Raw genomic sequence first — 559689 nt, 5'->3', positions numbered from 1 at the left:
GGAACAGTATTGATCCATTGATTCAAATTTATATTTCAAACATCTGAACAAAGTATTAGCTGCACTAACAGTAGTAAAAGAAAAATAATAATGATGATAAGTGAGGGAAATCTAGAATTATAAATCTGGGACTTTTTCTTTTTTATCGATGAACTGAACCTGAACCAACCATGACCCCAAAACAGAGGTACGAACCAAACAGTGACCTCTGTGAACCATTACACCCCTGATTATCAGTGTTTGATCGTCTATTTTTTTATTCTACTTTTTCAAAACTTTGTTTTCATGTTCTGATTAATAAAGGAATATCAAAGAATGGAAACTGGCGATGGACTATCCCTTTTTTTCACAACACCTGCACCAGGTCACACATATAGAAAAAAGACTGCTACATTTACAGTGTTCTGTTCTTTGATCTTCCTCTTTTCAATTCGTACATATTTTTTTCAAATGAACATGAAAAACAACAAAAAAGAAACTGAAAACAAAATAGGAGATTTTCAACTGATTAAAATGATTCTCAGTTTAATATCAAATGGCTGAAAGAGCCAAGAGCATTTTTCCCTGTTTTCCATTTTGAAACAGTAATTAGCAAATAGCTTGATTTGTAAATTTTGGATTGATCATTTTGCATCAAAAATGTGTTTGCCATGAAATAGACTGTCCATTTCCCATTCAGGCACAAACTTTTTTTATCCAAGGCACACCAAAAAGCAAGCTGACATCTCAAGGCACACCATATCAATGTCCTTGCAAAATAGTCTCTTTAGCATGTGTAGCAAGTAGCATCATGTTCCAGTCCCAACTGCATGCAATGTGAGCAAGTGCCAGCTACATCAGTTTGGTTACAGAGTTTCCTTTTGTAGCATCCTGACACTCTGCAAGTGATGCACTGCAGCTCCCCAGGTTTATCCCCAGTCACCCTGTTCCTATTTTTTCTCTGTCGCTCCTATTAAGATGGACAAGTAACAAGGGAAGCGGTAGCTTAAAGGATGAAAAGACACCAGGAGTATCCCACCAGAGGATATTCTTAATTTTTTTCCACTTTTCTCACACCTGAAACTTGTTAGCTTGTTTTACAAAGAGGAGTGTGTTGCATGGATATTCTCCATACCCATTTATAAATTTTTATTATCTGACTTGTGCTAACATGGAGACAAAACTATGTGGCTCACAGCTGTAAGAGACACCATACCTCCGATTTTCTAAGTAAAAGCATGAGATGTCATATTTTTACATGTATATTTACATTTGCATATTTAACAGACAACAGATGGACATTGAGCATGCAATGCTATATGCAATGCAACACGTAACGCTTACATGCAGTAAGGACATTGGTTATAGTCTCTTTGGTTGTTGCATAATTGTAATACTTATATAAAATTAGACAAATTTTCAAGGCACACCTAGACTTGTCTCAAGGCACACCTGTGTGCCACAGCACACCATTTGAGAACCACTGCTCTAGTCTATCCCAGGTAGTTATCTGGGTGGGTCTGCGTGGCTTTTCAATCATATATTTTGTCCATGTGGCCACAGAATAGGGTTAACAGAGTTTAGTAGCTCTGCTTTATAAAGTGTCATAGCAGAGGTGCTAGCACTGCTGATGGTTACCATAGCAGTTTGACTTCCTGTTCATCAACCACAGAGACAAACAGGAGAGGAAGAACCAGCATACAGTGAGCAAAGGTGTTATTTCATCCTTAACAGTCTCATTTGTTCCTGTCAGCTATGGTCCAATATTCCTTTGGGTTCTGGAACGTTCCTAACCGAAATAAAAAAAAAATACAATAGTATAGAGACCTCCCCTCTCCTGGTGTAAAGAACATGAAGGTTTTTCTTTTTAGTGAATTTAGTTTGAAGTCCTTTATTTTGTTTTTGACTTTGTCTTTTTAAAATTGCAGTGGGTCTTTGTGCAGCTGTTTCATGCTTTAAGGCTCATTATTTTCAGTATATTTTTTCCTCCTTTTTTTTTTTTTCTTTTTTTACTTTTTCTTAAACTGTTTATTTTTTAAATTTCAGTCAGCCCCTATACATATTAGCATAAAAACAACATAAAAAAACCAAACAATAAAATCAACAACATCAATAAAATTGATAACAACAATACTAAAACAACAACAGTAATAATAAAAGTAATTAAAATAATTCTCAAATAAGCTGATCCCTGCTGTCAAGGAATAAAAACTAAAATCATAAATCATTAATACAGATTGGAAAAATAGTAAAATGATAAAAAAAAGAATAAACTAACAAAATAGTAGATTAATATATTATGTAATATAAAAAAAAATCAGACATCAATAAACAAAATTAATGATCCAACCAAGTTATATTAGTTTTGAATTTTTCATCAGTTTTTATTTCAATCTTTTCTTCACATTTTGGTTTTGATTTCAGTTTAGTTTTCATTTTTGTTTCCTGTTGGTTTATTAGTTTATTTATTTATTCTAAATTTATATATTGCAAAAATGCTTTGTTTTAGTTTACTTTTATTAGTTTTTGTGTTAGTGTAATTCTTTCCATGTGAGGTACTTAAGACCCAAATAGGCCAGAAAAAGTAAGCATTTTGAAGAGCTGCTTAAATAAGCTACTCTTTCATTTTATCCATGCAAAATTGAATGCAATTGAAGACCTCATATTACTATAGTGTGAAACCTATGCCTATAACCTATAACCTATAACCAATCAGATCAGACTGTTTTACTCTTCCCAGACTTGGGTGGCCAGGGAAAAGGTTGGATGGCCCATTGTATTTACTTCAATACTATAGAGGTTACAGAAGATAGGATTGTTGAAGATTATGTAAATAACTGCTATTCATACAAACTGAATGCATCTCCTGCTTAAGTCCTTAAGTGTCCTGGGAGTCCCTAACTTCTGAAAAGTTAAATAATATTGTTTAAGGGGTTATTTCTAACTTCTACAATCAAGAAGATCATCCCAAATATAAATCACCATGCTAGAGACTAATCATAAAGGACATGCCATTCAGTATGCTGCTGTCAGAGACTAAAACTAAGGACATTTTGTCTCTAATTTCATTTATTTTAGTTGGCTTTGCAAGCACAGAATCTAGTTTTAGTTAGTTTTTCTAGCATAGCTTTGTTTTTATTTTAGTTACAGTTCAAATGATTTTTTAGTTTTAGTTTCTGTTATTTAGTTGGTTTTGATAAAATGTCATAACTTTACAGTAATACAATCATGTTTGTATATCCCCCACCTTTCCTTCAGTAAAATAAATGTGCCATTGCCTCCCCCTGGTGGTGACTTATTAAGCATACAGCTCTGAAAAAAGTACAACTAAGTAAAACATAAAAGTTATTAATTTCCTGACTTTTTTCCTGATGTTTTTAAACCCCAGTTTACTGGAGTACCCATTTAACATGGAATAAAGAACCCTCACCCTTCCTCCTTCATTAATTTTACCATAAACTTGTATTAAAGTTTTACTTTAATGCATTTTAAAACATGTTTGGTTCTATAGGCGGTTTTACCATTAGGCAAAGAAAGGGGCTGTGCACCGGGGGGTTTCAACATATGGTCATTATAGGTGAGCATCAAATATGAGGAAGACATCTACTTTCAATGACTGAGACATGTATTTTGAATGTAAATAAGAGGCCAAGAGTGAGTAAACAGCATCAAACAATTATCTAAAAAAAAGTTCCTGTGGCCCAAACATCAGGATCCCAGCCCCTTAAAATGCCTTCATAGAAAGCTAATGACAGTTAGGTTTAGGTAGATACCTAAAGAAACACTGTAACACTAAACTGGTGGATTAATGTGTGGTAAAATGGCATCAATAAATCCAAATGTCTGATTAGTGTCAAAAGTCACCAATAGTGAGCATCTATTTCTATTTTTCTAAGTACTAGTATAAGAATAAGCTTTGAGGACATCATCTTTAAAAGCAAGGATGGAATGTTTTATAAATCATTTTTCTTTCCATTTTTGCCAAATAGTAGGCCACAGTTTTGAAGTTTTGGAAAAGAAGGTGGAATTGGTGAGGAGGGAAGGTAACACTCCCTCATCGCCTGTTCCACCCACTTTTTTAAAAAAGTTGCCAACAAAAGGATAGTCAGCCAAGGGAAAGATTTTTGATGTTGATGCACATGATTTATGCAGATTTTTGTTTTTGTCTGGGTCCTCCTCATTACCAAAACTGGCCCCTGGATGTCATAGGTCCTCTGATTGAGGGAAAACTGAAAATCAGAGTAAGGAATCAAATATTACAGTGTGGAGACTTTCAGTTATGTTGTTAGTAAAATGTGAGTAAGTTCTGCATGCTAATAATCAGGTTAGTCTGTTGTAGTTTTGTAACTTGTAACTTTGTAAGAAAAGAGAAGCTTAAAAATATTTCTCTTCCCTAGTTATGACTGCTCTAAGCAAAATGGGAAAGGACCTTAGAATGCTATTTGTCCATATTACTAAAGCGCCCTATCAACCCGGCATTTCTAAGGAAATACATTAAATATTTATGATTAGTACACTTAGGGTTAATGTAGTTATTATTTGTTATATCTTTAGTCTTATAACAATGGTAGTAGTATTGACTGTAGTAGTTTTGTATTGGTATTATGGTCAGCAGCAGTGGTACTGATGGTACTGCTTTGTCATCAGATAGTAAAGCAGCCTTCATTCATTTACCGTAAAACCAGTTTAAAATGCTCCTAGCACAATTTCAGTTACATAAATGTAACAGTTCACGCTGACTTAAAATGTAATTATTGTCTAATATGTGGTAATCCCTTAACCTTTAAGAATAGTTGTTTTAAACATGTGGTTAACACCGCATCATGAGCTCTTTAGTATTGTAGTAGATCTGCGATTGCGTCATTTCTGGTTATTACGGTATGTGTTGCCTGGGAGTGACTCCTGCTCACAGACACAATGAAGCTAACAGTGACAGAATAAATAGTGACCTAGTGTCTTTGCTTAGCCTTAATATTTAACTTATTGATCATTATTGGTCCCTATCAATGTTATGGTGACGTCATACTGTCTGTGGGCTGCTAGCAGCATGCTAAGTTTTATTTTAGCGCCCAACAGCTCACTTCGGTACCTGTCTTTCTAACCATCGGAGGTATTAGCTAGCTCAGTTAGCCTAGCTTTGCACCTGCCGCTGTGTCTGCTTTGCAAGCTTCTTGTTGCAGAGTTCAGCTCACCTGTGGACAGGTGTGATGGAGTTTCCCTTTGATATTAACCAGCTGTTCTCTGAAAGAGTCTCCGTGTTGGATCAGAGCCTGGTGGCAGGTCGGAAATCTGCGGGACGGTGAGTTTGGTACCGGAATTGAGTTCCGATCAGAGGATCACCGTACCCGGTTTTGAAAACTGTTAACTAAACGTTTTTCAGTTACGTCATGAATGTTTATGTATTAACATTAGTAATGTTTTTTTGTTAACATTCAAGAGTACCTACCAGAGCACTGTACTTTTAAACAACTAATAATTTAATCATTGACAGTTAACATCTAAACGTATTGGGATGCAAGATATTGTCAACAAGATACCGAAGATAATACTTAAAAATGATATATTTTTTAAGATCAGTTGTAATGATAGACCTATATCGGCCTTTATCAGTTGTAAATATCGCCAATGTCAACTGCAAACTATCAGCTTACATCAGCTGTGACTATCTACCTTTATCAGCTGTAAACACTGGCCTATATCAGCTGTACATATATTCCTTTATCAGCTGTAAATGGTGGTCTATAACAGCTGTAAATATCTGCCTGTACCAGCTGTAGGTATTGGCCTTTTTCAGCTGTAAGTATCAACCTGTATTGTCTGATAAAATTGGCCTGTAATCTGCCTTTATAATATGGAAATATTGCCTCTTTAAACTGTAAATACTGACTTAAATCAGTTTTTAATATCTGCCTAAATCCACTGTAAATAATACTAACCTATATTGCCTGTAAATATTGGCTTATAACAGCTGTAAATATCTGCCTTTATCAGCTGTAGGTATTGACCTTTTTAATCTGTAAATATCGGCCTGTATTGGTTTTAAATATCCTATATTAGCTGTTAATATCAGCCTGTATCAGCTGTAAGTATTGATCTGTATTTTCTGATAAAATTGGCCTGTACTGGCTCTAAATATCCACTTATATCAGCTGGTAATCTGTAAATCAGTTGCAAAACTTTAGAGTGTGTTTTAAGGAGTTAAGTCTTAGGCCTGAAACATATTTTTAAGGGTAATATATATTTTATTTAAAGTATCTAAAATGAACCTTTGAATATTGGCATATTGGAAATAATGAGACTAAGCCTGAATTTTTAGTGTTCATTTATAATGAGAAGAGGATGCTGCACTTAACCCTAATATCTGAAAAGTTTAATTTAGCCTGTTTTTATTACGTCTCATTGATAAACAATTTAGATTTTAAGGTGTACTGAGTGCAGGACACTGTGCCAAAACCCATTAAAAACTTTACATCTATTATGTGATAATGATTAATATATGTTTTCAAAGCCTTAAAATGTGTGTACAAATTTATGTATTGTGTGTTTAGAACTTCTATTTCTGGTTTTGTATTATATGCTCATTAGTTGATTAATAACAAACTTTAAAGTGTTGTAATAAGGGAACTGGTTTGGATGAGTGGGTAGAGCAGACGCTCACATACAAAGACTATAGTCCTCAACGCACTGTTCGTGGGATGGATTCCTGGTCTCGGCGCATGTTTGGTGCATGTTCCTCCCTGATTCTCTCCCCATGTTTCATGTCTCTCTTCAGCTGTCCTATCAAATAAGGGCAAAATTCCCCCCAAAATAATCTAAAAAAAAAAGTTGTATTAAAAGAAGCCAACATGTGTTTGTGTTTGCAGTCCAGATCTTCAAGCTCACATCGCCACCGTTATTGATGAACTGGGGAGAGCTTCAGCTAAGGTGAGAACCAGTTAATCAGTGTTTACCTGAATGACTTTGGATGTTTTTATAATCTTTGCATGAGGCTGTTGTGATAAACCCACTTAATTAGTGTTTCGTGATTTGACAATAATGTGTGATTGTGATTATACTGGACAATATTGTGATTACAATATAATCAATGTAATTGATTTAATTAATCAATATAATCATGGTATCATCAGTCTGCATTACTGGTTATCTGTGAAAATGCAGAGAATAAAAAACGTACAAATATTAAATAAAAGAAACAAATACAAACCCTGGAGTTTTTACATTACTGCTTTTAAAATAACTTATGTACCTCTTTAGAGTATAATAGTGGCACTATTGTAAACTTAAAGGCCTTTCTGCAGGCCTTTTTTTGCAAACCTTTACAATACTACTGTGTACAAAAATAATTGTAGCCTTTAAAGGGGACATATTTTACCCTTTTAAGACAAGTTTATATTGTTTTCAGAGGTCCCCAAAATATGACTGTCAAGTTTGTTGCTGGAAAAACACTCCAGTATTGGATTTTTTCAGTGTCTAAAACCCCTTCTTTTTCAGCCCTTCTCAGAATGAGCCGTTTCTGTGTCTGTGGCTTTAAATATCAATGAATTGTCTGACTCTGCCCCTGACCACACCCCTCTCAGGAATTGGATGTGGCACTCCTGATGTTACAATATTACAGACACTTTTATCCAAAGTTAAGGACCCGACTAGAATTTGAACAACCAATATCCTAGACAGAAGTCAGCAGGGTAACCCACTGAGCTATCCAGCAGCTCAGCTGGCAGCCGAGAGGAAAATCAAGAAACAAGGGTGGAACTTTCTTTCAGGCAGGGAGGGCCAACCAAACCTGGGGGCAGGTGCTTACTCCCCACATGACATCATGAGGGGAAAATCTGAGAATGGCTTGTTTTAGCACACATTTTCTGAAAGGTGGAGAAAGCGAGGGTGGAAGGGAATGGATTTTTCTGGTATTTGAGGGGATTGTGGAAAGGCCAATGGCACATATTTTTGTTAGAAAAGCCTGAAATATTGATTTTTGCATAATATGTCCCCTTTTATGTGATAATGGAATAGCGCAAGGACTCTGAGGACTACAGGAGACTGCCTGTAGTGACCAGCAGAGGAACTGCAAGTTAATGACAGTGTTGTGTTTTCATGTTTTCAGGCTCAGCAGCTCACCGCTCCAATCACGAGTGCTTCAAAACTGCAGAGTCAGAGACATCAGCTGTACCTACTGAAGGACGGGGAGAGCAATGGGTACAGACAGACACACACTAACTGACACAGACACAGACATGGACACATAAACACAAATGCAGAAAGTTTCCAGTGAGTCAGTGTTGTGTTGTCAACATGCTGTGCATTTAAAGCTGACAGCAGCAGATCAGCTTACATCATTCAGTTCAAACTATAGAAACTCTGTTTCTTACTTTTAACCCCCCAGTGGTCGAGGAGTGGTAGTCGGTTTCCTTAAAGTGGGCTATAAGAAGTTGTTCCTGCTGGTGAGTCTCTTTCTATTCTAAGATGTTTTATATTTATTTCTTATCTATAACTTTGTCTTAAAGCTCGACCTGTCCAAACTCTTCTCTGGCTGTATTTCCTCTCAGGACAGACAGGGGGTGCACATAGAGGCCGAACCGCTCTGTGTGTTAGATTTCTACATCTCAGAGAACCTGCAGAGACACGGCTATGGCTTGGAGCTCTTTGACTTCATGCTGCAGGTAAACATTTAAAGAGTAGCTAAAGCCCGGAGTTTTATCTGAGGTTCAACTACCCTGGAATTAAGAAAAATGCCTTCCATAATCTTCCAAATTCAATCTAATACTGCCATTCAAAGTGAATTTTTATGTTTTAACCAAAAGAAGGTTCTAACTGGGGTTTGAACGTAGTTGGTTTGAATAATGCAATGTTCATAGACTTTGATGTTCTATTAAAGACTTTAATGGATCGCATCATCTTCAAAGGCAGAGGATCAAATGTTGGTGAAGCTGGGGATGTTGGGGCCTTTTCCCTCCATTTTTGCCAAATAGCAGGCCAGATCTGACAACTTTTGGAAAAGTAGACAAAGAACAGTCAACATAAGGGAAACATTGTTGGTATATATTTGTTCTAATAATGATACAGAGATGAAGTATTGCAGTTGGTTTGTAAAGAAAAGAAGAGGAGACAACCATGGTCATCAGTAGGATTAACATTCAGAGTCCATCCTGCTTCTATGGATGTTTTTATTATTTTAGAGACAACAATAACCCTCTAGCATGCATTTCAGAGGATGAAATGGACCCGTGCTGAAGGGATTCAACTGTTTTTGAAGAGACAGGAGACATATGGAGTTAACTTTACAGCTGTACTCTGACTACAGTGATCTATATCTATACATTCTGATGATATCCAAAAGTGCATCGAGTACACAGTACCCGAGTACTGCAAGTTTGTGTTCACACTGACCAAACAGAACCAGATTTTGGGCTTAAGTGGATCCAGAAACGAGCCCTAGCTCCTGATGTTGTGGTATTAAACAGGTATCAGTAATGTTTGATTTTCTATGGAATAGTGTCAAAAATGACATATTTGGTGTTGCGACAGCCCGAGTGGCTTAGTATCATCCTCCCTACAGTGGTAATTATATTTTTGTCTTTATTATAGCTTATATCCTTCCTGCTGGATAAGTTAGATTTTATCTCCTGTGGTGTAGTAAGGCCTTCCTGATGATGTGTTTATTACATTTTTGTATCCTCTGTAGATCATTAACATCCTACTGTCTCTTTTAGTAATATTTTTGTCTCACCTCCCTGATGACCTGTGTGTTATATCTCTGACTCTTCTGTAGCTCACTAACGTCCTCCCTGATGATGTGTTTCTGTCTCATTTGCAGCACAAAAATCTGGAGCCGGTCCTGATGGCGTATGATCGACCTTCCCCTAAACTCCTGTCGTTCCTGGCGAAAAATTACTGTCTGACTCAGAGCGTTCCTCAGGTAAAATGTGTAATCTTCATCCCACTATCTTTAATAATCACTGAACTATTCATAATAGTGATATTAATCCTCAGATGGAGCAGAGACAGCTGCTTTAGCATGACAGAGTCACCGTTTGATCTGATCATTGCTCTTCTGATGGTTATTTCTAGACTCTGTTGGCTGTTTATAACTCGTTATTTTGGGTTCAGCCTGTTTCTGCAGAGGATAAGATGATTTTAAAAAACAAACTTGGCAATCAGTGCTCCTACTCTTTAGGTTCATATTAGACAAGGATAAAGCATTTAAGAATGAAATACATTACAGATTAAAATGATGAACTGCTGTAAAATCTGGTGTATAAGACACACTTTTATTTCCTTTTTTATGGCTCCACACTGCCAATAGCCACAGACATAGGTTCAGACCCATCCACACTTGTCCCTCCCACTTACCCCTTCTAGTAGTAGGGTGTGCTGTTTCTAGTTGAATTGAGGGTTGGGCTGAAGGTCTAGGGCTGCACGGTTCTTCAAACAGAGATTTGACAGAGGAACACTCCAAACTGAAGGTTGTAGGAAATTTCCCAGAATGCATTGGGAATCATCAGCAAGATTTAAAAATTACAATAACAATCTAACATCATAACTTAAGGTTGTTTCAATATGTGTGATATTGATGTAGTGTGATATTTATGTAGCATCTTCCTGTGTTTGTGCAGGTGAATAACTTCGTGGTGTTTGAAGGCTTCTTCCTGAACAGATCAGGTAACGCTCCCTTTCTTATCTCTGGCTGTTTTCTCGATGCCTTGTTCCAGTGTTTCTTCATTGTGGTGGTATGAACGTGGGCTGTGTCTGGTATTCTCGGTATTTCTGCATCAACCCTGAATCTTTTGTTTTGGGGACTGGAGCGTTATAATCCTACACTCACTACATTCCTCTCTTTATCCATCAGCGTCAGAGCCAAACCAGAACAAACAATCATCTTGTTTTTGTTCATGACCCGCCCTCTGCTGATGTTAGATAGATGGACAGATGGTGTCAAAATGTTCAAACCTTTGGTACTTTACACACGGCATATTTCAGAATGGTACGAAGTTCTAAAGTGCACCCCCGCCGACTTTGGAATTTCCCCTTGTGGGACTAATAAAGGACTATCTTATCTTATCTCTCTAATCATTCCAAATGTGACGTTAGGTTGAGTATGTAGTATGTTTTGAATTCATGGTAAAATATTATAATTTAGTGACAGTTCCTCAAATGTTCACTAGATTGGTCAGAATATCTAAGTATGAAACAGGAGCACACTGGTTGAACTAAATCACCCCACAGTGCATGACTGTCCAACTGTCAAGCTCACTACTATGCCAACAAGAGGCGTGATAAAGGATCTTGGGATGCATGATATTATTGTCACAAGATCAATATCAGGAGACATTTCAGTGGTAAATATCAGCTTATATTGGCTGTAAACAATAGCCTACCTCAGCTATATATATCAGCCTTTATTGGCTGTTAATAGATTTCTATATAGGCTGTTAATATCAACCTACGTCAGCTGTAAATATTGGCCATTAATCTGGCCTATTTTGGCTCTAAGTATAAACCTATATCAATTGTAATATCGGCCTATATTGACTGTAAATGTCAACTATTTTCAGCTGTAAATATGCACTAGCACAGCTTTAAATGTCGGCTTATATCTGCTGTTAATTTTTGCCTATATCGACTATAAATATCAGCTTTTGTCAGTTATTTATTTTGGTTGTACATAACAATACATTTGTACAGTCTGGTCGGGACCAGCAGACCTTTATCAGCTTAAGTCTCTTTCTTTGTTCATTCTCATCCCTTTAATTTTAAAGTGTATTTGAATGAATTAAATTACAGGTCTAAATTACATATAAATTATCGGCTAAAATGCACCTCTAAATATCAGCAAATATCGAATGTTGTGCGTCCTTAAAAGTAACGACTACAATTTGTTCAATTCTATCCGGATGCATGAAGTTCCCAGTTCCCATCTAACACAGTCCAGAATAATTATGAGTGGCATAACAATGTTCGGTCCATATCTGTAAGCTTTCAGGAAACGTGCAGAAATACAGACTGATGTGTTTTTATTCCACCTTCATGCTCACACCCTCTCAGGCTCCGTCTGTGCTCCACTGACGGATCAGGGCATGTACGGATATTTGTAAGAACCGATTTTATTTTATAACCCCCCCCCCCAACCCTCCCATTATATACAGCATAAAGACAATAAACTCCCCTGATCCCTATGGAGTCATTGTTACAAAACGCAAGATCCCATTTTCACGGTTTGAGAGTATGACTTGTTGATTTTGGGCTTAGGTTTTTCTTCAAACTTTCTATTACAACCTGCTTTTGTGCTCTAAACAGCAGAGAAAACATGATTGGTCCTGCCTGCTTCCAATTGGTTGGTTTATAAAAATTCAAGAGCAGAAATACATTCAGAGTGCAGAGAAAGTTTCAAACTCACAGACAAGCAGAAACAACCTGCTTAAGAGGAAAATGGTTTGAGAATGAGCACAGGAAATTTAAACAAGCAGACATTTAGAGCAAAAACGGAGAGAATCTAAACACAAGGAGGCCGTTTAGAGCAAAAAAGCAGGCTGTAATGGAATGTTTGAACAAAAATCTGAGCCCAAAATAAAAGGCATGCTCTCAAAACATTAAAATGTGCTCTTGAGTAACGCAACAATAATGATTCCGTAAATCTTCCCTCTTTATTTCCGTATAGATAAGGTCATTTCCCCCACAGTTAGCTCCATGTAAGACTGTATGATACTATAATGTCTTTATCTTCATTTCTCCACCCTTATTACCTTCATTCATCTACCTGCACAGGTACGATACATGTCATGAATTATATCCTATATTGAGCTCTCTGACCTGGGATCACATCATCTGTGACTCTGTTACTCCTCATATTAACTTCAATCCTAAGTGATCTGAAATAAGCAGGCCGCACATAAGTTATAAGAACAAAAGGGACCAAGACAGGGTAAAGCATTGAAATGTTAAAGGAGAAATGACTTGATTTGCTGAAACACTACAATGGTAGCTCTGGCATCTTATATACCCATGTGGGATGGACACTTTACATGCAGCTTGTCCAGCCTCATTGCTGCCTCACCAGCACACCACACTGGTTAAACTGGACTAGACTGGACTCTGGGGGTCAAACGTGCTCTGGTGTGAGGGCACCCTTATCATGACCTATTCTCAGTCAGCGCTAAGGCTGTCTGCTGTTATCAGATCATCCAGGAGGGTGTTGATAGGAGGGGAGCACAGACTCAGATCCTTATACGCCCACAGCAGCCCCCCCACCTGACAGCAGAACACCTGCCTGCCTGTGACCCTACCCCCTTAGACTCTCTGAATGTGTATATATATATGTATTAAAATGACCATTGGTGTGTCACTTGCATGTTTGTGAATTCCAGGGGTGAAAAGCTATCATTTATTCAGCTTTCTTTGAACACCATCCAACAGGTCAGTTCATTTTACTGATGCCACATGGTGTTCAGAGAGAAAGGCTTAATCCCAGTTCAACACTAGCCCCTCACACTTAGCCTGAGCTCCTTCCTGTCTAGTGGTAGGGTGTCCTGATTCTTGTTGATTGGAGGGGTAGGGTGAGTGCTAAGATCAAAGATCTTAGTGGGGGCGCGAGGCTTTGTCTGCCTTGAGGCTGCCAAAATTAGACTTGCAAATATTGACTAGAACCACAATAAAGCAGTTATTAACTTTTTGATATGAATTTTTTTTTATATGAAAGGCATGCATAGGCCTTTATCTTTTGGTTTTATCAATGAAACAATTAAAATCTGTGGTGATTTTTGACGGCAATGTCTCACTTTTTCTTCTCTCTTGGGTCCTGAGGGGGCTCAACTTTTCTTAGGTACATGAAGGGGGGCTCCAAGGAAAAATGGTTGGGAAACACTGAAATATCTGTCAGCTCACAAGAACCTTTACACTGTTTAACTGTTTAAACTGTACGATTGATGATAATCTGTCACTGTTACAGATGTTATCCTTCTATTTCATGTTTATTCAGCATCCTTTCTCTCCTTAAAGACTATTTAGAGTTTCTGCACTGAAATATTCATTTCAATTAAAAAATTGGTCATTCCTGTGTTGTATAGTTTTATTTAGAGAGAGGGAGAGGGATATATATAAATATTTAATTCCTGTACATGGAGTGCAGAGCTAACTGAAGTCACATTCCTTGTTCCTGTGAGCGTTCTTGACCAGTAGAGTGATTCTGGTTCTAAATAATGTTTCAGTTTTAAAGAACAGCATGCTGCTGATTTTGTAGTCATGTTAAGCTTCCTATCTGCTCTGTAAATGTGTCCTCCTCCACAGCGGCCCAACTGAGAAAAGTTCCCCTCAGAAAGCCGGAAGGAGAGATCAAACCGTACTCTCTGATGGAGAGAGAAGGTAACATGCTCAGGCACAGTTCAGATAAAGTCACTAAACAGTCAAATGTGTTCTTCTCTGTGGTAGACCTGACTGTACAGAAATGTCTTTATATAGAACATTATTCCTCTCTGCAGTTAATCTGTTTTTGAAATTAAAGTCACTAAATAGAATTAGGTTATTCTCCTGCATTCTGTTTAATATTACACATATTGCCTTTAGTATATTATTCTCTCTTGTTCAGTATTAATGATATTATTGAATAAATAATGCTATTATTGAACTCAAAGTCAGGTATTGTTCTCCTGTTTAGTATAGATAATGATTTATATATATTTTTTAAATATTTCATATATTTTCCTCCCTTGTGCAGTGGTACGTCAGGAGCAGAGGGTTCCTCCATGGCCTTTTGCTTCACCCCACTCCCCCCAGCGATCGGTATCCTCCCGGTACTCCCCGCCCCTCAGCGTGGGCTCTTCCCCCAGCAGGGCTCCTCCTCGAGCCGCCCCGCTGTCTGCCCATCAGTCCCCGCTCCTCGAACGTTGCAGGGCAAGACGCACCAGGTGAGGCTGCCATGACTCTGCCCCCTCTCCACATGTGTAGATGTGGTGATCTGTATATGCTGTTAATGTGCCATAAACCCAGAATAACCACAGAGTTCATTCTCAGCAGTAATTCAAAAACCCATGGAGACAAATCCTGAAACTTTCTGTTGGTTGACTTTATGGTTGGAACTCTGCTGACTTCTGCTTTGGTCTCCAAAAATACACAATCACAGCAGCTCTCTGGTCTGATCTTCCCTCCTATTGGGCATGCTAAGGTGTCATCACTGTGTTGAGCCTGCGTCTGATTTATTTAAACCTCTGTGCAGCTTCCCCAGGGACCTTACATTTACTCTTGCATTGTGCATCACACTGATGATGAATTTATTGAGAGTGGCATGCAGTACCACATCCTGTCTGAGAGTCCCTTCAGAATAATTTGTAGTGAAAAGCTGTCCTCCCCTAACTGGTCAAACTTAAATTAAACAGACGTGTATATAAAAATAACCATTATATTTAACTGTCTCTCTCTCCTCATTTGTTTCTGTGTCCTCCATCCCTCCTCTTTAACATTTTCATCTCTCATCCCCTATGTGCTTGGTTACCTCCCCCCGTTCTGTCTTACTGTTTGGTTATAAATCAAAGTTCCCTTAACAGATCAGAGTTGGGTTTCCATTGACCAGCGTCAATCTCGTCTTGTTAAACCCCGCTCTTCTCCCCGTTAGATGATCTGCTGCTTGATTATCAGACTCTGTTTTAATCTGCTTCACAGAAACCTGACGGCTGTCTGATGATTTTGTAGAAACCATTAAACATGTTCCACTAGAATAACACTGGGAGTTTGTGTTTATTTGAAGTTATTTAAATATACAAGGGTTGTCAGCATTAATGTGTTAAAGAGATTATGGTCTAGAATTAATGAATTACATTTTTCAAATTGCATGGATTCATGTCCATTTAAAAAAAACGTAATTTAGCTAAAGTTTTATCTAACTAGGAAGTAAAATACCCTTTCCTTAAGAGAGTTCAAATTTCAAAGTAGAAAATCTCTCCTTAAGAGTCAACCTCATCATGGACTTGGAGAAAGCAGCCAAAGATGGCCTCCTCAACAGTGTAAATTCTGTCACATTATTCTGGATCATTGGATGTCACTCAGTCGTTTTGTACATGCACTCCTCAATATTTATTCATGTATAACCATATTAAAGAATTATCTCTGTAAAGCTTTCTGCTATCAAAGGCCCAGTTGTATTTAACATGTTAAATGTTTTTTTAAGATGTTTTTTAGCATCATTTGAAAAAGTTGTTGAAAAAGGCAAGTGTAGACTTTCTCTCTATTGACTCCATGAAGCTCTTTTCTACATTTTTTAGAGAATATTTAAAGGTTTGACAGCCCTAATCTGAACCAAACAGAGAGTTTTATCCATGTTGTGTTCCATCTATCAGTTCATTATCTTTTATTTATTTTTTATTTTATTTATTCATTTTCACTATTTGATATACTTTGTTGGCCATGTTGGTGTTTTTATCCTTAGTTATTCTTTTCAGTTTGTTTTTTTTAACGATTTTTATAATTTTTATGTTTTTCCTTTTGTTCTCTTTCTTTTATTATTCCTCTGTTTCCATCCTCCCCCATTTTTCGTCCATCCTCCCCTCTTCCTCATCCTCCTCCTCTATCCTCCTCCATCTTCTGCATCCTCTCCATTCTCCCCCATCCTCCTTATCCACTTCCATCCTCCTCATCCTCTTCCTTTCTCCATCATCCCCCATTTCTTCCATCCTCCTCCCTCCTTCTCTATTCTCCTCCAACCGCTTCCATCTCCCTCCGTCCTCTCCATCCTCTTCATCCTCTTCATCCTCTTCCTTCCCCCATCGTCCCCCAATTTCCTCCATACTCCTCCATCCTCCCCGATCCTCTCTTGCAGTGATCAGGGTCTAGTGGCGAAACGCAGTCTGTACAGTCGACACCTGGGCATCAGCACTTCAGGTAAGCAGAATTTATTGTCCATCATTATTGATCAGTAGAAAAAGGTCACCATTGTTGTATCCTGCTGGTCACGATGTTGTTTTTTTCACTTAAAGGTTGTAAAATGCCCTGTTTATTGATTTATTTGATTATTTACTCAACACATGATTCAAATGAAACATTTTAACAGAGAATCAGCAGAGCCAGCTGACGTCCTCTCTGGGCTCTGATTGGCTGTTGAAACATGTGACATGCTGTATGTCCTAAACCTAGTTAATGGTGATTTGACAAACTGAATCCCAGGAAACACCATCAGATGGTCTGATCCAGGCTGTAAGAGCTCTTAAAGGGTGTGGTTGTGTGAATCTTTGGTTTTAATTTTACTGTATAGTAGGGTATTCTCTCTCTCCTCCTGAATGAGCTCTTTGCTTGCCCTCAGGTGTGATAGCTGTGGAGGATCAGCCTCATATACCTGGACCCACAGACACACCTGGAGCCAGGTAGGACTACCCTGGCTAATTCTATTTTAGTACTGAGCTAAGAGGCAAGTTGAGCCCCTTCAACATATAGAAAATTCCTCATCTATCACAAACATGCTTTTAATTGAAATGGTGATATACTATCAACCAAATAGAGCACGTGGGGTAAGCAGCTGAGTTATGTGCCACTCTTGAACGAGCCTGTTCTATGACACAGCTTTTTAATATGAGCCACTGTAGCTAGCTTCAGTTTGACTGCCAATTTCCTTTCCTCCATCATTTGTTTCCATTTTATCCACATTTAAAAAGGCAAGCTGTTAAAAAAGGAAGAGCCATTTTGGAGCCAAACAACCAGCTCTAATGAGCTTAGCCAAATGATCTGGATCTCTTTTTAAAGAGATGGATTTGAAAACAGACCATACACAAGCATTGTTTGACACCGCTCTGCCAGGCTTCAGACAGAGGATTTTTTGTTACTTGCCTTTTTTAATTCTTGTTTTTAAACTTGTTTTGCCTGAATATTTTCCTCAGGACTCAAACGCAGCATAAAAAAAAATTATTTTCACACTTTAAATGGTTGGCATAGTGGTTAACGGCTGTTTGGTAGCATTTTCTTATACATCAAATCTTGCCCATCATCAGTAGTTCTTCACTCTTGTGTGATGTAAGAAAAGAACCTATTTAGAAAAATGTCTCTATGATGTTAGAAGTCTATATGATGTCCTAAAGGCTGGGTGTATGTGTGGGATAAGATGCACCCATTCCCTCCTCCTACTGTCCCTTATCAGCCACAACATCGTTGAGTCTATGCTGCTTTTTGATTTGAGTAGTGGCCATGATGTTATAACCGTTCAAGAAAGGCCTAACCTTGCAAAGCAGATGAATTCGCCCATTTCCATGTTTCTCACTGGCAAATCCATCTTGCAAAGCTCGGTGCAATTATGGCGGAAGACATTAGCGTGAATGCTGCTGAAGCACCAGTTTTATCAGAACTTGATGACATTTCTTTGTTAAAAGAAGAACAAAGAACAGCACTGAGTTGTTTGCAAAAATGACAAATGTCCTGTACTGACATGTCTGCAGTCGCCATGGTTCGCGTTATGTAGTCCTATATGGAGTTTATTCCTCGGTAGCTGCGCATACGCACCTCAGTAACGGCTATGACGTCACGTGTTTTGTTGCTCTGATTGGCCTGTAAAGATGTGACAGACAGAACGTTCATCCAGTCACCCTCCAAGTTTTTTTTTCAAAGGCTCTGCCCTTTCCCAAACCCTGTATATCTGAGGTTTTCCAGATGGATGTGTGAAATACATCAATCTGGCATGTCAGGGTAAGGTAGGCCATAAACTACCTGAGAAACCATGATATATGGTTATAGTGAAGACACTCTTTCTCATAGAATAACCTTGTTTAAAGAAAAAAAAAAGTTCATGGGCAACAGTTCTACATTACCTACAATCTTAGAGTTTCACAGTGACATCTCTGATTGGCTGATCCCACTTTAACGCACCAAACATCTACATTCTGTCTGTACTAACACCACTAGTGAATTTAATGGTTGCATTTCAACAAAAGATGGCTTAAATGGTGAAATGAAGATGCATGATTATAAAGAAGACACAAGTCTTTAATCAACCTCATTTTACGAAACCCTTACTGTCCCCCCTAATCAGATCTACTTTAAAATATGACAGAATAGGATATCATTTAAATTTGATAAAGTAGGGAATGCAAAGATGCATCAGTTTATTAGTTTTGGCTTATATCAGCCCTTTTGACAGACATCAGCCATTGGCTGATTGGCAGATAATGTGACCATGGATCTATGTCAGTAGGAGATATTCATTGGCCATTTTGTATCAGTTGAATGCTTGCATGTAGCACACCTAACTGCTGATTTAGAGAAGAGATTTGTCATTAGGCTGAAGATGTGGCCTGTTACACAAAGTCTGGTCTGTTTTCACAGTCCTACATAAGAGAAACTGTCTGTATGGTGGGCGTGTTGCACCAAAAACAGTGATGAAAAACCCCTCTGCATTGCTATTGGCCAACATTGTGTCGGCATCAGTCCTGATTTTTGAAATTGTAGCGTCTCTGTTATAAGGTAGATGTACTTTAAGAATAAAACAACGTAAATATAACTGACTGTGTTTTGTTTGATGTGTTCTATAATCTTTCTTTGCCATTTTTCATCACAGTGACTCTTTTTTTTTCCTTCATCAGGCCACGTCTCCCCTCTCCTCCTCTTCACCATTCTGCGCCCAACACGGAGGACGGTGAGGAGATTCCACCGGCTCCATCTAATCAAGAGGACGACACGGAAGCACCACTGGTTCTGTCTGCCCAGGACAAGGGAGGCATGAAGGACAGACATTGGCGTACAGCAGGACAAGGAAAAGGATCAGAAGGCTTACCGTTGTCCAATCAGAGACATCCATCAGCAGACAGCAGAGACAGCGGTTCGTGGACTGTAGGAGAAAACATTTTCAGTGCTCAGTGGGTCAAACAGAAACAACAGCTGAGGAGTACTCGACCATGGTGACCACAAAGAGAGAGAGACTCCGTTTACACCTCACATTAACATCTGATTTGGTCATTCAGATACCAACAGTTTGATACCTGAAAGCTCAGTGTGATACAGAAGTGGTCTGGGATGTCTTCATCTGGACTGGTTGTGTAGATCAGCATATACTGGTACACATTAAAGAGTCGGCTGATGTGATGTGCTGTGTTCTGCTAGTTAAGAAAAAGCATGGCTTTATTTATGTCTGTCCAGCCTTGCTCAGAGTAATGGGAATTGTGGCTCTTAGAGATTTTATTATTTATAATCAAATTTATATGGTATACAGTAAAGAGAGCTGGTCTTTCAGCTCCTAAACAGCTCTTCATTTGGTACTAGTTTGGATTATTTCTTGTCTTTAAAACAACAAAAATTGAAAAAAGGAAACTCGCTCACACAAAAGAGTCAGCTCTTAGAACCAGCTTGTGTCAGCATGTCCTGTAAATCAGTGGTTCCCAACCTTTTTTCCTATGAGCCCCCCTTGTATCGTAGAGGAGCGGAGGACCCCCAGGACCCCACAAACAAAAGGTGATTCATGGATATCAAAAATCAACATCAAATTTGAAATTTTTCATTATTCAAATCTATATAAAATAGCCTCACACAAAGATTTTCTTATCATTATCTTAACTTGCATGAGCTCTTCATAGATGTGTTATCACAATTTTTGTTAGTAAGAGTGAATCTAATTTTGGCAGCCTCAATGCAGACAGAGACTGGTGTCTCCCCTGAAATCTCTCACGCAACCCCAAGGGGGTCCCGGATCCCAGGTTGGGAACCAATGCTTTAAAGCATGTTTATGACAACGTGAGGGAGAAAAGCTGTTAAAGAGGCATCACTAGCCTCTTAGCTTGTGGCTAATTGATCCCCAATCATTCTTATCAGCAGCAGCCTTACTGCACACAGAATGTAGAAGAACCACAGAAATATATGAATAACAGAATATAGAAGTATAATACACAGAAATATGATATGAAATATAGTCTTATATGATATATAGAAACATAATATCATATGTTTGGGCTGTTGACTGAATAAGACATATTGTTAACGCAGAGTATAGAAGTACTAATGTCCATTTGTCTCTGAATGACCAAAACAGATGTTGATGTAAACAGGATGTGAGAGAGGCGATGATTGAAGTTAAACTTTATTTAATCCATGATTCAAACTTATGAGCTAAACCTCACTGTGACATGTTAAACTGTGTCTTACCACAAAGATATGTTCTTGCTCTTACATCACGGTACTCTACTTAAATTGAGCCTTTCCTTGGACACCTGATCATCGACCAATCAGCTGCAAAGATTCAGCCATGGACAGCCTTTTACTGCTGGGTCTGATGATTTTCAGCATGCTGCTCTGCACGTCTCACTTTAACCTCCACAGCCACAAATGGAGTGACACATGGAGTATTGTAGATCAACAACACTACACATAAACTCTGGAAATCAAACTGTGCAATATAATTTATAGTTGTCATGATAGCAGGATGATAAACTTTGCTATGATCCTAATATAAATCAAATTTTTTTATGAATGCATCACAGACACACCACATTATATTTTATTGTCTTTAGTTGCCAAACTGCAGGCTAAGGAACCATGCACTGTCTACATTGGCCAAAAATGTTGTGTAGCTACTAGATCCACCCACTTTTCCCAAACTTGCCAATGTTTTTGCACAATTCAAATATTGTTCTCTCTCTGGTAGTTAAAACAACTGAAAAGCTGCAGTTTTATATTTGCACTCTTGTTTTTGATACTATTGATTATTAAACTATCTGAGGTGGAATTATTTTTAATCTGTTGCCAAACCTGATAGTGTCTGATTTTTAACTAAGACAAGCTGTGAAACTAATGAGTGAATAAAAGATTAATCCTGCTGTGATTGTGGGTGTTTTTCTGTGGAAACAGAATACTGCTGACTATTATCAGATGGTTTAAAAGGACAGATGAATGTTTGACATTAACATTTCACTCGGTAATATGTGATGTCTGCTCGAGTTCCTCTTTTTCTGAAATCAGAAGCATGTGACACCTAAGTATTACCAGTGATCAGAGAGCATGCTTAAGAAGGGTCAGTGTACTTTAAACAGGTAAGTATTTTGAAAAAAGAAACTCCAAATCAAGTAATAATCTGTTCCTTAATCATGCTTGGTAGAAACTGTCTTTGGCTCTTTCAAGCAGCTGGATATAAAACTGAGAATTAAAAAAAAGGAACTATTTATGTGTTCTGTTTCTTTTTCCTCAAAAATAAACAGATAAATGAATGGTTTGCTTTTCAACTTAGCATCATAGAAAGGAACACTGGTGATGAACCTTTCTTTTTTTGTTCACACCACCTGCAGCAAGCCGCACGTAGAGGAAACCATAAAGGAAACAAAATATTGCAACATCACCAGTGTTGTTTTTTCATCTTCCTTTTTTTGACTCAAAACACAAAAGCAATAAGATAAAAAAAGAAAGTTTTTCATTTATTCATTTCTTTTTGTAAGAAAAAGGAGAAACAAAACAAAATAAGGTCCAGTTTTTCCATTTTCTTTTTTTTTTTTTTCTTTTTTTGTTTTCTGTTTAATCTGAACTGCCTTGAATGGACGAGGTTCTTTCCATATAATTCTACCTTGAATCCTCAATATCAGACATGCTTGTTTTAATGTTTTGTGGTCAGGGAGGCTCCCAATTGATAGTGAGCAGTAAAGTAATAGTATTCACACCACACATTTAAGGATTATTTGGACAAATGCAACAAGCCTCAAATTGTGGAGATGAGATCTGTCCTAAAGCCAGGCTAAAAATAATCTTTGTGGGTGTCCAACCTTTAAAAAAAAAAATAACTGAGCATGTTCAGGAATAATTGATTTTTCTTGTAATAACTCCAAACAGATTAAACTCTTTATTTCCATCATCAGTTTGAAAATAAGGGGGTTGGGATATAATGCAGCTAAATTGTCTCTTAGCTCTGCCCATATCAGGCTTTTCCTCCTTGGCAGACTCATGGACTTTGAGCCCTGTTCCTGGTAAGTGTGTTAGTGTTTAGTGCTGTCCCACTGTGAAACCATTAAGACTGAAGTATCTGGTTTGGACTTCTCAACAGACTTTCTGTTTGTCTTCATAACTGACCATCAGAAGTGAAGGGCATCCTTCCCTCTCACCCCCTCTCTGACTGAATAGATTTTATATATAGGTTTTATTGAAGCACTGTTCAACAATATCAAAAAGGAAAGTAAATGACAGTATAAACCTGATGGGAAGACATGAAGTTAAAGTGAAAGTGGACAATTCATTAGCTCAGAATTGGCTCAGAGCATCAAAAGGCTTCAGGAGGGAGACCCAGAAACAGACAGGAAGTTCCCTGAGCTCGGGTTTCCTGATCCTCCTCACGGTGAGCTTAGACCATATCGGATATAGAGTCATTGTTGAAAAACTCCAGAGCATATTTTAATGTTTTGAGCCCATGACTTGTTGATTGTCCAACTGCCTCGTGCTTAGATTTTCTGTTCTAAAAAGGATTCTCCTCTCTTTCAGGTTGCTTCTGCTTATGTTAAACTGACATTCTGATTTCTGTGTGTGCTCAAAACCTTCTCTGCTTTTTGAGTTTTTTGATGATCCAACCAATAGGGAGCCAAATAAATACTAAAATCAGCTAAATAGAGGATGGACTGATCATGTTTGCTCTGCCTGTTGTTGCTATGCTGTTCTCCAGGAGACATTTCCTTTGATCGCACTAACAGAGTCCCAACATTCTATCACGTACACACACTGTAAAAGTCTGAGAGCCAACAGTTATCATTAAACTTTAACAGTAATAATTAGAAATCTGTAAAAGCTAGCAAAAAAATGAATCAACCATATATATCTGAATAATTTGTCTACTTTAAGAGAAAAAATGGAGTCTGTAGGAGGAACTGAGTTGGAGGTATAGGGCTTGGAAGTTGACTGAGATAATGTTTGTATGTGATAGAACATTGGGACTCCCTTAATGAGATCTAAACAAATGCATCCTGAAAAACAGCATAGCAACAACAGGCAGAACAAACGTGATTGGTCCATCCTCTACTTGTTTCCTATTGGTTGGTAAAAATCAAAGAGCAGAAGGGTTTTTTTTGGGCACACAGAGAAAAATCTGAGTTAATTTGACAAAAAAAGCAGCATCAACCTGAATGAGAGGAGAATGGTTCAAGCACAAGCCCAGGAGGTTGGAGCAAGCAGCAAAAGATTTGAGAACAACGGAGATTTAGAGCACAAACAGAGAAAATCAAAGCACAGAGGGGCAGTTTAGAACACAATGACGAGTTTTAATGGAAAGTTTGAAGAAAAATCGGAGCTCAAAATCAGTAAGTCATGCTCTCAAAACTTTAAAACATGCTCTGGAGTTTTACAACAATAATGACTCCATGGGAGGAAGTCATTTTCTCTGATTCAGCAGAGACTTCAACGTGTTATAACTGAGAGGTTATATCTCCAGTTAATGAAGCGGTGAAGCTCAGAGGGAACACAGGCGCGAGTTTAATGGTTAACAGGAGAGCAGCAGAGTTTCACACGGGAAATGATCAGTGTTTAAGAAGTTTTCATGGTCAGATTTCTTCAGAGTTAAAGAAGACACACAAATAATTAAAGATGGAGGAAACAGTGAAGTTTAAATTGATTTAATGTGATTAAATATTCAGTGATCAGTCTTCTGTTCAATTAGAAACTGTTCAATTCATGATCAGCATCTTTTCAAGTCCATCCCACCATCACGACAAAGTTAGCTTAGCTTAGCTAAGCATAAAGACGTGGGAGATGAGGGTTTGATCTGATATCTAGGTACCTCACTCCAGAACCTGTCTGTCTTTTAGTCCTTTCATCCTGTGAGATCCAGCAGTCTCTCCAACCTGTCCCTGAACTGTCCTCAATCCTCAGGGTTCAGCAGGGACAGGTAGATCTTGGACTGGAGGAATCGTGGGTAACAGTCGGTGTCTAACAGGGAGTAGATCCTTTTCTGAGCGTGGGACAGAGACTTGTGAGATGGAGCCTGAAGCAGCTGGAGGGTCAGCTCGCGCGTCTTACTGTCCAGGTTCACCTACAACGGAGAAATTTTCATTATTGTCATTATTATCACTATTATTATCATCATTAATATTAATATTGTTAGACAGGAAAATAAACATTAGGGTAGGAGATGCCAGCTGCATGTAGGTGTAGTATAGGTGTGTTTATAGGTATTATTATAGGTGTAAAGGGGAGTTGCACCTCTTGTCACTGCATCAATGTGACATACAAAGCATTATGAAGCTCTGGTTGCTCTGATAGCAGCCTTCAGCTTGTCTGTATTGTTGAGTTTTGTGTCCCTCATTTTCCTCTTGACATTTTTCCAGAGATTCTCTACAGGATTCAGGTCACAATCAAGCACAGTAATAGCGTGGTCAGCAAAAAAGTTTCTGGTAGTTTTGTCTTCACTGTACACGGGTGAAAAGGAAATCAGTAACTCCATAAAGTTTCTCAGCAGATGGAGGCATGAAGGGCTCCAAATCTCCTGGCAGATGGCTGACAGCGTTGACTCTGGACTTGATAAAGCACAGTGGACCAACAGCAGCAGATGACATGGCATCCCAAACCATCACTGACTGTTCTTTTTCTCCTTAGCCCAGGTGAGACGCTTTGAACATCTGTGGTTCAGGAGTCCATTTCCTGGACAAGTCTCTGTATCTTGGTTCTTGAAAAGTGGACTCCAGCCTCAGTCATCTCCTTGTAAACCTCCCCTAAGTTCATGAATGTGCTGTATGACAATCTTCTGACGGTTGAGCTCATCCTTGTTGCTTGTGCTTCTTTTCTTACCACACTTTTCTCTACTGGTCAATTTTCCATGAATATGTTTTGACACAGCCTCTGAGAACAGCCTGTCATTTCACCCCTTCCCCAATGTGGAGGGTGTCAATGATTGTCTTCTGGACATCTGTCAATTAAGCAGTCTTCCCCATGGTTGTGGTTGTGTGTACTTAATAAGGGTGAGAGAATGAAGGCTCAGGAAACCTCTGCAGGTGTTTGGAGTTAATTAGCTGATTAGAGCTCTTTAAGGACTGAAATAACTGACAACAAACTGCACTTTAACTCAATATTGTCATATTTAGAAATAGTGGATTTTTCTATTTTTAGTGAGCCGTAAGCTGTAATCACAAAGATTAAAAAGAAAACTTTGAAATAGTTAACTTGTGTGTGATGAATCTAGAATACAATAAATTTTGGGGAAAATGAACTTTTTCATGATATTCTAATATTTTGAGAAGCAACCATATTTGTGTTTATTAGGTTTGTTTATTAGGTGTTCAGGTGTACTGTACCTCTCGCGGTGATCCTGGCTGGATGTAGGTGGTGGTAATGTCCCGTGCTCTCCTCTGCAGACTGAAGTTGTTCGATGATTGTTTGTACTGTTCACAGGCGAGATAAAACTGAAGATTCTCCTCACTAAACTCTGAGCGCAGGAATGCACCAAACACCTGAATTCCACCTGAGGATGAGGAGAAAGAAGATAGAAGATCACTTCATAGATTTAATTTAAAAGAACGCAGAGGGTATGATTGTGTCGAGGCCTGCTGGATCAGGTTTAAGGTCACAGCATCTGTGAGAGTAGAGGATCCTTTGCTACTGTTGTCTAAAATTCATTCTCTGTTCTTCACAGAAGAACAGCTGCACTGAGGGTCAATCATTATCATGACAGCTATGATTACTTTAAAGAATCTCCCCTTACCTGGCTGGTTTACCAGATCCTCTAGCATTTAAGTCTAGTTCGAGGCACACACCATAATGTAATTCGTCCCTTTTAGGTAAGAATGAATAAATAATACAGCCATAGTATATTGGTATACTCATCTAAATGTAGCCTGACTTCCAAGGTTTATCCCCATGACAGAACAGACAGAGACAGAGCAGCTAAGAGAAAGGAGATGGCGTCAACGTCACAGGCTTCATCTCCTACCTCAGACGGCGTAAGCGTCATCAGATGATGGTGAGTTTATTAGACCGTCTGTGTTTTTAATGTGACCAGTAAGAGCTAATGGTCTGGTGACACACAACAACAACACAACCACCAGACACAGAGGGATGGTCCTGCTGACAGAGGGGAAGATGATGGTGATGATGACGCTAACCGACACTGATCATAAATACACCATCACTGATACAGACAGACAGCACCATCAGAGACTGACCCACAGTCAAACAAAGACAGAAGTAATTTGGCTGCAATGACCTGCAGGTGAATTATGATGGCTTTAACTGAGATAAAGACCCCACAGCCTGATTTATAACTGTGTGAGCTCTTTATGGCTGAGCACACAGAGGCAGTGATGCAGCTCATTATCTCTGCAGGTAAAGGTGAGCTCAGATTAAAACACATCAGGTAAAGGTAGACCAATTACTCTAAACTAAACTGGTAAGGACTAGAGCTGTGATGATTCCGGAGTTTTGAATTTTGATTTGATACAAGCTAAAGTCAAACAATATTACTACAATACAAATTATCTCCATGATTTTTGTTATTTTCAAAATTTCCAAAACTGCACATAAGAAAGTTTTGCAAAACAGGAAACAAAAGCTGAGATGGTTACAGTAAATAAATCAAATTATTCTAAAATATATCTGTCCTACTTTAAATAAAATATATCCTCTGAATGATCATTAATAAACCAGCACAAGTGTTGGCCTTTATAAAGCAGCTCCTGTGCTGTGTTGATATTGTACTATAGATAAATACCTCATAGATCCAGACAGCAAAATTACACCACCATCACTCAAAGATGAGATGAGACTTTCAACAGATGTTCCCCTAAAAGCATGGCTGATGGTGAATGAAAAAAAACAGTTAGACTCACTTTGACTGGCCAGCAGGGCATCCAGAGACTTTGCCCACTCCTCTAGCTCCTCCCTGCTGATGTTCCTCTTCTTACCGTGTCCGACCTGAGACCACTGACGCATAAAGTGCAGCCGAGAGCGTCGCTCCACCACGCTGAGGACAAAAACAAGAAACATAGCAGCAATTTGAAACATTTGTTAATATGATGTTTATTCATTACAGATTGGGTTATTACATGTCTCTAAACAGCTATATTAGAGATCATGTATCATGCTGAGGCTCATTTATGCTCTTCTCTCTAACACATGGACCCTAATGTCTGTACGCTGCTGTTGTTTTGTCTGAATTTTTCTCAAAGTATGCTGATATGAACCAAACACTGCAATACCAGCAGTAACCAAGGGTGCAGCATTGAGCAGCTTAGCCAACAGTTCAAACCAAAGCAGCAAAAAAAACAAAGAAGAAAAATACAAACAGTGGTGACATTTTAGAGAAAAGGTTGTGCACACTGGTTAGGATCTACAATCATATCTATGATGTTAGCTCGCCTTGATTCAGAGACAGACGACTACAACTGAACACATGGGCAGATTCAGAGGAGGACTAAAGGTCAGCTGAACACCAAAGAAGAAAGGGAGCTCTGTGAGAGAAAGCGCCCGCTAGTGGATAGACTTAAGAACATTCACATTAATATAGAGGTCGTGTGGGGGTATTTAGGTAGTTATGGCTGTACTGTTTGGACGTAGCAATGGACAGATCTTAACCTTGCAAAGCAGATGGATTCGCCCGTTTCCATGTTTCTCACTGGCGAATCCATCTCGCCTCCCTCAACCTTGTTCATTATCAGAACTTATCAGAACTTGACGACATTTCTTCGTTAAAAGAAGAACAAAGAACAGCACTGAGTTGTTTTCCTTTCAAAAACACCAAAGTCGTGTACTGACATGTCTACAGTCGCCCTGGTTCATGTTATGCAGTTCCCTATGGAGTTTACTCCTTCGGTTGGGGCGCAGCTTGACAGCGCCTTCGTCACGTGTTTTGTTGCTCTGATTTGCCCGTAAAGCTGTGACAGTCAGAACATTCATCCAATCACCCTCTGAGTTTTTTTCAAAGGCTCTGCCCTTCCCCAATTGCTGTCTATGAGTGGTTTATCTGGCATGCCAGGTTAGACAGATCTATTTTCAGACAAAAATGAGCCTCTACCTGAGATTAACTTATCAGTGATGATCAGCTGGAGAAAAGGTTAGTCTCACCTGTCCTTCTGATCTGGGTTGAACAGGTTAGAGTTTGACGAGTGAGGACTCTGAAACACAGAACACAGATTTAACTAAACAGACATGATTTAAGGGAATAAATCAAGAAAAAACAGGAGTAACTATGTTTGTGATCATAACAATCCATCACCGTTTGGAGTATGCAGATGATGACTACGTCCAAATGGAAGAAAAAGGCCCTCCACACAGTATCCATACCTCAATCCAGGTTGCACTAATGCTCCTAATTGTTAATTAACCAGCAAACAGCAAATGAAGAAGAAGCAGACACAACAAAACACATGAAGAACAATAGTTACATGCAGTAGGAACTATCAAGAAGACAGGGAAGAGCTACCAGACCCACCGGCTTCGCTTTCCCTTTCCTCTCTGTTTTTAAAATCCTGATAGATGTGCAGTTTGGGTGTTTCAAACAATACAAGATGGAACAAACTGGAGTTGTCAGGACTGACAGTTTGCTAAAGTCAAGAAAAAAAAACTAGAAATGTGCAGACATGAAATTATTTACTTGGAGATTAACCTGTTTTCATCTTTCCTCCTGTCCAGGTGTGCAAGAGTTTTTTCCTTTTAAATATTTCTTTTGGGTTGATTTTTATGGTGGCGTATTGCATTCACTTGAAAATTTTAAAAAGTCCTCCTGTTTTTACAACGTAACTATCTCATAAAAACAGGATTTGCTATTTATTTTTGATTTTCCTGTTTTTATGAGATAGTAACTCATAACAACAGAATTGGATCAGACCTAGGGACAGAGAACTGTTACATGGAGCAGATACAGATATTCCTAAGACATGATTATGTTGATGAGTTTTTACACAGATGCTATTTGTATGGCTCAAGCAATCATAACCAATGCATAGAGAACTGGTGGGGATTTTTGAGGAAAAAATATGCACCGGATCAACATCTTTCAGGATTTGAAAGATTCTGACTACTTCTTAACCCCGCACCTCTAATTACTGGCTGATAAATGCAGCAACCAATCATGCAGGAGAGCGTCAGGGGAAATCAAAAATAAATGATTTCGTGTTATTACAAGAGTATTATGTCGTAAAAACAGGAAATTCAAAAATAGATAAATTCCTGTTTTTATGAGATAGTATGTCGTAAAAACAGGAGGATTTTTTTTTTTTATTTTCAAGTGAATGCAATACCCCACCGCAGATTTTTATAGCATTTTAACTAATTCTTCCCCTCCATTTTCTTCAATTTAACCAACTTTTTTCTCCCTGGAGCAATCAGTGGTACTATTTCCATTGTTACAGGAGGCTCCACCAATCAAAGATGTTACTGTGACACTCTGGGATTTGGGATAGGTTTGTTCTTTACCAAGCAGTCATGAATAAACCAGGTTTATCTTTAAACTAGGTCAAGATCCTAAAAACTTTGTCTTCTACAGGAGCATACATCAGCATTTCTAAATCAGGTAGGTCAAGATAAATCTACTTTGGATTTTTATGACATCTGGTGAATATAATCAGATCCACTCTGGAGCAAATTAACAGGATAATTACTGTAGGAACTCAGGAACTGAGACCATTGCTGAATGGATATAAAGCTTCAAAAAGGTAAGGTTTGTAGAGCTACACTGTGATGCTTTTGCAGATTATAATGTGAAGGTTAACATCTGTGGGGTCGTCTATGTGGAGGTCTATATGTGTTTGTGGGTGTGTCTCCATGTTTGTGGGTGTGTCTCCATCTCTGTGGATGTGTCTGATGGTGTGTCTGTGGGCATATCTCTATGGGTTTGTGTTCTTGTCTGTGGGCGTGTCTCTTCACGTGTCTCACCTGTCCAAAGAGACTCTTCAGGTGAAGTTTGGCAGCTGACAGTTTGGCTCGGTGATGGCCGTGTGTCCGTTTAAACGGGTTGGAGGAGGAGGAAAAGGATGGCGAAGGAGGAGGTGGCTGGTCCTGCCCCACGCTCTCCGTGCTGCCCTGGTTGTCGGGGGCGATCTGTCCATCGCTGTAGGCCCGGCAGCCCTCGCTCATCACCCGTAGTTGGTTGTGTTTACGCAGCTCGCTCAGTTCCTCCACGCTCAAGCTTTGCTCCCTCCTCAGCTCACCCCTCCCTGCCTCATCCTCACTCGGCTCCAGGATGGTGGGTGTCTCCCAGCCCTGCCTCTCTTCAGGCTCATTGTCCTCCAGGTGAGGCCTGTAGGTGCCCGAGTCCCGGCACCTTTCATTATCCTGGTGCTTCAGACCCACCCTCCGCCACGGGAAGAAGTCCAGGTCCAGGAGGGAACCTTCTGAGCTGAACCTCCTCATGGCCGCTGAGGGGGAGGAGCAAAAAGTGGCGTTAATGTCGCTGGCAGACAGGCAGAGAGCACAGGGGGAGGGGACACAGAGTAACACTGGACAAATATGTTGGCAATGTTTGTAAAGGTGGGTACTACAAGCAAAGAGGGAGAGAAACAGTAACAAACCCACACTGAAGCCTTTATCAGTATTATTTTAATGAATCACATCAGATAACGATTATTGAAGATGATTAATCACAGATTTTCTGTCTGAATCTCATTAAGTTTAGACAATCTGAAAACTTTGAAATACGAGATATACATGAATTAAATTAGGTTGATAAAGATGAGTCTTTTCTTTTCCACTAAATGTTCTGAAGCCCACAGGTACAAACTTTCAAACTAAAGCTTAGTCTTTAACCTGATTCATTCAAGAGCACATACACATAAAAATAAAGGTTAACTTATTAACAGAAGAGTCACATTCAGCTGTTCTGCCTCAGAAAGTTCCAGAACAATCTCAGCTCATTCTCATAGGTTCTTTAAGGAGGATGATGAAGGACAAACCCTTCCTATACTGATAGTATTGGATTTTTGCTGATGCTGATATTTCCACATTTATTTTAGCAATACTGATATTAATACAGTGTATAAATGTAGTTCTGACATATTCATTCAATCCTTAAAACACCTTTAAAGTTTAAAGAATGAAAAAAGGAATGAATAAAAAACTGGAATTCAGATGGTGTAGGTCTGTTGGTCCTGACTAAAATTCCCTTAATTTATTCATAAGTAAGGCCAATTTTTACAACTGATAAATGTTGATATTTTCAGCCAATATAAGCTAATATTTACAGGTGATACAGCATGATTTTTACAACTGATTAAGGCCAGTATTTACATCCTATATTATTGAAATTTTCAGTAGTTATAGGCAATATTTTATAGCTGATATAGGCTGATATTTACAACTGATAAAGACCAATATTTTTAGGTAATAAAAGCTGAAATTTTTACACAATAGGCTGACATTAACAACGGATGTAGGCCAATATTTATCCCTGCTTCATGAATATGGAAATTTTATGTTTACACTCTGTTTTTGACCATTCCTCAAACCTGTATGCTGAAATAGACATGCATGCACAAACAGGATATGTGGACATGCACTGATGGAGAAAAGTCAAGGTGAGACTGCTGCACATGAGGGAGGGTCTGAGCAAATGGGGATTGGGTGCTTTGCTAAAGGGTATCTCAACAGTACTCAGCCTTCAAAAATAAGTTTCATTGTGAACAAACTTTTCTCCTGGTTAAAAAAAGATTAAATTTAGAAAAATAAAAAACTCTAAAGTTGGATAAAAATCAATGGGTAGGGGGAACCAGTTCAGCTCGGTAGATAGAGCAGGCATCCATCTACAAAGGCTACGGTCCTAGACATGCTGGCCCCAGGTTTGAATCCTGATCCTCATGCTGTCTGGTCTTCCATCACTTTCTCTCCCCACATGGCCTATCTTTCTCTGCAGCTGTCCTATCACAATAGAGGTAAAATCTCCCCAAAAATTAGGGTTTTTTGTTGATATCTAATGTGCTGATTTTTCCAAACTCATCTTAGCTTGTACTGATATATTCACTCTTTTTTACTGTAGAGAACACAAAGTTTCTCCTGTTCAAAGAGAGGCTGAGCCAGTCAGAGATGAGATGATAACAACAGCAAACATTCAAGGATTATTTTGTTAGAATAGATTACACAAAATGTTTCTTTATTTATGTATATGTTTTTCTTTATCAAAATGAGTGGCATAATTCAACAGTTCTCATCAAATTTACCATATGAGTCAAAATAATTACAATTATATATGTTCTCCAAATTGTACAGCCCTAGTGTTCATAATTTAACTCAGTACCAGTGAGTACCTAAATATAAGTACATGTACTTGGTCTGAATAAAGTAGTATTAGTGCATCACTAATGTCTGATGATACAAAGGGTCGATTTATCAGCCAAATATATTGGCATGTCTACCAACATAGTGGATTCTTGATCCTTTTTAGGGCTGCTGAAACCATCTGACAAATCTCAGCACCCCTAATAAATTACAGGGGTGCTACCCAACCAGACCTTTAAAGTCTGACAGGTATGTTGTAGCAATTGTTTTATTCCCAAGCTATCACTGGAGGAAAAAAAAAAATTAAAAATATAAGTTATTAGCTTTAAGAAAAAAAACACAGATTAAAAATTATAAAACTCATAATGTGCATGCGTGTAGGCCAACAGTAGCATTCACAAAAAGCACCAGTGTTATGAGTGACACGAGTCCTGCTTTCAAAAATTAATAATAAAATAGTACAATAATATTAACAGTAAAATGTCCAAAAATAAGTTAATGTTTCTGTTATGCTGAATTACAAAATGATATCCTAATATTATTACAATATTATAAAATTATGAGGCTACACTGGAGAATATTAGATATTGGATACAGATAGTTGGATTCTAAAGTTATTATTCTAAAATTGCCCCTGTCTGCTGATATCAATGCTCTGCTGATAATATTCTGCATCCCTATTAAACTTTTTAGGAGCACTCTGTTAATGTTATTGTACTTTATTTACGTATATGTCTGTTTTTGTTCTATCAACATGTTTGTAAAATATCATCAATAATTTAATATTTCATCAAAGATCCACATCTTTGTTCTTGTGATCACAGAAATAATCTTACTGATTTTTCTCATTTTTAATCCTCTAGCTGGATTTTTTGTCTTGTATAAAGTCTGACTGACCAGTGGGTTGACAAGGAACCACCAACAAAAGCAGAATGGATTACAACTGTAAAGGAATTGTATATGGAGAAACTGAACTTTTCCTTCAGCCTTTGTCATGATAAATTCAGTTGCTACTGGTCACTATGGATAACATTTTTGAACATAATATAAATCATCATAAGTCTTATTACTTATGTATAATTTCTGTTTATCTCCCTAACTTTTCTGTGACTAACTCTGTTAGATAGCTTTAGTTAGTGTGTAAAATGCTAAGCAAAGGTCCTACACTGGATGAACACTTCATCAATAAATGAGATGGACTAGTGATGATAGTGACTGGACACTTGAGATAGGAACCACTACTTTAAACAGTACAATAAAATGAACTGTATTCTAGCACCTCTGATGACTGGTCTGTTCTGTTGGAGTTGTTAAAGCAAAGTAAAAAAAAAGCAAAACATAGAAATAAAGTATGAAAAATAATAGCCTGACAGACCATGAGCTCTGTGTTTTTTTCTCATTTAACTCTTACTAACACTACACTGTAAAAAACAACATGTATTTACCAGCTAATTTTTCTCTTATGATTTCACCCTCACTAACACCACACTGTGAAAAACTACATGTATTTGACAGTTCGCTGTTCTCTGAAGTTTCTTTCCATGTGAGCTTACCTGGTGCTGTTGCAGGTGTTAATGTCGCTCCATGTCAACTCGATCACTTCCTGCTGCTCAGGTGCCACACGTGCACGCGCTGAACTCTCAGGAATGCAACAGAGCAGATTTTATATCCACGAAGTGGAAAAGACAAAGAAAGCCGAACAGAAACGACCCTGCTGCGGTCAAACACCGAGAGAGAGTCCCGGAGAGAGCTTCTACTGAGATCAGGATAAAGAGACACCACCACAATGACTACCCAACAACTACACAACAGTCACACAACTACACAAGAACAACTTCACAGCTACACAAAAGACTACTACAACACAATTACACAGCTGTGAGTGCACTAACTCAGACCTACAAGTTTGTCCGATCACTGTAGTTATACTCTGAGTCACATGACCCTCAGACTGACTGAGTGCGGCTCTCTGCCACACCTTCACCTGTCTGAACATGTCTGTGTCACTCTCTCAAATGAGTCTGGTAAAGTCAGGACAGCCCGCAGCCTCAGACCACAGAGTTCACTATGTGACAGAACAGGGGATTTCAAAGATAAATATAAATGTGTTTAAATAACCAATATTGTATTAAAAAGTCTTCTGATAATAAAATAACAATAGTCAAACACTTTTCTGTTAGTTTGGTTTCCGGTTGTCTTCTAGTAAAACAGATATGGTAGTAATTGTTCAATTTTTGTCTTAACACTTGTTTCTTCATTAAAACAATTCTTTCAAATAAACTGACAGTTTTCAACAAACACAAAAGCGCTCAGGCATCAAACAGACGCCTCTAGTGACGTCATTGGGGTCCTTTGACGTCGCCGTGTTTGTTAAATGAAGCTATTTAGTCTGCCAAGTGATACACTCGATCATTTATCGATAGATTCTCTGTAGTTTAATCCAGCCGGGGCAAATGACATTTAAGTGGACTATAGAGGACCTCGAACTGGATCTACACTGGATACTGACACCGGTCTAACCCGGGATAGATCTGTTAATTAGCACGGTTAGCCTCCCGGTACCTGGGATTAGCTAACGGGCTAACAGGCTAATAACAGCAACAGAGCTGTCAGTAAGCAGGTCAGTTAGCTTCCAAATTTATCAGCTAAATGGAGGATAGTGATTAAAGTGCGATGACCTCACTGAGTCTCTCTTCTTTTCTCTATTTAGATATTATATCACTCTGAATATGGCGTATTTATTGTTAACACTGGTGTAACGGTGTAACTAGTAAGTGTGTTAACTGGTGACTCTCAGCCTGTGTCGGTGGCAGGATAAAGGTCCAGAGTAGCCCCTTAATCAATGTCTGTTGTTATAATGTCTAAATAACTCTGGTTATTTCCTAATGAACCAATCAATGAGACAAGCTGCCGTAACTATGACAACCACAGACGCAAGTCATTCATTAACACGGTGGCAGAAATGATAATGATGCGATGCTAAAAATATTCAGACAATATGTTACTTATTTAAAACATTGTGTCTCGTTGATCATTTTCAACATCAATGAAAATCAATTTGATCAGACTATTTTGTGCAAGTGCCACTCAAAAAATAGTAATTAAAGAAATGAAGAACTGTTTGTTGAAAGAAAGAAAACTCAAAATTTTGGAGTTTTAAAGTAATAAAATTACAGATCATGAAGTCGAAAAGAACTAATTGTGTGGACAAAATTCAGAGTAGATGAAGCCATTTTCTTTGAACAGGTACTGCAGTTTAGAGTCTCATTAAGTGATCCTTCCTTCTGGGAGCAATCAATAAGGAAATCCTTGATAATTTAGCCTAGAATCATCACATTATGATTAACATTTAGACTTTAAATAGACAGAGCCAAAAACGGCCTTTCCAACCACTGTTTTCAGTTTGGTTTCTCATGCATTTTTTGACCTTGTGAACTTATTTGATCATTTTTTTGTTTTATTTTTTAAGTCAAACTTTACCCTTTTAAACTTGCCAATTTTGAGTCGGTTCCCTTAGATTTGGTGTAATGATGTCCTCTCTGCCATTTCTGTAGTTTAATAAGCTAATGACATTCACATGCCAATATGGCTGTGTTTACCATCTGTTGTCACGCTGGAAGGAGAGAAACAGAAACAGTTCTAATTTATTTTTCCCCTTTTGTGACCACATGAAAAAAGTAAACAGGACAGAGATTTTTTTCAGGAATGAATTGTGTTTATGAAAAAGTTGACAAAAATTTTTGTTATTAATGTAACTGTAATGTAATGTTATTAAAATTTTAGGATAAACATGTCGGAGTCCAGCGGGCTGATTGAGGTCACTGTGAAGACTTTAGACTCTCAGAGCCGGACCTACAGGGTGTCTGGAGAGGTAACAGGCTCAATACTGCTTCATATAGACCCACCTGCCAGCTTGATGTGCATTCACATGCCATTTTTGTGTTTCCCTCCAGCTGACAGTGACACAGTTTAAAGAGCACATTGCAGCATCGGTGGAGATCAGTGTGGACAAACAGAGACTCATCTACCAAGGCAGAGTGCTGCAGGATGAACGCACGCTTACACAGTACAGTGAGTAACACAACAATACCCAAACATTGACAAAGGAGTGACCTTCATGGACGCAGCAGTCTCCTTCTCTGTCTAAATTATTACCTCTGCCAAGGAGGTTATGTGATCGGCAGCGTTTGTTTGTTTGTTAGCAACATAACTCAAAAAGTTATGGATGGATTTTCATGAAATTTTCAGGAAATGTCAGAAATGGTATATGGAAGAACTGATGAGATTTTGGGAGTGATCCGGATCACCATCTGGATCCAGGAATTTTTTAAAGGATTCTTTACTATTGGGAGATAGGCCTAATGGCGGAGGTCTGCGCTCTTCGAGTGCTTTTCTAGTTAATGCTGTGATAAATTTAAGTTTGTTTTTTGCTGCAAAAGATCATATTTCTATGATGATAAAAGGGTGATTTATTGTGCAGCTCTGGTGCACAGTCATTGAACATGAAGGGTGGAGCAGATAGACTCAAAGGTCCAGAGGATTAAAAACTCAGAGTAGCTTTAACTTGTCCCTGAAGTGAGAAACTACTGAACACTAATCTGTCAGAAATGCTGTCAGAGTAAACATCATGAAATCACTTTGAGATGTTGATAAAATCACTGTTTAAATAACTCTGGTCTGTCTTCTCTGTGTTCACTCTTAAACTACTACTTAAAGACAACCTCAGCCAGGTTTATTTAATATGCTAACAGTGAGGTTAGGAGACTGCTGATTAATTCTGCTGCAAAGTGATTATGATATTTACACAGTATTCAGCTGTGCTGCCATGTGATTATCATGTTTACATTGTGATTTTATTAATCTCTACAAGGGATGTACATAGTAAGCCAGCTAGATTGTTAAATTCGAATATCAAATTAGCTGGCGTGAGATTTATGAGACAGTAAGACTTATTATCTATAAATTGTTAGAAACACAGGCATGAAATCCCAGTCAAAAGCTCTTTTGAAACTGTAATGAAGCCTTCCACCACTAGTAGCTGCTGTAGCTTCAGTTTAGGACTGCAGCCTACCAGTCAGAGCTTTCCCAGGCACTCTGCCAGACGTAAACATGAGAAGCTTTTTTAAAAACTTTATAGGAAAAACATATGTGCAAACAGTGAACTGTGACATAAACATAAATTATGACAAACATGCTCTACCCTTCACTCCAGCAGTTAAGTGCTCATTCTATAATGAAATTCTCATGTTTACACTGTTATGATTTTATGACATGTTGACTGATCAGAGCTGTGAAGAGAAACCTGATCACTACATGATTGTCAGCCTTTCATCCATCCATCCATCCATCAGTATATCCATAAACATCCATACATACATACATACATACATCCTTTCATGAACATCCATCTGTCCATCCATTATATATTTAAAATAACATTGTGACAATAGGATAAATCCTGGTTAATCAAAAAACATACCTCTGTTAATAGTAAAAATATTCAAATGAAATCCCTGTTTTCATCCTTATTTGTGTCTCCTTCAGATGTAGATGGGAAGGTGATCCACCTGGTGGAGCGGGCGCCTCCTCAGGCTCCCATGAATGGCTCAGGGGGGGCGGGGGTTTCTACTGGGGGAGAGGAAGGTGCAGTCAGCAGCGGCAGACATGGCTCCACCTCCTCTCAGCATGCACCACACGACCGTAATGGCAACAGCTACGTGATGCTGGGGACGTTCAACCTGCCCGTCAATATCATGGACCCCCAGCAGATACAGGTGGGAGGGGCCTGGTAACAGCTGATTTAGACTTTAATTATAGTTTAGAAAAGTTAAGTGAAGATTTATTCAGCTAGGAGAACAAAGATAGAGAAATAATACTGGAAATGATTACCTGGTAACAGCTGATTTAGTTTTTACGGTGATTTTAAAAAGTTATGTTTAAATATATTCATTCAATGAAATAAAAACAGCTTCCTCTGACACTAAACCTCCTCCTTGATTCTAGCTGCAGGAGCTACCTCAAACCTGAAATGCTTTTTAACCCTTAACAGACAAGTCCTACAAAGATTTTTGTTTTTCAAAATAATTAAATAAAAAACGCTTTGTTTTTCATCTAAAGCCTAAAACACACCAGCGCTGTCTGACACGAGTCCAAACTGTCACCCCATTATTTTCTATGTACAAACCCACACCAGTTAACCTTGCATAGCAGATGGATACACCCATTTCCATGTTTCTCACTGGCTAATCCATCTTGCAACGCTCCCGTCTGAACCATTTGGGCCCTGTTAGAAAGTGACAGGACCAATCAACATGAGGGGCAGTACTGTCTGGTGTAGTGGAGTTGTGACGTAAGCAAGCAGCAATAAGAGGCCGGTGCAATAATGGCGGAAGACATTAACGTGGATGCTGCTAAAGCACCAGTTTTATCAGAGCTTGACAACATTTCTTCATTAAAAGAAGAACAAAGAACAGCAGTGAGTTGTTTTATTTTCAAAAACGACAGAAGTCACGTACTGACATGTCTGCAGTTGCCATGGTTCGCGTTATGCAGTTCCCTATGGAGTTTAGTCCTCTGTGGGGATGCAGCTTGATAGCGACAACGTCACGCGTTTGTTGCTCTGATTGGCCCGTAAAGATGTGACAGACAGAACGTTCATCCAATCACCCTCTGAGTTTTCTTTTCAAAGGCTCTGCTCTTCCCCAAACGCTGTGTATGAGTGGTTTTCCAGATGGACATGTGAAACAAATCCATCTGGCGTGCCAGTTTACACACCAGTGGTTGCCAGGCATGCCAGGACTGGCCATGCTGCAGCAGTTTACCCCACTTCTCCATCTCAGCATGGTGATCTGTGGCTGGTGAAGTGTTTTCCTGAGAGAACAGCTGTTTTGTCCATCTGGGCTGCCTTAGTAGTAGTAGCTCTGTTTGAGAGCAGAGAAGAAGAAATTTAGCAACATCTTTTGTTTTAGGTGTAGACTAGATGGGGGGCCTTGACTGCTGGTGAAATACCACTCTTCTTATTGCTTTTGGTACCTGGTGTGGTGAGGAGGCGAGCCCAGAGCGGGCTCTCACTCTGGTAGCAAGCGCCTGGCCCTGCAGTGGCTGATGGGAGTTTGACTGGTGACATGCTGCTGTCGGTGTGTGCTAGAGGAAAGACTTGAGACACATTGAATAAAAAGCCATGCCGCTGTGGCGCTGGTGTTTTGGGCTTTAGTTTTTTTTGGGTTATGATCAAAAGAATCAGAGAATGTAACTCTGATGATGTAAAATTCTTTTTTGTTTATGTCTGACCTGCTGCAGGTGGAAAAAGAGTGTTATACCAGTTTTCCATTCTTTGATCTTCCTTTTTATATCAGAATGCAAAAAGGATTTTTTTTTTTGAAAATGAAAAATGAGAAATCAGAAACATTTTATTTTATGTGTTTTGATTCTTAGTCTAATACGAACTCAATCAAATAGCCAAGGGCAGGGTTTTTTTTCAGTGTTTTGTTTTCCTTTTTTGAAACCATTATCAGGAAACAGCTTGTTTTTTAATTTTGGATTTCTCTTTTAAAATTAGAAATATATCGTCCATAAATACACTGATGGTTGTGGGTTCAGTTCCTGTCTCTTACAGTCACATGAAGATGTGTTTTGCTTCACACTTAACTCCAGTCTGCTGCCACTACTGCATCAGTGGTGTATACATATGTATTAATGGGATTAGTTAATACTGATGGGCACTCTCCACAACAGCCATCTGTGTATGAATGTGGAGTGAATGGATGTGAATGGGTAGGTGTGAGCTGTGGGGTAAAAGCTCTTTGAGTAGTCAGATGACTTGAAATTAAAAATACAAGCTCATGTCTATTTATAATGTATTGTAATGTTTTGTACCCTTGTTGTCCAATTTTTCTATGGTTGTACTTGCTGAAGAACACGTTTCCCCTAGGGGACTATGAAGTTAGGATGAAGCTGACAGCTTCACTGTGTTTTTATCTGTATATATGCATATTTATGTGTATTATTGTGTTTTTTATGTATTTATGTGTGTTGTGTTTAGATGTCAGTGCAGCAGATGATGTCTGGAGTTGGTGACTCCGGTAGAAACAGCAGAGTGAGCAGCAGCTCTGGGGTATAACACGTCACTAATGTCTCTACTTTAAAAACATCCAAACTGCTGCTAACCTGGTTTGTGTCTTTAGGGTAACAGCTCAGTGGACGTGCAGATCAATGTGGACACTGCGGTGCAGAGCGACTCCAGGATGAGGCTGCAGCTGGCTGAAAACCTGCTGAGAGACGCCTGCTGTCTGATCCACAGACTGGAGGTATGCAGACATGGACACAAGAGCCATGTGTGTTTATCAAACACAGAGCACAAATGAGCCTTTTGTAGCACTACATTTCCCATCATGCTTTGGCTGGTATTACTGGGCCTGTGTGCAGTTAGGGCCTGTGTCCACAGCCAATGTTTTTAGCCCTAGCCGCACTCATTTTCGATATAAAGTCAGTGTAGTCCATCGTTCTCAACACACCTGAGGAAAAAACACAGATGAGTGCTCTCAGTTGAAAACTGTTTTGAAACAGATTTGCATCCGTCATTGTCACTTCTCCTTCACTGGCCAATCAAAGTGGAGAAGAAGCAGGACTTCTGATAATCGCAGAAAGGAGACTAATCCGACTGGTCTTTTACAGAGTACGTTTTCAGGTCTACAGCTGCTAATGTCAGGAAAGCATTCATTTTTATTGTTTTTATGTTTTGAGTATAGAAATATGAAGCACACAGCTATTTTAAAACATTAGGGATTCTGCAGAGGAACGCAGGAGTCAGCTTTTGTAATCTAGCTAAAATTAACACTGGTGAGAAGAGCTCTGAAAAAATGTCGGCTGCAGACACAGACCCTGGTGCTGCAGTGGATGGCGTAAAGGGTTGAATATGATAATACTAACGATAAATTATAGATTCTGTTATAATGTCCGTTTTCTCTGTGGTGTTTTCATGTCTTGTAGGGAGTTTCCAGTGATTTACAGCCAGAGGCCCCTTCCTCTGATGGAGGAGCTGCAGCATCACACCTCATGGACTCCAGCCCTGCTCCATCCACGTCCACATCCACATCCACATCCACCCAGACAGAGGGAGCAGCAGGAAGCAGCAGCAGTGGGGGACTCAGGTCAGTCACTGGGTCTTTCCTAAAATCATGTTGTAATTTTAAAATTTTAGAACTGTGACAACCCTAGAATAGGGTGACTGTGAATCCTGACTTACCCGGGACCAACCCCTTTTCAGTCTCTGTGTCCCATGTCCCTACAAAAGTCTGTAAAATGCTAATATGACCCACTTTTCAACAACCGCCGTCCTGATTTTAGCCAATATAAACACCAAAACAATGCACTATGCCTACTACACTTTCTCTGAACTTGTCTGTCAATCAATGTTTTTGCTAGAGCAGTTAATATTTAGTCTTATGTACTGCACATCAATGCTCATTCTTGATTTGTCGGTACATGTGCCAATCAATCACGGTATGCTGACCAGGCCTGCTGCATAATGTCAGGTAGGCTAGCTGTAAAAGAAGTCGGTGTTCTTCTCTGAGCTCTAGGGGAGGAAACACTTTCCTTAAAAAGTAAGGGATAATAAATATGCTGCGTTTAAACACTTCAAGTGTCTATTAATTTCAGTATATTCATACAGACAATGTCATTTTAAAACAAGCAAGAAACAATGGGTGTAAGCTGGAAGTAGCCCTGTTAGACCTACCTTAGCGTGGGAAAAGCTTGTGATATCTAACTTAAAAAGACAGATCAGAAGGGGAAATTTTGTTGAGAATCACAAATTATACAGTAAGGACAGATTACAAGGTAGAAGGTTTAAAATTGTTGTTTTTTTCCTCTGTATTTTTTACCTGTTGCAGGTGTTGTGAAAAAAAGAATGTTACACCACCAGTGTAATGTTTTTTGACTTCTTTTTTTGAGTGAACACAAAACCAAGATGAAAAAAAATCTGTTTTTCATTAAATTGTTTCTCTTGGGAAACAAGAAACAGAAAACAAATAACTCTTCATATTTTGATTCCCAGTGTAATCTGACTTGCCTGAAAGGGCCAAGGGCAGGTTTTTCCATGTTTTGCTTTCCTGCTTTTCTACAGTAATTTTGAAACAGCTTGTTTCTTGATTTTGGATTTCTAATTTGGAATTAAAAATCCATTTGATGTACAATACACCAACCTTCCCTGATCATGTTTTCTATGCTTCACGAGGATTCTAAATGTTTAATATTTGTATGTCTTTATACTAAAATGATACAGTACAGCATGTTTTTAATGATTTGTTGTATCATTAAGAACCAAAGCAGAAACCTTTTAGTACCACAGTGTTGCCAACGTATTTGTCCAATTAAAAAATAACTACTATGTTTGTTGTCAGCCACCCAAGTCCTGCAGAGTTCGTGGAGGTGTTGTCTGAGGTGAGGAGGGTGGAGGAGAGGTTACGACCATTCATCGAGAGAACGCACACCATCCTTGGAGCAGCAACATCTGCCGACTACAACAACAATGTAAAAAAACACACAAACTCTGCGGTGCTTAACTACAATGGCAATAATGATAACAATTATGATGCTGTAAATCGGGGCCCTTGATTCAGTAAATATCACAACGCAGCAGGTCTTGTTCACACTCTCTCTCTGTTCATATGATCATATGAGTATCATGAGTTCATACTCTCTCTTCATGCGTTCATGTCTTCATATGTTTACATGTTCTCTCCGTGTTCCCGCTCAGACCCAGGAGAGGGAGGAGGATCAGCGTATTCTGAACCTGGTTGCAGATGCTCTTCGTTTACTTGGTAACACCTTAGTTGTCCTTGGCGACCTACGCTGTAACCTGGCAAGCTCTCCTCCTCGTCACCTCTATGTGGTCCGACCCATCACCCACTACCCTCCCCAGGTGCTACTCCAGACGGGACTGCCCCACGTCCCCCTCCCTGTATGTTTACAGCTGGATTTTGTTCAGATATTGGATTATATTTTATAAAGTTTTAAAGATGATTATGATCAGATATTAGATCATATTCAAAAACATTTTAATGATTTGACATTAAATTTATTGACCCAAACAGATGAAACAGTAAATAATCAACCTCATGATCCGTCTGTCTGTAGCAGATTAATTTAGGTACAACCGTCACCATGTCATCCAATGGGAGACAGGCAGCTGAAGCACTGCCCTCTCAGGCCTCAAGCCATCCAGATCAGCAGACTGCGGGCCTGGCCCCACCTCCACCCTCCAGTGGGACCAATCCTCAACCAGGAGCAGGAGGACCGCGAGTGATTCGGATCACCCACCAGACCATGGAGCCTGTGGTGATGATGCAGATGAACATTGACGGTACATCTTAGAATGCTTAACTTAGAATTAATCGATAAATGAGGCACCAACAGTACCTTTTTGAACACTTTATTCAGAATTAATCACTAAAGGAAGTAAAGGAGAGAAGGGACAGGAAGGAGGATCAGTGGAATGAGGCTCTGTTTATTTATTGTCTAAGGAGACAGAATCATCTGTGAGGAATTTATTTGTACAATGTGTCATGAGTTAAAGAACTTTGTATGAAGCATCACTGAATTTGGTATTTCTGTCTGTGTTTTTTGTCTACTAGGTGAGTCAGCTGCTTCATCTCAGGTTGCAGGTAACTCTCAGACAGGTGAGTCCTTTCCTACACACAGTAGCCTGTATCACAGCTCTGAAATGAAATTCAACTGTCTTTAACCTTCACACAATAGTACTGATTCTGCCACAGTGTGATATCTGCTTCCATGTCCATTAATGACTGTTGATTTAGGGAGCTGGAAGTATTCAGTCAAGCACATCATCAAGCAGCTCCCTCTGGTGTTGAAAAATGATGTCAGTACTGAGTTTAAAAAGCTGCAGTTCCTCTTGTGTCCACTTGAGGCTTTGTTTGAATAAGCAGAAGTCCCATACACCCCACTGTTCAAATGCTGATTTTTACAGGAGAGATAAACATGTTTACAGCCTGGTGATAACTTTTCTGTTTTAACTGGCTTGTAGTCATATCAGCCCTCCCTCCATTGGCTCTGCCCTTTTACAAGGTTCATAGAGGTGCTTGAAATCCTTCAAAAATGCTTTAACTTTTATTTTGTGTTTCAAAGATTTTGAAATGTACTTAGATTTTGGATATAGTGCTTGAAGTGTAATTGTGTCTCAAGTAAAGATAGTTAGACATCTGACTGAACAATTCTGAATATCAAACAATAACCCTAAGGTATTAGTTGTGTTTTCATAAATCATCATGTTCACAAATTCATTAAGAAGTTATTAAAATTTATTAGTTTTAGGTTAAATGTTTTCTGTCAACTCAGCTATGATTTTTTTGATTAGTTCATCCATCTCCATCCATCCATCTCTAGACTGCTCAAACCACACTTAAAGTTGCTTTTTTAACCTAAAATCTGTTAAATGTTTAATGTGTTTCAACCATAAATGACATACATAAGTGTGTTTGTATCAATGAATAATTAACCACAGCTGTCAGGTGCTGGAGACATGCCTTGAAAAGTCTTGTAAAGTGCTTGAATTTGAGCCTGAAAATGGTGTATGAACCCTGCCCAACCCATCCCCAAGGTCTACCCCCGGAGTTCATGCAGGCCATCGTTCACCAGATTTCCCAGCAGGCCGCTGTGATGGCTGCTGCAGCCTCGGGTGGGCCTGCCCCACAGGTCACATCTGGATCAGAACCTGGTTCTGAAGGGCCTGCCCCCCAACAGCCCCCACACCCCACTCAGGCAAGGGTGGTCATCACCAGACCCTCCTTCTCACCCCGTGTCCCCCCGCCCCCTGGATCAAGAGGAACCACCATCAACGTCAGAGCCACAGTGCCTCCTACTGGACAGGTAAATGTTATTATGAATGATCTGACAGTTTTATCATTGATCATTATTTAGTATAACATCTACGTCAGAGCCACACCGCCCCTACTGTCAGGTAACCAGAGACTGCCCTCCTGCCGTTAGAGACTAACATTCAAGATGCTGCCTGTTTATATCCTTATCACTGTTACCATGTTTGCCTGTAATTAAAGTAGTTTTGTTTTTTTATTGTTCATGATCAGGCTCCTCATCTTCCTCCAGCCTCGCTAACTCAGATGATCAGTGGTCTGGTTGGACAGCTGCTGACTCCAAGTCACACAGGTGAATGTTCACTCATGGATACAGTGAAGGCTCACTGATGCTCCCCTCATGAATAAAAATAGCTCCCTATGTCCATCAACAATTAATTATTTCTGCATACTGTCTAAATTGCACAAAACATCGGCAACGTTTGTGTATTAAAAAACTTAAATACAGTAGATAGATTCTCATATTTTCAACTAAAAGCTGTCCAAGTACAGAGAATTTATCAGTGAGTAGAGCTGTAAAGTTGACTCTAAACATCTGTCACTTAAAAAACTCATCATACCCATGAAGCTATAATATTTCATCTCTCTATCATTATTAAAACACATACAGTACATACCAACAATCTTTCCCTTATGTTTACTGTTGTTTGTTGGCCTTGCTCCTCACAAGTTCCACCCACTTTTCCAAAAGTTGCCAACTGCAGCCTAAGGTTTGGCAAAATTTAAGGGATAAAGCCAACTCAACATAAACCCAACTTCCCCAGTTTCATGAACATTCCACCATCTGCCTTTGATGATAGCCTTTGAAATAAGCTTTGTAAAGATGATATCAAAACTAATAAATATTCCATCCTTTAAAGATGATATCACCCTTTAAGGTCTTTAATGGGCTTTAGAAAGACAATGTCATCAAAGCATATGAATATTACATCTTCAAACCAACTACATTCACACCTCCACCTACTATATCAGACTGTATACATACAGAAGTGAGCTCCAATAGAACATTGTCACTGATGTGAAACCCCCCATACAGTTCCCTGTCCTTTTTCTCTGCTTCCTGCAGGAGATCACCTCTCCTCCTCTTCATCCTCTGACTCCTCCTCTTCATCCCCTCCCCCCACTACTAACGCCTCCTCCCTGCAGCCAGCAGAGGATGCTGCAGAGGGGAACCTGGCTCAGCTCCTGGGCTCTCTGCTGGGGGGACAAGGAGGGGGAGGGGGTGTCCCATCATCAGGACCGGCCCCCTCCATCACTATGACTCTGCCAGGAGGGATGGGCTACAGCCAGGTGAGTCCAGAGAGAAGGGGGCAGACTTGTGAAGGGTCAGCGTCAGGGTTAAGATGTTTAAATGTTGGGGACTTCTGATTCCATTGGTCTACAAATAAAGTTATCTGCTATTTTAATGATCAATAGTAATCAATAGTATCTATAAATACTTAATAGAGATAATAAAACACATAATGGTATATCCTGTAACAGCAGCAATCCCACCTAACAATTTTCCACATTTACATAAAAACCTGGAGTGTAGGAGAGCAACCCATCAAAAATAAAAAGGCCAAAAACTAAATTGCAAAAAGCTAGGACTGTCAAGATGAATCACCTTGACTGTGATTGATTGAGGTGCATAGTTACTAATGTTTAAAAAAAAAAGGGTGGTAGATTAGAGATCAGCGGTGGCAACACAATTAAACTCTATTGCGATGCATTTTGTTCTTCCAAAAAAAACAAACAAAAACATGTTGTTGCTTTCTTTTTATATTCTCAAGGACAACAAGGCATAAAAGAAGAGCTATGTATTTTTGAGCTAAAAAATAGAAAAGATTATAGTGGTAAAATGTTTAATATGTTTCTACTGACTTTAGTCCTACTAACTTTTATTGGATTGCGTTGTGACAGCAGGCGTTGTAGTCTGCCTGTTAACAGATGTCTCACTCATTTGCTAATGTTTTAACATGAAGGTTTAACAGATTTAAGAGACAATAGATTTTATATTTCTATAATCCTTCTTTCCTCCATTATTTCCTGTTAGCCGCCTGTCTCCACCCCTGTGGCCCCACCCTCTCAGCCTGTAGGTCCTGCCCCCCCTCAGCCAGTTAGTGGTGGAGAGTCTCTTAGCCCAGAGCTGTTCACAGGCATCGTTCAGGGTGTCCTGTCCACCATGATGAGCTCTCTGGGTGCTCAGCAGGGGGGAGGAGAAAGCATCGCCCAGTTTATCCAGAGACTGTCCCAGACCAGCAATCTGTTCAGCCCAGGCTCTGGGGACGCTGTGGGTGAGTCACGAAAATGGCATCTCGTAAATACACCTGGTACAGAAACACGGTACCTACCAACACATCTGAGTTTACTTCATAGCTACCACCTAAAACAGAATGCCTTCAACAAAGCTGTGGAAACTGTGTTTACTTTAGCCGGATGGCAGACTCACCCCCCCCTCACAACATACAATGTGCAACAATTACAAAAGGATGCTGTTACAACAGAGGATACACACCACTAAGCAGCTCATATGCCAAGATAAACAAAATGAAACCATGCAGATTATTTATGGTGCTGATTTTAAGTTAGTCCTGAGCTCTCTGGTATCCTCCATTGACATACAACACGTAGGGTTGTACATCAACAACGGTGCTAGCAACACTGCCAGCTGTACAGGTTAAACAAATATATTTGATGTACTGATGTTCTGCATGTCTATGTCTTGATCAGGGTTCTTCGGTGATCTGCTGTCCCTAGTGTGTCAGAGGTTCTCCATGGTGGACATGGTTCTGCTGCTGCATGGGAACGCTCAGCCACTGACCCGCATCCAACCGGACCTCCGAGAGTTCTTCACTGAGCACTACCTGCAGGGCAGAGCACCCACTGACACTAACATTGCTGTATGTATACAAAATAAACACAATAGAGACAGACTTTACTGTACGTATACACAATTGAGACCAACAACAGACCAACAAATGTTCTTGATCTCAGAAATGAACAATATCTAATACATCAGAGGTGTGAAGGAGAGGCATGAATCCTTCAAATTAATTAAAACTTCTGAACAGAAATGTTTCTGATGTTTTTGCTGACCTTTTATAAAAATGTTCAGGCAGCGGCTGAAGAGCTAATCAACGGACTGGAAGAGTACATCAGCGACAGCTTTGTAAGGGCACACAACATTACATCACCACATCAACAACATGTTCACAACAATACATCACCACATCAATAACATATTCACAACAGTACATCAACACATAAACAACATAACAATTACACAACAGGCTGATATTAACAGCGGATATCAGGCAATATTTACAGAACCTATAGACTGGTGTCTACTGTCCTTACACACCAATGTTTACAACTGGTATAGGGAAATATATGTAATATATATGCACCTATGCAGTTTTAGTTGTGTTTGTTTGGCACAGGCATCTGCTTTTAAAAGTGCAGTGTTTCTGGGAATGCATAGCATTTCTTTTAAAAAAGTATGTGATTTCATCTGTTGAGCATTTGTCCCTCTCAGCTACCATTTAATATGCAAAATAAAACACATGCTGTAAAAAAGTAAACATCAGTAAAAACAATGATGTAACACTGTCTGCTTTTCTCAACGTAATGCAGCCCTAATACGCTCACACTGTGTGTGTCTGTGTGTAGTCGTCGGTGACGGTCAGAGACGGCGTGGACATCGTTCAGACAAACTTGTCCTTCCTTCGGCTGAAGTTCACTCAGATGGCGGCTCACATCCTGCACTGCTCAGGTGAGATCATAAACGCAGGATCACCTGCTGATTTCAGCCTCTGTTTCGGACTTAATCAAAGTGTTCAATAAGGGTTTAAATATCTACTTTCAAAAAAGTTCTAAGGCATGCACAGCCCATAGAGTTGAGTACTGGGTGCTGAACCAAAAAAAATGAATCTTGCCTTAAATATCTACTTTACCTTCAGTCAACGCTGGTCAAAGGCTCAAGGATCATTTTGATCAAAATCAATGAGATTATGAGCATTTTTGCCCCTAACCTGTCAGGTTCAGTTTAAATGAACTGAAGTTTGTTTTATAAAGTTTGTCTGCACTGATGCTCACTGCTGTCAATCAACCCCTGAAGTGACAGCTGTCAATCAACTCCTTGTGTGACACTTGTCAGTCAACCCCTGGATTGACAGCTGTCAATCAGACCCTGGTGTGACAGCTGTCAATTAGTCCTGTTGTGACAATTGTCATTCAACTCCTGGTGTGACAGCTGTCAATCAGTCCTGTTGTGACAACTGTTAATCAACCCCTGGATTGACAGCTGTCAATCAGACCCTAGTGCTGTATTATAATTATTATACATAATAACAGAAGCTGTGATTGTTTTTTTCTTTGTGCAGATGAGACATTCGGGCCCCGCCTCCTGTTGCTGTGTACTCAGGGTCTGTTTGAGTGTTTGGCTCTGAACCTGTTCTGTCTGAGAGGAGAGCAGAGAGCTCTGACAGCCGTCATCAACCATCGAATTGTCAGTATACAACCATAGACCTCGTATTATATATAGTAAAACACAACAGTTCTTTCTTTTGGTAGGTTGGGTTAGCAGCTTGTCAACACAGTTCTCAGCCAATCACATGGCAGCTCTGACCTTTAGCACACTCTCTTCACCATGTCTACATGCATTGGCTTCTCTCATTTGATTGGCTGATGTTTGTGTTAATGAGCAGTTGATCAGGTGTACCTAATGAAGTGATCAGTTAGTGTATATGAATTATATATTCTCTTATATATGTATACTGCACATACAGACACATAAACAATCACATCTTCAGCATACAGCCAACATACAAACATAGAAATCTCAGTGATGAAATTAAAGCTAACCTAGCTTATTGTATTTACTACTTCAAAGTGTCTCTTTTAATGTGTTCTTAATGTGTGCATTAAAAGAGGAGGATGTCTGCTGAGGTGAACCCCAGTCTGGTGAACTGGCTCACCAGTATGATGTCCATGAGACTCCATGTGATTTTGGATCATAACCCGGTCACCGAAGAACACATCCAGCGCTACGTTATCTACACACAGGTGATTAACATCACCCTATTCAAGCACACCAACCAGGCTAAGCATTTAACGATAACACCAGGAAATTGGACCAAATAAGGAAATAACAGACCTTCTCTTTGTGTTTCAGGTGAACCAGAGGACAGAAGCCGAGGTTGACGCCGCCTCACACAGTCCCAATATGGAGGTGGGTCTATGGTCTTTCTAGGACTTTCTCTAAAGGATTATTCACATACATGATATTGGCACAACTGTGATATTTCATTTTCACTATGAACATAATTGACATGTAAAGAGGGGGCAAAGTGATCCCCTCACATCTGCTTCAGAGGTAGTAACAGAGGTGAGACAGAATCACGGTTAAGGCACTGTGCATGTCTGACTCAAACCTCTTTTTCACCAGCCTGTGTTTCAGAGCTGTTTCAGGGCCAGGGCTTATCATCTAGAAGTTCTTTGTTTTCTATCGCCACCCAAAAAAGGACAGAAAAGACGTGTCTAGCATGGTATCAACTTTTAACTGGTCCAGGAGAAAGACCCATGGGGCTTTTCCATTGCATGGCACAGCTTGGCTCTACTTGGTTTGACTCGGCGTGGCACCGCAACTGAGCTACCCATTTGAGGGTGCATCTAGAACTGATGATGCAGTGTTTTGAGCCCTCCTCAATCTCATCCACAGTCTGATCTACACACTGTCTGATCTGATTAACCTTACATTGTTTTAAAGCAACATCATACTGTAGACCACCAGCGCTGCACACCATTCATTTCCCATCCTCTGTCTCTCTCTCTCTCTCTCTCCTTCTGCAAACAATAAACAAACAATAATTCACCCTTATCACCAAAAAGAGAGAATTTTCCTGCATGTTAGTTAAAGAACAGTCTTCTGGTCATTGATTTATGGGTCACTAGATTGCAGAAAATGAACACATTTTACTTAGGAGCCTGTGTCCTTACTGAGGATGTGTTTATTATTTACCCTGTGACCACTTTAATAGACAGACAAAATGATGTTAAATATTTTACCCCCTACAGATGGAAGAGAGTGTGCCTGTAGCTGCCCCACCCACAGAGAATGGAGGAGACAGAGGAGTAGCTCCAGCAGATTGTCAGCATTCTGCAACAACCCAGGATGGGGAGGAAGATGGGGAGGGGAACACTGAGGTGGAGACATGGGCTGCTGCTGTCCCACCGGTTAGATGCTTCCACGTATATAAATACACTAATACACAATCATATACACACTTACACGCAATCATATTTTTAGTAACTTGTGTTTTTAATGTGTAATAACACTGTTATAAGTCATGTTTTATTGTGTAATACCATTCATTATTTATAGTAGTCCTGTGTTATAACTTGTGTTTTTATCTTTTTCAGGAGTGGGTTCCCATCATCAGACATGATATGCTATCTCAGAGGAAGATTAAAGCCCAGCCCCCGCTCTCTGACGCCTACCTGCATGGCATGCCGGCCAAGAGGAGGAAGGTGAGACCCATGAACACAATCACACTGTGACACCAAGTCCTGACTGCTGATTTGAACATTTAGTTGTTTTTAGTGGCCGCTTTCACATGAGGGCCAGGGGCCAATCTGTGTCAGTTGGCCCCAAAGTTTGATTAATTGCATCAGCATGATTTCAAATTTACTTTACTCTGGCATCGTGCCTGATTACCACATTCTCATCAGGAGGAATGATGTTCTTATCAGTGAGTATAGTTTGAAGTCAGCTCTAATCATCTCCTGATCTCCTGTCCTACTGGTGTATCTCTGTGGAATGGCCCGTTTCATTGGTTGTCTCTGTTTTTCTCCTCAGACGAGTCAAAGTGACGGTCCTCGGCTGTCTCTGTCTGACGCTGTAAGTCGAGCGGCTAGAGCTGCTGGGGTCCTTCCTGTCACCCCACCACATAGCCTGCAGGGGGAGCTGGAGACCCCTGAGCTGCAAGATGAGTATACCAGACAGGTACAGTACTCCAACAGCTGTCCTTCCCAGCCATCTATATATATATATATATATATATATATATAGGAGAGAGAGAGAGAGAGAGAGAGATAGAGGTCAGTGTACATAATGTCACATGAAGCAAGGGTCATTGACATGAAGCAAGGGTCATTGGATATCACTGGGTCATTTTGTACATGCACTCCTGCATAGTTTTTCCTCATGTCTAACAGTGTAAACCAGTCTGTCTGACAGAATCAGCTGTTTGAAGCTGTCTCCTAGCTTTACATTTACATCAGTGTTTCCGAGCACACTGAAAAAGTAGAGCAGCTCTTATTTAAACTATCAGTCTAAGCCAACATCATCAAATCTATATCTGAGACTTGATCTGATTCACTGATCAACACACGGGGAACTGTTCATCAGACATCATCCTAGTAATGGAACAGAAAGAGTCATGATGACAACATTTAATAATAAATCTTTCTCCTGTAGGTGAAAAGCGATATCAGCGAGAGAGTCAAAGATGATCCAGACTACAACTCCCAGAGGTTTCCAAACACACACCGCCTGTTCTCCGCGGACGACTCGTAGTCCTCCACAGAGCTAAAACATCCCATAATAACCCTGTGAGAGCAGCAGATGGCAGCGCTGACCATGATGGACTCAGAGGAGCGATCTGAAACGATCAAACATCTGCAGATTTAATCTGACCATCATGAATCCTCTGAGGATCTGCTCCACAAAGACCACCAAAATGCCACAAGGGGGCATTTACTCCTCACATTAACATCCAAGTCACTTTAGTCTGTGTCCACTCTAGCTAATAAATCTTGTGGGGTTGGGGTTAGACTGAAAAAAACTGGAGGCCTAGAATGGCCTGGATGCAAAAGGATGAGATCATGTCATCCTTTGAGGATTACATCCTTTAAAAGAAAAAGACTTTAATGGATGACATCTCCTTCAAAGGCAGAGGACAGAATGTTGGTTAAGCTGGGGAAGTTGGTGGTTTTCCCCCTCCATTTTTGCCACATAGTAGGCCAAACTTTATGGAAAAATTGCCAACAAAGGAGAGTCAACATAAGGGGCTAGCAGTGGCTCTTCAACAGCTTTTCTCCCTCATTAGCATTAAGCATTAAGGTCGGTATCTCATTACTTAACTCTAATATATGTTAATGGGAGGTGCTAACGACCCAAAGGGGTCAAAAGAGAGAATGAAGGATCCTCATAGAACAAAAAAAAACATAGTCCTTAAGTTGTATTAAATCAAATCAAATGTGGTGAAGAAAATTGGGAAACACAGTGGGAATAAAAGTGAATAGAAAGTGTTTTTGACACAATCAGCTTCTATTACATGCTGAAGTTGAATTGTAAAATATTTATTATATTTTATATTGTTAACGGTCAACAGTGATTGCTCCTTTTTTCTGCCACCTTGGTTCCTGAATCAAATTTCCCTGTCCAAGTCCTCCATTGACATTTCAGAAAATCATGAAATCAACATGTTTGATCCTAGAATCAAGCCAATCAGCTCTCTGATTACCCCTGACAATAAAACACTAGATTCAGAATAATAACAGAATTGGCAAAGGAAGAAAAAAAAACAAAGGGACAAAACTGTAGACATTGATTTTAGTGGAAGTGAAGGACCTACACATCCAACAACCCATTGTGATTCCCTTTATTCATAGCTAAACATAGCTTTACAAACTTAAAAAGTCAACCAGACCTTCTCTCTAGATTTACTGTAATGTTTTTATTGTTTATGATGTTGGCATATGTTGTCGTCTGTGTATATATTGTGTATGTATATTTTGTATATAATGTATATAGTCATAAACAGCGATAACTGAAGTACGTAAGTGTTTTAAACATTACCATGGTAACAGCAGGCTCCACCAATCGTAGACAACGCTGTGAAACTCTAAAGTAGTGTAATTCTTTTCCCTGAGGATGTGAATAGGTCGTGTTTTAACTTCTAAGTTAACTTAACTTTTAAGAATAGATGGATTGTCCAGATTCATGTCTGTCATCAGGTGGATCAATCTCCCAAAGCTTCAAGCTGACACGCTTGTTCCCAATCAGAGAATGACCGGACCAATCAGCATCATTTGAGGGGTAAAGGCGGTAACTATGGGCATGGTTTAGTTGAAGTGACTCCAAGCCTGTTAACAATGTCAACTGGTGAAGAAATTAGTATAAATGCAGCTATAGCAGCAGTTTGACCACATTTCTTTCATTACGGTGTACAGGTGACATGTACAGGTTCTTCATGCTCAACACCTATGCCGCACCCGCCAGTGCCCGCCAGGTCAACTGCAGGGCCACCATTCACTGATGATTCACCCCCTACTCAGTAAAGGGCTGTCCACACGGAGACAAGTTTTGGAGTATCAGTGTAAGTATTTTATCATATCCGTGTTTCATCCCCAAATCCACCTGATTTGGGGTCCAAAAACGCTTCTTTTTAAAACCGGATCCCAGAGTTAACAAATCTGTATATGCAGCCTGTTATATCTCTGTGTGCACAACCAGTGGACTATAATGCATCTTTTAGGAAAAATGCATTATAGCCCACTTAACCTGCATGCGTCAGCCCAGCCAAAAACAATAGTAATGGCAAATTACATGATGGTGTTTGTGCTGCAGAAGCTACTGAGCTCATTATGGCTCTGACAGCAAAATCCTCTGCTCCTCTAATACCACTGTGATCAACAAATGGTCATGGAGAACAACATACGCCGCATGTTCTTAGCTTCACCACAGAGTACAACCAGAAGTGCAGCCAGGAGAAAGTTTTAGGTAAGAGAAAAGTTTGTGCGCTTGCTCCATAATCTTCCTTTGTTTCAGGTGCATTGCTGTGGTAGCATTACAGGGCCAGACATATATACTATAGCGTTTTCAGTCATTTATAATTGTTTTGTGATTTTTAATAGTTTCCGTCTCCGTGTTGACAGGGCCTCAGTCTCTCTGTAGGGGGGCAGTGGCCCGATGGGGAAGTCTGTCACCCTCTCCACGCCATCTTTCTTTCCATCATGGCCATAACCAAAAGCTTGATTTCTCTGCCTCTTCTGCCAGCTCTTTGGTGACCCTCTGTAGCTTCCCCTCAGACATTCTCACCGTGAGCAGAAGTTGAATGGTCGATTTCTCAAGCAAACCCCTGTATCCAGCTTCCACTGGATGGACTCATGCTGACCAGTTGGGCCTCCTCAGTGGTGGTGCATGCCTGCTTCATCATGTTTTGAATGTGACAGAACATTCCTCCAATAACCCTCTGTGTTTTATTTTGAAAGGTACTGTCTTTCCGAAAACCACTTATAGGGTGTTTGTCAGATGTATGTGAAATTTATCCCATGATGCCATGTAGATGTGACCAAACTGGGTGGATAGCAGACAAACTCGTGTCGTCTACAGGAGCATGTACCTTGGGTTCACTCTCAGGTAGCACATGGTTAGTCTACCTTGGGTGGTTATGACATCATGGCAAATAATCAGATCCACTCTGGAGAATATGAACAGGAGTTTTACTATGGGACATCACTGCTGGGCTTGTTGATGTTATTGTTTTATGCAGATAAATGTTCAAATATTACAGTGAAAATAAAAGTGAAGGACAATAACATTGTAGCAATCTAAATCTTAGCAGAGTCTCAGTATTTTATATGAATGATAAATGACAATGTGATCTAATTTTTAGAAATAGTTTAAAGGTCCATAATATGGTCAGATATGTGAAAATGTTTATCTTACTTAATCATACTATCATACCAAGTTGACATGTTCAGAAAAAAGTCAGGTTAATCTGTAAAATGGAAATAAATAAATCATGAACATCAAACTTTGATCTTTTTCTAATTTTATCTTTGTTCTCATGTTTTTATGGTGGTTACATGAACAGCTGGTTTAGTTTAAAAAGGAAAAAAATGAAAAAGATAAATGTAAGATTATCACAGAAAAACAATAGTAACCTGTTCATTTTCTACAATTGGATTGTTTTTTTCAGTTTTCTAAAAGAAGTAATTTTATTCTTATAATAAAATGCCTTGTCACACACAAACTAGGAACTACTTTAAATTCTATGACAAACTTCTGCCATGATTCTTATGTATAGTTCACATTATCAACTCAAAAATAGTGATAAAATATGATTTATATTAATGTCTCATAAAATAGTATAGGTATGTTGTACCTTTTTGGTTAATATCTTCATTGAAATTGTACAGTCATAAATGCCCATGGCCTAATGCTATGCTACATTGATGCTGTTATTCATGCAGAAGGAGGCCTGACAAAGTACTGAGTTAATAAATTAACAGACTTTTCAGCTGGACATTTGTGTTTTATAAATCCTTGTTTTTTAAATTGGTCTCTTGGCTTTATATTTATTTTATCATACTTAATCAGATTTTTATCAGCTGTGAGCTGTTATCATAAGGGTTAAAAGAAAGAAAAGGCTGGATATATTTCACTGTATGTAAAATTAATCTATAATATATGTAAGTTAATTTTTCAATCATCCATCCATCTTCTGTTGATTTTGCCGGGTCAGGGTATCAGCAGTCTCAGGAAGTTATCCAAGCAGCTCAACTGTGTGTTTTCTGATCTCCATCTTCTACAGTCTTGATCAGTTTATGTCCATGGTTGTGCTCTAAATGGTCAGCTACCCACTCAATAATTATGTTACATCAATCCAGCAGTGGCTCAGATTTTTTAAGGCCAGTCTTTATTAAAGTATTTACCTCCTTTTATTTCATGATCAGATAATTTTAGTATGAATGCTAAGTTTTCATAAGACATTGTTACTAAGAAAGTGTATGAAAATAAAATCAATGAGCCATCATCTTAGATTTTTTTTCACTACTTTTTCTAATATTCATCTCTTTAAATGTTTAAACTTTGGGGCTCCACAAAATCTTTCCTATTTACATAAATATTATCAAAGGTACTGGTAAACTCGTGTAAGAAGCGTGGTAGAATGTTTACCAATGCCACCAAATAATCCAACACCAGTTAAAATGTGACACCGGTTCTGATAAAATTGTGATATCTTAGTCCATTTCTGCGTGCATTTTGTCACTTCTGGAAGTTTAAATCTTAAAAATTTGACTTTTGGTTGTTTATTGTAGTTGACCTTTTATGGTCCACCTGAAGGGACCCACCAGCAGGCCACAGCCCACACTTTGGGAAGCACCGTTTTTTTAAAGGTAGATTTGGTCAAAAGTGGCTCAATTATCCGTTAATAATCAATAATTCAGAGACAGGATGTTGTTAATCATAGCTTTATTGATTTATTCACACAGTGAGTAATTGCAGCTACACAAAGACACTGATTAGACAGGTATGATCACACACAGGTGTGTGCTGTGATGGTACAGCATGCTGCTTATTGCTGTTTAAAGGAGATCAACACATAAGGAAGCCTCAGTATGTACAGCTCATGTACAGGAAGTGCCACTGGCTGGAGTCTATGGATGTTTTAATTGGACTAAAGAGATGGAGGCACTCCTCTTCCACTTCACCCTCTTGTCCAAATGTCACCAACTTATTTGTGCACTTAAGACAGCGTGCAGTAAATTACCTGCATTTATTAGAACCCATCAATGACCCAGTATCAGTGTCTACGACTTCTGTTTTTAGTGGCACCACCTGCTTGGGAATTATTTGGACAAATAATCAGTTGTGCCTGTTTGAGTCTCAAATTAAGCTGCACCCCCCAAACACTGGAGGGGTAGTCACTAGATGATTTTTACAGGTGACTCTAGTGTGTATCCTGAAAGTAATAAATTTATCTTCAACTGTCACACATGAGAGCAGTAGTGAGCTAACAGAAGACTGTAAGGAGCGTTGTGGTTGGTTCATGATGTCTGACAGAAAGGAGAGCTGCTAACAGTGTTAGCATGTTCAAAACACAAAACCCACATCCTCCACCTGTGCTGCGTTCCAGGTGCAGAGCGATTTGCTCTGTTTGACAGTGCACTGGAAGTGTTTTAAAGGAGTGATGTGCTGCAGAGCCCTGAGCAGCTGAGCAGGCTGAACAGTCACTACATGCTGTATGCAGTAAACAATAAATGATGGTACTTAGAAGCCTATCAAAGGCTTAAAATGATAACATCATCTTCAAAGGGTGACATCAACTTCAAATGATGATATCATCTTCAAAGGATGACATTAACTTCGAATAATATCATCTTCAAAGGATGACATTAACTTCAAACAATATCATCTTCAAAGGATGACTTCAACTTCAAAAGATGATATCATCTTCAAAGGATGACATAAACGTCAGAGGAAGAGGACAGATTGTTAGTGAAGCTGGGGATGTTGGGGCCTTTTTACCCTTATTTTTGCCAAATAGAAGCCAACTTTTGTAAAAATTGGGTTGAACTGGTGAGGAAAACCCTTACTCCTCACCAGTTCCACCTACTTTGCCAAAAGTTCCTAACAAAGGACAATTATGGGGCTAAAGCATTTCAATGCATGTTGTGTCTACTAAACTGATCCAGTCCAGATGAAGACATCCAAGACCACCTCTGTATGCAGTCAGCACTATCAAACCGTTTTCAAAGTATTACTTGGTATCTCAATGGATGTTGATTCAGGTGTAAATGGTGTCTGATGGCTAGATCTAACCATCTGTCATGTCATTAATGATAATCTGCCTGTTTCTCCTATGACATGCATGCATTTTCTTCCTCATCAGTCCAGTCATCTCTGTGTTCTTTACATCACGTTTATGACCACAGACAGCAGCTCTGACAGGGGGCGGGGCTTTGCGGTTCATTATAGAGGGGACGTGATGACATGTTAGCACACATAGCTTCATGTTAACATCTTCTATGTGACCTCTGACCCCAGTGAATCAGTTCCTGCTGTGTCTGAGAGTGGACAGCAGGGGGGGCAGCAGGTTCAGAGCAGGGCGGTGCTCCTGTACACCCAGCGCCACCAACGCCCCCGCCAGCAGAGACCGCACCCTTGGGAGGATGGGGGGCCGAGCAGGCATCACCTGGAGAGACAGAGAGAGAGACTCAAACTACAGACTTGGTTTAGACTCAGAGAGCACAACTTTGCCATTGAGAGGACACCACAGACAAACTGGATCCAAAAGGGGAAAGACTGCGCACCCACTGCAGCCAACAGGAGGTGGAAACAGAGCTGTACTTTCTAACATCTGTCCTTTATACAAGGAGAGAGACAAGTTCTTTTCACCAGCATGCACAATGAACAGAAACTTTCATATTATGTGAGCTGTTATGAGCAAAGAAGAACATCAAACACCATACACCACCATGAACAGGACTGTCAGCACAGAGCCAGAGACAGAGAGAATGAATATAACATGAGCATCATCAGGATGAACAAAAATCTTCACATTTTTTATTTAAACAATGGATTCACTGATCTCTATATGTTGGATGAAAAACCGAAACAGCCCTCATGCCCATCTCTCTGGCTACACACTACATGAATTAGCCCTACCCACCAGCCACTCAGGGTCTCATTTTTTGTCTAATTTATACTCAGGAGTCGGGTGTTATTATGATTATTTTATTACTCCTCATCAAGTCTGAACCTCCCTGGATCTGGAATAATCAGTATCAAACATGCTACCTCATACCCACAACAGCCAATGAGCACAAGCAGACCAGGTGGTGTCAGCCTTAGATGTTGTATACAGCTCAGAATATTAAAAAGAAACCAAGGCTATAATACAAGTGCTGAACCAGGCAACAACATAAGCTATCCTCCATCTTTGTTATTCCTTTGAAATTTCTGTGAGATCTGGTTTCTGTGGAATCTCCCCTGTGAAATTGTTACTAGAAACAGCAAATGTTTGGTCTTACCATCTGAATCATCTAGTGCAGTGGTTCTCAACTAGGGGGCCATCACCACCTTCTTACTGAGAATTCATGGCGCAAACTTCAAAAACATAAACCGTGCAAATTTCTTCAAAGAAAAACATTTCAGTTTGGACCGTTAAAGGAACAAAACAGGATTAAACTAAGAGACAGGAGGAAAAACAACATGTTAAAAGGCACAAAGTTACAGAGGGGGTCAAATACATTTTATTGTGTTTCATTTTCCATTTTAAATATCCACCTGGGCATTAATATCGAGCCCAGGTAGATATCAACGCATGTTATTGGGAGATTTAGTCTTTTTTTCTTCAGGCCAATAGTTAAGGGAACCTCATTTTGGTTTAATTTGATGCGCAATGCTGATATGCTTTAGCTCATGTTCCCCTTGCAAGAACTGATGTACAGTGCTTAACAAATTTATTAGACCACCTGTCATATTTGTCTCAAAGACCATCCGGCATCATAAGGTGCTTTAATGTGGACTCTTTCATTTTCAGTGAGCTCCCCACGTTTTACTATTTTGAACAGGAATGAGGAATTTCAAACTGAGTTCACCCAAATTTGGGCCGGCTCACTGGGCCTCTCTGAGCAGTCAGAAATTAATCAAGCATAACATTCAACCGCTAAAACTCATTTTTCTCCTCAGGAATGCAAATAAATAATTTGATATATTAATCAAGAAATATTAATGTGCTTTACTATTTTTTCAGTTTTTTGTAAATCAGTAAATCTGAAAACTCGTGGATAACAATAATAATTATATTTTAGCATTAAAAATATCATTTGGGTTAAAGAGCTTCTACATATTGGTATATTAACCATTGCAGAAACATAAAAAATGATTTTGGTAATTACCAATGCTGTTAATTTAGGGCAGCTGTGGCATAAACCTTACTTTGGTTGGGGTTAGGGTGGTCTAATAAATTTGTTAAGCACTGTATGTATTTACACCAGTGATATCATAAAATTACATGCCTTCACAGAACCTGTCAGACTCAATAGCAGTATCAATAACATAGAAAGTTATTGATTTTTGGGTATTTGAAAAATAAAGAACCAGGTCTTTACAGGCCCCGGTTTTGATCCCTATCCCTCTTCACAACCCACTGGAAACAGCTCTGTGACCCACTTTTGAGTCCCATCCCACTGGTTGAGAACCACTTGGCTGACTTTGTCCTCATGTAAGTGATCTACCATGGTTTTAAATTAGTTAAGGTTTAAAAACCATCTTATGTGCAGCTTGCCCTAAAGAACTACAGCCTGCAGTTCCTTTATGGTCCACTAGAGGTTGGGCCCCAAAGTGATTCAATCCCAATCTCAAAAGTTGTATTAATAATTAGCCTACCGTAACATTAGCTTTGTATTGGCTGACATCTGGCTGCTTTCTTGCTCCAACCTCCTTCAGTTCACCTTCATTAAAACAAGTGGGAGGTGGCGCAGATGGCCTAGAGGTTAAGTCGTGCCCCATACGCACAGGAGGCTGTGGCCCTTTGTCTGTGTTTCATTTCTCACTCTCTCATCCCTGCTTCTACCTCTATTCACTGTCCTATCTCTACAATAAAGGCAAAAAAACTCGGCTGGGAGTAATGACAGCAAGAACTTTAAATAAATCTATCAAGAACAAAAATGGAAAAGACTCAGAACACCACTGTAGAAGAAATGGGGTCAACAGGTAAGGCCAGGTAATGTGTTCTCACCTTTTCTACTTGGTGACAGTGGATGAGCCCATCCTGTCCAATGTAAAACGTCGAGAACGCGTCGTATGACCTGGAACACATCACGCATGGTTAGGATATACTATTAATATTAATGGTTACCTGTACAAGTGGGTCCTCTAAGGCAGTGGTTCCCAACCTTTTTTTCTTTGAGCCCTCCCCATCTAAGAAAATTTGAACCCCCCTGGGACATATACACAAAGCAAAGTTATACTTTGTGGTCAAAAATTAACAATCATTTTTATTTTTATTGTTGAAATATAAACAAAATAGCCCTAAACACAAATGCTCTTACCCCAAGAACTTTTCATGAACTATTCATTAGCTAGTAAGTTTATCTTATGCTACTGCCTCACTAAATGTTACCTGTACAGGCGAGTCTTTCAAGAGACAGTACACTGCTGTTGATGTTACCTGAACAGGCGAGTCTTTAAAGGGATGATGTATGGTTGTCGGTGTTACCTGAACAGCTGAGACTTGTCTTTGCGATAGAAGCGCAACAGCAGAACGTGAAAGGGGAGGCCTCTGATTCTCCAGCGGGCCTTAATAGTGCCATCCTCCATGTGCTTTGTTAGCTTCAACACCTCCAGTTCAGCGTTGGCATAGTAGCACATACAAAGGGCACGCCATAGGGAGAGGGTCAGCTGGTACACTACCCGCCCCCTACAATACATTCAGAGATCATGATGTCATACAGGAAGTGACTCAGGGGTTAAAGGTTTGGGTAAACATGCTGAGGTGCAGACAGGGCTCACCTGGTCTTGGTGTTGAGCAGTCCGTTGATGAATTCCAGGTCTCTGGAGTAAAGGCTGTAGTCGTGGTTCTTTATGAAGAAACTCGGCAGCTGAAAACAGAGAAGACAGAAAGATGATAACAACAATCTGTTTTTGTCAGCCGTTCTCTGGTTAGAATAAAATACTGGTGAACCTCCCTCATTAGATGCTCCTTTATACCTTACAATAACCATCTAGTTTTGTCATTCAGATACCAAAGTGATGTCCAGTGACATGCTGATGTATAAGACAACAAATCTTGTGGGGTACTGGTTAGACTGGAATAATAATAGGAGGCCTAGACTGGCCTTCATGTAAAAGGCAAGGATGGAAATGTCATCCTTTGAAGATGATGTCATCCTTAAAGGTATATAGATCTTTTGAATGTGATTTCACACAGTTTGTTACACCTAGTCCTGCCTCCACCTGGATAGCAAAACAGACATTCTATGTATTGAAAGCTAGTGCTAAAAAAACACTTCTGTTCACAAATTCCCTACAAAAGACATGAACAACCAAATTTGTCTGTCTGGAAAACATGCCAACCATCTAATAAACAAATAGTGAATAATTACCTATAGGCTATATTGTGTTGACTTTAGATACATTTCTAGCAGTGCTTGATATCAACTCCAAGTCATGCTACATCCTCCTTTTTTATGTGGCTAGTGGTCTACTCCCTGTTCAGAGCTGAGGGTTGTTTATCTGTGTAACACAGTACATGGCTAATTTGAGAAATATGAATATTCATGCCATCAAGGTGTTGGATGTCAAGCAAACTTTGTAAGGGAAGTTTGAAACTACTCAAAACAACAGAAAACTTGATGGTGTGGAAGGATTTTGATACTCGCGAAGTAGGACAGCGGACGGCTAAGCAACAAACACTGATGCAGCAGCTGGGATGAGGAGGCTGGTTCTAACCACAATGGTTAGATTTTACAGCTGTAAGTGAACAGCAGCTACAAATTGAGTTTCTTAGCTTATGAGGAATACAGGGTAAGACAGTTTTAATTTGATGTCAAGAACAGACTATTGACTGGCTATCTGTTGGCGGTGTTTCTGTGTAGGATGTTACTTGGCTGTTGCAAGCTGTTGTATTATGGTAGTAGCGAATAAACTAACGGGCCAACAGAGTTAATGTGAAGCTAAGTGTCATTCATGTGTTAAACTCGGCGTATATGGCATTACTGACTGTATGTGTGTTAGAAACTGCTCATTTAACTTTCATCATCTTTGTTATAACATCTTACACAAAGATAAATGAAATAATGACTTTTCTCAGTCATCTTCAAGGTCTGGTCATGTGTATTCTATATAATCACAGGCTGCAATAATAGGGTACGGACAACTCAGGTTTACTGTCTAGCCAAGTTTTTACTGTTTTTAGAGGGAAATACGTGGTCTCAGTCCCGTCTTAGGGCAGACATGATGCTAGATCATACATTTTTGTGTGTTTCAGTTATATTAATGGAGGTTATTGTTCGTAAATATGTGATGTAGCTACCAAAATCAAAGTCAGTTAGTTTTTCTCCATTTAGATGTTACTAGTTTGGCAGTTACTAGTCATCTAGGTTTTTGTGTGCTTAGATCAATGCCTGTGTGCAGAGAAATGCCTTTTTCAGTCCACTCTTCAGAAGTTCCTGTGTTTGTAAGCACCCTCAAAGTAAATCAGTTAATCAGAGGCACTGACAATTGTGTTAAGTAGACTGATTTGTCTCTTTCTGTTGCTCCAAAACACACTTTCAACAATAATAATAATAATAATAATAATATCTTGAATTTATATAGCGCCTTTCAAGAAACCCAAGGACGCTTTACAGGAACACAACGTAATTATTGACCCAAAAAGCATTGTAGCCTAATGTTTCCACTGGAGTAACATTGCTACTTCTGCTGTCTACTAGAGTGAGTGATGTCATAGTGACACCATGCATGCAAAAGGTCTACAAAACCAACAGGGTCATAGTCCTTTTGAGACACTGCTGTGGTTAATAAAAAGTACAATGAACAGAGCGTGGTCTCACCTCTATCCTCAGACGTTCATACATCAGTGCCAGTTTCTCCTCCCTTTCACTGTCTCCAGACCCGTGCACCTCGCCCACCACTCCCTCTGCAGGGCTGCACAGGAAGGTAGGGGGCAGCAGAGGCAGCTCCACAGGTTTATAAAGTCCATTCTCCGGTTCAGAACCTGGCTCCGTACCCAGTTTAGTACTTGGCTCTGTACCCAGCTCCGTTCCCGGCTCCGTCCCCGGGCAGTGAAAACAATAAAAGTGTGATCCATACATGAATGGAGCGGGACACTTCTCTGCTTCAAACAGACTTCTGAAACATCCGTGTTCTGTCTTCAGAAAGTCAGCAGGGTTCCTCCTGAAGCTGTCCACACTGATGTCATCCTCTCGGCAGCCGTCCACCGTGGTCAGCGGGAAGCAGAACTCAGATGACCTGGGGTTCAGGAGATTTCCAGGGCTCCTATGACCAGGCAGATGGATCTCCAGGAGTGTGTGCAGGCCATCTGACTCGCCCTGACCAACCAGCACGCACACACTGAGAGGCTCCTCCCATCGCTCCTCCCAGTAACCCCCCCTCTGCGGCTGGCTGGCATGGTGGAACGGGTGGGACAGCAGCGGCTGCTTATTGTGCTGGTACCTCAGGCTGTTTGGGGGCAACAGGGCCCATGATGCACCGCTGAGGGGGCGGGCCGGATGGATACACGTAGAGCCTGTAAGCTGTGGGAAATACAAGAAGAACCCAGTCTAAAAATCAGTGTAGATTAATAATAAAGACTTCTCAAAATGACAGCAGTCTGACATTTAAGGGCTGTTACTCATGATCATGAATTCAGAAGACTGTCATTAGCTTAAAAGAGAAAATTTACAGATTTTCAAACAGCTGTGGATATAACTGCAGGGAAAACTTGTCCCTATCTTACAGAGATTTCTCCAGATTCTCTAAATCTTTTGATATTATGTACTTGTATGGTGGGATATTCCAATTTTTTTTGTTTTTTTAGACACAGTGTTTTTTTTTTTTTATAGATTTGGGAACTTCTACCCATCTTTACTTCTGAGAGACTCTGCCTCTCTAAAATGCTCCTTCTATACTCAGTCATTTCACTGACCTTTTGCCAATTAACCCTTATCAGTTGCAAAACGCTCCTCCAACTGTTTTCATTAGTACCACTTACTTTTTCCTTGTCTTTTGTTTCCCTGTCCCTACTTTTTTAGATGTGTTACTGCCATAACATTCAAAATGAGGTAATATTTTTCATGAAATGTTAAAATGTCTCAATTTTAACATCTGATATGTTGTTAATGCTGTATTGTGAATAAATTATGAGTTTATTAGAATTAAAAAATCATTGCATTCTGTTTTTAAATACATTTTCCACAGTCCAAAGCGCTGTACATCTGAGAGCACAACACAATCAGCAATCTGAATAGGAAGAAACACCAGTACATTACCTGGATGAGACTCCAGCCTCGCCTGCTGATAGGCTGCCTTCTGCCATGGCTGCGGACACACCCCACCCAGAAGGCAATGCCCCCTCTGCTCACAGCCATTCACCACAGGGGCGAAGCTAACCCCAGTCACCAGATGACCATCACCCAGGGCAACCACAGGAGGACACAGATGAACCACACAGGCTGTCTTTTCTGAGCGTATTACGCTGACTGATCCTTAGCTATGGGGGAAAGACCTAAACAAAGCTGGAACCACAGAGAAGGGGCGGAGCTTCAGTCAAAACAGAGAACACTGATTGGACCAGGACACTGAAGGTTTTCAGTCAGTAAATAAGCTTCCTGTAGGTATCCCCATCAGAAAACACTCACTAAATGTTCACATAATGCAGATGATACTCTGTTATACTAACACTGAGGATGGATGAAACCATGCTATGATTTTCAAACATAAACCTGCCTTAAAGAAGCCTCTTCACTATGAGTTTTACAGTCAAAAATATGTCATCTGAGTCAGAATTACTGCCCCCCCCCCCCATTCTGTACTGATGAAGACCAGCTTTTTAGAGAGTGGTTTGTAAACAGTCCCCTTTCTAGAAGCTCCCTGAGCTTCTTTGAGCTCTTTGTTGCTTTACATTCTACTTTATAAAATGAATTACTCTGATGTAAATTCAGATATAACAAACCATGTACACGAGGACAAATGTTTTAATGTTTATGTGTTTATATAAGCTGGAGTCATGAAGCAGTGAAGATGGTTTTGTGGCTCTTTCACTTCTTGAATAAAGAAAAGAAAAACTCTGGGTTCACCCATCCTGACAGAGCCTTATAGATATTTCAGTCATATATATGAGCTTGGGATCACAGTGCTGTACTTAAAACCCGTGAGAGATAGAAGGCCTCTTTATATTTCATTCTTTTTTATTTATGTGGCTGTGAATTCAGCAGTGTTCTTAATCTCCATTCTGTTGTTTATATCCACAGAATGGGAACAATGAGGTGTTTAAAGTGACATTTCAGAGTGATTGAGAGGGAGCAGCAGCCACTCGGAAAGTCAAACAACCCTCGAAACCATAAAGATAAGAAAAAAACATACAAATTAAACCTGTCCTTAACAAATAATGGCATACCTAACCCTAACTCTAACCCTAAGAGCCCATGTTCCTTGCAGCACTCTAACCTTAACCCTAAGGACTGGATCAATGTGCAACATGACTGACGCAATCATTTTTCTTTTAACTGTGCTGAAATTCTTCAATTTCCCTCTTGATTAATAACATTTTTATCCATATATTCAGACAGAAAAAGAGGGGCCTTAGATGCAACTGTAGCCCTTTAATCCCCAGTCAGCCGTCTCCATGATGGCTCTGATTATAAATGTGTGATTGGCTGCAGATCCTCCCTTATTATTAACATGTGGTCGTCTGAAGGTCATGTGCTGCTGGAGGAAAATCTCAGAGACAAATCACCAATGTTCAGCTTCATGCACACCAACCTTAAAATTCTCTTTATAGAAACAAAATATAATACTACAGTACCAACAGAGTGTTAATTAGTTTAGACTACAAAAACAGATAAATCCAAATGAAGGCTTTCTGGTTAGAAGTAGTGCAGTGCAGGAAGCAAACTGTACCATCTGAGATATCTGAAATGAGATGTACTAACTACTATATAAAAGTATGAAAGATCTGACTGAACTGACTTTGCTTTTGATATTCCTTCATAAAAACAAAATAATCCAGGTACATACTGTAAAGAGCTGCACAGAGGGGCAGTGGTTAACTCTGTTTTCTAACAGTCAGAAGATTCATGGTTTGAATTCCCAGTTAGACAGAGTCTTTCTATGGGGAGTTTACATGTTCTCCCTGCATTTGGGGGTTCTCCAGGTTCTCCAGCTTCCTCCCACAGTCCACAGACATGCTTGTTAGGTTAATTGGAGATTCTAAAATGCCTGTAAGTGTGAATGTGGCTTGCTGTTTGTCTCTACAGTATATGTCAGCCCTGTGACTGACAGGTGACCAGTCCAGTTATAACCCCGGCTCTCACTCAGTGACAGCTGCAATACCCCACCCACCACCCCCACCCATGAAAAGGACAAGTCCATGGATTGATCACGCAATAAAATTCAGCTAAAAAATATATACTTGTAATAAAAATACAAGTACACAAAAGAGCTCCTTGATTACAGTAATGTGAGTAATTATGATGGGTTACTTTCCACCCCTGATGATTTATTTTGATATGTTTTTTCCTTTACTTCACATTGACATCTAAAAAAAATAAATAAATAAGTCATCATGAAGACGGTTATAGGTGTGTAGTTCTTTAACTTTAAGTTTTACACTGATTGTGCCACCTGACATGCAGGGGTGGAAAGTTACTACATTTACTCACATTATTGTAATGGAGTAGCTTTTTGTGTATTACTTGTACTTTTAAAAGAAGTGTTTTAATTAGTAATTGTACTTTTACTTATGTATATTTTGGGGGAAGTATCATACTTCACTACATCTGAAAAAGCATCAATCACTGAGTAAAAAAATAAACACTAAAAGCCAAAATGAGGAGGTTCAAGCTAACTGTCAACAACATGAAACAGAGCAGTTGTTTGGCTTTGACTACATCTGACATTCAGTAGTAGAGAGAGAATGATTGCACATTGCATTCATAAACAGCTGTTTGATTTTACTTTAGTTCAGTCGCACCTTATAATAACCAGCCTGGTTTTAGACTTTTATCCTCTTGCTGTTATTTCACATTAAGTAAAGATCATATTTCACTGTACAGCCCACTCAGGTTAGGATATGACTTCCTCCAAGGCTGCTGTCATGGAAAGTGTTTGTACCTACCTCTGACTGAACATTAAGTGACCTTTATCATTACTTAAGAGATCTACAAACCATTTCATTGACTGTGAGGACCAGTTGGAGTTACATTAATGATAAATTATGGTGTAATCTATTTCTACCTCTTCAATTCTAAATAAAACTTCCATGAATATGGTTGTACACTGACACTTAAAAACTAAAACATTACAGGACAAAAGTTTTGTGATCATCTTAGCTTTAAAATAATGAATTTAATGTGTTTATTTAAAAGATGTCAACCATAAAATCAGCCCAAAGTATTCATGATTTTCTATTTCACAATTAAAATGTTTTGTATGTTGTCTGTAGTCTATTTATTATAGGGTCTGAGATGACAAAACATAAAATGACTCATATTAAAAAGGCATATTAATAAAATATACTGGAAATGTATTTATAAATACTATATATTGTAGAGCCAATAGATTAAATTCATGAAATGTTTTTTCCAACTGTAAATGATGAATTCTGACAATAAATGTGCATTTATTTAACCCTAATATAGAATAATTCTACCATAACAACTTGTTATGATTATGAACTGATAATTTTAATATTTATTCATTAACAAACATTAATTAACGTCCTCATTCAGACCATAACATTATTTATTACTCTTAAAATCAATACTTTTAGCTTTTTTCATTCAGTCTATTATTTATATAGTTATGTGATTGATAAAAATGAATATTTAATTAATAAAAAAACGTCAGTTAGAATCAAATGTATCGGTATATTCTTGATACGTTGGCATTAGTTGTAATGTGATCAATAATTATGAGTATTAATAATAATGACAGTTAGTTTAAAACACTTCTCAGTCTCCTATAAACGTTAATGGTAATAATTATTAGTTACCATTAGATCAATTATAATGAGTATTAGATTAATTATTATAACATCGTCATTTTAATCACAAATATCAGACCTATGGGGCTTCAGAGATCTCCTTAAAACGTTGACATTAGCCTATATGCTCTAACCTAGCTCTGGCTGTCATATGTTTTCAATGATAGCCGTTAGCATGCTTTGCTAACTAGCCGGCTTGTTAAATAACCGTTAACCGTTAAAGTTACCTGAAACAGGAGAAAGCGCTGAGTCGCCGGGGCTCTCCGTGTCTTCAGCTCATGATCTGTTCACCGATAACCAGTTGGTTAACCCCACCAACGAGCCGCTAACCATTCATCAGCTCAGTTAGACTAATGTCATTCCAGCCTGAGTGTCCTTGCCGGGCTAACTGAGCTAACTGCTAACACGCCTCAGTGCTAATGATGCCTTTGAGGAAGTGGGAAATCTTGAGACTGCCCCTGTAACACAAGAAGATAGATTAAAGTGAAGAAATACCAGGAAATATCCTTGGGTAATGTAAAATGAGTTCAGTTTATTTTACGACAACGTCCAGAGATTAATATTAGTCTATGTCATCGTTCAAATATCCATGGTAAAACTATCCATGATAGATTATTCTAGAAACCTACCTCTGATTTGATGAGGCTTTATCATATGATGGCTGTACAGAAGCCCTGAGAGGACATACAGGAGCGGTTTGTTAATTTTAAGGCCCCAGCAGAAACCATTATACGGAAGAGAGACAAAAGTGTATATATATTTTCAAAGGTGGGCAATATTCTGTAAATATAAGGCGTGCAATTGAGTTGTTTTATGTTACGTGTCTGTAGGTCACTGTGATCATTTTGTCTTTGTATTGTATTTTTGTGTATTGCAGCACATTTTATTTATTTATTTTCTTAAAGAATTATAAACACACACACACACACACACACATATATATATATATATATATATATATATATATATGTATGTATGTATGTATGTATGTATGTATAGATCAAGGTCAGACTTGTTAAAAATAATAAGAATTAAAAAAAAAGGTCAAAGTATGCGTAAAAAGTCAGAGATCTGAAGCTTAGGACAGAATTCTGAGATTGAAAGCAGAAGTCTGAAATCAAAGTCAAAATTCTGATATTGGAGACAGAATTCTGATATCAAAGTCAATATTTCAATATTAAAGTTATGATTTTGAGATTAAAGTCAGAATTCTGAGATTAAAATCAGTTCTGAGATTAAAATCAGAATACTGAAGTTAAAATTCTGAGATTAAAGAGGACATATGTTACACTCTTAAGACAAAGTTATATTGGTCTCAGAGGTCCCCAAACATAGTGGAAAATCACTCCATTATTGGAGTTTGCACGCCTAAAAACCCCTCTGTTTCAGCCCAGCTCAGAACGAGCTGTTTCTGTGTCTGTGGCTCTCAGCAAGAGGATCAGGAGAGGAGCAGGGAGGGCCAGCCAAACTCAGGGCAGTGCTAACTCCCAAAATGACATCATGAGGGGAAAATCTAAGAACAGCTTGTGTTAAAACACATTTTCTGACAGATGGTGAAAAGGTGTTTGTATGTGTGTATGTGTGTGTGTGTGTGTGTGTGTGTGTGTGGGTGGGGGGGGGGAGTTCTGGTACTTGTGGACAGGCCAGGGGCCCACATTTCTGTAGAAAAACCTGAAAAGTAATTTTTGTATAATAAGTCCCTTTTAAAGTCAGAAGTCTGAGATATTCTGAGATCTAAGTCATAAGTCTGAGTTGTTGTTTTTTTCGTGTTGCTGATTTTAGAGTGGCCCTTATAGGCCACCGTATCTCTATCAACAGGACTGGATTAATAAGTTCGTAGACATAATGTACAAATAAATTAACAAACTCTAACATGTAGGACTGAGTTAACTCCAGCAGGTGGCAACAGTACCACTGAGAACATTGAAGCTGCCGTCAATGTTTACGGAAGAAGAAGGACTGAAAGCTGATTGGCCATGAGCAGAATGTCATCATCATCTCTATCCGGTCTGTGGGCCTGTGTACATGTGAGGCAGTGACAAATCAGCCTGAATCACAGATTTAATCTTATTAATCTTCGTTAATTCCTGCTAAAGTTCAGCCATGCCGAAGAAGAGTAAAGAAGAAGCGGAGTGGATCGGAGACGAAGCGGCTCCCGTTACCGGTAAAAACCGTTAAAGTTTCAGGAAGAGCTAGCCGGCTCATTAGCATCTGAGCTCACCAGAATGTAGCACTGTGATGAACACCGTTTAAAAGAGACTGCATTTACCATAAACAGAACCTTGTACAACTAAATTAATAAGATTATAGACTAATGAATAGTTTTTATGTATGTTAAAAGCTATGATCTTAAATCGGTGCAGAGACAAGCAATAAAATACGGTCAGATTTTAGTTAAAATAACCTTTAATAACGTAAGTCATCATAACTCCTAACACGGGGCCTTTAGCGCTACTATCAGGTGTTGAAAGAGTAACAAAGAGTCAACACCAAAATAGATTAATAAATATAATGATCCGAAAACACAGTTATAAAGATTTTAAACAGGTTATAGTAAAATAACACTGGTGCTTATAATGTTTTGACCATTTTGTTAAACTACTGCGACAGATTCAATGTTCCCAGTTTAACATCATTGAATGTAATACGATTGATTATGAAAGTCAGAAACACACCAATACTACATCGGGTCATGTTGTAATTAAGCATATCTACTTATATGATACTAAAATGAGTTTTTAGAGCTCATCTGAACTACTGTTACCTATGACATGTTGGTCCATTCATAAAAAACTACGTCATAGCTTTATATGGGCTAAAACATTTGAGGTCACGAATAGACCATCAGACTGGCAGACATTCTAACTAGGTTAACCAAAGTAAACCTTTGTTCCACCTTTAACCCAACTAGATTAAAAACAGAGGTGAAAGGAACTAACATTTACTCAAATTATTGTATTTGAGTAGCTTTTCTTGTGTACTTGTACTTTTCAAAGTAGTGTTTAAAATCATGATTTTACTTTTACTCCAGTATACTTTGGGGTAAGTATTGTACTTTACTACATTTGAAAAGCATCATGCACTGAGTTAAAAAAAAACAAACACTAAAAGCCAAAATGAAAAGGTTCTACCTAACTGTCAACAACATTAAAACTACCAGTAGTTTGACTGACTACACATAACAGTCAGCAGTACAAGGAGAGAATGATTCAACATTACATCCATTACAGCTGTTGGATTTTACCTCAGCAGCCTGGTTTGAGATTGCTACAACAAGAAAAACAGCATATTTTAGTGTACAACTCATCAGTAGCTACTCATTAATTTAAAAAGCCTTTTAATGATATACTATTTAATTTCACTTGTGTAGATCTGATGAGCAGTACTTTTACTTTTTAAAGTGAATTTTAACCAAAGTAACGGTATTTTTACTTGAACACAATAGTCTTGTACTTTTTATCTGGTTAATGGGTAAATAAACCCCAGAGTTTTGTCAGCAACATTTTACTATTGAAATGTTCCCAATGTCTGTGCAATTGTGACAGTGTCTGTGCCACTATGTATGGCTCAATAATGATTGATCAAATCAATAATGTTGATTTTATCTTCCAGCAGAAAAAGCAGTGAAGAAGGGGAAAGGAGCAAAGAAAGGCAAAAAGAGCGTGAGTATCAGTCATGGGATCTATCTGTTTATAGCTCCTGAATCAAAGAACATATATTTTACTATCAGAAGAAGTGAGCGGTTAGATAAACTCTGATCAGTTTTCATAGTAATGTGAGAAAATGTAGACATACTTGTAAAGTAAAGATGTAAAGATGGTGTTGCTGTTTAAATGATAATGTTGATGTTGTGGATAATTTCGATGATATTGTTGATAATGCTGATGATATTGTTGCTTATATTGTTGTAATTCTTTTAGGTGTTGGCCACAGAAAGAAGAGATGCTGTTGGTGCTATAATGCTAATGTTAATGATGTTGCTGATATTGTTGTTATAGTTCTTTGAGGAGTTGGCCACAGAGAGTAAAGAGGAGAAGTTGGAGGAGGCTCCTGTGAAGGAAACTCACAGTAAACAGGTAACATTCACTTTTTTCCCATGTTCAACATGTTTTAAGTGTTTGTAAGTCAATGAAAGAAGAACATGGTGGACTTTGAGTACACCACTCACCAACTGTTTGAAAAAAAAAAAGAAAGAAAGAAAAAGGAAGAAAGATCCTGTGCATCTAGACAAATCTGATCAGTAACCTAGAGTCAGTGCCTCCTGCTTGATTGTATTCATGAACTAATACATAAACTTAACAAACTTTAGCAAAATAATTATTCATTTTAACTTCCCTATTTGAACTGAAGTGACACAAACCTATACAGTGTGCATTGGCCTGTGATCATCTGATTTCAGAGATCATGGATCAGTAACTACTGAGAATGATCAAAAATCTAATTTCAGATCTTTTCACTATAAAATCTATGAATCGTACTTCCATCAGCTGGTCAGTTTATTAAAATCCTCCTCCTGGATCAGATCTTTGGTGACATGTCTGATTTTTTTCAGCCCCAGAAGAAGAAGAAAGACCGTCGGAAAGGTAAAGGAGCAGGTGACGATGATGACGATGAAGAGGACATCATGTCAAAGCTGAAGAAGCTCTCAGTTCAGGCCAGTGATGAGGATGAGGATGAGCCAGGTAAGAGGCTCTCAGCTGTGTGGTTCCTACTGTAAAAAAAAAACAAAACAAAACAAAACAAAAAAAAACCCAATATTTTCCATACTGTATCTGGTTATTCACTGTGATGTCATAATTCATTGTGGAAGTGAACCAAGGACCTTCTTGCTGTGAGGCAACAGCGCTAACCCCTGCGCTGCCGTGCAGCCCTTCAAAATTTCTCTGTACATAGAAAATCAAAAATGCTTTTCTAGTCATGTTAAAATGTATGCATGTGCTAATAATTTATTTTCTGTGGTCAAAATTTGCTCCTGCAGCTTGACTTTCTCATGTATTATCTCATATAGAAGAACTTGTCTGTGCATTACTTGCACAGCTGGAAAAAGGAGAGTCTTTTCAAAACAATGTCTCTATTCCCCCACTTTCATCTGTCTCTTAGAAATGATTTCATTTATCTTTTTTAAGTTTTCACACAGAAACTTCAGCCCATTAACACTCCCATCTCCTCCAACAGCTGTACATTTAAGCATGTTGTGTAGCTGATAGATGAAACAGGAGCTTGACAGGCTCAACTTTCTTAGTGAAAACTTTGAGAAAAAAGATGAAAGTAATCATTCCCAAAATCATAGCATTACTTCAACTAATGAAATTAGAGTTTTAGACTTCCAAAACAAGATTAAAATTTCCCTTTTTCACATTAATTTGCTTGCAGCATCCTTAACCAGCTGTCTATGACTTGACAAGCTGAATCACAGTCAACTACATCAGATGATGATTCAAGCAGAACGGCTCAGTTCAGACAGAAGCGGCTGTTGCCAGGGATGTTCTACAACTGTCTCGTCGCATCCTGAATATTTTGTCTGAACTGGGCTTAACAGAACAATGTTAGTGATGTGAAAGCAGAACAGAGGGGGATAGGGGAGGGGGGGTTATCATGCACAGGCATGGTTTGAAACAATCATGCCTGTTGTCAATATGCTCCTTTTCACTGGGAAAATAAAGCATAGGACATTAAGAATCAGTGTTTATTAATGCTGATGTTATTTTCTGTCCACAGTGACGGTGCCAAGCAAAGGGAACAAGCAGAACAAGGTCTGATGACACAATTTACCACCACATATATGCCACAATAAACACACTGCTTTAAACTTAGGAAATCTCAGACTCCAGGCATGGTATAAGCATGTAAACATATAAAAAGATGTGTAATAAGCATGTAATAATTGTGTAATAAATCTGTTCCAGGGTGGCAACATCTTTGCTGCTCTGAGTCAGGGTCAGAGTGATGAAGAGGATGACGATGAAGAGGAGGAGAAACCCGTTAAAAAGGTCAGAGCAGTTCTTTCTTTAGATCTCTGCAGAGGATACACATTAATGAACATAAGTTTAAAAGATAATTAAACATGCCAGAATTAGCAAAACTGCATTGGCAGGTAACACCTGAAGAGACGAGACAACAACACAACAAAATTGTCAGCTTTGTTGAATAAAGTGCATGGTTTAAAGTGCCTGATATAGAGTGCTATTTCAAGGGCAAGGAGTAATTTTCCACACATGCCTAGTACCACAAGTTATTTAAAAGAAGGAAAATGCTACGTAAAAAGATGATAACTAAACACGTGTCTTACCCACACATGCATACAACAATAAAATTATACATGCAGACAAAACAAAGTCACAAATACACGTAACAGTTCTAATATACAGAGCAGACTGGTGCAATATGAGCATACAAAAGTATATCTAAGCATGAATTGAACAGAGACAGAATTATCTAATTAAAACATGCAGTGCAAGGCAGATTGGTACAGCACAAACATGTAAACGTATATGTACTTATGGTTGCAGCAGATCTGTCTAGCTGTGAGTGCAGTTTTGATTTTTTACTGAGCAAGTTTTTTCAGACGGGTTTTGAAGGCGACATATGTAGGACATTCCTGTAATACAGGGAGTGTGTTGTTCCAGATGTTACTGACTAACTGACAGCACAGACTGTCCAAAGGTGGTCTGTCTCTTCAGGTAGTGGTCTGGTGGTTGTGCCACTGTTAGCTTTAAGCTTAATGTTTTTGCTTAATGGGGGTGGAGAACACGATGTTCTTCAAAAGTTGAGACAAGTCAGCGGTGATCAAGACATCACAAAATTCAGTCCCAGTGTGGAGCTCTGCACTGTTTAGGAACACCTGATGGAGGGTTATATCTTTGAGTGGGCATCATCATTCTCACCATCTTTAAGGGCTCACCAGGAGGCAGACATCTCAGAGATAATGATACCTGCTTGTTGGGAGCATTTAGTCTGTGTAACAGTGTCAGCATCATAGGACAACACCAGGGTATGAACAATTTGACAGGAAATGGCTAGACCATTAATAACCAGAGAAAACAACAATGGTGTAAGGACAGACCCCTGTGAAACAGCAAGATAAGAAGGAGATAATGTTAGCAAATCACATTATTAGATCTGTTTCATGGACTTCTGCTTCATACCTGAGACCTGTGCTATAGATGTGTTCCTCATAGATGTTGATCTATGCTATGTAAATCTGTGCTATATACGTGTTCCTCATAGATCTATGCACCATAGATGTGTTCCTCATAGATGTAGATCTGTGTGCCATAGATGTGTTCCTCATAGATGTATCCCTGTGTCTCTGGTGTCCAGGAAGTAGAGAAAGGAAAGAAAAAGAATAAACCGAAGCTGAAGAAGGTGACAGTGAGTGTTTTCCTGCATGATACCCTCTCTCCAATTTCTCCCATCTATTACTAACTTTTATTATTATTTCATTCATTTATAAAAATGTTAATGATTGATCTGTCTGGGGCTGTTTCCTCCTTTCAGTCTCTCTGTCCTCACAGACAGATAATTGTTTCGTTACTGTCTCTTTAAATCTTCCTTTGGTTCGTGAGCTGTTGTGATTGGATCTCTGTAGACAGCATTACTCCATCTAACAGGCTGTGATAATGTTTCTTTGTTAGTCTGATGATGAGGAGGAGGAGAAGGAGGATGAGGGACAGGAGAAGAGTCTAAAGAAGAAGCCAGAGCAGAGATCTAAGGTTGGTATACACACTGATCACCCACAGAACATCCACAGCACAGTCTGTGGTTATAGATCCATCAGGATGTTTAACTGGTCCTATTACTCAACCACAGCAGAAGAAGCATTACTGACAGCAGTGTGTTCATCTCTGCTACACTAGGTGGTGCTATGTCACCTTTAAATTAGTTACACTGCTCTGAGTCTCCATCATGTGACACCCTTTAGCAGTTAACTTCCATCTCTCTTATGTTTTGGGATCTGTTATAATTCAGTGACAGGTTATTTTCTTTTTGGTTGCGACCAGGTGTGTCTGTGATAATCATATCTTACATTTGCTCATTATTGTTCAGGGAAAGTCTCCAAGGATGGCCATTCAGAGTATCACTGACAGACACTGTATTCCTGTTTGACTGGGATTGATTTACCATCTTTATTACCAGGGTGAAGAGCCATTTTTAGATAATTTTTGTTTATGATGTGACCTTGGAGATGTGTATGAAAACAGACTGATTGATGTACTTGATGTAAGTGATTCAATATTTAATATTTGAATATCTTAATCTATGTCAGCCTGCAGAAAAGGATGGTGAAGAGGAGAAGAAGAAAAACGTGAAGAAGGATCAGGTGAAGGTGAGATCCTTCTATCTGATTCGTATTAACGTGTTTAAAATGTTTCAAGTTCACAGCTAACAACTGTGCTAATGTGTTTGTAGAAAGGTAAACCTGCTGAGAAGGCTCAGAGCGAGGATGAAGAAGAGGAGGAGGACAGTGATGGAGGGGACATGATGATGGTACGTTTCTCTTCTTCTTGTCTGGTAGATGTGCTAATGCCTCTGTCTACTCACAGTATAAACTACACATGAGCTATAAGTACATACAGCATGATGTTATCTGTGATGGTACTGTGTCACAGTAATAGTTTAATAACTGTTCTCTTGTTTCCATGACTGTAGGAAGCCAGAATTGTGACAGAAATTGAAAATCAATTACTTGCCCAGCACTACTGTGTACTGCTTGTTGATAGTAGAGTGCTGTCAGCCTGTGGTTTCCAACCTTTTTCTTTGGAGCCCCCAACTACTCATGTCTTTAACAGCAGTGGCCCCTAATGACCCACATGAAATAAACAGCCCAGTAGACAACCTGGGAGCAACAAAGACTCAAACCTGCCCTAAAATCCTTGTTGATTTTGGTCTTCCCTCTCTCCATGTGGTGGTCAGAGCGCTGAGGACGCCATCGCTGAACAGTCAAAACAGCAGGACGACGACCCTTTCGCCAACCTCAGCAAGAAGGAGAAGAAGAAGAAGAAGAAACAGGTACACTAGGTGTTTGGAGTCTCAGTGAACACTATGTGATGCTGTCCTTTGTCTTACTGGTTCATATTTAAAGTATTTATACTCACAGAGCTGTGCCTATGAACAGATGAAGTATTCATTCTTTACTGCATGCATGTAATATAAGGTATATTGTGCAGGTGCAACTCAAAAAATTGTAGTATCATAAAAACAGCTTCATATTTCCCCCTGTCATTTATTTCAAAAAGTCAAACTTCACACACAAACGTGAAATATTTCAAAGGGTTTTTTGTTGTAATCCTGATGATTACAGCTTACAGGTTATAAAAGTAAAAAATCCACTAATATAATACTCTGTGTGTGTGAAGTACCTGTATGGACAGGGTAACAGGGGCAGTGAACTGTGGGGTGTCATTTGGTGATTGGTTTGCTGATGATGCTGCAATCCTTGTGGAGACTGTAGACGTCCTTGTGGGGCTCTTACCACGCCGAGTGAGGAAGGTGAAGTCTTGGGAATGAGCATCTCCAAAACAAAGAACCAGGCATTTGGGGTATGCTTTGGATGCTACATTGAATATGTATCTGCGAATGGTGAGAGTGTGGAAGTAGAGAATTTCACCTGCCTTGGCCATGTAATCCATTGATCTATGAGGCTGAGGTCAACCTTAGACTTGGTCTTGCACATGGAGCGATGGGGTGATGGGTTTGCTGGTGAAGGTTGATTGGCACTCCCAATATCTGAGCATCGAGGCCAAAGTCAGAGTCTTTCAGTCCTTGGCCCGCCTGGTCTTACTTGATTCTTGTAAGGCCTGGACGCTGAATGATGGCTGAATGAGAGGTCCCAGTGGGGCCACTTTGTGTCAACTTCTCTCAGGTGAATTTTTGGGTATCGTTGTTAGATTGTGTGTCTAATGCTGATGTGCTCAGGATGATGGGGATGGGAAGGGGCAGCTGAAGGGCCCTGGCATGCTTTCCCAGGCCTGATCCAGCTTACCGTATACATGGTGCCCAGGACCTGTTGGGTTGGACCAAACCTCGGAAAAGCGCATCATGCATTGTGAAGGGGTCAGCTGGCAGGCATGGACAATGGCTATCAGATGGCCAGAGCAGTATAAGACCAAGGTTGACACAGTGAAGTGCTGAACTGACACAATGCTCCCATACCTGACCTGACCTGTGTGAAATCTCTTTTTGGTGTTAATGTTAACAGATGGAGTATGAGCGACAGGTGGCGAGTGTTCGTGCTCAGAATGCTCTTGAAGGAGATTTCTCCGTGTCTCAGGCTGAGATGTCATCCAGACAGGCCATGCTGGAGAATGCCTCTGATATTAAGGTTCAGTTATTTATCTTTTATTATTATTATTACTATCATCGTCATTACTATTTATTAAAGTTCAGTCATCTATTATTTTACATATTAACATTTACATGTTTCACAATCTTTATTATCAGACATATAAAGGATAATATTGTCTATATTGTATATTTTTATTGATTGATTATGTATTTCTTTCTATAGTTGGAGAGGTTCAGTATCTCAGCTCATGGTAAAGAGCTGTTTGTGAACGCCGACCTTCTGATAGTGGCGGGAAGAAGATACGGTCTGGTTGGACCAAATGGGTAAAACATCTCATTTATATTCATAGTCATATTTATATTTTTATTTGTATTACATTACATCAAAAACTCCTCCTGCTGGTTGTTCTCAGATCATAATCAACTGATTGGTTACCATGGTGTTATTATTATATCAGTGATGAGCAGTGTGTAACCATGGTAATGTGTTTGTCGTTTCAGTAAAGGTAAAACAACGTTGTTGAAGCACATTGCCAACAGGGCTCTGAGCATTCCTCCAAACATCGACGTGCTGCTCTGTGAGCAAGGTGACACATCTATGATCTATATACTCTATATCTGTACTGCCATGTCTGTGCTCTGTACTATCTTTTTGTATTATATCAGTCTCTGGATCTACAGCTTGTTGTTCATGAATTCCAGTTGACTGTAAGCTGGAAGCACCTGCACATTTCTGCTAATTAACATAGAGAAACCTCCCTTTGTGGCCATAGAAGGGCATGAGGGTTCAGGGCAGTGTGCAAACACAGAAGGCACACAGTAGTGAGAGGAGAAGAAGCAAGATATCAGTGACATCCAAATTAAAGAAAGATAAAAAAAATCCCAACACTTTGAGATAATACAATATATATACTCCAAACACATTAACTGGTCATTTTTTCAGAGTGACTCTGATTTGATATAAATGTACATTTATTCTGACACCTGACTCTCCAGGATGATGAAACATCGTTTAAACACATATGTACCTGCTGATGATGAAGATGATGTATTGGATACGTGTCTAACGACAAAACACATTCACGTATATTCATAATTTAACATTTTATTGCTTACATCAAACACTACATGTTTAAATTAATACTGGACCATATTTTATATCAAGGTGTCAAATTGATTGAAATAGGATTAGAAAATCTGATTGATTCATTCTTAATCTGGCAATTTTGAGTGCTGCTGAATGCTAAATTAAACATTTGATCCTGTTGTATCAGCACCCAAATGTCGGCCAGAGTTCTCTAGAGTTTTCTTAGATTTTGTTCTTAGCTAAGAACCAATCACAGAGAATAAAACTTTGATGAATGTCTGAATCTTCTTAAAAACTAGATAAAGCAAATTTTGTCTGTTGAACAGTTAGTGATTGAGGTCCAGTCTCTTTATTTTAGTGTTCTCTGATTCTGTCTTTGAATGTGTCTTCATACTCTCCCGTCTCTCTGTCTTCCCACTGTTGTTTGCCCTGTGCAGAGGTGGTGGCTGATGACACTCCAGCGGTTCAGGCGGTGCTGAAGGCGGACACCCGTCGTCTGAAGCTACTGGAGGAGGAGAAACGTCTGCAGGCTCTGCTGGAGAAAGGCGAGGACAGTGTGTCAGAGAGGCTGGAGAAGGTTAGTGTCTATGACCAGCAGGGGGGCACTGGTTCCAACTTCATGTTCAGTCAAACAGAATACAGGATGCTTCTGGTTCCTGATAACATCATCAGAAGTCATCGACATTATGTATAGAAGTAGACAAGACGATAATATGTGACATTTTTACTAGAAGGTGTTTTAAAAATGTTTGAAATCAGTTAAGTCAGCTGACATAATTCACATCAGTTCACCAGTGTTAGTCAGTGGTCTCTGTTATCCATCTTTGGTTAGATAATGTGATCATGTGACCTGCCTCTCTTTGGCTCTGCCCCCTCAGGTGTATGAAGAGCTGAGGGTCATTGGGGCAGCGGCAGCTGAGGCTAAAGCTCGTAGGATCCTGGCTGGTCTGTCATTCACCCCAGAGATGCAGAACCGACCGACAAAGAGATTCTCAGGAGGCTGGAGGATGAGGGTGTCTCTGGCCAGGTGAGAACAACACGGACAGGTAAACAGGTGAGTCAGGATGAACCTGGTCTGATGTCATCCTCTGTCTGACCTTTAGAGCTCTGTTCATGGAACCGACCCTGCTGATGCTCGATGAACCCACCAACCACCTGGACCTGAACGCCGTCATCTGGCTCAACAAGTATGACACAGAATCATCATTATACCGTAATCACATTCACATATTTATATATTATACATTTTGAATTATGTTTAATAATCAGAGCAGATTTATTATTGCACTAGTAATCTCCATGGTTCTAACAACCATTACACCATGTCTAAAAGGTATCTTTATTAGGACTTAAAAGGTCAATTTTATGTGCACAGGAGTTTTGGCATTCCCAAGATGAAACAACAGATTTACAACAGCACTGATTCCCAACTCAGGACACATTAAAACTAAGTCATTATAAAGTGTTTTTTGAAAGCATCCATTACCAAAAACATTCCATTGAAGGAAATATTAAGCTCCAAGAAAAAAGAATCATTGCACCAGATGACAAACTCACCCACAATCAGTCTATGGCTGGACTTGCCATTGTGCAGTAAAATCACAGTGACTGAATCATCAACAACTTTTACAATAAACCTGTCACTTCATCAATTATTACCTGGTGACTGTGTTTGACATCCTTACTGCTGGCTTGGTGTAATGGTATAAAAGTGATCGCGTTGTCTGGTCCCAGTATTGGATGTCAATACTGCTGGCTTCGTGTTACGGTTTAAAACGTGACTGTCTTAACTAGTGACTTTGTTTGATGTGCCCTCTGATGGCTTGATGTTGTGGTTTAAAATGCTACTGTGTTTGATCCCTATACCGCTGGCAAACATTCTGCACCAGTCGGGCTCACAATAATTTGACATTTAATATTTAATATAATAAATCAAATGTGTTTGATTGTTTCAGCTATCTGCAGGGCTGGAAGAAAACTCTTCTCATCGTCTCTCACGATCAGAGTTTCCTTGATGACGTGTGCACAGACATTGTTCATTTAGACAACCAGAAACTCTACTACTACAGAGGAAACTATTGTGAGTCTGTTCTATTAATCACAGCATAAATGGTGCTTGTTGTCTCTTCTTTCTGTAAGGCTTTGTATGCTATTTCTTTCTTTAATCTTCAATCATGTCGTTGTGTGATTTTTATTTGACTTACTTTATTTTTTATCTTTTTGTGGCCCTTTGCTTGACTGTTTTAATAACTTTGTAAATGATTTTCTCCAATGTTTCTTTTCCTTTTAGTTGTGATGTGCCAGGTGTTGCTGAAATCTGCTGTAAAGTTGCATTGCTTTCTGTTTCAGTGACGTTTAAGAAGATGTACGTCCAAAAACAGAAGGAGCTGCAGAAACAGTATGACAAGCAAGAGAAAAAACTCAAAGAGCTGAAGGCTGGAGGAAAGTCCACCAAGCAGGCCGTGAGTCAATTGTCATACTATTAGGTACACCTCTGGGTGTTTTTAAAATTTAGACTATCTTTATTGGGATTTTAAAATGAAAATTATTACTGGGTGTCTTGAACTCTTACTTCAGTTGCAAAGGCATCAAACGGTTATCATGACCCCAGTAACATCTGATTATTAAGCTATGAAGGACCAAGCAGACTTCCATGAGGAACCCCTAAAGTAATATTATTAATTTAACCTCTTATTTCAGATGTTCATGTGTTACTTGAGTTAATCATTGATAAATTTTCCCTACTATTGCTGTCATCTTTTTTTGGGTGTTTAGGACATAGCGACACGACAGACTCTGATCTAGATTAGAAATGACGATCAAACCAAATTTTGTTTGGTGTAACACAGAGAAGAGTAACGGTCTATAATTCTGGGTCTCTAATGATTATTGGAATTAAATTAAATGGAATTTTATCAAATTAGATTACATTAAATTAAAATAAAGTGACTTAATGTTTATGAAATTAGAATAAATAGAATTTTAAATTAAAGCTAAATTTGTTAAATTAAATTTCATCTGATTAATCTAAATTTTATCAGATTAAGTCACATTTTATCTAATTAAATCAAATTAAATGTAATTAAATTAATCAGATAAAATTCAATTAAATTCAATGAACTTTTGTTAAACCCCCTCCTTTAGGAGAAGCAGACAAAGGAGGCTCTGACAAGGAAGCAGCAGAAGGGGAAGAAGAAAGGAGGTCAGGAGGAGGAAAGTCATGAGGCCCCCGAGCTGCTGAAGAGACCCAAAGAGTACACCGTCAAATTCACCTTCCCCGACCCGCCACCGCTTTCCCCGCCCATCCTGGGCCTGCACAGTAAGAACACCTGCACACAGCAGGGATCAAGCTGAATGGTTGAAGTCAGATCAGCAAGGTTATCAATTAATCAAGCAATTGATCTTTACTGGTCTGTTGAAGAAAAACATCATGTTTTGATGCCTTCAGACCCTCAACCTCGGTCCGACTGCCTTTGCACACTGATTAAATTTTGTCGTTCAAAACTTTCACGCCTTATAAAAAGAAAAACGATCTCATAATAATCTTGTTTACACACTGATGACAAAACTTTCGTCCATCATTGTTTTTTCAGAACAGGCTTAATTTATTATTATTATTGTTTTCCTTTTTTTGCATCAGTCCAAGTCATTTAAACGGGTGCTCGCTCACCCCCTCTCTCCTCTCTCTCACACTGAAAACTCACTTTAAACACTGTGAATTGCTCATGTATTATGTGGAAATCAACCATGAAATATAATTGATAGTGTGCCAAAGTTCTTCCTTACAGCCACATAGCCGTGACTCAATTAAAAAGTTTCTCTCCATCTCTCTAACTTGGCTTAGTGCTATGACGCACTAGCTCGTGCGATATGACCCTGTCCATCAGGATAGATGCACCCAGTGTGATTGTAGAGGACGAATCATCATCACTCTTTTTTTTTCTTCACAGCACAAAACAATTCGCTACATTCTATGAATATTTTGTGAATGCAAATAAAATGCATCAGACTCCTTGATGGTTTGAGTTTGGGGTGTTTCGTTCGCTTGTTTTAATTGCAGGCCAAAAAAGCGCTTACAAAATAAAAGACTCAGGGTGCAAAGACCTGAATGCTCTGTTTAAATTTAATGCAGCAGTGGCTGTTGTAGCTCCAGTTAATGACCCCTGCGATGCTGCTGTATTGCTCTTTAACCTGATATAAACCACAGTGAACAGAGCAGTGGTATCAGCGCACAGCAGGAGCACATTTGGTCTGTGTTCTGATCGGTAAAATGGAGATAAAAATGTACATCTGCAGCGTCACATTAAACACCTGTATAACCACTCCACTGGAGCGATCAGTCACCACGTTCAGCTCAGACATGCTGACTTTAACCTGCAAGGGTTTTCTTCATGATACACCAGTCAGCTAAACCCAATAGCCATTGAACCAAATTAGAAAAGGAATATCTCTAGAACACACTCTGAACACCTTTAAACCAGCTAATCAAGGAAAAAAATCCCATCAATAATGATGATCTAACATGGTGTCTTTGTAAATACAGTCTAACGTGGCATCTCTACCTGTGCTTAGGTGTGGACTTTTACTACGACCCTCAGAAGCCGCTCTTCAAAAATGTGGACTTTGGTATTGACATGGACTCCAGGAGTGAGTATCAGTGCTGAGTTTAGTGTTCATGTGTTAATCCCTGAGTTAGAGTGATTTAATTGAAAGGGTTTTTTACTGCAGGAACATCACTGATGAGCTCAATATCATTTTCAGCTCTTCTTTATAAACTGTACAGGATGTTTGAATAATACAACATATAGCCTTCTGTTGGTGTCAGTAGTAAGATAATAATAACAACATGCTCATCCTTGCTTCAGTCTGTATTGTGGGTCCTAATGGCGTAGGGAAGAGTACCCTGCTGCTGCTGCTCACGGGGAAACTAAACCCTGTGAGTGTGAACATTTTAATTCATTCATTCATCATAAACACGAATCATTATTCACTTAAATTCATTATTCAATCATTAAACACAGAGCATTATTCACTCTGACCTATGTTTGTGTTTCAGACTAAAGGAGAGATGAGGAAGAACCATCGTCTGGTGAGTCTCTGTTTTAAACTCCTTATTTATTTAGACACTAGACATGCTTATTGATTATTTCTGTTTTAAAGACAGTTTCCTTTTTTTCGATTCCCCTTGTTGTTTCAAAGACATAAAAAGCCAACCTGATGCCAAACAAACAGCTGTTTTTTTTTTTATATTTGTCACACTTTAACGTTCAGATCATCAAACAAATTTTAACATTAGACAAAGATAACCTGGGTAAAAACAAAATGCAGTTTTTAAATCAGTGGTTTTCAAACTTTTCGCCCACCTGAGATTGGGCCAAAATCTCAAGGCATACCATATTTGTGTCCATACAAAATAGCCTCTTTGACAAGTGCTATAGTAACTAAAGTTGTTGTGGAGTTGTAGTAGTAACATACAGTTGTAAAAATTCCCAAGGCACACCAATACTTGCCTCAAGGCACACCAGTGTGCCTTACCACACCTTTGTCACACCGTTTTAAATGACAATGCAATGCCATATATGCAAAAAACAGAAAAAGAAACCATGAAGGGATGATCATGATAATCGTACCCCATTATTTTAATGTGTGTTTGTGCAGAAAGTGGGCTTCTTTAACCAGCAGTATGCCGACCAGCTGAACATGGAGGAGGCGGCCACAGAGTACCTGATGAGGAACTTTAACCTGCCCTATCAGGACAGCAGGAAGTGCCTGGGTCGCTTTGGACTGGAGAGCCACGCCCACACCATCCAGATCTCCAAACTCTCAGGTAACAACATGACTGGAGGTAGAATATAGAACTTAAGCAGGCAAACATGTATTGGGAGCTTCACCCACCGCTGGTGTTCTCCAACAGGATCTTGTTTGCTGCCACCACTCCAAGTAGCCACTCCCATGGGGGATTTGATCTTTGACCAGTGGTGCCCTAGTACCAGTCACACTGAGTACGATGACGTTCTATAACTCCTAACACCGTGTTCTGTGTTCTCTGTGTTCCAGGAGGTCAGAAGGCTCGGGTTGTGTTTGCTGAACTTTCCTGTCGACAGCCTGACGTTCTCATTCTGGTGAGACTTTACAACCTCTTGATCAGTAATTAGATTTATTCTCGTATGATAAATGATGAAGCCATGATAAATGCTCAGTCAACGATAGATGATGATACTGATGATTATCAGTTACTAATCAGTGTTTTTTTCTGACAGGATGAACCCACCAATAATTTGGACATTGAGTCGATTGACGCACTGTCAGAGGCGATCAATGAATATAAAGGAGGTGAGAATGTTTATTCGCTTAAGTGATTTTTGCTTGCAAGGAGACACCAATGTAATTGGTTCATGCCATAAATAATTTATTGGTTATTGCATTCATTAATCAGCAGTGGGTAGTTAAAAACATTAAATAAACTTGAGGTCATGTTTGAGGTCAGTGATTGATGAAGATAAAACTTAAGTAACCTGATCACAGCACTCAGCCATCCTTTACACATTAAACATGTTTCTATTGATGATTTATTAAGATAATCTGTGTTATTATGTCAGAACATTTTAATGGATTTGACAATTCTGGTTTGATCTGTTTTTTAAGTATCCTGTTTTATGTTTGCAGATATAAACAGATTCTGGTTTCAGAAACTGATGTCAGCCCTTAAACTAATTTCGATCAACCGAATTTTTGTACCTGGAGAAATCTGAAAACAGGATACTATGATGCGTTAAAAGCCTTACCACAGTGTGTGACAGCTGCTGACTAATCTACTTGGGTTTCTTTTTTTCCGACAATTTATTGTAGATGTTTTTACCTTGACATGTTTCGACTGTCATCTGCAGTCTTCCTCAGAAGCCGCTGTGACGTGTCCTTATATGCTGAACAGCATATAAGGACACGTCACAGCGGCAGCTGACGCTTCTGAGGAAGACTGCAGATGACAGTCGAAACATGTCAAGGTAAAAACATCTCCTACAATAAATTGTCGGAAAAAAAGAAACCCAAGTAGATTATTCAGAATAAGAAGACAAAATGAACTTGCTGAAGCTGCTGACTACCTGTGCAGTTATGGCTTAATACAAGAGGTGAATCAGAAAAAAGCATGTTTGCAACAAGAGGCTCTAACCTCTGGAGGGACAGAGAAACTTAAGTTCTGTCTCAGGATGCTTAGGTCTATGTAAACACTGTCTTTATGTCATAATATTAAATTATGAGCTTATTTATGGACCAATATTCTGACTTTAACATAGACATTAAATAAGAAAACATCATTCTGCATGTGTGGAGGAGAGATCAGCAGGGATTCTTCCTCTAATTTTTGATTTAACCAGCTCAGAGGAGCTTTACCTCCCCCAAGTGGAGCTCAGGGAAAGAAGAAGATTTTGATCATGTCCATTTTTTCTTGTTAACTTAAAATTAACTTTACATTTTTAATTTTTAGCCTTAAATATTATGGACTTTTATCCTGTTTCATATTACCAGTTACCTTTCATTATTAATACCCTTTATCCTGTTTCTTTTTAACCAGTTAACTTTAGATATTTACCATCTTTCATTCATTTTCTTTTTACTAATAAACTTTAGACATATGAAATTATTAACCTTAAATATTAACTTCTTTGTGTTTCCTTTTTTCCCATTGCCTGTAGATATTGGCCTTTATCCTGTCTCATTTTTACTGAAACATTTTTGAAATTTTACTTTTTAACCTTCAATATTAATGACCTTTATTGTGCTTCATTTTTACCTATGAACTTTTGGTATTTATTTTGAACTTTAGATATTTTTACTAATCAACCTTTATCATGTTTCAATTGTATCGTTTTACTGTAGTTATTAACAATCTTAAACTTGCATCATTTTTTACCAATGAACTTATTTTTACTTAACTGTAAATATTAAAGACCTTTATCCCTTTTCATTTTTACTCATTAATGTTAGTTATGAAAGACCTTTTTTGTGCTTTATTTTTACCCATTAACTTTAGATATTTTTACTCATCACTGTTAAATATTAACAAACTTTATCATGTTGCATGTTTACCGGTTAACTTAAAATAAATCTACAGATAAACCTTAAATATTAATGGCCTTTATTGTCTGTCATTTTTACCGTTTTGCTTTAAAAGTGAAGGATCTTCTACATTTTTGTTCGTATTCTAGCGGTGATCATCGTCAGCCACGATGCTCGGCTCATCACAGAGACTCAGTGTCAGCTGTGGGTAGTGGAGGACCGCTCCATCAACCAGATCGATGGAGACTTTGACGATTACAAGAGGGAGGTGCTGGAGGCGCTGGGAGAGACCATGATCAACAAGGTCAACCCATGATGGTAGCCTGGTATCTGACCACGCCTGCTCTGTGCTGGGCGTGGTTATGTTCCTCCTGAGAACTGTCAGCATGTTTCTCTCTGATCAATAATCAAACATGGATCCATCAATGGACTCTCTGATGTGATGGACTCAATTTAACCTGAGGACATCTGTTAAGGATCAACTAATAAATCATCTATGACCATGTTACAGAGCTGATCGATTCATTTAATCATTTATTTATTTATATACAGACATGAACATCAGAGCGCACAGACACACAATGACGTCACAGTATCACGTCTCCTCACATTCAGATAATGTTGGAGCTTTGACCTTAAGATCTCCAGTCATAAGTTAAATCAAATGAAGAGAGAGCAGTGTCTCAATCAGTGGTTCTCATTGTGTCTTATTCTCAGGAGTCTCCACCACCTCCTCAATGAGAACTCGACACCCAAATATACGTAAAAGTTTAACCACACATGTATTGACAAGAATGTTCCCGTTTGGACGGAACGAGGACAAAAGAAATGTGTTCATAAACATCTTCATTATAGCAACCCTTGGAGGACATGCACACAGACATTTTATTTTACTGAATTTACTGTGATAAGGTGGAAACTTTGTTTTCTAGAGAGCACAAGGCATTGTGGTGGGAAAACCAGCTTTGTTATATAAAGGTAACAGAAAAATAAGTCGAGAGCTCAAAAAAAAAAAAAAAAACAACAAAATTTACTCATCCAAAAAACAAAAAACATATGCCTCCTAAAGCTTCCACACATTGAAGAATTTTTGCCCCCGTTTTTCCTCAGGCACAGATTTTTGACCGACTGAAAACAGCTCTGAGACCTTTAGCTCCCAACCCTCCAGTTGCGAACCACTGTAACCATAAACATGCCTGCTTTAAACATCTGGCTTTCATGATGGATGGGATCAAAAAGAAAACAGATCTTCAGTTAGATTTTAACCAAAAAATCCTGAATATTTGGGTTGCATTGTGCAAAAACATTGGCAGTGTTTCAGTTTTCAGTGTTTAACTTACAGATCACTGGACAAACATGCTGGCAATGTTTGAAAAAGAGGGTAAAGCTGCTTCAAGCTTTTGCCCAAATGTTGCTGTCTTGTGAAATTTGGAAAATGTCAAAGTAGGCCTGCAGGAGGAGGCAAAAAGAGGTGACACCTAATCATTTAAATAAATAGTTTGTAGCTTAAATGTCACATTCCTGACTAAAAAGACTTCTGTCCAATTTGTGCAAATACATTGGCAATGTTGAGATAGTAGTAAACCAAACACTGCTAACGTATCTTTACAATTTCAACACATTCAGGAGTTTTTCTGCAGTTTTAGTCAATAAAGAAATGTAGATGATTGCAAGGGACTGATTAAAACGCTACAATAAAGTAATGGCTGTGACATGACCTTTTTAACATTTGTGAACCAAAAAAAGAGTCTAAATTCACTCTGGTTAACGTCTCCCTGTATGAAGTAATGGAGGGGTCCCACAGGGAAGTGTCCTTGTTCCTCTGCTCTCTCATCCACCGATATTAAAATGTTTAATACTTCAGGTCTGTAGGTCTTTGTCTCTTCAGGTACACTCCGTCAGTCTTTATCTCTTCAGGTGTGCTCTGTAGGTCATGGTTGCTTCAGGTAGGCCTTGTAGGTCTTCTTCACTTTGTTCACCTCCATTTCATTGGGCTTGACCTCACCATACCAGCTGTACCAGCTGCCACTTGAGGTCAGGAATGGTGGAGAAGGAGTGGAGCCCACTGCATCATGGGAGTTGGAGTAATCTTCTCCTGCAAAGTCCACATATGCGATCTGAAAGGGAAGCAAACCTGTGGGGGAGGGATGAACACCTGGTTATTGTAAATACATCATATACTTCATATTTATATTTCATATATTGTTTTTATACATATTCAGATATTTTATTTATATTGATTCATCGATTGATTGAAGCAGCAGTAAGTTGAGTGTAATGTACCGTGGTCTCTGGCCGTGTTGATCGCCTCATTCAGCTTCTTCTGCTGCCTCACACACACACCTGAGCACACAAACATGAGCCATCAGTTTGATCACATGACCTGAATATCAACAGTGATGTGGGGCTTTTCTCAAACCCACTACCACACAGGGAATAAACTCCATGTGACACCACACAACTGTCTCAAGGGTTCATGTGGAGGGTTTAAATACAGCAGCGAGCTCTGGTATGAACTCCCCACACCTCCACGTGGGGGGAAACTCTGACGTCTTGACTGAAGTATGCTTGTCTGACGAGATGAGGTTTAGGAGTTCAGCTTCAGTTTAAGTAGATGATAAAGATCTTATTGATTAATCTGATATTTATAAGATGATTAAGTCTTTAAAACTCTTAAATATCAAACACTTTCTCAGATTCTGATTTTAATCTAAACATTCTCATTTTTTCATCTGGATGATCCTGATGCTTTTTAACGTGTGCTGATGTGTTAAAGTTTGTGACAACTGAACGCTAATGTACGCAGCGTCTCCATGATGACCACAGAAATCTTTATCACCTGTTTACTGACTCAGTGACTGTTTGATAAGCCACTCTCACGCTGCCCTGAGACTGGACATTAAATATACATTTAGATTAAATCTACATGTCCTCCTGTAGTTTTCAAATCACACAAAGTGTCATATTTATTCAACCTGAAATGCGTCCAAATATTAGTTTGATACAACCTTTTTAGCAGAGATGCTGTTCTCTACAAAACTATAAAAACAGTATGTTACCTTTCTAGAATAGTTAACATAAAACCCTACTTTTCCTATTTTTCTGATTAAAAGGAGAATTACATAAAAATGATAATTCCCTTCAACACTAATTGATCATTACTGATATTCTTATTTAATTGACAATATGAGTGAAAATAATCACAATTAGTTTAGATATTTTCTAAAATCATTCAGCTGTATGTCACACTGGGGTATTCAACTGTTTTGGCTGACCCTCCATCTAAGCATGTGCATACTGAGAGGAAGTGAGCAGGTACAGGCTAGAGAAAGGGGGTAGGAACTCACCTGTCCTGGTGGGATCAAACACCTGTCCAGTGTGAGGGCTGATGAACTGCTGCAGCAGCTTCACATTCTAAAACACATGTAGACACGTATGTTTAGCAGGAGTTAGCTCAGTAGGATGGTCTGAAAATGTAAAAGTTTCCTTCAGAATAAAAGTAATGTGTAACTCTGATAGTTTTGGTTCATGAATCGGGACTCTAAAACTCAGACATTCTCAAGCCTTCTTGTCTAAATATTAACGAATATCAACAATCTCGACGGTGTGACTGTCTGAGCTGTAGGCTCACCTGGATTTGTACCTAACTCTTAATCTAGAGTGATTATTGATACCTGATTTACCTGTCTAAGCTGTAAACTCACCTGGGGATGGATGATTACATTCGGATCCCGACATATTGGACAGGGGTTTCCACAAATCTTATCACCTCTCTGCAGAAAAAAAACATTTAAAAGTCACTTTAAATCATTGAGCTGACCACAAAGATTCAAAAACATGACATGTAATTATGATATTCTAACTTAAATATATATATAAAATGAAATGTATTAAAGTCAAGTCTTTACAATGCAGGTTTTGCGAGTCTTCTGGGGAGGGATTGCTCCTTTGTGATTCCTCCTGTATTCCGCCCACACCGTACCGGTTCCATACCTGTCTGCATACTCTGTGGGGGAGAGGGGGAGTCATGAGATTTAGTATGCTAACATATAAACAGGATTACACCACGGTAGTTGTGTTTCCTCACCTTCACTGTCCAGATATTCCCACGGTCTGTCTTTGTATCTGGACAGAGCCTCTGTAGCCTGAGCAGTTTCTCCATCCTGCAGAGATGCAGAGTTGCTGTAAAAGCGACCTGGAGGAACACCTGGACACGCTGGGACAGCTAACCTTACAGGTAACCTCTGTAGACAGAACTGAAGGGTAGTAAAGATCAGCTAAGTGACATGTCATCAGCATCCCCATCATCATCATCATCAACAACATTAATATCATCAGCTGGACAACATTGCGACTGTGATTATGACAATCTATAAATGGTATCTGTTTACTTTTAGTTTTGAAGTAAAGACTCAGTTCAGTGAAAGCGGCCCCTTATAAGGTGTGAAACTAGATGTTCATAAATTTCTCACAATGAGGGAGAATACCAGAATGCACGTGTACAGGAAGCGATACACATTCTGGGACGACCTACAGCGTGAACGCTTAAGTGCGCTCTTAACAGCTTTTCTCCCTCATGAGAAATGTTAAATACTACACACTAGTTTTCGGTTCAGTAAATATGTCCTATCAGTCTCCCTTTGTATTGAACAGAGTCATCAATTCAGTTATAAGAATGTACCCTCAAAATGACGAATTCAACAGTAAAATTGCAAAAACAAGCCCTACGCATTATCAATATGGTTGATTTTTATGATTACACAGATCTACTTTTTCTGAATTCCCAGGTTATGAAGTTTAATGAACTGTTTTTTTTTTTTTTTTTTCAAATTTAAAGCAAACAATCAGGGATGCATGATATTATCAGCATAATAGTGTATCAGCACATATTAGCTTAGAAAGCGAATTGTATCAGCAAATATGAACATTGCTGCTGGTATTTACAACCAATATTTTGGCACTAAAAATCTGCCTATATCAGCTGGTTGTATGAACAAATAACTGTGAAGTCAGGACCAAATGACCTACGTCAGAGGAAGTCTTTCTCTTTATTCATCATCATTCCTTCAACTTCTTCAAGTTTGTATCAAGAAGTTTTAGGTCTGAACTAAATTTAAATATCAGTATCAATTTAGGCTGAAATTAATCTGTAAATAATAAATATCAGCAAAAATCCAATATTGTGTACCTCACCAAATAATGTTCAGAGCAGAATCAAAGACACTCGCTGACCCTGACTGGAGCTCATTTTAATTCAGGAGGGTTGATATGATCTTAGAGGTGTTTGTAAATTGAAACTGAAACAGGTATGAACAGTAAATGTGTTTCTACTATTGGAGTTAAACTCTGCCGCATAAATTTAACATACAATACGCTTTTGGTTTTTTTAGGAACGTGGTTTTTAAATCAATTTCGAGACTTATGAGTGTGAATGTTTTGTGTTTGTTGTTTCTTTGCCCTTCTAGAGGCTGGTAGTTTAATTTGATGAGAAAGTACTGTAGTCTTATAACACAGTTTGTTTCTGCCTGTTCAGTCACTACTCAAAGGCATGACTTTAAACTTTGATTGAACTTTATACTTAGTAAAATCTTTGGACTTTTTGTGATGACTGAATAGAACTATGAGACATAACTATACTGTATAGTTACACTTATTTAATATAAATGCTGTCATTCCTTCTGTCAGACCACAGTTGAAATTATAGTATTCACTGTAAACATGACATAATATTAACCATAGGAAAAGCCATAATATAAACACAATAACCATATCTGTATAGACATTATATAAACATAGTTACCACGGAAATATAGACATTATATATGAAGTCTCTATTGTAGATGCTCCCATGCTAATATAAGCTCAGTTTTTTTAATTGATCGTTTATATGGTAATTGTTAATAACAGACATAAGGAGATGTAAAATGTACTGTACTGTTCCCTGACAACATTATTAGGATTTCAGGTGAAATCACTCTACCTGGTATTTAGCGCTAACGTTTTTGAGGGCCAAAGCGATCGCGATCTCGTTTTATTATCATAATAAACCGTATAAAAAGGGTTGCCCACAGAGACAAACGTCCAATAGGTAGATCGATGGTTCCGCCAAAATATATTACCTGATATCGTCGAACTGGAAGAGTAATTGATGGAGATAAACGACACAGCAGCTTTACAGCGGCGTGCATGGAGGCCGCCATGTTTACTGTCATTGAGAGAGAGGTCAGAGTTCAACATGTACTTAACCTCAAACACGATATTTTATTTCTTTATCATTAATTAAAAACCAGACTACAACTTTGTAAATCGTTATTATAATCAGAGCATCACTTAACATTACCCTTTATTCACTTTTTATGTCGCGTTTTTTTCATATTGATATAATTTAAGGTTGGAAAGCTGATCTTCGATCACGTGATCATTACGGCCTCACAGACAAACTGCCAGTCGCCATTTTGACCACTTATTTTATACTTACAATTTACATCAAACAACCACTAAAACCGAGTGAAGTCAACAAATTACGTTTGTGACTTTTACTTTTGCCCTATTTATGATGAAAAATGGCGGTTTCATGCGAATTTCATTGAGTTGTTTACAGTTAACGTTATCAAACTGTCAGCTGCGCCATTACGACTTTGACAGGAAAGTGAAGGTCGGCTTTCCTCCATCTTCCTTCGTCTGATAACGCTGCGTTTGACGTAAAAATCGTCACTCAGTATAAAAGCTAAGTCCCGCCCTTTCAAGCTCATTCCTGGATTTGGTCAGAGGTAAGTGAAGTCACAAAGACAGCGGGGATTTCTTTTTAGCATTTTGTTTGTTTTAACTGCGAAAATCAAACTGAAAAATCCTCAAAATTCGAGAAAGGACTGTGTTTTGGACGGAGGATGAAACAGAGGCTCAGTCGGGACTAAATCTGTTGTTTTTGTGTGTTTTTCAGGTTTGAATCTGCTTCGCCGAAGACTGAACCGTCGAGGACTTTGAACATCTCTGCTCTAATTCATATTTTTTCTTCAAGTAATGGACATTTTATGCCTATTTTTGCCTCCAGTTTGTTCCTGAAGGAAAGAAAGACTAGCCTTTAGCTCTCACAGCCCCACCCATAAGAAGTCTTTAAGTTGAAATTAAAACCATGAAGTTTATGATATAAAGTAGTTAAGTGAGAGAAATAAGTGCCCGAAAAGCACAGATCATTAAAGCCGAGACGCTGAGGACCTTTAGAAATCATAGTAAGTTGATTTTGAAGTTAATTCAATCGAGATGAATCAAATGAAAACAGCCGTAGGTAGACAATACGCTAGCGGTTAGCTGGCTAGCTTAGCTTTGCTCTTAGAATGAGCTCACACAGGAAAGTGGACGGAGAAATCTCACTCCGTTTCTTTGTGTGTGAGACTGAGTGGACGGACGTTGATAATAAACGAAATTATTAATCGGATAAATAACTATAAGCAATCTGCTGATAAAGATTGCCGCAGGCTTAGATGGAGTCGGATTATCTGCCTTCAGATGTGCTTTTAGGGGCTGCTCCACGGACCTAAACCCTCCGCAATCTGCACATAAAGATTGCGTTAGTTTGAGGACTGTGGACATATTTGATGAAGCACTGTGTGGTTTGATATGTCGATAATTATAGCACAGGGACTCCATGTTCGCGGCAATCTGCGGATAAAGATTGCAGGATGATACAACAGTCGGGACTGATAATCATGGCGGATCTGTGGTGGTGGTTTCCCACGCTGGGACGGCTCCGGTTCTCCTAGAAGTTTTATTTTGGACATTTTACTAGCCTTTACGAGTAGACTGCGATGAAATCGTGGCATTCTGTGAGAAGTGTCCGTGTTGTTTCAGGCTCGGTGCTGCGGGAGCCATTGTTGGCTGTTCAGGAAGAGAAACGGTTAACGGGGGGTGGGGCCTGCTTAGCTTCCAAGAGCCTTTTATAGCAGCTCCACCGCCCTTATATAACCGAGGGCGGATTTAAAGGCTGATTCAGACTTCCTCTTTGACCCAGAGCCAGAACAAATAACCTTTATTATGATAAAGATGACAGTACTTCCTGTCTAATGTACCGCTGTGGTTTACCTGTGTACCCTTCATCATGTATCTGTTCTCTATTCTGAACTATGTAATAACACACAGTATGTTTCCCCCACTGAAGCAGGACCAGCTCATGTCTAACACTGTTTATATTTAACCAATGTGACGTTTACAGGAGTGTTGTTATTTGCAGTGTTGAGGAGACTTTATAAAACTTCGTTACCCGGGTAAGATCTAACTGATTCTCACATCATCACATTAAGGTGTACGTCTGTACACGAGCAGACAGATTCATTATAAACACATAAACATGGACGTGCATGCTTCTCCCACTTATATGTGAATATTATGTAAATATGAGCCATGTGCAGGGTGCTTAAAGACCAATTATATACATGATAATACAGATACAGGGCAGGTTAATCAGTATACACCCGTAGTGTAATTTATTATTTATTATTAATTGACTTAATTTAAACATGTTGCTCAATAATATTGATGTGTAATTTATTCATTGTGTAACAGCACAATGTATGAGTATATAGTGGCCTGTAGGGGGCAGTAAACCACTGACATGTAGTTCAGTAAACACCATCACATACTGTATTTGTATGAGAGTAACAACGTACAAGCATTCATCCATCACAGCCTCCTCTGCATACATTGATGACTTTGTTTTTCTATTTTAATACTCTTCTAGGGCTGGGCAATTTATGGAGTGTTTTTGAGATGTAATGACAGATTGTTATGAGATAGAGGAAGATGGCATTGATTATGTTGATATATTAAAAGATAGTTAACAGTAGGAATCAGTAAGAATTGATCGCAATATAAAACTGATTAAATGTTTATGAATCTTCATTTCATTTAGGGTCATTTTATTATCAGTAAAAAAAATCAAATGATATTTACAATTGTTTTTATACAACAATATAAGTCCTGGAAAAAAAACAATTTAAGGAAACTTATTGTTAGAAGTATCTGCTAATGCTGAATGTTTGAATTTGATCAGATAAGTTTATATTTCTGTTTTTGATATTTCCATATTGCCCAGTCCTGTTTGTACCATCCATCTCTCCATCAGACTCCATTTTAATGTGACAACAGACTCAATGATGTCTCTGTTCTCCTGTTTGAATTTCACATATTAAATACTGATCAATCATTACAGAAATATTTCTGGTTAAATTTCTTTTTTTAGTTCTCAGCCTTTAACTAAACCAGGGTACACAGCTTCTTTCTGCCATGAATATGAGTGTAATCCATGTTTTACCTTATCAGTGACTTAATTAGATCACAGTGATTTAGTTCAGCAGATCGTAGTGATATTATTGGTATCATAGTTATCAATCATATATTATTCATTTAAGTAATTAGATCATTGTTATTTTTAGGACTGAATAATTATACATCTTAAAAGATGGAAAATGTATACATTTGTTATAATCATTTCCCTGAGCTCTTGTAAGCTTAAGTATTAGTGACTAATATCTGAATTTTAATGCACTTATGTTAAATCATACCTGTTTTATCTCAAGCCTCTATATATTACCACATGATATCATGAGACCAAGACTTATTAGGAGGACATAACCCATACTAGCGTTTGCTCTTGCTTTTCCCCCCCCCAAAATAAAACATCAAATTTTTTCACTTAACTGGCTTTGAGAGTAGCTGAAACCAACCTAAGTCAGATCTAACTTCATTAAGTATAAGTGAGTAGTTGTACTTCTTCATATGAGTGAGAAAGCTTTGCATTTTACCATTAAGTATATATATATATATTTAAATTTACTACTATAAATTCATTAAACTGTAATGTGTTAATTGCCAATGCTCATGTTCTGATAATGATAAAATTTATTGTGCAGCCTTAGTTATTAAATCACACTGACCATTATTTAACTAATGATGTCATAATTATTAGACTAACAGTAAAGTTTATGTCATCAGTGGATTCTAATGGAGACGCTGTCGGTGAGTCATCAACACTCAAAGAGTTCTGGTTCAGTCTTAGACCCTGGTCCTGAGTCAGACTGTTGTTGGATCTGCAGGAGGGTTAGGGTAGGACATAAAAAAGAAAGGAGACTTTTTAATTTTGAACTTTGAGAATAAAAAGTTTAAATGTGAGGAACAATGTTGGACTGAAATGTTATAAAATATTGTTAGAATTGACCTATAGATACTACATCAGTAAATATGTTTTCCTCTACCAGAGGCCTGGTATGGATGAACTAGCGAACCTACTTAAAAATCAGCTTTATTAACAAAACATTATCTTTTAGGTCATAAACAGCATTCAGTTATCAGTATCTGGACTTTAGAGAAGGGCTGAATACAGCGTTTATTCACTTCTAATTTTTGTTTTCATAAAAATTCAATCTTCTAACTTCTTAGCTTGAAATTCAATTTAATTTTTCTTTCCCATTTTTCCTCTACACGATAAGTTTTTGATCATTTTTTTCAGCTTTTTACCTCAACATTTTGACTAATATTGTCTAGAGTCTACTTTCTTTTGGAGGGTAAATTGGAGTTAATCATATTTCTCATCATTTAAACTTTGTTGTTTGAATAGTATTTCATCATTATTTTCTACATTTAACCTTTTTTTCTCAAAGTGTAAGATAAAGAATGCTGCTCCTTCCTGTTCATTATTTCTTCCTTGTGTCCTGATCCTCCTCCATACTGTCTGTCTGAATGTTGCTTGTACTTTCTAATTAGCCCCATGAGATATTACATGTACTGTTTAATTAGCCTCGTTGTAGCATCTGTACATCTTTTCTCACGGTTGTGTTTACTGTGAGTTTATTGTGTACTGGGTGTTGTCCCGCAATGACCCCATGGTCTGTTTGAGACCCATGGCAATGTTAGTGGTGTCTCTGATTGCGACGGGATTACCTGGCCTGCTGGTGTGTATCTAGGTGTGTCAGTCACATCCTTGTTCAGGTGTGAGGATGTCTTTGGTTCAGATGGGAACATGTTGCAGTTTGGGTGTGTCCTCAGTCCTCATTGGTTAATATCTGAGGGTGGAGCAGCTCTGACAGGTAGATGCTCTGTTGATTGAACAGGTTCCCTAAAGGGACAGTACGTACAATATTCTCTCTGAGATGTTGGCATTCATTAAAAATGATTAAATTTTATTGATATGTGATTTTTTTGTTGAGTTCCTAAATAAACCTCTGATGTGATGGCACTTTTCAAAGCCTGAGAAATCCTTCATCTTAGAGATGTAACATCACTTGTCCTGATGACAGACATGACCTGGTTATAGTTGCAGTCACATCCCCGTTTGTTTCAACTGCTGTCCACTGGAAGTGGTTGGGTCAAAAGAAATTCTACCCTGGATGCCATCAGTTGTTTTATATAAAGCCCCCCTGGTGAAAAATTCATACTGTGCATTAATTATTCATTATTGATTATTCTGTGTAGGCAGTGTTAACTATTTCAAGTGTGGGACAGATGAATTAAGTATCATGGGTTTTTGTTTCATGTGTAAATATGATTTTTATGTGTGTGTTTCTAATGTATTAATTATTCTAGTTGTCTGACATACATCGTAGATGTTTGTTTCAGATGCAGTTATTATTTCAGGTGTATTAAATAGCATAAGTGGATTTTTCAGGTGTATTGTTTCAGGTGTACTAATTATTGTAGGTGTGTCTTTCAGGTATGGCGGGGGGGCCTGTGGACCCCAGAGAGATCCTGACAGGGGTGGAGGCTCTGCTAGGGAAGGATGGCGAGCTGCGGAGCCTGGAGGGAGTCCCAAAGGTGTTCAGGTGAGTACCTTAGATCACATTATGATGTGTTGATGTTGAAGCTCTCTTCTGGATTCAACTGTACCTGACATGTGACACCTGTGTTCCTACAGTTTGATGAAAGCTTCCACTAAGATGGTAAGCAGGTGTATGTATCTAAACATCCTGCTGCAGACCAAGTCACATGACATCCTAAACAGGTAGGAACACCTGTCAGTGAGACATATGTGATAATGTATGGGTTTGTTTCAACGAGAAAAATGCCAATAATATCAACATGTTATAAACGGATTAATCTCAACTGACACTGAGCATGATGGTCATTTTACCATTTTATCTATTGTAAATCAACCATGATGGTCATTTCATGATTTTATCGACTGTTACTTGAGCATGGCAGTAATTTAATTGCGTTCTAACATGGTTACCTGTTTCAGGTTCATCAGGGTGGGTGGGTACCGACTGTTAAACGCGTGGCTCACCTACTCAAAGACGACCAACAACACGCCATTGCTGCAGCTCATCCTGCTCACACTGCAGAAACTTCCTCTCACTGTAGACCACCTCAAACTGGTGAGGCTGATGATACTCAACTCCCTCATCTTCATCCTGTTCTGACTCAGAAACATCCATGTTTATGTGTTCCCTCTGACAACTGTCTTACTAATTTTATTTTTAGAATAACACGGCAAAACTGGTGAAGCAGCTGAGTAAAAGTGCAGACACTGAAGGTTAGTTTACCATCTTCTCTCTATAAACTTTATTTGTAATGATTAGAAATAATCATTCTGAATATTCTATTCATTTTACTATTGATTATTATTAATATTCTGTTTATTTGACTGCTCTCTGTCATGTTGGGCTGAATGTTGTGTATTAAATCTTTTCAGATCTGAGAAAGTTGGCGTTGGTGCTGGTCGATGGCTGGATGGCGACCATTCGCTCACAGAGCGTGTCAAGCAGCGGCAGCTCTCCTGCTGGTAAGAGCAGAGAACTGTAGCCCACTCACTGCTGTTTTACAATATGGTGGCGCGTAACCCCTTAAATTTAACTGTGGTTGTGTTTATGCAGATAAGAAAAAGAAGAAGGAGGAGAGCCGGGCACCAGTGAGGGAGGTGAAAGAGAGGAGCTCAGAGGAGGAGAAGAAGAAGGAGAAACCCAAAGCTCACGCTCCCAGCCACGCCAAGATCCGCTCCATCGGTAACCATAACAACCACTCCTCAACAAACAGTAGACTGATGAAGTTCTGCGGTCAAACAGTCATGGTGATGTTTTTATGTTTATAGGATTGGAGATGGACACCCCTAACCCCGCCCCTCCCAAGAAGACACCCACTCCCCCTCAGCTGGGAGACAAGTACAACATCAAACCACCTGTGCTCAAGAGACCAAGGTAACTACACCTGAAGTCTAACACAGTAATAAACACTAATACACAAAAGATACACACTGATACACATTGTGTTTTGTACAATCTTACACCGAGCTCTTTCTGTCCATTACCATGATCACTGTGTCAGATCAGATGATCACAGCACCATATAAAACCATAATTATAATCATGGTTATAATCGTGCCCAGTGCTGCCCCCTTGTGGCTGCTGATGATATTGACATGCTCTGTCCCTCAGTTCGGGCCCCTCTGACGCCCCCCCTCTGGAGAAGAAGTACAAACCTCTGAACACGCCATCGAACTCAGCCAAAGAGATCAAAGTGAAGATCATCCCGGCTCAGCGTGAGTTTAACAACAGTTCAATCCTCCAAACTTAATTTAAACCCGTCAGCTTAGGTCCTAACTCCTCTCTATCACCACTTCCTCCACAGCCATGGAGTGCACTGGCTTCCTGGATGCTCTAAACTCTGCCCCTGTACCTGGGATAAAGATAAAGAAGAAGAAACCTGGACAAGGTCCTGCAACGGGGAGCAAGGTGGTCTCCCCAACCTCCAACAAGGTGAATATACACCTGCTTATACTTGATTGTATTTAGCATAAACTAATCATTAATACCCATTGACTTTTACTCTGAAATTATATACAGTTAAAATTTACCAAATTCCTGGGGGGGGGGGTTCTGAAATGATGTACCATTAAAATAATGTCTCAGCCTTTGTTATTATAAAAACATATTAAACTTAATTTATACTCTGAACTTTTATTCAGAAATTATTGATAATTTAAATTAATTAATATTCCATACTTTTATTCTGAAATTATTTAAATTTTAACATCATTTACATTTACATTTTCAGTCTTTTCTTTTTAACTTATTTATCATCAAACTACATTTGTTTCCAAGGCTTTAATCTGAAACTATAAAACTGTTAACCTGATTAATATCTCTGTCTGTTGTTCTGAAGGTATTCATCATTTTACTTAATTAATACAATGGGATTTTATTCTGAAGTTATTTACTGTTAAACTAATTTAGTATCACAGGCTTTTATTCTAAAATTGTGCACTGTTAAACTTCATTAATATCCCAGGCTTATCTCTGAGCTGGATGTTAATATTACTTCCTGTCTCACCACAGGGGAGTCCTTTTGACAGTAAACCGTCCTCGTATTCTTCTTCTACCAAACCGTCCTCACCTGAAGCCGCATCTTCCTCAGCTCCACCTGATGATAACCATGACATGGATCCGCCCGGGACCCCGGTCCCCTCTGAAGATCCTGAACCCTCAGACAGTGGTGAGTTTAACACCTACCTGTTTGTCTGTTTACCTTTATCTGTACCTGCCTGTGTTATGACTCACCTGTCTCATCTTCATCCAGGTGAGAAGCCCAATGCTCTGTCAGAGCCTAGAGGAGAAGAAGAACAGCTGACAAAGAAAGGGAAGAAGAAGAAAACGGTGCACTGGGCTGAGGAGGAGCAGCTCAAACATTACTTTTACTTTGACTTGGATGAGACTGAGAGAGGTGAGACATCTTCAGCCCGTCAAACTCCACAACATCATAACAGTGCTAATGATAAAAATAACATAATGCAACGTAACAATAATTATTAGTAATAATGATGATGATAATAAGTCTCATACTAATTCATGTTAATCCACAGTGAACGTGAACAAGATAAAAGACTTTGGCGAGGCCGCCAAGAGGGAGCTGATGATGGACAGACATACGTTTGAGATGGCCCGCCGTCTATCACATGACACCATGGAGGAGAGGGTTCCCTGGAGCCCCCCTCGGCCCCTCACGTTAACGGGTAGCCTTGTGACACCCGGCGCCAACAGCACAGAGAAACTAACCCAGAGAGACCGCGAGATGGGAATACTGCAGGAGATCTTCCTCAATAAGGAGAGGTGGGATATGATCATTCATAGGAACCCTGATACGATTATTAATAATAATTAATAATTAATGTAGGGATGTGATTGGTCAGTCCTGCTGGGAACCTGCTTTGTTTAATTAAAGTTGGACCACCAATTACAGAGATGAACCATAGTTTGTTGAAGAGGGAGAATAATTCTGATTGGCTAATGTATCATCTTTTAATGTTTATCCCTTTACATTCTGGTGCAGACTGAAATGAACATTTTAATTAAACCTTAATCATCCTCTTATTTATCAGTCAAATCAAACCTATGACTTTTACATTATTCTTCTAAAAACAATCCAGCCCTCTAACAGTTCCTCTCTGTTTAAACAGACTTTTTTTTGTGAAATGTCAGACCCCTGACTGTGTGCTAATGATGTCACTTCCTGTCTCTCAGTGTTCCTGACAGTCCTCATGAACCAGACCCAGAGCCATATGAACCCATGCCCCCCCGCTTGATCCCACTGGACGAGGTGAGGCTGCTTACAGTCCTCTCCACGTTACCCACATGTTTATATGTTGCAAACTTTGGTTTAGTTTAGACAATGGTCTCTCTTAACTAAAAGTTCTATCTGAAGATGTTTAGTATTTTGAAGCATGTGGTGTTAGTAAGTCTAAAAAAGCTGAAAACCTGAACTGCTTTGAGAGAACGCCTGTAATCTGAAGGTTAGAGTAGTGAACAGACAAGCAGCTGGGTCTAAATAGAGCAGTTTATAACATATAAAATACAGTTATATATCAGAAATAAACATCAGAATGGTGTGGTACTGGAGCAGATTTCTGAAGAAAAATGTTCATATCTGATAATTGATACAACTACTGAAATTATAAATATATTCCCACCCCTAGGACCTGTCGATGATGGATGATGGCTACGTGGAGCCGATGGACTCGTCCTCACATGGTGGCTCTAACCTGATGCAGACTGAGAGCTCCAAGCTGCCCCCTGTCCTCGCCAATCTCATGAACCTGAACAGCAACAGAAGTCCTCAGACCAACCCCTCCAGTACGACCAACAACACCTCAACGACGCCATCTGTCAATGTGCAGGAGCTGCTCTCATCCATTATGGTAATATTATTATTATTATTACTGTCATTTTATTTTTTCATTAATATGTAAAGTGCAGGAACTTCTCTTATCTATTATGGTGTAATATTAAAATATCGTTTTTACGGTAGATGTATATAACTGTGCAGCAGCGTCTCTCTATGTGATGTTTTAAGTCATTAAAAACAGTAATAAGCCATAAGAAATTATTAGATATTTATGCCATTTGATATTTGACCCACAGGGGGCGTCAGGCGCTCAGTCCACAGAGGATCTAATCAAACAGCCGGATTTCTCTGATAAAATAAAACAGCTGCTGGGCTCACTGCAGCAAAGCCAGAACCAGAACCAGGCTGGACCCCCACCAGGTAAGCACCTACCCCCTCATCCTAACGCAGGTAGGCACCACCCATTTAACCCAAGTAGACTCCTCTAACCTTAACCAAGGTAAACACAGCCCCTCTAACCCTTATCCTGCACTTTTACCACCTCTCCAATCCCCAGAAATAGGCCAGCCCCCATCACCACTACTCCATCATCATAAAGTTAATGTTCAGCGTCAGTGGAATAAACCACCACTGTATAATGTCACAATGATACCATAATGACGCCTTCTGTCTGTCTCCACAGTGAACTCTGGTCTTCTAGGTCATGGTCCCAACATGAACAACATGAACATGAACATGCATATGCAGATGCCCATGAACGGAGGCTACCCCCCCAACAACCCCCCTGGAGGACCCCGCTTCAATCATCCCCCACCCCCCCATGGACACGGGCCCCCCTTTAACGCTGGAGGGCCCCGTATGATGGGGCCACCACCAGGCCAGGGCCGCGGAGACAACGGAAACTATTGGGGTGATGAGTCCATGAGAGGAGGGCCACACAGAGGAGGGCACTTTCACAGAGGAGGGCGGGGCCGTGGAGGAGAGCCAGGCTTTAGGGGGCGGGGTAGGGGAGGGCCCCGAGGAGGACACAACAACATGAACGGTATGTTGGACACAACAAGGTGTAAAGTTTTTTTGATTGTTTTTATTTTAATATCTATAATATAAACTGCTTTTCAGTTGGGGTCTTTTTATTTTGAAAGAATCCCGATTGTAATCATTGATTTAGTGAAATAGGAATTAAAATTAGTCAAAAAAATGCGTTTGGAGAAAAGAGAAGCTTATTCATCAGAAAGCCCAAAACAAACCTTATTCAGAAAACTATGACTGCTGCTGTGGTTATTTATTAATTGTGTTAATTACAGTTTGGTATAGTGTGTATGTTAAAGTGTGTGTTTAAAGTGTGTATATTAAAGTAAAAATTTTGAAGCTTGTTTTCAAAGTATGTATTGTATGGTTTGTCTACAGACATGTCCAAGAGGCCGGTGTGTCGCCACTTCATGATGAAGGGAAGCTGCCGCTACGAGAGTAACTGTGCTTTTTATCACCCTGGAGTAAACGGACCCCCACTACCCCCCAACCATCCCGCACACAACCAGCATCCCCAGCATGGACACTAGAGGGTGCTGGAGGCTGATGATAGTAGGGGTTGCTGCAGCATGAGGACAGCAGCCAGCACTGTAGGCTTTGAGGATCCTCTGTGGCAGGGTTTCAGACTAACTTATGTACCATCATCCGAGTGCTTCAGAACAACAAAAAGCTTTGCTTAGATGAACGGATGTTTGTATTGATGTCTGGGTTTGATAATGGCACCACCACCAGCTGAATGAGGGTCAGGTGAATCTGTATAAGCTACCTGCAACAGCAGTAATATAGGAGCATTTAGTGTCAGAAAACAAAGAAAATTTAATCTCGGTCAAGTATTTGTTCTTTTCTGATTTTATAAACAGAGCCAAACAGCCATGCTCACTGACCAAAGAGCCCTACCTACTCTTTGTGTCAGAGCGATGTTAGTATTTACAGTGATAGGCGACATGCTGGAATAGATTGACTGGATGTCACTTTAGCCCAGATTAGCGTCTGTGTATCGAGGACTCTACCTGCTGACGGTGCGTTTAAACTGATATCTCACATGTCTTTAATCTGGATAATTAAAAGACATAGCGTGCTGTGGCTGTGCCTCGTGGTCAAAGTAGCCCCTGTGAGTACTAAAACTCCCCATGGTGTGACTGAAAGGGACGTTGATTGTAACCTCACTAAACCTTGAAGCGGCCATATCAGTTAACGAGGCATTACTGACCAACAAACTCAGACATCTCAAAAACAAACGGGGGGTGAAAAAGATGGTCTGGAGCCCTACTTTTAGGACTTTGATGTCACAGTGGTGTTACCCATCAGAGGAGCTGAATTTTTTTAAGCATTTGATGGTGATGAGCTTGAACAGGAAGTGGTCAGTGATGTCATGTGGTCATGATTCTTCACTTGCATCATAAGCACTTTATCCTGAGATCACGGAGAGCTCACCTGTCCAGGTGTTACAGCATTACACTGACTAATGAAGAGGAACTTCCTGTCTGTTAGGGACAGCAGCTAGAACCATTGAGCGTATGTGTGTGATTGATATGTCAGAACACTGGTTGTATGTAAGAAGTGGGCGTGGCCTCAGTGACATCCTTGTTTTCTTTTTTGTATAAGAGTCTCTCTTCTACTCTAAATGGAATATGATTTACTAGAACATCCTGGTGTTGCTGAAGAGGACTCAGAGGAGAATCTGAGACCTTAAACTCATTAGGAACGTTTACTGGGGAATAAATCAGCTGACATGTAGACTCCTGTGGAATCAGGCTGTGTTTACTGCCCCCTGCTGGACGCTAGAGAGGGAAGGTTTAAGGCTAAATCATGGAGGCTGTGCCCACATCTTTACAGTCTCTGATGACTGCCCTGAGTGTCCTGACAATTATGATCAGGTGTCTGACTGTATGTTTATTTGATGTAAAGGTGACTTTGTTTTCTGTGAAAACGTTGAGCTGCGTCTCTTTGGGACTTTAGTTACTGTCCTGTTTGACCTACATGTTTTTTTTTATTTGATTGTGGAGCATTCTGGGAGCGCCAGCCCTTTAAGATGCTCCTTAACCTGTCAATATGAACTGTTAAACACAGAAACATGTTTGTACATATTTCGTTTTTTTGTACACAGTGTCATGAATAAATGTCAAATCTAAGAAAAGAGCTCTTCTGCGTTTTTCATTCTTAATATAATACTTCTCAATCCATTTAGCTGTCCATCCATCCTCTTCCTCTTATCTTGGACCAGGCCATGGTGGCAGTGGGCGGTGTCAGCTCAGGTGTCCCTCTCCTCTGTGACGTTTTCCAGCTCCTCTTTGGAGATACTGAATCATTCCCAGATCTGATGGAATACAACCCCAAATCCAAAAAATTAGGGCATTGTGTGAAATGTACGCAAAAGCAGGATGCAATGATTTTCAAACCTCATAAAATCATATTTCCTTTACAATAGAACGTTCATTCATTATGTGTTTGATGGCAGCAACACATCTCAAAAAAGTAGAAACGGGGCAACAAAAGACTGGAAAAGTAAGTGGTATGAGTGAAAAACATCTGGAGGAGCATATTGCATCCAAGGTAAACTGACAACAGGTCAGTAACATGTCTGGGTATAAAAGCATTTTAGAGAGGCAGTCAAGATGAACAGAAGTTCACCAATCTGTGAGAAACCGTCTAGAACTGGAACAATTTAAGGTTCTTCAACGTGAAATTGTGACAATTTTGAATATCCCACCATCTAGAGTAAATTAAATCATTAAAAGATTTAGAGAATCTTGAAAAATGACTGTGAGCTTTGGGCCCTCAGATGGCGCTGCATTAAAACAGGAATGATTCTGCACTGGAAATCACTGCATTGCCTCATGAACACTTCCAGAAATCATTGTCTGGCAACACAGTTGACCATGCCATCCACAATTTCAAGTTAAAGCTGTCATGTGAGGAAGAATTCATATGTGAAAATAATCCAGAAAGAGAGAAATAGAGGAGATTCTGCACAATGGTAAACTAAATCAGCTAATATTTCTCTTAAAATGGTAAAATGCATCAGTTTCAACTTCTGATATGTTGTTTATGTTCTATTGTGAAAAATTGGGTTTATGAGATTTAAAAATAATTGCATTCTGTTTTTTATTAAACTCTACATAGTGACCCTTTTTTTTAAATTAGGGTGGTGTCCAATCCTTCCAGTGAGTTCTGGGTTTGCCCTGGGGTCTCTAAAGAGAGCACTGGAGCTATTTCTTTTTGTGAACCCCAACCGTTCTGATCGCGGCTTTGGTATTTCAGTTAGGAACCTACCAGAACAAAAAGGACTATTCAAATGATCCCAGAGCCTCATTCTGAAACAGGAAGTAGCATCCTCTTTGGGCCAATGTGTGTATCCGTGTAATCAGGGCGGTGCTCAGTGCAGCTGCTGAATGGGTAGGAATGTTTTTTAACCCGCCCTCCTCAGTAAATATTGATTCAGAACATGCAGAGCTGGTTCGTGATGAGTCTTTAAATACACAGAAGAGTAAAAGGGGGGTAAGGCCAGCTCAGCATTTAACAGACCCACATCCTTGTTACGTAGTCTTAAGAGTACTGAGTCATCCATCAGAACAAGCTAACACAGCTAACAAGTAGATTAAATGAACATTTACCTGTCTGGTACGTTATACTGATCAGTCCAATATCAGACATGGCTGTCAAATGTGTTAACTCCGTTGAAAGTGTCAAAGGTGTTACTAATTTCTTTGATGTAAACTTCTGAACTTTATCATGACAAGAAGAATTAAAACCTGTAATAATGGAGCCTTCAATACGGTCTTATCTCTAATTCAATTTCCTGAGTCTTGAAAGATTTGTGTAAAACATGAAAACTCCGTGGGTTCTCATGTGGGTTTCTTTTCTGGTTTTATTGTTTTGTTGTTGTTGTGCTTGTTCAGGGTTAGACCCAAAAGGGCCAGAAAAAGTAAACATCATACCATTTAAAAATATTTTCAAACAGACTACTCTTAACTCCTCATAAGTTCTTGTTATTTAGTAAGCTATAGTAATTCATTAATTATACTTATATAGTATTTATGGTTTTAATTTTAATCAGGAATGACTGTCTATATGTCAGTCACTCTGCAGCTGAGGCTGCTGTTAAGTACTTGAGTTCATTGGCACATTTGTAAAAGTACAGTCAGACAGCGAAAAGTGAGTAATTTTTTTCTAACACTCCATGAGTAAAAGATAAATCCTGATTTGTTTGTTCATGTGTCCATCTCTGAGTATGGCTGTTTCTTAACTAGGCTATCCACAGGACCTTCTGCTAATGCCAGCTAGGTTCTGGTCCAGGCTTTTGTTCATGATTCTGGCTCTGTTCCAGGTTTCTGTTCATGATTCTGGTTCTGAACCAGGTTTCGGTTCATGATTCTGGTTTTGTCTTCTTTTTTTTTTCTTTTTTTTTTTATCTTGTCACTAGGTTCACGGTTGGTTTTTAGCTCCTTGTGTGGATTTAAACATCCGTCTGCTCCATCTCTGTGTCAACATGTTGACTCTACAGGTAAATTTCACCTTTATGTCCTCAGCCAATCACAGAGAGACCAATCATCATCAACCCGCCCTCATCTTCTTCTTTCAGGTAAATGCTGACCTGTCCTTGGACCTGATCCAAACACCCTATCACCTGGACCTTATGATTAAAAAGATTATTTGTCATTATTTATTTATCACCAGGTCAATGCTGACCTGTCCTTGGACCTGATCCAAACACCCTGTCACCTGGACCTTATGATTAAAAAGATTATTTATCATGAAATCAGATTATTAATCAATTGTGGCAGCATCCACACTGTTAAAATAATCAATATAAAAGGAACAAATCATCAATATTTTTACTATATCTTATGCATGATAAATTATCAATATAACAAAAAAGATCAATATTTAATACTGAACAAATAGTACTTAATGTAATCAAAAAAGGGAAAAAGTCACTAATAACAAAAGGTATAACTTATGATTTTTATAAAAGAATAAATATATAATAATAAAGAATTCATACACATAAGAGGAATAAATCAGTCATAATAAAGGTACGATTCATGAATATAAATTGAATAAATCTCTCATTATAAATATTTCATGAATATGAGAAATAGGGCAATAAATCATAAAGGAATGATTTACTTATAATTCAGGAATAAATCACTAAAAATAAAGGAAAAACACTAATAATAAAGGAATATATCCTTAATAGAAGAGGAATAAATCACTAAAGCAAAGGACTATATAACTCCTTTAAGAGGAATAAGTCACTTGTTATAAAGGAAAAAATCCCTCCAATAAGAGTAATGAATCACTAATTATTAAAGAATTAATCCTAAATAACAAATGAATAAATCACCCAATAATAAATTGTAAATTATAAAAATAAATAAGTAGTTGGAGGAAAAAGCCCAGATTTTGATACACTGATGACTGGATGTCTCCAGAATATGAACACAGCCCTCGTTATTGGACTCATTTTAAAATTCTGATGATTTAACAGATTTCCTGTTATTGATGATTGATTAAATATGTTAGACTCTTTTCAAAGTTTGATCACACTGATCATACACATATCAGCCTTGAAATTAATCAATAAAATGTTATGAATCATTGGGTGCATATCTATAAATGAAGGAGATTATTGTTCCTGAACACAAGTTGAGATATATTTTCTCTTAAAGCTACTGGCCTTTAGAAATGAGTCTTTCTCTGATTGGTTAAATCATCAGTTTCCTTTCTGAGGTAGGTCGAGTCCCTGAGGCGTTCCTGCTCAGGGCGAAGGAGGGAGGGAGGTGGGCAGGGCTAAAGAGAGCAGGTATTTAAATAGGAACAGGTGAGAGTGCAGGTACAGCAGATTTCTGAGCTGCGGTCCACCTCTACTCTCATCTGAGCCAACAACAGGTAAGAACCAGGATCCAGGATGTGTCCTTAATAGGCCACCATGCTGCTTGCTTTTCAACTGAAACATTCCTTAAAATCGTTTCTTTTTAACAAGTAATCATTTGGAATGTTTGAATAACTGTATCTGTTTTAAAATGTGTTGTTTCTAAAACTGTATCGTAAAACGTATGTTACCTTCTCCTGTCTTCATCAGGGTCATCTCTGACAGGAATCCTTCATTGTTTCTCATATTATTTTTTTTACAGGAGCTTTGCTGTTTGCATGTTTAGATTGACTCTTGTTTGACTCACTGGTCACCCATTTTACCTGAATCTCTCACCTGCCACAGTTAGTCCACCATGATGATCAGAGCCGTGCTGTCCTTCCTCGTCCTCCTCGGGGCCGTCTCCTCCGTCTTTGCTGCTGGAAAGAAAGGAGAGAAGGAAAGGGAGGATAGAAAGTACATCCCTAAGACAGGAAAGAGGGTTCCCCAGATGATGCACAGAGGTGAGACACGCACACAGGTCTTTGAATAATATAATATAATATAATATAATATAACATAATATAATATAATATTGTGTGTTCGTGTGCAGGTTGGGGTGATCAGCTGATCTGGGCTCAGACGTATGAGGAGGCTCTGTACTGGGCTCGCAAAGCGTCAGTGTCACCTGATTTTGTCACCTGATGATTTCAAAGAATATCACATGTTCATGTACCTGAGGTTGTCTGATTGTTTCTGTTTTTTTTAGGGGCAAGCCTCTGATGGTCATCTTTCACCTAGACGAGTGTAAACACAGCCAAGGTGAGCCCTGACATGTTCGTTCAATCGCTCAATCAAAAAAAAAAAATCAATCAATTAATCAATTATCATTTGAATGGCTCCAATTCTTAAGAAAAGTTATCTCTGGACTCTTGCCAAAGAGGGCAGGTCTAGACTGTTCTCTCTGTTCTATTTCTGATAAAAACCCAACATTAATTTCCGTGAGGCAGAAACCTGGAGCAGAATCAGACTCACATTGATCCCCTCTCCTCTCTGTGTCATCCTACAGCCTTGAAGAAAGTCTTTGCCGACAACCAGAAAATTCAAAAGACCCTGGATGAAGACTTCATTGTCCTCAACCTAGTGGTGAGTTCATTATTATTATCATTATTGTTACTAGAAATAACACCAACAAAGGGTTGTACATATCTAAATCTTAATTGTGATAGTTTGCAAGTCTGTGTATTTTTGTATTTAATGTGTAATTCCTGTACATTGAGAGACAAGCAAACAAGAGTAAAATTCCTTGTTGTGTAAGCATAGTTGGCCACTGAAGCTGATTGTGATTTCAAGCCTGCTCTGGCCCCAGGACTACACCTCGCTATGCCTGCTGACTTCTGTAGTGTCAGTAACATAAATCAATGGAGAAATTCTTCATCTCATATGCATATCTACACCAATAACCTATTACCATACAAATGAGAAAGTTAATGTATGTACTGTAGTCAGTTAGTTTTGCACTAATCAACAGTGTGAAATGATCTTATCTCATGTAAAGCTGCCCACACCCTTTCATATTATATACTTCTGATCATGTCTAGTCAGCATTCTTGCACTCTTTATACATCTTGCAACCATACTGTCAAAACACACAGACCTGTATATGCTGAAAAACAGTAACAAAGTTGTTACACATTTGGTCCATATTCAAATCATATATTCTCTTTTAAACAGTGCTATGGAGCTGTAAGGTTTAGAATGGGTTTTGTTCTTGTACAGTTCAAAACAAATGTTTGCTTTATATTGTATATAGGCTCAATTGTGTTCATCTGCAAAGATTTGTAATTTTTTTGGTCTTTAATTGTATATTCAACTTTTGGTTATTTAATTTAGAATTAATTTTAGATAGTAATTTTAGATCTAAGTAAAATTTTCACTATGTTTAATCTTTTCGCTTCTGTGTAGAAGTTTGTGTAAATTATGTTTTGGTTGGGGGGGCTAAAATGTAAGAGACGTCTCATGTTGTGTTTGTGAGCTGCAGCTGGATACCTTGCGTTTCCCGATCTATCTAGCTATCTATCACTCTAATGGGGCTTTACCACTATGACTATGACACCCTAACCCCATCTGTCACCCATCCACTCACCCTGCAGAGAAGCAGAGCAGTCAAAGCTAAGCTAGGCTAAGTTGCGGTAAAAGCAGAAGGCTAAGAGAAAAGCAGCTAAACTGCAAGGCTGCTTGTTGCTAGCCCTATCTGTCACCCATCCACTCACCCCGCAGCCCTCCACTCCCCACACCCCTCAGGACCTGGGGGGGCTACGCTGGCACCGTCTATAGGGGGCTAGCTAGCAGGAGCCAGAGCTAAGAATAAAGGTTTGGATGTAGTGGCGTGGAAGGTATGCAAGACATACATACATTCATACATACATACAGGAAGACAGCTCTCTAGTTATAGTAGTAAGACTATGATGATGATGACGATGATGATGATTATTATTATTACCTCTGCCAAGGGGGTTATATGATCGGGTGGGTTTGTTTGTTGGTTAGTGTGTTTGTTAGTTTGTTAGCAACATAACTCAAAAAGTTGTGGACGGATTTTGATCAATCTTTTTGGGAAATGTCAGAAATGGCATAAGGAAGAACTGATTAGATTTTGGAAGTGATCCGGATCACCGTCTGGATCCAGGATTTTTTAAAGGATTCTGTACTATTGGGGCATAGGGCTAATGGTGAGGGTCTGCACTGCTACCACTTTACACCAGGAGACTTCAATCCCACCAGCAGTTTTTTGGGTGTGTTTCTATTCAAAGTTTTGGAGTTTATAGAGTTTGAAAGACGCACGTCCGGTCGAGGAGATGAGTCGGAGCATAACAGAGAGAAAGACAACGAATTGTAGTGAGAATACTCACAATGCTGGGAGGAATAGAGGAATATTCACCCTCTGCCATGACTTCCAGTCATCCGGTGGGACCATGGGTGCATCTGTTGGCACCTGTAGCGAAGCCAATGCTTTGCCTCACCATGTTCCCACCCCACCAGGGAGGGAGTAATTGGCGAATGCCGTGGTGGGGGCACATGGGGACGGATCCAGGAATTTTTAAAAGGATTCTTCACTATTAAGAGATAGAGCTAATGGCGGAGGTCTGCGCTCTCCGGGTGCATTTCTAGTTATTATATAAATGTATATATTTCTAACAGAGGATTGTTTGTGAGAGATCGTGGTCACTTCCTGTTAGCAGAGTAATGCAGGGTTCAGTTCCTCTTCTGGTGAATGATCCATTATGTATTTTTTTGTTTTATTTTTTTTATTATTATATTCTCATGTTTTGACAGTGCCACAGACATTTACTAGACTACAAATATGTGTCACCTTTGAATAAGTGGGAGAATAACTGATTAAATAAATGTCTGCTTTATGTTGAATTGGTTTTTCTCTGTTTTTAGTATGAAACTACAGACAAACATCTGAGTCCTGATGGCCAGTACGTTCCCAGAATCATCTTTGTGGGTAAGTCAACCATCTCTGCAGTATTAAAACTACTGCCTTTGTCCCCTCCTACTGTCCAATGTTGTATACAGTATGTCCTAAGAAAATATATCAATATTAATGATCTATGTCTCTGTGTGAAGACCCCTCCATGACAGTGAGGGCTGACATTGCTGGTCGGTATAGTAACCGCCTGTATGCCTACGAACCCCAGGATGAGAATCTCTGTGAGTACAGCTGTGTTGGTATGGTGATGTTGATGTCATGATAATGGAACTATGATGTCAAAATGATGATGTAATGGCTTCTTCCCCTCAGTGTTGGAGAACATGGACAAGGCTAAAAAGCTGCTGAAGGACGAGTTGTGATTAGATGGTTCGTTGGAGGAAAACATGCTGTCGGTTGGTTCCTGCAGCACAAAGCACTGGAACAATCTCCCCTTCATCATCTTGATCATTTCTTCTTTGTTTTTTTCTGTTTGCCCTCCATGTCTTTACAATAAAAGCAGGTCATATTACACCAACTCTAATGGTTTTTATTTTTTTGACATAGGGGTAATGCAGTCATGGGGTACAGACTATACAGAGTATATCCACTTATTCTTTAGTCTTTAATATGTATGACACACTTCAGTAATATTCAGCTACTGTTTTTAAATGTTTATGGCAGCAAGATAGCATCATCAGAGTATGGCATCTCAGATTTCCCTACAGATTGATTTTACCTGCAGAATTATAAAGAGGCATGATTATGTGGTATTAATGCCCCATCAGAGCCTACAGGTTAGGGTTTGGCACTGATCTGTTAGGGTTATGCTGATGAATTAGGGTTTGGCACTGATGGGTTAGGGTTTGGCACTGGTCTGTTGGGTCAGGCACTGATGAGTCAGGGTTTGTCACTGATTTGTTAGAGTTATGCTGATGAGTTAGGGTTTGGCATTGATCTGTTAGGGTTATGCTGATGAGTTAGGGTTACACTGATGGGTAAGGGTTTGTCACTGATCTGTTAGGGTTATGCTGATGAATTAGGGCTTGGCACTGATGGGTTAGGGTTTGGCACTGATGGGTTAGAGTTACACTGATGGGTTAGGGTTTGGCACTGATTTGTTAGGGTTATGCTTATGAGTTAGGGTTTGGCACTGATGGGTGGGTTTTGGCTCCTGGGGTTAGGGTATAGTATTTGGGCGAGGTACACATGGATTAGGGTCTGGGACTGATGAGTAAGGTTTAGGCACTGATGGGTTAGGGTGAGGTACTGATGGGTTGGTGTTTGGCACTGTTGGAATAGGGCAAGTTACTGATAAGTCAGGGTTGGGCACTGGTGTGTTAGGTACTGGTGGGTTACGGTTTAGCACTGATGGTTAAGGTTTAAGTCCTGACAGGTTCAGGTTTGGTGCTGGTGGATGAGGTTTAAGTACTGATGGGTAAGGGTTAGGTACTTATGGATTAGGATTATGAACTGATGGGTTAGGGTTTGGCTCTGATGGGTTAGTGTTATGTAAAGATGATTTATGTTTAAGCAGTAATGGGTATAGTGACGTGTGGGCGAAAGTGGCAGTGATTAAAGCTTTTTTCATCAGCCAAAGAGGTGCCTGGCAGAAAAAGAGTGGGAGCAGACAATCTTAGCACCAATTGTGCTAACATTAAGTCTGCTATTCAGTAATGTTATAGGTCCTTACTATGATGAGAGCATCATATAATTATCCACATAATCAACCACATAATTGGGTCTGCTCTGGGCCTGCCCCAAGGATGCCCAGGGTTTGCTCCAGGCTTGCTCCTGGTCTACTCCAGGCTTTCTCCAGGTCTGCTGCAAACCTGCCTTAGTTTGAGCTGAAAAAGTTGAGAACTGGTCATTGACACCTCAGCACCACCAGCATTCAGCTCACATTTGCTGTTCAGGAATTTCCCCCTAGTGTAGTGGTTAGAGTCCTGAGGGTTTGCCCTGTTTCCTTCATATTCCATGTCATCATTTAATATCTTCAGCAAACAGAGTAATCTTCTTTGTGCTTCTTTCAACCATAACTGTCTACCTGTGATGCAGTTTAAGGGTGTGGGGATGCAAACGCCCCATCTTGAGGCTCTGGAGCTCCAGCGATGCAGACCCCTTTGCAGCTTTTTAAAATAACTGTTCTAACTACATCCTACTTCACATATTATCGGTATTAAATGCTTTCTCTTCTCTGGTAACACAAACCCTTCAGCAAATGTCAGTGTTCTCTGTGATTGTTGATGTCTGAACTATCAGTGTGATTGAAGAAGCTGTTTTTAATGATTAACCTTCAGTCAAGGAAACAGGATGTAAACCTCTCCTGGATTTTGATGTGGATATCTAGAGTCCTGACACCCCAAACAAACCTTGAACTATGTTGAATAACTAAATCAAGATCACAGGCTCACCACCACACAGTGGAAAGACCTGGCCCTAGCCCTTAAAACCCTAAAAATAAACAGGAGCTGGCCTAGCAGTGGTTAAGAGGGAACTTTGTGATTTGTGGGTCAATTAGGATGATGTTTTGGTGACACCATGATGGCGTACAGTCATGTCATATTAGACCATTCTGAGAGACTTTGGAGCAGAGGAGCCAGTTGGGGCCACAAACACGGGGCCCAAAGTTTTCTCCCAGTCCACACTGGGCAGTAGTAACAATCAGATCATTGTTGGTGTGTTACTTGATCTGCTGCAGGGTGAACTCAGAGATAACACCAACAAAGCATCTGTTAGGGAGAGTGGGGGTCAGGGTATGTTTCTGTGGTAACCAGAGGCTCAGCTGCTTGGATTGACATCATCTCACAAAGAAATCCTGAGTCACATCACATCACAGAGGTTTTAATACTACTACTACTTATAATGATGTTACAAATATTAATGTAATAATTTTAATAGTCAGATACAATCTGATTCTGCAGTTCTGTGGGGAACAGCTTTAATCACAATAACTTTGATGCTGCAGAACACCACTTTTGAACAGTTTAATTAGAATTATTTCAATGCTGCTCAACATCACTTCCAAGTCCCCAGAACCAGTCTCTGATGCTGAGGGTCAGAGCACCATGGGTCCTTAACTTAATATTGCCTGGTGAACCCCAGTGGTTCACTGCTTGTGGATTGCTCCCTCCAGGTGGGGAGGGTGTCTTTGGCCCAAGTAAATGAGTTCAAGTACTGTATCTCAAAGTCTTGTTCACAAGTAAGGGTTAAATCGGCCACGAGATCAACAGGTGGAATGGTGGAGCATCGACAGTACTGCGGGTGTTATGCTGGACCGTTGCGGTGAAGAGGAAGCAGAGCCGAAAGGCAAAGCTTGCGATTTAACGGTCTATCTTCCTTCCAACCCTTACCTATGGTCTTGAACTCTGGATAACAACTAAAAGATTTCAGACACAAGCAGCCAAATCTCTGGAGGGTGGATGCACTCAGCCGTAGAGACAGGGTGAAGGGTTCAGAGATCCGGAAGGAACTAAGAGCAGAGTTGCTGCTCCTTCGCATTAAAAGGAGCCAGTTGAGGTGGTTCAGGCATCTGATCAGGATGTCTCCTGGGCACCTTCCTTTGGAGGTCTTCCAGGCATGTCCAGCTGGGAGGAGACCTCTGGGAAGACCCAAAAAGCACTCGAGGGACTATAAATCCTGTCTGGCCTGGGTACGCCTCGGGATCCCCCAGAAGGAGTTGGAAAGTGTTGCTGAGGAGAGGGATGTCTGGGTTGACTGTCTGAGTGTGATGCCACCATGGACAAGCCAGGATAAGCGGAAGATGGATGAAATTAAGCTCCCACAGCCTTGAATTTCTCATGTATTAGCTTATATAGTGCTACATGTCCTGCCTACAGCTGATGGAGGAGACAGGAGTGTTAAAGAAAGATAGGTGTAATCATATTCAAAATTTACAGCATGAAAATGAATCTTCTTTGATGAACAAATATTTGTTGGTGTTTATAGCCTTTCAAAATTAAGATTTCCATTTCCTTTTTCTCATTTACCTGCTTGCAGTGTCCTTACACCAGCTGTCAGACTGTCCGATGCTAGCTGTGACGGCTCAGTTCAGACAGCTGTGACCATCACTAGTGATTTTCTAAAACGGTTTCATCATGTTGTGAATATTTGGTCTGAACTGGGCTTAAGAGGACTAGTATCTAGTCACTTACGATGCTGCTCCTGTCTGTGTCAGTAGTAGGAGCAGGATAACCAATCAGCTTAGTCCAACTCCTGTAGGACAGCACATCTCTATGCATGGCAACTGGCTGACTGAAGAGCACTCACCCACCCCCATGTGGCAAAGTGGTTTGCTCCAAGCTGCTCACTGTCAGCTGTTCACCCTCTGAAGTCTGTCAGTGTGATTGGACCTTTAACTGGACCACCTCAGACTGCTCTAGACCTCTTTGAGCCTAGTTGGCCCTCATTGACTTTTTGACCCCATTAGACTCATTGGACCTATCGATCTTGTGGGACCAGTCACTGTTGGACGATGGCAGCCACTCAGAAAGGAAACTTGTCTGACTCAGAGCGAAGGATCCTGCAGCTCATCAGGGAAGGTGAGTGAGAACCAACCAGATTTCAGCTTTCTTCAAACAAATCAAAATAAGATATGTACATTTTTACATTTTTAATATGATATAAACTGGTTAAACTGGTCAAACTGGTCCAGCTAAACAGAATATCTTACTGTTTGAGTTCACTGACCTTGGAGGATAAGTATACATCTATTTTATCTTATTTTAAAACAAATCTCTCTCCTCGCTACAATGTTCAAATCTTCATCACTTTTTAAATTTTATGTTTTAGGAGACGTTGAGGAGGCAGCCAAGCTGCTTGCCAAAACCGACATAAGGATCAACTGTTTGGATGAGGTAAAACAAAATAAAGTTTGTTCATAGCGAATTAATATAATCAGTCTTTTTTTGGTCAGGGCAAAAAGAGAAATGTCAAATACATTTATAAAATAAGAATAATAAATTAATATTATAAAATTAGACTTCTGTCACTGCTGTTTAAGAAACTAAACTGTGGACTCTCCTGAGTTTCATAATGATTTATTCTCCAAAAAATAACATGACCATTTAAACCATGACACCAACTCCCTTCCATATAATGTACGTCTGCTGTCACAGTGATGGCTGGTCTCTTTGTGATGGAAGCATGTGGAGATGACACCAAGAGCTGGACGATAAAAGACACAAACACTTCATGTTTCTCACAGACGCTGACTGTCCCTGACAGCTGACAGACACCTGAAAACACCATGGCAATGTATCAGTTGACAGATGCCCAGACGTACCGCATAGTTATATTAGCTGATAGACACCTGAACGCACCAGATAGTTATATCAGCTGATAGGCACATGAATGAACCACAGAAACATATCAGCAAAACGACACCCGACTGCATCCAATCAGCATAAATGCACCTAAATACATCATACCAGCATTAAGGAACCCAAACACATCACATTAGCATAAAGACACCTGAACACACCCCAGGAACATGTCAGTAAAATGACACCTGAACACATCAGATCAGCATAAAGGCACCTTTATGCATCACATCAGAATAAAGGCACCTGAATGCATCACATCAGTTAAGCAGGGGGTAGCTCTTTGGCCCCTCCTAAGTGTCTCTCTGCAGCTTTGCCAGAAAAATTTAATAAAAGAAATGTTTATTAACATTAAAAATATTTTTTGCTGTACTGAGCTAGTTTTGCATTATAGCAGTAATACATGCAGCTTTTTTCCATTCAATTATAAATCTATTTATACAAATATTTCATCAACTTAAATGTGCATCACGGTTCAGCACATATGGGCGCATTCCTGTCTTGGAAACAAAGGTCAGGATGCAGTTCCCTAAAACAGAAGTTTCGTGCACATCATGCAATTAAGTTTTTAATATCTGCAATGTGGTTTAGCACAGCAAGAGGGATGAAGGAAATGTGAAAAAGACAATGATACATTTCATACTAAACAGGCGTGTCTGTCAGACCCTAAGAGGACTAGAGTAGTGCCAGCTGGGATTAGTGGTAATAATGTTAATAACAGCATGAAAAACTAAAACAAGTACACACTTAACAGCGTCAGTCCAGAGAAGAAAGCGAAAAGAAGGCCAAGGGATCAGTAGTGGGCTGTATTAGCCAAATAAACAGGTAAGCTCATGTTTTATTGTTATTCTCCACTCTGCTGCTGTGAAGGAGGGAGAAAGGCTATAAACAGCTCTTTCTACTCTCTTGTGGATATTTGGAGTGATTATAGTGATTGCACCAGTAAGTCTTTCGGATTGTATTTTTGATACAGTCTGTGACCCAGTGATCATAGTTGCTGTTGTTTACTGAACTGGCCAAAACACGTTCTTTCCTACCGCATTCCTGTATGTGACATAGACAGACAGACTGCAGTGTATGATAGAGAAAGATGAGATAAAGCAGAGAAAGTTTCATCTGGAGGTGAATAGTAGGCTACTACAATTTCCTTCATTAACTCCGACAGTAAGTCTAAAAAGTGTGAGAATAAATAAAGAAATAATGATTATATCAGTATCATTAAGGATAAAAATAAATAACAATCACTGGCTGATAATAACAGATAAAAATAATTAAACATGTGCACAGTTGTTTATGTAGTTCTAAATCTAAAATGAAAATGATGATTAAAATGCCAGGCAAAAGTAAAAAAACATGACTAGAGTCATAGAGAGTTATCAGTGTGATCAAACATAACATGGATGGCCATATACTTTTGCGCAGTCAGTTATGTTGATAGGCAAAGACTTGATTGATGGCTTCACCTTCATTATAAGGTTCTAATGTGTTTTTTTGGCTATTCAAAGATTTTCTGGAAGGGAGTATGGGCAATATGGTTCCTGAATGCATTATACCAGCATAAAGACACCTGAATGCATCACACCAGCCCATATATGTCTTTGTGTTGTTTGTGTGCCCGTGCTTGTTTGTGTTTGCCCAGAATGGGATGACTCCTCTGATGCACGCTGCGTACAAAGGGACAGCCGCCATGTGTCGTCTGCTTCTGCAGTATGGAGCAGATGTCAACTGTAACCAGCATGAGTACGGCTACACAGCGCTGATGTTTGCTGGCCTGTCAGGTACAATGAGAGTGATTTTTGATGAATTTGAAGGTAAATCTGATGCCTCTTTGGATTAAGCTTTTCCTCATCCAATGTGACGCAGGGAAAACGGACATTACTTCTATGATGCTGGACGCTGGAGCAGAGACCGACCTTGTCAACTCTGTGGGACGAACCGCCGCTCAGATGGCTGCTTTCGTAGGTCAGATATGGTTTCGTAGGTCAGACACACCTGGTTGGTATGCACACCTGCGAAGGGCTGCAGCAGTTTGAACATGACTGATAACAGGGTTTACACTCGAACATTTAAGGTCTTCCACCAACTGACCTCATATTATCTAAAATATCACTGCTCCATGTTACTGCTACTCTCTCACACTGACTAGAGATGAAGGCTGGAGGATTTAGTTATCTCTCAAACATAAAGCTCAGTCACCAGACTTTACAGACATTTCATTGTCTGCAGTCAGTTCACAGACATTATTTCAGCTGTTAGCCTCATTATAGACAAGAAACAAAAGGTAGTACAGTAAAAACGCTGAACTAAAAATTCAATGATTGGTGTAATGAAATAATAATTTCTAGCTCTGTGTTTGGGTTATATTTTGGCACTTGATGAGATGAAACTTGCGTCTTCATGGTTACTAGGCAATGAAACCACCTAAGTTAGGGTCAGTGGCGAGCTGAGGTTAACTGATTCTGAACATAACCCTGGTATTGCCCCTCTTCCTGCAGGTCAGCATGACTGTGTCACAGTGATCAACAACTTCTTCTCCCCAGCGAGGCTCGAGTACTACACTCGCCCACAGGGGCTGGAGAGAGAGCCCAAACTGCCCCCCCGCCTGGCCGGACCCCTGCACAAGATAATCATGACCACCAACCTCAACCCGGTGAAGGTAAGGCCGCCCAAACAGCTGTCAACCAGCCGCATGCTCACCTTTTCTTTATTCCATAGTTAAAACACAGAGGTTTTCAGCCTCTGTATCACTTTCACTCACTAATTCTCTAGCCGTGGTTGTTGGCTGGCCCTCTAGCAGATATGTTGTTTTTTCTGACCCTACCGATCGAATGTGGCGGCAGAAATCCAGACTCATCAGACCAGGTGACATGTTTCCAGTCCTCTATTGTCAAGTTTAAGTTAACCCCATGTGAACTTTAGCCTCTGTTGTTGGCTCTTAGCTGACAGGAGCAACACCACTGTGGTCCCTGCTGCTGTAGCCGTCTGATTTTAGTTAAGACGATCTTCTTCAACCCTTCGTTGTATTGAGTGGTTATCTGAGTTATCTTTTTCTCTGCCAGTTTCAAACAGTCTGCTTAACCCTAAAGATGATGGTGATGGCGAGAAAATCCCTGTAGATCAACAGAAATACTCAGACCAACAACCACTTTCAATTATCACCTTTCTTCCCGTTCTGATGCTTGCTTTGACCTTCAGCGCATGGTATTCTCCATGTCTACATGCCTACATGAATCAGCTGCTGCATGTGATTGGCTGCTTATATATATATAAATATATCAATATATATATATTTTATGAGAGCTGCACAGTGGCACAGTGGTTAGTGCTGTTGCCCCACAGCAAGAAGGTCCCTGGTTCGCTTCCCAGTCAGGGCCTCTCTGTGCATAAGAGTTTGCATGTTCTCCCCGTGCATGTGTGGGTTCTGTCCGGGTACTCCGGCTTTCTCCCACCACCAAAGAAAGGCTTGTTAGGCTAATTGGTGACTCTAATATTGACCGTAAATGTAAGTGTGCCTGGTTGTCTGCCTATATGTCAGCCCTGCGATTGACTGGTGACCAGTCCAAGGTGTACCCTGCCTCTCGCCCAATGACAGCTAGGATATGCTCCAGGGCCCCCCTGACCACAAACGGGATAAGCGGTATAGAAAACGGATGGATAAAGTCTATGAAATATGTTCTGTGCATAAAGATATTATTTATGAACAACATATTTTGTTCATAGATATAACTGACAAAAGTAAAACGCTTATGTCATGCTACACTGAACTACAACACAGCTGACGTATTCACTTCATCATCAGCTTGTCTCGTGTGAGTGCAGGCACAGGTGCTGCACTCAACATGATGCTGCCCATTAGCAATCGCCTTCATTAAGATGCTAAAAGATATTAATTAAAAAGTGGGGAACTTTACAAATATGTTTCATTTCTTAGAAAAAACATTTAAATCACTTGAGCTTGTGTTCACCACATACCCTTTTATCAGACATTTAACTGAAAACAAAGGTCCTAAAACACATTAAAAACACGTTTTTAGTTTACCAGTTACTCGTGTACTGATTTTTGCAAACAGCACTGATCAGGAGCTATAAATTAACCGCAGACATTGAACAGCTGATTAAGCATACTGAGAAAACAGAATCACTCATGGTGATCAATCATATCTAAAATTATCTCAAAACTGAGCAATCAGTCCTAAAACTTTCACACCACCAGATTCTTCTTCACTCAGAACAATGATGAAATGTTTAGATATTTATCAATAATGACTAAATCATTCAGTATGTAGAAACTCTTGACTAAACACCAAGTTAAACCAATGTCAATGAAGACGGTGTCATAGTAAGGCTTCTCTCACTTATTGAAAACTTGGTCCAGATTAACATAATGGTGAAAACTGCAAGTAAAGATATAAAACTGTCAGTGTTTGCTATGTTACAAAGAACTGCATCTTGTATATACATGAAACAAAACTATAATTACACAAGCATATTCTAACAATACCTTCTAAAATAAATTGTCAAAAATTTTGGTATAAAATACTCACAGCATTGCCTGTCTGATGCCTCTCAGTGGATGCCAATGGATTGTCCTCAGCTGTCCATCTGAACTAGCTGCAACTGTTCTCAAACAAATAAAGCCCACCCACGAAAGTTAGGAAAACAAACCCCTGAAAGTGGCGAACGCCACTAACACAATGAATATCTTTATTTTTTCAGTGGTGTCCCTGACCCTGACCCTTGACCTATGACTTCTAACAAGGCTTAGGATTTCCATATCACATCTGTTGTTTATCTACTGGAGTGAAATAAAAAAGAAAGTCAAGGCTCTCTTTTAGAGTACATTTTAGTAACATGGCTGTTCTGGTGTTAAATCAGATAGCAAAGATGTGGGTTTGGTCTGTGGTAGCGTTTGTCCCTCTACTCTGTCAGATAGTCCTGCTGGTGAAGGAGAACCCCGTCCTGGTAGACTCAGAGGCTCTGCAGAAGTGCTACCAGGTGATGGACTTGCTGTGCGAACAGTGTGTGAAGCAGCACGACATGAACGAGGTGCTCGCCATGAAGATGCACTACATCAGCTGTGTGCTGCAGAAATGTGTTTCCTTCCTGCAGAGACGGGACGACAAGCTTGACGCCCTGGTCAAGAGGTGAGTGAGGGGAAACCAGCAGCCGGGTCAGAGTGGTCCCACTGGAGCTTGGTCTGAAGATGTATGATTGCATTAGCATAGATAAACTAGTTAGCACACCACTATACATAAATGCCATCACATTTTTAGTTTTCTCTGCCCAGCTTGCTGCGGGGGAGGGACAGCGATGGATTCCCTCAGTACCAGGAAAAGTTTATCAGAGAGTGCATCCGGAAGTTTCCGTACTGTGAGGCCACGCTGCTGCAGCAGCTGGGGCGAAGCATTTCCCCGCTAGACATCGTAAGCGAAGAGGAGTAGCAGCCTACTGAGTGTTGCTAGCTGCTGGTAGTAGATGATACTGAATGACATAACTTCCTGTTTCCAGGGAAACTACCCCACAGCGTTCTCCGTGCTGAGTCAGGCTCTGACAGGGCAGATGGCGATGGTGGATGCTGATTACTGCGCCACGTGTGGGGAGAGGGGCGCCGAAAAGAGGTGCTCCCTCTGCAAGGCTGTGAGTAAAATTAGTAATCATGTAGAACATGTTGCCTGATAATATTTATCTTATTTAATTGATAGGGCTGTCAAGATTAATCAAATTGAGCGTGATTAATCAAGGTTCACAATTAGTGCACCCATTTTTTAAATCGCAATTAATTGCATCCTTTATTGTCCCTTTCAATACACTTTGGCTAAGGCACGCCAGTGTCTCTCTCTGTAGTCACAGTGATGCAAAATGAGTCCTCCATTGCTCCTTAGTGATTCTTATACTCAAAATTGTGAGTCAAAAATGATACATAAAATTGGTTTAAAGTTCATGTAATCTGATGATAATTATAATTTATTATATTATGGTTCTTATGTTAAAGACTGTGAGTTAACAAATACATACAAACAGTAAATAGTACGTGTAGCAACAGTAAATACTGTATGTAGTTTGACAGTGTCATTAATGGGTCTTATATTTAATATTTTCAGGTTCTGTACTGCAGTGCAACATGTCAGAAACTTCACTGGTTCACACATAAGAAGATGTGTGGCTCTCTGCAGGAGCAGGATGCTGACCCAGTTGAGGACACCCCCACCTTCAGCCAGCTTAAAGGTGAACATCACATCCCTCTAAAACTATGATTCAAGACATTAAACATTTGATAACCATATAATAACTTTTGATTAAAAAAATCTAAAAATATTTTATCAAAATATTTTAAAAAATGATGAAAATATAGAAACATTTAATAAAAATAGACTATAAAAAAGAAATACATTTCATCTACAAACATTTGAGTAAAATATTAAATAAAACAATTGATTAAAAAAATAAAATGTGATTAAAATCTCATAACATTTGATTAAGAAATAAAACATTTCATTAAAACCTAAAAATATTCAGTTGAAACAATAAACATTTGATTAAACTATCAAAACCTGATTAAAATATAAAGACATTTCATTATCTTGTTAAAAACAAGATTAAAATCTAAAAGCGTTTATCTTGGTCATAAGATGTTTGATACAAGTCTAAATATGATGATGTGAGTGCCCTGGAGATGCATTGCAACTTCCTGATTATTTTATATTTTTAAATATATTCATAGATGATGAGAGCGACCTGGTGATGGAGACAGCCAACTTCCTGCAGGAGCTGTGTCTGAGGGCAGAGTCAACGGTGGCTGCAGCAGGTGGATGTCCTGCAGAGTTCCTCACCCATCCATCCACCTCAGCACCGAGTCCCACCTGTGGAGAATGAGGGGTTGGAGGGGTAACTTGAGTTCCAGGGGAACAGAAGTCAGTCTGACCAGGTCACTGCGTCACAGCGGAGACATCCATCACTGTCAGAACATGTACATGGTTAGCATTAGCCTTAGCTTTACCTATGTGTAAGCTAACGTTCAAAATATAATCAAAATTCAAAATTTGAAAACCCTGTAAAAAGAGCAGCAAAGCAGAATGAAGAAGAATAACTAGTTGAGTTTGTGAACTTTTAAAGTAAAGATTGTGTGAATGTGGTTAGGAACTAAACATATTAATGATGTTAGCTCACTTTGATATAAATCTGTAAATATACATGGTATTCAGAAAGTATTTAGACCCCCTTCATTTTTTTTCAGTTTTGTTGAAATGAGCCTGATGCTACAGTTGAGATGATTTTTTTCTCTGATTAATGAACTCTCAGTATGCTGTACTGACAAAATGAAAACAGAATATTATACGATATTGAAATTTAACTGAAAATAAAAACAAAATAAATTTCACATTGACTAAGTAGTCCTTTTACTCAGTACTCAGTTGATGCCTTTTTTTCGCAGCAATTACAGCTTCAAGTCTTTTTAAATATGATTCAACAAGCATTGCAAACCTGTATTTGGGGATTTTCTGCCATTCATCCTTGCAAATCCTCTTAAGCTCACTCATGTTGGATGGGGATGGTTCGTGGACAGCCATTTTCAGGTCTCTCTAGAGATTTTTGATAGCATTCAAGTCAGGGCTCTGGCCAGGCCCTTCTAGGACATTCCCAGGATTGTTCCTGAGCCACTTCTGTGTTGTCCTGGCTGTGTGGGTAGTGTCATTTTCATATTGGAAGGTGAACCTTCAACCTAGTATAAGGTCCTGAGCACTGCTGAACAGGTTTTCATTGAGGATATCATTGTACTTTGCTCCATTCAGCTTTCCCTCAACCCAGACCATTCTTCCAGTCCCTGCTGCTGAAGAACACCCCCACAGCATGATGCTGCCACCACCGTGCTTTACTGTTGGGATGGTTTTGGGCAGGTGCTGAGCAGTACCTTTAGGTACTTTTTGCAAACTCCACAGGTCAGTGTTTTGCACTGAGGAAAAGCTCAATTCTGCCATAAGCCCAGATCGGTGCAGGGCTGTAATGATGTTTGTCCTTCTTTGCCCTATCTCAACACGGAATCTTGAAGCTTAGTCAGAGTGAGCACCAGGTTCTTGGTCACCTCTCTAAATAAAGCCCTTTTACCCTGATTGCTCAGTTTGGCTGAACTAGTGTCACAGTGATCAAAAAAATCAATTTGTCATGATGGGGTACTGATAGTAGATTAAGTTTCAGGTGGTAACATAACAGTTTAAAAAAGTTAGGGGAGTCTTGATATTTTCTGAATGCACTGTAAATGTATATAAATATATATATTTGTGTGTGTGTGTGTGTATATATATATTTATATACATTATATGTGTATGTATATTTATACATTTTATATATATATATATATATGTATATATATATATGTATGTTTAGATAAGTGGGGTATAGATATCAATGTATAGATGTATTGATTAAATGTATAGATATAAATGTAGGGACATAAATAAATGTAAAGATTAGTGTAAAGAGTTGTTTGTCTGTCTGATAAAATGTTTAATTCTAAAATAATCATTCGGACTGATAACACCTGGCTGTATCTCCTTGATGAAGTTTTTTCCTCACATAAGCACACATTTACATTATTTATTGATATAAGAAAAATACGTACAGCATTTTTGAATCTTGCATAATCACAAAGGTTGTATAACTACAGTTTGAACACTAGATGGTAGTGTTTTCTTTAATTTATCTGCAGACTGATCTGATCCCTGTATGGAGGGCTGCATGGTGGACTATGGTTGGTGCTGTCTCTTAACAGTGAGGTTTGAATCCCAATTAGATTGAGAATGAGTGCTGGTTTGTCTTTGTATGTCAGCTTTGTAATCGGCTGTCAATCACCTCACCACTCCTCCTACAACTGGGATTGATGACAGCACCCCATGACCCCAAACTGGAAAGTGTTGCGGATGATGGATGTATGTTAGTTAACTCCTGACATCAGCAGCTCTAAAGTGTTCATTTTTATTCCTGCATGTTTTCATATTTCTACACTTTTCATAGTTATTCTTGTTCTTTATATCCATAACAACCTTCATATTTAAGCATGTCACTGTCTGGCAGAACACAGTTCTTTTTTGACAGAACATAAAACTAAACATACAATATGGTAATATTTCTTCAACTCTTCTTTAAACCATTGAAGTCAATAACCATTAATCTTCCTGTGAGTGTCTTCATCTCATAGTTTTCTCTGGTTCATTGGCATGGACATAAACACACGTTTGTCCATCCCCAGGGCTCAATCTCATGTTTCTAGACTGTGAGATGTTAAAATCAGTGAAAGTTCTTTAGGATCAAATACCGTCTTCAGAGCCCCCAGGCTGCTTTTACCCCAGACCCCCCTCCTCCACATGATGTGACTAATGGGATAATTTAGACGGAAGGTAACAAAGATGGTCGAGGTGGAAGTTTCAGTTGTATCAAAGCAGAGTAGAGTGATGTCACCATCTGTAAGGAGACCCTGAGATGAAGGAAAGGATAAGGATGCCAGCTGATTGGATAGCAGATGTGCGCATCCACATACACTTACGTACATAATGACATGGGTGAGGAGGAGAAGAGTCTGTTTGTAATGGACATGCACATAAAGGAGAATGGAAGTGCACATTAACGTGCACATACAGGAAGCTGAGCTCATCACACAGCTCAGACGTGTCTCTGTTCTTTCCTTTAAGCACAGAAACACTGAAGAGAGCAACTTTTAAAATGTACAAGAAAATGTCAACTTATCAAACAAGATTACAATTATTAGACTGTCCCTGGTCAACAGTTTTTATTGACAACCAAACGCCTCACCAGGTTTCCCTTGAGTTGTCCAGTGAATCATTACAACCTGTTTCCTCAGTGCTCTGCCAGATTATGGTTGCCACTTCATGGCTGTCCATTAGTAACCAGATCAACAGTCAACAACTAGACCAACAGTCAACAAGCAGACCAACAGTCAACAACCAGACCATCAGTAAACAACCAGACCAACGTCTGCCAACAGACCAACAGTGAACAACCAGACCAACATCTGCAAACAGACCAACAGTGAGCAACCAGACCAACATCTGCAACCAAACCAACAGTCAACAACCAGACCATCAGTGAGAAACCAAACCAAAGTCTGCAAACAGACCAACAGTCAGCAACCAGACCAACAGTCAACAACTAGACCATCAGTGAGCAACCAGACCAGCGTCAGCAACCAGACCAACAGTCAACAACCAGACCATCAGTGAGCAACCAGACTAGCGTCAGCAACCAGACCAATAATCAGCTACCAGACCAATGTCTGCAAACAGTCCAACAGTCAGCAACCAGACCAACAGTGAGAAACCAGACCAGCGTCAGCAACAAGACCAATAATCAGCAACCAGACTAACCATCAGCAACCAGACCAGGTGTCAGCAACCAAACTTTCAGTCAACAACAGAACCAATACCCAAAATAAAACCAACAGACAGCAACCAGACCAACAGTCAGTAACCAGACCAGCAGTCAGAAACTAGACCAACAGTCATTAACCAGGATGACCATCCACAACCAGACCCACCATCAGCAACAAGGCCAACAGTCAGCAACCAGACCAACAGTCAAAAACCAGACCAACAATCAGCAGCCAGACCAACAGTCAGTGACTAGACCAAATATCACAAACCAGACCAGTGGTCAGCAACCAGACCAACAATCCCAACCATACCAAGTGTCAGCAACCAGACCAACAGCTAAAAAAGTCAAACAACAGCAACCAGAGTGACAGGTAAAAGAGTCAGCAACCAGACAGCAACAGGGCCAACAGTCACCAACAAGACCATCAGACAGATATCAGACCAACAGTCAGAAACCTAACCAAATATCAGCTACCAGACCAACCATCAGCAACCAGACCATCAGTCAGGAACCAAACCATTAATCCTCAGACAGACCCGGAATCATCAATTGGATCAACTGTCAGCAGCCAAATCAAGTATCAACAACCAGACCAGTAGTCAGCAACCATGAAAACCATTTTCAACCAGACCAACAGACAGCAACCTGACCAACACACAGAAACATGACCAACCATTAGCAACCAGACCAACATTCAACAATCCCATCTGCGGCGATCTTTGAGCTCTGCTCGTTCTGAATAAAAAGTCTTTGAATAGCAGTTTTTCCTAATGCTGATAAACTGCAAGAACTGTGCATTCTTACTCACCATATGGACTTGTGTAATTGCACTTTATTGTAAAGTTGTCATTCTGTGGTTGTATGGGCGCTCTGTGTCTCTGTCTATCTGTTGTTTTTCAAGAGCTGTCTGTGATCTCTTAGAGTTGTGTATCTGCTCTTGGGTGTAATTTCAGAGCGTGTTGCTGCTGACAGAGATTTCCAGAAGGTGAGATCATGCAAAGAAACAAAGCGATTGAGTGTAGCCGAAGCTTTCTGTCACTGAACACCATGTGAGGAACAAATAGAACAGCTTCTCTTCCTCCTGTCTGCAGGGCTGACCAGGACAAAAAGAAAATAACAATACAAGGCCTCGTGGACCGAGAAACCCGCTACCCTTCATGTTTTCACTAGACATGTTCTCTAATGGACCATCAGAGACCCTAACGGTAAACCTGGTAAAATAAGAAGATACAAATACAAACCCAGTATTTTTTCATATTTTCACCAAACATGCTCTCTAATGAACCACTAGAGAGTTTAGCCATAGCCCTACATCAGTTAGGGGTCTCTCATGGTCCATTTGAGAACATGTTTAGTGCACAAGAACTTGTATTGTTCCAGCATTAGGATCTCTGATGGTCCGCTAGAGAGGACATATTGGGAACATGATTGGGTTTCATTCAGTTGCTAATCATTAAACCAGAGGCTCACTCTGATAGAAATCATATCTTCTCATGTGTCTTAATGATAACACTTACTATAATTTACTTAATCATTACACCAGAGGTTCACATTGATTAAAATGATGTTTTTTACTCTTCTTTCTTTAGACGGGGGGATTGAAGGTGTGGGATCTTTGCCCGTCTTTGTCTACCTAGGTATTTTCCTCATCTAACATCCTGCCTAAAGAGAAGCCCAGGTGTGTCTGCAGCACAGAGATTAACCTCTCTTTGACTTCCTTTTCACTGCTCAGCTCACAAAAATAACTTTTCAATGCTAGGCTCACATAAATAACTTTTCACTACTCACATGAAGACAGACACGGAGCAGCACAAACCTTTGACAGCCTCAGGCCTCGGGACACTCCAATAAATAGACCTTTGTGTTTTCCTACTTTGCTCTTTAGGAGCGTGTTTGCTAAAGAGGAATTTGTGCAGCGTTTCATGTGGCTTCCAGGTTCTCTTTGAAGTGAACAATAAAAAATAATCTCTGCCTCTCATGATTCATAGAAGAGGAAAAGGAAGATTAACACATCAGGCTTTAAGCAGCAGTAACTAACAGAGACACAATAAGATGTCAGCGAGATTTACTGCTGATTGTTCTGCTCGCCATTGTTACACCTTCACTTCCTGAGCTGTCATGTTTCATCTTTAAACTTTCACTTCCTGATCATAAAGTATTTTAGCTTTTAAGGTCAACTTTGTGATGGTCATATTTTATAGTAGAATGTAAAGTTGAGAGCTGTCACTGAATGAATGAAATCCTTTTTACATTCGTGTGAACTTTCCTCCATGATCAGGATGTTTTTTTTTTTCTTTGAACATTAATTTCCTGATTAGGATGGTTCGTTTTTAAAACTTGAGGAGATGACACATACACATTGAATTGTTAGTCCTTTATGATTGTGATGTTTTATCTTTAAACCTTTAGAGACAGAGACGTTGGCCTGTTCACACATTTGTCTCTTTAAATGTGAGTCCAGTCAGACTTTGATTAACAAAGATTTATTGAAGCTTCAGAGATATTTAGAGATCCTGAAAACAGGCATTTCAAACTCAGACTAGGGGTTCCTGGGGCCACAGTCAGCCCCTTCAACTTCCAAGAATACTAAAAGAAAACACCCTTTTATATATAATTCCTGTTTCCATCTTAATTTTATCATTTTCACATTCACTCTTTGTAAATGTTTTGCTTTGAACTGCTGACACGCATATTTGTTCTTGCTTTATCTTTAAAAAACAAACAAACAAATAAACAAACAAACAAAAAAAAAAAAAACAAGAGATAAGGTTCACAAAATAAAAAAGGAATCTAGGAAAACTCAAGAGAATAAAAGCAGGGAAAAATACAAGAACAAAGGAAATGAAATCATAGATAAACATCCAAATCTGTAACCTTGCAAAGCAGATTGATATGCCCGTTTCCGTGTTTCTAACTGGCTAATCCATCTTGCAAAGCTCCCATCTGATCAGTTTGGGCCTGGTTAGAAAGTTACAGGATCAATCAGTGTTGAGGGACAGTACTTTCAGGCGCGACAGATTCGTGACGTGAGCAAGCAACAACAAGAGGCTGGTGCAATGATGGCGGAAGACATTAGCGTGGATGCTGCTAAAGCGTCAGTTTTATCAGAACTTGATGACATTTCTTCATTAAAAGAAGAACAAAGAACAGCAGTAAGTTGTTTTCTTTTCAAAAAAGACAAAAGTTGTGTACTGACATGTCTATAATTGCCATGGTTCACATTATGCAGTTCTGTCTCTATGGAGTTTACTTGGTAGGGGTGCAGCTCGGCAGCGGCTACGTCACGTGTTTTGTCACTCTGGTTGGCCTGTAAATATGTGACAGGTCATCCAATCACCTTTTTTCAAAGGCTCTGCCCTTTTCCAAATGCTGTCTATGGAAGGTTTACCAGATGGATGTGTGAAACAAATCCAGGTTACTAAATTTGCTCATCAGACATGGATTTAATGAAACTTCCCAAGGCAAGACATTCTCCAGAACTCTTCCTGTCATAGTCCGTGCTGTTGCTAAAGAAACATTACCATGGAGTATGCTATTTTCATAAATCATCTGTGCATTGTTATTAATTTGTTAAATTCATTTATCTATTTATAAAGCACTGCCATCCAGTCAGTAATGTCCTTTAGCTGTTAGTGAGGGCTGGGCCAGTCAGGACAGACAGTGAGACGTCATGCACAGAATGTCTGCAATTAAAGTGTATTTTTTAATGTATTTAAAGTTTTACAGGTTTTAATGTCATATTTCTGAGTTTTATTTGTGTTTTTGTCTTCCTATTATTAAACCTTTCCGAACATCAACTCACTATCCATTCTTACCTGTGCAGGTAACTTCCTGTAGTAGAGCAGGTGAACCTACTCACACCTGCTAGACTGACTCACTTGAGAGGAAACACGAGACAAAGGAGAGTGTTAATGTGTTACTGCACCTGGAAGACTGCCAGTCAACAGCAGGAAACAATCCCCTTCAAAATGAGATTTAAAAAAGGTTAAGGTTCCCCTTCACTGTAAGATTAAAAATAGTGAGTGCAAGTTCCCCTTCATAATAGGATCAATAAAAGAAAGTTAAGGTTCTCCTTTAAAATGGGATAATTAATAGAAAGTCAAGGTTTCCCTTCACAATAAGATAAATGATAGTGAGTCATGGTTTCCCTTTACAGTAAAATAGATGCATAGATATCTTAGAGTCATGGCTCCTTCACAATAAGATAAATAATAGTGAGTTACGGTTTTCTTTCACAATAAGATAATAGAGTAATAACAGAGTTTATGCTACCCTTTACTGTGAGATAAATAATACGGAGTTAAGGGTATTCTTCACAACAGGATAAATAATGCAGAGTTCAAAGTTTTTACAGCTTCTCTGTGTGTATTGTGTAATTCTGAGATTTAAGTAAGTATTTAGGAAAACAGATACTTATAGTGTTGAACTGCTTAAAATGTAGAAGTCAATACCTTTATATTAACTTTAATATTTCAGACTTCGAATTGTGATTTATTTATCTTCTTAGATTGTGGTTAAAGCCAAAAACCATTTTGCAATTTGATGTTCTGCAGATTTATGAAACAAAGCAAACTCATATATTATTGTCATTCAAACGTTTATTTATAAAAATGACAAATATTAACAAAACGTTTATTAATTAGGTAAATATACATATTTATATGCATATAATACATCTAAGAAGAAAACTGAACATCTCTATTCACACTACAGATGACCTTAAGAACACTCTGATATCAAAAGTTCACATTTATGAATCATTATTACTTTATATTTAATATTTTTTCATCCAAAGTCTATGAGGAAACACAAAGTTACAACACAAAGGTTAATGATTTAATTTTACATACAGATAGATAATAGTAAAACTTAACACACAGAGCAGCCTGTACAAAATTTGTTTTTCAATAAAAATGACCTGATAATTTAATTAGCAACTTTTCCATTAACTGTTTTGTAATGAACGTTTTCATTTGGTTATTTGAAAACTGGGGAAAAAATAGACAAATATCACAGAAATGTCTGAAACTTTTCAACCCTTTATTGAGGTGGAAAGCTTGTTATATGGATAAAATTAAAGTGTTTTATTTTTGCAGTGGAAGTACATTTAGTGAATAAGTGATGGTGTCTGTGGATGAACACTATAAAATAAGAACCAAAAGCAGCCAAGAACTCCTCCTTTAGCATTCAGTGGGTCAGAGAAAGATTCAGAGTCTGCATTTACTCTTATAAACCCACCTTCCTTCTCTTTAGGGCTTCATGCTTTAACTCATACAAATGTGATACATTTGGATGGATTAACACACCTTACGTTTGTACAGACATAAGCAGAATCAAGCTTGTTCTTTAAATAAAGGAGACTAAATAAACCAATCAAATCATAGATGCTGTCATAAACACTCCTCCGCTGCAGAAAATCTCTTTCAGTGGCAATTTCATTAAGTAATAGAAGAAGCTAACCAGCTAAATGGACTTCTTTTAAACATTTAAAGACAGAAAATTAAAATGTTGTATAACTTTAACATTTAACTGTCACAGAGAGAGAAGTGATAGTTGTCAAATATATACATTCAAATCAAAATTCATTCATGTATCGATGACATAACACTGATTATGTCAACACCACAACCTGATCCAAATACAGAATGGATGGATGGATGGACAGATGGATGGATGGATGGATGGATGGATGGATGGACAGATGGATGGATGGATGGATGGACGGATGGATGGATGGATGGATGGATGGACAGATGGATGGATGGATGGATGGATGGATGGACGGATGAACAGATGGATGGATGGATGGATGACCAGATGGATGGATGGATGGATGGATGGATGGATGAACAGATGGATGGATGGATGGATGGATGGATGAACAGATGGATGGATGGATGGATGGATGGATGGATGAACAGATGGATGGATGGATGGATGGATGGATGAACAGATGGATGGATGGATGGATGGATGGATGAACAGATGGATGGATGGATGGATGGACGGATGGATGAACAGATGGATGGATGGATGGATGGATGGATGAACAGATGGATGGATGGATGGATGGATGGATGAACAGATGGATGGATGGATGGATGGACGGATGGATGAACAGATGGATGGATGGATGGATGGATGGATGGACAGATGGATGGATGGATGGATGAACAGATGGATGGATGGATGGATGGACGGATGGATGGACGGATGGATGGGTGGATGGATGGATGTACTGGTTGGTCTGAGATATTGGACTGGTTTGGTGAAGATGTTGGACTGGTTTGGTCTTAAATGTTGAACAGGGTTGGACTGGTTTAATCTCATATTGGACTGGTGTGGTCTTAGATTTTGGATTGATTTTAATCTTAGACATGTGACTGGTTTGGTCTCAGATGCTGGACTTTTTTTGGGGGGGGGGGGTCGGTTTGGGCTTGTTTTTGTCTGGGAAAGCTTTTCATGCAAGACAGTTATAGGTTTGGGGCTCCAGGAGTGGTGATCTTCCTCTGGCTCTGCCTATTTTTGTGTCCTGACATGTCCTTGTGTCCTGAGTTGTTCTGGTCTCTGGAGTACCTCTTGCACTTGCAGGATGTTACCACAGTGATTTTGTAGGTTCGCGTGTAGCCATCCTGGCACTGCAGTCTGATCCGCTGGGTTCTGGTCCGGTCTATGACGCAGCGCCACTCCTGTGCATCGCGACGGCTCCAGTACCTGCCGTTATAAGTCGCGCTCCCAATCCAGTTAGGCAGCAGATGAGCTGGCAAACACTCCCCGGCACAGACAAGCTCTTTGATTGGACTGCTGCTGGTGCACTGACCATCAGAGATGTATTTGGTGGACCGAAGCTCCCTGCAGCCCACCTGGCTCTGGTCTGGACCTGAAGCACAGAGAGAGTATTCTGAACATACTGGAGTATTTATTTTAAGAAATGTCATTAATATTTATAGATTATCTATTTCTATTAAGTTTGGTCTATGTATATATTATTTTTCTGTTTTTAATATTTACTTTAATGTGATCTATGTTTCAAAACAATAAAGTTTCATCATTATATTATTGAACTATTTAACTAATTATAGTATTTGCTTTAAAAACAAAGTTTTCTTTGCTTTAACAAATATATAAATGGGATTTTTATGCTCCTTTATAAGGTTTTGTCTTTTTTATTTTGTAGAAAGTTTAACTTTGCTTTAATAAATATAAAGTTAAATCTTTGGACACATACAGTTTTTTTTAAAGATCTTTTAACAAGCATAGAATTTTCTTTTTTAATTTTGGTGATGATAGGGTACATCAGAGGAAAAACCAGAGGAATATTATTCTAATCTTTATTCACAGACCCATAATAGCAACAGCCTCTCAAGACCCTTCATGTGGTTCAAAATGCTGCAGCTTATGTACTGACTAGAACCAGGAAAAGAAATCATTATTCCTGTCTTAAGTCTGCCACACCAACAAAAAGTTTCATAATGGTGTGTGGTGAATAAACACAGTCAGAGGCCACAGTCTCTTGTGTGGTCATGTGACTTTAGAGTGAAGAGGCTGAGGCTTACATAGCTAACTGTTTGCTACATAGTAAGTCCATAGCAGTTGCAGTCCAGCTTCCTCCCTTGTCAGTCCAGCTGTAATGTTTTACAGTACATGTTGTAAAACTCTCGTTTTGTTGCCACAAATCAACAAGTTGCTCCTCCATTTCTGATGTCCGTCTAACTTTATGATTCATGTTTACAATCAATGCCATGGCTGTGTTTTTGTTTTACCTCCTCCTTCAGTCAGCCTGCTTCCTGGTTGGCTATTGCTTGGTTCGTAGTCATGCCTGCTTGGGTGTTCTCAGTGCTCACAACAGGGTTTCGGTCATAAATATTGAACATGTTTAGCATTTATGATCTTGAGTTGGAGCGCCTCTAATTAGGTTGGAGAGGGAAAAATTCACTCATAACACATCACACACCACAGGATAAACTGGCAAATTAATCTTAAAAACCATCTGACAACCAGGCCTTTGCTGACTTTGGTCACATGGGAGGATTCAGCCCAGCAATTAGCACAATTATTGTGTAGTATGTGGCCTGTTTTAGCTTCTCTACATTGGCTCCCTATAAAATTTAAAATAGAATTCAGAATTCTTCTCCCATTTACAAAGCTCTTGATAGTCAGGCACCAACCTATCTTAAAGAGCTCATAGTGTCATATTGTCCCTCTAGATCATCCAAAATACTGGACTGCTTGTGGTACCTTCACTCTCTAAAAGTAGTATCAGAGGTAGATTCTTCAGCTACCAGGGTCCTACTTTGGAATCATCTACCTGTTGGGGTTCCAGAGGCAGGCGGTCTCTACGTTTGAGAGTAGGCTCAAAACTTTCCCCTGTGATAAAGCTTATGTGGCCTGGCTCAGGCCTGGACAGGCTGTTAGTTATGCTGCTGTAGACTCTAAACTTTCCTCTTTGATAAGGTTTATAGTTAGGGCTGGCTCAGGCCTGGACCAGCTGTGAATTAATAGGCTATAGGCTTGAAACTTTCCTCTTTGATAAAGCTTGTAGTTAGGGCTTGCTAAGCCCTGCACTGTCGATAAGTGATGTTGCTCTCGGCTTTAAACATTCCTCTTTAATAAAACTTAAGTTAGGGCTTGCTCGGGCCTGGACCAGTCATTAGTTATGCTGCTATATGCTTAAAACTTTCCTCTTTTATAAAGCTTTTAGTAATCAAACTAACTTCTGTTTTTATTTGTTGTTTTAGCTGCTTCTCCTTTGTTTATTGAGTTGAGATTATTTTGGTATGAAATGTGCTTTACAAATAAAATTGAATTGAAATGAACATAACTGATTAATTACAGTTACAGATAATCATTATTTATAATTTAACTTATTTAACAAGTATTTTTAAACAGATTTATTGATTATAATTTAAGTGAATAAATAACTAAAGCCTGGACTCACCTGTACGTTCAGAGTCTTGTGATCGTCTCCCACCGTTCCTTGCCTGGTTTGAGTCTTCCTGAACTGGATCACCATGAATCTCCAGAATGGGATCAGAACCCACAGACTCGGTGGCATCATTATGAACAGCTGAGCTGCACATGCTCACAAGCTGTGAGAGCATGACCAGCAGGAGAACACCTGCAGTACGGAACATGATCCACACCTGTCTCACCAGAGTATCCCAGCTGAGATTTACCTGAGTGATGTCAGTAAGTGAGCACACCTGGTAAGTGAGTCACCTGCAGGTACTCCAGCTCTAAATAATCTTCACTGTAAAGAGCTGAATGAATGAAAGAGGGTGGGGACTCTGGAAAGACCAAGGGACAAGGGGCCAGGTACAAGGGAGATCGAGGGTGGGGAACCAGAGACAGAGGGCGGAGGTACCGATATATATATTTTCTCATTGATCTACACTCAGTGACTCATAATCATAAAGTGAAAACAGAATTTTAGAAAGTTTGCTGCTTGGCTTTCATGTGGAGTATTTTGCAAACTAAATGGGCTTTCATGTGTTTTGTACTGAGTAGATGCTTCCTTCTAGCCACTCTGCCATAACCCCAGATCAGTGAGGGCTGCAGTGGTGGTTTTTCTTCTGGAACTTTGTTCCATCTCCACACAGACTCTCTGGAGCTCAGTCAGAGTGACCAACTGGCCACCTCTCTTACTAAGCCCCCCACCCCCACCCCATTTCAGTTTAGCCAGGCAACCAGCGGATGGAGGAGTCCTGGTTGTGCCAGACTTCTTCCATTTGAGAATTATGGTGGCCACTTTGCTCTTGGGAACCTTTGGTGCAGCAGAAATGTTGTGTAGCCTTCCCCAGATCAGTGTCTTGCAAAAATCTTGTCTCTGAGCTCTCCTGGCATTTCCTTTGACTTCATGGCTTGGTTTTTGCTCTGGTATGCATGGTCAGCTGTGAAGCCTCCTAGAGTCATAACTGTGCCTTTCCAAATCAGGTGAAGGCACCTGAGTTAAATTTCAAGTGTTGTTTCAAAGGTCTGAATACTTCTGTCAATGTGATAGGTACGTTTTTTTTTTGTTTGTTTTTCGTTCAGAACTTTAGAATTCCGTTTTCATTTTTTCTTTGTGGGGTACTAATAGCAGATTCATGAAACAACAGTTCAAAGGGTGGACTGCAACATAACAGCATTAAAAAAGGTCAGGGGGATTAAATAGATTTTAAATGCACTAGATGCAATAGACAGATGTGTGTCCGTTAGCACAGGTTGGTGTTTGTCTCCACCTCGTGGATAAATTCGTTAAACGCACAATTTGTTCACAGAAAATGTGTTCACAGATTTTTCTGTTTTCTGTGTCCTTTAAATGTTGATTTTAAATCCCGATAATAAATTGGACAGTTGGAATTTTTAAAATCATATTTTACCATGTGCAGCGGAGGAACAACTTTTCAAATTTTCGAAAAACAAACAAACAAACGAACGAACGAAAACATAAAATAAATTGGAGCCGTTCCACTCCGGGACACCAGAGGGTGCTGTGACACCTGCATACTTCCGTAAGTACACGTCATGCAACAGCAGCTTTTTACCTTCTGAACATGCGCAGAACAACTCCTTCAAAGTAGCAGTGTGAAGAGAAGCAGCAGACGGTGAGTCTCTATCGGTTTTCAATGTTTTAACGGTAAAATCTGATTAAATACGACTTTTTTATATGTTAGAATTATTAAGAAAAACGTCTGAATATATGTGAATAATATTTAATTCATCTATTTGTCTCATTTTCGCTGTTTTAGAGTCTTTGTTAAAGATTAACCTCAAGTATCAGACAGACTTCAGTCCACGTAAGCGGCAGACAGAACGGGTCTGATCAATGAAATACGATTTAAAACAATATTACTGATTATCCTGATCATTTAGATAGCATTAAACTTTATTTATCATTTTCCTTTTTTATAGCTGTAAACTTATCAGTTTATTTACAGTCAAATGTAAATGAGATCTCTCATAGCTTGATTTACTGTCAGCCATATAAATGAAATGTTTTGTGTCGTTATCTGGTACACTTGAATACTAATATAGTTATATTTATGTGATATTATTTACATTGTATCACTGACAATAATTAGAACACGACCTCTCCTCAGTCAGAGTCAGATTTGGTGAAATGGAGGCCCCTGAGACCAGTATGAGGCCCTTCATTTATCTGAAATCAATCACAGTGATTGATCCAAATATCTAGATATTATCTTTCCAGAGCACTTCAGGACGTATTTTATTCCAGTGGATTTACTGATGCCATTTACCACAAGTAATCACCAATTTATGTTTCAGTATGTCTGAAGGGCTCTGCCTTACTATTATTAGGATGATATGAGACATTTGGGAGCTTTGTTAGGGGCTGGGGCCTTGCTGTTGGGGCCAGGGGTCCTCCACAGGGACTAAAAGAATCAAAATCTCTTTTTAATTACATAATACATAATACATATTACATAATTACATAAATCACGGAAAGTGATTTTAGACCTATGCCTCGGATTTAATGCTCACTTATGACTATATCTTGAGGCCTCTTGGAGCTGGGCCCCAGGGGATTGCTTATTCCTTAGATTTTTAAATTCTGTGATCAGATCAGTAAACTTGGTTATAAATCACTGTTAGATAAACTGTTTGTTTGTGTTCACTATAAATGATGGTGAAGCTCAGGAGAAGAAAGAGCTTGTCTGGTTGCTATTATTAACTTATTTTATTGTTTTTTTGTGTGTATGTGTGTATATGCTAGTTTAGTTTTAGTGAAGATGAAGACCGTGGTGTTTCTGGTCCTGGCTCTGCTTGCCGTGGGGTCAGGAGAGGAAGGAGCTCGTCTGCTTGCCTCAAAGTCTCTGCTGAACCGTTATGCTGTGGAGGGCCGAGACCTGACGCTGCAGTACAACATCTACAATGTTGGATCAAGGTAGATAGTCTGTCTGTGTGTCTGTCTGCCTATTTATAATTTTATTATTACAACATGATTTTGTATATTATATAGTATTATTATTTTTATATGTATTATTATATTATAATTGTATATACATAGAATTTATTAATGCAACATCTACAACTTCATACTAGGTAATGATTATGATAATAATAATACCATATTATATAATGTTTTTAGTGTCGCTGTCTGGTATTTAAATGTTTTTTTTTTTCTCCTAGTTTAGATGTTATCAGGGGTGGGGTAAGTCTCTGTCTCCTATTGTTGGAGCAGAGCTCTGTGATGGTACGAGCTGGGCTCTTCTATTTTAAGCTGTTTGTTAAATTTAAATTCCCTTTTTGTCATTGGATTCAAAAGTGAATTTGTCTAGTTCAGCTCTTTGTCTACAGTTTGGGCTTTTCTGTGAACCCTGAGAATTCTCTTAAAGATCTCTTTATTTATGATTTCTCAAGGCTGTTCGTTCAATTTGTAGATTAGAAAGAGGACCAACACTTGACTACTGTACAGTATTACTGGTTTGATTGATCTGCCAGATTAAAACTTCCTGTCTGTGATGTTCATCAATAAATGTATCAGGGGTGTAAGAAATTATCGATACACTGATATATCGCATTATTTTGTGGTGCAATACTGTATTGATATTTTAAAATGCAGTATCGATACTTCAAATGAATAATTTACCTTGGTGTGGTAGTTTGTGGTGTAATTTCACCCCCATGCCGCTACAGCAGTGCAGCTTCTGCTGCATTCATAGCGGATATGTGGACTTATTTTGGCTTCCAAAACATTAAAGACAGTACAAACGTAGACAGGAGTCAAGTCGTTTGTAAGATATACCATGCCAGAGTGAAATACTCAGATAACACGACGGACCAGACATCATAGCAATAGCTTAGCTGCTAACAGATAACATGAAAGAAGCCTGCTGAAGCTACTGCTGGTTTTTACTCATCCATCCATAAAAAGAGTCAATACTTTGTTTTTTTGTTTTGTTTTGTTTTGTTTTGTTTTTTTTTTTTTGTAAGAATCTGTGCCGTGTAGTGAACATTAGCAATGACGGCTTCCGTAACACGATCAAAACACTGGCCCATCACGTCATGTCCTAACGACACAGTCCATCAGTCCTTACAGCTGGACACGAGGCTCAGCTTGTGTCCCATAGTCTCCCTCTACAAGCACCTTGTCATTATGTAAAGACATCCAAGCTGGTGTACCGTGAAATATAAAAGATTTGAGTACATTTAATCTGTATTGATTTATTTTTCCAATTTTCTCATCAAAATCCATAAAGCATTTTAAGTCACCACAACAAATAGGAAAATGATCATCTTCAGATTGCATGCAGGACCATATATTTTAAAATACACTGTATACTTTTTATTTATATGCTATACATATAATTTTAGTAAATTTTTATTAATAGATTAATTCTGTTAAATTCCATATTTACTCAAAATTGTATTGTTGTTTCATATATATATATTGCAATATATCGCCCTGCTCATAGTATCGCAATATATCAATATCGGCACCCCTCTATCGGGATACGTAGGAAACGCCAGATTCTTGCCAATACACACCCCTAAAATGTATGTATTCCTCTGTCTTAGTCCAGATTAACTAGAGGGCCCCAGGTCTGAGTGGAGTACCCTGGCTTTTTTTTAATCCAGATTCATTTTGAGAGCCCTGGTCTGACTCTAGAAATCAGGATCTGTTTTAATCTGAATTTACAGTAATGACCCAGGTCTGACTAGAGTATCCTAGCTCTGGTTTAATCCAGAGGGTCCAGATCTGTGTGGAGTATCCTAACTCTGGTTTAATCCAGATTAACCATGGAGGCCCAGGTCTAAATGGTGTATCCTAGCTCTGGTTTGATCCAGACTAAGTGTGATGGCACAAATCTGAGGGGACTATCCTGGCTCTTGTTGATTCCAGATTAACTATTAGGACCCAGGTCTAAGTGGAGTACCCTGGCTCTGGTTTAATCCAGATTAACTATGAGGGCCTATGTCTGACTGAAGTATCCTAGCTCTAGTTAAATCAAGATTAGCTTTGAGGGCCAAGGTCTGAGTGAAGGTTTGCTGATAATGATAATTATGATTATAATAATAACTAAAATTAATTTTAAAATGAATTTTATTTAAAAGTGCTTTTCAGAAATACTCTGACACTTTCCATTGGTTAAAAAGTTCAAACTTAACAACATAAAAACATTTAATATATGTTAATAATCAGTATAATTTCACAACATTGTCAGACATTAAAAGCTGTTTGAAAGTGAGTCTGGAGCAGTGATTTGAACATGGGTGGGTCAGTGCAGTCCTGAATACGTGCTGGTAGTGAGATCCAGAGGAAGGGGGCTTTGGATAAGGCTCTGACCCCGAGGTGTGGTGCTTGGTCTTGATTGGTGGAAAAAGGAGGTAAGTGTTTTAAGAATGGATGCTAAAGGATCATGGCAGTGAAGGAGGTCAGTGAGGTAAGAGGGGCTTTGTGAGTAAGGAGCAGGATTTTCAATCAGTGGCAACAGAGGACAGGAAGCCAGTGGAGGTTTTGAAGGACAGGGATGATGTGGTAATGGGACTGGTTTTGGATGAGGAGGTGTGCAGCAGGGTTTTGGATGTATGGAAGTTTCCATCTCTCTCTCTCTCTCACAGTGCGGCGTTGGAGGTGGAGCTCTCCGATGACTCATTTCCTCCGGAGGATTTCGGGATCGTTTCTGGGATGCTCAATGTGAAGTGGGATAGAATTGCCCCGTATCCTTTAAAATAAAGCGCTTATGAAGTTGCTTAACCTTTCAGCATCAGTGGGTCTTTCAAAATAAGAGTCTTGATGAGCTCCAGCTTTGTTTGATGAGTTGCTGAAGGTATTTTGCCTCTCAGACAGGCCATCGACTCACCTGTACCTCAGATGACAAGCCCACAGGGATGTTAAGAGGACTTTGATTTTGTAAACACGGTGATGTAAGCATAGAATTTTTATTTGATTAGCAGAGGGATATAAACGTAGTACTTTTTATTTATTTTTAAACACATTAATGTAAACAGAGAGCTTTTATTTTGTAAACTTCCTTATGCTAATGAGCCTTAATTGGTGACATCAGAGCGAGTAATGTCTCCCACACCGTGGTGCTCCGCCCCTTAAAAGCCGGATACTTCAACTTCACCTCTGCCACAGTCAGCTATCTGGCCCAGGAGGGCGGCCAAGTCGTGGTAAAAACAAATTATTGATCAGATTACAAAGCGGATTATTAATCAGATTTTTAGGGTTATTAACTCAATTTAAACCACATTTTAACATTTATGGTGTGCTTGTCATGCAGGTCGGTTACACCAGCGCCCCTGGTCAGGGAGGGATCCTTGCCCAGCGAGAGTTTGACCGCCGCTTCTCACCTCACTATGTAAGATCTCAATCAATTCTCCGTTTCCACAGAATCCATGTCCACAGTGTTCATCAGCACCATGTTGATTCTTGTTACTTTTGTCTGAGGTCAGTCTGCTGGTTATATATCTCTTGTTTAACATTGATTTAGTCATGAGAGAAGTCTGTGCTTGAAAGGGCTTGAAAGGTGCTTTGTACTGTAGGCCGTCCACAGAGCGTCTGTGGAAGTCTCAAAACTGACTAGTAAGGGAGCTGTCTGATCCGGGGAGCGTGGCGCTGACAGACCACTGTGCTGACGGGATCATCTGATTCTGTGTTTGATGTGTTTATGAGGATTCAGACATTTTTAAACGTGTTTCTTGACTCTTGGTATTATAATAAGATACTTTCTTAGTCTTTGATGGTTATTTTTTTACAGGATTACTGTGTCACTGTTTTTCTCACTGAGCCTTTTGTGCTTTTGTCTTTTCTGTTTAGTTGGACTGGGCAGCATTTGGCGTCATGACTCTGCCGTCCATTGGCATCCCACTGCTCCTCTGGTACTCAAGCAAGAGGAAGTACGACTCCCCGAAGGCCAAGAAGAACTGAACACAGACGGGGGGATGGGGTGTTCAGAGAGGAAGGGAGGGTTCAGAATGGGTGGGGTCAGAGGGGTTGTGGGGTGTTGTGGGAGGAGGTTAATAACCCATATTGGGGTGAGAGATGAACTAAACGGAGACCAAAATAGATGATCTGATTTACATTCATAAACTCGGAGTCAGAACGTTAAACTTTTATTACAGTAACAAACTGGTTTAAACGTGTCACAGTAATACAAATATATTTAATATTAATGTGTTATTGTAATACAAGGTTTGAATTGTTCATAGTCAGACAGGAAGTCAGTGGCTGGTTGTTTCTCTTCAAAATAAAGAATAACCTGTTTTCTAAATCTGTCTTTGAGTTTCTTTTTAAAAACACATGTAGCACATGAAAACCTGAGATATGAATGAACTTTAGCCGTCAGTTTACAGACTGAAAGATGTTTTAAAGATAAACTAAACAGTACGGTTTACTTATCAGGGCTTTTATTACATTACTTTATACAATATCAGTATAAGTATACATAAGTATACACTAAAAACATCAGTATGTAATCAGTACATCACTTTATGTGTTTAAATAAACCTTTTAACTGAAGGGTGAAATATTAAAACTAGATGGTGTTTAACAAACTAACATGAGGCTCACTGAGCTGAAGGGTCCCATGATAAGAGATGTATGTTATTTATATTTATGTGAATATATTCAGAATTTAACACTATTGAGGATTATTTTATCATGAGAGTGTGAGGTGTCTTTAATGGTAACAGATGATCACGTGTCCCATCAAACAAGTTCCCAGTTCCCAGGTGAGACAGCACGGTGACTCGGACATGACGTCAGACTTCGTGTTTCCGCATTCCTCGGACACTCGGTAACCCACACAGAACAGTAAACCATATACACCACCTGCGTACGGACAGTTCGAGTCGCAGCCTCACCTCTCCTGCTCTGCCAGTGGGTTCATCAGCTGATCGTATCCGGATAAGAAGGCTCTTGAGCCGGGTGAGTTTCTGAAAACCGTCTGCTCCTTCCTCCAAATCCGCCGTCACTCTCCGGGTCCATATCCGCGTTTATGCAAATGTATGCCCAAACTAACCACCAGGTTTCATGGCCACGACAAAGGTGGCTTGATATCCGTGTTTCTTGGTTTATTTCACAGCGTTGTCTCCGTGTTTTCTTGGTTTAATACCCGTGTTTTCCTCATATGTTTTTGGTCTATTTTTCTCATTTTTCCTCTTTGTCTTAATGGTTTAATATCCGCGTTTTTTTTTTTTGTTTATTTTCACGTTTGTCTCAGTGTTTCTCTTACTTCCCGGTTAGTAACATCCCGTTTTTTTATTTTTCTATTTTTTATTTTTGCCTAAATGCACATTTGAAATAAAACAGCTCTGTAAAGAACCACATGTTCTGCACAGTCACAAATGATTCAAACTATAACATAAAATGTTTGAAATTGGCTCAATGGAGTATAGATTAAGGAGAAATAAAGCGGAAATGTTTTAGGAAAATTTGATATTTTAATAACTATTGAATTGAGATATTGCTGCAAATTTATAGATAATTTCTGTACATTATAAATATTCAAATGTGGCACTTTTTGTATTTAAAAATATGTTCACAAAAGCTTAAACATAAGAAAAGTTCAGGAGAAACAATATTTAGTCTTATTTAGTCACAGAACTGAAGAGAGTGTGTCTGTCTCTTTCAGTGATTGAATTAAAGGTTGGGAAACATTTTAGAAAAAAAATTTGGTCATTAAGAGAAAGATTTTTAGATGAAAAATGGAAATTAAACCAAAAGTTTATTTTCTTTTTAACAATCAAAACTGGATTGAAAAGTAAATAAATGCTTTCATTTTCATTTTCCATTAGGCTACAAAAAATACTAATAAAAAGGGTGATTTTTTTGACACAGTATGTTGAGAACAGAGCAGAGGCAGAAAAAAAAAAACGATTTCCTGGTCTGTGGTGAACAGAGACGGACATGACTCCATCCATCCCTTCCTTTATCTGTCCGTCCATCCATCTGTCAGTTCTTTCTTCCATTCACTCTTCTTCTTCCTCTTATCCTGGCACAGGCTAGCCCAGACCTCCTTTTCCCCAGTGACCCTTCAATCCCCCCTGCTCCCGGGGTGTCCTGGGGTGTACCCAAACATTCCCTGTCCCTCTTTCCTACCTGTTTGGCTGTACTTGGTCAGTCCAGCCTCTACCCCCTGACCCTCCCATCTGCTCCAACCCACCACCAGGTGTTGATCAGTTGACAGCTCTGCTCCTCAGATCTGATGAAACGAAAACTAAATTGATGATTGGTCTTGGCCTAGGATGTGCTGGTACTCTGCTGAACATCCCAGCTCAGACATGATGTTTGATGCAGCCAATCAGTGACGAGCACATTAGTCCAATGACAAAGTAATCAAATAACAACAATGACAACAAAACAACAACAAAGCATCACTCGGGTTTGAACAGGACAATCCCTCACAGTCACCCCTGCTGGTGTCTCCATCACTGCCCACATAAGTGCTGAAGTCCCCAGGTGGACTACTCCCAGAAACTCCAATAAGGCAGCACACCCTGAGCCTCTGACTGGCGCATAAACACACACAGCTAAAATCTTCTTTCTACCACTTACATTCACAGTGACGTGATTCCCTGGTGAATGAGAACTCCCACACAGAAGTGATCAGACAGGGGCTGTAGGGTATCCTAATACCCTCCCAATGCTTCCCACCTTGACCAACTCCAGAAAAGAGTCCAGTCCTTCTCCAGAACTAGATCTGGTGCCAGATCTAGACCTGTGCATGAATGTGAGTTCAATCATGCCTAGTAGGAAGCATTCTACTCTCTCCACCAGCTCTAGTTCCAGGGCGTTAATCCCCCACTGTCCCCTTACGTGGCCCTAAATTCTACTCAAAAATGTAACTATCAAACAGTGCAGATCCAAGCCTTGTGATTGGTCAGCTGGGTATCACTGTGTGACTGTCAGTCACTGAGTAATGTCTACAGACACATTAGTGTGCTATGCTGTGAGACAAGTGTCTGCACATGAATATACAACTAGTCAAATCTACTCCCTGACATCTGAAAATATTGGGCGCTCATTTCCTCATCCATGTTTCTCTTTTAAAATTCCCTCATCCTCTGTCTCACCTGATTCAGCAGCTATACTTTCCATCTCTTCTGATGTCCCCTCTTTTTTTCTTTTCATCAATAACTGCAGTATAATTAACTGATGAACAATATTTATCACCTACAGCTCCAACAGAATAAACTCACCTTCAGTCACCACAGTTTCCTGGACACAAACAAGCAGGAAGTGTGGAACCAGGAACTGGTATAAAAACCATATTTCCGAGTAGTGTTTGAGCAGAATATTGTAGAGCAATGATGATACACCGATAAGTAAAAGTATACTGGTATGATTGCAACATGATACTATGGTGTAGATTCAAAACAGAACTATAACCCTAACCCTGTCTAACACACACGCTGTCTCAGTAGTACTGATAGACAAACACCTTAACATTGTTACATCAAAACCAGTACAGTTATGCAAGTCTTTTTCTGTTAAAAACATCAAATATTTAATCTTTATGTTACATTCTGGACATTTACTCATGGAAAATAATCTCTGCTGTTGTCTGTGTCCTCTGTCTCTCAGGATAAAGAGCTCAAGTTTGAAGAAGATGGCAAGTCAAAGCTTCATAAAAGCGGAGCTTTAAAGCATCATGAAGACAAAGATTTAAAGTACCATGAAGACAAAGCGTTAATGCATCATAAAAGTGGAGAGCTAAGCTTCATAAAGATAAAGAGTTTAAGCTTTATAAAGACATAGAGTTAACGTTCTGAGATGAAGAGTGAAAGTTCGATGATGATGAATATGATGTCGACTTTGAAATAATCTGTCTGGACCCTTGAAGAGATCCAACATGGCCGTCTTCAAGCCTGAAAATGTTGAAGACTTTTATGAGATGGGAGAAGTCCTGGGGAGGTTAGAATATAATATAAAACATGTTTAATATTATTTGGTAATATATAATAATTTATAAAATGTTTGTAAAGTTCAGCTATGATTCCTGTTTTTTTTCTAATTAATGAATACCTGAAATATTTAACTCCTTTTAACACCCATTAATCACACTCTTTGGTCCCAATTACACCTCATATTAACATCTATTTAGGACATTCAGATAAGTGGTAGTCCTTAATGCTTTGTGTGGTTTGATATCTGATAGCTCAGACTGCATACAGAGGTGATCTGGTCTTCATCTGGACTGGATTGGCTGTGTAGACACAACATGTACTGGCATGCATTGAAGACCGCCTCATTAGTTGACGTGATCTGCTGTACTCTGCTATTAGATCAAATACATGATTTTATTTACGTCTGTTCAGCCTCGCTCAGAGTGATGGGAGTTGTAACCCTTTTTATTTGTCACAACTCAGTAATGAGAGCCGGCCTTTCAGCTCCCAAACTGCTGTTCATTTGGTACGATATTTACCTTTTTTACATCTTTAAACAACAAAAATGGAAAAACTGGAAACTCTCTCAGACAGGTGTTTTATCTGAACCATATCAACATATAAGCATGTCCTTTAAAAGCATGTTTATGACAACATGAGGGAGGACAGATGTGAAAGAAGCACTGCTAGCCTCTTAGTGCATTGCTAATTGGCCCCCATTCATTCTTATTGTCAGCAGCGGATAAGTCACAGGAAGCTTTGGAGCTACAAATATGATGTTGGGGCTGTTGCTTATGACACAGGCTGGTGGGTGAGATCTTATTGGTTGTTACTGTTAATGTTAACACTAAGTGTAGTCAGCTCAGTATGTGAATGTACAACACAAATGTTTAATGTGAGGTGAAATCAGCCCTTAAAGAATTTACTACTCTGTGGTCTAAATGTCTGAATGTACTCTCTCAAGTATTTTTTTATCTTTATCGATCAATCCAGCTACATTAAACTTTATTCAAACAGTCTGATCAGTAGATTTCCATCAATAATTAATCATCCTGCTGTGACCCAATCTAGTGGGCACTTCGGTCAGGTCCGACAGGTTCGGGAACGCTCCTCTGGGACTCTTTGGGCAGGAAAGTTCCTAAAGATCCGAAAGAATCCATGCAGTCTGCTGGGTCTAGATCGGAGCAGTGTGGAGCGCGAGGTTGAGATCCTGCACGCCATCCAGCATCCGAACATCGTGATACTCAGAGATGTGTTTGAGAGCAAAGCTGAGGTGGTGATGATCCTGGAGCTGTGAGTGTGTCTGTGGGTGTGTGTGGGGGTGTTTGTGTTTATGTGTGTCTGTGTGCATTTGTGTTTGTGCATGCAGTGCCTATAAAAAGTATTCATCCACTTGGATGTTTTACCTTTTATTGATTTTATAAATCAATCATGGTCAATTGATAATTTGGCTTTCAAAAAACAAAGCAAAAATCATGTTTTAATGTCAAATTGGAAACACATTTCTACAAGTAATGTCTAAAAAATAGAAATATGTGATTGCATACATATGTATCCCCTTCAAGTCAGTATTTGGTAGACGCACCTATTAGTCCTATTATGTGGATCAGGGTTCTACTTATCGTTCTTCTGCCATGTCCATGTTTTCAATGTCATATTATGTGGGGTAGTGTTCTACTCATTGCTTCTTTTTCTGTGTTCTGTCTTGAATTCCTTGGTCCAGAGCAGCAGTTTTTTCTGTCTCTGACCTGGTCGTTACATCCCTCCTACCCCTTGCTAAATTATTTTCACTAAGATGGTCTTTTTATAAACTGAGTATAAGGTATACAAGAATGACTCCTCTCTTTGATGAGAGACTGTTGCTAAATCACTTAATCCTATTATAAAAGAAAAAAATATCCAAACACCATATCATTACTTAATGCTTATTTTTTTATTTTAATATCTAAATATATTTTTGTCTTTTAATATTGCAGGGTGAGCGGAGGTGAGCTGTTTGACTTCATTGCAGAGAAAGAGAACCTTCTAGAAAGTGAAGCCATCGAGTTCCTCAAACAGATTCTGGAAGCTCTGAGGTTCATGCATGGCAAAAACATTGTCCACTTTGACCTCAAGGTAACCAAATATTTACTATTACATTATATTAGACGATGCACTCTGAGATTCATGCACGTCTCAAACCTTTTCTACTCCTATAATATAGAAAAATGTTTTATTTGTTTAAGTGTATAATCAGGGTTTTGATGCACCATACTGGTCTGAGACTTTTTTCTTTAAAACACAGCTGAATTAAGTTTGATCTTGTGATATTCAGGCTCTAAACTCTAGATGTAAATAAAGATTGCCAACAACAAACAGCGATTACTGTGCAAACTGAAGCCAGCCGTCAATCACAGTTGCAGTACCAGGGGCAGATATGAGGGGGCGACACTCACATAATAATGTTCTGTGTTTTCAGCCAGAGAATGTGATGCTCTCAGACAAATCAGCTCATCCGATCATCAAACTCATAGACTTCGGCCTGGCTCAGCGCCTCCTTCAGGGGGAAGAATTTAGGTGCACGAGTGGAACTCCACAGTACATCGGTGAGAATCAATCAGTCAGCCAGTTAGTCTATCCGTCTGTACCTTTGTCTGTAGGTAGGTAGCACCAATTCATAACCAGAGATACAAAGAGAGTAGATCTAGACCAGAGTCTGTATTTTATTGACAAAAACCTAAGAAATGTTTTTACTAAAAATACAGTGGAGAGGAAGAACTTCCTTTAACAGGCAGAAACAGGCTGATTGTGACTATTTATTTTTTTAATTGATTGCAGCTCTATACTGGCTTTGATAAATGATGATCAACCTTAAAAATTTAGAAATGAGAAACACGTTTCTTCATAAATTTAACATGGGACTGTTTTATTCACATTTTTTTCTAACTCATAGGTTTGGATCTGCTCGTCTTAAATCTGATCACCATTAATCTAATCATCACCAATGATCTGATCTGATCGTCTTAATTGATCTTTCACACAGAGCTGAATCTTTGCTTTCTATTAATCTCTTCAGCAGAGAAAGTTTTTTTCATTTTTACCTCAGGAGGGTGTCAAAGATTTATTTTTGATGCTCAAAGATGGAGAGGACTCTTAAACTAAGGATGTTGTGGTAACACTTCATTTGAAGGGGTATTCAAGGACTGAAATGACACTGTCATAATTATGACATGACACTGGTCGTTCACATGAAGGAGGTTTTATGAATGTTGTCATCAAGTGTCATTCGGTCATTTATGTAATTTTTGATGCAAAGTTGGCATTGTTTGATTCCTTTCTGCTTTTTGTACAGTAAAGGCTATAGCCAGCTGTCTTAGCCTAGCATGAAGACTGGAAACAATAGGGGAAAGTTGGGTTAGAACCGGTTTTTACTTATGTGGCTCTCCAGGAAAGGAAAAAAGCTGCAGGGCAAGCAGACAGAGTGCAAGGTACAATGATGGCCAGTGGTTTGTGTAGAAGTTGGTATACTCTTAATATATTGCATTAGAGCATTAAAGGCACTAAATGACAACATTCATAAATGTTCATAAAGCCTCATTGTCAAGAATGACAGGTGTCATGTCAGTCTCATGCATACCCATTCAAATAAAGTGTTACTGACATTTTTACTTTAAAAAACAATATTTACCCCCTATTTAAAGTGTCTGCAGACAACTTTGGTTATGAATTTGGCACTATACAAATAAAGACTGATTAAAACATTGACATGATAAAAATAAATACATAATTTTAAAGTGCTGAAGTTCAACACTGCCTTGTCTCTTTAACTCTGCCTCCACGTCTCATTCAGCCCCTGAGGTGATCAACAGTGAACCTCTGAGTGCAGCTGCAGATATGTGGTGAGTGAGAGAAAGGAGAGAAGAAAATTCTTTTGACGAGTTCAGACCAGTTCTGATCTAAAGTCAACGTTCACACGGAGATGATTCACTGAAATGTCACTGTGTTTGTGTGTCTGTGCTTTATATGTTGGTGTGTATATAGGTGTGTTAATATAGATGTGTTATTGTGTATTAAAAACCTCAGCCTGACTTCCTGTTTGCTGTTTGTTTGTCCTGCAGGAGTATCGGAGTCATCACCTACATACTGTGAGTACGAGTATTTGTGTCATTTAAAGATTTAATATCAAATATTAGACAGACAGGTGATGACAAGGAGGATCTGCTCCATGATGTCTTAGACCTCATGAAAATGTGAAGTTTTGCCTTCAAACATGCAAAATTGTAATTCAGCCACAAGGGGGAGTTCAATCAAAATTTTTACAGTTTTTCTCCATCGGTTTGGCTCATTTCTTGAAACAGAAATTGCATTCTCAAAACTCTAAGATCATTTGGCAAAACAGTCTTACCGTTCAGCACAACACCATAGCTCACTTGCAAAAGCTCATATCTCTCCCAAAACTGTTCACTCATGCTTTAAAGCTAAATTCCTGTCCCGTATAAATAGTGCCACCAAAAGTGCAAAGATCCTTCTCAATTGCTTTGGCTCATTTCTTAAAACAGACCGGATATTCTCAACACTCTTGGTGCTTTTGCCAAAATAACCTGGATTGTTCAGCACCACACCATGGTTCACCTCTGCAGAAACTCATGTCTCTCCCAAAACAGTTTACTCATTTGTCAAAACTAAATTCTATTCTCATATAAAGAGTCAATGCCCCCAAAGTGCATTGTCCCTTTGGCATTGTCTAAGCACTGCAGGTCAAATTGTTTTGATATTTTGTCACTATGGCAGATGGCCATTGAAATATCCCTCATGTCCACCTCTCAGTCTTAGCCCAGTCCTTCACTGACAGTGGTTACTGTGCTGTTGTTTTGTCTAGCTAACAGAAAACAATTGTGTATAAAACTGAAAAAAAGGGTTTCATGGTAAGAGTAGCCTCCAAGGTTTGACATCAGTCATGTGTGTGAACGATTATTTAAACTGACACACAGAGAGCAAAACCTCTTCTCAAGTCTCCAAAACTCTGAACGCATTTTCTGCTTTACACACATTTTGCAATTCAAAATGGAACTTTTTAAATGCTCTGAACATGGTTCTCTGCATAAGACACAACAATCTGACATAAAGTCACATGATTGGCATTTGGAAACACTGCCATTGAAAATAACACTACATGAGCTAATTGGCCAATATATGTGCCACCTGGCCAAACACCTCAATGGTTAATTGTTACCACCAAGTAAGCACTATAAAAAGACCACAGGTGACGACCTTTTTTATAACAACAATGGAAGACGCTGCAGAGAGAGGAAGAGGAAGAGGAAGAGGGAGGGTGAGAATGAGAGGAGGAGGAAGAGTGAGAGGTAGGGGTATAGCTGGTAGAGGAGTTCATGGCCAAAGAAGACAACAACTTTCAATCGAAATCAGAGCAACCTTAGTTGATCATGTCATCAACCAATCAAGTAATTACTTTTCTTGCATCTTTTTTTCTATATATTTTTTCATTTTTACTGCAATTTATTTTTCAGTTTACTGTTTTTTGTGAGCATATTTTTGTTCACTCCAATGTAAATATATCTGCTGCGCATATGTTGCACTGACTTGTTTTGTGAAAAATAGAAAAATAAATGTTTCAACAGCGCGTGTGTATCTGCAAATATTTCTGTGCATGTGAACAATCTGAAGAATTTTCTACCATTTGAACTATTTTAGTATTATGGCAAGGCATACTAAAGATGAGAGTGCTTTCATTATGCCCAACAGTGTGTAGTTGGTTAGACAAAAATCTGGTAATATGAATGTAGTGTGTGCCATTTGGTGCAAAAGTTTGATTTTGATAATGCTATATGTAGGTTTGGTTGCAGTGCTTCATTTTGCAGGATATATGAGGTATTTTGCAGTTTGGGTGTGTGGTTTTGTGAGTTGTGTTAAGTATTTTGATAAAACCAACCTAGTTTGCAAAACTGTGTTTTAGCAATTCGAAAAAAACTGCAAGAGATTCATGTATGGTATTCATGGTTTTACAGTATGTTCTTGACTAATTTTGACATTTGAACAGACTATTGTGCATGTGATGACTTATACAATGAAATGATGCTGACAGGTTTTGGAGAGAACAACCATTGGACTGAGAAGTCAATAATCAGTTTAGATCAACAAGATCTATTCACTTGGAAATTGTGCTAAATGCAGGCTATCTGTACTTAATCATTTTGCAAAGATGTACTGAGACATTGAAACATGTACTAAGACATCTGTAATTTGATGAAATGAAGGAGAAATTCCATTCTGTTGTGAACAATTGCCAAGTGGTTTGGAGGTTCGTCCATGTTATTTTGAGAATGGAAATTCTGTTTCAAGAAATGAGCCAAACCAATGGAGAAAAACTGTAATATAGATGAAGAGAAGAGACACACCGCCTAGCTCCGCCCCCTCTGCTGTTGTCTTCTTATTTTGAATAGAAGATTCTGTTCACCACTAACTGTCCTGAATCAGGATCAAAACAACCAGACAAACTTCCAGCCTTTGGTCTGAATCAGGATTTCTACCAACAACCTGTGAGGTCCCGCCAATGTTATTACAGACTGAGATACTACCACCTTTAACTTCAGGTGTAGCTGATAAGGATAGGATGAACGCTCTGTGTCTGTCTTCAGTATCAGCATCAACTTTGTGCCTTTGTTTTTTCTGTTGTGTTTAAGTGTTGTAAGAAAGTTATTTTTGTTGTTTACTCAGTCGTGTACTTCCTCTCTTTGTATCTTCAGTGGTAACATTTGTCTGTGTCTTAGTGGTGTAAGACATCTGTATCTTTGTGTCTTCAGTTGTGTATAACATCTGTCTCTTTATGTATTAAGTTGTATACAACATCTGTCTCTTTGTGTCTTCAGTCATGTGTAACATCTGTCGATTTGTGTCCTTAGCTGTGTATAACACCTGTCTCTTTATGTCTTCAGTCGTATATAACATCTCTTTGTGTACATAGTCATATATAACATGTGCCTCTTTGTGTCTTCAGGGATGTATACCATCTGTCTCTTTGTGTCTTCAGTCGTGTATAACATCTGTCTCTTTGTGTCTTCAGTGGTGTATAACATCTGTCTCTTTGTGTCTTCAGTGGTGTATAACATCTGTCTCTTTGTGTCTTCAGTTGTGTATAACATCTGTCTCTTTGTGTCTTCAGTGGTGTATAACATCTGTCTCTTTGTGTCTTCAGTGGTGTATAACATCTGTCTCTTTGTGTCTTCAGTTGTGTATAACATCTGTCTCTTTGTGTCTTCAGTGGTGTATAACATCTGTCTCTTTGTGTCTTCAGTTGTGTAAAACATCCGTCTCTTTGTGTCTTCAGTCGTGTATAACATCTGTCTCTTTGTGTCTTCAGTGGTGTATAACATCTGTCTCTTTGTGTCTTCAGTTGTGTATAACATCTTTCTCTTCTTGTCTTCAGTGGTGTATAACATCTGTCTCTTTGTGTCTTCAGTGGTGTATAACATCTGTCTCTTTGTGTCTTCAGTTGTGTATAACATCTGTCTCTTTGTGTCTTCAGTGGTGTATAACATCTGTCTCTTTGTGTCTTCAGTGGTGTATAACATCTGTCTCTTTGTGTCTTCAGTGGTGTATAACATCTGTCTCTTTGTGTCTTCAGTGGTGTATAACATCTGTCTCTTTGTGTCTTCAGTGGTGTATAACATCTGTCTCTTTGTGTCTTCAGTGGTGTATAACATCTGTCTCTTTGTGTCTTCAGTTGTGTATAACATCTGTCTCTTTGTGTCTTCAGTGGTGTATAACACCTGTCTCTTTGTGTCTTCAGTTGTGTAAAACATCCGTCTCTTTGTGTCTTCAGTCGTGTATAACATCTGTCTCTTTGTGTCTTCAGTGGTGTATAACATCTGTCTCTTTGTGTCTTCAGTTGTGTATAACATCTGTCTCTTTGTGTCTTCAGTGGTGTATAACATCTGTCTCTTTGTGTCTTCAGTGGTGTATAACATCTGTCTCTTTGTGTCTTCAGTTGTGTATAACATCTGTCTCTTTGTGTCTTCAGTGGTGTATAACATCTGTCTCTTTGTGTCTTCAGTGGTGTATAACATCTGTCTCTTTGTGTCTTCAGTGGTGTATAACATCTGTCTCTTTGTGTCTTCAGTTGTGTATAACATCTGTCTCTTTGTGTCTTCAGTGGTGTATAACATCTGTCTCTTTGTGTCTTCAGTGGTGTATAACATCTGTCTCTTTGTGTCTTCAGTGGTGTATAGCATCTGTCTCTTTGTGTCTTCAGTGGTGTATAGCATCTGTCTCTTTGTGTCTTCAGTGGTGTATAACATCTGTCTCTTTGTGTCTTCAGTTGTGTATAACATCTGTCTCTTTGTGTCTTCAGTGGTGTATAACATCTGTCTCTTTGTGTCTTCAGTTGTGTATAACATCTGTCTCTTTGTGTCTTCAGTGGTGTATAACATCTGTCTCTTTGTGTCTTCAGTGGTGTATAACATCTGTCTCTTTGTGTCTTCAGTTGTGTATAACATCTGTCTCTTTGTGTCTTCAGTGGTGTATAACATCTGTCTCTTTGTGTCTTCAGTTGTGTATAACATCTGTCTCTTTGTGTCTTCAGTGGTGTATAACATCTGTCTCTTTGTGTCTTCAGTGGTGTATAACATCTGTCTCTTTGTGTCTTCAGTTGTGTATAACATCTGTCTCTTTGTGTCTTCAGTGGTGTATAACATCTGTCTCTTTGTGTCTTCAGTGGTGTATAACATCTGTCTCTTTGTGTCTTCAGTGGTGTATAGCATCTGTCTCTTTGTGTCTTCAGTGGTGTATAACATCTGTCTCTTTGTGTCTTCAGTTGTGTATAACATCTGTCTCTTTGTGTCTTCAGTGGTGTATAACATCTGTCTCTTTTTGTACTCAGTCATGTATAACATCTTTCTCTTCTTGTCTTCAGTGGTGTATAACATCTGTCTCTTTGTGTCTTCAGTTGTGTATAACATCTGTCTCTTTGTGTCTTCAGTGGTGTATAACATCTGTCTCTTTGTGTCTTCAGTGGTGTATAACATCTGTCTCTTTGTGTCTTCAGTGGTGTATAGCATCTGTCTCTTTGTGTCTTCAGTGGTGTATAGCATCTGTCTCTTTGTGTCTTCAGTGGTGTATAACATCTGTCTCTTTGTGTCTTCAGTTGTGTATAACATCTGTCTCTTTGTGTCTTCAGTGGTGTATAACATCTGTCTCTTTGTGTCTTCAGTTGTGTATAACATCTGTCTCTTTGTGTCTTCAGTGGTGTATAACATCTGTCTCTTTGTGTCTTCAGTGGTGTATAACATCTGTCTCTTTGTGTCTTCAGTTGTGTATAACATCTGTCTCTTTGTGTCTTCAGTGGTGTATAACATCTGTCTCTTTGTGTCTTCAGTTGTGTATAACATCTGTCTCTTTGTGTCTTCAGTGGTGTATAACATCTGTCTCTTTGTGTCTTCAGTGGTGTATAACATCTGTCTCTTTGTGTCTTCAGTTGTGTATAACATCTGTCTCTTTGTGTCTTCAGTGGTGTATAACATCTGTCTCTTTGTGTCTTCAGTGGTGTATAACATCTGTCTCTTTGTGTCTTCAGTGGTGTATAGCATCTGTCTCTTTGTGTCTTCAGTGGTGTATAACATCTGTCTCTTTGTGTCTTCAGTTGTGTATAACATCTGTCTCTTTGTGTCTTCAGTGGTGTATAACATCTGTCTCTTTTTGTACTCAGTCATGTATAACATCTTTCTCTTCTTGTCTTCAGTCTCAGTGGTTTGTCTCCATTCCAAGGCTACACTGATCAAGAAACTTTGAGGAACATCTTGTCTTTAACGTACGAGTTCAATGACCATGTTTTCAGCACGACAAGCTCGATGGCCAAAGATTTCATCCAGAAGCTTTTGGTCAAAGATCCTAGGTGAGTTTTCACGCTGAGAGCTTTAAGATTATTTCATATCATATAGTATGATTTAAAAGAAGGATTTAATCATATCAGAATATCTTAATTATTTTATAAGAGAATGTTATATCTTTCATGTGATTGCATAATGTAATTTATTGACATGATGATTTCATAAAGTTTCGTTTTTATTTGTTTAATTTCTTTGTAATTCGTGCACTCTCTGTTGTGTTTGTTTAGTTTCTGTTGTATTTTTGTGTTTTCTGTTGTGTTTCAGGGAAAGAATGACAGCAGAGGAGAGTCTTCTTCATCCATGGATCAAGGTAACGACCACTTTTCTTTATTTTGTTTTGTTTTCCAATGCAAACCTTATTTTATAATAAAAGTTTTACTCTTTTTAAAATAAAATACTTTTCCCTCTACTTTTATCATTCAAAAGATGACTCTTAGTGTTGATTTTTATTTAATTAAACCAGTGTTTCTCTGTTTGGTGTATTTTAGCCAGTCACTCGCAGTCAGGCAGCCAAAAGGAATCGATCATCAATCAACATGAAAAACTTTAAAAAGTTCAACGCTAGAAGAAAATGGAAGGTTTGTCTTCATATTTATGCTCAAGCATCAATTCTCAAAGTCTGTCTATCTCCCTCGCTCTTTCCCTCTCTCTCTAAATATACATATATATGTATATACATATATGTGTATAGGGGTGGGGTGTCTGTGTCGAATTTAGTACGTTTACAGGTACCGACCAAGTTCCGGCAGTACTACCAAGTATTGATTCACCTAAATTCAAACGGTACCATATTTTGATACCTTAAAGCATCCTTGTGGCTGTAAGAGAGTTTACGAGTAGGTGATTTTCCATGCCAGACACTAAAGCAGCATTGCACACACAAGAGTGTAATGACAAAGCAAGTACAACTGATGGGAAGAGGTCAATGGTGTGGTTCCACTTTTCAAAATCCAATGCAGATCATGCTAAAATATTTGTCCTGAGAAGTGCAAGGCTAGTCACAGCAATACTTCTAATCTGAGGAAACAGTGTGATGATCAATGATTTAAAACCATGTTGCTGCTTCCTTCTGTTACTTGCCTCTCTCTCTCCCTCTCTCGCACCAAACCCTCCCTTTAAACAGCGTGATATGCCTATTTTTATGAAGACATCAACCATGGCAATATACCAGATAAAAGCACAAGTTTGTTCTCTCAGCCACCTAAGAGACAAAATTAAGCTCAAAGACGCCCAGGCACTGTATGGATTGCCCAGTGTGAGAGCATCCTAAAAGTTATCTCTCCAGTTTGGCACAGCTGGTGCAGTATGAGGCTCTCTGTCAGGATCGATGAGTGCCAGAGTCACAGACTCATCCTCACTGCTTATTTTCATTGCAGTACGAAACAATTTGCCACATTTTATGAATTTTCACAGTTAATACAAGTAGAATGCAACAGACTCAGTGTGCAAGATTCTGGTGCATGACTTTTTTTCAGATAGCTCGGTTATGCTTTCTGCGTGGACGGCCTTGTGATTGAGTGATGATTGTTGAGCAGGCTGGGTTTTAATTTAATATATTCAATATAAAGAAAAACCACCTGGTAGTTAAAGTAGTTTAATTTTTCAATGTTGGAGTAATTTGTAAAACACTTGTGATGTTACATTACAAACAGTGATTGATGTTGTTTTGAGATTTTTTAAATAAACTAAATAACATTTATTATTGCATATACTGTATACATGAACAAAAGTACCGAAAATGGGTACTGTTGCCTGTTAGTACTGATTTGCAGGTACTGGGCATCAGTATTGTACCGGTTCAAATGTGAAAGGTACCCATCCCTTTGTTTGTGTCGGTAGAATTTTTTTAAAGTATTAGTAATAATAATAATTTTAATAATATTAACAATCTTCTGTTTTTATCAGATGTCCTATAACATGGTGTGGGTGTGTAACCGGCTCGTTCGTCTCAGGCTGCTGTGTAAGAGCTCAGAACCTGATCCCGTCCAGGTAAGACCTCAGCAGGACATCAGGCCTCAGCTTGATCCCTCTCGTTAATTTTATCAGCCCGTTAATGAGGATTTTGTGATGAAATAGACCAATTTTAAATAACCTTAACTGGTTTTACACTAAAAGGATGTTTTCATGAAAACGTGATTGATGACCTACAGAACCCTAATCCCGCTGCAGTGATGATGTACAAGATTGTGACCCAAACCTACATTTCTTTAAATGATGTTTGTCATTCTCAGAGGGATTGTGAGAGCGATGCTGAGGATGCAGAAAGCAAACCAGCTTCACTGCTGCGACGAAGACTCAGCAGCAGCTCATAGAGATGAGGAGGAAGAGCTGAGAGATGGAGGATGAAGACCTAATTGTACTTCATAAAGACCAGGAGGAGGACGAGGAACAGAGAGAAGGAAGAGCTAAAGCGAGAAGGACGGAGAGATGGATGATGAACTGCAGCTGGGGGAAACCAGGAGGAGGACGAGGATGGAGACTTAGAAGTACTTCAAACAGGCCAGGAGGACGAAGAGGAGGATGAAGAGCAGAGATGAGTAAGGGTTCAGGAGAGGCAGACAGAGCTGAGAGGAGGAGGAGATGAAAACTCAGCAGCATCTCATAGAGACGAAGAGGAAGAGCAGAGATGAGGACGGTGATGAACTGAGGGAAGATCAGCGCAGATGCACCGACCTGTCTAATAAGGCTCTGATAAAGGAAAAAACACATTTTCTACAAAGGGTTGTATTTTTTTTTCAATTACTAATTGAAGATATTTTTGATTTGGATGGTGTTTGGTGATAAATGTCAGTGAATAACAGCCAAATATTTAAAGCTTCATGTTTTTTACTACCTCTGCCTTCTCTGCCTCTTGACTATGAAGTCTCTGTTACACGAACACATGTAGTCTTAGTTGTTTTTTTCTCTTTTGGTATGGAGAAATAGAAGTATTTAGTTTTTGGTTTGGGATGTTTGTTAACGTGATCTTTTTTATGTTTTATCATAACATATGACTGATGTACTCCAGTAAAAGTACAATGACATGGATTAACATTTACTGAAAAAGAAGTAAAGTTACTGCTCTATAAATCTGCTCAATAAAAAGAAAAAAGTATTTGATTTAAAAAATGTTTTAAGTGCTGAGAAGATGATGAGGGGTTTTGCATTAAAATATGCTTTTCCTTAATTGGCAATAACATGAGAATATGGATCTCCAACCTGGTTGTTTTGGCAAAGCAACACCTTTATAATAAAATTAAATCCAACAGCTGACTATGAGTGTGATGTGGAATAATTCTCTCTCTTTGTACAGTTTAAGATAGGTGATCAAACACTGCATTAAACAGAAATATTATGTTCCATTTTACCAAGTTTGCTCTGATGAATGCTACTAAATTAAAACTTTAAACTGTTTCCTTGAAGAGGAATTCTCTGTTTTCCTTTGACAGCTCCTTGGTTTTAGATACATTTGAACCTAAAAGATTATCATCACACCAGGAGATAAAACAGGAAAGGCTCTTCCATTGTCTTGTCCTGACCTTGAAGGAGGGACAGCAGAGATGTGTGATCAGGTAGCTGTCCACCTGATGCATCAATGTCCAAGATGAAGAGACGGGGAAAGGACGCCCCCTTGTGGCAAGATTGTGGATGTGGTTGGGGAGGTACTGTCAGCCTTCTTTTTAAAAACACACCATGTGTAGAAGGAGGCCAAGTCTTTTCAAAAGCTTATAAACTTCTAATCCTCACAATGATTTGAAACAGAGACTAACCAGCACATTCCACCCTGAAAGCCTTGTGTGTTAGCTTGAGTTAAGTTTAGTTGGTCCACATATCAGGGTGAAGTGGCCAGACTATGAGAGCTCCTCACAATAAAGCCTCTGCCAGGATTCACACCTAGATGAGGCATCAGTGCACACATTGTTTGGGTCTGTTTGAAAAGTAAAATAAAAATAAATTTCTTAGTCCTTTCCTATCCACCTTTCCTTGGCCTGGATGAAAGCCACACAAGGTCAAGGAAAAGTGTGACTAAGAGGACAGGAAAAAACAGCGATAAGGGAATCTGTTCTTACACTAAACAGGTGTTACCAATGTGACAGGGGTTTACTTCATAAAAGTACAGTTTACTGTTGATGGACTACAAAACACACACCTATGTCTGTTGGTTTAGATACTGCGAACGAAACATGTAAACTTCAATCATAAATATGACTTCATAAAGTTTTTACAGACATTTTTTCTTGCCTGACAGACAGTTGTTTGGATGTTGGGCTGAAAAAAGAGAATAAAAAAATTTTAATTTTCACCCTCCACTCCTCTCATATTTATCTTGATATGTCCGTTGTTCTTATTGTGCGGGTTTGGGCCCTCCTGGGTGTCAAGAGGCTCTGAAAAGAGGGTCGCCAGATGCCTTCCAATAATAATAATAATAATAATAATAATAAAAAATATTTCAAAATGATTTCAAATTGTATTAAAAACATGGCAATTTGGTGAGATTTAAGCTCAAATCAAAGTAATGTTTTTTTAAAACAATCTTTGTCTGCACATTGCTGTGTTCAACTATGCCTCCTCCACATTCAGATATAATGAGGGTCAGTGGTCTTGCAGAAAACGTGGAGAACCCCTGCTACAGGGCAAGGCAAGTTTATTTTTATAGCACATTTCAGCAACAAGGCAGTTCAAAGTGCTTCACACAGGACATTAAAATACAATGACAAAGGAAAAAAGAAACACAATAGAAACATTTTAAAAGCATAAATAAAAAGTGATAAAAACAGCAAATAAATAAATATAAATAAATGACGTTTGTTTAGATGACACATGGCTCCATACTAAAGGTTCCTTCCCATGTTTTGAACCCAGTGCCATCTTGTTGTAATCATCAGTGCTAACCAGGGTTATTATAGTTAACTAAAACTAACTCAATGACTAAAACTAAAATTCAAAAGCCATTTTAGTCAACTGAAACTAAATAAAAACGAAGCTTTACCAAAAAACTAAAACTAACTAAAACTGCATAGTGAGTGAAAAAAAAACTAACAAAAACAAAATAAAAATAGAGAAAAAATGTCCTTAGTTTTAGTCCTTGACACAAACATACCAACTGGCACCTACGCCTTAGTCTTGGGAGTGTAAAATAGCATGAATTGATTGGTTAAGACTTTACACAGTGGTAGTTTAATGTCTGGAGTTTTATTCAAACATAATCTTTAAATAAATGAAATGATAAGTTAAGAGTAGCCTGTTTGAATATGTCTTTAAAATTGTATAATGATCACCCAGCCTTGACATGCATCTGTAAAAAACGAAAACACTAAAACTACTAAAAACTAAACTAAAACGAATAATTTTTGCAAAAGAAAAAGTAAACTATAAACTAACAAACCAGCAATCAAAACTAATAAAACTAAACTGAAATTGAACACAGAAAGTGAAAATGAAATAACAATAAAAAATCCCAAACTATTATTACCTTGGTGCTAACCACTTAAATTGGCTAAATCAGGCCACCTTACAGAGCCTGCATGTGTTCATTCCTTTGACAGAATCCAGAACTGAACAGTTTGCCATGATAAGAAGAGATGCTTCACACTTCAGCAGGTTTTTAAGAGGTTGTCTGTGGATGACAGTTCATAAGTGACAGTCTGACTGCTGTTATAACATAAACCAGTATGTTAAGGTCACCTCTACTTCATGGAGCAGAGCCTTGTCTGCTGTGCCTCTTTTTAAAGGTTTGTATTAACTTTAAAATGTATCTTACTATAGCGTAACTGTAAAGTTGATGTGATGGATAATAACAGAAGTCAAACTGGTGATCTGACTGATGTTTTGGCACAGGTTGAAATCAAACTAGTGCGTGTAGGTGATGTCTTACTGTTTCAGCTGTAGAGCAGCCCATTCTCAGATGTCCAGATCCCCTGGTAATCTTAATTTATTCTTTAATGTTTCACTGCTTGGCTTTCTCAAATGCTAAATAATCATTACTCACGTTCTGTAATCACCAATCCTCCCTTTATTTTCTGTTCTGTTAGGGCTTTTTATGGTAGGTGAAATCAGCTGGATCGCTGCTCTCTATCCAAGTGCGAGAATACTGTATGCACAAGAGTGTACAGGGAATTATGCAGGCTATCAGACAGGTATTGAACAGGCCCATAAATAAGGATTTCAAAACATTAATGCATGTATGAGGTAAACCGAACAGCCTTAGGGTCATTCTTTAAAAGATTATCTGGTGCTGAATTCATTTACATCAAATTTATGCACTGCTTGAACCTGCTGGGTTATTCATAAACCTATCAGGTGGGCTGAGAACATTTATATTGATCCAAACAGTCCAAAATCATGAACACATCTTTTAATTGTGGCTCTTATTGCATTATGAAAAACAGATCCTTTATGTTGTGCAACTTGTCACATAAACTGATTGCTGACCCTTAATATAGTCAGAAAAAACCTTCATACAACAACAGGAATGATGTGATTGATGTATGCCAGGGGAGTCAAAACTACGACCCACAGATCTGCAGCTTCTGGTCTTGTTTTATTGAATCCAAAGAAAATTCTGAAAATGAAAGGAACTACGACCCATTTTAAAACATGAAGCTTGCATTTGACTGTGTTGTACTGCTTACTTTTGACACTAGATGGTGCTGATTTCATGACTAATTTGAGACAACATAAATAGTAAACATAAGTAGGAAAAAAATAATATATTTAGATTCACAGAGCCCTTATAAATAGGGTTTTTGGCAGTAAATTGTGGCACAAATTGTGCTTCTTTGCTCTGCCTTCATTTCTGTCAAAGTTTCTGTTTTTTCAAACCACATCGCACTAATTATTTTTTAAGAACTAGCACTTGTATAAAGTTTGGCAGCTTCGTGTAGTTTGATCAAACTGGTTTTGTTTTTGTTTGACTATGAAGAAGAGCATGCCCTTGTGTCACTCTCATCCTGACAAGGATCTAGCTAAGGTCGACCAGGGCCCTTTTTATATCTGATGATTGGCCATCTCAAAACCCTTAATAAGGAACCCGACATAATAAAACAAGTTCATCCTAATAGATAGATATTTGTATATCTTTTATGTACTGTATAGTGAGCAAAAAACATTTTGAGAAAATGTGAAATCATAAACTTACCAGGAGGCCACCATGTTTTCATCTGCTGGGTAGTGTGATGCACCGCTATTCAAACCTGGTCTGATAGTCATCATATCCCAGTGTCTCAGTGATCACCTGGTCTGATTAGAGCTGTGTCGGCGTCAACAGTCAGGACTGCTCACCCAGGTAGGCTCTCTCTCTCCCAGCAGGCACTGGCACAGACACAGTGAAATTTGCTCTAAATGACATCTTTTTGCCTCTATGACTACATTCACTTGATGATTCACACAGAGAGTAACGTCTTAATGATTTTCTCCTCACTAAAAGTGTAATAATGTTCATGATATGAAGATTTGATGGCTAATGAATAGAAATAGTATGGGCAGAGGACCACTGATGCTCTACAACATAACCCTACCCATAGTGCGGTGCGGATGAAAACATGGTGGCGCCCTGGTGATTTAATTTATATTTCTATGTAAAAATTTCTTAAAATGCAGATATCAAGGGGTTTTTTAGTTCAATATAAATATCAGAGACACAGATATCTATCCAAATGATTAATTTGTCTAATAATGCAGAGATCCTCTTAAGAATCATTATTTGCCTCACTAGTCATTAATGGAAAGCTGCATGTAGGCGGTTTTATGTAGGTTTAACTATCTTGAATACACTAAACATGAAACATATCAAAGTGGCCCAGTCATTCTTGCATTTTTTGGGGTATGTAGCCAAGTGCACAGAAAATGTGGAACATAGCTTTTCCCCTCCATCTAAAAGCACAGCTTTGGTCCCTACCACAGCAGCTCTAGGCTTGAAGCAAATATTGAATCATGCTGTGAAGGTCAGCCTGCTCCGTTTGATTCTAACAGACTCAAATTATCTAAAAATGTAGAAATATATACACGTATTCATTTCTAGCATAAATTGTGTTATCTGTTCTGTTTGTTCTGAAAATTTAAAAGTCACATATTATGCAAAATACACTTTTTCAGGCTTTTCTAGCAAAAATATGTGACCCTGGCCTGTCCACAATCCCCCTAGGAATAAGAAAAATCCACCCATCTTTCTGAAAATGTGTGTTGAAACAAGCGGTTCTCAGATTTTCCCCTCTTGATCTCATGTGGGTAGTTAGCCCCGCCCCCAGGTTTGGTTTGTCCTTCCTGCTTGGAAGAAAGTTCCACCCTCCTCTCCTGACCCTCCCCTCACCTGCCAGCTGAGAGGAGGGATGAATCTCAAACTCCTCCCTAAACCCTGAGCCCTTATTGACTTAACTGACTGCACCTGGAAAATGATTGAGTGCGTGAGGCTGCAAGGGCTTGAAGTGGTAGAAGCAGGAATGGGACAACCCTTTGTTTTGACAGTTGGCATCTTGCAGAGCTTAAAGCAAAGACAAAAACAAGCGTGTGCCCTCTAAAGACTTGTTTTCTCAGTGGATGAAGGCTGTTTTATATAATAGCCTATACATAGGCCCACAGGAAAAATACTTATTTTTTGCAATGTCCATCCCTTTTTGCACCTTCCATGTTTTTTGTTTATAATTTCCCTTTTTTCACTTCACTTTTGTAGCATTTACCAGTGGGCATCCCCTGAGAATCCCTGCCATATGTCACAATGTAATGAACTATGGATAATTCCGGAAAGGGCGCATGAAGGGCTCAAAAAGTCAGCGAGAGATCCCTCACACACTTCATGATTTGACAGTGGGACAGCCCTAAGCCCTCACGGACTTAGCGGGAGCGCACCTCAAAGTCAGTGAGTGTGTGAGTGTGGACATTAGGATTGGGCCGAGGGCTGAGTCACATCCATTTTCTGGGAGGGGCGGAGTCAGACAGCCCAGTAACATTTAAAGCCACAGACACAGCTCGTTCTAAACTGGGCAGAAAAAGAGGGAGTTTTAGACATGCAAAAATCCAATACTGGAGTGTTTTTTCAGCAACAAACTTCACAGGCATGTTTTGGGGACCTCTGAGAACAATATAAACTTGTCTTAAAAGGGTAAAATAAGTGACCTTTAATGCGTAGTGATACCTGCTTCTTCAACAGAACAGCAGTCAACCATTGACTGCTGTTCTGTTGAAGAAGCAGGTACTAAAATTTAGACTGAAACTCCAGAGAGACTTTTAGGGAGTTCATCACAAGGTGAGATTGCTGCACTTTTATCTAAGGGTAGATATATTATTTGGCACATTATGCCTGTGGTATTTCCTTAACAAGACCTCCCTGACTTTGCAGTCACATTGAGCCTAAAGCAGATTTCAAATTTCATATGAAAAAGGCTGAATATATACTTTAAAACTGTGATTATCACAGTATGTCACTGCAGCTTTTGTAAGCTCCATCCTGGCTTACAAAGGCAAAGATATCAGCTGACGGAACAAACAACAAAGGACGACACTTTTTTTTTTTTTTTTTACAAAAGCAATTAGCCTTTTTTAATCTTACATTGCATTGAAAATTTACATAATAGATTCATACATTTTACAAATAATTTCATCATAAAAATAAATTTCTGTACAAAACACTTTTTTATTCTATATTTCATCTTTTTTTTCAAATGGTGAATATTTCCAATGTCCCCAGGCAGGAACAGCTTTTAAGTCTTTCAAATCACACGGGTCTTATTGCGGTCAGTCAGTAGGAAAAGCTTGTGGCAAAATAGACTGAAGCTTAGAAAAAAAGGACTTCCGATGGAGGGGGAGGGAGGGTTGGAGCAAATGTGTTTGTTTGTTTGTGTGTGCATGTGTGTTGGCGACAGGGAGGGTCCCATGGTTTTTGGTAGGCACTGTGTCAGATCCATACCGAAAAACAAAACAAAAAAAAGAACACAAAAAACAGCAACAACAGCAGCAACAATCAATCCAAACTGTAATCAGAATCAATGTTACCTTAGCAATGCAGGGATGAGAGGGCAATGACAAAGAAGGAGGCTGTCGCTAACAATGCAGCTGAGGAGTTTTCACTGGTGCTTGTGGTCACAGCTGCAAGGGTTCTTCAAGCAAAGATGTTTTTTCTCTTACTGTGACTCATTAAAAAAACTCATCAAGTGAGGACCCACGTTGGATTCAAACCTTGTAATAAAAGTCCCAGAAACATAATTTCAAAAACAAATTCAGTGACTCATGCTCATCGATACATGTAGTCGTTTTAAGTGAGAACAGGTTATGCATGTAAAGTGGTATGTGATGCATTTTCAGACCCAACCCCTCAAATATGGCACTATTATAGAAATGTCAATATGGGCATGGTTTCTTATAAAAATCATCTTCTCTTCTTCCATCGTAAAGGCCGATAAAAATGTGCAACGACAGCCACCAGCGGTGATACCGTTCGATATTTTAACAGAAAAGCTGGGACAACAGATCTGAAAAGAGCTTCTAGTCAGGGAACATCAATCTGAGATTTTAAATACTTTTATGAAAAAGGGAAAAAGAATCTCAATGGCCTCTGGATATGTTTGAATTTACTAAATTGTCAGTTTGTAATCTTAATATTCTCTCCCAAATGAACAGAGCTTCACTGTCTAAAATAAATGTGCTGTTCACAGACTTTTTAAAGCAAATGCAAAAAACTTTGATTAAAAAAATGACTGGTTGATTCTTACTGCCAAAGATTTTTAAATCTTCTTTAAGACCTGTAATTGGAGGCTTGTAAACTGGGGGCTCAAATTTATTATTGATGCAGATTTCAGTAACAGGGAAGATTAATTTTTAAGAGGCACTCAAAAAACAGAATATGTGTATCCATTCAGTGCTGATTTTTGAGACCAGAACTTTTTACTTTGGTGGGAAATGACAAGAGATTCAAATCCTGGAGGTGAACTTGTAGCTGTGATCATTTAAAATTTAGTGACTTTGTGAGGGCATAGACAAGTTTAAAACATGTAGACTTTCGCTACTAAAGTCACACACTGAACTAAGGACACTCTTATAGCTACTTTTTAAAATGAATCAAAGCTTTGTACTTGAATTCCTAAGCAGGAACACAAAAATAGAAACAACAAACTTGAAACGACGGGAAAATGTACAACAGACATTTAACAAGTGGTCAAATATTTTGTATGTAGGGCATCGTTGTCAACAATCAGTTAATAAAATTACTATTTTTACTGTCTTTCATTTGGCTTTACCATAGCATTATCAGAGACATTAATTCTACCAGTGAGCAAGACTCTGGGTATGTATAATAAATAAAAAATGAGATTCATTTGAGATCTGGTATCTGTGGTATGGAGTTTGGCAACATCTGAGAACTGTAGCTTAAAAACAGCTTTAGTTAGGGGTAATGATGTGCAAATTTCTGTGACATCATATCACCAGTTAGGTTCTGAAAACAGTGACGATATTCAAGCAGATCATCAAAGCGATGCCTGTGTCACCATTGTACCATAATCCATGACTCACTGTATGTAAGAGCTCCAGCGAAGGGGCAAAGAAACAGCAGATAAAACATGAAATCCATCAATGAATAAATTCCAAATGTGCCGCCTGTGATGAATGTTTGACATATTAACTTTACACAGCATGATTGTTGCTGGAAAACCTTAAATCTCAACAATAATGACAACAACAACACCCATGATGCTCATGATTGCCTCGGTGGGAAAGACAGTGATGGTGAAAGGAACTTCACATCACATAAAGCAAAGGAAACAATCCCATTTAAAACAACAACTCAAATACTGTTTGTGACTTCTGTGAACAACACATAGTTGAAATATCTTTATTTTTTTTGAAAACTCTCAGATATAATCCATCTGTCCCCATCAGCCCCTCCCCGTGGTAAATATATAGCACAAAAATATAGGTGGTGAATGCTCCCGAATATATATGCAATAGATTTACAGATCAGAAGATTCTGCAGCAGTAACAAAGAAAGGAGATAAGCACTCACGGAGTGCAGAATTACTGTGGAGCTGTGTCCACAAATGAGGGCTACAACCCTGTTTGTCTTTCTTTTAGCTTGTCTATTACTTTGTGTGTCTGCTCATCTGGTTAATCTGTGTTTAAACTCGTCTGTCTGCAGAGTGGAGACGTACGGGGATGGTCTGCATCAGTCCTGAGACCCTGCTTGTCTCTGTTCAAGCTTTCTGTCTGCATGGGTCGGTCTCACTACCACCTGTCGACTCTGCCTCACATTTCTGTTAGTGAGTGTACCTGTCATCTCACCTGTCTGTCACTCATCCTGTCGGCTTCCCTCTAACCTCCCATCTATCTGTCCCTGTGTCAGTCCGTCTCTCCGTGGGTTGGACAGGTAGGGTTCCTGTTAAAATGTGCTTTAGTGCCAGAGAGCTTCCTCTGTTTCTCAAAGTCTTTTTTCTTTGAAAGTCCATCAGAGTCCTCTGTATCCGTTCGCTGTCTCTCTCATCAGAGTCCATTGAAATTCACAGGATCGGATTCCTCAGGGCCGTCTGATCTGATTCATTATGTGGAGGAAAGGCCGACCTCACTCAGCAGTTGATTTCAGGTTCGACAGGCTCTGATTGGCTGTGTTAGGATTTTTAAAGATCTCATCGTTTTCTCTTGATGACTCCCTCACCCTGCTTCCAGTTCAGTTAGGGGTTGGCTCGGTCTCCTCTCTCATCCATTGGATAGGAGGGAGCAGTTTATCCGTTTGATGAGTCCATCTCTTCTCATCTGTTCTCCTGGTGCTAGCTCACCCTTTAGACTCCTTTTAGTTTGGCTCTTGCTCTAATCCCAGTTCAGTTAGGATTATAGCTCCGTCTCCAGGGCCGCCCTTATCCTTTGCTTAGGAGTCAGGCGCTGTTCAAAGCAACTTTTTGCTACTGTCTGCTAGCATTAGCAATTTTAGATGCCTTTTTAATAGAAAAAGACAAGAGACTAGTAGCACCAGCCTTCTGTCTCTTTGCCTGGATTGTGTATTTCTTCGTCGTCTTAGAGTCCTGTTTAAAACAAGCCAGGCTGTTGTACTGCCTTATGACAGTGTTTTTTTCTGTCGTTTTTTGAGCCAAACTTTATTTTAAAAAATCTTTGCTTCACAGTGTCTTCTGTGACATCATCTTCATGTCACACTTTCCCATCTGTGTCTGTTCAGCCTCTCTTGCTCACAGAAAGGATTTGTTGAGAGGAGTAGCAGGAGAAGACATGGTACAAATAATATCAAAAATTTCTGTAGTGCAGTTTATCACCATGATGTATAACCATGGCCTGAGCACTGATAATGTGCTCCTCTTCCTCATGCTCTCTCTCTCTCTCTTTCTCTCTTCAGGCAGGGCTTTACTCATAGAGCAGAGAGTGGCTCCTTCTCTCCAAAGCTCTGTGTGAAATACAAAATTCGGCACTGGGTTACGGTGACATGGCACGAAATCCGACAAGCAGGTCATGGCGAAATCAGTGGGACTGGTATCAGAGAGAGTGATCGGGGTTAAATTAGAGGTTGGAGAATAATAACTCTCTGTGGTTTAGAATCAAATTATAATCTATCCATGACCATCTGAGTCTTGGGGTTAGAGACTGATTATAGCTGGATTAGTATTCAGCTGGGTTACATCTTTTCCATTCTCTCCATGTCGAATCTCAGTGTTGGTTTGGCCATTTTGTGGCCAGCGTTGATTATAAGGGGACACTCTTCTTTCCACTTGTTCTAATCAGGTGCTGTAGGTCTTCTGTAATCGATGTGTACCATGTTGCTGATGGTGTTGAGGTTTTAGTCGAAGCATACGGCTCCCACAGCCTCGTTCCAACTGTGGTCCCATTAGATATTTAAGTCATTAGGTTCAGGCGAGGATAATCAATCCTTAGACCATGGTGCAGACAGTATTCAGATTGGGATCGAATCTAACCGCCTTCCCCTCCACAGCCTTGGCGTTGGTGTTATACATGGGATTCTCGAAGGCGGCCTGGCCGTTGTTGTTTTCATGGACTGAGCAGCCTGTGTACTGTGTTTTTGGTGTGGTTCTGTGGGGAAAAAAAGTGAAAAAAATGTAAGTACACCATTAAAGAGATAAAATTGTTCTAATTGTCTATTAATATTAACTAGGTAGCCAGTGGACAATGGTGAAAGCAGTCTTGGGAGCAGAGGCAGAGTAAATAAGCTTAGAGAAGGATTAGACTGAGCACTGTGCTTTTGAGAAGCCAAGCGAGATTCCAATCAGCCCCTCCAAAACTAATTCCTTCAGCAAGTTTTTTTTTTTAAGTATTAAGAGCAGAACAGAAGTTATTTGCATCTGCTAACAATGTGAACACCAGTCACTTGTGCTTAAATCATATCTCTGAAAAATCTAATTTAACACCTTCTAAACAGAATTGTTTTGCAGCACAGTTTGAAACAGACAGTGTCTTGACTTCCTCTCAGCGCCTCAACAGTCAAACCGCTGAGGCAGCTACTGTTTTCCTCACTCAGACAGCTTCTTAAAACACCAACAAGGCCTTCTCTTTTTTCTCATGACAATAATGACAAACAGGGGTGAGGTAACAATGAAGTGACAGGTTAATATTATTTTTCATTGCTTGAGTTTAACAGAGATATGCTTCACTGAGAAAATTTCAGGTTTTTGTAAACACATACCTTTGTTTGTAGAGATAGAAACCAAAGCCGGTGAATATTAGAGCGAAGAAAGGCACCAGAATAGCGATAGCCACAGAACTGCTGTTGGTACCGAGCTGGGGGGGTGGAGAGTTCTGACTCTCTGACATATTCAGACCTGTGGCACACAGGAAAATAATTCATTGTTCACAAAATTTACTCAGATATGAATATACACAGCCATATTTCCCCAAAGGGAACGATAAAGTATATCATGCCATATCACATTGGAACGTACTGCATCGTACCATACAGTACCATCTCACTTTACAGTATCATATAATATAGCATTGTATAGTATTATTTTGTATTGTCATATTATAGCATACATTTTACTGTATTATATTCCATTGTATTGCATCATGTTGTATCGTATTAAATAGTGTTGTTTCATCACCTCCATGAATTGTTGTGGAGAGATTTGTGTGTCCCTGAGAACCTTGGAGCTGTGCTGTCAGGGGCACTAGCCCCTAGTAGAGTCTCTCAAGGCAAACTGTTCCCTGGGGAGGGTCCAGACTATGAGCAACTCAAAAACAAAATAAGTCACCACCCTACAGGCCCACCACCTGCACACAGGGCCTTGAGGTCAGATGCAAAGCAAGCTGAATGGCTTATAGGTGGCAACCTGGGTCTTCTGACTCCCAGCAGCACAGACTGCTCTATGGGATGTGGAATGTCTGAGCCTTAGAGATAGGGTGAGGAGCCTGGACATCCAGGGGAATCATGGAGTACTTGTTTGAAGCCATGCCCTTGTAGAGGTCTTCCAGGCATATCCAACTGACATGAGACCTCAGGGCAGACACAGAACTTGCTGGAGGGATTATAAAGGTACATCTAAAAAAAATTAAATATCATGTAAAAGTACATTTTTTTCCCTGTGATTTAAAGTGAAACATTCCATGACCTCTTTTGTTTTAATCTTGATAATTATGGCTTACAGCTCATGAAAATCCAAAATACACTATCTCAAAATATTAGAATATTATATAAAAGTCTAATCTGCAAAGGTCTCCTAAGCCTTTATTATCTCACTCTTGTTCAGTTCACACAACTACAATCTTTGGGAAGACTGCTGACTTTTATGTAGTCCAGAGGACAAGCTGACACCCTCCACGAGGAGGGTAAGCTACTGAAGGTCTCTGCTGAAAGGGTAGGCTGTTCTTAGAGACTGTATCAAAGAATTTTCATGGAAAGTTGACTGAAAAAGTGTGGTAAGGAATGGGGCACAAGCAACCGGGATGAGCTCAGCCTTCAGAGGACTGTCAAACAAAGTGGATTCAAGAACTTAGGAGAACGTCACAAGGAGTGGACTGAGGCTGGAGTCAGTGGATCAAGAGCCACCAGATGGGTCCAGGCAATGGGCTACAAGTGTTGTGTTCTTAGTGTTGAGCCACACCTTCACTTCAGACAATGTTGTGTCACCTAACTAAAGAAAAAAAGACCCAAAGCCTTCTTTTCAGATAAGAGTAAATTTTGAGTTTCATTTGGAAATCAAGGTCCCAGAATCTGGATGAAGATCTGAGAGGCAAAGAACCCAAGGTGCTTAAACAGGGTATATGCGGGAATCTTGAAGTTAATTTTAATACCTTTTAAAGACTTCTTTCAAGACCTTCCTAATATTTTTTAATACCTCACCGCCACTTCAAGCTGTAACCATTTACATCAGTGATATTTTTAACTTAACAGTTTTAGTTTATGATAAAGACTATAGACCACTATGATACAACAAAATTCAAATAGGCTGGGATAGTAAATCTTTGTGCTTCTGAATTTCTACCCTCCCCCCGCCCCTTCGCTCTGGCACTCTCAGAGACAATTTATGAACGCACCCACAATAGCCTAGTTTTTATGTACCTGTTCATCTTTGTTTTTTAATAAAAATGAATAAATTCACACACTTTTACGATGTTTTTGGGACTCAAACTCTTGGACAGCTAATTCAGAAAAAATACTTTCAAAATTGAAGACTTTATAAAGTCATGATAAGACTTTTCAATACTTTTTAAGGGTCTTAATTTTCCCAAAATTGATTTATCACCTTTTAATACTTTTCAAGACCCTGCAGATACCTTGTTAAAGTCCAGTGTTTTTTTAGTTTCCACAGTTGGTGATGGTTTAAGCTGCCATGTCATCTGCTGTGGTTGGTATACTGTGCTTTATCAACTCCAGAGTCAATACAGTCAGCTGTCTACCAGGAGACTTAAGCAGATGAAGCATGAAGTGCCAAAACTACCACAAACTGGTTTGCTGACCATGGTAATACTGTACTTGATTGGCCAGCCAACTGGTTATACTTAAACCCCGTAGAAAATCTCTAGGCTATTGTCAAGAAGAAGATGAGAGACACCAGACTCAAAAAAACAGACAAGCCGAAGGCTGCTATCAGAGCAAATGGGCTTCATAAAACCCCAGCAGTGCCATGGACTGACTGGCTCCATGCCATGTCGCAGTAATTTGTGCAAAAAGGAGTTCCAACCAAGTACTGAGTGCATAAATGAGCACAATTTTCCAGAAGGTCAACATTTCTGTATTATGAATATGTTTTTACGGTATGGAAGTTTCACTTCTTGAATTAAATCACAGGAAAAAAACAAACTTTTTCATGATATCCTGATTTTTTGAGATGCACTTGTATATCCCATCTGGCCCGGGAATGTTTTGGAATTTCCCAGGAACAACTAAAAAATGTCACTGGGGAGAGGAATGTCTGGGTTGATTGCTGCCATTGCAACCCAGTCCCAGATAAGTGGAAGAAAATGGATCAGTGTACGGTATCATACCACATCTTATCTGACTGCAACATAATGTACTGTGGTACATCATACAGAATCTTATGGTATGACACTTCATCACAGCACATCCCACTGCATCCTTAAAGCCTTTCTATAAAGCTTACACTTTTTACGATAGGTAATATGGGAAAAATTGTAGGACAGTCCACTATTTCGCTTGGTTTTTTTGGCACTACAACATGATTTAGAAGTAGGAACGGCTTCTTACTCTATCTGATGGATATTATAGTCTTATCTTTGGATGCAGGTTTAACGGGTTCAGCCTGTGTAAGTTGACTTTAATTCTTAAGAGCAGCTTTTGCTCTCGGTAAGAATGTATCCACTGCAGGGCTGACTCAGCGTGAGCAATAAGGTCACTGCTGCCAGCGAAGAGAAGCTCCCTGATCACTTTCTCCATTAGCGAGCTTCTTTCAAGCAGTTCAAAAGCCCTTTCAAGTTATCATTTATGGAACAAATGTAATTACACACTAAACCTAAGGAAGAATTACCCAGTCTTTGCAGTCCAAACTGTCCGTAGTCTTTTCCCTGAATGAAACCTTGGAACACATAACTTGAACCATCCGGCTCTGCTGATACCTAGAGATGAAAAGAGGATATAACAATAAAAAGAGGAGGAAAATATGGGAGGTTTGGTTTTAAAAATTTCTGTGTTAACACTGCAGCATGTGAACATTGAAGAAAAAACAATATTTATATTTATTGATATTTATGTTGTCTAAAAAATAGATATTGCTACATATATTTAGCATTTTAAGATTCCCTGGTAAATGACCACTGCACTATTGATTAATCATTTAGTGGCATTTTGTAAAGATTATTTAAGTAAAAGGTAGTTTGTTGTATGTCTCATATATTGATTTTTTACAATAACATCAATTTATATAAAAATGTTATTAAATCTTCTGAAGGACCTCAGTCTTATTTGGTGGGCTACTCTGTATCGACTTACAAATCCATCCATGGTCCACGAGTCTTCAATGATTTTGGCCGGAGTTATGGCTGAGTCCTTGAGCTGGTTACCCTGGTTCACATAGTTCACCTGATACATTAGCAGTAACAGCCTGGCCTCAGCAGCTTTATACACTCCTACAAAGACAGAAGAAAGAACTGGTTTACTAAATAACAGAGAGCAAAACATCAAAATGCAAAGGGATAGCATAACAAGATCCTAATTTCTAAATCCCACTCTTATCATGTTTGAATTCAACAAACAGGATATGGGATGAAAAAGTAAGATTCACCACATCTTGTCTACAGCTTGGTTCTTCACGCACAGACTAAAGATTTATGCTGCCTTCTCTGCAGGAAAAAGAAAACAAGCTTATCTCCCTCAAAAAATGCACTAAGGCAACTTGACATTTTAAGAAAGATCTTGAAATGAAGTCATTTAAAAATTATGCAACTGGGTGCTGACATTTTGGTGCCTGTGTGAGTGCTACTTTAGCTGTTATTGATCTAAAGCTGCTCCTCTGGGCCATGACATGCTGTAAGAAGTCTCATAGCTGTGTGGTATTGTGATATGGGGTTTGTGCTCTCTGCAACTCCAGGAGCCAATTCTAGCTTCAACAGGATTTGTGTTTTAATAAGGTCTTAACCCCCCACTGACGCTGTTGTAGGACCCTGGGAGGTCTGTGTGTGGATATGTGTATGTGTGAGTTTGAGGGGAAATACAGTAACAGCATTAAAATAAGCATAGCAGCTCTAGTAGAGGAGTGAAATACAGACAGTTGGAAAACAGCTCAGTGACTCAGAGAAGCGAAGATAATGTGCAGGAGGTAAGAGCTGCATACAAATCAGAAGGGCTCTTTATTTATCATTTTACAAACTGATCGACATTATGCTGTACAGTATGCAATGCAGTATAACCCTTCTATATGAAGTAACATCCACTAAATTGAATTGTAGCATCAAAGGTATAAACATAAGTGAACATGCCTGACAGGAGCAGGTCCATGTTGCCGTTGCTAAGGGAAACGTTGACTCTTCCTGTTGTGGAGTTGAAGCTGGTGATGCTCAGTGTCATAGGCTGCTTCCTCCCACGGTAATTATAGGAGCCTTTCCATATGTAGTTAGGAGCAAAGACATCATCTGGAACTAGAGAAGAACAAAACACAGGCAATGGTATAAAATGAACAGAACAGAAAATTATTTGGTGGATTACATTAATGCAACAGAATGCAGTTCAAAGAACAGAACACAGAAGAAACTCAAAGAGAAAAAAGCTGAACTGAATGAATGGAGAACAAAAAAGATCAGAATTCAGCATGAAAAAGACATCCAGGTAAAATCTTGATCATTTGTGTGCTTTCAAGCACTTGTGAGGAAGTTTTAGAGCGTGTCCACTTTGGAAGCTACTGTGGACAAAGCTGCACTTTTTTTATTTCTAAAACAAAAACATGGCTCGAGACAAATGAATCAATTGCTGATTAAAACCTTTGTCAGGTCTGTATTGAGGAGAATTTATTGGAGTTGTGTAACATGTAACATCAATTCAATATAATGTTTCTGTATGTGTTATTCTGTTTATGTCATGGTTTTATATGAAACACATGACAGAAATGACAGTAGAAAGACAGGGTCCTCATAACAGTCAGGATGTCTGTTATATATATATATATATATATATATATATATATATATATATATATATATATATATATATATATATATAGTGCTTAACAAATTTAGTAGATCACCACTCAAAGTAAGGTTTATGCCACAGCTGCCCTAAATGAACAGCATTGGTAATTACCAAAATAATTTTTTATGTTTCTGGAAAGGTTAATACACCAATATGTAGAAGCTCTTTAACAGAATGATATTTTAATGCTAAAATACAATTGTTATTTTTATCCATGAATTTTTAAATTAACTGATTTACAAAAAAACTGAAAAAATAGTAAAGCACATTAATATTTCTTGATTAATATGTCAAATTATAATTGTTTACTTGCATTCCTGAACAGAAAAATTAGTTTTAGTGGTTGAATGTTATGCTTGATTCATTTCTGACTTCTCAGAGAAGCCCAGTGAGCTGGCTCAAATTTGGGTGTAAAAAGGTGAATTCAGTTTGAAATTCCTCATTCCTGTTCAAAATGGTAAAACGTGGAGAGCTCACTGAAAATGAAAGAGTCCATATTAAAGCATTTCATGATGCTGGATGGTCTCTGAGACAAATACGGAAAGACATAAAGTGTTCTCACAGTGTGGTCAAGTATGTTTTGGAGTCAAGACTGGACCTATACAAAATGCGCCAAGGAAGAGGCAGGAAACCAAAGTTAACTGAAGCAGATGTCAGACACCTCAAGATTTGAAGTACTAGAGACAGAAAGAAGACCACTGCTGATCTTCAGGCAGAGATGAATGCTTCTAGATCAGAGTCTGAGAAAGTCTCCAGAATGACCATAAGCAGACGACTGATGGAACAAGGCTTAAAGGGAAGAATAGCTGCTAAGAAGCCATTATTGAGGCCTGCAAACATCCACAAACACCTTAGATTTGCCAGGGAGCATAAACACTGGACTGTTGATGACTGGAAGAAGGTACTCTGGACGGACGACTCCAAGTTTGAACTCTTCGGTCAGCATCATGGTGTTTATGTCCGCAGAAAAGCTGGAGAACGTTTTGATGCCAGATGCATTGCACCCACAGTGAAACATGGTGGAGATTCCATTATGGTATGGGGTTCCATTTGTGGATACGGCGTGGGCAAAGTAGTAAAAAATGGACGGTATCATGAACAAGAACCTCTACCACAACATCTTAGTGTTATTTGCCAAATAAATAACAATAATATTTTCATTTTTAAACAAGTTTTTGAAAGATTTCTAAAATACTTACGTTTTCTAGTTTTTATGACAGGTGGTCTAACACATTTGTTAAGCACTGTATACAGATATTTAGCCAATTATCATTGCTGATATATTCCTTTCCAGATAATCACTCTCAACAGTCTCACTTAATATACTGCCCTCAACTACCAGCTAACTAACATTGAGGTCTGGGTGGCACTGACATAGGGAGTGTATGGCATCTCTTGTTTCCTGCTGCTCTGTGCTTTCTTATATCAACAAAGCCAGTGCTAAATTGTTTATTTCCCTTATCTTTTTAACATGCAGCTTTACTTTAGGCATATTAAATACATTTTGTTTGTCACAAGAAATGCATGTTGGTTTTAGATGTGGTGTATTGGTCTCATGCGCAACTAAAGTCGATATCAGCTATTATCAGCCAACCTTTAGCATGCAGTCTCTGTCAAATTGACCAATAAAATGCGCTTTACATTTTCTCTTTTCTGATCTTGTCCTGTACATGTTGATAGTGCTTTTGGTGAAAAATCTTAATCAAACTTTAAACATCAACATTTTACTTACTGCATATTATACAGCAAGATAGTTAAAACTTGAAACTAGAACACATCATACACAATAACATAATATTAACATTAAAATCTATAGGAATAAAACTTTATTAAGTAAAAGCAATAGTAAAATCTGTTGGGATAAAACAACCTCACCTTTCCACAGGTTCAGAGCAGCTATACCAAAAGCCTGACTAGCCCTAGTTTTGAGCTTTGTTTTAGGCAAACCCAGGAGCAGGTTGGCAGAACTCAGTGCTCTGGCTGTAGCCTGAACACGGAGCAATTCGCTTAAACAAGGCGCTGCCAAACCATTAAGTGCTTTAAAAACTGATGACAAAATTTTAAATTCTATCCTGCAAAAACAGGCAGTTAGATGAGGGAGAAAAAGACAGGGGTTATGTGGCCCTTCTGTTTTTATTTTCCCTGGCAGGAGACAAGCCACGTTCTGCACTTAACTGCAGGCACTAGTCCAAAACCACATACAGTGATTACAGTAATCTAGTTGAGATGTTATAAATGCATGCATAACTCTATAGATCTATGAATTATAGAAAGAATCAGTCATGCTGCTGATGGTCCTATCTGCTTGAATGGTTCTCTAATGCTGCATTCACACTAAAAACTAAAGCGACCTTAACCTGATTTTTCTCTTCTTCTAAGATCAGATTTTTAAATTTCAGTTTTAATAGCAAAACTCAAAATAAAATCTGATCTTTTCAATCAATCAGACTCAGGGAAACTTTTGTATGTGAAGCGAGTGGAGAAGTCTGACACAGGCCATGCTTTAAAAAGTAAAGTGAACAGTCAAAAAAAAAAAAAAAAAAAATCAGATATGAGCAAAAAATGAGAACTGATTATTAAGGTTTGTGGTGTGAATAAAGCCAGTATACATTTCAATGTGCTTTATAACCAGTTAAAAACTCCCCCAAGAAGCTTTCATTAATGAAACTAACATTTAACTGCAAGGCTCTTTTAAAAACAGACTTTTTGCTTGTTCTCTTCAAAACTTAAGCACCAGTTAGATCACCAAGAACAAGCACAAGATCTTAAATATGCCGTTATAAAGGATCAAATTTGAACCCAAATAAAAATACTTTCTCTCCTGCTTAAAAGAAAACCTACAGAGTGAATCTCAAACACAAAAACAAAGCTTTTGCTTTTTTCTGTACAGCTCTGTTACCAGTTACATCCTGTTTCCTGTTTTGATAGGTACATAAATCTGCACCATTAGGAAACCATAAATGTGCTTTTATTAGAAGCCAAAAGATAGAAATGACAACAGAAAAGGACAGATCACATCAGGAATCTAAAAAACAGAGGGCTAAACAGAAGCGAAGCATAGAGTAAAGCAACAGTAACATCAAAGTATTTAATTCACCTTTCTATCTGCAGTGAGGAAAAATAAATTATTCACACCAGAGAGCAGTAAGGAACAATAAAATTGACAAAAACAAAAGAACAACACTGTGGAGCAAACACGGCCGAGTGGCAAGTAGCAGAGCAGAATTTATCAAAGCAAAAACAAAAACACTCAGAAAATATTAAAGAGATTAGGAGTAGAAAAGAAATAACAGGTCTGCCCTTGCTTGAAATGAAATAAAATGTAAGAGAACTGACCGTTGAGTTTGGGGCTGGGAGTTCCTGTTGCTGGTTTCACGGGTTTCTTCTTCTCTCCAGCTACACATACGAGAAAAAGAGAGCAAAAGTATTATTAAAATACATGAGCAGAGCTGCAGGGACTCAGTATAAAAAGATATTAAAATGTTTGCCTCTTGTTAAACCTACAGAGCCATCATCTCAAATCCCCAGGAACCAGCCTTATGCAGGGGAGAGGACTTTATATTACCAAATTAGAATGCAGTGTTGGTGACTTTTAATCACACATGTGAATAGTGAGTGACGAGTTAGTAGGAAAAGGTCACTTAGAATAAATCTCTCTAATAGTTATTTGTAGGCAGTGCAATGCAAATAGAGTTCCTGACCGATAATTGTAGAGCATATTAGATCCTTTTAAAGCAGCCTTGAGGCACTCTGAGTTTGACCATTCAGAGCAGCCTCTTATCATCACTTCAGCATGCAGCCATTGTTGCCAATAAGGAGAGGCAGGCAAAGACAAAGGGCTTTTTGTCCTAGAATCTCAAATTGGATCAGAGAGTGCTCCAATTTTAGAGGCCACCTCAGGGCGAGAGGGTGCCAGCCTTGGTGGAATCATCTTTAGGCTGTTGTTTTCTTTTCCTTGTACAAAGGTAGATACAAAACTGTATCATCTTTATTTCTTTTTGAGTAATGTACAAAACACATCCATGCTTCATCGTTTGCTAAGAACTGAGGAGAGTTTTGTGATAAAATCAAAGAGGCTGCAAAACAGCCACCAAATAGGCCTTTTGGTGAGATAGTTGTTTTCTTAAGTCAGAAAAAAACTTTTATCCCAACTTTTAAACAAACTTTGATAAGGAGTTATTTTAGTGCTCACAAAAGTGGAAGCTTGAACACCTGTAATCCAATGAAAGCTGGGAAAACCGTGTGTGAAACAATTTAAAGCTCTAAAACAGCCTCTAATAAACAGCATGGTGAAATGGTCGTGACGAAGCACTTTTTACTGGTGAGTGTTCCATGGGAATATGTATTAAATTATCAAAAGCATCAATATCTAACTTTTTTAGTGGAATGAGGCACTGGAATGGGGAAAAAACAACAAAATGGAGTAAAAAGCTTCAAAATTCACACTTTGTTAAAACTGTGAGAATATTTATGGAAATACCATTATGGAGCACCATTTGCTTAATGGCTGTGCCTGTGTGCCTCATGCACATAGGCTGTTGTTTGAACTCAGGCAGCCTGAGGCCCCATCTACACGGAGACAAATTCAGGAGTATACGCAAATGTTTTTGTCGTATTGCCGTTTCATCCACATGGAAAAACAGCCTTTTCGGAAGCTGTAAGCGCTACTATTCAAACCGGGTCCCAAAGTGTCCAAATCTGTATACGGCTATGGTGTCATCTCTGTGTGGACAGCCAACCGCATCTTTCTTGAAATGATTACATCATACATAAAATAGCCTACTTAAGCTGCATGTGTGAGTCCAGACAGAACAACAATGGTGGATTACAGGGTTGTGTTCGTATATATACGCATGCTCCATAATCTTCTTCTCTCTTTCTGGTGCATTTCTGTGGCAGAGTTACAGCGCCATTTACTGACTTGGCATATACTGTATATTACAGCGTTTTCAGTGGTTCCATATTTACACTGACATGTCCTGAAACAATCCCGTTTTTACAGAAAACATTTTCAAAACAAAACGGAAATATATCATTTTTGTCTCCTTGTGGACAAGGCCTGAGTTCAAACTCTAACTCTGAGGCTCCTTGACCACATGTTATTCCCCACCGTCTCTCCCCCCCAGTTTCTAACTTGATCCACCGTCCTTTCTTAATGAAGGCATAAAAGGCCAGAAAAAAGACAAAACTTCCTATTTAAGGATATTTACCCTTTTTCACATTCTGTGTACTAGAATAGGATGGTATTCATTGTGTAAGAAAGTCATGCCTTCCCCAATTTTACTAGGGTATATTAGGGGTGGGAGAAAAAATCGATACAGCACAGTATTGTGATATCTTGTCTGGTCATATATCGTACCGTCTCGTCCATCAAGTATTGATTTTTTTTCAAATTAATTGCTAATGTGAACTGAAGTCTATGATAATGGAAAAATAAAATAAATTGTTTGTCCAGTGAGGTTGACAGAGGTGACGGTCATAGAGCAGGAGAAAGTTAGTACAACAAACATGCCAGCACCAGGGGAAGGACATTAGAACGAAAGAAGGGCACAAATGAGATGGACATGACACATGAGGTTAGCAAGAAGTACTACATGAAAATAAAATACTGCAGAAATACAACAAACATGAGGGCAAGACTAATGCTAAATCAGCTAAACAGTTGAAAAAGTGCTATAGATCACGATATATCGCAATATATCATATCGCAATACTGTATTGCAAAATGTTTAAAATTGCAATTATATCAAATTGTGACTCAAGTATCGTGACAATATCGTATCGTGGGGCCACTAGTGATTCCCACCCCTTGGGTATATGGTGTTACCACAAAGTGTTTAAAAAAAAAAAAAAGACTTTATATGAGCACTTGTTTGAGTGTGTGCTCACATTTAAAAAGAAAAATAAGTTACATTAGGACAGAGGAGCAAATTAAGTTTCTCTCTTTTTTCTTTCCATCTATGGCACATACATGCTCTTTTTTCCTCCCTCTTCCCTCCCTTCCTCCTAGAAGAAATATGAGAAATAATAATCAACTATGATCATTTAGGATCTGGGAATGTGCTTTTTAACAGATAAAGATTGGACTTAAATATTAGGCTGTTTATATTGACATTGTGCTTGAGCTCACTTTATGAGAATCTTATAAAAAGTTACAGAATAATTCAGTACCCAAAATAACAAACAAGCCTGGATTTGCTTAATCAAAATTTCACATCTAAATGGGTAAAGATAAGTTTAAATGTTTTTAAAAACATTTGATGAATTTAATTGTACCTGGTGTGGCTGCTGCAGGACAATGGTGATGTCCTGTGGTTGTTTATACGCTTCATCATTTCTCATCAACAAAGATGAATTAAAGTTTTTAAACTCGCATAACAGTGGATCAGATTACAGTCAGTGGTGCACGTTTAAGAATTAAATTTTAAAGACTATACTGTGGTGCCAGAGCTGTGCAAGCGCTATGCCAAGCCATGGTGCATTAGTATTTATGTGCTGGCACATATGTGTGCGTTTGTCTTTTGCCAAATTAGCTTGAAACCATTAACAGGAATTCATCACCTTTAAAGCATCTTGACACACATGCAATGGTGCTGCTGGTGAAAGACAACAAACATTCTTAAGGAATTTATTATAAACAGGCGTGCATTACACAACATCGTCTTCATGACAGGAATCAAAGCACTACCGTGGCTATCTTTAATACTCCAGGAAACAGTCTTGCAGCCCATTCCTACTATGTACACATTTTTCCAACTTGTGGATCACCTCCTGTGAGCCAATATTTATGCCCTTAAATCCACTTTTTGCTGATTGCTTTAGTTGTAAGTTTGTAATATCTGACAGACACCTGTTAGGGTTCAACAGGTCGCAGTTTAAGCTCAATGCAATCATTCTGTCAGTGGGAGCAGCAATAAGATTGCAAGGGGATGAGAAATGGACCCATGAGATGTGATGAATTCATAACCTGGCCTGAAAGGATCTGACGGGCTTCATCTAATGAAGGATGAAACACCACCATGAGATACTGTGTTATCTTCTATATGGTGCTGCCACAAGACGAGCCAGTCCACAAGGAAATCTCCTCCTGTTCCACACTGCTGCAAGTAGCTTTACTGACATATCAAGCAAGATGTGCTAATGTCTCCTACCTCTGAACTATTTTTTTTAGCTAAAATACTCATTCAAATGCATAAGATATCACAAAAAGAAAAGGATAACATTCAAAAAATTATTTCTGTACCTCGACATATAGGCATTTTTCCAGTCCAAGTGCCATCACTCTTGCAGACTCTGTGCTCAGAACCCCCCGCCAGGAAGTAGCCATGCTGGCAGCTGTACACCAAGGTGTAGCCAAATCCAGGCAGATCCATCCCCACCACATCCACATGGAGTGGGCTCTCTGGCTGCTTACAGGCATGAGCTGGGGGTGGAGAGGAAATATATACACTGGAGTTAAAGTCTGACAGGATGAGCATTAATGGGTTTTATGTTTACGTAAAGGTAGGAGTTTTGTTTCTTACGTATGCACTCAGGTTGTGTTCCACTCCATGTAAGATCAGGCTGGCAGGTTCGAGAGGAAGAGCCCTGAATCAAATGTCCCGGCTGGCACTGAAATGACACCACGCTCCCCACCTGTAGAGAGTGACAGAGAGGGAGTGACAAAAACAACACACCAAAGCAAGTATAATTTCTGAACATTTTCTGCATACTCTCAGATACTGTCGCAGAAAAAGACTGCTACATACATATGCAAACATACTTTGCATAATACGTCTCTTGATTTACTATGAAAATTTGATGCTTTTGTCTTTGTGAAATACAGAGCAATGTACTGAAGATTACCAAACAGTGACTGAGAATGCTTTCAACACTTTTTATAAATAACACAACATTTGAAAACCCTGAAAACATTTTAAGCATGAAACTGAAAATGAGGATTAGAGGTTGAAGACAAAGATAATGGTTATCCAAATAAACACTTCTGATCATGTTTTCAAGTCTGCAGATACAGTTCTCATACGTGCTGCTCAGTTTCTTGAGAGAATTAAAGAGCAATTATTTGCTAGAATCGTCCCTCCTCTCCACACTGACCATGAAGAAATCCCTACGTAAGGCAGCTAAACAAAGAAAGGAGAATACAATACAAAGTCCTTGTTCTGTGCAAACATCAGCAGAGGCTAATGTAAGGCCAGCAATGTGGAAGCAGAATCAAAAGGTTATCCTCCATTACAGTCAATGTCCTTCCAGCCTGTCTGCCTTGTGAACAGTGTATTTATGCAGAGCCATACTCAAGTGTGTCTTGTATTTCCATTGGCCAAAGATGACATTTTGATCCCTTTACGTAAAATGGAAGGGAGCAGGGGAGTTATTATAGCAACCTTAATACCTATTGAAAGGTAAATGTCCTATGACCTAAAATATTTTATTACTTTTGTTATAAGGCAATTTGGATTTTTTCCACCTTGTTGGTTTACAATTGTAAAATAAAGGAAATAAGGTCACAACTTTTATGTTCTTTGTCAATAAATCTGTAGAATTAAGTTTTTCAGACAATTTAGCAAGCAATTTAGATATTATATTTTCTCAAAATGTTGGTATCCTTTCCTGTTTGTCCCTCTCATTTTCTTACTTTTGTTTACAAATAGGTTATCAAACTAAATTTTACCTATGACAGTGATCTCAATGGCAACATTTATGTTAGTAAGTTAGCCTTTTACTCTGAGAGAAAGTTGGATATAGTGCTAAGTTTGCTGGTGGAAATATTTACCTTAAAGCCGTAGGTCCGGTTTAAGGAGCCGTAGCGTGGCGTTCCCGGGTTATCACAGCTGGTTTTGGTCGGTTCTGAAACAAAGAAGAGAACATGCCTCTAAGTAATTACATAGAAAATCTAAAAGTAGAGATAAATTAGTGGCAGCATTATTTGTCCTCTCTCAAATCTCCTCTCCTTTCCACTGTTGTCATGGTAACAGCAGGGGTATGTATGTGGAGAGGGGACACCAGGGGGCAGTAGTGCTTTATCAGAAAACGAGGCAGCTTTGAGAGTGAGAGAGCAGTGTCTGTGTGTGTGTGGCAGGAACATCAGCATGTAGAGCACATCCTGACGCAGAGCTCGATTCAATACAGCTTCCGAAATGACAGATTCACTATCCTCTCTCTCCCCCCTTCTCTACCTCTCTAGCCCCCCCTCTATCTCCCTCTCTTTCTCTAACTGCTCCCTCTTCCTCTCTCTTCCTATCTTCCCATGTCACTGTATATCTCTCCTCCCACTGCTGTCTCCCCCTACCCTCCTTCCCTCCCTTGTCTGTCTTATTTAAAGAGCAGGCTGCTTCAGCTCAAAACTCATTCTGTTTCAGTCACACAGTAATACACATCACACGCTAACATACAGCTGCAATCACACACTAATAAATCACTTGAGCACACACACGCATACACATCGAGGCAGGATTACTTTCTTACTTCACTTCTATCATCGAGGAAAACAGAGCAGCACTTTTTTTGTATGCTTGTATATGTTTCACCGTCAGACTTAAACACTGGTGGGTTTCTACAGGTAGAATAATTATGTTTTTCCCTCTTTCTATAGTTTTATTCTCCAAGTTCTTTACATTTGTGAGATGATTATTAAGAATCATCTATTATTAGACCATCTATTGTGTACTGAGCACTGGACTTTACAGCCTCTTTAAAGTGACAAACTACAAGCCTGCTTTATCCATTGCTTCGGAGGTACAAACAGGCAAGTGTCTGTTCATGTTACGAAGGCTCTCATTTATTACAATTCATGACCACACTTCATGTTAAAGCACCTGCACAGAATCAGACATAAAGTGGTGCTGTAAACATCACATGTACTGCTGTATGGACCCAGTGGGACCATTTGTAATGTGCACTGAATATCCCTCCTTATTTTCTTCTTAATCCCCAGATAGCAGCAGCTTGTTTGAAGTTGGATGTGGATTCCTGTTCCTGACAGCCTTTAAGAAATACTAAGTTGCAGTGAGCAATGGTGCTGTCTTGCTTATGAGGAAGCACTTTCTCTGTTATTTATAAGCAGGACTTTCTACATAGGATCCCCTATTTTAAAGAACTAAGTTTAAGGCATTACTAATTGAGCGTAAAATGTAATGCAATTTTGAATTTTAGTTTAATCAATCAAAGAAAAATGACTCAGTATGACCTCCTTAGAGGCATGAGATTTCAATTCATCAAAAACATAAAAGTTTCTTCATTTAACAGTTCACTCATTTAAGAAGGCATTGCAATCATTATTTGAAATTTTGCAAAATACTTTTGGGTGCAGCTGTTGCTTTATGTTGGGATCAGCCTTTGGGAAACAAAGACTCTGCCTACATGTACAGTTGGAAGCCTGAGTACAGTTGTCCTGGAACAAAAGACCATAAACATCAGAGGTACTTAGCTTCCCAGTAGCCCTTGCAGCACTTTACACCAAGTGTGAAAAGAACACATTCTCCTTCCTCATTGGAGGAGACAGATGCAAAACCACAGGGGTTCTATGATGCGGCACAGGAAATACACAACCCTGTGACCATTTACCCCATGGCAATTCCACCACCATAGCAGGTGCCTCCCACTGTGTGCTTCATGCTCCCAGCTTTATCTAAAAGTTTGGCACAGTCAGCTACCGGCTGGCCAAGTACAAAGACTTTTTTGTTTCCTTCGACAGGGCAGAAGTGCTGCATAAAGCCCACCGGTATCTGGAGAAGGACAAGCAACTTCTTTCCTGCCACCAGAAGAACGATACAAGCTCTGCTCTCATCCTAAAGTTTATCCTGCTGCCTTTGCAGAACTTCCACTTTCTGGAGAGGCACCCAAACTGTGGAAAAAACATTAATGGACTCGCTTCTGCACAGTCCTGAATCTAGTTGGACATTAGACTCTACTCACACACCGTGATCACAAATGTGAGGTTTAGTTTGAGCAGAAATAGTTCTAGGAAATGTGTTATATGCACACTGGTTGAAACCTGAATTTGTTGTCTTCATGTCTTGTTGTCTCATGTCTCATGATTTTTTATTTATTTTGCTGTGCCTATTTATGTCCGGTGCAGTGCCTTCACCAACACAAGTGTGACTACTGTTGCATCAAAGTCACTGGGTTTCTGTGCGGTGAAGTGACCATACTGAGCTAGTTACTGCAAGCTAAAGTTTCTTTCTTTTTAACATGGTTCCACCTTAAAATCATACGTGATTTGGCTATGTTGTCTTTTTTCTCTCTCTCTCACACGCACACATATTTACCATACTTTGCTTTGCAAATATTTTGTGTGTTGCAGTTTTGTAATAGTTATTTGTTAAATTGAGTGTTATTGAAAACACTTGATGCTGCCTTGTTAAATAAATCCTATGATAAATTTAAAGAGAAGCTGTCTGTGAATATTGTGCATACACACTGTAATGACTGCTGGTTCAAGAGTCGGTCAGTGTTCACACCTTTTTTTTATTTACATACCAATGTTTATTTAACAACAATAACATTATAATTGAAATTTTAATTCAGAGACGGACTTTTTGCTCCTTTTTGGGGTTTTCCCGTTTTCAAAGCATGGTCCCATTGTTTAGGAAACTTGATTAATAGGTTTATTTATATTAATAATTTGGAAAATTATTAATAATATTGTAGAAATAATCAAAATCTAGCATTACAAATTCCACCGTGTATAACAAATTAACAACAAACCAAGAGATATTTGATAACCCAAGCCCATTTGCAGAACTTCCTATCACTTCTTATACTATACATGAGGATGGATGACACATCCAAACCCCCTCCTGTTAAGCAAAGATGAAGCCCATGACCTGCTCTGTTGCACATGTTGCAACATGTGCATGTTATATGTTGCACATTGGAACCAGGTTAAAATGGAGGAGGCTGGGTTTATGACATATACTGCAGCCATTCAGCTCTAAATCTTTAAGCTTCACTTGGGGTCAGGTGTTATACTGTCCACTCTTTATACAGTATGTGGTATTTACTGTACATATAAGAACTAAGTTGCTGATCCTCTGAAGTCAGTTAAACAGAGGATACAGTGTTCTTATTGGAGAATATCCAAATGATGCAATTTGTGTTTAAAAGACAATAATTTACAGTAATACAAAATATTGTTCTGTTCATATTACATCACAAATAGACATTGGAACGTTTTAAGAATATGTTTAAAAAAAAAGCTCAAAACATAATTATACAGGCCCAAGAAACAAAAAGAATAAACTCATCTAAGTCAAGTTTTACAGGTTTTTGATAATGTTACTCTGATATAAAATGATTTACATACAAGGTTGCACCAACACAATTTTTCAAATTTAAAATAATTGCCATTTGCAGCATGCAGGCCATCTAGTTGTTCTATCTAACAGGGCAATAGCAGTAACTGCCAGTTTGGAAACTTCAGTGCATCCTTTAAGGGCTGTCCCTAAGGCTCCCTGTTCATGTAAAAGATTGTCTTCGATACACTTCCAGTCAGTATTAATTATAATTTCAATATGTCTATGTAATTTCAACCTTTAAGAAACAGTAGCTGCTCTGCTCTGCACCCCATGAGTAAACTGCAATGTGCTGTGGACTCCATAACGACTGGTCATTAGTGGCAGTGATCATTAGGCGGGGGAGTATCAGACACCAGTGCTGGCTCCCGGCTGAGCTACAAACAAGTCATAATAAACTGGAAGACCAATTTCAACTGAATAATTTCTTTCAAAAGTTCAGAGCCCACAAGTTGAAGACAAACATGAATAATAAAAAAAATCTAAAGCAAACATTCTTGTTATACAACTTATTTTACCTTAACAGACATAACATTCAAAAGTCTGAGGGCTCTGGTGGGCTAACCGTCACTGCAGCTTAATTTTAACTCAGGCTTTGAAGTAGGTGAGATGTCTCTGCCTCAGGAATCCAGGATGTGCCAGCTCATGTGGGGATAAATGATTGAGGAAGCAGTCAGGAACTATTTAACAGTAATCAGTAAAATCTAAGATCCAGTTCTGGTACAGGTTTGACCTGAACAAGTTGGAGACATGATGGAACAACTAACTACTGTGAAACTTTTCTTAACCAGGGTTACTAAAAAAAAGTCTTTTAAAATATATATATATATGGAAATAATGCACTGGGAGCTGCAACTGGAAGCTTCCGCATTCATATTTTGTGCTGCAGTGCTTAATTATGATGGACCACAATTATTATCTGCCATCAGCTGCAAGTTCAATTACCCAAGTTCACCCCCCTAATGCTGAACCCAAACAATATTCTCCTTGTTTACAATGCATTTCCTGTTTTTTATGGTCTATAAATATAAATGAACTTACCAATACAGCGTGGTTGCGTGCCGCTCCAGGTCCCATCACTTTCACATTGTCTGGTTGCTGTGCCAACCAAAATGAAAGGTGTAGCACAACTGAAGGACACTTCCGATTGGTAGATAAAACTCCGTCCCTCTCTGAAACCACCGACTGGAGTACCAGGATCACCACAAAACTTGGCTGTATTCACACAAACACACAAATTCATACACAATCACATTTCAGTGTGAGCTGCTAACATTGCTGACAAGTGCTTTTTTGTGCATAGCTCAAGGACAAATGTAGATTTAGCTTTTAACTGTGACAGCTGGTACAGAGTAATAACAAGAAATGTACGTGCTTATGCCTGCTGCAGATGCAGTGTATGTGTATGTGAGTGTATGAGCTTACGTAAGCACTGTGGTAGCATGCCGTTCCAGGTGCCATTGGCCACACAGGTCAGAACAGCTGGAAATGAGAGCTCATATCCAGGTGAGCAGCTGAAGCTCACACTGCTGCCCCACTCAAAGTCACTGCCCTGCAGTACCCCATTGCTGATGGAAGGGGGCGCTGGGCAGGTCACTGCTACAAGCAAGACAGAGAGAGAGAGAAAGAGAAAGCTTGAGTGGGTGAGGTATCAGAGAGAGAAAAAAAACACTCCAGTGTTCAGCAGCTGCAGGTGGTTCTGCTGTGTCTGTCAAAAGCACTGTTATGTTAATTACGGTTTTTAAAAGCCATTAAAATTTAACAGTTTGATGAAGCTGGAGACACTTCAATCAGGTCTGTTAACAGAGTTTATACTAATCATGACAGCACAAGGATATTACATTTGACTCATACAATCAGATTTTTTTTTTTGTAATTTTTGATGTCCATCACTGATACAAGGACTGGAAAGCAAAATCTGTTTTACCAGTCTCCTCATATTTAGGGATATTATGAGATTTTATGTCGGCGGAAGAGTCCAGTTAAGACTACAGCAGTTGTACTGTTCTGTCTGTCTCTATAACAGTCACATCCTTTGAACAGAAGACTGTTAATGGTCATTTTAAAGTATAATACAAACAAATATTCTACCAATAAATTATAAAATGAATGAAATTGAGTTCTTTTTACAGTATGAGTAATGTGCCTTATATTTATTGTGACATTGGTTAAAATGTCTGCTATTATGTATGTTCAACCCTCTATGAAATAATTCCTGTTAAATTACATTAAAGATGTGTCTGTACATATGCTCTGTCAACAAGACATACTTAAAAGTTAGGGTTTACCTGTACATATAGGCATGTTCCCACTCCATGTCCCATTCTGGGTGCAGGTCCTCACCGGTGACCCGTCTTCCTCCATCCTGTATCCTGGCTGGCACTGGAAGGAAACATTCTGACCAATGGTGAAGTCCTCTCCGTAGCGTAGGCCATTAGCTGGAACACCTGGATCCCCGCAGTTTATCACTGTGGAGGTGGAAAAGAAAGGTAAGACTGAGACAGGCAACATGAAGACTGCAAACTTTTAGTAAAAGAGTGTTGAATTTGCTTGCTAGTGGAGAGAAAAGAAGATGGGGGAAAATTTAAAGTTATTTTTTCTGTTCTTTAATGTTTCCCTGGGCATTAAGCATTATTGAAAGTTAATGAAAGTTTTGAAAATAGCAGTGTATCATACTTGAAGAAAGATGTCTTACATAGAACTGCAGTGTCAGTTATTAATTTTACCTGTCTTCATACTTGATCAATCTGAGGCTGAAGATATCAAGCTGGTTGATGAATTTTTGTTCAGACTTTTCATGAATAAAATGATAGAATTTCTAAATTGAGTGAAGTCTTCCTAGAATTATTTTAGGAACTATTAAGTCCCATGACCAAAGCCCTGTCACTGTCGAATAGACAGCTGAAATGCTTCCAAACCCACCTAAGATGCTTCCCTGGCTGTTCATAAATGTGGTTTAATCTACTGTAAAAACTTTTTCCTTCAAGATAGGGGATTCTTTCTTTCTTTTCAGGAGCCCATACCAGAATAATGTTGCATCTCAGCATATTTATTTCTTTGTTCCTTACTGCTGGACACTTCAAATCTTATTTCTGCACATAGCGCATTCAAGACAGTGATGCCACTGAAAATTGGAAAACATTATAATGGTGCTGGAGGATACAGAGATAACAAAAGATGAATGGGAGCAGGTGGGCCATGAGGCACAGGTTCAAAATATTACAATGAGATTGAGATACCTATTGCACAAATAGATCATGGGTGGCTAAGTTATTCTTCCTCTTGACACTTTTTATCCCAAAAAGTCCAGATCAGAGGGTGAAATGCAATTTGTAATAGTGTTTATGGGATGCAAAGTTTATCTTGAATACTACCACAATTAATATATTTTAATTTAATATTTATAAACTTTGTGTACCAAAACCTTTTAATCACTTAATTGGTACTGCTGCAGTTACTTTATTGTTTGGTACCTTTTGTAAAGATTAAGATAAAGAAAAAAAAATGCAGCTTCAACTCTGCTCATACAGGGAAAATTAATGTTGTATCTGCACATATTTTGATAATAGTTTTCACAAAGTATTAATAATGCTGCATCTTTATTGTTAGAAGTAAATATGCCATCTGTAGCTGTTGCATTTATTTTAACATGCTGATTGTGTAGTCTAGGTAACATGCAGCACTGATTAACACTTGTTTAACCATGATTGGGGTCACATTTCATAATGTGTTAGAGCACAATGTTATGTTTTATGGTTATTTACTCTCTGTGATATCCCCATGGAGTCCAAAAAGCAAATTAGCTTAAGTAAACAACAATCAAGGTTATTCATGTTGCCCTATAAAGTCTGTAGCAGGAGCATGAAGATTTGAGGCTGACTGCATTACTCAGACCCCTATACTGTCGCAAAATAATTTAAAACCGGGCATAAAATAGGGTCGCAAAAGGCTGGAGAGAGAACCTTATAATCAGAGTTTGGGGATGTTTATGGGTTGCAGACTTGACGTCACTGCAAAGCAAGGATTTAATGCTTGGATTATATATAACTGGTAATACATAAAGCTGACAGTTTGCTCTTTGGCCTCAAAGTCACCTTAAATATGTGTTCACATTACTGATAATAACTTGAACTGTGTTTACTTGCAAGATGTAAGATACTCTTCAATTACCAATACCAATCTATAATCTGTAAATCTTAACCCCCCTCAGCAGCTTACTGGTACAGTTGGGCTGTGCTCCTGACCAGGTCCCATTGGCCTGACACTGCCTTGTGGTGGCGCCGTTGAGCAGGTATCCATCCATGCAGGAGTAGATGACAGAGTGAGAAAATGTTGTTCCATCTAAACGAAAAACTCTTCCATTACTGGGGGTGCCAGGGTTACCACACTGGACAGCTGGAGGAAATATAAGAGAATGAGAGAGAGAGTGAGAAGGCCTTGTGTATCTCAATGAGGTTCAAGTCTACGACTTTGGTTATTTAAGGAGACTCTGGAGCACATCTATAACTGGATAAGTGTAAAAGAGCTGGGCTGGGTTAGATCAAGTCAAAGTGTCCTCCTACGTTTACAGAAGGGCTGCGTGCCGGACCAGGTCCCATTAGGGAAACACATCCTCTCTACAGAACCGTTTAGATGGTGGCCCTCTGAGCAGCTGAAGTAAACCTTGGAGCGGATTCTGAAATCTGTTTGTTCTCTTGAACCGTGAGAAGGAATGCCAGGATCGCCACAGGATCCAGCTGTGTCACCTAAAGGGACAGAAACATAGCGTGAGTTATCCCAACATCAAAACCAGGAATCTGGAATCAACACAAACCAGCTGCATCCTGTACAAAGACGGAATCGATTTCAGACTTTGAAAATGACATTTAAAATTCAAACTAGAAAAGGGGAATCATAGCAATGCAAAAAAGTGATCTTCACAAACTGGTAATTATTCACTTACACAGTTGATGGTTCATTTAGACAGCATTGTAAACAGAGAAAGTCAAGGTAAAGTTTTCATTTACTGTAAATTTAGAAACATGTATATTCTTGTGGTTACTTGAGTGTGAAGCAGCTTCTAACAAATAGTAGTGGACTGCTTATAAATGATGGTGACAAGGGGCATATGTTTGCCTTAACAGTGTTTGTGTATATTCTTATGGGTGGATGGGTGGCAAGTGTGTGTGCTAGTGTGTGTACGAGATCCTCGCTCTGCCCTTGCAGAGCAGCCTGGTCAGCAAATTCTGCCTGTCAGACAGAGCACGCTCCTGGGAAAATGCACACACTATTACACACAACCACACAAGTTGTCTCTCACATCTACAAGCCCTGACAAATAACTTGTTTTTTTACAAAAAAATGTGTGGTCACCATTCTTATTCCTGCCTATGTTGTGAAATTACATTGGTTTATGTGTGCATATAATGACTGAATTCTTAAAATAACAGAACACAAATTGAGATAAGTTCAATCCATCCATTTTCTACACCACTTATCCCACTGGGGGTCGCGGGGGGCTGAAGCTGTCATTGGGCGAGAGGCGAGGTACACCCTGGACTGGTCGCCAGCCAACCGCAGTGCTGACATATAGAGACAATCAATGAGGTGCACTCATATTCACACCTACGGCCAATTTAGAGTGATCAATTAACCATGAGCGTGTTTTAGTTGGTGTTTGAATGAATAAATAGTAAATAAATAAACAAATAGTAAATTTTCTTCACAGGTCCTGATTTTCCACGACCCCAGGCTAAAGAGAGGAGGGAGGACAGCCAGAGTCAAGGCCGACATATTTGACATGTACGTGTGTCGCTCAGCAGCCAAGGTCGAGCTTAACAGCATTTCTTTAGTCCGGGCCTTTGCACCCCTGGTAATATGCCTAGCAACCACCAACAGTTTTCAGGTGCTTAGAACATACACACGACAACCAGCAGGAAGATGTGGCATCCCTCCTTCCTGCCCTAACAGTATGCTAGGCTATGTTTAAGCACTACATCTACCCATAACTCCACCCTAAAGCTGTTGTTTTTGTTTTGTTTTCATCAGATTATTTTCCCATGCCCTTGGTAATGTACAAAGACATCCAGAGCATGACCTGGGTTGTGTCAATCCTCCTTCCTGCCTGATGGGGCCCTCAGGTGGGTGTACTTGCCATTACATGCCTTACCTCAACCTCAAATTTTAGTCATGACTACATGCCTAAAACTTCTGCACAGTACTGTATGTTGATTATAAATCATATGAATACAGAGGCAGATGCACATAGGTAAATGCTGAGTATATACCTCAACAACCATTTGACTGATGCGTGTAATTTCAGTGGACCAATGTTTTCTTTGGTTGACGACAGGCCTGGTAGTTGAATTTTAGAAAAAAAGCTGCAGTTTTTTTTTTTTTTTTTAACACAAGCTAATTTAACATCAACTGTTTCAACTACTCTGTAAATATCCCAAGACTGGCAGCTAAATGAACTTATGCTCACACATCACACAAACATGACATATAATGACATAGCATCTTCTGAGATGCCTCAGGATTTTACACTCTGTTGCTCAAATGTGGTTAAAAAATGTAATAATTAAGCTCTGGATTAGGAAATATTTATAACATTATTTTTTAAATATAGGGAGCAGATTAAAAAAAATCAGTAAGAGCACAGACACACATGCACACAAGCCTTCAGGGACACCACACTACTATCAACACAGCTCCCATTGGGCCCTCTCACTCACACTCATACGCAGCTCCAAAGTCACCACGTAGCCTCAGGTGTATCTGGTCTCAACAGGGAGAACAACCAATCTACCTGATGTCACTGGTGCATGCTTGTGTGAGTGTGTGTGGCTGAATGTGTGCAAGCATGTGAGTAGGTTTGTGGGAGCGTGTTGTGAAAACTAATCTCAGTGGTTTCCCTCAGGTGACTTTGGAACAACCACTAATCGGTCACACACACGTTGGTCTGTGCACATCCAAACTTGCAAGCGCACACACACACACACACAATATCTATCTGATAGAAAGATTTGGCTGCACTCTGGCCTGGGTAAATTCATGGGTTACTGAGCTGTAGCTCCTCTGCTCAGGTTTGCAGAAGATCTCATAAAGCTGGAGCAGAAAATCTACTAGGTGTAACATTCTCACCGTCTGATTCAGAAACTTGCTGCATGCGGTGAAGCAGGGAAGGAACAGAGGACAAATAAGCCTGCTGTAGCTTCTTTTACTCTTCAGCTGGCAGTGACTTCGCCTGCTATAACCAGTGATTCAATGATTGTTTGACATTTTTAAAACTATATTTAGTAGCTAATTAGTTTCCATTAATTGTGAAAGAAACTAACTGCAGTATATTGTAGTGTAGCATGAAAGCTGAAAACAAAAGGAAAAAGCTGGGGGGACTCCATCCAAGGGTATCAACATCCACCTACTTGCACCTTGAAAGATCACTGATTAACGTGTTATATAAAGTTGTCAAATCTGTACAAAGCTGATGTATGAAAATGACAATGTGCAATTTCACTGAGGTCATAAGCCCGTGAAAGCTCTCCTAGTTGCCAGGCAATCTCATGTAGATGAGACTCGAAAATGTAAAAAAGGGTCTTGTTTTCTATGATATGGTTTTCATATGGCTTTAACAATCAGGAATTTGTTAATTGGTGGGTTTTAAAGATGCTTGAATTGACCTTGAGGCAACTTATTGTTGTTTTAAACCTGTTTCTAATACATGTGCAAACCAAACTAACTAAAGCTGAAGCTAATATCTATTGATATCATAGTGGGACAATCCTTTGCCTTTTACTCTGAGCAAGTTGCCAAACAAATCTTTCCAAGAATCTGAAATTATTTCTTTTGCCAAGACCAAAGTCTTCATCAAGAACCCGCAGGTGCTGCATTAAACAATGACGCAGAATTGGAACATTTTAATTTCAAAGCTTTGCAGCCAGTTTTCTTTAATCATGGTCAAAATCAAGGTTGTTCAGTTCATGAATTGCATGAATAAAATATTCCTGCCACGAGGCGGAGTGAGGCCAGCTATGACTTACTTGTTTATTATTCTGTCTTTGTTGAATATACCTCAAAAAAACATTAGTCCCTGCCCTTGATTTTTCTCCCTTTTAAATTTCTACTTTTAATGGAGTCTACTTTCAAGTAGGTCAGGCTCTCAGCACTCTGGTACAAGTCTAATCTCAAACTCTGTGTCTTGTAAAGCCTGACTCAAGTCAAAGTGTGGAAATTGCTGAAGACAGATACAGTGCCTATCAAAAGTATTCATCCACTTGGATGTTTTGCCCTGTTATTGATTTTATAAATCAATCAGGGTCAATATAATTTGCCTTTATTACAAAATAAAAAAAATCTTTAATGTCAAAGTGAAAACAGATTTCTACAAAGTAATATATATATAAAATTAAAACAAAAAGTGTAGAATGATTGACTACATAAATACTTACCCCTTTCAAGTCAGTATTTAAACAATGCCCCTTTAGCTACACAGCACTGAGTTTATGTGGATAGGTCTTAGTCAGGCTTGCACACCTGGACACTGCAATCTTGCTCCATTCTTCTTTGCAAACTTCTTAAGCTCTATCAGGTTGCATGGGGATCTGGCATGAACAGCCCACTTCAAGTCCTTCCACAGTTTCTTTACTGGATTGAGGTCTGGGCTTAGGCTTGGCCACTCCAGAACATTTGCCTTGTTGTTATTAAACCATTTCTGTGAAGCTCTTGCTGTATGCTTCTGGTCATTGTCTTGCTGGAAAATACATCTTTGCCTAAGCTGTAGTTCTCTTGCAGACTGTATAAGATAGTTCTCCAAGGATTATTTTGCTGCTTTCATTTTACCCTCTATCTTTTCAAGCCTTTCAAGGCCAGCTGCTGAGAAGCATCCCCACTGCATGATGCTGCCACTGCTGTGCTTCACAGTGGAGATGGTGTTTTTGTGGTGATGTGCAGTGCTTGGTGTCTGCCAAACACAGCACCTTGTCCAATGGTTAAAGAAATGTTGGTCTCATCAGACCAAAGTACTTTATTCCACTTGACCACAGAGACTCCCACATGCCTTTTGGCAATGTCTAATTTAGACTTAATATGCGTTTTCTTCAACAGTGTCTTTCTCTTTGCCTCTCTCCCATAAAGCTTCGACTGGTGAAGAAACAGGGCAACAATTGCTGTATGCAGAGTCTCCCATCTGAGCTGCTGAAACGTATTACTGCTTTAGAGTAGTCATATGTGTCTTGGTGTCCTCTCTCACTAGTCTCCTTCTCGCACTGTCACTTTGTTCATGAGGACGACCTGATCAAGGCAGATTTACACATGACCCATATTCCTTCCATTTCTTGAGAATGAATCTGAACTGAACTCCAGGGAATGGTTAGTGCCTAGGATTTTTTTGTATCCATCCCCTGGCTTGTACCTTTCAATAACATTCTCTCGGAGTTGCTTGGAGTGTCCTTTTGTCTTCATGGTTTAATAGTAGCCAGGGAAACTGATCGACAAGTAATTGGACCTTCCAGACACAGGTGTCTTTATAGTACAATCAGTCAAGATACATTTCACTAATTGTGAGACTACTAGCACAAATTGGCTGTGGGTCAGTCACTTTAAAGGGGATGCATTAAATGTTTTTGTTTGATTGACATTACTTTGTAGAAATCTGTTTTCACTTTGAGATTAAAGAGGGTTTTTTTGTATTTTTTTAGTCAACAAAGCCAAATTATGATACCATGATAGATTTTTAAAATCAATAAAAGGGTAAAACATACAAGAGGGTGAATACTTTTACAGGCACTGCACATGGACACAATTCCCAATAAGGTAAAAATGAGAGGAACTGGGTTTAAAGTTTGTAGTCTAGATACAATAATTGATGCACCTACGGGGTTAAACTGAATGTATATTATTCTGCCTGAAATGAAATGTGCAAATAACACTAATATAACATCAGAAATGCCATTTACTTATCAACAGTGGAGGAGCAGAATTGCAGACCTGGTACTTCTTTCCACAGGCTGAACTCTTATCTATACCAGGCTGTGGCACAGAACTGGCAGGTGAAAACCATGAATCACAGCTTCATAAACTATTACCCTCCCTCACCCTGCATCTCCCCTCTGGCAATCACTGTAAATAACAATGTATTCTTTGTCAACTCGTCTGGAATGTGTTTTCAGTCCGTCCGTTATATAAGCAGCCGCTGGGAACCTCTCAGTCTGCAGAGCCATAATCATGTCCCGACCCAGCCAACTGAGGACCATATAATGTAGACAGTTTGTTTATAAATGATGGAAGGTGACGAGCCTCTCTGTCTGGAGAGAGAATCTAGTCCAATAAGTGGGTAGCTATGCATATACAGTCAAACCAGCAGGGATTAATCATGTTTGTGTTAAGCAGTTTGCACAAGAGCAAGAGTGGGGTGTCTATGATACACAATATTGCCTTCAAGTCCACTCAGCACAGAACATATAAGGAACATACTTTAACTGCTTCATGTATATTATTATCTTCACTGAAAGACTTTGTAAAATAACACCTAAAAGCTGTATACAGATAGCTGAAATTAGAAAATCAAAAACTAATTGGACATGGCTCAGGAAACAGGGCTAAGGTGTATGTGAATGTAGGAGGAGGCTACAATCCATGGCCTTTTTAACAGACTGCTACTCAGATATTTTCTTTTCATGCTTTAACCCTACCATCTATCTGTCCATTAACCTGAAGACTGAGTGCAAGGGTTAAGAAAGAGAGCCTGCGGGATATAAAGGTATGAAGTGTTTGAATCTACATGTTCCAGACATCTCGCTTTTCATCTACAAGTCCTGTCTACCTATGTGTCTCTCTCTAACATCGAGGATTTGGAAGTCTGTATATTCAGTAGAGGTTTAAATGGTTACCAGAGCAGAAGGGCATGGGGGCACTCCACATCCCATTGAGCTGACAAGTCCTGGATGATTCTCCTTTCAGCTGTCTTCCGCCCAGACAGGAGTATCGAACCGTTGAACCGAATGTAAACTTATCTCCGCTCAGCACACCATTAGGGGGAGAGCCAGGATGACCGCAGTCTACAACTAGAAACCCAGAGAGACAGAGAGAGATGAAGGAGGATGGACAGTCTGTTTCGACTCAACAGAGCTGCAGGGACCTCTGAGAAGAACATGAGGCACAAGAACATGAGGTGTTCAGGTAAAAATAGATATGATATAAGTGAGAGAAGAATTTTACAGGACGTGGTGCTGGATTTGGGTTACACACTGTTACCATTTATAACCATCTTGCTTTCAACCTTCTTAGGTAGATGAGTTTTAATTCACAGAAAAAAACTTCTTTACTTACCTTGTAAGGTTTTGAGATTACTGACTATATATTTTGAAAAGCCTTGTTCATGACTTATACATTAAAGCTGAAATATTTCTACTTTATGATTAGAGGCAGCAGCTCATAATGTTAAATAGTAAATCAATTGTTTTACACATAATTTAACTCCTCATCTTAATTGCTTTCCCCTCTTGCATTTATCCAAGTAAAACATTCAAATATGCATGTAAACTGAGCTGCCAAATTGTGGAAAGAAAAAGCAACAAAATTATAGTTACATTTCATTATCATCCAAAGTTTTCAGCAAATAGTAATTTAGTGAATTTCTAAGACTCTTCTGAGAGGATTCCAGACAGAGTTTTACATTATTTAAGCTGCCAGCAAATCACAGCCTAATTAGCTTACTAACCACAGCTGATAAAACTGTTCACCGATGGAGGTCAGTTCTGCCATTAAAATCCATAATCATCAGTTTAAAGTCGTGATGACTGAAAATCTGCCAAAGGGCCCATCATTTGAGAAAAATAAACAAAAACATGCCATGCCATATTTAAATCTTTCGTTATTGTCATTGGGAGCTGCACTGGTTCCTTTTTAAAAGAAAAAGCATGATGGGAATAGCAGAAGTAGCTTAAATTACATCTAGGATTCAACAAACACTAAATTACATTTAAAACTGTTTCATACACTTTAGGTTGGAAAAGACAAGCAGACAAGACTCAATTTACCTATACATTCAGGCAGGGGTTTGTCCCACTGTCCAGTAGGTTGGCAGGTCAGAACAGGTGAGCCAAACAGGTAATATCCTGGGTTACAGTCGTAGAAAACCACTGTGCCAAAGGTAAAGTTCCCATGCTCTATTTTACTCTGTCTGATAGAGTTTGCCGGGATTCCTGGATCAGAGCAATTGACCACTATACACAGATAGACACAAAAAAGGACACGCACAAACACAAAAAACAAGAGACAGAAAAGCATGTGTTATTTGGCATAAACCAGAGAGGGTCATCTCTCTCCCCTCTCGTCCTGTTTCCAGTGATTAACACTGGGTTTGTGGCTCTTAAAATAAAACTGAACTTAATAAGGAGTAAAGACAGAAAACCTGATAAGAGCTGGTGTTCAAAAAGGATAAATTAAAATGATGAAAGCAGGTATAAGTCCTGGATCCAGCCCCCATGACATCTCAAGACTCACTATCAATACTTTTTTTACATAAATATTTTCAACAGATTGCAAATCACTGTGTAAATGAGTACAGTAACACATAGAAATCCCTGCAACCTATCTTTTCTTTCCCAAAGGCTGGAGCTAGGAGACCAAAAGAGGCATGTGAAGTTTTAAATCCACCTCAAAACTTCATTATGTTTAGGAAAGAACAGAAAAACATCTGTCTAGGAATAAACAAAATGATTTTTTTCCAATGGTTTATAAATAGAGGTGTAATGGAAAGGAGATGGATAAACAGAGATGGCTGAGTTACAAGTAAATAAAGAGAAGCATTGAGGTGGTATTAAAGTTTGGGGTATTAAATAAGGTTAGGGGTGATACACTTAACTTTTCTCCCCACCTTTACACGTTGGGGGCGGGTGGCTCCATTGGCGGTTGGCCTGACACTGAGCGCGTGAGGGCCCCTCCATTTCATAACCCCGGTTACAAACAAAGCTGACCACATCGTTAAGGTTGAAGCCGTTTCCCACTGTACGACCATATATGGGACTTCCTGGATGGCCACAGCTGACAGCTTTAAAAAAAAAAGGGAAAGACAGTATAAATAATGAATATTTGAACCCTTATAACAATTTCATATTAGACGTATGATGAGGCAACCAAAGATTATTCACAGTACATTAGAGTATTGTACTGATCCTCAGCAGAGACACAAACCATTGTTACATTAGCCAGATGAGAGTGAAATAGATAAAAGTCCTTATGTCCATATCTTATGATGTCAGCCAGTGTAAAAGTGTTACTCTCTGATGTGTATGTCAGTGTTTGGTAGCTGGTCACGTCCGTCTACTTGCAAACATGCACTGGAATATGCTGGAATATGCTATAGATTAAGATCTTGGGACAATGCTGTTAAGTAAAGCTGAACTTTTAAGGAGGATGAGAGTGGATACTAGGGCTACACAATTTGGAAAATGAATCTAATTTCATTTTTTCCCCAACATTGTGATTTAAAATGTGATTATTTTCTAAGTTCCTCATCTAATGTATTTTTTAAATAGAAAATCAATAAATTATTCTATACCACAACCAATATCAGATATATTAAACCAGGGCTGAACATTTCTAAAAAATGATCTATTTTTCATCATTTTTTCTCATATTACAAATTTAATATATATTCTGTAAAGAAGAGTGTGATTATTTCATGTTATTCTCATTTCAATAATGAAAAACATGCAAAATTAGGAAGGTAAGACTTTTTTTAAACTAAACTAAAAAATACAACTTTGCAACTAAAATTGGCTTTTGGATTGTATAATGTGTAGTAAATAACATCTCTGCTGCAAAAAACGGCAATAAACTGATATTGTGACACATTTCAGGTTAAAAAAATATTGCTCATTCTGCAATTTGAAAATTGCAGCAGGCCATATCCCAATTTAATCAAAATTTTGAATAATTGCCCAGCTCTAGTAGATAAAAGCAAGAGAAGAAAGTAATCTACTGTTGCAAGGCCTGGTTTTAATCTTTGTAAGGTTAAATGATAATATTAACCGTTGATTTAATCAGATAGTTATAAACACATGAGTATTTTGCTTTGGACTGCTCATTTAGGATTCTTTCTAAATGAATATCCCTGTAAGAAATATATTTGCCAATAAATCTACTTTTTTGGTAGCACAGAATCATGCTTTGACTCTCACAGGTATAAACTCTGAGTTATCTATGGACTCTTTGCATTTCAGCCTACTGTGGCAAATTGTAATGTTAATCATTTCAAACTTCAGTGGATAATGTTTTTAGAGTATGACAGGCAACAGCCTTGTCTTGTCAAAATGGTTTCATCTAGCTAATAATAATATGAGGATAGCATGTTTTGGGGCATTTTAAGCATTTATTTCATGAGTGAAGAACGGTGGATAGAGCTGGAAACAAGGACAGGAGAGAGGGGGAGAGACATGTGGGGACATGCAGGGTGGACTTGAACCGAGGCCATCCATGTTCATGGGGTGCAACCTTACTGCTAGGCCATCTGCACCCCAGGAAATCATAGTTTTAGGGCTGCACCGATATTAATACAAGCATCAGGTAGGGGTGCTGACACCAAGCACTCAAACTCACAACACTGCAGATACTGTACTCAGTATCATTATAGAACATGATGTTTGTCTCTCCTAATGAGAGTATGTAGTCAAAGTTGGAGCCATGTCTGCAGTTTCTGATATTCAAATCAGGATGAAAAAGTATGGGGGAATGAAAACTATGCACTGATAACTTGTAAAGACACATAATAGAACAAACAGACTTTTAAAATATCCAATTTTACTCAGTATCAATGAGAACCTAAATTTAAGTACTCGTACTCAGTCAGGAAAAATTTGGTATAGGTGCATAAACTATTGCCTTATACTCATCAAATGTCAAAAATACATAAAAGTGAGATTTTGACTTCATTTTAAAAACACAGGATTAATCCAGACATTACAAGAGAGGCCTATATAATCCAGAGTCAGGGACCCGGATGAGATGAGTTTGCCTCTCATACAGTCACTGATAAATATTTATGAGAACATCAGGCAGCTGAGAGGACTGAGGCGGTATCCTAATTTAGGGTCATTATTTAGGAGATATTAGGTCTCGCCATCTTCATTGTTAGTGATGAGTGTCCTCTGTTTGCCATTGTGTATCATAATTATGCATCCCGTTAACTTCTTTCACCGAGGCTACTTAGAAGTTTGTGTGTGTCCCTTGTCCTCATTGTTGCTGACGCCAGGCTTTTGATGTTTGTGTAAACAGGCAGTTTACAGTTCCTGCCAGCCTCTCTCATCTGCCTCTCAATCTCTGCCCTTTTAAATTTAATGCCTTACAGGGAGGAGAGGGGAAGACAGGGGAGGGGAGAAAAAAGAAACAAACTGGGTAGGTAGAAAACTGAACAGAGAAAAGGAGGCAACAAAGGAAAAAGATCAGAAGAGAGGGCAGGAGAGGAGAAGATGAAGAGAGGAGCAAAGGAGAGATGAACAAGACGAGCGCTGATTAGACAGAACGGGAAGAAGCCATATTTTTTTCACTCTATCAGGAACAATCAGAAGTTTGCTTGCTTAAAATATAAATATATCCGACATCATAAGCATCCCCTACAGCTACACACACACAATTCATACTCTCATCATCATTCTTTGTGCCTCTAAATAAGAGCCTCTCATCTCCATAATTACAGTATAATTTGGCTGTAAAATGATTTCCCTCAATTCCTCCTGCATGCAAACCCCAATAAAACAACACTGCCCAGAAAAAAACACAAATATCCACAATACTTTCACCACAAACACAAACTCATGCAGTACTGAAATGGAGAGACATAACTACAAACGTAAGCTCTCCTACATATTTTTGTTTTTCTGTAGAGGTTGAACTGAAAACAAAAAAAGAGGAAATTAAATCCCTTCCATGCTCTTTCAGACACTTCGCCGTCCCTGACATCTTTTAAACACAGTTCTAAATTAGGCACCAAACAGGCTGTCTCTTTTGGTAAATTGCCTCTCTGTTTTTGGCTTGAGATGGCACTTATCATCGCCACATTCCCCATGCCAGGCTGCTGCCTAAAACATTCAAGGCTATCACACTAGTAATTTTTAGAAGATTTTCACAGTGGCCTAAGCATGTTAGGAAAAATATCCTAGAGTGGTGATCACATCTTAAAATGCTTCCATTGAAATTGAACTACCACTTTGTTTCTCATCTGAATCTGTCTGCAGAATTTTGGAAGCTGCAAGAGCAAAATGCTTTTGCCTTAAGGCTGAAAATCTGATAAATTCTCTCAAATGATGCCATTTGAGTCTTTTGCTTGTGTCTAAAGACTACAGGCTGGATTACAAAATACAGTGGAGTTGGATTGTGGGTAATTTAAGTGCCATATTTAGATTGGGGATGCATGATATTACATGATGTATGCATTCAATAAACCTAATGCTTTGTCTTAAGAGATAGAGCATTTTGGTACATTCATACATTCAGCTGATACGTACGGTCAATATTGCAACCTCATTTGAATTGAATTGAATTGAGATGTGGTCAACTGGCAGTAAGGAAACAAGAGATCTACCACAGACATGTTGTGATCTGTGTTTTGATCTTTTGTGGGTTTGATTGGCTGTGTGAATCACTTCATTTTTTAAATGTTTTTTTTTTTTAAATGTTTCCATCTCTTTCAATATTGAGTCAGGCTGGGATATGCCAACACTATTAATATGTTGCACATCCCTAATTTTGGCAAAAAAGAAAGCCATTTGAGATAAGGACGATGATGTCTCTAGTTCCACAGCAATGATTTCACTACTGTTTAACTGCTAACACTATACTATATTGCAAATTCAATATAAAGTGAGATGTCCATAAAAAATGTAGCATTATTCTCCATCTTTGGTTGTTTATGTTTAAAAACTTGGTTTGGAGTTTAATTGGAGACCCCCCAGTCCTGCTTTCAAGGTTTAAGACTAACTGAAGTACACATCCAATATACATTTTTATAATTTCAGAACAGTTCTAAAGATGTCTCCCCCTCAGTGTCAAAAGCAATACTACCTTATAATGAATCCCTTTTAACTTTTCAGTAGTTTTACTGATGTACTTCAGGACTGTTGAGGATATTTTTCTTACGCCAAGGCCATTTTCCACTTTAACGCTGATTTATTTTTACTAAATCAGGTCTCAATCTTGTTGCCTCCAAATGCAAATTCTAATAAAACATCTTACAAAAATCATACCACATAGTAAATCTTAATCTGTCAGACATGAGGCCTTTTTCATTCGTGTGCCTCCAGAGTGATATGCAAGATGTATGATATTGATTCTTCCACTCCACAGGCCAATAAAATATCCAAACTTCAAATGCTAATAACCTAATGAAAACCTTAAGCTGGAATCACCTCTGTTGGAGAAGGCATACATTTCTGCAGGTGCTATGTTACAAACAGTAGGAACAGAGGTATTACAACGCTTTCAGAGTATCATTTCTATTCTTTCTCCTCCATTCAATCAACTCCATGCTTATTCACCCCTATGAAAACTAAAAGACAAGAGTTCATGTATTTTCTGTCCTTTCAGGATGAACAAGGTAGAAAATTAAATTTGGCATTTTTTGTCACAGACTCGCACACTGCCCATTTGACCATGTTTGAACTTTTCATTCAACTAATAAAGGCTGATCAGTAGAAAGAGACATGGTTTAGATGTTGTCAGTGGGTAGAGTATGCCTCCACACAGAATAAGTTGATTTTTAAGTTGATAGTGTGAGTCTATATAAAAAAGAAAAAGGACAGAAGAGAATCTGGGCTCTTTGTCATCTAATGTGAAACTTCAGTCCCTTTCAATAATTCCCACTAACTGCCCCTTAAGTTTGTAATTTATAGAGAAAAGGGCACTCAAACATGCTAAACTTTTCCTTGATTTCTGCAAAGAAAAACTGAAATGTATTATAATCATTAACCATCTAGCTGTAGATGTCTTTTTTAATGTTGATGTATGTTTTATTCTTATTTCTAATTCAGTTTTTATCTTATTGTTCTTAATTCTTGGTATTCTTTTGTTGCATTCTGAATCTGAAGCTGTGTAATTGTGCCTGTTTTTGGCCAAGGGCCCTCTTTAAAAAAAAAAAAAAAAAACCCAAACTATTTTTAATCTCAATGACACTTCACTGCAGGCTAGAAAACGGTTTCAGCAAATAAAAAAAGCCAAAGAGTGTGCTTTGTGAGTGCTTTGCTTACGTATACAAACAGGCAGCTGTCCAGACCACTGGTTGTCCTGAAGACAGATCCGAACAGATGAGCCTATTAGACGAAAGCCAGGCAGACACTGATACACGACCGTATCTCGGTACCCAAAGTTCTCCCCGATCACCTGGCCATTCACAATGCTTTCTGGGATGCCACAGTGACCCGCTGAAAGACACAAACAGAGATACAGCTGACTCAGAATATCCTGCTTTAAAGACACTACTAATATACTGACTTTATGCAGACATATCCTCCGTGACTACTTTTAGTATTCATACCTACTTTTCTTCAAACACAACTCCACCATTATTCCAGGGCTTTGTGTTCTTCTTTTTCTAACTCACAAACAAGCCCTTGGACTTAATCAAAATCTTCTATTAACCTTGCATTTGGAGTTTTCCTTGGGTTATTATCAGAGAACAAGGACATTATCAGCAGTGAGATTTTAATCAGATCTGGGAGTTTAAAAACAAACCCTTAAGATTGAACAGAGGCTGTGTTGCCTCTATTTGTCACATTAAAATGTTTAACATTTGCTGAAACCTTTAGCAGGGGTGGAGAAAAAGGCAACGGCAGCCTGAAATCAAGTTTATCCCACATATGAGAAACTCACTTTTTATCAAGCACAACCATGAAATATCAAAGTGAGAGCATGACAAGCTATCTTGAAGGAATATTGGGAGCTCCGTCATAAATTGGATCAGCCGTCATTTATGGTGAAGGCACAGGTGGTAAGACATTACCTGGTGGGTCAGTTTTTTTTTTTTTTGCGAGAGCTTTAAAAGCTCTTTTTTCACAAGTGCAGAGATGTCTATTCTCAATGAATATCCAGGAAATATGAAGTACCTTGTAACCAAACGTGCCTTCTGGGCCCTTTAACTCCCCGATCACATTCATCAGGTGTGATTAATACACAGTGTCTTTCTTAGAGCAATTGTTAAGTCAAGAAGAAATGGACTTTCTCTTTTAGTTTGGATTGAGTATTGATTTCACCCTTTACTGTAGATAAAACCTGCACTGTGGCCTTCATGTCAGCAATCGTTAACAATTATTAAAAGGCAGCCAGGGAGGTGTGAGAGAACGAGGACAGAAAAGGCTGCCTAACATCACCTTTGCCATTTCACATTGTCTTTAAGGCGTTGATTACCTCAAGTGTGTTACACTGTATTTCCTTTAATATGTTCAAGAAAGTTGTGTGTTGAGAAAATGACATTAGTTACCTAACCATCTTATAAAACAATTGGCTTGTTTCCAGCTAGGCATCACAGTTTAGATGTAATTTGAAAAAAGGCCCTATGATGAAAATGATTATTAGAACTTAAAAAAAGGTAAAACACAAAGGACTTTGCTTTATTTTGTTTGACCACTGCTGGTATGATATAAATGTCCAGGAAGTTTATGTTTTTGTGATGGTACACAAATCAAAATAGATCTTACATAGATGTCTTTGACGCTTAATTTGGGGAATGAAAATAAAAATTTGATTATGTTTGGTGTCCATAAGCTAACATTTATTAATAAATAAACTATATGTACAGGAAAATATAAGTTTAAGTTTGCATTTTAAGTATTCAGAAGCAAGTAATAATGAAGGACAACAAGGAAATTATTGGAAGCAAATTCTGGGTAGAACATAACTTCTCCTTTGTTTTTTGTCAAAATGATGCCTTCTCATCAGTCTAGGTTGAATCTTTTTTTTAGTGCATTTCCTATCTGCCTCAGCCTTTATTTTTTCTGGAAGTTTTCACTGAGGCTTCATGGAAATGTGACAGCACCATGTCATAACATCTGTTAGCTGAGGCTGGCAACAGACAGTAGAAAGGAGCTTTTTTTTTAACCGTGTATAGAAATACATAGATAAAAAGAGAACATTCAATCTGAAAGCAAAGCAGAAGCTTCCTTGTAGCAGTCTGGCTTGTGAGATAGAGGCCAAGGGGGGAGCAGCTGTGCAGCTGGATGAAGGGTTGAGGCGACTTACACTTTCTACCTTTGATACCTGTCCTCATTAGATTGACTCAAAAAGTCCTCCACAAGCTTCTCCAATGGACAACCTTTGCACGTATGAGTGACTGTGTGTGCTAACATGAAATATATATCCAAAGAGATATATTTAAGAGTCTACATATGCTGAAACACAGGCTGCATGCTTCAATGTATTACTAGTTCTAGTGTTAATATACCTAAACACCGTGTTTCCGTTCCACTCCACAGCCCAGATGACAGGCACTCCCTGACGGCTGACCCCACTAGCATGAAGCCGACATCACAGGTGAAGATGGCTGTTGCTCCAAATGTTGTCTGAGTACCAATCTTCTTCCCGTTGGGCGGGGACGGCAGCTCACCGCAGGAGATAACTGAAAGGCATAGGCAGACACAAGCAATTTAAAAGCACTTGTGCAACAATTTAGCACCAAGTTAATTTGAGGAGCTGGCAGAGCTCATTGCTTTCACTGAGGACAGTTACCAGCACTGTCAGGCTGTTTATCACACAAAGTTTGTGCCAATTCTTATTTCCTGCATTGATTGAAATGAGTGAGAATGACAGAGCATTTTTTTCAAAGGTCAAAAAAATTCTTGGAACCAAATTAATATCAAAATATCAAGTAGTTACAGGAAAAAAAACCCAAAACAAATGACAAAAAAAAAAAAAAAGAAAGACAGCCCCATCAGATTAGCACATGATCTTAAAGTTAGTTGTAATACATTTAGAAGACAAAAAGTCAATATAAAAAGTTTTAACAAACACTGAACACAAACAGGGCAACACAAATTGATGATATGAATTGACAAGCCTTAAAATCCATCATCTTTTATGAACTTTGGAAACCGTATGGTTCAATTAATTATTTTTTAAATGATCTGGTAAATCAGGTCCCTCAGCAATTTAGACAGTTTGCATAATGCCGTTATCAAGTTAGGTCAATCACAGCAGTTTAAACCTGATTTAATGTATTTTCAGTATTTCAGGGTTTAGTTAAAATAATTTCTGCTTACATTAGAAGTTCAGAATGATCAATAGAGTCAGTATTTAACAATTGGGCATGCTAATTAAGTTGTATATGAATGCTGTGTGCTACTTTCTAATGCCTTGCTTATCAAGGTGAACTAGTAGCTATTTAAGTGAGAAATTTGAATTTCTTACTGATTAGCTGTTGTAGAGCTAGCTACCATTTCATGATGTTAAAGATGACCAATTATGCTCATTTTCACCTTTCTTTGTTTCAGTCTGGGGCACCTAAAGTGAAGTTTTGCATGGTTTGCAGTTCAAAAACTCCTCATTTATGTTAGACTACCAAACCTTGCATTTTAGACTGTGCCTAAAATTTGAGATGTTCCAACACCATTTTTTCTTTCCTGATAACAATTCCAATTCAAGAGCATGGAATCAGGTGTAAACTTTCTGGACCGACTGTGCTATGGGAAACTAGCACATTATTTTATCCCTAGAGTGGACTCAGAACATGAATCAAATAGAATGGTAAAGTACAGCCTCTCTCTGACACTTGAAGTTGTTTTCCCTGCTTAGTATTGTGAGTTTAACTGCTAAATATTAACCTAAAAGAAACAAAGACGACCACATGACAGACTCTCTAGCTCTCTTTCTGTCTCTCCATAAAGTGCTATTCAGGCTGTCTCCATAATAATCTGCATGTTTAAGCATGCACAGTTTGACCCATTATGACGTGACAATAGAACAGCTTGCCATTAGCTGTCGGCCCTTCACAAAGCATTGTAGGATACTATTTGGTGGTTAGCATTCAAAGCTAGTGGAAGTAACAACTTAACATGGATTAAAAAATGGATAAAAAGATGTTCAGTATCAGATTTATTGGTGTGGACTTAATCTTTAATTACCCTCGAAAATCCCCCAACTTCCAGGCTCGCTAGAAACACTTCTGTAAGGAAATCTACAGCATGGATAGGGTCAATGGAACAACACAATCGCTAGCTTCAAGAGGATAGAAAGTTAAAAAAAAATTAACTGTCAATAACACGTGCCTCTTCTTGTCATTTATAACAATGCCAGTCCGGAGGGGTTTTTAACAAATACATACAGAGAATAATGAATTCCGTGCTGTCTCCAAACGTTGCTGCTGCAGTGGGTCCTTTATTTCTCCTGTGTTGGGCTCTTCTTCGCTGCTCATAAAACAGCAGTCTGTGTGTGCTGTGCTTTCGAGCAGCGAAGAAGAATTTATTTTGGGCTATAACGCTGACATATACGATGGCAAATTGAAGCAAAACAGAAAATTAAACAAAATGGTATTGAATTGGTACATTAACATGTGCTAATATCAATACCTACAGTACATGTTCGGCTGTATTGGACATATTTCTGATACTGGTATAAGAATCTGAACTACTCCGCCTAAAATACTTAGTTTCAAATTTTGACTATTTTCTTCTGCTTGGCCAGCTCTCTGGAAACCCTTCCATTGCAAGAAAGCCATTTTTTGTTTATACTGTGAACTTCACAGGTGAGGTGAAATTTGAAAGAGCTGCTGATTGGCTGATCTGGAACAACAAGGAACAGGGAGAACACTGAGTCAGGGAGGTAACAGTGGCTATGGCCCAGCCATATGTTTAGCTGGACTTACTCTCAGGACCAGCTTTTCAGAAAAGCAAGAAGACAAATCCAGGGTTTACGAAAATATACGAGTATCTCATGTTTTGATTCTTTGCTGAGGTTTAGTTTGGTCATCCAACATTTTAAGATTATAGGTACGTAGTTCAATAAGGATCAGCATGATGGGTATCCTTTAAAGATAAGTTTCTGTTAAAATGCAAGATACTACACTGTGTATGTCAATGTAAAGCTGTTTAATGGATAAAGTTTGTAAACGCACATCAAAAAGAAATTGACTATTTTGTCTTTCCTCACCTGCACTGGCTATCCTGACCGATAATATTGTGAAATCGATTACTGCATGGGGCTGCCTGGTACCCAGGACTGATTAGCTTATAAATTTGTAGACTTTATACAAATTACTGCTAAAGTGATCTATTAACCTGAAGTATCTATCTCAGATATTCATCATGATCTGAGTTGTGCAGTAGGATCTGAACCAAGAACATAAGTCTGAATTCCTTAACAGTTTGTTCCTCACCCTGGCAGTGTGGTCTCTCATTTCTCCAGCTCCACACACCATTAGACAAGCACTGAATGTGGGCAGGGCCTAATCTGTAGTATCCAGGATCACAGGTGAATACAATGCGGGTTCTGTATTCGTAGTGTGAGCCATTTACGATCCTCCAGCGGCCATGCTCCAGAGAAAATGACCCGATGCTTGGACACACCACCACTACAGGGAAAACAGAAAACAAATAGTCTACTTATAACTGAGAATCACGTATATTTTTAAACAGTGAGAGATGTAATATTTAAGATCATGATAATGACCCAATTTATGAAAAAATGTAAAAAAAAAAAAAAAAAAAAAAAACCTTACTCATGGATGTAATTACACAAAGCTCACAAACAAGTGCATCTATCTTAGTCGGTGGTGATTTTTTGTCTTGTTCACTTTAGAAATGACAGGATGGAAGTCTGCTTGGAGGCTTGTATTTACATTTGCAGTGTGTTTACATTTGTGGTCAAACGTGTCTAAATTAATCTGACATTTACTGAATGTGTTACTAACCAGAACATCGAGGGATCTTGTTATGGTTGCTCCATGTTCCATCAGGCTGACAGATGGCTGACGTCAGCTCCTTGCTGGACAGTCTGTACCCGTCGTTACAGAAATAGGAAACCCTTGTTCCGACAGAGTAGTCAGCTGTTAAAACGCCGCCGTTTATAGGAGCCTTGGGTGGCCCGCAAGAGACAGCTAGGGGAGGCCAGATACACAATGGTTAGGAAGACAACATGCAAAACAGACACACACAGAAGCCCTAATGCACGCCTGAGTCTGGCAGGCGGGCAGTGTTGATGTTTACTTTGTTTGAAATGTTTCTAGGGAGTCAAAGCCATGGAGTATATGGTATATGCAAAAAAGATTCTTTATTTCTTCTTCAATGAAGCTATCAAACTAAAACTTTACCATCAAGAGATACTTGGTCTCCAGTTAAAATCAGTTCTAACAAAGATCCTGCTGAACAGACTGCTCCACAGTGGGTTTTAAATAGAGAGGATTGTAGAGCACTGCACCATGTAATTACGCAGTGTCGACAATCTGCTTTACATCCTTCATTTGACTTTCTATCAATACCAGCTCTATATGCTGAGCTGTCTTACAGTCAAATAGAATTAAACACAAGTGTAATATTAAACTTTCATACAGTCACGGAGGAGTATATAGTAAAATGTTCTACAAACATACAAAAAAAGGAAAGAGAAATGTAAAAACAAAAGGCACTTGTGTAAAAAATTATAGTGATTTATCTACGACTTATTTCCTTCATCAAATTAATTTCCATTTTGTTTAGCATACAAGTAATTTTGGCATCTTCATATAAACAATTCTACAATTTTATCCTTTACATTGACTAAATTTGGGGTGGGTCTACTTTGTTATAGATAGAAAAAAATGGAGAGGAGTATAAATGTTGATAAGGTTTCAGAGAATAATGAATTTAGCTCCAGCTTAACATGGAACTCTACTTCTACTGTGACCCAAACTAGCTCTGGTTGAATCAGTGTTAGTCACACTGGCTATGTATTAAACACACCTTGACATGCAGGTACAGGAGAGTCCCATGAATGGTAGCCGAGTGGTGTACGGCGGCAAGTTGCTGTGGCGTTGCCTATGAGGCGGTAACCACGATCGCAGGCCCACCGCACCACACTGTTAACATGGCCGCCGCTCTGCGAGGATATAGAACCGTGGAGTGGGGAGTCTGGTGTTGAGCAGTACAGCGCTGGATAAGAGGAGACAAAAATATAAGAAACAAAGATGTGAAGTTTTGGCAGGTGGAAGCAGTTACACAACAAGCATACAGTGTGATTCTGCAACACTATAAAAACAGATGAGTCATGCAGGTGTGCAATATTTAGAGGTGGAAAATGTACAAGACTATTGGCTCAAGTAAAAGTACAGTTACTCTGGTTAAAATTTACTGAAGTAGAAGTAAAAGTGCTGGTTAATGAATTTACACATGTAAAGTTAAAAGTAAGTCATTTAAAGTTTACTCAAAGTACTGAGTACTGATGAATACTGAACTTCCCTCAATGTGCAGTGACAACAAGAGAGTATAAATCTCCAACCTGTTTTGGGATGAACTGTGAGATCACTTTCTCACTAAACAGTGCTACTGACCACCATGTGCTGTGAAAGTCAAACTACTGGTCATTTATTTATTATTTCATGCTAGAAAGCTTGGACCTCCTCATTTTAGCTTTTAGTTTTCATTTTTTACTCACTACTTGATGCTTTTTAAAATATAATGAAGTGCCGTACTTCCTCCAAAAGTCATAGGAGCTCTACCCTGTAAGCATAACGTTAACTATCAGTTGCACTCTTGGGTCATTTCATGTCAGCTACAGTAACTAAGTGTTATTAGAAATGGTTTACTTAGGAAAAAGTGGTGAGTTTATTTGAAGACTTGATGAAGAAACAAGTCGCTCCATCCACCTGCTCTGTCTCTACTCATCCTCATCCTCTGTCTGTGCGCCTGTGTGTCAAAGTCGCTGTCAGAGAGCTGCACAGTGTGATACTCAAAATTAAAAAAATGACATAAAGACCCAAAGAGGGAAAAATGTATATTTTTGGTTTTAATTTAATAAATGTACATAAAAGGCACTTAATTAACTTGTTTTTACTGCACATATTAATAAAAACAAAAACCTTGATATATATTGCAGAGAGACAAGCTATTGCAGTGTCCCTTTCATGGTCCAATATCATTCAGCCCTAGAACTAATACATTAAAATCACACAAATAAACTATGGAAGTTGTGCTGATACCTTATGACAATTCTGGCTTTGATAATGCATTAAAAATGAAATGAAAGGCTACACATGGAGATGCCAACACTGACACAATACAATAACTCATAATGCTTTTTTTATTTCACAAAAGAAGATTTGTAGGCATGATAATAAATGAGCACATCAGCAATCCCTCTCTGTCTTTGGGAATCTATCTGGCTAGCAAGAATAATGACAATTTGGATGAATAAATAGGGAGAGCTTTATGATGTAACAGAGTCGAGTTATGAGATATGTCAGACATAACTGGATATTATTATATAATGTTGGTTCATCAAAAACATTAATACATAACTCCAGACAACACTGGCAGATGCTTGAAAACAAGAGGCAATCCTGCTGTAAATGCCAACAACTTGGCAACAACTCCAATGCTTGTCAAAATGTGTTTATTATTCATTACTGGCTTGCTGTAGATTTGGTCTTTTGTAGCTGACACAAGTCCTTTCACAATAAATAAGTATATCATCTACCTCTGTATTTTATGGTCTCATTTGATAGCTTACTTGTAGTATCTTTATTTTCACATCAGTAATCGCATATAAAAAACTCAGGCCTGATTCCAGTTGGAAGTCAACTTGGGCAAGTTGCCTGGTCAGTAACTCTTTAATTTGACAAGAGCCCAAAAGTAAGTTCTTCACTGGCCTCATGCATTAGTTATAAGGCTGTTATATACGTCCCTGTGGTCTGCCACTGGCCCAGTATCATCTGTGTGGTGTTTTTGTCAGCTTAAGGGTAAATCAGGGAGTTAAGTTTCTTTTACTGTTTCCTTGCACAGCAAATACAGAAGCAATGCCAGGAATGTTTTTTAAAGTTTTTCAGCAAATTTTAATTAGAGCTGTCTGACGCAGCTACTAAAAGTTTAAAGCTGATGGTTAGAAAAGGGCACTGAACCAGCTTGTAGGCCAAACATTCAGATGAAAAGTCTTCATTGATTCAACCTTTCAGTATCTTTTTAATTGACTCAATAAAAGGTAAAGTTATATTATACATAGGATTCTTTTAAATGAGAAACCTGCACATTTTACTAAAGAGATAATGTTTATTAACTTAAACCAAAATGGTCTTAAAAAGGGGAAATAGGGAGGTAATAAGAAATAAGAGGATATTTCAGCTAAAAGTGGTGGCGGGATAACATTCCCATTTACTGGCCCGACTGTGCAAGCGAAAAAATCTTAATGAAGTTGAACCCTGATATTAGTAGGCTTACAACATATGTTTAACAATCCTTGCAAATGTTCACATTAATCACAGCTTACAGAGAAGGTTACTGAGTGTCAGAGTCCTGGGAGGCTTTTCCCTGTTATTATTCAACGTATAATTCATCATACAGAGCAGCAGTGTTTTAAAGGTTAAAGAAGCAGCCTCCTGACTCAACGGTGTGGAGGAAAATGGGAATCTAAACAGGTAAGACAATCCCCTCCTCCTTGACTGTCAAACAATGTCCTTGAATGAAGCGCTCAAGCCTCATTACACAAGTGAAGGTGCTTAATGCCCAACAGTCAAAAATTATTCTTGGCAGGCCCAGGTGTAAGATGGTCTAAATGTGAAGACTGATGTAAAACAGCATCTGCTCTCATCAAAATGTTCTTGAATAAAAAAGTCAAGACACTTCAGTAAACTGTTCAGGAGACAGACAGAAGTGACGTTAAATGTGTGCTAAAGTCATTAAAAACTACACATTTTGTTCAACCTTGTTGTATATTTCCTGGTTTCTCTTTATAAATTGAGAAACTTCATTTTCACTCAGTTCGTCCCTCTTTTCCTTCGGTCTGTCTCTGTCCACCTGTGATTCACATGCATTTTTCTTATGTAAAGTAGTAGTAAAATAAAGTTGGGATACATACTTTGGTACTCACCAACATAGCGAATCTTGAATCCCTTCTTGTTTGTGCCGTGGTCTGAGGACCAGCGCACCAGGAACTGATGACCGGAGGTTGTAAGGTTAAAAGGCGTTGGGAGGTCACCGCTCAGCGTTGCCAGAGTTGGACTGTTGGGTGTTGGACCTGTTTGAGACAGAACAGGGCAGCAAGGGCGGGAAAGGTTAAGAAGGCAAAGAAAAAGATAGTACTTTTGAACTTTGATTTTATTACATTTCTGTGTTTTTTCCTGTACTTTGGCTTTAACTGTGTTCAGTTTTCCCAATTGATCAAGTTAAGAGCCTTTTCAATTCATCCTACAATGTTTGTCAGAATGTTTTAAAGTTGTTTTTACCATCAAAAATCTCCAGCACGTCAAACTCCCTCTCTGTATGGAAACTTTCAAAAGTGATAGTGACATTGTAGCCTTTCTCCACAGTTATGCTCCATGAACACATCTGGAGGTTGGGGTAGCTCTCAGGCCAGCCGGGGCTCAGGATGACACCTGATGAGTCATATCTGACATCATGTGCAGGACATTGGACTGTGGAGGGGGATTCAAGCGAGGGAGATAGTTATGTTAAATGAGAAAACATTTTTTATTCAATGTTGTGAACATCAGCTAGTTTAAATGTGGGTAAAAATACTGTTTTAAGTGACATACACACCTTGGCATATTGGAGGTTGTGCGTCCATCTGTAGTCTCTCTCCAAGGCGACATGTAAGAATCTCACTGCCAACCAATGAGAATCCAGGATGGCATCTGTACCTGACAATGTCACCTGAACGCACAATGAGAGAAAACAATGTTGTCAGGTGCTCTTATTTGATACACAAAGTGTCAGAAAATAGGGAAATATATAATATAAGGTGTTTTTTGACACCAGGGACCAGGATCTAAATTTAGTTAAAGGGTTGAAAAGCTAAGTTTTATTCACCTAAGAAGTTGGATGTTGGAGCTGGGAATGACGTCACTGTCCAACTGTCCAAGTCAGGATTATGAGTTCAGAGTGCATTTTTGATTATAACAACTCAGAATTTCCAATTTCCGTGATTATATGGAATGCACCAAAAGTCTATCTCTTGCAGATCCCTAGTCAGGGAGTAGTACTCTTCAAAGACCCACGGTTTGTAGGGGTGGGGCAGCAGAGCTGAATGTTTCTGACTGGTAACTGCGTCAATGACTCTGCCAGTGAGCCTTTGGCCTTGTCCACATGGAGACAAAAACAATCTACTTCTTTCATTTGAAAAAAGTTTTCCGTAAACATGGCATAGTTTCAAGAAATATCTGCGTAATCACAAGATCGCTGAAAATGGCAGAAAACTCTGTAGTATATATGCCAGGCATATATTCATATATATATATATATATATATATAATTTCACTCAGAACTTTTCTCATACCCAAAACTTTCTTCTGGCTGTCCTTCTGGTTGCTCTCTGCAATGGATCTAAGAGCATGTGGTGTAAGCTGTTCTCCAGGACCACTGGTCGCTCACAGTGGTAGTAGAGAAGCACATTTTGCTGTAAGAGCCATTATAAGCTCAATAACTTCTGCTGCACAAACATAATCCTATAATCTCCCGGTATTGCTGTTGTTGGCTAGGTTAGCACATGAAGGTTAAGGGGGCTACAATGTGATCTTTCCAAAAAAGACTGGCTTGGTGTTACACAGTGACCCGCTTTCAAAAAGTAGCATTTTCGGGCTCCCAAAACGCCTGTTCCGTGTGGATGAAACACCGATATGATAAAAAACATTTGCAGATAGACTGAAACTCGTCTCCATGTGGACGGCCCCTACATCCAGAACATTAGCATTCAAATGGTTGAAAACATTTCTCTATGGGCCCAGTCAGCTAAAATATTTTAGAGAAGAGATGAATAATCTTCAAAATCTAGCTGCCTTGTTTGGATCAAGCTTTGGATAACCTGGATGACTGGAAACATGCACATTTGATCAGATTATATAGTTATTAGATCCTTAGGGTCCATAATCTATAAGTAGCCCTTTACAAGTTTTGCACCACAATTCCAGCTAAAAAGCTGAACAGCATACCTTTAGGTCTGAAGAAAAAAACAAGGTACAATTTCCCATTTCAGGATAAATATAATACATTTTTATTCTGATTTTTAGCTTTTTAAAGCCTCTCTACATTACTTTAAAAATAATAAACAACCTTATTTAAGGCCCTATAGTCTTAAATTTAAGATGTTTTAATACTTTTTAGAAGCCTTAATTTTGACTCAACTGATTCATCAACTTCCAATAGTTTTTAAGACCCTGTAGACAGCATGTGTGAATTACAAAACAGTAGATAAACCTACAGTGACAATTATGTAACAATACATTAGATTACAATATTTCAATTTTTATCACATACAATTGCCATTCATCACTTGATGCTTTAAAAAAAATTTGACAATATTGTTTTTTCTCTTTTAGATAAGTAACATTTCCATTTAAGTACATTTATTTTGCATGTTTTTTGTGTGGCATTGCCACTTTATTTCTGATAACAGGATCAAAATCACTTAATTCTAAGCATATAAGAATGAATTATTGTATATTAAACTTGTGGAATATTGTGAGTTTAGAGTAATCCTTGTTGGATTGTATCTGATGCTATCATAAAATGAGTGAGTTGAGTTAAATTTTAAGATGATTAATGAAGAGAATTATGCATGCTCTGATGTGAGAGCGTTTCTTGAGTTTGCCTCCGTCAAACTGACACATCTATTTTCACTGTAGGTAGACAGACATCTCACCTATCTCCAGCTCTCCGTCCTCCATCAGCATGTCAGCGTTGGGCACCTCTGGAGGAGGCTGGCAAACCCTTAATTGGTAGGCTAGAAGAACAGACACAACAGAGGTGAGGAGAAAAAGGACAAAGACAGGGGCATTATATAAGGATGTGTGAGAGGAAATGTGGTTGTCAGTAAATGACAGTATGCTCCTTTTTAAACGTATCAAGGTATTCTAACTTCACTGATGTATAATCTTCCACTTGACTGTGCCTGCTACAACTGCCCCTCAAGTTGTGGAGAGAAATGTTTAGACAACCAAATAGAGACACCATCTGATTTTATTTAGACTTGGTTGTTTCAGTTTAACTTCACTTTTTTTAAGTTCAGATGGTCAAGTCAGCAGAGTCGGTTACACAGATACAGCACTGCCTTGAATCATAAAAGGGAACTGACTTCAGAGCTACTGAGCTGAAGGCTGTAATCGATATTACTGCATGACCATAGATCACTCACTAACAGAGACTGAGAGAGAGGAGAGAGAGAGAGAGATGAGGAGGAATAAGGGGGAGAGAGGGAGGAAGAGCTGAGGGCTGTAAGTCAGGATGAAATTGACTATGAAAATGAGACCTGCCAATAGTATCTGCTGCTCTCATGCATATCAAAGCCCTGTGGTCTGTGTCTGTGTATATGTATGTGAGTGTGTATTTGAGTGTGTGCAGATGCAGCAGCTGTGTCTGTGCCTCTGTGCGTGAGAGGAGAGGTTCAGTGTGAGCGGCCATTGATCTCCCTAAGCTCCGAGACCATTTTTTATTGCTACTCTCACATTCATGTCACATCTGCTTTCTTAGTCTCACGTCCATGACAACATTATCCAACATACGGTCCGTATCTCTGCATGGGAGCGCTGGCATTTTTGACCCAGAGATAAACAAACAGAAGCAAAGTGACGTAAATCAACATCCCCAAACACTGGATTGATGCTGCCTTTGGGCTTTATTTGGCATTTACAGCCAAAGTGCACTTTAGCAGCTGTCTCAGATGCAAACTGTGACATTCTGATATCAGAAGAAGAAATGTCCAACCTTTTCTCTCATTGTGACAAGTTCCCTGTGAATCATATTCTCTGTATATCGTCTGCATACTGCCTGTTAAAACTTAAGTGGCAAAATAATGCTAACAACCAGTGCAGCACGTCATTCCTCTGATCCAGCTCCCCTTGTCACTCTCGGCTGTATCTCCATCAATAAAGCAGAAATTGAAAATAAACTTGAATCCATCAGATGGTACTGCTCCTGTGTGAGTATGACAGCTGACAGTTAAAACCTGCCAACAGAAATTCATTAGCAACGTGACATCTGTCTGAAAAAAAGAGAAGCTGGTTCCAAAAAACAACTTGACATGTTTTTGCTAAAGAGCACTGAACAGAAAGTTTAAAGAAGAAGCACATATAAGATTTGTGTGGGAGAAGGTGGTTGATATAAATGTGTTTATGCTTGTGTGTGAGGGCGAGATGGTGGTGGGTGGGGGGTTTTAGACAAGAAATGACAACTGTGTTTTGAAGGGTAAAAAGTACATATACTGAGACTCATTAGAAGCCATTCCGTCAAATTAAAACTTCACAGAAAAAAGAAACTTCAAGAACTTAATGCTGATGAGGATAAAGTGTATAAACTGTCTGTACTGTCTTGTGAGTAAATCTTGCATTGCAGAGAAAAAAGACCTCTTTGGTTTGATGCATTATGATGGGGTTATAAGCAAATGAGGTTTGATTTGAACTATTTTCTCTTTTCCCCTTAGTTAAAGTAAACATTATGGTATTAAAGGGACAATAAGTAGAATTTTCACACTGAATTGTTTACATTTATTAAAAAAAACTTCATGAGTAAGTTGAGTACTTACATTATTTCAGATATTTCATACAGTTTGAAAGCTAGAGAAATCCTTGCTCTATATAGTTGTAACAAGATGTGTGTTGTCATGATGGCACTGGCGTGGAAATGCTAGATGTTATGTTAAAGACTACTACATAAGGTAGCAAGACCTGCTACCGAACACTGCCTTTCTTTAGCTTTATCTTACAGCTTACTTAAAATGGACCATGGTTATTCTCTGTCATCTGTTGTGTGCTCTGTCTCCCAAACTCCCCCCTGTAACTTCAACCCTCTCACCCTGTTACGGTAAGGCCCTACTAGACATTTCTGAGATGAGTAGAGACATGCTTCTTAGCTGAATTAAGGACTCTATTAAACAAACATTGCACTCGTTTAGGTGCCTTTACTAAACTATTTTTGTTTCATGGAGCTACTCACATCACACATTCTGGGATCTAAAAAGCCACTTTTAACAGCTTTTCTCCCTCATATCTACCTGGATGAAATCCATCCATGAAACAGAAACACTGATGATTCACAGGTTTAAAAAATAATGCTTATGGAGTTAGCCTTGCAAAGCCAAATGGATTGGCCAGACACCACGTCTGTCATCGGGCAAACCCATCTTGAAAAGCTCCAGTCCACGTTTGCGCCAAACAAAACGTGTTTGGTCCAATCAGCCTCATTTGAGGAGAACAAGGCTGGAGCTCTGTGTGTGGTTTTGTTGTACTGTGAGCCGACTGCAATGGCTGCCGCTTTGTGTAGTAGTTAGCTTGGATGTAGTTTTAGTAAAAGAGGCAGTTTTATCACAACTGCACCACATTTCTTCATTAAAACAAGAGCAAAGAAAAGCACTGAAAGCTTCCATGGCAGAAACGGTGTTTTTCTGCTCCTCTGCGAACCTGATTTGGTATAAGTTTATGATGATTGCAAGGGGTTTAGTGCTACTATAAGCCTTGGCTTGGATCTAGCTGTAGATAATGGCAATTTAATCAGACCTTGACCACATTTCTTTATTTAAAAAAAAAAAAAAAATCTAAGAGCCACATGGTAAGCTTCTCTTGGCGGAGAAGACGTTTCTCGCCCTTCTCTCAGTCGGTCTTGGCGTGAGTTTTATCCAAACCATGCTCCGCTGTTCATTGATACAGTGGCGTTTGCTAGTCCAGTATTCCTAGAGCTGTACATGAGTACTACCATACTTGTCTTGTTGCTCTGATTGGTCTGTCATGACTGTGACAGACAGAACATTTGCATTTGTCCAATCACCTTCCGAGAAATTTTTTAAAAGTCCTACCCTTCCCAAATGTCTCTATGGGAGGTTTCCTTGATGATTGAGAAATATATCCATACCATGGATATTCAGAATGAAACACTCTATCTGGCATGCCAGGTAATAATGGAGTGCAGTTCTCCATTGAAAAAAGTCCTCAATTTAAATCAAGAAGTAATCAGTAGAGGTGGACCAAGCTGAATAGCACCTCTCTACACACCATCTTTTGCTATATAGTTTTGATTGAGAGCCTCAGGGCAGAAGAATTAAGGTACTGTACATCTGACTTAAAAAGGAAATAAAATGAGTCACAGATTTCAGTCAGCAGGCAATTACAGTGAGAACCAACTTTAAATTTGGTCTGAACATGCTCAATAAAAGGTACACATTTGTCACTGAGGTACATGAATTTATGTCCTGAAAACTCAAAACTATATTCAGCAGGTCACATATTTGCTACGAGGGGTTCTTGCAAGTGGGCACACTTAATATTTGTAGATGTTTTTGCTCCCAAAAAATGAACAAAGGATAATTTACTTTGAAGTTTTCTTCCAGGAAAACCGTTCGGCCGTCTTTTGAGCCATCATTTTAAATAATAAAGTTGAGGGTTAAACATTTATCTGACTATATGTGCTTTCTCACAAGAGAATAAGCTTGATGAGCTACAGATCCCTGTCACTAGTCATCAGTTAAAGATTTATTAAAATCCCTGTATTGCGCCGGCATGTGTAAACAAGGTCTGCCTATTTGTATACATCTTTTTCTTGTCTTTATTCAATTCAGCAAATAATCAGTTTTGATATACGTGTATTTTTACTGGTATATCCTGCCCTATTATTATATTTCTAAAACGGCTTTCATCCCATTCTGCACAGTGCTGACATAGGAGGTGCTTTGTTGTTCCATGTTTTGCACAAAGACAAAGACATGATTAATAATTCTTGAATCTGGATAGAGAAATAGCTCAAATTTCCAAATGAAAGAGGGAAGTAAAAATCCTGACAGGTGGAGTCAGAAGTTTTCTTTTACCTGACAGGAGAAAGATACTGACTAAAAATAAAACGTGTCTAATATCTATTGATTGCAACTAGGCAAGCAAAAGAATAAAAATGATTCAGCAGGGAAAAAAAACATGACACAGGAAAAATAAACAAATCAGAAGCAGCTCACAGAAGTGGATAAAGGAAGTTGGCAGTTTTGGTGATAGCAAAAGAAAAAAAAATTGCAAAGAGAAATTCATTTACACAAACCTTCACTTGTATTAACCATGGCTCTTTCATAATCTCTATCATAATAGCTGTTTTTGTTGATCCTCCCAAAAGTACACATCTCTTCATAATAAATTAGTTACATAAATATAAACCAATTCATACATTATTAATAAAAGTATTTGGAGGAACTAGTTAGTTATTCTTTATCAGACACATTCCTGGAGACCAAAGGAAAATACAAGTGGAGGTAAACAAAGCTGACAAGACATGGCTCATGTTCACATTGAGGTTGAGTTAAAAAATTAATGAACTGTTGGGTGAAAATGTTCTTTTTTTCTCTTTCCCAACAACCATGTGCAACTTTAAGAAATACTATATTCCTTCTCATAACAGGAACACAGTACAGACAACACAAGAAGGGTGGTTATATATATAAGTACTTATCCACTCACCAGCAACTTTACTTATTTACTGTGTATCCACAGGGAAGTGACTGAGAAATACACTCTTAGTCTAGAAGTGTTCAAGCCATATACATGAAGTCATCAGATAAACATTTCTCCATTGAAGAAAAGCAACAAAAACATAAAAATAGCAACATTCATTCACAATATTGCATCGATTACATGTTACTTGTCACCAGCCATCAGCGTACCTAATATTGGTATTAATTTCAAAATTTACTCCATCCATCCATCCATCCATTCATGACTGCCAATCATAGCAGTCATTGTGTTAACATTCAGAGACAAGGAGCAGATGCACTTGCACCCCATCTAAGGGCAATTTAGAGCCACCAGTTAATCTAATGAGAATGTCTTTGGTCTGTTGGAGGGAGCCAAGGTACCCGGTGAGTAAGAACAGTAAGAACATGCAAAACTGTATGGATTTGAACCAAAACCCTCCTGGTGAGAGCGCAGCCCTTTAGGATTTCCTGCAGTAAATAACTGACATATTCCTGACTAAGCCCTTGAAGCCAAAGTGGTAAACTTATTTAAATAACCAGGCAAGTCAGACCTGAAAAAAGTGGCTTGAATGCCATCTGAAGTGAGTCACACATCTTGGAGTTCGTGCAAGTCCTGAATGACTCATTCTTAAGTCATACAACTTAAATACAAGAGTAACTTAATAAGGATACAGCAGACTAAGAGTCATAAATAAATGCCTCTGTACAAAGATGAGGTCAAGAGGATAAAACCTGTAAAATGGTGACAAAAATTAGAGGTCAAAAAATCTGAAGAAGACTTTACTGCAGACAATAACAACTCAAGGGGTCATATGAAAACTATGAACAGCAGCAGTGTGACTAATGTATCATTACTGTGGAAAGCTGAGACAAAGAAAAGTTCAGCTTGAATCTTCATGAGTCAAAGGCAGCGGGTCTGAGTGGGACGTAATGAGGAAGAAGTTGAAAAGGGTCGAAGAAAACAAACAGATCGATGCCTTCACTGCAGCTACGACTAATGATAACATTATTGCTTTAACACTTCACTCAAGACGGCAAAGCCAACTGCAGAGCAAACAGTTAATGGGTTAATTTCTGTTCTATTAGAGCTGGCTTTGTTACAAAAATGACAATGCTGTTAATATCTTACCATGGTAGCTTAATACAAAAAATCCAGCGCCAGAAAAATCAGAGTGGAATTTGATGAGGATGATGTTGGAGGTTGAATAGACCGACTCTAATGCTGTGTTCCCACTAAACTGGCCGATCTGTGGAGATGATTGATCAGGACCATCCCTGCAGAAAAAAGGAGACATAAAGAAAGACTGTGTTACCAAAAAAGTCAAAGAACAGCCAACCTGAAACACAATTTGAATAGGTTATTGCAGACATTTCTGACAGCTGAATGACTATCTGTGACCAGGGAAAGGTTTCTCTGCGACTAGATACAAAGACTGAAGAGACTCGATGATATTTATGGAAAACAACGAGGAGCTGATTCATTTACTGTGAATAAAATCAGACATTTTGTGAATAAGCATACAGCGTGATTGTGCATGGCTATATGTTCATCCTCCTTCTCACAACAATCCAAAGTAGAATGTCACAAGGCTCATTTAGAGCGAAAACCTTCTCAAACTCACTTACAAAAGAGCGCTTCCTTTTCCTCTCTTGACAACAACATGTTTTAAAGCCCTGGCTCTCCTCTTCTTGCTTTGGGATGCCCAAGTTCATAAATATTGATCAAACTGTCGTCAGATCATAAGAATAACAAATGTGAATCCTGTTGTGGACTTGGCTTTAGCTTTGCCACTAATAGCAGCCTGGCATTCATGAAAAGTTAAACAATTTCCACTGAAGGCAGACAGGACGTTATCTGTCATCTGGCAGGTCAGCCTCTCTGCACAAAGTCACAAGCATATTTCATCTTTAATGCCAGAGCCACCAGCTGTCAGAGTGGGACCGACCAATAGCTGACTCATTATCAGTGATTAAAAAGAATCACCATGAAGTTAAATGGAATGATTATTTCCTGCTGTTAAGTGTTTTTGGATGAGGCCAATTATACCTGTCAGGTTATGTAAGGAATCATCCTCGTCTCTGATTCACATTGAGAGGTTCACATTCATCAGAGTCGATTCATTCACTGCTCCCTGCTGATTACTGCTGAGGCTAACAGTCACTAGCATTAATGAGTACATTACAGTAAAAAATGCTGTGTACTGAAGGCTTTAGTATACAGGAGAAGAAAATGTAACTTTCTTATAGTTCTTAGCAATTGGCTGTGAAGCAATTTGAGTAGCCAAGCGCAAATATAAAGCATTGCATATATAAAAAGTGGTATTTCTTAGTAAATTCTAAAGTTTTTAAGCACAGATGTAAAAGTATAGGGCCATCTTTGAGTGCTAAAAGATCAAATCAAGGTTCCTTCCAAGCATGGATCAATTTTAGTCATTTTGCTATGAACTAAATCTTTGCATGTGGTGCCTATAGAGCAGCAACCTCTTATGTTTAAAAAAGGCAACAATGTGGGAGTGCAAGAAAATGCAGTTCCTTGAGTACCCACTTGTGGTGTGGTTCAAAAGACCTCAAGTTCCATTAACACTGATAATAACAAGTTCATTTCAGAGCAGAATGAACATAAAGCAAATCTAAGTGTAAGTGAAAGGGTGGACACTCAGGAATATTGTCCCCTGAAATCCAGGGGGCCAAAAGTCCACCTCGGCTTTTGTTGCCTGTTTCTAGATTGACTAAATGTCTGTCTGTATGTGTATGTATATACGCTTCTTCAGTATGACTCAATAAACAGCCCATCCATCTATCCAATTTCTACACCACTTATCCTGTTGGTGATGGGGGGGTGCGGCTGGAGCCTATCCCAGCCTATTTTCAGCTGTCATTGGGCAAGAGGCGGGATACACCTCTGACTGGTCAACCAGTCAATCATAGGGGTGACATGTAGAGACAGACAACCAGGCACGCTCACACCTAAGGCCAATTCAGAGTCACCAGTTAACCTAATGAGCATGTTTTTACTGGTGGGAGGAAGCCGGAGTACCCGAAGAGAACCCACGCATGCATGGGGAGATCATGCAAACTTCGCACAGAAAGACCATGACTGACACTTTGTCCATGTTTGAGACGGTCAATGATGCTTACTATTAAGACTGAGCAAAACCAGAGCTCCAATCAATCTTTTTTATTCATGAGGGGATGAATTACAAGAAACGGTATCTCATTACACCTGAAATGTAGCAAGATTTCAGGAGAGAGACCCAACAGTAATTCAGGAATGAAGAAGTACTTTGCAAAAGTTGAGAGGGAAAAAATCCTCCAAACATGCAGAAACCTTAAGCAGCACAAGAACCATTGGTAGACAGCATCTGCTGTGGCTAGATGGGATTGTGAAAGTGGGAAAGAAAGAGTGACAATGAGAGACAGAAAGACTTATGGATAGATAGGCAGACAGACAGAGAATATAATGGCAATGCCAATAACCCTGGTAAAATATGACTAAAAAAAGCTGCAACAAGTGTTGAAGGCTTAGTTTATAAATAAAATCTTAGCATACTGTATTATATCAGTACATCTATATATGTACTGTAGTAGAGTACAATATCTTTATCTATTATATAAAAAAATATATATATTTATATAGTTTTCATTATAGTAGGTGGGAGGCAGACAGTAATCCAGGGAGAAAAGCTAAATTAGCAGAGCAGATCTGGAGGCTAGAGCCTCCTCCACACCACATGCCTCTGCTACATGTACAGGGTTGCACAACACAAGGTAACATCTGTGACATATATGATAATTCTTCGGCTGGAATCCGGCACTAAGCCTCTCCATATGAGACCAATTAGTGGACTAACTGACTGTCAGGTTGGCTGGATCTGGACTGAGGAGACTGCTGTGAAAATCACACCTCTGCCATTGACACTGTGCTCTCTACAGGAAACTAACTTTGCAGCTGTGCGACTCAGATTGCTTGTGAGGGTTTTTGTGTTTGTGTGTTGTTGCTGTATTTGCTTTGTGTGAGTTCAGCATTTTTATGCTCACTTTCCTATTGATGGCAGGGTCAGGGACATGCTGAGAGACCAATTTCATGGAATTCACAAACTGGTTGAAGGTGGACGACACTTAGCTCTACAAATTTTGCTGTTTTTTTTATGAAAGGCAAGCTGCATATCGCAGATGTTAGCTACATCTTCACACTCATCTATATGCTAAACAATTCATATACTGTATTACACTCTGAAATTAATAAATTGTTGATCTTGATAACTATAACAGCCAGGTGTGCAGCAACTTTAAAAAAATGCACATCTGATGATGAGGAAAAAAAAAAAATGATTGAAAAATAATCTGTAACAATCTTGATGGCTGACATTTTGGTTGGTTATTAACAAACTAAATAAAATAATCTTGTTTTGTGATCATTTTCATGCTATTTGTGTGTCAAAACCTTTTTCTGATCAATCGATGGACAAAACACACAATCTGAAGGCATCACTGGGGCCTTGAGAGGCTTATTTATTCATTTATATCATTTTTTGTGCTTTAAAAAAAAAAAAAATACTAATATAAATGCACACCAAGAGTTGAACATAACTATTCATTTAAAGCAAAGTCATAAAATTACTGATTTAAATAATAAATTTAAGAATGAAATCCTCTTTGATCTTGTTTTCTGTTCCAGCCTGAAACAGACTTTGTATTCACTCATACCTGAATATTTAAATCATTATTAGCTGCTAATGTCTTAAGACTCACTGAACTGGTTGAGACATCAAATGGTACTTTTGCCAGTGAACCCTTACACATTTATTAGCATCTAATTTGGTAACCTCTAGAGTAAAGTTTCCCAAAGGGAAGCTTAAATTGAGTTTTTAGGGAATAGAGTTGAAGTTATTGTGTCCAACCTCAGGTCACATGTTGGGATCATTTATTTCATCATTAATTTTGGTACAATATAAGGGCTGTACTGTTTTAGCATACAATGTTCTGTGTATCTGTGTTTCAATAAAAGGAGACTACCCAAGCAATTGCTTGATAGTGTTGGTGTTGTGCAGTGTTTTTGTCATTCGATCTCTTTTCTAAGAAAAGGGAATTGTATTGCAAGACTTTCAAATAGACAGCATGTTTTTTTAGTAAAATAACTTTCCTTAAGGGCTGTGGAAAGAGATGAGCCTTGAGATATGAAAGGTCTTTGATTCAAGGCGGTCTAGCAAAACTACGAGACTTTTGGTCTAAAAAAATACATGATTTACAGGGAAAATCTACCTTCTGCCTGCCATGTCTTACCCTATTGTTGTGTTCTCCCTTTCTCTCCATGACTGTGTGCCAGGTGATGTTTCAAACTGTTGATGCTGCATCCTAACATCTATTTATAGAAAACTGGCTTTAGCTATAAAGAATGGGCTGCCATAGAAAAGGAAACCGTACAGTCTATTTCTGAATCTGCTGCCAACTTGTACCTGCAGAAAAATATATAACACGGTGTCTAAGCGCCATCTGAACACCTGCATTGACAAAACATCTGCTGTTGCCAATGGCTGCTCTGTTGAAAAAAAATAGTGAAGAGTGAAGGCTAGGTAGTAGAAGCGAGAAAGATGGATTATATATTACACGGAGACTGTGGAAAAGAGAGAGGAGAGAGACTTATGGGTAAAGAGAGATGACTAAAACATGACAAGAAGGAAATTATGTCAGAGCAACTTTGTATTCAAGCAAAGACGTCTGTCGTCATAGTAACCCCAGCAGGAATTTCGCCAATTAGTGGCCAGCTCTGAATAGATGTTAGAGAGCATGACATCCTGTTTGGGAGGGGGACGTGTGTATGTGTGGCAAAAGTGGTGCTATTAGAAAGAACATTTCTTAGTAAAGAAGTCTTATAGAAGCAGGAAAATCATTGGTAATAAGTACAGCATGATGAGAATAAGGGAGCTAGTGTGTGTATATGACTGGCTAATGTTGGTACAATTGAAAGGACAGCATGGAAATCATTACTAATAATGCCAATGAACAATGTTAGCTGTAGAGAGTAAAAATGTGTAGAAAAATCTACAAGCACAAACACCTACCAGACAGTAATGTAGTCATAAATGGGCTCAGTGTTGAGCACAGTAAAATTGATGTAAATCCCGTGTCCTGGTGGTACTCTTACACTCCACACACAGTCCTGGAAGTTGGGGTACTCCTCAGGGTGACCAGGTGAGTAAATGGTCCCATTTAATGATGTGATGTTGCCACCGCAGAGAGCTGTGTAACAGGAGAGTAACAAAACACCCCTTTATTAATAACCAAATAATTTGAATTACCTTTGTGAAGCTTTAATAATTGTCTTTGTCACATTTCTATTGCTTGTGTAATAACCACTGGTTTACTCCTAAAGACCTTGAATAAATGATCATTACAGTTTTATTTAAGAACTTTAACACAGGCCTTCCTCAGGAGTGACCAAGCTCCGTTCATTCCTGGAAAACTGCTGTAGCTCAGCACTATAAAGCTGAGGATTTACACTCATTCTCTAAATTAGGGGTCCTTGAATGAGTGTTTGAGCAGGAAAGTCTAGGCTACAAACAGAAAGAAAAGAATAATTAGATTACTGTGCAGCTACTTGTCATAAAGTTGGAATTATATCATTTAATGATGATAATTTAACGGCTGGGAATGCACAATAACAACCTGCCTGATGCCTCGCTCCTCTTTCCTCCGGTTTTATTATACACTCCCTTTCCATTTTAATTATGGTTCTCCCATTTGTTTGATATACAGAGGAGTGTTTTTCTTTTTGTGTTGAGTCACCAGTTGCATACGCTCGTAATTGCTGTGTTTGTTTTTTTTCCACTGAGCTCTTAGTGCAACAGTTAATATCAACTGGTTATACTGAGTGAGAAATACCCAGAAAAATACTGTGCTTGCTTTGTGAAAGTAGTGTTGGCAGGAAGGAATAAAAATGCAAACATGAACTTGTTATATAACACAATTTCCAATATTAAAAGGACTACTTTAATCACAGTTGAGATGCTATTAAAAGCCTTTGACAGTGTGGGTGTTTTCTGTTTACCAGGGGAATACATGCACTCTAAAAAACCCATCTTTTGGTGGGAATAGCTGACCAGGATACATGTTTTTTATAATTAACACTGGGATCTGGGTACATAATAATCCCATGCTACATGTCCATAAACATAAGCAATGCTTGTCTAAGAATTTGCATGTACAACATTAGCAGTGTTAATAATCACACAGGGACCTACAGAGTATGTCTCTCCTTCACAATAAATCTCATGTGCATTTCATATGTAGACATATGAAAGCTCTCTGACCAAACAGAAAAACTGTTGACTCAAACAGGTCTTCTGAAATAGTTATATGTACAGTGACGACCATCTGTATTACCTTCACATCGAGGCAGCTGATGGTTCCAGTTCCTGCTGATTCCATGCAAACATGTGAGTGAAGCGTCTCCAATCAGAGAATAACCAGGCAGGCATTCAAACGACACAGTCATCCCAACGCTGAAATCTGTGCCAATCACAATGCCATTTCGAAAAGGCCGAGGGTCCGGACAACTCTGGAGTTGGTAGGCTGAAGAGACAATTACCAAGGTTATTCAAAGGAAATAAAAAAACGTAGTAACAACTAACTTAGAAACCATGAATATTAGTTGTTTGATTTATGCATCTTGTGTCACTTGTAGAAAAAAAAGCATAAAGAATGAATTTGAAAAGAAAGCTGTATGCATTTTTTTAATCTAATTGTCAAAATGCTTGTGAGAAACTGACAAAACACAAGTAAAAACTTCTAAAACATAAATGAGATTAAAAACTTTTGACAATGCTATTATGCAACAAAGAGGCTTGCACTTGTTCTTTTGTTTTAGCAAATATCAGTCTGAGTGTCTGCCACTTAAACCTTTTAGTCACAGTGAATTTCACAGGCAAAGTTAAAGGAGTCAAGGGTTTGCATGACTGAAGGAAGACAAACTTGCATAGCATTAATAATCCTGTTTTAAAACACTTTGGCAGTCATGAGAGAAATGCTATTATTCATCTGCTGCTGTAATTTGCACATTAATGGAATTAGCTGTAACAGGTTAGGGTTTCCCATAATAAGTGAACTGTTCAAGTGCTCTAAACATTGTTGGTGTTAGTGTTTTTAGAGACGTTCATTGAAAATTAAAGACTGGCATTTATTTTGCAAAAACCTTTACAGCAGCCCTTCCCAAATTTTAGCATCCTGCGGCCCAATTTGTGACCTGAAAATCTTCTGAGGATCACCATAAACAATGTGCAGCCATAACATGAGACTCAAATATTTACCTTCAATTATCATATTTTTGTATTGTAAAAAGAGAATTTAAATGTGAAAGCTTTGCTTTCAGGGACATTAACATTACTCACAAAGTGTTTTTAGGGCCCCAAAGTACAATTTATGAGCCACTAACATTTATTTGGTTTTAATCAGACATTAACAAAGACACTAACGTCTTTTTTAATATTCAACTCTCTAAATGCACCATGTGGCCCAGCAAACTCTTCCAAAGTAGCATTAATGTCTCTGAAGACACTGATAAATGCTTGAAATTTAGGAAGCAAGTGGCATAGTAGAATGTTTAAAGCAGTTAATTCAACACCAGTTACACCATAACAACGACAATATAAATCATAAAATGGTGACATAACCTCTGGATGTTTTGTTACTTCTGAGTTTTAATATATGAAGTTATCAAGTATTTTATGATAATCTCAAATATGATTTAATTCAATTTAAAATTTCGATAAATTTTAGTTCTTGTAAACGACCTCTTGTGGCCCACTTCCAGTGCCTCACACTTTGGGAAGCACTGCTTTAGAGGTTTTTTATTGTGTTCTGCATGTAGAATATTTTGATATGTACTATATATACAATCATTCACTAGTTTTAAGTCTACTAACCAAGTCCCCATCAGGTAAATGTTGCTGTGTTCAGGAAAAACACATCAGTTAAGCATTGGCTCTTTGTTCTCTATGCTTGATAAAGTTTCACACAATCTTGTAAAGAAACGCTTACCTTGATAGGTGATGTGAAAGCCTGGTTTGTTTTGTGAATAGTCACTGTGGAAGAAGAAGCTGGTCTGATGGGTGGTGCTGAAAAGAGGCTTGGGGATGACCGGGCCACTAAAGCGATCTATGACGGAGCCTGTCTCCAGCGTTCCACTGCGGATCTCCAAGTAATCGTGGATTGCTTCAGTGGAGAAGTTAAGGAACTGGAGATGAATACCTGAGAAAAATACATAGTTTATGACATTTACAGGAATCAGTAAAGCTCTACTAACAAGGGGGCTGGTAATAAAAGTCATATTCAGCCACCCATGAACAACACAGATAACTGCAGCCCATGCTGATTGAGAAAGGCAGTGAGGAAGAAAGCAGCTGAAAAATTAATCAATAAGAAACACAAATACATGAAGGTGAAGACAGCGGGTTAAGAATATAAGAAAAAGAAATGCACACACACTCTAACTCAAGTCTTAGTTTAAAGTTGACAGTGTGTCTCACCAAAGCCGACAGGTAAGTTGACTGTCCATGTGCAGTCCAATCCACTTGGGTAGTTGCCGGGGTAACCAGGACTGAGAATCACTCCGCTTACATCTGTCATGGACCCGCCGCACTGAGCTGGAGACACACACGCACATACAACAGGAAAAAAAGCAAAAAGAGACACAGGGGTTCAGCACTGAGAGCAGACACACAACTCCTCTCTTTTTTAAGACACCACTTCTAGCTGGACACTTGAGTATCTCCAACTTGACATTTTGCATCACATTGAATAAAACATTAATATTCTGAATCTTTAATAAATGCCCTTTTTGAATAAATCAACGTTGTGCATGTAGATGTGTGTCCAGGGCTTGTTTCTCTTTTAGTTTGCCTCAGTGCATGCTGATGATTTGGCAAAGCCTGCATGTTTATGACAGAGTCTGACGGAGCTTTGCATCAGAGTAAAAGCTTAATCATATTCTGCACAGCATACTAAATAATCAGCTCATCACAGAGAAGTAAATTGATCAAACGGCTTATTTTCCAGTGAGTTGGAGAAGGCAGTGCACGGGTTGCATCATTTCTGCAGCACTGAAATTTTGTGTGTATCTCAGTGTATTCAGGACGGACCGCCAATGTGTGTATGGGTGTGCGTACCTGTGTATGAGTGTATGCACTCCAGGAGAACACCTACCAAGACATAGAGGCACAGGGTAGTTCCATCTTCTAACAGGCCCAGGCATGCAGGTGATGTGAGCATTGCCCTAAAAACGCAAGAACAGACAAATATGACTTCATTTGGTTTGTGTTTTTAATGTTTTATGCACTCTACTACTAATAATATTGATGCTTTGCAGTTATAGCTGTAGGCATTTGCATTAATGCTGTAAATAATCAAAATCTATGTATTAAGCATGAAAAGCCAAAGGAGTTGTACACTACACAGAAATTGGATGGACTACATCAGAGAGATTAATAATGCATGAGTTTTGCAAACCACACTAGAGTAGTATGTTAAGTAAAAGTTAGGAAAACCACCCAGGAGCAGGGTTTCCTTCTAATTCACAGTTTAACAAGTTCCTATTTATGTAGCCAGTGGATAAAAATGGTGAATGGCAGCACATCGGGAAAGCTAAACAGCCTTTATTAATGTCACACCCACATCTGGTAGTGGGATTGCATTAAAAAAATGTAAATAGTAGAGTATTATTTGTGCAGTGCATCTAAAATCACTTTGACGTCCTGGCTAGTACGAGAAAGACATACAGGAGAAGGACAGTGAGTACTGACTTCTTACTCTTCCTATTTTATATTTTTTTACCTGAAGAGAGTATCCTTGTTCACATGAGAACTGTACAACATCTCCAACCATAAACCTGTCTCCTTGTCTTATTCCATAACTAGGAGTCTGAGGCTCCGGACATGACTCAAGGCCAATAGCTGAGAAGAGATGTAAAAATAACATTAACGTCATCATCCTGTTTAAAGCAGAATGCCAAAGGTAGATAGAAAAATATGTTACCGGTATATTCCAGGTGAAAACCAGCAGCAGAGACACTGATATCGGAGCTGAAGCTGAGATAGAGGTTGTTAGATGTACTATTCAGTAGAGGAGGGATGGTGGTGCCTGGATGCAAAGAGAGAGGAAGATAGCATCAGAGAGCACAATCAAATTTCTTTATATATTTTTTAACTCAGCCTTGACAGCAATGTTCTTAGTAATCTGACAGCAAAGGGAACAACAAAGGCCTCCACAACCTATAATTTTACTCTTTCTTTCAGTAATCTGTTCTCGAAGGAGGGGACTGGAAATTACTTTTATATGAGACATCTGTTTTATTTGTAGTCCCTTTTAAATGTTTGCTTGACCTACTTGGCTTTGAGAGGCAAAGTACAAGTAAAATATAAGATGTTGTGCTGTTGATGCAGAGCACAGCAAAGCACAACAGTGTTATCCTGTAAGAGCTCCTCACAGTAACATAAAAGAGGATTGTGAATAAAAATTATTCCACTTCATTTCCTTTACTATTGCAAATGCCATTGTCATCTCTTTTTTTGATGATGCAACAGTGGTAATGGTGTTTCCCAATTCCACAAAGGCATGTTTTGATTTATATGTTTTGTTTTTCTTGTTCAGTGGCAGTCAAAACTCCTCAAAGTTACAGAACAACCTCTGAATCAACAGTTAACTAGGCCAGCGGATGTTATTGGTTTCCTGTTGTGTGGGGGTATTAATTATCAGATTTCTTAACAGTCTGCCAACCCCCTGCCAGTCGCTTTCACATTCCTGAGAAAATCTCATTCATTATCATTGCGGAAAACAAGAAATGATTTTTCCTCAATAATACATTATGAATGATGATGAATTAGTAATAGCATAGATTTTACCATAACAATTTAGAATGTAAGACAGGATCAATTACTAGTTGTAATTAACCTGTAAAATTTTCCATCAGCACACTGCATGTATTTATTCATAGAGTCACTGTCATGACTATTTCATTTCAGACAATTTAATCTCTTATCCAGTTAGTCATAAAAATGTCAAGCCCTTTCATGAATAACACAGCATAATGAGAATATAATCAGGTGTTTCTGTTTCCCTAAAAGCAAAAGTGGTTTCCCACGTTAGACTCTCCCCTTTAAAAGCTTGTTGAAATACAACACTGGTATCCAGATTTATTCCTCACCTTAACTGAGCACTTGTTTGGCTGCTGGAGCATAAAGCAGAGACACTACAACTGTCTATATCTGCACCACTGAACTAAAGGTACACTAATATGTAAACATCCTCTTTGGGTATTATTTTTAATGTACATTTCAGATTTTTTTTTTTTTTTATCAGGAAATCATGGAATTAGAAATGTCATTTAGGCCACGTTCTCTACATGAATACAGGAACTGAGAATGCATTTAATACAGACTCTAGTTTGACATGAAAAAAAAAATCAAGATGATTGAAAAAATATTCTTAAATAATAACCATGCATTTTCTAAGCCTGAGGTGCCTAGAGCTTCACTGTTAAAGCTAAATAAAAAAAAGATGGAATACATATTGAAAAAACATGTGTGCTGCTGTGCGTGTAGTTGAAGTAAATTATCATAAAATCCAGAATATAAGACTCCAGTTTTTAGGATCCAGTCTGTTTTTTGCAATCTACTGAGAGGGAAAAGGTTTAAACTATCCTCCTGCATGACCATTTCTATTTTGTTTAGCAATGCCCATAATGTGCAATCTCTGTGCCGCTCTGTCACTCTTTAAGTACCATCCCTTTATGCCATATGGAGTCTGCACATCTTCTCGCTACAGTATGGTAGTCAAGCTCTTGGCCTCCAATGATTGTTGTGAGATGGGCTCACCCTGAGCCCGTGAGTTGCTCTGCCTTCCTCTGCCTGTCACTTCTTGTTCTTACTGAGGAGATTTCAGTCAAAATGGCACTCATGAGTAACACTAACAGTATACTTTCAGTTTCTTAAAATGCACAGTTATGAACTAACATGGAAGAAAAGTGGTCAGAAAGTTGGTCTGGGTCTGGTCTGTGTTGCTTTTTATTCCAGCATGTTCTGAGTGAAGCGGCCACTGACGGTACACAGTGAGCGTCAAGGACGGTTATACATACGTGGTAATGACATTATATGTCTTAGAACTTCATACTGGCATATTAGCCGCAGTCATTTTCGATGAAAAAATAGGTATTAATGGTTGGCTTATACAACAGTCTTAACAATACTCTAATCAGTAGTAAAAGATCAATGGCATCACAGTGATGTGGTCACTGAGACAGGGCAGAGGTGATCGGGGTATACATCAAATACACAATAATAACCATTACTTGCAATTTCTTGTTCTTTCTATTTTGGTAATGAAATTGTGAATAACATTTTGGAAACAATTAGAAAAGTGAATAATCATAATGTTTAGAAAATAGTGTGTCTGACACATCATCTCATGAGCTGCACAAGGAAAATCTATTCCGAGAAGATAATTCAAATTTAAAAAAAGATCAATTAGCTTTGCCACAGCTATTTCTTTCTAAGGCACTGCAGAAAAAAAAGCAAGCAGGTGTGTGTGCTTCTTCGCTCCTGCTGGGAAACTCAGAGGGGAGTCAGACTCACTCTAACTGCACTCTTAGCAGAGACTCACAGGGTCAGCCTCTTGTATGCCCCAATACACCATGACAGTATGCAATGTTTTTCTAACTTTATGCATTAAACTGTCAAGCTGTGTTTGCTGTGAATAAGTCAAGAAAACAACAGAGCTCTACTTTGTTTTACTATGTAGAGTATAAATGCTTGATTTCCCCCTAAATTCTTCAGACTCAGAATAAAACCACTGGCCTATGCAGATGTGACAGGTCTTAAATAATACAGATGCTGAATGTTTGTTCAAGTGTCCTATCGTTTACTTGGTCTCACTACAAAAGTTAGTTCTACCTCAATTCAAATGCAATAACCCACTGGCATGACAATTAGTCATATGTAAGATATTTTTTCAATAACATTTTGATTATGCTATGTCAGCCTTTCCAGAGAAAAAATACAAAAAAGCTTATTACCAGAGTAGCTGCCCAGTCTTGGGGCATGATTGTCCGCACCGTCGTAAAAATCCAAAGAGTCCCAGTTATGCTCAGTGGCAAAACTCACAACTTGTATCTGCAGAAAAGACAAAGAGAAGAAAAAAGAGGGTGTGTTCTTGTGAGCCATTGTTTCATTGTATGAAATAAAAGCCTCTAAACTTTCATTGTTTTTTATGCACAGGACTACACATTTGATAGTTCAGTAAATACAAGTGAACATAAAACAAAAACATGTCCTTTAATGACGAATTGTCAAACGGCATATAGAGAAAAGTAAAAGGACTATTTTATCCCTTCACAAAAATAATAAAAATATTGCGAGGTGTCATTTTAATATTATTACAGCTTCTATTTTGTGTCTAAGACATCTTTGCCTTTGTATTTGTCCGTGAGAGCGGTTAAGCTTACAATCAGGCATTATCTCTCATGATTAGATCCTATCTAGTTATCTCTGAATGGTCCATCTCTCACAAACCATCCAACCATTCACCCTTCTAATAATATCTTATCTTCCTTGACATCCTGCCTGCTCAGCTTTTAGGCCAATGATACGTAGGTCAGCCAGGGTGGCAGCATGTGACAAGTACTACCTGTATTCCAGCCCCTTCTGGCACAGAGACTTTCCACACACAATTCTGGTTGTTGTCGTAGGGCTCTGGATATCCTGGTGACAGGATGGTCCCACGACGAGAGGTCAGCACTCCTCCGCAGGGAACTGAGAGAGGAGACAGAGCAGAAAGGAAAGGAAATCTGGGGTTAAAACAACATTTTGAAAGTAATAGTGGAAGAGTAAGTCTGTTGGACCCTCAAGTCTGAGACTCAGCTAGTGTCAATTAAAATAAAGTGTACATCTGCAACTTTACTTGCAACTTCAATTTTAAAGAAAAGAGAATCAATCCACAGAATTAAAAACAATGCAAATTGTTATTCCTACCTATGCAGGTAGGAAGGGTGTCATTCCATTGTGCAAGGTTGTCTGGAACGCTCTCACACCGTATGGCAGTGGATCCATGTAGGACATAACCAGGGTTGCACTCAAACTGCACCAGGGAGCCAACTGCAAAGTCATTGCCGAGCCGTTTTCCAAAGCGTGGCTCAGGGACTGAACTGCACTGAGTGGAGCTGGTCCTTGGCACAGCTGCAGGAAGAAGAAAGAGTCCAAAAACAATCAGATAATGTTCCTAAAGGTATGCAAAATGTGCAATTATTGCTGTCTATACTGGTCATGACAACTTTAAAAAACACAATTGATATTATAGTGGTTCTACTGGATATATGAAGGTCCACTTGAAGAGAGAATGCAACTATTCTATGGGCTTTATCTTGTATAAAAAGTGCAAGATACAGTCCATAATAACCCACTGTCCAACAGAGCAAGGGATAATGGGAAGAAGCCAAGGACCAAATGTAAACCTTTAAACTGCTACTGCTACTAAATCAATGATAATGAGTTAAATAGTTATTGTGACTACTTGTGCTCTGCTGACCTTGGTAGACGAAGTGAAATCCTTTAGCAGTTTCTGGTCCAACTGTGGTAAACTTAACAGTGATCTGGTTTCCTGAACTCAGAGGGAGAGACTCACCTTGACAGAAGAAGGCAAGAGTTAATGAGAGGCAAGAGCAAAAAGAAAGAGATGCCAGTGGCTCTCAAGATAGTATGTCTATCCATCATTTTTTTCATTTATAAAGCCATTCATCCATCCCTTCTTACCAGAGTGGGACCCAGATAGGGAAGAGAGTAGTGTGTTTTGCTGTGTAGGTCCATCATAGATTTCCACCACATCATTAAGAGATGTCTGGAATAACACAAACTGACCAAAGAGCACTGGAGACAAAGGATGGGAGAGAAAGAGAAAGGAAAGAGTTGAATTAACTGAAAATGAATGGTGGTAACTTATTATTCCATGCCGTTGTCTGTGCCTGACCTTCCTTGAAAATTTTAACCTGTAACATCCAAGTTAAATTGTATTAAGGTTTGGTGTCAGCTCCTATTTGAAAGTAGCGACCGGCGCAAAATTAAATATCAAGAAAGTTAACAGTCAAAACACCTCCTAATCCTCTGTCTAACCCCCTGTGCAGTGAGTTTGTCTTCTTGCATCAGTGTTAGGTAGTGTGAGAAACTGCTGCTGATAAATCTGACTCACTTTTACCGACACAGGCCATTAAGACAGGATGTTTTTCTGTGTTTTCTTCATGGTGTTCCTAAGCAATGTGGTAAACAATCAAAACTTTGTCCTTAACTCTTTTCAGTATGTTTTGAGACAAAAAGTCTGCTGTTGTGTTCAGGAACTAAGCCCAAACCTTCCATAAAACAGCCAGAGATTCCTCTGCTAAGCCATGATTTTTACAGTGCAGCTGTAGTGGCAGGTAGCATTAACAGCCCCCCTGGAGGACTGGGGCGCTGATTTGCTCAAACAAGCACAATTCTCTCTGTCTTTGTTGATCACTGTTTCTTCAAATAAATCATAAGTTGCCTTAAGCTACAAATCTGTAGTTGTTTAAAGGGAAATTTGTTTTCAGCACATGGACAAAATGTCCTTTAGGATAAATTAAATTTATTTCAGCTTCAATGAAGCCAGCCCCCTGACTGCAAAAGCACACACATGCATTTATCAGCTCCACATCTCTCCCCACCTCTCTTTCTGGCCCAGAAGGCTGAGGTGTAAAGGATTAAATCAGAGCATTGCCAAGGATATTCAACTATAAGAAGGTCACTGGTCACTTTGTACAAGGCTGTCTCTCTCTGTGGAGTTCTTTTAAAGCATGACCTGAATTTTGCTAAAACATTACACTGACTGACAGAGACGTGTCTGCTTTAACTAAAACCTCACTCCACGTTAAAAAAAGAAGACAAACTTAGCAGGGCATAAGAGAAAATTGTTGAGTTTTGGTTCGGTCTTCAGGTGTGAAAGGGAATCAGACAGTAATACAGCATCATCAAGAAAGAGTTTAGCTCTGCAGGGTTGATGGCTCCAACCTCTTATACTTATAGCCGTGCCATCTTATACATGAGGATGTGTTTAAGGGCGTGCTGCTGAGCGGTCATAAAGAATCAGGAGTTTCTGCCTGTCAGCAGAAATACATAAAAGCTCCCACCATGTATGGATTTTAAGGAAATCAGAGTGATTACGGTTTCCATCATTCCTCGGCATGGTATCGACATACCACAGAGCAGGTGGTGGAGTTCACAGCTGACACTGCTTCAAGACAGCTCAGATTTCAGGCAGGGGAACACACATGCACCAACGTTAATGCCCGTATTCATTAACACATAATGGGAATGGCTCATACTCTCTTGGGCGTCGCAATGGATTTCAGTCATACAGAGACAACAAAGAACAACATAAACACATACGAGAATCACACAAACAGGCCAAACGCACGAAGACACACAGAGATAAATGAACAGAGAAGCAATGCCCCTTGCTGTGTTAACCACATGGCTTGTTGGTAGTGAAATCCCTCTGAGCTTTAGTCACATATGCCTGTTAGATCTGTTTACTTGTACACAGAAGAAACGAGCCTAGTAAAGTTTAAATCAGTCCATGGAGCCTCTGACGAAATGATTGAAATCTTTCACTGTTTATTTTGAAGGCTTTCTCAGCTCCTGACATTAGATGGAGAAAACCTGGGCACTGATTCCCTGCAGAGCTGCCATGCCTCCTGATGAGCAGACTGAGTGGGTGTCCTCAGCCATGTCCTCATGAAACAGGAGGTATGGAGTCTCAACAGAGGAAAACACCAAGTGTTTCCCCACCTGAGGTAAAGACTGAAGAGCCTTTTATAGGAATGAAGAAACGTCATCAGCCATTCAAAAGCCAGTCAAGTGGTTTGATTTCAACTTCTCTGATAATCCTAAAGTTTTGACACCCCAACCTTAAAGCTGCAATTTCCAAATGCAGAGAGAGTCTTATTCAGTAAGTAGGCCAGCTAAATGTTTGCTCTTCTCAGTCAAATTTCTACATTAAGCTGACACTCCAAAAGCCTCTATGCAAATATAATGAGCCTCAGGAAAAATCCCTATTTATTCATTATACCAGAGGGCATAATTGGACATCATATCCACCAATTACTAACTGATGTTAAAGCCAATAATTTAAATGTCAATAAATTATATGAGGACCGGAGAGAAGAAAGACTGATGTAAATTTGTACAATTAAGAGTGTGTCTCAATTTAAAGGCTACAGCCTGCAAAGGACTCAGCCATCATTGAGTCTATTGAGGCAACAAGGTCCAACTTAAATGAGACAGCTTTTTCTCTTCCCTTTTGCACCACCAGCTGGCCCTGACCTTACTACAATATAAAGCACCATCCATAACACAACCTCAACAGCTGCACTGTAACGAGCAACAATTAATCTGCAAATGCAGACCACTGTTCATAGTCGTCATGAATGAGGCAACAAACACTGAAACGTCTTCAAACTAAAAAAGTCTTTGTAATTTTCAAAGCTATGGGCTAAATCTTACAATTTGCGATTGGAATTTTCAGTACTGTGTGGTGTTTATTGTCACTTTTCATGATTTACTTTTGTGGACTTCCGGTTCCCGGCTTCCGGTGTCCGTGTTTAGTTGACACTGCTTTCTCCTGAGGCTGACCCATCCCCCACAGCACTGAGGAGAGTATCACACCTGCAGTGAGTTTGCTCATCAAGACCCCCTTCAAGAGGCTGCACCAAACTCTCCTTAGTGCCAGAGTTTTGCTGACTACTCACCAGTAGTAAACCTCCAGCGCTCGGCTCCTTCACACACGAGCAATTTTGTATATTTCCAGTGCTTACTTTTTGAAAACTGTTTCTAACGTGTCCTCCCTCCTTTTCAGTGCCTCCCTCACCGCTCACCTGCAGCTCGACTATAGCACTCTCTCCCACGGAGACTCTCACTCCCTGGACCTCTGGATTTTCCCTTTCCCTGCACAATAAAACTCTTAAAACTTCATCCACCTCTGCATTTGGGTTCAACCTTCCACCACACATCACATACGGATTGTTTTCATTTGATCAAATTTTCTCCCTCCACTTTGTTGTATTTTGTTTCTTTTACTTGCTCTTAATTTTGTGCTGCATGCCACTTTGGAATTGTAATATGATTTTAAATAGGGGTTTACAAAAGTAAGGAAAAAAGCTGTGCAGTGAATATCATATAAAATCAGAACCCCCCCCCCACCCTTCAGTGAATGTGTGCTAAAACAAGCCATTCTTAGATTTTCCCCTCATGATCTCGTCTGGGGCGTTAGCCCCATAGATATCTATAGTAATGGCTAGATGTCTTCCAGCGGAGTTTCTAACGTCATCACCGGCGGCCATCTTAACACAGGCATGCTCTCTGGCGGAATCTGTGGTACCTGAGGGAAGGTGAGTGATCTGCACAAACGTAAATACTCTTATCTCGCTGAAATCTTGACGGATTTACAAACGGTTTGGTTTCTTACAAACGTTATTAATGAGCTACAATTCTGGATATTTGAACATGTTAAAATTGCAGCTTTTCTCTTCAAAAAACGACTTAATCATGCAGCATAGTTGTGTAAGGCTGAGACCACCAGATTTAACTTGTTAAAAAAGTTTGTTAAAGACATCTCACATTATGATTCCTACAGGAAATTGCTGAGTGAAGATGCCAGACTTTTGTGCAACCTACGGATGCTCTAATCGCCGTGGTGTTGAAACCAGAGCATGTGGGATCACCTTTCACCTTTAAGATATTACAATACTATGACAATATTTAGGATAATTGTTAGTTACTTAGTGGAAGTATGTACAATACAGGTCCCGTTACAAAGGAACAGCGGGGCTGACATAAAAGTATTGCAAGATTGTTGTTGACACAAGGCATTTTAGAATATGTTTGTTTACACAATCACTGAATGTTTCTTTTGGACACCGTTTTATCACTATTTTAATGTGGTTATTCTTAAAGTACATACAAACATACATACAATTTCTCCAGAATTTTGATATCATTTATATATCATGTAATAAATATTATTTATTGTTATTGATTTCACTGTGTTTTTTGGGTCATTTCTTATCTCTGTCCTCCATGTGTATACCTCCACAGTAGTCTAGTTCTCTCTAGAGGGTGGGGATTTCGACATGCAGCATTTCTTGATGTATATTTGTAAAGGGAAATCTTGTACCTATTTTTTATTGCAAACAAATGTCACATTTATAAAATATTACTAATATAATACATTTTGAATTATTACGTGTTTAAACTAAACACGTAATAATTCAAATTATTTTATAATATTAGTAATATTCCTATTATAAAAGTATACATATATCTCATGTTGCCATTCTGTACGCTGAGTTTTAGTAGCTCATATATTGATTTGACATAAATACCTTGTGTGTGTGTATATTCATTGCGCCTATCTGAAGTCCAATAGGGAAATAAGTAGGTGATCCCAAACTTTTGACCAGAAGTGTAACACAATTATCCATAAGTGCAGTGTTATAACTACACCTCTGACATTTATAACAAACCAAACTGTTTGAAAATCGGTAGAAAATTGAGCAAGTTATGGTTATTCTAAAAGTACATGCACCACTACTACACAATGTTGTAGGTGAGCGAGCTGACTGTGGCAAGATGGCCGGCAGTGCGGACATGCGACTCCATTGGCCGGCAGTGCGGACAAGACATCTAGCCATTACTATAGATATCTATGGTTAGCCCCCCCAAGTTGGTCTTCCCTACTTGGAGGAAAGTTTCACCCTCCTCTCCTGATTAAGCCACATCCATTTTCTGAGAGGGGCAGAGTCAGACAGCTCATTAGCATTTAAAGCTCCAGACACAGAAACAGCTCATTCTGAGCAGGGCTGAACAGAGGGGCTTTTAGACATGCAAAAATCCAATACTGGAATGTTTTTTCAACAACAAGCTTCAAAGGTATGTTTAGGGGACCTCTGAGACTAATATGAACTTGTCTTAAAAGGGAAAATATGTGACCTTTAAATGTATATATAAACCATGCATTCAGTTATTTTCATCAACAACAGCAATATGCAACACTAAGAGAGAATGAAATGTCAATCAAACATCGAGCAACAGCAAGTCAATAGCTATTAGCTGAAAAAATTTTAATAACATGGTGACATTACTCGTTATTAAGCTGAGGCCATGATGCCTAAGGGAATCAAAGACAGTGAATCTTAGTCAATAGACATAGTCTACAAATCCGCCCGGATTAAAAAATTACGTCCATGTTTGTTTAAAAAAACATTAAAGTACGTTTCTCCCTAGTGGGGTGCCTTATAAAATAAGAGAGAAACTTAACAGCTTGTATGCACATCATTCACATTTGTTTATGCATCACAAATCTGTTGTAATTGTGATTTTCAACAGTGTTATTGTATGTTGCATATTTTCCTTATATTGTGCAGGCCTAGTTTGGATATGATTAATTTAATTTGGATAATGACTTGAGATGTGATAGTGTTGAAAACTCCAATCAAAGCGAGCAAGTTGACCTTAAGGCTTGTCAAACTCCAACACTGCAAAGCTAAAGAATGAGCTTGAACCACTTTTCTACATGATTTAAATTATCATATTTAATTAAACGGTAAAACTATTTATCTGTAAAACTGATTTGGGAGACATTAAATGGTAACGTAAGTATGTTACTTGAATTACATATTCCATCAGGTAATACAACAGACTACAGTCATTTATTTATAACATAATACTTCTTAAGCTTTCAAACCACAGATAAAGTGCTACTACATGTTCATAAGAAAGTATGAAAGGAGACTTAGGCTTCCTTTTATGTCCCTCAATTCCCTGCATAGCCTCATTTAATGTGGAGAATCCTTTAAAATATTCATTTTTTATGATATGTCATTTATGCCTGACTAAAGGACCGGATTAAATGTGAAAAGATAAAAACAGTCTCATCTTAAAATGCCACTTCAATAATGAAACCTTGACCTGGAATCAAATAAATGGCCAGAAAGCATCTTTGATCATCTGTAATATCTCTTACAGTTTTTTGGTCATTTATAACACCTAAGGGGTCCTTGAGGGAGCTTCTCAGCCAAAAATCATTTTTAATGTGACTTTTTTTCACTGAGCAGAAGAACAATGAAAGGATACATGTCGAAGAAATTCTTGATCATAGTTTCATTCATCACTGTTGTCTCTCACCCACACTATTATTATTCAATTGTATATAAAATCTTTTTATGTGTGAAGAATGAATTCTTTTGATACAAATATTATTAAGACTTCATCACATCAAATTGATTTGTACAGGCAAAGGATGTATTTCTGTTCAGTTTCTAGTATGGTAACCCTCCATTGAAGATCCTGTTAAAGGCAAGTTCACGTGTGCACTCAGTCTCTGTGAGAGTGTGGATTGACTTACCAAACTCTCTTGGCACAGATATAGAGTAGACACAGGTCTGTCCAGAGGTGTAGTTTCTGGGGAAGTTTGGAGATAAAACAGTTCCTTCTGAGCCTGTAGAACGACTTCCACATGGAGCTAAAGACAAAGGACACACAAGTAGAAAGGCATGTAATCTACAGAGAAAGTAGTTATTTGTTAAACTTGGTCTTAGCTTAATTTTCCTGGTAGTTTATTCCATTTTGTTTTATTTTATATTACCCTGACAACTAGGCAACGCTCGGTTCCATCCTGGTCTGCCATCATCTCCAATACTGCAGGTTAGGGTTGAGTAGCCCTGAAAGAGATGTTACCATGAGAAAAAGCCCAAAAGGTCAACAACCAAACCAATATTTCAAACAAATCAATCAAGTAAGCTTTCTGCTACCCAGATTATTGAACTAAGCCTCATCAATCCAATAATACAGAAGAAGGTCAACCAGTAAAACCAACCATACAACCAACTAATTATCCAGCAAATCAATCAACATCCCACCAACCATCAAACCAACCAAACACTCCTAAATCCAACCAACCAACCAACCAACCAACCAACCAACCAACCAACCCACCCACCCACCCACCACCCAACCAACCAAACACTCCTAAATCTAACCAACCAACCAACCAACCAACCAACCAACCAACCATACAAACCAACCAACCAACCACTCCTGAATCCAACACCAACAAAACAATGGACTGACAGACTGATCTACCTGACTGACCTACGGCCAGCCAACCAACACATAAGAAACTTCTCTACAGATGTTTCTCCATCCATCAAAACATGTCAACCACAAGACCAACAATTAACCAAACATCCATCAATACAGTAAAACAATGTACAAACCACTCATCGCACCAACAAATAAACAAAACAATTGCCATCTAATAAACAAAACATCTGAAAAATATTTCCCCAATCATCCCCCACACATCCCATCAAATCCCACCAACAAACCAACCATAAAGTCCAAGCAGTTAACCAGCAAGTCAATCATTCCTGCAGTCAATTAACCAGCAAATCGTCCATGCAACTATTCAAAAGGACAAACTCTAAAATGAAATGACCAATCCAGGAAATGAACACATGCAGCCATTCCACCAACACATCCTTTCATTTAATTATTTTTTACCTGCAATACATATCCGGCCTCACAGTAGAAGGTAACAGTCGAACCTAGCTTATAATCAGACCCCAACCTGGTCCCGTTCAAAACCACACCTGGGTCGAAGCAGGACTCCCTCAGCTTTGCTGGAGAAAAAGAGAGACAGAGAATGTGTGAATAAGTTAGAGAGAGGATCAGGAAAAGATAAAGCAACATGCACACATAAATAATTAGTCAAATTAATAATAACTAAGTCTCTCACTTTAATCAAATGAGGCAGGCATTACATCGGCCTTTTCAACAGTCTGTTTGACTTAGCCGTCTTTGCCAAAGATAGAGGAAGAACCAGAACTTCATCATCCAGCTTATGAATGGTACATGAACCTTGTAAATTACGGCTTTCGCCCCCCTCCTAAAAGATTAGGGGCCACCATGCATCAACTTTAAGGCTTAATTCCTGAGTCCACATGAAGCCTCTGTTGATTCTTTTGTTCAAGTGAATCAAACTCACCACTCTGACTATTTCAACAGACACTAATTCTACAGGGACTTTGTGGGGAGGGCAATCAGTCTTTTTCATCTTAAAATCAGCATGATGCACACTGTCAGCAGTGTGGGAGCCTAATTGCATTCATTTTGTTTTTGATGTTACAGAATAATTCAGGAGGCTTCTTTGTTCAACGTAAAAATTAAATACTACTGAACATACTGGGCACATCCTGTCATCTTGGGAGACCTTCAGAATAGTTTCAGACTAGTGTAAGTTTGAAAACTAAAAGAATACTTTCCCATTTTACCTTGCTTTTGAATAACAGATAAGACAGAGGAAATCCTCTGATGCTATTAAAAAAGCAAAGGAATATCAAGATTATTCTTCAACTGCTGAAGAAGGCAAAGTAGTTGCTGAAACAAAATAAAAGGGACTACAAAAAAAGTTTTCTGTCTCACAGAGTAAGAAATCAACACTAGTGCTGATGACGCCTTAGGCAATCTTGATACAAGAAAGTCTGAAACTATGTAGGCTAAAAACAGTACAATTTACAGTTTGAGAAGTTGCTCTTAATTCTGGCATATTATTTACCTTTGTATTCCAGGTGAAAGCCAGTGTAAGAAACAGACCCATCACTGCGAAATGCTAAATGCATCGTATTGGAACTGCTCTCAATTCGCTCTGGGAGTTTGCTGTCCTGGAAGCTGCCAATTAGCGGGCTGTTGCTGTCCGGACCATCGTAGATATACAAAAAGTCATAGTTTGGCTCGATATTAAAGCTGGAGATGGATAAAGAAAAACACAAAGAAACAGACAGGAACATCAGAGTTACAGCAGAATCAATAACAGATGTAATTTTACATCTTACTCCTAAAAGCATACATACAAAGATTATTAGAGTGATGTAAACCTATTTTGATTTTAAAAGCAACTGCAGATCTCTCAAATGTAGAAGATGAAAAAAGAAACAGGGAGTTTGATGTTCAAGCCCTTATGCTGTTTTAAAAAAATGCCAAACTTCCCTTGAAGAGCATGTTGTATGTTTTCAAGATCAGAATTAGAAAACAACTTTATTATTCCCCTGGGGGAAATTCTTCTTTGTTTTAAATTTTACCAAAAGAAGGCCCATTCAGCTGATGATGTGTTATTACCCACGCCAATGAAATCGGCAGGGGGTTATGTAAAGGGTTCCGTATCTTTGTTCGTTTGTTTGTTTGTTTGTTTGTATGTGTACAATATAACTCGAGAACGGAAAGTTGTATCTTCACCAAACTTTCAGGGAATATTGGGATAGTGGCAGGGAAAAATCGATTAGATTTTGGTGATGATCTGCGCACCCGTTCGGTTTTTCTTGGACTTCGAAATTTTGAACACTATAGTAATCAATGGGAGCATGAGTTCCTTGGTGGCGCTGCTTAGGTGTGGGTCTGCTGCCTCAGATGGTCATTCTTGTTATTTCTGTCATCAGCCCCCCAAAATCTGAGAAGGTACCACACAGACATTTAGTGTTGTCAAAGGATAAGTTCAAATGACTTCACCGATCATACTGATTTCTTTTCCCAATAGGTCTAAAACGCCTTAACATCTATTTGATTTGAGTCTAATATTTGTGAATGACAGGAGATTGGTGTGGCAACAACAAAAACTAGAATCCTGCATAATCCCAACATGCCTACTCCACATCAAATTTGGATTGACTAAAAATAAAGTGGGTTACCTGATGAAGGCCAAAGATAGGACGTAGTCAGAGTTAACAGCAATGAGCCAATCACAGTCCTTGGAATGAGGGTAGGGATGCGGGTAATTAGGCGACAGTATAAACCCACTAGAGCCGGTAAGGTTTCCTCCGCAGGGTGCTGAGAAGGGAAATCAAGCAAAATTTTATTTAAAATCATATAAAGTCTGACACTAGCACTAAACTGGAGTTTTTTTTCCAAGCTCAACCATGCAGGACAGAATAATAATTTCACTTAAACAATCATAATTTCAATCACTTAATTATTCATATAAGATCTTTTTGTAGCTTCAGAAGTTTTATGGTAGCTAGGTGTGATAATAAAATTATATCGCACTTCAATTGAACTCATCTCTTGTAGAAGTCAGCCATGTCTACAAGTTAGATACTGAGTCCCTATAAACAGCGGTTTTGTATGCACAGCATTTAAAGTTCTTCTGTATAAATATACAGACAATGGACTTTTCACCTATGCAGACAGGCGGGCTGGGCTGCCAGTAGTATCTGTTATCCACTTGTATACAGGTGATTTTGTCGTCTCCCTGGAGCTCGTATCCTGGGTCACACTGAAAGGACACTGAATCCCCCGGCTCACGGCCATCTCCACTACGGCTGCCATTCATCGGTACACCCGGGTCCCTGCAGGCTGTGGCTACTGAGCCTGGACAGAAAGAGACAAAAAAAGGACAAGACAGAAGAAAAGGGAACAGGAGAAACAGAGGAAAGCAGTTATAAAAATCTGAGTCACACTGGAGATCTATCGCTATCGAGCTTATGCATAAACTCAGCGCATTAAGTCATTACCAATTAAAAACGTTTACCATTTTGTTTTGTAAAGTAGCTGTTGAGATCATTTTTGGTTATTCAAATGCAGTTTTCAAATAGAGCAATTATGCTGATTAGATTCTCAATTATGTTAAATGCTAATATTCTGATTTTTTGTGAAGTGAATATCCACTAGGCAAAAGCAGCATGTCCTCTTTGACACCCTATGAACCCTGGAACAGTCTTGCACATAAAAAAAAAAAAATAAAAAATAATAATCCTCTAAGTATGCATTCTTGGCTTTACTTACTAGAGAACTGGATTGCAAATCCTGACTTGCTGATGTAAAAATCTGTCTCAAACTGAACAGTAACAGTGTTCAGCGTTGAGTGGATTCCCTCTGGAAGCAAAGACCCACTCAGCTCTGCCAAAGACATCTCATTCTCAGGTGGTCCGTCCCACACTTTCAGCATGTCGTGACTGGCTTCCGTGTCAAAGGATAGGAACTGGAGACTGTTCGATGGGAGAAAGAATACAGTTATCAACAGCTAACACAGAATACCTTTCTTTATTTATATTTAGTTAGGTTAATTAGTTTAACATTTAAAATTTATGATTAAATACATAGATGGACAGTTAAGAACAACATTTATGTTTGTTTTATTGTTGTCACCAAAAATCCTTTAATTGGTTTTTCATTTTTTGCTACAGAAAGATTTGTTAATTGCCTTCGTACCTCACAATGTTTCCTGAGTCTACCTCTATGGTCCATGTGCAGCGTAGATTATTGTCATAAGGAAACGGATATCCAGGGGAGAGAATCCTTCCTGAAGACTCCCCCTTAAAACGACCTCCACACTCAGCTACAGGAATCAAACACAAAGGTAAAAAGCCATTTAAGACCATCTATACATAACAGCATGTTAAGAAACAGATAAACCTTGACTTCATCTGTATTTGACTGATTAACAAGCTTCACAAATATTAAAAATACAAGCAATGCAGCCAAATAGTTGGGCAATGTAGTAGATGTATGACATGCCAAGCGGTTATCTAATGTTTATCAAGGCAATCAGATCCTCTTGGTGCACCTCAGCAGTCCCTAACAAGTGATTAAATGATCACCACAGAGACAAACGGATTAAGAAAGGAGTTAACTCTCAGTGTCCCTCTGTCTTTCTGGCTACTTTAGAGAAAGAAGAGAAACTGAGAAAGAAGAGACAAACTGCTGATCCTGCAGTCATCCCTAAAGAAACCTCCAAACATTATATAACAGAAAAATTACTCTCCCTTCTCTCTTTGTCTCTCTCAGTTATATATTTTCACAATCTCCATCCCCTCCTTCCCCATGCTCCTCCTCCCTCAGGCTCCACTCGCTTCATCACTGGAATATATTATCTGAAGTATTAGGAGCAATATTAAGAGTTGGGGAGGGGAAAAGAAGGAAAAGAGGCAAAAAGGAGAGAACTTAAGGGGTAAGAGAAGGAAACACTACAAGTAATAATAAGAAGTAATATAATATTAAGACTGGAGGTTAGCTGAGGTCACCATGTGTCACTGCTAAAATATAAAGTCAGAGAATATCAGCGGCCCATTTTATGAGGCTTTCATTATTGATACTGAGAAGGAGAGAAGCTTATTAAGCTGAATTCAAAATCAGAAAGTTCAGAGGCAGAACATCGGGAAGAAAAGGTCCTTAAACATTGGGCTTGCTGTTATGCTTATATCTTCCATCTGGGGCACAGCTGCAGCAGCCACTGTGTGCGTCACCCTGGCTGGGCTTTCATTTGTTTGGGTTTAATTAAAGAAAATCAGTCAAGCACATACCTACGGCGAGGGACTGTGCACGCCTCCAAATAATCCCCCAAAACTATTCAAATCAAGTATTTTGGATAAAACACATATGAATATGTAAGTGTGAGAGTGTTTGTATAAATGTGAGTTCAGGAGCTCTGATACTGCAAAGGCAGGGGAAGGAGATTATTGACTTGTTGACATCAATATTCAGAGCTGTGGTTTGCTTTTCCCCATCACTTTCAAGCCATGAAAAATGAATTAAGAAGGCAATGATGTTTTAATGGCATATTTAGAAATCGGTCAATACTCAAAAGGGAGTTGCTTCCCAGTAGGTTTTATTGTTTCCCTAAAATTGACCCTGATTTGATACAGTGGTCTGACAGAACTAAATCGATTAAAATGTGTTTATGAAACAATTCCTGCAAACAGGTTTGCCACTTAGGCCTTTTGTAGAGCGAGAATATAGCATAAATAGAGCTGGTTAAAACAATTCAAGAGACAAATATCATAAATGAGATGGGAACTGTGTATGTTTGCACATGTGAGGAAATGTCTGAGAACAAAGCAGTCTCAAAGTACAGAGTGCAAATCAGCCAGTGAAGAAGAGGAAATGGATCAATTAGGGAGAAGAAGTCCAGGTGGTAAACTCGCCTGGATAAATAGACTTTTTATTGAGATTTCAGAAGCAGCGCAGTGTGTGATCTCATGGAAATCAAAAAGGCGATTCCATGGGAAATTGGCCTCCAGCTGCTTTCTTTGCAGATTATTGAATGAATGTCCTGTAAGAAGAGTCTTTGCATACAGCAGCTAGGGACTATTTACCGTATTGTAGAGTGGGACCCAGTGCAGTAATGTGTGCTTCTTGTAAAAGGCAGAAGTGCAAACTGAGTTGTGGGTAAATTAGATAGACCTGCTTAAGAGAGGTGGTATGTGGAGAGAAGAAAAAGTCTAATTATGTTAATATTTATTCAGTGAATTTATCCTGCTCCTGACTCTAGCCTAGAGAGATATGAAGAGAAAAACAACTCTGTTTGAAAACGCTGCCAATACCTTTGACAGTTCTGGGTTAACTGTACAGCTATTCAATAAATACATTTATTAATGTCTGCAGAAGTGTTATTGACCCTGCATACCACTGCAGGAATACCAGAGAGTCAATGCAATGACTAACCCTCCAAACCTTTCCCTCTGATAATAACTAAAGAGCACTTTTCAAGGTCCTGCTGTTGGTACATGCCTTTTGTATGTATTTATGTGTGCTTATATGTTTGTGAATTAATGCTTTATGCAGCCAGAAACATACCGATACAAGACGGCAGGGGGTTATCCCAGGCTCTCCTTTCTCCTGTCATACACTTCAACGTAGAGGCACCATGCAGAGTGTATCCAGGTTCACATCTGTAAGTGATGCTGCTACCAGAGAAATGACCTTGGTCGTTGACCTTGAAGCCAAACTGAGGAACACCTGGGTCTTCACAATGAGACAACTCAAAACCTAGAGAGAGAAGTAGAAAGAGAATGACTTTCTTCTATGTGCACCTTTCTAAATACTTGTATAGGGAGAGGCAAAGATTTACTAGAGGGGGCAAAGTCAGTGTTGTTTGGATGCAAAGCAATACTCCAATCAGGCATTCTGTTTATGAGCTTGCTGAGATCACACATCTTTCTAAACTCTCACTGTATTCAATACAAACTCAGGAAAAGATACATGAGCCATCCTAATATTAGGAGAGATACCAGGGGATGTATACACCTTATCCAATTTAATTATTTCACCATTTGTAAGCTCGGTTTCCATGGTAATCTTCAGAATATTCTATTTATTCATGTGCACATTTTTGAGAGGAGGATATGGGAGGGTTATATAAATAGCTTATCCCTGTAAGACCTTAACCAGGATTTGATCAGTGGTATTACCTAAAAAATGAGGTGTGCACAGATTTGAGTTATCTCCTGAAACACTGCAGAAGGTGCGAATCTCAATCCCTAACAAATGGTCATTTGCAGAGCTGATGCTTTACCATCTGGTAATGTGATCATATCTACCATCCTCCAGCCGTCTGGTACAAGTGGTTGTTGTCTGATATTGTATCTCAGACATGTATAAATCCTCACTCATTATTCACTGAATCACACCTCTAGTTTTAATAGATTCCAGCCTTTATATCAAAGTCCTCTATAAACGTAGTATTCAGTAGTCTTTCATTCTGACACGAAGAAAACTCTTTTTGAATGTACAGCAAATTTCTATTTGCATCCGTATGAAAAGACTCAAGTGCAGAGGAGTAGGTAAGAAATTCTAAACCCACTTTCACCCAGCAGAGACAGTACATCTTGAAAGCGCTATGCAAATCACTGCATTACTCCATTTGCACTATTACATTTTCTAATTCCATCTCTGTATCTAAGAGGCGATGCCAAACGTGGGTGTGCGTTTGTGAACCACAGAAGCACCTTTAACATCTGATCCTACACTGATATCTGAGCTCTCTGAATGCTTTGTTAATCAAATGTGACGGGCCTCTTGTGGTGGTGTCTGTGGTGGAATTCACAATCAGCTCTGTAATGGTTTCTCAAATGAAACTTAGATTGATTAAGCAAGTGTGTTACACTTGTCAGGAATTAGTGCAGCTGTCATGTGGAGTTAAACTGCTGATCTGACGTGACTCCCATAATGACTAGTTTTAGCGCTCTCATTGCAGTCTATTTTTTGCCTTAGTTAACAATAACAGGTAATGTACGGCACATTTATAGCATGTCATAATATAAAACCTTCTGCAAGAATGTGTTGTGCTTTGTAATGTGAACGATCTGTGCTGTTGTTAAACAAATATGTTTAAAATCTAACAGTTACATACACAGCATGCTTATCTTGTATTCATACATGTGAAGAGGACATTTTATTATGTAACTAAACCTTTACTTGTTACAGAATCTATCCAAGAAAAAAAGGTCATGAAGAAACTGTTTCTCTAGGACTGTATGGTGGATTAGATTTCTTCTATACACTTTCAGGTTTTGTTTTGGTAAATTTGCAGACTTCTGAATACTTACTTGAGTAGACCAGTTTGAATCCTTCCCCTGTACCTTCCTCATCACTGTAAAATTCCAGCCAGAGGTGGTTTGAAGTGGAGATCAGCGTCAGGCCTAACATGGATGATCCCGTAAATGCTCCAAGGACATGCGCTGTGTTGTCTTTACCGTCATAAATCTGAAACCACAGCAGAATAACTCACTTGAGGTTCAAAAACATACCTATGACCAACTAACACCGATGGAGGCTAGTCTCTAGTGGGTCATAATTCTGTCCGCTTGGACAGCTTTTAAATGCAGATGTTAGGAAAGGGAAATGAGAAATGCATGTATGCTTACTTTGAGAATATCTCCTTGTGCAAGATGAAAGGTTCTAGCAGAGATGTTGATACCTTTTCCAGCCTGAACCTAGAGAAAACATGAAATCAGGGTTGCATTTATTCACTGAAAAACATGTGTCCATAAATGTTTGAAGATGGTAATCACCTTCACCTGGGAAATCATGATTTCTTATTGTTTGTTTGCATGTTTCGACAAGATTCCCTGCCTGAGGTCTGCAATCTTTATGTGGTGTTTATCATATTAAATAAGGTTGCTCATATTTTTACCTGGATGCTGTAGATGCACTCGTGATTGTTGTCGTAGTTCATTGGATAGTTTGGAGAGAGAAGGATGCCTTCATTGTTTATCACTGAAGACCCACACTCAGCTGAGGGCAAATGCAGAAAAAGACGATAAAAAACTGCTTTTACATTCAAATATTGTAACTCTAGTTTTCACCCCATCTAAAAACAGTTTTAAAGTTTAATCTGAAGTGATAAAATCATAGAAAACAAGTACAGTACTCTGAGAAGGCCTTTTCACCAAAGAAGATGATGCTTTCTTTATTCCTGTATAAAACCTGGAAAGTGCGCTTGTGTGCACATGAGTATGTGCACGTGTAATTTAATAGACCTCTTACACATCTGTGTGGTTGGCCGTCTACTTCTTTTAAGGGGAAAAAGCAGGTAGTAAAACTCAGGAACTAATTTACCTAAAGATAACCTCTCTGTACCTCTCACACATGCCTCCAATCTACAGTACCACCTCCCATTTCTCCCTATTTTGCCTCCTTCCCTTCCTCTCTTTCTGTGTCTCTACTGGTGTAATAGTCATATTACAGCTGTCATATCGTCAATAAATCAAGCTGCTACAGTTTCCATTTAGAAAATTACCTCGGCACCCTCTCTCACTTTAATCTTTAACTCTCTCGCTCTTGTTCACGCTCTTTCCCTCTGTGTCCCGCTCTATGAATAGAGCTTCCTTCACCCTACTCTACTTCAATCAACCTTCCTCTTCCGCTTCTTCCCTTCTCCTACAATACTGCCTTGTTTATATTTTGTGGCTCTTTTATTTCGTGCTTGTGCCTGCTTTTCGTAAGCTAATGTGTTAAATAAAAGCTTGTGTCCAGAAATAATAGCCAGAAAATCCTATTTATTTTGATCAGGGCACTGCTTTATGAAAACAGTATGCTTGACCTATTATGAAGGTAAAGAAAACCTAATTTGGAAGAACAAACGCAAACCCTCAAAGCAGTACTTTTATCCACTGAAATACACATAAAAGACATTGAAAAAATAAACAAAAACACAGCTTTGGCTTAGAGCATCTTTTATGATTATTTTACTCTATTCCAGTCAACGTGGGATGCTACAAGGTGGAACAAACAAGCAGAAGTTTGCATAGTAGCATAGCTGTTCTTACTGCTTTCCTCCTCTCTTCTTCACTTTATCTTTGCGATGTGCATCTTATCATGCCTCAATGCAACACAACCCAGGAACTAAATATAGCACAACACCTGCACAAAACCCCTACTCCCTCACTTTGCATTACCAGTCTTTGCACGCTGATGACAAAGAGCTAAAGACATAAACACCTGAGCTATAATCCCACAAAGCTAAAAATAAGATTGGAGTGTAAAATATTCTTTTCAGGTACCTAAAATTAATGAAAGTATGTTCTGGATGCTCTCTTTTAGGAGATCTGGATGATAATGTCTGTGTATCATGGCTCTGTGCATTTCTACGCTTCTTTTAGCATTGCTAAAAAAAAACGCTGTGAGGGAGAAACATTTAGTGTCTTCTCTTTTGTTCTTATTATTGTCCTCTATTGATTCTACATCAGAACCCCAATCAGCTCTCATCGTACACATATCTTGTTTACAGAAACCCTGAAGTTATGAGCGTACTGTATTGATCTTCTAGGTTAACTCCACTGGACTTTTTCTAACTATTTTAAAACAGCAGCCTTTCTGTGGTAGTCAGGGGGTGATTTTGAGATTCAGGATAATAACCGGAGAGCTGCTCGCTCAACTCAAACACAGGGAAAATAAAAAACGGCTCTGAGACAGAAACCTATGACTCATGGGTACCATTTTCTATGAGTTTTTAGACATTATAGCCTCTTATATTTTGATTTATTCAGACAAACTCAACCTTGTTTTTCTCAGTGTTGACCAAATGCCCACATATGTGTTTAAGGAGTATTGTTGCATGTACTCTATGTAAAGTCAATGTATTTGGAAGTAGGTCCTTTTCTTTGTATGAAGAACTCTCTTCAACTAGTGCTAGAGCTTTGGAATAAACATTCTCCATCCAGTATGCAACCCTTTATTTTCAATTTGTCCTTATGGTTAATGGAGCAGCTGCTCGCTCTCTGATTTGAGTGAAATTCTACTTCTGCTTCATGTTGTACTTTATGCATGTTTTGTTTGTTATTCACATAGACAAGGAGCTGTTTGAGTCATGGTTATGGATGAGAGTTTAATGTGGTACAAGACACTATGGAGGATCTTACTTTACAGTACATTGAAAACAAGTCCAGCCCTTTCACCATCAAAAGAACAAACTTAGCATAAATAGACTTTTCTTCTCCAGTTATTTAAGCAGACAGACAGAGAGAACATGGTATGAATATTACAAAATAAACCTTTCATAAGCAGCCATTTATCCCAGTTATTAGTTGTCTGTTGCTTATTGTTTTGACCGGGGATGCATAATTTAGTGAAAAGTTTTAACCAAGGCTGTTTGAGTACAGAGGATTTAAGAGTGGCAAATTTATTGAAAAAGTATTCAGTGCAACTTTGTTTTATCACAGCGACAGACTAGATCTCCTGTAAGATAATAAATATATTTAAAATTGTAGCTAAACATCTGACATGGAGAATATAAATGTCTGGTACACCCTGGTACTTCACTTTATTTAAAAATGGCCATTTAGAAAAAGCAATTTCTCAGATCTTTTGTAGAGAATATTTATATCTTTTTAATACTGTACTCTCTGTGGCATTGCCAAACCTTTGGGAGCACCCAAGAGCATGATAGATGGGTCATATTATTATAATGTCCTTGGTTGCACAGCCCAAATTAAAATTTATAACAAAAAATTATTTAAAAAGGTGTTACAGAATTGTGAGCAGGCCAATACCTTCTGCCCACTAGTGACTCACCTCCAAGAAATATCACTGACATTTATTGTTACTTCAGTAACTAAAATTTGGCTTGTACAAATGTGGCTTTTACACAGATTACTGTCTACAGAGCTCCTATTCAGTTTGGGAGCCAGTGTTTCTTCCTGATTTAATTCAGTGTTTTCACACAGCTCAAAAACAATCTGAGAGATAATCAAGGACAGAGAAGGATTAAACCTGAGATTTTTTTTCCAAGGGGAAAGCAGCAGCATAATACGACCTCCTTTTCTGTTTTCAACATCCAAAGATGCTTTTGCCTTCTATCATTCCATTTTTTTTGTGTTGTGCAAACACCTCTTCTTTAAGAGCGTGCAAACTTGGCCTTGTGAGTCTGAAATGAAGCTGTTGAGGTTTGAAAAAGGATAAATATTCATCACCTGTTTTTGTCAGTCTTTTAAATGTCACAATGTTGCAAATGTTTCTGTATTAAAAAGGACTTCAAGTCATTTGCAGCAAGGATGTTGGCATATTTTCTAGCAACCATAAACTACCGTGAAATGTTACATAAATCGAATCTTTTGAGCACAGTTTTGCACTACTTTAACAGGCACATGCTCTCAATAAAGGCAGAAGTATTACAACAGCATTACGTACCAACACATCTTGGTAAAGGTGCGCTCCACATTCTCCTCCCTCCACCCAGACAGATTAACTCAGGCGCCCCCTCTAGGCGGTACCCAATATTGCACGAAAAAGACAGCGTGTCTCCGACACCAAAACTGTAGCCATTTCTCCTACCAAACCGAGGCATTCCTGGGTCCTCACATGGCTCCAAAGTGTATTCTGCAAAAAATGCATTAAAAGTAAATTAATAAACAACCATAAATAAAGATTTAATAATAAAACAATGGAGAGTTGGGGAATCAGGGCCTTTATCCACAAACATCTCAGAATCCTTTCAGAGAGCTCCTGACTATAAAAACAAAAGGGACAAAAACTCTTACCTTAACTAGTATGACACAATTTTTCACAAGTTTTGTTTGGATGATTTAAACAAAAAAGAAAAAGTTAATTTAATCATAGAATATATTTAGAAATAGTGTAATCATGAACCATAATTTATAAAATGGACAACCATTTTGAATAAATTGTAAGCAAAACTTTTAAAGCACAAAACCTAAAAGTAAAAAAACATATGCCCACTTGTTTAAAAGCCTCTTCACAATACTTCTATCATCATGTGAAAAACCTTTCATCAGATGCAAATTCTGATTTTAACACTTTTAGAGGGACTGACAATGTAGCTTACTTTGCATTCAAGGAAGTCCAAAATGGACTGAAATGTTCGAATGCATATTTTTCTCTGTCCAGCCCACTATGATTCAACAAGAATAGTCTTCATTCAGTGTTTGGAAAACATTTCTACATTTTCACCTGTGGTTGAAAAACTCTAAAGCCTCTTAAGTCTTCCTTGCTACCCCTAACTATTTTGAACCTTAGCAGCTCTCTTAAAGGCTATGATGCTTCAATCTTTACAAGGATCTAAAGAGGAATATCAGAATTTGCTCAATTGTGACCATTTTTGTTAAATTTCAACACTAGGTCTAACTCTTTATACAAAGGAAGCTTTGTAAATTTGGATCCTGGACGTTTTTAATGCAAAGACTAACAAGCACTGATCATCTTTCTCACAGTTAAATCAGCAAAAGCGTGGTGAGCCATCTCATGACATGGAAATATTCTTTTTATAAAATATGTTAATTTTCTTTTTTTTTAAAGTAACTCTTAATTTTGCTGAGTGTTGCATATGTGGCATCAGAGTAAGTGAGAGGTGCTGAAATTAAATTAAAGTGCCCTCTACTAATGGTGTTAAATCAACAGATCAATACCCATCACTCTTAAAGTCTGGGAAAATCTACTCTTATACATATATTATATAAAAGACAGGACCATTAAAAGCAAACTGAATGATGCAAGCATCTTATGGCTCCAATATCCTTATTCATCTCATAAGAAACAACTCAATATTAACAGAACTAATAGTGATAAATGCTCAGCTGCAGTCCATTTTAATGCAATTATTATCTCTGTATTTGGTCTTACATAATTGTGGTAATTAGAACAAAAGTTGAATCAGATTTCCCTCCACTGTGTCCCAAAATGCACTTGTTGAATTTGTGCTCAGCTCAGCAGGATATTTATCATCCATGTGCTAAGACTGAGGATGTGATGTGTGTTTCAGAGTGTGCTGCCGGATGACACAGCCTGTTGAGCATGTTGAGATTGGCAAGTCACATCTCTGGTGACACCTCCCATGTGTTACATACTGAGTATCAGCTTATGCCATCTGGGACGCAATAAAACGTCCTTCAGTGGAGACTCAGATTGAAGTGCTGCTTTATTCCAGAGTCATTCAGAGAGCGCTGAAAGCATGGCAGAGAGTCTTGATTTATGAGGCACAGATGTATCCTTGGACTGTGTCATAATCCCAACCCTCAACCTTTCCTGCTCTTGGATGATGCTGCTGGTTAAGCAACATAATGTAACACACAGGAGCACATCTCTCTTTTTCTCGTGTTGTTTAATGGTGGATTACAGCCTGTTTAATGTTGTGTAACCTCACTCCTGTGTGAAGTTTTTTATTTCCTGAGGTATTTGCAAGGTTTATAGGTAGTCATAAACACCAGTAGTTTTAATATCTGTTAGATATACATTGAGCTTAGTTCTCACTTAACAGGGTTAACAAGTTTGTGCCATCATAGAGCACAAATTGAATAACAAAGTCCTAGTTATCAAACACGATAACACAGATCTCTACTGACATGGGGAAATTAAGACCAAATTATTAAATTTATAAACCAAGGCAACACCACTGATGAAAACTATGATAATCTAGACTACATGTAGCATGTAGCAAGGGAAGGATGTGACTTATCCCCTTCTCTTCACATCACTACCTCTTTCAGTTCCTCACAGGGAGGAGCTCAGACATGAAAAAACGATGAGAGTGAGGGATACAAGGGGACACAACAATGAACTGGAATAGGCTCACTGTGTGTCCCACCCTGCTTGTCTCCACTGTGTCGTTAGCCACATGTCTTGATTACCCCATGGTTAATTAAGTCACTGGCTATATCCCAAACTCCACGCTGAACTTGGAGGCCCATTTCTGGTGAGTATGTGACTGCTTTGTGCTGTCCCATACTTAAATCATCATGTGACTGGGCCCTGGTGTGGACTTCTTCAACAGCAAATTATGCAATTTGCTGCATACTTGCCTGTGGGACTTAACCCAGAGTTTATTACAAACTTTGTGATATGAAGGACATGGTCATCTTCTAACCTTTTCCATGTCTATGTGAACTCCTCTTGTGGCTTTTCTGTGCATTTTTCAATCAGACCTTGTTTGATTTGGAATTTTTTTGACTTTGAAATAAGAACCTTTTATGTTTTGCCTTACTGACTTTTACTTAACTAATAATTCTGGTTCTAAAAATGGTTCCTCTATATTTTCTTAAGTTGCAAAACTGTGACACCATCTACATATTTTTTAAAGCCAACAAAATGATGTCAAAGGCTCCACATACAGCAGGTTTGTAACTCAAACCATACGCCTTTCTAAGACTCTCAAGTTCAAATCAGGCCGAAGATTTGTGATGCGCCAAAACCGTTTAAAAACATCAGTTGCAATGATCGCAGACGTCTGAACCATGCTGTTGAGGCTTGAATCAAGCTGTCTGATGATGTTGCCTGTAGTTCAGCTAGTCAAGTCTCAGACAGCTGATTGCAGGACGTTGCAAGCAGTTTCAAGTAGAATATTTATGTTCATGCTGTGAATTTAGGAAATGATTACACCTGTTTAAAAAAAGACTTTTCACACTGAAACTTCAGCCAGTAAACACTCCTGTCTCCTCCATCAGCTGTTCATGTAAGCAGGATGTGCGGCACCATATGAGCTAATACATAGGTAAGCCAAGGCTGCAGGAGCTAAATTTGTCCCTGGAAAGTTCATTATTCTCAGCAGATATCTTCATTATAACAACACTGGGCTAGCTTTATGTGTTATAAGTTTTGTAAGATTGCTCTGCTATGTTACAAAGGTGAGGAAAAGGGGGATTAAGTGATAGATCACTCTCAGGCAGTCATATATAATATAAATGTTATGTGTTATCATGATGACAAAAACACAAGAAAAAACAGTGAATTTGCATTACTGTCCTTATTGTAGCGACATAATTATTGTGCAGCTACTTCAGTTATAAATCTCTTTAAATTAAGTGACTGTGAGGGTAGTTGCTATGGAAACGATGCATCATCTCTAGTTGCAGCAATGTAAAATGGTTGGGTTTAAGACGTCACAGAGAGTGCCTTCACAAGAAGCTGCAAGTTTCAACCCTTCTCGTCACAAATCTTTGGTCTGAACTGTATTTTTGGTGTTCCACAAGGCTGTGTTTTGGGTACTGCTTTGTTTTCTTTGTAAGACTGACCATATAATGTGTAAATATATACTTGCCAAATAATGACTTGGTTCATTTCAATAATTTAAAGGTAGATCATTACAAGGACCATGAAAATGTTCCTGTTGTTCCACACTTAGCGTTGTCTCTGAGGTGAAGAAAAAAATCCTTTCTTAAATGATCCATTTTCAAATCCTTTTGGGCATATCATTTTAAGCTCTACAAGGTCAGTCAGCCTCCTACATTTAAGAGCTGCATAAGCTTTATATTACAAGAAGGTCACTCAGAGCCTCTTATCAGGTCCTGTAGGCTGAACCTTACTGAACTTTTCACTAAAGAAGACTCCTGTTTTAGTGGCTGTTCCTGTTAGACCTTAAGTTTGTGGATTCTATGACAAGTACAAAAATAAATTTTTAGCTTATTTTCTAGAAATAACCTGGTATGGATTTTCTAAAACTTTCTTCCACAGCTTACAGCATTACTCAGTTTTTTTCCTTCAAATATGAGAAGGAAGAAAACAGAGACCTCATGAAGTGACAATGTAAAGTTAGGTAAACATCGTTAAAGGATAGCTGTACATGAAACTTGTAAAGTTAATTACCAGAAAAAGTTATGTTGAAGCCCTCGTATGAAATGGAAAAGTCAGAGATGAATCGTAGCTGGGCTTTGAAGTTGCCATAGAGACCAGCATTGATGTTGCTAGGCAACTCGTTGCCTGTCAGGCGAGCCAGTGGTTGCAGGAAACTCCCGTTCTCCGTAACTAAGAGGTAGTCATGTTGGTCCTCCAGATGAAAAGAATTAAATTGAAACTGGACTCCTAAGGACACGCAGAGAACATGATGAGAGGTCTGCTGTACCACTGCACCGTCAGCAACCACACCACTAATCAGCATTTATAATCTCACTTCATGACATTTTATAAAAGAAATTAAACATGTTAGGTTTCTTCAATTATCTTCATACATTCACTGAGTGGAATATATTAATACATTTCTATTTGTCTTATCACATATGTTACAAAGTACAAAATACTCTAGGAATCCAGTGAAGTGAAAGTCTGTGGTTGTGTTCGAGCAGCAGCTGCATTGCTGTGCGTGAGACTTGTCGCTTCCTATTAAGACGTGGGAATCTGCGTGTGTCTCTTGCCTTTCCCGTGACTGACTTCAACAGTCCAGGTACAGTTGAGAGATGAAGGGTAGCTGTCTGGATAGCCAGGACTAAGGATGGTACCCCAGGGACCTCTCACATCACCGCCACAGAGAGCTGGACAGATTGAGAGAGACAAGGTGGCGAAGAGAGGCAGAGAGAGACAGAGAGGGAGAGAGATGTACAGAGACAGGGGACAGAGCAGGGAGAGGTTAGCATCAGATTGCTGATGGTAAAACAGATAATGTTTCCCTGTGGACTTTTAATATTCTACAGTACACACACAAACACACACAGAAAAATGAAGCCAGAAGGAGACACACAGTCAAAGAGAAAGCAATCCTCAAAAAACTTCTGATGAATAAGGTTGAATACAAAATTCTTCATACTGCTGCAGACATAACTAAGGTAGTACTTCTGCTCTCTCATCTTATATTTTAGTGGTATCTCCTTGTTATTACAGTTTGCTACATATAACATGATTGCTTCTAACCATACTTACTATACTTTTGGTCAGAAAATGAGTAGTAATACAGTAAATGACCACAGTGACCCCTGCATGCACAAAGTGTGGCATGCTCAGCAGACAGAAACATCTCTCACATAATTAGGAGAGCACTCTGGGCTTCTACAGGCCTCCAACAGCACTTCCACATGTAGGATCAGACAGTAGCTGCTGACAGATGGTACATAAATACTTTTATGTATTCTGATTCTGCAGAATGAGCACCTCTTTCCAGTGGAATGAAGAGTAAACTTCAGCTTCTTCTTCTTTTCTAATTAGCTTGAGTTTCAAGATATATAATACCAATTACATCTTTTTAAATGGTGTAGTTAGGAATAACAACTTCCTGTGTTTATCTGCATTACTCAACATGACCAAGTGTTATTTGAAAGTCACTTTGTAAATATATAATTTGAATTTTGATTTGTGTAAAGTAAGTTTGTATTAGTTTAACTTTCATTGCTAGAACAAAGTTTAACTTAGTTGTAGCAATGAAAGGTTCTGCATAAAACAATCAGCTCAAAGCTGATAAATATATATATCCAGCCCAGAGTAACAGATGAATCAAAGGACAAAGGAGTTTAAAAATGGACTTATAAGAGTTTATTGTTATTATGCAAAGCTGTGAGTCATCAAATCGCTTATTTCACTAGCAACAATACATTTTTTTTACATAAGATTGGTTGGAGATTAGAATCCAAATGCAAGATGTTGTTGCTTTGGGATATGCAGTCTCTGAGCTTTGAACTGATTATAAAAAATTGAATACAACTTAAACAAGTTTTCTAGGACATTAACTCTGGGCAACTGCATTGTGTGCAAGTGCTCTAAAGTAGCTTTTTACCCAAAACAAAACTTTTCTTCTGTTGACTCAATCTGATTTTGAAAGATTCAAAGCAGTGACATTAACACCAGTGAGGCAGTGCAAACCTTTCGCACAGACTGCTTAAAACATTTCAACATTTCCCTGTACGGCCTCAGGATGACCTCTGCATACTCTGCTCACTGTTCAGCTGTGCACATTGTTATGCAGTAAAGGGCCAGGTCCGCAGAAAAGCTTGGCGAAATCTGTTGCTCATTCTATGCATACTAATGCATGCATATGTTGCAAGGTGCTTCATTTCTGCTCGCTCCAGTTGGTTCATCTTACAGTTGGCCGACTGGCCTGTCATTTCCTCTTACAATAAACCTATAAAATGCCATAACATTACCTCAAAAGTGCTATGGTGGCAGAGCTCCTGGGACAAGGTCAAAACTGGAAGTTCTGCTAAGGATTTCATGAGCAGGACAATTAAGCAACTTGAGCAGAACAACAGCATCTCCCTGACTACCATTAGCACAGGCGTCTTTAGTGTGGACCGCCACCACAACCACATTAAACGAGCGAGTCAGGCATTAACAATGTGCTCAGACCACAACAGAGCCTCAGTATCTACACTGTAAACCACGCTTACAATATCACCATCCCCCAAAACAAGGATGAGGACTGAAAACACTTCTGCAGCATACAAGTACATAGATAACAAGCAGACATGGGCACCCACACATATTGTAGACACACGGCTCACTCATGCACGAAGGCTCGCATGCTCACGCGCATCAAGTGCATCTATTAATTTTTAATTCTTCTCTACCAGGAAGCCCATAGTGTTGAATGCTGAGCTATGTGGGAAATTTAAAAACTGCATTATATCTTATTCCTTCTCTCTGTCTCATTCTTTTTCTCTCCATGTCTATCTTTCAAATCAGTCTCCTTTAATCTTTCCTTGTTCTCCACCTCTGTCTGTTGGCCGGTCTTATGATTTGTTCTTACTTTCATTTGAATGGAGTAAGATTGAGTCATTCCATCAAAAAGTCAATCTTAGGACTTCAAAAAAGGTGTGAAAAGTAATTTTAATCACACATTGATCCATTTTTCATTCATATAATTGCTTGAAAATATCATCCGCTGGGAAGAACTCTGGTTTATTTCAGCCCTTTTTTACACTGACAAAAAGGATTTTGGTTCAAAATACCTAAGTCTTTAAGAATGTCTATTAATCCAGGATTGATGTTTATCTTCTTCTGCATATTATGAAACGATTTCTACAGCATTTGCCAGGATTAAGTTGGCTGCTTCTGGCTCCATCTAACTTAAATTTACTCTCATTTTCAATCACTGAAACTTTTCTTATCAGCCTCAGCAACAATTAGTATCTATATCAGTATGGATACATAAAAAACAACTTGGTGGCATTCAGGCTGCAAATTCCAGGCTGATCCCTTAACGCTTTTATGCCTGAGTGTCCCCAGAGGAAATTGCTGCTAAGAAAAAGTGCATATCAAATGTGGTTAACAAGCGAATGAGCCAACAAGTCGACCAACAAAGCAACCACAAAACTGATGAATCTCTCTCTCTCCTCCTTCCCCTCTGACATCACAGGAATGAGAGACAGAAAGACCCCTCTACCCCCACCCCATCTCCCCACCATACTCTTGATTTGAAGGGAAAGAGAAAGGAGCAGACAGCCAACACGGTCTCCTTTAGCCCTTCCTGAAACCAGCCTGTGTTCACGGTTCACACAGGAGAGAAAGTGACAGGAGGCACATGGATAAAAGCAGCACACATCCACACACAAATAAAGGCACAAGCACATATATAAGTGCTGACATACAGTGCACACGCACACACAAATGCCCACGGATCTCTAATCTTCTCCTCATATCATCCCCTATCAGCCACAGCAGCCTTTGCAGCAAATTGCCCCAGCGTACACCCAGGTGTGTTCCTGTGTGTTTGTGTGTAGTTCAACCAGTGACTTTGTCACAGAACAACATGTTCCATATGACTCAGCTCCCTACACAGCTCCACTGCTAGTCTTTTAACAACAGCTTGGCCTTTGTTTTTCCAGATAAAGGTTAAAATTAACTGAAAACTCCTATCTAGTTAAAAGGAAAATCATATTGGACAAGTAGGAATTTAATTCTCAAGCAAAATGACCGTAAACTGGGGATGTCAGTGTGCTGTCATAAACAAGACTGCTGGCAGGTTGACCTTGTTCTATGTCATGGTGGCAATGGCGTGTTCTCCACATACAATGTGATCAATGCAGCAATGAAAGGGGAACCTTCAGCGATGATGAAGAGTGAGGGAAACCTCTAAAAACCCTGACATTCATTTTATTTATGAGGGGTAATCTTTTTCATGTTTACCGTCACATGTAGGTAAAGGGTGGCTCCACCAGTGGTTCTTCTCACATACGAGTGGCTCCTCATGGCTCAGCCTGTAGCCAGAATCACAACCAAACGATACAGTGGACCCAATGGAGAAATCCTGCCCATAGCGGATACCATTGACGGGGATGCCAGGGTCCAGGCAGGAGTAGCTGTCCACGGTAACACCTAAAAAAAGAAAAAAAACAAACAAACAAACAAAAAAAGTAGTTTTCTAACAGTGTGAATGCCTGTGAACACTTGAATACATTTGCTGGTAACAATGCAAAACTCAAAGATGCTAGGTGAGAACATGGACGTTTTCCATGTTTGTAGCAGGGTGGAGAAATTAGCATCTGCTACCAGCCAAATGCAGGTATTTTTAAGCAGTGCCAGGAAAATTTGCCCAAACACTAGGACAGGTAAATGAAAGTAAAATCACAGAAGGATTTTATGACAATATTTGGTGTAAAAATTCAGTCCTGGTTTTCTGCTTGTTCCTTCAGATCAGAAACAAGCAGACAAAAGAGCCTCATCTGGGATGGTTTGACTTATAATAATATAAGTAGTTCTGATGCCGGTGTCTTTAAACCAAGGTTTCGGTCAGCTTAAGTCCAAGACAGTTACACTTAATTCCAATATGAGGTTGAAGGAATTGTGCACAAAATATCTAGTTTTTGCACATTTTGACAAAATGCCCCAGAAGCAGTTTACTTAATTGAATAGTCTTGACCCTAACCTACTATGGGATTTAATTATGATATCATACCTCGTTGCATTTTATTGATTGTTAAAATAAAGTGGGTATTAAAAAAATAAGTGGCCGGTAGATTTTTGAATCCACCAGCCACAGTGGCAGGTAGGCAAAAAAGTTATTTTCCAACCCTAGTTTGTAGGTAGTGACTGCATTTCAGGCCACCTCAGAAACAGCTACTAATGTTCTGATGTTACACTTCCTCTTGTTTCTTTACTGATGCTGCAAGTGCAGCTTCAAAGACATTATTTAGCGTGGTATGTATGAATTTCTGTCAGCAAATGCATAAAAATAGTATGTCTGTTTCTTACTTACTTTCATACAGCAGTTTGAAGCCGACATTTGATCTGCTGTTGTCTGTGGTAAACAACAGGTAAAGAAAGTTGCTGCTGCTGAACAGGAATTGGGGCACTTGGGTGCCATTGAAGGAGCCTATCAGAGGAGACAGAAGGTTTGGACCATCATGGATCTCCAGGAAGTCATAACCCAGCTCCGTCTGGAACCTATAAGATAACATTATGGGAAAAACAGAATAGCTATGACCCTTTAAAAAGAATAAAAATTACAATTTCCAAACAATTGGGATGAAGTAAAGCAAAGCTTATGTCTCTGTGTATTGCTGGATCTGTAAGCAGCAACTGTGACCAAAGATTGAAATTAATCATTTAAGCTTATTGCAGTTAATGAATTGCTTTAATGGACCGTTCTCTGTAGAAGCTGCTGCTTTTTCACAGTGCAGATTATGTGTACTGATAACTTAACAGCCAAAAAAATGAAACACTTTTTATGTGTGAGGAGTTCAGTTTATTTTCATTGAGTTCATATGCTGCAGAGAGACAATGTTATAGCACACATTTTGTAAAAAAGGTACTTAACCTGATAGAAAACTACATTTACAAGGTCTTCTAAAGTCTTACTTCCTTCACTAATTCTCAGCTCAGATCACAGACTATATGAACCAGATTACTATCCAGTCTTCCTGATCAATATGCAGCTCCTACTATTGCTTTTGCAGATTTTGAAATGAAGTTTTTATTCTTGTTAAAATTCCACAAATTTAAGTCTTGTAAATCTTTGCTTTTTGGTTAGAAAAATCTGATAAATCTGCACAGTCCTGCCTGTTCAGAGCTGTTAAGAGTTTTACAGAGCACAGAATCAAAGATTTATGCCACCCACCTGTCAAATGTGATTTTGATGGAGCGCCCAGGTTCGGATTCAATCACCCACTCACAGCTCAGGGAGTCTTTGTAGTAACCAGGCCACCCAGGAGACAAAATCACCCCATTTGGGGCGGAGTAGTGGCCCCCACATGGAGCTGGAGAGGGAAAGTAGGCAGAAAGACATGGAGGATACAAAGGACAAAAAGGAATAAAGATGAGGGATGATTCATATCTAGATCATGTAGGCCTAGTCTGAGTCCAAACATGTAGCTTAGGATCCAGATTTACTTGCTTGAAGGAAACACATGCACCTTTTGTTTGATCAATTTTCTCTTTTGACAGCTAATTTGCTGTGACAGTAATCCGGCTAAAGAGGCGTTTTATTCAATATGCGTGATCAGAATTCACCATTAAACAATAGCAGGCCATGATTTTTCACACATACAGGGAAGCATGCCTACTTGACTTGGTTTATAAATTCAAGCCCCAATAAAATTTGGCAACTTGGATAGTGTAGCACAAATGGTCTTGTGTGGATAAAGTGACTGTATAAATGGACTACAAATCAGCAACAGTGTTGCTGGTTTGAACATTAAGCAAATATGTATCAACAGTTTTTACCAACTAAAGGTTGCATTTTTGACCACCATAATAATATTTTAAATCTAAACTCAGTATTTACTCTCCTTTAATTCAATTTTTGCACTCAACTCCTGAAGGAAAATGTTGACTCTTTAACTCTAAACAGTGAAAAAACAGTGAAATAAAATTAGGATGAAATAAGGGAAAAAAATGCTCCCCTATGTCTTTACTGGATACTTACCAATTCTAATAACACTGTCTAGCTGCCAATTATTTTGCATGCTGTGTGCAGAGGGTTAAACAGAGCCTTTCAGTGAAAAGAAGTTACTGCCGCTGGTAAGAATAAAATTGCATGATAATAATAAATAAATACTAATGAATGTACAAAATCTATCAAAAATACTGTTAACAGTAAAGTGAGTTTAAAGAAGGTAATAAAGAGCAGAGAGCTTTTCACAGGCATGTGTAGTTGTCAGCCATTGGGGAAACACATAAACCCTCCCAACATGAGCTTTACATGTGGTGTCACTACATGTTACTACTGTTGTTACTGAAAAAACTCTCCTAAGTAGGACATTATTTCTTGTTTGGTGAAGTAAAAAGTTCAGTGGGGGTACTAAACAGGTAAAAGGAACTCTTAATGTCACAATCTCTTTAGGAGCTGAGCTCCCCTAAAGATCTGATTGTGAGTCAATGACAGGAAAAAGTAGCTGGCTATAATTGCTGGCTGCTGGTACTTGCAGAAAGCCCTGGCTTATCACATATGTGATAGATTTTGGCTAGTTATGTCCTCCTACATGCTCTTTGTTATCTATCCAACACAATACCAAAATATGGATTGTGAAGCTTTAAATCACTGCATGGAAATCACTGGTATACTGACAACAGCTAGGTTAGACTGACCCTGATTAAAACATGTATTAATCTTTAGAACAATTTTGTGACAAATAAACTCATCATATTGGGCCAAGAAAAAATAGTACCTGGAATAATCAATCATCACTCAAACAAAATTGTGAGTTTTTAGCAGCATGTTGATGGTAATCACACAGTTAAATGAGCCTGAAGCTCTACTGTTTCAGTCTTCTTTTAAATCTGAGCCTGTTTGAAGTTAAACTTAGCGTCTGAACTCAATTTGTTCTGGTCCGTACCTGCTGCATTCAAGTGAGAGGATTTTGAAGTAGATATAGACAAACATAAGCTACAAAGGATCTGAAGATATTAAACTACCTGGAGCACAATTAGCGTGGCCTTTCTTTGTACCAAAAGCAGTTCTTACAATAGCAGCGGAGTCAAAAATATCTTAAGCTAATTACACCTGCCGTTGTTGGAGATATATCTTAAGCACTTATACGGTGTTAGATGTTCTGTTTCAGGAGGGATTAACAGGTCAAGTTCTGCTTTTTTTCTCTCTGCTTTTGTACAAGCTGTTAGGAAGACTTTGGACGTTTTGAAAACACAAAAAGAATTTATTCCCAAAGGGTTATATAATTAATGTGACTGTTAAAGGCTGATAAATGAACATTTTGTGGTTTAAATGGATAAAACAAATGTGCATAAACAAACTGTGATAAACAAATCTGATACAACTTTATAATTCAGGTTGTAGGTTATCTCCACTGACCTTTTCTCACATAAAGGCAACTAGAAAAGGTTTTGTTTGTATCCCTAATTAATGCTACAGTGAGTTTATTTTTAGTCTTTAGCTCTCTATATCAGACAGTATAAATAGTTGTCTCCCTGGGTATTTAAGCTAACTGGCCTCCTCTATATATATATTTCCTCTGACAAGCTGACAGCAGGTAATTTCTACCTCCTGGGTCTGTACGCTGAAGTAATGATGATATCTGGGATGACATATTGCTCCCAAGTTAATAGTTTAATCTGGACCATATTTACCTTCACATTTGGGAATGGGCCCACTCCACATGACTTTTCCTCTTTCTAACTGACAAGAGATGGTCTCAGTTCCCTGGGTTTTGATAAAACCGTCCTCACAGACCACAGAGATGGAGCTGCCAAGCTGAAAGCTGTCTCCAAAGCGGCGAGCATTGATGGGAATGCCAGGGTCTGGGCACTCGTTGTGGCCAAAAGCTAGGGGGAAAAGTTACAAGGAGACACGTTTGATGAGACTAGACGCTGCCACAAAAAGACACACACACACACAGGAAAAGTTATCAAGTTATATGAGACCTGCACTTAACAGGCACTTGCAGGCTACATTTTGATCTTCATTTTGATGAAAATCCACAGAACCAATCATATAGATCTATTGCTGCAACGTGACGTCTTTGAGTGTTCACTCCCTGCCAGGAAAGCGTCGATAAATTTCTCCTGTAATCTGTCTCCTATATTTTCAGCTCTGCCTTTCTATATCTTTGCTCATTTCTCATAATATATTTGCCCTGCTTAGGCTGGATCAAAGTGATGTTAACTTCCGATAAAACTCATGTAAGCATGTCTGCTGCAGGATATTATCTGGCTCATCAGATTAAAAGCCTGTAAAGTCCAACCTTAAATGTTGATGTGTGCCAGATGAAGCAATCCGGCTTGATCAGGTGATAAAGAGATTTAAAAATGCAGCATCCGGAAAGTTAAAAAAAAATGATGCACTGAGTCACACTGTGACCAAACACTTCAAGATCTTGGGAGATGTGTCTGTTTGCCATCAGACTCAGTTAGATGTGAGGATCAGTATCTGCTTCCATTTCTGCTCGCCTGGTATAGAGACGTGTTTAGCTTAAATTAGCTCAAACACAGCAGGCAGGGGGCAAACAGTTTGCCACCATCAAATGTGAACAGATATGCCCTCTATCAAATCCAAAACGGTCTGCTTTAGTGTACATGTTGTATCCTGTTGTCTCCAGAACATCTGAAAGTCACCTGAGCGTGGATCAATTCCAATAGTTTGACAACTTTACAATACAGACAAAACGTCTAAAATTAACCTGATCCGAAAACACTACCGTCTCTGTTTCTATTTCCACACAGGTTAAAGAAGTGATGTTTATAAAAGGAAAATTTGCAGGCTTTTTAAAGGATTATTATTTTGCTTTGACAGTATTAGTTTTAATCTTTGTGCTAAATGAAGTTAAACACTTCCTAGACCTCTGTCTGTGCTGGACCTACAGAGATGAAAAGGATATCAATCACATACGACTTTGCATACGACAACAAACAACACAAAGAGTACCTCAAAATGTTCTTGTAATATCTTCCATGCTTTATTATCCTTTTTGTTCTGGTAACCTGAACCTCTATTCCTCGCTGCTGCATGGACACCCCCCCCCCCCAAGACTGAGGTTTTTCTTTGTCTTGTTGACGCCTTCAACTGTGAATTTAAAGCTTGGTGAAAAATGTAACATTTAAACATCCAGTGTTTAAGGGGGGATATGTCTGCTGAATCAAAGTGACTCTTGTGTTGAATACTAAGAATATCATGAGTTATTGTTGATTTTTTTGCCACAGAATGTTTCAATAGAGACAGATGTGTTTCGGTAGAAGGATCCTTGCACTGTATACAATCTCAGGATGAAAACGCTGAAAGTGATGCATAAATTTAGTATTTATATACCTGAGAGACTCTTCTTTATAGCTTCAGGACACAACAATGCCTCAGTATCAGAAACTAATATTTTTTCCTGTAGAACAAAAAATACAACCCCAAATTATCAGCTTCTTTCCATTTCTCATGTTTAAATCCGATTCAGCCCTATGCAGTTTATTGCTTATAACCTAGTGCCACAGCACAGTGAATAAAACTGCTCATTTCAATGTATTTAAATATGAGTGCAAAATGCAGTAAAAGATAGATGACATACTGCTGTATGTGATATTAAATCCTCTTCCTGACATGGAGTGATCAGCCTGGAACTCCAGCCTCAGCGTGTTGGTGTTGGATGTCAAATGGGAGGGACTCTCAGCCCCTGAGAACCTCCCAATGACTATGGCGTCATTTGTCTCCCCATCTTTCACTGTTAGTGAATCATAAGGAGCTTCGAGGTCAAAGTCATTAAAAGCCAGGTGAATTCTGGACCCTGGATCAGATTGGATGAGCCAGATGCAGTTCATGTTGTTCCCGTAGCCTTCGGGGTAATCTGGAGAGAGGACTGTTCCTGAGGGAGCTGTGAAGTTGGACATGCAGGGGACTATGGAAAAAAGAGAGACATATGGATAGATAAAAACAGAAAGGTGGGCGAAAAAAAAATTAAGAAGGAAGAAGAAAGCAAAGCATAGAGAGAAATATTCATTGCCATAGCATCACCCTTCATCATTCGCTCCAAGCCATAATAAACTCTGCACCATCACCGTGGTCAATACAGAGGAATACTAAAGAGATGACAGCAGAGCACATGCCATATCTGTATCCAGCCCCTACAGATGACTTTGATACTCACATATGCATATGGGGATGTTTGCCGACCACTGGTTGTTGTCTTGGCAGGAGATGGTTTTCTCTCCAATCAGCTCGAAGCCAAACTGGCACTCAAACCTCAGGATGCCCCCATTAGAGAAGCTGTCCCCTTCTCTTATCCCATACAGAGGAGTCCCAGGGTCACCACAACTCTCTTTATCGATTTCTGTAAAGACACAGTTTATGAAGGAGACATGTGTGATTATTGCTCCCTCAACCAAGTTTAACTGCCCCCACAGGCTGACTCTTGACCTAGCATGATTAAGTAAATTAGAGATGTCAACAAATATATAGAAACAACTTACTGTGTTTGACAGGAATGCAAAACAATAATGCCTGGACAGAACAAAAACAAACTAAAGCAGCTAAATCTACTGGCATCAAGTTGTACTATACTTAAGGCTATAACATTATTATAATAGAATAGATTTCAAGTAGAAAACAGGAGAAAAGATTAATGAGAGTTATGCGGTCATAACAGTGCTTTGTAATTTCTGAGCATACCAGGCAGCGTTTATTTACCGAGGTGAAATGAAAAAAAACAAAACAAAACATTAAACACGAGCATATAGGGACTTCATACAACATATTTACTGATTGGTGAATGAAACAGGCAGCAGCAGGAATTGATACTGTGATGGAGGGCAGAGCAGGCAGTGATACACGCTGTGCCACTTCAGTACAGACATCCTACATCTTTGTATCGAGTTGAAGATTCCGATTCAGACAACTTTATTTATCCCAAAGGGCAATTCAGTCTTTGCAGTCCTCCCAGACCATAAATACATTCACAACAGTTAACAGCAAACAGGAAATGTCAGAGACAATTTTAAAAAGTCCATACATAGAATGAGATGCTCATTGACATGTCAACCTCCTCATGTGGCCCCTTTAGCCCACAAGGGGCCACCCTGGGTCATTTCTGAGGTATTTAGAGTCCAACTGCTGTGACACAATCAGAAAAGAATTACATTTTCAGTCACTGCTGTGGCCTCTCTACACAGATTGCCAAACGCTGTACAGACCTCCCTCTCTCCCTCATCATATAGATTCATTTATGTACTACTGCTTCTTACCACCTCCCTCTGCTGCATCTTAACTGTCCTACCAATGAGATTTTGGGCGGATGAGAGCTCATCAACCAACCAACCCACCAACCAACTGTAAGGTGTCAGCCCTGTTAAACTGTTAAAAAGCCAGTTGAAAGAAGAGCAAACGCTCAGTTTTCACCAAGAGAAGCTGTTAGTATAGTTCTTTCCTTTTTTTGTTCTAAAGAAATTGTGTCCACTTCTGATAAAACTGCCTCTATAGCTACATCCATGCCAATCTGTTCATTGGCAGCCACTGTTGACGGTCTTGCAGTAAAGCTAAACAATGCCAGTACCTACTGCCTCTACTCCACAAAAGATGCTGATTGGTGCAGTGATTTTCTGACTGGGAATAAATGTTTCGGATTGAGGCTTTGCAAGATGGATCTGCCTGAAAACAGAAATGGAATCTGGCCAGTCCACTAGCTTTGCAAGGTTAGACCACCGATGGATTGCATTTGTAAAGTGGCTTTAAGCTAACTCATTAAATGTCAACTTGCCTCTACATGGTCCCCTTTACAAATACAATGTTTCAAATTAAATTGACAACCTTTTTTCAATTCAATTTTTGCTTTAAATCCAACAACTACACAGACATTTGCCAAGCTTTTTATGTGATTAAATAACATTTGCAGAAATGATATAATGCTTGAATATATACCTCTTTTCTTTAACATGAGCTCTTCCTGTGAATATATCAGGCACCTGGCTTCTTCAGTGCCTGCATAGCTTTAACCAAGTGTGTGGCCACCATTGCAAATCACTGGCCTCACATGCCCAGCGGTCATGTGTCTCTGCTGGGTTCCACTATGTCTCACTACAAGGCCTCATCATCCATTTTAAACAGAAATATTCTGCCAGCTGAACAGAGTATTGCTAGAAGCTGATTGGCCCTTGTTTTGCTGTGTCAGGAGAATTTCCTGAATGCTTCGTTTTCTTTGTTCGTGTAGCCTGGAGCGAGTTTGTATCCGTCTCGTTCTGCATGCCTCCTTCCCCTGAGTTTGCAACTATTCATGACACCTCTTTTTTCACATGACCATAAGGTTAGACATATCCGTCTTTGATCCTATATAAAGGTGCCGCTGTGTCGCCATAATTCTCTTTAAAATTTCATGTGCTGTATTTCTGGAAATGTACCCTACATTTCCCCAGCCGTCCCCCTCCTCTACTCTCCTGCTCTCCTCTCCTATTTTCAGTTTTATTTACACGAGTGGCCCATGGCAGGAAGCAAAGGTGTATGTGCTTTGTGCGTGTGCGCCTTACAGTTAGTATATGCATGTGTATGATTGTGCGTGTGCTTGTGTGCGTGTTTGTGATGTATTGCATTAATTTCCATCATGACATCGTCTTTATGAGGCCCACAGACTCGACCAATCACATCCTGCCTAACACACACAAACTAGTGCACAAATGCACACTACACACACCTAGCAGAAGAATAGAGAACAAATTGCTCTGGAGTGAAGCAGGCATACTGTGGAGCATTCCTATAGTACTACTACTTCTCACCCACGTATCCACAGTGCCTGTCCCATAGCTTCATACAGGCATTTCACTCTCACAAACACACATCTGCACACACGAATAATCCTATTGTAGTCATAACAACAAGGCTGACAGATTCACAAAGGGGATTAGGCTCCTTCGAGTGCGAGTGTGCATATGTGGGTGCTTGTTTGTGTGCAACTTCGATATTCTGTTTGGGGTTGCACATTGAGCCCCATTCCATCATGTTAATACTCCATCATGCTCATACCATATTGTCCATGGGAATAGCGTATATGCACACAAACATGTAAACTCCACACAAGCATACACGTAAAGGAGAGTAAATGGGCTACCTTTAAAGATCTAAGAGAGAGTAGGGCAATAGATTTTGTGCAGATAATGAGATTGGAGAGGGGAAAAAAAGCTTATTGGCTATTTCTCTTTGGTGACCAACGTGAAATCGATTTTACAGCCAGGTTCTAATGGTAACTGAATGCTAAACTATACTTCTATGCAAACCTCCTCTCATAAAAAATTGTCTACAGCAAATTCTGTCTGTTTTTGTGCTTTATACCCCAAACATCCTTACTATCATCTCTAATCAAAAGAACAACACATGAAACACTGCTTTCATAGCTGCAAAAGAAAAGAAAGAATCAAGGGGAAGTGCTCATGTAGACTCAAAAGGGCCCACAGTAGGAGGAAAGCAATTAGAAATCCAGCCTGTCTAATTAGCTCCTGGTTGTGAGGATCTGCAACCTAAAGGGAGTGGCTTGAATTGACTCGTTCACACTGTAGACATCAGCGAGAGCCGTCTGTTGAATGAAAATGATCTCATTTATTATACTCAGAATACAGAGGGGTGTTTTTTTTCTCTATCAGGTTCCAAACCAGGCCACTGAGGAGCTTTTGAGGATTGATTTGATGGGAGATGTGTATGAGAGAGACATCAATTTTCTGCTCTCATTAAAAGTACACAAACTCTGTCTGCCCTTATTACATGAGCTGCACAAAATGCTTTTTTTATACTCTATGGTGTTACTCCCATATACCTACAACTCTCTGCAAAGTGGTCCTCAGGATCATAGATAATAATTGGGCTGTTTTCTTTGATCTGGATACATCTTGGGGCAGAAAGACATCACTCAGTCTGCAGTAAAAACTTCTCAACTACAGGTCCAGACTGTTTGATGACCCTGTAATAGGCTTGTTGTTGTTCCAGTATCATCAGTGAAACTCTGGATGAGCCTGCCCTCACAAACAAACTATGTACACTACAGGAAAAACAACAGGACAACCAAACCCCAGAGAATTTGATGCAATTTTTGTTCCACTTAGATGTTTCTGTCTCTTCCTCTCTCCTACTGAGAACACGCTCTAAATGTTAAATTTAATAACCAAACAAAAGTTACATCAGTCAACATCGCCTCGTTGGAGTACGCTGTGTTTTTCGAAACAAGGCAGTAAAACCAATAAAGTCTTCCAAGATGTTACTTAAGAGAGGTTAAAGCACCGGTTTCCAAATGTTTCTTTTGCATCAAGAGTCTAATGAGCTCCAGACCATCTGGATCTGCCTCTTGATGAGCCTTTCAGATGACTTTATGACCAATGAGGACCAAAACGACCTCTCCTGTATTCTGAGTAAGCATGACACTGTTCACTCTATTTTAGACAGGAAAGCTTAAAGTTTAAAATGGTGATCAGTCAAATCATGAGTTGATATATTTCGTCAAAAAAACTGCACTCTCTTGGTTCACAAATAGGATTCTTATTGTATGGAATATGTTGCTGAAGCTCAATTAGACCTAAGTGACATAAATCATGACACATTTTGAACCATACAGTTTTTCAATCTCAGTTACACCGTTATATAGGCAGTGAAAATTTCGAGTCAATAATTCATAGCTGGAAAATGACACACTAGGAAAAAAAGGATATTAAGGCTCATTAACCCAAAGCTACAATTATTGACTGTAAAATTGAACCACATTTCTGGTTATGTTGTGAATGAATATTTCATGAATTCTTTTTTTCATGGAGGTTCAGCAGCTTTTGAAAATCTGTTTAGTTCAATTTGATAAACACGATCCTGCTCGTGATGTTGACTACAGGAGCAGAACCACTTAGGACCAAGAACAAAACTAGCAAGTACAGGAAATATTTCAGCCAGGACCAGTTTATCAAGAAATACATAGGATTTGTGGTTACAAATATTTCTTTATAAACAGTTGATAATTAGCACTTATGCTGTTATTTATGTTTGGCAGTGTGGCTGTTCTGGGATCCCCCACAAGCCTACGTGTAAAGCATCAAACAGGAACAGCATATGCTGATAAGGAAAGCATAAGACAGGAAGAGAAGCAGAAAAAAACCTCAGAGCAGACATCAGTGACATCAGTGACAACAGAATGATTAATAATTAATAATTAAGTCAGAAGCAGAATGAAGGAGGAGCTGGGGTGGAGGAGGGCTGCAAGAGTAGCTGATATCAATTATGGTAGTAGCATGACTCCATGGTCTGCCTGAACTAATGCTATCTGCTTGATTTGTCATAGCTGTGTACAGAGCAGAGAATCAGCATTCTAAGACAGAATTTTATTTATAAATTTAATGAAAGGCTCTTGCCAGTCATCTTTATTATGTTTGCAAAAGTACTCCATTATGTACGTAACACTCGACTTTCTTATCCTATTCAGTGATTGTGAGTTCACACTTTGAGTGCACATTCAGGCACACACTCAGCTCTCTGAGCACACACAAACACTGATTCATTGAGCTAGGGGTCAAGCAGGCGATAAAAATCCACCTTGACATCTCTCCTTCCAATAAAATACATCCCATATTAAAAACTATAAAGAGCAGATGAAAAATCTGAAGTACAATCTAAAAAGTAAAAAGATGACATTATGACTCAGTGATGGGATCCATGCAAAGGAAGAGAGAAGAAAGAGGAGAAACAGTAGGGATGTATTAAAATTAAAGGAGGAGATTTTTTTCTTCTCCCTTAAAGAGTCTGTGGTATGATCTGTTTGATGTAGTGCTGGCCAATTAATCTAGTTTAAATTTCAATGACAATTTTGACCTCCCACAATCATGAAAACATGATAATTTTGATTAAACAATTACTGTGCCACATACCATGTTACACTCATTTTTTCATATTTGTTTAAATATTTTGGTCAATTAAGAAATTCTTTTGTGTCATTTTTAAATTTCACTGTTTTCATATATTTATGTTTTTTCACTCATTCATTTCCATTTATTGCTTGGTTTTCAAGGTGTTACGACAAGTTCAATAATACAGCTTTAAAATCATGATTATGATTTTGTCTTAATTAAGCATCCTCAGTTTAATGCAAAAGCTTTTGAAAAGAATGACTATATTGAGGCTAACCGCATGCTTTTAGTTAAATCTGATAAGATGTTGTAGCATGCATGAAGCATTCAAGACAAAAAAATGTTTGACACAAGATTGACACGTCTGTAAACTCGACCTGTTTTAAAACTGGCAGTGAAGTAGACGCTTGACGTTTATGCTTCAGTTTGTCGCCTCTGAGCGCTACGTTACATAACACAGGGTGATAGGAGAGAATGATGCACTAAAGAACATGAAGGAATGACTTATCACCCCAGTCATCATCCAAATGGTTCACAGAGAAATGAGATGGAGAACAGAGTGGCTAGGCAAATATTTAGCAGTCACTGTACTGTGTTTTGTATAATTTAAGACGTGCATATTTAAAGCAGGCAGCTTGAATACGGCATCAAACTATTAACTTGAAATTAGGACGGCAATATAAATAGTTTTTGATAAGCAATCCAGACTAAACACAGAAAACAAACCACTGTTCATTTAACAGTTTATTCAATTTGATGAGTAGGCATCTTTACTCGCCACATTCATGGTCAAAGCACGGCTTTAGTGAGCAGCAGCTGAGCGAAGGCAAAATGAGCACCTGTGTCTGTTTAAATTGGCAGGAATAAGCTGTGAGTCCTAAGTGGAACAGAAGGTTTACTCTGTGTGCAGTGCTGAATCCTCCATCAATCCAATTGGCAGCTGCTTCATTTGAATTATAGAAAGCGATGGTGGTGCTCTAAATTCCCACTCTGTGGCCGCTGTCAAAGTTAAAAAGAAAAGATGAGCTGGTGATGGGATACTGCTGAAGCCCCTAAGAGACCTCAGAAACAATCTGAGTAGACTTTGTAACAGAATCACTGATTACAAAGAAAACAAGAGGAGGGGAACTAAAACAGGTTCATTCTGTGTATCGCTGCTTGAACTACACACACATACAAACCTCATTTTTGGCTGAGAATATCTATGACAGTTAAAAACACTTCACTTTAGGGTATGAACTTCATTCAGAAGAATTTTAAGAGCAGGCCCCTATGCACCCACCTATAGAAGAAAATTGAGGACATAATCTTGTCTTTGTGGGTGATTTTTTGAATTGTTATTTAAAAAAAAACAGGATATGCCAACATATGTTCATATATTTTAATGATTTAGGAGGGGGAAAATACTTTATACAATAAGTGTTGTTCAAGTACAAAGGTGTATAAAAAAATAAAAAGGATCCATTTATCTTTCCAGAAAAAAACTCTACATCCTTGAGTTTAATAAGCTATAACTTTATGAGAGACCAAACTCACTAAAGTCCAACATTTCTGAGAAAATACTTAGAATTTATAGTTTAAAAAGGCAGAAATTTGGACCATATACACTGGAAAGTTGTCAAAGTCACTCTAGTAGCCGCCATGCCACTGCTAAAAACTGTTATAAGGGTCTTACTGCAGACAATGTTTTTATAAAGAGTTGCACTGTTTGCACACACAACTTTCCACATACATTAAGCAAAACAGTGACAGGAAACACGACTCTCTAAAAGATGTTTGTCTCACATTTTTTAAGCATAATTTGCAGAAAACATTTACACAACTCGGGTCTTTTACTACCACATTTGGATTTAATTATACAACAATTCAACCAATCCACAGCCTCTGCAGAAGTTAAACCAACAAAACAGCATTAATCCACTCCTAAACACTGACGACTATAACATAAACATTATTTTGTAAGTCTAATGTTTGACTTTCCATTGATAACAAATTAATTCAAAACCCATGATGGCTTATCGTCTGTGTTTCTGGCAGAGTTTAAACAGAGTTTAGTGAAAAAGGACTGTACTGAGAAGGATCCTACCCCACGATCAGCCTGTTTGATTTTTTAATGATTCAGGTAGCAATATCTTTAATCATAAAAAATAATGTCATAATAACATAGACGATCAAAGACACTGTGACCCACTGTTACGAGTAGCCCATCTAAAGGCTGTTAATCATTAGTCCAGATGCTAAATTCTGATCTGAAATCACAAGCAGGGTTCCTACATGCTTTTAAAAATCAAATGAAAGTATTTTTAAGACCTAAACTTAGAAACATGTGTACCACCCTTTGTACAGAAAACTGCCAAAAATGAGAGGCATAAGATTTCTGGGACTGAATCTTCTTATTTAATGAACTGTTTGTGAAATGTCAAATGGTATAGGGCAAAATAATTTTTGGGCCATAAATACCAAAATTAGCTAATTTCTTACCCTGTTAATGGCTCTATTCTATCACAATATAGTATATTAGTATTTATCATGATATATTTTGTGCTGAGCTGATTCTAGACAGCTGAGCTATTAAAAAGCAGAATAATATCTTTTTTTAAGGAAAGATCTGATAAAATAAGAGTAGGAATTTTGAAGTGGGCAAACTGGTAGCCCAGATGTTACAGCATTGGTGTTTCTCAACAGTATGGAGTTTATGTAATTACAGTAAGTCAGAAAAAAACATTCTCTGAATGATGGAGAAAAATAATGCAAAACATTTTTTGGGGGGCTGGATATGGACATGTCTTACTCAAAGTGTCAGATAGAATTTAAAACTCCTCAATGATAAAACTAGAAAAGCACTCAGAGTGCGCAGACCTCCACCATTAGCCCTATCTCCCAATAGTACAGAATCCTGTCCAAAAATTCCTGGATCCAGATGATGATCCAGATCACTCCCAAAATGTAATCAGTTCTTCCTTATGCCATTTCTGACATATCCTAAAAATTTCATTAAAATTTGTACATAACTTTTTGAGTTATGTTGCTAACAAGCTATCAAACTAACTAACTAACAAACTAACTAACAAACCCTGCCGATCCTTGGTGGAGGTAAAAACAGATGTTTTAAGACACTAGCCTTAAATTTCAAATGTGCAAATTATGACAATCAAAGACTTTTAAGGATCTGCAGGAACCCTGACAAGTTTTTCCTTGTTGCTCAGTCCAAGTCAAAGTATAATTTGATAAGGCTCTCAACTAAATTTTACTTATGCAAGGCAAACCGCTTCATCTCATTAGATTTTCATCCACATAATAGCATTATTTTCAATGTAATGATATCAAAGATTCAAAGTACTGATCCTCATAAACCTACAAGTTTTTAAACTCTACAAGTTTTGTATTTTATTAATAAAATTTAAAACTTGATAAACTCAAAAATCTGACTTGTTTTCCATAAATTTCTGAATTTATGATCTTTTTTTCTTGAAGATTTATAGATGCTCTTATAATATTATTATTATTATTATTATTCATTCATTCATATTTTCATGAAAAAAATCCATTATAAATATAACTGTAATCCCACTGAGTGAGAGTAGTTTATGCAACTCATTCATTTTTCAATACAAAACATTTTTCTTTTGTCAGATAATGCTCTGAATGTACACATAAAACCCCAACATGCATCCACATATCTATGCTCATAACATTTTTTTCCATATTGTGTAAAATTAAAAAACACTGAGGCACTGTTTTATTGGGTTGAACTCAAAGAATCAACCCAATTTAAGGCAAACATTATATTTGAAAGTGCTTGCACACCACAAACGCAAACCAATAAACACATAAACACGCAGAATAAAATGAGATTTTACGCTCACAATGACTCAACAGAGCCTCTTTATGGGCACATACATACATATATATGCTTATGATACTCATATCTATTCAAGAAAAAAAACAGAAACCCACTGAAATTTGGACTACATCATATCTCCAATGTTCTAGTGGCCTCTTAAATCTCTAGCTGTGACATGCAGTGATTCAGAGCAGACTGAAGGATTGTGTACACACAGTCTGGCCTCTATATATGGGTGTGTGTGTTTGTGTGTGATTTGTATGCAATGCAACAGGGAGGGGAGTCAAAGTGTTGCCAGGTTGTTGACCTTGGCTTTAATAATAGATGAATGGTGACAAGAAAAGAGAGGGACAGAGAGAGACAGAGAGGAGGGGAGAAATAGAGAAGGATTGGAGTGCAAAAGGGTGCAAAAGAGAAAGAGAGAAGTGGGACTGGTCAACTGGAAGAGAAGAGAAGAAAGGAGTAAAGAAGAGCGTGCATAAGAGAGCAAGTGAGGGGATGTGATTTTAGAGGGAAGGAAAAGAGCGAGCTAGCCAGCTAATGAGGAAAAATGAGCCAGACAGACAGAGAGAAGGAAAGAGAGGGAGAATGTGAAAGAGGTGAGTGACTTGTTGGTGGAGCTTCGTTGGCTCACTGATGGAGGACCTGTCGAACACATACACACACACAGTGTAGTGTATGGGTGACTTTGCAGCAAGGCTGCAGTAACTGATAATGTTTATATTTCAGCCAAGGTCTACGGGATCTTTAAGAACACATACATACAGTCTGTCTATCCCTGTCCGTTTCTGTTGTCTTAGAAACACACATAGATCTCATGCATGCGTTCACTAAAACCACAAACACCCACCTGTATAGTAAATCTTGTGGCTGATAGAGCCAGGGCTCACAGACAAGCACATGCATTTTGCACTGAGAATTGGCGGAGCTCTTCAGGGGATTTGATAGGGAGAAAGTCAAATCACAGGGAATCAAATCAGGCATTTTCTTCTACTTTTTGTTCCCGCTGCCCTTACATTTAGTTTTGTAGGAAGAAAAAAAACTACAATCATAATTTTTCATAGATGACTTTAATCCAAAACTGATAGGAAAATATTTTCAACATGCAGTTACACTCAGATGTAAGTGTCCACCGGAGCAATGTAATAACCTCCACCAAGGAGGTTATGTGATTGGCAGGGTTTGTTAGTTTGTTTGTTAGCAACATAACTCAAAAAGTTATGGACAGATTTTAATGAAATTTTCAGGAAATGTCAGGAATGGCATAAGGAAGAGCTGATTACATTTTGGGAGTGATCCGGATGATCATCAGGATCCAGGAATTTTTGAGAGGATTCTTTACCATTGGGAGATAGGGCTAATGGTGGAGGTCTGCGCTCTCCGAGTGCTTTTCAAGTTTGTTACATGCTATTCATGTTGTAGTTGAAGCTTAGTGCCCTGGGACCAGTATAAAACTCTTCAGCACGATATACAACATTTGCAGTTGTCAAGCTAATCTTGTCATAAGATTAACACTCTTAAACCAAATTTGATAAATAATCATTTTAAGATTTTTCAGTTAAAATAACAATTGTGACACCTTAAGAGTGAGCGGTATCACTATGGAAGAGGCTAACTAGTGTGTGTTTATATTAACTAAAGAAAATAAAGGAAAATTTCTGCTGACTCTAGCAAGCTGGTTTCTTGTTAATTAAAGAGTCCTGATTCTAAGCCAGTTATTTCCTGCCAAGGTAAAAACTTATTAATCCTAAGGTAAAAAAATAATCCTTTTTAGTAGTCATAAATAGAAATTATTTGCTTGCCTGGTCTGTTTCATCTATTCAACATTCATTGTTATCCATACTCATACTAGTTCTATCATTGGGATAAAACTGAAATGACTGAAGGCAATTGGTTTCCACAAAATCATCAAGCAATGTCAACTAATTCAGGTTAAGAAAAGCATGGCACTCATACAGACATGCTGTGTTTATAGGCAAAGACAGGTAGTTGATGTTTATACATTTTAAATCACCTGCCTCACTGTTTAAGTGAAAGATTGTTTATGTTTTGTGTTACTATTAAAAAAGGATGTTGCAATATTGATCTGATGGCAAGTGGATGTATTATAAGAAATACTGTACGTTGTGTTTTTATAAAAGATTTTATAAAAGCTTTTGCATCAGTCACTTCCTTGTTGTAATTTAAATGCCCAAGGCTGATATAACAGAATTGATCATTTAGGTAAACAAGTGAACACCTAAACACAATTCTCTGGAAATTTACTGAGATTTGATTATTTTTAAATAAAATTTCAGCTAATAAATACCAGAATATTTGCCCATCATGCTTTTTCATTGTAGTATTAAAAGCACAGATGCTTTTAAAGAGCAGCTCTTGCCGTTCACTTTTCTATTGATCCTGATGGGGAAATTACTCAGCAAAGATGAACGACAGTCAGAGAAGCAGATATGCACCACCTAACATTGTTAAAACTATTGAATGTGCGGTTCAAATCCTGTTTTTAAAGTTTCATGATTTAAAAGTCATAGTGCTTGGAAATTAATCAAATATAAAAAACTATAAGGTTAGAGTTCAGAAACATGTTTTTTTTTTACTTTCTGTGTAGGGGTAAATTATCACTTATTTGTTGTAGAATTTAAAAATACAAATGTAAACAGAAGTAAATACATAAAAAAGTGCTCAAGCCGTTTTTTATCCTTCACTTATTTCACTGTTAATTGAACTTCAAATTAAAACCAAAGGACTATAAAGGGCAGAGATATATCAAGACAGTGTGCCATTGTCCCACTATGCTCAAACTCAAATACTGATCTGTGACCTCTTTATGACAATAAATCCACCGCTGATGGCAGCCAAATGAGGCACACAAGCTTTATCTCTGCAGCAGAACTCATCTTACTTTGGTTTTAAAGACTATTATTTAATTCAACATTCATTTACCAGACACAGAACTTCATAAAGCTTATTTTCCGTATGGTTAGGCTGTAATGACAGAATAAAAATGCCTCTCTTTTCATTCTTAACTTGATATCACATGAAAAGTTCAGGTGTCCCCGTTTGAACATTTATTTAAGAGGTAAACTTTCCAGGAAATAAATCTTCCAGTTCAAGAACATGCACTAAAAAGTCTCTAAAAACTCTCTTTAAAAAAACCCAATTATTTTCTTAAGTGACGGACTCAGAGATAACACAGCATAACCTTGGTCTTTTGAAAGAGTTCAAACACAGTTAAAAGAATCCTTCTTCACCTCACATCCAGACTCATCACACACAAAAGACAAAGTAAAACATGCCTTTTAAACAACAATAATCAATTTAAGAGTCAGAGTGACAGCATCCATTGTGCAAAGCTCTTACACCTGTTGTTCCCAGTCAAACCCACTGAATCTATTTTAGTTTTAAATAGAGAAATGCAGTGGCATGTTGATTTTCTTTTCACTTCCTAAAAATATTTTTTTGTCTTGCAACAAATACACAGAGCAACAAATATTGCTCCCGATGTTTCTGTTTTGTTTAAAGATTAAACTACTACTACTAATAAATTTAATAGGAATATATTTATAAAGCACTTTCAAACAAAGTGTTGAACATAGATTTAAAAGAACAATAATTAAAACAAATTAACTCATTGAGTGCCATTGATGCATATATACTTCATTTAAAAACCAACGCTTGAATGCCATTGACATATATATACGTCAAAGTGTTTTTTCGGCGGCTAGCAGAAGGGGGCGTTTTCACATTCCCTGTGAGTAATTTTGGGGCTTCTGGGATATGTAGTCGGAACACGGAGGAGTCATTCACTGAAACAGACCGAAATCAGCGTGGCCATTCATCTGCCTCGGCCGGCCAAGAGGCCGCCAGGTCTCCCCCGTGCCAGCTTGATACACACAGCGATGACACTTCAGAGACGGACTTTTTTGACCCAGACTTTGATGAATGGCTGCCGAGCAAGCGGAGCGGATCTTGACTTCCGTCCCAGAGCGATGGGGATAAGTTAACGTTATATATTACATATATAATCCATATAACATATTTTATATTATATTACTTCTGTAATTTTCAGGCAGTGCCAGAGGACACGCAAGCAGGAGAGGACGTGGGTGTATCGGGGGTCCCGTGGAGGCCGTCCAGTTGCAGGCTGTTGTTTTTGTAATTTGTATTCATTTTACAATAAAATAACATGTGAAATACAATTTTCAGATGTCTTTTATGTCATTTAAGGCAAAATTATAACATTCAAATCACTGTTTTGCTTGACAGACTCTTTGACAAAAATGCATTTTTCTTAGCTTTCTAGAAAAAAGTGGTCTTTTTGGTGAAACTAGCCTCTATTCAACTTAAAGGTAGAATATCTGACATTTTACACTTAAATGTAATAAAAATCAAACATATGCTATGTAAATGTTTTTTTCTGAGTACAGTATCAACACACTGAATTAAAACTTCGGTACCCTGTAGTTTTGTGTTATATGGGATGTTTATAACTCTGTCCGGACCGGATTGGGGCGGTAACCTTCTCCTCTAGCACACGCCCCTCTCCTCCTAGATGCGCCCCCAGGGGCAGCAGTGCTGCTGCAGGTAAATGTTTCACCTAAACAGCTGAGAGGAGTGTAAATGGCAGACTCCAGTCCGAAGCGGCCGACCGAAGGCCTACCACCAGCTTCCCCTCCACCTAAAAAGCCTCGACATTTGTCTAGGAAACCCTCTGACAAAGTGAGAGAAAAAACTAGAGATAATTTCGGACTTGCTTTTCCTCGGTGAGGAGCCCTACGCTAAAAAGCTCTCGCATGATTCAGAACTGGCTTTGCTTCTCGTGGATGCATAAGTAGGCTACATCTTTTCATTCATTGTGCGCATTGTCTCAACATTTGTCCAGTGTTGATTTATTGACACAGCACTATTCTTATGGTTGGACATTTAAGCTGAGTGTAATAGCGCGGCTGAAATAAATGTGGGGTAAAAATGAATGGAAGCTAGGCGTGCTAATGTTAGCCTGCTGTTAATAAATGGAGGCTGCAGACGGAGGTAGCTCTACTCAAATCAGGTAGTGTCTCAAATTTAGTTTATCTCAAATCACCCAAGTCTTATTTGAAGCTGATGTTTTCATGTTTAATTGATGCTATAACATAACCGGCCAGGATAAGAAGAGCTTGTAAAAATGGTTTACTGCAGCTGAAAAAAGATAATAGCAGTAAAGGTTGCCTTGAACGTTACATATAAACTTGTATATGATCGGTGTTTAGGATCAACAGAAGCTAAAGTGGCTAAATGGGAGGCTTCAAAGTGGTGGAGGTGTGTCAAAAACTCCTCTTTGTTTACATTTTCAAGGCTTTGCTCTCCTACGACACCTAGTGGAAAAAAAATCGCATAGTCCACCTTTAAGATAAATCAAGAACGGAACAAGCTGCAAACAAACGGTTTTTCCATGATGAAATAGAGGGTTTGCTCTTTTCTGTGTTTTCAGAGTAATAGTACAAATATTCTGTGGGTCTTGAAAGATGACTCAAAATGGCCAAAAACGCTGGCACAAGGCACTTCCCATATTATAAAAGGACTGGCACTCAATGAGTCAATTAAAAAACACATTTAAAAATAAAAAAAAACATTTAAAAACACGCTTTAACTACAAAAGGGAAACAAAAAAAACATCTAAGACTCATAAGCAGCAGTAAAAAAGTGGTTGTAAGCTTTGCTTTAAATACATCAATGGAAGATGCTTGCTGACGTCTACAGGTGGACTGTTTCACAATGTAGGTGCACAAAAAGAGAAAGCCTGCTCTCCAACTGTCTTTCAACAAACTTTGGAGACACTTAATAGCCCAGTCTACTGGGACTGCAAAGCAAGCACAGGAAAGTATGAATTAACCAAAATAGACAGTCATGATAGTGCAACAGGTGCGGAAAAGGTAACCAGTAAAGACAGAGGCCAGTACTGGAGAAATGCGCTCATACTTACTCACTCTGGTCATTTTGAACTAACTGCAGCCCTTGAAGACACTTTTGTGGTAAACCTGACAGAAGAATTGATGTAATCTTGTCAATATTTCTGATGTGAAAAAAAGGCTACTCTTATCACCTCATTGACATCAAACGAAAGGGTCTGTGAGCACACCGAGAGTCTTAACTATGTCACTGCAATGAATTAAGCCTGTTTTATGCTTGACACATTAATGGAGTTGTAAGTGTCCGAGTGGCCAAACACACTTCTGAAATTGTTACAGACGCAGACACACTAGATGTCAGGATAGCTAATTTTAAAGAAATTTTAGTTATGGAGGTTTAGAAAACATAAACACCTATTTGATTCTTTGTTGTAGGATCACAGAGACATCCAGATGATAAAAAATTCCTGGCTTGAAATGTCAAACACAGTAGGAAAAGAACAAAAGTACACCTCATCATCTATCTTTCGCATTCTCCCTGTCTGGATTAAGCGGCCGTACGGACCATCTCCTCTCCCTTTATTGTTTTAATGACAAGAATAAACAAAGCACTTTCTCTTTCTGGTTCTCCATATTGTAAAAAAATGATTCCTCTACAACTTCCATTAAAACATGCTAAGGATGTGATTTTTGAAGACACTGCCCCCTTAGTTTTTGGAGAGTATCGGTTTGTGGTGAGGATGAAGCTGGCACTAGGTATAAATGCACCAGATGTTTTGGCATCATGATTCCATGTCAGATTGTGTTGGTGCTGTCGTCCACACAGAGAGCATAACCAAGCATTTACACAGTCACACAAAGAGTGAGTGAAATTATCAAACTTATGATTAAGTCTAGCTAGTCCAATAAGCATCAATTCTGTCTTAGCAAAGTTTAGAAACAGGATATTTGCTGATAACCAACTCCTAATAACATCCAGGCAGGCCTCAAGTATATTTGTGTCAGACCCACTCTAAAGGACTACTGGCATGTTCAACTGTAAATCATCTGTGTAACAGAGAAAAGCTATTCCAAATTTGTGGAGAATCTGACCCAAAGGTGCCAAATAGTGTGAGATCAACAAAGGACCCAGAACAGACCTCTGTGGCACCCAAGGAATCAGAAAATACATTGTTGTATAGACAAATTAGACCTAAAACCTTAACCACTGGCCTGAGATGCCAAAACACTAAAGAGCTTCTATATGCCATGCTTAACAATACAGACCAAAAAAATCATTTTACTTCACTGTCAGAGTTTAGTTTGTCCTTACAGCTGCAGCGATTTTGGCTAATGTTGTTAGTTGCAGCTGCATGTATGAAGAAATCAGCGCTAGAAGAGAAACACTTTAATGTTCAAATTGGTCTGTTAATATTTGGAGAGTGTATAGAGATGCTGTTCTATTAAATTTGTTTTTGCAATATAAAGGAATGATGGGGCCATCTTTGAACACAGTGTTTTTAAGTGTATTCTAATCCAGCATGGATATCTTACTGCTTAATACCTCATCTTCTCATTTATTTTACTAGCACACAACATTTCTGTATTTCTTCTTCTAAATGCCACAAGCACTAATCAGCCATAACTTTACTACTGACAGAAGTAGTGAATGATATCGTCTCTTCACAGTGTCAACTGTGAGTGGTGGGGATATGTCAGGCAGCAGGGGAACATTTTGTCCACAGAGTTGATGTGTTGCAAGAAGTGAACACGAAAAGCATAAGGAAGTGGTTGACTTGAAGACTGAATCTCCAGCTCTACAGCTTTTGTGGTTTGTCCCAAGTCTACAGTGGTCTGTTCAACCAAAAGTGGCAGCAGGGACATGGGCAGCTCACATATGTGTGTGGGGAGCATTTCATTGACCAGTGTGGTCTTATCCAACAGAATAGCTAAAGGAGCTCAAACTGGTGAAAAAGTTAATGTTGATAGGAAAGTATTAGAACACACAGTGCCTCAACAGGTTAGGGCTTTTTAGTAAGAAAACAAAATAAGGCTGAAGGTTTGAAAGTTTTAGCTGTGTTAGTTGATTCAATAAAACAGAGTGGATTACAAAACACAGGAGAGGCAAACAAGTCTGTGGAGTACAACAGAATGGCATACTGTCTGTGGGGAAAAAGGTATAAAATGTACTTTAAAAATCTTCAGAACTTGTTGTTTTAACATCTAGCTATTTTTTGGCTACATACACCTAAAGAGAACTTGTTCTCACATTCTTTCCTTTATTTCTCTCACACAAAAAAAGGTTAAATTCCTACCTTTGTAGTTGATCTTAAATCCTATCGATCCAACACTCTCATCTGACTGCAGGTGAAGCCACATCTGGTGGGTCATACTAACAATCAGGTCAGGAACAAAGCTCCCTGAAAGGCTGAAGCACAAAATACACTGCCATTAGATCAATGTTATCATAGTTATTATTATAAAGTCTAATTTTCATCACTGCAATCATAGCCATTTTCAAATTCTCAACAGCTTTGAGAGGGAACACAATGCTGGGGTATTTTATGATCAGTTTTGCTTAATGTTCTCGCAGAAACACAAATTGCTCAGAGAACATTTAAAGTATCCAGCGTTTTCCTCTTTTTTTATATTCAGAATGCCAGCGCCTCTTAGGCATGAAAGTTAACAGTGGCTGTCTCCAAAGTGAATTGAAATCACCCACTTTGTAAAAGCACTGCATCTGTTATCCTTTTGGGTACTGCAGAATGTTTTCAAAATTCAAGCATTGGTTCATCTTTTTAAGTGGAGCACACATAATGCAGACTTCTGTTCTATGATGGGACTAATTGCAAAAAAAGGAGATGAAAGATTTCAAGTCAGCTGGCTTAAATAATAAGAACCAGAATGAAAATTGACATGTACAAGAAGGAAAATTGGTAGTTGCACCTACTCTGGTGATTTAGCCTTTTGTGGGAAATGCTAGTTGTGTTGTGAGGTGTATTAAAAACTGAGAATAGCCCTGCTGCTTATGAGAGCAGCTGGCCAGAATGCAAACACTATGCCTGTTTCACATCTGCTTCATGGAGTCACTGAAAAAAAATGCAAAAAAAAAATGCAAAAAAAAAAAAAAAAAAAAAAAAAAAAAAGAGGTAGAAAATGTCAGGTATTTTTTTTTTTTTACTTTTATCTTTAGGAGATATTATCTCTCAAATTCACATCCTGCTCTGTATCTTATCATCGTAGCCCGGAGCCCTTGGGCAAAAAATATCTGTGAGTACGGATACAAGGCTAAATACTGCCTAGACAACTTAAATTCAGATTTATACATTTCTAACAAGAATGAATCTGGATACACTTTTGTTCTTGTGAGACAAAAATCTGATATGAAATTTTTCTTTCACAATTTTAAAAGCAGATACCCTACTCAGTGACACCAGCCATGAGTCATGTTGGAGTAGTAAGAGATATAATAGAGCATAGACTTTAATATCTGATTCATGGATGAATAATGTACTAAAGTCTAGTTTTGCTGAATATTAACAATGACTTAAATCAAGGATATTTCTCTGAGGGTTGATACAGTCTGTTCACATGAGACACATTTAGGATTTTTTTTTGCATAAATCTTTTCAAAAAAAGGTATTTATAAGGAAAGAAGGGCATGTCAAAGGACAATGTGGCACTTACACTTGTAGAATAGTGGTAGGATCTCCCACCTCCCCACCATCTCCTATGGTCAGAGTGTCATAGGCGATCTCTAGGTCAAACTCTTCAAAGTTGATCTGGATCACCTGAGGGTCACCCAAAAAAAAAAAAAAAACAGACAAACATATCAAAGAAAAAGAGTCTTTCATTTATAGAAAGTCAAAGTCAGTCCAGAAATAGAATTCATATGAAAGTTGACAAAATAAAACATCAAGCGGAAGTAGCAGATTATGTAAACAAACCAACATAAGAAACTTTGGAATCCAACAAATATGATATGTAAATTGATCCCTGTGAGTCACTGTCTGTGTCAAGGTTGTAAAGCCCAACCATAACTCTAGCTATGCCCCAATTCAGGGGCTGCAACCTTTGGAGGGCATATACTACATACTGCTGCTGTTTCTTTTGAAGAATGCAATCCCTAAATTAAGATCCCATATTTCTAAATCAGACTATACAGCCAATGTTGAAAAAGGGAACTTTTATCTGTCTACTCATGTTGTGTTAAAACTTTATTCTTATAATTTAATATATTTTCTAAAAATGTGTAATCTATTTCCTATTTTTCTTTCCTGTTGAGTGGTATGCTAATTTTCAATAAAACCTCTTATTTTTTACAGAATACTGTTCTTGATTTTGCTTTTAAAACATTGACACTTGCACTCAAAGTGCACAAAAAGCACAAGAATATGTTGGGCTGATAAAGTCAATGACATAGTAGAGTGTCTCTACGGAGAGAAAAAAGTTTGTAAATTAAATAAAAAATGAAAATATGTCTAAAAAACAAGTCAGGAATTTAAAAAAATAACATCAAATTTTGAACTTCCTCTTACCCCTGACTCCAGTCATAACCAGCATATGCCCCACAGCAGGTTTTGAGTTCAGACTTTCACCTCTGACCATATCAAAGACACATTTCCCCTGTCTTGGAATAATACTTGACCAAAGGTGAATCATTAAAATTCATTAATCCTTCACACAATGTAGTGCAAGCTCATTCAGTGTTGCAGAAAGAAGAACTAGGAAGAGAGTGACAGAAGAACACCTCCTCTGCTGTGCTGGAAGCTGAGCTCTCTGATCAGGAATTATTAAACCCACACTTTCTGTTTCATCTGAGAGCAGAGAAAACACATTTGGCAGCGATGAAGTCAGAAAAGATGATGGGTGAGGAAGAAAGTAAAGATGAGAGGGACAAAAAAGAGAGTAGATAAAGATAAGGGAGAGGATGGAAGGAAAAAGGAAAGAGAGGCCGGAGGAGGCAATGGAGGAAAGTGGGGGGTCATCAGGAGCCTGTCTTTGATGCTCGCAATATAGAGTGTAAGATTATTTTTAACTAGATTGTGGACTTAACCCTCAGGGAAGACTGCAAACTCACTCTGCCTATCCTTCCTCCACTCTCCTCAGGAGGAATTTTCAGATTTCCAGATTCAATATTCTGCAGCAGGACTTCAAAACCATCCAGGTCTCAGTCTCCTGTCTTTTGGCGCAGCAACAGCAAGCATATTTATGTGCAAATCCTTCTTGTATTATTTCTGAGCATCTCTTTTGTAGTCTGTATTCAGACATTCTGTTTGACTCAGACTTCATAAATGTAGTTGTTTCATTTTTCTTTCACTATCTGCAACCTGAAGACCTGGGGACATGATATCTCTGATGCACATATTGAAGTTTAAAGAGCTTATCCTTACCGTGACCTTAACCATTGAATCCGTTTATAAATAGGGATCAAATGAACACTGTGATAATAAAACAGCTGCCATACAGTTCAGCTCTCCAACTGTTTGACTGCTTATCTGTTGGCAGTGTCTATGGATTTGCCTTTTGCTCATGGGGTTAATGTCTTTCTTTTCCTGCCTATAAAGACATCACATACAACAACTGATGCAGCTATAACAAAATTACATTCCAGCCGACGACCACCTGATGTGGAGTTAAATGAGGGGGCAACAAAGATGAAGCAGCAATGTGCCCATTGCTTCTTATGCTGACTCAGTCCTATCTGCATATAAGGCGGCAGATTGGATTAAAGCATCACCTACACACCTGCTAAACTCTCTCTGGCAAGCACACACACGCACAGAGAAGCATAAGCACACAATACAGCAAGCACGAACTGGCGCACACACAAAAAACATAACACACTCACTTACACAGACAGGCATGGCTTTATGGAGATTAATGTGTCTATTTCTGTGATTACAGAGTCAACATTTTCACACTTATCATAATATTCCTATAAGCCAGAAGCAGAATCTCAATACAACAACAAATCTAACAATAAAATATCATACACCAGTAAATGGAGAGGACTGGTTTACATGTTTTATCCAGAGGTTAGACAAGATCCTAAATAAACTGATCAATCTGCTATCAAAGTGAGTATATTCATCGACTGTACTTTCTATGTTGGACATTCAGGGTTTTTTTGTTTTTGTTTTTATTTTTTATTTTTAACAGCAGACCTTCCAGGCTTTTGTTTTTAACTTTTACCTCAGACGTGATAAAGACAGCAGCTTGGTTGGATACCTTGACTAATTTGGTAAAGTTACTGAGGAGGCATTATGTACCTGGATAGAGTGGAAATGCTATCTCCACCTAACTTGTCAAATAATCAAGGAACAAAGCAGTAAAGACAGAGAGCTAGGGTGGGCATTCAACTCAATCAACTCTTCCACACCTGCACATCATATTTTTTTGCTGATATCTGATACGTCTATACACCCACCTGCTACTTTATAAGATACACCTTGCTAGCACCAGGTCAGACCCCCTTTTGCCTTCAGAACTGCCTTAATTCTTTGTGGCATAGTTTCAACAAGGTGTTGGAAACACATCCCAGAGATTTGGGTCCATACTGACATGATGGCATCACACGGTTGCTGCAGATTTGTTGGCTGCACATCTATGATGTGAATCTCCTTATCCAACATATCCCAAAGGTACTATATTAGATTGAGATCTGGTGACTGTGGAGGCCACTGGAATACAGTGAACTCATGGTGATGTTCAAGAAACCAGCCTGAGATTATTTCAGCTTTGTAGCATTGTGCAATATCCTGTTGGAAGTAACCATCAGAAGATGGGTACACAGTGGTCATAAAGGGATGGACATGGTCAGCAACAATACTCAGGTAGGCTGTGGCATTAAAAATTGCTCTGTTGGTACTAAGGGGCCCAAAGTGTACCAAGAAAATATCCCCCCACCATTACACCACAAGCCTTAACCGTTGATACAAGGCAGGATGGATCCATGCTTTCATGTTGTTCACGCCAGATTCTGATCCTACCATCTGAATGGCTAAGCTGAAATGAAGACTCATCAGACCAGGCAACTTTTTTCCTGTCATCTATTGTCTTTTAGTTTGGTGAGCCCCTGTGAACTGCAGCCTCAGTTTTCTGTCCTTAGCGGATGGGAGTGGCACCAGTGGCGTGGTCTTCTGCTGCTGTAGCTAATCTGTTTGACGCGATGTGCAGTCAGAGAAGCTATTCTGCATACTTTGGTCATAATGAGTGGTTATTTGAGTTGCCTTTATATCGTCTCGAACCAGTCTATCTATTCTCCTCTGACCTCTTACATCAACAAGGCATTTTCGTACACAGAACTGCCACTCACTGGATATTCTCCCTTTTTCGAACCGTTCTCTGTAAACCCTAGAGATGGTTCTGCTTGAAAATCCCAGTAGATCGACAGTTTCTGAAATACTCAGACCAGCCATCCTAGCACAAACAACCAAGTCACTTTCAAAGTACACTATATTGCCAAAAATATTTGCTCACCTGCCTTGACTCGCATATGAACTTAAGTGGCTTCCCATTCTTAATCCATAGAGCTTAGTATGACGTTGGTCCACCCTTTGCAGCTATAACAGCTACAACTCTTCTGGGAAGGCTTTCCACAAGGTTTAGGAGTGTGTTTATGGGAATTTTTGACCATTCTTCCAGAAGCGCATTTGTGAGGGCACACACTGATGTTGGACGGGAAGGCCTGGCTCTCAGTCTCCACTCTAATTCATCCCAGAGGTGTTCTATCGCATTCAGGTCAGGACTCTGTGCAGGCCAGTCAAGTTCATCCACACCAAACTCTCTCATCCATGTCTTTATGGACCTTGCTTTGTGCACTGATGTAAAGTCATGTTGGAACAAGAAGGGGCCATCCCCAAACTATTCCCACAAAGTTGGGAGCATGGAATTGTCCAAAATCTCTTGGTATGCTGAAGCATTCAGAGTTCCTTTCACTGGAACTAAGGGGCCAAGTGCCTAGCTCCTGAAAAAAAAAAAAAAAAAAAACCACACCATAATCCCCCCTCCACTAAACTTTACACTTGGCACAATGCAGTCATACAAGCACTGTTCACCTGGCAACTGCCAAACCCAGACTTGTCCATCAGATTGCCAGATGGAGAAGCGCGATTTTTGTCACTCCAGAGAACGCGTCTCCACTGCTCTAGAGTCCAGTGGTGGCGTGCTTCACTATGCGCCTCAGCATCCGCTGACCCCTCTCCGTCATTTTACGTGGCTTACGACTTCGTGGCTGAGTTGCTGTCATTCCCAATTGCTTCCACTTTGTTAAAGTACCACTAACAGTTGACTGTGGAATATTTAGATGGGAGGAAATTTCATGGCTGGACTTGTTACACAGGTGGCATCCTACCACAGTACCACGCTGGAATTCACTGAGCTCCTGAGAGTGACCCATTCTTTCACAAACGTTTGTAGAAACAGTCTGCATGCCTGGGTGCTTGATTTTATACACCTGTAGCCATGGAAGTGATTGGAACACCTGATTTCAATTATTTGGATGGGTGAGTGAATACTTCTGGCAATATAGTGTAACTTAAATCCCCCTTCTTCCCCATTCTGATACTTGCTTTAAACTTCAGCAAGTCATCTTGACCACGTCTACATGCCTAAATGCATTGAGTTGGTGCAATGTAATTGGATGAGTAGCTATTTGTGTTAAAAAATTAACAGGCGTATCTAATAAAGTGGCTGGTGAGTGCAGAGGGTTCCAGACTTATTTCAGTCTACACTGATATGGACACTGATATATATACTAATGTTTTTAATTGTAAAGAACACCAAGTGTGTCTTGTGCAAAAAGAGGCTGAGTCAAGCAGAGCTGAGAGAGAAGCAGGTAAGTAGACAGTCCAGGAATGGTTTTAAATTTGGATCATGTTCAGGGCTTGAGCATGTGGTGCCCTAGAGAACCACCTATTCTGGATGTCATAGTTGTATGTTTTGCTTATATTTAAAGACGATATATGATTTACACTGGTGATATGTACGGCTTATATACAGGCTGTGAATATCAACAGAAAATGTCCTACTGTATCTGCTGATACCAATATTTCACTTTTGAAGCTAATATCTACCGATACCTCATGTCGGTAATATCAGTCATTCCTGCTAGTTATGCAAAGTTACTCATAACATTTCCCCTGAAACAGTTCAAATGGATACACTAGAGAAAAATTAAAATATCATTTGTTTACTGTGTCATTGATTCACCAAAAGTTCTTGCTAGTGTTCCTGAAAGTTTCGTTTATTTTAAATTTAATAAACACTAATTCACATGCTAAATATTTTACTTTAGGGGGCTACAATACAATGAGACCATAATTGACCCCAAACATCAGACTTTTTAAAAACTTACTTCAAGGCATAACTTTCAAAGATATTTGTATCAGACTCCTGAGTTTATGGTAACATCCATCACCTTTGACCTCTGCTGCTCGTGGACTTGCATACTCTTTAGTGCAATCCCTATGGCACCATTCTTTGACACGTTTGATTGCTGACCGAGCTGGCCTACATGGAGAAGAGCGCTGTGAGGGCCATGCGGTGTATAAAGTCAGACGAGGCCCTGTGTGCTCTGATGTTGCACACTGGTCCATCCATCTCCTTGTATACGTCCTTTATAGAACCCCCTAATGCCACATCAGCACTGTTCACACAGCATTAAACACAGCTAGAATAGAACTACATTACACTGTAGCCATGTGTGTATTTGAGAACACACTGTACTGAAGTCAACTTCAATGGGAACCTCATTACTGGCAGTGTGTTTGTGTTTATGTTTGTGTCCGTATCTCTCTCGGTGTTTTGTGTATACGTGTGTGATGAATAATACTGAAAACTCTACATATTTCTCCTCTCCACTTAATAGGCTGGTGTTCATGGAAACATCCATCTTTCTCCCTCTCCTTCCATCTCCCCTGCCTCTCTCTCTATCTTCTACCCTCTCTTGCTGTCACCCTCTCTGTCTCTCTCTTTCTAATTGGCTGCTGCATTCCTTCTTTCCATCCATCTATGGCTTCTAGCCAATGAGGCGACAGAATTGGATTTCTGCTTGATAAAGCACTTCCCTTGGTTGTCGTGCAGACAATGAGGTGGGGGAGGCTCCTCCCTGCCCGTACTGTAATAAGATCAAGGGATACCTTGAAGATACAGTTGCGGGAGCAATATCTGAAACACCTGGCGAGTCAGTGATGTAAAGAAGGCACAGATAGAGTGTAGAATAATAGATTGTCTGTGACAGTAAACCCTCTGCCATCGGCTCCACTTGAACATGCTTCCTGCTAGATGGTATAAATTTTGCCATAGTGAGAAAAGCTGAGCTTTAGCTGATGAAGACTGATGGCCTAAGCCTGCTGCAACTTAGTGTTTTTCCTCTTACTTCAGTTACATTGAGCCAAAACACAAGTGATCTTCTTTATAGATATCAACTATTAAAAGAAAATCTGTAAGAAAGTTATGGTTGCTATGCAACTATAGCACCATAAAATGCATTGATAAGGAGCAGTCAAATGTCACTTCCTGCTCTCCAGAGTGACCACACTCCCAGTTGGGTGAAAACAAGCCCCGAGTGAATGGAGGTAGATAAGAAAGCAGCAGTAACAAGATTTAAAGCTATTGTGCTTGGGGTTTTTGTTTCAAATAATACGAAAGCCATAATTTCTTTAATAAAATTGTCTTGGATACAAGTGAGGGAGGCTAAGGAAAACAAGTGTGGGAATACCGCTCACCAATACAAATCACTTATGAGGAGATCCAAATGTTTCTCTTTTCTAACTCAACCAATTTAAAGTATCATGCTGTTTGGCCTTCTTATTCCATTCAAAAGCATGCCATTAAGCACTAGCTATGAAAACATGTCAGAGCAATAATACCTTTTCCTTTTTTGTGGCTTCATTGTGTTTGTCTGAATTCTGTAGATCAACAGAACATTATAAAATTCCAATATGAAAGACAAAGACAATCTACCCGAGAATCAGGATCCTCGCTCTAACTGAATGCTCTTATGATACTCTGCCTCTGTTTGTCATACTGGTGTAGCATGAAGGCACTGCAGTAGTTTTTCTGGTAATGTCTTCCTCTGTGCATGCAAATTAGTACTGAGTCATGCAAAGTTATTCTGTCCATTTACGTATAACGATGTGATCTAGCACTAGCATGTTACAGCTTTGCATGGAACTGCATCAGTGACCTTAAAATGACAGACAGTTGCCACAAGTTTTAACCTTTTTTCATGCTTCATAAACAGACGATCTGAACAAAAAAGTGCTGTGACAGGCTTATTTCACATGGAAAAGACAGGAGAAGAAGAAGTGAGGAAAAGAGAACAGGGAGAAGTGTAGTAATGGCCATACCGTCATGCCTTTCCCAAGGTTAAATGAGAACAGGAGGGAATGAATTGGCTCTAAAGGCTCATTCTGCCAAAACTAAATGAAGCAATAACATCAGAGAGCTATAGAAGCCCATTAACACTTAACCTGAGAGAGGATGAAGAGAGGTAGGCAGACATGGAGGGAGAGATGAAAAGAGAGAAAGGGGTTCAAAAGAAGATGGGGTTGAGCTATAGCATAAGAAGAAGACAGATGTAGAGTATGTATGGAAAGCTGCAGTGGAAATAAGATGGAGTAAAACAGTGAAAAACAGATTTTTCCCTCAAGTGCTCACACCATCCCTCTCTGTCTTCTCCTTCCCCTCTATAGTAATTTGATGGTTTCAGGCTGAGCTCTTTAATGAAGAATCTGGGTAATTCTGAGGACAGACCCTCTGGGAGTGAAGGGGGAGGAAAGAAGGGCAGTGTTAAAAAGAAAGAAAAGAAGGATAAGACAAGGGGAATGAGAAAAAGAGGGTAAAGGATGAAATAAGGGGAGACGTGTACAAGCAATAACACATGATTTTCTGTTGGTGAGAGATGCTCATTAGGGGCTATTTTCTTATATCATGACCCTATTTCCCTCCTCTTCAGCCCAGACTGTCTTTTCAGATTCCTGGTGTGTGTTTGTATATTTTTTTGCCTTCTCTCCTCAGGAGATCAACTCAACTTGTCTGCTAAGCGGCCCCTCATCCCCTCATCAGGCTCTAATTGAGGACAGTCCGCCACATCATCAGTGCTCTGCTCTTGCCTGTAACCTGATGTTTACCTGCCAATTCCCTGCTGTTTGTTTTTGCCTCAAACACCCGCACAGCACACGGCCGCATTTGAACTATCACATTTATCTTTAAATCCACGTGGATCTGCTATTTGCTGTTCCCGGCTAATAAGACCCAAAAACTTCTTCAGATTCTTTTGGATATGTAAAACATAGAAATGCTTCATAGGTACCTGTAAGCAAAGCTTCCCCTCAATGTGCAAAAATGCCTGTCACCAAGTCATATACAGTTAAAACCAGAAGTTAACATACACTGTATAAAAAGACATCTTTTTTTTTTCTCACAGTCTGAAATTAAATCCGACTAAACTTTTTCATTTTTGGTCAGTTAGGATTACCAAAATTATTTCTATCTGCTAAATGCAAGAATAATGACAAATATATGTTTTAGAGATTTTTTTGTCAGATTTTGTTGCTGTCGTTAAAGTCAGAAGTTTACATACATTTCCTTTGTTTTTGGTATGACTTGGGTAAAATGTTTTGGGTATCTTTCCACATGCTTCTCACAAGAGTTGCAGTAATTTTTGCCCATTCCTCTTGACAGAACTAGTGTAACTGTTCACTCGCACATGCCTCTTCAGCTCTGCCCACAAATTTTCTGTAAGACTGAGATCAGGGCTTTGTGATGGCCACTCCAACACACTGACTGTGTTATCCCTAAGCCACTTTGTAACTACTGTGGCGGTATGCTTTCAGTCATTGTCCATTTAGAAGACCCAGTTGTGCCCAAGCTTTAACTTTCTGTCGGATGTCTTGAGATGTTGTTTTGATATTTCTACACAATGTTCTTTCCTCAGGATGCCATCTATGTTATGAAGTGCACCAGTCCCTTCTGCAGCAAAACACCCCACGACATGATGCTGCCACCCCCGTACTTCACAGTTAGGATGGTGTTCCCAGGTTTGTAAGCTTCCCCCTTTCTTTCTTCAATTGTAACGATGGTCATTATGACAGAAAGGTTCAATTTTTGGTTCCATCAGGACATGTCTCCAAAAATAAGGTCTTTGTCCCTGTGTGCATTTAAAAACTGTAATCTGGCTTTTTTATGTTACTTTTGTAGTAATGGCTTCTTCCTTGCTTAGTGGCCTTTCAGCCCATTCTGGTGCAGGACTTGCTTCACTGTGGATAATCACACTCTTACCAGCTTCAGCCAGCATCTTCAGAACCAGTGTCCTTCCTGAGCCGTACAATGGCTGGACATTCTCATGGTGTTCATACTTGTGTATAATTGTTTGAATAGATGAATGTGGCACCTTCAGGCATCTGGAAATTGCACATAAGGACGAACCAGACTTCTGGAGGTCCACAGTTCTCTTCCTGATATCTTTGCTGATTTCTTTGGATTTTCCCATGATGTCACACAAAGAAGCAGTGTGTTTGAGGTGTGCCTTAAAATACATCCACAGGTGTGCCTCCAGTTAACGCAAATGTGGTCAGTTAAGCTATCAGAAGTTTCCAAAGCCATGACATCATTATCTCAGCTTTCCCAAACTGTTTAAAGGCAGAGTAATCTTAGTATATGCAAACTTCTGACTATGTATGAAGTAATAAATATTCTCTAAAAAATTCTCTCTTTATTATTCTGGCATTTAGCAAACAATAATAATTCAAATGCCTTTTTTTCCTAACCAGGCACACCAGATGGATTTGTTTCACACATCCATCTGGTAAACCACTTATAGACAGCGTTTGGGAAAAGGCAGAGCCTTTGAAAAAAACTCAGAGGGTGATTGGATGAACGTTCTGTCTGTTACATCTTTACAGGCCAATCAGCGCAATAAGACATGTAACGTAGCCTGGTAGCTGCTATTGAGCTGCGCCCCTACTAAAGGAGAAAACTCCATAGAGAACTGCATAACACCTTGAACCATGGCGACTGTAGACATGTCAGTACACAACTGTTGTTGTTTTTGAAAAGAAAACAACTCAATGCTGTCCTTTGTTCTTCTTTTAATGAAGAAATGTCGTCACGTTTTGATAAAACTGGCGCTTTAACAGCATCCACGCTACTCTCTTCCGCCATAATTGCACCGGCCTCTTGTTGCTGCTTGCTTACGTCACAACTCCACCACGTCCAAAAGTACTTCCCCGCTGATTGGGCCTGACACTTCTAACCGCGAGTGAGAAATGGGCGGATCCATCTGCTTTGCAAGGTTACTTTTTTCCCAGTTCAATTCTGACCCTTGGAACAGACAACAGTAAAACATCCTGAGAACAAAGAAGGTAGGATCCAAAGCTCCTCTGACTGGCGTAGGCCAATAGCCTTGTAGAAAGAACAGCCAATGTTTTAGTCTACGTGTAGACAAAGAAGACCATCTAACATGTTCATACAATAAACAGCGTGAGTGAAGTTAAAGTTAGTGATGAACCTCAGAGCTCCACTTCATCGTGTCAAGAGCATGTAAGCTCCAAGCTGAGGCATACATGTACAAAGCATCCCCATAGTCCAACTCTGACATAAAAGTTGCAGCAACCAGCCTTGTTTTGATGCAAAAGAAAGGCAGGAATTAATCCTGAAATAGAAACCCAGTTTTCGGTAAAAGCCTTTCAACCAGCTTCTGAATGTTGGGAGTGAAGATTCATCAATCAAAATACAGATAGCTGTAGCTTAATCAGTCTCATTCTGTGGACCTTGGACAGTGACAATTGAGGGAAGGTTCTGCAGCACTGCCTTTTCAACTGCATTTGAAAACATCACGACTTTTGTCTACATTTAAAATAAGTTCATAAAAGGCTCCTTTTAATATTCTACAATGGAAAACACTGCCATTTATCCGATGACTGAAAGACAAATATTAAAGTAACAAAGATGCCTGCTCATGATCTTAATAATGGATATTCTTTTTCCTGAGCCTCTTCCTATGTGTCTAATCACAATAAACCACATTTGCAAGGAAACAACGACTGACAAAGGATAGAACTGGGATTTGATCTAAAAGATTTGCTACCTCCTGCTTTTTTAGTTTGTCTTGCTGTATTATTGGTGTTAGTGTATTAATAACCCTCTACTTCTCTGTCCAGTTCATTTTCTGTTTGTGTAACTGCTTAATGTGACCATGTGAGCCCTGGGTTCAAATCCAAGCAGTCACATCTGTAATAAATAGTTTAAAAATAGAGGTCCTGGACATGGCCTGACCCCTGAACTCTAACCCTGACCTCTGTTCCAGGTCATGTCCACTTTAACTGCCCACAAAAGAAGACGGGAACATGAGCATAAATAACCTACCTACTAGACTGAGTCTTAATTAATAGAGAAACTAAATCTAATTTGCAAACTTTTAATAGAGCTGTTTTTGACTAGAAATGATCTACGATATATATTACGTTTGTCTTGTTCTTAATCCTTATTCTTAACTTCTCTGTAGTCCTTTAAATTTGTGTTTATATGCATGTATTTATACAGTATGCATTTCTATCAGATGGCAACATAAGATTCTTACTATCCTAGGAGATTTGATGAATGTGACTCATCTGTTTACCCACAGTTTTTAAAATAATTCTGTAATTTGAAAAAATAAAAGAGGAACTAAGATATCTTAAGATAAGCAGGAGTTTTGCTTTGTGAATGTCCCATTTTTTTAGGCTTTGAGGCTAATTTAGAGGTAGGGATGAAATAAGGTAAGACATGAGTTGAACCCGGGACATCATGTACTATGTCTCCCTCCCTTGGGCAGCCAGTGTATGTTTGCTCTAAATGGTTGTCTATCCTCTTCAGGTCAGTGATGTACAAATTTACACACCCCTGAAGGTCTCATGTTTGATATAGTGCTGTACAATTCTTGTACACTGTGTAACCCAACACAGTGTGACTAGAATAGTACACAAATGTGTTGTAAATATGGTGCTGTGTGATGAAAGAAAAACATGTGATGCCGCGTTATGTTTAACTTGTAAGACAGAGTGACATAACAAAAGCAACATAACAGAGAGGAGGGTGATACCAGTCAAAGGGCCCTATAAGACCTGCTGTAACCTCAGCTGATCTTGTCTTTATTTAGTGTAATGACCATAATTATACATAATACATACATATGCATCATCATCTCCTAACACAGATGCATGCATGCATGCATCACAGAAAGTGCAGAGCGGCATTAGTGCCACAGCCCTTAACAGTTTCATATGCATTGTAGCCTTCAGCTGGGAATGTATCGCTCTAGGCCATAAACCAGAGGCCTTGGGCAGCAACAGAGAGTGCTGTGTGAGAAAGTCAGGGGTGGAAAGGAGAGACAAAGGTTCTGAGCAGGAGCAAAGTGGATGCATGTATGTGAGAGTGTTTTTGTGTATATTGGAGCTGTATATGTTAAAGTGTGTTTGTGTGAGCGTGTGCATATATGTACGTGTGTCCCCATGCTCCTGACGCAGGTGTTGCCATTGACGACAGAGCGGTCACACAGTGACCCTGAGTAGAATAAAGATGTGCTCCCTGAATACCAATCAGATTTCTCCTGGGACATAAAGCAACCAATCGTAGCCATCCATCTAACCTCCAGCCTATCGCCTGCTCCTCTGCAGGATTAACCAATCACATGGAGTAAGACACTGATATGCTGTGACCAGCATATAATTTGCTGCACCTCCAGCATTAATTATTATCATCTTATTTTAATTAAATCCAAATTTGTCTTAACTAACTTGTAAACACTGCTCAATTATATCAATTAAAATGGTTTTGAATGCATAAAATTCAAGAGTAACAAAATCTGCGAGCTATTTCAGAACTTTAACTGAGACTCTCACAGCACAGACTCACTTCTCAGCACGCTTTTTTACAGCTGTCCAAATCTAAGACGACATGCACTGCACGCCCCTTAGTCCGCACACATTGCAATGCTTGTTTAATATCTCATAAGCGGTTCAGCTCATACCTCGTTTGGGGTCACGGTTCAGTTCAGGATTGGTTCATCGATAAAAAAGATAAAGTCCCACATTTACAGTATAATTCTAGATTTCCCTCACTTGTTATTATGTTTTCTTTTAATAATGTTAGTGCAGCTAATACTTTATTCAGATGATTGAAATATAAATTTGAATCAAATGATCAATACTGTGTTGCATCTAATGTTATTAAGAACTATCAGTGAAAGCTGGTACAGCCTGTGGTATTAAACATGAGACAAAAAAGGAAAATAAAAAAAGAAAAACTGAATTTCTGAATTAAAAAAAAAAGCTGGTGCAGTGATTCCTCATGCAAAATCCTGACTCCTGTGTCAGTGAAGGATCCCAGACAAACTCACGTAAACACAGGATACAACCAGTCTGAGCATACACATTTGCAGTCAGTGATCCCTACTTCTACCGTCCGTGTATAGTCTTTAAAATGTATTAGCAGTGGTATTATCTGCAACCCTCTACGCTTTCATACCAGGAGGTGAGGGAGAAATGGGAGTGGGTCTTGCTGCTCTGCCACTCTTGCAGGGGAAGCCGGGAGCGAACTTTTCTTCTTCCTGTGTTTTAATATGACAGCCTCGTCTTCATTGGTGGTGTAATCGTGATTAGCAACCACACCTACCATCATTACTGCCGCCAACATTGGCAGATAAATACTGTCACATTTGTTTTGTTTTATTTTTTCTAATGGTTTAGACATATTTGTTGTGGGACTACGTGCACGGAACCGTGACCCCTGATGAATACAAAAACCGTTACATCCCTACTAACTGCACTTCATCCATCATTGTAATAAAAGCACCTTTAAATTTTAATCAACAATACTAATGAACCCAATCCTACCTCCAGGCTGCTTAATTATTCCCTGTAGTACTGATCAGTTAGGGTCCAAATCTCGACATTTTAGCACAATTATCCAAATAAGGGCTGTCAAAAGATACAAATGCTTAATTGCTATTTATCTCAGAATTTCTGTAGTTTATCACAATTAATCACATCCTCCATCACATTTTAAAATCCCACTGTTTTGCATTGAAAACTATTTTTGTTTCATTTTGGATATTTCTTCCCTTTTAAACTAAGAGACAGACTGTTTGGATATAAACCTGCTATTATAGGTAGATCAAAGAGTTAAACATGAGCTAAACCACAGAAAAGGAACATGTTACAGATTATTAATGAAATGAGGGGACACAAGGTGCAGGTACTTACAACCTGCCCTGTAAGTTTTTAAGTGAAATGAGATATTATATAGCAGTGGTGGACTTATTTTACATGTGGCTGCAGGGAGTTGTGCGGTAACTTATACAAAGCGTGTTGAAACGGGCAAAAAAGCATGTGACTCATTTGAAAAAAATGTTTAGTGCACTAACTGTGAACTAATTAATCACAATAAATGCAATTAATCGTGCCAGCTGTAATTTAAATTGTACATTTTGTGTTAAACACGAAACCATCTACTGTTAGAAGAACTAAACAGAATGTGGAAGTTTGGCGTGTAAAGGCAGAGATCATGCTGTGTATTCCAGGAGTGTGGGTAATGTATTGCTGATGACCGAGATCTTTTTTTTTTTTTTTTTTTTTCAAATGAAGGACAATAAACAAACTTAAGTCTTCTACATGATCAAACATCTGTCTTGTGTTGAAAAGAATAAAAACAACCATTAAATTCCCTTTTAGCATTAGAACCAGGCAGAATGCAAAGTTTGGTGCATTAAGGCAGAACAAGCCAACCAGAGACATCGATGTTACGCTCAAGAATAGTGGGTAATGTAGTGCTGCTGACTGAAATCAGGATAAACTATGTTTTTCTTAAATGAGGTTCATAACTTTCAGAATTGTGTCTTCTGCATGACCATATATCATCCTTCACTCCGAGGATGCCCATGGTAAATCTTCCTTGAATAGTTATGACATGGTGGATCATGAAAGAATCTAAAAAGCAGCATTGACTGAATGATGTTGTGGCTGAAATTCCAGTGAAGATGCACCTCAGCTGTAAATCTGGGTTTAGTTATTCTTGAAAAATATCTGTTTTACAAATACAGTTATGATCGTTCAGCTTTCGATTGTTCTATTCTAGCACAAGGCTTTGATCTAACACAGTAAACAGATGTTCATACTCCATTTCTCTCCAAACAACATCTAGAAATGTGTGTTCATTACCAATAACAATATGAATTTGTGGGAAATACAGAGACACAGAGACAATGAGAAGGAGATTTACCTTATTAGGATTTGAAGCAGTAATTATCCACACACACTGTGCGTTGCTCTCATATTGAATTGGGAAGTTAGGAGATGTAAAGGTTCCTGACGGCCCTTGAAGATTACTGCCACATGTCTTCACTGTGAACAGAAGAAAAAACATAAGCTCATTGTTATTTTCAGCAACTACAGAAATATTGAAGGAATTAGAAACAGCTATTGTTCTCTGGTGAGTCACTGCACAACCAATGAAAAAACATGTTTTTATGATTAAAATATTCAGCTTTGCCAGAGATTCTCTGAAAACTCTGAGCACATTTTTGCTTGTGAAGGTCAAAGTATCATTGTATTTAGAATGATTTAATAAGACAATAGTACAGTATGCAGAGAGGAAACGATTTCAGTGCAAAGAAGGAGAGAAAGGGGAACAGAAGGTCAGAAAGATGTTATTGATACTGTCAGAGACTTCTCCCTGGAAAGTAGTGCTTAATTGGGAGCTATTGGCTGTGAAATACCACAGGATTAGCTAGCATTGACTGATAGAGGTGCTCACCAGCAATTTACTCTCAAGATCTATTGAAAGTTAACCACTTGTAACTTCTAGCAGGGTTATAATTAAATTTATTTCAACATTCACACAATGCCAGGGGACAAAAACAACTTTCATGATATAAAACAGGATGATAGCTTTCAAAATATGAAGAAGAAATGAAGCAGTCTTTGGTTAGCCGGTGGTATAAAAGCAATCGAGTCTGTTGTCTGAGTTAGAAAGAAATACAAATCCAGACAAGTGTAATATTGTGTCAGCACTTGTGCAGAAAGTCATACAACCTCATAAACCTCACTGTGACACTACACTCAGTGGGGTGTTGAGAATGACACATGCTAGCTGTTTGATAAAGCAACCGAGCCTTTATTAGGCAGCGTGCTTTGACTGGATGTGATAGTGAACCTGCTCGTCTGTCCTTGGGTCGTCCTGTTAGGAGTTAGGAGGTAATTTTCTGGTTGGTTTGAAGCAGTGTTTGTTCCTTAATTAGTTTGTTCAGCAATAGGCCGCGGTAACGTACAGTTAACAGACACATACGTACACATAAACACAAGCACACAAAGAATAAACAAAAGCACAAAAGTACGAATGCAGATATGAACATGCTTAAGAGGCACTGACATGCTACACATAGATGGAGGCACATTGAGGGAGTTTACAGCATTTTAGCAGACTTACAAGTTAAGATGCATAAAGTATTGGATAATTCATACATAATCACTATGCAAACACAAATCAAACTGTCAAGCATCCACATTAACACACTCTTAGCTGATATAATGACACAAAAAGCCTGCAAGGCACAAGAAAACACAGTAACACCACAGTATGTCTGGTGTTCATTTCTTGGTGGGTAATGGGCTATGTCTGTGAGGTGCTGTAAGAGAGTGTAAGAACAAGTACAAGCCCCCCTTGGAGACAATCCTATATCTTTCTTCTTTATCTCTTTTCTTCTGTCTGTGTGCTTTCCCATCTTCCTCTTCTTCTGGATCACCGCCTGGGTTCTCCCTAAATGAACTCAGTTGACGTTGTTTCTATAATTCTCGATGCATCTTCACTTGACCTTCTCTTGTGTTCAGCTTGCTACAATTTATGAACTGATAGATACAAAGAGATGAAATGTGTGTGTGTGGATCTGGGTGGGTGTATATGTGTGTGTCTGTGTTGCACATGAGAAGTGATTTATCTACATGTCCCAAAGAGTGTGTGCGTCATTGTAACAGTGTGTATGTGTGGGTGTTGACAGCTCAATCAGTGTGGCCAGAACGAATGGCCAGCCCATTGCTGTGCCAACAGCAGAATGGGCACAGTGTTGCTATAGCAATAATGCACAGAGAGTTATCACCAGAATTACCGGAGGAGCTAAGACGTCATAATTTAGATTAAATTCCATCCATATCTGTGGGTCTCCTTTTTCATCTTTTCCTGTGCTAATTATTCACTGTCTTTATCACTCAATCATCCATTCTAAGTTTGTCTATCCACTTCTTTTCTATACTTTTATTTCTGGACATTTCTGCTTAAATCTTCAAATTCAGACCCACTTCTTTAAAACATTCGATTTCTCAACATATACTACCTGTCAAACAAAGTTCCTGCCTGTCTTGCTGTTATACACAAAAATAGGTTGTGTTGTTATCGATTCAACTACCTATTAGTTTGAGAAGAATTTAAACTTAGCTCTTTACCCTGTAGCAACAATACAATGCTTATGTGCATCATCAATAATTTATCAATTATTTTTCTTTGTTGCACAATGCAAACTTTATACAGATTTTTTAAACTGCTATTTAACTTACACCTGCATTATTCCTGATCATTTGCATAATGGGCTCTTCTGGAGCAAACTGTAAGCACAACGCTTACAGCTCTTTTTATGGCCATAATGAAATTGTGCACATTACCATGAATGTCTGCAAACAACTGCCTATTTACACACTTAATCAGACCTTTGAAGTCCCTGTAAAGTAAAGTTCAACCTTTGTGGTTTAACATACTAGATATGTTGGAATAAGGTTACTGTAAACATATAAAAATACAGAGACTGAACTTTTTAATTAAATGGTTAGAAAGCTGTTCATCTCTTTCCTGGCTTGGTTAAATTTGGGCAGGGCAAAGATATGAGCCCATGACATCATTGGTCTCGATGGGAAATTACCCCTAATGCTACAGTGATATAAAATCCCCAAGCAGTTCATTTTTGTACAGTCTGTTGTTAGCTGATGTTACTGCCTTCATTGAACATCCCAACAGTCAGTTACATGCTTTGTTTTGTTCATTGTGAGGTGGCCTAACCTGACACACCAGATGGATTTGTTTCACACATCCATCTGTAAACCACTCATAGACAGCATTTGGGAAAAGGCAGAGCATTTGAAAAAAACCTCGGAGGGTGATTGGATGAATGTTCTGTCTGTCGTATCTTTATGGGCCAATCAGTGCAACAAGACACAAGGCGGAGCCGCTACAGAGGTGTGCCCCTACCGAGGAGAAAACTACATAGAGAACTACATAACGCCTTGAACCACGGTGACTGTAGACATGTCAGTACACGACTTTTGTCATTTTTGAAAAGCAAACAAGTCACTGCTGTACTTTGTTCTTTTTTTAAACAAAGAAATGTCAAGTTTTGATAAAACTGACGCTTTAGCATCATCCACACTACTCTCTTCTGCCATAATTGCACCAGCCTCTTGTTGCTGTTTGTATACGTCATGCCTGAAAGTACTGCCCCTCGACACTGATTGGTCCTGTCACTTTCTAACTAGGCCAAAACTGTTCAGACAGGAGCTGTGCAAGATGGATTCACCGGTGAGAAACGAGGAAATGGGCGTATTCATCTGCTTTGCAAGGTTAGAGGTGGCCTATGGGTCATTTAAAATATCATAACAGAGAGATGTGTACATTAATACAGTACATTTAACCTCCAACTCCTGTCTCTCTGCTCCGGCACAGAGCCAGGCTGCCATGTCCTGATCAGAAGCACTTTTTAAAAACTGAGAGCATCATATTTCCTGTGAGTGGGCGTGGCTTCAGCTTATTCAACTGACACGCCCACACCATCCTAGAACAGATTTAGCTGTCTCATTTTTATGATTTTGAATCTTAATTTCATAAACTTAGAGATGTTTTCATGACTGAAATTTTGTCATGGTGGTAGTTGCCTGTCATATAACAAAACTAGGGCTGTCAAAATTAACGCGTTATTATCGCGTTAACTCAAATTACTTTTAACCCCGCTAATTTTTTTTGTCGCACAATTAATGCTTGCGTGTTCTGTGTGATCCTCGACCCATCCCTTAGTTTGCCAGATCAGGAAGTGACGCCGTCGTGATGCAGTACAAGCGAGCTGAAATGGATACAGGACAGAGACTTTTGAATGACAGGTTCAGCTTTCAGATCATGCCAGATAAAGTTATTTTCTCCTACTGTCAACTTGAACTGAGTTACCAGGAGTTCGTAGAGTCTTAAATAGCCCGCATTAGCGGCTGAGCACACCGCTAATGCAGAGAGCCGCCCCCTCCATGCTGGATTTGTTTACAATGGAGACACTCAGACAACACTGCAAGCAGGGATGGACTCGCTATCTGGCATACTGGGCATTTCCCGGTGTGCCGACGCACTTTTGGGCCAGCATGATTTATTCATTTATTTAAATCTGCTATGAACCGGCACTAGAGCTGCGCTGACCCTTTATATTGACCATTGACTAGTCCGATCACGTCTCCTAAAGGTCCGTTTACCCCCCTCTCCCATCCCCACGCAGCTCCTGCTTGAAAGTGAAAGTATTCGGAAAAAACGAAACTTACTAAAATGATTGATTGAAACTGTAAATAAACGCCAAATTTAAAAACTGTCAATCCAGATGCTGCAAAAGTGTCAAAGACTCTGCAGTCCCTATAGTAGACTGTCTGACCCTGGTGAATGTACAGCTGCATCATGAGGAGGAGGAGGAGACAGAGCAGCAGAGGCTGGTGTGTGACAGGAGAGCAGAGGTGTTACAGGTGAGCCTGAGAGTGAATGAGCTCTGTAGAGTATCATAATATAAGAAGCATTATTAGACTATGGGTCTCCTTTATTTAGGAAGAAAAAAATGGTTTTAGATGAAAATTGTAGCTCTTCTATGATCTGAAGAATGAAAAGGTGGTTAAGTCCTCTTACTACACCTTAAAGGTTCTCAACTGAGACTTCTTTTACTTTGTGTGTTCATGAGTTTTGAAAAGCAGCTTCACATGTGTGTTTATTGACATCATTCCAGTAAATCTATTGGACTGATGACAGTAATTTCTTACTGTCAGCATTTATTTTACATTTGGGCAATTTTTAGTTTGAAAGTAAAAATATGATAAATAATAGCAGACATTTTTTGAGTAATTACTTGCTTTTTCTCTCGAGCAGGGCAGATATGTCCACCTTACTCACATCAGAACAGTGAAACACCATTAGATGTGTCTGTGCCTTATTGCTGAGCTCTCAGCAGAGACTTGACTTCTCCCAGTAATCTGTAGTGTAATTCTCTAACTGTATTTAGTCTCTCTTTTTTTGTATTATCCTGTTGTGAGTCCTCCTGGTGTAAAGGGATCTTTCTATGAACCTTTATTTCCCCCATATTAGGTTGAATTGCTCTGCTTAATGTGAAGGATCAGGAATGATCTTTGAGTGATTTACACTTAACTGACAATGCTCTTTATGTCCATGTGTGATGATGAGATCTGTTGTTCTGTGTTAAGCTGCTGAGAGCAGAGGAGTTAACTTCTAGAAGTCTAAAATTGGACACTATTTTGGTATTATTCAGTTATGTTACATTAAGGTCAGTATCTCCATCTGTTGTGGCTTGTTGGGCTTGAGTTTACCATGATATGCTCTCAGCAGATTTTTGGAGCATTCAGTATCTTTGAGCTTAGTCTAGAGAATTTTCTGGACATTATCTGTTGTTGTTTTGGGTTATTAACATGAACAAACATTTGCATAAAGAAAGAATTTTTGTCCACTTGTATTGATAAGGGTATTTAAATCTTGAGAAATAGTACTGAAAGGTACATTTAGAACAGACAAAAAAGTGTGATTAATTTTCGATTAATCTTGAGTTAACTATGAAAATTGTGAGATTAATCGTGATTTAAAAATTTTAATCTATTGACAGCCCAAAACAAAACCAAAACAAAGATTTGGTTTATAACTTTAATAATAATAATAATACATTTTATTTGAGAGCGCCTTTCCTAACACTCAAGGACACTTTACAAGTTAAAAAACACAATGAAATAACACAATAGTAAATAAAACCAACAAACAAATGAGCACAAATTTAAAATGAATCAGAGGGATTTACAGAGAGTATGCAATTTGAAAAAGATGAGTTTTGAGACGGGATTTAAAAAGGGGTAAAGAGTCCATGTTTCTGATGTCAGGAGGGAGTAAGATCCAGAGTTGGGGAGCAGAGCGACTGAAAGCTCTGCTCCCCATGGTGCTGAGACAGGCGGAGGGCACGGAGAGGTGGAGGGAGGAGGAAGACCTGAGGGAGTGAGAGGAGATGGCAATGTGGAGGAGATCAGAAAGATGGGGGGGGGGGGGGGGCAAGGTTGTGGATGGCTTTAAAAGTGTACAGTAGGATTTTGAATTGAATTCTGAATTTGACCGGGAGCCAATGGAGCTGCTGGAGGACGGGGGTGATGTGGTGAAAGGAGGGGGTTCTGGTGATGATGCGGGCAGCAGAGTTTTAGACCAGTTGAAGCTTGTGGAGGGATTTGTGAGGGGCACCGAAAAGGAGTGAATTACAGTAGTCTATGCAGGAGGTGACGAGGCTGTGGACCAGAATAGCAGTAGTGTGAGGGGTGAGAGAGGGGCGGAGACGATTGATATTACGTAAATGGAAATATGCAGACTGGGTTATGTTATTAATGTGAGAATAGAAAGAAAGTGAGCTGTCGAGGATGACACCCAGACTCTTAACCTGAGGGGAGGGGGACACTGTGGAGCTGTCTATGGTGAGGGAGAAACTGTCGGTTTTGGATAGAGTGGATTTGGTACCGACAAGGAGGAGTTCTGTTTTATCAATACTGAGTTTAAGAAAGTTAAAGGTGAACCAGGATTTGATTTCTGAGAAGCAGTGGGTGAGGGAGGAGGGCGTGAGAGTGGAGTTGGGTTTGCTGGAAAGGTAGAGCTTTACAGGGACTTTAAGTTATCTTCCTGTTGTAGACATGTCTAAAGAAACATCAAGGCATGGCTCTTAATAAGCTAACAATATTGATTGAAATTACCAGTATATCAGAGCCTCTGTGCTTATAAAAATCTGGCAATGCCACTGGAAAATATAAAGACACACTAGCATTGTAGAGTTATACGTAGGACTGAACTATCTGGGATCAACATTACAGTTGCAATTTAATATGTGACTATTTCTTAAGCTCTTCCGCTTAGGTATTTCCCAACGAACAAGCAATAAATCATTCTGTATTTAACTAAAAAAAACATTGGATGGACCAAACTAAGGCTGAACAATTAAAAAATCTATTTGTAATTATTTTGACTAATACTGAAAATTCAAATCAAATTATTGTATTGAAGGGAATGATCATTTTCATGTTCCTTTTTTGTTTAATAAAAAACAAACTAAAATCAGGAATGTTTTTTGTAAATTATTTAAAAAAAATGACACTAGACTGATTACATGATGTGTAAGGTGTAACATATATGCTGCAAAACGAGTTTTATACCGGTATTTTACTCACATTTCAGGTTAAAGAAATATTGCACCTTTTGCGATTTGAAGATTGTAGAAGGCTATATTGTGATTTAATCTAAATTGTTAATTAATTGCCCAGCTCTAATAGACAGATAAACTGATTTATTCATTTAACATTTATTTAAGTTCAGAAAATCCCTGAGGTTCTCCTCATTGAAATTGAGATTCAAAAATGCACAATTAAAACAAACAAACAAAGGATAACACTCAGTAAAAGCAATCACACGCTGTGCTGAAATGATTTGAGATCATCATCTTAAAACAAGATTGTCAATCTTTAGACTCTGTTGTAAATTATCCACATTTGCAGAGCACAAAAGCCAAAAGCAGATTTTCCAAAATCAGAGTAGGCCCTCTGGAATTAAAGAAAAAGTCAGTGGAGCAAGTTTGGTCAGATCCAGTTCAGTATAGACGTCATATAAGATGGTGTGCATCCAAGCAGTGATTTATAGGTTAAAAGATACAAGTGTTTATCACACATCTGTGCCAGGAAGACCAACCAACTTTGTTATACAGAATGCAGTGAGAGTGAGAGTTATAAGATCCCCCTGTTATTAATCTAAGAGCAGATCCTGAGTTCAGAGATTTAAGTGTAGAAGCACCAGCATGTCTATAAACAATATCATCAAAATTCAGCACTGACAGAAAAAAGCCTCAACTTTACTTTTCCTACAGTTGGAAGGAAAATTTGACTCATTTCTGCACAGAAAACAAAGTTTCTGCTGGATTGTGTCAGGGAATTTTTCAATATCGTCTTTAAAAGTAAACAATTCATCAAGCCAGTTTCCAAACAGATTAACCATACTGAGACCTTTCAATACTGCTACCAGTGAGTGTGAGAACTGAAGACCACTAAAGCAAGACTTTAGCTTTGGAGAAGATCAAAAATGTGTTTGTTTATGGCATTCACAGAGTTTTAGAAAAACATTTTCAGCATTTTTGACCTGTTAAAAACAAGTTGCTGAAAGCAAAACAAAATAATACTGTCCACATAAAGATGAAAATAAAAGTCTGTTAAGAAAAATAAACATTATTGATATAGACTGTAATAGAAGAGGGCCCAAGTGTGATCCTTGTGGGACACCCCTTATTGAAGAATAAAACTCAGAATTAATGATTCCAGCCTTTTTACATTGAAGATTATTAAAAAGGTAGTTATGGAACCAGTTACAAGTGTTTGAGTTAAACCAACATTGCCAAGAGAAAGGGAAGACCCTTATCAAAGTTGTCAGATGCTTTAGACAATTCAGTGAAAACAGCAGTGCAATGCCTCTTCTTATCCATGTAAGAAATAAAATTCATTCAATCAAGTTTTCTAGTATAACTGTGCAGCTTCAAGTAAGAATTTGGATGCAGAACTTTTAAGAAGAGTTTCCACATGGATGTCTAACTGAGTGACAGCCTCATGTCTCTCTGTCTTTCTCTCCCTCTCATCATTATTTAAACTGGCACCCAATAAAGAGAGCTTGAAGCCACACTATCATTGAAGTGATAATGAATTTTATATCAAATTAAACATTTTGATGAGTTTTATCTGGTACCGAGAGCATATTGTTGAAATCACAGGCAAGATGAACTGAATGATTCTGACAGGAGCTGCAATGAGACTGTGTGTGAGAGTGTGTTTGTTTGTGTATTATGTGTTAAACAACACGCCCTCTCTTGAGTTTATGTATTCAGATCAACAAGATTCCCCGAGGATTTCTGCTCTCTGACTCACTCTAATATACACACATAAACACTCACTCAACGTCGGGATGCAGACCAATATTAAATGATGTTTCAGGCGAGGATCACACTGCCAAAGTCTGCTCTGTAGCTCAAACGCCCTTGCTCACTCTTCTCCAATGTTCTGCTTTATGGCTTCAGAGCAGATCTGAGGCAGTCCATGAGCTCTGGGAAGGTTGCAGGGAGAAATGTTTTCTCAGTCTGAATTTTAACGCTGTTCAGCTTCAAATGTTTTGACTCGGTTGTCCATTCTAGCATGGAAGAATCTCATAACTGTTGCCTTCAGTTTGATCTCAGCCTCACACTCAAGGTCCATAACTCAGCTGCTTTCTCAGCACGATGGCCTCTTGCGGTTAGTGAGTCGTCCTCCCTGTGGAGGGCTCTGATTCAATCATCCATACAGCAGTACCTGCTGGAGCATACCAAGGACATTTAACCCCTACCTTTTCTAGATTATCTGCCTGACCCTGCATCCGAAACAAAGAGCGTGAAGAGACTTTTGGGGCAGGTAAATAAAAAACAAAACAGAATCGAATTATTGGATGAGTTCACAATAACAAACAAGTCAAGGTTTCTTCAGACTTGCATTCAGCTCAACCTGAGTGTCCTCTCAAGAACAAATACAATTTTTTGTGGCAAATGATATGCTGCTGAATTAAATATTGTTGTGGGTGTTTAATTACCTGCTATTTAGTGGATAAAACTCTAATAATAATAATAATAATAACAATAATGTTTATTTATATAGCACCTTTCAAGAACAGCAAGGTCACAAAGTGCTTTACAAAGAGATAAAAGAAACACAGGCAATTAATGCAAAGGTACAATAAGAGAATACACAGTACACAAAACAGATTAAGTAAAGGCCAGACCAAACAAGTAGGTCTTGAGTTGCTTTTTAAAGGAATCGACTGTTTCTACTGATCTTAAACCCAATGGAAGAGTGCTCCAACGAGTTGGAGCAATGACCTTAAATGCACAGTCACCTTCAGTTTTTAGTCTGGAGTGTGGAACAACCAGCAGACCCTGATCAGAGGACAGGAGAGTCCTACTAGGACTGTAAGGTTCAAGAGCTCCGTAATGTAGGCTGGTGCCTGACCATGCAGGGCTTCAAAAGTGAACATAAGAATCTTAAAATGGATTCTGAAATGTATGGGAAGCCAGTGGAGAGAATACAGAATTGGTGTGATGTGTGACCTTTTTGAAGACTTGGTGTCTGGCTGCAGCGTTTTGAACTAGATGTAGACGATTTGTAGATGTTTTACTGAGACAGGTGAAAGTGAGTTACAGCAGTCTAAACAGGAGGAAATTAATGTGTGAATCACCACCTCCATCTGAGCTGTAGAAACAATGTGTCTGAGTTGTGCGATATTTCTGAGTTGGAAAAAACAAGAACGGACCAGATTATTGACATGTTGATCTAGAGACAAGGGGCCTCATGTACAAAGACTTGCGTGGATTTCCTACTGAAACATGGCGTACACTCAAATCCAGAAAACGTTGTACACATAAAAATATCCAGATGTATGAATCTGAGCGCACGCATGAATTCAAGCACATTTTCTTTGTACATCCCAATCAACGTGGAATTGAGCGCACATGTTGGAGTAGAAAGCGAATTGGAGACGCTTCTCACTGAAGTGGTTGTGCACAAAAATGTCCTCTTTGGCAACGCAAGAGGAGTGAGCGGGGGAGTGTGTGTGAGGCCGTCAATGCTGTGGGATCAGAAAAGCGCACACATGCTGAATTGAAGAAGAAGTGGTCTAACATCAAGGTGGATGTGAAGCGGAGAACAGCAGCCCACCACCGAAGTGTAGCCAAAACAGGTGGGGGGACAGGAGAAGAGGGGCTCACCCCATTTGAACAGAGAGTCGCCGCAAAGCAGACAAAGTAAACTGGATTTACAGTTTCTATTTGTTAATTTTATACACTATTTACATGGATCCCACACTATTGTTGCAAATTAATGCAGAAGTGCGCAGGGGAAAAGGTGAGGCTGATTAAGACATTTCACACCTTACGCACGGTTTTCAAACTTTACGCACGGGGTTATTAACATGAGTATTTTGAACACAGAGACATGGGCTTGTTGGAAAGATCTGAAGCTGTACTTTAACCAGAGAAAAACAGCAAGTCACTAACTCTAACCACTGACTAATAATGATGCTGTGAAGGCAGGATAGTGTTTAGGGGCGCACATGCTCAATGCGCGTCACAGGGATTAATATTAGGACAATTAAACGAATAAATTTACCCTTTAAGAAGCCCCCCATCGTGCACAGTGCCACCTTGTAGTCTGTTCCTAACCATGCGATTACTCAGAAGGTATAAATAGTGCATTGAACCAGGCCACCTCGCCACAATGTTGGTTAATTGCATTTGTGCATCACATATGATCTGTACATTTATCGAATGAAAATTTTTCCTGTTGACATATACTTATTCATCAAGTGATGGCACTTTTATAGCAATGTGTGTGCAGTTGATAGCTCCGATTACATTAGGAAAACCGGCTCTCGCTGCAAATTGTGCTTTAATGTTGACCTGTTCAGCTACATTGTATGGGAATTTGATACACCTGGCGGACATGCAGATAATTCTGTCCCACACGACTGGCATGGCTGGGCTCAGGGTCAACTGGCACAGTCCCGATCGGTCGGCCAGGTCCCTCTGGAATGCCCCAGTTGCTAAGAACCCCAGTGTGGTCAGCACCTGTATGGATACAGGCAGCGCATGGCACATGTTGCGCCCCAAAGCCAGCCGCAGCTCTGCGCACAGTTCCAGGAGAATTGCCCCCAGGAACCTAAAGTGGCTGATGAGCCAGTTGTCATCATGCGCCAGTAAATCCTCTCTGTCTCTAAACACACGCTCTATTCGTATTGCATCATTTACAATGTCTTCTAATACTGCTAAAGCCATTGTTGTTAACAGTATTTATTTTCACCACTTAGCATATGCTTTTATATCCACTCGTGTAATTGCAGACACATGTGTGTTAATTGTTCATCAGGGTTAATTGTTCATGTGTCTCTGATGTGCACATCACATTTATTTATTATAACAGTTTCCCAGCATCACCTCTAAGTGTCCCCAAAGGATCCTCAGCTGTAGAAATGTGCGTACACCAGCCATGAAGTTGGCGTGAGGCACCGCACATTTCCACGGTCATTTTACTTTTGATACATCTGAACTTTGCCGTGAAAAAGAACGTACGCCACGTTTTTGTGAGTATGCACCCTTTGTACATGAGGCTCCAGGAGTGGCTAAATGAAACACCGATATTACGCAGAACAGGATTTACACAAGTGGACAGAGTACCAAGTTTCTTCAGAATACCAGGCACTAAGCCATCTGGGGCCGAGACAAGGACCTCTGTTTTGTCAGCGTTTAGCTGTAGAGAATTATCTGACATTCAGTCTTTAATGGCACTATAACAACAAAGTAGCACTGACACTTTAGTGTAATTTTGATGTGTAAAAGATATATGAAGCTGGATGTCATCTGCATAACAGTGAAAAGATATGTCTTTAAAACTGTTGATTATGTGGCTGAGTGGGAGCAAAGAATATACTGGGTCAAGGACCGAACCTTGGGGAACTCCACAAACCAGGGAGGAATTAGAAGAGGTGTGGCTGTTAACAGTGACAGAGAATATTCTCTCTGACAGGTAAGAGGAGAACCAGTCAATGGCTGAGCCAGAAATGCCCACCCACTGCCTTAGCCTATTAACTAAAATACCATGATCCATAGTGTCAAAGGCTGCACTGAGATCCAATAAAACCAACACAGAACATTTACCTTCATCACTGCTAAACAAGAGGTCATTGAAAACTCTAAGAAGTGCTGATTCTGTTGAATGGGACTGACGAAAACCAGATTGAAACTTATATTATGTCACATAGGTGGTCTTATTTTGGTCTTAAACACCCAACTTCTTCAGTATGTTTTTTTTCATCAAATAAACTGTGAAAGTTCACATATTATTTAAGGAACATCTCCCTAAAAGGAAATTTCCCATCAAGGGAACTTTGACAAGAATGATGTGTACCCAACAAGACAGGAGGACTCAAATGAAAATGTGAAATAATTATTTTGACACAAAGGGCCAGAAGGATGACTGCTATTTCTTCATTGATAACAAAAATACAAAAAAATCCTGTCAGGCTATCATTTTCTTGTTAACTACAGGTACCTTTGTCAAAATATGACAGTTGTTGGTCAAGCAATTATAAGTTTGTATTAATAGTGAAATTACTTCAGAATTTATTATGATTTTTAAGTGCATGTGTTCAAAATGAGCCTTAGATCCTAAGTTTGAATCAGATTAGAGATCAGAAGCTCCACAAGGATGGCTGAACATGTGGTTTAACAGGCTGTCTACATGAGCTGATAGACTGACCAATGGACACAGAGAATAATTGATGACATCATTAGGCTGGCATGCAGCATTCCACTGGCCCTCACTCTGGTTAGAGCTCTAATGGGTACAAACACACTTTCACACACACACACACACATCCACAAAGAGAGACAGTAGCTTTGTGCCGTGTTTTTACAGTGGCTGTGCACTTGAATTTCTTTGCTTTTTTCCTTCTTGTCTAACTGTTTTATTTTCCTGTTTGAAGACAACATATGTGGCTGTGTGGATTCACTTGACATGTAGCACCCTTCCTTGAGTCAGTGTATTAGGCAGATCAAGTGAACTCCCTGGAGTTTACACACATACACACACATACAGGGAGTTGGCTCTGTGGCCTTGCCATCTGTCCATTAATCAAGGTGCCACATGGTCTCTCTCTCTCTCTCTTTCTAGCTATCTCTCGCTCTCTCTCATAAATTATCATAAAAGTGGACAGAAGGACATTGCAATTTTATTGCTGTTTTTGTAGTTTATTTTAATTTAGCTTTAAAATGGTTTAATTGTTGCTAATAAAGAGATAAACACTCCATCCCTGCCTCTCTCGCTGTCTTTTTGTGATTTTCATCCATCTTTCTTTCTTTATTGGTTCAGTGTAATGACATAAAGGGCAAATTTCAAAATATGTCCTCTTTATTTCGTGTAATGTTTCAAAACCACACATTTGGCTGTTATAATGGTTGTGACAGAGCTGACCCTTTAATAATGGAGCTGGCTTGATGCTTTCTGACGGACTGAACCTGTTGCTCAATATTATTTATGAAATCCCACTTTTGCTACTGGCTGGGCTCAATGGAAAGGTCAAATCTTTTCTGCTAGCCTAGCCTTCCTCCTATTCCCTTTTTTTCTCCAATGGGATGAAACAAAGTAGGCTAAATAAGGGGACCACACTTTGAAGAGCATTGCGCTTTCACACTGAAATGTAATAAAAATCATGACTGCTGTGCTCTCTTCCTTACCTCTGGCGCTTATTCCAAAAATTCTAGTTATTTTCATGTGCCAGCACAGCCAGCGGAGGTGCAAACAGAGACACAGCAGCTCCTGTGTCTGTCTGGTAAATTTTTTGCTGAAAATCAACACGTCAGTTCCAAGGCGGATGCAGTGTTGCAGACCAGGTGCTGTTTATGCAGAGGCAACACAATATTTTTGGTTGGCCTGCAATTTTGGAAGGAAATAGCCCTGGCATTTCCACCAGCTCAGTCCTCCTCTTCAAACACTGTGGGTAACTTAATTATTTTTTCTATCAAAACAGGTACTCAACCTTTCCTACTTTCCACACACCAGTGAGCCACATAGGTATCATGTTTATACAGTAAAAATTGCTCAGAGTATTCCCTTAAGTAGACAGAAAATGTTCCACTGATGGTAATACTAGAAACAGGTTAAATAGACTTTCTTTTTTTTTTAAATGAAGAGGTACTTAACAAATATCAGTCTGTTTTATAAGCCCATGTTGATACTGTTACATTCTACCAACATCATATGCTGACTTCACTATGCTTACAATGGGCCCTCTCAAATAAAATTAGCACATATTAGTTAGGTGGTATGATACAGCTAGAGTCAAACTTTCTACTTTTTTAGCATGTGTCTATACAAAGGAACTATTCTGGATGCTGAATGGTCAAAGAAGGCAGCAGTCAAAAAAGGTAAAAAAAAAACAAAAAAAAAAACAAAACATAAAGCATGTCAAATTAAGGACCAGAGACCAACTCTAGACGATGGAGAAGTTGATTCTTTTTACAGTCCATTAGCTGTGAACTAGCCTGCCTCTCTTTCCTTCCTGCCTCTAAGGCATTCATATTTTCAGAATTTCAATATTGGGTTTTTGTCCCTAAGGGGAAATGGATTTTTGTGAATAGGTTTAAAAATAGAGTGAAGTCTCCCTTCTCAATGCTTTTCCAGCTAAGCCACCAACACCAAAGCACCCTATTTCAAGCATTAAATGTGTTTATAAAAAGTCTGTGGATGCATAGTATTGTGTTTACTTCTTTTGTTTTCTCTTTTCAGTGATCCTGGCATATAGTTCAAATAAAGCCTCAGTATTGTTTCTGAAATTATTCCAGTGTAACATGAATCTTGTCCTTCAAGCAACCTCGCTGTGTTTATCCTGGGATTTATGGGATTTTGAAGATGGATGTCTTTCTGTTTCACCAAAGTAGGGCAGAGATATGCTGCATAACAATGCCACAGTTGTAAACAGTTTCATTGTTTTCCTCTATTCCAAAGATACTTATCTAAAAATAAGACATTTGGATAGTTTAATAGTACTCATAGTTATGGGCAGGTTTGTCAGAGATCATGCCATGAAATATGAAGAATTAATATCACAAATAATGTTCCTGCTGTTTACCTTTTAACACAGGGCTGCACAAATTGAGATAATGTAGCTTGTATTGGGGTACCATGTTGGAGAAACAGTGCCCTCCATTGTGAGATGTTTTAAATAACAAAGATCAACCAGCACAGAATCACTTGTTACTTAGCAACACCCACAGAGAAGGACGGTGCACTTTGTCATGGCTTTGTCAAAAAAAAAAAGTTCCTCCCTGAGCAGTGGTTCGTGCTGGGAATACGAGTCTCTCTGTTTTAAATTCAACAGAGCTTTAAAAATGCACTCACCTGCTACTCAGAGGCTACAGTAGCTCTGTTAGAGGGTCTCTTCCTGCCCACATACTTTCCCTTCAAAGAGCCATGCTGACTGTCGACTGATGGCTCTGTTTCCCAGTGATAGAGGTCATTCTTTTAACGGCTACCTGCCTCAGGGGACGACATCACTGACTTTTTATGTCAATGCAAGTCTCCCTTTGGGGAGCTTAGCCCATCATCACATGCAAGTAAATGCAGGACTTGATTGGCTTAATGTTAGTGGCTTTATTAAACCTCTCATTACAGCTATTTAGTGATGATGAATCCCTAACAGGCATTAGCAATCTGAGAGAGCCAATCAAAGGGTATCAGCACTATAATATCTCTGATAATTGAGTTGGATAATAAGGTTGACTGGCAGGGACCGATCAGAGCCCGGGAGAAGGGTCGTATCCAAACTGTACAGGCCGAGCTTATTTCCTGTCTGCAATGAAGATCTGTGCTGTCATGGTGAGAATAAAGACTAATGAAGGTCAGTGCCCTTGTGTGTCTGGTTCAAGAGAGACGTAGGGTATCAGCCAAGCCTTGTGTCTAGACTGTGTCCTTTATCCACAGGGTAAGAGTGCAGGATCCAAGGCTGCTGAGCATCTGCCTACCCAGGTGTCCTGAGCCACATATTATTATCTCAGTGGATTTCCAGGGTGTTTCACCATAGCTTGCACTAACTCCAGAGATCATGAGATAATATTTTTATATACTTTTTCTGATTTAGGTATTGGCCTGTAGCAAGTGCCACTCTATTGCAAAAATGACACAAAATTTTGTAATTATGTGTGGAAAAACACTGAGATTTTACATTAAGCTATAGCTTCAACTGAGATTAAAAACCATCTAACTTGATGACAGTCTCACAATACGGATGTTCCCTGGCATTTATTTCCCCATTTGGTTAAATGCCAAGTTAAATTGCGTTTAACCAGCTAGTCTAAAGAGAAGAAAGTACTTACAAAAAGTCAAATTCATCACAGGGTCCCTGTGTTTGCAGGTGTTGTGAGCCTGATATACTCTGTTTAACGTGGCTAAAATTAGCAGTCTTCCGTCCTCTTTGCAGACTAATATCATGCTTTGATAAATGGCCTCTTTTAGCTTCGGTTGAGTAGTTCTATGAGTTCAACCCTTGAGAGCCTACATACTAGCAATGCGTGTGGTTAAAATAGACAATGAATTGAAATGATAAATAAGTTTATCAAATTTGCCTCCGCAAGTTTTACGAGTCGGTTAAAAAAATTACCTATAATTTTTATAAACAAAGGCTTAAAATCCTATATCCTAAAATCTATAATGCTCTCATAAACTGTAATGAACCTCCTGCCACTAGAAGCCACTGTAGCTTCAATTAATGTCTGCTAGTTTTACACAAGTTCAACACCTGACAGCCTACATACCACTCTATTTCTATTTACTAATTAAAACACTGTATGACTGCACTGTTCATACTGAAGCTACAGCGGCTTCATGTGGCGGGAGGTTCAGTACAGTTTAAAAGAGCATCAGAGCGGGATCTCAAGCCTGTGTCTATAAAAATAATGGGTCATTTTTTTTATTGCCTTTAACTAAACCTTTATTGGATTCCAATACTATACTGATTATCACAAAAGGAACAATACCAATAGCTCCAAGTGGAAAAGAAAAAAAAAAAAAGAGAAAGTTACGTGACAGCAAAAATGTATCAAAATAGTCCAAGTCTGGTAAGACTTTCTTTTCCTCTACAGGATCTTCCTGCAGTGAGATTAAAATGCCAAAGTTAAAATTCATCTATAAGTTATGTTCAGGAAACTTTAAATCTGTTTTCAAAACTGTTACATTTCTTGGCTACTTTTTAAGTGGTGTTCATATGCTAATGCCTCATGATGGATAGAGTGAATTTTACTTTCACAGAGGCTGTAATTTAAGCAGAGAGAGTAGGTGTGACATTTTTCTGCTTTCACCCTCCCTCCCCCCTGTCTTTCTTCTCTTTCCCTGATTTCACTTACTCTTACTTCAGGTTCTATATCTCCAGTGGTAATTAGTCAGATCTTAAAATACCTCTCTATGCTTCTCTCACTCCCTTTTACACACACTCTCTGACACGCACACACATCCGGCGAATATTGGTTTTTATGTTAAAGTATGTGTCTCTGGCCTCAGTCTGAAGTCTAGTGAAGGGAGACATGACAAACGACTTTGGCATTTAACACGACAGACGGCCTCTCTCTCTCAGTTTCCCTCCCTCTGTGTGTGCAGGGTTGTGCATATGTATGTGTGAGTTGCAAGTCTGAGACAGAAAACTGTGCCAGCTGTGAAACCGGAACAAGTCAGGGAGGCTGAAGAATGAATGTCTGAAGCGTGTTAATTATCAGAGCACTTAGAGAAATTATGAAAAACGCGCAACTGTCCCCATGTAAATACAGCAATAAAATATGCATGGAGCTTTCACTGCACTGAACGTATGAGCAGATTCTTAATCATGTTAAGAATAGGTTTTTTTTAACAGGTAGATTAAATAATAATGCAGAGGCTAGGTGGTTGTTACAGTAGTCTTTATATGGAGCTTATTGTGTTGGTGATGGAGTAATTTAAGAGCCTTGGAAAATCACTGTCAAACCTCTTCCCTCCTGAAAGCATAAAATGGCAGCATGTTAGCTAGCTGCTGCACTACAAACATTGGATTATGAAGTGCTTTGTTTTATGATTTTATAGCCAGGAGTTTTTTCCTCACATTGAACTCAGCCTTTATCAGGCCAAACACAGGCAGACACACAGGTAACATTTCACAGCAGTGGATATGTGGTCTTCTTACCTTTACATCTGCGATTAAAGCGTGGGTGAACATCTGGATTTGCGTTTGATATTATGGGGTCAGTCATTTGCGGAGCTTTTTCTTACCTTTACAGACTGGCCTGTGGTCACTCCAGGCTGCAAAGACTTCAGCCACTCTCTGGCAGCTGATGGTTTTGCTGCCCTGAAGAACATAGTCCTCTCCGCAGCTGAACTGCACCACACTGCCAATACTACACAAAAAACACAAACACAGAGAAATATTCACACTCCAAGGTTAGGCAGGAAGTGAAATATACAGAAAAAGGAGAATTAAAGGTTTGTATGTGCAGGCACGTATGTCCGTGCATGTTTGTGAATACAAAACTGTACCTGAAATCATTGCCGTGGCGTTTTCCATTCTCTGGCTCTCCGGGGTCAGGGCAGGAGTTAGATGCCTGTCTCACACCGCCTTCATTTACTACACAGAGAGGCAGAGAAATGAAGAGGTGCAGGCAGACAGGTTAGAGTGAGGCATACACAAGGCTTAGAGTAGAGGTAGACTTGGTCTAAGAGGCAAAATGTCCCTTTGAAAACAGCAAGTCATCTAAATTTATGTTTCAAGTGTTGGGAATAACCAACCACTACTACAAATGAGGATATGTGCAATTTTGGTGCAGCCATTGTACAAAATTGCTGCCAAATCAACGTCGCAGGGCAGCTTCAATGCACCCTGGCATAAATCTAAAACTGTCTGAGTCAGTCATTCTATTGATAGCATTAAGCACAAGACTTGTAAAGGTAATTTCCAGTCCTCCACTTTTAGATTGGATTTTGGAAGTCTGCCTGCCTCGTCACTTATTCACAACAGGCAGCAGGAAACAGGTGGAAGGTGGAAACAAGTTAGACAGATGGGGAAATAAAGAGAAGGAGGGCAGAGACATCAGGCTGGCAGACCGGGAGGACATCATGTGACAGATACAATCGTAATTTTCACATAAACACAAGAGCTCATCTTGACAGTAGCATACAAAACACAACAGAGACAAGAGCATAAACTGCACAAACACTTTGAGACGGTAACATCATCACGAGTGTGCGTCTGACATGATGCCTCCCGATGTTGTCTCTTTCTGTTGCTAATTTCTATCAGAGTTAATAGTAAATGTATGTGGTTCTACTTCCGCTCCATTTGTTTACTATTTTTTTGCTTTTCTTGCATGCTTGTTTGCCTTCCTAATCTTTCCTGTCACTCTGTCTCAGCTGCTTCCTTCTCCATATGAATAACCCTGCAGCTACATTTCATTGGCTTTCCTTTGCAGACACATTATAGAGTTTTAGCTTTCCATAAACATAATTTTCCTTTCTCTTAAAAATAAAAACAGCTGCTGAAGATGCAGGGGGAAAGTTTATGATTTGTGAAAGAACTTAAAAGCCATTCCTTCCATATATGTGACCAAAGCTGATAAAAACTCCTGCAAGTCATCAGAGGTCATTTTTGACTTTTTAATCTGAGCACATTTTACAAATATATGCTCATTTGAATGTTAACTTCTAGTTTCTGTTTTTTCTGTGAAAACCAGGCTCAAAGTTTCAGGACTTTTCCTACCTTCAGGCAGGCCAGGTAATGGGTGTGAACAATAGGGCCACATTTACATAAAGTCCACTGAAACCAAACTTCTAAATCGGACTGGTAACGCTCATCAAAATATTCCCATAGGAAACCTGCCTTCTTCAAACTTTCACTGTCGAGTGATCCTGAAGTTGTCCCAAGTCTGTTGATAATTCTTGCCAATTCTTCATCGTCTCTTCTTCTTTTCTTTGCTGCAGGGTGTATCTTGAGGCTTGTTAATAAAAGGTGATAACTAGAAACAGCTGTATTTACATGCCAGGGGAGGGGTGGCGTTTGAGCCATGCGGTTTTTGTTATTGTCCATCTCAATGGGCGAAACTGGGAACAATGCCAGGCTGAGCGGCCAATAATCACCCAACAGTTTCGCTGTCCCCTCCCCTCAATCTCCCTGTAACAACTCCGAAAACAGGGCATTTTAAAACACAAAATTAACGCTTTTAAATGTCACATTAGTGATACTTTTTTCATCGAATAAGTAGTTTAAATATCGGAATTGCATAAAATGAGAAAAAATGAAAAATAATCATTTTGAAGAAAACAACTTTGTATCCATTTTTCTCAACCACTGGAATGCCGACTTGTAGAAACTTTATCTGGTTTCGGTCACATATATTTCCTTTATGGATGACTTTGTACATAAAAGGTCATGCTCCCTTTGGGACTTTAACTTTCTAACACTGAAGAGGACAAGTCACGTGCCAGCAGATGTCTCTTTCAAGCCTGCATACAATAATAAGAGGTAACAGAGTATCTTAAAAGCCAGAGTCCATAAATGGCTCATTAAGACCCTGTTTTCTTCATGCTCTATGTTTTCCTCTATGCGACTAAACTGAGAGTGACTTGAATGTTCTTCAACTCATCTCTGATTCATACCAATGGATGTAAAATAGGTGGAAAATTAGGCCAATCCAATGATTTTTGTTTGTTTTCAGTTGTTCATCTTTTACCAATGTGTGATATGAGTAGAGTATTACCTGAGGGAAAGAATGTCTTGTTATGTTTATGTACTGCAGCTATAACAACAACAACAACAACATGCCCTGTGGTGTATTTTTATATTCAAATTCATGGTCTGATGTTCAGATTAGAGTGAAACACAACTTATCATGAATGAACTTTGGAGTAGAAAGAAACTCAGCTTATTTCTAAAGCTGCAGACTGTTGTTACATTTATTGACCACCTTTAGTAAATATTTATGTTCAATATATTTTATTCTAAAGCAACATAATTCTGTATATTTTATGTGATTAAAGGGTACATTATTTTTATTCTTTTGCTGACAGTTCTACATTGTCTCAGTTACACACCACAAGTTTGAACAGATCTTTGTCACCTTTTACTTTACTAAACTTTAGCATTGCAGTGCTAACAGACATAACTGATTGAACTGTGGCTGCTTTGAGAGAGACAAAGTCAAAGTCTGTTTCTTTTGATGATTTAAGGCTAAAGATAAGTGAAATATGGATTAAAACTCACCTTCAGCAGGTAAGATGTTTTTTTTTCTGCTACATCTGGCTCAAGTGAAAAACAGACAAGCACTCCAGCAATTAGCTTTCCCTCTAACCCTAAGGTGAACCATGGCAGGAGTGCAGCTGCCTGGCTTGCTGAGATGGGTGTTGTGGATAAAATGTACTGTTTTCTGGCACAAATCTCCCTGTTGTGATATTTTTAAGGGGGGGGGGGGGCGAATACACACACCGATCGCAGTGTTTTCACATGTTTAGAGCAACCTTATCCCAACATATCTAGTGTGCTTAGACTGAAATTTCAGATTTCACTTTACAAGGACTTTAAAACAATCATTTAGAAAGTGCAAAACTACTTTGCACTTACAGTGCAGGAAATTTAAATCCCAGTAACAATTTAAAAACACAAGCACTAATCCATGGTATTGCGTTGTTGATCATTTAAGGTAGAAAGAAAGGCTTCAAGTGAAATGATCTAAAAGTTTTAAATCATTCTAGAAAGTATTGCATGCAGAGGTACAAATCTTAAGCAAGGGGCTGTAGTTCAAAGATATTTTTGTCTTGGGCTGCTCTGGTAGTAGTTGCCAAATAAATGGTGTTAAAAACTGAGAACAGTGAAATTTGAACTGTTTTTAACAACAATGCAGACACTAGAGAATTCCAACAAGGCAACACTGCCCGTTTCTAATTCCTCACAATCACCCAGCCTGTTCAGACTATCAGACTAACATGCATGTACATGTTCAGTCCCTATCAACAAACCCAGCAGGTGGTTGGTGTGTGTGTTTGAGTAGATAGTTTGTTGCTTTGTTGGAGCGGCTAATTTGACCATCTGGACTATTAACACCATAACAGAGGGACTGGTAACAGTATCAGTATTGTGTGAACATACTCTTACACACACACACATAAACCGCCAAAAAAGAAACACACTTAGACAAACGTACAGACAAACAGACAGACACACATACAGAATATTATTCCTATATCCAAAATGTGAAGTTTTGCGCTTCATTGAAGAGGTAAAACAGTCAGAGCAGAACAAATTAAAATCTGAGCCAATCAGAGCCAGACTAATTAACAAACACATTCACATCTGTACATTCAAGCTTCAACCATGACTCCACAAACTGTCTGAGGAAAATGTGATGAGCTGTGCAGTGTTCACTGAGTTAATTCAGTATTTAAGAGAGTCACACTTGAAAGATACACAAGATACACAAGACAAAAAGGAAAAGATGCAAATAAAAAAGACAAAAGTGAAGCTTTAGCAAGCATGCAAATTAAACAACAACATGGACAAGCAAAATGTGTGTGAATTATTCTGTATGTATTAGTGTATGCCCTTGTTTTAATGCAAATGTATGTGTTAACATGAGTTCTTTAGTGCAAATATATTCACATACATGTTAAGTATTTATGCATCTAGGAACATCTAGATTCGTCTTTTAAGTGTTTTGTTTTAGTGTTATTAAAAAAGGTGAAGCACATTAAAGCGCATGAATGTTCTTCCTAGTGCAAGCATAATGAGCAGAAAGAGAGTCATAGGAATATAATAAAGAGGCAAAGAAATGAGACAGAGCTAGTTTTAGAATAACTCAAATATGTGAGGCTCATACCTAGCTTTAATAAGTGAAATTTCATAACAAAGGTGCAGCTCTTACTTTAGGAAATTTCCTCCTTTTGGAGGTCTTATTTTAATGTCAGAGTGTTCAAAAGATTGGAATTAAAATAAAAATCATGTGGAGCTTTTTGCTTGATAGTGCACTGAATGACTTATGCACCATTAGCGCCCTTAAACATAATTATTTTACTTTAGGGTTTCTAATTAGGGAGTTGGATTCTGGAGACACTTATTCTTAAAACTTGGGAAAGAAATAATGGTAGTACTAAAAGAAGAGCAGTAAATTAACAGGAGCTTTTTGTACTTGTGGGTCTCCCTTCCTCAATTCCACTTTTGTGCAAAAATTGGAGTAATAAAGACACTATAGCACTTTAATTTGCTGCTAACTGTGAGTAGTCAAAGAAAATTATTCTTCAGACCTTAATGTAATAATTGGGGGATACATTAGATTAATTTTTTGTTTTAGTTATCGACCTCTATGGCAGAGGGAGGCTGTTGAATGTCAATCTGATGTTAAAACTGATGTGTGGAAAAAAAAAAAAAGTTAAGTGCGTAAATTAGAGGAGAGGTGAAGAAAGAAATGAGCAAATAAGGATGACAAGGCAAGAAGGGGCGGTAAATAATACAACAGCAAACTCATATTCTCTAAACAAGGCCAAAGCATGATAAGCAAGCTTATCAGAGCAAGCCATGATTAAATATACCAAACAAACCAAGAAGATGCATGCATAAAACCAAGACACCATGACAAAAACACATAAAACAACAAACAACAAAATCAGAGCAGACATGCAGAATGCAAAAGCATGCTCCTGCAGAGGCTGTTGTGCTTTTCATGTATTTATGTATCACAAATGTCATGAAAGTCTTTGAGTTTTTGTAATATATTTTGGTCATTATTTTGAATGCTAACACAACTTTTTTTCTTTAAAACAGACACAAACATGCTCAAATAAAAAAGCATTTTAAAGACAAAATAAAAGATAACAAGGTGAAAATGTAAAAACAAACCAAATCCAAGCCATCACATGTTCATTAGCCAAAATGACATTAAGATGTGAACTCACATATTGAAAACTTGTTGCTGGAGTCTTTGCCAGGGAATAATTTAACGCCCCGTGATTTAAAATCTACTGATCGCTTCACTGCGGAGGAAGAACAAAACACAGAAAAGAAGAAAATCAGGAAACATATTGGATAAAGTTAACAAAAATGAGACCTAGCAAAGGCATTAAAAAAGGTAGATTCTTCTCCCTCACAAAGCTGAGAGAGAGAAGAGCACAGTGGAAAAAGTTATAAAGGCAAATTAAATTAAAAATGGTGGGAACAGATAGTGAGGGAGCCAGATAGACAAAAAAGAGAAAGACAGCAGCAGATAGAGGAAAGAAAGTAGATAGGGTTTCAACAATAGCATCTTTTAGCCTATTTGTTCATGAGAGGCTTAATTTTTCTCCTTCTTTGTCACTCAGACAAATACAGTACGTGGAGGGATTTTGCTAAAAGCCCCGAAATATTCCAAACAACAGGCTGGTAAAGAAGAAATTGCCGCTTTAATCAAAATGACAATGACGCAGCTCTGTAATCAAAGCATTCAGATAATGGCACGTTAGAAAATAAACGGTTACTTTAATCAGGGAAGATCCACAACAAGGGGAGAAAATGTGATGGAGGGATTCTAATCAGTATGAGCTCTGCTTTAACACCATTTCATCAGAGAGGGAGCTACTTTTTCCTGTAAAGTCCCTATCACTCAGAATGCATGGTCAGAAACAAACAGCATGAAAGATAAAGTTAAACATAAAAATAATACTCCTCTGGACATAGTTTTGCTTTAAAGATGAATGAACAGCACTGACATAAAAAACGAAACTATAAACATAACATAACATTGTCCTTAATGGCAGAAAGCTGTGATCACTCAAAAGAACATCTAATAAAATGGCTGACAGGCGTCATTCCTATAACGACCTGACTGATCCACTGAATGGTGACAAATGGCTGATGAGTTAATGTGCTACAATTATCCAGTGGCTACATACATACATGCTCATACATCAATAACATTATATCTGACATGGTTAAATTACATCATCTGCATTTTATGTTCCCTTAATGCTGCTTTACACATGCACATATGTTAGTGTTGCTCTACTTACCGTGCTTGCATTGAAACAAGTCGATTAATGTGCTAAAGATTAATCTTTTGTACAGTGGATGAACATTAACTCTACTCGTTCATTATTGTCTTACTCACCGACATGCTAATTGAGTGTGGGACAAACTGTATGTGTAAGTGTGGTTTGTGTGCGTGGTCCACGACAGTAAAAGACACCGACCCCCACCCTGTACTACTCAGTTTGAATGAAAAATGTGTCGTAGGTACTTTATTACTCTTGTAAAAAAAGCGTTGTTAATAAGACGCCTTAGATGAATACATTTTGCTGTGTATTCTGCAACCACTGCATTAGTGATAGACATCACTGTAAATCATTGTCTGTTTAACTCTAACACATCAGCATACTTTCACCACATGTTTCAGCACCATATATTTGACATAGCTTAAATATAATTCAACTTAAAAAATATTTTCATATTACACAAGAGCTGTTCAAAACCTGTAAGCAATAGAAGACAGGCTAAGTACATAAAACTTGGTTGCATTTTTCCTTGACAAAGAGACTGAAAATAATACTTAGAATTTATAATTCAAACACATGTAGAGGTGTTTGTTTAAAGATAACAAAAAGGACCTCATGCAATAAATGTAGAAAAACTATATCTTTTTTGACTGCAATAAGATACGTATTTCTTCTACTTTCTTTGTGGGCCTCAGCTTGCTTAGTTTCAGAGTCTCTCCCAGGATCTGTTTGTTAATGCCACTTCAAGTTACATTAAAGTGCATGTTAAACACTGCTCAGTAAAATAATTACAGGTTATGCCAGGTGTCCATCATCAGAAGAAAGAAAGTACACTGCTTTGACTCTGTTCTTTATTTTGTCATATTATTAAAACTCATTTTCATCATTGCATACTAAAACACTGCAGATCAGTTTTGGGGGTAACACATTACAAAGTAATCTGTTACAACACACAGATCACTTCTTGCTTTGAAGAGTACTTTAACATGCTAGTTTCTGAAGTCATGTAACCCATAATAAAGTATCTTTTTCATTAAAGTAATGTTACTGAAAAAAGCTCCCTTATACCTTTCTCATTTGTAGTTGCAGAATAAAGAAAGAAAGAAAAAAGAAGCTCCACAAAGCATTAGCACCTGTAAACCTGTAAAGATTTTTATAACTGTTGGTGATATAATCCGGTGTAGAGTAACAGATTAAGGGCCGTACACTAGACTGTAGATTGACAGGAGAGTTGACACATTAAGAGGCTGATGTACTGCAGGCTACATGTAGCGGTTTCAATAACCAAAATGTGAAAGGAGTAACAGGAAAGTCCTCTAACGTATTTCTTTTCCGAGTAGATAATGCAGTAATGTAACCCACTACTTTTCTGAGTATCTACAGTAATATGGTGATCTAACAAGTTAGTCGTAAAAGTAATGCTACCCAACACTGTTGCAGATACTGTTCTTAGTATCATTTTACCAGTGTTGGGGGTAACGTGTTACAAAGTAATCCGTTAGAGTACTCAGATTACTTTTTTTGGAGTAACGAGTAACGTAACGCGTTAGTTTTACAATTCAAGTAATCCTGTTATTAGTTACATTTTCATAAAAGCAATCCGTTACTGAAAGAAAAATCCCAAATTTCCCCTCTCTTCCTTGGCTTCAAAAAGAGAGAAAGAAAAAAGGACGCTCCTTGAAGCATCTGCTGTGTTTGTCCTTATCTCTTCCTGTCGTCACGGTGGCACGTGCCAGAGGAAGGTAAACATTCTGTGCCAGTACACGCGCATTGTTAGCTTGTTGAACCAGCGAGATGACAGAGAGGACAGCAGGCCACTGTGGAATTATCCCCATTATGATGGATTTTTGGATAAAAGGGACAAGAACAGCATCCTGGTGAAACGTAAGTTTAAAAGCTCTGTTTGCTTTCACTGAATCAGCTGTGCAGCTGTTCCTATTATGCACTGTTATTATGCACAGTGTTGGAGTGATTCTGTCTGCCTCTGCTCAGCTTGTTGTCAGACTGTGAACTTGTTAAAGAGCTGTAAATGTTTTCCTGTCTGTAGGTGGTTTTTTCAGGCTGCACAGACACAGATTATGGGCTGTAAATTAAGCTGTACATCGGCATTAGAGTCGGCAATTTCAAATGCAGAAGTGCGGTCGTTATCTGTCGTTTTTACAACCACTGAGTGGAACGAGTGGCTAAAGGGTTTCAATAGTTAGTAACGCAATAGTACTCTAACGCGTTAGTTTTAGAAGTAGGTAATGCAGTAACGTAACAAATCACTTTTCTCAGTATGTAACGCAGTAATCTAATGAGTTAGTTTCAAAAGTAACGCTACCCAACACTGCATTTTACAGCCTGATGTTAGCCTCTCATCATTATTATTATTTGTCTGTAGTTTTTGATATTTGAGCATAATGGATAAAAAAAGCAGAACAGAGCAAAAACTATACACTGTTAAGTTGTCAAGAGGAGGTGTGAGAAACATCTGAGGAAAATCAAACAAACTTTCAAAATGATCATATTGAATTTGTCTAATTAGGGGGAGTGCATTTCAACATTTTAGCTTATTAAGGTTGTAGTTTGAAATGATCTTTTACCAGAGGTTCATTTCTGAGTGTGCACATAGGGGTCAAGGTCAAACCCATCTTTCTTCTAGGAGAGAGCCAAAGAAAAATGAAACTCAGGGAGGAGAGAGTGTCAGAAATGCATCAGAGGGTCAAGGTCAGGTGAACCAGACACCCATGCATTGTGACTACTCCTCTGCACATAGGGCACTTGCTTATAATGAACCATATCAGCGCTCTGGACCAAATAATTTTGGACTTCTCAAGGATTTAACATCTTCTAATTTGAAGCTTTGGAAAATTCAAGTGAAAATAAGAAATGGTGTAAAAATGATACTTTCAAAAAATCTAGCTAGGGAAAGACAGGCATTTATTAATAAACCAACAGACCTGTAAATAAATGAGCTTTCCTAACATCTTAAAATGACTTTTCACAAATGTTCTATTAATGTGTCTGCAGAAATTTCTTTCTGGAAAGGAATCTCTCAAAGCATAGCAAATACAAATAAAAGGAAGAAATCCTTCAGCTAACGTCATAGCAATCACTTTCACAAAGAGGCAAATTTATAATCCTAAAACAAAGTTACAGCTATTTAAGTGATTTACACTTGATATTTGATACTGGAGCTGCTAATGTTACATAACTGCATCTAATGGAAAACATTAAGAGTAGAGATACGCAAAAGTATATGCAAAAGTTTTTTGTCATATCGGCATTTCATCCACATAGAAGTGGTGTTTTAGGAGGCAGTAAACTATACTTTTTGAAACCGAGTCCCAGAGTGAACAAATCTGTAAACACTTTTGTTTCATCTCCGTGTGGACAGCCAGCCCATCTTTCTTGAAATGATTCACACAGAGCGTAACTCACTTACCCCGCATGCACTGTCGAACCAAAACAACAATGGTGGATTATGGTGGTGTGTTCGTGCTGCAGAAGCTTCTCTCTTTTGGAGCATTTCCGTGGCAGTGATACAGCGCCACGTACAGGCTTTGCATATGTACTACAGTGTTTGTTTTCAGTCGTTTTCAGTGGTTCCATGCTTACATGGACATTTCCTGAAATGATCCCATATGTATGGAAAACTTTTTCAAAACGAAACGGAAATATAACGTTTTCCTCTCTGTGTCACACGGAGTGTTCAGGTCATTTCTCCAACTACTTAGAACAGACACAGCTAAAGATGGCTAACAACAATCTGTGACAAGAGAGGAATGAATTCATTTTCCATCGCATTGCACTACACACAGAAAACATTCAGTCCCTGAGACAATCTATGGTTTTGTTCTTATCTGTGTACATTAAAAAGTCATTGCAGAGATAACAGAACTGAACAAAAGCGGGTGAAAAACAGTATCTTACATAATTGCATCATTTCCTTCACATTAAAACTTGTTTTGGAAAATCTCCCAATTGTAAGAAATTGATAACACTCATCAAGACAATGGCTATTTTTGTCAACAGGGAGAATGTGTGATCTACATCAAAGTCTCACAGTTTGGTTTGAAATACTTCACCCCCTCACAGTAAGGCTGCCAAATCAGGGAATCAGGGCCAAAAAAGGTAAAAGTCAAATTTGTTTATGCCAGAGCAAATTCAATCCCAGTATAAAGCCCTGTTAATATGCATCATAAAACCTGTCCTGTGTGAGTATGCATCAAAGTTAAATATGCCCATGTTAGTATTCAGGCCTACAAGCACATCTTCTGCTGCTTATCTACTGCAAACAACAGATGGAAAGGCAGCTGCTTTAAAGTAAACCATATTAATGAACATAACCATTCCCTATTTAACAAAACTATACCTAACTAGCAGGAGAATGATGAAGAACTGTCCTAAAATTGAACTGTAGGACAATAGACAATAAGAGACCTAGTTAAATGAAAGAAATACACATTACACATTATGTAATCATCATATTGAGTCTAATGTAGGCTCTTTTTACATACTTTCAAGCAAAATCTACAGTATAATCTACTTCAAGTCTTATTATCGAGAGCTATGCATGTTTTGTTTTCCAGGCAGATTCTGGCTTCATGATTCAGTTATCTCAGTCATACTTGCTTGTTACCCATCTGGATTTCACTTTTTTGAAGAATTGTGTGAAACAGTGAAGCTTTCATGTAGGAGGTGATATGACTGATATGCCTAGTGTTTTCTTGGCTAGGTGCCTATAACTCATGCTTTAATACACTGACTATGAAAAACATGAACTGCTTTTTCAAAATATGCACCGCTTTTTGGTACAATTTGACAGAGACTACGAACAGGTTATCATGAAAAAGTTATGGAATAGAAAAGGGTTTATGAACAAACTAATTCATGTTTTAGATAAAATAGATCTCACAGAAATGCACCACCTTTAAAGATGAGTAGACATAGTGGTAATAGAATCAATACTCATATTTCTGATGTAGTAAAGAAATTTTACTGTGCCTGGGGGTTTAGATAGATACTTTATCAACCTGGGGGGAATTAAGAAGGATCATCGATAATAACATCTGCACAGGAATAAAATGTTTGACAAATGCTAAAAATATATAAAAATCTAGGGATAGCCAATATTGGAATTGTGCCGATATTCAGCATGTTAATATTTACAAATACATTTTAGACAACACTGATATAGACATTTAGCTCAGACCTAAAAACTCAGCCCTGAAAACAAACTTTAAAGTTTAAGAAAGAACAAACTTCAGTCCTTAGAAAATACTTGAAAGTTTAAGGAAAGTCTTTGTCTTCCCTTGTCTTTGTCACAAAGAAAAAAAAAGGTTGACATCTGCATGTCCTTACTAAAACTCCAAAAACTGAATCAAACATATGGTTGATATTCACGGCCAATAATTTCAACGATGTAGTTGTATATATCAGCAGACATTTTCTTATCTGCCAATACCAATATTTACACAAGTGGACAACATCATTGGTATGGTATATAAGGTCCGGACTGAGAGGATTAGCTTGTGTTTGTAGTCATGAAAGGAAAAAAAAAGAGGAAAAACCCACTAAAATAACTTGAAATGGACATAATTAAAAATGCTGAAAATTAACCAATGAAAATCAGACATTGCTTTTATATTATGGCTCAACAGAAACATTTAAAAAACAAACTAATGAAACTGACATGAACAAATTGATGGTACCCCTACAAAGGTTAAAAATAATTTTTACCATAGGAACATGTTAAACTAAGATGTGTCCTGTAATTAGCATCACAGGTGTCTTCAAACTTGTAATCAGTCAGTCTGCCTATTTAAAAGGTGAAAAGTGGTCACTGTGCTTTTTGGTACCATGGTGTGTATACCACACTGCACATGGACAACAGAAAGCTGAGGAGAGAGTTGTCCCATGAGATTAGAAAGCATGTACAGCTGTACATATTGTTCAGGAGTTTAAGGTACACAGGACTGTAGCCAACCCTCCTTGGCATACCCACAAGAGGAAAATTGATGACAAATTGAAGAGACGATAATACAAATGGTAACAAAAGAGCCCAGAGCAACAGGCAAAGAGGTTAGAGGTGAACTCCAAGGTCAAGGTACATCAGTGTCAGAACACACCATCCGTCACTGTTTGAGCCAAAGTTGACTTAATGGAAGACAGCCTAGAAAGACTCCACTGTTGAAAGCAAATCATTAAAAAAGAGACTGGAATTGTCCAAAATGCATTAGGCAAGCGACTAAGCTTCAGGGAGAATGTCCTTTGGACAGATGAGACAAAAACAGAGCTTTTTGGCAAGTCACATCGAACCTATGTTCACAGACGCAAAAATGAAGCATACAAAGAAAAGTACATTGTACGGATGGAGGAGGCTTGGTTAAATTCTGGGGCGTCTTTGCTGCATCTGGCACAGGGTGTCTTAAATCTGTGCAGGGTACAATGAACTACCAGGACTATCAAGGCATTCTGGAGTGAAATGTGCCGCCCAGTGTCAGAAATCTTGGTCTCAGTTGCAGGTCATGGGTCCTTCAATAGAATAATGACCCCAAAACACAAGACAGCTAAAAACAGCCAAGAATGGGTAAGAACAAAACATTGTACTATTCTGAAGTCTCTATGAGCCCTGATCTAAATCCTATTAAACATCTGAGGAAGGAGCTGAAACATGCAGTCTGGAGAAGGCATCCTTCAACCAGGTACAGAAGTCTCATTGAGATTTATGAAGTTGCTCGATTGCAGTCACTGCCTTAAAAGGTTGTGCAACAAAACATTAAGTTAAGGGTACCATCATTTTTGTCCAGACCAGTTTCATTAGATTATTTTTGTACAATTCTGGTGAACCACAATTCAAAAGCAATGTCTGATTTTCTGTCGTTAACTGAAGGGTACCAACAATTTTGTCAGTGCATGTGTTTTGCATCTCTATAAAATCATCATCAAAATTCAAACAATCAATGTATCTGGATATGACTATATTAAAGTGTGTTCTAAGCAGCTGCTTACACTTAAATGGTTCATGATTTGTTGAGAAAACTATATTTGCTGGTTTGTTTAATGAGAATCTGGCTATTGTATAAAAAGGTAAAGAAGTTAAGGTTAATGACAGCTATTTCATAATACATCTAGTAGTTTATACTGCTTTAGATGCCAATAAGCAGCTAATTTCTCTGAGAAGTTTCAGCTTTCTTATTTGATTATTAATGTACAAAATGAGACAGGCTAACTGTTTCATTGAGTCCTAATGCTTAGCAGTGCTAACTCGCAGCAGGCTCTAGCTAAAGGGTATGTACAACATTTTTCAATCTAACAGATGGATAAGAAATCAATTACTTTGTAATACAGTCTTTCCCACTCTGATATTATGGGCTGCAAATTGTCAACATAAAACAGGTGAAATAGAACCTGAAGATGTAATGATGGACTTGGTCATTAAAAATGTATCAAAATCTATATTAGGCATGTCTAAGATAATTGCCTCTAGGTGAAATGTATTGGAGATATTAATAAGTATAGGCTGTTATTTTCAGGAAGTATATATCCCTGCCTACGCTGAGTTAAACACAGTTTTAATATATACAATTAGTGTGTGCAATCAGTGGGTGAGAACAGTTGTCAGAGCTGTAGACATCCTCCACATTTGATGAGCTGCTTTGTAAGCACAGACCAGCAATCACACATCTCCAGATTGTGTCTATGCAAACTAGCTGCATTAATTCTACCAAGTTCATTCACTGCAACACTTACTGTAATAATCCCAGTGCTGACAGCCCTATTGATATACCCACAGCAGAATAAGGAGTAAACAATGAAAGCCAGAACCGGTGAAATGCAACCCCAAAATAATATAAAAGATGATAAAGGGCTAGTTCATAGATTTATGAGCTCATCTGAAGCCCCAGAGGCCTACAGTGTCTCTGTTCTCAGTTTGACTGATTGTCCTTAAACCACAGCTGAAAAGAAAAAGACTGCAGGATTTATTTACAAAAAACCCTAATAATATTCCTCAATAGCTAAATGCTCACGTCTCACATTTGCAGTAATTATCTGCAGCATTTCACGACGTGTGCACTTGATCACAAGCCGGTTTGAGACATTATGAAAGTCATATCAAAGGTACCATGCAGTCAACAATATCCAATATGTCAACCTCCCTGAGGGACAAACTGTCTCACTGCTCCGCTTGAATTATGTTTCCGTACCACTGGTTGACTGGTGTTTCTTTTGTACCGACTGACTTATTTTGTTGCCATAGCATTGGCTGACTGATAATGCCGTCAGTTGTTCATTAAGAGCCAATCACAGCCCTGCAGACACAGAAACTCATGAATACGTAATGAAGAGAGATGATGGAGGGGTGTGATTGGTAGGTTTTGCCGCAGGGAAGGAAACAGATTGTTCATACCTGACACACACGAGTAGACAGTGGGCTAACAGGAGCAAACACACACAAACAAACACACACATATTTCTTCACAAGGAAACAGCTGTGCATGCCAAAACAAATAAGCACATATACTGATAGATCCATCAACTTTAAGTAGATGCATACATACTGACACCATGACTTTTCATGTGCATATACAGAGAGGAGGAAACAATGATGGTGACCAAAGCTGGTTGAGACACACATACACATGTGTGGGCACACAACTCTGCAGACACACATGGTTACCTAACCCACAAACACAGATTCTCAGCCAGGTGTTGAGGGTGTGGGGTTGCATCACACAGGGCGGCATGTGGACAGAATATCTTATCAATGTGACCCCGAGTGTTCACTAACCTCATCCATGCTAAAGATTTGATATCCAAGTTATATTTGTAGAGAACCAGTGGAGAATAAACCCAACAGTTTCTATAGTATATAGCGTAGAAGACAAGACTAGTGTTTTCCTGATCTAGATGGATATATATAGCTGGTTTATTAGCCACACAACCAATACAGGTGGAATTTGTTTTCTGTTGAGTATAACAACTGACAATCCACATGCAATGGAGACAGAATGCAGGGCTACAAATTTCATACAATGACACAATGGTATTACCTGCTACTATATAGTTGTGTGATGGGTTTAGGTAGAACTAGAGAGGGAGGAACAGAGTCCTGATAGCTAAGGAGCACTTACTTTTGATCTTATCTTCCACTGATGAAATGAAAGGTTTCCAGTATGCGAGCAGCCTTTAAGTACGTGTCTGGCTGCAATGCACAGTAATTGTCACTGCAAGGAAAAAGTATTACTGATGCCTAAGTGCTGCATATGCCCAATGTAATGAGCGGAAGGAGTGTAACTCATTAATCTCAGCATCATTTGAAGTCACTGGTATGTCTCATATTAGCCGCATGGGGGCAGACAGGCTAATAGAAAGGGAAGTCTTTGCAGATCTTCTTTACATCCATACAATCGATTGAGAGGAAATGATCATTCAGATTCAGGAGGGAGGATGCTAAAATGCCTTGCATTGTTTGCAATTTTAGCAAATAGGTCACAGGTTAGGGTCAAGGTCAAGATCTCACTTACAGACTGCGATTGGAGTATAGGTGTGACATTTTTATTATGCTGATGGTGGAGAAAAAATGCTCTCTTAACATTTTACATTTTGGATGCTGAAAGGGTATTGATTCAGAGGTGCTTCCTAGAATTAAAGCAGGGTGATCACTGAAGGTCAGGAAGAGCACTTGATCCAACAGTTTATCTCACTCTGTCAAGGAAATAGTTCCATACTGTTTTATCTGCCTGTCTGGTAATACTGAGATGATTTAAGAATCTTCAACTACGCTGCAACCTTATTATTTCATGGAAATATGGAAAAAAATAACAACTGATTCGCTATAGAGCTAAACCTTTTGCACATCGTATTAAAGGTGGGTGTAGCAGAGTACAACTTATGATATAATATGGATACAATGACATTATTATAGATTATAGCCTATTCAGAGACAATGATATAAAGATACATGAACCACGTCAAGTTACTTGCAGAATGCAAAAAGGCCTTGAAAATGTAAAGTGCTGGGTTATTGCATTTCAATTTTTTTAACTGCTGTTTGACATTATCCTGCTACCCTCTTCTTCTTCCTTTAAATCCCCATCAGCTTCTTCCTGGGCCAATTAACTTCCATTCATTTTGCCCTTATCTATGTCACAAATCTAACCCTGAGCAGTCATGAGCTAATGATGTAGTATGAAAATTAAAGGCAAGGATATCTGCTCAGGCTGCTTCTATTTTGATTAAAATAAAGACATTTGCCACCAACAATATCATAATTATATCAGGTTAAACCAGTATGATAATACATACTGGGATAATTTCGTCCCAACCCTAGATTGTACTGTTGCAGCCCTTTTTCATTGTTTGGAATGTGCCACCAATAGATGTCTGATAGAGTGGAATATGCAGCAAGACTGCTGTTAAGAAATATCTGTAGATCATGTTTTTTTTTAAATCAAGTCTATCAGACAGAAGGATTTAAGCTGGTAATAACTGATTCTCTCTCATGAAGGGAGATAAAGCAGACTGCTTCGGCCAACAGGAGTTAAAAGTGTGATGCTTTCAGGGTGATGGGTGTGTATAACAAAATATGGCATTTGTTGAAATTGCTCTCAAAGCTTCAGTGGAGGCCTGCCATTTATTTGGCTGATTCAAACCTGCCACTGCTAAACCTTGAAAATGCCCCTGCTAGCACAGTGTGATACCTCTGGATTTATCCTCCATTTTAATGTGTGAAGAGACAAAATATGCTGTGAAATGTTCAGGAAGATCTTTCCAGAGCACCAGCATTGTTTTCAGCTGGTGCTAAGTCAGGAGAGGTGCAGACATGACAATCAACGAAACAGAAATATATTTCTGTGGACACTATACAAATATCAGTATGTGGTACACAGTGCACAGTTCATACCCGGGTGCCCCTGATTATGAATTTACATTTTACATTTTACATTTTTACATTTTGAACCTGACTGGTCAGATTTTGCCTGTAGTAATCACTCAATGTGTTTTCTCCACTGGTCCAAGTTCTCATTTGCAACACAAGAGATAAACCACATTATTAGATGATTTGTCCCCTAGACCTAAAACAACAATGCATTCTATGACAGCATTTGATCCATCCTTTTCATTCATCAGTCTGCAATTTGGCAACCTTAAAATGATATTCTACATAGTATTTACCATACAAAAGGCTAAAATGTAACAGAGAGCAAGGCAGCTCTAGGTATGAAATTTGTATTTATCTTCACCGCCACAGGGATAAAAATATCAGACCACACAAACCTAACAAGAGGCCACCATCTGTCCTACATCAAAGCTCTATACTACCATTGTGAAATATTGTTACCTCCACCAAGAAGGTTATGTGATTGGGTGGGTTTGTTTGTTTGTTATTTTGTTTGTTAGCAACATAACTCAAAAAGCTGTGGATGGATTTTCATGAAATTTTCATGAAATGACAGAAACGGCATAAGGAAGAACTGATTAGATTTTGGGATTGATCCGGATAAAGAGCACAGCAACATTTTGGATTAGATAAAAGAAACACACCAAATGACGCATAAACAACAAAATAATTACTCTAGAGACACATAATGAGTTAAGAGCTCAACAACCTGCTTTAGTTATGTGGTTTATCTCTTATATCCTGACATGCAGGATAGACTGTTTCATATATTCATTGTATGGGATAGTAGTTCATATTCATCTGGGCAAGCACCTATAGTCTTTGTTTGGGAAAAAAGAACCTTTGAAAAGATTCTCAAGGGTGATTGGACAGCTTCTGTCTGTCACATTCATTATGGTCCTACCAGAGAGACAAGACAGACCATATAGTAGCCATGCACAGCCCAGGTAAGAATACTACATAATGACATCTTTTCCACCTAGCACAGCTTTCACTGTGGTTCTTTGCTCTTCTTTTAATACAGAGTTGTTGTCACTTTCTGACAAAAGCTGTTGCTAAATATAACCTAATGGCCTCACCGGCAGCATTTGTTTACTGGCTTGTATCAAAACTAAGCCATACTTGTAGGTACTGCCTTGGTAAAGTTGACTGGTCTGTCCATTCTCAGACCTGTCACAACTGTTTCAGGCTGAAGCATTACAAGAGGGATCTGCCTGATGAAAGACGAGGACTTTTGCAAGGTTATATCTCTTATGTTGCAACGAAGATTTATTAATTCCTATAGCTATATAAATAAGTATTGATAACCTGGAATTCATAACAAAGTAGGAAATGAATCATAGCCTTTTTTTTGAGAAAACAGTTATATTTATGTAAAATTTGACATCAAGCATGTCTTTATTGCTGGGATGGAATAAGTCTTGTTTGTTAGGCAGAGGTTTATAATGAGTTTGGCAGCTGAATGAGGCTCCTTTGAAACAAACAACCGAGAATTCAAATATTTAGAGTCATGCCTAGTTCATATCTGAGAGGTCTCCTTTGATAATGTTAAATTCTCTGGCCTTCATCATCATGCACGATGGAACTGATAGAAGCCCTCTACCATACATGAACATAAGTAGCATCAGTGCTGTGCTACATTGGGTAGAAGTTACCCAATGTAGCACAGCAGCATTGCTTTAAACATTAAAAACATCAAACCAGCTATTTCTTATTTTTAATAATATGAAGTAAAATAGAGTTGTTCATGACATAACTTCAAATACCCTAAATTACAGAAGTGATCCGCAGAGTGTTCAAGAGTCAACATAATGATTACTATGCACTCAAAAAATCTCTGGATATGACTTTTTCAGTCTCTCTTTGCAGACTGACTCCCATTTTGGCTTCAATACCAAACCTCTTTGTGTTTATTACAAATATTTGACAAATTTAGACCTGGAAATTCCAAAAACGTTAAAGTTCATTCTGTACTTTAATGACTATTTGTCCCAGGTGTTGTAACAAATTTAATTTAAAGTAGGAGCCAGGGTCCCTCCATCCTTATTTTTTTTGCCACCTCTACTTTCTGTAATGTTAACGTTAATTAATAAGAGCCAGACATTATTTCTCAGGGTTCGACTTAAATTCACACAGAAAATGGAACCACTGGCAACCATTCAATTGACTAGATGGGTGGCTGACTGACCTGCTAACTGGCCAACAGCCAGAGCAAATAGATGACTGACTGGCTGACTGACTAGACACTCCAGGCTTTAGACTAACACTTTTCTCTGAGCTACTTACAGTAAGTGCAACAGTAGTCAAACTCAGATGGAGTAGTGGGTTGACTGGATGTGAGGATTTGTGGTGACAATTATAGTGTGGAATTGCAGTCAGTTTCTGGTGTGTGTTGGTGTGTTAAGCAATTTGTTTCAATAGGCTGAGGCTGAAAAACTGCAAAGCTGTCTGAGAGACAGAATGGATGTGTTTTTGTAATAACTGGAATTGAATATAATAAAAAGGAGCAAAAAAAAAAAAACCCCTCTCATACACAAGAATGTTAAACCAGCACAGTCTGAATAACAATCAATAGCTTTAGACACATTACAATCAGTGACTCCAGCATTAACAGTAATTACATGAGTCACTGTAAATCACATTTTTGGCCAGAGGCTTTCATGGATAAGTAGGTACGACATGTGAAGGTAAGGAATTTCATTTCTTTAGTTAGTTACCTCCACATTTTACTATGATTAATCCTTTTTTTAAAGTAACATCTGCTGTTGTTAGTCAGTAACCTAATGGAGCTAACATTTTCAACACAAAAGGGCTTGAAGTGCTTTTTTTGGTTAGACTTTCAAATTTGTCATATTTTCAAACTTTGTAAGATGGAACATTATAAAAGAGATGAATATGCTGTCTTAAAAGACTGAGGCTAGAGCTGCAAGTTCAAGGCACATCATATATGCATGACCAGTTGGCGATATAAGACATAAATAAAAAAATAAATAAACATATAAACAAATACATAAAAGTATTGCTCTTGTATTGCAGTGTGAGATGGCGTTGATATATTAAGTCTTACCTTTTAATAATATATGGTATTATGGGAAAATGTAACATAAGAATATTATCAATACTATTTTGAGATGCTATTTTAATGAGCACACATCTGAATGTCATGATGAAAACATGTGTAACATAGATGACTCACTGACCGGTGAAATATCCACAACTTTTACCTATTTATCCTCAATACTCATTCCAGAGAAAGGATACTTGAAGTTTTATGACTCTAAAAATGTTATAAGTCGGCGTATTTATAGGGAAATTGTAAATTATGTTCTCATATATTATTCTTGTATCCTCTGAGTTCATTCAGAAACATGAATAGCTGGTTTTAGCTGAAGGGGAGAGCTGTTCATGTTCTTCTTTTGAGAACTCATTCCCATTCACAGCTAAAGCCTGGGGCTGTGTTTGCTCGGGGTCAGAATATAGTGTAACATACAAAGCCACATCTGGAAGCTAACTTGTTTCATCCAGTCATGACATACTGCAATGTAACAGCTGGGTTTTTGCTCTTTTTGAAGGTCACTTTCAGTTTATCACTTATGTCAACAAAAAGCACACTATCTAAAGCCCAAAGTGATTTCACAGATATGTTTCAGACATGGATCAAACCAGTCTGAGAATCAGCTCTCATTCCCTCTGGGAGAAAGGTGCACCTGCAGGCTTTCACATTGGCATTTAAACTGTGTTGTTGCCATCAAATTCAAAATGAGATCATGCTTTTTCAGGAAATGGGTAAAATGTTTTAAACATCTCATATGTTGCTTATGATTTATTGTGAATAATTTATGGGTCTATGAGATTTACAAACCATTGCATCCTGTTTTCATGTACATTTTACACTGTGCCCCAACTTTTTTGGTATGTACGTTGTATCAGGAACATCCTGCGCCACAGACTTTAGAGTACAGACCAGGTTTTAGGTTGTGCTGTGTTCTCAACATAGAAATACCCCAGCTTGGAGCAAGACCACTCCTCAGTTTCAGAAAAACATCCCCCACGTCTGCTACCAATTTAAACAATGTTAGCTGGATGAAGAAAACGACAAAATATTGTCAAAATCTGAAATATAAAGTCTTATTCAGAACATAAAGTTAAACTTTAGCCATAAAGAATCGACTCTTATCTGTAGTTTTAATGTAAATCGCTTTAGGTCTCAAATTGTAATTAAGTAATGACACTTTAAGTAAGTGTTTAAGCAGGAAGACAATTATCCTTCTAATTGGATCAGTACATGAGGGATCCACCTCGGTCATTAGCTTATCCAGTGACTTGACTTAGAATTATTTACTGGCTTTCCTGTCAGGAAATGATCATCCTGGCTGAAGGACATTTCAACTTTCTTACCTGTTATGTCTCTCAAACTGTCATGGCTGTCTTTTTCACTCTGCTACCCCATCATTCGACCATCAGCAGTAACAATGCCCTCACATATAAGGCTTCTTCAGGGGATGTCAGATTGGCTGCTATTTGTTGAGGGTTTTACCTCATTTAAATGCATCTAATTGACAGGGTCAATGCAAAAGTCTTATGAATTATTAACAATAAGGCATCTACATTTTGTTTATATCCTATGACTTTGTGATAGAACACTTTCCAAGGACTAACAAGGACAGCAGTGCTGACAGTGTATGACTGCATTTATTTAAGCAAAGTCCAAAAAAAGACCATGAGAGCAGATATTATTAAATAAACGTGTTCATAAATTTGTGACTGATGTTTATTAGTAATAATTTTATTCTTGTTTCAAGGTGTGAGACGGCGTGATTTAATAAAACACTAAATTTGGGGAGACATTTACCAGATTTGTAGGTTAAGTGGGGAATTCACAGCCCTTTATTGAAATCTCACTCTGCAGCATTTCAACCTGCAGTCTACATGCAGACCAACAGTATAAAAGCTGATGTATCAGAAAGCTAACATTCAAAGTGTGATTGCACTCTTTCAAAGCTAAGACACAGTCACCAAACCATGTTACAAGGATGACTAAAGGATATTACAGCTGTTCCCAGGGTGAAAGAACCACTCTGAGTTCATATTGACCAGCTAAACTAATCCACAAAGACTCTGAGGCGTGTTTAAAAACATGTTCAAAAGCCAACCAAAGCTTTCTATATTAGGTTGAAGTTATTAGTGAAATACATCTTGATCCAAAGGCAACAACGCATTAACTCCTGCCCGGAAACACTGACCGTACTGAATAAATACTGAGCTATAATGAAACACACTAATGGACTCTTTATGTTTTTGCTTGTCTTGAACTGCTGTGGAGGAAATAGATAATGTATGAGGCTTTGGAGAAACAAGCTTAAATCCTGGAAAAAATATCAGATAGTATCAGTTCTCTCTGATAGATTCTACTCTGTACAGCTACTTAAATACTATCCTTACGTTTGATATAAGGTAGGGAATAACTAAAGTTTCATTGTAAATGTTTGATATTAACTATAAATATCACAAGGGCAGCTTTAGTGTTTGGCATAAAATGTCAACTATGTAAAGAGAAATGTCTCCCTAGAGGGAGAATGCTTTGAATTGAAAAGGTTAATTCCTTTAATTCAAGTCTATCAACACATGGCCTACGGTATGTTTTCAAACCTTGCAATTGTGAATCATTTTGCAGCATCAATTAAACATCCAAATGGACAATTAACTCAGTAAATTTTGTTTAGCCATGCAGAGGAGCTGCGGGCTCTTTGTTCTAAATACACCATTACACCAACAGGCTTCTCCTGAGTCCAAGAACCCAGGCAGCCATCCACACACATTCACTGTCTGCCCCTTTTAAACAGCCTTTTAGAACAGCGGGGCATTAAAATGCTTCATGTAAATACTTAAATATTCAGCCAAACTTCACTGCCAAATGACTTGTCCCCTCAAACCACCAATCTCTCTCTGGCTAGCTACTCCTCTTTTTTCTCTTGGTTTGCACATGTCCTTCTCTTTTTACCCCTTTACCAGATCTCCTAACAGTTTTACTGCCCCCTCCTCTCTTTTTCTCTCTTGTTCCTTTTTTTTGTTCTTTGTTTATTTCTGCCTCTCTGTCCCTGCCTCTCTGTAAACTTGGATATAAATCATGAGGAGATTATTACCAATTTAGGACTTCATAATTTGGCAGCAGCCAGAGAAGGAAGGCTTTTATGAGCTAAGAATCTGACCTATAATGCACATAGACAAACAGTCAGTCAGTCCAGCTGGCAGGCAGCATCTAGAGCCAAACGCCCCTCTCTGAGGTCTCATACAGTGTCTTATAAACTGAGCTAACCCTGCCAAGGCATATTTGTTCATTTAGTCTCTGGGAGACAAATTAAGGGCTGTTTGCATACAGTGTTTCCACTAAACTAAACTAACCCGGCCTGAGGGCTTTGCTGTTATTATTTATTCTCCTGAAGACAAGAAGAGCTGAATAACACATTGCTTGTAGGCTACAATAAGAGTCAAACTAGATCTTGAGCACAAAAGTTTCTTTGCAAAGTGGATTTGACGAGCATTTTAAGAAATCGAAGAAAAAAGAAAGTAAATCTAATGAGGGGCGGAGTATGAATGCAGAGGAACAGAGAATAATCCATAATGTAGGGGAAAACTTGCATTTTTTACACATACAGCACTTCCTGCTTGTAAGTAATAAAACTGATTCAGTGGTAGTAATTTGTTCCACTGGTTTGTTGAATGATATTTTCTGATGTGAGAAATTCAACTAAAGATTTTATTTAAGTGTATGCACATATTTTGAATTGTGATTGAGTTTCAGAAGATTCCCTCTGGTTTGTGTCTACACTTTTTCAAGAAACATTGCATAAATATTCAAATGAAAGAACCATAGTAGAAACTTTTGCACTCTCTGCTCATGTGAAAAACCCAGGAAGCAAATGGAGATGACTGACAGCTGGCACGAAGTAGCCAATCAATCACAAGCTTGTTAAGAACTCCACTAATTAATCAACTTACCCTATCTCACTGACACCCCTCATTAACATGTTGATTAACCTTTTAAACCAATTACGATCAATTATACCAATTAAAAGCAAAATCTCGAGGGGAACGGTCAAGTTGTCTGTCAATCAATCAAGGGGAATTTTTGAGGGTGCCAAAGCGGAAGATGGAGAGTGAATTAAGGACATGAGAAAAGAGACTGGAAAAGGAAGTAAGATAAGAGGCAGAAAACAGAAAGGCTGAATCAAAAAGTAGCAAACAAGGATGTGACAGAGAAAGATATAAAAAGAAGGTGGGGTTTAAAAATATCTTAAACTTTTGTTTCTATTCACTCCCCTTCCAAAGTATACAGTGTACATTTAGGATACTACACTGTAAATCTGAAATCACTCGTCAGAACTTTGTTTTGGTTTGATTTTTTTGGATTTCAACATAAAGCCCACAAAAAAACCAAACTGATGTCTTTCCATTGTTTAATGTCTTTTTGCCTTGAGGTGTAGTCTTTGGTCATATTCAAATTTAAGTTCTTATCAAACTCACGGATTAGAAATTTATGCCGTTAATTTAGGATCAATATTGAATCAAGCACAGTTTCAGTTACTTTATTAGCTTTACTGTCGACAGCCCTGAAAGTAGCACATAGGACAGGTACGTATTTAGAGCCATAAAAGAAACCATGCTCAGATTTACAGTTGAACTTAACGTCCATTTTCTCACTGAAAAACAATAATATACTGAGGAAAAGCCAAAGAATCTATACCTAAGTGTAACATGTTAACTTTGCACAATGCAGTGTACTGAATACTTAGGCTATTTCTTCATATTTTCACTTGTAATATTCTGGTTATGTGGGCTGCCAGATGATAATAGATTCTCCTTCCAGCTTCAAGATACTGACTTTGCTAATGTTCAAAGACATGCTTTCTTATCAGCAAATATGTACAAATTCTGCCACTAGGGGGCTCTCACGAGTCAAGACACGCTGCTCGGCTTTGCTTACCTATGCTGCTTATTTCTGGTTTGAACTGAGGACTATTTTACACAAAAATGGCACTCAATACAATATATTTACTGAGAAGTACACAGATGTTTTTGGTTTCATGGATGAATTTCACATAGTGAGGGTGAAAAGCTGTTAATAGTGGCCTTCATGGTTCATATTGTATGCTACTTGCACTTGCACTTGAACCCTTAAAGCAGGGCCACTTTTAACAGCTTTTCCCCCTTATCATGTCACATTCATTCACAAGATCAGAACAGGGGTTTATTTTTGGTAAATACACCTTATACACCTTATCATGCAGCTGTCTTTCATGTGACGTCCAGTGTTAACATGGAAATGATAAACAAGTTGTGTTTGTCACAGTGGCGCCATGATGGCAGCTAATTTAACATGACACATCCTGTTACCATCATGAAAATTAGGAATGTCTCTGGCTTTGAAAACTTCTGGGAATATCGTTGACATTTTTGAAACTGATATAAAGAAGTAGATAAATCTACATATTGTAGCTTTAGTAATATTATAAAATTCATTCAGGATTTAACTTATAAAGGGCTACTCAACTAACCAGAAGAATTTTAGTAAAAGGATTGAAGATGTTAGATTCCAAAAATTCAACAATATTTCCACACAAGACCTCAAGACCAAACTTGCTCTTGGCACTGATACAAACAGTACTGCTATTGTATTTGACAATCCATAAGCTGCTTACATAGATGATCGGGACGGTGAGAGGAGTACTGAAAATAAAATATGACAATAGATTTGTAAATTCTGACAGTGATAGCTGTCAGTAGCCCTGCTGAAATGAGTGAATGACCACCATCACTTTGGAACTGGATGACAGGGTTGCCAGACTCATTTACTATTGTGAGTTTACAAAAACAAAAATTAAGTTAAAAAGAAAAGCTGTAGAAAGAATGGAAGTTAAAAACAGTTCTGTTTTGCATCTGTCATTTCTGCAATATCTTTGAATGCACCCTGAAGTAAAGCATGACGTGTAAACAAAAAAGTTATAATTTAAAATTAAATACCAACACAAACAGGGCTCATTTTCTAAGAGAGCACATGTCATGGTCTTTGCTCCCATGAGGTGGCATTTTGAGTGGATGCACACCTTATTTTTGTTGCCAGAGTCTGCCTGATGTGTAGGTGACTTGCTGTGAACTTGAATGTGCTGAAGTGAGAGGCGAGGCACAGCGGGGAGCGTGTCAGTAATAATCAAGTGGCACTGTGCAATTTTGGTGTCAAACATGACCATGATTTATGCTGGTGTTGCCCGCCTACTCAGACCAGGTCACCAACACATTCGGGAAGGTACAGTGCACTATTTCCAGGACTTTAGCTCACACAGGTTTAACTTTGCAGACATAAACTGTAAATACAAAATGTATATGAAGATTAAAGTAACCGATTGATGCCAGAGAATAAAACCTCTGCTGACATTTTATTGCCATCACAATTTTTGCTACTCTGCTGCAGGAGTGCCACACACCTAGGGGCATAAAAATACGAAACACAGCCTCCATGCCCTGTGTACCTTATGAAGCTGAGCAGATTTTATGAACCATGCACTACTTACTCACAAAAAAGCAGCTGAAAGTGTTTATAAGGATTCTTTTCACAAGCAAAACAAGATGTAATCTGAGACTAAATAAAACCATGTAAAAGCTTGTTCCAGCCTGTCTATGCAGTTGTTCTACACGTTCAGCTCTCGTTATTGCTGTGTGGAAACATGGATGATGCCAAAAGTTTTTAAATGCTTTTTTTTAATACCAGTTAAGGGAATCGTCAAAGACATCTAACTAGACTCCTATGAGCAGTTACCCTGGAGGAAAAGAAAGACTATAAGAGACAGAATTGGACAGAGGGGAGTGATGTAGGGAGAGGGATGAGGGAAAACTGCATAGAAAATTGTAGTAGAGAAGAGACAGGAAGATTGGAGTCAACAAGTGTAATTAAAGGCAGTTGGAGGCAAGACGATGGAGAAAAAACTGTCAGCTGGAGACGAAAAAAGCACAAACAGAAAAATTAAAAAGGCAGACAAAGAAAAGGCAAAGAAGCAAACATAAAGACATCTATAAATACTTTTAAGTACAACAGAAAAGGCTGCATATCTTTACTGCCATGTCTGTCATATCATGTCTGTCAAGAAGCATGTCTCTCTGCATGTAATTTGTCTTACCTTGATAATGTGCGCTGAAACCACGGTAACGGTGGTTGCCATCAGTCACAAAATGCAGCCGGAGCCAGTTCTTGTTGCTAACGATGGGAGAGGGGACATTACTGCCTGACAACCTGAAAAAAACACACAAAAATATTTTTTTAAAAGCATGCACACATCCTGACACACAAACAAACACAATACCTTGGCCCTTATCTTCTTTTAAACCTAATCCTAAAATAGACCCTAAGGGATAAACCAGAGTGACCAGTGTTGCAACAAATGTCCTTGCTCTGAAGGTCTTAAACTTTAATTGGCTTATTTAAAGATAGAAGTGAAGACCCTGCTCACGCACACATGCATGCCTGAGTGTAGAAAAAAAACTCTAGAAAGACAGCAGTGAAAACACAGAAAACCAAGCTATGCTTCTGCTATGCTGCAGAGGAACAAGGCAGGAGTCTGTAAAAGCAAGGTTGTGAATGCGTCACATTACATGTGAGGAGTCTTGTCTGTGTAGTCCTGCATTAAAGATAATGTTTTGCTGTCTAAAATGAAGCTAACCACAAAGCGTTCGTCACTTGTAATACCACAGACTGAATTCCAAAGGGTTTTAGGACTTTTTCTAGCCTTTGAAAGTGTGTTTAAAGCAATCCTACCCAGGGTTACTACTGTTAATGAAGCAGCATATGATGTTTTTAATTCAGTGTTCCTGTCAGAATGATTGAATCTTGTCAGCTTGACCCCTGTGACTCTCTTAATGACTTTTTTTCGAAGATGTAGTGAGAGTATGTTGTGGCCCTGGATCATTGTTTTGATTATTTAAGTTCTTAACATTCTGGACCAGGGTTTTCCCTGCATATAAAACTGCCAGGCGCCAGCCTCAGGCACATTTTGTATCGTCTCCCAGCCACCATCAGAGTCTGAAGAGAGTTTTCATTCAGAACACCGTTTCTGAGGACAGCACTTGATAAATTCATCATTGCAAACTACAATCACAGCATTATACTGTAGTAGGGGTGTAATGGTGCTCAAAAATTTCGGTTCAGTAAGTACCTCGGTTTTGAAGTCACGGTTCAGTACGTTTTCAGTATGGTAATTAAAGTGAATAAATAACAGATCTTTTTTTTTTAAATTTGATTATATCAAAATAAATTACATTTAAATTATTAATAATGCTTCAACCTCCTTCCAAAAGATCTTCAATGAATAAAACTAATACATTTTTGAATTACTAGGTTATTTTAATTGATATATTGACATATTTACACCCATTCTTTAAACACTCTTATTTTCCAGCCAACTTGAACACATCATCATACAACCGTAAGTTAGCCTGTTGAGTATGCTCATCAACGTCTATCCTGCTGATTTTAACATGGACTTCAGCACTGGATAACTTTTACAACCAATGGGACCTACTACAAAGTTTTGGAGAACTTTTCACAGCCTACTGTATCTCTGTAAATAAAGAGGTTAGAGCCGTGGGAAAACTGAGGATAACTTTACCTACAACGCAGCTACAGACATGAAGGTGTCCCCTCTCCCCCTCTTCCGAGGCTGACAGTTGAAGGTTAGAATTAGTTTGATTCACAAAACCAGAGCATCATTGTTATAATAAAAAGATCTTAAATAATGGGAAATTCCTCCTTGTTACAGTGACATTCTTGTTTGAGTGGTGCCTTTTCAAATGCTTTGATTGATCCGCTAGATGAGGTGCCGTCAGTGACACTGCTGAATAATGTCAGTGCTACTGTTGTTGTCTATGTCAACTGTTATATTTTACTGGGAAACAAAGTGTCCCTAAACAGGACACTTTCATCTGGGAATATTCAGGCTGTTGCTGTCTGGTTTTCCGACTGTGTAGGAGCTTTGTTCAACATGTATCCGTTTGGTACATGTCTGTACCGTACCGAGAGGCCCGCACCAAATAGATAAGGTATGAATACACATACCTTTACACCCCTATACTGTAGTCAGTCTATAAACCAGAAGAGGCACAGCCAAAACTGCTCAAGAGAAGGAAAAGTGAAGGAGAGTTTGAAAGCTTTCATTGTAAGATGGAGCTTTAATACCACTGCCCAGTGACCTTGCAAAACAGATGTATATGCCCGTTTCTGTGTTTTTCACTGGCGAATCCATCTTGTTAAGCTCCCATCTGAACCATTTGGGCCCAGTTAGAAAGTGACAGGACCAATCAGCGACGAAGGGCAGTACTTTTGGGCGCAGCAGAGTCGTGACGTAAACAAGAAGCAGCAAGAGCTTGTGCAGTTCAGGAGGAAGAGATTAGCATGGATGCTGCTAAAGTACCAGTTTTATTAGAACTTGATGACACTTCTTTGTTAAAAGAAGAACAAAGAACAGCAGTGAGTTGTTTTCTTTTCACTTACATGTCTATAGTCACCATGTTTTGCGTTATTCCTCAGTAGCTGCGTATGCGCAGCTTGATAGCGGCTACGTCACATGTTTTGTTGCTCTGATTGGCCCGTAGAGATGTGACAGACAGAACGTTCACCCAGTCACACTCTGAGTTTTTTTCAAAGCCTCTGCCTTTTCTCAAACGTTTCCTACTAAAGCTTTCCCAGATGGATGTGTGAAACAAATCCCCCTGGCCTGTCAGGTTAACTGCCCAGAGCAACATTAGGAACATCACTGATATACAGCAACCAATTAATTCTCTCTGATAATGAATTGTCTGGAAATTAAAAAAATACTTAGTGGATCAATTAGCATAGGGATGGTTCATATAACGGCTGTCACTGTTTGTGGCTGCTAGTAGAGATTTTAGACTGCAGTAGAGCTCATACACTTTTGAATTGTTTAAGACGAGGAGTAGTTTGGTAAAGCCATGTGTCTGGTGAACCAGCTCACATAAATATATTCAGTTACAATCAAACTACAGAAACTGAATCCCCCTTGCTTTGGTTCTGGAAGTAAATTGCCCATACAAGTCCTTCATTCACGTTTTTAATCCAAGAACCAAGCCAACAAGTGACCTACTTAAAACATTGTGACTTTAAGGCCTACTTTAAGACAACGTTTTGGTTTGTTTTCCGTTTTCTTTTCCATAAAGTTACACGTTCAGACGGCAACATTTTCAAAAAGATTTCTGTTCACACGAGACTGCGGGAAACACCAAAAAGGATGTAGTATACATGCCAGGCCAGTAGATGGCGGTGTGATTTTGCAGTGAACCAAAACATGCGCACATACACTTCCTTCTTCTGAACATAAGTAGGAGTGCAGCGCTATCCCCTTACAGTATAAACATCCAAGATGGCGAGCAGGACTTTTGTTTGGACTGTCGACGAGGTGGAACTGCTGCTTCGAGTGATCCTAAACTACAAGGTGGACAAATATCAAGAAAATGTGGACTGGGAGTCATGCCAGTCCAAATACATGGACATTTTTTATGCCTATTTAGAGCATTACCCTGTAAATGGGGCAGCGGAAGGAAAAGATCTCCCCCACAACAAAGACTGCATCTCAAAGGGCCACATCATGTCTAAATTAAAAGCCATCCGCGGAAAGTACCGACAGGCCGTGGACTCTGGACAGCAGAGTGGCCACAGACAAGTTGTTCTTGTTTATTTCGTTTGAAACGGCACAACAACTGCATTTGAAAACAACAAAAAAAGGCAGAAGTACTGTGTAGGTATTTCCATCCATCCAGCAATCCATCCATCCTACTTATCCTATTCAGGGTTGCTGGGGGCTTGAACCAGGCTCACTCACACTCACATCTGGGGCCAATTTAGAGTGACCAATTAACCTGACTGCAGGAGATAGCTGGGAGAACATAGAAGCTCCACATAGAAAGGCCCGGGATCATTCTTGCTGTGAGGCAACAGCGTTAGCCCCTGCTACTAAAATGAAGTCAATAATGTATTTTACTATCATCAGACTACTACTATTCATGCAGTAACTTTAGTTTATTATTCTCCTGGAGTATGTTTTTTAGTTTTATGGCAAAGTGTTCAAATTTTAAAATGTTATGGAGGAGGGCCTGCAACATGTATCAAATGCTTGGTTAGGTCTGGTTAAAAATTAGTCAACATTATTTTCAGCCAGGAAAAACCCTGCTGACCAAGTAATATTACTTCTTTTACATATTTAAACAACGTTACATTTATTTCTACATAGTTATTGTTCATTCTTTTTAAAATTCCCTTCAGTATGTTAACATAGATACCTTTATTTATTTCTCTGTTTTTAAAACAGGTTTGTAACGTCAGATTTAATGCATTTGAAATAAGTCAACCTCCATTCTCATATATGATGGGTAAGACCACAAAATTGGCCTCAGGGACATATTCAGACCAAACAGACAAGTAAGGGAATATGGTGAATGTGATGAGTTTTTGAGGCAGGTTGTATTATTATACTTTTTCTCCAAGGTAACAGACTTACATATGCGCAAATACTTTGGTTACAAATGACTACCAACTCTCTAGTCTGCAATATAGTTTTTAGCAGTGTGGCTAGGCTTAGTGAGGCCTGCTCATGAATTGAAGCTTTGAAGTGGCACAGCAGCAGAAGATTGGAGCTTATTTGCAACACTTTTATCAAGAGCGAAGGATAAGATCCCTTAATTGGAGCTGAAAATGAACAAAGCTCTTGAGTTAGGCAAAGTGAAGAGTGTTCGGTGAAGTGAGTGCTTGCCATTCAACAACAAGATAGTAAAACCTCCCTTTTGCTGTGTTACCTCAAATACTGCTTGCTCATATACAATGTCTACTGGTAATAACACTCCACTCTACATCCATCCTTTGATCTATGGCGCTTTCATCATGTAGCGACAGACAACAGGTGCTGTTTCTCTCCTACTACATTTCCATTGAGCATTTTTGAGTTATATCACCTTGTTTGCTACCTCTTAGACAAAGTACTACACACACGTTAACATGAGTATAAAGCAGTATGCCCTCTCATGTTCTCCAGTCTCCTTCTATAAACCCCTGCTGTTAACCTTCGCAGTCCATTAATATCAACACAAAGACACACACAGAGGCACACAAATTCATGCTCACGTGTGCACATGGATGGTGTATACAGACCTAGCAGCAGTTTAAAGTGGAGCACAAGGATGCTGAGAAAGTGGTTTAGAAGGTGTGTTCTTATACGTGTGCATGGGTTTGTCTGTGTGGGTGAAACAGAGAGAGGGTCACCTTGTGCCCCATATTAAGGGGATTCGCTGATGTCTATTAGTCACACCTTTAGTTATTTTGTGGGTCCAGAAAAACACAAAAATCCTGATTTTTAATAGTAAACACAGTGCAAAATAAACAAGATGTCATGACTGTGAATCTGGGTAAAGACAATATGACAGAAGCATTCTCAGTTTGCACATGATCATTGTTTTAGAGACTCTTTGAATAGAGACAATGCAATAGCAGTGCACCACAAATGATGACTGTTTAGACATTTCTATTGAGTTTGTTAAAGTTTAGCACAGACCAGAAATATTTTCTTATTTCTACATTTATCTCTTTTTACCACTTCACGTGCGTTTTCTTTTTGGTGTGCTTTTGGGTCATGTTTAACCTCTTTCAACAGAGAGGAATAGAAATTTGATAACAAACAGGGAAGATATGTAAACCAAATTTGTGACCACATGCAAACTCTGCTTTCTAATTGCTTGGTCCTTGCAAAAGAATGATAACTTATAAATCTACTAGGGATGCAGAAATTAACAGGCTAAATGTTTACCCACTTGGTGCAAGAATTATGAGTGAAATAAAATAAAATAAAATAAACTCTTAAAAAAATCATTTCAAGCCTGCATTCCTGGTCAACTGCTTGATTTAAATTGTAACACAACCACCCACCACTCATAGCCACTGTAGTTGTTCTTAATGACTACTGCCTTGCTGCCACAATGGTCTTTAATAATGATAATGATAATGCATTTTATTTATAGGCACCTTTTAAAGCCCTAAAGGTCACCTTACAAGGAAAAGGACATATAAGTAAACAAAAATGCACAAGTTAGCAACTAATTCAAACACTGAATAAAGGTGTATGGATTGCTTTGAAGGGGAAGAGCAGGATCTTAAAGTCAGTGCGGTAGTTGACCAGGGGCCAGTGGAGCTGCTGAAGAACAGGAGTGATGTGATTACTGGATGGGTTTCTGGATACGACATGGGTGACAGAGTTTTGGACTAATTGAAGTTTGTGAAGGGGTTTCTGAGGGAGACCTTGCAAAGTCCACAGATTGGCCAAAGTCCATGTCTATCATCAGGCAAATCCATCTTGAAAAGCTTCACCCCACAAGGTTTGAGGAGAACGAGGCGATAGCTATATGTGGGGTTTAGTTGTACTGATCCAACTGTGATGGCTGCTGCTTAGTGTAGACATTAGCTTGGATGCAGCTTTAATTTGGTTGCAGTTTTATTAGAACTGGATTACATTTCAGTATAAAATAAAGAGGAAAACTACACACTGAAAGTTTACATGATGGAAAAAGTGTTTGCTCTTTGCCAACCTGCTTCGGCATGAGTTCACAGTTGAGTTGTACTGTAAGCCGGTAGCCATTAGCTTGGACGTAGCTTAAGTACGGCGGCATTTTTTATTACAACCAGGCCACATGTAAGTTTTATTAAATCAAGAGAAGATATTTCTGCAGGGCTCCTGAAAGACTTTGATATGATTTTTAGCCAACAGTTTGCTCCACCAAAAACAGGACTAGAAAAGGAAGGTTGGAAGTACATAAAAAACTGCTAGCTTACAGCACCAATAGGGGGATTATGTTGTCTAAAAGCTGTGCCAGGTTATACTCACATTTAATTGAAGCACTACATTCTGAAATGTCGACATGAATCTACAAATAGGCTTGAAGGCCAGAGGTGCTAGCACCGTTAACATCAGCCATATTCTGTAAACCAACCCAGCATCATTACAGTGAAGGGTTACTTTACCATTGCATCATGAAGTTAGTCTACAGAATCTATTTACATGACTTTAGAGTTTGCTGACCGGATTTATAATTGTGTTTAACTGGATGGGAAATTATTTGCCTATAACAACCCTAAAATCTTCTGCTGTAGATGAAACATGACAAATATGAACAAATATGTTTGCTGTTACTAAAATACATTAATTTCTCTAGGTTGCAGTACTGGGTTTGGCACTATGTTTTCTAATCATTAGAACTTTCATTTAAAAACTGTAATAGTGCTCAAACTGGTAAACTATGGCATCAATTACACAGCATGCTGGGAAGGAGATGGTGGAAAAAAAAATCTGGATGCTGTTTGGTGCATGCCTTCTCCCACTCTATCCACATATTTCCTGTCTCTCTTCAGCTGTCATCTCTAGTAAAACTAAAAAGTCCAAAAATTAATCTTCAAAAAAATGTGGGAGGAATTAATTGATGGGTTGGAAAATGAATGGAGATACTTTCGAATAAATAAATGACTAAATAGTCTCTTCAGTCACCCAAACCCAGTTTCTACTGATCCATAACCCATCAGAATAAATCACGTGGAGAAAGGTGCCTCAAAAAAGCAGAGATGTATTGTATATAGATTCAGTTTAAAAAACTGTATAGCGGTGTTGTACCTCTGTGTCTCAGCTTGGTAAATCATTAGATACTTGTCCTTTTCAGATGAGCAAAGACTGTAAAAGCTTATGATGCATACTTAATTAAAATCACAACAGCAAGCAGAGAAAGAAGATGAGTACAAACTCTCAAGGGAGCAACAAGTGCCAAAAATAGATTAACCTTTTCCAAAGAAAGAGCTCTGAACACCAGCCTCCGCTTACACAAAATACCGGGATAGAGACAACTTGTGCCACACGGATAAAAGTGAGCAAATAGCACAATCACAGATGATACATATGGTGATGTTAACATATGCTAACAGTTGTATCTTCAGGCAGATCTTACTTAACAGCTTTCCTTAAATTGTGTATTTTTTCTAACTCTTTTTCCCTTCTAGGTTTTGCTACAAGTTGCAGTTGTTTTTGCAGGACAGCTGTCCTGTTCCCATCTTTCTTCCTTCCTGCCTCACATTTCCTTATTTTGCTCCTCACTGTTTCTCTTCATATGTGTGCTCAAACACATATTATTCACTCTTACAGCTCTTAATTCACTCCCTGCTATGACATCATTACCCAAGAGCATCATTAAAGGTAGAGGGTGTGCATATTCAATCTGTTCCAATATTAAAACAAAAATTAAATCATAAATCTATTGAGAGAGACTGTGTGTGTGAAGTTAAATATTAAACTGCATGCTCAGGAAGCACTTAACAACTTGGAGCTGCAGAATGAAGGTTTAATAATAAAAAACTCGCCTGGTGCTGAAGGTAGAAGGTTTGAGAAACAAGCAAGAGACTAAAAAGGTCACCTATAGTGGAGGGGACAAATCCTCATACAGAGCTCTTTGTAATTATGAATATAAGGGAAGCTTATACTGAAAAAAACACAGAGGGCTTGGCAACTACTTACATCGATAATTAAAGCTTAAAATGATGCTTCAAGTAAAAAGCCTAATACTTCCAAATAACATCAGCCTCTGAACTGCTGTGAAACTGGTTGATTTCCCCCATGTGGACAATTTGTAATGCATTATTAAATCATTCATCTAAGCTGATGGCTTCTCTCCGTGACTAGTAAGTGTTTTCCCAAGATATCTGGTATAAAAGCACTTCAGAGCTACCCAGAGGTATTATAGATCATATTCAGATGGGCTCTGACATTTTTAATACTTCGGTCTGAGACAGGGTCCAACTTTGCGATTTGATGGCTACAACAACGCTGATTGGCGGAAGCCACACATGCTACTCAGGGCTATCAATACTTGAGACTTCTTAAGTTAAAATTAAGTGCACCATTAAGTTTCTAATGGACCCTCAAAAACCAAAAAAAAATCTATACAGATATATATATCTATATATTTATACGTATATAGATATCTAATAAGATACGATAATTGACATGGCTGGATGTTCTTGCACCATAGTTTGTACTTTTGGAAAGTGTTTCATGAAGGTTTAATTTTAGGCAGATTTGCAATGGTTATAAAACATGGGACCTACATGTAGCATACGATGGCAGCACGGTTGTTAACAGATCTATTAATGAAAAGGCATTAAGAAGAGAGACAGAGAGTCATCTACGATCGGACCATAGATGTGGAAATTGTAGCAGACAAGCTGTGTTTGAATAACAGAATAATATCTCCTGAATACTAAAAGACGTGGCCCGTACAAACATGGAGCTATTCACATCCTGTAGGTGCTGATTGTCTCTCAGAGTGTTAAATATTTTCTCACTCAGCACACCGTGTCACAATCATCAATTTATGGAAGACAATGGTTGAAATACTATTTAGTAAATAAACGTGAGTTTTCATTTTTAGTTAGATGACCCCATGACCTAAGACAACAGGGCAGGGCAGGCTAGAGGGGCGTTTTAATCCATGTGAGAGATACGTTAACGCTTATCAGGTAACAACATGTCGGTTTACAAGAAGTAATTTTTGTTGCTACCATGACTTCACTTCTTTTGGTTTGACTTTTCGTAATCTTCTGACAATAGTTTGATATAAGGTTAAAACTGGAGGGAAGTATGTTCCTCTGAAGCTCTCACCGCAGCGAACTTTCATGTGAATGCGCATGATAAAACGGTGTGCTCTTATTTCTACAACAAGTATGATCGCTGGTCAGACATTAGCCTTCCCTAATCCCAGCCCCACCCGCCGCCTATGCTGTGAGACATGGAGGGAGAGCAGGTGGGAAACAGAGCAGGAGGGAAGGAAAACATATAGAGTCTGACAGAGGTACACTGATTTATTTGTTAGCTTTTTAATTCATTTTAGCATTTAAGAGGAATGTAATAACAAATAAGAGAGCAGTGTGTGGTTTTTTATATCAATAAAAGAACTTTTAAATGCAAAAGGTTATTAACTGCAATGCTGAGCACATCATTTGTTAAGATTGGAACAGTTAACTAATACTCTGCAGCTTCAAATGTACATTTATGAGTGCATTCAAACTCTCTTCATTGTGCATATGAATAAACCAAAACACATTTTAGGATTCTGTGATTTCACAACAGACAACATTCTAAATAACAGTGAGGTCTGCAGAATATGTCTTTTATCCATTCTATATTTGATGAGCAGCTTTCAAACTTTCATGTTGAATCTTTAGTCTACAGTTTTACAATAACAAAAAGGCATGCAGCTATAATAAAGGGATCTTAACGGGACATGTGGAATATTTACAATGCAAAAAATCAAACATACCCAGTGTGAATTTATTGTGAAATAATTACTAAAAAGAGAGTGAAGTCAAACTCCCTCTTGATCTGTTGGTATCAGCGCTGTATTCACACTGACAGGATGGTGCTTCCTTCAGCTTGTTTATGTTTTGCTCAGAGGCACAAACATGACTCATGTTTATGATGTTGTTTTCAAGTGAACCCTCCCTCCCCACAATTAACCTAGTAGCCACATAAAGGAAGAGAGATGGTCTCACCCATTCAAAGATACCGGGTGTAGAGGCATAGGACTTGTGATAATGAGTACATTTCATTTTTGGTGGGTATTGAGGCTAGTCCAGCTTAGAGTCACTGGTATGACTCTTTACTAGGACTCTCTGTTTTCTAGAAAAACAACTTTGAACAAATTTCTAGCATGACAAAATAATGTTCAAAAATATTTAAACCCCGACTTCACCAACATTTAGATATCAAAATACTTAAAATCAACATCTTTAACCATAGGCACACGTTTTAGTTGAGGGCTCCTACTTTCTAGTCTTGCTGTATCTCATGTGTTTACAGACTGTCACAGCTGCTTACTGGAATCATAGCTGTATTCAGCCACAGTACCTAGCAAACAGGCTTTTTACTTTATTTAAAACATCAGTTTGGCCATTTCTTTTGTGTCATTCTTTAAAGTATAGCTCCCATGACTCTTTGTTTCTGCTCTGTCCATGACTTTACACAGCTGCATGAAAATGTTTTTAAAACCAAAGAATATATCACACAATTTATGTTACACTTGAGTGTAAAATGTAATCATAGCTATCTAGGTCTAACATTTCCAATCAATCTTACTCCTTTGAGAGTGCCTTTATTCTCCACCAGAAGAGTTTAATTTCATAAGTGGCATCTTGCAGAGAAAAAACAGATGGACATTCAACCCAGGCAATTTGACATCTGACTTGAGAGATCACACGTGTGAAGAGGTTAAGAGTTTCTCTCTGTTGTGTAATGAATGGCTCTGCACACCAAAGTACGATCGTTACATTAGTGGCAACATGGGTGAGAAAACTGCACAGGCCAACGCCAAGTCTGTGCATGTGTGGGGATAGTCGTAAGACAGTAGGGGGAATGCTGCTTAATCAGGCAATCTGTCTTAATAGCCTCCACTAATTAAGACAGGGGGGATCTGCCACACACCTACACCTGCAAACACACATGTATGAGTAAATTCTAGGTAGCACACATGCATCCACATGGGGAAGTGAGCGCGCACAGACACAGACACAGCTGGAGTGATGGGCTGAATGTGGTCTAGGTGGAGCCGTCATCAATCAGCATAGACAGACAGAGAAGTGTTCTCTGCGTGCGCGTCTGTGTCATCCGATACATTGTGTATGTAGGGGTATGAGTGTGTTGTTTGTGTGTTTTTTGTCTGTGTGCTTGTGTGTGTTGGTGCTTGTGAGAGCGGGCCTGCTGTGTCACTCTCCATCAATCTCAAGTGAGCAGAGAGTAATCAGTGTTCACAACAGGACCCTGCTCTTTCTCTCCCTCCCCTTCCTTTATCTCATCTAAATTTCTCTCCTCCTCCTCCTCCTCGTCTCCTCTCTGGGCAGCAAGGTGGTTTTAAAGAAGCTTGTTCACACATGAAACATGAATGGGAGACTGTGGAACAAAATGGGGAGATAGAACTTGATAATTTATAAACTGCCTGTAAACAAAAACCCTCATTAGAACATGGGTGCAGTTTTGCAGTGTCCACATACTTTTGGCCATCTCAAAAGCTTTCTGAAGAAACAAAAAAAATATGCTCTCCCAAAGCACAGATTGTAAGAATCTTTAAAACAAAATGAGCATACTGACATAAATTTAGCTCTGGCAGAACCACTTTAAATACTTGATAAAGATTTTACCGCTAAATGAATTAAACCTAAACGAAACAATGTAGTTTTTGAGGCTGAAACAGCTGAGCTTGGTTTATGATGGAGGAAAGTACCCAGTGTTAAACATTGTATCCCATCTGCTGGGTAATTTATGCATGAGATGGCAAAGCAGGCAGGTTACAAATCTAGCCAGCTTCTTATACTGATATGCTGGTAAACACAGCAAAGCACTGCATCACATCCAAAACAAATGTTAGGCGTTAGCTTTTTACACTGGAACAAAAACCTTATAATAATAGGAAGTATGATCGTAATCATCTCTGTGTGCTTGTCTGTCTCTATAGACCTCAGACAACGCCAAAAAGGCTCTTGACAAAAACATAGGCCCCATTAGCTAGGAATAAAGCCTGATTGTTAAAGATGAGTGATACAGAATCAGTCCTTTTGTAAACATAGGAGGGACTTGAACAGGTTGAGGAAGAACTTCTCTATTTGTAACCAGTAATGTGCAAGATAAGTATTAAAGCATTAAATGTTGACTCTCCTTAGTCAGCACAAGTATTATGAGGACTGAAGGCTGCTGGTGCTAGCACTGCAAACTAGAGTTAAATGATTTAGAAAATAATACTATTGAAATAGCCCAATATTGCAATTTGATATGTAATTATTTTTAAGGTCCTCATCGTATGTATTTTTCAAAAACACAAGAAATAAATAGTTCTTTCTCTTTTTCATTGAACAACAAAATCCTACATAGATTGAACTAGAACTTAATGATTAAAAAAAAATTATTCAATTACAGACTTTGAATAAATGCAAATTCAACATTGTATTAACAGGAAGGACTATTTTTTGTCATTCTCATTTTTGATTGGAAAAAAATACACAAAATAAAAGGAAAGCAGTTTTTCTGGAAACTATTTTTAAAAACTGACACTTAAATGTTTGCATAATGTGTACAGCATAACACCTCTGCTACAAGAAAACTATTAAACTGGTATTCTGACACGTTTTAAGTTAAATAAATATTAACTGTTTAGCTTTACTGTAACATATTGGGCAATATTGGTGGGCAATATATTGAATTTACTCGATACATTGCAGCTTTTGCCACATATAAATGACTATATTGCAACCACCAAGTATAAATAACACGGAAGTTTAAGCCGTCGCTGTGCAATTCTCTCATTAGTAGCACTTCTACAACGGTCTCTGAGCACCTTTCTTTTACAGCAGAGAGCATACTTCCTCACCCATCCAGAACACTCTCCTCCATACATGTGTACTTTTGTGTCAGCAGAGGAGGAAGGAGAGAGAAGAACAATACCCACCGGCTCACAAATGTGACCCAGCTTTGTTGCTGACGGTCAAACAAAGAGCTCCTTCCACAAGGTCTGAAAGATGCTCTCATGCTATGGAAACTTGTCAGAAACTCATCAAGTTGGCATCGACACAGGTAACAGGACAAATGTAATTAAGCTGTGAGCCTGAATGGATGAACAAGACTGCATTTATTTGGCCATCAGCTGCATGTTGTGATTGGTGAGGTTTTGTGCAGGTTTGCTTCACCCTTAATGAGGAAAATACTAATCCTTTTTATGATCAACAATAGTAAACATAACAGAAAAAACATTCATAACTTCCCATACACAATGAAGACTGAGAGAGTATTTAATGATTTATATATCTTTTGTTTTCATAGAAGGCCTGTCATTGCATGATTTTTATTTGTAAAAAACTTATGAGTGAAGACTTTTTCAATATAAAAAAATGTGCTAAATTGAACTTGATACTGATTTTACCCTTTCTGCATACAAATCAAAATAAGAAATCCTACTTTAATCATCACACTGGTGTCGTTTTATGCATCAAAGGGCTGAATTAAACATACGGTAATTTAAAGGGGGTTTAAAAATATTTTGATATATCTCGTGTAGTGCAATAAAGCCTAAAAATACTGCAATATTAGTTTTAGCCCATATCGCCCAGCTCTACTGGAAACCAGCTGTTTGGCTCCAGATGCTTTGATCCAGCCATGTCAAGTATTTTCTAACTCTCAGACTGGTGGAGTAATCTGAGCATTTTGTTTAACTGTCTTAGATGTTCAGTCATTCTAAAAATTGTAGCCCCCTTCTTTCTTTCCTTCTTTCTTTTTTTCTTTCTTTCTTTCTTTCTTTCTTTCTTTCTTTCAGGAATGACTAAAATAAGAAATGACTGGCTGATGAAGCTATGAATATCCTGCACCCCACTTACAAAACAATTACCTCTCTTTTCTCCGTTCCCTCTGCTCTCTAGCTTTCTTTCTCTGCATGTCTAAGCTTCCTCTCACTCCCTCTCTCCAGGGTTTACTCTCCTTCACTCTATCTGTTCACTCCTTTCTCTTAGCACAGCCATTGCAATGCTGGGCGGCTCCCTGTCTCTCCTCAAACCATCTTTCCCGTGCATGTGTGTGTGTGTGCAAGTCGGTGTGTGTAGCCTGCGGGACAGCAGCGTAATCAGAGCAGAGACAGAGAATGGGAGAGAAGGGGGACAGAGATGTGGGAGTGAGCTTGTGTTATTATTATTACATTACATTATATTATAATTTCAGCACCCTGGCTGCTGCTACCACCAGTGGCTCTCTGCTATTCAAATCAGTACAACGGAGCACATCCACACACCAGGGCATACTCAACAGCACAAGAAACCAAACAAAGACATTAATACATGCATATACACAAACACACAGTAGGTTTAGGGCTGAGAATGACAATGACAGCATATTTATGCTGCTAGAATTAATTTGCTGTGGCCTGGCCCAAATACATATTGTGCTCCAGTGGTGCTCAACCTCTGGCCTGATCTCTCGGGTTTGGCTGCACATGGAAAGGTTATTTGCTGAGGGAATGGTAAATATCAACCCAGTCAACAGAGTTATGCTCCATGATATAAAAGTAAGCTGTTATTCAGAAAAAAATGTGCTGCTGAGGTACAAACAAACAACAAAAGCAGCCTGTGCAGACTCCATTCAGGGCATATTTCAGTCTTTCAGCGCTTTATGAAAAGATAAAAGTCAGGAAGCAGTGAAAAGAACATTACTTATTGCATTTTTTTTTACCCTGTTGGATCCTCTAGGAGCCAGGGGCAACTGTTTGGATGAGAGTTGAAAAATACAAAGATCAAATGTGTAAGAAATAAATGAGACTTTGTCAAGAATCTGTCATGGTGCTCAGTGTAATTAAGTGCAAAAGTTGAAGATGCCTTAAAGCCCTTGAGTGGAAGTGACCTATTTTGTTATTTTTGTTGTAAGTCAATGTGTATAAAGTGACTTTGTTTGCATAAACACCACAATCTAATTATCATACACTAATCTAATTATAAACCTTACTTTGAATCCAATAGTAATTTGATTAAGCTGTTTACATGCAAAGCAGAAGATGATTTATCTTAATACATCCATCTTAATGCAATCATGCATACAGTTATTTTTGGATTAAATTTCTAGTCATTTGCCTTTTCCCTTAAAGGCAAAAACAGTAGTGAATTCAAAATCCCCCTCATGAAATGCAAATAATCTACCTGTCTCTTTGGTCACAGTGCTTACAGTTCTGCAGTATGTGTGGATTTCAGACCTTATATTATATTCAGCTCTGAAACAACAGAAACTCTGCATACTAGGCGAGCTGCACAGCTTGGGAGAAGTCAGATGGACTTGCTTAGTGGCCGTATGGTGTTTACATTGCTGAATAATCTCCCTATAATGCCTCTAATTTCACAGTTCTTCACACATTTTAATCCTACACCTAACACTTTATATGACCTGAATTAAAGGAACAGGGGATTAAGTTGTTTGTGTATTTCTTTAAACCAAGTCTAGTTTGGTCTTGGTCTGCACCCAAAATGGGAAAAATTCCAATCATGAGACGAGAAGATGCACTTTGTTAATATAAAGATATACATGATAGACAAAACAGATTTAAAACAGCATGACAAGCCATAAACTTCCCAGTGTTTACTGTCAGGATGTGAATGCTTGAGCAGATTAATAAATCTCTCTTGGTAAAAACATGGAAAGGTCAAAAACTAGAGCTGAAAAAAGCCTTCCAATTCTCTTACACTAACACAGGACATCTGTAGGGGCTGTGAGATTTCTTTCTTTCTCTCTTTCTTTCTTCTTTCTTTCTTTCTTTCTTAAATTCATTTTAAGGTAGAGTCCATCAGTTTTCACCTTCCTGAGGTTTTATATCCAGAGCAGGCTAACAGCCGAATCTCTTCCTCTCTAAAAACCAATCAGACCTGGTTATGAAATGGCTTAAACCCTGTTGAAGAAGTTTTACATCAAAAAAATGATGGAGCTTTAGGGTCTGTGAGCCGAGCTGCTGCTAATTTAGGTTTGTAGGCGAACAAATCCCTTCATCCGGTCAAACGCTTGAGTAAAAACTAACAGTGAACTCGCCTGAAACACTCAGAACCAAAGCCAAAGAAAATGTTTGGATGTTTGGCCAACAGCCTGGGTTTATGTGGCAGTTTTATGTTAATGATGGCTGGGAGAAAATGTCAGTGTGGTGCTGGCTTGGAAAAATGGAGATTTAGCCTTGTGTTTAGATAGACCATTAGATCAAGTGTCTTTGTGTCTGTCTCAGTCTGTCCTCTCTGCCATCTCAGTTCCTCTTATTTTGTCTAGTTTTCACCAAAATTCTCTCCTAACTCATGAGCCTCTTTGATGGCTTTCTCCTTCTCTCACCCCTCTTCTTCTTTTAACTTGTATTCTCCTGTCAACTCTCATCTTGCACCTCTCGACAGTCCCTAATTCTGCACCCCAGCTCTTGTCTCCCCCCTACCTCACCTCCTTACCTCAAATCTCCGCTTCGTCTCTTCTGGCAACTCTGATCACCCCAATTGCCCTTTTTGCTCCCTTCTTCTACCCATTTCTATTTTGTCTCCTGTCTTGTAGTCTTCTTCTGCATGACCTGACACTGTCTCACTTTAACACAATGACAACCCTATTGCTGTCCCCTCTCTCTGCCTTCCTCTCTCTGCTGTCCTCTCATGACTCCCGCAGAGACGCAGGCCGGCTCTCAAGTGATTTGAGTAATTTGTTTCAAAAGCTTTCAAAGGTGTGGGTTAATTTTGGGGTAAATTTGCTTAGACATGGCTAGACAATGGCCTAAATTATTCTCTGGGCCAGCAGAAATTGGTTTTTAAAAATTGATGCTCAGAAGGAACAGTATGAAGGTCATGGGTGTAACCTGTAAGACCCAACGATGCATACAAATCCACAGGAAACTGGTCTGCATCCTGAGACTTTCCTCAAGCTTTTTATGAGTGTTTGAATTTGTGTGGTTATGAATCCTCTTCCCTGAATCTTAAATATCTGCTTGCTGCAATTTGGAAAGACAAAAGAACAGACTAGAGGGAAAAATGCTCAGGTTTCTTAATAAAAGCCACAAATGAACTTAAAGAAATATAGCTTAATATAGAGGCTGTCAGTAGTTTTTACATTTTACTATAGGCATGTGTCTTCGTAACAAAGCTTCAATACTTGGGCTGGAAAGCAGCATTTCACCAATTCCTCTCATTGAAAGTTTCATAACTGTTTCACCTCCAAACTGTTGTTGAAGGTGCAACAGCTTGCAATCATGATGCCACCGTTTTCTTCCTGACAGTTCAACTACTCAGAGTCAGCTAAACAGAATTTTTAGAGAAAACTGGGTCAGAAACGGCAATTTGGGGGTATTTTATGACTCAAATTCCAGGTATACTGCTAGTGTACAGTTATGGTAAAAGAAATGTTTACAGAAAACACTGAGCAGTAAGTAGGCGTAGGTAAGCAGCTATCAGATACTAGCCCTTTTAGGTATCTGCAATGTCATCATTTTTTTAACTGAGTGAGCAAACCTACCAGTTATAGCTGATAAATTGCTGTTTTTGACAACATATTCCAGATATTAGTATGGATCTGTTGCTCCCAAACTTTTTCCAGTTGAAAAATATTTTCCAGCCTACCATCCCAATCCAGTAATTTACAGATCATTGCATAAAAATACAGTATACTGATATACACAAAAGAACTGATCTCACACAGGTGGGATGTGGCAAAAGGGGGGAGTGTGGCTCTCTCTTTAGCTGCTGTACAGGTGAACCCAAAGGCCAGATATGACTGATCATATTTTCCTGTCTTTGTTGTGATGTCTTGTGTATACTCATTGTTAGCCCTCCATTTACCTGGAAGTCCTCTCACAAAATTAGCCATGCTTTGCTAGCTAGCAGCACAAAACGGAGTGCCATATTTTTAGCCCTGCTAAGCAGTGCTGCACAATTAATCTAATTTCAATTGCAATGTCAGGCTGCCCAATTACATATATACATTGTATAAAAAGCTACAATTATTTTTGTGTTAATTAATACTTGAAAGGTTTACAAAAAGGCCTGCAGAAAGGTCTTTAAAGTTACAACTAGGAGTCAACTGATTAAGAGCCTGACCAATTATTGAGGTCGACATTTGGCCAGTTATTGGTTTAGGTTAATGAATCAAAAAGTGCAGTACTTTGGTCTGACTGGCTAGATGTCACATGAGTATATAGCCAATTAATACTAAATCCTGGGTACCACTGACAGTGAGCATATGGCATCACTGCCTGTTTTTCTGCTTCTGTTGCTCTATGCTGTCTCTCATGTTCATAGAGCTAGGGCTAAACTGTTTGTTTTCCATCATGTTTTTGATCTTCACTTTTGCCAAATGAAGTACTTTTTGTATGTCATATTAAATGCATATTGGTTTCAAATATCAGTTATCAGTCTCATGAACTACTAATAATAATATCTGTCCCCCCAAAAAAACAACATCAGTCAACCCCTATTTACAATACTGCCGCTATTGCACTTGTAGAAATATCTTTATTTTCAAAAAAGGAAAAACTTTTTTTTTTGAAAACATCAAGTTGTTTTGAATGCAGTGTTGTCAAAACTAGGGTTGTCCCGATCAGCACTTTTGGCCTCCGATCCTGATCCGATTTTTTAATATTGAATATCGGCTGAGACCGAGTCCTGATCTGATATTCATAATTACTAAGATTAGAGTTTCAACTGTTTTTGTTTACAAAAAAAATAAGTAAACAGAATAACTACTAAATGTCTCAAATTATTCCATTTAACTTAGTACAGCCAACATTGCTGAAAAAAACAGAATCACATCCCTATTCAAAATGATGTATTAGCTCTGTTTCACTTTGATAATCTGCCAACAAATAAATAAAATTAAATATTAATTTGACTGTATTAGTCACAACAAAACTGAAGTAAAAACAGTTTAATTATCCTATTTCTCTTTAAAATGATAAAAAGATATGAATCATACAGATTCAAAACAACAATCCCTATTAAAATGTAGCAGCTAAATTCTGAGACATAAGCCAAAACACTAGCAATGCAATAAAACCCAAATATCAAATACTAGGCACTCTTGTTATTACAGTGCAATTTCTAAAGTGCAACTGGAGTGGCCACATCATGTTTTCCTCCCTCACTTTTATTTCCACCAAGGATGCCAGCATTCACATATCAGCTGTAGGATCTGTCAAAGGTCTCAATCAAAAGCTGAAATTCTAAAGAACCCGAAGCCAAATTTTCCTGTCTTGAAAAAGAAATTGATAAAGATGTATACATTACCTTTTCTGTATGATATCTTGTGGTTTCATTCATAATAAGCCCTGATGTAAGGATTCAATGCACCTTTATCTTTCTCTCACTAACTCAGTATAATAGCTTCACTCACAGGTACATGGTGGCATTTTCTCCCACACAAAGAATCTGCTCACATTCACTTTTTATCATCAAAAAGCTTCATGAGTATCCTTGAGGCCCTAAATAATGTGCTGAATACATTTCCTTCCTTGTGAAACATTTGCAATGCCGACATCTTTGAAAAATGTGAAAACCTGCATTATTTACATCCATGTTTGTTAGCTTGCTGTCCCAGCATTTTGATGGCACATGGCTGCTTTTCTCGCCACATTACTGAAACCGTCAATCATTTGAATAGTGTGAAACAATGTGCAGGAATGAGTGCTGTGTCACCTGCTTGTGCCTGTACACGTGACTCCTCGTGCACACATGCAGGGGATGTGAACAAAACCTGGGCCCACTCATCCAAACAAAGCTCTTTGATGTTATTAATGGTCAAAACCTCCACTGAGGATCTGTTAAATCCTGCTTGGCAAAGCTGTTAATGCTGAGCCGTTTCTCTAATCAGGGTCACAGTGTAGGATGTAAAGGAACTGCTCGACAAAATCTGCGTGTGGACTTTGACTTAGGGGTCTGTAACCAAAAAGCCCACCACCCTGATTGTGTTTAATGAGCCTCTGTTTAATGGCATTTTTATGCTTGTTAAAACAATCTGATGTGTGTGTTTGTGTCTGGGTGTGTGATACAGAGAAAGAAGTGTGTGTGCTTGTGTTCAAGGTCACTGCTCCATTTCCTATTCGGGATGGTGTTGCTATCCCAGCATCCTCTCTGCCAGAAGCATTGATTAGTACTCGGTAAGCATAACATCCTGCACACACACACCCCAAACAAGCACACACACTTTGAAACTCTGTCATTTACAACCAGCTTCTTTTGCATCGCTAAAAGTTGAAGCAGATTTCTCATGCAGTCTTATATAAACCTATGATGGGTTATGTATAAGTTATGTTATTAATAAACATCACTTACAGACACAAGACTGCATAGATTGACAACCCCAAACTGTGGCAAAACTTCCTGCAACTTCTGTCTCAAACGGAAACTGGTGCTAAATGTGTGTATTTTAATGAGATGATAAAGGGACTTCATACAATCCATTGACCAACTGGTGAATTTTGCAGCCAGCAGGTGTAGACTGTGCAGAACAGTGACACTCACAGCACTACTTCAGTACAAACATCCTACACTGTATCTTTGTGATGGGTTGGAGATGTTTTGTTTCTAAAGCTGGCCTTCCACTTTCAAAAGACTTTGAAAGGACTAACATCTGACACCCTCTCACATCCAAAGATAATTTGTCAGTAAGTAGCAGAGTTTTTAGTCTCAGACTAAGATTTTGCTCAGACTGGGAATCTTGCAGGTTCACTAACTGCAAGACTAGAATAGGATACTTTTGAGATTATTTCCCCTCATGCACCTGGAGGAAACTTACAATAACAACTTTTGGGTTGTTTGTTGCACCTGTACAGAGTTGGTGTCAGTTATACAGGTTTTGGGAATTCAGCTTTTACATAAAAAAAGATCTATTTTACATCTAAAGTGGTTCTTAATAGCTATATAAACTGGAGCAAAACTTATGTTACATGAAAATAAATTGTAAAGAGGGAGGCAGGGATCATGGTGAGGTCAAATATGAGCTAATACTGTATCTCTCATAATATAATGTACCTGTCATGGCAGCCTGGAGTGAATTGAGGCCTGTCAATAAAATAAAACCTTGGTCTAAGGGAATTAGTCCCACAGACTGACCAATTGATCAGTTGTGCAGATAAAAAAACCCAAACAAAACAAAAACAGCCTAATCCCACTGGGTGGGACTGTTTGGCACAGTTCTTGATTGGTTTGCATCCTACTTAAAGGACAGGGATTATTTTGTGTCAACAGGTACCTTTAAATCTGAGCAGACCAAAATTACATGTGGAGTCCCTCAGAGCTCCATCCTGGGGCCTCTTCTGTTTGACATCTACATGCTTCCACTTGCTCAGATCGTAGAAAACAACAAAATAAATCACCATAACTATGCAGATGACACGCAGCTCTACATTTCAATGTCCCCAGGTGACCATGGCCCCATAAAAGCACTGGGTAAATGCATGGAACAAATTACTGAATGGATGCGCCATAATTTTCTCCAGTTAAACAGAGAAAAAACTGAGGTAGTTGTTTTTGGACCCAAGGAGGAATGTCTTAAAATCAGCATGAAGCTCCAGTTACTTCAGTTAAAAACCTCAGACCAGGCCAGAAATATGGGTGTTGTCATGGATTCAGACCTGAATTTTAAAAACCACATAAAAACAATTACAAAGTCAGCTTAAAATCACCTCAAGAATATTTCTAGGATTAAAGGACTAATGTCACAGCAGGACCTTGAAAAACTGGTCCATGCATTTATCTTTAGTCGAGTTGACTACTGTAACAGTGTCTTCACTGGTCTGCCTAAAAAGTCCATCAGACAGCTACAGCTGATCCAGAACGCTGCAGCTTGAGTCCTCACTAAGACTAAGAAAGTGGAGCATATCACTCCTGTTCTAAGGTCTCTACACTGGCTCCCTGTCTCTCAGAGAATAGACTTTAAGATATTCCTGTTAGCTTACAAAGCTCTGAATGGTTTAGGCCCAAAATACATCAGAGACCTTCTAGTCCAGTATGAACCATCCAGACTACTCATGTCGTCTGGTGCAGGTCTGCTCTGTGTCCCTAGAGTCAGAACTAAACATGGAGAATCAGCGTTCAGTTACTATGCTCCATATATCTGGAACAAACTCCCAGAAAACATCAGGTCTGCTCAGAGTTTGAGTTCTTTTAAATCAAGGTTGAAGACTCACCTGTTCTCTGCTGCCTTTGACTAAAAACTTTATAACTTTTCAAATGTTCTATTTTGCTCAAACTCTGCACTGTAACTTTTATATGTGTTTTTATCTTTTTGGGGTTTTATGTGCTGTTTTTATCACCTTTTACATTCTTCTTTTAAATTGTTTTAAGTTAAGAGCTTGGAGCTCAGATAAGGATCTGGTATTGGCCAGAAACGTGAAACTGTCTGGGACAGAATTCAGTCTCTAGACCAATGTTGAGAGGAACCCAGGTTTTTATCTTTTGTGGATCTTATTTGCTGTTTTTAATCACCTTTTACATTTTTTGTTTAAAATTTTTCCATTGTGTTGCTTTTTTCCCTTTGTCAATGTATTTTAATGTCCTGTGTGAAGCACTTTGAATTGCCTTGTTGCTGAAATGTGCTATACAAATAAACTTGCCTTGCCTAATCTGTACGAGCTCCTCAGTGCACCCTCTGGTAGTCTGAATGACCTTAAAAAGTAACATAACAAACTTTATGAGGCACTGTTAAATATTTTTATCCTCTTTCTGTTGTACTAAAAGCATCAACTGACTCAGAAACGATAAGCATGCACCTACCTTTAATCATACAAACCGACAAAACCCACAACATATCCTCAGACACATGCCTGTATTAAATCATAATGGGTGGGGGTTGGGGGGAATCCACCAACAGGAAACTTTTGTGCTGCACTCTTTGTTTCTTATAATGTAGTTTAATTCTATATAATTTACCATATCATTGTTTGTATTTTTGTAAAAGTGGACTAATTTAATTTCAATAAGAAATACATGGTATTTTGTGAATTAAAGTAAAATGTTATATCCTAGCAAGAAATAAAGTGCCATTATTCACATGATGGTTTACCAATGGCCAGAATAACTCTCTGGATTGTGCAAGGGAAGTCACTTTTTATTTCATTTTTTTTTTTTATTTACATTTTAACACCAACATCTGACCTGATAATACCTACCCTACACTGGGTCTACTGCATTCTTTTTATATTTTAATATGTAAGCCATAGGACATGAGCTTTTTATCATCTCTGAGTTGGCTGAGCCAAATAATTTGTCGATTCAAGTACATAGTCTCGTCAAGTATGTGTGTCTGGGAAGAGTTTAGTGTCTGCCAACCTCTGGGCTCCTCAGTGAAGGTACAGCAGGAAGTTGATGACACCCCAAACCGGACAAAATAGATTGGTCGTGTAGTTAAAAACATATCCTGTAAATGATATCCATGTATCCATGTAAATGACTGGTAAATGACAGACTTTGAATAGCCTGGTCCACTTTTACTGAGAATTTGGTGATGGCCTGTCAAGTGAGTGCACCTTAGAGCTCTAAACATAGCATCCTGTTTTCGGTTGTACTGTAGAAAGAGAGAGAGAGACGAAGGATGGATGGATGGATGGACGGGCAGATGGATGGTTGAATGGATAGGTGTAAAAGAAATGAAAGAGGCAGGGGAGAGAGGGACAAAGAATAAAAGACTGAGAGTGGGGTAGAAATTGTTCTATTTAAGATGCTCTACTCAGTTTCAAGGGCAACTGATTCTGAAACAACAAAATATAAAACCAGTGTGTGTTTGTGTGTGTGAATCTGTACGTAGTGTGTGTAGTGTTAGGCTAGGATTACAGGCACTTAGCTCACAGCGATATACTACTCTCATAGGCACAAGCACAGCTCTCTGCATACTGATTAGACACAACTGTCTGTGAGAAAGAAACTCTTTGAGTGTGTGTGCCTTTGAATGGGTGTGTGTGTGGAGGTAATGTGTGGCCTGTGTGGGTGTGAACACAGATGACGGACACATCTGCATGTTTTCTACTTGTTTGTGTGTGCGCATGCATGTGTGAGTGTGGAGCCGCTCTTGTCAGTCCTGCAGCCACTAATAAACACATAACAAATTCTTCCACACACTCACATATTAGCAAATCAGCCATTAGCTTTCTCTGCTAATTGCCATTGGAAATTAGCATTTTGGCTATTAGCTCCTTTTCACAAATTGCCAATGGAAATTAGGATATTAACACTCAGTGCTGTGTGGCAATCGCTAAGGAATGAGGCAGCATGGCCTAGTTTTTACAGAGACTATTCTGAAATGAAAAGGGTCAGTAGATTAAATCCTGCTGTGCACTAGAGGGACTATTTCAAATCATAATGACCTTCTGTGTTTTGTGTGTTTCTTTGTCGTTTTTTTACACCACATACTTTTGAAGGGCTCTTTCTGGTGCAAACGAGTTTCCTTCTTGTATTAATTTACAGTAAGGTTTGAGCGGTGCATATTCTTGAGACTAACAAGCAGGTTACTGGATGATGAAAAAGTAGAACAATCTCTCGTTTGGACTGCTTGAGACTTCTTTTGTGTTGGTTTTGTGTCACCCAAATAAATAAAGATCTTTACACACTTTCACATAGACTTAGGTGCTTCTAACAAATGAGTCATGGGACCTCTCAGGGAAACACTTCAGCAAAGTCGCTGATGTTGCATCCCTTAATTCACAGGTAATCTAAATATTTATATGTAGGGTCTTATTATTTCCACAATAATGGAATCATGGATGGAATGGTGAAGTTGGCTAATCAAAAAAAAGAAAAAAAGAAAAAAAAAAGAAAAAAAAAAAAGAAAACACTCCCTTGAAGGTAAAACTGGTGCAATGGTAAAAATGGAATTCCAAAACATCAAAATGGAAAACACAGAATTTGAGCAATAATAAACACAATTCATAGGGCCCTGTATCTGTTATCCATTTCTCCCTTTGGAATTGTCCGTTGGCTTTAGCATGTAGCAGTGATTATAAAGCACTGAACAAAATCCACTCAAAACAAGGGAAAAAATGAAGTCATTGGTATCAGTGTTGAGTAAACACTATAAAGAGCTACAGTTGAGGTTTCTATTGTCTCCTCTTTCATATCAATCACCTGGCAAGGATTTTCAATTTGCATGTGATATCTCAGACCTTGACAGGTACGATTATTTAACAGCTGGGCCTGATTCACCATCTGCTTAAGGCATTCACACCCGTGTCTGTCTGTCATCAAGGTCCATGATTAAGAATGTTGCTGAGGTTTCAGTGAGCTTCACATCCCTCTTAGATAGCAACAACTTCTTTAGTATTAAGGGCAGCAGTCACAACAGGTTTAATGGATCACACAACGATCTCTATTTGATGAAACTGCTGTTATCACGCTGTTTAATTCAAGTGTTTAGTATGCTACCTGATCAACTGTTTTAAAGTCATTTCAATGTGTCTCATCCTTCTATAATCATCGTTCTGATAAGGTGGATAAATAAAGTTTGTTTACAGAGAAGGGGAATGGAAACAATGTTGTTGACACAGGGGTTTGGTGTCAATATGAAGCTTCAGGAGGTTTCATGGTTACACAGAGGACAAATATCAGCTGATGCTACAGTATGTACATAGAAGAGAAAGGATATCGCTTGTGATGTGCTCAGACACCAAGGCCACTTAGTGGTATGCTACAATGATGCACATGCCTGAACACAAGCTATGATACTTGCTACCTGGAAACGTCAATACTTGGGAAATATGGACAGAGTTAACTTTACTGCTACAAAAAACACAAATCCTTACTGTAAATCACCAGAAATGAAGTGCTGTCCATTATCTCCAGAGCAGATATCCTTAACAGCTCTGTACATCAACTGGAAAGGTAAAGAGTGTGGCCCTTTATGGAAACATGTTTTACCAGGTTCTATTTTAGAAAAGTCTTGCACACCTCTTCAGCTCCAAACAACAATATCATCACCCCCTCACACCGCAACATCACTCTAAATATATTTGGACAATGAATTTCACGCTCCATCTGCTGAAGTTCACTCAATGTTTAGAAGAAAGAGGTGTGACTTTCCTGGTACAAACTGCTACTTCGTCTGCTGGGCAAAGAAAACTGTAAAAAGAGGCAAAAAGACAAAGCTGAAAATGTATTACTTTCAATAAACTAAAACCTGCAGCTACTTAAAAATTATCTGTCTTTCACAATTATTAAAACAGCAACTGATCATTTCATATTTTTATGAATTTTATCCTCTCAGTGGACTCTATATATGCCTTTCAGTGTCAAAATACAAACACAGACCATCCACTTACACCCAGCTAGCAGCATCCTTTCTGGTTCTACAACAGTCTGAATTCTTCAAGTCAAGGAATCAATGCACTTCCCTTGAGATCCGGGTCTAACTCAATACGCCAATAAGTCCCCACTGATTTTCCAGCACACATTCATGTGTACTACTGGCAAATTCTGCTACTTTATCCTCCAAACACCACTCAGCCTCATTTCAGCAGTCCTCTACCATGTTGAGATATGAGCATTATGAAGGTCACTTAAAGTGAGCTAACATCAATGTTGACTCCTAAGAGGAATGATGCGACTTGCTTTATTTGAAGTGTTTGACTGAATAAAGGTAAAATGCAGCCAAGAAGGGATGCAACAATGCCAAGATACACTCAGGTGTAGTGCAGCTGGGTTCATGTTTCAAGAAAACAGCCCTGAGGCGACTGCAGCAGGAACCTTACACTATTTGCAGGATGAAAGAGTCCCTGATATCAGGCTGTTTATACTGAATACTGACCCTGTCATCAGGGTGCCTCAAAAGAAACGGGATATTTTAGACTTGGGAGAATTTATCCTCTCCTCTGGGGTACAGTTTGGCTGAAATTATTTTGTTTCATGTCCATGTTTGACAGCGGTGGAACCATAGACTGACTTTAGCAATGTTGCACATCCACTGCAAGGCTTGAAAAGTTGTGCTTTCTGCAACGTCCCTCTGAGCATTGCATCAGCTTAAACAAGCTGTTTCATGACTTCTTCTGACATCTCTGAAGAACAAGACGCTCTTGCCCACAGGACGACTTTGTTTTCTCTTCCCCAGGTGTGTTGTGCATTCTGAAACTGACTTCCAGAAATGTGTGTGCCTTGCTGAATGTACAAGCTATTTGAGCCCTTTTAGTTCAACAATCAAGTAGATTTAAAATAACCATTTATGTCATTTTAGACATTTGTTCTAACCTGTGTTGTTTTTAACGATGGAAAATAATTTAGTTTAACAGGATATTTCTGCATTTATATGTTGTGAAGTACTGAACAGAGACCTTAAAATCCCAGTTCAGTGTCTCAAGTTAGGCGTTGCTCCAGGTGTGAACTTAGAATGTCACAGCTCCCTTCTCAGCACAAATACAACTACAATATCTCCCTGACTGTGGGAAAAGACCTGACCATGGCACGAGAAACATCAACATACTGACCTCAGAGTGCTGTACAAGATTCTAGGGTTCATTCAGCAAGTAAAAAACTACTCAGTCCCATATTACGGCCACCAACACATTATCCCCTAAAGGCTAACAATACAACTCTTAGCTACATATATAGGTCATAAATCTTCCTGTGAAGGGGATTTTTCACAGAATATAAGTCTGCCTTGTTTATAATCTGGATTAAATGAGCAGATGCAATTCAAAATATTTAAATTCTACATTTTGAGTTAATAAAGATGCACAGTGGCTGCCTTCTACAGGTCAAAACCATCTGCTGCAACTGAATTTTTGCTACTGGCTGATCTGCTGGCAGGTGATGTACTTGATGCATCTTTTGCACCAAAGAGCACAACAGTTACCACTTACTTTTTTCTTAAACATTTTATTAACTGACAGCTGACAGCTGAAACTCACGGGTCACTGTGGGCTCAACCAATCATAGACATCTCTGTATTACTTCAGGATTGTGGGTGGTGTAGTGCCTTTGCTAAATATTACAGATAAACCCTGTTATTCTTGTAACAAGTTTAATAGTATAGCAGAATTATACTTCATTGTTTTCCTGTTTAAACTGTCTTTTGTCAAAACTGACAATAAATTCACTAACAGCTGCAGAGCGGGGAAGTTTCACGAGTCACAGTGGTCTCAAACAACCAGAGACAATGCTGTGTGTTCCTCTAGGATTGTAGGTAATTCAGTTCCGTTGCCCTGAATTGCGTATTAATCATGTTGCTCTTAAAACAAGACTGTTAACATATTAGCTTGTGTCTTCTACATGAGCTCATCATTTACCCATTAAACTATTTTTTTTTATTGCTATAAATTCATTAGTGGCAGCAGAACACAGAAGTTTCATAGCTAAAGGCAAGCTCAACCAATCAGAGACATCACTGTGACACTCTAGTGTTGTGCTAAATGTAGTGTCGTTGCCAGAGAACATGAATAAACCTTGATTTTCTCAAAATGAAGTGGATAATTAAAAAAAACCTGTGCATTCTACATAAGCATAAACCATTATTTTACACCCAGGTAGCTTGTGATAGTTCTACCATAAGTGGTTATGACATTATGGTCATTAATCAAGCCTGAAAATGCAGCAAAGACTAAATGATGTTGTGGCTGACAGGGGCAGTAGGAAGAAGTGAGTGCGAATGTATTGTCCCCCCTCCCTCACCTAAGCTGAAACTTAGGGGTTTAGTTACTCTTTAATCATTTGAGACATTACTTAGTCCATTGTTTTGTTCCATGTTAAAAAAGAACCACCAATCAGTCAGTGGCTTTTCATTAAAGAGCTTTTGTAATGAGTTGCAGTAATTTAAGTAGCTTTAAATAATGAGTTTCAGAAATTAAATACAGTTAAAATATTTTTCAAAAGCTGACTCAGATTCAGTATGACACTGTTACTGGTTTTGTTGGATTTAGAGTTGAAGGATAACACCACTGGAAATCATCTTCATGTTGTCATAAGATGTGACCAGGCTGACAGGTGAAGTTACAATAAAGAGATATTAGTAAAAAGTTGAGTTATTACATAGCATTATTTCACTATTTTATCTCTAGTATTTGGTGCTTTATTTGCATGATAAGAACAACCGCAAAAATAACAGTTAATGAACTGGATGGTGTGCACCCATACAGACATTCAAACACTTTCCTGAGGGTCTATGCCGAATCAATGACACATGCACACACACACACTTATAGCCCCAACCATGATTAGAAACAAATTGGTTACAGCAACAGCAAAGCTTGATCAATACCCTAATTTACCAACAATCGATGAGCAGCCAGAGCAGTAAAATATTTCGATGAGTGAACAAACTGAAAACACAAGAGGAAATAAAAGAAAAATAAAAGTCTACCAAGACATTTGAACTTACTGTTAAACATGACACCCATGCAGAACAAGTGCACATGATCATACAGCCACACAAACACACTTGGGATTTATTTGTCTTTTCTTTTTCAATCGAAAGATTCCTTCAAGGACAAGAGATAAAAAGTGTATTTTATATCTCTAATAACGTTTTCATTTTATTACCTGTTCTTACTTGAGTCCTAACTTAGTTTTATCACGTCTTCTAACTTTTTATTACTGTACTCCAAGTGTGGTTAAATTGTTCCATAAACTCAGCAGTTATGTGACTTCACCGCCTGTGCAGAAATGCCAGGTCAAAAATGTCAACTGAATCCTGTACCTTGTTTTTCCTCACAGTATGGATTAGGACCTGGTCACAGCTACCACAGTACACTGCTGTTGTACATTGATTTCTCTATTAAATACATCAGTTTCATTCTTAAATGGCTGTAAGTTCGCCAAGATATGTGAAATTAAACTTACCTGCATTTTTGCTGATGAATAATAATTCAGGCCCCTGACCTAAACCTTTTTAATTTTGCACTTTAAAATATAAAAATGACCATTTTACCAAGCTGATTGTATGTCTTGTGCAAATCCACCTTAAGCTTTCTTTCCCAGATATGTTGTCCTTAGCATTACAGTAACCATGAAATGCACATACAATTACCTTAAAAACTCACACACATGCATTAAAAGATGAATAAAGAGACTCACCAAATAGTTGGCGGCTCAGACCCCTCCACTTCTAGGTAGTCGTATTTCTCCTCAGTCTGGAAGTCTGTAAAGATGACAGAGATGGTGTCTCCAGGTTCGGCCAAAAGGATCCAAGTACAGTCGGCCTGGTTACCATAGTTGCCGGGGTAACCGGGACTGGTCACCACCCCACTGCCGCCCCTCACAGTGCCCCCACATGTGTCCTCAGCTGTCAATCAAATCAGAGTGACAAATAGAAAACCTGGGTTAGGGAGAGGAGGAGGGACCGAGGGGCGGACTTTGTTTAAGTTATTATCTCTAACTGTTTGGATCAGTTATTTATGTCTAAATGTGAAGGGGTTGTCAATCAACCATCCTACCACTCAGTTTAGTTAGCCAATTTGTCAGCTCAGTAGAACTGACATTACTCTTTCAACCTCTCAGGTAGAGTAAAGGTAAGTCAGCCCAACTCCCCACCTCTCTCCCTTTTTCTCAGTTACATAATTTAAGTTGATTAAACAGACTCTCTGTGCTCTCAAGTCCTAATGTTATTTTGTGGCTTCAATGTTAGAAATGAATGACTTTTTCATGACACATTAACTGTCAAGTTACATTATAAAACCATATCATAAAAATATAGAGCTCTCACACGTCAAATGAGAGTAGATTTGAAAAATATCATAGTAATGATGATTAAATGGTCCTTTTCATGGGGACTCTCACTTCTTTTCCACTAATCAATCCTACTTACTCAAAGCCAGTTAATTCAAGAGTGGGATTTAAGGGTTAGGCTGCAGTTCCTGTCACACTCAGAGCTGCTGTCCTCTCCTCCAATTGCAAGTAACATTTTTTTTTTCCTCCAATCACAGAGCACCGCTCTCGTCTCCTCCAATCGCCACCAAGGAACTTTAAAGTCAGCTGTTTCCCAATTGGCTGCTTTAGTGTGAGTCAATCAGTTGATTCTTAGTTAGTTTTAAACATGTAGACCAGATGTGATGATAGATTTGCCTGAGTGTTTTTTTAATTATGGATCACATCTGATTGGTAGTATTTGATAGTAGTACTGATTACTGTATAACAGATAAAGACACATGGATTGCGCTGTGCACACGGCATAAATTATACACATATAATTTATACAGATACACTCACAGAGAAAAAACATACTACATTGGACCATTTCTCTCACTGGGACATTGGTTTGTGGCTTAAAGACGACTGTGCTCAATTTGCTTTCTCAAACTCCTACCTTAGAATTTAAGAATTTCAGCCTTTTTAACAAATCTTTCCTTAAAAAATATAAGGAATGCATATTGTTACTCTGATATGTATTCATTAAAGCAAATTGAGCCCAGCCAGATATCCAGTGCCCCAGTGAGATAAGGTACAATGTTGAACCTTTTTTTTCAGAGAGCGTAAACGTCCAACTGTAAACATGGTATAAATTATACCTGTATAATTTATAGATATACATAAAGAGGCAATACTGTATGTGACACACTCTTACAGCAGATGTGTTTTCCAACCCACCAGGGAGTGCAATTCAGGATGACATGTGATTTATTTTACTCTCCAACATGTCACATGTTGATATCATCAGTGTTTAGAGAACGGAGAAACACCAGATGTGTGTGTCATCCTCAAACTGCACTCACTGATAAGCTGAAAAGGCACGTCCTTTATAAGAATGTAGACAGGTGCTGTCAGGTACACATGCACGTCCTTTGGGCTCATCCAGGCGTTGATGCCTTTGGGTGGGGGGCGTGGGGGGTGCATGTACAGATGACAGAGATAAGGTAGCAGACCAAGCTAGTCTCCACCCACAGGAGAGGGAAAGAGAAAAACTGTGGTCTGAGACTAACACTGAGTAACAGACGATAACCAATAAAAATGAATAGAAACATCAGTAAAAAGATATTAAAAATTGGACGGAACAGAGTTCACTGAGTAGAGACAGGAAATACACAGAGGATAAAAGGGGAACATAAATAGATAGGAACAAACAGAGACAAACAGAAAACAAAAATATTGAAAAAGGGGATTGAAATAGAGTTGGTTCAAAGTGTATCAGAGAGGAAACAGGATGAAACAAAAGAAGTGGTTTGAAAAGAATCTGAAGATAAAGTGAGCCTTGTTCAATAGACCAGAGAGTGGAGTCGGAATCAATACATTTTTTTACTGTTCATTAGGAACGATCTCATGTCAAATTGAGTTGACCCAAGGCTGGTGACAAGAGGTGCATTGTTCCAAACTTCAGGTGCTGGTGTATTGAACAGTAGTGGACAGAAATGCATTGTTTTAAACATTTTTCAATGATTCACACAGGCCACAGAGTCAGTCAGACAGACAGACAGGCAGGCAGACAGGCGAGCACCGAGAGACAGACTACTCATTTCTCTTAACAGACATTCATTCTGCAACTAGACAGTTGAAGAGCTATGTGTAAATGACCCCACACTGCCTACCAAGACCTGCTGAGATCCTTTCACATAAGCGGGAGAGCAATGATGCGGAAGTGTGTGAGTGTCTGCGTGAGCCTCCACCAGGGGAGAGAGAGTGAGCTGCTTCCAGGATGACAGCTGTCACAGGTTTATCATGACAACAGGACGTCCACGCGCAAAGGTGGACACACACCAGCTCTGCGCACACATTGACACACACCAGCATTGCACACATACACAGTAACACATCCTCCTGCCTGCCATGCTATTGATGAGGCACTGACACTTGACTGACAAGGGGAAAAAGGCCTTGAGGTGCACTGATGTGTAGCTCTTATTAAAGAGCAGGAAATTAACTTGTAAAATAAAGAGATTACCAAACAAGTGAGCAGCTCTCATGTGCACTGGACCTTTGTTGAGTTTGACATTATGATGTTGTAGAATTAAATGCCTGCAGCCATACTATACTGGCTTGTCAGTCAAAATCCATTACTACACTTTATAGCTTCAAAAAAAATGTGTCACTACTTCAAACAAGCAAACTTGAGCACTGATGTAAATGTGGAGCAGTTTTGAAAGCAACATGAGGATCCCATGTGATAATTTCAGATGACACATGATGCAATTAGGCTCGTCTGTAATTCAGTTGTGTGTCGTTTTGTAACGGCAGGGCTGTGCAGAGGCTGCTTCAGGAGCAGCTGCTCTAATAAAAAGTGACATTTGTTAGATGTTCAGATGGGGAGGGCGAGGAGTCCACATACCTATGGCCAACACTGATTACCTTCTGTTAAATGCCTGTGCCTAAGACATGGAGGCAGTCAGCTCTGCATGTTGCACCTGCTAATTCTGGATTCAACTCAAACCTTCCTGGTCCATCAATCATGATGGGACATCTGTGTGACAGTGTTAAATATTACTGAGTCTCCCTTGAATCCTTTTTGAGGCCTTCCTTCCTTTCCTTCCTCACAGTTACATATTAATCAAATACACTAGTATTTAAGACAGTGTGCCAAAATTAAAATCAAAATGTCATAGTCAGTTACAGTATGCTCTGTACTGTTATTTCTTTTAATAATGACTTGTAGTGTTTTGATAAATTAGGTTTTCAATTGTGGAGCATCATACTATCTAAAGCCAAAAAATTGAAATTGAATAGATTAAAGATTATAGTAAGCTAAGTCTGATAAGCTTATGGCAAAAATCTTTAAATCCAATAAGCATTTAAATTAATCATGGGAGACAACGGAGGAGGCCTGAGGTCACCGCAGCCACATCTATGCATGAAGTTTGCTGTACATGAGACACAAAAGAGCAAAACTGACTTAAATTATTACAGATCAGAAGACTGAACGTGGTGAAAATCCTTTTCAGCCGTTTCAGTCAAGCTGTAATCTAAAATGCTCATTTGTAGCTACTGTGATATGGATGAGGGCTTTGGATATCTGCTGAGACCAAACTAAACCAATCTGATGCCAGTGTTAATTTAATTGACTAAATTCCTTACTGTGACCACGATTCATTGTGGCAAAGTCTGGCACACACTACAAAATTTTCGTCCTAATTCCCCCCTTTCGAAGGTCCAGTGATTGGATGGTTTCAAAGGGTATGTTGGCAGAATTTCTTGTTGTGTGTTAAGACTGATTTTTTCCCTCTCTGACCTGCTCAGTAGATGATCTGAGTCTCTCCAACTCAAGATTGTAAATATTATGCATGTTCTATCTTTAGAACTAGAAATACTGTTGTGTGGGGGAAACACCAAGGACAGAGCAATAGCCAATCAGGAAGCAAGATGACTGAAGGAGGAAGCACAACAAACACAGCCATAAAGTTAGATGGATTTCAGAGTCCTGTAAAACATACCAAGATCAAACTGACAAGGGAGAAAGCTGGGCCATAACTGACAGTGGATATAACAGGTAGCTAACAACTAGCTATATTTAGTTTGTTTACTCTGAAGCTGCGTTCCACCAAGCAAACTTTGGAGTTTTGAAAGTAGGCAGGTTTGTTGGTGTAAAAAATGTGTTGGTCATCTTGTTTCACGCCACAAACTGTAAGAGCAAAATGGTTAAATCTGTCAGTATTTGTTGCCATGTGTGGGGTCTTTCATATTAGGGCTGAACAATTTAGGAAAATAATCTAATTGCGATTTTTTCCCCAGTATTGCGACTGTGATTTGATATGCATTTATTTCTTAAGTTCTTCATTTTATGTATTTTCCAACAAATACAAGCATAAATCATTCTATAATACAACCAATACAATTTCAGATTAAACTAAGGCTGAACAAGTTTGAAAAAATATCACAATATGTAATTGTGATCATTTTGTCTCGTATTGCAAATCTGATATGAATTATTGTAAACAGTAAATCCTGACTGACTGAACAGCTGCACTGTATTTTAACTGTCTCTCAAAATGTCATTCACTTTAGAAATCTGATAAAACATTAACTTGATGGCAGCTGAAATTCAGTCACTGGTGTTTGCCTCATGGAAATCTTAGCCTGTAACACTACACAGCACGTTGACGTAATAGCTTTAGGTAACAGCAGTTTAGTTTGTAGATCATTCATTAATTCTGCTGATCAATGTTCTCATACGGTATTTTAGAGGTCAGGCAGACTGCCTTCAGAAATGATTTACGTGCTGACAAAATTTGCTGTTGTTTCTAAGTATTTTTTCCCTTTCAATCCATCACTGGGAACTTTCTACCGTATTTGTAATGCAGAAGACAAAGTTAACTGCCCCACTTCACTTCTTCTGATGCTTTGTTTAAACTCCTTGAAACATCAAACCTTGAGATGGAGTTTTGCATAAAACAGCTAGCAGCCCTAAAAGTTGTTGATGCAAGAAAGGTGAAATACATTCAAACTGCTTAGCGATTGTTGTTGGCTTCCTTCATGCTCTCCACAGGCCTACCAGAGAACTGAGGACAGTGATGTAGCATGAACACCAAAAACCCCATCTAGCTTTCCAGGTCAGGCTGGGACAAACACTGTATCTGATACCATGATCACATTGGTCATTCCTAATGCTTTTACTCTGTTTTCCTATCGGTTGAACCAATGAAAGTACGTTTTGGTAGTATGTAAGTCTGCAACTTATATTTTTTTCTTATCGGAGGATAATAATGTTGTTGCTGGGTTTTATTTTTTTTACAGTTCTAAATCATGAACTCTTGAGAATCTGAAATTAACTTAATGTTATTTTGAAACCTTTCTTGCATCCACCATTTTTAATTCTAAGACCTGTAAACAGCTGCCTGCTCCTGTGGGCGTGAGACCAGATTCAACATTATAGGGGAAAACAATGATACTGTGCTCAAAATTGTAAAAAAGGCTCCTAAGAAAAGGTAACAATGCCAGGTACAGATGCTTCAATTCTGAAAGTGGTATCAGATTTGGAAATACAGCAAACATTCCTAAGAATAGCTTTAACTGTCAATAAGAAAAAAATACTTAAAGGGGACATATTTTACCCTTTTAAGACAAGTTTATATTGTTCTCAGAGGTCTCCAAAACATGTCTGCGAAGTTTATTGCTGAAAAAACACGCCAGTATTGGATTTTTGCATGTCTAAAAACCCCTCTGTTTCAACCCTTCTCAGAACAAGCTGTTTTTGTGTCTGTGGCTTTGAATGGTAATTAGCTGTCTGACTCTGCCCCTGAACACACCCCTCTCAGGAAATGGACGCAGCACTCGTGATATTACAGACACTTTTTTTTTTTCAAAGTGTAGACTGGGATTCAAATCATCAATCTCCCAGACCGTAGTCAGCAGGGTAACCCACTGAGCTATCCAGCATCTCAGCTGGTAGCTGAAAGAATCAGTAGAGGAGGGCGGAACTTTCCTCCAAGTGGGGGAGGGCCAACAAAACCTGGGGGCGGGTGCTTAGGCCCCTGGTGATGTCACTCAATGTAAAATCTGAGAACGGCTTGTTTCAGCACACATTTTCTGAAAGGTGGAAAAAGAGAGGGGGAGGGGGAATGGATTTTTCTAATACTTGAGGAGATTGTGAACAGACCAGGGACATATATTTGTGTTAGAAAAGCCTGAAAAAGTGATTTTTGCATAATATATCCCCTTTAAAACTTAAAAAAAAAATCATGTATGTGAACATGTTGGAAATAAGGAAGATAAAGCAGCCTAAGGGGGCAAAAATCTTCTTCCATCGTGCATGCAAACTTGCCTTAATCTTTAGGTAAGTGAGGGCTTTTCTATCAGCCTGCACTGCTCTGCTCAGAGTTCTTCCCTGTTTTTCCTTCAGCAGGCAACCTGGGGAGTCTGAACTCATGTTCATGCCCCACTGACTGACCCACAGGAGGAGGGAAAGTGTGTGCGAGGATGGAGTTGGTGTGTGCTTGTGTGTGAAAGGAACAAAGAGGGAAAGAGAGCGCTAGTGTTAGCCATGTTGCCTTCATTTGTTATCACATCAGTGAGCTAGTGTTGCCCTTTTTATGCCTTCTGGTCCCTCTTACTCACTTTTTAGTTGTTGCACTACCCCCCACCCCCACCCCCGGTCTCTGCTTACTACAATCCTCCTCTTCTCTTTGCTCTTTGTGAATTATGATTTTTTTTTTAAATAGTAGCACATCCTCCCTTGCCCATCTCCATTCCTTCCTGACTCATCTTCCTCATCACCCGCCTGTCTAACTCCCCCTTTTTTACCCTTTCTCTCTCTCTCTCTCTCTCTCTCTGTCTCTCTTGGCCTGGGGTGCTTTGATCACTCCTTCTTAGCCTCCTTATCCAGCCTCTCTCTCTACCAGCCGTTCATCCCCTCTTCCCTACTATGCTGTCATCAATATCACAGTCATCTGAGGATTCCCTCTTTATCCTTCTCAGTCTCGCTGTGTCTTCTTTTAAGATCTTACTCTCACTGCGTTTCATTCTCCGTCCCTCTCTCCCTCCCTCTCTTTCTCTCTGCTGATTGATTTTCTGTTTAATGGCTTTTCTGGCCTCGTCTCTTCCTCTCCCCTATTTTCCACTCGCCGTTTCTTTCCCCCTCTTCCTTCCGTCCTTCCTTCCTTCCTTCTGTCCCATAACTCTGTTCCTTTCCTGCATCACTTTGATAGGCAGATCACTATCACTATCAGATGCGCACACACACACACAAATACACCCCCCCCACACACACACGTACACTTCAATCACAGAAGACTCAGTGTGCTGTCAGCCCCTAAGGATTATGGGCCATCTACATCATCCTCTCCTCTCCTCTGTCTTCAGGCTGTATCCATCCATCCCTTCTGCACCCTTATCTACATCCACCCACCCATCCATCAACCTCTTGCCCCCCATATGCTGTAATGCTGAATATATATAGCTATGAGTCTCTATCACTCATCACTCTCTGCGTACATTTAATACCTCAGTTTACTTGCCATGAATGACTGAACAGACAGGACGAAGCCTGTTCAACATGTGCACACAGATGATGCAGCATCAGTTTATTTTTGATAAACTTCCTCATAGTTAGAAGAGTTATCCAACTCTCATTGAATTTTGGCTGCAAATGTACAGTGAGTTTTTCTGCATAGAGGATGCAGTTTAACACCTGTTCTTAACGTCACCTCATCATGCCATTATACCAGAAAATTAAAATAAGTTGCAAAAAAATCAAAGACAAATCCTTCTGGTATTTGAAACTAGTGATAGATATAAGGGTTGTCAAAAGGAGGCCCAACCGAGTATTGAAGGCATAGAAGCCAGATGATCAACATTTCATGAAGTAAAGGCCTGAAATATTTCACTCTATGTGTAACAAGTCTATATAATATATGGGTTTCACTTTCAGAAAAGAGGGACAAAAAATATTGAACTTTTTTATGATTTTCTAATTTTTTGAGATGCACCTGTAAAGTATTGTGACTGGCTGTACCTTACTTTGATGACATGGTAGATGGCAAATGCCAGAAAGTTTACAGAAGTGTTTTTTTTTTTACAGCTGTGTTGGATAACCACTTCATTTTTCTCCTATTTAAGTTTTGCTATTGTATTTAGGGACGAAAAAATCATGGAAAGGGAAAAAGCTGGTTTGGCTGTCTGCAACAAATCACATGTTGTTTTTTATTACTCACTAAGACCTCTTTTCCTTTATCTACTTAGTCAGAGGAAGTGCCCCAAAATCTTTGGTCATGGTCACTGGTGTTCCTGCTCTAACTGTGTAATGGTCTGTTTTTATCTATTTAAATTAGTTTTTTGTGCATTCTGTATTTTCTTCCTCAAACACGAATTATTTCTTTCATTTATCTTTGATGATGCTACGTTCCTGCTCTGTGTGAAAACAGGAAATTAGATTTTTCTTCAAGAGTAGCTCTTTCATTGAAGTGCAAATAAGACAGAAGTCTAGGTTAAGACGAGTTTTCTAGTAGTGCACACAACATCCAGCTGAGCAGAAAAAGTAGCCAGCTGAGTACACAAGAGATTCAGAGATGGAATGTTTAGTACAAAAGGCTGTTACCTGAACTTGAATCATCTGCAAATGTCATCCCTATCTCAAAAACAAACAGACCCTGTTATTGACATAAACAATCAGATTTTTTTGCATTGAGTTTGGTTTTTCAGCACAAAGAGGTTAAAGCCTGTAACTCTAACAGACTTATTTTAAGTTTATTTTATATTTTGTGTAAAAGTGATACACTAACTAGTTTTCTGGCTGTATTTCTACCATGCATCAGACATGTGGGCTAAAAGCATCCTTTTATGTGGATAAGGAAAGAATCCCAATGAATAAGCTACACAACTCAGCTTTGTTCCAATTAAAGAGTATTATTGAGGCGAGTTTTGTAATGGTCATGATGAACAACTTTTTGAAAGTGTTCAAATAATCCTAATCTGAGTTTTGTGGTGACCTCTGGGATGAGGCTTTGTTAGGTTAAAATCTTTCCTGTTTCCATACTTCATCTTGTGACACCAGCCTGCTTATGAAAGATGCTCCCTCTGGCACTAAGTTATTGACTGTTACTGAAGCTCTGATGCCACATTTTGCTCATTTTTTAAAGCAAACAAAGAGCTTAATTTAATTTAGGGTGACTTATACAGTATAAATTGTTGCCATTGTAACTGAAGCACCTTTAATCCAGCCACTTTTTGGGTACCCATTGCTCTTCTCTTACTCATTTATTGCTATCATATTTCACTACCACTCCTTTAAACCTTGTTAGAAACATATTGGTTGGTGCCCTCTGCCTGCCAGCGTTGCATTTTAGATTATCAGTCACAGAGTTTAGGGCACACACACACCCACACACAACTAGTCACCATGCTGACCTTCAGCCCCTCCCACCATCTGTCCACAAATCAAAGAACAGATGCTGTCTGCCAGTCAACTAACAGCACAACATTTAGACCAATTAGGACAGAAGAGTGATTTAACAGTGAATCACCAGACGGAGACATTAAGAGAGGAGGCAGTGATTGATAGATAGATCGCTCTCATGATTATTATTCTTACAGTAGCTGTATGACCCTCTTTAACTTTAGATTACTGGTAACAGATAAAGTGAGATAAAATTTTATTCTCATTAGCCTGCATTAGTGCTTTCATTTGACCCTACTAATCTTGTTTAAGTGTAAGTATCTTAACAAATCAGCTTTTACAGCATAGATGTCATTATTTTAAGTACTGGCTACAGTATAAATGAAAACGTCTTTTGCTACACTGATATAAACTCACTTTAGAATTTCTAGTGAATAGCTTCCAAAAACTGCTCTTAAGTACGAAAACAAACAGACCTCCGCATAAACCAGCTCTCAGTGACGTAACATAGTGACATACAAGTATCCACAAAGAAAAGGGGGGGGGGGGGGGCAGGACCCCCCCAAAAATCTATCAATTTTAGTCATACACAGAATTTGACCCAATCATTCAAACCACCACTTCCCAGGAGGGTAGTTACAACAACAAGGTTTAAGGTCATTAAACTAAGACCACAGCTAAATATGAAATATCTACCTGAATGAACACTGTTGTGTAGGAGTGCAACAATATTTGTATTTGTCCTGAACCATCACAGTTTGGTTTGGTACACATAGGCACGCATCAAATATGTCCAAACCATTAAAAAAATCATTGATCTTGATTAAAAAAATAGAAGAAACGGAAACAAATGTGACACTATCTACCTGCCTGGTTTTTAAAGCCCTTTGCTCAGACTCCATGGCAACGTCCCTTCCTACATTTACATGAGCTTGTCTGTGATCCTTCACTGACATACACGAATCTGGATTTTGTATGAGTAGACACTGCACCAGCTTTTTATGTTAAATGGTGTTACAGCACACTTCATGAATCATAAACATGGTACATTGCTCTAAAATGTATTCTATTTACATCTTATGCTATATTTGTTTCTAATCTTTAAAACTTTTCTTTTTTGTCTCACGTTTAATAAATTACAGGCTGTACCAACTATCTCCAATAGAACCAACAGTTCTAAACAACACTAGATGGAACACAGTACTGATTGACTGGTTTGTGAACATCTAGATTAATAAATCTGGAACTTTTATCCACTTTCCATCCCTGGATTCTTGTTTCTGTCTTCCTATTGGAGTTTACTCCAATTTTGAGTGTGTGTGCATGTGTGTGTGAGGGTGGGGGTGGGGGGTGCGCGCAGTGTGTGTGAACAGAGACCTCGGGTGTCGGTGAATGTTAAATGTCAGCTCTGGCACCTTAAACAAATACCTGCAGACTCAAAATATTTCCAATCTTGTGTCTCCCACCTACGTAAATCCAGATACCCTGCTTTCATGCTTTTTACTTCCTGCTTTGATTGCATGTGTTCAACAATGGTACACACATGCTACTTTTCAAAACTTATTTGTACACCATCAATGAACTATGATAATGTATAGCAGGGAAAATATATATTTTCTACTGCACTAGTTTCAGTTTTCTAGGATCTTATGTTTTCAAAAAGCCATGCTACTTTAAATGCTGCAAAATAACTGTTCTTTTAATAGAGCAGCTGGTGAATTTTTTAATAATATGTACAATCTGGAGATTTATTGATAGATAGTAACCGGAGGACCCTTTTTATCTCTTAAGCTGTATATTGACGCACCCGTACCAGGTTAAACATGAAGGTGATCTGATAAATGTTCCTGCCAAAAGAGGAAGCTGATAATGCAAATGTGAGCTCCATTACAGACATACCAAGGACATAACTGTTCAATTCTCCCAAACATATAATGGTGCAGAATCACAGAAAACATGCATAAACATTAGGCTTAACAGTATAAAAACACCAATGTTTAAACCACACATCAGTACTTCAGATCCCTCTGGCTTTGAGAACATACACGAAGAGATGTTGAATAAAAATGCAACTGTTTAAAAGGAAATAAATCTATGGTGTTCTTTTAACCTTTGCTGAGTGTGAATAATAAAATAATGTAATATGATTGTTGTGTTAGAGAGGGCATGGACAGGGCAAGAGACACAAAATGATGAAATGAAATAAAGATGACACTTTGAAAGAAGGATCTGTCCCTCTAAAAAGAGAAATGTTAGATTACTGTCACCGAGTATAGTCGCAGTAATAAGGTACTGTCAGAAAGGATTGGATAGCAAAATGCCACACATCTCCAGTGATGTCTTTGAAAAATGCTCATGAAACAAAACTTCCAAATTGTTTCTGACAGGCCATCTGGAGTCTGTACAGCTTTGAGAGTGTCTCTACAATGGATTCTGACATAGTTCAAACACAACCATGAAGCAAGATCAGTGTGCCTACATGTTGTTAACATTTTGACCCTCATAATCAATTCATAGGCAGAAAGATGCTGATCAATAATAACAGGGTAAAGTTTGCAAGCTGATCACACAAACAACCTGCAAACCACATCACGCCTCCTCAGAGTATATACATGACCTTATTTATGCTTTCCATAATCAATACTTGGACATGTACATAGAAATCAATAATGGAAGAAAGAAGATATGCTGCAAGAGTTCAACACCACAAAGGTGACCTGCATTTAGAGAAAGTTTTTCCTTCAGTGCTTTGGACTGAAATACAAAGAACGAAATCCAAACAGACTATAATCAATCCTGACACCCTGCATTAAAGTTGCAAAAGGAGAAAATGTGTGAATAATGCATTTAACCTTTTTAGCATGTGCATTTAACTCTTGCCATTGAGATTAACTGTGATAATTTAGCATGGGCAAGGAAAAGGGGTATAAAGGTATATTTTACATAGAGATGCACTGATTCAACTTTTTAAGCTCTTATACTGATACAATATTTGGGCTTTGGGTATCTGCTGTTACTGATACTGAAATCCTAAAATTGTTATCACAATCAGTCCCACACCATGTGTAGTAGCATCACTCACCCTCTGCTGTCACAGGAGAGCTACACTGTATGTGCAAAGTAGCCCACACTCCTGTGTTGTCCATGGCATTTTCATGTTGTCTCCAGTATGTTGTCCATTACTGTCATAATCACACATTTACTTGTTGGCAGTTGAAATTGAGTTGCTGGTGTGTGATACAAGAAAAATAGTTCCCATTCCATTTGGCTGGAGCTGGCCAGAGAGCTATGCCATGTTTTCAATTCATGCTTGTTTTACAATGTTGTCTTGCTGTCTTCTTCAATGCTCTGTTGTTTCAAATGCTGCTCTTCCTGTTTTTTTTGTACATACTTACCATATTTTCCGGACTATAAGTCGCTGCGGAGTATAAGTTGCATCAGTCAAAAAATGCGTCATGAAGAGGAAAAAACATATATAAGTTGCACTGGACTACAAGTCGCATTTACTTAGAAATTGACACACCGTTGTCCGTGCTTTGATAGAGAGGCAGGTACGTTGCATGAAGCAGTAACACCAAGAAGGCCTGCCTGCAAAGTCATTTATATTCATCTCCTTCGCAACTACCAGGGTGTGGAGACATAACTGCACCGTTGACAAGCCTCTCCTGGCAGCACGTTGTTCAAGCAGCCATCTGTGGACTCGTTCCTCCAGCTCTGGCCATCTTGCTTTCAACCCACGATTAGCTTTCTTTGTTTTCTTCATTGCAGTAAGAGTAACCTCTGCTTTTCACCAGTCCCTCACAAGTTTCTCACTCACTCCAAACTTTCTTTCTGCTGCTCGATTACTGTTTTTGTTAACTTTTTCAGTGGTACAGGAGCAGCATATAGTTGTCATAAGCCTAGAGCGCCCTCTCGCGGCTGTAGACGGTAATGTTTACTCCTTGTGCATGTCAGTCAGTATGGATTAACATTTAAAAACATGTTAAATTACATATATTTTGATATATAAGTCGCAACTGACTATAAGTTGCAGGACCAGCCAAACTATGAAAGAAAAGTGCAACTTATACTACGGAAAATACGGTATTCTAACCTCTGCCTGTGACTGAAGTGCACAACCCTCAACATAAGCATGCAGGCCCTGACTTGAAACAGTTCTTTTTCCTAGCAAGGAGGTGGTCCTAAGTACTGGTGCCAGATTAAGCACTGGCTGCAGCCCTGTAACTGGCTTGGTGGAAAAGGGTGCTGTGTAGTAATAGCTCCAGGTATCTGTGGTAAAGTTTATAGCTTTCACACCCATTAATTCTGCTCATAACATCATACATTCTTGTAGAGGTCAGGCAGAGTTGCTTTACAAATTATTTAGGTGCTGACAAACTGGATCATGGTTCCACGGATTTTGTCACTTCCAATCCATCACTTGGAACTTATCCTTGTATTTGCTGTGCGGTCGACAAAGTTACTACTTTGTTTCTTTTTTTGTTTGTTTCACTTCTTTTCATTTCATCTTGTCTCATCTGCCATCTTTGTTTAAACTCAATTCAACCACCAACTCTTGAAACATGAGTTGTGCATAAAGCGCCTGTGGTCATTGAATTTGTGTAACAAGCATAAAGTACATTCAAACCATTCAGCCTTTGTTGTTAGTTTGCATGGTGTCTACAGGCCTACAGGAGAACTGAGGACAGTGATGTAGCACAAATACATGCTTGCTGTCACAGGACAGTGTAGAACTGAGCTGTATGGATTAGCCTAAAGAATCAGCTCACTGTCACCAATACTGGATCTAGTGTTTTGAGTCCGGATCAGACGAGTATCAGTTACCAGAGTTGGATCAGCACACCCCTAGTTTTACTTATTCAAAATATGCTGTTTTTTATGGAGGAACTGCCAGGCTATTAACACCTCCATTGTTTTAGCTGTCATTTATCCATGAATGTGTGAGCACTTCATGTCATATTTGGGAAACTGTCTAAATAACTGTGTCATTATTGATACATTATCATCAGGACACAGATAGGTACCATCTGACTAATAAAAAGACATTGTAAGATGCACATTTATGTTGGTAATGTTCAAAAACTATGCATGCAGTAAAGCCAGATATTGATGTTTGGTACATAAAAGAGAACAGGGAGAGGAGAAAAGGACAACAACTGATCAGAGAAGATAAAGAGAAACTGAGATAGAAAGGAATGACAAGGAGCAGAAAGAGGAGGGGGAAAGTGCAGCATCTCTGATGACTTTGAGACTCACATTCAATTAGTGTTTTATCGATTTAAATACAGAGTAACAGAATAAGAGCACCTAGAAAACAAAGAGATGTTAGTGATATGCCTGTTATTACTCTGTCTCAGCTTTTATCTGTACTTATGTTGCTTTTTAAAGCCTTATTATAAACATGTTTTAAAAGCGCTCCATGAATAAATATTATGTAACCTGACCTGTGGGAACAGAAAGGGGAAAATAACAGACATAAAATGATGTCTTCCTTTTTGATTTATGTCTACTTTGTAGTTTGGATATTCAAACCGATATTACCAGCTGTTTCATTACAAGTACTACGGTAAATGAGTGAGCTATTATAACAATTTATATTCCACTTCTGGACTGACTTCAGAGGAGTGAATCTGAAAATGAGATGTCTAAATAAAGACAATCTTAAAAGGCATACTAAACTGACTGTAATGAATGATGAATTTAGTAGTAACAATTTTCCAATCTATCCCCATCACTCAGCCCTGCTAACAGCAGCAACTTTAGAGCCATCTATAGCAATGAATTAAGTTATAATTTGAGTTAGAGCATCTTTTATCCAGCTGTCATAAAATTCCGATGACTACTGATAAAGACGTGGGAGAGAGAAGGTGGGCGAGAGAGAGACTCGAGGAGAGAGAACGTGAGACATGTTAGCTGAGGGAAAGACGGATGACAGACCAAACCCAGATGATGACAGATGATTTAATGAAGAACTGACTGGCTGGAAGCAAAGAAAACCAATTAGAAGACGAGACAGAGGCATGGAGGGAGAGGGGGAGAGAGAAAGAGAGGGAAAAAGAAGGAATGGGAGGGGAAGATGGATGAATATTGGATAGAGATGGATCAAGACAGCGATTGAGAGGATTAGGGAGCAGTGGTGAGATACGAAGAAGGATAGAGAAATATGAATACAGATAAAAACAACCCCAAAGACAGCAGGAGAGAGAGGGGGAGGTTAAGAAAAATGTGCTGCAGACAGAGATGCAGACAGAGACAAGGGAAGAAGAATTAAGATAGAAAGATAAAACAATTTAAAGACAAGATTTTAGTTAAAGAAAAAGATGATATGATAAACATTATATGTGTGTGTGAGGATGTTGGGAAGTGGCTCATTACAAGTGTAAAATGAGGAAATTTGTCTCAAGGATAAAAGGAACTAAAAAAACATTTCAAAAGGCAAACCAGTCTAATTCAGAATTGTTCATAGTTGTCAGAAACAGTATAATACAAAAAAAATGCTACAAAAGAGAAACAATATTCCATAAAAAAATAAATTAGCATGCACAGTGGGAAACTCAAGTATTCTGTGTGCGGTCTAGTGTGTCTTCTCTGCATATGTCTTTGAATGAGTGTATCCACCTCAGACCCAAACAGTTAGTGTTTTCAACTCCTCTTCACTTGTGGTTTTGTCTCATTCTTTCTCTCTTGAATGTTTAATGGCAGGAGGGAGAACAAAGTGCTGGAAACTTTCTTTCTGTTGCTCCCTGAAGCACCTTGCTTCCCTATTTTCCCTTTTTTTTCAAGGACTCTGTTTTCTTTTCTCCCACTTGTCACCTCCTTGGTTCTTATTCGGTGGGGTAACTTGCATGAATGTTGCATGCGACACAGCAAAGGATTGAACACAAGTAATCTCTCTCTGTTTTTGTCCGTCTGCTTTATATCCTCTTCTGTTCATCCCTTTGCTTTTTTTTAAACCAGTAAATCTTCACTCCACCAATCACTCCACCCTCTTCTAGGAAAAGTCCATTTCAGGCAGTTCTAAATACTCAGAGATCAATGCCTGAATGGACGAGTATCAAGACGTGTGTGCACACATATGCTTTAAGTGAGCATATGTACCCGTGCGTGTCTGTGGGAAGCGTGCATTTGTGTGTCTGTGAGTTAGTGTGTCTGAATTATTCATAAGGTTAAAGTGCTCCTCTGGGATGCGATGCAACACTCCTCTAATATCTTATTCACAACATGTCCATGTTTAAAACATGCATCGTCTGCTGGGATTTAAGTTCTCAAACCCTGAAACTGGACTTTGTGCAATCCATTCCAACATCTCAGCACAATCCTCACTGCCCATAATGCTGTTGTACAGCCTACTAAACAGTAAAACTACAGAATCAGACATGTTTTTCCATGGTTGTGATAGATGGGAAGGGAAATGTAGATTGAATTAATGCTTTGGAACACAGGTGTCAAACTCAAGGCCCAGGGGCAAAATCTGGCCCGTAGAACAGTTAAATCCGGTCCCCAAGATGATCTCATATTTCTGTTATATCTGGCCCATCAGTATGAGGTCTGCAGATTTCCTCAAGTATAAAAATGTGATTTATCCTTGATGATTTAAGATATCCTTGTTAAGTCACAAAATCTAAAAAAGTAAGGAGTAAAAATATTTAGATAAGAAGTCAGGAATGTGGGAAAAGAAATTAATTTGTGTTTTAATTTTATATTTTTAATTTAGCATCTCACAATTAGGATTCAAGCTTAGGGTTTGTCAGATTCTGACCTTTTTAACCAATTATTTTCTTTTTACCTCACATGTTCAACTCCAAACATTGACTCCAGAATCCCATAGTTGACCTTTACGAGTCACAATTTAAAATCTTAATTTCATGATTACAAATTTATTTCATATTTTGACCTTTTAAACTCATGATTTTGACTTTCTTTCAAATATATTTGCCTTTAAAAAACATTTTTCAATTTTAAATTCATGTTTTGACCTTTTTGAGCTAATAAATTTACTTTTCTCAGATTGTGAGCCTTTAAACTTATCTTTTTAACTTTTTACATGTCAAAATCATTTATAATCGGTGCTAAGTTTTTTTTTTTTCATATCTTATTACTGGTGAAATGAGGTTAAAGTTTCTGGTTATAAAGGTGGCCCTGTTAGGCTCTCAGGTTAGACCTGAATCCAGAATCTGGCCCCTGCTTTAATTGAGTTTGACACCCCTGCTTTAGAAATACCATATGAATGAGTGAAAGAGCCATCACGTGTTTCTTAATCCATGATTACATGGACAGTATGTATGAATTTTCCAAGGTTTGCAAATGATCTTGCTATGACAACCCTCCAAAGGAATACGTGCCATAGAATCTGGAGTATGAGGCACACTTTTAAACATTTTTTCATCTAAAAAGTTGGCTGCAGCTTATATACCAGGGCGACTTATACCAGTAAAAAGTGCTAAGACACTCAGTGTCATTACTGCAAGTTTGTGCAGCTGCCAAGAAACCTTGAGTGATGGAAAATTCACCCCATGTGATGAAACAGCCAATTTGCTGTTGAGCATGTGCTGGAATACAAATCACCAGAGACCAGGCCAGCAGAGTTGGGCACCACTTTTAAACGCTTCCTTTCCTCTTTAGGTTTTTATGGTGCATTTGAGGAAAACAGCAAGTATATCGTTAGTGTTACAGATACTGCTAACACCAGTGCTAGTTTGACTGGAAACACTCCTCAGTAGGTGCAATAACTGACAGGTAGAATGTCTTACAGGCTGTGAGTCTACCAGCATTCGACAAAGACCAAGACCTAAACTACTGTAGCTGTAGCTACTGTAGCTAATTGATGCCCAGACTCAATACACCGTAAACAGATGGTACTAAGGAGCAGCACATCTGCACAGAAATTAAACATTGTGGACTTTACTTACTGGAATAGAAATTCATTACAAAAGACCGGGCATATACTCGTGGGTGACCTTTATTCTGGATTTGACAGTAAATTAAAAGTATTAACAACGAAAAGAAATCATTTGTGGCCCCTTTTGAAATTATAGAGATTAAAACGATCCAAAAGCAACAAAAACTGCTATTACAAAACCAAAAAGGTAAAAGAAATGGAAACACATCTCCTTTTTAAGTTTCATTTAAATCATTATTTTAGAAAAGACTCAAACTTTAAAGCCTCAGTATAGAAGTTACTGCAGTGTTTGATTCACTGAATGTGAAAAATCTAAACCTTAGTTTTATTTATGGGGTTTTCAAACAAGTAGGTGCACTGTGTGAAATCTAAGAGAGCAGGAGGACACATAAGTAGTCACTAAAGCCTTTCTAATTAGCACACCTCTATGGATACATGACAACATATGGCATTGACTGTATCACTGAATTATTAATTGTCACTTTACTTAAAAGAGCTTTGCATGCATAAGCCATGCATGCTCTTGGTTACAGCTGGCGACTTAAGAGGAAATTAAACTTTCCGTGTCACGTTAGATTGCAGGTGGTGTACATGATGATGTCAATCCCTATCCATTAGAGCACAGTATAACAGAGGCATATATATAGTGGGTATGCTGCCTATCTCAACACAATGCAGTATAGACTGAATTTCTGTTATGAGGAAGACTTTCTAGCTCTCAGCCTAAGTTTGAGATAAATCTTGATGGTAAAAACATTACAAATATATATATAAAAAAAAAATAGAACCCATCCACTTCCTGTCTGATTATGTGCATTAACGCCTGGGTATTATATCTGTGTCCATGTGAGTAATGCATTGATACATTATGCTTTTCATTAACATAGACAATCATGTGAATCTGTGTGCATTAGTGTGCACTAAACAGTGGCATTTCTGAGACCCTGGGTGTAATTGTGATCATGTGTCATGTTTGCTTCATAAACACAGATAGCTGTATTTGTATGACAAATACTATTTGTGTGATAAAGGGTGTGTATCTCCCTGTCATGCTTAGGTGAACAGCCTGATTGCCTGCTACATTGTGAATGAGCCAGTCATGCATGTTGACTACTGATACACACACCAATACCCAATGGGAATTGTGTGGGTGTTTGTGTGTGCATCTATGTAGGTAAATTTCAGTGTCTGTTATGTGCAGCGGGAGAATCTGCATGTTTTTGAGAAAGGGAGTAAGCAAGTCTGTACACAAACATGCCTTATACTGTCTGTATGTGTAGTGGGTTTTAGAAAGTGACTGGATGCTGCTATGTCTGAGCATGTGTTCGTTTTTGAGTAGCATGTAAAGCGCAGACATGCTTAGTTAAACTAAATGGCTGTCCTGAACCCCCGCTAAACAAGCACATCATGTATGTGTAGTGGCATCTCCTCAGGGAAGGTGTCTGTGTAAATGTTTGTGCATTAGCCATGATATAGAGTATGCATGTTGTCACTGCATGAAAATGAATATGAATGACTAATTCATGTCAGTATGTTGTAGTGGCATTTCATCTATTTCCACTCAGTGCTAGATGGCTACAACAGTTTGTGTCTGGGCAACAGTTTAAGACAAACAAACATATCAATGTTTCAGAAGTTGTAGAGTAGACCAACAGATATGACCACATGATCCACTACTTTAAAAAGTTCTGGTTGACCAAGAAATACATTTAGGCAAACATGTATATGAACCTGACATGCCTAATAGACTGTTCCATATATACATTGCATGAAATATTTTTCACTATGGCCAGAGCACGTCCATAGTCTGTGTTAAGGAAGGGCACAACCTTTGAAAAAAATTCTCGATGGTGATTGGATGAATATTCTGTCTGTCACATTCATTACAGTGCAATCAGAACGACAAGAGATATTATGTAGTTGGCATGCAGCATTGGTGAGGAACTACAAAATGAGAGCTTGACAGAGAGCAGCTACTGAAAATGCTTGAACATTTACACATGCGAGTTGACTGACTGAACTTAACCTCATCCACTTGGAGATTACACACAAGTTTCTACTGCCTCCTCCTCAAAAGATAGAACTGGCCAGTCTATTCTCAGACCTGGTACAAACGTTTCAGACTGAAGCACTGCAAGATAGATCTGCCTGATGACAGACATGGTATGTGGTCAATCCATTGACTTGAAAGGTTAAATATGAGTATTAAAAAAGATTACATTTGTACATATTGAACGTGTGATAGAGCACAAGACAGTTGTGCAACTTGTACAGTGATCAAAACTGTAGCAACAGTGGGACAAAAACATAAATCCCAAATCCCACACTTTAAAAAATTCAAAAGAGGAAGAAAAAATGCTCTGTTTGTTACTGAGTCATAAAAGCTGAGCCCTGAGAACTGCTAGTAACTTTTCTTGGCAACTTCATTCCCACACATCTCATGTCTCTGAACCCACTGGGGGGTCGGATCGTTTCCTATGCTTGCATTGTACAAAAAGTAGAACTTGTGGATAACTCTGCAGATGAAGGTGTTATAAATTCAGCACTACAGGTGGAGGATAGTTAAAATTCTATAATTCCACAGTGCCGACCCTTTCATCTTTATCAGAGGACGTGCGCTGTTTTGAGCACTCAGCTGCCTGTCTCTTGGACCGTCTGCCTGTCTGTCATCACAATCTGCATGCAGCCTACATACTGGCCAACAAATATTAGGTAAGCTGTTAAAAACGGGCCTTTATGTTGTGTATAGGGCATGTATGTTACACAAGAAACATGTAGCAAAGTCAAAAATGAAAGTAGCTTCCTGTCCTTTTTGTGTCTCTCTTTCTCCATCTTTTTGTCAGTGACAGAATCTCTTTATGCTAAAACGACATTATGCATGCAGATAGAACGCCTAAACAGTGGTCTCCGTGGTTACCAAAAACACATCCATCATCATCACCATGACAACCAGGGATAGAGCTGTCAATCAGCGCTGTCCCAAGAGAACCTGGGATAAGCCCGTACACCCACATCTTCACCGACAAATTCTGGTGAAAACACAAGTGTAGGCACTACGCACACACACAAAATACACACACAAATGCAGAAAACATGTGGCCTGAGTATTTACCAAAAAACAAGATCCACTCTGAGACTACACACAAGTTTCTAAATGCACACTGTCATACACACTGACATTAAAGCTAGGCTAGCTGAATCCATCATAAGCTGTCATGCTGCAGGTTGGTGCACAGGGGCCCTGCACCACCAGGGGCCCCTGAACAGATGGCTGGAAAACATTGAAAAACACAGCAAACGTCTTCAGGTTATCTATGGGGAGTCTACTCAAACAGCAGCTACTTGAATTTAAGCCTGAAATTCTTATCAGTCCTTTAAGCTTCTTTTGGCTCAAACCCACATGTAACAGCACAGAGCTTAGTGCCCATATTGTTTATTAACTCAGATTTAGTTATTACCTCACTGGCACCTTTCCTGGGGCCTAAAAGAATAACGTGACAGCAGTACAACTTGTAGTAGGATGAGCTTACTCCACTCTGAGCCCTGTTGAACTGTTGTCTTTTGACGTACTCTCAGTAAAATGTCTATAAAGTTTTGCCCCAAATCTCAGCAACTCACTTCCTCTCACTCACCCTTTCTCTCTGGAACTGAAGAGTAATAAAGTTCTCCCCATCCTCTGCTTCCTCTCTGTTTCTCACAGACATGTCCTGGCTCTAACCTTTCCCCCCTTCTGTCTCTCTCCTGCTCACTCTACCTCTCTGAATCTTCCTCTCCCCACTGCTTTCTCACCATCCCTCCTTCTCTCTCAGATTAAACTGTCTATCCTGCTGTCCCCCTTGAAATCCCCTGTTACACACTACCTCAGGCTGTGTTAGTGCAAGTGTGTTTGTGTGTATAAGCCAGACATGCTAGCTGAGCATTAACCTGTCAAAGTATCGAGAGAGCTGGGGAGAAAGGAGAGCATAGAAGAAAAAAATAGAGGGGGAGGGGCGAGTGACAGGGAGAGAGAAAGGAAGGAGTTGGGTCAGGAGTTCTGTTACTCTACCTGTTTGAAGGTAGTGGAGGTGGTTCTGTTCCCATGGAAACATTTTTGCTACTAGATAGGGCTGGGTGATTATGGCAAAAATCAAAATCACCATTAATTGAATCTTCTTCCTTGACGTTTTCCTTCTAATCCACACCTGACTCCATTTGTGCTGTAAATATTTGTATAATTTAAAAACAAATGACTGAAATTTTGTATATTTTAAAGTTTAATGCATCAATCTTGTGTACTTTGAGAACAAAACTGTGTGACTAAATCTACTTAATGGTGTCGTCTTTAAACAGTTTAGTTGCCTTGTGGTAATTAAACCATAGTGGTACTGGTTCCAGTTTGATTGGCTAATTTAGAAAAAAAAATCCTGGTCTGACCTCCTGATAATGCTTTAAGATGATACAGATATTCTTTTCTTAAACAACTGTCATTGATATCACTTACTGACACTGACATTCAATGACGAGCAAAAAATTGACCCTTTTTTGTTGCTGTTTCTCTCATCCTTAATTTTGATGAGAGGGATGCAACAATTCATCAATGTTGTCGAATTGTTGATGATTTGTCTTATGTGTTTTTGTGCTGAATGTGCACATTGCACTGTTTTCCACAGAGATTGATGAGGAGTGACCCATCTCACCTCCTTACAATTTTTGCTCAGAGTTGAATGCAAATCAGCAACTGTGATAACCTTGCAAAGCAGATTGATATGCCTGTTTCGGTGTTTCTTACTTGTGAATCCATCTTGCAAAGCTCCTGTCTGAACCATTTTGGCCCGGTTAGAAAGTGACAGGACCAATCAGTGACGAGGGATAGTGCTTTCAGGCATGTTGGAGTCATGATGTAAGCAAGCAGCAACAAGAGGCGGGTGCAATTATGGCGGTAGAGATTAGCGAGGATGCTGCTAAAGTGTAAGTTTCATCAGAACTTGATGACATTTCTTTGTTAAAAGAAGAACAAAGAGCAACATTGAGTTGTTTTCAAAAACGACAAAAGTCATGTACTGACATGTCTACAGTTGCCATGGTTCTCATTATGCAGCTCTCTATGGAGTTTATTCCTTCGGTAGGGGTGCAGCTCGGCTAAGTCATGTGTTTTGTTGCTTTGATTGACCCGTAAAGATGTGACAGACAGAATGTTAATCCAATCACCCTCCGAGTGTTTCTTCAAAAGCTCTGCCCTTGTGTGAAACAAATCCATCTGGTGTGCCAGCTCACAACTGTGACACACCACGCAAAAAAACACGGCACGATGGTTGGGGACAACGCAACTATTGCAGTTTTCCACTGTCCCCTTTCCCTCTCTTACATAGTGAGGGTGTGTGTGTTTATGTATGTGTAACACACTTGCATTCAGCTGGCAACAATCAGAGCTCTGCTTCTCCTTTAACATAAAGATTATTTGTGATATTTGTAAAGTGGACCTTGTTTATCATGGAACAATATGCTTAAATGATAAAATATGTCGATACTGCTTAAAATACAGGTATTGGTATCGGCGAGTACACGAGTTTATGCACTGATCCGATACAGTTTGGTTTAGCTTTATATTTTTCTTCATTTAGCCATGCTAACTGTTGGCGCTATAAACCGGAAATCAATTCTTCTTCACTGCCACTGTATGTACGGGCTTCCGTTTTTAGCGCAGTGAAGAAGAACCAAGGGACCTGCTGCAGCTGCAAAGAATGTTGTCTGTGTGACAGTTTTTCTCAGAATGTGATTGTTAAAACACCTTTTAGACCGGCGCTGTCGTACAAGACAAGAAGTGACACAATTTATAAAAAGTTAAATAACTTTTGAACCATAAAACGTTGCCTCTCACTTGTTTTTCCTCTTAAAGCTAGCTGTTGTGTTTTCCCATTTATGCTATTGATGCCTTTGAACCCCGTGCGGCAGCATTTTCAGCGAGCCTGGAACTTGTGTGTCTTTTGGGGACTTAAATGATTTAATCCACACCAGTAAACCAGACATTGAATGTCTTTTTATCCATTTTAATTGAATTACGATGATTTATTACCGCTAGCTCAAATGCTAACCGCCATATTGTTTCCCTCTGAGTGTTCATCACCCAATAGCAGGCTGTTCCGTAATCACCTGATGCTGCATAAAATAGCAGAAAGGAGAGCTAGCGTTAAATGCACTTGATGATATATACAACTGTATACAATAAGTTCACATCTGTATACAACAGTTGTTGATATGCGAGTTGTAAGTTTTATATTGTATTTGGAAAAGTGCAATAAAGTTTGTATTAAAAAAAAAGAAAAAAAGAGAGAGAGAGCCTGTAATGCAGCCCCCTGTATAATTGTTATTTCAATATTTAGCAGCAAAACTCAATAATCAGCAGGAAAACAACTTTAGGGTCACAGAGACACTGTACATTTACAATTCTATTTGTTGAGCCATGTTTTGAGTCAAATGTAGGTCTAAAATAATTTGCTAGTCTGAACAGTCAGTTCAGAAAGTTCAGACTGGTATCAGATCAGTACTCGGTATCAGCCGATACCCAACACCTTGGTATCGGAATTGTACCAGGAAGGAAAAAATAGTTTCGGAACATCCCTAACTATTTATATGAAGATATTTATGACATTACCAGACTACACATAAAGATTTCCACATACATCATCACTTGTTATGCTTAAAAATAAGAAAAAAAGTATAACATGATTTTAGATCTTTATTGGCATATAACCTCAGTAACGGCTGTCATTGTTGACCCGTCGGTGATGGGTCAACAATGACATTTGTTTTTATTTGCATCCCTACTTTTGGGTAGTATGTGCTGCTGGCATAACTCTGATACTAACATAAACTTCATATTAAACAGATTTGACAAAAACTAAACTACTGATGATAGTTTTGCTCATCAGACCACTTCAATATTTCAGGATTGTGACAAGCCATTTCATGAAGCAATAACTCTAAGTCATCATCCACACCAATGAGGCAGCCCTGTGTCCACATGTTTATCTTAAATCTATTGTTACAGGTACCTGAAACACACTACTATTTGTGTTTTGCTTATTTCATTTCCAAAATATGCCATTTTTTGTTACATCAGTTGATCTTTGTCAAACTGAGTGGCTTTCTGACTTTTCTTCCTCAACATTTATGTCAATACAAAATGCATCTGAATACATTGTAGCCTATTCGTATTTTCATAGCAGAAATGATTGCAGTTCTTTTTCTGTTAAACATTATTTTGGTTGGATTATTGCTCTAATACTTGTAATTGTGACTCAGCTGCCATTACACATTGTAAATCCTTTGTTCCCTCCTCTATAACAAATATTTGCTACATATCCACAGGTAAAATGCTGACATACTTTCTCAAATGAAAACTAAAAACACATAATAAGAGCTTTTCTCAAGGGTCTATATGTGCTTCCATGCTAAATCATAAACACAAACAAATATCACACAGCTTCATATAAAACCATGCTTTCTGAGTCTCAAAGTGCACATTCATGACATTTGAATAATGACTTTCTGTGTATTTTCAACATTATAGCGCACAGAGCAGCTGCAGCAGTTGAGAAAATTATGGATGTGACCAACACTCCAGTGGTCAAGTGCAATATGAGGGGCTCATTGAAAAAAATGAGCTGTGCTGTATGAAAATGCAACGGCACTCTGACAATGCACAGCTGTGTATAGTAAACATGGTGCAATCATAGAGTCAACTTACTGACCACTCTCGCAGACAACAGAGATGATGGACTGTGGGGTGAGAGTTGGCTTAATAGACAAATTAGTCTCTTAAATAACTGCTCATGAAACCAAAGTGTGTTAAGGTGGCTTTTGTTCCCTCTTGCTGAGAAGAGTGTTGATGAGATACACCTCTTTTACTTAAGCAGTGCTATGCCACAGTAAACGAAGGTTAGGTATGAGGAGGAGAGGCATAATGAGTGAAATAGTAAATAGATTCAAGCTTAATAATTCTAAGATAATAGAAATGTAAGTGCTTCCTAAGAGATAGGGAAAATTGGTGAGGAGAAGGGAGTTGATACTATAAGAAAGGTAAACAGGTTGGGGGGGGGCATGCCACTCTTAGCCCTCGTGACATGCACAAATACACCCACACAGACATTATGAACATCCTGAACTGTTTCACAACTGAATGAGGCCCTGCTGAATACACTACTGCCATTACTGTATGCTACATGAGTGTGTATGTGTTAAAAGCACTAAATAAAGCTGTGTCAGCGTGTGTATGTACAGTTCGAGTATGTGTGTGGTATTGTATGAACCAAAATAGTGGTGTAGGTGCTTCTGACACACATAGCACTGTGTGCATGTGTGTGTTACTTTGTTGCTGTGTCAGCAGACTGATACAGAAAAAAGCCTTCATGGTGAACACATATTTTTAGTCAATCACATTCTTTTTTTTTTAAACTGAGCTACAGCTGACACAACCCTTCTACTGTCTGACAGAAACCTTCCCTGACAAAAATGTGTGCTGTGAATAATTTAGGAATTGGAGAAAAACAATATGAAAAATTGACTAAATATAAATGTCATTCAGTTGGAGCACACCTGTGACCTTGTGGTTGGCTTTTTACAGTGAAAAATTTTACTGAGGATAAACTTAGAGGAAATTAATTAGACTAGAACATACTTGTAAAATATTTAAATGTTGTTGTAAATAAAAAAACACTAGAGATGCTCTCAAACAGCTGCACACATGTGTTGCATTCACTGAGGCTTGTCTTTTATAATGGGACTGTCTTGTCACACATCTCGTAATTACTTGCCAAAATTTCAGTCAGTGGTGTGCACAGTGAATTCTGGCAGTGTCTGCTGTGTAGGATTTAATAGGAGGTTGAGGGCTGCACTGTCACCAGAGGGACAAGCTGTCACACAAACATAAACAAACACCAGGCAGGTATAGGAACAGTCTGACTCTCTGGATTTGGAATTTAATCAAAATCCTTTTTTGGCAGCTTCAGGGTATTAATATTCCAAAAAATTCACTGCAAAATTGGCACCAATCTGATGTTTTGAAAATCGATTGTCCTATAAATATGTACACTCTTCTCTCATTTTCCAACACACATCAACTGTAAATAAGAGCAGTTAATATCTTTAGACTTGACCTGAAAATATTATACAGCATTGACTTGTAAGATTCAATCTGAATTATTATGATTTAATTTGTAAAGGGACCATGCACAATGTAGAGCATACATGTTTACATTGGGTGCATTTTACCAGAGTTAGCCCAAAGCTAATTAGTATATTTTACAAACCAAAGGTGAGAACAAAATGTAAACCATATTGCTTGGTTTCCAAAGAGGAAATGCAAAGGCCTAGTTAATCATGCATATGGTAGATGACGTTTCTCTGATCTGACACCATAAAATTCCTTGCATGCAGCGTAAAATCACCTGCTTGTTCTCAAGAATCCAGACGGCTCCGCTACTCTGTACCTTCTGAAAAGAGTTTCCCTCAGGTGAATGCTTTTACAACCACACCACAGGTGTGCTTCTGCAGCACAAGCATCTGTGGTGACTTCTATTTAAATAAATAACCATAAATTGGCTATCACACAGCTTAGAGCTGATGCCGTATGAATTTACAGCACTCATGCTTACAAGAAGCAGTACTTGCACATTGATAAATAAATTAGAGGCTGAATTAATAAATGAATAGTGTCTTAGTGGAATGTTTTTGGCACCACTGGTTGTGTTAAAGCTGCAAATCATAACAGTGTGTCAGCCTGCTGATCCAATGCAGAGGCAGGTTAGTACTGTTCAGATGATTAGTAGTCGTAGTTTTACAGGTATGTCTGTTGCACCTCAACCTTTACTCCAACCCTTTCCATTTTGTCTGACATATTTTCTACAACTTCCACATTCAAAAAGTGTTCATTGCTTTAGTTTTAGGAAAAAAATTGCATCACTGTGAGTCTAATTCCTAACTTAAAGACTCATCAACATAACAGGTCATTTTCTGCTGTATTCATACATAAGGTGTTCAACAGACATAATGTCTTGTCTTAACTGTAATATGGGCATGAACACGCATAAAAGATAGAACAAGATGAACCACAAGAATCACTTGACAGAAGTGACAGTGTCTAATCAATGTTGTATGATGACTGACAGGAGAATCTGTAGCGGCAAGTACAACCACAGCAAACAAATAATGACTGAGATTTGTATAAACAAATATCAATACTTAGGATAACAGGGAAAATGGTGAACCACAGAGTCTATAGGTGCAAATGGAGCTCTAGACGGGAAAGATGTGTGACAGAAAAAGAGAAAGTGAGGCAGGAAATAAGAGAAAGAGTAATCATACCAGTCCTACTTTTAACTTCTTATCAGTGCAGAGTGCTTAAGATGCAACTGCATCCTCATATGTCTTTGTCAACAAAGTTTAGACAGCCTCCATCAAGAGCATCAACATTATGAGACAGTGGACAGAGAGGAGAGGAAAAGATGAGAAGAGGCACAGCGCGTGCTGTTTGAGGAGGAAGGGAGGACAAGACAGGAAGGGAAAAGAGGGGAGACAGAAGTGGAGAGAGGTAGCAGGAATTGAGCAGGTCTGCAGAGAAGAGATAAGAGTACTTCAAGTGTCACTACAAGACAGGTACATTGATCTAAGAGTGAGCAGGAGACGGAGAGGATTGGAGAGAGTGAGTTTCATTACTGTGAACTCAAGGTTTTGAATATATTCTGCACTACTATTATGTTATAAATAAAACAAACATGGCTAATACCTGCCACGTTTGCTTATAAGAACAGCATAATAAACTCGAGTCGCTTTTTGTGTCACAATAATTCGGTTCCCTGTGGTTTAACAAGTAGCTGTTGTCAGTGCTAAAATATGTCAAGACAGATTATTTTGTTTTGAAATATGTTAATAGATTCAGTGTTTATTAAATGTCAAAGCAGTTTGTTGAGTAAAAAACTTCAATGCAGAACCTCACACAGCGTCCACATTAAAACTAAATTAGTAACTGGCAAATGAATAAAAGATCCTACTTCAAACACTCTGCAGATTGAGAACGACATAAAAAGCCGCACTTCAATAATCAGATTCAGTCCATCTTTATTAAAATTAAAAACAATATTGTAATGGTGTCAGCCAAAAAGTGTTTGTAAGTACAGAAAACACCCAGTCTGCAATTGGACACTTTTATGATTCATTAGGGAAATATGCCTACAAAATGTAACTACTTCAAATTTGATTTTGTAGTCATGAATATCAAGATACCTTAACAAAAAGAAAAATAGAGGTATGTTTCCAGAGGGATTTGATAAATGGACAGAATGAATATGTGTCAAACAGTTGGACAGAGTCTGATATCCTTTAATGTGTCAATTGTTTTGCACCAGTGGGAATATATAGTCATGCATTATTTTACTCCCTACCTGGGAATGTAGGTTGTATTGTGTTTGAGAATGGGTGTGTGTTTGTCACACTTGCTCTGTCTGGTTGGTGGTGTGGGTGTGTGTTCGATATATGTGTGTATATGTCTCCAGCTGCTTGAATCAGCAGAGCATTACATCCACAGGGAACCATTAGGGAGATAATAACGAGACTATGAAGAAGCAGGAAGAAGTGCATATGTGTTTAAGAGAGAGAGAGAGAGAGAGAGTGGGGAGGGTGAGTACTAACTTGCTGAAAGACATAAAGATGATGAGAATCATCTTTGTCTGGTTTGTTTTACTCTAGTTCAAAGTCATAACAGTCTCAGATGACCCAGAAAAAAGATGCATTTTAAAGTTACTACAGTATTTCTATTGTTGCAATTGTTGCAATATCTAATACTAAATTGCAGGCTTGACAGCATTAAGGCATTAATCACAATTTACAAAGGTCCATAATTAGTGCATTATTATTATTTTCTAACAGCAATTATTAACATGCTGTATTGTCCCTCTCAGCACACTTGGTTAAGCCACTGCAGTGTCTCCCTGCAGCCACAATGATGTAAAATAAGTCCAACACTGCTCCTTAATGTCTCACTCTATTAAAAAAAATATATAAAAAATAACAGACAGCTCATTGGAAAAGACAAGTTAACTGCACCTACTGTTATCATTTATTTTACTAGGGATAGGAATGTTTACAACTTTATTGATATCAATGCCATTATCAATTCTGCTTATTGACTCAATTCTATATTAATTCCTTTATCAGTTTCTTCCTGTAAATTTTCCTCTTTTGAAAAAGTCAACAATAAAGGTGTATGCCACCTTCAGTGAGAGTCAATGACAAGCACACTTTAATTAATGGATATAATAAACAGTTTGATGACTACAAATGTTAAAGTTTTGGGGGAGAGAATGCTAAAATGTACAAAAATTTACATTTTTTGTTGTAAATGTCTCAGTTAAAACAAACTTCTCTCTGGACCTTGAATCTCTGAACTTGAATTAGAATACAGTACTACAGCACATTTTCTGTAAAAGATACAACCTTAGAATAAATATAAAACTAGTCTCTGCATCCTAGATGTCTGGATGCATGAACAAACATTGAAATCTTGTACAAAATTAACAGTTCTTATGCAAAATATCAATGCCTTGCTTGAAATCCCATTCAACAGACCTTGCACGTCATGCCGTTGACATCATTTTTTTGAGAAATGAAGCTAAACATTTGAACGCTTTGTTTTTGTGACCGTCCACCATGTTTTTTTTTCTCAACTTCTCTGTTCTTGTTCACCCTGACTGCCTCGCACAAGGGCGTATTTTTCAAGTCACATGGAAGTTGCAATTACTAGGACTCAAATTGTTTTTGTTCTGTATGTTTTCCTTTTTGGATCATCATTTCTTTTTAGCTAAATTGATCTATTCAAAATCTAAGGTAATTACATAGCATCATCATTTACATTTTATGATTTAGCAAGCTGTGGGTTGATCACTCTTTAAAGGGTTTGTTTCTCTACTTTAATTTGGTCTTGAAATGACTCTTTCTCAATTAGTAATCCTTCACAGTTTAAAACATGTTCAGTTGTATTTTCTCAACTTGCAAATTTAGAGTATGACAACACAGTCTCACAGTTTTTACTGATTTCAAACACAATATTCCAGGCTTTAACACTTACTGTCAAATAGCAGTGGTGAAAATAAACATCATAGGATCTAACAATGAAACTCTGGCTTAATTTTATGCAGGTCACAGAAAATGCCTTCTGTTTAGATTTAAATTTAGATTAAACTGCAATATGGCCTTCTGCAATTTCAAATAGCATAAAATGCAGAATCTCTTTAACGATTTAAACTTTTTTTTGCAGCAGAGGTGTTTTACTCTTCACATCATACAAACATTTAAATGTCAGTGTTTTAAGAGAAGTTTAGAAAAAATGTCCTTGTTTTTTTTCTTAATTAAAATGAAAATGACATGAAAATGATAATTCACTTCAATTTAAGAATTCGTATTGAATTTCTAATATGAATTCAAAATAATTGTATTAACATTGTTTTGTTTTGTTTTGTTTTTTCTTTTCAAAATTGTTCAGCCCTGGGTGAATCAGTCTAATATTGTGTTGGTTAGAGTGTAGAATGGTCTACTGCTTGTGTTAGTTGAAAATTACATAAGATGAGGAACTATCACATATTAGACTGCACAGCATCTGAAACTCCCGGAAGGAATCACAATTAGATTACTCTTTCATTATTTTATTATTCAGCCCTACAAATGAAATCTACTATTTTCAGTGTTCTGCTATAAATACTGTCTTTCTTGACTTGACAGTAGATCTTAAAGTAACAGAAAGGTGTTTAGAGTTAAAATAGGGTGTTAGCATGAGTTGTTTTGAGAGAAAAAAAAACACCTGTTTCATGACGTTTTTATCATACATGCAATTACAACAAAATGTTCCTGGCCCTTGTCTTTAAAGCATTTGCTTTTCACTTATGTCTTTAGATTGACAGTCCTGTTAGAAACACATTAGCTGAATGGAAGGAGAAGACTTATCACACATGAAGCAATTAAATGAGTACTCTTGTCAGTTATTTCTGTGGAGAAGTGTGAATGATAAACACTAATGCCTTTAACATGTAACCACTTTGACAAGTTGAATGACAAACTTTTCTTTACAACAGGAGCTCACAGAAACTTTGTCCCTTTCCTTTCCTGCATGCATTCATACATCCCTAACCCTAACCGGTGATGGTCACACACTGACCAGTTAAAAATGATTTCTAGTTATCATATGGGGTTGCTTATGTAGCTGTTGTTTATTCTCTCTTGCTCCAAAAGTATATTAAATCTCACACAGTCACAATTGTATACAAGCTCCAAATAATGCACTGTGCAGACATGCCAAAATATAGAACATGTGAATTAAAACGGTAAATGTTCCTGATAACTACAGAGGCACAGGTACTCGTGAAGTACCTAGCTCCAAAAACAGAGAAGTAACTTATTCTCATTAAACTAGCAAACCATAAAAAACATGGAGAGCCTACATGACAACACAAATCGGCAGCATCAAAGAAAGGTTTGATGTTTATCTTGGGAGATTCTCCCAAATTTCTCATAAAGAGAAACAGTTATTTTACCAAGAAAATTAAAATGATTTTCAAGTATTTTGGCAGGACTTATTACTATTCAACTAACCACAGGAGCAGCACTGCAGACTGGCAGCAGTAAACGGGCTGTACCACTTCAGACTGTAGGGGCCCCAGCAGAGGGTGCTCTTGTCACACCAAGCACCAATCTCAGTGGAAACTTATAAAATGGGTTATAAGCATATTTACAACATCAGACTGGTAAATAAGTTATGGAAAATGTTAGCAAGTAAAAGTAGGTGGACTCACACTGCTCCACTTGAAGAAAAAATCCTGAAATTTGCTAGAGAGAGGAGAAATCTACCGCTGATATGAAAAATAAACTGTGTTCACAGATGCCAAAAGCCATAAAACGAAAAAACATAAATACATGAACATACAGCCAGCCTGCCAGCATGTCTCTGCAACATGTTTGACTCAGTATGACAGCTTAGTTTGAACCTCCTGCACTGTGAGGGCTGTAAGTGTGGATGTGCCAGAGAGTGTGCCTTGGGTTGTCGAGAGCTACCTGCATAAACACTGTAATCTGTCCAAGCTCAGCTGGACTAGCTCACACAACTTCACGCATAAACTGAAACTTAAATGTAGAGTATGTCAAATTGGCTGCCTCCTGCCTCTTTCTGTCTTCTTTGTGTGGGTATTTGATGCATTACAAAGTCTAAAGCTGAGAAAATGCAGCACACAGAGAACATGAAGTGCCAGACTGTTCCCTTCATTCAACATATTCACACTGTTGCAAATGTAAGGAAGCTTTAATCTGTTATAATGCAGTATCATGGTTCTAACTCGTGACATGAAAAAGAAAGGACTGACAAAATGAATTCAATGTCCCTTTTTTGTCTAATCAACCTGCAAATTCAGATCAGAGATAGTGAAAATCTGTCAGCAATTCTGAACATTTAAGCACTTCCTAACTCAAAACACAGCTTGATAGTGTTATACGACATCTAAAAAATGTTCAAGTGTGTTTTTCTGTGAATGCTGAATAAAAAAAGCCAACAACATTAGAATTTCATATTCACACTCTGCTTTTAAAGGATGTCCTTCAATTTCTGCTGATACAATACAAAATGACACATTTTTAACAGAAGTTATAAAGCTAAGTAGCGCTTGAGATGAAAAAATGGTAATGATAGCATCTGTTATATTCATTCTATATTGATTTTAAAAATTCTAGGTCACAAAACTGCATTCATTCAAGTTTCTCATTTGGTCTCCATTAACACTCATTTAAACACAGAATGATATTTTATTTACATCTGCCTATCGCCATTTCACTGAGCTGACGTTTACCACATTGGAATGTTACCGCCTGTCTGTTAAGGCCAATAATTATTTTTTTATTCTGATGATTTCAACACAGATTTCAACATTGGATTAATACTTTTAACTTACAGGACTTGCTACAAACTTTAGAGCCCCTTATGGCCAATCTGAGCAGATGAGAGGAATAACCGTCTTGAAGTGCTATAGTGTTCCAAGTCATTTTGGTTTGCTTGATTTTTCCCAAATCTGACAGTCAAAGGTACCACGTTTGTTTTAACTTGATCAATAAGTAACAATAAGTAAAAATGTTTTTGATTGCTGGTTTTGGAAAATGCAGATCCAGGTCCTTGCAGAACCAGATTTCTACTTCCATCTCTCGTTCTAGAGGTGAAAGCCTAACATACGCTGTAAAACCAAACTCATTGAAACTGCTCAACATTTTTGTTGAAATTGATTACATCAAAGTTTTTTGTAGTGGAAATAATTTTTTGAGTAATCATTACTTGTACATTTATGTTGGGTTTATTTGACTTTTTTAAGCTAAACTACACAGTGGAAACTTTACTACACTTCCCACAACATGTTTAAGTTTTTTTTTTTTTTTTTGTAAAGCTACATGTTCTTCATCCACTGTGAAATTTCCTTTATTTCTATCACATTCCTTAATCTTGAACATTTATGACACTCAAGGCAAGCCAGGTCAGAGGGACTCCAAGGAATAACGAGTGAAAAGTTCACAGTGAACCAGGAAGTCCTCTTTCATCATATTCAGCGTACCATCCTTTGTGTATTAAAGTTGCTTTCCACAGGCGGGAGCTCTCTAACTGAGTCAGTAACTTCACTCATGGTGCAACAGTGTCCAATGCCCAATGGCATTCTGGAAAAACTTTGCATATTAAGGGATGACTGTCAAATAATTTGCATACAATGACAAAAAAAAATTGAATTAAGTGCTGTTTATTTAAAATTAAAAGTGTGTTCAGTCAACTCAGAAAAATAGAGGTGAAATAGCTATTTTGGATTTTTAAGTAATCACAACTTGTGTTTTTATCAACCTTCAACTGTTTGGTCTTACAGTGTGTGTTTAAAGGACCACAAAAGTCATTCTTGCTGAGTCAGCTTTTATCTACTTTGTTCAACAGAGCAGGCTTCCATGGGGCAATGCAACAGGCACCCTACAGACAATGACAACTGTATTCCAAAATGCAATGACTCATTAACAACCTGTGTTAATTAAAGTAAATGATGTAAAATGTCAGCACAAATATTACCAGACTTTTTGATGTAGCTACTTTTAAATTGAAATGAATTATCCTAATCAAGCAACAGATTTTCAAGGCAGTACTCTGAGATGATCATGATAGTGCATGAAATAGCACCTAAAAAACAGATTAATTAATTTTAAAAAATCTCCTCAAGCGTAAAATTAAATTATCTGTAGCTGAGACCAAAAATCTTAGTCCTCAGAATCCACTTAAAGTTAAAGTAATGAGGATGACATGAAAAAAAACCCCACTTCAGATAAAGTGGTCCTATGGTTGAGCTTACAACTTACAGCTCAATGCTTCACTTTATAGAGTGAAATATGGTAGATTCATATATGGTCTCGATATTTGGCTGTCAATACATTCAGAAAGTTTGATTTGTTATATTTTATATCTATATATACCTACAGTATATTTGACTGCCAATACAGATAGTATGCCAATAACATTGTGAATCCCTTTTCGTGTGGGTACATGCAGATATTTTGAATTCTTTCTTCTTCTTCTTTTTTAAAATGTCTCTTTAATACATGTCTCCATAAAACACTCAATACAAGGGCTTATTTATTTGTTTCCAAAGTTTGAAAAACATCTCTTTGTCTTCTTTGAGGAGATGTGTGTCTGAATAAATAAATAAATGATCTCTGCTCTTGAAACTCTTAAGCTCACAAGTCTCTTTGGTATTATACGATCAAAGTCAGTGAGAAATAGTGACATTCAGGACCAACGTAAGAGTTAAGACATGCCTTAGATGTACATGAGACAAAAGCTCATTTCCTTAGCAGGAAAAAATGTTTCTGTGTGTGCATGAGCCCCAGTTTTTCTTCTGTCTGACAACTAACACAAAAGAAAGCAAAGTGAGAAGAGATGACAAGAAGAAGTGAAGAGGTGAGCGAGGCTGAGTGAGAGGAAGAAAAGAACAAATGATGCCACCTGGAAACTTACACTGTCAGGATGTTAACAATGCCACAATGGCGATCCCGCCATTTACCAGACACTAAATGTAGTAAGCCTAGGGCAAAACACACACTCAGATTCACACCAAGACACAGTCATGAACACTATCAGCAGCAGTCACTCAAATTCAGACTAACACAAAGGCATGCACACAAACAGATGTAAAATGAATTGTGAAAGTCATAGAAAGTTTATGTAGAAGTCAACCAACCAACTTCAGCAGAGTTTAAAGTACTGACTCAGGCAGTGTTACTCAGCTCATGCTGAGGAGAGTACCTATTTACTATCATCTAATATTGACAGCTTGACAACTAGTATAGGTTTTTCACGCTTGTTTTCAATCAAAATGGGCATGTACAATGTGATACAGCATTCTGTAAAGACTATAGCTGGAATATACCAAACACAGAAACTATCTCTAGAGGAGTGGGCCAGACAGTTGATGTATGAAAGAAATATACATGCAAACTCAGATTTAAGGCCAACACCTGTTCAAGGCTGTGCCATAAGAAACATCTCTGCCATCAGCTGGGCTTTCTAGTGTCCAAAATCCTTCTAACCTTCCAGCCCTAAAACAAACTGTTTAATCAACTCATGTTTGAGCATATCACAGAAAAATGATTTGATAAATCACTGTCACTGTGTTCTAACTGCACCTGTAGTCCAGAGTTTCATTATTCTCCTGCAGAGGAAAAACACATTTCCTGATTTGTCTATTCACAATAAAAGCAACTGAACAAAATAATAACTACAGGGAGAATTTCAAAATAAAAGCGTTGCTTGGACCATCAATATAGATTGTTCTTTTGACTTTCTATCGACCTGATTGCTTTATTAATCAACCAATCAATGTATGGATATACACTGATGGATTGTTACACCCCTAACTGCTAGAATTAGGACCAGAGTGCTGATTCAGCAGGCATTTCAAAACTGCAGAAAGTTTGCCAAAGACACTCAAAAGGTAAAGCTATTAATGACAAAATCAGTCTCATAGATATGTCTCTACCTGTTTGACATATCCCTGCCTGCTCTGTTTGATGTGGCTTCATTTACAGTCTGACTGACAACTTCAGGAACAAAAGTTTAACCACAGACAATAGCATTCATTTGTGTTAACGGTGTACTTAAAATGTTTTACCTACCTTCTACAGGACTTATCTAAGTGCATATTGTGAATCTTTAAAACATCAGCTCTCTTTCAGTTCTGTTTGTGCAGTAAAAATAACCAAGCTGTCCACCAAACTCTCTATTTATCAATGATGACAGCCTGTTATCATTAGTGTTTTATCTGTAGAGTAATTTTCAGCAGGCTTTTAGTCCCTTCATTTTTGATTGAGGAATACATTCTATTTGTTTGAACATTTAACAGGGAAACATGTCTGGTTGGGCATATGTCAGCTGAATTTTTGTTTAGTTGATTGAGATGTCAGATTTGACAGTTTGTCTGGAGATTTAAATTAATTTAATGACAAGGGTGAAAAAGGCAAACTTTGCAAAACCATAGTATGTCTGTTGTTTATTTTGTACTTTGGTTCACATCTGTTCTAGTCAAAGTTTAAAAAGGATTAAATAACTGCTGTAAAGTCAGAACTCTACTTTGATTTTTATTGTAAACATGAGTGATGTCAGTTTGAACTGTTATAAATGTCTTTGCTCACTATATATCAACCTCTCTAACATCTAGATGTACATATACTTAAAATAAACTCATTTTTAAAAAGTACTATTGAAAAGAAAAATATTGGTTTGTATCGGTTATCACTCATCAGGAGTAGGAAATTATCGGTTAGTGGTATTGTTTCAAACAAATACTTATCTGCATCCCTAATCTAAACCAGTAATGAAAGTGTTGCAAAATCCATTTTGTTGCAGAAACAATACTAGTGAGTGTACTGATATTATCATCCCACCACTACTGTGTGTGCATGTGTTCATGTGTGCGCGCGTGTGCAGCGGTATTCTGTATTTTGGATTGGTCCCAAACTTCTAAAAAAAGTTTTGTAATTTGCTTAGTTTTTGTTTATTCTTTTCAAGGTTGTCTTGTACTGTTGGTTGTTTTTGCATAATAATAAAGTGGAGCCCTAAATCTTCAGAGTAACCTTGAAGAATCTTTTTGAAGAAGAAAGGTTTTGTGCCCTACAGATGTACTGTTGCTTGTATCTTTGGTTATCTGCATCCACATATACTTTTGCACTTGTAAATGTAACCCTTAAAATTGGCTTCATGAGGTCCCACAAGGGCTGTGTAAGGTCACAGACTGAAGCTTAACTCTGCCACAGAGTGGCCTCAGTTCAGGACAAATCATGATTGCAGTGCTCTTGCTCAGTACAGGGAGATTGCCTGATTAGACTGCAAAAGAATTAGTGCCATGAGCTCAACCAATAATGTACACACTCCGACGAGCACACAAAGCATGCACCCAAGGAGAAGCAGCCAAAGTCTTGTAATGCTGACTACCCACAAGCACACACCAACAAACAACACACAAACATTCATTTCATTTCCGTTGCTTGGCCGGTCTAATTTTGAGTTTTGTCAGAGCACATTATTACTTTTTCATTTCAACAATAACCCCTACTTTGCTCTCCTTGTAGCTCTTACACCTTCTCTCCTTTTTCCATGCTTGTTTTCTGTTGTGTTCCATCTTTGTCTCTCTCTCACCTTTTCTCCCTCTTATATTTAAATGATCATACTGTGATTTAAGATAAGGTACAGAAATCAATTTGAGCAAACAGTATAACATGTACTAGCTCACATCACATATTCTGGGTCAATTATAGTTTCCCCTTATTTCCACATATCTTGCTGAAATAGTCTTCCTCATATGATAGAAATGCACACTCTCTCTGACTCTTCTTTTTCACTCAGACCACCCCCATCACACACGCATACGCACATTCACCAGAAACCCTGAATATTCATAAGCTGATTCTGTGTTTATGATATCATGATGAAATTTTCTCAGGGCCAACTAGGCTTGTGTGTCAGAGTGAATGTTTGTGTGAGTATGGATGCCTTGAATGCTCAAGGATATTTCTATCTTGTAAATAATTCTGCAGAAAACTTGGTAGACGAACACATACTGACACTAGTACAATAAAAGCCCACACAGATGCACTCAGAGGTCCTTGCAGGAGATTTTTATGCATTTAGATGATTTTTCTACTGCATTAGTGTGTCATTCTGTATCCTTGCAGAAGGTTTTTTTCCATTATATTTTGCTCATGGTTCTGTACACCACAGACTGAGCAAAAAAAAAAGTGTGCTGAATCAGCGCCCATCCAATACTGGCCAAATTTCAAATGGTGTTTGTAAGATTGGTTCTGCTGTTGCTACACATGTCAAGTCAAGTGAATTTATATGCATACTTTAAATCACATACAGTCACTCAACAGATCTGCAGGCTCAAATCCAAAATGGTTCCAACTCACATCAATTTCTCCTGGATTACCACACAATCTGAAACTCTGTGGCCTCTAGAGTTGTTACTCTTGCAGTTTGGACAACTATACAGTGACATGTATTCACAAAACAATGGTTTCACATTATTTAAGGATGTGAAGGATGAAACGCAGATCCTCAAATGAAAAAAAGAAGGGAAAGCAATTACGAGCAAGGAGGATTAAACAATATTGTTCCTGCATCTCCAGATTATTTTATCTACCAATATGACTTAAATAAAAGCTAACTAACCACAATAACTAAGTCTGTTAGCCTTTGTCTGTTTAAAAGTATGATAATAAAAATAAAATACTGACTCATATTAGCATCTTGCTTGAAGAGGTGTAGCATGAGCCATGAAAGCACCCATGTAATATTAGATCCATCTCGAGTCTTTTACAAATAAATTATATAGAGAAAACAACAGTTTGGTATTTGATCTTAACAGCATTGGTAGCTTGGTTTAACAACTTGATACCCATTCTGTGCAAACAGATCAAAGCCGTATGTGTGTAGATGATGTTGTTTCCCTTGTTTCGCATGGAAGTGGTAATGTTTAGCTATAAAATTATTTTTAATAAAAGAATAAAATACTTACAATATCACCTTACAACAAAAGCAGCTCGCAGTTTAAGGTTGGATTAAATCAAAAGCACTGGTTACAGCCTGTTTTAGATTTAGGGCTAAAGCGGCAGAACAGCAAACAATTATACATTCACATTTAACCTGAAAGTGACTTCAATTACACAATCCCACTGGTCTGAGATACCTAAACAGAGGTGGCATTGTACAAAGAAGGACAGTGTGTTGAGCAATGACACCACAATTTTGCAGCTCTATTCTATTGCTCAATGTCAACACTAAATGTGCTCTATTGATTTCACCTAACATGGTTTGGTCATAAAAGTGAAAGATTAATATGGACAAAGTAGCAGCATTAAAACGTGCTGACTGGACGAGTTCTCCCTATTTTTAAGTCTTCTCATGTTAAATGCATCTGAAGTTAAGTGTTGGTAGGTGTTCCTGTTTACATTTATGTAATTAAATGACCAAAGGTTGAAGATTAGAAACAAACACATGGAAAAAAGAGAAAGCAAGAGTCAGGGAGAGGGAGCAAGAGAGTGAGAAAGACAGAGAGAATACATTTCTGGGGATATTATTAAAAGCACTGCATCTGAGGCCTTTGATTGCACAGCTGAATAATTGATAGAAAGCTATTACGGCTGGTATGAATGCCTCGAGGTGTCACCACGCACACATACGCACAAGCAGAGACACTGAGGGATACAACTCTGCATAAATATGAGAATGTTTTGTGCGGGTACATTTCTTTGCATGTTGTGCATGTGTGTAGGGGCTTGTGACTATTTGTGTATGTGTGTTTCTGAGTTGGTGTGAACGTATTAATAGCTTAGCTCCTCTTAGCCTCCCTGACAGAGTGACAGAGACATTACTAATCCAGCTGTGACAAGTTGCCACCCCTCCTTCTCCCTCTTCTCCCTCCTCTGCTCTCCTTCTTTCTTCACCCAAACAAAATTACAGTTCAGTGCACAGTGAGGTGTGTTGTGCTACAAATCAGAATATTGTTGCACACATTGGACTGGCTTTGTTTAGAGTTGATCTTTGCTAAAAGACATAGAAATAGAAAACACATGTATCTTATAATCATCTCTAAAGACTTGAATTTGAAGTAGGCTACGTGTCATTATTTATGTTGTCATACAGCCTTATGAAATCAATTTAAGCCAAATGACCGTGAAAAGCAGAAAGGACCTAGGTTAGGTGCTAAACACCTTTCTTTTCCTTATAATGAAAGCTTATCTCCATGTTTAGACAGCACTGCCTAAAGCACCATGCAGACCAGTAGTCCTCCATTTCTCGAGAGATGTGTTCATGCTAACACCTTTAAAGCATGCTCAAACTCCATATTACCACATTTTAATAACAGAATGATTTACTCAAAGAGCTATACTTCTTGTCGCTGCTGTGCACACAGAAGGTAGATTAAGTCTTAACTGCAGGGTATTGTTTTCTAAAATAACATACTGAGTTAGGTAAAGAGAAAAAATCTATGAAAGAGCATATACGAACCAGCAGCAAGCTACAGCTCCGTTTCAGTCTTATTGAACAGGTGGCCTATGTGGATGCTCATGCTGTCTTCATGATATCTAACTGAGTTAATCACAGTTTATCACATATCTACTGGGTTAATCCTATTGATCTAATTTTGTTCCATCTTTGAAGGGTTTATTTTCTCTCTGCTTTTCATTCTAGTTTGGTATAAATGGTACAGAAAAAACAGCAAGGGGCCTATGTCTTGTCTGGATTGCATTCTGTTTGATTAGTCACTTGTCCAAGCTTCAGCCCTATTTGCTCTTGTTAAAAATGAATCTGAGAATTAATGCTTCCTTTCTGTGCGTGACCTTAAATGCAGCGTACACTGTCACTTAAATTATTGCTGCCGACAGTCAGTATAGCTCCTACAGCAGCTTCCCAGAGGTCCATTCTGGAGATCTACGCCTTCTGTTTGTAAGCAATTCGTTTCCTTCTTTCTTTGTAGCAGTTGGTGTTATCTTTGCTGTTTATCACTTGTACTTGCATCACTAAGGAGGGCATAAACCCTGAACTGATAGTCCTCTAAGTCCAATAGCGTATCCGGGCCCCAGTCTCCTGGGAAGATGGTAATGTTCAGTGCCCTCTGAGGGGTATTAGAGGTTTCTCCTGTGCGTTAAAGAATGCTGCTCTACTGGATGACTGCTTTTGTGTTGCTTATCAGATCTACAACTGGGATGCATTCAGGTGGAGCAGCAAGGTTCAATATATTAACTAACTTACTGTGTCTGAGAGTTCAGATCATAGGAGAATAAAACAGGAGGAGTGAAGAGACTGTTGATACTAGAGTTGGGCATCGCCACAGATTGTCTGAATTGATTCGATCTCCATTCACAAGGTCAGACGTAGTCTGTCTCATGTTGGACATGTGTGCTATTGACAGACACGTGTGCTTGTCAATTAAATGACAGTGCTGATGAAAAAAGAAACGTGCATCATGTTATGTATGTTGCATTATGTTAACTTTATACACTACCCACATGGGATGTGGTCTGTAATAGCTGTGGCTCCATCAAGTTACCTGTATGGCTGCTTGTGCTGCAGATGTGGAGGTTTACATGGGAAAGCAAAATTCAGCTCTTATAATACACCATAAATACAAAATATGATTGGTCATAAGTTTCAAGCCTCAAATTAGAGTCTAACGCTTCATGAGGTGGGTACAGGTTAAGACACAAACAGCATAAGTGATGCAAATTTAATGCTGGTCGTACAAGGATGACACAGCTCTGACAATGGCCAGATCATACTTAACTTAAAACCTGGGGACTTTTGATTTACTTCATGCTTTCTTATATTTGCATGGCTGAATATATAACAATAATATAGCTTCTATAGCCACAACCTAGGATTCATTTTCTGCTGGTAGTAGTGAATTTAATATGCTCCCATCTTTAGAGGTCATGTTACTGATACCAAACCTTGCAAAGCAGATGGATATGCCCGTTTTCATGTTTCTCACTGGCGAATCCATCTTGCAAAGCTTCCATCTGAACCATTTGGGCCTGGTTAGAAAGTGACAGGACCAATCAGCGTCGAGGGGCAGTACTTTCAGGTGTGGCAGAGTCGTGACATAAGCAAGCAGCAACAAGAGGCTGGTGCAATTATGGCAGAAGACATTAGCGTGGATGCTGCTAAAGCGCCAGTTTTATCAGAACTTGACAACATTTCTTTGTTAAAAGAAGAACAAAGAACAGCAGTGAGTTGTTTTCTTTTCAAAAACGAAAAAAGTCGTGTACTGACATGTCTACAGTTGCTATGATTCTTGTTATGCAGCTCTCTACAGAGTTCAATTTGTCTCCTTCAGTAGGTAGTTTTTTTTCAAAGGCTCTGCCCTTTCCCAAACCCTGGCTGTGAGTGGTTTTCCAGATGCTTTTGTGGTTTTAAATGTAGTTAGAATGACTCAGCCAAAGGGTAGACAAGGGCGTTAATTGTAAGTCCAGTTTCTGGTCCAAACTATTCAAAAATCTCTCTGTGTCACTCAGGCTTGCTACGTAGATGTCCCACTTTCTTTAAAAGAAACCACACAATGTTTGGATCTCTGGATAAGTCAGTGCCTGTGTATTGGCAGCACATACTGTATATATTTTTTGATAACAGGGGCCAATAAGAGCTACAGAGACTCATCAATATGGACTGGCAAAGTGAAACAATGAGTGGTCAGCTACTGAGAGCAGCAAATGCAGATTATGGGGATTATTCTCCGTAGGATTGGCTGTACAAGCAACCCTGTCTACAAAAGTGAGTCATTCATAATAACAGTGATCATAAAAAATACAACTGGGCTTAAATAATTATTGACAGTGTTTTTAAAATCAGGATAAGAGAATCCACTCAAGATTTTAAAGCTACAATCTGTAAAATTTTTACACAAAAATTTTTACCTTCATCATTTAAAAATTACAACTCCTATGTATATTTTTTTCTAGATGAGTACTTACAGTACCTCAAATATTGATATTGCCAACAGTTATAAAATACTTAACTTTAATAGTTTTGATAGGATGTATCTTGTAGGCAGCCACCATGACAGAACTATGGTAAGGCTCAACATGTTGATTGTTGCTGTTACTATGATAATACTGATGATGCCAAAAACTGCTACATAAGGAAATGAGAACTGCAACTGTAAGCTGCCATTTCTTTGCTGTATCTCATTTATGTTCTGTGCTTCTTACTTGTGATGGACAACACCTATTCTATGTAGTCACTTTTGTGTTTCTTACACAGCTTCTTGAAAACTTTACCTCCATTTTCCAGATCAAAGTAGTGCTACAGTAGCTACTAGGTGGGGGCAGTTGCGTTACAGTTTACATGGAGCATTTGACTTTGATTGTGGGACGTGATTACAAAATATTAAGAGCTAAGAGTTTGACTCGTAACTCCGGTGACCAGCAAAGGATCTGTTTTTAATAGTTTAGCCGGCTAATCTCACACACCCCCAGTTTATTTACCATTTAATCACATTTTTTTCTGTAAAAGAATTCAAATGAGGGAAAAAGGCTGTTAACAGTGACATTACTATTTTACTTGACTTCTTTGTGAGTGGCTCACAGTGTGAACCAGGAAGGCTACTTTTAAAAGCTTTTCTTTCTTGTTTATAGTTTAGTAAAAACACTTAATGGAGGGCAGTTTTTTGTGACATAAGGTAATCATGGGTTGGATCGGTGGTTCTCAACTGGTGGGTCGGGACCCATAAGTGGGTCGCAAAGCTGTTTTCATTTGGTCCTGAATGTGTACCAGGACAAAAATGTTGCAAAAAGTATTAATACAGAAGCCTTATATTATATTTTATTTAAGCTTAATTTAACCAGGTTAGTCACATTGAGATCAAAGATCTCTTTTAAAGGGAGACCTTATGTAGACACACAGAACAGCAATGTATTTGGGAGTTTTTTCTCCTGTGATGACAAGGATATTTTGGTGTTTTCTCAATCTTTAAACATATTTCTTTCCTTTTTCTTGGGAAAACAAGCTGAATTCCTCAACATAAAAAAATAAATTCTTTAAGAATTCTTTACTCTGGTGGCAGATTTGTATTATTTAAAGACCCTACTCTGGCTGTTGTAATTTTTTCCTATTGTTTCAAAATTATTTTCCAAGAGAAATTATGCAATAATTGCACACAAGTTTCTGGGTTTGCATCCACCCACTCTGTTTGGGGGTGGATGGAGGTTTAAAAGCACAAATGTACAAAGTGCAATTCAGTTCTTCCTCAACAAACATTCGATGGTGCCTTGAAAAAGCACCATATACTGTACTAACAGTCTGCCTTCGCCAACCCAGAATCCAAAAATAGACAACAGCTTACAGTACGCTTCACAAATTTGCCTCACTCTCCCGCCACACACACAATGATAAAAACACACACACAGAACACTGATTATGAAGTAGAGCATCAAAGAAAGCACACACATTCCTCAAAATTCTGCTTCAAACTTTCTTACACACATTCAGTTACACATGGATAAAGTCTGTCTGTCTATCTGTCTCTCACACACATACACACATAAACATGCATTATATGATGGGGCTTCTTCCAAGACTCCGTACATTTTGAATATGGAAACATTAAATGAAGTTTAATTTAAAAATTCATCAAAGATGCAGATAATTACATGCAGGTCTTTTAATATCAGTTTCCATTGTCTGCCTTCAATTTTAAGTTGGACGGGGGACATTTAATGAATTGCCCCTGAGGAATGAAGCCCTTCATATTCAGTCATGCATAAACACATACAGGTTTAGTCCTCTATACCTCGACAAATTGGAGCAGGAAAGTCCCAGACGGCTGTGTTTCCAGCATTGGTGATGCAGGTGAGTGTGGCGTGGCCATCTAAGACGTAACCAGGAACACAGCTGTACCGCACACTGTCTCCCACAGCATAACGAGGGCCACCGCTCAGCACTGCTTTGGGTGGGACACCCGGGTTTCCACAGGATGAACTGTGGAGTTCTGCACAGGAAAGGAAAAGAGGGGGGGTAAATTGAGTAAATTGTGCTAAATGTTTAAGTACATATTTTCCACACAAACATCTGCCATTTGACCAGACAATAAAGCCAGCTACTACAGTGATGCATACAGGCAGCTCTGGAGCCCTTGCAGCTCAAGACCTCCAACTGAATTTACCATTTAACGCACAGTCACATGGACAGATGAGGAAGACACTCACATTGTGATTATGCAGTTTAAACAGCCACACGTTGTTTCAGCTTTTCTAAAATCATACCCTAAACACACATACATCTTGGTCATAAAGCCTGTGGTTCTTTACAGTACTGTATATCATGGCAGCTGTAAAAGAACTTTTTTGATGGTTTTCCAAGGCAAAGGAGACAAAAGTGTAGCCCCGGAGAAAAGGAGAGAGACAATAGCAGTGTGTTCTATAGTTAATCACATTATTCCCTCTAGATACACTTCTGTGCAGAAGACATATGCACACGTGTGGATATAAACATCTGCGCACACAAACACAAGCACAGCAGAGAGAGAGAGAGAGAGAGAGAGAGAGAGAGAGAGAGAGAGAGAGAGAGAGAGAGAGAGAGAGAGAGAGAGAGGAATAGAAAGGGGTATTACAAGCCATAAAGCAGGAAGTAGATGGGAGAACAGGGACCAACTCTGGTCTTATTGTTTGAACTTGATTGATACAACTATGAAACTGTTGAGACAGATAGGGGGTTGGGGAGGGAGGGAGACAGACAGGTTGTATGAGGGGGAGGTAAGAGCACAGTGAGACAAAAAGAGGGGGAGGCGGGGAAAAATGAGAGACAGATGATGCCCAACTTGATAGATAGAAGTATGAAGCTGCTCAGACAGAGGGGGGAGAGAGGAAAGAGGGGATGATTTAAAGAAAGGGAGAAAGATGAGGGAATGGGGTAAATCAGGAGTTGTAGTGAGAAAGATTATGCTCAGAGGGCTCCCAAATGAGTAGTGAAAATGGAGCTCCAATTTTTCTTAAAATTTCAAGAGAAACTATGAAAACCTTATAGCTTCTGCCTTACTCCTAAAGGGTGTGCAATAATTTCAGAATGAAAACTTAAAATACAGCTGTAGGGGATTTCTTACAAAGAAAAATAAAAAAAATAATCATTCAAAAAGCAGACAGTGGAGGGTAGGGATTCGGGCTGGGTATTTCCCGACGACACGGCATGTATCATGATACAGGGGCTACTCGTGGTGTAGCGGTACAGAAAAATTTCGGTTCGGTACGTACCTCAGTTTTGAAGTCACGGTTCGGTATGTTTTCAGTATGGTAATTTAAGCGAATAAATAAAATATAATTTTAATTTTTAAATTAAATTGTATGAAAATAAATAGGCTGAATAATTTACATTTATATTATTAATAATGCTGTAACCTCTTTCCAAAAGTTCTTCAATGATTACAATACACAATACTCAATACATTTTTGAGTTACTAGGTTATTTTCATTGATATATTGACATATTTATACCCATCCTTTAAAAAACAAAATTTCCCAGCCAACTTGAACGCATCATCACACCACCGTGCATTAGCTTGATACATTGACACCTTTATACCCATCCTTTAAAAAAAAAAATTCCCAGCCAACTTGAACGCATTATCATACCGTGCGTTAGCTTGTTAATTATGTTAATTAGCATCTTTCCTACCGATTTCAACACGGACTTCAGCACTGGATTACTTATTCAATCAATGGGACCTACTGCAAAGTTTGGGAGAACTTTTCACAGCCCATCTTGGCGGATAAAGAGGTTAGAGCTGTGTGAAATCTGAGGATATCTTTACCTAGGATGCAGCTGCAGAGTCCGTCTCTCCCTCCTTCAAGGCTGATGTATGAAGGTAAAATTAATTTGATTTACAGAGCCAGAGCACCATTGTTATAATAAAAAACAATCTGAAAGAATAAGAAATTTTAAAGAAATTTTTACTTAAGACTTTGCTGTTCCTCCTCTTTAGGGTGACATTCTTGTTTGAGTGGAGCGTTTTCAAAGGCTTTCATTGGTCCGCTGGACTATGTGCTTTTAGCGACTCAGCTGCTGAATAAAGTCAGCGCTATTGTTGTTGTCTTTGTCCACTGTTGTATTTTACTGGGAAACAAAGTGTTCCTAAACAGGACATTTTTATCTGGGAGTATTCAGGCTGCTGCTGTCCTTTGCTGTGGTTGTGTGGTTGTCAGGACAGTGTTGACAGTGAGTTGCTCTCTGGTAATCCTTCTGTGTTTGAGCTTGGCTCCACATGTATTGTTCAGTACACGTCTGTACCATACCAAGAGGCCCGTACTGAATTGGTTCAGTACGAACGCACGTACCATTACACCCCTAGAGACTACCATACTGTACAATATGATATCACAATACATGTTGATTTGGGATAAAAAACATAGCAAAAGGCATGTCCTGCACAGAGTTAGCCACATCTGCTGCTCTTTATTATAGCTAAAAACAGAAAAGGCTAGCTTCTAGGATCATACACGTAGGATCCCAAACACTCAAGTAAATTAAAATAGTCTATTTATAATCATTTAGCTATTAATAAATGCAAATATATTAATATTTAATCTTTTAACACATAAAATGGTCTTGTCGTCTCTGTTGTTTTTTTCAAACAATATTCTAGTTTCTCTTTACTCTAAGCCCACTTGCATTTCTAAGGATGATTTTTTTCTTTAAGATATTCCTTTATTAGTCCCACAAGAGGAAATTCAAACGCCTCTGTTATATCTGCATACAGAGGCATCATAGTTACTTTAATGAACCCATGAGTGGGGATTAACCAGTCTTCCTTACTCTCCTCCAGCAGTTGTCTGTTCAGCTCATGTCTTTACAAATAATGTATAATGTGCTGCTTATGATTTTTCTGATCCTGTTTAGAATATGAGGGAAAATTCGACTTTACAGTGTCATTAAGTATTGGTTAGGATGACACAGACTAGCCCAGTGAACATGGCTGTTGTTGCAAACTGCTAATTAGCCTGGTGTTGTGTTTCAATTAAAGATTGATGTTACCGCAGTGTTTTACCTTGTTTACTGCACAGCTTGCATGAATCCTATCCAACTCCTGACACCTTGGTGTTTAAAGAAAGAAACACGGAAAAACAGTAACTTTGCTTTTAGTCTTGCTGGCAGTGGACTATGATCATGTTACCAGAGTGAGTCCCAAATGTAACTTGTTTTGGACTAAGGTGTGTGCTCCATCATGCAGTTAAGCATCTGTTGCCCTCTATTTATGATGGATAGGATGTATTTTAAAACTGCTGTCACAGCATTTACTGCCATAGGGATTCTGTGGCATCCGTATCAATACATGTATCAGACAGAAGAACAGTTCAAAAGAACGTTCATTATTTTTTTCTGGTAGTGACTCAGTGATGAGAAATTATCTAAAGTTTACTGTTTTATGGGATATGTTGATGAATTTCATTGGTAGTTCTGGATTATTTTGGAAAATAAAATAGTCTTTAACTTTTTATAGGTTTCCTGCAGAGTGCAGTCAAAGGTTGCCATTGTTGTCCAACAGCAGATACATATTTAAAGCCTTTATTTATCTATTCAAAAGTTAATGAAACGTTACTTTACATCCCTTGATCCTGATAAGCGTTTTGGATTATTATGTCAAATATTTCCTCTGATCGAGGAAGGAAAAGAGAGCGCATATGCACCATTATGCACTGACGGGGAAAAAAAAAGAAAAAACTTGATTTGATATTCTAATGTAACTCAGTTTACACATGAAGTGTGCAAACATTGATGCAAATGTAATAAACATCATCTTTTTATAGACCTGAATCATTTTGCTTAAGGACTTATTGAAACACCTATGGAGACATAGACATTACTCTGTGTGCTTGCACAGGTACGCTGTGAAGTGGTTGGTCAGATTTATTCCTTGTATAATTGTTTTAAAACACCTGAGTTTAATACCCTATGTTGAAGGGAAAATTCGGGATAGGAAATAGATACCACTTAATACTAGTAGTTAGACAGGATTTGATGTCAGCAAACAAACCAACTGAGAGATTTTTTATTTGTTGGCTGAGTCATTTATACATTGACTACTTTTTCACATGCATCCTTTTCTCCTCTTGTGCCTCTAGTTCCACCACATTGCATGAAAATACTCTGAGGGTTAGGCTGATGTTTTGTATTTTGTGGTCACACACAAAAACCTCTTTCTTGATCCTTTCAAATAAAGCTCACTACTTTTGTTATTCTGAACACATGGTAATTGTAATGGGGTCCAGGCGCCAAAGTTAAGGGATCATTTAAAATTAGATACAACTATAACAAAAATAACTTAATAATGCAATAACTTCCAAGGCAGAAAAACAGATATACACACATTAATGCCTTCTGTAATTAGAGAGTAAAACAGTCAGTAGAGGATTATTACAAAATGTGTATTTAATCCTGCAGCTCAGGGAGGCTAGATGCAATAAAAGACAGAGGAAAATCGTTTTGCTAAAGACCCTGATAGACCCCATCACCTTCAGACTCCTCCTTATCTCCACACACACAAACGGCTGCAGAGAAATGTACACTGACAAGACACACTAGCACCTTAGCACGCAGCCACGCACCCGGGGTCATCCATCACTGTGGCGACCCCCTGTGCTGGGTTGTGATTGGGTGTCAGGTTGGCCTAGTGTTGCGACCTGTTGGCCTATTGATTTTGCTAGTGTGTGGTCCCACTCAGTGTCAGGATGTTTTTTGTTCGTTGTCTTATCAGACACACACACACACACACACCTACAAACCAGTGTGACATTTAATGGTGCTACTGGAAATGCACAAATACTTCTCTTCTTAGCCTAATATTTTTTTTTTTTCTAATTTTTTTCAAACATAAATATTTAAGTATACTTAGTCACATTTTCCTCTTTGTTCTGTAAGTTTCTATTTTCATAGATTGTTGTTGCTTTTTATTCCCTTATCTGTGTCTACTTCTTCCCCCATTTTCCCTTTGTAAATCCCCTGTTTTTAATCCCTCCTTTGCCTTCTCTTAACGTCTCTTCCTGTCAGAGTCCTCCCCTCCCTCCTTTCTGCTTCCTCCTCATCTAAAAACTTTGATGACATGCCAGGAGCTTCATGACTCCTCTTGCTTTCTCTCTTGTGCTCCAACTCTACCACTACATCACCCTTCTGTCCATCCCTCCTTCCCTTCTCCCCCTAGTTTATAGTGAGCATCACATAGTTTCATTACACTAGTTTATTCAGTAGCCGGCAGCTAGATCGCACTCCTCTTCATGGTTTATTGCTGCCTGCCCTCTTTCATTTATTCTCTCTTACCCTCACTCTTCCTCCTCTCTATTCTCTCTCTTTATCTTTCTTTGTCTGCTTTTCCTTCTCCATCTCTGTCTCTCCCTGGTTTACCATAACCATGATTCTAGTCTCAGTTGCTTCATTACAAGCTGCTGCTTTTATGGGCCATCTGTAGAACTATCTGCATTTGTCACACACACATGCATAGAGGCACACAAAGTTGTGCATGTAGAGCAGCCTCCTCTTCTGCCACACACACATATCCATTTACCTAGCTTTTATTTCTCCCTAGATAAGCAATTACAGTGGAGGCCAGGTACAGGGAGCACAAGAAGGAAGAATTGAGGTGGGAGAAAAGAGCTGATTGGTGGGTAAAAGACGAGAGCAAAGTGCTTAAAAAAGAGAAAAGAATGCTGTCATGCTTTCATAGGTTTTAGTGAGACAGATGACACTACAGGCTGAAGAACTGGCAGAGGGACAGCAAATACAGGGAGAGAAAGAAAAAGCAGAGGGGCAGAGCGATGATTCAACATGTTTGCAGGTGTTACACCTCCGTCAGCAGTAAGTCTGATATAGGATGAAGCAAGTTTTATTTATCAGAATATAGTAGATGCTGACAGGTATGGAATCTGTTACACAAAAACATGTACATGAATTTATATTAACTGTATCACAAAAAAAAATTAGTTTCATAAACTCTTTTGGAAATATTTTAAGTGAAAGCAGTGAGGTTTATAAGGTCTGTTACAGAACAGACGAACGACTCACAAACAGATATGTGTTCTGGGGCACTTAGATCTATAAAACGTTTCACTTGCTAACAACTTCCGAACAAGTGGCCTGTCAGTTTGATTTATCCAACACTAAGACCAAACCTTTTTATAGACTTGTGAAGAACTTGTGTCATAAAACATTTTGGTTCTGGAAGTGATTGAAAATTTAAAGCCCAAGTTTGACTTTTTTTAGCAAGGGGACTCCATCCCACAAATACTACATTCTGGTAACTTTGGTTTGTTTTTAACACAACATGACAACAATGATATTTCTTTTTAAGAGATCTCAGAGTTTTCATTAAGCCTTACCCATGTACCTCTTTCCTTCAGCTAACACTGTGTTCTTGATTGTAAGTAACCTATCAAAACTGACATTAAATTATCAATGACCGTTTCATGTTCACAATAGTACTGGGACAATAAATCAATTTAATCAATAAAAATTATGATTAAAGTGGTATCAACAAACCGTACTATTGCTAATCCAGTGGGATTACTACTCCTAATCCAGTAGGCGATATGTGGTGGTGAGGGGCTGTTTGTGTCACATGCAGACAGTTGAGCAGTGTGTTGTACAGCAGGCAGCTTAAGCTGCATTGAAAGCGCAGTATGAATGACAATTAACTTTCAATTATTACTATTAAAAATTCCAGTGATTAACATAAATATGATGACTAATTTCCCCTCAGAAAGATTTTTTCATGGCAAATTGAGACTTTGGATAGTAAAAAGTAGGTGGCACCAGTTTAGCTCAGTTGCTAGAGCAGTCCTCGATGCACTGGTTGCAGGATCGAATCTGATCTTGGTGATGTTTGGGCATGTCTTCCTCCACTCTCGCCCCATACTTCCTGTGTCTCTTCAGCTGTCCTATCAAAACGTGCAAAATGCCCAATGAATAATCTTTAATAGAGATGAATAAAAACTAAGATGACTGACTGCTGTTAAAGCTATCTGAGGTAGAAAACCATCATTAAAATAATGCTGTGGCTCTATCTCATTGATGGTGAATTGTCTTATTTAGTATATCATCAATGTGGACGTACAAATATAAATAGCTGCTTTTTCAGTATCTAACCTGTAGGATTCATGTGTTTTTAATCACACTGTTCCAGACTTCCTCACTTAAAAGGGAAATATTATGCAAAAATCCCCTTTTCAGGATTTTCTAACAAAAATATGTGCCCCTGGTCTGTCCACAATCCCCTCAAATGCCAGAAAAGTCCATTCCCTCCCAACCTCTTCTGTCTCTACCTTTCAGAGAATGGGTGCTGAAACAAGTCGTTCTTAGATTTAACCCTCATGACCTCACGTGGGGAGTAAGCACTGGCCCAAGGTTCCGTTGGCCCTCCCTGCTTGGAAGAAAGTTCCACCCTCCTCTCCTGATCCTCCTCTCAGCTGCCAGCTGAGATGCTGGAGAGCTCAGTGGGTTACTCAGCTGACTTTGATCTGGGAGATTGTTGGACTGAATCCCAGTCAGGTCCTTAACTTTGGATAAAAGTGTCTGTAACATTGTAACATCAGGAGTGCCACATCCATTTCCTTAGAGGGGTGTGGTCAGGGGTGGAGTCAGACAGTTTATTAACATTTAAAGCCACAGACACTGAAACTCCTTGTTCTGAGAAGGCCTGAAACAGAGGAGGTTGTAGACATGCAAAATTCCAACACTTGAGTGATTTTTCAGCAACAAACTTCACAGGCATGTTTTGAGGACCTCTGAGAACAATATAAACTTGTCTTAAAAGGGTCAAATATGTCCCCTTTGATAGAAAAAAAACATGACTCAGTTAAACAAGCTGAGCTGTTTAAGGTTCAGTTGGAGGTCACATGATGGAATATTGGAAATTTGAGTTATGGCATGGAGAAGAAAATAGCATTCATGTGGACATTTTCTCCAACTACAATACAACCCTTTAGTAGTAATGTTGTCCTTTTTGGCAACTGAATTCTCCTATTATTAGGAAGTTGCTGCAGAACTGTCAATCAACTGTCACTCTTACTAGGATTCAGGCCAATTTTCTACATATTTCTACATGGCCGTGTGCTTTAAATACAAAAAACATAGTGCCAAGATAGAATATGCCCATTTGAAAAATACGACAATAGTATTCCTTTCTCAGTAAAAGCCTTAACAGTATAAAATGTGAAATGGTACTGAAAAGTCCATGATTGAGCATCATGCTGAGGAAACTTAGATAAACATGTAAAAAGAAAGAATTACATAAAAATACCAAAAAAAGGGAATGCAAGTTCCTTTCAAATAATCTTCAGCTAGAACATATACATGTGTGATTAACTACTGCATGCCTCCTTAACACGGAGCAGGTGTTCATCGGTGTTCACTGTCTAAAAAGAGTAGATAGGGCAGAAAATCTCCCAATTCAATGATGATGAAAATGCTCTTATCTTGGCTTTGGAACAGACCATCACACAACAACATGGCAGATAAGCAAAAAAAGAAGTATAAGAAGTACCCAAAGCTCTTGCCTCCTTAGTAAGGCAACATTTAAAGTTCAATACGAGGAACAGCAAGGGAGAGAAGTACAGACTCCACTCCAGCACTACTCCAGACAAATGCCCTTGAGTCTCAAGTTGATTCCCTGTGGTGAAGCTTTTACTACTCATTTAACAGTTTCTTTTTCATCCATGGGCTGCTTTAAAGCAACTTTAAATAAATAATAAATGTAGGATATTGAATGTATGATAACATGCACAACCAAATGTGTGCTTTGAGGATGGATTCATCATACAGATATTAGCAGCTTAATACTCATTACCCTTCCAAAACCAACTCAAACAAACTAACACACACTAACCCACACTAACAAAGACTCACTTACACACACAAAAAAAATATTTTTCAAAAAGTATTCAAAGTTAAGTTAATGTCTGAAGCAATTCAAATAAAACTGGTAAAGTGTTGAAGACTAAGTAGATTTTACCACCACAGCACCCCTGCAGGAGGTTTACCAGTGCAGCTCAGGACTGTGCCTGACATAGATAAAGCAAACTGTGTGAGCCTTAATCCTGGGGAAGACGCTCTGGCATGGACTGTTTGATAGAATCTATTTCCATTTGGCGAGACCTGTAGGTGATTTAGTGTCAGTAATAAAGGTTAGACACTACAGTCAGGGACTTCAGGCTACTGACACTGTAAGGTGAACAGAGTAGATGCACTAATTTAAAATGTTTCATTATATTTAGTTTTATTGAGTCCTTACTTTTCCTTGATGTCATTTTTTGGAGATTTTTAATCCTATAATTCAGAGTTTGTTTGTTTTTTCCTTTGTCTTTTGATGCTCTCAATAATAAGCCATGAGTGACTGATGAGATTTATTCTTTATTGTAAACAACATTAGAGTGATGTGCCAAGTAACTGTGACGTTAATAAAGTTTAGACCTTTTCTGTATTGGTAATGGCTGATTTTAGACAGAAGTATCTGAAATTGACCCGCCCCTGCTGTATCTGTGTAAAGATAATAGCCTTATCCCACCTCTGCATATTACAGAAAGCAACGCATTTTAGGCTGGTTTATTCTGAGTTCCATTCCTGCACCAATCATCCACTTCATTTGTGATTATATGACCACTTTACACTCTATGTTCTAAAATGAAGCACCATAACTCTGTATTTTGGTAAAACTGACAGTTGATGATGCCGGCACAACTAGGGTTCTTTAATTGTGTTGCCAAATAGCATTAGTTGCCTAATTGGCCCCTAAGGAACTGAGCCGGGGCTATACTTGGTCATACATTTACAGAGTGTAGCAATAGAAGAAGGAATTCCCTTTGTTTAAATTTTACAGAGTAAGAACCTTTCTCTTTTTTAAGAATCCACATGCTTCCTGCTCTGAGGAAGTGCATTCTGTATAGCATGCAAAAGTGGAGGAGATCAAACCTACAGCTATATAAATCAAAATCATTCACAATCACATGCAAGGATGCCATCCATATCAGCATTTTTCCTAGGTTTTGTTTCTTTCTTGCCTTCATCACCTTGTAAACAAAGTCAAGGATAAAATAAACATTACTAATAATTCACACACGCTTGCTGATGGTGTAATTATAAATAATTATGATTGATTATGAAAATGTTAATGGAGGGAGAAAGCACTAAGTGATGGCAGAAGGTGTGTATGTGTCAGGAAGAAGGGGAGATTCAGAGAGACTGAAATTGGGAAGGAGAGCGAGCTCCCAGATACTAACGCTGGTTCAAAGCATCAGATCATGTGGCAGCTGTGAGGATCAGTTAATACACACACCGCCGTGCTGCTAATGATCGCAGCTTCTAGCAGAGATCAAACGTTATGCACTCAGAGCAGCAGACCACTAATGTCTCTCTGGGTTTATTACACGCCACGCCACAGACAATCAAACACACACAGACTCTCCCTGAAGGTAGACACAGTATTGAGGATTGCTTTAGTGGTGCACTGATGTTCTGTGTGAGCAATAATTATCTACATTCAATATGGTCATGGAGCAGCTTCAAGCTGTCTAGCGTCTGGTGCATGATCACCTTTACCAAAGTTAGTGGATACCAAGAAAAAATTGTGTTAAAAGCTTTGTGTTCAGGTTACTGCCTATTGGGTTTACTTTACTCAACATTGTTTCTCTCAAACACGGTCTCCTTTTAATTTTACTTGTTATCAATGGGGATGAAACAGATGCCAGATTTAGTTATACCCTTAATAACATTTCTCTACAGTTATCATACTGTCCAAACTTTGAACTGTAGGCAATAACCATTCAATACTATGATGGTAAATCATGTCCAGACAGCATGCTATGTGCCTTGTTAATGAGCTGAATGGAAAAAAACAGACACACACACACTCACAGATCTTTTAGGGAAAGGATCATCATCTTATCATCTTGTCTACGACACAGTACACATCTACAACAGTTGGCTTGAAAACAAACAAGCAAACAAACAAAAAACTCGGCTGTGCACTGAGCAGCATGCACTCACTGGATTTAGCTGCCCCTCAATCTGCTCAGATGGCTATGATAAGTGCTCACAAACATTGTAACAAGTCCCCTTAGTTAAAAATATCAATCCAATGTTAAAATCTGTGTTGACAATTAGCAGTGGAATGGTTCAATCTTTTGTAAGCCTACTTGAAGCTGAGAGACAGTTTAAAAGGATGTGACGACATCTTGTGCCTCAAAATCTTGCGAGATTGACACGTCACAAGATTTCTCGTCAAGGTGAAAACTGTCTCATGAGATCAATATGCCACAGAGACGCAGAGCAGCAGACAATCAAACTGGAAATCACAAAGATCACAAAGATGCCCCTGGCACTTTAAAATCCTTGTTGTGGCAGCTAGTGCAGAAACAGAGCCAATCTGTGACCCGTTTGGATCACCACTCCCTCCCCATTGTCCTTCCTTGCGTGCACTACTTGGAGCAACACATGATCCACAGATGGATAGATATTTGCATCCCATGTTTTGGCCGTGAATATCAGCATACAGTCATGGATGAAAGCATTGGCACCCCTGGAATTTTTCCAGAAAATACACCATTTCTCCCAGAAATCGTTGCAATTACAATACAAATACAAATGTTTTTGGTATACACATTTTTACTTCCTTTATGCGATTGGAACAACACAAAAAAGCAGAAGAAAAAAGGCCATCTCCAGAGATCTTGAAATTCCTTTGTCCACTGTGCGTAATATAATCAAGAAGTTTATAACCCATGGAACTGCGGCTAATCACCCTGGGCATGGATGGAAGAGAAAATGCAGGATTGTTGGAATGGTGGATAAACATCCTCAGTCAACTTCCACACAAATTCAGGCTGTCCTGCAGACTCAGGGTGCAAAAGTGTCAGCTCGGCCCATACGTTGTCATCTGAATGAGATGAAGCGCTATGGCAGGAGACCGAGGAGAACCCCACTGCTGACAAAGAGACATAAAAAAGCCAGACTGGAGTTTGCAAAAATGTACCTGAGTAAGCCTCAATCCTTCTGGGAGAACATTTTGTGGACAGATGAGACTAAGGTAGAGCTTTTTGGAAAAGCACATCATTCTACTGTTTACAGAAAATGGAATAAGGCCTACAAAGAAAAGAACACAGTACCTACAGTCAAACATGGTGGAGGTTCAAAGATGTTTTAGGGTTGGTTTGCTGCCACTGGCACTGGGTGCCTTGACTGTGTGCAAGGAATCATGAAATGTGGAGACTATCAAAAGATTTTGGGCCGCGATGTAGGGCCTAGTGTCAGAAAGCTGGGTCTGCGTCAGAGGTCATGGGTGTTCCAGCAGGACAATGACCCAAAACATAGGCTACCTCAAAAAGCACCAAGAAATGGTTGGAGACAAGGCTCTGAAGTGGCCAGCATTGAGTCCAGATCTAAATCCCATTGAACACCTATAGAGAGATGTCAAAATTGCTGTTGCAAGAAGGCACCCTTCAAATCTGAGAGACCTGGAGCAGTTTGAAAAAGAAGAGTGGTCCAAAATTCCAGTTTAGAGGTGTAAGAAGCTTGTTGATGGTTATAGGAAGCGATTGGTTTCAGTTATGTTTTCCAAAAAGGGTGTGCAACCAAATATTAAGTTGAGGGTGCTAACAATTTTGTCCAGCCCATTTGTTGAGTTTTGTGTAAAATTATGTTAATTTTGGCTGTTTTCTTCAGTTTTTTTGTGTTGTTCCGATGAACATAAAGGAAATAAACATGTGTATACCAAAAACATTTGTAATTGCAACCATTTCTGGGAGAAATATCAACCATAAAATTTGACCAAACTAATAATTTAGTGGAGTTTTAGGCTGGACCAACAGACTAACAGACCTTTGTAAGTTGAGATCTTTTTCTTATTTATCCTTATTCTTTAAACTTTCAAGTGTGTTTAAAGAAAAAGTTTGTTTCTTTTTTCATCCTCAAACCTTAAATTGTGTTCAAAGGACAGAATCATGTAAAACATACTTAAATATCGGTGTTGATGTCGGTATCCTCTAAAATGAATCTGTAAATATCAGCATATTGGATATCAACAAAAATCCAATATCGTGCTTCCCTTTATACTTTCCTTTACATGTTATTCTGAGTGAACAATTATTCAAACTATAGCTCAAATACAGACAAACTTTTACACGCATGGAGACACATGGATAGTACGGTTGAACAATTACTGTACTTAAAATCTTCCAAACAATAAAAATCTAAAATGAGTCATCAGCAAGGCTGTGAGTTGACAATATATGTTAATAATTTGAGGGATGAATGGGATGTTTTTTGTGGATACACTATCCATAAAAGAGTATTTGTTGAGAGTATGTACTTCCATTTTTCCCAGCCTTGTCCAGTATAGCTGTAAGTAACTGAATGAGCAGACCGACTGCTTACAAGGAAACATGGGGATGTCAATTATCAGCCCTTCACCTCCACTTCACTAGTAGGTGTGTATGCTGTGGTGCAGAGACTGCGTGATGTTCAGTTTATACAAAACAAGTGTGTGTTTCTGTGTGGTTGTTTGTGTCTGTGTGTGTATAGCTCCTTGATGTGGTGATCAATGTTTCTCTGAGCCCTGGTTCAATAAACCATTAGATTTCCCCCAAAGACATGCTGCCATCAGAGCTTCATTAGACACACATACACATACTTACAAAGAAAGGCAAAAAATAACACAGTGTTGTTGTTTGATCCAAACTGAAAGGGCTACCTCTGATTCACTGAAGAGCTCAACAAATCAGCTGTATCAGATCTGATCAAACAAACTGCTACCAAGGTCCAGTGCTTACAAGCAGAACCAGAACAGAAGGCTAATAACTATACTGACTTACTGTATGACGGTCATATCTAAGGACTGTACAGGGATTTTTGATAAAAAGATAAAAAAAAGCTGGTTTATTATCTTTGCTTCCAGCTCTACAGTTATGTACTTCACAACGAAGTGTGAAAGTTGGACAAAGTGGTTTGTTTTATGCCAGTTAAGGTACAGCTACGCAGTTTTTTCAAAGCTAAAGGTAAGAATGTGTAATTCTCAGAAGTCATTATCCCTTTAAGTTGTGGGATAGCATTAGTCTTTCTATCAAAGAGCTGCACTGATTTCAGTCAGGTTCCTGATTTGCTATCCTCCTTCTCTTACTGACCCTTCTCCTCTTCTTCTCACACATCCATATCTTCCTCCTGCTTTCTCCCTCTTTTCTTCCCTTATCTCTTCTCACAGCCACCCCTCTCTTCATTATTAATTAAAACTGTGTGTGCGTGTGTGCATGCCTCTGTGTGCACATCAAGCTTCAGTATTAATTAAAGGTGTGAATGCTAATTGGTCGGATCAATAACGGGTCGTTAGGCCTCGGGGGCCAACGGCCAATAGGAAATCGTTAGGTGTCTGACATCACTGTCACTCTGCTAAAGCTGCACTGCGCTTTGACACATGCGCACAGACACACACTAACTCACACAGATTTGTACTTATACCCACACTACTGTCATTTGGAGAGAGCTGAAAGGTTGAGAGAGAGCAGAGGAGGTTAGAAAGCCTGGGTTGGAGAAATAGATAGAAACTTACTGTATGTTCCTCAAACAAAATCAATATCCATTAAAAACAGTGGGACTCACAGAAGGAGAGAGAGGGAGAGGGAGAAAAGGGGTTATAAGATTCAGATGCCTTGGTTGTCACTGAGGAGGACTAAGTAAATGAGCGTGTCCTCTCAGAAGGCCTTTTTGTGCTGATCAATACCACAGTACTCTTTATGCCCTCCACACTTCTCTTCATATCTTTCTCTATTTATCACAATTCCTCAACCTTTGTCTGCCTAAGGCTTCTGATAATCAACAATTCTGTGCCTAACTTGGTTATTTTGGGTGCCAAATGAAAACAGAAAAACACAAAAACTTTAGAGCTGATAGTAATAAGGCTGGGTAATGGTCATATACAGTGGTGGGTAGAGTACACAGTTACAGTACTCATGTAAAAGTACTGTTACTTAACAATAATAATTACTCAAGTAAAAGTAAAAGTACTCATAAAACTAAGTACTTGAGTAAGAGTAAATAAGTACTTTATTACAAGACTATTTAAGTAGTGAGTAACTTCATTTCGTGCAATTTATAAAAAGGTATTGCATTACAACATATTATTAAAGGGTAGTAATGTAAACTGCACATTGTCATAAATAAAGTAGCATAACTTGCCTAAAGTTGAAAGAAATAAAAAACTTAACTTAATACATAAAGCAGTAGTCAAGTTATGTTTGTTAATCACAATTATAAGATGAAATTTCAATATAATGAGAAAAAACAGACTCTTTCTCTCATAATAGTTATGTTATTTCTACATGATGATTTTAATCTCACTTACATGAATTTGTACTTTGCAGTTCTTACTTTTTAATCACATTATAATGAGTTTATAATGTATTAATAATTTTTGGCTCATATTTATGAAATTAATCTTATGAACTGGCCTTATTTATGTTTTTTTGCCCTTTTTTATTTAATTTTTACTTTTTAGCTCCAATTTATGAATTTTTATCCTGATTATCACTCAACAAATTTGGCAAGGCAAACTGAAAGTTATTAAAACCAAAGACAATTTTGGCCGACTAGTCTCACATTATAACTATGTTAGGTGTACTCACTGATATATGAGATATGCCACACACACATGATAATATTATCACCTATGACGTAACGTTAAATAATGCCGTGTAAAATCACATTTGTGGCAGAGTTGCAGAGGGGGTTGGACACATGACATCATTTATCACTGAAACAGTTGTGTCTTTGCAGTCTGCATGTTAAAACAGAGATTTGAACTCATACGTTTAGCTAACTAGCAGTGCAGTCATTAGCTTGTTTAGCTTACTTACCATAACGTGCTTTCTTAGATTTGACTGGCTATTTTGAAGCTTGAGATTTCCACTGTTTAAGGTAGACACAGAAGGCAGCACATTATGTGGCTGTTGTTCCTTGTCATTTGAAAGGCAAAGAGTCTTGATGTTGGACCAGGGATGAACGTGCTCCTCTGAAGGAGCTGCAGGTATCACATCTTCAGCCATTATCGCCTACTGTTGATAGTTAAGGGGAGGGGTCACTCCTCCATTTACTCTGTGGTGCTGAGGATTTTACCTCATGCTGCTGTGAGAGCTCAGCTGAGTGTAAAAAAAACTTATGAAAATAACTTATAGACAAGTAAAAGTAGTGACCAGTGCATGCCCAATGTAACGTAGTAGAAGTATAGTTTTTTAATCACAAATGTAACGGAGTAGAAGTATAGTTTTTTAATCACAAATGTAACGGAGTAGAAGTATAGTTTTTTAATCACAAATGTAACGGAGTAGAAGTATAGTTTTTTAATCACAAATGTAACGGAGTAGGGGTAAAAAGTACTCTGCTCAATAACTACTCTCAGAAGTAGGATTTTTAAAAAACTATTCAAGTACATGTAACAGAGTAAATGTAACGCATTACTACCCACCTCTGGTTATATATAAAGTTATATCATTGTAAATTTCCCTTTGCCGTAATGGTATTGTGTCATGATATTACAAAATGGCATACTAACCTCATGTCTGAGTATGAGAATAACAGAAAATTATTTTATACTGTATGTCTCTGTGTTCCTTTCTTTGTAACTGCAGCTGTAGTTTTAAGTTTCATTTCTCTCCTGCTGAGGTGTGTCAAGATGTGACTGACAACACCACAGTGTCTGATGTGGGCAAGTATTTGGGCAAAATAACCACCACAGACTTTTATTGTGTAGTATTTGTTGGCAATAGTGTGTTTGTCACTGATTTTACTTAGCTTTGTCAGAGGTGCCAGTGGGTGTACAGAGATACTATGTTTACATGCAGCTGCTTCTCCAACCTTAATGCCACAGTCTGCTTTTTTCAGCCATTGCAGGCTTAAAACAAGTGAGTCATGAGTAAAAACACTTTTAAATTGTTGTTTAAGCCATTATTATACAAATTGTTGCTGCACTTGGCTCAAGAAGAACCAAGTCAAACATTGCACCTCACAGCTTGTGTTAAAGCCCTGGACAGACTGACAGAGATGCTCTGCAAAGTGCGGAATATTTACAATAGTGCAAGTATTTATAGCCAATGTATCATCTGTACACATCAGCAGAATGAATCAAATATTCACCTTGAATACTGGCAAAATGTACAATTATGCCACCAGGATGAAGTGGCTGTATAGGGCGCCACACACTCAAAGAGGCCCATCATGAGCCCTGAACATTTTAAATGAAGCCAAAACTTAAAACAACAACCTATCTACAGTACTTTCTTACTCCTCTCTCAGCTGTTTGACTCAGTCTCTCTTTGCAACAAAGGTGTGTATCTATCAGCTGAAATGAATTTGGAAATATCCAATATCAGCAAAAATCCAATGCCCTGCATGCCTAATTCCCTCTTTGATGCTAAATCCTGGATAAGGGAGGGGGGTGGGGGTGGGGGGTCTCTTGATTTGGAGTTCGTTGTTCTACTCACACAAACTTCAAAATGTACACAACCCCTTTGCAAAAACACATCTTCAAAGAAAACAGTTGTTTGAACCAAAGTATAAATCACCATACCTTAACTATATTACACAAAATCTACCTGACACTTTTATTGTAAAGATTTTAGGGATATTAAGTGCATGAAGCTATTTTCAAAATGTTCATACCCATGTTAAAAAAGAAACAGTGGCTGACTGACTGGTTTCCAGGTTGCTGATGATAAAGTTGACTATAAATTGTATTGTAACACCATTGAATTTTTGTTTCATCTTGGACTGTAAAGAAGCTTTCCCATAAGTTTGTGAAAAACAATCTCCCCCAGAAACACACACATCTCTCATTTTTTATTCTTTATCACACAAGGCCTTTCATGCAGTGTCATCCTGAAGACAGACAAAGCAGCCTGCTACAGTTAATGCTGTTGATCGTTCCATCTGACAGTTAGCATTATGGTTGTAATGAACACTGCTCTCTCCTGGGCTTGCTAGCAGAGCTCTCTCTGCTTTCACTTCCCCGTATCTCCCCACATTCACACAGACCTTTTGCCTTTCCTCAAACACAGTGACACCAAGTAAGCACACAGCTTCTGCAAGGTCAATGCTGTGCAGTGGCGTATGAAACATTAGCCAGTAACCCATGTACAGATTATTGCCTTAGAGAGAGTCATTGTTAATGTGTATGTCTCCAGTGACTGACAACTTCAGCCATACTCTGGTGTATACTGTGAATATTTAATAAAAAGTGCATCAGCTTAGCCTGCTTCTGTGAGAGTCATAACTCTGTGCTGATAACATCTGTGTGTGTGTTGCTTGATTGCACAGGCGAGGTGAGCTAGCTCGCTAGCTGTGTGCCTGTGTGTATTTGCCATAATGTGTGTGATATCTAATAGCTGTGGTTACTGTAGCATGACTTATTAAATCTAACATCAAGAGACCCCCTGGAAGGCTGACTGACAGATACCAGGACACGCACACACCAACACCCACCACCACCCTAAATGCTACTGAACCCACCTTAACTGTGAAATTAACCAACCAACACTCACACAGCTGAATTGTCACCCTACATAGAGAAGCACTGGTTATATAATGCATGAAAATCAAATTCATTAAGGTAAATCAGTTAATTCTGCATTACCTCTATCTTAAAAATAAAGGTTGGAGAAAAAAGTTCAACAGGTTTGGAGGAAATTCTTGCTAGGTACATCTCTGATTAATGCTACTCTCAATTCTAAATGCTGAGGAAAAGCAACACTCAGGTTAAACAAAAGTAATAATTTCTTTATGACGTGATCAGAAAAGCTGCTATGGTTGTTTTAGATTATCTGGTTAAATCCTCGACATGGGCCATGATCCAAACTCTCAGCACAGGAAGATTCTTTTTTTGGCTTTCAAAATCATTCTTGATGAAATGATATCAAAATGTACAGATGGTGGCAGCAGCTTAAAAGCTGAAATTTTCTTCAAGACAACAGCATCTGGCCTGTGTCCTGTTTCACTTCTTTCATCTCTTTTCCATCATGTCTCTTTAAATGTGTCTTTTTTCTTCTCTCTCCTCTTGTTCTCTGACACCAGTCTTTGTACCATCACTGCAGCACAATCCCACATCAGCTGCAACTCAACAAGTGTGTGTGTTTATTATTTCTATATTCATGTGTAATTATTGGTGCACAGTCACTCTGGAATCAATTTCTACAGTTTCTGTTCTTTTCATCACAAGACAAAACCTAAATAAATGCAACTATCTTTTATAAAAGTGTAAGGCACCACAAGGCAGGACTCAGTCTGCGAGACATCATTTTAATAAGGTTTGCCTGTATTTTGACAGCAAACTGATTGTGATACAAACTGGTGTTCAGTTAGTATTTTTACCAAGGTTGTCATAAAAGCAGACTGTTTTTACTTAACACCTCAGGAAAAGAGGCGTGCATATAAGTATGCAAACAGAGGTAAATGTTTTTGTTTTGACTTTGTTTTCTCATCAAGAATGTGAAAGTGGTGACACTGAACGAAGATAAGTTCTGATTTTTTAGGAAGTCACATGCCATGACCTAGAGCCAAATTTTAGTTATTTAGTAAGTAATTCTCTAGTGCTCCTGAAAGAGCTGTATAAAAGTTAGAAAAAAGCTCCATAAACGTATGAAACCCCTGTCCAATTGTGGGGAATCGTCTGGGAATTTAATCTCAGGTTCACATTCACTGTAACACTCTTTTTAAATCATAACCACAATTTTAATGAAAAAATTGGGCAGTTGGGACACGCAATGTAACAAAAAATGTAATAAAACAAAGTGATGGAGACAATTCCTTCAAAATAAAAGCATGTCATAGATTTTTGTCACATATTTTGTTTCCAGGCACACATCTGCCACTGAAAATGGCTTCATGACCCACTTTTGGGTCCTGACCCACCAGCTGAGAACCAAGGCTTTAAACAATACAATATGTCATTTTTACGTTTGAGAGACATTTTAAAGAAGAAGCATACTAAGGGTTGAGTGATAATGGTTTTTCAGGGCCTACATCGACACAGATTATTAATCCTACATGTGACCAAAAACCCATACCGAACCGATATGCCTTTGTTTTGACAAACAAAACTACTTCTAGTGGCAAAAATAAAACTGCATTCCAAAAATAAAGGGAAGTAAACAGTTAACATGAGAAAGAAAACAGAGCAACACAGCAGCGGCAGGAAATGGGGAAAGATGCCATACACTCCAAGTGTCAGTCCACTCAGGCCTCAGTGCTGACTGCCTGGCAGATGTGTGACGTCAACCCAGTCAGATCGTGTTGATTCAGGACATTAGGTGAGACTGTAAGTAGTGAAAACAAAACCATGGGGGAAGACACATCTTGCAGTGGGCCAGAGTAGCACACCTTTGAATTAAACGGTTATGGCCAATTATCTGGCAAATAAAAAGCTGATACAGATAATCGTCTAAATGCCAAATATCAGCATCAATAATCGGCAAGGCCAATAACTGGACTTCCCCTAATGTATACACTTGTATTTCAAACCCAAGATGACATGAGTGAAGAGAGAGGGAGAGGGAGAGTCATACTGTAGAGGGCCATCTTGTTGCTAAAACAGAGCAATGATACGGAGAGAGAATATATTTCCTGCTTGTTTCACAAAAGTTACAATCTAACTTTTAGAAACACACCAAAACCTCGGTGCAAGCATGAAGGATGATGGAGGATTTATTTTGACTGATGCTGAAGATGTGCCTCTTTCCCCCTGCTGTGTGTCTCTCTTAGCTCCACCCTCTGTCACAGCCTCTATCCTCACCAACTCTTCAATTCACCAGACGGCAAATACCATTTACTAAGCATTTTCACATCTTTTACAGATGTACAAGCTAGGGATGGGACCAATCCAATCAAGTATCGGTATTGGGTCCGATATAGACGTAATTAGTTTGCGGTAGACCATGAACGCACCGCAGTCTAACACGAGACAGTCTGCGTGTAACTGAGCTAGTATTAGTTAGGGATGTTCTTAGCGGTATGATTACCTAGCAGATTAAATGTAAATCTATATTTAGAATAGTCAGAACTAGTCTAAAGATGAGAGAACACAAAGAAGAGTGTGTGTGACGTTAGCCTGATAACGGGCAGCACTAGCATTGAAAGCTAGCACCACCCGCCTTCGTTCCTCTTTGCAGATTAATATCGTGCTTTTATATTTGGCCTCTTTTCACTTTGGGTGAGTAGTCATACATGAGCTTAACCCTCGACAGCCCACATACCACTTTATTTCCATTTACTACTTTGGAAAACTGTCATACTGCAGTCTTCCTACTATACGCTAACAGGTTAGCCGTTAGCCATCGCCATCCTTCTCATTGTTTACATCCTGCGGTGAAGGGTCAGAGTGAAGCTACAGTGGTCCCTAGTGGCGGGGAGTTCATTAAAGAGCATTATAGACAGGGATTTATAACTTATACTCAGTTGTTGTTTTTTGGATAATGCTGATATTTATTTGTTAGTAGTAGTTCAAATAATTGTTGGAATACATTTAAATTCAGTTCATTTTTGTATTTTTTTTTTTTTTTTTTTTTTTGCTTTTTAATAAGAGGAGCTGGGTGGTTTACTACAGCCTCATGTAACTCACACATTATACCAACAACAATAATAATTGTAAAAAAACAAAAGAAATGGCACATATTTGTCGAAATCGGATTGGAACTGAAAAAAAGTAGATCGGTGCATCCCTAGTACAAGCTAACAGAGGTGGTTGTTAAAGAAAGACAGAGAGCAGAGGAGAGAGACAACAATGTCCATAACAGTTTCTCTTTCGGCCACATCCCACCTGTGACTGATGACAGCCTCACAGCCCTGCATAATCTTCAATGTAAAATTAACTTTTAAAGCTTCAAAACTTCACTCCTCTTCACTGCTGCTGTTTAGTTCTCTGTTTTAAGGTACCTTAGTGAAGACACTTAAAGCAGTGTAACGAGCCAAAAACTGCAGTTGATAGAAAGCCAAAGCACAAGAGCTGGAGAATACAGCGCTGACAGTCATTTTAACAATTAATTAGACAATTAAATATGGAGAGAGGAACCCCACAGAACACCCTTAAATAATGAAATATGCTGATGAGGGGCGGCTCAAAGGGGTTAGAACCGGCTCTGTTGATGACTCTCATCACACTATATGAGACTCTAACATTTGGTGAAAACTTGTCTTTGATTGACTGACAGTGATGAGGGTTACGGTTGTTTAAATGCTGCCCAAAAGCGCTGCCTAAATCTTGCCATTAGAAAAGTGCTGTGTCAGCATGACCCTGCTCATTTTCTGGTTATGCTAATCAGGTGACATTCCTTACTGCTTGGCAGGAGAAGCTGATTGGATGGGCCGAGGTGGTGACCCTGAAGGGAGGCCGTTTGATTGGTTGGCTGATATAAAGCTGAAAAATGGACTGACATTGGCCAGGAGGCTGTATTATTATCAACACTCTCTAATACACACAAAAGCACACCCTGCTGCAGCACATAAGCACACCTCAACACAAACTGATTTTAAGTGTGTACCAGGAGAGCCCATATTTTAGTCAGGTGGCGACCGGTTGTCTGACAGAGCTGAATATCAGATCAATATATCATTTGATGTAATTTCTATCCTGTCCCGGCACAGACGGAGTTGGTAGCTATTTGCTCTAATTCCATCATAAAAGTATTTAATACGATCCAGGTATGGGGTCAATAAATCATCTTCAGGGCCTCTTTAAGTGTAAAACTCCAATCTTGCCAATCCAGACAGTGAAAGACTTTACTCTGATTAGATTATCAAGCTGTCACACTGATGATTACCTTATGGTGAATCCCTGATGTTAGCCACCAATCATGTCCTGGTGCTAAAACACTTGGCAGCTTCCTAACATTAATCCATCATCAGATTAGTTCATTTTATCCAGTTATCACATTCATTTGTCATATGCTGAACCTCTGTGGTGTGAGGTGCCTAAAATACCCTGATACTTAGGTGTTTGGCAGCTCTTAACTGTAATTACATTATCCAGATATCAAATTGATAATTTGTTTGGACAGTTGTTGAAGGTCTGACACGGAGAGATTTGGCAGCTTTACTGGCATCCTCTATTATAAAATTAGACACAATGAATGGGTTTACATGGATTTGAGTATTCCAATTTTGATTATTTTTTGAAAGTATCACATTTTGTTTAGATGTGCAAACAGGACATTCCTTTGAGGACAGCAATATTCAGATACTGGCTTTTAGCTATTAGCTAATCCCATTCAGATGCATTCACCAAGCAGTGAGGGAGCGCTGGGGATCAAACCCACAACCGATTGTGAGACAACAGACTCTACCTGCTGAGCCACAGCTGCTTCAAACACTGTGGACTGAAGTTGGATCAACGGCACCTAAGCATCCTGCTACATTCTTCAACACACCCCAGGGCTGAAGTGTAGACATGGAGCACTTCCTGTGTTCTTTTCAAAGTAAAACCTAAATATTTTTTTTCCTGCTATGGGCTACTCAAGTTTTAAAGTGCTTGTATTCTGAAATTATTTCTAAAACTTTAAGAATAGGCCTCATAATAATGATAATTACCTAATTAATAATAATCAATGATTGAGGCCATATAGCCAAGGGTGTTAGGTTGCACCCCTTGTATACATGGTGGTCGGATTCAAGTCTGTCCTGGGGTTTCTCTCTCGCACATCATTCCCAACTCTCTCAATCTTAAAAACATAATAATCATTCATTCATAACACCAAGTTACAGGTTGTATTTAATTGTTTGAAATACCACTCTCATTCTTTGCCTCCCTCTCTATCACTCTTCACTGCATGCTGTTGTTTGCAACTGTATTTTAGATAAGCACTAATTTCTAATCTCTTCTCCTGTTGCTGGAATTGAGGTGGATAGACATACTTTACATTTTCTGCAGTTTGTTGTGTAAAAATAAACATAACAGGTGTCTGAACAAATAAGAGTCAGAGATGAGAAACCAGGAGGCTAGTATTTAACATTTATAGGCAAATGAACATCCAGGTTACTCTGTGTGCATGTGCAACATGACCAAAATCTAATCAAAACCAGGATAACGCTCATAATCAGGACACCATATTCTCTGAAAACTTACTCAATGACATACAAGGCTAATTACACATTACTTTGACTATGCTGTTTAACCCTGCAAAGTCAAGTTTAATCTAGGTTAAAGCCAAGGAAATGATTACTTTAGTTACTCATGTGTCAAATAATGTTCTGGTAGCTAAACCATGTGTACTGTAAGGTTTCAGTAAAACTACAATTGAGAAGAAGATAATAACATGAATTTAGTCATCTCTGTACTTGCAGCAAATTTTTATGTGATTTCCCCCCTGTGCTTTGCAGTTCTCATGAGCTTGGAACAGAGCAAAACAAATGTAAAAAGAGAATGCAGCACTGTAACGTAAAATATTTAAGAGTGCAATCACAAACTGAGAAGTATGACTGTGACAGCCCTGTGTACATGCTTGTGGGTTGTTACATAATTTGAGGCTTCCTTCTGTCTCTAGTGGGCAACAAAGGTTTCATGGCACTTAAGCTTCAGAAAGTAACTTTGTCAGAAATCCAGCGTCATTAATTCAAAGGAGCATGAGGTACTGGTGGTAACTTGCATTTAAATAATTCATGAGTTTTTATTGTGTTTTGATGCTTTTGGGACACGGTGGTTGCCCTGACCAATGAAGCTGACTGAAAAGTCACAGATTGGTTGCCAAAAACACTCATGTTTTCCTTAACAATCCTGTTTGATAAAATCTGCTATCCACATCTGCTGTCACTGTGTTTCCGTGTGTGTATGCGTCGGTGTGTGTTTGTGTGACTCTATGAGTGATTGTTTTGATTGATGTCCCTGCGTTAAGACTGACCTTGGAGCAGTTGGAACAGTGAGGAGCATTCTCACTGGAGATAATGAACAGTCACCCACTCAGTCACAGAGACACACACCTTTTCAGAGCATTGATTTCTGCTGTTCAACTAGAAAGCATAGAGCATGTCATATATTACAGGAATCTCTCAGACTCTTTCTGATTCATTTCTTTTCTAATTTTTCTCTTCTCTTCTTTCTCTAATGGTTCTCTTCCTTTTGTGATTTCTTCTCTTTCTTTTCTCCTCACTGCTTTCCATTACTTCTTATATACATTAGGTTTCACTTCCATCTTACCCCTCTCATCCCCTCAAATCTTGCTATACTTTACACTTGCCTGCTACATATATACACCTGGGAATTAGGAGGACATATGCATATACATAGAGACGCACACTCTCATATGACTCTCCAGGACTGTAAAACTGTTTTCCCCAGGGAAAGAACTGAAATATTCCTTCTCATTTCAAATGTATGAACTGAGCCCCAGTTGTACATGTGTGCTGGCACAGACACATTCACTTGTGCTCTTAGTGCATGGTAGGTGCTAAACATGTGTTGAGCCATGTACTATCAGTAACACTGAAGGAAGACAAGGGAGGAGTGAATACAAAGAGCAAGAAGAATAAAGTAAAGCAAAGAGCTATTGTATATTTCCTTGCCACCTGAAACAGCATGTCCTCCTGCGAGGCAAGAAAATCTTTCTTTAAATTTGCTGTGTGGTCCTTTTAAGCCATCACATTGCAAAAATGCAGCAAATTAATCAACATAAGTCAGATAATCAGAAAGAGGCATTCTAATGCTCTTCCAAATGTCCTCCAGAGAAAATGAAAATGCAGCTTTGGGAACAAACATAAATAAAGGCATGGCTTCACTTGTGATGTCAAAATAAAGTGCTTTATATAAACTTTAAGTCTATTAATATTCATGCAAAAAGGCAGCATCAAAATAAACAACTGCACAAAAGAAGAGGATTATACTTTCATCACAGACACAGACACAGACTAAAAGCTTCTTTTACTGCTGTCTTTTTAAAACCTCATCAAATATCAACAACAAAATACTATAAATGAAGAAAACAGGCCTGTTTTACATCTCAAACTTTAGAAATTAATATATATTTTGTCCTGTCATATAATACTCCTTTGACATCCAGATGAGGTGTCTTCAAGCCAGTGTTAATTTTGACAGCTACTTTTAATTTAAGTCTCAGTCTCAGTCTTAAGATTAAATGCATTTTAGTTTTCATCACATTTTAGTAATTTCTACCCTTTAGAGTTCTAGTCTAGTTTTAGTCCCTAAAATGTCCTCATATTTGAGTGTTAGCTTTTAGTCCAAGCATTTATTTTCTTGCTTAAATCTGGTACTAAGTCCTGTTAGTGTGTTCTATGCACCCTGTCAGACCTGGGGTCCCTGCTTTCTACAGCGGAGAGGCAGAAGAGCTACAGATGCATTGTATTTTGACAGATTTACCCGCAATAGAGAAATATCATAGATTTTGAATGTCAGACGTAAATTACGTAAATTACATTTAAGTCTAGTTTTAGTCTCCTGCCATTTAGTCATCAAGACTAAACGTACTTTTAGCCATCAAAGATCTATTTTTAGTTAGTCTTAGTCTAGTCTTTCTCATGGAAAAAAGGCCACTAAAGAACAGTTTAAGTCATAGTTTTAGTGAGCAAAATTAACACTGCTTCAAGCAGGTTACACTTGTCAGGTCTTCTTATCTTTGCATGTATACCAGTCACTTACTTGTTGAATTAAAGGAGTGAGAGAAAGACTGAAAGAGAAAGAAGACGGCAGACAGATGAAGGGATGATAGAAAGAGCAACTGATATTGTCAGTCCCCTCAGGTCTTTTTGATAAAGATCTAACTTGACTTTTACACTCAAATCATGTTCAAGTTGAGGAGCCTGGAGTCAAAATCAATCAATCAAGTGTTGATAAGAGCTCAGAGGGCCAGAGAAACAAATGCTGGACTGGCCTTTGAATGTATGCCTCTAAAAATGGATGCAAACATTCTCTTAAGTGAGATTTGGCCCCATGAGATGCTACAGTTCAGGCTTTTATTTAAACAAGAATTTTGCCTATCAGTTTCACAATTATTCAAATTTCTCATTTCATAAAGTGTTTCCTCTGAGGAGCAGGCCTCTGTGACCATGCATGCAGCAGCCTGATTAGTCTCATTAATGTGAGGATTGAATGTTGTTCGCTAGTGTTTACTGCTATGGATGGAAAATAGTTATTGAGTCTGAAATATAATTGATCTAGGAGATGAAATATTTATGAAAGCTTTCTCAATGAAAGATGAATCCTAATGTGGGAAAGCAATTAAGCATTGTCCTACTAAAAAATGGTGTTCTTCCATGACGCATCTGCATTACTTTTGGTAAAATGTTAGCACATGACTGAGGTGGCTGTTGATTATCAGTGTGTTCATGATGCTAGAGGAAGCAGTGATCATTTGACTATCATTATTAATCCCAGTCCTCCTCTTTCTGACTGCTTTAAAACATTTTCACCTTTAGAGAGTTATCATTTGACAAAACAAGACTCCCTTGTCTTCTTTACTGTACATTAGGGCAGTTAGAGATAAAAAAAATTAAAAATACCTAATGGAGACTTAAAACAGAGAATCAAAAGATAGATAAATAAGATACATGATATGAGGTCTCCCATTAAACATAATTCCAAGGTCTTATTTACCCCCAGTCAGTAACTGTTGTAAATATAGTGTTGAAAAAAAGTGTCTTTTAGATTTTTTCCCTCTTTCAATAGTTTTACTGCTGTTTCTCTCTCTCAAAAATGTAGAAATATTTTAGAGCATTAATTTATTAAGAAAAATCTCAGGTACATAACTGCCTATTTTTTGTATTCCTTTTCTTGACTAAGAATGAACATGACTTTAATCCTTAGGAATGTCCTTTATAACCAAACTAAACTAAACTAAACTAAAATAAAAAAGAAGCAATGCAGCACTGGGCAAAACAGATAGAGAGGCACTCAAAGTGACAGAATACAGTCACTAGAAAAAGTATGTGAACCCTTTGAGATTTCTTGGATTTCTGCATAAATTGGTCATCAAATGTGTTCCAATCTTCATCTAATTCACAACAACAGACAAACACAGTCTGCTTAAACTAATACTGCACAAAAAATGATATGTTTTTATTGAACAAAACATGTAAACATTCATAGTGCAGGGTGGAAAAAGTATTGTGTTTGTCTATTGTTGTGAATTAGATGAAGATCGGAACACATTTGATGACCAATTTATGCAGAAATCCAAGAAATCTCAAAGGGTTCACATACTTCTTCTACTGACTGTATATTACTCTGATTGTCTCATAGCGGTTAAGCTAACTAGCTTTGAAGCAACATTTCTTTAACTCATCATAAAGATGCAGGATGTTTGTATTTATGTGGCGCCTAGAGTGTCTCTGCTGCCCTCCATTAAAGCATCAACTCTCGTGGCCTCGAGAGCTTGAATATTTTTGAAGCCTTGAAGCATGTGCAAATTTTTCCATTTTATGTAATTCTTTCACAATGTCCACCCAGTTTCTCTGACTAAGAGGGTTCTTCTTACACAGTTTTCTGTTATAGCTGTCTTTGATGCCACTTTTAATATTTCAACCAAGTATCTGGCTTTTCTTTGTATGTTTTCTTGTGCTAAATTTCCCTGATATACAACTAAAAATGTTCTTCATGTTATGCCCCCTTTAAGAAATAAACTAAGTATATCCTACATTTTACAATGAATTCATCTGTATTCTTTTCTCACTTTTCTAAAATGTTTTTAGCTTTTGTTATCTTCTCTTGAGACACTACACACCTGTCTGGTTCAGTGAGTTAAAAGTTAACTGTAAATGAAGTCAGAATTACTGTTGTGTTGCACTGTTAGTTCTTTGGCAGGAGAAGAAACAAGCACAGCAGATACTGTAAGAGCAGAGGAAAGGAGAAAAACCAGCCTGAGTGAGGAGGGGTTGGGGATGAGGGGAGTGAAGTCAAATCTCTGCTGACTTGTTAGTCACATGGCAGCATGTTCTCGGATGAAGAACGTGTTCTCTGGTCCATGTTCTGAGGAAAATGATTACATGTGGGAGTCGTGTGTCTTTGTGTGTATGGTATGAATCTCTATGTCTGTATGTGTTTCTGAGCATGCTCAAGTCTCTGAACACATGGATGTGTCTAAATCTATATTGTATGAATCTGGGTGATGTATATCCATATTTAACACAATGTAATGTTATTTTTACTTCATGTTTCTGTGCTTATTACACAAACAAGTGCTCTGATTTTATTTTACCTTCAGAATATAAACCTATGTAGTCCTGTTTTATTATCAGAATATGCCCATAGGATGTCACTCAAATGCTTCATCTACCATCTGCATAACACATTCTTTAAACAAGTATTTCCTATAACAAACTACATCATTAAATAAATACGATATAAACTTTGAAACTTGGTAAATATCTGAGGAAGTCCAATGGTAAAGTTACCATTTGAAAGTCAAGGGCAAAAATCTGAACAAAGTTCTAATAAAATTCAAGCTATTGCCGGTAACTCTAAGACATTTTTTAACAGATGGACCAGGGTGTCACGCATAAATGAAATGAGCATAAATGGCCTCACAGAGTTGGTAATATAAGATCATGGAATCGATCATTTACTTAAGGTCCCTGCAAAGTGATTAAAAAAATCTTTATTTCAGGTTTACTGCATGACAGGCCACTATGCTATGAATCAACAAGCCAAATTTCAACCACGAAGAACATCTGTAAATAAAAAAAAATTAAGTTCCAAAATCATGAAAATGAGGCTGCTCTAGTATGGTGTGGGCGTGTCAGTTGAATGAGCTGAAGCCACACCCACTCACAAGAATCAGATCAAAACGCAGCTGCCTGGCTCTGTGCCAGAGCAGAGAGACTGAAGTTGGGGATTAGATTAGCTGTTTTCCATTAAAAATTTCCCTGTTATGATACTTTCAATGACATGTAGGCCACCATAGATTTAGGAAACTGAATAGTGACCTAATTATGCTAAAATTTAGCTAGTTTTTAACTTTCAGTGAAGGCAGTGGCATCAGCTAACAACAGACTGTACTGACATGAACTGCTCTGTGATTTTATATCATTGTAGTGTCAGGAGGGCGGGGTAATGACAGACGAGACCAATGATGTCATGGGCTCATATATTTGCCCTGCTCTAATAAAACCTAGCCAGGAAAAAGGGGAACAATTTTGTAATGGTCTAAATCCATAATTCAGTGACATATACATCTCACTGTTTTCAGATGTTTACAACAACCTTATTCCAATACATCTAGTGTTAACCTGACACACCAGATAGATTTGTTTACACATCCATCTGGAAAACCTTCAATATACAGTGTCTGGGAAAGGGCAAAGCCTTTGAAAAAAAACTCGGAGGGTGACTGTATGAACGTTCTGCCTGTCACATCATTACGGGCCAAACAGAGCAACAAAACACGTGATGTCATCGCCGCTACCGAGGTGTGCGTGCGAGCTACCAAGGAATAAACTCCATATAGAACTGCATAACGTGAACCATAGCAACTGTAGACATGTCAGTACATGACTTTTGCCATTTTTGAAAAGAAAACTACTCACTGCTGTTCTTTCTTCTTCTTTTAACAAAGAAATGTCATCAAGGTCTGATAAAACTGGTGCTTTAGCAGCATCCCCGCTAATGTTTTCTGCCATAATTGCACTGGCCACTTGTTGCTGCTTACTTATGCCATGACTCCGCTGCACCCGAAAGTACTGCCCCTCGTCGCTGATTGGTCCTGTCACTTTCTAACCAGGCCCAAATGGTTCAGATAGAAGCTTTGCAAGATGGATTCGCCAGGTGTAGAGAAACAGGTGTATCCATCTGCTTTGCAAAGTTAATCTAGCATGTTAAGACACAAAATTTGGATTTCACTTTACAGGGACTGTATGTTGAGTAAAATTGTTTAAGATAAGAGATGCTAGCTTAGTGTCTTAGCATCTCTCCAGCTCATAACTCTGCGGTTGTGTCAAATGTATTCATTTCTTTTATTATCTTATTGCAGCTAGCAAACAGCTATTCCATTCTTAGCTATTATTCAGATGCCATTCAGCAAACTTTTGGTGTTAGTATCACAATAAAATCAGGTGTCATTAAAATAGAATTTTATATATATGTATGTATGTATGTATGTATGTGTGTATATATATATATATATATATATATATATATATATATATAATCTGAATTACAATTTCAATTTTTTTAACAATTTAACTTATGTACTGGTAAAATCAGTAAATGTTCTTATACATGATGCTCAAATAAGAGCAAATTTAAAGTTAAGTGAGCACCCAGCTCAAAGCTAACTCTGCCCACTTCAGTAATTCCAAAAATGCACAGAAAGTGAGCAGTTTGGTACTGAGAGGAGGGAGGGGGAAAGGACGGGGTTTTCTAGATGAGGTGGCGGTGACAGTGACATCCCCTTGCCAGGGAGTGACACAGAGTCCTGCGGCACTGCTGCCCCAGAGCGATCTTTTGAGGTGGAGGGTTTCTTTCCCTCCAGAGTCCCCTGAAGCAGGCTGTAGTGTGCTGGTGGACCGTGGTGGTCCTGAGCACTACCTGTTTGGGCTGTTGGCTCCAGCAGCGGCGTTACCAAAGCCAGAGCTCTCAGCGCTGAGGTAATGCAGGTGCAGGAGAAGATGGGAGTGGTCTCTGAATGGTAAAGATGGATAGAGGCGGTAACGTTCTATCTTTTATATAAAAGGTAGAAAGTTACCGTAGAAACGTCCTACCTTCATTTACCAATGGTAGGATTCTAGAGGTAAAATATTTCTACAATATTTCACCTCTGTATAGCACATCTTGCATATGGTCCAGCTCCTCACTGTCATCATAGCTTTTAATTCCCAAATTCAGCAAGACATCTTTTTATAAGTTTGGTTGATCCTTCAGAGGAGCAGAGCTGCCAGTTTCCACCATGTTGGTTTTCAGGAGGAGATGTGCACAAGTCCGTCATTACAAGTCCAAGTCAAGTCTCAAGTCTCTGAAGGCAAGTGAAAGTGAAGTCTCTGGTTTTAAATCAATAATAATAGAAATTACTAAATTAAATATAAGCTACTGTTACATAGTTTGAGAACATCTTTAATATATAATTAAAGTGGGGCCTAAATAATGTTTACAATTAGTAGTAGAAGTAGTTATGGTTATTTCTTCACTAAAATAGATTCTAACTTGAAATTTTCAGCTACAGTTCATGCAGTTTGGTTGTGCAAGATTTAATAAACGGTCACTTCCTGTCTCCCAATCAGACACTGGTGCCTGTTGGTATCATGTAGGACATGCGTGCTATACAATTACACATATTTGTTTTTAATAAGATGGCAGAACTCTCAACATTAAAGAAACATGTATCACGTTACGGATAAAACTTTATAGAACAACTATAGCAGGTGCTGATTTAGTCTACCTTCTCTAAATAATTAGAGTTCCTCCACTGTCTGTGTGCTCTGTCATTCTTCTCACAGTAAACTGACAGGCTGTGTGTAATACGTGGAGGAAAAAGAAGCTGTATAGTGAAGGAGAACATAAAGTAAATACAGTTTACTGTATGTAACATCGTACACAGGGTTTTTACTAAATATCCAGGGTTTGTGACAGCATTTCTCTTGAATGAAGCACTCCAAGCGATTACCTGTATTGCATATTTACAAATCAGAGAATCTATTTTTCTCTACCCAGTCCTACTCAGTGGCCTTTTTATACTGTTTTATGAGATCAGTAAGCTCCAACTCATTCAAGACAATTAACACTTTCAGTAGACTCTCATCGTAAATCAAGACTGACAGCAGTTAAATTAGGATGGACAAGGAGAATGTTGAACAGAATGACTGAGGGGGTGGTGGAGGAAGAGGTAACAAAAGAAAAGTTATTTAACAACTATCTTGCTGAGACACCTAACCCACACAACATGAAGACACACACGCTCTCAAACGCACTGTTCTAAGTGCTGTGATAATCTGTAATTCCGTCTCATCAGCACAATATCAAACTGCCTTCAACATCAAGCTAAATAATACATCACTCTCTTTCTCACTCTGCTCCACACACAGACACATGCACACATACACTCTAGCATAGTATGTGCTGGTGTATGAATTAGTTATGGCCTGACAGTCTTCAGAGGAAGGGGGAAAAATGTTCAAGTCCAACAATCACATCAAAGTGTATCCTTTGGAGCAGACAGACTAAAAAGAATAGTCATACTACTGTATCTTTGCCCGTTCAAATGCACAATTCCTTTCTATAGAGTAGTCAAAGAATGAAACTATCCATGAATACCTGTAGCATTATGTGTATATATATATTTCTAACCTCCATGTCACTGTTCCTTCTTGGATCCCACAGTACAATATTTAAATTCATCCCGTTGCTCATAGTTTCTTTCAAATTCCAATGAGGTGAAGCAGGTGAACAGGGCCATCCGGACGTCCTCCACGTACTCCTGGGCACCTAAGGCAACAATCCTGAGGCCTTTACAGACCAGAGGTTTATTAAAAGCCCTCAAGCATCTTCTAGGTTTGCCCCAGGGACTCATGGTTTTATGTACCTGTATAACCCTGCTGCAAGACATCCAGGAGGCTTTCTTGTCATATTCCCATATGATGTCAGGTAATATCAATGAAGGAGCCCTGAGCTCCTTCTAGATTTCTTAGTAAAGCCAGGTATACACTGTGCAATTTCAAGCTGACCACACGACAGTTGTGGCAGAATGTCATCTCAAACTGTACGACTGTATCACATGAACATCGCGCACGAGTTGTGTGCTCACACTGTACAATCCGAAGTCGGGACAGACTGTGACAGAAACCCACGGAGTTTCCTTTTTAAAAGGACTCACACACTCAGGGTGAATTGTCTCCAGTCATTTTCCCTCTAACTCTCCAGCTGTCGTCCCCCCCACTATCTCTCTCTGTCCCACACACACAAACAGCATCAACTCTGTGTCAGCTGCAGATCCGCAAATAGGAATATTTCCTGCTCGTTTATTTCCTTTATCATAGCAGGGTGCAGCAGAAAGTCATTCCAGCTGCTGTCATGGTAATTTAGGATGTTGTCTGACCATTTAGAAAGGAAAATAATCCCCCAAAGTTGTTTATTCTGCTCGCTTTTCTGCTCTCACTGTGAAGTGTCTGGAGTCGTACGACCAAAATATCAAACATGCCAGAAATCCTCCTGACCAGTCAGGAGCAGGTCATAGGGTCGTAGTCGGGCTGTGGTCGGCCAGCATACCCTATACACAGCATGACAAACGACATCCAATCCGACTGAAAGTTGGCCCAACTTCAAAGTGAGTCATGCGATTCTAAATTCGTGGCTGAATTGCAGGAAAATCACACAGTGTACACCCAGCTTAAAGGAAGCCAAGCTTGGTTGTGACCTCTAGTCTCAGACTTGATGATCATGATCAAAGGAGAGGCGGTGTGTCCATATATTGGTAAAGTCACAAATTGACTGTGATACCCTCTTAATAACAGTGTAGTTTAACACCTGCCTCTCATTTTATGTTACTCAATTCTGGTACAGGACAAACTTAACTAGGGCGATGTAGCTATAAAGTGTAAAGCCTTGTTAGATAAAACTGTATTGTAGGCCTGAAGTTAACTAAAGATAAACTAGGTGAACTTAAATTACACCAAAGCACTAGCCAATCAGTGGTCGCTGACAACAAAAAAAGTGTCCTTTATTTTGAGACGGTGTCAGAATTAACCCAACACATTGTTCCAGCTAAATTAATCATTTTTTAACCTCATGATGAAAACTGACATAACTGACTCAGAGACTCAGTGGCACATGGCTGAATATATATATATATATATATTTGATTTTGGTGATCACAGCACAAAAACTGTGAGGAATTTTGTACAAAATAACTTTAGATAAATGTTTTTGTCCTAATTTATGATGATAACTACAAATAGAATCCACTCATTTTAGCTAGCACTGTGTAATTCACAAGTATACACCAGTTAGCATGCAGCATATATTTACTGAACTGAAGTGAAGAAAAGTGTGCAAGTCAGGATGAAAGAACAACTTTTAAGGACCAGAAGACATCACTATCTCTCTCCTCTGCTCTCTATCTGTATGTGACAGACATTAACATGTATATTTTAATGAAATGATGAAGGATGTAACAAAACGTATTTGTCAACAGGTGAAAAAACAAACTGCCAGAGGGAGTACATGCTGTGGCAAAGGGCAGAACAGTGCTACTTTAATAAACTCAAATCCTGGATCTTTTTGTTGAGTTCAAATAGGGCTGGGTGATATGGCCTAAAGTCAATATTGCAATATATTTTGGCTATATCGCAATACACAATATAGATTGTGATATTTTGAAATCTCTAAATTGCCAGACATCTTCCCATTTAAACCCAAACCACTGCCAAATGCCAGATCCAGTGTTTCTTGTTGTCCATCTCTTAGCATGGCTAATTCGCAACTCACTCGCCTTGGTGGTCTGTTTACTTTCCTCACTCTCCCATGCTTCTCTCCCTCCTTTGCTGATACAAAAACGCCCATGCACGGAGGAGAGTTTTCTGGATGGGTGAGGGGTTAAGCTGTTAGAGAGAGGCGTTCAGAGACAACGGGAAAAGCAAAACATCTGAGGGAACTGCATGCTGAAGGCCCAAAACTTCCACGTAGTCTATACCCAATGTTAATGATATAGTAATTTTACACATCCTGGCAAAAGCCAAGATCATCTAGCTTGCTCAATTTATTGCCCACCCCTAAGTTGAAGATATGTTGTTTCTAAGTTATTTATAGGTTGACCACTTTCAAACAATCAGAAACAGCTGTGCTTGTGTCTTATTTTCTCTGCTGCGTAGTCCTGATTTTGGTCGGATGAGAGTTCATCGAACAATCAACCAACTGGAAGGTGTCAACCCTGCTGTATTCAGGATTAAAACACTAAGTCATTGAAAATATTATTAAATATTATTAACAAGTAGGATTTCTGCCTGGATACATTATGTGTAATCTCAACCAGCCTATTGACTCCACACAAGAAACATGAATGAGATCTCATTGTCATTAAAGAAGATTCAACTAGCTTTTAAGGTGGATGTGACAACAGACTTGACTCTGAGTTACTGCTGCTTGTCTTACTGAAGTCAGTAATTCTGAAACTCTTGCAACAATTCCAACATCTTATTAGTGAAGATACTGAAGGATGCTAGTAAATTGAAGTAAAAAGATTAAAAACAAAAAACAAACAAAAAAAACCCCCAAAAAACAAAAAACATATTGTGTTTTATATTTGCTATATTTTTTACATGAAGAGAACATAAGAGGGACAGACAGGGACACACATGCATAGACAATGACAGTTAGTCACCTATGATTTATGACAGAATTTTTTAAGTGATTCTAAAAAAATACTTGAATGGCAATAACTAGCAGGTATTTTTCATGTTCTTTTCTAAAAATGTACAATGACACTGCCAAAGTATTACCTGCGTAAATCTAAAATCTGAAATGGCTCCAGTGAAAGATTAGGCAGACGGATTACACGGACTAACTGTGACTTGCCAAAAACTGGGTGGATCATGCTTCTGAGGAAATCTCCTGCTGCCTGGTTGCATTTACAGCCTTGCTATGAGTCATGGACAGTATGATACAATAAATATAAGAGCAGATCTTCAGCATTATGTTGCATGTTTGCTGCTTACAAATGTGGTTATGGTTCCCTGTCCTTCTGCACCCGCCCTCACCCCACACACACGAACACACACTTGCACAAAGAAAGTTAAACAGCTGAATGAATCAGCAGCAGGGGCTCTTCAGATAAGTTCCTTGGATGTTATTACAGAGAGAACTCTTTTCATGTCTCTCACGCACATGTACACACACAGCTGAGATGCACAATCACACACAATGAACATGAGCTAAGTAGCAAGAAGAAATTCATGCCAGTTTGTATATCTGGGACAACTGCTTTGACACGCAAACAACACACATACACAAGGTATTGAGAACAGAAGTGAATGCACACAAAAACTCAGATAGAGCATGTGTGCAGTCTTTAATCAAAGCACTTTTCAATCAGATATATTGTCATTATAAGGGTGCACTAGACGCACGAAACAAGATGAACACCCACAAACCATTCAGCCTACATACAGACAACACAAAGGCTTAATGATACAAAAAGACACACAGAGCATTTGCTAAGCAGTGTATCATTTTAGAAAGCGACCAGCTTGAACTAACAATGTGTGTTGGAACATTAGTGTTTGTGTCTGTGCTTGAAAGTAAACAAGCTGTCATCTGAAAGTTAGTGATTAGGTTTGCACACAAACATTAAAATCATGTCAAATATTACATCAGCTAAAGTCCTTTCAACCGGTCTGCTTGACAGTCGAAATGTTGAAATGTTATGGCAGGTGTTGCTTATCATGTTAACAATGTCTGTATTATCTACATGTATCCTGGTGTTATTACAGTGGGACTGGGTAATACAATAATAACTGTGTCTGAAATCACACCCTACTTATTGTGCACTGTTTAACTTTTTAGCTCTCACTGCTCTATAACGGCTTTACTGCTATTCTGTTCTGTTCAAAATATGCTTTAATGGCATGAATGGTTAAAACCTTTGTTGCCAAAGCAGAGTACATAAACAAAACAAAACAAATAATAATAATGACAATCACAATAACACAATTGATAATAATAAAATATTTACAAAAAAAACCCACAAAGTTATTGATTATTGGTTACTGACTATTATAAAACTTATTACTATCTCTAATCTGGTGACATTCTGCAACAAAACGTGCAGCTAGGTGTATATGTTTAGGTTCTTCTGTAAGACACAGTCTCATTATTTCTTCATGTGATCCGGCTGCTGTAACTTGGCTCAAAAAGTTCTTTCTTACAGCTTCATACAGTGGGCAGATGAGGAGAAAGTGGGTTTCATCTTCAGTTTTTCCCAAATCACAATGTTTACAAATCTTTGGTCTCTAGGTTTCCAGTCTTTATGACAACCTCTTTCAATTTCTAATTTATGGTCGCTGAGTCTGTACATTGTTAAAATTTTCCTTTGTTTGAGGTTTCTCACATGTATAAGATAATCAGCTAAAGAGTACTCTCTTCTTGGTAGACAATAACTTTATAATTTATTGTATGATTTTATTTCATTTTCCCAATACTATTAAGAACTGGATATCACTAAAGTTCCTCCATCTTAAACACAAAAAATCTGAAATACTTCTGATTGAACCTGATCACTTCATCTCCTCAGCTGAACAGTTTATTAGCCCATATCAATCCATATCCATTTCTTGACCTCCTTGCTACACATACCACACCATCTCCACCTAGATCATCTAATCTCGGTCTTCTTTCCATACCATCCTCTAACTGTAGAACCAAATGTGATTGTGCTTTTGCCGCTCTGGCTCCCACCTTCTGTGGTGAAATTCAACAGTCCAGCAGATCTGCAGAGTCCTTAACCTGACACACCAGATGGACTTGTTTCACACACCCATCTGGAAAACCTTCAACACTGAGTGTCTGAGGTAGGGCAGAGGCTTTGAAAAAAAACTCAGAGTGTGATTGGGTGAACATTCTGTCTGTCACATCTTTACGGGCCAATCAACAACAAAACACGTGACACAGCCGCGACCGAGATGCACATGCGCAGCAACTGAGGGAATAACGCAAACCATGGCGACTATAGACATGTCAGTACACGACTTTTGTCGTTTTTGAAAAGAAAACAACTCGCTGCTGTTCTTTGTTCTTCTTTAAATGAAGAAATGTCGTCAAAACTGGTGCAGCATCCCAACTAATGTCTTCTGCCATATTTGTACCGGCCTCTTGTTGCTGCTTGCTTACATCACGACTCTGCCATGCCTGAAAGTACTGTCCCTCATCACTGATTGGTCCTGTCACTTTCTAACTGGGCCCAAACGGTTTGGATAGGAGCTTTGCAAGATGGATTTGTCAGTGAGAAACAAGGAAACAGGTGTATCCATCTGCTTTGCAAGGTTACAAAGTTGTCGTAACGATTCAAAAAACATTTGAAAACTAACTTGTATAGACAAGGCTAGTTGTAACTCGCATTTCTTTTGGGTTTAGCATGTTTCTGCATTGTGCTTGAATCTTCATTTGTTCTGTTTGATACTGGGATTTACTTCTATAATTTTTCACTAATTTGATTGTTTTCCTGTTTTTATTTCTCTTCAAAGCTTTTAAAAGTGCTATAGAAATTTTTAGCAATCTTAAAAAACATCTGAGTCAGACCACTATTATAATGTGTTCAGAAATAAAAAGTTACTCATCCAGCTTTGGTATCTAAATTGACAACATGTGAACCCCTAAATCAGTGATCATAAACTGGCAGCCATATCAGGTCCCCCATAGCTTCCCATCCGGCCACCAAAAGATTACTAAATTCAGAAAATGTGCAGAGGGTAAAAGATTTTGTGGGTTTTAGGGCCTCAATCTTTAAATCTCCACAACTATAAAACAAACCACCAAAAGTTCAACATTCCAGATATCTTTAGCAAGAATGACTTCGCATTTGATCCACGTTACAGAAATCCACTTGTTGTTTGCCATTATTAGGAAATAAATGCATGATAAATATTCTCCGCAAACAAGACCTGATTAAATCCAAAGTTTCAAGTTTTAAAGATTTAAAGTGTCAGTTTTCCACTCAAGATTAATTTCTTTCCTGCCTGAGAATCAAAACAAAAGGCCTGTTTCCTGCAAGTGTATTTAGCCAATCATGACACTGCATATTAGCACCAAACCCAGTAGTAGACAACATGATATGTCACCCAAATGGGTGGCTGCAGTATGTGCAGTAGGAAAACATTTCAATGTTACTGCCCTAAAAATTACAAACACTGAAAAATGGAAATACAGTAATATTTTAATTAGAGCAAAATGTTTAGTTTTTTTTTAAAGTCCGGCCCCGGCATCATCTGTCAAGAATAAAGCTGGCCCTTGTACAAATGAAGTTGATATACCCTGCCCTAGATAATGTCACATTGAAGGTTTTCTACATAATAATGACGCATTAAAAAGTTGACATCATCCATAAACATGATGACTAAGTAAGTCAGACCATACAGTCATCTGGCCAGTTTGTTTATTAATCTAAAAGAATTGTCCCATTTAGCAGGATTAACAAAACTGTGCACTTGTTTTGCTGGTTTGCTCGGTGTTGTGTATGTTTGTCCGGCAGACACTTTTATGCTCTTCTGTTTTATTCTCCGTGACTAACTGCCTCATTGAGAACATCAAAGATTTTCTAATCTAAATCTAATCTGAATATTAAATGCACAAAGGACATGGTGCTGGTACTAGTGCATTCTAATTTTAACCATCACTCCAACCACTCCTATCTCTTCTTTCATCTGTGCAAATGATATGCTGTTTACTCAGGCCCTGAAGGAAGAGGGCAAAAGGGGGATGCATTAGCTACCCCTCGCATGGGCCAAGGCCCTCCAGAAGCAAAGCAAATGTTTTGTCTTTGATAATTCATTCAAGATCATTGAGGGAAAACAAATACAACAATTGTTATTTATATTATCAAGTTTTTTTTTAACTAATGATCCTGTTTTTTGCCTGAAACATTTTTTCAAAGAGAAAAAGTTAGTCTCTTTAAACTCAGTTTAAAAACTAAAAACTACAAGTAGGCCAAATCTTTTTGCAAAATCCTTTTCCTTTAGTATAAAAAGTGATACTTTTGTAAACTATGCCTAATTAATATTTATCATCACAATACAATCCACACTGTCACAACAATTATCTTTCCTTCTACCCTTATTCGTATATAACAGAGAGACTTTGATTTGCTAAGTTTTAGTATGCTCAGACTCTCTGTTGTTCTCTGGATTCAGTCATTTTGACAGCCTCCATACTGAAAAGGAATGAACTTGCCACCCTTAAGGGAATTCTTTTCTCTGCTCTGTGTAAAGAAGTCAAACACATGGCAGTTCTCCTTGAAAATTTCTGAAGCCTTAAGGAATCTCAATGGTCGTAGACTGAAGAGAGCATTGGTCTACAGAGCTGCTACAGAGGAGACTGCCAAATGTAGTTTCATTTCATGTTTTAACAATGCAATGACAATAAACGACCATCTATCTATCTATCTATCTATCTATCTATCTATCTATCTATCTATCTATCTATCTATCTCAGAAATGGCATAAGGAAGAACTGATTAGATTTTGGGAGTGATCCGGATCACCATCTGGATACAAGAATTTTTTAAAGGATTCTTTACTATTGGGAGATAGGGCTAATGGCAGAGGTCTGTGCTCTCCAAGTGCTTTTCTAGTTTAGATGTAAAACAAGTAAAATACTCAAAAGGTTTAGTGAAAAAGCAGTTGGATGATGTAAAAAACAATTTCCATTGCAAATGTTCCTATTCATAAGACAAAATAAGTACATTCATATTCATCCACTGGCTCTGGACCTACTTATATACTAGAAATTGAATCTATTAAAGAGTGCACGCTCTGCTTAGACCAATGGTGAGTGAACTTGCCTACTGGAAACATTTTCAAAATGCTGTGCTGTGCAGCTCTGCAAAGTAAACCTACATTTTTATCAATCTTTTTATCTGCAGTGACCTAGATGCCAAAGTTTTATAGCACTACTTATAAACTCTAATTAAATTCTACTTATTTGTAGACATTAGTGTGAGTGGGAGTTTGAGTAGGATGGACAAGAATTATGGAGTTTTGGTGTACACAGGGGACTACACTGACTCAGAGCCGCTAACAAGTAACGAGTAAAAAGTACATGTCTTTTGAGGTTTTCACTAATTTGATTCTCCTAAGTCAAAGGCTCTACTGAAAATGCAACTGTAGTTTTATTTATTTATTTATTTATTTAACCTTTATTTAACCAGGTTGGCCCTGTTGAGGGTAAAAACCTCTTTTTCACGGGAGACCTGACCAAGACATGCAGCAGCAAAAACACAAACTTATAGATGTAAATACAAAGAGAGACAAAGTACAATTTACAAAGCACAACATTTTGGATTTAAACCATCTATGAGTCATACCTGGAAATCAATTGTTTAAACAGCCGAGCTAAAACACCAACATCCTAGAGAGTCTGCTTCCATGTCTTTCGTTTTAGATTTAAACACATTTAAGGACACCAGTTGCCACAGACCAGATTCTAACCCGGGCCGCCTGTGTACATGGTGCGCGCCCCAACCACTCGACTACCGGTGTGCCCCGATTCCAGCGTATTTTTTTTTTTTAAGTTTTAGCATCCCGAAAAGTTTGATAAGACTTATATTTATTATGAATTGAGTATTCGATTAATCATCAGAAGAAGCGATAGAAAACTCGACTACAAAAAGAATCTATTACTTCAGCCCTACTCTAAATTGGCTGTAGGTGTAAGAGTGCCTGGTTGTTTGTCTCTGAATGTCAGCCCTAAGATTGACTGGCAACCAGTCCAGGGTGTACCCCGCCTCTCCCCCAATGACAGCTGGGATAGACTCCAGTTCCACAGCCCCAACTAGGATAAGTGCTGTAGAAAATGGATGGATGGATGTTTTATAAAGGATTTGTGATTTCATGCTAAATTCTGTTGTTTTCCACCTCAAAAGAATATTTTTTCTTCGTTAATGGCCCCGTAGTAGCTCTGTGACTCACTGACCAACTAGCGACCACTAGTTTGTGCCACAGGATGGGGCGTTATGTTGATAAGGATTTTAATTGATTGATTGATATCTTTTTCCAAACAAGTAAAAAAGAGACATAAAACACAAAACAACATTAAGCCAATTAAAGAATAGAAATAGAACAAGAGAGGAGATAAGAGACAATAACTTCCATCTGCAAACATTTAGGCATCTGAATTTACATGAGCGAACAAGAGTAGGAAGAAGTATAAACTTAAATGATGATAAACTATCAAGAGTCCATGCACTGTGTTGTATTTTCAAGTTGACCAGATGTTCTGCATGTTTAACTGTTTGGATCATATGCTGTATGAGGACTAACATGGTTTGGCAGCGAGTGGCGCTGAAAATAGACCTGGCAGGCACTCACAGCCACAGACAGACTGGAGGGTGAGCAGTGGAACTGCAAAGATTGACTGGTAAGGGAGGGATTTGCTCTGCTGTGCAATTTCTGAGTAGATCACAGCACAGGCGGAGTATGTGGAAATTGGAGAAAGGCTGTTGAAAGCTGACTTATAGAGGGTCGGAAACCTCCTTTGTGCTTAATCCATATAAAATTTTGACAGAATCATGGCACAGATATTTCTTTGAAAGGGGTACTTAAAGTAAAGTAAGAAAAGACAGATTATGTTCTCTAAAAGGCTCGCATTGCTTTCTGCAGGTAAAATAGGTCAACCAATTTTTATCAGAGGCTGTACCAGTTAAAAACATGGGCCATCCTTTCTGTCAGTGCTTCACAGTCTTTTTGGTTGTTACACACGTTGTACATTTCTTAAACTATAGTTGTCACAACAAAATCCAAACTTTTAAACTTCATTACCTTCATAGTTGAGTTTGAAGCCATGTGCAGAGACAGCAAAGTCACTGGTCAACCTCAAAGAGAAGACATTCCCTGTACTGGTGACAGGGGCAGGGACCTGGAAGCCTGTTAGCCTGTACAAACAGAAAGAAGAATATGTTAACATCATCAACACATTACAAGACTCATTTAGCATTCAGGAAGTACACAACAGCCTGTTTTGTTTATAAATAACATAAAGGTCTATTTGGCTTGTTAACCAATGTCGGTAAAGACAATAGAATACAATTTTTTGAACAGGTTTATTTATCAGTTAAACCAAGTGCTGGCAGAAGCCTGAAGATCCTTCTGAAAATTCAATAAGTTCAGTTGTATCTTTCAGATCATAAGGCATGAGCTTTTAATACATACTTTGTTTAGTGAAGCTTTGTACAAAGACTTTGCTGTCTTTACACAAAATGCCTCAAACTACAGCTGCTATATTCCATGTGAGGCAAACAGAATGACTTGCTGTGTTTTCTCTTACTATTTTTACACTCCCTGATTACACCCCCATCTCTGAGGTTTCCTCTCACCATTACCGCTGCCTGGCGAAGGGCCTCTGAGGCAGAACACAAACAGCTTCCCATTATTTGAAAACATAAAGAAGGGCTGCACTAAAACACACTTCTCAATGGGGGCTTTTAAATAAATCAGGCCACCAGATCAAAGCATGGCCATGAGCATGGCGAGCAGCTAACCAGTAATACTCAAATGGGTTTGTGTGCAGACAGGTGAACAATAAAACAGAAGTCAAGTAGGCAGGCAGGGTGCCTTTAATCTGTATAACACATGTTTGAGTGTGTGTCTTCCAAACAAAAGATACCATACACATGTACAGATGTTTTCTCAGCTTGTAGGCTCTGTTAATAAAATAGACAAAGGAGAGGAGGAGTGGAGAAGGGCTGTTGTTTTTTTCAAACATGACAAAATGCCAAACCTTCTTCCTGCGACTGTGACATTTTCTGTTGTCCTGGAGCTACTCTGTACTTCTCTTCCCTTTATACTCCTTACTTCCATCTCCCCATCCTCCTCCTCTACTTCTGTCCTTTATTCACCTGTACCATCGTTTCCTCTGGCATAAAGTCACACAACTTCATCTTTATTTTTCCCTTCTTTGCTTTCTCACACTTCCTTCCCATTTTCTGCTCCTCTCTCTGTGGCATTTATCCGCCTCAGTCTCCTTCCTGCTCTTTGGTTCGTCTCATCTCTGTGCCTTTACCTGTTCCTGGCATTCATACAGTAACCTTTTTTTCCTACTTCCCTACCACACTTTCTTCTGGGACTTTCTTTCCTCTTTATCTCAGTCCCCTAATTTGTACTCTCTCTGATTCTTTCAGCCTTGTTCCTCCACTTTCCTTTAAAAACACTTTCACTTTTAACACTTCTCACTGGCTTCTATCGAAATCCCTACCTAGCCCAGTCAGAGTGCAATTTGCTTTGGGTTGAAAAAAGTTACCAAAGAGAGTTGGTAATTGGCATAAAAATATAATCACTACTAGAAATGTCAGACCAGTTTATCTCTTGGAGTTGACTTTTTCCTGTCAGGATAAGTTTTAGTATTTTTAATGACAAACAAATCCCAAGGTCTTATCCAGTACAAAAGGTAGAAAAAGTCATTGATCACTGTCAATACTTTCTTCATCATTAAAGGCTAACAGGAGACCAATTTCGTCACTTCCATGCTCCCTGGTTTCATTTGTTTCTTCTCTTTTATAGAACAAATCAAGAACAAAGCTTTTTAACTTCATATAAAAATACAGGGTCCATAGCTTATATTGCTATCAAAATTCTGATGAAGCTATTCATTAGGTAGTTTGTTCTGGTTAAATCAGCACTCATTCCTAACAAATGTGAGTACCCTATTATGTTTTTTCTCCCCACTCATTGACCTTTCTCCCTTATGTTTTAAAATACAAAGTGGGCAGTTGAGGAGAGGTATTTAATATTCTACTAGCAAGGTTATAATAGTTTTGGATTTTTCTTTAGTTTCTGTTTTTTATTTTGTCTTCACTTTCTGTGTTTGATTTCAGTTTAGTATTTATTTGTTTTTACTGCTGGTTTGTTAGTTTAGTTTTTATTTTGCAAAAGTCATCCGTTTTAGTTTAGTTTTTATTAGTTGTAGTGTTAGTTTTAGTTTTTTATGGATAGATGCCAGGGTTACTTTTTACTTATCATTTATTTACTTAATGATGATGTTTGAATACAACTCCAGCCATAAAACTACCACTGTGTGAAGTCTTAACTAATCAGATCAAGCAATTTTACACTCCCCAGACTTGGGTGTCGGTGCCAGTCAGTATGTTTGTGTCAAAGACTAAAACTAAGGATATTTTGTCTCCATTTTAATTTTATTTTAGTTAGTTTTGTAAGCGCACTATACAGATTTAGTTTTGGTTTTTTTTGTTAAAGCTTAGTTTTTATTTAGTTTCAGTTAACTAAATTGATTTTTGAATTTTAGTTTCAGTTTTAGTTATTTAGTTAGTTTTAGTTGACTATTACAACCTTGTCTACTTGTGACATTTTTAATTTATAAAATTCTCAAACAGCTGCCTAAAACCCACCCTCTCCCTGGCTTCTATCTACCTGTCCCCTCAACTCTGCTGCAGTCTTTCCCTTTTACCTTGCTTTTATCTGTGGGCCAATTTTGCAACTCTTGTCTCATCTTTTCATCTTCCATCCTCCTCTTTACTTCTTTCCCCCCACTCACCTCCCCTTTTTCATATTGCATTCACTATCCACCCTTTCCTGACCCCTTTTCTTATCTTTCTGTTTCTCCATATTCTCTTTTTTTGTTTGTCATCACTAGTCCATCCTTCTGGTTTTTCTCTGATTGCAAATTGAATTTATTCTGTCCCATAGGTGCATCTTTTCAAAATGATGCTGTTAAACCACTTCTCTTTGCAAAGCTGTGCTTCAACCCTTCTTATGCCTCAATCTCTTAAAAAGAGTATGCCATTGTTATGACTGTCCTTCTTCCCTATTGGTCCATCCTGTCATCTATGCATCCAATGCTCATTTCCTAACTTTTCTATTTCTTCATTCACTCATCTAGTCCAGTACTACAAAGAACACAAAGAACAAACGGCAGCTACTTTCTTAAAAGCCTCCAACCATCTCTTTAATCTCTCCCTTTGTTCCCAATCTTTATCTTATCTGTAGTTCTCAGTTTCTGCTTCCTCACTATTTTTGGTTATTCTCCTCCATCATCATTATTCCTTTATTACAACCTTCTCTTTTTCTTTATCCTTTCGCCTTATATTTGCATCCTTTTTGCATTTTTCATGTTCATTGATGCAGGTTCTGCCAATGAGTGTGCAGCTTGGCGTATCTTTGCCAACAAGATTTGTTGTTCCAAAAACCATTTCAGAGAAAATAGAAAGAAAAAAAGCATTGAGTGTATTTTTGGTATTACAAGGAGCAGCTTGATAAAAGCAGCCAGCACAGACACAGCAAATACTGTGATATGTAAATAAAGCTTGAATCACTCCCTTTCTCTTTCATTTCTTCTTATTTGTAATGCTTCACACCTGCAAAAACAAACTTTCAACACACATGCAGATGCTTACACACACTCTTTCCTGTAAGAAAATGTAACTCTAGATTTATGTGCTTTAAGATTTATGAGGTAAAACCAGAATTATTTTAGAGAAAGTGAAAGGCAGATGGAGCAGTGGGTGTCTGATGTTAAAGGTCTATTGTAGTGGGAGTGTGTGTGCTTGTGTACTTGTATATGATGTATAGAGTGAAATCGCATTAGCCAGTGAATAAAGAACTAGCTAATATCAACAGAGCTCTCCCCATCTCTATCTCACACACACATGGACATAACGACTCACTATTCTCTTCATTTTCTCCCAAAAAGCAACCATGCAGCCTGGCTAATGGTCATATTATTGCCAACAGGCAAAAGAGATTTTTCATTTTTATTACAGCTATAAACTATAGACTAACTGAGTTGAAGATAAGAACTGTACAAAAAAAGAAAATAAAGGAGGATGGATGGAACGAGACACATTAATCACAGTTTTGTGTTGTGTTGTAAACAACTTTTCAGATTAAATCAGATCTGATCCGAACTGCACCATGAAATCATATTCTGTCAAAGTGTCTGATGCTTGAACACAGACATTTGAACAATTTGGTCTAGATTGGAAATGGGTATCATTCTAATTATTTTATATAACAAGTATTTCAAATATGAATGTTTGCCTAACAATACCTCGAGCATGTTTAAGATCTCAACAGTGAACCATCAACTGTGACAAAGATATTTCTTTTCCCTTCATTTATGAAACTAAATCTTTCTTTACTATAAGTTTAGATTGACACAAATAAATACACAACAAATATTTTTATTTAAACAATGAAAACTTACTTAATACATTTAAATATTTCTAATATATTTTGTCATATTATCTATGGCAGTGGTTCCCAACCTTTTTTTTTTTTTTTTTTTTGAGCCCCCCCACTGTTATCTAAGAAAACTTGAGACACCCCAGGACTACACGAAAAGTTTGTGATACTTTGTGGCCAAAATTAAAATAAATTTTAACCATATTTTGTGTAAATCCAAACAAAGTAGCCCTAAAAACATTCTTTTACCCAAAAAACATCGTATGAATGATTTATAAGTGTTGTACCATGATTTCTCTTACTAGGTGCAGATCTAATTTTAACAACCTCAGGGCAGACAGAGCCTTGCGCCCTACCTGAGATCTCTGTCACCCTCTAAGGGAGTTCCAGACCCCAGGTTGGGAACCAAGGCTCTATGGTGTTAGTTATTCCTTAAGCTGTTTCTGATGGGGGGGGGGGGAAACTAGCTTTGAACAGCATACCAAACCTTCAATATGTTTGCTTTCATGCATCCAACAACAGGTCATTAACAGCATCAAAGTCAGTGAGAAATATTTGGGCCTGTATTTAAAAAAAACTGATGTGGTGTATTGATACAGAATTTTGAGTATAAATAATGCTGTGATGGCAGTTTCAAACCCCTATGGTACAGTTCACAAAGAAAGCCAATAGATGGCAGCAGACGCTAAACTGCATGATGCAGTGCACACTCCGGATAAATACAAGACTACCAGTGGTATGGATGAGAAAATAACCAGCCAGAAAGACTGAAAGAAAAGATACTGGATTAGGTCAGGTTTCTTCAAACACCAGAAAGTCAGGGTATGTACATGAGTCATACTATATGCATGCCATGCAAAAAACAAAGTCAAATTCTGCAGCAAAAGCCAATCTCCATCTACACCTAAGATACCAGGCTAATGGGCAGTTAGCACAAACAGCTAGACTTGCTGTGAAGTCAAAGTTTCCCTTAATCTCTAAAACGGATCAGAAGATCAAAAGCTGAACTTTTATGCTTTATTGGTTAAGACTTTAGCTGTACACAGTAGCTGATAAAAAAAAGGCTCCATGAGTGTTGGTAATGTTGTTAAATTCCTACTTGTTAGTTAATAAAAATGCAGTGCCAATGTTTTCTAAAGCATTTAGACACTATTGTAAATACAAGTGGGATTATATTAAAGTGAGACCAGAATGTTACTGTTGTATGAAAACAATAACAAGAGGGACAATGGGGAGGACCATTTCAAGTTAAAGAAAAAATACACATCATTGTATTTATTGTATTTATTAGTAGCTCAGTGACATAAAGGATACTTTAATTTCCTTCTCGGCTCTCTGAGGATCTGATAAACTGTGTCTTTGCTGTGATCCTGCACAATAGAAACAACTGCTGTGATGAATTCTGTGAAGGACATGTTTATTATCCAAAATCAACAAGTATTGTGATGCGTATTGCATCGTGGCTTCTGTATTGTGAAACAAATTGTATACTGAGGCTGTGGATGACACAAATGAATTCATGAATAAAATGAACAATTCATATAAATTGTAGAAGCGTGAGTAGCTGCAATAAAATCTTCTATTGTCATTACTGATAAAGCCAAACACAAAAAGTCAACACCTGGCAGTATGACACTGACATTTGTTACATTAAAGTCAAGTCAAGAGTCTCATAAACACTGCTGATATCATCTGGCAGATAGAGTACATCTAATGCAACTTTATGTAAATGTCACCCATCTTAAGGCCAAAGTACTTTTTAAATACAAAATTGTTTATTTCTTATCAGAATAAAAGGGAAAAGGAGCTCAGTGTGTGTTTAAAGCTGTTCATTTCCCTTAGGCTAGTGTCAGTTTGTGTAGTCTGTCAGTCCCTAACCACCAAAGTAGCAGCACTGAGAGACCCCTGGGCATGTTTGTCTCTGAGCAACAGCAAACTAAATCCATGGTCATCTATAAATGTGTGTGTGTGTGTGTGTGTGTGTGTGTGTGTGGGGGGGGGTGTTTTTTCTAATTGAGTCAACACCGACCCAAGGCCTGACTCCAGACAACAAAATGTTCTGAACCTCCTTCTTCTGCAGTCCAGTCTCAGTTCCTGTGACTACACCCCCCCCCCCCCCAATCTGTCTCTCCTTCCAGAGAGACACCTAGTTCAATACAACTCAGTAATATAGCATCACAGTAATATTACTGTATTTAATGCAGACAAAAATAGTACCATTTGGAATACCCTTGTATAAAAATTTGACTACATTTGACAAGACGGGTTGCAACAAAGTCATTTAACAGAAAATGATAATGATATCATAGAACACCCTTCACCTGGCAAAAAGTCTGTAAATAACTCACAAATATTGCTCTTTCTGATAAATTAAAAGAATAGAAAAATATGTGTTCCTTAATAGTCTTTTGGCTTTTTTAAGACACATTTATGAAAGAAGAATAGACAACAGGCCAGAGGATCTGATTACCAAAGAATGATAATTTCCTAGGACTGACATGAAAAAAAAATCTCAGCCATTTTCTTCAAACAATAATAATGCCTTAATTTTTAATGCATGGTGATGCACGGTATCAAGCCTTCATCAGGAAGTCAAACAAACAGAAAACCATAGGTCATTTTAAAGTGATATTCCACCTCTATAAATTTTCCACTTGAGCCCACAGTTGTGACCTGTAGAGGGAGACAACACATAAATCCTCTAGCAGGTGGTGTTATTCAGGCAGTGGATGGGTAAATTCCCATCTCAAAAGTACATACAGTACATATTCATGAAAAATGACAGATTACAAGCAGTAAATGAATACCATAGAGCCAGTGAAAGAAGTTCAACAAGACACTCAACTTTTAAAACCCAAAATGAAAATCATTTTCTTTAATTAGTAGAGGGGGTTTAGTGGTGTGAAATTCATAAATATGAACAGCTTCCCATTGGTTAGATTTCTTCTGTCCATCACTTTTTCTTACAGAAAATTAGATATGGTTAATGCCAAAGGCTTGTAATGTAGCTGAGCTGATGTCATGACAATGTGTACGTAAATATAAAGTTTTGTCATGGGGAAATTTCTATTTCCATTTTAGTTTGCATACTGTTTTCTGGAAGTCTACTTTAAGTGTCTGTAGGGTTTGTTGATGTAAAATAATTTGCAGCCTTGGCATTCTGTCTTGTAAATTAGAAATCTCTCTATACAGTTATTGAGATGATTTATCATGTTTTCCTTTTATGAGGCTGAGTTTAAGAAAATCTTTGCAGGGCTAACTTTTTTTTGCCCATAGCACTACATAAGTTGAAAGTATTGTGGCACTAGACAAAAAATGTATAGCAAAATATATTAAGCATCTCTTACATCCCTTGAAAGTTATAAGTATGAAAGTCATACACCTGATGCAAATATTCTGAGGGGTACTAATGATGCTAACCTGCTTTGTATTTATCTAAAAGGACTTTTTCATGTAATTTACTTCTTCAAAGCTGAAACGAAATGTAATCCATAAATAATTAACTTGTAGAAAATGCGCTACACGTACATGTTACATGTGTGCAAAAAAAAGAGAAATAAAATGTGTTTTTTTTAAGTTTTTTTAAAAGAGCATTTCACTCTTCAAATAAAAAAACACCTTGTCTTCCCCTCCCCACTTCATGTCAGGAGATTTATTTCCCCTGCTCATGTCCAAAGTTCAGGGTCTGTGAGTGATGGATTAACAACACTACCCTGAGTGACAAACACACATGCACACCCACACTACAGTCATTTTTCAGGTTATACTCTATGTGGTCAATAGTCACTGGTGTGTCTTGTAAATCAGTCACTCTCTACCCACCCTGAACTCTTGTGTGTGTGTGTTTGTGTGTTTTCAGTATGACTATATGGATGAATGTGTGTTTGTGTGTTCTTCTGTGTGGATGTATCCTTGACCATGGTAGCATGCTTTCCATTAAATTAGTTACACACGTAAATTCAGGAGATACTGATAGACGTAAACACATACCGACCAGGCCAGCCTTACAGCCCAGTCACTGACTGACTCCACTCATCATAGAAGGGGAGGGAGAGGGAGTGAAAACAGGCATGTTTGTTTAGCTCTCTGCAGTCTGACATTGTATGTATGATGAGCTGAACAAAACACTGACTCCATACAACATGAGACAATGAAAAAAGACACACTGACCACTGAAAATTGTGAACATGGTTAAGACCATGTCATATCTAATTAAGTGGAGAAAACGTCAGCAAAATGACATGGCATGGAATAGATACAGTTGTGTCATCATTTGGGGCGACGTGCCCCGTGGGAAGAAATAATCCTTTTTAAAGGTTTAATTGTAGAGCAGACTGCAAACCAGTTGCTGGTAGTAGTAGGGTTAACGGTTGGTTTTCCCACACAGCACAAAGCAGATGTCACATTTTGGAGGCTTTGGTTTTGATGCTGACTGAATCTATGGAAATATGAATAAAAAACTCATATTTTAACATTATGAGCAATGAAAAAAACACCAGTTCTAAACGTTGATTCATATTTCATGTGAACAGAGTAAACCTCATCACGTTTGTTTGGATGTTCAAGTTGGATTTAAAAAAAGACAGCTAATTTACTTCTAGATAACAGTCAGTCTGCTATGGTGGCTTTGTTTGTCAGTCCGTAAACATCCTGAACAATGCAGGTGTGTGTTTGTGAAACTGTGCATCAGCTGTGTGTGTGGTCTTTGCCCTTATCTTGCCTTATGTCACTAGTGTGTTGACCTGTTCATTTCTGCATTCCAGGCCATTTGTGTGAGTGTGTGTCTGTGTGTTTGTGTCACTCATTGTCACACTTATTGGCACCCAGCAGAGCAAACACCCATCCTTTTCAATCCCCCTCAGCATTGCTGAGATGCTCAAAGATGATAAGCCCTTTTGTATCCATCCTGAAGGAGGGCGTACCATTGCTGGTGACAGAGGCACCATGGCTGCTCTCAGTGCACCCCCAAGGAGAGAAACTGTGACTGGGGTTGAACAGTGGATTAACCTCCCTGTCAGCCCCAGAGGTTCTGAGACAAACATGCAGCAACTTGGCCTGGCATGAGCCAACATACGTTACATGCCCTACCTTAATTGTTGAAAAGGGAACTGGCTCCTCTTAAATGCAGATTTTTAAGGATTTTAAGAATTTTAAATATTCATTCATTTATTTCTAGTTTAAATATCTTCAGCATGTTGATCACACAGAACATTTCAAAGCCTCAATGAAAATGAATTTTCATAGATGAATCATATATAATTAAAGAATCCAAAATTTAGAGAATTAGACCAATTAGGTTTACACATATTTGTTCTACATAATACTTGTTTACCTGCTGGGCTCTGCTGAATTGGAATTTTAAAGCAGAATTTGGAATAAGCTTATCTCATGAGACTTTCAATAGTAACAATAAACAGAGTCCTTCCACTGTAGAACAAATAAGAGTTGTGGCTTCCTCTATTAAATGATGAATGTTGTGTTTCTCCTCGCTCTCTCTCTCTCTCTCTCAGGCAGTTAGATAGATAGTGAGTGCTGCCCCCCTGAGCTAAAGCTTGTTTAGGCTGCTGGCTAGCCTATCACTTACTATTAAACCTGACACGCATACAGAGAAAGGGGCAAACAAACACATGAAGGCAAAGACTAGAAGGGGCACACACATCAATGCAGGTTGCACAAAAATGTTGTGTTTGCATGCAAGTGCACCTGTATTTTGTAGATAGGCAAAGACAGATTGCATGTCTGTCGGCATTTAAAGGGGAGGTGTCAGGACTGACAGCAGGGGAAAGCCAGCAGAGGGATATATATGGATGGATAGGGACCAGAAGGAAAGGGAGGATGAGACGGGATGGAAAGAGACAGAGGGAGAGACAGAGGGAGTATGGAGGTGGGGAAAATGAAGCGGGAGTACCAACACACTCGTAAAACACCCCCACACACAAACAACCATACACATATCAACTGTCAAACCAAGAAGTTGACACAAATATCAGGGTGGACACACATCTTGTTTTGATGAATGAGAAAAATTAAACCAACCTTTTTGCTTTCAAAGGTAATCTTAATTTTAACCTGTATATTTGATAAAGTATAAGTGGGAAAAAATAGTAAGATGAATTAAGAATTAAGGCAAACAAAGGGTACAAAAACAAGAGAGCAGTAGGTTTTCTGGCTTAATGTTGGGTGTGAATTGAAGGACTACAGCCTGCAGGTTGTTGTGCATTCCTGTGTTGTAGAATGATGAATAAGCCAACCTTGAACCTTGAGCCTTAAATCCGGTTTAAAGATTTGGTGATGAGCCTGAAAAATATACCTGTTCTGCCCTCAGACTCTTGTTCTTATTATTTACCCCTCTAACAATAATATTTTAATGTGCAATGGGATTCATCAATAAACAATGCTTGACTGAGCTGAAAGAGAGTATAAGCTTGTTACATTTTTTTTCCAAGTTTTTGTTTTAATGTTGGATTTTAGAGGTCAGGAAGGGGTCCTGTTGTCATCGAATCAATTTTTCATGTTTGACACTTCAATAAAAACCCTTATTTCCATTCGTATGTCTGGGTGTACTGAAGTCTATAACCTTGGCTGTGGTGTAACCCAACCTCTTGACTTGTTAGAGGTAATGAAGAACCACACAATGCAAAATGTCAACAGAGTTAAACAGAGGAATCACACAGCCCAGAATAACAAATCCACACGCACACACACGTAGCACAGCAAACACTGGAAAAGAGTTAGATACATGTATGAATCAGGCAATGATTAAATACTAACATGGAGTTTTGCCTGAACACTTCTGGCAAATATTTCTGATTATGTGAAATAATTTCTCCCAATTATGAACAATGACTAAAAAAAATTCTGTAAGCCCATGTTCCCAGAAATGTCTGGATAGTACAAAATATACCAAAAACAAATACTCAAAACAATTTAAACTTTAGTTATTTTAACAATTTATGGTAGAATTTAGGTTTTCAAGTTAGCTTTATAGGGATTTTTGAAGTTGGGTCATATGAGGCACTTGGCTATAGTAGTGGCATTAGCCTCCAGTGATTTCTGTGAAAGTTGATCTGGTGGTTATTACGAGCTCAGAGAGATACGGGGCATAGTGGCTGTAGTTTAACAAGTTGTATGTAAAAATGGGCCAAGAAAATATGTTGGCTCGCCTGTCCGCTGCGTCTGAAACATACAAAGCACTTCTTTTCTCCCAAAATAACCCCTCTTTGTCAGGCACTAATTTACGATACAGTTTTTGGTATTTTGCCTCCTTCTGTCGTGCACTGATATCCCCTGATCAGCTGTGTGGCTCTGCGGGCTTCTACAGGGATAATAACACCACACCAAGCTAAAACAAATATATTGTGAGCAATTTCGACTCAAGTGATGAAGATGTGCTGTTTACTGTGGACATGAGAGGATATTTATGTGAACCAGAGTACACTGAAGAAGAACTTACAGATGGAGAATCAGCGGGAAAGTTTTGAGCAGGAGAGATCCTGAGTTACCTGGTGGTGTGGGTGTGGAAAAGCAAACTCATGCTCGGCATCGCTCCTAAGATGAATAGTATATAAACAGAACATTATTTCCTAGAAATAGTTGTGTAATTGCTCAGCCTTTGTGTGCTGATAATGATGATTCTTTAGAGTGGCCACACACAGATATAACAAAAAAATTAGAAAGTAAATCAAAAGAAAAACAATTTCTTCAATCTAAAATTAGAGCCACTGTTTATGAGACCACGTCTTCATTTTGTGCAATGTACTCTTAGCGTGACTAATCTGACTAAGTGAAACATTTCACACTCATATAAAGAAGGCACTCAAGTATATGTGTGAAAATGTATTAACTTTGTAAATATGACCAAAACAGAAGTAGTTGTACATCTCCATGTCAGTACTTTAAATATGAAGCCTAAGCTCAGGCAAACACTGCACTGTATGATTTTATGCCACCTCTAAAGTAGTCTGGGGGAATGTCAGCTCACACTGTGCGACTGAATCGTCTACAACACATCAGCATCACGCATAATTTATGTGTTCATACTGCACAGTCTGATGGTCAGCCGCGATCTGAGTGCTCATTCTGTATGATTTCAGTCAGGAAGGGCTGTTAAAAATGTTCATGAAATTTTCTTTGAAAAGTCTCATGCTAGGATGTTGAAGGGAGAGCTATTGTTTGCTTTCATGCAACAAACATCAACAAACAGCATCTGTAATTTTCTCACACACCCATAAACAGTACTGCCAGCAAACACAACTAGCAGCTACATCATAGAAAATATTCTGTCCACAAGAGGTCCACAAGTGGGCCTATTTCTGTTCATTTCCTCTGTTATAGACAGGAAAGGCACATTAAAAAGGCCTTCCTACTGTTTTTATTGTAATCTAAGACGCTGTCCAACAGTTTACTAAGGGAAAAAAAAAATCATCCAAAGTTGGAGATTCTGCTCAGGGCACTGCTCTCACTGGATGACTATGTGCAGTCTTATGACTGAAATATCAAACATGCCAGGAATCAATCCAGCCAGTTGAAAGCTGCTGGTTGGGCTATGGACCCCTATACACTGCATTAAAAACAAGGCATGATCAGGCTGAAAGTCAGAGTAACTTCCAAGTAAGCCGTGCGACTCAAAATTCATATCTGAATCGGCTAAAATTTGCACAGTATCCACTCAGGCTTAAGAGACGGACTGACACAAGACTGCAGAAAGCTGGGCAATAGTGAAGTGAGGCAGCTCCAAACTTCATTTTAACTAAATGGCTGCTTTGCTTTTTATTCAATTCCCATGTCATAAAATACTTTGAAAACGGAACTTGTAGAAAGACTAGTTGGGTCCAAGTTCAACAGTCTAAATGGTTTTTCTTACTCTATGCATATGCATAATCTTATAGGCATTCACTCTGTTAAAGCATTTTCATGTATTGTTGCATACCACATAATCAATATTTCATGTCTTTTACAAAATGGTTTTCAAAGTGAGTATCTGGCACAAATCTAGTGAATTCATTTGTTCTTATGTGGGCTATAGCAGTGGACCAACCAGATTTAGAGACTTGGATGTGCTATTGTTTAAACCAAATGGCATTCTTCAATCAAAATGCCTATTTTTAGAATAAGCTATGTAATGGCTTTAGCGTCCAATGGACATTGAAATGTCTTTTTTGTGTGAGAATGTCTTACGGCTGAAGTGTGTTTGTGTGTCTCCCACTGTGTGCTGTACTATGTTAGTTTTAGCCCCAGGGCTCAGGGCATATTCTGTCATCTAGTTTTAATGTTTAATAACACAAGGCGAGCACACAGAATACTAATGATTTCAACACATACACATATACACACACAGAAATAAAACCACTTAGAAAAATATTAGAGAGCCTGTTGGAGGTTACAACATTTTAAAGTTGGGAATAACAATGGTCATTATGGAGTAGAGTGACATTTTAAAAACACACTGTATACAATGCCCATGGTCCAGTGAGAATACACAGGCTATAATGGTCAAGTGACAGACAGTGATTAATTGATACATCAGCGTTGAGGGTGTTCACTCATGTGCCTGTGTGTTAAGGTCACTACATGGTCTTTTAATTGAATTCTTGTATTTTCTGTCTTAAAGGATAATGGAAGGAGCATTAGAGCAAAGAGAAACACATTGTTCTCCCTCTCTCTCCATCTGTAGGCCTTTATGTCCTCTTATGTGTGTCTGTCTCTGCTCTAATCTGTGTTTCTCCCTCTGGGTTTGGGGTTGAAATTGTTTCTAGAGCACTAAATGGAATTTTTAAACATGTCTATGTATACGCTTATGTTTGAACACACATGCAATTAATCAAAGGGAGTTATTACATCATTTCAGAGACAAGCCAAGTTTGTTTGCTTAACATATTTAAAACAGCCTCTGCTGACCAAAGTACTTCACACAAAGAAATACTTCCCTGAAATAGTATTACTGATGTTGCAGCTCTAGCTGCCTCCTGTTTTTCACTGTTTCCCTTGTGTCCCCTCCCCCATGTCTGTCTTTAACAGTCAGCAATCAAGAACATGGCTGCATCACCTGGATCACACCTGCGTCCCATCAACTCATCTGCCTTGGCATAAGATGCCTGGTTTCAGCGCCACTCATTGCCTCATTTGTCTGCTTTTGAATTTTTCCAGTGATTCTAATAGCTTTTTTTCTGTGTTTAGATCCTGTTACTTCTGCCATTAAGACAACACCTGAAGTAAAACTACTCAGCATACGGAAAGCCAACAGCATCAGAATTCATCCGTCTGCTCAGCTCTACCCAGACCAACCAGCCAACCATCAGCCCTGCCACTCCCCAGTCTCAGCACTAAACCATCATGAAATGGTTTACTTCACCTGTGTCTGCTTTTGAGTCCTATTAGAAAAACTCCAAGCCTTAGTTTGTTATGATGAGAGACTGCTTAAAAACAATAGCAATGGACTGTCAGGCGTTCATGTAATCCATGATATTTGCCTATTTGCCAGCCTAGTAATGCAAAGTGCTTTTCTCTCCTTTATACGTAGTGTTGCTGTCCGATAATAATATTGTCACAGCTTTCAGTGACTTCAGATCTCTCAACACTCAACATGGCACATTTAATCCCACCCCCAATAAAACAGATAAAATGTGCATACATGTATAAATTAATAAGGATGAAATGAATTATGTTTCTGCACGAAGTTTACTAAAACAAAAAAATATATATTAAATCTATTTGAACAAAAAGGTCAAAGTAAAGGCAAAGATGACACTGTCCTGATGAGCTGATTCAAGTGTTGAAGTTAACTAAAAACTGGACGCACTTTGACTTGATAAAATTTCAGTGTGGAACGAAACCTTAAGTTCACAGTTAACAATGAAAAAGATCAGAGTTCAGAGTTTAAAGTCTGTGCCTTTAATTTCTTTAATGCCACTGTGCTGTTTAAATAATAGTCGACTCTCTACCATTGGTATTATGATTTTGAAAGTATTCACTGTTTGTCTTCTCTAGGATAAAATAATTGCAAGCGAACATAATAACAGCAGCATCCCACTATAAGAGTCTTTCACTCAAATCATATTCTCAGGCTGTTGTCATTAGTATGATCTTAGAGTGTTTATGTATGTTTTTAAGGAGGGATGCAAGGTAAAAACATAAAAATACTAGAAAAACACTCAGAGAGCACAGATCTCCGCCATTAGCCCTATCTCCAAATAGTGAAGAATCCTTTAAAAACATTCCTGGATCCAGACGGTGAACCGGATCACTCCCAAAATCTAATTCGCCGATTACTCCCTCCCCGGTGGGGTGGAGACACAGTGAGGCAAAGCACTGGCTTCACTATGTGTGGACTGTCATGGCAGAAGCACCCATTGTCTCACCAGAAAGTCATGGCAGAGGGTGAAAATTCCTCTATTCCTCCCAGCATTGTGAGTATTCTCGCTACAATTCGCTGTCTTTCTCTCTGTTACCCTCCGACTTGTCTCCTCGACCGGGCATGTGTCCTTCAAAGTCTATAAAGTCCAAAACTTTGAATAAGTTACTCATGTCCGCCATCTCCTGGTGTAAAGTGGTAACAGTGCAGACCTCTGCCATTAGCCCTATCTCCCAATAGTACAAAATCCTTTAAAAAATTCCCGGATCAAGACGGTGATCCGGATCACTCCAAAACTAATGAGTTCTTCCTTATGCCATTTCTGACACTTCCTGAAAATTTCAGGAAAATCTGTCCATGACTTTTTGAGTTATGTTGCTAACAAACAAACAAAGAAACGAAAAAACAAACGAACAAACCCACCCGATCACATAGCCTCCTTGGCAGAGGTAATAATCTTCATTTAAGAAAGATCAGTGGTTCTCAACCTTTTTGAGTCGCGACCCCCAATTTAACATGCACTGTTGTCCACAACCCCACTCCCGAAGGCCCCCTGCGCGCTCCTCCCAAACATGCACGCTAACCCCCCTGCGCTGTCTGCGGTGCTGAAACAAAAAACTGACGGTGCAGGTATACTGCATAAACAACTGAAAAATGTACTTAGAGTTCTTATTCTACTCCCTTTATTGGTTGTCAATAAAACTGGCTCTATTTTCACTCTAATGTCAGTGGAGAAATCAAAGATAGCGGAAACATAACTAAGTGAAGCGATCGTCAACAAGTGTGAGAGAGAAAAAAGCAGCAGCTTTGCCTCTGGGGATGAGCTTCCACTCAAGATTTTGAGGGATATTTCTGTATATGATGAATAAAATGTACAACAAATCTCCATAGATACTTGTTTTTTCATGACATTCTGTCTAAATTCATAACTTCTAATATTTTAAAGGCGTTCCATGTCCTTTCTGTTGCTTGCATGCCCGACCAATACAGCATACTGTTTGTGCCTGATTTACACACAGGCACTTAAGCTCACACTTAAACTATCAGTTTCTTATTGAGACACAGGTCTTGCCCAAAGGCACAAAAACATCCTATTTTCTGGCAAATCGCTGATTTATTAAAAAAACATGTAGCTGCTGTAAGGCTTTCTGGTGACTTGCCTTGAGACCCCTACTGCTGCTGTTGACCCAGATCTGAGCTGGAACACTTTTTCTTTGAAGCCGATCGCTCCATTTTTCATCAGGTAGCTAACAAACTTCCTGCAGCTGCAGCTAAAGCAATAACACGCAAGCTTTATTTCTTTCTCTTTATTTCTTTTTTTTCCGCTGTGTCACTGAACAGAATCTCCTGCACACAGTTCAGATCGTACAAACTCAGTCGAGACAATGAATTTTTGACAAATAATGAATCAGAAAACAAATAAAATAACTCCCTGTCTAAAATTATGTAATTTAATGTTAATTATGTGCATTTATATTTTTCCAAAATGATTTGCCAACCCCCAGAAATCATCTTGCGACCCCAGTTGGGTCCCCCCCAATCTCGCGACTGGGGGGGGGGGACCCCAAATCAAAACAAAACAAAACAAAAAAACCCCCATCTGATTCATCGATGAAGCCCTAACAGTATCTGTAATGTTTTAAAGTACAAGTATGAGTACTAAGCCTTCTTATCAACACTGATACCTGATACTAGTAATGGTATTGGTGCATCCCTAGTGTGGAGCGTGACATTTCTGCTGAAAAGAAGTGTTTAATTGGTATTTTGACACACGTTTCCGGTTAAAGAAGTATTGCACTTTCATACTGTGATTTAATTTGAATTTTGTTCAATTGCTTTGCCTTAATCTGAGTTCAGATTAATCGTATGTGTCGGCTTACGTACCTGCACCCTGTTTATGTGGATTTGAATGAAAGCTGTCTGTTTTTGTTATTTTCCTACACGATAGATATGTGGAGATATATATGGAATATCACCACTGAGTTTAAAAATATTGAGATATGAATTTTTTATCCATATCGCCCAGCCCTAGTTGGCAAGTAATCAGAAGACATGTTGGGTAGTGTGTGACAAAAAATAGTAAAAAAGATGTGAGACATTTTAAATCAATCAGGGCTTTAGTGCTACACATTTGTCAATCAATTTTAGGTAGTGTAGTTAAAAAGTATTTTGTTTTTTTCAAACATTTAGGTATTTTCAGTGTTTCTTAGGTGACACATATAAACTAATGATTGTGTCTGCTCCAGACTATAAAAGTTGCTGGAACAGAAAAGTATTTTCTTAATAATGATGGAAAGACAAGAAAGAGAGCAGCAATTCACTGTGAGTCACAGTAAATCCAAGGTTTGTGGCAAGAAGTGTAGATAGACTGTCAATATATAAAAATGTAAATTACTGCAGCAAGGTTGACCTTTCATTATAAAAAGGGTCAGACTTCTGTGGCACTTTCTGTTAAAAATATCCAAAAAACAACATACCCATGTTTTGAATTAGTCATTATTGCTGTCTCACCATTTCTGTTTGGTGACATACAAAAAGGGAAAAACTCCTCCCTCGACCCCTGTCAATACACAGTACTGATGTTTTCAGTGCCAGCCTGAATGACTCAGAATAGTACATCTTCAGTATACTATAGCTGTCAAATAATAATGAGAGAAGCATGTCTCTTCCTGCCCACACAGTTCACTCCACAGGGACTCCACCAGGCTCTGCGGCCCCAAAAAATGCCAGATGTACAAAAAAATGTGTTAAAGAAATAACAGAGTCTTCAATCAATTACAAAGGTATACGTTTGTTCTCTCAGGGGCTTTTACAGGTATCAAGAGCCATGACAGTCCAAACACCGATTATCACAGGACTTGAGTAAAGGAAAAAGCATTTCAGGAACAAAGACTCCATATCAACAAAGCCTTTATGTTTTTCACACAGTCCATTTGCGGCTGAGACGAATCGTCTGTTTGAGGATACTAACTCAGAAGAGACAGCGCTGCACAGATCAGCTGATGCCATTTCAGAGACAGTAACAAGCAGAAACAACAATAGCAGATGCACAGACACAGACAAAAACAAATAGTAAAGCACCACAGAAATCTGGTGTTCATCTCCAAGTGGTGGAGGGGAACGTAACCCAAAGCTGCAACTTCTTCTGAACTTGGGCAGAGTAAGACTGAAAAATAAGTCTTCCTTTTCTTTTAACCTCTTTCCTTTCCTATCAGTATCCTGTTTTCTATTACATTTATCCTTTACCAGTTGTCCTTTCTTCTTGTCCCCTCTAGTCTTCCCAGTCTGGACTTTCTCCCTCTCACCATCCCCTCTGTTTTTGTTCCTTATCTCTCCGTCTGCCTTTGTCTCTCTCTCTTTAATCTGTATGTATTGTCAGCCAGTGTCTCTATTTCTCCCTCCAGGGGCAGTGGGCCAGCTCTTTGGCTGATCATAGTGATCCCTCCCTGAGGAACAGTCGGCCTGACACCTGGGCGACTGCCCTGAAGGAGCTGTGCATGTGTGTGTGTGTATATGTCTGTGTATGTGTGTGTCAAGGGGCTAATGGGCAGCTTGAGGGGATTACCAGCTAAGCCACTGGGATTACTGGAACTTCTCACGCACACACCAACGCACACTGACACACGTATATACACACAGGACTGTCAATATTGCCCAACAGTTGAGTCATCCAAGGTATATTGGCAAACTTGTTCCGCCTCCCTGGTTCTCATTAGCCTACCATCCAAAACAAACAGGGTTAAAAAGACTCAACCATGGCCAAGTGTACGTGGGTCTCACCAGGGCAGTGCACAGTTGAAAGGTTCAGCATGTGAAATCACAATCCTTTTTTCTGGATGATTGATAGTCTGATTTAAAAATGCAAATAGCATAAGATCTGATGTGAGGTACCAGATGTAGTCACAACTCTAACACATATTGACATACTGCAGCACAAACATAGTATCTAACTACACAGAACTACCTAGGAATAGCTACTGTAGTCACAAAGGCTATCTTTCTGCCACCAAGAAAAAAACTCTAATTTTGGAGGGCATAACTTTGTACCACACACACTTAGAATCACCTTGTTTATTACCACACTCTAATATGCAATGAAAAGCTAAAGGTTTCACAACAAGTACCAAGTGCCATCTGCTGTGAGTTTTAGTGCATGCCTTGCTCCTATAATGTAGTCATTTATGCTCTTTATGAGAACTATATATTTGTCCTTTCTGTGGCAGAGGTTACAGTGGAAAAATGCAAAATGTTTCTTAAATCTGAAGATTAACATTGCTGTCATTTGAGAGATATTTCCAGTTACAATCTGCACTAGAGCGATTCACTCACTTATTATGAAAATTATAATCTAGGGATTCATGATATTGTATTTTTGCTGATTTTTAATATGCCAATATTTCAAACTTATTTTAGCCAATAGCGATACCAATACTAGACTGTTTTTATTGTAATTAAAATCAACTGTCTCCTGTTCAAAGAGGCTGAGTCAGGCAGAGCTGAGAGAGAAGTGGAGGAATAGACAGTCTGGTAGTTGCTATATGCTTGGGACTTCATTCAAAATAATCAGGGCTCATTAAAGTCCCCCCTGAGTGTGTGGCACCCGAGGCAACTACCTATACTTGATGGTGCAGCTGTGCATTTTGACAACATATAAGCCAAATATATGATTTAAACTGTCGATATGTATGGCCTATATATCAGCTGTTAATATTGGCAGAAAATTTTAGACATGCCAATACTGATTTTCAACTTTTCATGCTGATATCTACTGTTATGCATCCCTTTTATAATCACAACTAGACACTGAGATCATGGTTGTCATTGATTTTACAATATCTGCATCACATTTGTCAACTTAGACACTTTTAACATTCTAAACACTTAAATGAAGATATAATCTGAAAGATCTGAAAAAATATAAACAATTAATATGGAATAATGACATAACAAACAAATATAAAAAAATAAATTAATAATGTAATTCATTAGTGGTTTAAGCTTAATTTTCCTGTTTTTACAATCCTTTATATGAGGACATTCAAGTTCCTAAACACAAGTTTGGCTCAAAATGGACAGAACATAGGGGATATTCTGTCATTCATTTACTGCTTACCTGAAACTAGCACAAGTTAGGCTTACAACAATATCAAAACACAGAAATGTCGATAATGATTGATTCAAATATTGAGAGAAATCTTCATCCATGTGTAACGGAGCCAAGGCATATTGCATTCTCCAAAATTAACAGTATTCAATAGTATCTCATATGATATCCCTAAATTCTGTGCCGTTTTTCTAGCGTCAACATTTATTCTACTATATCTAAATATTATCTGTAACATTTTCCTCACACTCTAGTGAAAGTGTTTTCTTGGTTGATTCATCTGCCAGCTATGACAGTAATAATAACTTTGTGCTTACTGGATTAATTACATGTGAGCAATCACATGAAGTTTTTCATGTGACAGTTTGTAAAGTAAAAGGTACCCCTCATTAAGCACTGAAAGACAGTGAGTATAAAATGAGCTCATTGTAATGAACAGGTTATTACAATAACGTTAAATGACACCCCTTCTCTGTCATAAGACTGTGCAGACACCTCAAAGAAAAAACTGGGAAAAAATTAATTAAAGCCAGCCCCAGGTGTATTAGAAGCATGCAGACATAATCGCTACAGTGGCCACAATATGACACAAAGAACAGGAGTTCCAAGACTCAAGAGAGATATATCACCTAGGGATTTGACTCCTCAATATTGTACAGCACTGTTAATGTTATTGTAATGATTCTAATTATAATCTGAGCCAGGCTGAGCTGAAAAGAACAGAGCCTGTTATCGGTACTGAATTAATGACATTTATAGGAAGAACTGAGAGAGAAACAGACGGATTGTGGAGTTGGGGGTGGGGGGTTGAATTAATATTGTAAAAAGAGACATGCAGGGAAGGGTTGAGACAGACATTAGGAGACAGAGAGATGAAAGAATGAATTAAAGTCATTCAGAGAAAGGCAGACATTGACGAAAAGACTAGCACAGACTTTGGGAAAGAGAAATGAACTGAAAGCTTAAATCCAGGGACACAAAAGGAAGTTATGATGGATGAGCTAAATCTATCAGGAAATTATATTTCAATGAACACAACAGCCTTTTTCATCTGTATTTCCTTCTTTGTGTCTCTGTTAACTTCCACATGAAAATGCAGACAAAAAACTTTCAAATAAATGTATTAAGCAAAGTTTCAATATGGAAAATGTTTTTTTTTTTGCTCTAAGATGGTTGAACACAGTCCCTGTGGGGCCACAAATTTAATGCTGTGTGCCCTGTTCACAGCACTGCATTCACATTAAATGGAAACATTACTGTCCCTTAAATAGCTGAAAAGAGCTTTGACACTTCACTGAAAGCATCCATGTATGAAGCACAAACACACATCAACAGTGATCCCCTGCACACTATGCTAGGCCTAGCAATTATGCACTAATCAAAGTAGGTCCACACAAGATTTTTCACTCCTCTAACTCTACTCTCAGAGATCATAAACAACAAATTGGGCACCTGAGGGACACCAGCTGAGCCAAAATGTTGTTTACTGTGGCTCAAGTTTGTGCAGCCAGACAGTTTTGTAGACAGGGCATATATCATATTGACAAGGATATCAATTAATTAATCTCCAAAAAGTATTTGGTCAAAACATTTTTTTGTTTTTCTCTGGTGATTAAAGCTGATCCTTTGCTGATTTGGAGCTTAGAAAATGCACGTCTGAGCCTCAGACACAAAAGCTTGCAGGATGTGGAGCACTGAAAAGAAGCCCCCAAAAGAGAAGTGTTCTTTTTCTCTTCCTTCCTGTCTTTTTAACCTGAGCAAAGCTATTTGGATCTCACAACAAACACACACATAGGCACATACACCTCTTACCCCCTACAGGGCAGAACTGATGCAGGAAGAGATGAAATACCACTACCTCAGGGGTAAACACACCTCGCATCACTTACACAAACTGCTCACTCACACACACACACACACGTATAGGCTGAATCTACATAAACACTTCTTGCTTTCACCACAAAAAGTGAAGAACTCAATTCCACTCAGTAATATTGTCCCAACATCAAAGACATTATTTGCTTATTTTCACACCAATCACACATTGCCCCATGGCCTTTATGTAGGCACATCTTTTCCTGCTGTGCTTATGTGCTGTGGATGCATGTCAAATCTCTATATGCTTTTGTGTATGTTAAGATTTGTGGCTGTTGTGTGCCTGTGCTTGTCTCCTGTGTTTGTTCAGGGATGCTGGTGTGACTTATCCAGGTGCTAAATTGGTGCTGTAGAGGATTGCAGATGCTAACTGGGTCAGGGCAGGAACAGGCATGAGGGAATATACTAGCCAGTATCTGGAAATTCTGGAAAAACAGATGTAACAGATCCTGCCTTTTTGGAGATACTGCAATGTTTTTTATAGGTAAACTTTGGCTACTGCTTATTTTAATTTGTTATTATAGATGCAGAAAGTGTCATAAAAACCTGCTGGTTTTTATTTCGTAAACAGTATACACAAAAAAATGTATTACAAGGTAATCATTCAAAGATGGTATATTCAGAATGTAAAAACTGTGGGTTAGTTGGACCCAGCTCGAGTCAAATGACTATTCCCTTTCAATCACACAACATTAACCTGAATTTATTATTTGTGTATTGATTAAAATATATATAACAAAGTTTGAGTATCTTATCTTAAAGTGCTGTCTTAAATTAACACCGCATATCTCCCAGACACAGTCCCACTGCAAAATTTACAAACCAACTGTCAAAAACTGTATAATGAATGAAGAAAATGAAGTCTGCGGTCGTGCTCACGCTCCTGCACCACTGACATCTAATATGAATGTGTCCCTTAAGGTGCTTTTCAACCAAAAGTATATAGAACTTATAGTTCCAGGAACTTCTCTTCAAGAAGTGTTGGAAGACTTGTTGAACTAGTAACTAATCAGAACATATAGCAGTGCAGCCCCACCTCAATAATTGCTGGTCCTTTGGAGAGTACAACTCCCATAGCAGGGAGTCTCTCCAAGATTTTCAACCCCACAACTAAATTTAGAACCTGGTTCCTATGGTCAAAAAACATTGAGTTTCTCAAAAGGCCTGCAGTTCCTGGTAAAGTTCCTGTAGCCAAAAGCACCATTAGTCATCCAGGCTGCCTGAAAGAGTGATGAAATATATTTGACGATTTGAGTGTACCATGATGGAAAGCTCCGTCTTTTTGTGGCTTTAATTTAAAGCATTTTATTTAATTAATCATCACTGATTTACCCCAACACTCCACTTTATGAACTTAAGGTCCTTACACTCCAGACGCAATTTTTTTCTGTGAATTATTCACACAAAATATTTACTTTAGAACCTGTAGCAAATCAGTGCAAGCTTCCACACCAGCAACATCATTTCGCAGCGTGAAATTGCTGGGGATATTTTTTCAAAGTTTTGCTCCAACGAGCTTACATGGTGGTGGTGCCGATTTTTAAGGCAGACAGAGAAAAATAAACATCCTCCTCTCCAACACCACCTGATGTTTGTCCTCTCCTCCTATCTGTCCGTAGTCAGTTCTTGTGTTTTTCGCACTGTTTTAGCCTGGTAGAGAGGGAGACAGGCAGCAGGCAGCCTGACATGTCCATGTGAGCACAAATGCGCTACTCACACAGCTGGAGCTGTTTCCAAACTAACAGGACTTTAGTCTAGTAAAATATTTACCAGCACAGTCTCCTCTGACCAGAGACATACGACTTATAAATGCTCTGGATCAACCAGCTCACTGAAATGACTCCTCTGACCAGTCTGGAACACAAACAGGTGAGCCAATCTGTGCACTGCAGGGGAGTTAACTCCTCTCACAGTGAGCCTCAGCTGCGCCCTTATTACTATTATTGATCAAATTTGGCATAAAATGAATGAAAAGTCAGCCCCTCCTCTTACAAACTTGGCTGGCACAGTGAATGAAACAGTGAAACAAAATGGCACTGACCTCCTGGCTGTGCATAAAAGTGCTGCGCTATGTATGGAGTGAAGGACAGAGAGGGAGAAACCTTTTATCTTCCGCTCCAATAAATATCACAGTTAGACAAGCACGTGCTGGCCGCGGTTTTTGCTTGTGTCATCACAACATCCTGTTTCGGCTTTGTTGTTTAGGTGAAAAAAGTCTTTCGGCCGAAAACCAAAAATACACTTTTAGGCCATTTTCGGCCGAAAATTTTCAGTGGCAGAATTTTCGGTGCATCCCTAATCTGTGTATATAGAAATTATTTCCTGAGCTAAAATAACGAGTAATGGTCTCCATTTTTAAAGACATCACTGAACTCAGCCATATAACGAGTGATGACCACTGTTAGATCTCTGTGGAGTTTAGATGACATTATGGAATTAATGTTTGTTGTTATGATGTAAAGGTTATAGGCTTGCTGTTGCTCAACAGTTTTGGTTTAGTTTTAAATGTTGATATATTTCTTTAGGTTTGTTTTACAGGTGGTGATAGAGGTTTGACATGTATCCTGTTGTAATAGGCATAACTGCATGTTAAGTTTTACACAGTACCTCTGGTTGTGATGCTTCCTGTCTCATTTCTCTTGCCTTGTCCATCAAGCTAACTAACAATGTCAATGGATTCTCCCACTGTGCACATATACTGGCACAGACACAGTAGTCCAGATAAATATCCTCAGCTTTAACAGTGGCTCGACTTAATTGTGCATGTAAGCATACTGATGTACTGACTTTAAGTGGCACCCTTGGGAATAGTTTAGCCAGCGTATTAAGGACTCTGATTGGTTAAACAATGCATAATAACCAGGTGCATGGCCTGTGTATATAAAATTAGCATTTTATTTTATTTTTTATTAAACCATAATTTCTCAGGTGTCCTTTAAGATGAGTTGATCATGTATTTTCATATCACAATGACAATGTGAATATGATTGATCATTCAGCTCTTACTGAGAGTGTTCCTACTAAAGTTTAATGTTTTGAAATTCCCTCAGGATGAATAATCTGTCTGTGTATCTATCCATCTATCTATCCATCTATCTATTTTTGTGATCTAAAATAAAAAAAAAAACTGTAATTACAGCTGTAAATTGATTTCTATTACTTTTCCCTTTCTGTATTTTTGTGGCAAAGCTCCTGCAAACTAGTGTTAACATTGTGTACCAGCTGTTTGGTAATACAGTCCCTAAACTTTATAAATCACTTGCATTATGCATATTGTTTTGTCACATACATCAGTTTTATGTATGGGTTGCCAAGAAAACTGCTCCACTGCTGCTATATGGGTTACCTGAGCATCTGTCCTTTCTTCTGGGGCTTCCTCTGTTTGCTCATCCATTTTCCACCTCTTCTGGACACCTCACCACATTAGGGACTTCCATCCCCTATTCCTCGTCTACTACTCTCCAGTTTTTACTTCCTTCTCCTCTTCATGTCCCTCAGAAATCTCATCTGAAGTGATAGTCACAGATGTTTTGGTTAAAAAAACTTCAAAGTCTAAATACAATTCTTACTATATAGTGATACTATTTCCAATATACTGTACTTCAAAAAAAATCTTAATCAGACAAAATTAAAGATGAATATAGCATTATCTTTCACTAAAGTACATGAAATCATCAAATATGTGCCTATGTGGGATCAAGGTCATACCTTCATTTTTATAGAAACTATTCAGATATCATGCTGAGAAAAAATAAAATATAGGATTATCTGGTAGAACTGCCTCAACAAACATGATTGGTATATGCTCATTAAAGGAAAGAGCACCGCTATTCTACCATAAAAGTGAATTGTGGCAGTCTAGTGGTAGGGAAAAATAAGCACCACACACAAGTCACACTGCATTAAGCTGTGCTAAGAAAAAAAGCAACAAGCAGGCTGCCAGCGTCCTGACATGCACCCCTGTCCTTTCACCTCTACTCCAGCCCAGATTTTCTCCCCTGTAACCTCACCCTCTCACTCACTGACCCGCCTAAAGGCAGATACCCCTGCATCAGTTCGTCCACTAGCCCCAGGACTTCCTACTAACTCGCATATCACACAGCTGCTCTGGTGACACCTGACAAAATACGCTCCCAGGCCCGCTGTTTCCCCAACACCTTCTCTATTCTTCTTTTTTTCATAACTGTGACACAGGACCAACTCGTGTTGTTGGTTTGTCATCAACTCGATGTCATGGAATAGGCTACTTCACAGCACTTATAATGGCACTAGTCAGAATACTATTGCATTAGCTAAAGTGCCTTCAGGCTTAAATGAGGTCGTACAGCGCATGCTAGCCCGGGTGTAGTATGGGGAGACGTAGCTTATCTTACAGAACTGCTAACAGAATACAGTAGCAGCTAGCTAGCTAGCAGTTTAATGACTATGTGTTGATATTAAGAAGACTGGAGTAGAAACAACTACCATATAGCGAGACTTATTTTTATAACCATACTTACAAGCTATAAGGTTCCTATTTAAAGCGTAATGCTTTATATTTCTGCGGAGATTTGGAGAGAAATACCATTTCACACCTGATTTTGCGCTACTAATTAATCACAGAGGGTAACGTTTATGTTGCATTCAAGGCAATTGGGAAAATTGTCAACTTCTAGAAATTCCCCCCAAAAAACGAAGAAAATTTGAAAAAGAAAACTGAATGAATGAATGACATTTTTACATTGTGAAAGTACACAGTGTGTATAAAAAAGGGTTTGGCTTTTCAGAGAGTGGTAACATAAATGATTTACAATAAAATTGTAAACCATCTACTCTACCTTTAGGTGTTTTAATGGTTTTTACATGACTATTGATAGTCTAAAAATTCCTCTCAAATCCTACTAAATGCAACTTTGAGATGTCAAAATCTTCAACTCTGTGAAGGTAAAAGGTGATTTAACATCCATTTTGACTAGATCTAGCCAGTTTTTCAGCTTTTTAGTTTTTCAGGACTCCAGTAACCTTTTTTTTTTGTATTAAATATAACTGTGTAGTTCCCTGCTGCTAAGCAGTCCACATGTGAAGGCAGTTACTATTATATATTTACATGCATTTTAATTGGAAGACATTTACTTGCTTTATACTAGTCCCTCCACAAACATATAACAAATAAATGCATGAACATGTTAAAGCACTGATGGGACTGAAAAAAATGATAATCCTGCTTCACTTGAAAACAGCATTAATGATAAGGATGGATGGATTCACATGAAAGGGGGGCATAAAGGGGTGAAATACGTCTCAAAGAGACTAACATACTGTATAATAATGAAGATGGATGTCATAACAACTAGCTGGGACTGCACAGTATGTCTTTGAAATAGCACAGAAATAACAGTATTAACTTGCATGTCACTGTCTTCATTTCTACTTTACATTTAGTTTCATAACAATCCTAGAGCCTATGCCTCTCACATTACCCAACCTGAAATATATTGATTCTCCTCATGCCCTGGATGAGTGAAATTTCCTCATGCTGTCTCATTCTTTTTTTTAACAATAAAAATGTGGATTGCTGCAAATACCTGCTCAGTGAAGCATCCCCCCTGGTTATACATTTTTAAATAAGAGCAGATTTTCCAGCCTTGGTGGGGAGGATGGTGTTATTCACTAAAGAGTTGAAGTGTGTTTCAGTAAGTGGTGCATTCAAAGCCTTTGAATTGCTCTCAATTATTCTTCTGAGACACTTCCTTGTTTACTGTGGATTGATTCATCACACTCCAACACCCTGTGATGACTTCATTTCTGAATTCTGTGACCTGCTTTCTCTCGCAATTACCAAAAATGATTCCTTTTGATTTTGTTTTTCCTGCTTTTTCACAGTCAGTAACATGGAGTTCCATATAAATCCTCAATCTGTTATTTCCTATTTTAATCCTGGATGTCTGCTAAAGAAAAAAGTAGGCCTATTGTTTCTCCCATTGTCTCCCATCCACACCCAAAAGCTGTCATATGCTCTCTTGGCGCTCACACATTATTAATTCTCTGACAGCTGCTAATTTCTCTGAAGTCTATTTGTTGTCCCACTCACATCTTCTGCTCTGACAATTTATTTTTGTGCAGTTTGAGAAGGCTTTTGCATTAACTTTGACAAAATATCTGTGAATGACAGGGAACCAAATGTCCAAACGCTTGTTCCACCAGACACAATTTACAACTGATGGGATAAAATCAACTTTATGGTAATTTATAGTGAACCAGTTAATCAGTTTTTGACTGGCAATGTCACAAGAAATGAGTAAAAAGTCGTTACTGGACTTTGTTCATAAAATATAAACACACTTTGTGTTTAAACAAATGAAACTGTACTGTTTTGTGCAAACAGCCTACAATCAATAAAGAGAAACACCACTTACAGCATCATGCTGCAATTTCAAGTTACTCAATGTTTATTAAAGCTGAGGAAATAAATTGCCTTGACATTTTTAAGTATAGCTTTGTTAAGCACTTAATATCTGAAATGGAAATAAATACTCTGGCATTTCTATTAAATGAAAAGACATTCACTCCAAAGGTAGACACAAGATAAAAGCTGATGAAGACTATTAACACTGCTTATTTCAAAATGTCTGCCTTGTTTAAGGGTTGCTTAAGAGAAATCAAGCATACCTTGACACTTCTAAATAAATAAAAGTATTAGCTACAGACACATTCAGTCAAAACCTCTTAACTCAGCCTTTTAGTTACCATTGTTCTTGTTTTCTGCAGCTCTTACCTGTTGGTAAGCATGTGAACTTGTGAGCAAACTTTGATCACTTTAATGGATTATTTATTGGATTATCATGGTGCTAAAATGCTCATAAAAGTGAATCAGGTTCATCCTAAAGCTGGCAAAAACTGTTAAGGATTTCAGTATGAGGAAATAAAAGATGCATCCACAGAGAGTGATGGTTGATTGATTGAAAAGTTTTGCACATTATTAAAAGGAGGTTTGCTGGTCGCACAAAACAGAAAATATTTCTGTTGTCTTTTGAAAATCATTTGCTGTATTCTGGTAAAAAGGTAAAGAAAGCAGGGGGTTTAAGTTAAAACAACAAGTTTAAGTAAAAAAGTCAGATAAAGTTAAAAAGATGAAAAATTCTCAGATTACAAGATTGAAGTCATTTTAACCCCCCCCCCCCCCCATGGATGGGAGTAATGTTATACTGAACATCATCACTGTAGTGATCCAGTTGTAAGCATGAAGCCACATGCTAAGTGCCCACAAAAATAGCAGCATCACACTCACTTTGCTTTAAAGACCCTGTAAAGTGAAAATAAATCTGTATTTAGGTTTGTTTATGACAGGTCACTGTGTTATGAACCCCAAGTCAAATTTGAGTCAAATGAAACATCTCTAAGTTTATAAAATTAAGCTTCAAAATCATGAAAAATGAGGCAGTAAAATCTGCTCCAGGATGGTGGGGGCGTGTCTGTTGAATGAGCTGAAGCCATGCCCACTCAGGAGAAATACAAACCTCTCAAATCAAAAAAATGCAACAATCTGAACTGAGGAAAGCACTCACACCATTTGCCTGCCTCTCAACCTTTTGTTGACCTTAGAAGAAGAGACAAAGTTCATTTTTCGGCTCAAAACTCTGTTATGATGCTTTTAATGATCCATAGTCCACTGTGGCTGATAGATTTGGCAAATTTACCTCGCAATGAACCAAAAAACAGCATTTAATTGACTGTTTACTATAATAAAGGCAGAGACATCAGCTAACAACAGACTGTACTGAGATGAACTGCTCTGTGGTTTTATATTGTAGTGTTAGAGGGGCGTGGTCATTTCCCACTGTGGGGTCATGACACCATGAGCACACATTTTGGCCCCACCCAAATTAAACCAAGCCAGGAAAGAGGAGACAAACTTTCCAACAGTCTAAATCCAAAATTCAGTCACACGTAGATCTCAATGTTTTCACATGTTTACAGCAACCATATTCCAACATATCCAGTGTGTTAAGACAAAAATCTTAATTTCAATTTACAGGGAAATTTGACTTAAGGTTCATAACACAGTGACCTGTCATAAACAAACCTGAATACAGATTTATTTTTACTTTACAAATCTTTAAGAAAATATTTAATGACAGGATTAAGAGGGGTCTATCTGCTGTAACCTATAGAGACAGAAAAGTGTCTAACAGCATTAATCTTTTTATTTGCACTTCTCTCATTTTTTTCTTCAATTTGAAAAAAATAAAAATAAATAAACTGGTGAAAACACCAAGGTGCAAGCCAAGACAGTCAACTTCTCCACAGAGTATTCATGGAATACTTGACGAATCACATTGCCTAATTGTAACTGACTGTTTTATCATATAGCTTTATGTCAAATTAAAATGCTGTTTAAATAAATAAACATACATTTTTAAAGTAAGAGAAGAAATAAAATATGCTAATTTCTTGTGTTAGAGTTAGCTCATATACACTCACTGTTTAAAGACACTAATTGTGTCCCAGAATCCTCTTATATGGACATAATAAAGACAAGTTAGTCTACCAGTCTGTTCTATAATTAAATAAGAAAATAATGTGATCATAGTAATACAATTTCTTTGACCTCCGACCATTTTTCCCTTATTAATTTTTATAATGAACACAGGATAAACCAGACATATATGCTAATAATTAACAACATACTCAGTTGGATCATGTGTGCATTTCAGTGAAACCTTTTTTTTATTAATTGGTTTAACCACCCTAATTAAAGCACTTTTAGTAATTAATTAAGAAAGCACCCCTAGGAGAGCTAAAATATTGAGTAAAATTAAATATTTATCTTCTCATGTTCCATCCAGGTATTTCTATCCTTGTGGTTGAGGCATGAATAAGATTAAATATTAATTGTATAATGTTCAATTCAGATATTCCTGTCTCTGGAGGGGTTCAGCCCTGCAGGGGGTAACATGATTTTTAAAGGACATCAGTGGCGGCTGGTCAATAGGGAGCACTAAGGCACCGCCCCCCCCCCATCACTCTCTCCACAAAAAGAGGACAGATCTTAAGATCATAAAATAGATTTTTTTAAATTTGCTTTAAATATCAATAAAGTTATATGAACATAGATAAACTCCATCATGCACTGTATTAATATGATTTATTTAGAGATTAAACTGTTTAATGTGCAATAAATCAATAGATTTATTAGTTGGCTTTACTTCCTGTCCACTCATTTCCTCCCTGGGGCACAGGGCTCCTGCGCCCACAGCCTTCTATAGACTACTGTTATAAGCTGCACGTGTGCATTCGCTCCTCTTCAGTACAAGAGATAGGAGCTCTGTGGGTCCAAGTGCAACACAACACAGCGCCCCCGAAGGGATTACCACTAACCACCTGACAGACGCCAACAGGTGGCAGTAGCGAAACACACTCCGTTATTTGAGACACACAGAGGACCTCATGTGCCATTGCGGTACATCTCTGGCTTTCTGCCAGAAACTTCACCTGCGTTTGTTGTTTAGCATATGGAGAGATGCTAGGAAGACAGTTAGCAAAATGCAATAAGAAAACTCAGTTGAGTGTTAAAGAATAAGATGGAGAAGGACACTGGAGAAAAAAGTTAGAATTTAAGAGCTTGGACCTGACCGGCCTGATATCAAGAGTTGATTTGTGATAACGTGTGATAAGTTTAAAATTCAAATTGACTGTGATACGAGTTAGTTACTTGTGGCTGCTGATGACCCTTATTACATCTTTTGATATACCTTACATACATAACATATCAAATTTGGATTTTGTTGTAGCCCCCCCCTGAAGAAAAACACACCAGCCGCCACTGGACCTCATTGAAAAATAACACACGTTGTTGGTGCTGAAAGTGAAGTTTTGGGAATGTCATTATAAGTTACAGGAATAAGAAACAGGAATGCTATGAAGCACGCTGGGACCAAGTTGTGCCTGACCAAACATAAGATGATCCCTGTAGGCTTCCTTACCTGTTTTCTCACATATTTTATATCTGGTATATTTTGAAATGTGCTCCCTTGCAGTTACCTTTGATAAGAAGTGTCATTATCTTTAAAATAATTTCATATTTTCTGAAATAGCTGTATATCTTTTAAGTAGGTCTTAGATGTTTACTTGTTATTGATTGTATAAATAAATCATAGTCAATATAAAAGGTTTTTCTTTTTCAAGCCTTCCAGGGCTGGCTGCCGAGAAGCATCCCCACAGCATGATGCTGCCACCTCTGTTTCACAGTAGGAATGGTGTGTTTATTGTGGACATGGTGTCTTGTCTGATGGCCTAAAAGCACCATTTTGGTCTCAATAGTTCAAAGAACTTTCTTCCAGTTTACTATGGAGTCTCCTACATACTTTTTGGTGAACCCTAGTCCTGATCCAATCAGAGTTTTCTTCAACAGTGGCTCTCTGTTTGCCACTCTCCCATAAAGCTTTGACTGATGAAGAACCCAGGCAACAGTTGTTGTACATGCAGTCTCTCCCATCTCAGCTGCTGAAGCTGATAACTCCTTCAGAGTAGTCATAGGTGTCTTGGTGGCCTCTCTCACTAGTCTCCATCTAGCATGGTCACTCAGTTTGTGAGGATGGCCCGTTTCTAGGCAGATGTACACAGGTGTGCTATCCATCCAGCTAATCCATTCTTGATAATGGATTTAACTGATCCCTGGGGGATGTTCAGTGCTTTTGAATTTTTTTTCTTTTTCTTTTTATCCATCCCCCGACTTACAGTTTTCAATAATCTTTACTTTAAGATGCTTGGAGTGATCTTTTATCTTCATGGTGTAATGGTAGCCAGGAAAACTGACTTAAGTAACTGGACCTTTTAGACGTAAGTATCTTTATACTACAATCCATTGCAACACATTTACTGCACTCAGGTGATCCCCATTTCACTAATTGTGAGACTGCTAGCAGCAATTGGCTGAACCTCTGTTGAATAAGGTGAGTAAATATTTATGCAATCACTTATTTTACATTTCATATTTGTATTTAATTGACAACACTTTGTAGAAATCTGTTTCATTTTGATACAAAGAGGTTAAGTAATTTTTGTCAAAAAAGCAAATTATACTGTCTGTGATTGTTTTATAAAATCAATAAAAGGATACAACATCCAAGGGGGTGAATACTTTTTACAGGCACTTGAATGTATGGTCTTCTGCAATATTATTATGCTTTAGACGTTGAGATCACAGTGAGTGCACATCCTTGCTTTCACAAGTCTACATGCAAAGAGAATACAAACAAGGCCTGCTCTATTCATCATACATGTCTGGTGCAGCATGAAGAGGGTGGACAGAGGAGCCAAGATCCGGCCAAAGCTCAAAACACCCTTCTGGTGGCAGAGATTAACTCCAACTACCAACCAGCTGATGTTAAATAATAAGGATAGACTATGAAGAATCATCACTTCTCAGATTTTTGACATGCAGGAAAAATGGAAAATTGCTTTTAAAGCTTGAGTTCTTTGGTGATATAATAATACATTATGCTTGTAAAAGAATTAGCCTTGATTTGACAGAGGAAGCTCCAAACATGTGACCAACTATATGCTTATTTGTCTAAACCTGCAGAAGAAATTTCAGGCTTTTTAATAAATTGTGTCTTTGATTTATTTTGTTATGGCTGGGTAAATGTTAGTGGCATCAAATGCTTAAAAAAAGCAAAAGACCTCTGGACATTTGCATGGCACTGAGAGAGAGAAAGACAGAGAGAGATGGATTGTGCGGTGTGTTTTGTGTGTAATGTGTGTGTCTGCATGCATGTGCTTGTATGTGCCTGTGCCTGATCTGTGTTAATCACCCTCTCCATAATTACCATTTTCCTGTTAATGGATCAGACCTCTTAATCACCATTTTGCCCCTTTGTGTGTGTGCATGTTTGTGTCCGCTGTTTTTGTGCATGTGTGTGTGAAGGAGAGAAGACAGCAGAGGTAATATGGCTAAACTAGCTTGACGATGAACTATGCAGACCATAAATCTACACATTTCAAACATGGAGACGTGCAGACACCAGCACACAAATCATTTTATGTTATCTTACATAAGCATAAAATCAGCCGGCTCCCTCAGCCTCTTTGTAAGTGTGGGAATTATGAGAGGACTTGGAAAACCTTATGGTCACCTTATTTTACCCTGGGTTTGTTTGCACTCTTGTTTAATTAACCCATCACAGCAATTCAAGCATTAAAAGCCACCGGACTGTCAAAAAAAATGATTATGGCAGCTGGCTGATTAGAAATTATGCCTGTTGAACTGAAGAAACACGGTTCATTCCCCACAGCAGGATAATGAATCAAGACGACTCATTTCATCGCTCTATGTCCATATCCTTTTCCCTCAACAAAAACAAACTTCTTTTTCTTTCCTGCCACCACAGGGAGCAGTAGTTGTTCTATCCATGCCTGAAGTAATTAAAGAAATCTTTTCTGACACTAGCCAGAACCCCATCGACAGAGGGAGCTCCTGCATAATGTTGACGGTGCAGTTTAAGCTGCAAAAATCATACAAAGGTGACAGCAGATATGTGGAGGGAGAAAGGGCTTAAATAATAATCCGTAAAAGTACAGTTATACATACTTTTTCATAAAGGCATCTATCACATTTCATTTCTAATGTCCACCGCTTGATTTAAATCAGACAAGCCTGAGGCTGAGCTGTTAGAACAGCAAGGCAATGGTACAAATACAGTGAAAAAAAAAAAAAGCAGACTTAACTTTTGGATAGTAAAGAGTGCAAATATAACACCCAATTGCATATTGCTTCTGATTTTGGAACATTTATTGCGGTTGTGCTTGGTGTGCATTAGAAAACCATTCTTATGGAAAATGCTGGGCAAATGCATCCCTTATCAAACTTGCCATGGCTTTTGTGAGTACAAAGTGCTGTTTCCATAAAGAATTAGAGCCACCAGACGAACCTTTTGTGTGAAGATTTATAGGAAATGAGAAAAATATATACATTAACAGCTCATTCAAAGATAGTTTATATTTTGTGTTGCTTCCACCCAAAGAAGTGTCAGTAAAACAGAAAACCCTTATAAAGGATCAAATGTAACAGCTCACCAGATTTGAATCAAACTGCCATCTGTGTTCCTGTTGTTGATACTGTTATGATAATTGATAAGGAAAAGGAATTATGGAACCTCTTGCAGGTGTAAATGTATTTCTGAAGCTGAGTGACGGACCTCTCATTTTTTTTTAAAGGGGATATATTGTGCAAACATCACTTTTTCAGGATTTTCTAACAAAAATTTGTGCCCTGGCCTGTCTACACTCCCCTCAAGTACCAGAAAATTCCATTTCCTCCCCCTGACTCTTTCTCCACCTCTCAGAAAATGTGTGCTGAAACAAGCCGTTCTCAGATTTTCCCCCCATGACAAGAAAGTCCTGCCCTCCTCTCCTGATCCTGCTGTCTGCTACAGGCTGACAGCAGGATCAGGAGAGCAACATCCATTTCCTGAGTGGGGCGTGGTCAGGGGTGGAGTCAGACAGCTTTGTAACATTTAAAGCCACGGACACAAAAACAGCTCGTTCTGAACAGGGCTGAAACTGAGGGCTTTTTAGACATGCAAAAATCCAATACTGGAGTGTTTTTTCAGCAACAAACTTCACAGACATTTTGGGGACCTCTGAGACCAATATAAACTTGTATTAAAAGGGTAAAATATGTCCCCTTTAAGTCTGGCTTTTAGTTTCGGTTTTTTGGAAAGAGATTACAGATGTTTTGTTGAACAACAAAAAAGTTGACTTTTACTTTAAAATTAATGGCATAATACAGTATCTGTAAAGTCTTCACCCCCTCGGATGTTTTATCCTTTTACTTATTTCAGAAAACAATCATGGTAGATATAATTTGGCCTTTTTGACAAAAGAAATTACAGAAAAAAACTGAAAAAAACAGCTCGAGTACTTATATATCCTTAAATATTTCCAAGAATATTCAAAGGCAGAGAAAAGGTTTATTTGCCATTTGTTGCTGTATCTTGTTCATGTTGAGTGCTGTGCTCTTTGAGCCCTGTAACACTGTGACCCAAAAAGTCATTTTCAAGTTGAGTCACTGTGCTGCTCTGTTCTTCCCAGATCTGTTGCTTACTTCTGCACTCCATGAGCTGTATTCACTGATCAGTAAACCACCTTTTTTGTTTGGATGGAGATTCCATAGTGATGGTGAAAAGCAGTCAAAAGTGGCTTCCCTTGTTTATGCTGCAAGCAGTCCTAGATTGCTTTGTGCTTAGCTGGCAGCACTGTTCACTAAAATCACCTTATGGAGAGCAATTTTCAACTGAATATTCACCATAATTCAAATTTCCATGCATCTCTACTCTCTTATTGTCACTACTGTTATTTTTTGCTTGAGAGCTACTGTGCATTCAGATGTCATCAGATCTAGCCTTATTAAAAGGGTTTTATCTGAGTGAGCAACCAAGCAAATTGATACGTTCATTTTTGTAATACCAATTCTTGTATTTGTACTGAGACTATGCTTTTGCTGTGAAACAACATGCCAAACTTTCATCAGTGTTTAGCCCTAAGAAAATCTAACAATACAGTACACTCTCATGTTTCATGGCTAATTTAATTCCTTAACAATGCTGAAATTGCATGGTTGTAATGACACACTGAACGTGTGTTGCAGACAGATGCTATTAGGCGCTATTGACTGCCTGATAAAATCATACAGCAAAGAAATAGCTGCTCTGAAATGAGTTTCTCCCTTCCTATTGTGTTTTTTCAACCAGAGCTCAATAGAAGGGTTCAATAACTGAAAAGAAATGACAGTGTTACTGATTGAGTCTTGGCAATCTGTATAGGACAGAGATCTGATGCTACAAAGGGTCATATGATCAGCAGCAACAGGGAACCCAGCCAATCATGGCAATGACTGGATGGTTTTCCAGCCAATCATATTGTCTGTTTGCAGAAACAAACATTCAAGTTGCACCTAAACTGTATGGACTTTAAAATAATGTATATAAAAATAAATGTGAGATGATATTTATGTCCTTACTTGTTTCCTTTGTAATTCATGATCCCTGATACTTCATCATGTAAACATATTAGCTCATTACAGCTCAGTGATGACTGGCAACAACACAAAAGAGAACCTTTTCATAGCTGCAGCTTAAAGGCGTGGAAACTGGCTGCACATCAATGGTAACCTAATAATAAGCAACGGGCTGTATGCCATAACAGGTGTTTGTGCTGTGCCTGCCGTGCTACTTTTTCATAGAGATTAGAGGATGACAAACACAGATAATTCACTGTGAAAGAACCATACATAAAGAGTGTGAAATACAGTTTTAATTTGTAATAAGAAACAGCATACTGCCTTAACAGAATTACAGAAGAAAAAAAATAAGAAAATGCCTTTTTTGCCAGCTTTTCAAGTGAGCATGATTTCGAAAAATGCTTTGAAATTGACCCCCTGTTTAAAAATAAGAAATAGTGAACTAGTAAGAATAGTAAGTGGACCTACCTGGTCCTGAAGTTGGCAGGATGTGGGTGCCCATCATACAAGGACAGAAAGTCATATTCTTCTTCTATGGCAAATGACAAGAACATGAGCTGGATTCTACTTCCTTCCTCTCCGACAATGACCCAGGTGCAGTTTGCCCCATTTGGGTAGCCATAGGGAAAGCCTGGTGACTCTATACTGCCGTTTCTGCCTTTTAAGGTGCCACCACATGTGTAGATAAAACCTAAAGAGGAGAAAAAGAGAACATTTAGTGATGTATTTTGGAAAAGAAAATAACTCGAGAGAATATAAACAGCAGGAAAGAGGTAGAAAGAAATGGCAAATAACAAGTTGTTAGTAAAACACTTAAAAAAGGGCATTTTCACTTATGTGTATTACATAACAAAAGGATTATTTGTGTGTGGATGCATCAGTGTGTTCCTCTGTGCAAGAAGTCAGCATTAGTCAGCATGTGTCTCGATGCCTGTACTGCTAAGTTTTACTTCTGACAGACTGTGCAACAACTGCAGGGTTTTTCATCCAAGAGAAAGCAGGTATTCTTATTCATACCAAAGCATAAAAACTCAAACCCGCACACTTTTAATCAGTTTCTCTTCAAGGACACTACAAAGTTTTAATTCTTAGATAGCAAAAGGGACCTATTGGCCTACTCCCATGTCCCTGACTCAATATTCATTTATTTTCTTTGAACAGCACAAAAAAGCACGTGTATGAATATAAATCATTCCTTACATTAGTGTTTGATTAAGCTCCACTTCAGCAAAAATGATACTAAGCACACCAGGATAGGTAAGATTGTTCTCTGATGCTCTTCAATCATAACTTATTAATGGAATATATAGACACTGTAACTTGCCTGTTGAAGAATTCATCAGAGTCTACAGCACCATGTATCTGTAGTTCAACATAATCTTTTCACTGGACTACCTCGCAGCAGGGGCAGAGGGTGGGGTGTGTTTCAGAGAAGCACCCTAGGAGCTCATATTCACATTCAGCATGAGGTGCTTGAACCCAGGGCCCCCTGACTGAGGAGAAACTAAGTTGCTACTGAGCGTTTTTCTTTTTCCTCTTGGCTTTGTAAGTTAAATCAATAGCATTCTCTTGAATTCACCTTTGTGTCTCAAGAACATCAAAAGTTATCTATTTTCTTTGTTTTAACTAATCAATAACTGACATGTCAAATGGGTGACAACAATACAGTATGTGCCAGTCAGCTTTATTGTTGCCTGTGAACATGATTCAGCATTTTATATGGGAAAGACGTACACGTGTGTTCTTATACAGAGATATACATCTCCACCCTCAGTGTCTATCTAGATGGGAAAGTGACAGACATGATTTAAATGCTTACTTCTCAGAAACACTAGGCAGCACCAAGGGCATGAGGATAAAACTATGGATCTAAATGAGCTGCAGTGGGTACACCATTATGGATCCATGTATGTGGTGAGAGATCAGTGCCAAGAGAAGAGGAGGTGAGATGTGAGAGGAGAGGAGTAACTGAAAAACTAGACACAACATGAACTGAAAAAAAAAAGTTGTAGTAGCTGCTTAGCTGCTCTAGAGTAGTTGTACACTGAGTGAATCTTGCAGAACTGAGTTATTTATCAGGATTCATTCTAGTCAAGACAATGTGCATTGTCAGTATGATGAAGAAATGGTGTGGGGTTGTTTTTCAGGAGCTGGGCTTGGCCCCTTAGTTCCAGTAAAAGGAACTCTGAATGCTTCAGCATACCAAGAGATGTTGGACAATTTTATGCTCCCAACTTTGTGGAAACAGTTTGGCAATGACCCCTTCCTGTTCCAACATGACTGTGCACCAGTGCACAAAGCAAGGTCCATAAAGACATGGATGAGAGAGTTTGGTGTGGATGAACTTGACTGGCCTGCACAGAGTCCTGACCTCAAGCTGATAGAACACCTTTAGGATGAATTAGAGCGGAGACTGAGAGCCAGGCCTTCTTGTCCAACATCAGTGTGTGACCTCACAAATGCGCTTCTGGAAGAATGGTCAAAAATTCCCATAAACACACTCCTAAACCTTGTGGAAAGCCTTCCAGAAGAGCTGAAGCTGTTATAGCTGCAAAGGGTGGACCAACGTCATATTAAACCCTATGGATTAAGAATGGGATGTCACTTAAGTTCATATACGAGTCAAGGCAGGTGAGCAAATACTTTTGGCAATATAGTGTATATTATTATATGATGTGCTACGAGGATACAATAGGATACAACACAGCACCATATGGTATGACACGTCATGTAAATGGCTGTTCAACATAAATCTGGTTATGAACATAAATCAGTTCTGCTACTTAAGAGTACATTCAAGGCAAAACACTTTGATTTTGGACTCCTACAGGCGAAGGGGATAATAGCCCTATCTTGGAGGAACTTTGATATACCTTTTAATAAACGTATGGACGAAGGAGATGGCAACTTACATCGCATTGGAGAGACCGACTTATATAGCCAGAGGAAGGATAAGTGACTGAAGATCTGTGAACACCTTTATTGGAATTTCTTAAACATCAAAACGTGAAGTCCTCTTAACACTACTGTGCGTGAAGCGCGTGTGTTGTGTGTCTTGTCATTTCAAGGTGTGTAAGTATCAACATGTATGTACAAGAGTGTTTTACAATTGTTCGCTAATGTTCATTTATATGCATGTAAAAATATTATAAAAATATTGTTTAAAAAAAACAGTTCTGCCCATGGTTTCTGCCTGTTAAAAGAAGTCTTTTCTTGCCACTGTTACTGTTAAAGATCTTTGCTCTTGCTGGATTTTCGTAAACTGTCATAAGATTGCATTTTTATATGAATAAAATTTGTACAAATATGGGAACTCTGACTGATTAGCTGAATTACTAATCCACTGATATCACATCACAGCTTAGCTTTCTGGTGCATTTAAAGTCAGTGCAACCCATGTCAGCTATAGCTTTATCCAAACCTGTCCCCCCTGACCTCATTATAAAGCATGTGTTATTGTTTCTGTGATGAGACAGTGATGACTAACGGCAAAAAGGATGATCTGCTGATAGATATCCATGAATGAAAAACACAGACTGGATTATAAGTTTTTCTGTGGCTATGATAGGATATTTTGGAAAGGAGTGTAAATATAGATAAGAAGAGGAGAGAGGAGTGTGTGGATTTTGTTTATATGCTTTGAACTTTCCTCCACAGGCTGCTTGTACAGATAAAGAAGAAGTGAAGCTAATTCTGCTGTACTTATTCCAAATCTCTCCGGGTTACAGAGCCCACTAAATGCCTAAATTGTAAAATGTAAATGTAATTGATCTCCTCGGACTTCATGGTTCACATCAGGATCATTATCCCCTCTCTTTGATCTTAATGATCCTTTTATATCAAACACACCACAGGTGTTAGATGAAAACCTTGCAGTGTCCAGGGGTGAAGTTTTTTTTTTTTTTTTTTTTTTTTTTTTTTAGATGCTTTATCGATCCCGATGGGGAAGCTCTTCACTTCTTTCACACCACAGGGGAGCCGGACCGCGGATTCAGCTTACAGAGCAGAAAGCCTTGAAGCTGGGGGGGATTTAGCATCATCCTGCACAAGGACACTACAGCAGGGAAGAAACTGGCTGTTATATTGAGTTTTATCTCATGACTTCTTGCTGGGAGATGGTTCTGCAAATCACTAAGCCTCTGTGCCTGTTGAGTTATTCACATTTGTCATTCTCTTTTAGCTGCAGCATCTCTTCATTAGCTCTTTTTTTATCATGCATAATAAAATGTATCAGCTACACAGCTTCATATCACTGGAAACAGAGGGAAAGTTTTACAATCGTTTTTCAGGCAGTGCTCCTTTAGTGTATTATTCAAAGTTTAAATTAGAGAGTTTAATTTAAAATAGCTTTCACTTTCAGGTCCTTAAACTTTGAGTCCCTTAATTGATCTCCTCTGAGTGCAAAGCTCAAATCAGGACGATCATCCCCCTGCCTTTCATGTTCACGAGCTTAGTTATGTACCATGGCAGTCGGGGCCGTAGGGACAGCAGGGCCCTCCCGCTGGATGCTTTTCCAACCAATTATCCAAGATGGAATCCCAACCATAAAACTATGTGTGTGTCTACATATGTGTGTTTGTCAGACTCTCATTTAAGCTAACATTTCGAAGACCTTCACAGCGAAGGACGTAATGACCAATGGCAGGCTGAGCTGCAATTAAGGGCCTCTGTCTCTGTATGTTCACAACCAATCAGAGCTGAAATGTTGAGGAACCTTGGAGGGGCAGGGAGAACCACTTGACAGACAAACATATGAATCTACACAGATCGACAAAACTAACCCTTATAACTGACACATACACTTATCATACCCATCAGTATCATATCTTTAATTGTTTAAATCTAACTTAGAGAAAAAATCTTGACATGCTAATGCCAGTGGGGTTTATTTTAATGCAGTAAAGAGAAAATTTGCAGAGCACAGCAAGAAAACTACTTAGTGTACAGCCATTTTGGCCCAGTTCAGACAGGGAGGATCCATGTGGTTTCCAACAGGAATTAAATTTTATGATCCAAGTTAAGAGGAAATTTATGCTCCATGAAGCGGTGGTTCACCTGAGGACAACAAATATTCACAGTTTAAAAGACACAGTGGAGAAATCAGGATTTCTATTCAATCATGAATTTATCCTTCTATGATGTCAGCAGGGCTTGGCCCCTGACAATGATAACTGGTAACTGGTTTCCTGACCGTGGTGCTAATGTGTGTTTGTCTGGCCTGACCTGAACCCACAGAGAATCAATGAGGAACTGTGCAGAAGAAGATATTGCAGTGAATCTTAACACTAATGCATGAATATTCGCAAACACACGTCTTCTCTCCCAGTGCTCATCGCCACATTCTGTTTTACACAGCCTCGGTTCACAAAGCATTCTCTGAATTTATTTTCAGTTTGCCCAGTCCCATGTGGGAGGCTGTAAAACAGAGAGGTCTGGCTTAAGTTAGGGCCAAAAGGTTGAGTTGCAAAAGGAAAGCTATAGATTACAATAATTCTCAGTGGCGGCCAATCTCTCCAGCGGACACACAAAGACTGGCAGATGCATATGACTGCAACAGAGATTTAGTAACCCTGTCTTTAAAGCAGCAGACAGACCAGTTATGTGAACAACATTCAGGATTAAGTGCACAATAGAACCTTATTACTGCAGAAAAAGGAATTGTTCTCCCAGTTTAAAGACAGGAGCTCACAAAAGACCTCATTGTGTCACTTGTTAAAGAAGAGAGGCTACAAATTAAGCATAATAGTAAGTGCAGTGGGGACTTTATTTAGAGTGATGATGCACTAAATGAGGTGTTGACTGTTTACTCCCATGGGTGACTTTTAGTTATGCACCCACAATTAGACTGGTTAGGAGTTATTTACAGCCTCTAAACGGGACATGCGGATTTGGCGACCCATGGGTAATATTCTGTTAAAACTGGAGCTGCCATGGGAATATTTGGAAAGGCAATATTTGTAAAAACAAAAAAGCTTTCTTGTTTTATCATCAGCCATGGTATTAAAAGCTAATAAAAAAGTCAAACTATGAGGAGGCTGAAGCACCTGACGACCCTGCGCTGTAGTAATACAATACCAAATGGAATTTATCTTATGTAAGTTTTCCATTGTCTGCCTTTAAAGACAAGTATCTTTTTTCTGACATGCTTGCTTTAAACAGGAGACAATAAATAAGAAGTACGATCTTTTTGCTCTGTTCATTGTGTTTTTTAAATTTTAATCTTAATGATTACAGATTACAGCTCATTAAAATCAAAAATCCACTAATAAAAAAAATCCTCTGAGAACAGCCTTCCCTTTCAGCTGTGATTTTCTGTGGCTTACCCTCTTTGTGGAGGGTGTCAGTGATTGCTCTCTGGACAACATACAGTCTTCCCAATTATTGTAGTTGTGTGTACTGAAAGAGTCAGAGAATCAGGAAACCTTTGTAAATCAGACTTTCTACAGTATTCCAATATTTTGAGATAGTGGATTTTTGATTTTGTGAGCCATAAACTGTAATTATCAAGACAAAAAAGGAAAAAAAAGGACTTGAAATATACACTTTGTTTGAGATGAAATATGGCAGATTCACTTTTTGAAGTAAATTGTTGGAACAAATGAACTTTCTATCCACAGCCTCCAGCACCTGTTACTGCCATAATGATTAGATGTCAATAATATCCCAGTTTTAAATAATGTACCTTCAATGCTATTTCCACCCATAGAAATAGATGGGCCCCTGAAAGGCCCTGTAAATAGGCTTTCCCTAGATGCCATTTAATGATTCCAACACATGGACATTGGATCTGTAGCTTTACCACTAGCCTCCTGATCAACATTCACCTCCTGGGCTTGGCTTCTATCAGCTTTGGAGCTGACAAAAACTTACAGTATAAAGAAAAACAAATAAACAGTTAAAGATCTCATAATAACACACTGACATCACTGTCCTGTCCACCTACCATGATAATACTACAAAAATAAAGGGTGAAACCATTTTAAAATAGGGGGTTTACATTTCAAAACAGGCAACAAAATACAAAATTTGTATTTTTTCTATATCCTTATTTATGTGGAACATAGAAGGTTACCCCTGCTTTAATCTAGGGTGGACCATGTCTTTGCTAACCTCCATCCCCTCTTCTCCCCACTTGCCTTTGGGGTTTTATGAATTACCAACCTCCATTTTCATCTGAGGAAAAAAAGTGAAATATCCAGCTCTTTCATGAACACACTTAATGATGCTAATGCCTTTAAGGATGCTGATGACAATGATTTGGATTCTGACGGTTTCATAATGGTTTTTCTGATGATAGAATCTATTTTTATCCAGCTGTGCATTAAGTCTGTACATGCCTGTCTGACCCTTTATGCAGTTAGACGTAAGGTTGTCACTTAGTGATGTTCTATCTTCCTTTTCACATCCTGTACTTAGTCTCAAATGCACAGTGACATGGACAAAAGCATCTGCTAAATATAACTCTAACACTTACACTAAAACCTTGCAGCTATAGGAAATAATCCCCAAAATTCCTTACCCACGAACCACAGAAAAATATGAATTTCACTCTTTTATCTGAACTGAACACACTGGAGAGTGTCTCAGCCTAACTTCATTACTTCATTAAATTGTATAGCGAGGAAACAGGGTTGGGTGAGTAAAGAGCCAAATAGGGACAGAAGGACAGAGATGGAAAGCAGAATAAACAGAGAGAAAAGGACAGAATTCCCCTCGTTCATCACTGGGAGAAAGAATGAAAGGATGATTTAAAACTCATCACTCAGAGGGGAAGAGGCAAGGGAGTGTAGGAGGGCACAGAGAGTGAGAGAGAGGGGTGAGAGAGATAAAGAAATATAAAAAAGAGAGAGAGAAAAGTCAGAGGAAGGTAGAGGGAGGAGGAGGAGGAGGAGGAGGAGGAGAGAAAAGTGAGAAGGAGACAGGGGTAAAAGAGAGACTTCTAATTATGCTGACTACCAGACCGAAACTGACAGCCTTACTACACACTAGAGCATGCACACAACACACACACACACAACCATAGAGAAGCAAAGGGTCGCAGACACACAGGCGCACACACACGCTGAGCTTCACACACATGCTCTCATGGTACTAGAAAGAAACACATGCACATACAAATTCAGGCATATTTAGAAGGATATACCCACAAGTCCATGCAGAATTTCAAGACTCACAAACACGCAACTGACAGCAAACCCTTCACTCATTGTTCTGCTTTGTTCATTCATCCTCCTCACCTCTCACAAATCTTACATTTCCACTCATTATTTGTTCTTAAGATCTCTTAAAATATATTTAAATAGAAGGCATTTTAGCATCGTGGAATTCATACAGTACAAGGGAATAGATGTTTTTCTGCAAATTCGCTTTGTCCACTGCCATTAGAGACCTTAAAACAAGCAGATCTCAATGAAAAAAGAGTTAGAGGAAGAAAGGAACAAATAAAAATATCACAGTCCATCCTAATATTCTTATTAAATTGCTGAGATTTTTTTTTTGCTTTTAGTTTGCTGTTTTTACCTGTTGCTATCTTGGTTTCCTGACTTTCTTGGAGTCAGAAGTGACAGTATTTGTATTGCATTTTGCAGACACGTGACCACTATGATATTACCATGGATGGCATAAGCGCTGCTGCTGACATTATGCTACCATGCATTCAAGATGTATATGGGAGCCATAAAAGTAACAGAAATTAACATAAACATAGCACAAAAAATAAGGACATTTGTGTTGGTATTTTATTTATTTGTTCTAGCAATGCTTCTAGCAATAAATCATATACTGACGGAAAGCCTGATTGTTTAAATGGTGCCACATTTGTAACCCTAACCCCTGCATGCACTTATGAGATGAGCAGCAGAGCTGAGTATATAGATTGTGCCCATGAACAATTTGCCAAACAGCTTATTCTGCCATTGCCCTTCACTGTCAGGCCGTTTGTGCACTGGAACCTGTTGAATGTTATGTTCAGCGATGAGTCCAGATTCTGCCTATGGCAGTTGGATCATTGGGTCAAAGAGTGGAGAAGACATGGAGAATGCTGTGCTGCTTGCTGTACCGATGAAGTAACATCTTTTGGTATCTTGTGATGTGAGTTGGCCTCTTCCTCACTGGAAAATCACTGGAGATGACCTCAATGCAGAGAGATATCAAGATTAGATTCTGCAATCAGTGGCAATCCCATATCTCCACAGCCTGGGATTGAACTCTATCCTCCAAGACTCTATCCTCCAAGATGACCCCCCCCCCACAGAGAGGGGTTTATCAGAGGCTACCTTCTGCCTGCAGTCCTGACCTCAACCCCAGTTAACACAGGGATCAGACTGGGCACATGCCAGAGTGACCATCACAACCACATTGACTGACTTGCAACAAATGCTGGTTGAAGAATGGGATGCCATCCCACAGCAGTGTGTGACCAGGCTGGTGACCAGCATGAGGAGGAGGTGCCAGGTCACATGCTACTGACGCTCCTGTTTGTTGAATGAATACACTGTTAAATTGTCAGTATGTCTTCAATTATACAATCTACCAACATCGCCAAACAAGAGTCAGTGGTAGTGTAAGCCGTTTGGCATTGGCAGAGAAGATTTGACACATTTTTCACAGTCAGAAATGGGTGCAAGTGCAAATCTCCATCTTCATGCACTTAATCATTACATGCTTTCTTATCACTTGTACAAATGAAACCATAGTTCAGAAAATAAGCATTGTGTATGCAGATGAAAAAATGATATGTTAACAGATAATAAAAATAATTATCCAGATCCAGTAGGGCCATTTTCTCAACTGGATGATAAACAAGATTGTGATTTTTAACCAGCGAAGTTGCTCCCAACTTGCTATTTAAGAGAATACAGGTTTAAGACACATTAAAACAGCCTTCTTTTTAAGACCAAGAGTTTAATTCTCCTCCTAATCCACTGTCAGTGGGTTTGCTACTTATTCCTCCCATCTGATTGGTTATTTTTGGGGGGATCTACTACTATTAAAGCTTCTTCTGCTAAGAAAAGATAGCTGGAAACTTTGCTGAGCCATTACCTAGTCTACAGGGCATGTCTGCTCATTACTAAAAAGAGACTGCATGGGTGGAGTACAGCTTTAAGTGAGGCATTTCCCCCCCTGAAGACTTAAATAGAGATGCTAATTGTCAAACAGTAAAGGATTTGTGGTTTGACTGGGTAGATCCCAGGTGTGAATATATGCACTGGTACTAATGAGGAACAGGGTTTAGTTTTGAAAAGAGCATGCATGCTCAGCAAAACCTCTCCTGGATAAAAGAAGCTTAAAGACAAAGAAGAAAATCTGCTTCTTGAATTGAGTGGATTTAATGAACCCTAGTCTGCTATATAGGCTTGATCTCTTTCATCAAAGCCATATCTAATCTTGAATGTCTTAAGTAATATGCTGCAGAGATGAAGTAAAGCTTAACAAGTGGCATATGTTGGTGCTTGTCACACCACTTTTGAGAGAGTCCAGCTTTGACTGCACAACTTGTTACACACACAACTTTTCAAAAATGCAACCTAGGCTAGTTTATGACTTTACCTGACACATCATCAAAAGTGGTGCAACCAGTGCTACCTGTCAAGAGTCTGAGGCTTTGACTGACTCAGTGGGGTAGTGAGAGATTAAACTTCATGAAGTGCCTTTACGTTGCCCTTCCATTGGGAAAAAAACCTTATACATGACCTTAAAGTTCACTGAAATGAAAAAAAAATGCCTGGAGGATTTGAAACACTTGGCAAGAACATATAGAGTTTGGATTTTTTTGCATACATGCATCATGAAACAAGCAAGGTACACTGAAAACTCTGAGAAGCCAGTAGTGTTAATGTAAAAGAGTGTCTGTGTTGTCCTTGCAATGTGAGTTGTTAACCTTTTTGAGATTTTTCACAGCCTGTGTTAGGCCACAGTGAGTCATTTTAAATTTATCTGGGTCAAAGCAACTCATCAGCTTTAATACCACCAAGTCGGGTCAGCACTAGAGCTCCCACAGAGGACCGTAGCAATAAAACACAGGGTCATCTGGCAAGAAAGGTTGCATAATACAAACAGAATTCCTTTAAAGGCCTGAGAAGCTTTCTAAATGGATTTCAAGTGTTGCATTTCATCTTCTATATGCTGCCTTTTAAAACACCCACACTAGGGCCCGTTGTATATGCCCTATAACCTCTGAAGACCTTTTCAGGCTGATATACTACAGCTGTCTCAAGCCGTCAGATATACCAAAACATAAAAAGAGATGTACAGAGTCTGTAGAAAGTGTCCCGACCTAATTCAGCAGAGGTCCAGCCAGTTGGAATGAAGATCACCTGAGTACAGTGAACGCATCTCAAGAAACTGTAGTATATAGTAAAAAACTGTGTCTGAAAGGTCCAGTCACTGGTCAATCAGTATTCCTGGCTACCATTACACCATGAAGACAAAAGAACACTCCAAGCAGTTTAAAGAATAGGTTATGGGAAAGTATAAGTTATAAATTCCAAGGCATTAAAGAAAACTCATACTAAACCTGAACCAGAGCTCACCAAAGGCATGTGGGAGACTTCATAGTCAAGTAGAAGAAAGTTCTTTGGTCTGATGAGACTACCATGACAATGACAATGTCATGTCCGTTGTGCCTCACCAGAAACTGGATTTTAGTCACTCTTTATGGTGAATTAGTTGGATGATGTCTTATTAAGCGTATTAAATATCATACAGCAAATGAAAATATAAAAACTCCAACCAGAAAGAACGTTTAAACCAACGATAATTTGTAATTGCATTTAAGTATTGTAAAATAATTTGACTTCACACGTCCTTCAGGACTCTTGATTATTCCAAGGAGGTGAAATCAATTACTAAGCTTGTCATTTACCACAGGGGATCCTATGATCAATATGGTCATTTTCTCATGGTGCTGACCTCTACATGAGGAACCAGGAAAATTACCCCATTCCTCATGTAAATGGGACCCTTGGCGCCCCCTCAAGGTTGCAGGGTATCCCCTGTTCCTACTTGAGGGGGGAGCGATGTCTCCATATGACACAAATCCGTGTGGGTGAGCACACATTCAGTGGTATAAAATATTCCTCTTATCCTCAGCAGTGTAATGACATTACAGTCCAGCTGAGGGAAAAGCACACTCTAAATTCTCTTCCATCTCTGCCTCCCACTCTGTTTGTCCCCTTCTCTCTCATACTCTGCCACGCTCCCTTCCTCTCCCTCTGCCTCGGCCTGTCATTGGGGACCGCAGTGATACCAGATTCGCTTAAAGGGCTATTCCGTCTAATCTCACTGACTCTCATTTATGATTTAAAGAATGGCTTTCCCAGCAGGGCAAACTGACCAATCAAATAATTGCAGACGGACACAACCAGCCAATCAGTATTCTGATCATGGCAGCACTCAAGCTCTGGGGGCAAATATGAGCTGTGTGTGTATTTGTGATTATGCTTGTGTGAGTGTGTGTTCTTGAATGTAGTGTTAGTTCATTTAAATGTGCTGTCCATATGTTATGGAAAATGATATGATCTGTTAATTTTCTTCAGGTGGGTTTGGAAGGAGAACGGAAAAAAGATGCAAAGGAAAGGGTGGGGGCAGGAAAGGAAGACAAACCAAAGGCAGAAAAGGGTGACCAAATGTGGAGTGGTGTGGCAGAGGCCGACATGGAGAGAACAGGAGAAGAAAGAGAGATAGGAATAGTAAAACTGCTAGAGAGAGACGTAGCAGGAGAGAGTAAGCGTGCTTGAAACGTCCCATTGGTTCCTGCTGTCAGGAACGCTTGTCAGCCAAGAATTAGACTGCTCCACGCTGCCACTGACTGACAGTTGGCCCGCGGTCTAGACTATACCCTGGAGTGGTGGAGGCTAAATAAGGGAAATGCCTAGAGAGAGACAGAGGAAATACACCGGGCTGGAAATCAATTTATAACACTGTCAGTCAGAGGCAGAACGGGACGATAGGATAGAGATACGAGTGAAGGAGGAGCCAGGGAGACGTGTAACGTGAGAGAGAGCAGCTTGCATGCAAGAGGAGGACAAAGACATGATTTGAGTAAACAGTAAACAAATGGGAGTTATCAAAAAAGATGCCAAAAGAAGGGACACTGTTGTGATGAGGGAATAGAGGATGTACAGGGAGAAAGATACAGACACATGTTACATGGCTACAACCATTCAACAAACTGCAGGTGGCAGAGGCTCTTTAAATAAGACACCACTACTGAGATACAATCAGCTCATGCTAATTAAAGGCTGGCATCACAACTAAAGCATGCAACAAATCACAGCGGAGTGACTGCAAACGATGGATAACTTTCTTAATTTGGGCTGATCCACTGCTTATGTTTAAGCCTTGGTTTAAATTCTCCAAACACATGGTGTGACTGCTTTACTATTAGTTTAATAGACTAACCTGTAATCACCACTCCTATGTCATTTTTAATCACGGCACAATTTCTCAAGAGGTGCCTGGTGGAGGGATGACACACTGTAATCATAATTATTACTCACCTACTTTAAGAAAATCTAATACATGAGGTTTTCTTTATCACCTTTTCACTGCTAAATTCATTATACAACACAGCCTCGAGTGACTTGAAATGTGAGATATGAAAGAAGACATTTTAATTATCCCCGGCTGTCTCTAAGCACAAAGGGACATATTTGGAATTTAATAAAGTATACAAAAAAAGAGAGAGTTACACACTGAAAAAAGTACAACAATGCTGTTGTTGGATTGATGTAATTTTTTGTTTTATAACAGCCTAAAATTGTTGTTTTTTTTCATTAAATCTAAATCTTCTAAATTATCTTAATGATTGAACCTATATTTTTTATTTAAACTGGCAGCTGGACACCAAATTAAAATCTGTCATTGGATCAATGTATTTTCATTGCATTAAGCCCTCTGTGCGCATGCACATTCGTAACAACATCCTGTAGGTCCCGAGTGGCTTAAAAAAACCCTTGATGCAACAGCAGCCATCACTTTCTGAGTGGCTCACCCTCTACACTCCAGCACAGGCATCCAGTGAACCGACTTCGACTGAAAAGAAAGTGCCAAGCTGATAACGGAAAGGAAAAACACAAGCTTTGTGTGCAGTTGAATTAATCCAAATACAATTTATCCTTAGCCTTCATGGCTCCCTCTAGGAGATTGCACTTATTGCTAAGGTTTATCTCCAGAGGTTACAAATATGTCAGCCCAAGTTCAGAGACTGTCAGCTTCTTGTTTTCTGAGATGTTCTTGTTCTTACATGGTTGCAATTTTACTGCAGTATTATAAAGGGGACATATTATGCAAAAATCACTTTTTCAGGTTTTTTTTTTTTGTTTTTCTGTGTGCCCCTGGCTGGTCTACAATCCCCTCAAATACCAGAAAAATCCATTCCATTCCACCCTCTCTTTCTCCACCTTTCAGAAAATGTGTGCTGAAACAAGCCGTTCTCAGATTTTCCCCTCACGATGTCATGTGGGGAGTTAGTCCATCCCCAGGTTTGGTCGACCCTCCCCATTTGGAAGAAAATTCCACCTTCCTCTCTTAATCTTCCTCTCAGCTACCAGCTGAGATGCTGGATAGCTTAATGGGTTACACTGATGACTTTTGACTGGGAGATTGATGGTTCAAATCCTAGTCAGCTCCCAAACTTTGGGTAGAAGTGCCTGAAACATCAGGAGAACAACATCCATTTCCTGCAAAAATTCTATACTACTATTTTTTCAGCAATAAACTACACAGACATGTTTTGGGGACCTCTGAGACCAATATAAACTTGTCTTAAAAAAATATGTCCCCTTTAATACATTTCTGCTCTCCCATCGGGCCAAAGTAGCAAGAGTGTTCAGGAAAAATGTGTTGAGTTGACTTTCAAGATTTGTGGGTGCCACAGTGGCGGAGGGGTTAGCGCTGTTGCCGCATAGCAAGAAGGTTGCTGGTTCACTTCCCGGTCTGTGAGGAGTTCGCATGTTCCCCCCCTGCACGCGTGGGTTCTCTCTGGGTACTCCAGCCTCCTAGGGCCTCCAAAAAAATGCTCATTAGGTTAAATGGTGACTCTAAATTGGCTGGGATAGGCTCCAGCCACCACCACCTACAACCACCAATGTTATAAGCTGTATAGAAAATGGATGGATGGCTAAAGGATTGTGTGTGCTGTATTCTCTATTTAAAACATTTTTAGAAAATTTGATTTGCTTTACTTTACATTTAAATAAAAACAAATATAACTTCTTCACTGAAACAACCTAAAAAATGTCAATTCTCCAACCTTTCCAACCAAATTGAAATAGAAATTACCATCACACTCTATTGGTGTAAAATATAAAAATTTGAGGCAAGAAAGGTTGCCCAGCAGGGGAATGATCTCTGTCAAAACAGATTGGGGTTGAATTTGATTAACAGATGCAAAAGTACTGAATCAAATTTTTGTGCTCCTTAGAAAAATACTTTTCATCACGGGATTGAACCTTCAACCTCTATATTGAGAGATAAATGACTCTACCTACTAAATCACAGTTTGCTTCCTTAAAACATTCTGCTCACTTATTCAAAACAGTCTGTCACTTCTGGTTAGGATGAGGGTTTAAAGGGTCAGGCAAAAGTTTTAAGTCAAAAGCCTGACCTGCAAAACCAAATACCATAATGTTTAATAAAGCCATGAAAAAAGTCTGCTTACAGGAAAAAGCCTGTCCTCCATGAAAACACTCTAATGCAGCCAGTGTAAGGCTAAATCTAACAAAGCTACATAAGCTATGTAGTTAGCACAACTATGTAGATATTTGTAAATGCTAACGTAGGTACATCAGTTACATGGCTGAATCAAAAGCAAAAAAGGCTACATTAGCTATGCTAGATTTGCTAAAGCTAGCTGTTTTAGAAGTAGTTATGCTGGATGTTGCTAGTTATAATGGTGGCTCACTTTGGCTTCACAAGCTTTAGCTAAAGCTAACATAGCTTCTCCAGCTACGCGGTTTAAGTTGCTGTAAAGTAAAATCCAAACTTTGTGTCTTAACACACTAGATATGTATGTTGGAATGAGGTTGCTGTAAAGGTGAAAACACTGAGATCTATGTGTGACTGAATATTGGATTTTGTTAACCTCTTTCCTGGCTAGGTTTTTTGAGCAGCACAAATATAGAAGCCAATGATATCACAGTCTTGATGTGGAATTACCCCACCCCCCATAACCCTACAGTGATATAAAATCACATAGCAGTTCATCTCACAGTCTGTTGTTAACTTGCGTCACTGTCTTCATTGGAAGTTAAAAGCAAGCGACATGCTGTGTTTTTGTTCAGTGTGAGGTAAATTTCCCAAATCTAGAGCTAAAGGGGGCTCTAAAGCCACAGTTGCCTACAGGTCATTAAAAGTATCAAAACAGATATTTGTGCCAGAAAACAGTAAATTTAATCTTCAACCTCAGTCTCTCTGCTCTGGCACAGAGCCAGGCAGCTGCGCTCTCATCAGAAACATTTTTAAAATTCAAGAGGATGGTATTTCTCATGAGTGGGCGTGGCTTCACTGACACGCCCTCATCATCGCAGAACAGATATTACTGCCTCATTTTCATGATTTTGAAGTTTGATTTTATGGACTTAGAGATGTTTTTCACAAGTGAAACTTGGCCTGATGGTTCAAAACAACAGCCTGTCACACAACAAACCTAAAAGGAAGAATTCTTTTTTAATCGCTTTACAGGGACTTTAATATTAAGATGTAAGCCAATGTAGCTACTTGAGCTCTGGATAAAGATACAGGTAATATGAGCAAAACCGAGCCCCAAGGATGCTGCTTAGGCTCTTATGTTTGTAAGGTTTTAATCAATGTAAATGACAAACGTTGTTTATGAATAAAGTTGATTTTTTAAAAAAAGCTAACTTCTAAAATGTTACGCCCCTTCCATTCTGAAGATGCGGCATGTCACAGTAGTGGTCTGCAAGACCCCTTTCCAGTAAGTAGCTGGCTCTAACCTTAAAAAAAGAAAAAAAACATCATAGAACTGTGGGAGGAAAAAGGTGAAGGAGAAATGACAAGAGCAATAAGCTCAGGCCTTCTGATAAACATAGTCACACATGCTTTGCTTTAGTGAACAGCTGCATACTCAACAGACTACATACTGCCCACATTGGCAGTTGGCATCAGAGGAAAATGAGTGATATGAATGCGGTGAGTTGGTCTTAAAATATTTCCTACTCTTCTTCTGAATTGCTTACTTTCAAGTTGACAAGGTCAGCTCTATGAGGCTCTTGTTGTCTGGAGGTATGCTGAAATAACTGGGTGAGATGGGAGTTAACTCGTAAGCGTATACCAAGCGTTGGTGCTGCGTCAGGCAGCGGAAGTGTAGGGCAGAAGAGTCTGATGTGGATTGCTAGAGAGGAAATGTGGAGGAAGACGACTCTGTGGATGCCAGGATTCACTGCCGAGCATCGTGTGGGAGTCGTGAGTTTAATTCTTTCACAAAATAAATGTGGTGGACCTTTGTAACCCAGTGGCACACACTATCTTACTGATCTCTTTGCTCTAAAAGCAATATGTGGGCACCCATAGTGGTTTGGTAGCACAAAGCCTGGTTACATCACATGCTTTATAGTAAAAAATAAAGGCAACGCATGATAACAGCTCTTACAGGTAAAAAAAACCCTGAACAGAATAATGATATAGTGTGCAAATATTTAAAAAGAATTATTTCATCAGTATTTCCAAAGCTTTAAGAGTCAATTATGTCTTCATCAGCAGTGATACAGTTTACTTTCAAAGACCTCTCTCTTTATCAGGCTCAGAACTGGACATATGAGTTTCAGTGGAGCACAAATATATTCAATTATAATGGAAATCATTGGTATTCCATATTGTTAGTGCTTTGTAGAAACATAGATTTACAGTTGAGCCCATTTAATATTCTGAAGGGCTTTTATACCCCTCCAGGAAATTATATGTAAGTGCTATAAATTATGCCACACCATCTAGATTCATTGTTACTTTCACCTTAATGGTTTTTCATTTTAAATGTAATTAGCCTTTCAAAGTCAGAACACATATCCTCAGTTAACCTGTACCTTAAGTGTGCTTATGGCCAAAACTGAAGGTACTAAAAGTCCAAACTTTTTGACCAGGGTTATGTGCTCAAGTGTGATTCAGTAATGTGGCATCTACAGGGTAACACTCTGGCTACTGAGACCAAAATGGCTCTGATATGCTTTAAAATAGCTGAACTACTGCTTCTGAAGATACACACAATGAACCAAAATGACTATAATTCATGTGCCAGTATAATTACTGTTATTACAAAGCTGTGCACAGTCTTCAAATAATAAATCTAAAACAGCTCCTTAATGTCATGGTTGTTTACAGACTGACAGAGAGCTCTACTCCCTTTCTGATTTTTTTTTTTTTTTTTACTGTTTTTGTCTTAATGTAATAAAATCCATTTACCTGAGCATCCCCAATTATCCTAAAAAACTCCTCTTCATTTTGCTGGGTTAAATTATACAGAGACACTTCCTCAAGAAGCCCTGTGTACATCCCTGATTACTATAAAAACAAGAAGGTCTATAGAAGGTGTGAACCCAAGTATTTGAATATTTGATATTTCTTCTGAAAGGCTCTGAAAGGCAGCATTACAACAGCACCACTGAACATTATCTGCTGCTGCTGCGTTTTATTCGTCTTCTCTTCATACTGAGCCATGTTTACATCACCTGAAAATGGCAGAAAAATGTAAAGATTGATTTAAACTTTTTAAAGTTTTTGTTCCTGAGCTGCCACTTTAACGTGGTGGAGGGGTTTGCGTGTCTCAATGATCCTAGGAGCTATGTTGTCGGGGGCTTCATGCCCCTGGTAGCGTCTCCCAAGGCAAACAGGTCCTAGGTGAGGGACCAGATGAAGCACGGCTCGAAAAGCTCATATGGCAGAATGGCAGAACGGAATCCGATCTCCCTTGCCCGGATGTGGATCACCGGGGCCCCTTTCTGGAGCCAGGCCTGGGAGTGGGGCTCGATGGCAAGTGCCTGGTGGCTGGGCCTGCATCCATGGGGGTCTGGCCGGGCACAGCCCAAAGAGACAATGTGGCTCCCCCCTCCGATGGACTCACCACCCGTAGGAGGGGCCATAGAGGTTGGGTGCGATGTGAGCTGGGCGGCGGCCAAAGGCGGGGACCTTGGCAATCCAATCCTCGGCTGCAGAGACTGGCTCTGGGGACATGGAACATCACCTCTCTGGTGGGGAAGGAGCCTGAGCTTGTGCGTGAGGTTGAGCGGTATCAGCTAGATATAGTTGGTCTCACCTCGACGCACAGTGTGGGCTCTGGAACCAGTTCTCTTGAGAGGGGTTGGACTCTTTTCAACTCCGGAGTTGCCCTTGGTGAGAAGTGCCAAGCAGATGTGGGCATACTGATTGCCCCCGGGCTGGCAGCCTGTACACTGGGGTTTACCCCAGTGGACGAGAGGGTAGCCCTCTCCCCCTTTGGGTGGGGGGACGGGTCCTTCAGAGATTTCTAAGGGAAAAACTCAGACGTGGGAGGAGTTTGGAGAGGCCATGGAGAACGACTTTGGTATGGCTTCAAGAAGTACCGAAGTCATGTCAAGTCATATTCTCTCTCTTTCTCTCCATCAAACACAGGCACGTGCTCTTTTAGTTCCTTTACAATGGGGTGCATTAGAAACACATTCCTGCCGTTTTCATGGTAATTTAGAGGGAAAATGCCACAAAGTTGAGGATTCTGCTCATGGCTCTGCTCTCATTGTGGAAGTGGGTGCAGTCATATGACCAAAATATAAAACGTGAGAAATCCACCCAACCCGTCAGGAGCAGCTGGTTGGGCGGTGTTTGGGTCGTGGTTGGCCATCGTATCCCCCTATATGCTGTACAACCAGCAATGTCTGTTCCTATTGAAAGTCGGCGTGACTTCCAAGTGAGTCTTGTAACTGAAATTTGAATAGGATTAAATTTGCACATCCTGCCTCCAGGATGAAAGTTTACAAATGAGTAAGGGTTACTTAATGATGTTATAAAAATCACTGTCAGCTGTCTGTTATGGCTCTTTAATGTCAGTGAAAGGCAGCTATATTCTGGTCAAATTAACACAATATTTGATGGCAAGATTAGGAAAAGTTTGTCAGTGCTACTGCCTGTTGTAACCTACATTGACATTAATTCTCTGCTCCTCTCTGGATTTTCTTTTAACATAGGGTACCATAGAAGTCTCTTTATCCCTTCATTCGTTATTGCATGTAGTAAAAGAAAAATATATATTATTTTGCTCCAAAATATAAAACTGGCTGTAACACACAGCACTGGTCCACAAACTCCTGTCTCCAAAATCATAATTAAAGTCAGCATCTTATTGATGCTTTAAAAGTTGTTACACCCACTGACAAATATAAATAGTGACAAAAAGCACAGATTTATGAAAAATAAATAAGATCATGAAAAAGGAGATATGAGGTTTTTGCCCGACACCAGTAATAGGTGACAACCTTTCTATTGTGTGTAGCAGTAAGAAGCAGTTTTTGCCCACCATGGGGGGCCTTACATGGGTGTGATGACAACTATGGGGGGTGTTAAATGCTCCCAAACACAAATACATAGATTTGCATGTTTTGTCCATATAAATCATAAGTCCTAAATTGGTGCAAATATCAACAAGTTAATACTCATTTATGCATTCAGGAGAATGTAGAAGCTCTACTTTGTCAATTTCCTTTGCAACATAAAAGATAAAACACAATTATTGAACTAAATCCTAAAATTCATTAGCATTAAGTCTCTCTGCACCTTTTTTTTATGGTACAAGTAGTTTGGTGCATTTCTTTGTACTTTGTATTATAATCCAAAATGTTGCTGTGCTTGAATTCTAATTTGCATTGCCATTACTCTGCATTTTGAATTCAAAATATCCTTTTATTTATCACATCAAGGCATTCACAATAGCTTAAAGAGCTTCAATTAAAATGCATGTGTTATTTAATCATTTATTCAGTAATTTCTTAGCCTATGGTTGATGTTTAGTCCACTTCAGGCAAAACTGACCTATCAGCTTGGACTAATCCTCAGTCAGGGACAACTTTTGTCTGGACTAAGCCTCCCATTTTGTATAATAATAAGTTTGTTAAACTATATTTTATGTGTTTCTTTTAGAAATACATGTAATTTAGATAAATAGGACAATGCATATAAAACTGCTTTTTGAAGATAGATTAGATGAGTCCTTGAATGTGTACAATATTTTAATTGAGGCTTTAACGGCGATCTCTAAATGGTAGATAAAGGGACCTCTTGCTTTCCACCATCACAACGGTGTACAGGAGGAAGGAGGAGAAAGGAGCAGTAAGCAGTGATGATAGGAAGCCACGGGTATAACCAAGCTCTCGCTTTCACTAATAAATTTGAAAAAAATTCAGCCTTCTAAGAAAAAGTGGGTCACTGAGAGCAGGCGAAGAATGCTAAGCATAGGGCATTTTCTCCCCCCCGCAGTAAATACAGGCCTGTGTGTGAGTGAGTGCTGCAGAAAGGAATAGAAAGAGAGATTATTCTCTGTATTTACATATTCAGACTTTATTACTGTGCTTGAAAATGAGAAAGAGAAAAGCAAGAAGGGAACATGACTAAGAAGGAGCATTTTTGTAGTGCTTACTATTTAATTCTTCAATCAGATTATCTCTCTAAATATATCTAATGAGCTTTTCCTTTAATTCACATAGAAAACAAACTACAAATATAAAACCCCCTAAAGGATTGGCAGATCTAACACGGCATGAGGGATTAATGGGATAGGGAGGAAAGTGGAGACCAGTGCAGTCTTAAGGGTTTTCTATTGATCTGCGTCTGCTGAGTGTTATCATTTCGGTTCTCTGTACTTGAAAACCAATCCTCTCAATATTTCCCCCCACCTTTAGAGCTCCCTGACCCTGCATGTTTTCTCTTCTTCTCCATCAACTGTTTAGGTTTCCCTGCTGCCTTCTTTGCCCCCTCTCCTGCTCTATCCCATCAGGTCATTTTTCCTCCTCACTCTGTTCCTCTTGAGTAGAGGAGAGTAAAAAAAAAATGCAATTTTGTCTGGCACAAAAAGCAAAGCCTTCTTACTTTTCCTCCCCCCCCCCCCCCCATCATCCTCTGTACTGCCACAGCTGGTATAATACATACAGCCACTGCAGGATGAGTGCACTAAGAGGGCAATTACAGGATTGACTCTCAGGATTCAAATTATATTTCCACTTGTCTCTAGGTAGAGTGCATGAGAGGTGGAGCAGAGGAGGTTAAAATGCCAGCAGGGAACACATACTACACAAAGAACTGATTTCCCATAACAGTGTTTTATTTCTATATTAACACTGTCCTATTGTTCTACGCCATCCCCTAGAAAATATGTTAACATTTGTCAGCCAAAAGATGGGAGAAAAAAAAAACTTAAATTTAAGTCATTAAGCTGTATTTTATGATTAAAAGGGGATTAAAATTATTCTAAACCTTTTTAAACATGAACCCCCCACCCAGCCCACTTCATTCAAACCCTGAAAAGGGACACGATATGCTACAAACCAATCAAAATGATTAAAAAAAAAAGATGAACGTGCTCAATGTGCTCAAGACTTTGTTCTCATTGGCTGCAGTTAAGACAACACCTATGATTGCATTTGGCTGAAAGTCACTCGTTAGCACTGTCAGTAATTTAACCAAAACACCAGCAACATTATGCCTGTACACCAAGGTGAGTGCTGGAGAAACAAAATGCAGACGATGCTGATCTGACCACCAGTCATCAGTCTGAGCTCATCAATTCTTACTATTGACTAATGAAGTAAAAATGTTACTTTCTAGCTCAGAATTATTTTGTATCCCACACATCTGGTAGTAGCATATGACCTGAGCTCTCTGGTGTGACCTCTAGAGGTGACCTCTTGTAAGAAAGTATAACAACAAACACTGAAACATTCACCAATTTGAAAAAAAAATTAATTGAAACTGAACCCTGGTTAACTGTCCAGCACTAGTAGCAGAGGCATTACAGAGGCAAGAAAGAGATCAGCAGTGATGTGCTCTCTCATGCTCCTGCAATACCATAGCACATATTCAATTAACAGACACAAATATCTCATTGTCATGGAATCAATATGAATGTCTTAAAGGGATAGCAGAGCTTTGTAACTGCTTTGTCATGGAAATACACCCTGAAAACATCTACATAGTGTAACTATGTAACTTGAAACAAATTAAATACAGAATTTTACATAATGAGGGAGAAAAGCAGTTAAAAGTGCTTTTCCTGGTTTGTGCTGTGAGCTTTCCCAAAATTCTTTGTGAGTGTTATCCAGGTAGAGCATTTTAACAGCTTTTCTCACCCATTAAGAAATGCCTAGTACTTTAGGGGAAGGGGAGATGGAGTTCTAGGTTGGAGCTAATGGTGGCTCATCACAGGTAAGCACCACAAAAGATGAAGGAGATTTCAAAACAGAACATCGGCTATCAGAAGCAGTTCAAGCTTCCATATGAAGAAGTCTTTCATGTGACCTCCAGCATTTTCTTTTCTTATATTTCTTATATTTTGGGTCCTGTCACAGTAGCTGCCAGCACCGTGGGTGTACCACAGGGGGGTTAAAAAGGTACTGATTGCCTGGGTCCACAGTAGGGAGGGGCCTTTGAGAAGCCTGTAATGAAAAGTGTTATTTATTTTATCCTAGTAATTAGTGTCATTATTGAATCAAAAATGACTTAATGAATCATTCAGCAGACTGAAATTTGTATCAAATAGAGTAAAATAAAATACAGGGGGGCCCCCCACTCCTACCTTAAAAATGTCCAAATGGTCTGGTTATCGCTGGACAATAACGCAGGTAAATTTAATCTAACCATAGAAATGATATTGAGCATAAATGGGGAAATTACGGTTAAAAACTACATTTAAATGCATAGTTATTTGTAAAAATGATGCAGCAATTGTTGCTTAAGGGGGGGCATTGTGTGATATTGTTTTTGGGGTCCCAAAATCTCTAGCTACACCCCTGGACAGGACAGAGCAAAATTCTACATATTGTACCTTTAAACTCCTCAAGTCAGGTTTTAAATAAATTGTAATAATGGAAAGAATCTGAACACAAGATGAGAGTTGTCGTTGCTCGCTGGAAACAGTCTCACATCCTGTGTAGCTATAATATAAAGTTGATGAATTTTTAATGGAGGTTCACGGAGTGCTTTCACAGTAAAGTGAGCCAGCCATGGAAGTAGATGTCATAATAAGAATGCAAAATAAACGATCAAAGCGGCACATGTTTCTAGTTCTTTTTCTTTTGTATAGTGGAATATTTTAACATCAATAAATTTGTAATGTTACAAATTAAAAACGTATCCCAGAAAAAGATAATATTAGAAGTAATGGTAGTATCCAGAGCTCGTTGATGTTGAATGTTAAGTCTCTCTGGGGATTGTAGGTGGAGGTTGACTCATCAGGAAATGTTAAAAGTAATGGCATTAACTAAGAAGTGATTAAAACACATAAGTTTGTTCAGGCATTCAAGCATATACCACTGCACTTCTACATGCAAACAAATGAAGGTGCTAATTGTAAAGAAAGGGTTAAACACTTAAAAAATTGGGTCAGAGGTGCTGAAATAGTGTCATGTTTTTAATTCATTTTGACAAACTATTGTTAGATGCTTGCTATCTCGTTTTCCCCCTCCTCTCTTCCTTGTTATTCATGTTCTCACTAAGGTTAGGACTGGAAAAATCCTGATATAAATGCAATGTTTTCCTCACACTCACTTCACACACGCTCTTCTCGCTCTCTCATTAAGCAGTTGTGAGACAAAGCATTGGTTAATAGAAAAGAGTCGCAATTAGCTGTTGAATAACGAGTTATATAACCATTCTGCTGCTGCTCTAAAGGCTGAATTCAGTGAGTTTTTTTAATCAGAAAGAATTTTTTTCCATTATTTTACTAAAATAATGTGTTGCTGTTTTAATTTCAATCATTTAAATGAAGCTATGAGATTGTTTTTGTCTGTGGAATGATAATGCAAGATTAAAAGAGGAAGAAGTTTGTACATTACACTGCAAACACATTTCTAACTGTAAAAAGCACGATGCAATAAATGTAACACATCTAAAGTGTCTGATCTCATTCTGAGAAGTCATTTAAAAGGCCATCTCTGTTGTTTGTGTGCACAAGCCCATCTCATCTTGTATGAAAAAGCCACTCCAAGCAACACCACTGGAATTCATCCAGTCAACTCTCAACAGCAAAAGTGCATCACAAATGTTCCTTTTCATGAATATTTAGCAAACACTTATTGTCAAACTGGGGGGCCCTCTGAGCGTAGGGAGACGGAGATAAAAACAAACCGTTGTTTAAAAAACACATTTCAGGGCTAAGGAATTAAGAGTCATTTATGGGGATGAAAAACAACAGAGAGATTTGGGACCATCACGCCACGACCTGCTTTGAGCGACAGTTCCTCACCTCCATTTGTCCAGGGAAAATCATCTTTCCAGCCTCATGTAAAAACATGACCTGATTAAACCCACCAGTGGAGCTTGGAGCATTGGTTTAGTATGCCAGCTAAAGTTTCATGGACCATGATTGTGTCTATGTTTAAAGACATCCTTGACATGAGGATTTCCTCACAGTTATAAACCCTAAAGATGAGGGTATCTTTATCTTCTTTCTAATCTGGCTATATAATCAAGTCTTGATTGGCCAGGAAAATCAAGACGTGTTTTTTCATTATTAAATCTCTCTGTGCTAGAGATGTAGAGTGCTGATATCCCACTCACCTGTGTCCCAATTCAGGGGCTGCATCCTTCAAAGGAACCAACCTACTAGTGACTCAGCCTTCAAGCCTACAGAGACTGCTCAGGCCAAAATGAAATGAGAAATGAGGTCTACGGAGGATTCCCTGTTTGGGCCAGCAGCTGTCCCAATCTTTACCTTGTTGCCTAGCAACCTTAAAGGTTGTACCAGAACTAACTCAAGTCCTGTCTTCAAAGTTCATAAATGAAATCAGTATTTAAAGCTATTCCTTTAAGTTCAAACCAGTTATTTACATTTAAATTTACTTTGATGCCAAGGAGCGGTGTTTAAATTTAGTATTTGACTTTTGATTACATTTTATTAGTTTTAGTCACATTTTTTGTCATTTTCAGTTTTGAGTTTTAGTCTAGATTTGATCTATGAAAACTTAAAAACATTTTAGCCAAACTGTTGTCATCCTTGCGCATTTTTTTCATTCAAGCAAGGTTTATTTATGACTGAATCATTTATTTAAATGTATCGATCTCAGATTGCATTGGATACATCCTTTGATGTCTGGGGAGATCTGCTGCTCCCTCATGACAAACGGAGCCAGTTGAGGCGGGTCAGGCATCTGATCAGGATGCTTCTTGTGGAGCCTACTAGGAGGAGACCCCAAGGCAGACCCAGAACTCGCTGGAGGGATTATATATCCCATCTGGCCAGGAGGCGCCCTGGAACTGGAAAATGATGCAGGGGAGGGGGACATCTGGGTTGACTTGCTTCACCTGCTGCCACCACGACCCAACCCCAGATAAGCGGAAAAAGATGGATGGACGGATGGATCTCCCTAAGATAGGAATTTATTGTGAAATGAACATTGTCAAATTATAAGTTGTCAGTAACACCAGAGTGCTGAATGCTAACATGAATTGACTGGACACAACAGATAAACATCAGTTTGTGAAATAGCAGATGGCCAACAGTTGTCAAAAGGGCTGATATTGGCCAATACTGATGTTAAACTGACACATCTGTGCATCCCTGGTGGATGTGATACATTGCTTATAAATATGAAAGCAATGACTGGAGAACACTGTACTTTTTTTAGATTTTAATGTGGGAATAAGCAGCATGGTGCCATATCAGCATCTCTATTAGGTGTGTCATCACAGAAATAGATGTCTTCTATATCAAGAAGGTAAACACTTCACATGCTGAGCTTTGGTGACTGCAGAGCCCATAGCACATTATTCTCTAATTTATTCTCCCTTTCTTCTCGCTGATTTCACTGTCATCAGACAAGAGCCCTCACCAAACAGAAACTCCGCAAGTGCTCAAAACTATTTCTGACCTTGTCCTGTCAATCTCTGAGGTCAAGATGAGAGTTCGGCTTCAACACAAAGGCAGCTCCACTCCACTCATCACGCTGAATGCGGCACTTCTTTGTGTGTGAGAAACTCAGATGGAAAAGGCCTTCAATAGCACACATCTATAGGTGGCTTTTGGTCTACCCACCCCACATATCTCAGCTGACATTTCCAGGGTTGCCAGATTAGCAACAATCCAGCTCCTCTCCCTGCCAGATCAGTGAAACACTTCAGCACTGAACTTGCCAGTCCTAAAACCCGGACACACAAACAGGCACACACATCACATTAATGTCATTTAATCTGAACGGTGACCTAATTACGCATAAATAATCTCCTTTTATGACTCTTTTTTATGTAACTTTGCATTCTGATCACAAGTGACATAAAGGGCAAGAGTGTGCAAAATTAGCAACTACAGGCATGGGAAACAGCCCTGAGGCTAATCTTTTGTTTATTGTGTCTTCCTTTTGTGCTTGCCATACTTAATTTTTGCAGATTTTATAAATTTTGCTAGTAGCAACAAGAAGGACATCAGGAGGTTTAATAAAAAGACAAGGCGAGCTCTGTTCAATCTACTACAGCCTCATTTGGTCTTGGAGTAGTTCTTCCTTGCCATTAATCATGAAGAAAGACTGATACAGGATCATATGCTTGCAGAATACATTTTCCTCTTATAAGGAGCACTACAATCTAGTAAATAATGTCTATTCAGCAATGAGCTCCATTAGCTGCTGATATTAGGGCCTGAGCACCAAGGGTGTGAGGACCTAATTGTTTTTGCTCCAGACATGTTATTTTCCATCATCACATGGACTTTTGAGGCCTTTAACTTATTTAAAAACACAAGAAACTTGGCAGGTGCATCTGGTATTGCCAAAATTTTGTTATTTTTTGGGTCTCAAGCATGAAATTCAGAATAGCGTCAATAGCGCCCCCTAACAGTTTTCAAAGTTAAAGCTCCGTCCTTTGACTTTGTCATACATTCATGAAATTTTGTGTGCAGGTATGGCTTAGAGAGATCTCCAAAAAAGCCTCTTGGGCCTACACTCTATCTTCAACAGGAAATCTGCAATTTTGAATAAATTAGCAAAAATTGGGGTATTTTTGCCCTTTTCCAGCCATGCATTGTCCAATCTGAGTCAAACTACCTGGATTTATGGATGGTCCATGTCTGCACACATTTATATGGTTCTATTTTCTTTCTGTCATAGCGCCACCTAATGGTGACAGGGAGTGTTAAGACTGATAGCAGAAGCTGCTGTTGAAAGTCCTTTGGAGATATTTACATGAAGTTTGTGTCAGTACAGCCTAGAGAACTGAATTTATGTCCGTACAAAAATCTGAGACTTTTCATCAGAGGGCGTGGCCTCTACAGGGCGACTGCAAAAAAAAAAGTTGCCCTTCTGTCTCGCCATCAATTTTTGAACAGCCATAACTCTGGCATACATCCTTCTATCTGAGACAAATTTTATGTGCTTGATACCAGTACCCCACAGAACACATTCATATTTTAAATTTTAAAAAAATGTGTAGCGCCACCCTCTGGCAACAGAAAGTCACTACACCTGAATTTTTCTTAACGACACCGACATGGTTGGTCAAATCATGCTGAAATTTGCTCAGGCAGTATCCAAGAAGTTGATCTTACACATACTTGATGGTCAAAAATTTACATCAAAAAGCATGGCCATGCTGATTTTTTTGTTCGCCATGCAACAGGAAGTAGAATTTTCAAATTCTTATGACACTTGTAGAGCACTGACACCAACAAATGAAAAACAAATGAGAAAAATTCCCAGTGCCATTCTGAGCTGATTGTAGGTGGGCATGTCCTATTGGCTCAGTGGCGCCCCCTACAATTTTTCAAAAATTTAGCCCCTCCACAGGTTTAACCTAGGATTTCCAACATTTGTGGGTAGATGATTCATGTCAGGAAGCACGGAAAAGTCTCTTGGACCCATATCATAAATGAAACAGGAAGTCAGCCATTTTGAATTTTTTGTTTGGACGCTGCGTATTTCAGGGGTCGTATTTGGACAAACTAGTCTGAGGGCGTTCATTCAAACTGCTTGATCTTTGGTGTATTGTTTAAAGAGATATACTGGGTCAAAATGTGGATATACTGGGTCAGAACTTTCTCTTTAGTCAAAGGGCGCGGCCATGGCGGCCCCTCAGAATTAGTTATCTTGCCATAAAATCTGATTTTGCTGTCATGGAAACATGCAGGGCCAAAACATACCACATTTTGTCAAACATTACTGCTTTCAAGTCACAGACACACACACATACGCATGCAGTAAAAAAAGGAGCCTTCCTTTCAGGAGTTTACCGTGAGCTTCCGTCCCTGCAAAAGTTTGCAGAACGAGACTTGAATAAGATTTTGATGACTGGCAAACTTCTGATACGGTGAAACTGCTTGCCCCTCCTTGACTTAGAGACATGACTGAGGGTTTATCAGTCTGTAAACACAACAATGGACTTGGTGGTTCATGTTGAGGAGAAGTAGCATCTTCTCCGGTGATGCTAGTGGCACTTGCAGCTACCGCCACCACAACAACTTCAGGGATTCAAGTTTCCTGGATCAACAATCTTAAAACACATGTAATTGTTTCTGTAGCCCTTGCTCCTTAAGTATTTTTCTTTTTAATACTCACATCCAGATAGTCTTGGTCTTTACGACATGCTAGCAACCAAAACACACTTAATACAAATTAAGTTGGTTACAGTACTCTGACCTGTCATTGGCTTGTAAGGGTTAGGGCCAAGAGGTGAGAGGGTAGGATGACTGAAAATAATTTCTTATATTTCAAAGGCTGACATGTCTTATTTCAGACAACTGATATGCTTCAAACTTCAGATTTATGATCAGGGTCTGCCACTTTATGTCTTTAAATGGCTGCTTTATGGTTTTGCTGTAGCACCCCCCACTTTAAGGGTCTAGTAGCACCTCTTACATAATGTCTCCTTTCTTTTTAGAATTTTGCATGATGAATAGTTCTGCCCTGATAGCTTCCACATATGAACATAGTCCTTTGTCATCCTGCCACCTGCTGTTAGACGGCAGTATTAACTCATACACAAACTGCTCTGTGCCACTTTTTTCTCATTTAATGCATTTCTGGGATGATCTACATTGCTGCCGTGCTGAAGCACATTGCCCTGGTTTGCTAACACCGCACTATTCCTACATATCGGTGATTACGACACACCAGAAAGTGTGAGGGCCCTTCAGTGCTGCTTGCAGCCCTAGTTATAATAGAAGTAGCTTGTTCCATATTGCCCAGCTTGGTGAAAATCTGTGATCTTCAGTCTTCTGTACATGCAAAATAAATCTGAGAGCTTTAATACACTTTCAAATAAGCCATAAAGGGCCTATACTGTAAGCAGCTTTATGCTGAGCAGATGGAATATATCCACTTGGGTTTTTTTCTCCTCTAAGGCAACATTTTGGATCTGGCTGCCAGTAACGGCTGCCTCCAAGATCGTTGAGTTGGATAATAAAGACTAACAAAGCCACAGGAAGGCATACATTAACTACTCACAACTCCTAGACGTTCTATTCTTAAGACAGAGGGAACATTTTGTCCCATCTTATATCCCTGCTCCACTTGAGAGACTTAATGAACACTTGAAGACTTGCCATTATGTGATCCATCTGCAATCTAAATCTTGTGCATCTTAGAAACAATATGAATCCTGCACATTGTGCCATCACTAAAGTCAAGGCTGACCCAGGAAGGTACTTTCAAAGAATGTATAATGTATAAGATGGAGTGCTAAAGCTGGTATCTGAGTGGCACACGTGGAAAAGTTTCCAAGAACTAATATGTGTCCCCAAAGGACTGTGTCTTTCGTCCTTCACTTTAAAGAGGGATTTGAACCGAGCACGTTTCCAACACCAGTCGCCATAAAAAATCCACATGGCAGCTCCACGTAATCTCATCCAGCAGGTGAGTCATAACTGCCATTAAACACATCTGCCAGAGCTGTAAGATGCTCGCTCAAGGGAGCAGCGTGTCATGAGTGGGTGGATGGAGGGTTTGTGTCACTCACCATTCTTCTAATCTTCAGGCAACTGCCATCCTACATTTTTAACCTGGCACAGCGCCACATATTTGAAGACTAAATTCAGTGTCAAGTCGCAACAAGTGACATTTTTTGGAGATGGTCCACTGACAGTGGATTGAAAACCAACTCTGAGGGCTCATAAAATGTTGCTTTGAGATAATGCTTTCAAATAGGTCATGCGGTTCAGGACTGTAGGGCTTACAGATGGGACTTCTTCCCATATTCCAGGAAAGTCACCACTGGTGTCCTCAAAGTTATTTCATTATGCATATGAAGCTGAAGGGATTCTCTAAAAATCACATCATCTTCACAGTCTGTGCTCACGCTCTTCAAAGAGAGACTTTCAAAATAAAAGCATTACATTTAAGTTTTAGGAACTATTCTTCATCAAAGCAAAAATGATCATATTGTTGCAATAGCAAAACAATCTAATTATTAGTAGCTGAAATCTTTTATGTATTACAGGCATTTATATGTTTATAAGTTAGTGTAAGTGATGCTGATAAAGGTTAAAATTGCTGTCTTAAACTCTGCAGAAATATGAACTTTGACTTATTCTACAGATACAGAGTATCACTCAAAACTATCAAATGAGACAAAGGGATTACAGTTAAGGTAATCCACACAGTTCTTTTTCTGTCTCAAACATGTAAAAGCAAACACCTGTCATCTTCTCCAATATGCAGCAAGCCTTTAATAATTCTGCTCTTACGTGAGCATCCATAAAAAAAGCCTCACACCACCCACATGTTTTCAAAGCCTTAACACACAGTGACATGAAGAACAGAGCTTTGATCAAAAGACATTTTCCAAGCTAGAGAAGAATATGAATAGTGAAATATGTGGTGATTAAGTGACATAAAGGGTCTTCAGTGTCTCCCTGACCACAATTAGTAAAACATGATTACTGAAGAAGCAGAAAATAGATCATAAAGCATGCCCTCTAATCAGACGATATATCTTCAGTGACTGAAACTATTATTCTTATAGCATGTGGATCAATGAAACACACTGAAACTACAGATAAGATATGATTTTCAAATATTCGGATGATCATGAATTTATAACATTTTGAAGATTTCACATTGCTTTAATCTCATCTTAAAGATTTATATTTTTCAGTGACTGTAGCATATCTGAAAGCTGTTAATTCAGTTATTAAAGAACAAAAGAAGAAGAAAGCATTACTGCAGGTGGCACAACTGCAGTGTTACAGACTGTGTAGATGCCAAGTAGCTTAATCTCTCTTCACTCATGAAAACAATTTGTTTTACTTAACATTATTAAGTAAATGGTTAACATTGTTGAGAAAATTAGAATGACACTATCCAATTCTGAATCAGTGAGCTCGGGAATGCAAATGAAAGTCTGTGAAAGCATCGCCCTAAAGAATGTGCATGCCCTCCATCTGTAGTTCATATTAATACTGCACTTTTAGCAACTATGCTTTATAACTTAGGTTATAGCTCCCCAAAGTGTGGGCTGTGGCCCCCTAGTGTGCCATGGAGGTATGGCTGATGGGCAGCAAGAGGTCATTTTCAATGCATACAGCTCCAATTAATATAATGGATATGGTGTGTGGTTTAGCATTGTCTTCCCAAAATATGCATGTCCTTCCCCGAAAGAGACGTCTGGATGGGAGCATATGATGCTCTAAAACCTCTATATTATTTTCAGAATTGAAAGGATCCTTCCAGTTGTGTAGGCCGCCCACGCAATAGACACATATGCAACGCCATATCATCAGAGATGAAGGCTTTTGAGCTGTGCACTGATTTTAAGCTGGATGATCCCTTCACTCAGGGCACAGGATCCATGATTTCCAAAAAGAACATCAGATTGTGCTTAATCTGACCACAGAACAGTTTTCCATTGTGCCTCAATACATTTTAAATGTGCTTTGAAACTTTCTGTATGTCTTCTTCTTTGCTTTAACTTGCGTTTCTTGATGGCACTGTGTTGACAGACACTGACTTCTAGAAGTGTTCCTGTTCCCATGTTGTGATTTCCAGAACAGAATTATGCCTTTTTAAATGTAGTGCAACATGAGGGCTCTTTGGGATGAAGATTTCTGCAGGTTCTCTGAACCTTTGGGTGAGATCTTGTACTATAGATGCTGGGATATTCCAAGTCTTTGCAACTATTGTTGTTCCACAATTTTTAGACCCAGTTTTCTGCAATTGGTGAACCTCTGCACATCTCTACTTCTGAGAGACTCTGCCTCTCTTAAATGCTCCTTTCATACCCAGTCATGTTACTGAGCTAGTTTTCAATTAACCTACTTAGTTGTAAAATGCTGTTTTTCATTAGTACCGCTTACATTTCCAGCCTTTTGTTGCACCATCCCTACTTTTTTTGAGATGTGTCACAGCCATCAAACAAGCATTTTTTTTTCATTAAATGGTAAAATGTCTCTGTTACAAAATTTGATATGTAGTTTATGTTCCATTGTGTATTAAATATGGGTTCATGCAATTTGTAAATCATTGCATTCTAGCTTTATTTACATTTTAAACAGTGCCTCAACTTTTGGGAATTAGGATTGTATTAAAAACAAAAACATACATATTTTTTTCATTTTAAGATGGAATCCCTTTTCAAACAATCTCTAAATGTTTGATAAAATGCCTTTGTATTTTAATTAAATAGTAAAAAGTTATTTTCATTATTATTGATTTTTAATTTCTGATTTCATTGTAATTTAATTGTCTATATAGTTTGTTTTTTTGTTTGTGTTTGTTGTGTTTTCTTGTTACTGTTCTTTATCAACAATAAATATGGAGGGAGGAGAGTACCAAGTGACCAAGGGCACACTCACACTAGGCCATCTGTGCCGTACCATATTCTAAACATGCTAAAACCCATTTGACCCTCTCCCCTGTTCCCTCTTTCACACTGCTCAACGCATCCAGGCCTGGGCAAGGATACGATGTCATCACAGGGGAATCCACTGTTAATGAATTTATACGTGTTGATGACTCAATGTACAGAAGTATTGTTTTTAACGCTGTAAAATAGTAACAGATATATATATAATATCTGATGACACCAGGGTTATTTCACCTGACCTGGGGTCAGTAGGCTATGTTAACTATACAAAGCCCAGTGAAAAGAGAAAGAGAGAGTAAGAGAGAGAGAGAGAGGGAGAAATTCATAGCAGATAATTATCGCTCGCAGCATAAAGCTTTATTTCACAAACCAAAAATATCTCTCACAATCGTTAAAGTCTGACTTTGCTAGAACTGGTCAGAAATGTGGATTGGAACAGGTTTCATTAGAACGAGGTTGTAGTGGAGCTGTGTGAAGTTAAATTCTTCAGCTGTTATAAAATCTTTGTAACTTGTTGAAATGAAATGAGACAAAATATATAGTTCTCTCTCCATTTCTCCTGCCTTCTCTATCTCTCTTTAGGACAGTGTGTCTGTTGAGCATGCAGCTGCTGCCTGGTGTGCTCTCTGCGCTCTGAAGCAGGTCCTTTTGTTGTTACTTCACGTTACGTCACATTCCCACACTAGGGCTCCTTCATTTGCATCCGTGCTGTGTCTTGGCCCACCACGTCCTTCTGTGCCAGGGCTGTGAAGTGTGCCGCGCCCAAGCACCAAATGATTGCTCTCACACTGGTCAAACATACCGGACTTTAGACTCAAACGGGCCCAGGCATAGTACGGATGGCCTAGTGTGAGTGTGCCCTTAGCAACAAGTTTTAACTTACATCTTACCTTTTTCTCTTTTATTTTGATAGATGTGCAGAGCAAGTCTAACAGGTATCAAAATCTTTGAAACACAGTGGAGAAAGCAGAGACACTGCTTTTATGTAAGAATAAATGACAATGAAAAATATTTTCTGATTATGAGTGGATGGACTGTTATATGTAAATTCTTCCCACAGGTGGTTTTAACCCAACATGCCTTGACATGTTTCACTATGCTCATGATCATTAAATGTCAAACATCACATTTATGAACAACCTAACCAGCTAAAATCTGATCTGACCTTGTCGAGTTTTAATTGATGGCCCCTGTTATATAATGTGCATCTGTGAGTTAATCACACTGGTTCCTTTGTTTTTTTTTTTTTAACACTTTAGTCCACAGCCATCCACACCTTCATTCCACTAGTGCACATTAGTGCATTACTCCTCTCTGTGCTCCATCACAGCCTGTTATCATAATCCAGTGTTTCAAAGGCTAATGAAGGTGAATGAGGCTCAGTTTGTATTTGCATTCAAAGCGAGAGGGGGAGGGTTAATTCAAATTTTATTAGAAGAATTGTCAGCAACTTTCCAATAGTGGCTTTGCTTGAAATGCCCATCTCTGATTGAAACTATGATGACTCCTACAGCATGCATGCAAAGAAGCATAAAGGCTAAAATCAGATCTAGGAAATTCAGATCAACTAAGACTGAATGACTATCAGGAAGTCTCTAGTTCTCTTTGAGTAAGTTTGAAGCTTCATTCGCACTCATAGGTAGAAAACTGTCACTATAAATGACCTAAGCAATAAAAAGTCACCAGATATGAGAAGGTGAGTGCTCAGGGGATTTGAGCAGATTTCCCTCGCTGAGTCTGCATTCTAACTTTTGACAGATGAGACATATTTGGAGTTTCTGAGTGGCAGGGTCACAGCCTCTGAATGATACTGGTGGCATATGATTGGTTTTTATGCTGAAAGGCTGAGTTAACAATATGTCTCTCCAATCATGAACTATAGGAGGGTTTATGTAGTAAATAATAGAAAGGTTTTAGACAGATAAGATCATTTATTTAATGGAGAACAGCTCATGATTTGTTGGGTGTGTTGACATGAGTGATAATAAATCCTTTTTGCTGCATCTGATTTCAGCCTTCACCAGGGATGCTTTGTGTTTTGACCCAATGAGGTATTTTTTTGACCAAGAATTAATAAAATACAGAGCCGTCATTACATAGGCCTTTGTTATTTTGGTCCCATGATAGGTTGAGGACACTTAAGTGTACATGTGGGTTCTGTACTTTAAAAGCAGCAGCAGCACGTCATGCAGAATTAATTTCACTGAGCATCCGCTGTATAGGCAAAGCAGGACAACAGAGCCCAGCTTAAGCAAAATGCATTTATAGCTCTAACTGTGGTACGTAATGTGAAGTCTACATATCACAGATGCATTGGACAGTCCTGCAGGGCAGGAAGCTGAACTCCACAACCACCACAGTTTCACCTACATCACTAACACGTATCTAGAAATACAGAAATATAAACACTTGTTTGTAACTCTCACAGTCTTTTCAGCTGTGCCATTTGGAGCAGACATTTCCATTATCTTCTTATATTTGGGTCTCTTTCTGAGAAATCTTTCTTGGCAAGTGACAAACACAATTAGGCCACACCAGCACTTCCTGTGATCTGCTTCTTTTTTTTTCTTGAGAGTTTCTGGGTGCTCATACTGAAACCTGGCGAGATCTGAAAACCCTTTAAAAAGAAAAGAGAAAGTTTCCAATTTTGCTAAAGTAACTGGAAAGACAGCCTGATTGAAAAAACACACATGTATGATATTTCAAGGCTTTTTGATGAAGGCAAAATCCGTAAATTCTCTCAGTGTTTTTGATGATCACTAATATTTTGTATCATTTATCACCTTCGACTGTATTTGCAAAGAAGCTTAGATGTGAAAGGCCTTTATGTGGATAATAAAGTGGATAGAATGAAAAACTCTGGAAGGGAAGTTGGGAATGATAAGCAGGAAATGAGCCACAGGCCTGATTTGAACCTGGACAGTCTCTTTAAGGACAACAGCCTCTGTACATGCAGCACGCCTACATAACAACTAAGCTACCAGCACCCTTAAATAAATCAATGCAGCTGGAAATGGTTCTCTGGAGACATGTATTTATCAAAGAAGAGTACACCTTTGTATCTGACACATTGCCCAATCTTTACTCATGGTCTGTACTCACATTAAACCCCTACTCAGAGTAACATTTATGGGCCAGCATGGTGACCACTAACCTCTTGTTTCAGACACCACAGGCAGCCCTAATTGGGGAATCAGTTAGGCTGTATTGGCACCCATTGATCATTGTGTACACTCTGTTCATATGTACAGCAACTCATTGCTTCTGTGATTGATCACAAGCAGTCTAGACGGAGGACTGATTGTTTCCAAGCAATGATTAATACAAAAAAATAAGCCCCGAAGACGGCTGTGTCAAAGCGATGAATTATGACAGTGATATGGTTAATGAGTAGAAAGCAGCAGTGAAAATGAACAATTCTCTGGGCCTGATCAAATTTAGTTACCCCAGGGACCTCCGCCATAGGGAGCTCATTACAAACTCAGAAATCTCTTTGACAATATTGATCTCACAGGGAAATGATGTTTACCTCCAACACGCTAGTGTGAATAAGAAGTGTGGAGGAAAAAAGGAAGATCAGATTTGAACTCGAGGTATAGTAATTCAAATAAAATTGATGTGGTTTGGAAATTGTGCTTTAATTGTACATGTGTAAAAAATGATGAACTCTACAAAATGTTCTGCTAAAGTAGTAACACTGAAACAAAAAATACCTCAGGAATAAAGACAACATAATCAAAGACTAGTACCCATACCCTTAGCTCTCAACTGGTGGGTTGGGACCCAAAAGTGGGTCATGAAGCCTTTTTCAGTGGGTCGTGAATATGTGCCCAGAAAAAAAATCTATGATGTGCTTTTATTTTGAAAGATGTGCCTCCATCTCTTTGTTTCATTACATCTTTTGTTCTATCAGAAGTCTGAACTGCTCCATTTTTCATTGAAAACATTTGGCTATTATTAAAAAATTTAATAAATTTGGGATGTGGTTTGTAATTAAGGACGAGGTGAGGGTAGAAAAGTTGAGAACCACTACCTTAGACTGGAGATTACTGGACAAAGCCTATGTGATGTCAGCTATTTAGTCACTGAAGGACGCTTTTGAAGCCAACCTCCAGTGGATGATTATAAAAACACTGTCTCAAACAAATTTCAGATCAACCAAGAGGCAGACAATCAGCAACATCATTCTTGCTTACAGTTTTGCCCCTAATTGTGCATAACTTCAATCTTCAAACGTTTGCGACTTCTGGTGTTTCTGCAGCCAGCCTCAAGTGGAACTCTGAAGAACTGCAGTCTTTCCACTTTTACAATGGCTTTATTTTTCTACAGTGACATTGTACTATACTATACTAATTATTTACTTATACTACAGGCCGACTCAGACTGCATGAATCCAGCCAGATTTTGGCCCGACTGTAATGTTGGTGCTTATCATCAAACCTCAGGGCATATTTTGCATGTGGGGAACGGCAAACAGTCTTGTAGTGGGACATACTTAACGACACGTCCAAGATGCTCCGTGACCATGGTTCGATAAGACGTTGTCTGAGCCTTAATGAAGACGACTATCCCTAAAATGCAAAAAGTGCACTCCAAACAGACATAATGGGTCAAAAACAGTACTAACCTGCCGCTACATCATATATTTAAATAAACTATTAAGTAGACCAGTAGCCCGCCTTTCTTCTTCAGAGGCTTCCTACTTTTATCTAAGAAAAGCTGAGCTCCACCAAGACCCACAGAAAAAAAAGATACTTTGCTGATTAAGACCACTATAAGATCTAACTGCTGACATAAAGTGTTTATCAGGGTTTTAGTTACTGTAATAAGTACAATCCTAATTTTGACAAGCCACCCCAAATGATGTAGATCACACATGAAAATCAACATGAATGGCATCTAAGCTTAGAACAACTGATAAGTTTAGACTAAACATGTCATTATCAGTTGTTACCTTGGCCTTCACTACATTGACTAACCCATTAAAACCAATAAATGTTATCCATAGATCATTCAATAATGACCCTGATTTGAGTTTAGTTTTGAGCTACACCTCAGACTTTTTCAGTCTTATCACCCCTTTTTAAGTATGAATGCAGCCAGAGCCAGTTCAGCACCTTGGACAGCGACCCTGATACCAGTGGCTGTTAGAATGCAGCAGATTGATGAAATCTCCTTTAAGGATTTTTTTCTTGATCCTTTTTTTTAATGTACTGTTATTTTATGGTCCATTCTAATGATCAAATTCCACTCCTGCTATTTGTGCAATGTCTCTTTATGTGGAAAAAGC

General features: G+C 38.7%; 13 protein-coding genes across 30 annotated transcripts; 8 read left to right on the top strand and 5 right to left on the bottom strand.

The window, feature by feature from the left end:
* The first annotated feature begins 4874 nt into the window (after window positions 1-4874).
* atat1 (alpha tubulin acetyltransferase 1) lies at window positions 4875-21748 on the top strand. 2 transcript variants are annotated; one of them, XM_041809263.1, is made up of 12 exons: window positions 4875-5278; window positions 6843-6903; window positions 8081-8172; window positions 8360-8417; window positions 8523-8636; window positions 9791-9892; window positions 10590-10635; window positions 14257-14331; window positions 14684-14873; window positions 16778-16839; window positions 17258-17318; window positions 19521-21748. In XM_041809263.1, the coding sequence occupies exons 1-12, from the start codon at window positions 5187-5189 to the stop codon at window positions 19837-19839; spliced, it is 1272 nt and encodes a 423-aa protein (XP_041665197.1). In that variant the 5' UTR covers window positions 4875-5186; the 3' UTR covers window positions 19840-21748. The 2 variants fall into 2 exon arrangements, with proteins under 2 accessions (XP_041665197.1, XP_041665198.1); XM_041809264.1 differs by lacking the exons at window positions 16778-16839; window positions 17258-17318; window positions 19521-21748 and adding an exon at window positions 15498-15998.
* Window positions 21749-24490: 2742 nt separating this feature from the next.
* Window positions 24491-35070, bottom strand: si:ch211-152p11.4 (regulator of G-protein signaling 1). The gene is made up of 6 exons (XM_041808199.1): window positions 34641-35070; window positions 30754-31235; window positions 28945-28994; window positions 27711-27844; window positions 26181-26347; window positions 24491-24922 (listed from the first exon to the last, which is right to left on the bottom strand). The coding sequence occupies exons 2-6, from the start codon at window positions 31228-31230 to the stop codon at window positions 24752-24754; spliced, it is 999 nt and encodes a 332-aa protein (XP_041664133.1). The 5' UTR covers window positions 31231-31235; window positions 34641-35070; the 3' UTR covers window positions 24491-24751.
* Window positions 35071-35443: 373 nt separating this feature from the next.
* bag6l (BCL2 associated athanogene 6, like) lies at window positions 35444-56765 on the top strand. 8 transcript variants are annotated; one of them, XR_005993074.1, is made up of 26 exons: window positions 35444-35707; window positions 36871-36958; window positions 37041-37158; window positions 38632-38861; window positions 41129-41200; window positions 41271-41393; window positions 42076-42236; window positions 43488-43617; window positions 43844-44047; window positions 44224-44449; window positions 44721-44765; window positions 45704-45972; window positions 46191-46269; window positions 47044-47267; window positions 48013-48253; window positions 48690-48859; window positions 49075-49128; window positions 49629-49731; window positions 50342-50466; window positions 50889-51023; window positions 51133-51189; window positions 52035-52193; window positions 52380-52487; window positions 52816-52962; window positions 53437-54081; window positions 55194-56765. XR_005993074.1 is itself a non-coding variant. In XM_041808969.1 (25 exons), the coding sequence occupies exons 2-25, from the start codon at window positions 36878-36880 to the stop codon at window positions 53533-53535; spliced, it is 3342 nt and encodes a 1113-aa protein (XP_041664903.1). In that variant the 5' UTR covers window positions 35444-35707; window positions 36871-36877; the 3' UTR covers window positions 53536-56765. The 8 variants fall into 8 exon arrangements, 4 of the variants coding, with proteins under 4 accessions (XP_041664903.1, XP_041664904.1, XP_041664902.1 ...); XR_005993071.1 differs by having other exon boundaries at window positions 53437-55059; XR_005993073.1 differs by having other exon boundaries at window positions 53437-55339; window positions 56020-56765.
* Window positions 56766-58214: 1449 nt separating this feature from the next.
* On the bottom strand, window positions 58215-70877 carry c16h6orf136 (chromosome 16 C6orf136 homolog). The gene is made up of 7 exons (XM_041809348.1): window positions 70687-70877; window positions 66747-66992; window positions 65310-66011; window positions 63268-63356; window positions 62975-63175; window positions 62495-62564; window positions 58215-59944 (listed from the first exon to the last, which is right to left on the bottom strand). Exons 2-7 carry the CDS (start codon window positions 66843-66845, stop codon window positions 59801-59803), a joined length of 1305 nt encoding a protein of 434 aa, XP_041665282.1. The 5' UTR covers window positions 66846-66992; window positions 70687-70877; the 3' UTR covers window positions 58215-59800.
* Window positions 70878-72461: 1584 nt separating this feature from the next.
* On the top strand, window positions 72462-90396 carry abcf1 (ATP-binding cassette, sub-family F (GCN20), member 1). Of its 3 annotated transcripts, none has more exons than XM_041809043.1 (27): window positions 72462-72623; window positions 74075-74121; window positions 74458-74535; window positions 75012-75141; window positions 76178-76212; window positions 76366-76449; window positions 77780-77830; window positions 78094-78171; window positions 78726-78785; window positions 78869-78946; window positions 79373-79468; window positions 80658-80780; window positions 80967-81067; window positions 81245-81330; window positions 82268-82407; window positions 82709-82857; window positions 82934-83017; window positions 83786-83910; window positions 84180-84292; window positions 84975-85149; window positions 86403-86477; window positions 86696-86766; window positions 86887-86919; window positions 87489-87657; window positions 87888-87952; window positions 88091-88163; window positions 90038-90396. In XM_041809043.1, the coding sequence occupies exons 1-27, from the start codon at window positions 72563-72565 to the stop codon at window positions 90202-90204; spliced, it is 2547 nt and encodes an 848-aa protein (XP_041664977.1). In that variant the 5' UTR covers window positions 72462-72562; the 3' UTR covers window positions 90205-90396. The 3 variants fall into 3 exon arrangements, with proteins under 3 accessions (XP_041664977.1, XP_041664978.1, XP_041664976.1); XM_041809044.1 differs by having other exon boundaries at window positions 74072-74121; window positions 77780-77824; XM_041809042.1 differs by having other exon boundaries at window positions 74072-74121.
* Window positions 90397-90409: 13 nt separating this feature from the next.
* mrps18b (mitochondrial ribosomal protein S18B) lies at window positions 90410-96088 on the bottom strand. Of its 2 annotated transcripts, none has more exons than XM_041809045.1 (7): window positions 96008-96088; window positions 93976-94144; window positions 93797-93894; window positions 93593-93661; window positions 93236-93302; window positions 92172-92231; window positions 90410-92022 (listed from the first exon to the last, which is right to left on the bottom strand). In XM_041809045.1, the coding sequence occupies exons 1-7, from the start codon at window positions 96086-96088 to the stop codon at window positions 91820-91822; spliced, it is 747 nt and encodes a 248-aa protein (XP_041664979.1). In that variant the 3' UTR covers window positions 90410-91819. The 2 variants fall into 2 exon arrangements, with proteins under 2 accessions (XP_041664979.1, XP_041664980.1); XM_041809046.1 differs by having other exon boundaries at window positions 93976-94132.
* A 482-nt stretch (window positions 96089-96570) lies between these two features.
* On the top strand, window positions 96571-109157 carry ppp1r10 (protein phosphatase 1, regulatory subunit 10). 4 transcript variants are annotated; one of them, XM_041808709.1, is made up of 19 exons: window positions 96571-96658; window positions 96829-96905; window positions 101577-101698; window positions 101791-101877; window positions 102115-102250; window positions 102357-102408; window positions 102568-102657; window positions 102749-102877; window positions 102964-103069; window positions 103307-103410; window positions 103500-103627; window positions 104207-104363; window positions 104448-104591; window positions 104731-104977; window positions 105389-105464; window positions 105841-106062; window positions 106286-106409; window positions 106672-107031; window positions 107397-109157. In XM_041808709.1, exons 3-19 carry the CDS (start codon window positions 101592-101594, stop codon window positions 107546-107548), a joined length of 2421 nt encoding a protein of 806 aa, XP_041664643.1. In that variant the 5' UTR covers window positions 96571-96658; window positions 96829-96905; window positions 101577-101591; the 3' UTR covers window positions 107549-109157. The 4 variants fall into 4 exon arrangements, with proteins under 4 accessions (XP_041664643.1, XP_041664644.1, XP_041664642.1 ...); XM_041808710.1 differs by having other exon boundaries at window positions 96572-96658; window positions 101590-101698; XM_041808708.1 differs by having other exon boundaries at window positions 96572-96658; window positions 96829-97117; window positions 101590-101698.
* Window positions 109158-112867: 3710 nt separating this feature from the next.
* Window positions 112868-116876, top strand: agr2 (anterior gradient 2). The gene is made up of 8 exons (XM_041809673.1): window positions 112868-112910; window positions 113239-113396; window positions 113486-113549; window positions 113642-113694; window positions 113942-114018; window positions 116320-116383; window positions 116506-116589; window positions 116681-116876. The coding sequence occupies exons 2-8, from the start codon at window positions 113249-113251 to the stop codon at window positions 116728-116730; spliced, it is 540 nt and encodes a 179-aa protein (XP_041665607.1). The 5' UTR covers window positions 112868-112910; window positions 113239-113248; the 3' UTR covers window positions 116731-116876.
* Window positions 116877-120821: 3945 nt separating this feature from the next.
* On the top strand, window positions 120822-128988 carry LOC121524264 (ankyrin repeat and MYND domain-containing protein 2-like). The gene is made up of 10 exons (XM_041809572.1): window positions 120822-120888; window positions 121139-121203; window positions 123308-123446; window positions 123532-123630; window positions 124164-124324; window positions 126598-126812; window positions 126956-127091; window positions 127177-127305; window positions 127770-127893; window positions 128390-128988. The coding sequence occupies exons 1-10, from the start codon at window positions 120822-120824 to the stop codon at window positions 128539-128541; spliced, it is 1287 nt and encodes a 428-aa protein (XP_041665506.1). The 3' UTR covers window positions 128542-128988.
* A 9536-nt stretch (window positions 128989-138524) lies between these two features.
* LOC121523676 (sclerostin domain-containing protein 1-like) lies at window positions 138525-141185 on the bottom strand. The gene is made up of 2 exons (XM_041808609.1): window positions 140990-141185; window positions 138525-138931 (listed from the first exon to the last, which is right to left on the bottom strand). Exons 1-2 carry the CDS (start codon window positions 141183-141185, stop codon window positions 138525-138527), a joined length of 603 nt encoding a protein of 200 aa, XP_041664543.1.
* A 1354-nt stretch (window positions 141186-142539) lies between these two features.
* Window positions 142540-148271, top strand: ssr2 (signal sequence receptor, beta). 3 transcript variants are annotated; one of them, XM_041809958.1, is made up of 7 exons: window positions 142621-142637; window positions 142782-142829; window positions 143768-143938; window positions 146617-146715; window positions 147063-147171; window positions 147282-147359; window positions 147818-148271. In XM_041809958.1, the coding sequence occupies exons 3-7, from the start codon at window positions 143784-143786 to the stop codon at window positions 147926-147928; spliced, it is 552 nt and encodes a 183-aa protein (XP_041665892.1). In that variant the 5' UTR covers window positions 142621-142637; window positions 142782-142829; window positions 143768-143783; the 3' UTR covers window positions 147929-148271. The 3 variants fall into 3 exon arrangements, with proteins under 3 accessions (XP_041665895.1, XP_041665894.1, XP_041665892.1); XM_041809961.1 differs by lacking the exon at window positions 142782-142829 and having other exon boundaries at window positions 142540-142637; window positions 143773-143938; XM_041809960.1 differs by lacking the exon at window positions 142782-142829 and having other exon boundaries at window positions 142560-142637.
* Window positions 148272-148756: 485 nt separating this feature from the next.
* Window positions 148757-165008, top strand: si:dkey-240h12.4 (death-associated protein kinase 2). 2 transcript variants are annotated; one of them, XM_041809949.1, is made up of 12 exons: window positions 148757-148927; window positions 151586-151915; window positions 152959-153180; window positions 153864-154002; window positions 154346-154472; window positions 155717-155765; window positions 155985-156011; window positions 161621-161773; window positions 162033-162078; window positions 162257-162346; window positions 163674-163757; window positions 164000-165008. In XM_041809949.1, exons 2-12 carry the CDS (start codon window positions 151854-151856, stop codon window positions 164078-164080), a joined length of 1080 nt encoding a protein of 359 aa, XP_041665883.1. In that variant the 5' UTR covers window positions 148757-148927; window positions 151586-151853; the 3' UTR covers window positions 164081-165008. The 2 variants fall into 2 exon arrangements, with proteins under 2 accessions (XP_041665883.1, XP_041665882.1); XM_041809948.1 differs by having other exon boundaries at window positions 151586-153180.
* A 6398-nt stretch (window positions 165009-171406) lies between these two features.
* Window positions 171407-539096, bottom strand: csmd3b (CUB and Sushi multiple domains 3b). Its single transcript, XM_041808608.1, has 72 exons — window positions 539039-539096; window positions 520893-521115; window positions 482724-482836; window positions 439063-439260; window positions 392619-392826; window positions 362140-362252; window positions 340009-340086; window positions 334612-334699; window positions 334348-334472; window positions 315416-315537; window positions 299840-299943; window positions 298468-298580; window positions 280732-280914; window positions 280156-280482; window positions 278234-278428; window positions 275769-275907; window positions 274908-275095; window positions 273839-274027; window positions 270142-270258; window positions 269597-269812; window positions 265193-265381; window positions 261699-261799; window positions 261430-261498; window positions 261112-261268; window positions 259361-259552; window positions 256997-257123; window positions 256571-256773; window positions 255965-256156; window positions 255478-255616; window positions 254352-254539; window positions 253298-253416; window positions 252381-252456; window positions 252141-252257; window positions 245483-245596; window positions 245259-245354; window positions 244706-244909; window positions 244362-244486; window positions 243751-243847; window positions 240717-240821; window positions 240516-240634; window positions 239889-239958; window positions 239213-239329; window positions 238725-238934; window positions 237072-237260; window positions 235751-235928; window positions 230818-230963; window positions 224892-224972; window positions 222794-222907; window positions 222481-222669; window positions 222126-222272; window positions 219008-219196; window positions 217981-218166; window positions 217447-217641; window positions 214522-214695; window positions 212333-212506; window positions 206968-207141; window positions 206129-206314; window positions 204980-205153; window positions 198677-198859; window positions 198333-198509; window positions 196403-196582; window positions 195540-195713; window positions 195156-195329; window positions 190595-190668; window positions 189348-189459; window positions 189068-189247; window positions 185161-185220; window positions 181119-181277; window positions 180133-180269; window positions 179672-179759; window positions 176374-176509; window positions 171407-175763 (listed from the first exon to the last, which is right to left on the bottom strand). Exons 1-72 carry the CDS (start codon window positions 539094-539096, stop codon window positions 175604-175606), a joined length of 10713 nt encoding a protein of 3570 aa, XP_041664542.1. The 3' UTR covers window positions 171407-175603.
* Between the last annotated feature and the right edge of the window lie 20593 nt (window positions 539097-559689).

The sequence above is a fragment of the Cheilinus undulatus genome, linkage group 16 (assembly GCF_018320785.1).
Source record: "Cheilinus undulatus linkage group 16, ASM1832078v1, whole genome shotgun sequence".
Classification (NCBI taxonomy): domain Eukaryota; kingdom Metazoa; phylum Chordata; class Actinopteri; order Labriformes; family Labridae; genus Cheilinus; species Cheilinus undulatus.
This window is presented reverse-complemented; position numbering and strand designations above follow the sequence as displayed.

Excerpts from the sequence above, each read along its gene's own strand:
- si:ch211-152p11.4 (XM_041808199.1), bottom strand. The coding sequence starts at position 31,230 with ATGAGGAGGTTCAGCTCAGAAGGTTCCCTCCTGGACCTGGACTTCTTC. Across the intron at positions 27,845-28,944 it reads AACCCAGATCAGAAGGACAG|CGTGGTGGAGCGACGCTCTC; the intron begins GTGAGACTAACC and ends TTTTGTCCTCAG. Across the intron at positions 24,923-26,180 it reads AGCCAGGATCACCGCGAGAG|GTGAACCTGGACAGTAAGAC; the intron begins GTACAGTACACC and ends TCTCCGTTGTAG.
- abcf1 (XM_041809042.1), top strand. The coding sequence starts at position 72,563 with ATGCCGAAGAAGAGTAAAGAAGAAGCGGAGTGGATCGGAGACGAAGCG. Across the intron at positions 77,831-78,093 it reads CGAAGCTGAAGAAGGTGACA|TCTGATGATGAGGAGGAGGA; the intron begins GTGAGTGTTTTC and ends TTTCTTTGTTAG. Across the intron at positions 80,781-80,966 it reads AGAATGCCTCTGATATTAAG|TTGGAGAGGTTCAGTATCTC; the intron begins GTTCAGTTATTT and ends TTCTTTCTATAG.
- LOC121524264 (XM_041809572.1), top strand. The coding sequence starts at position 120,822 with ATGGCAGCCACTCAGAAAGGAAACTTGTCTGACTCAGAGCGAAGGATC. Across the intron at positions 123,631-124,163 it reads TCAGATGGCTGCTTTCGTAG|GTCAGCATGACTGTGTCACA; the intron begins GTCAGATATGGT and ends CTCTTCCTGCAG. Across the intron at positions 127,092-127,176 it reads GCATTTCCCCGCTAGACATC|GGAAACTACCCCACAGCGTT; the intron begins GTAAGCGAAGAG and ends TCCTGTTTCCAG.
- bag6l (XM_041808967.1), top strand. The coding sequence starts at position 36,878 with ATGTCGGAGTCCAGCGGGCTGATTGAGGTCACTGTGAAGACTTTAGAC. Across the intron at positions 38,862-41,128 it reads TGGACCCCCAGCAGATACAG|ATGTCAGTGCAGCAGATGAT; the intron begins GTGGGAGGGGCC and ends TGTTGTGTTTAG. Across the intron at positions 44,048-44,223 it reads TGCCCCACGTCCCCCTCCCT|CAGATTAATTTAGGTACAAC; the intron begins GTATGTTTACAG and ends GTCTGTCTGTAG.
- mrps18b (XM_041809045.1), bottom strand. The coding sequence starts at position 96,088 with ATGGCGGCCTCCATGCACGCCGCTGTAAAGCTGCTGTGTCGTTTATCT. Across the intron at positions 94,145-96,007 it reads TTCCAGTTCGACGATATCAG|TTCTGTCTACAGAGGTTACC; the intron begins GTAATATATTTT and ends ACTACCCTTCAG. Across the intron at positions 93,303-93,592 it reads ATGTAATCATCCATCCCCAG|AATGTGAAGCTGCTGCAGCA; the intron begins GTGAGTTTACAG and ends CATGTGTTTTAG.
- csmd3b (XM_041808608.1), bottom strand. The coding sequence starts at position 539,096 with ATGGCTCAGTATGAAGAGAAGACGAATAAAACGCAGCAGCAGCAGATA. Across the intron at positions 274,028-274,907 it reads CTTCAAACTGCTGTATGAAA|GTGTTACCGTGGACAGCTAC; the intron begins GTAAGTAAGAAA and ends TTCTTTTTTTAG. Across the intron at positions 198,860-204,979 it reads CCCCATGCCCTTCTGCTCTG|GTGACACAGCTGGATCCTGT; the intron begins GTAACCATTTAA and ends CTGTCCCTTTAG.
- agr2 (XM_041809673.1), top strand. The coding sequence starts at position 113,249 with ATGATGATCAGAGCCGTGCTGTCCTTCCTCGTCCTCCTCGGGGCCGTC. Across the intron at positions 113,397-113,485 it reads TCCCCAGATGATGCACAGAG|GTTGGGGTGATCAGCTGATC; the intron begins GTGAGACACGCA and ends GTTCGTGTGCAG. Across the intron at positions 116,384-116,505 it reads TCCCAGAATCATCTTTGTGG|ACCCCTCCATGACAGTGAGG; the intron begins GTAAGTCAACCA and ends CTCTGTGTGAAG.
- ppp1r10 (XM_041808709.1), top strand. The coding sequence starts at position 101,592 with ATGGCGGGGGGGCCTGTGGACCCCAGAGAGATCCTGACAGGGGTGGAG. Across the intron at positions 103,628-104,206 it reads TCTCCCCAACCTCCAACAAG|GGGAGTCCTTTTGACAGTAA; the intron begins GTGAATATACAC and ends GTCTCACCACAG. Across the intron at positions 106,410-106,671 it reads CCAGGCTGGACCCCCACCAG|TGAACTCTGGTCTTCTAGGT; the intron begins GTAAGCACCTAC and ends CTGTCTCCACAG.
- ssr2 (XM_041809961.1), top strand. The coding sequence starts at position 143,784 with ATGAAGACCGTGGTGTTTCTGGTCCTGGCTCTGCTTGCCGTGGGGTCA. Across the intron at positions 143,939-146,616 it reads ATCTACAATGTTGGATCAAG|TGCGGCGTTGGAGGTGGAGC; the intron begins GTAGATAGTCTG and ends TCTCTCTCACAG. Across the intron at positions 147,172-147,281 it reads AGGAGGGCGGCCAAGTCGTG|GTCGGTTACACCAGCGCCCC; the intron begins GTAAAAACAAAT and ends CTTGTCATGCAG.
- c16h6orf136 (XM_041809348.1), bottom strand. The coding sequence starts at position 66,845 with ATGGCTGTGAGCAGAGGGGGCATTGCCTTCTGGGTGGGGTGTGTCCGC. Across the intron at positions 66,012-66,746 it reads GAGGCTGGAGTCTCATCCAG|CTTACAGGCTCTACGTGTAT; the intron begins GTAATGTACTGG and ends TATTTCCCACAG. Across the intron at positions 59,945-62,494 it reads ACTGTCACCAAGTAGAAAAG|GTGATGCCTGCTCGGCCCCC; the intron begins GTGAGAACACAT and ends CTGTCTCTCCAG.
- LOC121523676 (XM_041808609.1), bottom strand. The coding sequence starts at position 141,185 with ATGTTCCGTACTGCAGGTGTTCTCCTGCTGGTCATGCTCTCACAGCTT. Across the intron at positions 138,932-140,989 it reads ACAAGACTCTGAACGTACAG|GTCCAGACCAGAGCCAGGTG; the intron begins GTGAGTCCAGGC and ends TCTGTGCTTCAG.
- si:dkey-240h12.4 (XM_041809948.1), top strand. The coding sequence starts at position 152,837 with ATGTACTCTCTCAAGTATTTTTTTATCTTTATCGATCAATCCAGCTAC. Across the intron at positions 161,774-162,032 it reads CTTTTGGTCAAAGATCCTAG|GGAAAGAATGACAGCAGAGG; the intron begins GTGAGTTTTCAC and ends GTTGTGTTTCAG. Across the intron at positions 162,079-162,256 it reads TTCTTCATCCATGGATCAAG|CCAGTCACTCGCAGTCAGGC; the intron begins GTAACGACCACT and ends GGTGTATTTTAG.
- atat1 (XM_041809263.1), top strand. The coding sequence starts at position 5,187 with ATGGAGTTTCCCTTTGATATTAACCAGCTGTTCTCTGAAAGAGTCTCC. Across the intron at positions 9,893-10,589 it reads TGACTCAGAGCGTTCCTCAG|GTGAATAACTTCGTGGTGTT; the intron begins GTAAAATGTGTA and ends GTGTTTGTGCAG. Across the intron at positions 17,319-19,520 it reads ACAGACACACCTGGAGCCAG|GCCACGTCTCCCCTCTCCTC; the intron begins GTAGGACTACCC and ends TTCCTTCATCAG.